The 576716-nt window shown below is 39.5% G+C and overlaps 1 protein-coding gene and 2 long non-coding RNA genes across 9 annotated transcripts; 2 read left to right on the forward strand and 1 right to left on the reverse strand.

Moving 5' to 3' along the window:
* Positions 1-34422: 34422 nt before the first annotated feature.
* LOC149202706 (varicose-related protein-like) lies at positions 34423-419472 on the reverse strand. Of its 4 annotated transcripts, XM_089403224.1 has the most exons (13): positions 419111-419471; positions 361933-362441; positions 304743-304792; positions 304364-304514; positions 304042-304266; positions 249086-249214; positions 233339-234814; positions 232829-233167; positions 232409-232513; positions 121477-121647; positions 81652-81792; positions 81309-81443; positions 34423-35223 (listed from the first exon to the last, which is right to left on the reverse strand). In XM_089403224.1, the coding sequence occupies exons 2-13, from the start codon at positions 362218-362220 to the stop codon at positions 34918-34920; spliced, it is 3516 nt and encodes a 1171-aa protein (XP_089259350.1). In that variant the 5' UTR covers positions 362221-362441; positions 419111-419471; the 3' UTR covers positions 34423-34917. The 4 variants fall into 4 exon arrangements, with proteins under 4 accessions (XP_089259350.1, XP_089259351.1, XP_089259352.1 ...); XM_089403225.1 differs by lacking the exon at positions 361933-362441 and having other exon boundaries at positions 419111-419472; XM_089403227.1 differs by lacking the exons at positions 304743-304792; positions 419111-419471 and having other exon boundaries at positions 34426-35223; positions 361933-362070.
* Positions 419473-523788: 104316 nt separating this feature from the next.
* Positions 523789-524759, forward strand: LOC149202707 (uncharacterized). Its single transcript, XR_016253568.1, has 4 exons — positions 523789-524018; positions 524147-524231; positions 524334-524410; positions 524512-524759. It is a non-coding gene; the product is annotated as an uncharacterized LOC149202707 (long non-coding RNA).
* Positions 524760-534319: 9560 nt separating this feature from the next.
* Positions 534320-535397, forward strand: LOC149202708 (uncharacterized). Of its 4 annotated transcripts, none has more exons than XR_016253566.1 (4): positions 534320-534493; positions 534702-534847; positions 534938-535027; positions 535129-535397. It is a non-coding gene; the product is annotated as an uncharacterized LOC149202708 (long non-coding RNA). The 4 variants fall into 4 exon arrangements; XR_016253564.1 differs by having other exon boundaries at positions 534481-534613; positions 534763-534854; XR_016253567.1 differs by lacking the exon at positions 534320-534493 and adding an exon at positions 534502-534633 and having other exon boundaries at positions 534763-534847.
* Positions 535398-576716: the final 41319 nt, after the last annotated feature.

The raw sequence follows: 576716 nt of genomic DNA on the forward strand, positions 1-576716 counted from the left end.
TGCTTACAATAATATATTATATGACCTATCACTACAAGTGTTTTCTCATATTATGAGTTCCTATACAAAGTGCGGTTCTATATATCTTTTCAATTTTAAAACTTTTAATTTTATTTACTTTTAGAAGGAATATGCTTATGTTTTGGAGACAATTTGAATGGCCAAATATGTAGTTAGAAATGCATTTAAATTTTTCTATTATTATTTTTCTTATAACATTGTACTTTCTATTGTCAACTTATAAACTATGTATTGTCATTGTTATGTATCTTGACATTTTTGGGTATATCCATTCTAGCTTATAAATTATGTGTTGCCTTTGTTATGTATTTCTAAGAATATCCATTGCAACTAATAAATTGTGTGTGATCTTTGTTATGCATATTTTCATTTTAGAGTATTAAGCCATAAGCAAAGACATGTATATTTGTATTAAGAAAATATCAACATATATCTTTTAAGTAATTTTTTCTTATTTCTTACAATAACATATTATATGATTTATAGTTACATGCATTTTCTTAAATTATGAGTTTTTATATAACTTGTGGTTACATGTTTTTTTTTTCAATTCTAATTTATGATTTTTATTTTTATTTTTATTTTCTGCACTTTAATCCAAGTTTGATAGTTTTGTTTAGTATTGCAATGTTTTGATTTTACTTGAATAAACATCAATGAATTTATTTGAATAAACAATACTAATTTTAATTAAGCTTTTACTTACAAATCTTGTTATTATTGATTATGTAATTACATTTCCACCAATTCAAATACGCTTCATAGAATTTAAAAGATTAGTAATTTAGTCATAGACTTTTATCATTTTGAATGAAATATATAATCCCTTCCCATTTATCCATTTTGATCTCCTTCATAAGATTCATATTATGATCATGGATCACAAAGCTAGAAAAGTGAGTTTCCATTTAACCTATCTCAAATATATTTCTTGTATATGGTTCCTTAAAGAGCTTATTTCAATGGTTAGTACCAACCTTTGCCATATCATTGAAATACATTTGATAAGAGATCCATGTTTATAAAGAGTAATGATTAAATTATCAATAACTTAACAAGCACATTTCCTATATGAGGGGTTCCAATTTGTCTTAAAATGTATGTTGTAAGGTTACGAAAGCCATAATCTCTTAAATTTTAGATTTTTTGAAGATTTGGTAATCCTTTCATTTTTCCTTCTCATCCATACCAACTATATTATGAAGAAGGAAATCATGCCTACCCATGTTTCAACAAAGATCAAAGATCTAAAGAGAGAATCACGTTCTAACGTAAAGTTTAATTGATGGAAAGAGAAACAAAAAATGAGTTAGAAAGCTATGAATTGAACAAAACGAAATTATGATCTGTTAAAGTCTTTAAATATGAATGAATACATATTATTATCACTATTATGAATATATTACATCTAACTAGTTTGACCCTCTATTTCAACATCATTATAAATTAGTCAATGTTAATTCCATCTAGAATCTAATATTGAAAGTGACAACCTTTCTTTATGTGAGTGGAACAAAATATTTAAGGCATGACAAGTTATAATATTTAAGGATTATTTATAATGACTCAACTAAATAACACTCTTGTCTTATTTTTATGTAATTTCTTATCTAAATTTTAAGATTTTATAAATGAATAGGAAGATATTTTTCCTACCAAAAAATGGATTTAGTAAAATTCCCATAATTTTATGCTATGACAGAATTATTGGAATGATGGTGCAAAATAGTGTACTATAAAGTATATTGGACAACATAATTTATGGGGAAATTCATCATTACAGTATGCTTCCATTATCCCTTTAATTAGGAGTTGTATTGGGGTATCTTTTGAAATTTGTTTATTCCATAATATTATTCATAGCAATATCCATGGGTGCCCAAACCTATATTGATATTTTCCATTGAAATGTCCACATGTAAGACTACAATGATAAACACTCATATAACAAGTAAATTGCAATAAAATATACATATTATATATAACAACAAGAAAAAGAATAGTAACAATATTTTCCCAACATGAGAATATCGATCATAATATTTGTCCAATGTAAATAAATTTAATTAGAGAATTTCACCAAACAAAATTTTTCAACAAGGAATTATTCTCAAAGTTGGTATAGTATTCCATGAAAAAATGACATTGTCTATCTTAAAATGGGCATTGAATACAATATTTTCCTATGTTTATAAATTCTATGATAAATATTGGATGTTTAAAAGTTTATGGGGAGGGCATATGGAGTCAAGGAATCAAATAATTCTAGGGTTTCCTTGGAGTGATAACTAGATTCAAATGAACTAGGGAAAATGAACTACCTTACCCTTAGGCTTGAGATATAGGTTCTCAAATTTTCCAAATGACTAAGGGAAATAAAAAAATTGTCTCTATTCCTCAAATACTTGGAAGAAGGATGTATATTAACAAAGGACTATGAAACAAGTACCAAATAAACTATGATAGCACATGGACATTCTTCCCTAGAAACATAATACTAAGACAAAGCAAATAAAATTACTTGACCATACATCATCCAAGATCCACCATAAGAATTCGTGAAAAGTGATCACATCATATTTCAATTTCACCCATGAAAAGTTTCTCAACTCATCCATCCATAGCCAAATTATAAAAGAGAAAAACGTAGAAATTTCAAACCTCCTAAAGGGTTTCTCCCCAAAATCCAACCATGACCAAAATGAAAGATAGTGCACCTCTATTTATCAAGGAAGTGCTCAACTTCCCTCATAATAAAATATTAATTTTCTAGACTAAAGACCCCTAATCTAGTTAAAGAGGGGTAAAATCCCACAAAGGTGACCCATCTCCATAAAGAAAGGGGTCCGAGAGGCTTTTGGCACAACATCCAGCCTTCAAAGTCCCTTCTCTTCCATTAACTCAGCAAATAAACTCTTCAATCATGGGTATGTTGGCCTTCAAAGTATAAAAATTACCAAAATGATTACAAATGTGGGTTTCTTGAACCCATGCAACCTCCAAATCAGCACCCAATAAATCACTACCAATCCTATAAAGACCAGTATGTGATTTGTTTCTTCATCCAGCAATGTTCCATGTTGTTCCAAGTGGGTATACAAGCCCCATATCTCCACCAAAAACTTCTTCAATGGGTATTTTTTCTTCATGTAATGTGGCCATATAAACTTTTAGAGTTGCATTTTCCACAAGGTAACCCAAAATCACCTCCATGTGAGCCCCTAAAGTGGGCATTCTTGTCACATATGGGTTAATGGATTACACAAACTAAATGACCATATTTATTTCATGTTGTGGCTTGTACAAAACCAACTTATTATTGTATCTACACATATGGGGTCCCTATAGAATTTTTTTTTGCATGTTCCCTAATTTGTCTATGGATAGATATTTTAAGTTTTAAGCACTTTTTTTGTGTAAAGTCTTAAGTACTAATTTATTATAATTTATATTAATTTGTACTAAGTTTGATTAAAATTAAGTCTATCTTAAGTCCTCAACCAAAACAAGACCTAAAAACCCAACATTCCAAAGTCTCGATGATAGATAATTTCTACAATTGTCTAAAAACCCAAAATTCCAAAGTCTTAAGGCCGTAACTGTACATTTGGCCAGCCCTCTCTGTTATTCATTGTGATACTGGGTTTCATCTCCAGTGATCGGTGCTTATCAGACAGGGTTGTTTCCCTCTATTTGCTGATTGATCGACTTACTGTATTTTTTATATTTTTTAGGCACCCGAGTGTTATCATTTGAGACTTTAACAAATATCATGATAAAATTTATTGATAAAATTAATGGTCACCGTGGCTACATCCGACCCTCGTTGTCAATCTAGACGATTGCTAGGACTTCCTCCACTCATTGTGGAAGATCTGCCGAGCTCTAGTGAACCGGATTCCCCATCTTCGAGGAATCAGTCTCCTAGATCTCACACGAAATCTGTTTGGACAACCGATGATTCAAGTTTGCCGGAGGATTTCTTTACTGAAGGATTTCTTCCTCCCTTTAACCCTCCGCTTATGAATCCGTTGGACCCACTCTTGGTTCCCGTGGCACCTGTACTCCCTGTTTCTTTAGGTGGAACATTTCCATCCATCCCGTCGACGACTAACAGGTCGTGGAACTTTGTGGACACTTTTGGTCCTCCACCACTTCCCCAGTCAACAGTCACCACCACACCGTTGATGGCGAACCCCGCTATCCCATTTGTCCCAGGTACAACCACTCACATGACACCCTCCACGAGTGGAACCCAGTCGATGCCAGGTTCCACCCCTTTAGTGTCAAACTGTATACCTTCGACAAGTGCTACATACAACGCTCCTTATAACACTCAATATAGCACTATTAGCGCGGTTCCCGTCCACCAACAATATGGTCGGCAACCATTGTACAGTTCAAACCCCCAAATTCAAGTATCTAGGGGCATTCCCAATATGCACATACCAGTCAGGAATGTAACAATTCCCTCAGTCATTGATTGACATGAGCGTTCCTTATGTCAATCAAGGAAATATGGTTAGTTCTGTGGCGGGCGGGAATCCTCAAGGAGGTCCCAACCAATCCATGGGGGCACCCTACTCACAAATTCAAATGAGTCAAGGGGGCACTGCTTATCTTGGGGGCAATTCTATACCCTAACATCACATTCCCCATGGAAATCCACACTACAATGCCATACCCCAAGGCAACTACTATACCATGCAGCCTATGTATAATATTGGGACTCAAACGATGGGAGGACTGCAAGGTTCCTCAAGTCATATGTCATCGCCTTGGTCCGAGTCGGGGGCACCACACACTCTGCCTTTCTTGGCAACGTTGGATATCCCCGACTTGTACAAACTTAGAAATCACCCCATCTATCATAACTTACTTTGGCCACCGATCCGCATAAAATACCAACAGACATCCCCAAGTTCGAAGGGAAACAAGGGGAGGATCCGGGCACCCATATCACCACCTATCATCTTTGGTGTGTTTCCAACTCCATGGTGGATGATAGTGTTCGGTTACATCTTTTTCCCTGCACCCTCACTGGCAACGCAACTAAGTGGTACATTGAGTTACCACACGCATCAGTAAATACCTTCAACACTCTAGTGATGGAATTCTTAAAGCACTTCCAGCTACCCATCCGCTATGAGACAGGGACAGAGCTCCTCACTTCATTATGTCAGGATACTGCCACCCACATCTCTGATCATATACATGAATGGAGACGTAGGTGGAGGTTAGTCAAAGCTCCCCTCCCAAACTATCTCTTAGCGGACTGGTTCTGCAAGTCCCTACTCCCGCAAATCGCTAAAGATGTCACTTTAGGTGGTGCAGTCACAGAAGACCAATCCATACGTCGTTCCCAACACTTAGATCTGATATATTCACAGTCTGGCACTCTTTACGACGTAATCCCCAATGCCTCATGTAACTCCAATGTTTCCGCTACTCAGCACCCCGAAGCACACGCTAATGGGATTATCGGTGCAACCTCTGGGGCTGCACCGATGTCAGTGGACCCCTCTACCAATTCGACTGTTCTTACTACCACCGTGATAAACTCTGTGCAGTCTACGCAAAAACTCGGTGGTAAGAACAAGAAGAATAAGAAAAATACCGCTCTACCAGATGTCAGTGGACCCCTCTACCAATTCGACTGTTCTTCCTACCACCGTGATAAACTCTGTGCAGTCTACGCAAAAACCCGGTGGTAAGAACAAGAAGAATAAGAAAAAGACCGCTCCTTCTTAGGAGCAGTCAACAAAGCAACAAAACCCAAAACAGAAGGTTGTTGCACCTCCTCATGATGGAAAGGATAAACCCGCTCAATTCCCTTGCAAAATCTGTGCGCAAGACCACATGACATATCTATGTCCGCATCTTTAGGAATGCATAGATTTCATTGCTAAAAAGGATACTGGTAGGACCCCCACTGTCCTGAATAATCCTTTCCCCATTCAGCAGCAGCAACACCTTATTGCAAACCAACCCCAACCCCACAAGGGGGTAACGGTGGTTCACAACATCCTTCAGCTGGTGAAGGACCCTTTACCATTTACACCTTTGAAATGGTAGATCTACAAACAAGAGCCAAATTCTATGGAGCTCCTGTCGCTCATGCAGAGGAACCTTCCTCATGTCAAAACCCACCGTCGCCCAATGATTTTCATATTGAACGGTCGGTTGCTAACCTTGTAATTCGCCCCCCCAAAGGGGCACTTCAACGCACAACACACAATACATCTGCACGTGCCGCCCAAAACTACAACATTGTAGAAGAATTGGCGCAAGCGCTGTCGGCTATGTCGGTGCTCAAAGTATTACAAACATGCCCAGCACAAAGGAAAACTTTGCTTTCGGACACTGGTGGTATCCACCCACAGGATTCCATGCCAATTTTCAACATCGAAAAGTGTAAACCTCTCCTTTCCCACTAGCTTGCATTTCAAGTGCAAATTTTTTCGAAAGGTAAAGGTATACATAGAACTGTTGTCGGCGAAGGTGCTTCTACCTGCGTCATGTCGGCTTCATGTTGGCTCACTTTGGGTTCTCCAACCCTATGCCCACCGTCGAATTCCCTTAAAGCTTTCGATGGCCACACTTTCATCCCAAAAGGTTACCTAGCTAGCTACCCCATCACTTTGAGTGGGAAAATAGTAACGGTGGATATTGAAGTCGTGGATCATAAACTCAACTATAATCTGCTTCTAGGCCGCAATTGGACTTATGCCTTGAATGCCATTATATCTTCTGTCTTCCGTATCATCCTCTTTCCCTTGGATGGAAAGATAGTCACAGTGGACTAGCTATCCTTTTGCACCTTAGATTACTCTTCGTTACCTAGCAGCTCTTTACCCTTAGTGGGTAGTGTACCTAACTCTTACGTTAGTATCAGTACCAGTCTACTGAAGGGCTCTTCCTTGATGGGTTGTTTCCCTCTTCCACCGCTCGCGGTTCCACAGACAGTCTCTATGGTTTCATCCATTCCTCACGAATCGACCGATCCTTGGATCCTCCTGGCCCCTTCAGACATTGACACTTACGGAGAACAAATGTCGTTGTCACCAGCTGAATTGGCCTACCAAGCCATTCAATCTACATCTGAATCTCCGGTCACTTTGGTTACGGCCAACGGTCCCATAGCCCCTCCCATAATCGCTCCTTTCGATCCACTCGATCAAGTCCTACCTATGGATGAAGCTATTAGAGAAATCATGGGTTTAGAGGAGCGACCTTGGGAGGAATCGCACCATCGTGTTTCGATATCTGATTCGGACATGATGCCTCTTCAAATCCTGTCACCTGACGCACATGAAATCATTTCCTCACCATATACGACTATCCAAACTTTGGACTTGGAAGGAAACATAGGCAATATTTCAAAGACATTGCTCATCGATATTTCTATCACGACAGGCATCGTGGAAAACATACAGATTGGAGCCAATCGCAATCCTGAGGAAATTGTGAGCTTCACCTACCCTTTTAAGGACTTTCGCGATGTTTTCCCTTGGTCTTATGAGGAAATGCATGGCATAGACCCTTCTATTGTCAAGCATGAGATCAAGGAAGATCGAGCATTCTTTTTATGGTATTTTTCTTGCTTGTTAATCCAAAAAATCCTCGAGTCTCCTTCTTTGGGCTCATTAAACTACCACGGAGAAGGGCGAGCGTTCTTTTTCTTGCTCGTTAATCCGAAAAACCTCGAGTCTCCTTCTTTGGGCTCGTTAAACTACTACAAAGAAGATATGAGCGCTTTTCTTTTATGGGATATTTTCTCGCTCTCAAAAAACTGAAAAAATCCCCGAGTTTGTCATCGTTGGACTCATTAAACACATATGGCGATGGTCTGAGCAACTCTTTTTCGCTCTTTTTCTATCTCATTAAACTGAAAAAGACCATTAGAGAATTCTTTTTAGGCACTTTTTTCTTGCTCATAAAATTGAAAAAATCTCAAGTTTTTTTCTTTAGGCTCGTTAAACATTTATAAAGATGCCTCAAGCATTCTTTTAGGTACTTTTCTCACTCGTTAAACTGAAAAAATCCCTAGTTTTTGTCGCTGGGCTCGTTAAAAATCTACGACAGCAACAAAAGCACTTGCTTTTTTGGGACCATTTCTCGCTCTTAAATCGAAAAATCCTCGAGTTTTTCCCCTTCTTCGAGCTAGTAAATTTAATATAACAAAAATATGGTCTTAATATAACTAGTAAATGCAATATACCATAACCATTTAAGAATTAAGTAAATGGTGAATCATTAATGGTATATATTAATTTCATAACACTAAGTTACATAGAAATCTTGACATAATGAGCTTGCTCAATTACACTGCAAGTTAATTAATTGCAACAAAATTAAAATTTCACACGCAAAACTTGGGAGGAGCATTTAGGACATTTGGATGAGAATTTGGGTATTATGGAGCAGTCACTTTATGCTAAGGCATCAAAGTGTGATTTGGTGATGGCCAATATTCTTTATTTGATCTACGTGATCATTGCGCAGGGCAAACATATACATTAGGGGAAGATACAAAACATACTAGATTGGACCACACCCAGAAACCTCACCGAGTTGCGAGGTTTGTTTGGTATTTGTAGCTATTACAAGTGATTCATTAAGGGATTCCCTTAATTATGCACACAGTTGACTGACTTGATGAAGGAAGGGGCTTTCAAGTGGATAGAGGAGTCAAAGAGGGAATTTAGTAAGCTCAAAGATGCGATGAGCTTGTGCTCGATGCTGATACTTCCTGACTTAGGCCTTTGTATTGGAATGTGATGCTTCAAGTGAGGGGATAAGCTTTGTGTTGATGCAAAATAAACACAAGATAAACTTCAAAAGTTGGAAACATAAAGATAAAGAAAAGTTATATTCCATCTACGACAAAGAGATGTTTTCCATCATGCATTCTTTGACGAAGTTCATAAAGTACATTGCAGGGGGGAAGTTTGTGGCCAAGACAAATCACAACAACTTAAGACACTACTTCGAAAAAAAGGACCTAAATGAAAAACAATAGAAACGGGTAAGTAATATTCAAGCCAATGATTTTGATATCGAGCATGTGAAGGGCAAGAAGAACTTTGTGGATCTCCAAGAAACTGGGCACGTGTTCACTCATGGAGATAGTAGAAGATTAGAAAGCCCACCTCATCGTAGAATATTTCAAAAACAATTTTTCTTGTGAGTTAATGGACAGTCTCATCTAAGATGACAAGTACAAAATAATAGATGCAGTAATTTTCTATAAAGGTAGGTTATAATTGGTCCATGAGTTCACACTCAAGGAGAAGATCTTGAAGGTTGCACATGACACACCACTAGTAGGGCAGCAAGATTTCTTCAAAACTTGTAAGCATATTAGAGATAGAATCTATTAGAAATGCCTCAAGGATGATGTGTTGAGGTACCTAAGGGAGCGCATGACTTGTTAGCAAAACATGCCCGAGCATATTATTGATTTTTCCTTAGCACTTCAGAATCAAATCTATGTCTAAAAACATGATCATAAACACTCTGAAATACCCTCAACCTACAATACTTTGCACAACAAAAATGTAACAACAGTGAATTAACTTAGTACACAGGGAATTTTTCGACCCAAAACTTATTATATTACAACTTTAATACAACAAACATAGGGCTCCCGTACCAAGGATCATGGCCCTTACATTTAGCCTTGATACAAGAACAACTAGGGATTGAGATAAAAAATGTATGATATTCAATTTTCCCTTCAACAAGACATACTTGACTTACTTTCTCAACGAAATATCGACTCATTGCTTTTAGTCCATGTACCTTAAACACCTGGCAGGTCCTTTTGCACCTTTTCTACTGCTCACAAGTACTCTACAACTTTAGAATTTTTTCATCTCTATCCACTCAAACTACCTCTATCAATCCCTTAACTACTCAAAAGGTGACTGATCTTAGGCTCACACATCTGCCCTGTAGCAACCCTCTTGCTCCTCCAAGATGCCTGCTCCTAAGGACTTCAACATCTTCCCTCTAACAATGACTTAACTCCACATAAGTTAGTGTACTTAGGGTCTTCAATACAAAACTCATTACAATCTCCTAGCTACTCCAAGGATCTATGTTCATGAGCTACACAATCTTCCTTCTTGCAATGACTTGCCACACTAATGTCATTACTAGCAGCCCTCTCACTATGATTTTTTCACATCAATTCACTGAACACAGGGCACAAAAAACAACCCTCACACAATCCCTTTGAATACTTCAAGTTGACTGATCTAGAGCACACTTGGAAGCCCACACACCTGTGAATTTGAAACACCAAATATCAGAGAAATTAGGGCTAATAAACATGTTGTCCAAACATATTTTGGACAAACCTTTACTACACACCAATGTTGCATTTACCTCCAATGATTTCGCTCCTTAGATGACCCTTCTTCCTTCACTATATGAGCCCTTAATTTCTTCCCATAAGCTCACATTATTGTACATATTATGCGGCTGAATGCAACCCACTTTAAGATCATATTAACCTCAGAAACAATGCACAGGTCATAATATTATGTGACACTTATCATAGAGATAGGGCATATTTAACCTCAATTATCTTAGGGTCTCGACCCCTCCCTTTATGCATAGACCTTGAGTGTACAAAACATAAACTTTAGGACAAATCTATCAAGGGAAACACATCATAGAAGGAGCCCCAAAATAGGGCACAAACTTACACAAAATACATCCTCAAATTTTGCCAGAACAAAACTTCACAAGGGGTTAAACAACAAACATAAACTTGTCCTCATACCTGGGCTTACTCGGCTTTCCTCCAGGCATAGAATATACCCTCAAAGCTCCACTTTGCCCCTCCTTAAGGCCTATAGTTGTCCTGAGGCACTCACACTTCTCCTAGTCATAAATCTCTTGAGAAAAAAATTCTCAGATGGATCTAACCCTCACACCATGACAACCATTCACCTTACATTATCCCTCAACAACCCTTACCACAGACCCTCAAACACCTCTTCCTTCTTGTCAACACTTTCACACCTATAGATAGACCTACGACCAATTTCATTAGGCATGTAACACCTCATATCTTGGCCTTAGAGGTCTCTTCATCACTGTGGTAGGACCTGAGGAAAATTGGCCCTCTAGTCTGAAATAACACAAGCCTTAAGGCCTTCTTTTACAACAAATATGGGCCTCGACCCTCCTCCCATAGTAATGAAAAACTCAGACCTCTTTCACACCTTCTTTCCATAGAGAAACTCGATTGCCAAGACAGAGAAGGATTCCTCCTTGAGCTTGGGAAAACTCGGAATTGATCCCTTCTTTGCTTGGGTTCCTTGAGGGTAAATGATTCATCCTTGGACAAATCTATCTTGGAGAATGACTTTCCATATTGTGTGTAAACCTCCTCTTAAGTCTCTCTTATTATACTTTTGATTTTATGGTTTCCTTGACCAAAAACCTAGGGTTTAAGTCTCTTGACTCAATTAGTTAATTTTTTTCATAAACCCCTTACTTGGGTCCAAAACCCCATTTTGGGTGAGCTTACCAACAAAAGAATTATTGATGGGTTTTCCTCTCTTAGAAATACCTTATAAGCCACCCAAAATCTAACACTCCCTCTTAGTGAGGAAGGTATTTTCTTCATCTCGTTAGAACCCGAAGATTCAAACTTCCATAGGGTAAACTCCCTTTGAGTTTACACAATCTTCATTGACCCATCTACCTCCTGCAACACTCTGATCCACTTTCCCTTCAAAGTATATATGATACCACATTGATTTTTCCTTGGCACTTGAAAATCAGGTCTATGTTTAAAAACATGATCATAAACACACAGAAATACCCTCAACCTATAGTACTTTACACAATGAAAATGTAACAACATTGAATAACCTTAGTACATAGGGATTTTTTCAACCCAAAACTTGTTATATTACAGTGTTAATACAACAAGCATAGGGCTCCCGTACCATGGATCATGGCCCTCACAATTAGCCCTGATTCAAGAACAACTAGGGCTTGATATCAACAAAATATGATCCTCAATCCGCCCTTGAACAAGACACACTTGACTTACTTTATGAAGGAGATCTTGACTCAGCCCTTCCAGTCCACATACCTTGAACACATGGGAGGTCCTTTTCCACCTCTTCTATTGCTCACAAGTACTTCTGCAACTTTAGAATGCTTGCATCTTTAGCGGCTCAAACCACCTCTATCAATCCTTTTGTGACTCCAAAGGTGATTGATCTTAGGCCCATAGATCTTCCCTCTAGCAACCCTCTTTCTCCTCCAAGATGCTTGCTCTTAGGGACTTCAACATTTTCCCTCTAATAATGTCTCAAATCTAACTAAGTCAGAGTACTTATGGTCTTCAATACATAGTTCCTAACAATCTCCTAGTTGCTCCAAGGATCTTTATTCATGAGCTAGACAATCAACCCTCTTGCAATGACTTGCTACATTAATGTCACTGCACATAAGGTGTTTTATTAGCAACGCTCTCACTATGAATTTGTCACATCAATTCACTAAAACACAAGGCATACAAAACAACCCTCACACAGACCCTTTGAATACTTCAAGTTGACTAATCTAGGGTATACTTCGCAACCCACACACTTGTGAATTTGACACACCAAATTGTGAAAAATCCTATACTCAAGGAACCCCTACTGCAACAAAACTGAATTTACTTCTACTTGATTTTAATATACATTATCAAGTTATTTTATGAAAAATACTAAAGTAAATTATTTCTGCAGCCTACACCAATTTAATTTTACTATATGAACCAAGAAAATGAGCAAAGAACAAGATACACAGGACACCGTTATTTTTGGACAAAATAGTCCCCGGAAAAACCCAATGCGGGAAAACCGGTGCAACAACTCTGAGGGTTTTATATTATTAAGCTGTAGTTCTGAATACAAAGATGGATGCCCTCTCGACAATCTAGTTACAAAGAATAATATAATGGCAGAAAACTGAGTGAGATTACCTCACTTCACCCGACAGTTTCCGGCTGATCCGACAACAGAATTGGCAAACCCCCGACTATCTCTGCGATGGCCCTGCATCAGCCCTGCACTGTCTCTTCTACCTCTTGGAGCTTATGCGTCAACCTCTCCCAGCTATTCTGGCAGCTCCCCGATAGTTCTGGATTTCTGTGTGAAGGCAACATCCCTTTTGTGCTAGCCCTTCTAGCTCTGCGTCAAGCCTGTGTGGGCCCATACTGGCCCAACGTCAGTCCTTCTAGGTGCTGCAGTGCCTCCACTGATGGCTCTCAGCATTTTTGCCCAATATTCCTGAACTATCCCTGCCTCTCTGTTGCAAAATGATCACTTAGTTCAAATTTCTTAGCTTCCAAGCCCTAGAAATTTTGAACTCTAGATCAATTCGTTCTCTTGGTGTGTTTCTGAATGAACCCTGAGCCTCCTTCTTATGCTTTTCTTGTTGAGACTTCAACGACCGAGATTAAGTCTCTAATCAATGGCTAAGATTAAAAACTTGACTTGATCTGCTTTCTAGAACATTCTCACCCATATTTTGATTAATACCATTTAATATTTTAATTTTCCTAAGTTTAGACTTAGGAACCCCATTAAAAATATTAATTATTTCAATAAAATACAATCCGAGTGGAATTTCACCAAACATTTTCTGGGTTCTTTAGAACTCATTTTCCTTAGCCTCTCCACCAATTTTCATGGTTAGAGCACATCTGTTATGAAACCATATCAAGAAAAGATAGCAAAGATAGACCAACGCCTTAGAATTCAGCCTCTTCGAGGGGGCAACCTCCTTTACATTACATAAATGAACAATTATTGGATGATTCAAATGACAAAACCTCCTTTCTATATATAGGAGTCTAAGGAGTCACAATATAATCCAGCCGACCTAACAATAATAATATAAAGCCACAAAATAACAATAGAGGGATTCTATGGGGCACAGTGATAACAATATGGGGGCAATAGGGGCACAACAATATTAATAAGGGGTATAACTAAAATAGTAATGGGGTAATCACTAGTATTATAGGGACCCAACATGCCCCTCTCCTTCAAAAAAGTGTTGTCCTCAACGCTTGAGTAGTTCTGGATACTTCTGCATAAAATTCTCATCCTCCCATGTGGAATCTTCAGTGGATAAGTTCTTCCACTTGATAAGATACTCTGAAATTGATCGATTTCGTAGCTGTCGAGTTCTTGTTTCTGTGACTGCTTCCGATTCCAATATAATTTTTCCTTCCTTGTCAAGTTCTGGCAATATTGTTTGAACTGGGAGCTTGTCGCCTATAACCTTCTTTAAACATGAAACATGGAAAACTGGGTGCAATCGAGAAGCTGCAGGAAGCTCCAATTTGTATGCCATAGTACCAATCTTTTGCAACACCTTGTACGGACCATAATACTTTGGTGATAATTTATTATCCTTCTTAGCTTGCTTGAGGGACATTTGCTTATATGGTTGTAGCCGTAGGAATACCCAATCACCTACATCAAAACTTCTTTCACTGCGATGTTGATCTGCCTGTTGTTTCATTCTATTCTGTGCCAACACGAGGTTATCCTTTAAGAGTTGGAGGACTTGTTGATGTTCGATGTGATGTTCCACTGCCTGAACCTTAGAATTTTCTCTTAAATATGATGTGATGGATGGTGGTTGATACCTATAAAGTGCCATAAATGGGGTCATTTTTGTTGCTGTATGGAAGGAAGTGTTATACCACCATTCAGCCAGAGGCAACCATTTGACCCATTGTGTCTGTTTATCAGATACAAAGCAACGAAGATATCCTTCCAAACATTTGTTTACTATCTCAGTTTTCCCATCAGATTGAGGATGATAAGATGAGCTATGAGCTAACTGAGTACCAAGACAAGAAAATAATTCTGTCCAAAAATTTCCAGTGAAAATGGGATCTCTGTCACTTACAATAATCTTTGGGTTTCCATGTAGCTTTTGAATTGTTTCCATAAATGCAGTAGAAACTGTACTGGCTTTAAATGGATGTGATAATGCACAAAAGTGTGCATACTTGGTAAGTCTGTCAACTACCACCATGATGACACTCTTTCCCTCAGACTTGGGTAAACCTGTGATAAAATCCATTGAAACCTCCTCCCAACGTTGGCTTGGAATGGATAAAGGTTGTAATAGACCCGATGTCTTAATTGTTTCAACTTTATTTTGTTGGCAAACCAAACATTCCGCCACAAACTTTTGAATATCTGATTTAAGGCCATCCCAAAAAAATTCCTTCTTAACCCTGTGGTAAGTTTTTAAAAATCCTGAGTGCCCTCCTAAGGGAGAAGTGTGCAATTCCATAAGAATATTTTGTTTTAGCTGGGAATTCTTACAGAGGTATAAGCGATCTTTGTACCATAACGAATCATTTTGCCAGCTAAATGTATCAGACGTACTGGAATCTTGTTGTAACTTTCGAATAAGTGCCCACACTTCTTCGTCATTCTTCCATTCCTCCCTTGCTTCATTTATCCAATCTGGTTGGATAATAGAAATGGCGCACAACAATGCTTCCACATCCTCATCCTTTCTTGAGAGTGCATCTGCCACCACATTTTGCTTCCCTTTTTTGTAGATGATTTCAAAGTCATAACCCAACATCTTTTGACCCACTTTTGTTGCTCTTCAGAGGATAATCTTTGTTCTAAAAAGTATTTAAGGCTATCATGATCCGTTTTTACCTTGAAGTGTCTTCCCATTAGGTAGGGTCGCCATTTCTTAAGTGCATGGAGTATTGCCAACATTTCCTTCTCATAAATAGCTTTGCTTAAAAACTTTCCCTTGATTGGACGACTTTCAAAAGCAATGGGTCTTTCATCTTGCATTAGAACAGCACCAATTCCATTTCCTGAAGCATCACATTCCACAATAAAGGTTTTTGTGAAGTCCGGTGTAGCTAAGACCGGTGCTTGGCACATTGCCTCTTTAAGATGTTCAAAGGCCTTTGTTGCTTCCGGAGTCCATGAAAATGCATCTTTCTTCAATAATGTTGTTAGAGGTGCTGCTATTCTCCCATAATTCTTAACAAACTTGCGATAATACCCTGTCAACCCGAGAAATCCTCGCAGATGCTTTATGGATGTGGGGATTTTCCATTCCTTAATGGCTTTAATTTTGCTAGGGTCTACCTTAACTCCTTCATGAGATACAATATGACCCAGATATTCCACCTCCTGGACTCCAAAGAAACATTTGGATCTTTTTGCATATAATTGTTTCTCTTCCAATAGTTGTAGCACCTTGTCAACATGTTCAACATGATCCTTCCAAGACTTGCTGTAGATTAGTATATCATCAAAAAATACTAACACAAATTTTCTAAGGAATGGTTTGAAAATTGAATTCATCAAACCTTGAAATGTTGAAGGTGCATTGGTAAGGCCAAAAGGCATGACAAAAAATTCATAATGACCCTCATGAGTTCTAAATGCTATTTTCGGAATGTCTTCAGTCTTCATTCTGATTTGATGATATCCTGAACGAAGATCCAACTTGGTGAAGTAAATTGATCCATGCAATTCATCCAGTAATTCATCAATGACAGGAATGGGGAACTTATCTTTAATAGTGAGCTTGTTGAGCTCCCTATAATTTGGACACATGCGCCATGATCCATCCTTCTTGTGCACCAATACTACTGGAGTAGAGAAAGAACTTTGACTCGGTTGAATTATACCAGCCTCTAGCATTTCTGCAACCATACGTTCAATTTCACTCTTTTGGACATAGGGATATCTGTACGGCTTGATGTTTGGAGGAACACTTCTTGGAATCAGATGAATAGCATGATCATGATCACGAATAGGTGGGAGACCTTTGGGAGTCTCAAATACCTTGGAATGATTGTCCAAGACTTTTTGGAGATCTGGAGAAATAGATGATTCCAATGTGGAAACATCTAGCGAACATAATTGTGCAATTACACCTCTTTGTTCCTTTTTTAGAAGCTTTGTCATACCGTTAGAGCTGATTATCTTTCCCGGTTTCCCTGCAATACCCCTTAATTCAACTTCCTTTCCTTCCACAGAAAATTTCATGAAAAGTTCTTGAAAATTAAAAGCTATTGTACCCAAGGATTGTAGCCATTGAACTCCTAGTACAACATCAGCACCTCCCATTGGAATGGAAAGCATTGGGCTAGTCAATACATATTCTCCCATGGATAGCTTGATATTATGGCACTTTCCCGAGCAATTTATTGTTCCTTCATTTGCAGCCATCACTTGACACTCTGGTGCTGGATATAAGAAGCAATTCAATTCTTTTGCTACCTTACAATGAATAAAATTGTGGGTACTTCCTGAATCAATCAACACTATTACCTTTTTCTTCTTGATTTGTCCTTCTATCTTGATGGTTTGAGGAGTGGTAATTCCCGCCAATGCATTACAAGATATGGTCGGATTCATTTCTTATTTATCTAGGCTTTGTTCCTGGAGTATATCCTCTTCTTTTGACCTTTCTTGCTCCTTTTCTTCTTCCTCTTCACAATCTATGTAGAATAATTTCTTCTCAGCACACTTATGACCTTTAGTGTATTTGCTATCACAACTGTAACAAAGCCCTTTTGCTCTTTTTTCTTCCAATTGTTGTGGTGTCAACCTTATAGGTTGTCGAAGACTAGCGACAACAAAACTTCCGTCTTTATAGTTGTGAGTGGTATGCTTCCTGGTTGCCATAATTTTGCTTTCCATTTTTCTTGCTAACCTAAATGCCTTCTCTAATGAATCAGGTTCCCAAAGGCGAACATCATGTTGGATATTATCCTTTAAAGACCCTATGAACACATCAATCCTATGCTCCTCTGGAATATCTTTTACCCTTATGTTCAATTTTTGGAACTCCTCAATGTGCTCCATTATTGAACCCTTTTGTTTGAGACTTATCAATTGGCTAAAAAAGGTGTTTCTTTTTGTATCCTCATAATGTGCTATCAATTCTTCCGTAAAAATTGCCCAAGTGATAAATTGTTTACGAGAGCAAAGCCATTGATACCATACAAACTGATTTGGTTCCAAATATAAAGTTGCAATACGTACCTTTTGTGTGTTTTGCACATTATTGAGATCGAAAAATTGCTCCATCTGTAATATCCATGTTGCGGGATCCTTGCCATCAAACTTCCTCATATCGATTTTTGGAATATGGTGGGTCTTTGATCCAACATTAGAGTATATGGAATCATGATTAACATTTCTTTTGTTCTCATCATGAGTTTCCTTTACTACCCTTTCACCATTAGTGACCCTTTCTTGTAGCAACTTATTCATATTTATCTTCAATTCTTCCATGTCTGTCTTCAACTCTATCTTCAAATCATCCATTTTAGCTTCCACATCATTCATCTTAGATTCCATGCCATTTATCTTATATTCCACGCCATTTATCTTAGCTTCTGTTAGCTTTTGTGAGCATGACATTTGTTGCACTTGTTCTTGTAATTTTGATATATCATGTAGCATTTCTTCCTCTTCTTCATGAGTCATGCTAGAGCTTTCAGGTTCCTTACTAGGTGTTTGCATTTTCTTTCCTCGGGGCATTAGTTACTGATAATAATGCTTTACTATGCCCTTTGAATTCCTTCAAACCAAGCTTACGCAAAAATTTAAAAAAAAACTACACACCTTTTTTCACTTTGTAGAAGCCTGATATTGAATCTGATGTATCTCTGTAAATTCAGATCCTCCAGTTCTGAAATTGCAACCTGTAGTAGCCTTCTGCGTCCTCTTTCCAATGCCACAAGTCTAACCCAAATTGGATTCTCCAAGGAAGAGTTATGCGAAATCTCCCACAGTGACTTGATTATAGACTAGTTCAGTAGAGCGAACTTGTACGACGTGCCACGAGTCACTGTTTCGACCTTTGGATCTGAAAAATGCATACAAGAAACTAAAGTCCGTCCTCTTTCTGTACCTTCTTACGAAATTTCAATCCGATCCCCAGAGAGAAAGTTATGACGATTTTCCCCAGGTCACCTGTTTGGAATGCAATTCAGGAGTCTGCAAAAATACCAACTTCCTCAGATCATATCTCTGCAAATGTAGTGCGAAAAACTATGAAATTTGGACCCAAGGTTCAGCGCGATTTCTTCTCAAATGGGTTTTTTTTTGCAACTTCTGAAACATCACAGAAAAAAAGCTATAGCAAAAATTCCACGATGACCTGTTTGGAGCAGCGAAACCCTAGAATCCAAAGCTCTGATACCAAATGTTATGAAACCAGATCAAGAAAAGATAGCAAAGATAGATCAACGCCTTAGAATTCAGCCTCTTCGAGGGGGCAACCTCCTTTACATTACATAAATGAACAATTCTTGGATGATTCAAATGACAATACCTCCTTTCTATATATAGGAGTCTAAGGAGTCACAATATAATCCACCCGACCTAACAATAATAATATAAAGCCACAAAATAACGATAGAGGGATTCTATGGGGCACAATGATAACAATATGGGGGCAATAGGGGCGCAACAATATTAATAAGGGGTATAACTACAATAGTAATGGGGTAATCACTAGTATTATAGGGACCCAACAACATCTGATGCTACCAAAAACTAACACAAATATCATAGAACTTAGGGCTAATTAACACAATGTCCAAACATCTTTTGGACAAACCTTTACTACATACCAATGTTTCACTTATCTCCAACGATCCTACTCGACCTTAGGTGAACCTTCTTCTATCACTCTCTGAGCCCTTATTTTTTACCCATCAACTCGCATTAATGTACATATTCAGAGGTTTAATGTGGCTCACTTTATGATCACACTAACCTCAGAAACAATGCACGGGTCCTGAGATTATGTGGCCCTTATCAAATAGATAGGGTAGATTTATCCTCACTTCTCTTAGGGTCTTAGCCCCTCCCTTTCATGCATGGATCTTGAGTGTAAAAAACATAGAATTTATGATAGATCTATCAAGGGCAACGTATCATAGAAGGACCCCTAAACTAGGGAATAAACTTACACATAAGACGTCCTCAAAAGTTCTGTTGGAACAAACCTTCACAAGGGCTTAAGCAACATACATAAACTTGTCCTCACACCTAGGATTACTTGGCCTTTATCCAAGCATAGAATAGACCCTTAAAGCTCCAACTTGTCCCTCCTTAAGGCTTCCAATTGTCCCAAGGCACTCACACTTCTCTTGGGTAGCAATATCTTGAGAAAAAATTCTCATATGGGTCTAACCCTCACACCACCGCAACCATTCTTCTGACATTAGCCCTTTGCAACCCTTGCCACATACCCAAACCACCTCAGACTTCTTGTTAACACTTCTGCACCTACAAACAAACATGTGATCAATATCATTAGCCCTATAACACCTTAGATCTCGGCCTTAGAGGCATCTTCTTCACTACGATAGGACCCGAGGAAACTCAACCCTATGATCTACAATAATATAGGCTTTAAGGCATTATTTTACAACATATCTGGGCCTCGACCCTCTTCCCATAGTACTAAAAAACTTAGACCTCTTTCATGCCTTCTTTCCATGGAGAAATTCAGATACTGAGACATAGAACGATTTCCTCCTTAAGGTTGGGCAAACTCGGACTTGACCCCCCCTTTGTTGCGGCTCCTTGTGGGGAAATGATTCCTCCTTGGCCATATATATCCTGGAGAATGACTTGCCATCTTGTGTGTATACCTCCTCTTAGGCCTCTCTTATTATACTTAACCTTTTAGGGTTTCATTGGCCAAAACCTTAGGGTTTTAGTCTCTTGACCCAATTAGTTACTTTTTGTCATAAACCCCTTACTTGGGTCCAAAACCCCATTTTGGGTAAATAGCCCAACAAATGACTTATTGATCGGTTTTCCCCTCTTAGAAATACCTTCCGAGCTACCCAAAATCTAACACATGCTCCTCCTATGAGATTGCTACAACCCTTGTCAATTGTAAAGCAGAAGTGGGAGAGAATATTGATGGACTTTATCATAAGTATACCTAAGACACAAGGAAAATATTTCATCTATGTGATCGTTGACATGTTCATCAAGTTCACACATTTCTTTGTGATCTCAACAGATTATAAAGTAACACAAGTGGTGAAATTGTTCTTCAAGGAGGTGTTTAGATTCCATGGGTTACCTAAAAATATAGTTATAGTGTTCGAGATAGTAGGTTTATCAATGCATTTTGGTGGGAGTTGCTCATATTGGTGGGCATGGAGTTGACCCCTAGTACCATTTATCACCCTCAAACAGAAGGCTAGGAAGAGATTGTAAATAATTGGATTGAGGGATATCTCTGCAACTTTGTCAAGACAACGTAAGGCATGGATTAAATGCTTATATCTCAAGGAGTATTGCTACAACACCACTTACCATCTATCCATTGGGATGACCCATTCAAGGCAATGTATGGATGCGATGCTCCATCATTTGTTGATTTGGAATTTGGGGATAATAAGGATCCAAAAGCAAAAGATTCGATATAGGAGATTCAGGACATCCTTAAGGTCCTTAAGGAAAATCTGCAAGCCACCCAAAACCAACAAATAATGTATGTAGACAGGCATAGAGTAAAGTGTAGCCTTGAGGTAGGAGATTTAGTTTTACTAATATTGTAGCTATATGGACATTCTTCACTTAAGAAAAGTGGTGCAAAGAAGCTAAAACCAAGATTTTATGGACCTTACAAAATAATAAGACAAATTGGTGTAGCAACTTATGAGTTTGAGTTGCTAGAGGGGAGAAAAATCCACAATGTCTTCCATGTATCTCGCCTCAAAAGTAGGTCAACAATTTACTACTTCAGTTGAGCTACCCCCTAAAAACCATCATGGTTATTTGAGATAGGACATTGAGGGGTAGGATGACCTCATAATACCTTATCAAGTGGAAGTATTTGCCCGAGGATAATGCCACATGGGAAGGGGAACAAAGCTTACAAAACCCGAATTTGCAATTGCTTGAGGATAAGCAATGTTGGGAAGGGGGGGCTATCATGTTCTCTTCAAATTAATTTCCCACGGAAGGAGGTAGTCGTCTATCTACCTTGTAGGCTATATTCATTTCAAAAGGGAGAATTATTATTTAATGTTACTTAGGTAACATCACATAATAAAAATTAAATTGGGGCAAATGGAGGGAAACTTGCAAGTCACCCAGATTTGAATTTAGGAAGTAAAAGCGCCAAAAAGAAACTATAAAAGGAATGGAAGTGTTTTCGTTGTGACAAACACCCTCCAAAATTTTGCCTACACTTAAATTTTGGAGCCTACTTATGACCTCATGATCTGTCACCTCAAGTTGTTCATGGTCACTTTGTGATTGGTTAATACTTTCCTTCTGAGAATCTAAGTGTCGAAGTCACTTGCTTACACATGATTATATTTTGATGCATTCTCTTCAGAAAATATCAGTGGTTAGTGTTTACCCTTGAAGACAAACATTGCAGAATCCTTGAGAGTAGTGACTACGTAGTCCCTAGGTATAGTAACTGTGCAGTCCTTAGTGATAATGACTTGCAACCCTTGCACACAGTCATTGCACAATTCATAAAGACAATGTTTTTGCAATTCTTGTTGACACTCAGCACACAATCTTGGTTGACAATGAGCATGTAATATTGTGATTCCGTCATCCTCCATTTCTTGGTTGCAATTGTATCATCATTCTAGTGAGTTTTTTCAACTGTCACTTTTTCGCACTTTTCCTTTAATAAGTGTCGTTTTGGATTTCACAATTGTCAATTTGGCTTGTTTTCACTTTAATAGGTTTCACTTTTTTTTTCTTTGCTTTGTTATGTGTTGCTTCCACTTTCTATAGCTTTTGCAAGTGTCGTTTTCACTTTTTCTTACTGTCGCAAGTGTCAATTTTTACTGATTTCACTCGTGCATGTGTCGCACTTTAGCGCATCATTAGAGGCAATTATAGTGCACTCATCTGCATTAGATGATCATATATATCATAAGGATATGTGTTATACACTCTCCCACATCTCAACACACTTTCTAGTTACAATCGACACTCTTGTCGTAACTTGTATTCTAAGTGTCGTAAAGTGATGTTTCAATTGTCACACTTAGAAATAAGTGTTGCGTTGTTATTGCTTCAAGGTATGCATGTGGATTTTGAGTTTTGTGGCATGTGTTGATGTTATCTAGGTGTGAGATCATCATTTCAGGGCTTGTTTGTTCTCTCTTGTCTCACTAATCCCACACTTAGCCATTTTTGGAGCTTTCACTGTCTTTGCAACTTGCTCAATCTTCGACCAATCTTTCTGCCCCTTGGAACTGTGCATTGTGTAGTCTTATCTCACAATGAAGCACCCTTTCCTCCTAGAACTGCACACTGCGTAATCATTGCCTCCAAGGATTGTGCATTGTGTAATCAAAGTGCACAGTCTCTGCCTCCTGTCCCTCAAATCTACACAATTCTCTCTCCTAGTGAATCTTCCACTGCACACTGTGCAATTTTAGTCAATAGTCAGGCCTCATTATCTCCATGAGTTGTGAAACTGCACAATCACCTAGCTCAGTCTTCCCTGAACTGCACATTGCGCAATCACGGTGAGCAAGCCTGTCTCATTGCATCACTGTCTCCCTCAACTACACAATTTTGTCTTCCAATCCCTCAGTCACTGTGCATTGCAAAATCACAATGAGAAATCCTTTCTCACTGTCTCACTAAGTTGCTCAACTGCACAATCCTTTGTCCTAGCTCTCTCCCTACTACGCATTGTGCAGTTCCAGTGGACAGTGAGGCCTTCCCTTAATCCCTATAATGCCTAAATGTGCAATCTTTGTCTCTTCCTTCTCGAGCACTCCTAATTGTAGATCATAGGTGAGAAAGCTCAGTACCTTTCCTCCTAGACCCCCTCATCGCAATAAGACTTGTCATGCCTCTCTTTACTACACATTGTACAAATCTAGTCAGTAGTGAGGCATCCCTGATTTCTTGTAGCCCTCAAATGCACAATTCCCAACCTCTTGCTCTCAAAACTCTTGCATGTTGCCTCATCTCAATCAACATCTTCCGTGAGTAAGAAGAGGGCTGAGGTAGAATAGGTGGTTTTTGGACTGATGTTGGCTTGTCATCAGTGGTCTCCATCTGTAGGTATCATCATTACAACATGCCAGAGCAATGCTTAGGAGAGGCAATCAAGGATGGGCTACATGAGAACACTTATGAAGAAGGAGCAAAGGAAGAACCATCATTAAGAACACAAAGTGATCTTGAGTCAAGACAAAGATGCCTCCTTAGAAGGTTCCAATACTCATCTATATTCTTTGGAGGATGAAGATGAAGAACAAGGAAAGATCCATCATGAAGTCAAATTCATAGCAAGAAAGATAAGAGCTTGGTGTTGCCACATCATCGTGAACTTCCATGTCTTTATTTCCAAGTCATGGTCTATACAAGTGTCAGCTGAATGTCATATGTGCCAATGTGTCTTGCCACATCATTTATGGAATGTAATTATTGTATCTTTTATAATGAGGAAATGTAAAATGTGTGGAAGACCAAGGGCCCCACATGGAATATGAAGAGTCACTAGAAAATTCTAAAGTCATGTAGAAGCCTAAATGTCACATAAGAATTTGAAAAATCATAATAGAAGCTTAAGAGTCATGAGAAAAGTCAAGATTCACATGGGAGGTGGAGAGTCACCTCATTAGTTATAAATACACCCTCATAGCTCAAGCAAAAGGGACTTTTGGGACTTGAACTTTCCACCTTGGCTTCTCTAGCTTGGCATAGGAGAGAAGTTCTTTCTTTGGAGGAGCAAGTGGTGACTTAATGTTCCACTATTAGGGTTACTGTGGCAACATTGTAATTGTATATCTTGGTACTTTCATTTAATATATGAAGCTCTCAAAGCTGACGCATGTTCATGTATATGTCGTGAATGATTGTGACACTATTCTTTCATTGTTTACAGTGTAGGTTTATGTTAACACATACAAATGAAAATGAACTATTTCGTTGGATTTAGTATGCATTTTGTTGAATGTGAGTTGTTACTCGCTTTTATGATCGTTGTTATCTTGTGAACTACTTTGCAGGTTAACTAATTATTCTTTCCATGCTCTTTTGTCTCTTTTATGATAGTACTATTACTTTCCTTCTAGAGGATCACTCTCTTTTCCCTTCTGTGAAAGCACCTTATACATTGCAATTGTATGCCGCACAGTGTCAACTTTCTTGATTCAAAGATTGTTTACAAAATATTTTATGTCGATAATTGTAGCCAAGGAAAATTCCTAAGAATAATGACAACTGACCATAATTCTGGTTGGGGCTCCTACTCCAAATGGTGTGAGGTCTAATTGGGACTTCATACTGGGGAGAGCCCCTTGGTTGACGAATTTCCAACACCGTCAATAGTTGGCACTAGAAGAAGGGTCAAATGACACACTGAGCTCGTTGAGTCTATTTTGAATCTCTTATCTTGAATGATACATTCGCAAATCATACTCCCAGGATGTTTTTCTCATAGATCCAATCTTAAAATTTCAATCCTAGTGGAATTTTTTAACAACTTGTCTCAATTAAGTTTTGATGGCGAGGGTGGTGTTGGAAATACTAAGAGGGTTTTCAATTGTTATTATCACCAGTTTAGATTCTTTACAATTTTAATCAAAGAAATGATTTTATTAAATATAGAAAAAGATTGAATACAATATCTAATGAGTTTTGCCAAGCACCAACTTGGACTTTGATGAGGCTTCAACCTCTAGGGCTCTGACCCTATCTTACCAAGGTACCAACCTTGAATTTAGGAGCACCAACTCCAAGGACACCAATCCTTCCAATTTTGAGGCACCAACCCCAAGGGCTCTAACCCTATAGATTTACTCTGTCAAGAAATGTTTGATTGTATTATACTGCTTCCAAGAACTTCTTTACCAAATCCTGTCCTTGTAGTCTTTGCAACAGGTCACTGTCTACACTATGGCTTCACTTCGAGTCTGAACCTTCCAAGATGAATCAGGTCAAAAGATTGTCCTCCCGCTCTGTCTTCTGCTTCCTTCTTTGCTCGACTTTCGGCTTCTATTGCACCTTCGTCTTCTACTAGACCTTCGGCTTCCTCTGTCTTTTCAAGTTCACGAGTTGTGAACTTTTTAATTCTTCTTTGTGCCTGATGCCTGATCGATGCCTTTAGTGAAACGTTTTAACTTGTACTTATATGAGTTTCACCAATGACTTGAGAGACACGTTTATTGGAGGGAGGCCGACTTGTTTATTTACGGAGAGACCAGAGAGGCTATAACCATATTATAATAGAAGTCTAGTGGTCCCCACATGCCACGTCACCGCTAATCACAATCACAACTTTCGGAGGTCTCTTGCTACACAATATATCGGAGAGGCCCTTTTTAATATTCATCCAAGGCCCACATGGAGGTCCCACATCCACATCATCAATTGCAACTTTTGGAGGTCCCGCAATCGCAACCTTTAACGTTACCAATGTAACATAGCCGATACTCATATTGTCGATGAGGCGGACGCGATATAACATTAAACAATTGTCAATAGATCTGTTGGATCCACAACTTCTATCGCAATCGGCGGTTCGGGGGTTTATCGCAATCGGCGGTCTGGGGTGACAACCCTTTATGATTTGTGTAACTTCCGATACCTGGACACGATACTACATAAAGGTGTATTTTAATGGAGTTGTCAGGTCCACATATTATATCGCAATCAACGTTTTAACGTTTCATCCCTTTAAGCCTTGTGATATGAAAATTCCGATACGTGGATGCGATATTACATTAGGGTGTTTTATAATGGAGCAATCGGGTCCACACCTTATATCACAATCATAGTTTTTATTGTGACATCCCTTTATGACTTGCGATATGAAAGTTTATACGGTGGATGCGATATTGTATTATGGCGTATTGTAGTGGAACCATCGGGTCCACAGTACATATCACAATTGGCAGATTTGGGGCGGTGATACATAATAAACCTTATGGTTTGCGATTATGCGACAGATGTGATATTCTATTGAGTTGTATTACAATGGTGCAGCGGGTCTGCAATGGTATCACAATCGCAGGTTTTTGGGCAGTGACATTTATGACTTGCGATACGTAACTTCCGATAGTGGCAGACACAATATTATATTAGAGCTTGTTCTATTGGAAAGTCGGGTCCGCAACTCAAATCGCAATTGGGGGTTTTGTGCGGTGGCATGTAATAGAGCCCACCGATATTATATATGCTGATATGTTAACTCCTCTGGTTTGTTTTATGTGTTGTGAACTTTTTAAGAGGTTTCCACGGTTTATTCCTTCCTCTGATAGATCTGCTTTGTCTTGGCTCATTGCTCCTGTGGTTTCTCTTCACTCCTATGACTTCTGATACACTGCTTCGATAACTCTTCTTTGATGGCTTTCGATGAGCTCTTCCTGCTCCCATTGCTTCACAGATCTTCTCTGCTTGGCTTCAAATCATTATTTACTATCCAGAATATTCCCATATTGACATCAATGACAATCTAGATCAACAGGTGGAATATCCATAGCCGAGCATATACCACAGTTTCTTAAGTTTTGTGACTCTCATGAAATCAATTGTGAAGATGTTGCTTGTATACTATTCACCCTCACTCTTCAAAATTGAGTTAAACTATGGTGTCATACCTTACCATCTGCTTCTATTCATTCATTTGAACAACTCTTCAAGGAGCTTCATCAAGCCTTTGATAGGCATAATTACCGAGATGTTTATGAAAAAAATAAACAACTTAGAATGAATTTTGATGAATTAATAGAGGATTTTTCTAATAGATTTCTTCACCTATGCTATGAGTTTTCCAAAGAAGATGTGGATTGGGATTTCTTGAAGGAAAAGTTTCAGTGCTTGGTTCAAATTTCCTTGAAGCAATCTAAATTTGAATCCTTGGTTAATAGTGCTCTCCCAACTTTTATTAATCAAGAGACACCTCTAATCTCATAGGAGTTTGGGGGGAGGGGAGAAGGGTGGGGGGGGGGGGGGTGGTGTTGGAGGGGGGGAGGGTGGTTGAGGGTGGGAGGCGGAGAAGGGGGGGTGGGGGGAGGGTGAGGGTGCTCCCCCGCAGCACTGATACTAATTGCATCTTTAGAAGGCCAAGTTAAGGATAGCAAAGGGGCCACACTCATGGTTTAAAGGGGTGTATTAGGGTCTAAGAAACATGTGAAAGGACTGTAGCAAATCAAAAAACTTGTTTGCCTTCAATTAACCTAAGGTAGAATAATTGGTGTGCCCAACCGTGGAATAACAGTGGGCAATTTCAGTTTGTAAACTGTTGGGGAACTGTGGATCTTGTGCTGTACAATAACATTGCTTGTGGCTGGTCAATTCAGGCCTAATTTACAGTGGATGATTGAGGAATTAATTGTGGCTGGTCAATTCAGCCCTAATTTACAATGGATGCTTAGGAATCGACTGTTGTTTGAGTACTTTATTTACTATTTGTGCATTTAGTAAAGATATCGTTGTTTAACATTGTTATAAGATACAATTCTTCCATGTGTTTTTATAAAACCCTAACTCAGAATTGCACCCTAAGGGTAATCTCTCTAAGAGAGATATTACACTAGCGGTTCTGATTTCTAATGACTCGGAGAAATCCTTTCTAGCGACTCACTCAATCCTTGACTGCTACTAGTTGAAGCCTCAAATTGGGTCTCTATTGTCACCAACATAGAAACTCTCATTTAATAAAGAAAAAAATTCCTGACAGATGTAACTCTCTAAGTCGTCACCTCTTCGAAGACTCTTTTCCTCTTATTACAATGGCAAGTTGGCAGTTGTAATTCTCTGAGTTGTCACCTCTTCGACAACTCTTTTCCTCTTATTACAGTGGCACACCGACTTCATTCGTATGTTTGTTAGTCTTTGACCACTAATTCTCTGACACGCATCTTACACCACTCGATGGTGATCCTCTTTTCGAATGAAGGCTACTTTTCCTGTGATTTGTCAAATCCCCTGGATGCATGAATGAATGAATGAAGTTTTAACATCCACGAGACTATAGATATTCTATGGGACCATTAGCTTCCCTGCCTTTTTCCTTTTGCAATTCAATCCTCTTATTATTCAAATTAATGATGAGTTGACCCAACCTTTTAACAGTGCCCTCACTGAAAAGACAATGCCAAGGAACCAATGTTAACATACTGTTGTAATTGTCTCTGATGTCTCTGAAAGCATCACATTCCAAAATGAAATGTTTTTCCGATTCCACTACCCCAGAAGTGCAAAAAGTACACACCCGCTCTTCCCAAGCTTCTTTAGGTCTTTTCCACCGACCTGTTTCACACCATAATTGATGCAAGTTAGTTCTTAATTGAGCAATAAGAATCTTTGCTCTCCATGGAATGCTAGCCCCGATGTACTCTTTTTGTTGATCACACACGGGGTTGAATTCTTCAACAGAATACTTCTTCTTTCTACCCAACTCTTTTCCTCATATATGCTTACGGAAACTCTCCATAACATAACTCTTTAAATCCTTGCTATTTGTGGGACGTGCATTGAGGTAAATATTCCATTTTTGCATCCATTTGTTGTTTTGTCTCATCCATGATTTTTTTTTTTTCACTCATTCCTTCATTGAAGATAACTTTAGGCCATCTACCTTCTCCCATTTTCTCAATTCTCTGAAGATACCTTTTGAGTCACACCATGGCAATTGCTTCAATGGAAGTTGCTCCCGTTTCATTGAGCATTATCTCATAAGAAACCATTTTTTTTTTTTTTAAACTTGCTCATGATCAAGCATTTTTGGATTTTCTCAATTTACTTCCATTTTGAGACAGGGATGCTGCTAACCCACAATTCACACCCATATAATATCACTGGAAAAAATAGTAGCCCAAAAAGCACTTTAATTGTTTTCCAATTCCACAACTCTGCCTCTCTACATCTGTTTTGAAGAGAATATAATGCTTTCCACCCTCCTAAAATTCTCTTCTTTCTGCAGTGCTCCCAATTAAGCTTGTTGTTGAAGTCCATCTTGAGGTACTTGTATTGATTTACTTCTTCAAGAATGTTGCCTTAAAGAAGAACGTATGTTGGCTCTGCTTCTTTTTATTTGAAAAAATCATTATTTTGGTCTTGCTGATATTGGCTTGCATCCCCACTACTTTACAAAATTGCTCAAGGGCATATAGGTGTATCTGTAATCCCTAGGTTGATTTAGCAATCAATACGAGGTCACCAGCATATAAAAGAAGCTTTATCACAAACTCCCCCAACCAAACACCATCCTCACCTTGCAGATTTAGCCACTCTTCCAATTTATCAATATATAAACCAAAAAGAGTAGGGGATAAAGGGAAACCTTGCTTGACTTCAATGTTAATTCTAAAGCTTTCTGAAATGCCTGCTGAAGCTCTAATTTTGACTTTCACCTCATCCTAAAGCCTATGGATAACAACTCTATAATGCAAAGGAATTTCAACTTCTTCCATTCTACTCCACAACTTATCTCTAGGGATTGTGTCAAATGCCTTTTTGAAGTCAACAAAACAGTAAAATACTTCTTCTTTTCCTTCCCAATCCTTTTCAATAATGTGTCTCAACGTGATACCATGATCTACTATAGAATGCTTCGGCCTAAAACCTGCTTACCCTTTTGCCCTCTTTTCTTTGACTTTTGCCCACTCACTGATTCTATTTTCCACCACGCTGCTGAAGAGATTTGCAAACAAAGGATTGATCATAATGGTTTTGTAGTTGGAAGGATTATAAATGTCTCCACTTTTGAAAAGGGGTATTTATAGACTAGTTGTCCAATATCTTAAGAATCCTTGCCGAATGACGTTGAATATTTCCATGATGTGCGGTTCAAGAATGTGCATTCCCCATTTTAGATATTCTGCTTGAAGTTGAACCAAGTCCTTTGCCTTTCTTATTTTCAACTTCTTAATTCATGTCTCTACTTCCTGTAATGTGAAAAGTTTTGTAGTTGTGTTGTTCCTGGGAGGAGGCTCCTCTGATTCTTTCTCATAGAGTTGTCTCACATAGTCAAACCATTGATTCGCTGTAATATAATTTTCAATTTGCTTCTTCCTTGGTTGATGTTCTTGCCAAAAACGCTTTGGGTGAGTCTTGCCTAGATATATTAATTCTTCCCGCCTTGTTTGCATGAACTCATCTTTTTTCTTTTTCTTTTTTAGATCTACTTATATAACTTTACATTCATCTTCTCCTTGCCTTCCTTTTTCAAGGTTTTCCTTGCCATTTTGCATTCCTCATCAAACCAAGCATTAAAAAGAAAACAATTTGATTCATATTTCCTATTTTTTGCTCTTTTGCACTTCTCAAGTGCACTCTGAATTATATTTGTTAACTCATGACTATTGAGGCTTTGGGAACCACTCTTCCCCTTTTGAATTGATCTCTCCAATATTGTTTTGAAGATAGTGCAATTTTCTTATGTTAGAAGAATTTTTTTATGTTGATAGTGGTTATGCAGCAGTGTTGCACTAATCGCGATTTAATCCGAAAATTGCGATTTTTTCAAATCGACGATATTATCGGCCAATTAAATGACAATTTTTTTTTCGGTGATTTTTTGAAAAAATCGCGATTTTTCATAAGCGGGGAAAAAAATAATATATATATTTTTTTATGAGGAGGAGGAGGTGACCCAAGCTACCCCTGTGACCAGTAGAGGACGTGGTCTACCTCCTGTAGCTCTTAGTTCTTCAGCTTCTAGAGCACAACAGAGTCTACTGCCAACTCCACCGACATCTACATCTAGAGGGGCAAAAGAAATAAGTTGTATTAGACTTTAGTTATTTGGTTCATTTCATTGTATATGACATTATGACTCATGATATGAGATACATTATTATATTTTTTGTTGATATTTTGAGGCTGAGTTGGGAGTCATGACTCAGGACTTACTATTCAGGACATGATTCACTGTTATGTGTGATGTGGCACTAGAAATGATATTAAACATCTTATATATTAGTTCTTTTATCATATTTATGTGTCAATGTATTTATTTTATGTTGTAGATGCTTTAGATATTAAAAAAATTGAAAAAAATGAATATTTTTGTATGTTACGATTTTTTCCCAACTTTACCGATTTTTTCCTGATTTTTACAGTCTTTTCTGATTTTTTCCCCTGCCAAATTAATCCCGATAACAATTAGTGCAACATTGCTATACAACTCAGACAAGCGACTTATTTCTGGCATCAACACCCTTGGCTCGCTCTTCTATCTCTTCGCTTCAATTGTCTTCTATCTCACTTCTATGTGAAAACAATACCTGTAGGCATGCGTGCATGCTCTGATCACAATAGCCCCTTGTTGCTTCATCCATTTTCTCAGTGTCTTCTAATCGTGTCTTTAATGGCATGTGAGTATTAAACACAAAAATATGGATAAGACAAGAAAACACATCAATGAGGGAGTGGATTGGATTGATACATTATTATGAATAGTATGAGATAATATATTACATACTATGAATTTCAAACCATGAGGGAGTGAGCAAGAAGTAAGAGAATGAGGAGCACATTACATATAGTATGAATTTCATACTATGAGGAAGTGAGATAGAAGTAGAAGTAAAAGGAGTAAAATGAGTTTATTAGTTATTAAATTTTTTATTATTAACAATAATGCAATTTGACTTATATACAAAAGAATTTTTTTGTCAAAATCTGGTAACACAATTTTTAGCGAGATTGTGATTTTTTTATTGTTTAAAAGACAATTTTGATTACATAAATGGATTCAACACCTTGAAAAATCTTTAAAGCATTCAACTTTTACAAATTAAACAACTTAAACTCGTGATTTTTAAAACTCTGTATTGGATTTTGGATAAAATTATTGAAAATAACCATTTCATCTATTAGTTAGACTGCGTGATTGGCAACTACATTAAATTTCTCAATATTTATTATTCGTTGTATGTTGTGAGACTGAAAATCAGAATACATGAAGTATGTTATAGTAACTCCTAAGGAGTGAGAAGCGAGTTGGAATTTCAAAACAGACCCATTCGTCAAATTTGACAGTTTTCACACCTCTCCATGCCATCTTCACAATTTCAAAGAAAGATCTTGACAATATTGTAAATTTTTAAACAGTATTTGACAGACAAATCACCCCGTAACAAGCAATTTGCCTATCATATTTCACCCTTGATGAGAAGTAAAAAAAATTCATTAACTCCCAAATTATTGACTAAATATTTATTATTCGATGTATGACCATTATTTCCTAACAGTTGTAAAACCGGTAGATGAATTGGAGTACAATACGTTAAAGTAACTCCCAAATACCTTACAACTACATCAATTGCTCCATTCTAGTACATCTTTGTTAATGAGCAATTATTATTCATCTTAAATTCTAAATACGACGTTTTTTGCCTCAACAGTTGTGTGAAAGCAGGGAATTGGAAACTATTTTATGTACTAATCTCGGAATTACTCTTGAACTCTAGAGTAGCACTTTCCTTTCCATTCAGTTAACAAGTATGTCTTAATTCTCAATCATGATATAAGAGTCTCATAACTTCTCAATCTTGGGACATGCACTTTTTTTCAAAAATCTGTAATTTCACTAATTTCTTTCTTTGGCAAATTTCGTTGGCAAGATTTCACCTTAGCAGAAGTTACATATGCATTGAATAATAAATTTTTTTTGGTCATAATGGATATGCATTATAACTTAATTATTATTCAACATTCCAGTATCATTGTAACATAACATTAGCATAATTATATAAATTAAATGCTTGGTAAAGATAAACATCAAAACATTTACATTTACCTGGTGAGACATTTCACATTGTAAAGATTTACAAAAATAAAAAATAAAAAATAAAATTATAATTTTATTATTATTATTATTATTAATTGCAAAAAGAATTAATATATGAATTAAACATATACACATTTAAAAAACCATGTAACGAAATTCTTAAACATAAATATTCACCCTCACTTTACCATGAAGTTTTTAACCTATAAATTGGCTTTGTTACAATATCATGGGCCAATACCACTTATCAATACTACATATCCAGAAAACCATAACTCATTCCATGTGACTTTTCATATGGCATTTTTTTAAAATAATAATTTAATCAATTTAATTAAAATGGTAGAAAAGGCATAACTACTTTTGAGACTACTATTAACAATATTCTAAAATATTGAATGGAAGTTAAATTCCTACCATCCACCTAATAATTATATTAAAATTTTAGAAACCCTATTTCAAAATAGACACACCTATCCATGTAATAGAAATATCATATAACCAACTCAAATGGTGAATGAAGCTCAAGGCACAATCTCAAATATGGCCAACTTAAAATTTTCAAGCAGAAGGTAACCGACATGGATCTGGAAATTTATTAAAACTAAACATATCTTGAATAATTCAGAATCGATGTTATCAGCATGAAACGAATAGATCATGAATGACCCAGTCTATCAATTATGAATTTTCAGAGTTCATAGGACCAGTTTTAATAAATTATTTTGTAAATTGAATAAACCTGCTAGTAATTAAATACAAAATAAAACGCAGGGCATTCTGTTTTAATGGCTACATCAGCCTCAAGAAAGATATCAGTAACTGTTCTCTCTCTTCCCAGATCAGAACTCTACAAATACAATTACTTACATACTGTAGCTTGTATAAGATAAGTCCTCGTTTTCATGTTTTTCCATGTATTGTCACAAATACAATGAGGTATCAAGCAGGTGCAAAGCTCGAATCCCGATATCGCAACAATATGGGCACTAAAATCTTCAAGTAGGTTCACTGGAATCTAGTAGAAGCATAAGAAGAGTTTTGCCGGTATAAAAAACACATCAGCCATAGAATACCCCATCCCAGTCAACCACATGATTATTTACAAGTCAGTAGAGAATTAATAACATGCAATATAAGCCTTATCTTGTTTATTAATGTACTTCCAGGGCTCATTTGTAGAAGTTGCATTTCTAAGCAGGTATAGACTTGCTTCAATACTGGCCTGATGTAATAAGATATTGCAGGATCATTTGGGTCAATGGCCGTAACAGCCTCCTGAATCCACAACAATTTCTTTGGCATCTCCTCCCCCAGATTGCAGGCTAATTGATGCATAATAAATAGCAACACACGTTGACTTATAGGAATAGGGTTGCTTGCAAAAATCTTTAGGGGATCCACCTGATGTGAAAAAATCATAGGGATACATTGTCATCAGATTGCAATGCCACAAAATAAATGAATTACTATGTAGGCTGTAGCTATTAATTTGTCTGTATGCATATATCTGTACCTCCATCAGTATGCATGCTACAAAGAAAGAAAAAGAAGAAAAAGGAATTATTGGCAATAAGTATGTGAAAAATCCCATTCTACTAATCGATGCAATGAGTATGGTTGGAACAATTGGCTTTTGCTTTCAATACGTACATGAACATTTAAACCAGCGAGTTAAATAAGTGCAGTCTTATAGAAGACAGAATTTGTAATCTAAAAGTTCTCATAGATTTTTCTCATTGATGCCATACAAACCACTGCCAAGTTTGTTAAAGCAGCAATTGATAGCACTTCACCATGTAAGATGATCTTCAAATATATAATGCACGTATGTGTGTACACCTTCTCTTCTGTCACTTCTCCTTTCAATCCCCAATAATCACCATTTCCTTTTTATGACGTGATCAAGCATTTGATGACTTATTGTAGAAATCATATTTGGAAAGTTTGCTATATGACTTCTCCCTCTTAAGGATATCTAAACCCTGCTTCAAGTGTAATTTGTAATTCCAATTTTTGCTGAAAATCATAATACAATGTAAAAATACAACCATAAATTTTTCAAGGTAATATTGAATATCATTAATCAATCCCATTAAAGTAGCAAGCGCATGTCAATGGCGTTGGTTCACTGGTGCAGTCAACAAAGTGTTAAGCAGTTCAACAAGGTTACATGCCCATGGTGGTCTGCCCCATTCACATGGCACGTGCTTAACAGGGACAAGGCAGGGTGTGAGTGTCCACTGGTTTGGCAGAATAAATACCCTTTACACCAGGAACCTAAGCTAAAGGAAGTCTGCTATATGCAAAGCAGCCTCTTGGGCTATGCATCTTGAATTACTTCCAAAGAGATGTGACAAGGGCATCAGGTAAAGCAGAGGGCATGATGCTATATGCATAATGGCTATCTCTAGCGATAAAAGTTGCTTCTGCAACATCATCTTCATGAATTCTAACTTCTCTCAAGTCCACCCTGGAAAATACTTTTGCTCACTTCAGATAGAGTCAACTTCAAAACATCAACAAAAAGGAGAGCCTGGTAATCTTTGGCAAGCACAATAGTTCATTGTAATATTTCAAATTGGAAAATAACAGTGAATATAGAGCTATGAACTAGGAACAACAAGCAAAATATAAAATCAAGCACCCAAATTAGAACAGTAAATATGAGCAGAATATATGAGCCATTTTATTAATATGGGGAAATCTGAGTATAATATGAGAGAACAATGGACCCTGGGCTTGCCAAGCAAGCTATGCAAACCCTGGGTGAAATTTCGCTAACCCAACTGTTGAAATGGCTTCAAACTGATCATACACACAACCCATAAAATCTCCTACAAACTGCCAAATGGAATTGGACGTTCTGCTCAAAATAATGCCCGGAATTCTCTGAAATTGTAGCCGTGAGCTCCTCTCCTCAAACCCGAAAATACCCAGCAAAAGTTTGGCCTATCTCCAAGCCAAAATCAAATCCACAAAGTGGTGCAATTTCTCCACCTAACTAGCAATTCGCCCTGCTATGAGAATGAGGATTTCAGGCCTGAATATCACCCAGAAAATTCTATAAAATTAGTCCTAGACTCCCCTCAATAAACCCACAAAAACCCAAAAAGGAGTTGGGCTGAATCCACCGACCCCTGGTGACCCCCAACAAGTGCAAATTGCCCAATTTGGCCAGAAAACGTTCCACAGTATTGATACTCCTGAATTAAGCCCAAATCCACCACTGGAAATCTGTCACAACTCTGGCTAAATTCTCCCGAGGAATACCTCCAATCTTCGGCCCTTATCTCTCCTCAACATCTTGTTGACCTCTACTGGTCAACTTCCCATGCAGTACACCCTCTTTTCTTGGCAGAAAGGGGTAGCACCTGAACGACGTGTCCGTGCCAGCCTACAGTGATTAGCAGCGTGATCATTTCAATTGTAAACCCAGTCTGCATGTATGAATTGTAAATAATCTAAGCAGATCAGAGTCATATATGTAAAATTGCCTAGGTGACTTTCTATGATAATCTATGTCCCGGAAGGTTTTTCGTCTCACCGATCCATGGATCGGCAGAGTTTTCCTTCAAACCTGACCCCAAAGCCGGGATGGATTTTGTCATTAGAACTTTAGGAGAATCCTAGTGTGTTAATATGCTAGATTATAGTTGTGTCGCAGAACTGGGTGATTTATGAGGGTCTGTGTTAAGTGGGCTTGTCCCCTTGAGATGTAAGTTGTAAAAGTCATGATGTAATGTGTCTTGAGGGTCGAAAAATGTTTTAAATCCCCTCGTGAGTCCTAAGTCCTAGGTCCTGGGTGATGTTTCCAAAGGTTTAGTTCGATGATCCATTTAAAAAATGAAATAAAATAATAAAATAAATAAAAAATTTAAAAATTTAAAAATTTAAAAAAATGAAATAAATAAAAAATAATAAAAAAAATTTAAAAATTTAAAAATTTAAAAAATAATAATAAAATAATAAATAATAAAAAAATTAAAAAATTTAAAAAAATGAAATAAATAAAAAATAATAAAAAAAATTTAAAAATTTAAAAAATAATAATAAAATAATAAATAATAAAAAATTTAAAAATTTAAAAAAATGAAATAAATAAAAAATAAAAATAAAAATAAAAAATTTAAAAATTTAAAAATTTAAAAAATAATAATAAAATAATAAATAATAAAAAATTTAAAAATTTTAAAAATAATAATAAAAAATTAATTGAATAAATCGACGGATGAGATCAAGAGATGTCTTGATCTTCATCAACGGTCGAGATCATTTCTACATGGATCATTCGAACTAGCCGTTGGGATCATTTCCTTTATATAGGGTCTTAGGTGGTCATTTCAGATTCATTCGATCTGTGAGTCTAAGACTGAAGAAGCTCTCTTGTAAATCTGTTTCTGGTTAATAAAGGAAGACTTTGGGGTCCATATCTTGCTGGTGTTACTCTCTTGGAATGCTGTGAGATCATTTCATTTTTTGCATATGTTATTTTCAGCCATTAATATTAGCTTCTTATAGAGTATTGTGAGCACAGGTATCTTGTTCACTTGCTGGGGTTTGGGTGCTGTTAGGGTTTCTGAAGTAATGGCAGGTATCTCCATTACTGTTTGAGATCTAGCAGCATTTTTGCCCTCTTTGTTGACGGTTGTTTTGAGCTGTGCAGAAAACATTTTCTGAAGGAATTTTGTGGGCGTTCGGGGAAGTTCTCGGCTGAACCAGCCAACTCCCGCAAGCATTTTTTGCTGAGCCCAGTTGGATTTGATCCTGGGTCTATCATTCGGTTTATTTATTTGATTTGCATGAGAAATTTTCTGAAGTTCTTCACAGTGACAAATCTGAAATTTTCGTTTCGTTAAAATATTTCCGTTCTTATTGCTGAATCTGGCTGTTAAGGGGCCAAATCTGTAAATTAATCAGTTGTCTTAGGGTTTCAATTTTCTCTGATTTAGGGTTTCAAATTTTTTGCTTTATGCAGTTTTTATCAGGGTTTAGGGTTTTTAAGTTTCATTTTATCACATAAAAAATTTGGAAAATCATTTTTGCCAGTTTCAGTTGTTTTTCATGTTATATCTTAAGATCTGAATTTTTCAAGTCGAGATGCGAATATGATATCTAGTTAATGGTCTAGGATTCTCGTGGTGGTTTAAAGCATTTATCTTTTTTCTAAATTCTCAGTCGCTGGATATCGTTTGGTTATGTGATTTCGCTGATACCTTTTGATGACAAATGATTGTTGTTCACGGTTTATTTTTCTATATCTAACAAGTAATCATAATCTCTTAAGGCACTGGTCTGCTCAATTAATCAAATCTTTTAGGTGCTTATCTTAATCGTATCTCGTGTCTCCCAACCAACTGGTCGATAGTTGGCCTCGTCATCTCACAGGGTCTACCCCCCTTAGCCGCGGGAGACAGGCTTAAACGGAGGGATCGGGGATCAGAGTGATAGCCCTCGGTCTGAGCGTTGTCGTGTCAATCCCCGCGACAACATTTTTTGGCGCCGTTGCCGGGGACATTGTGTTCTCGGCGTTTCAACGACTTTTCATGCATCTTCTCATCTTCTCATCTCTCATTTGAGCTGGCAGATTCAATATTTTGCATCTTTTCATCACGTATCAGCAGTACCTCTTGGGTTTGTTTCCTGTTTGGGTGGCGACTCCATTTTCTTATTTTTCCCAGACAAGAAGCCTACCGCATATCTGTTTGTTGATTGCTTCTCGGATCTTAGAATCAGATTTGTTGTTCAAGTGGTGACTCCACTTCTTTCATCTTTTGATTTTCTTGAGCAGGTATCTAGTTCTATCATCCTTTTAATCCCTTATCATTCATCATGGATTATTCATTTAAGCCATGTCGTTTTACTCACCGTCTCCATGATCTTCCGGAGGAGGCCATTCCTGAATTACCTATTTTTTCAGATGGTGATCCAATCGCTGCTAAAAGGCATCTAGACTTGTTTATTCGCATCATGATCATATATTGCAGACCCCCTCAGTTTAGTCATGGTGATATCAAAATGCGTCTATTTGTCCTTTCTTTAAAAGATGATGCTTTGAATTGGTTTAACAATTTTCCTAAGGATTCTTTTACTTCTTTAAATGACATTGTAAATGCTTTTGAAGATAGATATGGTTATCCAAACAGCTTGCCTTCTGCCTCTAAAATTGTGCAACAGAATGAAAGTAATTTGATAAGAGGTCCAGCTGAAAGATCCCAAGACGATTCATCATGTCAGAATGTGTCATCCACCGGAAATATTGCAGATCAAGTTCATGATAGTGAAAAATCAGGGACAAATGACAATGAAAAAGAAGAGCAAAAGCAAATTATACGAGATCTAATGATGCTAAGAAATATGGAAATCAATCAAACTAATTATGTCAATGATGTGAAAAGTTTATGCACCCACCTGGAAAAACGTAATAGGAAGATTGAGGTCACGCAAAGTCACCATGCTAAAGAAATTGAGGCCATGAAGACTAATCATGAAACAGAAATTAGAATCATGCAAAGCAAGATGTCAGTCTTAGAGGAAAATATGGTGACCATGAAAGCTGATCATGATAGGGAAATTGACTCTATGCAAAACAAGTTATTAACTATGGATGAGGAAATGACTATCATGACGTTCAATCATAACAATCAGTTGGCTGACATGCAAGCGAATCACAAGGAAGAAATAAATTCCATACAGCATTACTTGATGGACATAAAGGAAAAGAACAATAAAGTGATAAAAGACATGGAAGAACACCATGTCAGACAAATCAATGCTATAAAGGTTGAACACTCTAGACAGATGGATGCCATTAGAATACAGGCTCAAAGGTTTCAGCAACTGGAAGATGAAAGAAACCGGGTGACATCAATAGATCAGGAGCTTTCTCATGTGCTGCAACAAGCTCCATCTTATTATGAGGAGGTTATTGATTCGATTGAAAGATGGTTAATTGAAGGTGATCCGGATAGACTTAAGAATGATAAAGATCAGATGCGGGCTAAAGAAAGACATATCACGCATACTTCATCTGATAGTTTTGAAACAGAAAGTTCCAGGTCCTCAGTAATTCAACCTGCCAGAAAGAAAAAGCGTAAGAGAAAGAAAAAGAGAAGAAGATTTGACGCATCAGACGGCCGTGAGCAGCTTGATTTTCGGATAGGAAAAAGTCCTACCTTATGCAGAATTGGACATGGTACATCCGACAAGCAGCCGACAGATTTGCCTGAAAGCAGGCAAATGCTCAGTATGCACTATATTGAACACATCTGATGCCATGGGGCATCCTTTGTATCGTATTTCTAACCCTACTCCTTGTTTTTTCCGCATTTTCGTTTCTGCTTTAGATAGTTAATAAATGAAGAGCTTTTATCTTTATTGTGCTTAATGTATATGATGATTTTGGAATGGACGCTACTTATTTTTATCTGTGTGTTGTATGGATGCAGATTCTGGATTCTCACATTCCTGCAAGCAGCAACGTGTCCCCAAGTAGAGCCAGATGTTGACCTCTACTGGTCAACTTCCCATGCAGTACACCCTCTTTTCTTGGCAGAAAGGGGTAGCACCTGAACGACGTGTCCGTGCCAGCCTACAGTGATCAGCAGCATGATCATTTCAATTGTAAACCCAGTCTGCATGTATGAATTGTAAATAATCTAAGCAGATCAGAGTCATGTATGTAAAATTGCCTAGGTGGACCTAACTTTCTATGATAATCTATGTCCCGGAAGGTTTTTCATCTCACCGATCCATGGATCGGCAGAGTTTTCCTTCAAACCTGACCCCAAAGCCGGGATGGATTTTGTCATTAGAACTTTAGGAGAATCCTAGTGTGTTAATATGCTAGATTATAGTTGTGTCGCAGAACTGGGTGATTTATGAGGGTCTGTGTTAAGTGGGCTTGTCCCCTTGAGATGTAAGTTGTAAAAGTCATGATGTAATGTGTCTTGAGGGTCGAAAAATGTTTTAAATCCCCTCGTGAGTCCTAAGTCCTAGGTCCTGGGTGATGTTTCCAAAGGTTTAGTTCGATGATCCATTTAAAAAATGAAATAAAATAATAAAATAAATAAAAAATTTAAAAATTTAAAAAAATGAAATAAATAAAAAATAATAAAAAAAATTTTAAAATTTAAAAAATAATAATAAAATAATAAATAATAAAAAAATTTAAAAATTTAAAAAAATGAAATAAATAAAAAATAATAAAAAGAATTTAAAAATTTAAAAAATAATAATAAAATAATAAATAATAAAAAATTTAAAAATTAAAAAAAATGAAAAAAAAAAAAAAAAAAAAAAAAAAAAAAAAAAAAAAAAAAAAATTTAAAAATTTAAAAAATAATAATAAAATAATAAATAATAAAAAATTTAAAAATTTTAAAAATAATAATAAAAAATTAATTGAATAAATCGACGGATGAGATCAAGAGATGTCTTGATCTTCATCAACGGTCGAGATCATTTCTACATGGATCATTCGAACTAGCCGTTGGGATCATTTCCTTTATATAGGGTCTTAGGTGGTCATTTCAGATTCATTCGATCTGTGAGTCTAAGACTGAAGAAACTCTCTTGTAAATCTGTTTCTGGTTAATAAAGGAAGACTTTGGGGTCCATATCTTGCTGGTGTTACTCTCTTGGAATGCTGTGAGATCATTTCATTTTTTGCATATGTTATTTTCAGCCATTAATATTAGCTTCTTATAGAGTATTGTGAGCACATGTATCTTGTTCACTTGCTGGGGTTTGGGCGCTGTTAGGGTTTCTGAAGTAATGGCAGGTATCTCCATCACTGTTTGAGATCTAGCAGCATTTTTGCCCTCTTTGTTGACGGTTGTTTTGAGCTGTGCAGAAAACATTTTCTGAAGGAATTTTGTGGGCGTTCGGGGAAGTTCTCGGCTGAACCAGCCAACTCCCGCAAGCAATTTTTGCTGAGCCCAGTTGGATTTGATCCTGGGTCTATCATTCGGTTTATTTATTTGATTTGCATGAGAAATTTTCTGAAGTTCTTCACAGTGACAAATCTGAAATTTTCGTTTCGTTAAAATATTTCCGTTCTTATTGCTGAATCTGGCTGTTAAGGGGCCAAATCTCTAAATTAATCAGTTGTCTTAGGGTTTCAATTTTCTCTGATCTAGGGTTTCAAATTTTTTGCTTTATGCAGTTTTTATCAGGGTTTAGGGTTTTTAGGTTTCATTTTATCACATAAAAAATTTGGAAAATCATTTTTGCCAGTTTCAGTTGTTTTTCATGTTATATCTTAAGATCTGAATTTTTCAAGTCGAGATGCGAATATGATATCTAGTTAATGGTCTAGGATTCTCGTGGTGGTTTAAAGCATTTATCTTTTTTCTAAATTCTCAGTCGCTGGATATCGTTTGGTTATGTGATTTTGCTGATACCTTTTGATGACAAATGATTGTTGTTCACGGTTTATTTTTCTATATCTAACAAGTAATCATAATCTCTTAAGGCACTGGTCTGCTCAATTAATCAAATCTTTTAGGTGCTTATCTTAATCGTATCTCGTGTCTCCCAACCAACTGGTCGATAGTTGGCCTCGTCATCTCACAGGGTCTACCCCCCTTAGCCGCGGGAGACAGGCTTAAACGGAGGGATCGGGGATCAGAGTGACAGCCCCCGGTCTGAGCGTTGTCGTGTCAATCCGCGCGACAACACATCTATTCCTCCAGCCCTTGTGCAAGCCTGCCTGGAGACCCTTGTACACTTCCAGAAATGTAGAATTTCAGCCCCAAGAATTCTCTCAAACTCAGCTCTGCTAAACACCACAAAATCTCCGGCTAAATTAGGGGAAAACCCCTGCAAATCCTCCGATTTTCTTCTCCATAACTGATCTTCCCACAAACAATTCGAACCACTTGTGCGGCCTAGAAGAAACACGTACCAGCTAAAATAACCTGCAAATACACCCAATGGAAACTCTGAATTGAGCTCCCCAAATTGCCTCTCTAGGAAGACACTCGAAGTTCTCCGAAATGAGGGTGGAATTACAGCTTGAAAATTCCTTGCACTAAACAGCACGGTTGTCTTGGCTAAGCAGCTCAAGAGAACTAATGTTAAATTGTCAAATGATCAAAGATAGCAAATGGAGGCTTCCAAGCTCTATTTAGAATTTTTGACCCTCTCTCCTTTGGTGGTCCCCATCTTCCACTAATTCACCCCTTCCTTTCTCTCTCTCTTCTCACTAGTGCGAATTGCCACTTGTGTCAAATTTTATCTCCTTGTGGTCCCCACTCTCCATTAAAGTTGTAATTTTCCTTTTTATTCCTAAGCCCTAATGTCAGAAATTTCTCCCCTTCTCCAAAATTCTCTAATGCAGAAAATCAAAATTGGGGATATTACAATCGTCCCCACCAAATATTGCTTGTCCTTAAGAAATGCTTGAACAAACACCCTCTCGATCAGCTGACCCAAACAGTTACTGCAAACAATACCAGGGTCCCAAATGTGCCATTGAGTCATCTCTGATCTTTACACTGTCCTGCCATGGGGAAATCCCTCGATACTAGGATCCCAAGCCATCCTGATCAGCATGAAGCATCCCTGGCTCCAATCATTGTTCGACTTGACACATGCACTAGACGCCCTCTGCTCACTGCCACTAAGTAGAGCCTCATGATAATGTAGGACTCTGTCCAACTCCCCATGGAGCTACCTTACCGAGTAGTCCGCCTCATACACTCCAGGAATAACTCGTAAAGATACAACCCAATCCATCTCAGGATGAAGTCTCTCCCGCATGAGCTTCACTTGATATCCTCCTATTGACCAACCTGCCATGCTGATGAAGGTCTCCATGCCATCAGTGAGTCACTAAAGCCTAATGGAAGATCTGAATGATCTTCCCTTGTAGTAGCCAGCTCATTGAGCTATCAACTACTGTGATGCCTGGGTCCTATGCTAGTCTCAGAAGGGTGCCACCATGTTGTCGTTGCGCCACTCTAATTCTAACAAGCTGTCCATCGGGCACACACTGTATCCTCCTCCCCTGAAACCTATTGGCAAAATATCAATGAACACCAAGCTCATCTTTCCCAGGTATCTGTATGATGTCAATATCTACCCTTCTATTGATAATCCCAAACCTGAACTACAACTGGAAAAACTTGCCTCGCCATATAATGGAGGCCTCAACGATCCTCCACGTGTCAACCCCAAATTGAGCCAGATCACCCTATGCTCGGGTCCTGATCCCCACAAAATGGAGTGGCTTGTTAGCCAATTGAATCCCTGGATCCCATAACCAGATCTGTTGCGGCGTAGTCCTGACGACTATTGAAATCCACCTGCCCCACATCTCTGCTCCCTGCATGCAATCGATATATAGGCTCCACACAACATGAATCAATCTAGCACATGCAAAATTGCCTTGCGCCTGCCATACCACATCGTGGGATCTGCTATCCTATCTCCTGAAAGTGCACCCTGATACTGCCTGGAGACTAAACATCCGCCCATAAGAAAGGTCAACCACCTGTTGTATATGCTCCTGTGACACCTCAGAGTGCCTCACCCAAAATGTGTCATGCATCCCCTTAAGTGTGAATTCAAGAGCGAAACATACGCTATCTCTGCAACAATCCACGCACTCCCCAAAATTGTACCTATCAGCGCGTGCCCTGACCCAATGCCACTACTGAGAAGTCTCTTCCGTACTGCACTGAGTCCCATCCAAATATCTCAGGTGATTTCCTTGCACCTTGCTGCTTGTGCCTAGAGTGTCAAAGGGCAACAACGAAATCATCTATCCCTGTAGGCAATGTAGAAGAGGCACAAGCATGTGAGTCCCTATAGATACCCTCAAATGTCAGTCATCTGCATCCCCATCGATCTTGGGTGAACTACACCCAAAGGTATGCTTGGCGTCCCTGTCCCTAAGTCGCCTTGGAGGCAACACTCCAAGACCCCACTATGCAACACCATATGACCCTGCATACCACCGAGTATCCCTATACTCCTCAACATGCCACTGTACATTGTGTCCTATCCCTATACACCATTGGAAACCCCCTGCCATTGCTATACCATCCTGTACCGTCTCGTACCCTGCCTGTGTCACTATATCAGGCACTCCCCACATGTACTCAATTCGAAGTGAGTTGCTCCTCCTACTCCATAGCGCAAACCACCACACTACGACACACCACCATGCATCTCCATGCCCACCTGCAAACCACTACTCGACATTGTACTCTCCTACACTCGAAGAGGCAGAGGCAGAGGAAGAGGTCATGGTAGAGAGGACGAGCCTGAGAATTTTTCTGATAGAGTTTAAGAGAGCCAGAGACTACATGGGGGACAATGGTAAAGAGTAGCCTAGGCAGGGTGGGCGTGACCCAATACTGAAGGAGTTGGCAAGATCGAACCAACAATTGTTGGAGATGATGAGGCAAATAATGGCTCTGCAATCACAGAATATGCAGGGAGGACCTCAAGGTGGTGGAGGAGGAAACAATGAAGGAGAAGGAAGTTCCGGGATAAGAGAAAGGAGCCATATACATCCACGTACAAATGACACGTATGGTCAGACTCCTAGGCCTACTATGCCTTGCTTCACAGAGGAACCAGAGCGAGATAGAGGGGTTGATGCATTCACTGAGTTGATAAGATCATTTATAGACGACATTGATGGGTATGAAGTGTTGGATCCTAGATTCATAAGGATACTTACTTTTGCAAACTATTTCCATCTGAAGGAGAAGTATCGGCCCGGAGTAGGGAGTTCTACTAGAGGATGGCAGTAGAATTAGAAGCTGACAGGGAAGGTGACATTGCCTAGTTTTGATGGGTTAGCTAGGAGTTTTGCGAGGTCATGGGTTCAGAAACTAGACACTTACCTTAATTTGAATCCCATGCGAGAGGCATATGCCATCTGATTAGCTACATTGCATTTGGAGGGTGATGCACAAGAGCGGTTGTATCACGAATTAGTTACACTTGGGCATGCATCCATCACATCCTATAGTGAGTTCACTTGTAGGCTGGTGGAGAGATTTAATAGGAAGGATCCAGAGTGGCACTTCAGGGAGCTGGCTAACCTGAAGCGCAAAGGCTTACAGACCAGAGTTTCAGAGACTAGCAGTGATGGTCTCATATATTTCCGAGGCAAGATTGATCATGTTGTTTATTGAGGGTTTGGCCGAGTTGTTGTGAGGTAGGGTGTGAGCTTATAGGTTAGTATCATTGCAGGATGTCATTAGCCGAGTGCGGGACATCTTGGACATTGTTCCAAAGACAACCACTCCAACACCTACTAGACCTTCTTTCCCTTAGATGGGAAAAGACACCAGACCTCCTTAGAAGGAGTAGACAAGGAAATGATAGTTGGATGATGAGACCAGGAGGGACCTCTAGAGGAGGAAATTATGCTTTACTTGTTAGGAGCCATGGGCACCAGGGCATCGGTGTACCAAGGGCAAGGCCCACTACATAGAGGTATTTTCAGACAATGAGCCAGAGGAGGAGGATGTAGATCAGGAGGTAGATGCAGGTGAGGGTGGACCTCAGAGCTTGGGAGGAGGTGGCCCATTGCGTCCACCTAGTGGAGAAGCTTTCTTGCCTACCGGGGGAGTTATTGCTTCACGTTGGGGAGTTCCGAAGTATTTGACACTACGGATTCGGGGCACCGTATAGGGACAACAAGTATCAGTATTGGTGGACAGTGGGGCAACCCACAATTTTATTGATGCACAACTGATAGAGAGGAGAGGCATACAGATAGAGACCTTTGAGGAATTTTCAGTTTCGGTGCCCGGTGATAGGATTATGCAGTGTACAAGATATTTTTCTAGCATGACGGTGACCATGGGAAACTACTCGATGACATATCACTTGTTCGTGGTGGACATTTCAGACACCAATGTAGGGTTGGGAGTATAATGGATGCATTTTTTGGGATGTGTCACTACAGATTGGAAGAAGTTGGAGATGGAGTTCATTGGCCCAGACGGGAAGTTGGTGATGTTGAGAGGCATGCATTCATACCCACCTCAAATAGTATTAGTACATAGGATGGAGGTTGACTTGAGGCATGGTGACAGATCTTGTGTTGTAGAGTTGAGGATTTTAGAGACAGGGGACAGAAGTAGTAGACACATCTAGACATATTGGCTCTCTTGGAGAAGCATTAGGCGATATTTGGAGAGATTCCACTAGGCAAGCTACTAGACAGAGGGTTCGAGCAGACCCTTGAGCTAGAGGAGGGGGTACAAGCAATCATCACCACTCCCTACAGACATCCCAAGGAATATCGGGATGAGATTGATAGAGCTATACAGGAGTTGTTGAGGTTGGGGCAAATCAGGCCTAGCTCGAGTCCTTTTGCTTCTTTTGTAGTGTTGGTGAAGAAGAAGGATGGGACACTTTGTTGATTTATGGTAGCATCGGATGTGCTCTAAGCCTCAAAATTTGCAGGGAGGCTTGGACACATGTATTCCAGAATACCCAGAAATCGTTTTGGGAAATTCCACCCGGAAATAGTTTTATTAAAATAATTAATTATTTTTAGTGGAGGCCTAAGTCTAAACAAGGAATTAAAATAATTAAAGGGTATTAATCAAACTGGGGGTGAAACTTCTAGAAGAAGGCAAGGATCAAGCGAAAATGATCTAAGCCATTGATTAGAATCTAATCTGAGTCATTCGTTCTCAACGAGAAGATTATAAGATGAGGCTTGATGGGCATTTGGAAAACATATTGGAGAGAGATCAAGAGATTGAACTTCTCAGAGAGGGCAACGCAACAGTTATTAGAGAGAAGATCGAAGTGATTTCTTGCAGTGAGGGGCAGGGATAGTTTCGGTTGGAGAGTTACCTAATCCAGGAATACATTGCAGAAAAGGCAGAGAGAGATCCAGAAGAGGCAGCAAAGAGGCCACGCTGGATAGCGTAGAGCCAGGTAGAGGCAACGCAAAGCTTTTGAGGGAGTCTGAAATTCAGTTGGGAAGTCGAGTTCCAGAGCCAGAAGCCAGGGTGTGAGACCGGAGAGCTAGAGGAACGAAGCTCCAGGTAGGAGGAGATCCAGGAAGAGGTGACACAGATCCCCAGAGAGGTTGATGCAGAACTGTGTAGGCTGACGCAATAGCTGCACAGAGCTAGCGTGGGGCCAACCATTCAGGGCTTGGATCAGTGTTGAATCACCAACGATAGTGTGAGGTATTTCTCACTAATCTTCTGTCAGTCAGATTCTCTATATTGGATAGCTAGCAAGGCACCCAAAGATTGTATTCAAAAAGCTATTGCTTGATAATACAAACCCTCAGCTATTGTATCGATTTTCCCACATTGGGTTTTTCCGAGGACATTTGTCCAAAAATAATGGTGTCATGAGTTGTGTATTTCTTTCTTGCTCAATTTCTTTGTTTCCACATTTAATTTAATTGGTGAAGGTTGCAATGTATTAGTTTCGGTATTTGTTGTAGGATGTAGTAAATAATTTGTTCAGTAATTTAACAAATAGAAGAAACTTAATCAGTTGCTGCAGTAGAAATTTGGACCTTCCAAATTTTCACCTGGTATCAGAGCTGCAGGTGAAGCAAGAGAGCAGAGCCGAAAGAGCCCAACACTGAAGAGGGAAGTCGAAGTGTTTTGTAGGCAGCAAATCAAATCCCCAGAGGGATTGCACAGTGTAGGCTAGGAGGGAGATTTTTTCATTGGAAAACCTCTCTATGAGTGAGTCAACAAAGAGAAAGATGTCCAGATCGAAGTTTGCCAGTGACAGAAGGAGCAGCGCAGAAATTTCAGCGCAGAGCAATATTTAGGTGAGACACAGTTTTTCTGTAGCAGTTGTTGCGGCAGAAAAACATCAAAAGAAGGAAGGAGACACTTGAGGGAATTTCTTCCTCAGAGAATTCCTAGCCAGGGAATTTGATTTCTCAAGTGCTAAGCATAAGCAAAGAGGAGCTGATCTACTAACTCCAATAGGGAGTGCGTAGGCTGGCCTGGTGTTGCGTAGAGGAGAGAGGAGGTAGTTCGACTTTTTCATTGGTAGAGATGGCAGCTACTGGGTTGCGAGATCAGGATCGATTGGATGGTGCATCCAACTATGTGATTTGGAAGGCAAGGATGTCATGCCTTCTGGATGAACACTTTCTCGAAACCTATGACGACAGTGTGGTAGCTGTACCCGCAGATCCAAATCTGCTCAAGAAGTACAAGGGTGAGATGGTGTGAAATTTCCATAAACCCGAATACCTACTGCAACAACTGATTAAACTTCTCCTATTTGTTAATTATTGAAACAAATTATTTACTACTTCCTATAGCAAATATCGAAGCTAACACACTGCAGAATACACTAATTAAATAATATGCCCAAAACAAGAACAAAACAATAGAGAAAGATACAACACAAGTGACACAGTTATGTTTGGACAAATGTCCCCAGAAAAACCCAATGCGAAAAATCGGTGCAACAGATCTGAGGGTTTTATTATTATGCAGTAGTAAAATCTGAATACATCTATGGAATCCTTCCCGACAATCCAGTTACAGAGATTAATACTGACAGAGAGATTTGTGAGATTACCTCACACTATCACTTGGAATCCTGGCTGATCCAACCCCAGAAAGATTGTGAGATTACCTCACACTATCACTTGGAATCCTGGCTGATCCAACCCCAGAAAGATTGCCCCCGGCTCTTCTAGCTACCTCTGCATTAGCCCGTGTCAAGCTCAGTGGGACGAAGTCAATCCTCTGGTTGGTTGACTTGTTGCCCAAGTGATTCGATTTTTGCCTCCCGGTCTCACATCCCAACTCTCGGCTTCTGAAACTCGAATTCCCTCTGTAAATTTCGGACACCCTCTTGGCTTCTACGCTGCCTCTACGTGGCTCTGCGCCAGCCCCTCTGGCATAGCTCTACCACTGCCGGATCTCCCTCTGCCTTCTCTGCTAAGTATTCTTCGACTGGGAAAGATTTCCCTTCGGATACTATCCCTGCTCCTCACTTCAAAAGATCACTTTGAATTTCTTTTCCGACATCTGCTCTACTTCAGAAATTCGATCTTCTAGACTCTCTGTGTGTCTTTCCAAGTGACCCTCAAGCCTCCTTAAATAATCTCCTCGTTGACATTCAATGACCCAGATTAGAAGCTAATCAATGGCTAAGATCATTTCTGCTTGATCCTCGTCTTCTTCTAGAAGTTACACCCACAGTTTATATTAATACCCTTTAATTGTTTTATTTTCCCAAGTTTAGACTTAGGGTCTCATTAAAAATAATTAATTCTTTTAATAAAACTGTCTCTGGGTGTAATTTCCCAAAACGCTTTCTGGGTTCTTTGGAATACATGTGCCTAAGCCTCCCTACAAAATTTGAGACTTAGAGCACATTCGATGCTACCAGAAATCAACACTCCCTCTTAGCGAGGAATGTGCTCTAGCAATGCAACCTGCTGAAGCATCACTCTATTCTATAACATCTCCCTCTGCGCTGCTGATGTATGACATGTCCACCAACCACTGCACAAATGTTGCATCTGTATTGATGCTGACCCTGCCACTATCAACACTACATCCGTACCACAACTCCCTCTGAATTTCTGCATTCGTGCTGCTGCTAGCACTACCACTGCCAATTGCCTCTGCACTGCAAACTGCTACTGCTACTGCATCAACAACGGAAAAACATCCCAAATTATTGAACTAACTGTGTTCAATATGATACCATGTGAATGCTAGAACTTGACTATTGCTAGTCTTTGCGCTGACCCTTTGAACCTTCTGCGTTGTTGCTGACCTCTGCTCTGTTGCCAACTTTGCTCTACACTGCTCAATCTCTGGCATTCCTAGCCACTGCAACTGTCTCTCCAACACTCCTTGGCACCATCCGATACTAGCCCATCCTGCTACCACAAAATTGGGTTCCCGTAGCAAGGTAATGATCCAAGAGGTGGGCTCCTCAAGGATCCTACTCATCTGTAGCTCCGGACTATCTTTCCATCCACATCATCCCTCCCAGCAACATTAAGGAAATCCCCTATTGTTCTTCTACCTCTAGAGCTTGCAGAAGTACCATGAGGAGATGAGCTACCAAATTTGGAGGTTGCACTTGATTTAGAATGAGTTTTTTGTTTTTTGTTTTTTTGTTGTGCAACCTCCTCTATTTGGATGTATTTTCTTCTTTGTTCAGATGAAATATTTGGGCAAATTTGTATCCCCACAGGACCTTTTTTATCATCATTGTCCAGCACCCCACAAAGATGCCTCCTCATGGGTATATGAACCACTATATGGTTTTCCTCCATGACAACCATGAGGGCACACAAATTTTTAGCTTCCACCACCCTTTCCCCCATCAAGTTTGGTCACATAGTTCCACAAGGGTGTTAATGCACCTTTCCCCTCTAGTGTTTCAGTTTCCCCTTCAAGTTGAACATCATCCCCTTCCTTTTCAAACCCTTCCTCCTCATCATACATTGGGTCACTCATATTGGGACCATTGTCCTCTTGTGTTTCTTCCCTTCCATTCCTACTCCCCCTTGCCATCATTAAAACCAAGAGTGGAATGATACATAGAAGCCAAAAGAACACCATCTTGGAATATGGATATAGGTGGTGGACAACCTGCAAGTAAAGGAGCAAGTAGAAACAATGGGAAAGAGTAAGAGAGGGAGGAGAAAAATACAAAAAAATAAGGGAGTTTGGGGTTTGAACTTACCTCTTTAGCTCTTGTAGATGAAGTCCTCCAAGCTCTTGCTCCAAGCTCTTCCTCCTTCACTCCTCCAAGTTCTCCTCTCCTCTCCTCTCTTCTCTTCTCCTCTCCTCTCTTTTCTTCTCCAACTCATAAACTCAAAGTGAGCAAAGAAAGGGGGGGACGTTTCCTGCAACAATGGCGCCAACGCTATGCAGTGTCTGTGTCACCTCTTCTGGAGACTGCATTGTTGTTCCTCTGGATCCTCTGCTGCCCAGAGACTTTGATTTTCAACTTCCCAGTGTCACACCCCGACTCCGGGCTTCTGAAATTCGATCTCCCTCTAGGCTCTACGCTACCACGACATCAGCTCTGCGTGGGCTAGCGTCAGCCTCTCTATGGACGTCGTTCTGCCGTCTCTACCTTGTACTCTCCGGCCCAGGAAAACTTCCCTCTTCTGGATACTATCTCTACCCCTCATTGCAAAAGCTCACTACGAATTTTTCACCGACAACTGCTCTGTTTCAAAAATTCGATCTTCTGAACTCTCTCTGTGTTCTCAAGTGCCCATCAAGCCTTCTCTTATAATCCTCTCGCTGATCAATCAACGACCCATATTAGATTCTAATAAATGGCTAGGATCATATTGACTTGATCTCCGCCTTCTTCTAGAAGTTACACGCATAGGTTAGATTAATGCCCAATAATTATTTTAATTTCCTTAGTTTAGACTTACGGTTCCATTAAAAATAATTAATTATTTTAATAAAACTGTCCCCAGGTGGAATTTCCCAAAATGATTTCTGAGTATTGGAGAATGCATGTGTCTAAGCCTCCCTGCAAATTTTGAGACTTAGAGCACATCCGATGCTACTAGAAATCAACATTTTGGCCCTACTAGATTTCTCACATCCGTTTGTCTTACTGTGTGATGCATCAGGGGAAGGCATTGGAGCAATTTTGTCGCAGGGAGGTCACCCCATAACATTTGAGAGCCGAAAACTTCAACCACATAAGAGGTTGTATTCCATTTATGATAATGAGATGCTAGCAGTCATGCATGCATTGGCTAAGTTTCGACAATACTTAGTGGGGAACAGGTTCAAGGTAAACACTGATCGCAATAGTCTTCGATTTTTCTTGGAGCAGCAGAACCTACAAGAGAGGCAACATAAATGGGTCAGTAAGATCCAAGCATATGATTTTGAGATTGAGTATGTCAAGGGCAAGAAGAACATAGTACTTGATGCATTATCATGGAGGCTTGTGACACTCTCTTTGATGGATATCATGCAAGATTGGAAGGCACAACTTTTGGTGGAGTCTTCCAAGGATTGATAGGCATGTGGATGACAGGTAACGGGTGATAGATGATGTTATCTACTACAAAGACATGATTTATTTGGTGCTAGGTTCACAGCCGAGGGAGAAGATCCTACATCCAGCTCATGACTCACCTTTGGCAGGGCACCAAGGGTTCTACAAGACATACAAGGCCATTAGGGAACATTTCACTTGGCGGGGTCTTAAGGAGGATGTTCTGAAGCATGTCAGGGAGTGTGATGCATGCCAGAGGAATAAGGGAGAGCACACGCATCCGACTGGATTACTACAACCTCTTCCTAATCTTGAGAGGAAGTGGGAGACCATATCGATGGACTTTATTAAATGGTTGCCGATAGTACAGGGGGGAGATTGCATCTATGTGGTTATTGAAAGGGTGATGAAATTTGCACACTTTTTTGCCATTCCAGCTCGATACTCAGCTTCACAGGTGGCCGAGATGTTTTTTTTTTCTTTTTTTTTCTTTTTCCTCAGACGATTGTCAGTGACAGGGATGCCATATTTATGGGAGGATTTTGATAGGAGTTATTTTGCCTTGTGGGCACAAAGCTTACACACAATACTAGATACCACGGGGGAAGTGGTTGCACCTTGGGGAGTATTGCTACAACACCACATATCATATGTCCATAAGTATGACACCCTTTCGTGCTTTATATGGTTATGATGCACTGACCTTTGCTGATATGGTTTTTGGAGATAGCAGGGCCTTGGGGGCCAAAGATTGGATACAAGAGAGCCAATATATCTTTAGAGCACTCAAGGATAACTTACAGGTGGCACAAAACCATCAAAAGTTGTATGCAGATGGGGCAGAGTAGAGTGACATTTTGAGGTGGGAGATTTAGTTTTCCTAACTATGTCCTATGTGTTGCATTGTTCTTTCTTGCTCAGTATTTTGTTTCCGCAAATATATTAATTAAGTGAAGGCTGCAGATGTATTTACTTTGAAATTTACCGTAGAAGACAGTAAATAACTTGTATGATTTAATCAAGTAGGAGAAGTAACATCAGTTTGTTGCAGTAGGGATTCCAGTGTAGGAATTTTCACAAGGTTGACCAAATATGCCCTCTTCTTCGCTATCTGTCAAGGTACTCAGCGTCACAGGTGGCCGAGTTGTTCTTCAGGGAGGTCTTTCGCTTGAATGGACTTCCTAAGATCATAGCCAATGAGAAAGACAATCGGTTCATGGGAGCATTTTGGCAAGAGCTTTTCAGTTTAGTGGGTACTGAGCTAACCCCCACCACTAGTTACCATACATAGATTGACGGTCAAGCAAAGAGGGTCAACAAATGGTTGGAGGGCTACCTACAGAAATATGTGACCGGTTAGCATAAAGCATGGATTCAGTGGTTACATCTGGGCGAGCACTACTACAACACCAACCATCACATGTCCATTGGTATGTCATCTTTCTGTGCCTTGTATGGTTATGATGCATCATGCTTTGTCTTTTACTGACATTGTTTTTGGAGACAACCGGGCCCCAAAGGCCAAAGATTGGATCCAAGAGAGCCAGGATATCCTCAAGGCTCTCAAGGATAACTTATTGACAACCCAAAATCAGCAGAAGATGTATGTAGATAGGCACAGGATTGAGAGGTAGTTTGAGGAGGGGAACTTGGTTTTTCTGTGGCTATAACCATATCGCTAGTCGACATTGAAGCAGAAGGGGGTTGAGAAGCTACAACCACGTTTTTATGGGTCATAGAGGGTGACTAGGAGAGTTGGGGAGGTGGCCTATGAGCTGGAGCTCCCACTAGGCAACAAGATTCACAATGTCTTTCATGTCTCATGCCTCAAGAAGGTGTTGGGGCACTAGGTGACCGCAGCTACAGAGTTGCCTCCACATGATGATGAGGGACATCTAGTCCTGGAACTGGAAGCCATTTTGGAAACCAGGGAGAGGAAGCTGAGGAGCAGAACTATCAGGGAGTATTTAGTAAGCTCGAGGAGCTTGCCAGATGAGGATGCCACTTGGGAAGGTGAACACATACTTGAGCATCCAGCGCTGAAGTTGCTTGGGGACGAGCAATATTTGGGAGGGGAGGGTTGTAATGTCCCTTCCTAAATTAATTTGTCCCAATTTGTTTCCACAATTTTGACATTTTTGGTGACCATGGGACCCACAAAATTTTGAAGGACTTTGGGGAAAACAGGGAGGCCAAAATTATGGTTAGTGGAGTGTAGGAGCCACATGCACAAGGAAAAACGCACTTGCCAAGGGAGAAGTTCGAATAGCCAAGGGAGGTCGAAGAGCTAGGTGGGGGGGCCCATGGGGGAAAAGGAAGCTCACTAAATATAAATAGGAGAAGCTCAACCTCATTTGGGGTCTTTTGTCAATTGAATTCACTCTTGTTGCTCGAGCTTCTTAGCCAGGTCACTTGTTGTTTAGCACCGAGTTTTTCAAGTGAAGAACTCACCCTTTCTTCGAGGGGCTTCGAGTGCCACGCTAGGGAGGTCAAATCGTACCAATTTGGAGAAGAGATGGAGATGATTCAGAGCTTATCACTCAACCATTTTTTTAGCTAGTGTGTGTTCCAGGAGGACGCAGGAAGGGAATACGTTGGTGTCATTTCAAGGGTCTTCCAGGTAGCAATTGCCAAAATTTTGGTATAGAAGTTTCAGTAGGCTATCAACCTTTTGGAGGAGTTTTGGAGCAGGAGATTGCTGCTTGAAGGCAACACGAATTGCAGTATCTAGGGCCAACGCAGAGGCCCCCCACTGGGCACACGTGGGAGCTTCTGTGATGAGTTGTGGAGCTAGAGTTTACCGGGGGAAATAAGGAGAACCTTGGGGGAGTGTAACTCATCCTTTTTGGAGTGATTTGGAGGGATTTCTCTGGGAGTTGCAGGTAGGTCGTATTTCCCAGCAGCTGGAGGAGGACGTGGTTTTGGAGGCCGAATTTTGGGGGTCAAAACCAAACCAAATCCTTTCTGGGTTTTGGTGGGTTATTTGTGAGGAGATTGGGGTTAATTTTGTAGAATTTTCTGAGCATTGGAGGTGGGATTTTCAGCAACAGCTTTCCAGCAAACAATGCAATTTTCTAGGGCGGCGCAGGCCATCATTGGAGCAATTGATTTTATCATCTGGGCTTGTTATTTTATCACCTGAATTTTATCACACTTTCCATTGAGGCAAGCCCAGGTGAACTCCTTCCACACTATTGTAATATTGCTCCAATTGCTTAATAAAATGACTTCGCTGGTTATCATTTCTGGAGTTTACATGGGTGTTCACTGAGTGTTTAAAATTTCTAGTGTTGTATTTATTGTTTGCTTTACGTATCACTGTTTTTTCCTAATTAGGAACATTACAAAGGTTAGGCAGTTCATCACTCACCAAGGGTTGGGACAATCATGGGTTTGTAAATGATGTAGGAGGGCACTAAAGGGTCCCTAGGAACTAGGGTGATGACCATAGTGATAGGGGGTAGAGCTCATGTTTGGCTTTTGCCCATGTGCTAAATTCTTATATCCTGGCCATCTTTTGCATTTTGTGGTACATTTCCTGTTGTAAGTGGCCAAATTATGCTTTTAACTTTCTTTTTAGCTGCATCAACCTCCTGGGCAGTTTTTTAGGCCTGACCCAAAGTGTGGACAAGGGGAGGTGGAGGCTAACACCTTGTGGACCCAATGGGCAAATGTGGATCCAGATGCGAAAAGTGTTAAGAGGGGTTATAATGAGTGGAGGGAAGTGAGATATATGGTGTCGAGAAGCGGGACCACAAAACCAAAATCAGGGTTTTCCATGTAGTGCCACTCCTAAAGCTGGTAGCCCATAAAGGATGTCCCATGGGACTAGGATACAAAACTAACCACCAAGTTGAAGTGAGGGAACAAGAGTACAGTCCAAGACCATTCTTTCTACTAAATCCCCCCATTAATCCATGTCCAAATGTGCCTAAGAAAAGCAAGCATAAACACTTAATTACATAATGAAAAGTCATACCTTCAGGGTTGGAAGGCCCACTTTCAAACATACAATCATAACAGATGGGTGAGGGCACACAATGGTTGGCTTAGGTGGTGGAAAATGGTGGCACATCGAGCCATCTAGTGGCTACAAGGGGTCGCTGGCTGAAGACAAATCTAGGAGAAAATCTCTCCTATAGGGGTCACTCACCAGTGGTGGGCAACGATATCACCAGACAAACTACTAGGGGAAATATATAGATCATATTTTGGAGCTTATAGGAGAGAATCTATGTTGTCTTTTATAAGCTACTCTCTCCAAATTCTAATGAAGCTTAGAATTCAAATTCCGAGGAAGATGCCTCAATTCCTCTATAACAATGGTGTCATAAATGTTGCCTCAAAATTTAGCAGGCCTTGTAAGAGGCCTCACAAGGCAAATTCCAGACCTTGCAACAATGAGGGAGATTGCCATTATCACCTCAACAATCTTCCTCTTGCTTTTAATGGGATTGCACCACAATGGAGGCTTCCTAGTGATCACCTAAAGATATTCTATGTTATGTTGCTCAAGGTAATATAGATACAAGCTAGGTGAAGACACTCTTTAATGGATAAAGGCACAATTATTCTTGTAAAGGAGATGTGTATCCTACACCAAGTCTGCGGATGACATGTATGACCTAGGGTTTCAATGTTTGTAGCAGAAAAGGTATTTCTATCCATACATGCATCAAAGAAAGGGTTTACAAAAGATGCAATCAACAAAGGAGAAAGGAAAACCCTCAAATTAAGCTATAAGTTTAATACATAGCTAGGGTTAGGGTTTTCGAGGGCACAAATTACTTAGAGAATGATGACATTAGCCCTTCTAGGGTAGATTTAACCATGTAATAGGCTAAAATCTCAGGTAACTGGATCAACAAGGTTAAGATCAAGGGCTATTACCTCCAATACTCATCTAGATATGCTCTATTTGAATTTGGCCTTATGGATTTGCCCTAGCAGACCGCCTTAAAATGAAGGAATATTGATATATGAAGCTTCAAAGGGAAAGGAGGCATTTCAAAAATACTATCCTCACTTTCAATGCTTTGAGGGAAAAGTGCTTTTAAGGGGAAGAGGCTTGTAATAGACCTTAATTTGTGATTATCTAAACAAAAATATCACCACTTCTACATGGATTACCCATAAATAACTCTTTATAGGTAGGCTTCACCCTTAAAATCCCAAAGCCAAAAAAAATAAGCAGAGGTGATATTCAAGAAATATCATGGATAGGTATCTATGGGTCCCAAGGGCACATCAAAACACGTAGTATGTTTCTGAGCTACCCTCTTGAACACCAAAACTAAATGGGTCAACCATCAAACCCAAACCTAATACTACCCTCAACATTCAACATACCTCAATAACCCATACAATAAAATGAACCATCTAATAAAAACAACAGCTTGATATTGTTTGAGTATTCTAGAATAAACTGTGTAGAATGTTTAGAAACATCCAACATTTCATGTGGAAACTCCATTCATCATCAGGGACCATTACTAAGCTAGCATGTTTCCATATGCTAAGCTAGCATGTAATGAATCTCCAATATTTAATTTAGAAAACAAGCTACTAACTCCCCTAACAAGCTATACATGTTGAAAAGAATTCCATCAAAATTATGTCAATAGAAGTTGAAGCAGAAGACAAAAGTAAAGTTTTCTCTACCTGGAAAGAGAACACGAATTAGAATAAGACTAATAAAACACAATAACATTAATAAAACATAATGGACCCTTTTCATAAGGAGGCTCCCAAGAGACTTGAAACCTTTCTTCACAAATCTTGCCAAAGAGTAGGTGACAACTTCTGGATCTTCAATAAAAGTGCCAACTAAGATGTGATCTTCAATCTCCTTCTTGCACCTTAGCTCTGGTACCATGTTGGAAAATCAAGGTTCTTGTAGATTATAATTGACTTTCCTTACTTGATAATTACTTGTGATTATTAGTTGGCCTTTTATTCCTTTTATTTTCTTTTCATCAAGCAATTACCAAAAAAATGAAGATCACAAAGAGACAAAGTACACAAGATATAGGCTCCAAGCCAAGGAAAAACCCCTCCAAGGGGAAAACCTAGAAAGAATACTTCTCTTCTTATAGAATCAAATCAAGATGAGACTTCCAAGACCCGAAGACCAAAGTCAAAGTTCCTCCCAAGCACCAAATCAACCCTTCAACAAGATCACCTTCAAGCAAGATGAAATCTTTCAAGGTCAATAAAGATCGAACCTCATCAAATCTGCTTCAAATAGGTCTCAACCTTTATCTCAGAAATGCAACTTTGGCCTCCAATTCTCAGCCCTGCAATTAGCCCAGAAACCCTAGATTTTCGCACGTGGACAAAATTAGGTCTAATTTTGGCCTTCCTTCCTTCGCTAGGTCTTTCTCCTTGCATTTTGTTAGCACTTCGTAAATCCCTTAAGGCTGAGGAAAGGGATCCAAGAGGTAACCACAAACCACTTGTAGGTTAAGGTCCAGTCCCCTTAACCTTGGAGAGGGCTCTCTCGTTGGATCAACTATCAATCAAAGACTGATAGGATATGGATTTTAGACTGGTTATTAAGCTTTGCGGTAGATGACATAAAGTTGTGTTGATTTGGGGTAGCATCGGATGTGCTCTACACACGAAAATTGGTGGAGGCTAAGGCACATGAGATCTCCAATACCCAGAAAGGATTTGGGCAGATTCTAAACAGTTTGGGAGATATTAAAATAATTAATATTTTTAATGGAATCCCTAAGTTTATTAATGTGAATTAATATAAAACTGTGTTAGAATGGTCCAAAAGGCATGGATCAAGCCAGATCTAATCTTAGCTGTTGCTTAGGGACTTAATCTCGGCCGTTAATTTGTCAACGAGAAAAGTATAAGAGGAGGCTTGAGGGTCACTTGGAGAACACATCAATAGATCAAGATTTCGACTTTCTAGGGCTGGGTTTGCTGAGAAAGTTGAGAGAGTGATCAGAGTTGCAGCTGAGAGGCAGTGAATACAGAAGCAGAGAGGTAGAGAGACAATACCGAGAGGATCAACGCAGAAGCTAGGAGAGAGGGACTCAAAGCCAGCTAGAGGCCACGCAGAGCTAGCTAGGGCCCACGCAGAGGCAGCGAGAAGCTGCGCAATGCCTCAAAGAGCCAGCGTGGGTAACATAGAGGGCTAGAGGGTTGACGCAGTGCCTCTAGAGGCTGACACAGTCCCTAGAGGTTGACACTGGGGTTTCGTGGGGCAGATTGGAGCTGCCAGAGTTATTATTTGGGGTTTCAGCCACAATATCTGCTTCTGGGTAGAGAGGGACTACTGCCGAGAGTTTTCTCTGTTGGGTATGCCGGATTTGGCACCCAGATTGTATTCTGAAACTACTTAATAAATCAAACCCTCAGATAGTTGCACCGGTTTTCTCGCATTGGGTTTTTCCGGGGACATTAGTCCAAAAATAACGGTGTCACTTGTGTGCTTGTTTCTATTTCCTTTAGTTAATGATATGTAATGTGTTGAGCATGTACTTGTATTTATTTCTAGTATTTACATGGTAAATAACTTGTTAATTAACAAAACAAGTAGGTAGGAATAAATCAATAAAGTGCATGAAGGGTTTCTAACGTGTCAGACTTAGAAATTCCAACATGGTATCAGAGCATGGTTACAGACCACGGGAGAATTGAGGACATCAGCCGAGCAGAGCAGCAGTAGCAGAAAACAGTTGTCCCAAGTGACAGAAGTTGTTCCTAGCAGAGAAGTAGCAAGGAAGGGGTGACGCAGTGCCTGCATCATCAAGTTTGAGCTGGGAAGAAGATCAGTGCAGTGGCAGAGGGGAGCAGACTCGACCTACACAGTGCCCGATCATCTTTCTCAATCAGGAAGGATTGACGCCCGTGGCTAGGAGGTGCAAATTTTGCTGGTGCCGGGATTGTGCAGAGCCTAGAAGCTCTAACCTTCAGTTTGCAGGGGTTTAGGAGGTTGTGGGTAAGTTGCAGAGTGGAGCTGGTGGGGTATTGTAGTCAGAATAGTACCTAACAGGGCAAGGGCAAGGTAGAGGGAGTTGTTGCCGAGGCAGATTTCTAGCCAAGGAATCCAAATCAGTGTTGCAGTTGCACAAACGATTGGAGAGGGGCATCTTGACATTGGCAGAAGGATTTCTAGGAGGGAAATCAAGGCTCAGAGGGAGTCACACCAAGAACTTCCAAGAGGGAAGTAGAGGAGCAACGAAATGGCACTACACGGAGTAAGAGACTAGGACAGACTGGATGGAGCCTCAAACTTCGTAGTCTGGAAGGCCATAATCTTATTCGTATTAGACAAGAATCGTGTCAAGCACTTCGCCTTGAGGACGATAGCTATCCCAATTGATCCGACTGATAACGACAGGTACGAGGATGCAATGGCGAGGGCTAAGAGTATCATCCTTGACGGGGTCAAGGATCATATAATACCACATATTGCCGAGAAGAACATGACACAGGAGATGTGGGAGGCCCTGACCAAGTTGTATCAGCATACTTCCGTGCAGAGGAAGATGCTACTAGAAAATCAGTTGCGATCATACCAGATGAAGAAGGGAGAACAGATCGATCCATTCCTCGGTCAATTGAAGGAGATCTGAGATTAGCTGACTTCCATAGGGGCAACGTCGGATCCAGAATTGATGGTGAGAACAGCCCTGAACGCAGTCTCAGAAGACTGGGAGGTGTTTGTCCAGAGCATACTGGGCAGGGCGACCCTTCCAGATTGGGAGGAAATGTGGGCTACTCTTTGCCAAGAAGAGATCAAAAGGCTGAGCAAGGCAGGAAGTAGCGGTAAGGGGATTAGAATCAAGAAGGAGGAGGAAGATGTTGCCCTAGCATCTGAGGGAAAGCAAGAGAAACAGAAGAAGAAGGACCTCTCCAAGGTCAAATGCTTCCATTGTGGGGAGATGGGTCATTATGTGACCCAGTGTCCAAGGAAGAAGAGTAAAGGAAAGGCCTCCGAGACCAAGGCAGCGCCAACGAGGGAAGAGAAGGAAGTGGAGACAAACGACGATTGTGCCATGAATGCTCATGTTCCACTTCAGAAGAAGTGGGGAGACATCGAGCTGTAGTCAGGAGGACTACAGGCAACAAGGGGAATGATCCTCGAGGTACCCAGCGTCTTGGATTAGACCTTGCTACGAGAGCCCTGAAGAGGAGTGGCAGGACTGGCGGATGTCGGTAGAGACGGATGCAGATGGAGCGACAAAGGGAGCTATAGTGCAGGATTCCCAGGACAGCACGAGGCTAGCAAGCTGCAACAATGCGAGAGGCACGGGAGTGTTGCACCAATGCAGGATGGCACAGAGAGGTTTGCAACGGTGCGAGATGCACAGAGTTGTTGCAACAGTGCAGAGGTCAGAGAGGGAGCACTTTTCAGTGACAGAGGGAGCTTCAGCATCAGGAGTGTTTCTAGCCTGACATAGATGTCAGAGTTGGGAGATCATTTACTTACTTCTCAGTAACTGAGTTGCAGTGTAGCAGTTAGCAGTGGTAGTGCTATGGGCAGCATAATGAGAGGGGTTGCAGTGCAGATGCAGCAGTAGCAGTGATAGGGCCATGGGCAGTAGCACGGATGCAGAGGGAGTTGCAGTACGGATGCAGCAGTGGCAGTGGCAGGGCCATGGGTAGCAGTACAGGATGCAGCAGTGTAGAGGATGTTGGGCAGCAGGCCTAGCATCAGCACAGGGACCGATGCCGGATGATCAGAGTGATGCTCAGTGAGGAGTATTACTAGAGCACAATCCTCGCTAAGAGGGAGTGTTGATTTGGGGTAGCATTAGATGTTCTCTAGCCACGAAAATTGGTGGAGAGGCTAAGGCACATGAGATCTCCAATACCCAGAAAGGGTTTGGGCAGATTCTAAACAGTTTGGGAGATATTAAAATTGTTGACACCTAATCTTCATGATTGGGGAATTTGTAAAATAAATAAATCAGGAATGTGAACAGTCATCGGAAGATGAACTGAACAATCACTCCTAATGTATAAAACAATAACATACCTATGGAATAAACACACCAATCGGTTTTTTCTGCCTTTGGAGAGTTACTGCCTGGCCTGACATGGTATCAGAGCCAGTTCTAAAAATAATTGTAACTCCCTTATCTCTGCCACTGCCTCTGTCCTGAAATGCTCTGCCTCCATTGCATTGCATTCATCTGATTACTCTGTCCTGAGTGCTGCCTCTGTCCTGCGTCTCAACAATGTTGATTCTCTGCGCATGAATACCTTGACTGGATTGCATCGGTTATAGCCCTTTTTTCGCTGCCTCTCTGCGCATGAATACCTTGACTAGATTCCATCGCAACCCAAATTCGCTGCCTCTCCACACAAGATGCTCGGCTCAGCTATGCAAGATAGAGCCCACAATCCCTGGCTCATGATACCTGCGTGCCCGCACACTGAATCACCGCTTCTGTGAGGAGAAGAGAGGATCTTTATTTTTCATAGCTCAATAAGGGGTTTTGTTTGAATGTGTTCGGTTTGGCTGACTCTGCTACCGACCGCAAGCAACACACAAAGCCTGACATTGCCTTTTAGTTAGCGTTTCTGGTTCTCTCCTCTGTGTATATAAATATACTTTCTTCACAGGAGTTCAGAGTTCGAATCCAATAAGGCTCTGCAACGAAAGCCGCTTTCCATGTTTTGGTATGAAATTTTTTTTGTAAGGTTTTATAACGTTCATCACTGCGTCTTTGTTGCTCCTTCATTATGGTGATTCCTTGGTGTTGGAGGAGGCGTCTTTGAACGCTGTTATTTTCTTCTTTCGCTTCCGGATGGTAGCAGCAGCCGCTACAACAATTTTATGAATTGACTGACGGTGGAGCAGAGTACACTGTCTCTGTGCATGGGAGACTCAATCTGCTGTGGTATCGAGTTCTCTCCTTGAGTGAGAATATGTTTCCACGTGGTTGGATACAAGTATAGAGACGTAGATCCTCGAATGACCGCGTTGGGAGGATGATAATTGAGGACAAAGGTGATATTTGCGTTTGCGTTACAGAGATCAGTTCTACGACCTTCCAGAATCGAGGAACAAATGGGATCAGTTTTATGCACTAGTTTCAAACATAATATTAATATCCTAATAGCCGTACTCAATGTAAAATGAGACGAAGAAAGATTTTATAATTCTAAACACGTTCACACAGTTTGAGTATTGCATGATATATTGATATATTGAAGTGATATATTGATACATTGAAGTGATATAGTGATATATTGCGCTGCTTTCAAAGTAGTATTGCATGATATATTGATATATTGAAGTGATCCCTTGCGCGTTTTTTCAAAACATAGTAGTATTGCATGATATATTGATATATTGAAGTGATATGTACAATGAAATGTTGATGCTTCTATCAAACATTAGAGGAAAATAAAGTGCATAAGGCTGTAACGTAAGGATTTTTTTTCCAGCAGAAGTATTTTTTACAGAATGCATTCAATCATCTCTATGGTAGGGATAGTTCTCACTGGCAAGGAGAACTATCCTGAATGGTCCCGGATGATAAAACACACCCTCATCTTCAATGAGTTGTGGAAGGGAGTGTGTGTCGAAGAAGGAGACAATGACCCAGTACAGCCTACATCAGACAAAGAGCTCGTCATTTGGGATAACAAGAACAGCAAAGCATATGCATTAATCGCATCATCTGTAAATGAAGAAGTAAGTCGCCATATTTCATCATATTCAACTGCCTTTGAAGCTTTACAAAAGCTCAAAGAACTCTATGACTCACATTCTGCACTTGAAGTTGTTCAGCTCATGATTAAACTCTTCACTCTTGAACTAAAAAATAATGATCCTCTTGCTCTTGCATCTGAAGTAAAATCCATAATGCATGATATCAAATCCGCTAAGGTTGAGCTAGACATCCCTCTTATTGCTTTTCTCAAGGCACTCTATCCTACTTACTCCAATTATCTTGAGTCTTTACAAGCAAATGGAAATCTTAAAGATATAACCTTTGACTCTCTTGTGAAAAAGTTTGCTGAAAGAGAGAAAGCCTTTGGAAAGAAGACAGTCCCTGAATCTTCTGAAGAGACTGTTTGCCTTGCTCATAAAGAAAAGCATCCTGCTCAAAATTCTACAAGAGGAAGAGGTGGACGAAGAGGAAGAGGAAGATACTTCAAAGGCAGGGGGGGCAGACATTCTCAAGGAGAAAAAGCAGATCTACATTGCATTCACTGCAAACGAAATGGATCACATGATGCTTCTACATGCAAGCTACCATAGGACAAAATTGAGCAGAAAAGAAACCAGCAGAAAGGTAAAACTAATGATACAGACAAAGGTAAAGCACCTGAATCCGCTCACTATATTGAGGCACAATGTAACATTGGAGTAAATGAAGATTTGTTTAATGCTTCACTTGCTTCTTCGGAAAATGATTGGTTGCTTGATTCAGGAGCAACCTGTCATATGACTCATAGTAAAGATTTTTTTGAAGATTTCACTGACAATGTTGATGGAGCAGTATACTTTGCAGATCAGTCAAAAATCAAGCCATCAGGGCTTGGCACAATCAGGCTTAAACTTCCTGGTCTTCCAGACTTTCTTCTGGATCATGTTCTATATCTCCCACAGCTCAAGAGAAACTTGTTGTCCTTAGTCCACATCCGCCAGCAAGGTCACTCCATTCATATGTTTGATGGCAAGCTTGAGGTAAGAAAAGCATCTGACCACTCACTTGTCATGAGGGGAATAGAAGAAGAAAGACTTCTCAAACTGCAAGGAACCTCTGCTCATGCACAACATTTCTCATATATTTCTCATCATGAAGAAGGTACACTTCCATCAAGTTTATTATGGCATGCTAGATTTGGACATTTAAACTATGACAGTCTCCGCTTATTGAAGAAAAATGGTGTTGCTGGTTTGCCTACAATTCCTAGGAAACATAAGCAATGTGATGCTTGCATTCTAGGAAAGCATAGCAAACAGTGTTTTCATGATTCACATTCAAGAGCACATAGGAAGCTTGAACTCATTCATTCTGATTTATGTGGTCCAATGCCTGTTCCTTCTGCAAATGGAAATAAATATATCATGACATTTATTGATGATTACACCAGAATGTGTTGGGTTTATTTATTGAAGAACAAATCTGATGCTTTTCAAACATTCAAGAATTTTCATAAATGGATTGAAAATGATGCACAATCTCATATTGGGTCTATTCGCACTGATAATGAAAAAGAATATACATCAAATGAATTTGAAAACTATCTTCGCCAACATGGGATCAAACATCAAACAACTGTACCTTATAATCCCCAACAGAATGGTGTAGCAGAAAGAATGAATAGAACAATTTTGAATATGGTACGATCCATGCTTTTCTTCAAAAATGTAAAGATAATGTTTTGGGCTGATGCTGTTCTATGTGCTGCATATATAAAGAATAGATGTCCATCTAATGCTATAAGAAACAAGACTCCTTATGAATTGTGGTATGGACATGTTCCTTCGGTAAAACATCTCAGGATCTTTGGTTCCACCTGTTATGATTTGATACCAAAGGTACATAGAAACAAACTTGGTGCTAGAAGTAGTAAGTGTATCTTCTTGGGGTATTCAAACACCTCTAAAGCATACCGCCTCTATGATGAAGTAAATAAAAAGTTTGTTGTATCTAGAGATGTCATTTTTCTTGAATCATCCAAATCTGACAATGTTGTTGAGCGGCAACTTGATCGCTTGGATAGATTCGCAAAAACGAAATCATTTCAAGAATTTGATAATAAGATTCCACATCTTGAAGTGGGGATTCCTATACTAGAACAACATGTGGAATCTTCTTCTGAAGAACAATCTCCCCTGCATGAAACTCCAACAATGGATGATGCTTTAAGTGATGTAATTGATAGAATTGGAAGACTCAATCTTGATTCAGTCCCAACTCAATCAACAGAGCAGCCTGGACCATCTCAGAAAGGTCCCCCAAAGTGGCTGACAAAGACACTTGAAAGTGTTCATCCTGATGAAATTGGAAAAACAGGAACCAGAAATTCAAACCGACAAAATGGAGGTGATGTAGATGACTCTAATTCACCTGTTGATATGGATGTTACTTATGATTGTGAATTGAACTTGTCTACAGATTTTGAACCAACTTCCTTCAAAGAAGCTGCTTCTCATGATGAATGGAAAGAAGCGATGAAAAAGGAGTATGATGCCCTCATAAAGAATGGCACTTGGAAGCCGGTTGATCCTCCATTTGGAACCAAACCAATTGGCTGCAAGTGGGTCTACAACAACAAATACAAAGTTGATGGCTCACTTGACAAGCACAAAGCTAGGCTTGTGGCAAAAGGCTTTGCACAGAAGGAAGGGGTCGATTATGAGGAAACTTTTGCCCCCACAGCAAAATGGGCCACCATCTGGACACTCTTTGCACTAGAGAGATTCCATACAGGCTGGAAGAGTATTTAATTAATGGAAAGACCTGTGAGCAATTTTGAAACCAACGTTTCGGACTAGCTAGGTGAGTCCATCATCAGGGTAATGAGATCTGCATTTTGAGAAAGAGAGAGTCAAGAAAATGAGAGCCTATTAATAGAAGGATGGATAGATAACCTAGGTTTGGAGAGGTCGGCTTGAATTTCATCAAATTATTAATAAATGGTTTAAATAAAATTTTTAATTCTCAAAATGCAGATCTCATTACCCTGATGATGGACTCACCTAGCTAGTCTGAAACGTTGGTTTCAAAATTGCTCACAGGTCTTTCCATTAATTAAATACTCTTTGCACTAGCTGCTCAGAACGGTTGGAAAGTTCATCAAATGGATGTAAAAACTGCATTCTTGAATGGAGATCTAAAAGAGAATGTTTTTATGTCCCAGCCTGAAGGATTTGCTGTGAAAGGACATGAACATAAAGTATGCAAACTTGTGAAGTCCTTGTATGGCCTCAAACAAGCACCGCGAGCTTGGTATGAAAAACTAACTGAGCATCTTCTGAAACTCAACTTCAATCATTTTGATCATGATGATGCAACTTTATTTGTCAAGAAAGTTGGCAAAACAGTTGTGTATCTTGTGGTATATGTAGATGATCTTTTAATGACAGGGAACAATGAAAGCTACATTGCATCCATAAAGAAGGAATTTGGGAAAAGTTTTGAAATGACTGATTTGGGCTATGTTCATTACTATCTTGGCATTGAAGTAACCCAACATCCAAAATCAATATTTCTTTCTCAAAATAAATACATTGGAGATTTGCTAAACAGATTTGGCATGACAGAGTGCAATCCTTTTTCTACTCCAATGGAACAAAACTTGAAGCTCACATCTATTGAAGGAAAGGAATTTGAGGATGCAACAAAGTATAGACAGCTTGTAGGAAGTCTCATCTACCTCACTACTACCAGACCAGACATTTCATTTACTGTTGGAATCCTCTCCAGGTTCATGCAAAAGCCTTGTGAGGGACATTAGTCTGCTGCAAAAAGAGTTCTAAGGTACTTGAAGGGAACTCAAGACCTTGGAATCAAGTATACACAGGTGGACAACTTCAGCTTGATTGGATACTCTGATTCAGACTTCGATGGAGACAAAGAAACTGGGGTATCTACTTCAGGATATGCTATGAGTCTTGGATCAGGAGCTGTCTCCTGGAGATCACGCAAACAATCAGTTCCAGCAGATTCCACAACTGAAGCAGAATACGTGGCGGCAGCTGAAGCAACGAAAGAAATTGTGTGGCTCAGGAAAATTCTTGAAGATTTGCAGGTAAAACAAGTACAATCAACTCCACTCATGATTGATAACACCTCTGCAATAAAGTTGGCCAAGAATCCAAAGTTCCATGATCGAACAAAGCATATCAATACTAAATATCATCTGATTCGACATCATGTTGAGGCCAAAACAATCCATCTCCGTCATTGTTCCACAAATGAGCAAATTGCAGACATCTTCACCAAAGCACTTGGAAAGGAAAAGCTTGAACGATTCAGAATGATGCTTGGACTCACCAACATCCCTTCAGATTAAGGGGGGGAATGTTGACACCCTAATCTTCATGATTGGGGAATTTGTAAAATAAATAAATCAGGAATGTGAACAGTCATCGGAAGATGAACTGAACAATCACTCCTAATGTATAAAACAATAACATACCTATGGAAACTGATAAAAAGTGCTTTGAGCTTTTTTATTAAAATGTTTACAATACAATGCCTCCTGCTCTCAACAATTCCCCCCATCCTTTATTACGTTGTATACTTAGCCTTTAAATACCATTTCAGCCCAAAGACCAGATACATTGCATTTTTCCACTAGGTAGAACAAAAGGTGCATTTTCTCAGAATAGAAAGATTTGGGTTAGACTCAGAAACAACATCAGAGTCAGAAAATCAATTTTATCCTGATCTGCCTGGTCTGAACAACATCAATACAAAATTTGTTTTATACAACTATCCATATTCTTCTGAAAATCTTGAACTACCTGCCATGGTGCCTAAAATCCTGTTGATGCCTTGGTATATTTCCCTTTTTCCTTTGAAACTAGCGCAACGGCTACCGACTCATATGCTTATTGCTTCACGGATACTCTCCAACTTCTTGCGCTCTGTTTCTTTAGCATTTCTTATTTTGGTGAACAGAGGTGAAACTACAAGCCAATATATCGAAGCTTTAACTAAATCAGAGTTTTCTGTGTATTGCCACTTTCAATTGTGCAGGGGTGTAAAATCTCTGATACACCTAAGCCCCGTGGCTTAGGTGGAATCTGTATGACTCGGGCTTGGAGACTCAGGGCCAAAGCCCTTTTAGGAAATAAACCCTTTAGCTTGGACGAGGGGCCGATTCTTTGTAATATTACATTATAAATGGTCCAAACGTGAAATACATGGGATCACAACATATATGCGCTTGGGTCCTTTAAATATCGGAAGTTGGAGATCAGTGATTTCATAATGTTGCACTTGGTTACACCCCTCAAGACTTGTGATCTCCGATGAGTGACGTGGCCCGATCCACGTGGGGAAAGGATAAGGGAAGGCCCAGGCCTTTGTTAAACCTTTCTCTGCTTTACAAACCTTTGTTAACCTTTTTTTCACCCAACTTTAATTTAACATAAAATGTATATCCATGCCACTGCCGTTGTACCAATAGCCCTCGGTCCTTTGAGTTGTTCCTGACCATAGTGCTAGCCCCCTCATCGAAGCTCCTCAATCAGAGTCTTTTGATCAAAGGTTTTAATTTCAAGCAACGACATATCTCATCCTTTGATCGCCGATTGCGATCTGACGTCATCCTTTGCCACGTGTCACATGGTGAGTGGTGACACATGTCACCCTGTTTTCCCCCTTAGGACCCTTGAAAGTGTCGTATCTGTACTGCCAAGTCATGGTTGCGGGGGAGCGCCGCCCCCTCATGTCCCGGCTCCCAATTTGCGCTCCGGGCGGGAGCTAGTTGACAGCGTGCTCCTAACAAGAAAAAAAGCTCCCTATTTTTTTGGGAGCGTTCGCTCCTTGACCACTCTCGTACACTTCGGGACCATTTTTTTAGAGGAGGGAACGACCAAAGAGTGATTGCTCCCGATCGCTCCCCCCTCTAAAAAAATGCTCCCGTCCAAAAAAGCCGCATGACCGATAGGGAGGGCAACGACATGCGACAGAGGAGGAGAGAGGAAAGGGAGGGAAAGGGGAGGGGGAAAAGCATAAATAGACCCTCCCCCCTCCCCATTATTCACTTCATCCATTGAGAGCAAGAGGAGCAAGAGAGAGTTTGGAGCTTGGAGAGAGGAGCTTGAGGAGCTTGCAAGGGGAGATTGGAGCTTGGGATTGAAGGCCAAAGAGGTAGGATCTACACTCTAATCTAGCATTTTTTTTATGTTCATTGCTAAATAAATAAATAAATAATTTCTCTATTTCCCATTCCCATTCCTCCATTTTTTTGCAGACTCAAAACTTCAAAGTTCAGACATCATGGTTATATGGCTTGGCATTTTCTTCTTCTTGGTTCCTTTTTTGGTTATTATGGTGTTGGAGAGTAGAAGAAGGAGGGTTGATCAAGAAGAGGATGAAGAAGTGGGTTATAGTGGATTTGATGAAAACCCCGGAGAGGAGTACCTTGGTGAGGAGGAAGAGAGTGAACATGATTCAGCCCAAAAAACTAAACAAGACCAAACCCCATTGTGGAAATATGTTTCTAGGCTTGAAGGAGGGAAAGGGGGTGGAACCACTAAATTTGATTGCCCCCATTGCAACAAAACTTACACAGGTTCATACACCTGTGCCAGAAGGCACCTCTATGGGAAAAGGTCATGGGATGAAGATAAACCAATAGGAATCAAAACTTGTGCAAGTGTGTCAGCAACATATAGAGCCAAATAAATAAGGGAAGTGGAGGAAGCCCAAAACAAATCTAAAAAATCAAAGAGTTTCTTTGAACATAGTTCACAATCACATCAACATGCACAAAGAACTCCTTCCACATCCTCCCATGGCAGAGGATATGGAGGCTCAGGACCAAACATTTCTTTAAGGCGTAGAACCATATCAGATTTCCTTGATGAAGGGTGTAGGAATGATGTGGATTCAAAAATTTACCGGTTTCTCTATGCATGTGGGATACCATTCAATGTTCTTCGCTCACCTTATTGGCATGAAATGGTTTCTGCCATAAATGATGCCCTTAAAGGATACAAGAGCCTTGGGATGACAAGGCTAGAACCATTGGACTTGATCATGAAAAAGAAAAAATATCACATTCTTTGAGTAGAATGACAAATTCTTGGACTGAGCATGGGGTGTCCATTGTATCTGATGGATGGACAAAATTAAAGGGCAAGCCATTGATAAGTGTTCTTGCTGTGTTTGTTAGTAGTGCCATCTTTCTTTCAGCAATGATTACTCAGAGAATTTCAAGACCGACATCAACATTTTAGAACCATTACTTGAAACAATTGAATGTATTGGGCCATACAATGTCATCCAAGTCACCACTGATAATTCTGTTAATTGTAAGGTAGCGGGAGCAATTATTGAGGATAAATACCCCAACATATTTTGGTTTGGGTGTTTGGTTCACACAATGAGCCTTTTGATGCATGATATTATTAAGAACAAAAACCAACAATACAAATGGATTGGTGATTTGTACAAGAGGGGCAAAGAAATGATAAAATTTATTACAAATCATAGCAATACCCATGGGCTTTTCCGCCGTCACTCAAGATTGGAGTTGTTGAAGATTGCGAAGACTAGATTTGTTAGCTATTAACTCACCTTCAGGCACCTTTTGAAGGTAAGAGAGTCATTGGCTAGCATGGTATCAAGTCCACATTGGCAGGTGTTAAAGGAAAGGGCTAGAAATGCAGTTGACAAGCAAGGTTTTGAACAGGTGGAGGAGACCACTCTTGATGGTCTATTTTGGGCACGTGTGAGGCAAGTATTGGAATTCACCAAGCCCATTTATAACATGATTTGTTTTATAGATACAGATAAACTAGTGATTGGGGAGGTGTATGAGCAGATGGATACCATGTTGGGGAGATAAAAGATATTGTTCAGAAAGATGATCCCAACTTGTATACACTGATTCAAAATTGTGTGTGTACACGATGGAATAAACTCAATGTTCCACTACATGCCTTGGCATATATCCTTATGCCAAAATACTACTCTCCATCTTGGTTGGGCCAACCTGCACTTGGGGGTTGGGGTTAGGGTCAAACCCCATACAAATCCAGAAGTATCTACAGGATATATGCAAGCATTAGACAAGTTGGTACCTGACAGGGAGGTGTGTGCTAATCTACATCTTGAATTAGGCAGATATTTCAATTGCACTGGTTTGTTTGGTTCTTTGCATGCAATGGAAGATGGAGACAGATTTGATGCTCTCACATGGTGGGAAGCATATGGTGGCATGGGACTTTTGCCCAAATTGGCAAAAAAAGTTCTCTCATTGGTTGTAAATACTTCTTCTGCAGAGAGGTGTTGGAGCACCTACAACGTCATACATAATGTGAGAAGAAACAGACTAAATGAAAACAGGGCAGAAAGCTTGGTTTATGTGCACTACAACTTGAGGTTGTTGAGTCATTATTGTGATCGGGCTTATGAGTGTTGATTTGGGGTAGCAGCCACGAAAATTGGTGGAGAGACTAAAGCACATGAGATCTCCAAGACCCAGAAATGGTTTGGGCAGAATCTAACTAGTTTGGAAGATATTCCCTAAGTCTAAACTTAGGGAAAATAAAATATTAATGTGAATTAATATAAAATTGAGTTAGAATGGTCCAAAAGTCATGGATCAAGCCAGATCTAATCTTAGTCGTTGATTAGGGACTTAATCTTGACCGTTGAATTGTCAACGAGAAAAGTATAAAAGGAGGCTTGAGGATCACTTGGAGAACACACCAAGTTGATCAGGAATTCGATTTTCTGGGGCAGGGCTTGCTGAGGAAATCGAAGGAATGATTAGAGTTGTAGCTAAGGGGCAGTGAATGCAGTAGCAGAGAGGCAGAGATAGTACCAGGAGCATCAGCGCAGAAGCCGGGAGAGGTTTGACGTAGAGCCAGCTAGAGGCCACACAAAGGCAGTCGGGAGTTGCGCAGAGCCTAAGGAGGGCCAACGTGGGAGACGTACAGCCTCCAGAGGTTGACGCTGGGCCAGAGAGGCTAATGCAAATCCTAGAGGCTGATGCTGGGATATTTCGTGGGGCAGATTGGGGCTGATATCTATCTCCGACTGAGAGGTACTACTGTCGAGGGCATTCTCTGTTGGGTGAGCCATTTCTCGCACCCAGATTGTATTCTGAAAATGCTTAATAATAAAACCCTCAGATAGCTGCACCGGTTTTCCCGCATTGGGTTTTTCCGGAGACATTGGTCCAAAAATAACAGTGTCACTTGTGTGCTTGTTTTCCTTCAGTTCATGATCTGTATGTGTTGAGATTGTACTTGTATTTATTTTCAGTATTTAGATGGTAAATAACTTGTTAACTAACAGAACAAGTAGGAAGAAATAAATCAGAAAGTACAGGAAGAATTTCTAACAGTTAGACTTAGAAATTCCAACAATGAGGATCCAACATATAAAATTTGGTACAACCACCCAGAGGATGATAATTTGGAGGATGACACTATACATCTTGAAGAATTGGAAGTAGCACCTATGAGAGATGAAGATGAAGCAACAACAACCATACCACCCCCACCATCCAGTAGCAGTGCCAGTGCTCGAGTTCCAAGTCTTGTTCCTTTGTTGTCGCCGCCTCCATGTACATCCTCACGTGGAGGGCATGTGCCTTTTGGTTTTGGTCGTGGGACTGTGCAGGAGGAGACTCCTAGAAGACCACCATGACCTGCTCAGAAATTAGACATTTCTCGTGGCGGCAAGAGGAAGCTGTAGATGATAGATTTACTTGTCTTTTCTAGTTTCTAGTAGTTTTAATAATTGTTGACTCTTTCATATTTATTATGATAATTTTTGTAAACAATATATGACAATTTAAGTTTGAGGTTTGAAGTTGGCAATTATAACTCATTGGTAATGAATTATGAATATGATGCTTCGTGAAAGTTGAAAGTTGTTTCATTTCATGTTAGATATTCTTTGTTGTAATGGTTACACTTCGCTTACAAATACAACTTTGGTGATCAATTATGATAAATGTTATATATTTAATTTTGAAAGTGTTGTCGCACAGAATGTCTAGGCACCGCGACAACAGCTCAGATCGAGGGTTGTCACCCTGATCCCCAATCTCTCCCTTTAAGCTGTCTCCCTACAGCAGGCTAAGGGGGATAGACCCTATGGAAAAATGAAGAAGAACTAGTTGGGAACCAACCAGTTTGGGAGACACAGTAAAACGATCAAGTACTTGATTAAGATTTAGCAAGACTTATAGGATTTGATTAGATTTTAAACGATTGATACCAGTGCCTTATGGAGTCAACGATCTTGCTAGGGAAATTAAGACCAAGTAATCGATTAGCAACTGTTGCTTAGATGAATGACTATTTTATATGAAATGAAGATCCTAAAACTAATGTGAGATGTAAGAATCTTGGTTAATTTTAGTTTAAATTCCTATTGAAATGTGAACCCTTCAATCCTTTCTATGTTGAGCCTGATTTCATAGTAATTGGCAGAGAGAAGATCAGGAGAAGCACACTAAAGTGTGATTAACGATACCTCCCCTGAAATTTTAACATAGTAGGTGCCTCCGGCGCTGCAGAGAGCTGTGGCTCTGACGACTGTAAGGTCATCGTTTTAAGTACTATTAAAACAAGCTTCTCAAGCAAAGATTGATAGATACCTATCTCTCTCTCAACCAAGCTTATGCTTGGAAGTAAATTTTATTTATGCAAAACTAACTTATATGCAAATGCACCGGATGATGAGAAGATGAGATGAAGTTAGATTCAAGGATGAAAAGATGCTTATGTCGCAAAAACTTCCAATACCCAAATGAAATGTTCACTTTATTAAATGAAGACTCAAAATTAAACCCCTGAAGATATTACAATTAGAACACAAGTTTATTTCAAATCTTTCTGATACAGTTATAGCTCAAAGAGAACAAAAACTTCTTTGCAATTAATATCAACAAAAGCTAAAAAAATAATCAGTTTTATGAAACAAAGGATATGCATTTTATCACAATTTCATGATAGAGTACTTAATTTTCAGAAATTAATTTTTAGGATAGCAGTAAGAAAAACTTTATGACAGCAACAATATGACAATGAAAACAATAAGCTATCAATGATATCTTTATGCCAAAAATTTACCGAAATTTTTCCAAACTTGCCCACATGAATTATCAAAATTTTTAGCCTGTTGTGATGTAATTTCCTAAATTATATCAGGATCTGATATACTTATTACAACGAACAATTAAAACATAAAATAATCCTAATGATGAATGCCCAACTCAAGAAATTAATTCCTTAATGTATTAGACAACTTAGGAATTGATTTTAGGCTAACCCACATGAAATTTTTCCACTGTTATATTTCAGACTTTAAAAATAGAATTATTCAGAGACAACAGTGACCCAAAATGTAGATCTAGACCAAATTTTTGATACACATGAAACATAAATGACTTATTAATGTATTTAGCAATTTTTTAGTTAATTTCAAACCACTTAGATGTGTTTTTCACCACTATTAGAAAGGTATATGACTGTTGTAGCAAACAGTGAGGAAAAAGATAGTTTAGAGATCAAACCCTTAGGCCTTAGGCCTTGAAGATCACTTGCCCAAGTTGCCAAAAAAAAATTCAATATCTGAAACACAAATTTTTACCAAATTTTCTACAAAAAACCCACCAATGATTAGCTTTAGAAAATCAAATATTCAAATCATAAATGGAGCAAGGGAATCTAGGGCCAATGAGAGCTAGCACTAGGCCCAATAGAACTAGCGCTGGGCTAGGAGAAGGTAGATCTGGGCTTAGGAGCCCCAAAACTTGAAACCCTTGTTCTGAAAAAAATCATTTTTCTTTAGATCTTCAGATTTATTGCAAAATCTTTAATGGCTGGCCTTGCAAAAATATTTGGGACAAGATATTTCCCTCCAAGGCTTAGATCTGTTTCAAAACCCCCAGATCTGCTTGAAAGATCTCAGATCTGAAGATTTACTTGGTTGATTTCTCAGATCTATTCTTGCAAACAATATTTGAGCCCAGATCTTACCCTCCAAGGTCTAAATCTAGCTCAGATCTGAAGATTTTCTTGGCTGATTTCTCAGATCTATTCCTGCAAACAATATTTGAGCCCAGATTTTGCCCTCTAGGGTCTAGATCTAGCTCAGATCTGAAGATTTTCTTGGCTGATTTCTCAGATCTATTCCTGCAAACAATCTTTGAGCCCAGATCTTGCCCTCTAGGGTCTAGATCTAGCTCAGATCTGAAGATTTTCTTGGCTGATTTCTCAGATCTATTCCTGCACAAGTGAAAAGAGAAAAACTCAATACCCAATATGTACAAAAATAGAAAAGACTCCAAAAGCCAAGTGTTAAAATTTATAATTATGTTACAAAATTTCAGATCTACACAAGTAAATAACAGATCTATACAAATAATTTACAGATCTATACAAATAATTCATAGATTTATCATATCTGAGGAGTATGAGTCCAACTCCGCTTCCAGATCTGATAATCTAAGGCTCTTAATAGCCAGATCTATCAAAATTTTCACAAAATATTTAAAAGATTTTGAAATTTTAGAGAGGTACTAGCCCAAAAACACCCTCCAGAAAAATGATTATCGTTAGATAAATCCTGAGGCTTATATGAAGTAGGCTCTTTAGAAAATATGTGTTGAGAGTTGGCTGGTCCAACTGAGAACTATCCTCAAACACTCAATGAGAACCTGAGAGATCTTCTGCAAACACTAGATCAACTATCAAATCAAGTAGAGAAATAAAACAACAATAAAATTATGAAGAAATAGAGATACCTGCTACTTCAATCAAAATTAAAAATGTTACCCTAGATCCAACAAACTGAATAAGATATCTGTATTCAGATTATTCTAAGAGAGCTATTGATTGATAGTTTTCACATAATATTAAGCAAAAATTAAAACAATGTTACCATAAATTCATGAAAAGGAACACTACAGCATGTTGAAACCCCAAAGACTTTTGCATTAATTCAAAAAAGTATACAAGAGAGCTTGAGAGCCTAGTACACAATCCAAAGATTGGATCAACTGACTAACAAATGACCTCCTATTTAAAGATAAATCCTCCAATGGCGAGTTCGAGTGATCCTCGTCAAAGAAATCTCAATCGTTGATGAAGATTAAAATTTCTTTTAATCTCATCTGTCAATATTTTAAATTCTTGAGGAAATTCGAATTTTTCAATTAAATGCATTTTAATTAACTCAAAAATAAAAATTTCAAGTTAATTTCCTCAAAAATTTGACTTTGACTTAAACCCCATGGGCCAGAGACTTAAAATTTAGCAAAATAATTAATTTACCTTAGTCCTGAAACCTTTTAAAATTTGAATTTTAAGGACCCACAAATTTTACCTTTGAAAATTTTAAATTTGCCTAGGACCTATAATTGATTAAATTTATGGCTTAGGATTTTAATTAATTTTTCCCAGAAAATTTAATTAATTAACCTATGACGGGATAAATTATTTTTTTAACTCTCAAGACACTTTACATCATGATTTTTACATTTTTTACATCTCAAGGGGAAAAACCCATTTGCAAAAGACCCTCACAGATTACCCAGTTCTGCGACACCAATATATCTAGCAGATCAAGCAATTTGCAATAAAATAACCTAACCAAATAGTTAGGATTATTCCCAAATCACTTTTACATAGACTCGATCTAGAACACTAGGATTCTCCTAAGATTCCAGTGATAAAAATCCACTCCGGCTTTGGGGTAAGGCTAAAGGAAAACTCTGTCGACCATCAGAGAATGGACCGGTGAGACAAAAAACCTTCCGAAATGTAGATCGTCACCAGAAAAATAGGTTTACCTAGGCAATTACATACACAACACGAATCTGCTGATATTATTTACAATTTACACATGCAGAAAGGGTTTACAATATAACATGATGATCAGGTTGATGATGATAGTTGAACGGCACAGAGACGTCGATCATGCGCTATTCCTTTTGCGAAAAAAGGGGGTGTACTCCTATGGGTCGTTGACACGTAGTGGTCAACAAAAAGCTTGAAACTTTAAGATTGATGAATCATGAGACTCAATATTTTGTATGTTACTAACTTGTGGACGTGGTTGATGAAGATTATAACTTCTAGATGATTGTTGTTATATGGTTCAATCTATGTTTTTTATGCTTTTTATATTTAATTCATCATTCTACATGCTTTTGTTGACATATATGCATCAAAATATTAAATATATATATATATATATATATAAACACTCCCAAAATCGCTCCCAAACCGGGAGCTTTTGAAAATGTCACTCCCGCTTATGCTCCCGCTCCCGTTTTCGCTCTTGTTCCCAATTAAGCTTGTGCCACATGTCATATCGGAACCAACCGCACACTGCCACATGTCGCTCTGGAGGAGAGAGAAAAGACCCAGAAAACTACTTTGATTTTCAATAAAATCCTTTGTAAATCTGTCTTCGACCCTCCCGACGCTTTAACGCTGAAGGAATATATGTGTCGCAATTTGCATATCACAAGATTTAAAAGTTGTCACTCTGCTCCACTTCGGCAATTCATTGATTTTCGATTTGCGATATGGCATAGTCGTCGACTGCCGATTCACTGATTGGACCCCACCGATATGCCTGATCGGTGATTGGAGATCATCGATATGTCTTTGTTGTGGCATTGTCCTTGAACCTCCGATCGCCGATATGCGATACCGACAATCATTGACCACAGATTTGCCTTGACCCCCACTGCTCCTCCTTTCCAACCCTGCGATATGCGGGATCCCTTTTTTCCCTTTGTTTTCTGGATTTGAAGAAGGATTTTCATTTAGCTATAACTTTTGATCCAGAAGTCAATTTGAAGCACTAGATATACCATTGGAAAGTTGCTTCTGAGTACTTTAACATGAAAACCCCTGCAACATGATCTGAACCAGACTTCTTATGCGAAAAACCTCCCAAAATTTCAGATTTGTTTTGACCACAGGGCTTTAGGGACTAAATGGCTCCTTGGACATATAAACCTTTAGGCTATGACACCTAGTGATTCATAGGCTAAACTGACCAAAATGAATAGTAAGAGGCCAACACCACTGATTCCTATTATAGGACCCTAACACATTCTTGTCCTTCACACTTGCTTTTCTTATTCTTTAATTGCAGATTGAACTTCTTGTACTTGATGTGCCAAATGAGTCAAAGTTCCTTCTTATTTATAGTCTTCTTGAGGGGTCAAATAGGCTTCCTTTGGGTCGACTTCTCCTTTGTAGGGCTGACTTGGTCTTGGAGGATAAATTGACTTATTAGACTCACAAATAATATTTTTCTTTTGTTACAACAAGTCCAAATGGGACTATAATACATGACATAATATCTTCTTTGACTCAACAAGCCCTAGAAGCATGAAGAACATGCTTTGACCTAGACTTTAAGCATGAAACCCATGTTTGAATAAATAAAAATTCTTTTATCTTTTTATATAAAATATACAATGTCATGATTACAAAGGTCATTATGAAGACCGAATCTAGTTACATTCTCCAACAGCATGTTCTCATATTACTAAGCTAGCATGTAATGAATCTTCAATGTTTAATTTAGAAAACAAGCTAGTAACTCCCCTCCCAAGCTATACATGTGCAAAAGAATTCCATCGAAATTATGTCAACAAAACATGAAGCAGAAGGCAAAAGTAAAGTTTTCTCTACCTAGAAAGAGAACACAAATTAGAATATAAGACTAACAAAACCAAATGACATCAAAGAAACAGAATGGAGCCTTTTCACTCATTTTCTACAACCTTGCATTTTGAAAGGCATACGACTTCCATACGATGATCTGAATTTGCCAGAACATAAGAAACAAAGTAAATTAACCAACCTGATTCAATAACCATAGAAGGGCACTGATATCTCCTAAATAGAGTACTCTTGTGAAGGCCTCTTCCAACTTTCCTTCAGATACCAACCTTAAGAAATCATCACTATGAGATGTCCAGTCATCATAATCATTTACCTACAAAAAGAATTAATAGCTATATCATGATCTACTTGGTTTTAGGAAATAAAATATTATTGGTGATTCCAAAGGAAGCTGGAATATAGATATAAAATAAAAAGATATAAGGAAGGTACTGATTGATAAAATAAAATAAATGAGATTATCAAAATGAAAACAGTAAAAAGGAAGAATCAAGCAGGTCTAAGAAAATGTGACTTATCACCCTTCTATCAATGCTATCACCAGCCAATATTCTGCAAGAGTATTTTGCATTGTGATGCATGATATCCATCAATCTATTTTTGCACTCTCTAAACTCTTCCTCCACATAATTTAAGTTCGCTGTTGCCACGGTAAGTGTATCCTGCGAAATTGAACAAGAATGCAGCCACCATTAAGAGAAAAGTATCTATTGAAAGACCACAAGCTATACCTCCTTGTTAGAATTAGATATTCATTATTTCAAGATTATGAGTAAAATTTTATGTAAATTTACATCAAATAAAAAAATTTACTTGCAACAAACTCTGGACAGGTTTAGAGAATAATATTAAATACACTGAGATAGCCCCAGTAAATGAAGTCCTGCATCGGCATGCTCCTAGCCTAACTAACTTTCCTGGACCATACTATGTAATAACTAGTATGGAAACATTACGACAGTTAAAACTGCAATATTTTCATCAGCTATACAACTGCACCTTTAAGAGAGAGTACACAATTAAGAAAACTGCTATACTATGATCTAAGTTGCACAAAACATGGAAACATTTACAAGTTTCCAGAACGGGAACACCTGGAAACATGACCCCCCCCCACAAAAAAAAAAAAAATTGAATACATTGGGAGAAGCATGGTATATAAAAAATACAACATATATAGATAGATATAGATATTAGATATAGCATTCTTTTTTGTTTCAATAACACATTATCTTGCAAATACACATAAATGACAGTTTAGAAGTAAACCCATTTCTATATTAACCCCCATAGATAGATTACATGGTGCAAAATCCAAAAGTACCCATTATAGATGAGGCCATGCATCCAAAATAAACTTTATATATGAGGCTATATGTGCTAAAATAAAACATGAGCTAAATACATACAATTACATAACCATTTCCTCTGACATCATCAACAACAATTACATGAGTTACCCCGACTTTTGTTTTTCCACCCTTCTTCATTTGTCATTTGCCTTTTATTGATTTTTCTTTATTTTATTGCTTGGGGCTCCTAGGGATGAGAGCATGATGTGCATGATATAGCTGTGATTACCCCCTTAAGGTAGGGCAGTTCATCGCCGACCAAGGTGTTGAAAAATAGATTAGGGAAGCAATTTTTAACTTGATATTTTCCTCACATGACATTTACATGTGATATTAGGATCTTCTTATCATTATTATGTTTATGTTATTTACCATCAAATAAATGGAAAAACAATAGAGATCACATGGACACAAGATATAGGCTCCACGCCAGGGCAAAACCCCTCCAAAGGGGGAAAACCCACAAGAACTTCTCTTCTTATCAACTTCAAAGGAGACTTCCAAGACCAAACTTTCTACAAGGACTAAGTAGACGAACCTGCAACTTAAGACCCTTATTCTGTAACTTCGCTCTTCTGGTTAATAGTCATACTTCAGCAATTTCAGACATTTCATCTACAAGCTAGACTTCAGACTTTTCTTCTGTAACTTCAAATCCCTTCTGCAATTTCCCTCTTGTTCTTATGACCGCAAATCAGATATGATACCATGCTCCAAGGATGTCGAAGTACCTCTCTATATATAGACTCTTCAAGAGGCTATTTAAGCCCTTCTTAAGGCTAACATGAGCAAGGTTGACCGACTTATCTTGGGAGCCCTCTAGACATTTAAATACATAGAAAAACATAAAAAATAAAATAAAATAAAAAACTTTCTATGATCCAAGAGCCCAAAAGGGTCTTTCACATGAAGACAATGACGCTTGACTCAAGCCAATCCTGCAGGCATGCAATGGATGTTGATTTTGGGTAGCATCAGATGTGCTCTAGCCATGAAATTTGGTGGAGAGGCTAAGGCACATGAGATCTCCAAGAGCTAGAAATCGTTTGGAGAAATTCCACCCAAATAAAGAGTTATTAAAATAATTAATATTTTTAATGAGTTCCTAAGTCTAAACTTAGGAAAATAAAAATATTAATGTGTATTAATAAAATATGGGTGAGAAATTTCTAAGTGACGAGGATCAATCCAATTCTAATCTTAGTCGTTGATTAGGGACTTAATCTCAACCGTTGATTCGTCAACAGGAAAAGTATAAGAGGAGGCTTGAGGGTCAGTTGGAGATACAGCAAGTGATCAAAGAATTCAATTTTCTGGGGCGAGTTTTGCTGAGGAAATCGAGTTAGTGATCAGAGTTGCAGCGAGGGGTAGTTCAGCAAGGCATTTTCATCTAATGCTGAAGAATACATAGAAGAGAGGCAGCACAGTGCCAGGAGAGACAGCGCAGGCCGTAGAAGCGCTGATGCAGAGGACGCAGAGGCTGACACTAGGCCTCAAAGGCAGCGCTGGGGAGATTCTGTGGGGCAGACTGAGAGCAGATAAGCAGATTCTGAGCCACGAGATGGTGACGCAGCTCTCGGAGGAGTGACGCGGTTCCTGAGCAGTGCTTGGAGCAGTTTTCGTTGTCCAGCATAGGGAACAACCGGAGTCACTGTGGGGTTTGATCATCCAGTTACTGATATGCCGGAATATTTGTCTCTGGATAGAGGTACTACTGCCAAGGATATTCTCTTTTGGGTGAGCCATTTCTGGGACACTAGTTGTATTCACGAAATCTGCTTAATAATAAAAACCCTTTATATGTGACATCGATATTCCTGAATTGGGTTTTTCTAGGGACAATTGTCCAAAAATAATGATGTCCCTTGTGTTATTGTCTCAGTTTATTTTAGTGCGTGATCTGTATATTTGTGAAGGTTGCAATAGTGTTTACTTCGATGTTATGCAGTTAAATAACTTTTTAATGTAAAGAACAAGTAGGAGATTGTAAACCATTAATTGTAGTAGGGGTTTCTAATGTATTAGATTCAGGAATTTCCACAATGGATGCCTCGACCTATTGACCAATGACTAAAGCATGGAACCCATGCTTCATAAATATTTTATTTTTCATTTTTCTTTTTTCTAATCAATACATAAGAATTACATCATGACATGAGACAAATGGCAATTATGAAGATCGAAACTAGTTACATTTCCCAACACTCCCTCTTAACTAGGGAGGAATTCATAATTGTCCAATCGGAATAAGGACAATACTCCATTTGAAAAGTTCTTATAGGAAGAGATCCAGATTGATAAGCATCACTTATCACAATTAGCATTGTCACATTACCCAAGGCCTCAACAAGTACACTCCATCTCTCACAAGATTAGAGCACAATGTTGGAAGGCATTCGATAGGACATCATACTGCCTCATCATGGTACATACTCCACCTAGGATACCTGGAGTAATCCTACCACCGGACCATTCTTATCCAAGTCCATGTGACTTAGGATCTTCATCCTAATCCATCACATTACATGACTCAAGAATGTTTGTCCAAGATGTTTATCCAATCCAACATTCTCCTTATCCATGTCCATGTACTTGACTTAGGACATCAATCCTAATCCATCATAGTACCCAACACAAGGAGAACCAAACATGTCATCATTCTCCCTATCCATGATGCATGCACTAGACTTACGACTATTAGTCCTGGTCTAGTACATGACATAAGGAGAACCAGTGTCCAACCATACTCCCTCTAAATCAGGGAGGATATCCCTATTTTCCTTTTAATCAAAGAATAGATCCTGCTCCTATTCAAGGAGACTTCTTTTACTCTCTCACAAACCTAGAGGAGATTCACAACTTCGAAGTCACAACCAGAAGTCCTCTTGTCTTTCATAAAAGCACCAACTATCAATTCAATTCATTATAGCTTGCATAGCTCTCTCTCTCCTCCGCATCTCACTATACAGAGCATGCTTCCTTTCATGGTATCACGGATCAAGGAGCTATCTTCTCACGATAGATTTTAGGTCATCTATCTTGCACATCACTTACATCTCAACTTTATCAATGAAGGCTTTCTATTGAACCTTCCCAAACTTCAAGTTGATCATGGCTTCCTCACGAAAGTGATCTTCCTTCTTGAACTTCAAGTTATCTTCTCACACTGATACCTTCCAATCCCAAGATGAGCACATCTTGATCTTCATAGATGTCAAGTACCAAATGTTGAGCTTTTCCCTCAATATTCACATATCATGTACCCCTGCAATATCTTTCTAGGGAGCAAAATAATATGTTAGTCAAATAACTAATAATAGATACCAACATCAGACTTAACTTACCATGATGATCTTCTCAATAAATCATCAACATCTTCATAGACCATCGCCACACGAGTCTTCCTTTTATGTATCAGAGTGCCCAAGGATCCAACTTGATTACCAAGTTACCATTTTCATTCGAAGATCATGTTATATGTTTAACATATATATTCTAACGAGAAAGTCTCAATATTTTTTTCTTTCTAAAGTAAGTCAACTTCATTTTCCTAGGTATCATAAACTTTTCTTGTAGGATTTATATAATTCCTACCCAAAAGTTATGCTTTCATTCAATTGTCTAGCTATTAGGCCTTAACATCTCATATTTAAAGACAAACGAATCTCTTTCCTTATGAGACTGCAACCAGATCAATCATATTTTATCATCCTTCAGGGGTATATTTCATAATGCTTCTTCCAAGAACCTCCAAAGTGATGGTTCTTATAGGATCTTGAGGATCCACCTTAGCAAAATGATTGCCTCTAACATAATGCAAGTTGATCTCATACTTTAAAAGACTAGATGATTCCTATAAAGCAATCCAACCTAAATATGCAATCGCAATGTTCCTTTTTCTAGTGTTCCTTATGACATGGTTAGGATGGACTTTAGAGTTGGGGGCAGACAAGTCACAGGTGCAGGTTAGTGTCATCAATAGGCCCAGGGGCTTTTGGAGGGGTTTTGTGGAGTTTCTATAAGGTCCGATGGCATTCGCTTGGTATATTCCTTCATCCACACAGTTTGCCTTCCGTTCTGGCACATTCCGACAACTTTTAGAAAACAAAGTTATTATTGGGTTTGACTCAATTAATTATGTTTAAGGTGGCATTCCGGGAGGAATACTTGATAGAACACCTTAGTGTAATAGGCCGTTGGAACCAGAACGAGAAGATCTAGATGATGGGATGATTAGATGTGAGTTTCACAGACCTGAGGAGATATGGTGGACAATTTACCCTTTTTCCCCATTAAAAAAGTATATTTTAATTAAAATAAAAGAGGGAAAAGTGCTCCATGATTAAGATAATAATAAAATAAGAGGGTCTGGAGAGGTCCATCAGATCTATAAAAGAGGAGGAGGCCATTGAAGGACATCTTGGATTTGATATTTCTTCTTGCATGAGAGGTTGGGAACCCAGTTCTCTACTTCATTGGTAGCCCCAGGATAGAAATCCTTGGGTGATTTAGTGAGATTAAGTGAGTACCCATCTCCCCTTGGTGAGTTCATCCAGAATTCACAGGGGAGCTTAGCAGTGGCAGTTCAGTTAAGTTTTGGTGGAGGGTCTGTGTAACATTGGAGCAGATCCTTCAGGCCAGTTCTATCTCAGCTATCTCAGCTATTTTTGTTATTCCAACATGTAAAACCCCAGTTTATACATTATAATAAAAGCTGAGAATTATTTCTGCTCATTGTATGATTGAATTACATTCATTCTCTTGTTCTATTTTACATGGAAATCTTTTGTTTATGAATGGAAAATTTATCCAAAGTATTTCTGAGTTAAAATTTCAAGAAAACCCCAAATTGTTCCATTTGGGACATTATAGTGGTATAAGAGTTGTGCTTCCTGCCAGCCTGAAGGTTTTAATTGCAGATTGTCGAAAGTCTATTTTGAAGGTGCCAATGCCATCATTTTTCTGCAGAAAATTTGTCTTGAGCGTTAGATATTCTACAAAATCTTTGTTGCAAAATGCTAGACAAATCTTCCTGGGTTTTGTCGCCCACTTAATAATCACCCGACAATTATTGGCCAAGTTGAAGGTGCGTGTAATCTCAGGGCTGAGCTAATTTTCTTTTAAAGAAGGCCGACCCTTATATAGTTTTTTTTAAAAGAGCCAAAATTTTGTTGAATGTTGAATTCCATCCTATATATAGGGCCGAAATATTGTTATGTGGGGCCGTAAATTTCTTTAAGTGAGCCGACTCTTGTGTGAAGACCAAAAATCAAATTTAAAAAAAGAAAAAGGAAGAAGGGGCCGTGTGTGCTATGGAGCCCATTTTTCCTTGAAGGCCAAAATTCATTTGGGCCAAATTTCATTGTTACATTATGAAAACCAAGCCAGTCAACATAAGGTTTTTCTGAGGACCGAATATGTACCAGAGAGCTGCAATCCTTATTCTGATTCCGAGCCCCATTCTCCCATTTGAAGCATTGGTTGACAAGGGATCGAGCTCAGTTAAGGGAAAACAATCAAACCGTGACTTGTTCCCATTAGCAGCGTCCGTTTCCCCAATATGACAGTGCAAACTGTGCTTATAAGATTGGCATCGTAAATTTGAAGATCAAATTCTCTTAAATAAGAGGTTGAATTTTTATTTATTTTAAGCCTTGAGATAGGGCCGAGTTGTCAAAATTTCACGCTCAGAAGAAGGATGTATTGCGCATTTTCTTCCGGAAGAGTCCCCTTGTTCTGGGCAGAGATCCAATTCTTGAGACCGAATTAGAGCATTTTTTCATGGAAGTCGAGTAACTGTAAGAGTGCTGAAGTCTCCAGCATCTAGACCAAAATTTTTGAAATTGGATTCCACCTACAGGTGGCTCGATTTCTTAAAAGGACAAATTTCTTGTGAGTGCAGAGCGAGAATATTCTTTGGTCCAGCATTTCGATATCAATTTGTTTGGGTTGTGGTTTATTATCTTCATTCTCCAGGGGTTCGTTTAAGTTGATTGTGGCGTGGATTGCATTTCAAATTGGGGACTGAGTGCCATTTCTTAGTGTAACTATCACCCATACACAGTGTCTCAGAAGTTAGAACTCCATTGGGCTGCATAGTTGTGGTAGCTTAAAGAGGCCATATATGAGCTGGAAATAACCAAGTCCAATCAAGAAATCTAAACGAGACCAGGCCAAGGTCATGCAATGTTGGAAATCGACTTTCACTGGTCTGGAGGTGCGACATTTTGTGACCATGCCATTCACTTTTGAAGGGAAGAATTTCCGTTACAGAATTTTCTGCTTAAATTCTTCTTGAGGTGGAAGCCAACAACTTTTCTGAGGCCAAACATATGCCTGTAGCAGCTTATCCTGGAGTGGTCAGGATTGAACATTGTTGTTAGCAGGTCTGACTACAATTCAACTCCAGCTGCTCTCTTAATCGTGTTTTTTTTGGGTGCTCCACGAAGGATGAATAATCGACAACATGTATAGAGCCGAGTTTCCTTCCCATCAGTTGGTCGTGTGGAGATATTTCAGATCAGAGGTATTATGTGAAAATATATTTTGTATCTATATACCTGTAGCAGCAGATTTGGGGAAGGACCGAGAGAATCTCCAAGTCATTTCTAGTTGGCAGATTTCCATTCCAGGGCAGAAACATACATCTCTGCATGCAGATCAGTCCACTATCTCTCAAGTTTCTGGGATGGCGTGTTACCTGTGTGACAACTATTGTGTGGGTTTGCTGAAAATACAAGGGTTGTTTTAAGTGTGAATATCTCCAGGGCAGCGTACTTCATAAACAAGTGTTGGGGTATCGTCCTGGTGGACTGATAATCTGCACATGTACTTATTATTGCTGGCTGTCACCCATTTTACCAATTTCTATTGTCCAATCTGCATCCATCAACAGAATTAGAATCGCTGGTGAATTAATCAAAAGGACACTGTCTGCCCAATAGAATTCAGTTGAAGGAATGTGTCAAGTTCTTTGATTCTATTATCATAAACTCTATCATTGATTGTATAATTTCTAGAAAGTAATGTGTTGGTCAGAGTTGTTGATGCTGTTAGAATTGGGCAGAAAAAGAACTATGTGATATTCCATGTACACAGTTGATGACTTGTATGTTGAATGCTGCCAAAATTTGTCACTGCTTAGCTAACCCTGTATAAATGTAAGGTTTGAGATGGAGCATGAAGGAAGATCCCTTATTGAGTAAGCCTTGTATTGTCTCTGTGTTACTGGACAAATTATTGTGTCATGAGTGAATGTTAGAGCACACTGCTGATACATATTCCATTTATGCTACTAGTAAGATATGAGAGATCCATGTATTGAGTCAGCTGGTCATATTACTATTGTGTAATTCTTTTTTGCTGCCAGTCAAGTCTTGTATAAGTTGGTTTGATATACTTATCATCATTAAACTAAAACATGGATCAAACCTTCATTAATTCCCTTAATAAACTAGCAGCAACAGTCAACAAAACCCCTTCCAAGGGAATACTTTCTTTGCTACAGCAAGAGCAGCCACAAGAAGAGCATGAGTTGGGACACAAAATAATTAAACTTGGGACAAATTTGAAACACATGAGGGTCAAGGTGAAAGCTCTTTTCAAACTTGAAGAATTAGATGCGCTCCTTTCCAAAGTACACCAGTTAGAGGGGAAGAAACTAATTTGGGCCCTAAAACCAGCTATGCTTGCCCTAACACAAAACAAGTTTTTGGAGTACCCTTGTGAAGGGGTCACACTTCCAGTCACCTCCCGTCTCAGCAGTATCATAATGTTGACTGAACCTATACCTCCTTATAGTAATGACATAATGAGGAGAGTCTTCAGACTGATAGTAGAGACCTTTCAAGATTTGGATAATAGTGAGGGTCCTACTTTTGGGAAGAAGCTTGAGAATCTAGAAGCCATGGCCCTGGTTAGATCTTATGACATCATGCTTGATTTGGAGTTTGATGACCTGATCCTGCAGATGTTCCAATGCTTCTTCAGCATTAGGAAACATCATCCTGACACAGTCATAGCACACATGCAGTCCATTTTGTCCTCATGTATGGGAGGCCATGATGCCATTTGCAGAAGATTGCAGACTAGATTGTTGGCCATTTGGAGGAGAGAACAACTGGTCTCACCTGTTGCTTATGAACTAGTCGAAAGGTTGGTTGAGAAAAACATTGGGTTGTTCAGAAGACAGTTGACTAGGGAGGAGTTGCTCAGGTTTGGTGGATCATGTAGCAAGAATGAGCTGAGGAGGAAGGGTCTCTGCTTCATTTGCAAGGGACCTTGGGGACCTAATCACTCATGCTTGAGTGACACTGAGGAGATGACAGAGGTAGAATAGGAGGAGATTTCTTTTGATTTTCAGGGTGATGATTCTTCTTTGAATCAGTCCATGGTATTTTACAAGGATGCCTCTAAGAAGCATTAGTCATGTGGACTTGTTGATAGTGGACCCTATGGGAGACATTCAGGATGGTGTGTCACCAATGATGAGTCAGCATGAGCAGCATATGATGGAGCATGAGTCAGCTGAGGAGGAGGATGCACACAATATGCATGATGAGCCTTTTGGGGAGAGCCAGTTGGAGGTTCATATTGAGCCTGTGATGGAGGAGGATGGGCAGCCACCCTTGGGGTCAACCATTAATGAGTAGAGAGATGTACAAACATCTAGCAGGGTGGTAGTATTTGGCAATTTGCAAACACTTGTCCTCAGGAGGTGTTGGAGGTCGACAAGGTAGTCTTGCAGAAAGCTAGTAGATGACAACAGCATGGAATTTCCGATCAGAGGAGGGAGGAGATGTTGTAGATGGTGGTGCATACATCTTTGAGCCACCCAATGATGAGGTGCAAGTAGATGCACAAGCAGCTAGTAGAGCTGCTATACTTTCAGGGAGCAACCCTCTCCAGGAGTACATAGATAGGGCTTGCAACACAATTTGGCCACTTGTACCCATTATAGGGAGAGAAGCATGGTTTCCTCGATGGATATTGTTGACTGACCAGGCAGGGTTACATGAGTGGGGCACGATGCAGCATAGGGGACTTATCACATAAACAAATGCCTATGCATCTGATCCTTCCCACAGGATGGATTGGCAAGAGATCATGAGTTGGTATCCTTTTGATGGAATATCAACCTTAGTCTAGGGCATAGTGCAACAGGGGTGCTTAGATGAGAGGGTTACTACATGTTTCAGTGGGTAGTGGGATGTGGACCGACAATTCATCAATATTTCAGTAGCACTAGCCCAGCATCAATAGAGTGGGGTTGACCTCGGCCTATGCCAGAGGTGGGATTGGAGAGAGTTGATGAGTTGGTATTCGCTTTATGGAGCAGCAGCTATAGTCGGAGACAAAGCATAGTCTGAGCCATGGGACTTGGGCGATGATTGGCCATGGTGGCATTGGGATCCAGGAGGATTGGTTGATGACAGGTACAGTCAGAGATCAGTTTGGGATCTAGGCATTGAGGGGTCCATTCATGATGGGTTGACACAGAGGTAGAGCATCACCCAGTGGTTTGTATGGGATCCGAGCATTGGGTCTCAGTTGCGTTGGGCCACCAGAATGGTCCACAGGTTTGGATTGCTTGAGGGCAAGCAATCTTGGGGCAGGAGGATTTGTAATGTTCCTTTTTCTGGTGTTCCTTATGACATGGTTAGGATGGACTTTCAAAGTTGGGGGCAGATAGGTCACAGGTGCAGGTTGGTGTCATCAGTGGGCCCAGGGGCTTTTGGAGGGGTTTTGTGGAGTTTCTATGAGGTTTGATGGCATTTGCTTGGTATATTCCCTCATTCGCATAGTTTGCCTTTCGTTCCGGCACATTTCGACAACTTTTAGAAAACAAAGTTATTATTGGGCCTGACTCAATTAATTACGCTTAAGGTGGCATTCTGGGAGGAATACTTGACAGAACACCTTAGTGTAATAGCTCGTTGGAACCAGAACGAGAAGATCTACATGATGGGATGGTTAGATGTGAGTTTCAGTGACCTGAGGAGACATGGTGGCCAATTTACCCTTTTCCCGCATTAAAAAGAATATTTTAATTAAAATAAAAGAGGGAAAAGTGCTCCATGATTAAAATAATAATAAAATAAGAGGGTCTAGATGGGTCCATCAAATCTATAAGAGGAGGAGGCCACTGGAGGACATCTTGGATTTGATATTTCTTCTTGCATGAGAGGTTGGGAACCCAATTCTCTACTTCATTGGTAGCCCCAGGACAGAAACCCTCGGGTGATTTAGTGAGATTGGGTGAGTACCCATCTCCCCTTGGTGAGTTCATCCAGAATTCACAAGAGAGCTTAGCAGTGACAGTTTAGTTCATTTTTGGTGGAGGGCCTGTGTAGCATTGGAGCAGATCCTTGAGGTCAGTTCTATCTCATCTATCTCAACTATTTTTGTTATTCCAACATGTAAAAACCTAGTTTATACATTATAATAAAAGCTGAGAATTATTTCTGTTCATTGTATGATTGAATTGCATGCATTCTCTTGTTCTATTTTACATGGAAATCTTCTGTTTATGAATGGAAAATTTATCCGAAGTATTTCTGAGTTAAAATTTCGAGAAAACCCCAAATTGTTCCATTTGGGACATTACAGCAATTGTCACATGATGTCATGCTAATTCAAAATACAATGATGCATGCTTACTCCTTTAAATACTTTCAGGGTCCTTGCAGTTCCCTCCTTCCATCATGCTCACCAAAGCACAAGGGTTGCTTTGATTCTCATTTTGCTCCATTCATTACCTGCATTAGTCACTAACAAGTACCACCAAGCAAAATATACAAGTACAAGAGCATGATTATAATTTTGACAATCTAGGGATTCCATGGTATCTTAGAGGGAGAATTCCTAGGGTTTTCAGATCCAAACCCTAAGTTCCTTGATATTTCCCTTTGAAACATCATCCCTAGGGTTTGAACCCAAATTTTCATCCAATTCCACCCTCACAAGGGTTTTCCATACACCCTAGACTACCTACAAACCCTAGAAACCAAAAGTTAGGGTTTCTATGAGGGAACAAATAGATTAGGGTTAGGGTTTCTCTCTTGACTAGGGTTTCCTATTCCAAGCACCATCTAGGGTTTACAATCCCTAGATACCAAAGACGTTAAACAAGATCAAGACTACAAAACATGTCACAAAGCCCTAATACACTTCATATTAGGCCCTATATGCATAAAAACAATTATACGTACCTCAATGACTACAAATCTTAGTCCTCCCTGATTACTGGAAGTCTACTACAAAGGTTTCTTCAAGATGCCGTGATCTTCTTATTGTTTTCAAGAGTGAAAGCTCCAAAGATGCCAAGGCCAAATACTACCTTTAAAGGTACTTATAATTCCATGTAAAGAATTGTTCTCTAGATGACTTTATTTGCTTCCCAAGGATAATTTCTTGTTCTCATGGTTTCCTATCTTCAAAAGGTGTCAAGGTAAGAAGTTTCTCAAGATGGTTAACTGCTGCTCTTTTTGAATTCTTGTTAGTGTATGTTGTAGATGCTTCAACAGGTCCTGGAACTGTGATCCTTCTCTTTCTTTAGGGACACTTCTTTGTTGGCTTACTACTCCTGATCTGAATGAGTTCAAAGGCCTTTTAGTTCCTCATAACAATCCATCATAGGACCCACGAACCTTCTTCAAGATGTGACTTAGTCTCTGAACTATAACTGTAATTTTCGGATCTCTAAACTATCACTGTGCCTCTCATTGCAATTTTGGACTTTTGAACTTCTCTCACTGCAATTTTTGAGTCTCTGAAATATCACTATACCTTCGGCCTGTGATTGGTTGAGTAGGCTTAGGATTAGACTTTACTATTGTTTCAGTTCTCCTTCACAATGTGACTATTGGCTTAGGGCTTCTTGTAATAATGCCCAGAATCCTTGGCCTAGTATGGCCCTCTCTGCAATGCTAAGAAGACTACTTGATGTGTGCTTCTCAAACTTCTTTCAATATCTTAGAACCTTGGTCCTCTTGTATGGTATTAATGCCTTATTTTCCTATTGATTTAGCTTTGGACCAAGCCCTTAAACAATTCTCGGATTTTCGTATTCTTTGTTTGATGGCTCCCGAGACTTCTATTCTTCAAACCCCTCAAAAACTCTTAAATTTATGTACAAGTCTTTGATCTCATGTACAGGGCTTCAGTCTCATGATTAGGTGACTTTCTTCATTGTAATTTGCACAACAGTGATTTAGAGTAGATCTTTTTCTAGCTCGGCTTTCCTAGAAACTTCGTTTCAGCCTTCAAGGAGATGGTAATCTTCAGATGCCTTGTCACTGACCTTAGCTCTAATACCTTGTTGGAAACTAGATTAGGGAAACATTTTTTAACTTGATATTTTCCTCACATGACATTTACTTGTGATATTAGGATCTTATCATTATTATGTTTATGTTCTTTATCATAAAAAATGCCAAAACAATAGAGATCACATGAACACAAGATATAGGCTCCACGCCAAGGCAAAGCCCCTCCAAAAGGGAAACCCCACAAGAACTTATCTTCTTATCTGTTGATGAATGTAACTAGGTTCGGTCTTCATAAATTGTATTTGAGTCACAATGAAATGTATTTATCAAAAGAACGAAAAATAAATATCTATTATTATTATTATGACTTATTAAAGCATGGGTTTCATGCTTGGGTCATAATGTTGTAGGTCAAAGTCCCGGTTCAGGACTTCTAGGATTTATTCTGAGTCATTAAAGTCATTGTCCATTTAAAGAGACCCTTCTTGAGCTTTTGAATCGTGTAAAGAGAATTAATATTGAGTCAAATAAGTTATTTGTCACCTCCACACCAAGTCGGCCTCAAGGAGATCAAGTCGGCCTTGATCTAGGTAATTCAACCCCACCAAAAGCCTATATATACAAGCAGTTTGAATTCATTTGGTGTACACTCTCTCACTCAAGTTCGATATCCAAGAAGAAGGCCAGAAAAAGTGTGAAGTTGCAGAAGGAGGAGGAGGTTCGCTGGAAGAAGGAAGATCAAAGTTTTTGGGTTTGTCTCTTTCTCACTCGTGTGGATTCATTGGGCTATTTGCTGGAAGGACAAATTGTTGTTGCTGGGTCGAAGTATTTGCTGGGTTAACTGTTAGGTCGAAGTATTTGCTGGGCTAACTGTTGGGTCGAAGTATTTGCTGGGCTAACTGTTGGGTCAAAGTATTTGTTGGGCTAACTGCTGGGTGAAAGTTGTTGCTGCTAGGTCGAAGTTGTTGCTGCAAAGTCGAAGTTGTTATCATCTACAAAAGGAAGAAAGGGTTGACTTCGTGTGGAGGAAGTCTGTGTCTAAGTCAAGAGTCTTGGATTATCTCGTGAAGTTATTAAGGAAGAGTTGTTGATTGGGTTTTCCCCTAGATAGGGTTTTTTCCCTAGTTGTCCGCCTACATCTGGTGTCTGTGATCTTTGTGCTATTGTCTTGGTAATTTCTTGATGAACTAAAAGATAAAAGAGGAACATAAGAAAATCATAAGAATATCACAAGTAATTATCTATATAAAGAAAATCTTTCTGCCTTTCTGATTTTCTAACATGGAATCAGAGCTAAGGTGAAGAAAGGAAAAAGGCAACTCAAAGATCTATTGGAGAATAAGGAGTTTTAAGAAATTTGAATAAGGATCATCAAAAGGATCATATAAGAAGTCAAGTCTACCATCTTCAAGGACAATGTCTAACTCAATGAAGGGAGATAAAATTAGGAGCATGCAACTATAGGGCATGAAAGAAGAGGATAGACCTCATCCTCGAAAAGAATAAAGTATTGGATTTAGTCAAAGGAAAAGTAAAGAAGCCTACTAATGAGTCAAGTGATGCAGAAAAGGAAAAAATTCAGGCAAACAGAAATATTGGCTATGACACTGATGCTGGATGGAATAAAAGATAACCTCATCCCCTATATATCTAATATAAACTCTGCTCAAGAGATGTATGAGGCTTTATCAAAATTATTCACTATCAAGAATCTTGGTCAAATAGCAAGCCTTAAAAATGAACTAAGATCTATAAAAATGACAAAGGAAGACACTGTGGCATCTTTCTTTGTGAGAATAGCCAGATTAAGAGATGAACTTCAAGCGATTGATGAGATAGTACCAGAGAAGGAACTTGTAATCATTGCACTTCTAGGTTTACCAACATCATGGAGTGCCTTCTCATTAGGTCTCAACAGCTAGAAGGAGACTCCTACATTTGAACAACTATGGAATGCTTGCAGTCAGGAAGAAGTCAAGATTTCTCTAGTAAGCAACAAAGAGAATGAAGAAGAAAAAGTTTCAAATGCCTACTCCGCTCATCACAAGAACAAAGGATCATTCAAGAAGACTAAAGGGCCTAGAAGGAAGATTGACATATCCAAAATTGAATGCTACAACTGTCACAAGATGGGTCACTACAAAAGTGATTGTCCTGAAAATCTGAGAAATAGAAAGAGAAATAGAGATCATGCAAATGTTGCCAAAGAAGGATCTCCAAAGAAGCACAAGACTGAAGAATCAGAAATAAAGGACTTATACTACTAAGCCCTTCTACTTTGAATTTTTTATTTGTTTTGTATTTTGATTTCTAGAACTTATAGGTTTAACATTCTTTGGAAAAACATTGTTGAATTGTTTTGTTAAAGTTTTAGGTATCCCTCGAGATTGGATTAAGAGGGAGCCCTCACCATTTTCCAAAGATAAGTATCTTACTCCTTGTATTATCTTTTATATTTGATTTTCCTTTTCTTATCTACATGTGTTTATTTAGATGCTAATGACATTTCTTTTTATATTTTCCTTGTTTAGGAAAAACTTACTGATATGCTCAAGGGTTATGAAGAAGACTTCACAAGACAAAGCATAGAAGTCCTATTGGAATTGATGTCCTATAAGGTTTGTCTAAACTCAAAGGTATGTCTTAGACTATAAGTTTTGTTTCTCTTCGTGATATAGGTATGTTCATTTATTCAAAGAAATCTGCTTTACATTACTAACAAGTGTTATGTCTAGGACTGTTGAATCATAGAGATTCTTGTTTGGGAGATTAATCATTAGATTGAATCTACCCTCATTAATCATTATGTTTGTGGAACCCTAATAAGTTCCCTATAAAACACTAACCTAAGGGTATGCCAATGTTAATGTGATAAACCCTAGTCTACTTAGGGTTTCTAATGAAATCTAGAAAATACTATTCTTTTGATGTTTGGGGTTTGGATGATGATGTCATGTTTGGTATCTTAGTATTGTTATGGAAACCCTAGTCCTTTAGGGTTGGATGATAATGTCTATGTTGAAATCCTAGACCTTTAAAGTTTTTGGAAAATTAGGGTTTGTTGTGTTATGTATTGAAACCCTACATCTTTAGGGGTTTGGTAGGGTTTATAAGCAATACCCTTATTAAGATGATGTCCTAGGAATGAAACCCTAGGCATATGTTTGTTCATCTAATCAAAACCCTAGTCTAATCAAGATCATTACTTTAAATGTATTGATATTTGTGTCTTGGGTTTGTCCTATATATGTTATGGTATGCTTGTGCATGATTATCCTAGATATGTTTATGTGCTAACCAAATTGTTGATGTTGATAGTGTGTAAATTTAGGGTTTGTAACTAAGCCCTAGTAGAAGTTCGATGTTCTAGGATATGATGTGATGATATGATAAGATCTAAGATTCACAAAAGGATTGGTCATATTGATTGTGTTGTGATTTGTTGACATCTAAGGATTAATATCTCATGAATTGAATCCAGGGTTTGCATTAAATCCTAGTAGAAGTCTAACATATGAATTCTAAAGTTGTTGGATGCATTGTTGAATTGCTTCTAGGGTTTGCAATATATTATAGTAGAGTATGAGACCCTAGATATAATGAAGATTGTTATCTTGATTGAGTTGCTAAAAGTCTTGATGAGGAAGTCGAGGGTTTATGACAAAAACCCTAGCAAGTAGTTGAAGTATAAAAGTATGTATCTCTTGTTTATGAACCTAACTAAGTTTAGGTATTTGTTGTCTAAAGTCTAATGCTTCCATTATTGTATGATTCTGATATAGTTAAGTTCATGCTTTTGTGTATGTATTTGGTTGTACTTGTTGTCTAAGTTGTGCAAGTACATAATCTTCAAGATGATGAAGTTGTTTGATAAGCATGATGAAAGAAGTTATATGAATGATGATGATCAAGAAGGATGGCAACCATGAAGGAATCTCCGGTGTCATAGAAAAAAAGTTGATCTCCCTAAGTTAAGAGGGAGCTTGGATAAAGTAAAGAGTATATATCACAAATTGAGATAGAGGGCATATTATAGTCATGATGGATACCTTGAAGTAGAAATTGGAGAATATATATTGAGGTGCTGCTGAAAGAAGGAAAGTTGGAGTTGAAGTAAGAAAGGAAGTTGAATGATTGAGGAAACATTTGTCAAGATTTGTTTGGGAAGCCTCAAAGTCCTACTATGATGAATTGTGAGGCAGCATCAAGAAGTCAGAAGACCCCGAAGGTTTGTGTTTACTCATGAGTATTTGAAAGATTGTTACTAATTGGGGTTGCGACTGTTCAGGTAAATCTCTCAAAGTTTTTTAAATAGCATGCTTGAGGTTAGAGAGATTTGTTGAGGCATCGAGGGTGTAAAATGCCTAGGAGGACATCTGGTCGACATATGCGTTGATGTCTAAATCCCAAAGTTGTAGGGAGGGTGGCGTTGGTCATGGAGCTCTGACCTTGGATACACACCTAGATCCTTGGGTTGATGGTTAGCAAGTAAGCTTGATGGTACCTAGACTGGCTGAAAGCTTTAGTCCATCTTAGTACCCCCGAATAGATTGCCCTGGTTAGGAATCTAGTCTGTGGCACCATAAGTGCCTAGACTTTTCATGTGTTTTGAGATCTTCCATGTAGTTGTATATGTAAGTATGAATACCTCCCTAGTTAAGAGGGAGTGTTGAAGAATGTAACTAGGTTCGGTCTTCATAAATTGTATTTGAGTCACAATGAAATGTATTTATCAAAATAATGAAAAATAAAATTTTATTATTATTATTATGACTTATTAAAGCATGGGTTTCATGCTTGGGTCATCATGTTTTAGGTCAAAGTCCCCATTGAGGACTTCTAGGATTTATTTTGAGTCATTAGAGTCATTGTCCATTTAAAGAGACCCTTCTTGGGCTTTTGAATCATGTAAAAAGAATTAATATTGAGTCAAATAAGTTATTTGTCACCTCCACACCAAGTCGGCCTCAAGGAGATCAAGTCGGCCTCAATCTAGGTAATTTGACCTCACCAAAAGCCTATATATACAAGCAGGTAGAATTCATTTGGTGTACACTCTCTCATTCAAGTTCGATGTCCAAGAAGAAGACCAGAAAAAGTGTGAAGTTGCAGAAGGAGGAGGAGGTTTGCTGGAAGAAGGAAGATCAAAGTTTTTGGGTTTGTCTCTCTCTCACTTGTGTGGATTTACTAGGTTATTTGCTGGAAGGACGAAGTGTTGTTGCTGGGTTGAAGTATTTGCTGGACTAACCACTAGGTTGAAGTATTTGTTGGGCTAATTTCTAGGTCAAAGTATTTGCTGGGCTAACTGTTAGGTCAAAATTCTGTTGGGTCAAAGTTGTTGTTGCTAGGTCGAAGGTGTTGCTCTCAGTTGTTGTTGCAAAGCCGAAGTTGTTATCATCTACATAAGGAAGAAAGGGTTGAATTGATGTGGAGTAAGTCTGTGTCTAGAACACGAGTCTTGGATTATCTCATGAAGTTATCAAGAAAGAGTTGATGACTGGGTTTTCCCCTAGATAAGGGTTTTGCCTTGGTTGTCCGCCTTCATCTTGTGTCTGTGATCTTTGTGCTATTGTTTTGGTAATTTCTTGATGAACTAAAAGATAAAAGAGGAACATATGAAAATCATAAGAATATCACAAGTAATTATCTATATAAAGAAAATCTTTCAGCCTTTTTGATTTTCTAACATTATCAACTTCAAAGAAGACTTCCAAGACCAAACTTTAGACCAGGGCTCCACAAAGACTAAGTATACTAGCGTGCAACTTAAGACCCTTCTTCTGCAACTTCGCTCTTTTGGTCAATAGTCATACTTTTGCAATTTCGATCCTTTCATCTACAAGCTATACTTTAGACTTTTCTTTTGTAACTTTAGATCCTTTTGCAATTTTGCTCTTGTTCTTATGACCACAAATCAAATGTGATACCATGCTCCAAGGACGTCAAAGTACCTCTTTATATATAGCCTCTTCAAGAGGCTCTTTAAGCCCTTATTAAGGCTGAGATGAGCAGGGTTTTCTGACTTATCTTTGGAGACCTCTAGACATATTTAAATACATAAAATAGAAAGAAAAAAAAATCTATGATCCAAGAGCCGAAAAGGGTCTTTTACATTAAGACGATGACACTTGACTCAAAACAATCCTATAGGCATGCAATGGATGCCTTGAGTTGTTGACTAATGACTCAAGCATGAAACCCATGCTTCACAAATATTTTCATTTTCATTTTTCTTTCTTCTGATCAATACATAAGAATTACATCATGACATGAGACAAATGACAATTATGAAGACCAAAACTAGTTACATTTCCCAACACAGAGGTTGGGATATACATGGATTCCTTAATGATGTAGGGGGCACTCATAGGGGCGTTAGGAACTAGGTTGATGGCCATAATGATAAGGGGTAGAGATCATGTTTGGCTTTTTCCCATGTGCTAAATTTTATTTTCCCAACCATCTTTTGCATTTTGTGGTAATATTTCCTTTTGTATGTGGCCATATTATGCTTTTATCTCTTTTTTAGCTGCATCAACCTACGGGGCATCATTCCAGGCCCAAACCAGACATGTGGAAAAGTGGAGGGGTAGTACCAGTGTTGAAGTTTCTAAGTCTAACTGTTAGAAACCCTTCATGTACTTTACTGATTTATTCCTACCTACTTGTTCTGTTAATTAACAAGTTATTTACCAGGTAAATACTGGAAATAAATACAAGTACATGCTCAACACATTATAGATCATCAACTGAAGGAAACAGAAACAAGCACACAAGTAACACCGTTGTTTTTGAACTAATGTCCTCGGAAAAATCCAATGCGGGGAAACCGCTGCAACTATCTGAGGGTTTGATTTATTAAGCAGTTTCAGAATACAATTTGGGTGCCAAATCTGGCTCACCCAATAGGAAAAAATCTTGGCAGTAGTACCTCTCTACTCGAAAGCAGATATTCCGGCTGAAACCCCAAATAAACACTCCGGCAGCTCCAATCTACCCCACGAAACCCTAGCGTCAGCCTCTAGGGACTGCGTCAACCCAGTGTCAGCCCAATAACCCCTGCAATAGCCTCTGGAGGCACTGCGTCAACCCTCTGGCCCTCTGCGTCACCCACGCTAGCTCTCTGAGGCACTGCGCAACTCTTGGCTGCCTCTACGTGGGCCCTAGCTGGCTCTGCATGGCCTCTAGCTGGCTCTGCGTCCCTCTCTCCGACTTCTGCGCTGATCCTCCCGGTACTGTCTCTCTGCCTCTTTGCTTTTGTATTCACTGCCCCTCGCTGTTGATCACTGATTCTATCTCTCTTAGCAAACCCCGCTCTAGAGAATATAATGACTGATCACTCTGGTGTGTTCTCCAAGTGACCCTCAAGCTTCCTCTTATACTTTTCTCGTTGACAATTCAACGACCAAGATTAAGTCCCTAATCAATGCCTAAGATTAGATCTGGCTTGATCCATGTCTTTTGGACCATTCTAACACAGTTTTATATTAATTCACATTAATATTTTATTTTCCCTATGTTTAGACTTAGGGACTCCATTAAAAATATTAATTATTTTAATATCTCCCAAACTCTTTAGAATCCGCCCAAACCCTTTCTGGGTATTCGAGATCTCATGTGACTTAGCCTCTCCACCAATTTTCGTCGCTAGAGCACATCCGATGCTACCCCAAATCAACAACCAGAGCCTTGTGGACATAGAGAGGGAAGAATGATGAAATAGAGCATGTAATGTGCGGAGGGGAGTGAAAAATGTGGAACGGTAAAATGGAACCGTGCTACCTGTTACCCACCACCTGTCGGTGACACCCATAGGAGAAATTTTTCTCCTATATTGTCTTCAGTCGGTAGCCAACAACCCCAGATAGCTCATTGTACCACCATCTCCATCACTTGAGCCAACCATTATGCACCCTTTCCCATATGTCACGATTGTATGTTTGAAGGTGGGTCTTCCAACCTTGAAGATATGGCTTTCATTATGTAGTTGGGTATTTTTGCTTACTCATCATAGACACTTATGGGCATGGATTAGTGGGGGGGATTCGATGGAAAGAATGGGCTTGGTATGTACTCTTGTATCCTAGTCTTGTGGGGTCTCCTTTATTGGCTACTAGCTTTAAGAGTGGAACTACATGGGAAATCCTGATTTTGGTTGTGTGGTTCTGCTTCTCGACTCCACATACATCACTTCCCTCCACTCATTATATCCACTTTTCGCATATTTGCCATCCAGGTCCACATTTGTCCATTGGGTCCATAAGTAGTTAGCCTCCCTCTCCCCTTGTCCACACTTTGGGTCAGGCCTAGAATGATGCCCCGGAGGTTGATGCAAATAAAAAGAAAGTAAAAAGCATAATTTGGCCACTCTAATAAGAAATGTACCATAAAATGCAAAAGATGGTTGGGGCATACAAATTTACCACATGGGCAAAAGCCATCATGAGCTCTACCCTTACCATTATGGCCATCACCCTGGTTCCTAAAGCCCCCTATATTGGCTCCATGTATAATTAAGGAACCTAAGATTGTCCCAACCCCTGGTGAGTGATCAATTGCCCAACCTTAAGGGGGCAATAACTGTTATATCTTACACATCATACACTTATTACCTAAAGCCTTGAGTAATTATAAAAGAAAAATCAATAAAAGGCAAAAGGTATATGAAGAAGGGTGGAAAAACAAAGGTCGGGGTAACTCACATGCCACAATTTCTCCCTCCTACATTTATACACCCAATTGTGGGCCTCCCTCATCATAGCTATCCTTGTAGCATGGCATGTGTCTTAGAGCCTTTCCCTGATGCCCCACTTTATTCCATCATTATATCACATGCCACCAGCTATAGGACGGATGTACCATGGACTTGTCACTCCCTTAGAGGTTGAAACCACCCAATAGGGTCCTTGATTAACCTCCCTCTTGAACTTGGAGACACCTGTACACTCTAAAGCCCATTATGGAAGGGCATGCCACTATGAAATGCCCACTTGGTTCCATGATTTGTAAGCTCATTTTCTCAATTACACTAATGATTTGTTATATCGAAAGGTGAGGAGACGCATTACATCTTATGCAGGATGACAGGTTGGTCTTCATCTTGGTGTTTGATCTCCCTATACGAGGTCCAAGCCCTCCAAAGGGTCTTATTGGCATTTGTAGGGTATGCGTTGAGAGGCACAGGCCTCCACTATAGCAGAGAGCAGATAGCCATGCCATGGGATCCTCCATCACCACTCATTGTTCACTCGTGCTCCACTTGTTTGATGATGATGATGTACTTGGACCACCTCACCCAGTCGGCTACACACTTGCACCATACACTTGGCAGTTGATCCAGGGCCTAAATGGGGTTGTGTCTCACCATTGGAGACAAAGGGAGGGCTTGCATCATTGTTCCAGCCCTTGCAGATGGGATACATTCTTGTTCAATCTAGTTGGAGACTCACGAGGATGATTTTGTGCCCCCACAGCCACTTGGGAGCACCACAAGTCATTTGCTTGGAGATCAAGGGGCCATCCCCTTCATCGCTATTTTTGGAGCCCTTCCACTCATTTTGGCACATGAAGGACTTCACTAGGCCTTTCAATGGCCCTCCTAGCTATTGTATCACTATTTCGGCCCTCTTGAGAGGCTTATTTTTCATGTTATGGAGCTATCTTGGTGGGCTTGTCACCAAGGGATGTTATTTTACACATTATTTTATTATTAGGGGCATCATTAGGCCTAATTAGGAAAATCGAATCCCTTAGAGGATCATATATATTGATGAGAGGATCATTTCATTCCTCATCATCACTTGGATTTGTATCTATCTCTTCTTGAGAATTTCGCACTACCTATTGATGGACGAATTAGAGAATCATTAATGCATTTTGATGTTTGGATAATCTTTTCTTGATCTTGGAGCTTCACTTTTGTCTCTATTTGATGATTGGATATATTCGCTATACTTGTAAGTGCTCTTTCATGCTTGTTTTTCTCTCTTGTACACATGACTAATGTATGGAATTTTCACTCATGAAATCTGAAATGTGCCCTAATTGAATGCGAAATTGTGAAAATTTGGATTCGTGAGGTATTGCATATGTTACATGTTTTGGGTATGGTGAATGAATGTTCCTAGGGGTAAATTATATCTATAATTACCTTGAAAAGTCAATAAATTTGGCAAATAGAAGTGTAAATTCCAGTGTTGATAATATCGCCGAGATATCGGCGATATTCGGAAATATGGCGATATTTTAGGCGAGCCGATATATCGCTGACAAAATATCGCGATATTTTCGGCTTTTGAAAATATCGCGAGATTTCCGAAATATCGTCGATATTTCGGAAAATATCGCGCGACAATCGAAAATATCGCGAGATTTCCGAAATATCGCCGATATTTCGGAAAATATCGCGCGACAATCGAAAATATCGCCCGGTGACTTTAAAAAATTTCTGCACAGCCTATAAAAATCCGATTTTGGTTCTTTTTCATATCATTTTCATTTTTGATTGCTGGAGAAGGAAGGGGAGAGCTATGTGGTTGCTGCCAAGGAGGGTTTGAGGGTTCTAGGCCCTAGAATTGATATGCTATTCATGGTAATGTTAAATTCTTAAAGTAAAAGGATGAAAATGAAGATTAAGGAGAATGTAAAATGAAGATTAAGGAGAATGTCACTTTTACTTAAATTTTTAACATTACCATGAAATGACTCAGGATGTTTGAGAGTGGTTCCGGCCTCATTGGATTTCATATGGAGAAAGTAGAATTTTAGATTTCATTCAAAATGCAGCAGACTTATCAGTTTTTTAGGATTTCAGGATTGGGAGATTGTAATGTTTCCAGGTGAAACCACCTGCCCGGGCTACCCCTGCCACCAGTAGAGGACGTGGTCTACCTCCTATAGCTCCTACTTCTAGTTCTTCAGCTTCTAGAGGATAGCAAACTCCACTGCCAACTCCACCAGCACCAACATCTACATCTAGAGGGAAAGGGAAAGCTGTGGCATTTTCTCGCAAGAGGGGCAGAGGAAATCAATAGGATTAGACTTTAGTTATTTTCTTATGTGCTTGTAAGTTGTACATGAACAATGAACATTGAATATTCAAGAATCAAGACCAAGCATATCACATTCTAATTTCTAAATAGTAAATTTTGATTCTATTTATCTTTTTAAAGTGAACTATGAACTTTGAGAAGTAATTATATTTTAATTTGATTAGATAAGCTGCAACCTGCAATTTAATATGGATAAAAAACTATATTTTGGTATATATATAAAACGTGTCCCCCGTGTCTTGTTTCCAGGTCATTGTGTTTCATATTTACGTATCCTCCGTGTCTCGTGTCCTCGTGTCATGTGACTTAGCTTAGACAATATTGATGTATTGTCTCAGTGGAGGGTGGAGTCTGAGGAGCCCCTCTTGGAGGAGTCACCTTCATGGTTAGAGCCAGTGGCAGATGATCCATTAGAGCAGGGGCAGCAAGAGGAGGACTTGGAGTCAGAGGAGTAGCAGCACTCAGAGGAGGAGCAGGAGGAGGAGGAGGAGGACACTGCGGGAGCATCAACATCAACACCATCTGCTATAGATATAGGAGAGCATAGCCCCATACCTAGCACTCATTATTTGACATTAGGTGCAGAGGCAGGGTTAGGGCCTCCTACTACTAGGGGCAGGCCTGGCAAACAGCCCATCATGTTTTCCTGTAAAAGGGGGAGAGGGCAGTGATTTCAGATAGATAGCTGCTAGTTTTATTTGTTGTGCTATATATAACTCATGATGATGAGATACTTTTATATATGTGATGTTATTTTGTATTGGTTCTCCACATTTGAGTCCTTGAATGGACAATTATCAGGGATCAGCAGGATTTGGTATCGCCTTTGATGTATCATTTCTATTTGACATCATATAAATCAGTGTTTTCTTCATATTTATGTGCCAATGTGTTTATTTGATGTTGTTATTGCTTTATATGTTTAAAAATCTGAAAAAAATGAATATATTATGCATTTTTTATGCTTGCCGATATTTTGCCGATATTGCCGATAAGATATTTTCTGGACCCTCGCCGATATTTTCCCGATACCGATATTATCAACACTGGTAAATTCCATGGTGACCTAGTAGCTGCCTCTTAGGGCAACGTGAAGTTGTCATTAGGACTCCTTGGTTGGGTAAACGAACTCCAAAGTTGAAAGCACATTGACGCCATCTCTCCCAATAGGCAAGGCACTGATCTAATCCTTGGTGATCACCTTAAAGATTATTGCTTTTCACCTCTTTCTCCTTTCTCCAAGCCCTAACCCTAGAGGTCTTGTTAATTTTGAGTTAACATGTTCTTTGCTTAGGTTAGTTACTTCATTATCCCATTATCAATTCCATTAGACCATAAGCAATCACTTTAATCATCACCATATGACAGTAACTAATGAAAGAACATTAAATGTAAATGCAAAAGACAGGCCAAGACAAGAGAACAAAAAGATATGGCTCAAGCCAGGGAAAAACCCCAAGATGGGGAAAATCCTTGATCAATTCTTCTTCTTATTATTATTATTATTATTAAATGTTTAGTAGAAGATGAGAGAGTACAATCAAAGTCAACATTGACTTGTCAATGTGATAACCAGAACCATTGTTCAAAAGCCAAATAAGCACCCCAATCAAGTATGCATTCTTGCAGTCACAATCTATCGTGATTAGTGGTCAACGGTAGACAAAGCATAGACTGAAGCTAGGTTAGGGCTTATGGGTTCATGACTATAATACCTCTAGACTTCCCTCCAATGCTGCAACGTTTCTTCACGATCTCTGTTCACATTCAATCAACAAATTTGAGCTAATTTCAGCGCCTACATAAGATTTTCAGTCCATCTAATCCATGGAGACAAGGTCTGAAACCTAGATGAGATACCAACCTGCATTTCTACCTTCTGTGTCATAAGTATTGCGGCCTACCTGAACCATTATGTTAGGAGTGCGTCTTACAATTGAAGAGAAGACCCATACATAAGTATGCCAAAAACACCATCCAATAGCCCTTGATAAGTGCGGCTCCCTTTCTGCTCAAACTCGGTCCTGAAATGAATATAAATGAGCCCAAAATAATGTACAGATAAGCCCAGACTTTCTCCAAACTGACTTCGGCCTCTTGCCTGTGGAACGCAGCCCATGAAGGAGACCCAACCTTGCCCTCATTACCTTTGTTGGAGATCTTCTTTCATTTGCGGCTATTTCAGAGAGAAGAATGAGATATGTGTGTGTATAAATGAGGTTGAACACACCTCTATATATACAACTTGATGGGGGTCAAGTGACGTGACCATTGGGCTTGATGAGCCTACATAGAGGTGAGGTCGACCTTGATAATTTACATGTGAGAGAACATAAATTCAAAAACCCATTTCTCCTTATCCAAATTTGACGATCTTTAGGTCGATTTTGGTCCTCTCGAAAAGAGGAATTCAATGCCATAATTATCTTCTTCAAAAGACCTATCCAGAGTGGAATTTGGCCCTAGTTGCCAATTTTAACACTCCCTCTCAACTAGGGAGAATTCCACCTGCCAATCCATTTATTATCATGCCATCCTGTCATCATGCGTCATCTCTGCATCTTGTCTCAACTCTGTTGAACACTGATATAGATAATGAAGAAGAATTGATCGAGAGTGAGTCACAAGACCTTGCCACTCTCCACTGACAAAAGTTAGTCCACATAATCAATACTTGATCCCATGTGATCAAGTTGAATAAACATCATTCATCCTAGACATAGGAAGTACGGGAGTACACAATGCGTCCATCGGTAGTGTTATGGTTCCTATCCACTTTTCCCAACTCATTGGCCAAATGAGAGGTACTTCCCATGTATCCCGGACTACAAGGGTAGGATGATGCAGGAACACTAACAGGGAAAGAATATATCACATCCGGCTCGCAACTACACGTAGGGAAAGGAGGAACCACATCCTACAAACACATGTCATAACCAAATGTAGGGAAATGATGAACCACATCCTACAGTCACATGTCACAACCATCATAGGGAAAGGGTAAACCACATCCTACAGTCAAATATACCAAATCATCGTAGGGAAAGGATAAACCACATCCTACGCACATGCAAATCACTGAGAGTAGGGAAAGGATCAACCACTTCCTACATGCATGCCAACCAATCAATCGTAGGAAGGATCCTACTCGTGGGGAAAGGATGAACCACGTCCCACCGACATGTCAACCATTGATCGTAGGGAATGAGCATCCTACATGTGGGGAAAGGATGAACCACATCCCACCGACATGTCCACAAGTAGATGTCTGCATGCAACTCTTACTGGGGTATCCACAGGAGAAGGTGAACCACTCATCCCGCTCATATGCCATAGGAGAAGGTGAACTACTCATCCTATGCATATGTGTTATCAATCGTAGGGGAGGGTGGACCACTCACCCTACACACATGTCATCTGTCATAGGGGAAGGTGAACCACTCACCTTGTACACCACACACCTATAGGGGAAGGTGAACCACTCACCCTATGGTCGCTCATAGCTCAATAAGTACCTCGAGCCCTTAGGTGATCCCAGAGATTCACTGTTCCATCTTAACCAAAGTTCCCTTCATATAGGGGATAGAGTCAGGCTTCTTTCTAAAAATCAAGACTAGATCTAGGTGATGATATTGTTGACCAAATCGTCAATGGAAGCCTCATAGCTCCAGCCAACAACATATAGATGTATACACAACTTTCTACAGACCTACTGATTTACAATAGAGATCTTAGCAGTACTTAGCAATCCTCTGCTTCTTGCATATCTTGATGAAGAAAATATTTAACTATTCTTACTCCCTCTTACTCAGGGAGACCACAAACCTAAGCTTGTCGTAAAATGTCCATCTGGTAGTCCACTCATCATAAGATCCATCCACTTTGTAGATAATTTATTAATGTAATCAAACATGCCATAATTCTGGTAGTGCTCTTCCATAAACAAGAATGTCCTTTGTTGTACCATATAAAGAGGTCTCTGATGTTAATATGTAAAACATGGGATTCTACGAATCCTACTCTGTAATATACAACAATGTGCGCATAAATCGCTGTTGTGGAGTTTACTTAAATGGCCATGTTGGCTGCTTTTATGCATTCTCTTTCAAAGTAACTGACTTCAGTCCTTGAAGGAGGATCTCAAGAGATAGGACACTCAGATGTGTTCTCTACTATTCACCATACAGCTCGACCATCAACTCTTAGTAGTGCACTTTGGATCATACTATCTGAACAAGCAGTTATTCATAAATTGCGTTCATCATCTTGTTGGACAGACAATATCAACTTCATAGCTCCCTCTGAATATCAAGAAGGGTAACTTTGTCCAAAACATAATTATCGAACTATCTTCAATCTGCTATTAATCCAGGGATTTTATAGTTTCCTCTGAAGCTTTGCTTCAATCATGGGCTTCCCATATGATTAGGAAGCTTCATGTCAAATAAGATCATTCTGAAGTTCTTCTTCAACCAGGGAGAAGAAATTCTCCCATGAGATTATCTTATCACAGCTGAATGATCCTTCATAGCTAGATAACAGTTACTAGCGTATCAATTTACTCAATCCATGATAAGGAAGAGTCTTTCTCATTCAGGCATCCGTGTCTATTAAACTATCCTTCGTAAGATTCCGGCATAATGAACCCAAGGTGCCAAATCCAAAATCTTCTGCTCCTAGTGTTCAGGAAATCATAGAATCTATTTCTTTCTTCAAAGTATTTATGCTAATAGAGGTTGATATAAAGATTTGTTCTATAGTGCCATGCACGTCTTCTTCTTCTTGGTTAACTGGTGATAATAAGGTCAATCACATATCTCTCACGAGAGTATTCATCATCATTCCGATCCTCACACCATCCAAGATAGTACTCAAGTTGCCTTCTAAATACCATAGATAACCTGCAAAGTTCCTTATGATGAATCGGAGTGCTGTATGTGCAGTCTTCCCAGGCCTAAAAACAAAAACAAGCCTCATGTATCAGTTGCATAATCGTAAGCAATACTATATGGACAAACTTGTCTTGAAAGAGAGGAGGCTAGGAACTTGATATTAATATTTTCAGTTTCCTGTAAGTTTGTTCATGGGAGACTTGATATAATGATCATAGGAACTTTGGGTCCAACACAAATGCAGCAATGAGCCAGAATTGTCAGCACAAACTTTTTGATAAGCCAATATCTATAATTCAAATCCTTTGAGATAACCATTCAAACTGGTTATTACCATAACCATTCAAACTAGTTATTACCTTCTGGGGTCATCGGAAGCTAATGATCCACAATCTTAACACCATCTTCTTTAGCCAACCCTGGAAGAAGGAGAAGGGGGGTGATTATCCTACATCAGTCAAACTTGTATTTGGCTGCAAAATAGGCTTGACGAACCATTAAGTAGTCTCCATGACAGGCTTCTGTGAGGATGAGTAGAATGGTAAAATATTTGCATAGATGGTCAAATGGCCCTGCATAGTTCAGTGGGATAAACAGTATGAGAGGACTTATTATTATTATTAGCCTTTGTCTGCAGGAATCTTGATTTTGACTAGGGAATACTTAGAGAACTTAATCTAAACCATGCGAGTCTCAAGCAGAGAACCAATCCACCGAGTTTGAGCAGACTATTATATCAAGCCGATGTGAAAACATAATGAGCCACTGTCACACCACCGAAGTGATGATGATGAGCAACAAATCAGAGTAGAAGTGATATAGAGATGTCATTGTAAAAATATAGCCATGCCTGTAGCTTTGCCTATGCCAATATTGTTCCTGCCATTAGTCATAGGTACATCGAGAGAACATAGTGGTTGAACTGAGATTCTGAACCAAAAATATCACTGAGCCTTTCATCGAACTGCTGCAATACGATGCCATATCAGTGAGTGAATATCTTGACAGAGACTTCTCAGAATTGGCACAATAGATGAATCCTAGATCCGGTTGCAAATTTGATGTCACAAAATAGGGCTTATACTGCCATAACTTTACCCCATAAATTCTTTTATCCATGCTACGAAGTCAAACTTCCATCCTCTGAATTGTGACACCCATGACTGAGACTTAAGTGATGACTTTACACTGATATAGAAGATCATAAGCATAATAGATTTGATATAATTGTCCATGCAGACAGTCCTCGAAGGTGAACAAAAGTTGCCTCAGATTTCACTCAAAAACATCCAACAAGACTTTAACAAATGCCTTAATAAGTCAAAGAAGGATTTCCTCGGATTGGGCTCAAATTTGAGGATAAGATTATCACAATTGATGCTTCAAACAGAGATGACACAGATTTGTAGAGGGCCGAAAAATATTACATAGATGAGCCTCTGCCGAATATGCTACAGGCCTTAGGAGTTCAATGGAGGAAGGCTTAAAACAAACTTGGATGTGAATTACTTTAAAAAAAATACAAATCTTAACAATTTCGCACTATACCTCAAGAGTCGCAGAGGACTCAAAGAGATGAAATTTCATGCCCTAGAAAACCTCCAAAATTCATAGTCCTGGTGCAAAAATAAGCTTAGGACAAGGAGCTGAGATCGGATCCAACTGTCAACCATATTAGAGATCAAAAGGTGCTTGGGAACCCCTGCGAAGAACCCTCCATAAACAGAGAGAACAAACCAGTCCCAAAAACCCTTTTAACTTTTGATGAGATGAGACCTTGATAGAACCTTCAGATTTGCAGAACAAACTTCTCTTGGTGACTGCTTTCTCTTACACTTTTGCTTGGGCCTGTCCTCACCTAAGCTCTGATACCATGTTAATTTTGAGTTAACATGTTCTTTGCTTAGGTTAGTTACTTCATTAGCCCATTATCAATTCCATTAGACCATAAGCAATCACTTTAACCATCACCATATGACAGTAACTAATGAAAGAACATTAAATGTAAATGCAGAAGACAAGCCAAGACAAGAGAACACAAAGATATGGCTCAAGCCAGGGAAAAACCCCAAGATGGGGAAAACCCTTGATCAATTCTTCTTATTATTATTATCAAATGTTCAGCAGAGGATGAGAGAGTACAATCAAAGTCAACATTGACTTGTCAATGTGATAACTAGAACCATTGTTCAAAAGCCAAATAAGCACCCCAATCAAGTATGCATTCTTGCAGTCACAATCTGTCCTGTTCAGTGGTCAACGGTAGACAAAGCATAGACTGAATCTAGGTTAGGGCTTATGGGTTCATGACTATAATACCTCCAGACTTCCTTCCAATGCTGCAACCTTTCTTCAGGATCTTTGTTCACATTCAATCAACAAATTTGAGCTAATGTCAGCCCCTACATAAGCCTTTCAGTCCATCTAATCCATGGAGACTAGGCCTGCGACCTAGATCAGATACCAACCTGCCTTTCTGCCTTCTGTGTCATAAGTATTGTGCCTACCTGAACCATTCTGTTAGGAGTGCGACTTACAGTTGAAGAGAAGACCCATACATAAGTATGCCAAAAACACCATACAATAGCCCTTAATAAGTGCGGCTCCCTTTCTGCTCAAACTCAGTCCTGAAATGAATATAAATGAGCCCAGAATAATATACAGATAAGCCCAGACATTCTCCAAACTGACTTCAGCTTCCTGCCTGTGGAACACAGCACATGAATGAGACCCAACCTTGCCCTCATTACCTTTGTTGGAGATCTTCTTTCATCTGCAGCTATTTCAGAGAGAAGAATGAGATATGTGTGTGTATAAATGAGGTTGAACGCACCTCTATATATACAATTGGATGGGGGTCAAGTGACGTAACTATTAGGCTTGATGAGCCTACATAGAGGTGAGGCCCACCTTGATAATTTACATGTGAGAGAACATAAATTCAAAAACTCATTTCTCATCCAAATTTGATGATCTTTAGGTCGGTTTTGGTCCTCTCGAAGAGAGGAATTCAATGCCATAATTATCTTCTTCAAAAGACCTGTCCAAAGTGGAATTTGGCCCTTGGGGATTCGGGACACGTAGGATTCGAGATTCGTGGTGTTGGATTCGGACACCTGACCCCCCGGAACAGGACACGTTAGGACACGTTATATATTATTTTATTAAAATATATATATATATATATATATATATATTAAAAATTAGATATTATCAATATTTCTTACACAAATTTTAATTAATGATACAAATTTATTGATTTCAAACATAGATCTTCATCTATAGCTATTAGCATGCATAGTACATACAAAATCCAAATAAATGTCAGTGGTACTGGTCACAAAAATGATAAATCTATTAAAAATTTAAATCATGATTCATAATTCATAATTGAAAGACAACTTACAACTACAAGATAGTAAGATAAACACACTAACAATTGTAGTTTTCTCATTAAGTCATCAAATCAAAATGTGTTACATAGGTAGTGTTGGTGCAATGCCAATGGCAAATACAAATAGAAAATATAAAACAACTACAGGTATACAAGCCTCAAGGCATCAATCAGCATCACTGTCCCCGTCATCATGGTCCCCACTGCTCTCCTCTACATCCTCCTCCTCCCCTGTATCCATAGTCGCCTCTGCATCTGCTGGTATGGAGGTTGACCCCTCTAAGTCATCAAATCTAACAGGCTCTAGCACTGGATCATTGAGATCCATGTTGGCCAATGCCAACTCAACAGTGGTGTCCAGACCCATATCATCAGGAACAATGTTACTTGGGAGTGGGAGCGAAAGCGGGGAGCGAGAGCGAAAACGGGAGCGGGAGCGACATATTCAGAAGCTCTTGGTTTGGTGCTCTTGATTAAATACGAGTTCCATACCCTAATACATGACAAAATTCAATGGAAACATTGCAATCCCCCAATCCTAAAATCCTGAAAAACTGATAAGTCTGCTGGATTTTGAATGAAATCTAAAATTCTACTTTCTCCATATGAAATCCAATGAGGCCAGAACCACTCTCAAACATCCTGAGTCATTTCATGGTAATGTTAAAAATTTAAGTAAAAGGATGAAAATGAAGATTAAGGAGAATGTCACTTTTACTTTAAGAATTTAACATTACCATGAATAGCATATCAATACTAGGGCCTAGACTTGATCATGAAGCTGCCAAAATGCTCTACTCCTTGCTACAATAGCACAAATCACTTGCCAACAGCACAAATCACTTGCCAAATGAAAATATTAATGAGCAAACACGCCCTTTTCTTTCCCGCACTGAGCTTAGCGAGTCCTGGAAACAGGACACGTGTCCCAAAATCGCGACACGCTTTTGAAAATCGTGACACGACCTCGAACACGACGTGTCATATGATTTGGACACGAATCCGGACCGAATCGTGTCGGATTCGCTGGATTCGGGATTCGTAGGGGGTTTAGGATGAATCCGGTGACTTAGGCGGTAACACTACCAAAATCGGGGTTTCCCAAGTAGTGCCCATCCTAAAGTTGTAAGCCAGTAGAGGAGATCCCACTGACTAGGGTTGAGGATTAACCCCCCAGTTAAGGAAAGGGAACAAGACTATAGTCAAAACCCTTGCTCCTTAAGTTAACCAATAATCCAAACCCTAAGTCACATGACACGAGGACACAAGACATGGAGGACACGTAAATACGAGTATTCGACACGAAACGTAGCAACCCTGGAAACAGGACACGTGGGACACGTTATATATATATATATATATATATATATATATATATATATATATATATATTAAAAAATACTGAAATATAGTGCTTGATCCATATAGATATGAATCATGATGATATCTATTTAGTATTTAGTATACACTATTTACTATTTAGTAATTTACTAGTTAGTTTATTAATTTACTACATCAATGTTCTTCACAGTTCAATGTTCATTGTTCATGTTATAATTTTTGTTATTAACTTCAAACACATTTGATCATGTTCAAACTTCACATAAGGTAGTTTATGAGCTATAAATTTATATGTGTTCAAACTTCATTGTTGACCAGAGCACTAATCGAGCTTTCCCTCCCTTTAGACCTCGAAGGTGTAATGAGCAATGAGCACATGACGGGGAGCTGGGATTTTTATTTCAACACACAATCTATATGTGGTCACTCATGTATAATTAAGTTAAGTTCTGTAGGCTATAACACAACTTACAAGAAATTTAAGTGCTCCAAACTCTCAGCAAAGCATGTGAACGCTCGTCTCCTACATCTCCAGGTCCAGGTCGATGTGAAGTTGTGAGCATTGCGCTCAAATCTGATGGAATTCCTCACACTGCACAACAAATTGGATTCCAACGACGAGAAAACTCAACTTCGGTGGTGAACAATGACAAAAACCCAAAAATAAACCATGTTGCAGGGTTTAAATGTCACTTTTCATGGGACACGTGTCCTAAGAACCAAAAACATTAGGGCACATTTTCGACACATCCAAAACATGTGTCTCAATTGGAGGACACGAAGAAAAACGTTTTCGACACATTTTAGGGCGGTTTTCGTGTTCGACACGTGAAATATGAGACACGAGACCCTAAGGGACGTGTCCTGTGACTTAGTCCATACCCAAGTGTGCCCAAGAAACACAAGCATAAGCACCCAACTGCAAAATGAAAAATCATACCTTTAGGATTGGATGGCCCACCTTCAAACATACGATCTCGATAGATGGGCGAGGGGACATATGACTAGCTCAGGGAGCAGAGACATCTGGCACAACATTGGCTACACTAGTGGTTGTCAAGGGGCTGTTGGCTGCCGACTGAAGACAAAACTAGGAGAAAAACTCTCTTATGGGGTTACCTATTAGTTTTTGTAGCATCAAACAAATGTTATAGTCTTGATTTGTGTCAGAGATGCTAGGAACACAATATCTTCAAAACATCGAAAAGGTTTCGCGAGTTAAGTTAGTGAAACGCCTTAATTAAATTAATTAACCATCATTTAATTTTTTCCTAACTTAGGAAAATTGGTTAATTATTAGTATTTAATTAAGGAAAGGTGAGAATGCTCTAGAAACTCACACGGATTGAGTTTTAGATGATCTTAGTAGTTGATGAGGATCTAATCATGGTCGTTGGTGAGCCAATGAGAGATTATAAGAGCAAGACGATGGGGATAGAGACAGACACATCTAGTAAGAGGGAGATCAAAGCAAATCAAATTTCCCAGAGAGAAAAGATTCAACTAGGGAAGAATTTGAGCCAAAGATCGAGTAGTAGAGATTGAGGAGGAGAAGCAAAGTGATTCTGGAGGATTTTCCAGTGCCGGAAGAGGCAGCAGTAGAGAGGCCGAGTTATTCCATTGGACGTTGTGCAGGGGTTGTGTAGAAGCCTTAAGGAGGTAGTTCGATTCAACTGAGTAGCAGGGTGATTCAGGTGCTACAGGTCGGAAAAATTTCCAGAAGGCCAAGCGAGTCACGTCCAAAGGCAAAGTCAGCTAGGACGTCAAATTCAGAGAGTTTCGGAGGCAGAGCACGTAGGGTCTGCACAAGCAATGCGCAAAGGTAGTTTGAATAGCCAGTTGTGCCAAATTTAAGAGATGGGATCAGTTGTGGAGTTGAGGCATTTGCCTCACAAATATTTTGGCCATATATTTCATGTTGGTTTGCCAGTTTGGGCATCCAAATATTGTACTCAGAATTTTGCTGCATAATAATAATAAAACCTTCATCAGTTACACCGGGTTTTCCCACATTGGGTTTTTCCAGGGACATTTATCCAAAAACCACGGTGTCAATTTTATTGTGTGCATGTATTATTTTCTCAATTCGAGTTTTACATCCCCTATGCATTTTATTTTTGGTGAAAATAGTAGTAGTGATTTTATTCTTTGTTTGTCATAATAGCAAATAAATTGCACATAATAATATTCAGTTAGAAGAATAATTTACAGTTGCTGCAATAGTGAAAATTTCACATCACCCACTAGTGGTGGGTAACAGGGACCTTGTCTTCCTAAGACTTCAACCATATAGGCAATCCTCCTTGAAAAAGAGTGGCTCTAAGAAGTTAAAACCCCAACTTTATGGACCTTACAGGGTGATGCGGAAAATTGGGGAAGTAACTTATGAATTGAAAGCCACCAAAAGAAAGAAAGATTCACAATGTCTTCCTTAAATCTTGCATCAAAAAAGTACTTGCATAATAGGTTAAGGCGACAATGCAATTCCACCATTTGATGAGGCAGGGCAATTGGTCCTCATTCCAAAAGAAGTCATGGATACAAGAGAAAGGAAGTTGAAAAGTTGAATTATCAAAAAGTACTTAATCTTTTGGAAGGGCCTATCGATAGAAGATGCCACATGGGAAGGTGAACATGTATTACAACATCCCATCTTACAATTGCTTAAGGACAAGCAAATCTAAGAAGAAAGGACTATAATGTCCCTTTCCCATAGCAATGGAGAACAAGTGAAGTCATACCCTACCATGATCCCTGTAGGTTATCGGCGAGAAGGGGGTCAACAAATTAATTAGCAGATATTATCTTGATAATTAAATAAAGATGGTAAAGTCATTTTAGAAAAATAATTTACCCATGGTATTATTTTTCCACCCATTGTATTTTGGAGAGGGAAAAATTATAAAGAAGAGAGACTTGAGGAAAAGGGATAGGTGAGATTTGATCAGTGAATTAACAAAAAGATCGAGTAGCTTTGTGAGAGGGTAGACCCTCAAGTATTCCCAGTTTCAGTGTTGAAATATGCATCCTAGCTAGTGGCGATTAGTTTGATGGCTACCAAGCCATCCTAGTTAATCAATTAAATTATCATCCGCAAAAGAGGTCGAGTTGGTGTTTCAAGGAGGTTGAGTTTGTAGTCAAGGGGGAGATCAATTTGTCTATCTATAGAGGTCGAATTTCCAATTGCATTGGGGCTGATCTATAGAGGTCAAATTTCTAGTGCTACAAGGTCGAGTTTCTCTTCAAGATCAGAGGTCGAATTTTTGTGTTGCAGAGCCCAAGTTTTTACTCCAAGCTAAGGGTTGAAATATCACCCTGAGGAGGATGGAATTATTTTGTTGTAGGACTAAATTGCATTTCTTGTGGGAGATTGATTTTTTTTAGGGCCAAGTTGCAATTTCTCAAGAGGTCGAATTGTCAAGCCCATGAAACCAAAATTGACTTCACCAGAAGATTCGAAAATCATTGTCATCAAGAGAGTCGAATTGCATTATTCAAGTGGGTTGAATTGCTAGGGTTCAAGGGTGGTGATTGCACACTTCAATAGGGCCAAGTCCACCATTCAATGTGGAGGACGAGTTGCCAAGATAAAGGAGTCCAGGCCAATGGTTTTTGGGAACATCCCCATCAGGTTTCCTTCCAAAACAAATTGATGTAATTTCCTTACAATTTATAAATAATATAGATGGAGTTTGCAGTGTTTTTTTCTACAAAGGTGTTGTAATTTATTGTTGAATTTTTCTGACAAAACTTTATAGTCAATTTCCTGAATTTAATTCCTAGAAATTAAGCCAAAAATATAAAGGGATATTACAATACCTATTGTCCAAGTATGGTGAGGGAAGGTCCATCTTTGGTTACTTGGGATTTTTGAGCTACGCCTAACGATGACGGAGGCTTTCGATTGTTAGATGTTGCAACTCATCGTAGTATTCTAATGGCCAAGTGGGTAGTGATATGCCTAGAGGGTTCAGCTCCAAGGCAAGCTTTGTTTCACCACCAAGTAATTTTAGCACAATATGTTGGCAATGTTCAAGGGGCTTTTGGTTTATGTTGCTAGTGAAGCTCAAGGAGCTTTTGGTTTATGCTATTACCAATGTTAGAGGGAATTTTGGTTTATGCTGTTGGCAGAGTTTGAGGGGATTGTGGTTTATGTTGTTGGTAGAATTCAAGGGGTTCTTGCTTTATGTGACAACATATATTCCTTTTATCTTTCTTAAAATATAAAAGGAATATTTCAAATATTTCATCAACTTGGAGAGTTATGCCACCATTACGTAGTGCAAGGGTGTAGCCAAATAGGCTACGATCTAGCTTATTGGTCTATTTTGAGTTGGTGTATGCAAGGGGTGTGTGTAATAAAGATGCCACACATTTAGGTGTATAGGTTGATTTGGAAGGGCATCTTCTACTAGCATGATATGTGGGATCTTGGTACTCAATCTTGGAAAGAGCAACACCCTCTTGCCCAAGAGTATGGCCTCCTTGCCTCTAAACGTCTTTTAATCGTGGAACAACATGCCCTCGTTCCAAAGACTAAGTTGTTTAAGGTGAAAATTAGTATGCTTGGGCCATTTTGGAGAGATTGGATCTCGAGTTTCATTTTCCACTACTTCAATTTGATTCTCATCGCCTATATTCAACACTTCATCAATGCCACCCTCTCTCGCTAGTTCTTAACAATAAGCAGGCTTCGACAGATCCAAAGGACTGTTGGATTCATAGTCTTAACAGTGTATGGACAATGTGGTTTTTTATAACTTACAGTGTTTTGCTTTGCTATTCATCTATCAAGTGATTCCATCTAAAGCCAAATTTGCTAAGAGAGGCCTTTTAGATGGCCTCTACCTTATGTGCCAGCTATCATTAACAATCAAGCATATTTTTTGGTAGTGTCGATTCACCAACTACTGCTGGAGGTTATTTGGGGATCAGCATTATTTGTTGTTTGAAAGAAAGATTCTTCAGTGCACTGCTTTGTTTGGGATAGTCATTTTCTGATGCCTAAATCCTTCGATGTCTTGAGCATTTTCTATGGGTCATAGTTCCTTTTGTGATATGGAAGCTCTTGAGAGTAAGTTTATGTTTTGTCAAAATATCAGTTCTTTGTTTGTCTTCAATTCTTTGTGAAAAGATGAGGTACAACACCAGCTTTTGGAAAAAAGGGGGAATTATTGATCAAAGATGCTCATTATTTTGATCCCACTAGTTCTTTTGATTTTATTTCTGCTTTAGTTATTCTTAGGAAGAGGTAATGAAGCTCATTATATATAGCCTTCTTTATTTTGCATCTCTACTTGTAAATATAAAATGTATTTATCAGAAAATAAAAGCTCATTTTTTAAGCTAAAGTTAAACCAATATATGCATAAGAAATTGTCCACAAGTTTATATTATCAACAGTAGTAGGAACAATGGAAGTATCAGAAGCATCACCACAAGAAAACAATCTACTCATCGCTCAAGCAAGGACTCTCAACTTTCAAGTACAAAGGAGGAGGCAAATGTTGGCCCCAATATCAAGTAACTATGATATTTTGTCTTATAGTGTACTGTATTCTAGTGACTTGCACATATTGTTGACAGAATTATTATTACAATTATACATTGATGTACATTATTAATTTACACTGAGTCATGAATCAAGTCATGAGGTCATCATTATGAAGACATCCTTTGTTATTTAGTTGGTTGAACGATTATGTTTCCTAACCATCGTGTATGTAGGACCTCTATCTGTATAAAAGACCCTTCATTTTTATTTTAGTTATCACAGTACTTGGAAGAAATGACATTACATATCATGCATCATAACTCCATCTTTGTTGATCACATGTACATACATCTACATAATACCATGAATTGGAATGAGAGATTCAAATGACAACTCATGTGCTTCTATAAATGATTTGTGATTGTATTTTACTTTTCTTAACTTTTATGTTGTGTAGAAAAATAACATTTCTTAATTAAACTCATTTCAATCTTGCAACTCATTCTCAACACTTTTGACTAGAAAGAAGATCAAAGGGGAGTATCTTAATTACCTTGAGAGAAGATGCAATCATTATCAAATGGTGTGCAAGGTCTTCTTGTATTTGGGTAGTATATTTACGCATCTTTTCTTGAATTAAATTTTCCCAACATTCGGTTGTCATCTTGCATAAGCTCTCAAATAAAGGTACCACTTTTTCTTGAAACAAGGATCCAATACTTTCCTGTAAATATAAAGAAAGGAAAGAATAAAGACCGAGCAAACCAAACAATAACACTAAAATTAAACAAAATATTTATCATAACCATAGTTATTATCACTCACAACAACATTATTGACTTGTTTAGCACAACTGGTAATCACAAATTTGCACAACACTCTATTTTTGAAAGCTACTGACTTAATTGAGAATATAATATTCATAAGAGAAAGTCAAGCATTCAATGACAGAAAGTTATTTTAATAAAACAAAATGGAATTTAATGAAAATGATATGTAAGCGAGCAAATGTTCCATGACTCATGATAAAGCCAAATAATTGCCACCCATTGTTGGTCTGTTATGATGATTACAATTGAACAACCAAATGAATGCATTGGCTTATCTCAAGCAAAGAGGATCTTAGGGTCATTTAATAAATGTTGCACAAGAGATTCCTTTCACTTCACCAATGTTCAAGGTCATGTTGAATGTCATTGTCCAGTAGCTTCCAATGTATTCATTACTTAAATGTATTCACTATTCAATGCTTCAAATGAATTGACAACTTCATTTACCAATATAATTCGTTTTATTTGCTCCACGAGAGCAATTCTATCTTTAGGAGCAGTCAGAAAAATACAACTAATTTTCAAAGTACTTTTCACCTAAATTTTGGAGTCCACTAGGTTCAATCAAAAAATAAAGACCATGAAACAATATTAAATTTTAAAATTAACAACTTAGTTATTAAATATAGTCAGCTCTAATGTTTTGAAATAAATATATATTATTATTTTATGTCACTGTACTTTTATCACAGTTTTATGCATATGTTCTGAGGTTATACTTATGTAACTTTCTTTCTTAATATTATTTTCAACATTTCTAGGAGTTGTGTTTGCACTCTCACATTGTATCCTATTATGAATATAATTCATAACAAGTAAATAAATAAAATAAATGTAGATATTAAATAATTGGATATTGGTTATGTTAAATAGTCATTAAGTTAAGTAAAAAGGCATGTCTAAAAGACATGCCCAGTCATGAAAGGACACCTGCTTAAGTATATATGCGGGTCTTCATTGTAACAATTGATCATCACTTATACAATTTTATATATAATAAATTATTATTACAAAATACCTCTTGTGTATTTTTATATTCAAGCCTCCAAGCTATCAGTTTTCATGCTTCAATAACAATTTTACGCTTCAGCGATAATAGAGCCATGGCGCACAATATAATCATGCAGGTCTTTGAACGTTGTTCGCCGCACAATGTGCCATTACATTCACGTCCTGAATGCGTTGAGAAGTTTAGTGAAATTCAAGAAGCATTTCAGCGATTAGAAAAATCATGTGCAGAAGTTACAGCATGTCTAAAGAAAAGTTATGCAGAGGAAGACGATAGCGATGGTAATAAAACCAAACAAGGTGAAACATTAGATGATTATAATGTTGAAAATGAAGAGGTTGCAGAAAATGATCAAGATGACATTCCAAGCTTAGGAGAAACTGTTAAAGAATATGTTGCAGACACTTCGATGGAGGTTGATATGCCCGACAAAATCCAAGACATGCCAGATCCAATGGAGGTTGATGTGCCCGACAAAATCCAAGACATGCCAGATCCATTGCAGAGTACACAAAACAAGAAGCATGCTGAAAATGTTTCTTGCAAGAACATTGTGTTAGAAGAAAAGCAAGGACTTCCAGATTCCTCATTCGAGGAAGGTAATGAACAACAAAAAGGAGGATCATGAACTAGAAACACAAAGAAACCAGGTGAATTGGTTCCATCCTCTAGAGAAACTAATTTAAAGGAAAACGCTAGATCAGCTTTCACCATGGAGGCAACAGGGAGGGGCCACAACAATCGGCCAACAAATTCACTGAACTTAGACGCAAAACATGTTTCAGTGCATCCTCAATTGATCAACACCAATGCCACTTGCCATAAATGGGCGTTCGGAGCCATCGCCGAATTGGTCGACAACGCAGTCTCCGAGAAGGCCAAAGCGCCACCTTCATCCGCATCAACCGAATCAAGGATTGTCGCAACAAGGGCCCCGCATTGCAGGTTGCATACAATGGCAAAGGAATGAGTCCCAATGACCTCAACCTGTCCATCACCTTCCCTACAATCGCCGCCACGAGCTTCGACGAATCAATGCTCGAGCAATAACAGAGTGGTTTGAAGGCGACCACCATGCGGTTATGAGCAGACGCCGTGGTCTTCACCGTTTGCCCTTCATGCTCAACCGTCAGTGTCGGGCAACTCTCCTATACATTTGCAGCGCACACCGACCAGAAAGACACCATTGTCCCCATTCTCAATTACAGAGCCACGAAAGAGACATCTGGCAAGCTGACTCTGCAATGGATGCTGAACGAGAGCAATAAAGATCACTGGAATAATCTTTTAAAGATCATTCTTTAATGGTCACCGTATTCAACAGAACAAGAATTGTTGGGCGTGCTCGATAAAATCGGAGACTATGGCACTAGGATCATTGTTTACAACTTATGGCAAAATAAAGATGGCGAAACGGAGCTCGATTTCGAATCTCGGGACGACGACATTCAGATCAGAAGTTCTCCTGATGAAAACCCTAAACCCAAAATTTTTTTCCATTTTCTCCACCAACAACACGTTGCAGATCGCTTTCGGTACTCACTCTGGTGCCTTCCTCCTCCCGACTGCATACATTGCTCCACGTCCACACCAGCACAACGTTCCATTTGGCATTCTTCTGTCGTAAATCCTCTGCCGGCGGGTGTGACGAGGGGTGTGTCTTCAATCAAATCCTTTGCCGGCGGGTGTGTCTTCGGTCAAATCCTCTGCCGGCGGGTTTTGCATCGGTTGACGTGGCTCGATATATATATATAGGGACGCTCGACATATATATATGGATGTAGTGGAATTTTTTTTTATATAAAGTTGTATTTATACTATTATATAGAGGCCGCATATAACCTCCGGTAGGACAGCATTAACGCCGTGGCCAATATAAATTATAAGTTATATAATTATTATTTATAAACTTTTAATTAAAAAAAAAAATCAGTGTTCAATAAAAATAAAAATAAAAAGTGTTAAAAAACAATGTTTAAAAATAAAAATAAAAATAAAAAAATTAGAGTTAAAAAATAAAAATTAGACTTATAAAAAAAAAAGGAATAAAAAAAATCCATTGGAATATTACGGATGAATTCTATGACAAGAGGATGGCCAGATTATATACAAATAACAAATGCATGGGGTATTTGCTTGAATGCGTGTTTCATAAACAGCAAAGAGATAAAAGCTTTTGTTATGGAAAAGTCCCACAAACGTACTTGGGATATGGAGCTAGAAAGAAAGAAAAATTACTATATTGAAGTGTTTAATCCCACTCATAATCATCAACCAAAAGCATACATAGAGGCCAATATCTCTTGGAGAGCCAAAATTCTTATTGCTCAGTTAAGGACTAATTCTCATCAACTCTGTTGTGAAACAGCCAAAGGAAGTGTGGGAAGAAAGGGTATGCATTTTTTGTTCTTCCGGAAAAGTGGAAACAGAAAAACATTTCATTTTAGAATGTGAGGCCTTCAAAGACAATAGGGAAAGGTATGCAGATACGCTGGCAGCTAGTTCTTGGGATAATCTATTTAACGAGGGCTTCGTCGAGAAGATGGGAGCATTTATTGTGAAGCTTCACAAAAAAAGGGCCGAATACATCAAGTAGATGAAGAAGCAATCTGTCCCATAGGCTATCTTTAGCCTCGTGGACGTTAAAATAATTTCTTTCTTTCTTTCTTTCTTACATCGAGACGACAGACACTAAGTGAAGAAAATCCACAACATTAAAGCTTTGAGGACAAAGCTTCCGAAGGAAGGGGCTATGTTATGAATATAATTCATAACAAGTAAATAAATAAAATAAATGTGAATATTATATAATCAGATATTGGTTATGTTAAATATTCATTAAGTTAAATGAAAAGGCATGTTGAAAAGACATGCCCAATCACGAAAGGACATCTGCTTAGGTATATATGTGGGTCCTCATTGTAACATTTGATCATCACTTATACAATTTTATATATAATAAACTATTATTACAAAATACCTTGTGTATTTTTACATTCAAGCCTCCAAGCTATCAGTTTTCATGCTTCAGTAACAGTTTTTATGTTTCATATCCATACTAATTGTACTCTTAAATTCCATTGAGCTATTTTGTGGTCATTCATTAGACATTAGTATAATTATCTTATCTTCCACATGAACATCTCCCACATTTCCTTGTATGGGGTACTTATAAGTTTGATGTTAAACATACTCATAGCAAGGTAGCCCTTAAGCTGGACAAGAAAACAAATAACAGGTAAGAAAAGAACAAGCAATTGGGAGAGGACCAGGTAATGAGCAAGCCTATAATATCTAGATTCTATACATTATTGTTAGGTTAGGACAAAACAATACTAATGTGGGTACAAACAACCAAAAGTAACCCAATAATTGATATATATTAATTTTATGAAAAGAGAATGGCAAGGAGGGGAGGGAAGCAAGGGATTTAAAAGGATGAAGGCAATTTTAAGACTTTCACAAAATTGTTTTTGATTTTTCAAAAATTATTTATTTTTTGTTTCTTCATACTTCTTGGAAATGATGTATTCTTGTTGTACTTTTGGATTGGCCCAAAAATCATATGTTATGTGCTTTCAACAATATGCTTACAATATATGTGTCTGTGTCGTCAGAACCACAGTCTCTGCAACGCCGGAAGCATCAAGTGATTAGAACCTAAGGGGGGGTATTGTTAACCAAGCCTTTGCTTGCTTCCCCTTGGCTTCTTTGTCAGAACCACAGTCTCTGCAACGCCAGAAGCATCAAGTGATTAGAACCTAAGGGGGGGGTATTGTTAACCAAGCCTTTGCTTGCTTCCCCTTGGCTTCTTTGTCACAACCTACTCTAAAGACTAGCTTCAAAATAGTTAAGAGGAAATATACATTTAGTTAGGCATATAATTAAAATAAACCAAGATTCCTGCATTTCACCTAGGTCATAGGATTTGCATAGCATATAGGATAGATAAGCATTCCTTAAGCAGCGATTGTTCATCCGATCATTTGGTCCTTAATTGATATAAAGCAAGTGTTTGACTCCATAAGGCACCGGTCTCACATAATAATAATCGAATCTAATCTTTAAAACTTGCTCAAATCAACCAAGTGACCAGCCTCATTCCTCTAGCCAGAACAACTTGTTCTCGACGCTTCAACGACATTTTTCTCATTTCTCATCCTTTTCATTAGTCCAGAAATGCCACAACATTTTTGGGTGCCAGTGTGATACTTTCCTTGTCTCTTCATATTTTCATCACCTTGTCCTTTTTCCTCTCACTAATCTTTTCATCTTCTCTATCTGTACCTTTAGCACCGATGTTTTGGTTGGTTTCATGTTCGGGTGGTGACTCCACTTATTCATCCATTCACAAAAGCTTACACTAGAAAAAATCCTAGTAGGTTAGTCAACCTCACTCTCAAAACTTGGTTGAACAAATTACATTCTAGTAAGCATTCATTTTCTCAGACATGAATCCCTCCCCAACATCTGCTTGTTTCTTTCTCCCTGATTCTTGACTAACTTTTCGGTTTTTGCTTTTTGAATTTTGGAGTTAGATTCATGTTCAAGTGGTGACTCCACTTCTTTCATTTCTTGCAAGAATTTCTGCTAGATGCTTGCGTCTTGTGAATCTCTTGTTTTTCTTGAACAATGATCTCCCTTTGACATCCATTGGCCCTTGTTTTTCTTGAACAAGGATCTCTCTCTGACGTCCATTGGCCCTGTTGTCACTCAAATTGTACAGGCACTATGACAACGACTCAAATCGGGAGTTGTCACCCTGATCCCCAACCTCTCCATTCTAGTTGTCTCACAACAACAGGCTATGGGGGGTAGTCCCTATGGAAATGAGAATATGAAGGACAAGTTGGCAACCAACAAGTCCGGGAGACACGATTGAATGGCCTAGCTACTTGGTTAAATTTAGCAAGACTTAAAGATTAAATTAGATTTAAATGTGAGACCAATGTCTTACGAAGTCAACTTCTTGCTTATTATCAATTTGATGCCAAATAATTGGATGAACAACCTTTGCATGGATGCTTGACTATCCTAGATGAAGTGCAAATCCTACAAGCTAGGTGAAATGAAAAATCTTGGTTTATTTTAAGTTAGATGCCTACTCAACCTTCCTCTTAACTATTTTGGAACTATCTCTAGAGTAGGTTGTGGGATAGAAGCCAACGAGAAACAAGTAGAGGCTTGATTAACAATACCTCCCCTTGTTTTATAACCACTCGATGCCCCCGGTGCCACAGAGACTGTAGCTCTGGCCACTGCAAAGTCACCGTGTTAACCACTAAAGATGTGCTAAGCCCCTCAAGCTAAATTGAAAAAGGTGGTCCTATTCTCTATCAACCAAGCTTTTGCTTGGAGGTAAATTATTAATGCAAGAAGTTTTCCCTAGTATGCAAGTGCAAGAGATAAATGTTCTTAAGGTGAGATTACTTAATTTGTTAAGTACTTAATGACAATGATTTTCAATTAAGAAAATAAGGTACTTAAAAAATAAATGAATAAAATCTCAACCACAAGAGAAAGTGTTCAAGCTAAACAATGCTAGAGAAATGTGGTAGTAATATAAATAGACAATTGCTCAAAGACATGATTAATGCTACTTAAAACAACTAACAATCTCCAAGATTATAATCAATAAATCACCAATATGCCACTTAGATACAAGAGAGAAATTTAAATCTGTTATCACAATTATGATCAAAATATCATCCACAAGAGAGATCCAATTTAACAATAAGCAATGAATCCACTCAATGACAGTAATGGAAATGAGAAATTAAGAGCATTAATCCACAATGTCACTTAGAGCAATTAGCCAATTAAACACTTATCAACTTGATTTGAGCACTTGTGTGAATGCAAGAGTGTAAAAGATGCCAATGACTAAAATTAAGCACCAATCACTTCAACTATGAATGATTATGAATTGTAAAATTTCTTTACCTAATTTTAGAAACTTATATGTGATTTATTATTGCTGCCACCTTGTATTCACAGGTCTGCAATTTTATATCAGCAATCAAGAAGTGATGCAAGATGCTAAAGATAAGCTGTAAAATCAATGTATTTAACTTCCAATGATATTCACTTGATTACACGACTGCTTAGACACTATAGATCAAGTTTATTATGCTCAGATCAGCCCTCAAAATGATGTATATCAGATTTGTAATAACTCAGAAAATCAATGATTCAGTCTTTAATAAACCGACAAGGTGCCTAAATATTAATGCCAAATAAGATCCAATGATTAGCTAATCAATTTAAGTGATTTTTAGATGATCTTCAGTGATTTTTGATGATCCTTATTTAGTTTATATGACTACATAAATGGCTATAGCAAATATATCAGATCTGGAAATTGCCCAACAGTCCTCAAAAATAACTTATCTGCAATATTTGTAACCACATGATTAATGTTCAATGTCTTAAGTGACTTGTTAATGAATTTAGTATTAATTTATGTATGTTTATGCCCTGGATATACCGTTGTAACAATTATATCAGATCTTGAAAATTATATGACAACCAACATAAAACAATAAAATTGATAGATCAAATCCTTGTAATTTATTCTCGATGTCTTGTATGAGTTATCTTAATGTGTGGGTTCTTTAGGCTTGTATTATGATTATTATGCCATTGTTATATCAATATACTGGATTTGATATAGGTTATGCAGTCAATTAAAATGAGAGATGAAGGCAATAGAAACAAAACCCAAGGCCTAATGGCCTATGCCATGTTTGGAGATGTGAAAAAAATCACCTGCACTCACAAAATGTTAGCTCAAAACCCAAAGATCAGACCTTTTTGACTATTGCAAGTGTTTCTAGGTGGCTGTATCAAACATAACAGATTTGAAAATTACCCAACAATCCACAAAAAATCACTTCTATGCACTCAAATTCAACTTTAAGTTAATTATAAATGCTTTAGGTGATTTATTGATGAACTTAGACTTATAAAAAGTGCTTTTAAGCTTTAATTACACTGCTATCATAAATTACTTCAAAATTCAATTTTAGGACAGAGGTGATATAAGAAGATTAGAGAGCAAACCAAGAAGCCTTGGGGCCTTGTAGATGGCTAGGAAGACTTCCAATGAAGGTGACCACTTAAAAACACAGTGTTAATCCCAAAATCACCACAAAACAAATTGGTAGAGATAAAATGTCAATCCCTTGAAGAAACCCTTGTTTGCAATGAGGTCTAACCCTTTAAGGCTTATGGCATTCTTAATGTTTGCAAAATAGGTCCCAAACACTAGCCTTTTAGGTAAGGTAAGGGCCAGGACCTTCAGAAAATGAGTTTCTTCTTTGATTTGAAAATAAAAAACCAGCAAAAATAGCCTAAAAACCTTAGACGTCTAGGGTTTCTGAAAGGTTAGCCGATGTGAGAGGCAACCTGTTGTACTCAGATTCTGCTAACTTAATAATACAAACCCTCTATATGTTGCACCAATTTTCCCGCATTGGGTTTTTCCAGAGACGTGTTGTCCAAAAATAACGGTGTCCCTTGTGTGTTTGTCTCATATATTTTCAATTTATGATCTGTGTGTCAGTGTAGTCTGCAGTATTTTTCATCACTGTTTAAATAATTAAATAACTTGTTGAATGTAAAAACAAGTAGGATATGATAAACCAATGATCGCAGTAGGATTTCTGATGTAAAGATTCAGAAATTTTCACACAAATAACTTACCTAATTATGCGACACAATATGATCTAGTAGACTAAGTGACTTGTAATAAAATAATTTAGCCAATTAACTTAAATTATTCCCAAATCTCTTTTACAGAAAACTCGACAAAAATACTAGGACTCACCTAAGACTTTGATGATAAATTCCACCCTATCTTTGGGGTAAGGCTATAGGGGAGAAATTTGCCTTGCCGATCATCTGTGTTTAGAAACACAGATAATCAGTGAGACGAAAAACCCCCTATGATGAAATTCATCACGATAATAATAGGCTTGACTAGGTTGTTACATAAATACATGGTCTTACTTACATTACAAATTTGCAAAATGGATTTATAATGACCCAAAAAGTTGTTGGCTAATGATCCCGATCTTTGAAAAAATTGGCACAACTGCTTCCTTGGAACTTTGACAAAATGTGTGCAACATCTGGCTCCATATGGGGACACATTTCTTCCATGAAGTAACATGAAAATCCCAAAATACTATATTCAAGAAAATGTAAGTCCATCGAATAGATATCCATTCATAATCAAAATCATCATGCGTATATAGAATATTTGCTGGAATAGAACAAATATACTCTAACAAATTAAAATATAAAACATAAATGCATAAAATAAAACTAACTAATGACATAAATGAAGAGGAGTAGGGTTAGATATACAATACAAAGATGCCTTATGGAATCAAAGATCTTCAACATAGTGCATACTGAGCATCTACCGACTTTCCGACAGAGAAGGAAAAAGCGAAAGAGAAGGAAAATGTTTGATGCATATGCAGGATTGCACCTAGCCATCAGATGCATCAAACATTTTCCTTCTCTTTCGCTTTTTACGTTTGCTCTCGGCAGGATGCGATGTTGATGTTGACACGATTGATGTGCAACTTTATATCTGATTTGAACAACGCTCATACGGAAAATTTGGAACATCCAAGACTTTTGTGACCTGCTCTTCTTTATTTTCATGAACCTAATCTGTTATGACTGGTGGATCAACCTTGCAAGCATCAACCTGATTCTTATCAATTTCCTTCATGCCTAGATCATCTTCATTTAACCATTTCTCAATGGAATCAATGACTTTTTCATAATAAGATGAAGGTTGCTTCTGTGAGGTGGGAGGCTTGTGTTTTGCATCCTTTGGTCTTGGCTGGAGTTCCTGAACCTGTGATTTTTCCATTATCTGCAGCTTATTTTGAAGAATGATTTGTTTGCTTCTTATGGCATTCATTTGATTAGAATGTTCATCATTCATAACATCGATTTATTTGGCATGATTCTCCTCCATGGTATCCACCATATTCTAAAAGTTGATTGTCTGATTATACTGTGTAACTTCCATAACTTGTAACCTATTCTGAAGAGCCATCTGACTAGCTTGCATGTCTTTTATCACTTTATCATGATTTATTTGAATAGAACTCATTTCTTCCTTATGATTTGCTTCCATAGTGATCAAATAATTTTGCATGGTGGTCATTTGATTGGAGTGATTAACTTTCATGATTTCTAGCTCCTCATCACATTTTCCTTCTATGGCCAATAATTTGGTATACATGGTTCTCATATCCTTGACGTGATCTGCTATTAATCTTTCTTGATTAAGTTCCATGGTTTTCATCAACTATGCTTGACTGAATTGCATGTCTTTAATCATTTGCTTTAGTTCCTTGATAAGATGCTTATCATTTTCCTTTTCATCATCAATATTAATTTGATCCTTTGTCCCTGCCCTTCCACTATCAAGGATTCTTCTTGCAATAGCACAAGTGGATTCATCATGAAAATGGTCACAATGTATGCAATATGGCACATTTTGATATGGTGTATTTTCTTGAAATCTTTCTTCGATAATTGGGTCCTTCATAGGATCACTTTCATATTTATTCATAGCACTAGCGGCAAAACGTGAATCCTTTCGATTCCTATATCTATTTTTGAAAGCATTGACAATGGCTTGAAAGGATTCAAAAGCACTGTCAGGAAAATCACAAAACCAATTTCTAGCATCACCTTTCAAGGAAAGGACAAAAGGTTGCATCTTGACGTCTTCATGATTTTATGTAGTCGCATGAGCATACCTTTGCTGGAAATTTGTGAACCTTTTGATCTGATCTTTAGGAATGGTTGCATCATTACCCATGAAAGAAGGTAATCTGTCAATAGACATTTCTGAAATATCATGAGGAATGTTAGTAAAATGCAAAGGGGCGAACAAGTCATCCATGATTAATTTCTTAAGGGGAAAAGGAGCTAATGGATGTCAAAGAGAGATCCTTGTTCAAGAAAAACAAGAGATCCATAAGAAGCGAGCTTCCAACAGAAATTCTTGTAGGAAACGAATGAAATGGAGTCGCCACTTGAACATGAATCCAACTCTAAAACCACAAGGCAAAAACCAAAAATTTAGTCAAGGAGAAGTACATGAATATCAAGGAGAGCTTCCTACTTGAGAAAAAATGGATGCTTACTAGAATGTAGTTTGTTCAACCAAGTTCTAAGAGCGAGTTTCAACAAGCTACTAGGATTTCTTCTAGAGTAAGCTCTCGTATATGGATGAATAAGTGGAGTCGCCACCCAAACAGGAAACCAACCTAAATTTCCAGGTGCTAAAGGTGCAGATAGAAGAGATGAAAATATTAGTGAGAGGAAGAAAGAGAAGGTGATGAAAAGAGGAAGAGATATAATAGCGCCAAAAAATGTGGCGTTGGTGGGATAAATGAAAAGATGAGAAATGAGAAGATGAAGATGATTAAGACGAATGTCACAAAGCAATGGTGCAATAAATTGGTCCCCGACAACAACGCCAAAAAATGTTGTCGCTCAGATTGTACAAGCACTGCGACAACGACTCAAGTCGGGGGCTATCATTCTGATACCCGACCTCTCCGTTCTAACTGTCTCCCAACAACAGGTTATGGGGGGTAGTCCCTATGGAAAAGTGAAGATGATGGGCAAGTTGGCAACCAACAAGTCTGGGAGACACAATTGAATGCCCTAGCTACTTGGTTAAATTTAGCAAGACTTAAAGATTAGATTAGATTTAAATGTGAGACCAATGCCTTATGGAGTCAACTTCTTGCTTATTATCAATTTGATGCCAAGTAACCAAATGAACAATCATTGCTTGGATGTTTGACTATCCTAGATGAAGTGAAAATCCTACAAGCTAGGTGAAATGCAAAATCTTGGTTGATTTTAAGTTAGATGCCTATTCTAAGTGTAACCTTCCTATTAACTATTTTGGAACTAATCTCTAGAGTAGGTTGTGGGATATAAGCCAACGGAAAGCAAGCAAAAGATTGATTAACAATACCTTCCCCTGTTTTCTAACCACCCAATGCCTTCGACGCTGTAGAGACTGTGGCTCTGACGATTGCAAGGTCACCGTGTTAACCACTAAAGAGGTGCTAAGCCCCTCAAGCTAAATTGAGAAAGGTGGTCCTATTCTCTATCAACCAAGCTTTTGCTTGGAGGTAAATTATTAATGCAAGAGACCATCCCTAGTATGCAAGTGCAAGAGATAAATGCTCTTAAGGTGAGATTACTTAATTTGTTAAGTACTTAACGACAATGAATTTCAATTAAGAACAATAAGGTACTTAAACAATAAATGAATAAAATCTCAACCACAAGAGAAAGTGTTCAAGATTAACAGTGCTAGAGAAATGTCGCAGTAATATAAATAGACAATTCCTCAAAAATAAGATTAATGCTACTTAAGACAATTAACAATTTCCAAGATTACAATCAATAAATCACCAATATGCCACTTAGATATAAGAGAAATTTAAATCTCTTATCACAATTATGATTAAAATAGCATCCACAAGATATATATAATTTAACAATGAGCAAGGAATCCACTCAATGATAGTAATGGCCAGTGTTGCAAAAATCACGATATTATTGTGATAACAATAAAAAATCGCAAGTTTTTAAAAATGCCAATATTATCGCTCGATTACTACGCGTTTTTTTTCCAAAAAATAGGTGAAAAAATCGCGATAACTTCAAACAATCGCAATAATTTCGAAGTTATCGCGATTCAATCAGAAGTTATCGTGGGGGTTGTGGACAACGCATTTTTAAAAGGGAAAACATGATTTTATTTTGTCGTTTTGAACAGACAGCGGCGTGGGTTAAGAGCTGAGGAGGAGAGGAATTGTTAAAATTGTCAACTAGGGCCAAACTCCATGTGGGTCATCTTATTCATGGCTGATAATATTTTTATTAGATTCTTCTCGTCGAGAGGTGTCGGATTGATCTAAAGATCATCCGATTTCGATAAGTATTTATGAAGATAAGAATTTATTATGATTATGGAATAATTATCAAGCCGACCAGCAACTCATGTAGGCTCAGAAGCCCAACAGACGCATCTATTCATCATCAATATTTTGTATATAAATACAGGTCTTTTCCTCATTTGGACACACTATCTCATCACATCTCTCTCTCTCTCCTGCACAGAAAAGAGGCTCTTCTCCTACTATGCAGAAAGGGACTCTTCTCTCACACGTGTGGAAGGAAGGATGTTGAATTTAGGGTTGTAACTGCAGATCAGAAGTTTGACCAGCATTGACCATTAGACTCTCTCTCAGAACTACGCTGTAGGTGGAACTGACTCTCCTCAGAAGGCCGCATTTTTTGGTGAAGGAATCAAGCCGATCTGATTGTCGATTTGCAAGATATTTCCTGCCCTAGTTGAGGGTTGATCTAGGGTTTGTTGCTACTGATGTAAATTAGATTTATGTACTAATTCTCTCTACTGAATTTTTGAAGATAAAAGAAGATTTGATCAAAGGGTTTCCCCATATTGGGGTTTGTCCCTGGCTAGCCGCCACATCTTGTGTCTCTTGTCTTGGCTTGTTTTTCTGTCGACCGTTTAATGTTCTATCTGCACTTTACTTAATGTACATCTGATTGCTAATCTGTGGATAATAATAAGAAAAAGAAGTAAACTGCTCTAAGCATAAAACATACCATAACTTAACATGGTATCAAAGTTGAGGTGAAGACAAAGCCCGAGCAAGAGCAAGAGCAATCACCGAAGAGAAGATTGGCAAGGCTATCCAAAAAGAACTATGGGGACCTCAACACTCTTCCCTGCCGAAGACAAGCTCCATGAGAAGTCTGACTATCATGGATGGAAGATGTCTCTCGATCTAACCTTAGAAGAACAAGGAATGTTGGACCATGTGAGAGGCAATATTGTTGAGCCTCCATCAAATGCACCCGCTGCTGCCAAGAACAAATGGAAAACCAGTGAAGTCAAAACAAAGAAGATCATCCAGGACTCTATCGACAAGCGCTTGGTGGCCTACATCTCCGACCTGAACACCTCCAAGGAAATCTACGATACACCAGTGAGTTTATTTAAAGTTAATGATGCAAATCAAGTTTTGTTTCTTAGAAATAAGCTGAAGGAAATTAAGAAGGGCAAAGATGAGAGTATGCAAGCATACTTCTTAAGAATCACCGAGATCAAGAACAATCTCCTATCTATTGGGGAGATTATTACTGATAGGGAAATGGCACTCACAACTCTTGGAGGATTACCATCCGAATGGTACGTGTTCAGAACTACTCTTCTCAACAATAATGTAATTCCTGGTTTTGAGGAATTAATGGCAAGATGCATTTAAGAAAAAATAAGGATAGAAGAGCAAGAAATGCCCATGCCTAAAGGTCCTCCTGCTGCCTTTTCTTCTCATGCTAAGAAAAGAAATAATTCCAGGACTAAATCAAAAAGAAAGGTTGGACCCAAGGGTGGAAGAAAAGGACGATGTTACATTTGCGATAAAGCAAGTCACTATGCAAGAGAATGCCCTGATAGAAGGGACTCACACCGAGATGATGATCAAAATCCCTCTCATGGTAATCAAAGGAATGGCATATCTAATAGCAGAGGTGAAAGGAGTGTTGGAAATCAAGGAAGAGGACAATCATTCAAGAAGGCTAGAAATTCCAGGTATGAATCTAACATTGTTGACATACGCAAGATGAATATTATCTACCAACTGCTCTATCTACCTCTGCTCCTTCGGACTCGCTGGGAAATTGGCTTATTTATAGTGGTGTCTCAAGGCACTTCATTGGTTACAAAGAAGTTCTCCATAATCTGATAGAGAAAGAAACTAACCTAGAAATTGTCCTTGGAGATAATATGAAATATCTCATGAAAGGTGTAGGCAATGTCTCTCTTAAATTGAATCAAGGTAATACGTAATCAATGAATGAATTGAATTGATTTACAATGAGCAATGAAGCTCAATAAATAATACAACTATATTTACAGAAACAACAAGTTTCTACTAAGAATATAGAAACAGCGAGCTTCTAACAAGAAACTGCTAATTACAATCACAGATGAGCATTAAACACTAAAATAGCATTATCTAATACCCTCCCTTAATGCTCAATCTATTTACAACACCTATAGACCCTCTAAATTTTACAAACTTATCAGGGCCAAGAGGCTTGGTGAAGATGTCTGTCGGCTGCTCCATTGTGGAAACATACAGCCACTGAATGGATCCGTCTTCAACAAGTTGTCGAATGTAGTGACAATGGGTTTCCACATGCTTGGTTCATTCATGGAAGACTGGATTCTTGGCGAGTTTGAGCACTCCCTGATTATCACAGAACAAGGGAGTAGGACCTGCCTGGGAAACACGTATATCCGCAAGCATGCGTCGAAGCCAAACTGCCTCACAAGATGCCTTAACTACTCCTTGATACTCTGCTTCTGTCGAGGAAAGAGCCACTGCCTGTTGCTTCTTACTAGTCCATGTGACAGCGTCGGATCCCAAACTAAACACATACCCAGCTATAGATTTACGGTCATCAACCGAACCAGCCCAATGTGAATCTGTGTAACCACCAAGTGTAGGATCTGAACTTCGAGTGTACAGAAGTCCATAATCAGGAGTGCCTCTTACATAATGCAGCGCATGCTTTGCTGCTATCCAATGATCAGCCTTAGGCGCTGACATGAAGCCTGAAATGTAGCTCACTGCAAAATTGATATCAGGTCTAGTGGCAGTAAGGTAGATGAGGTTGCCCACTAATTGCTTGAATAAAGTTTCATCCACAAGTGGTGAGGGTGACTGAGTTGAAAGTTTGAGCCCTGGTTCCATAGGAGTTGTGGCAGGTTTGCAATCATGCATTCTGAACCTGTCCACAAGAGTTCTGGCATACTTGGACTGAGAGAGAAAGATGTTGTTCTCAGTCTGCCAGACTTCAACCCCCAAACAGGAATGAGGAAGTCCCAAATCTGTCATATCAAAAGTGCTACACAAATCCTGTTTGATCCCATGGATCAAATGTGCTGAACTGCCAGTAATGATAAGATCATCTACATAGACAACCACAAACAGAATATCATCACCAGTATGTTTGATATACGGGTTTACATCAGATGAACTCCGCTGAAAGCCATGATCTGTTAGGTACTTGTCAATTTTCATGTACCAAGCCCGAGGGGCTTGTTTCAGAGCATAGAATGCTTTGACTAATCTACAGAGTTTCTATTCTTGACCGACAACTTTGAATCCTGGAGGTTGCGTCATGTAGACTTCTTCTTGTAAGTCACCATTCAAAAAAGCACTCTTTGCATCCATCTGATGGACTTTCCAATTGAACTGAGCTGCTAAGGCAAGGACAAGTCGTATGGTACTCATCTTAGCTATAGGAGCAAAGGTCTCCTCATAGTCTATGCCTTGCTTCTGTGAGAACCCTCGAGCAACAAGGCGAGCCTTATACTTGTCTAGGGTTTCGTCAGCTTTGTATTTCACTTTATGCACCCATTTGCAGCTAATGGGCTTCTTCCCTGTAGGAAGATCAAAAAGAGTCCAAGTGTGATTCTTCTGAAGACTCTGGAATTCAGTGTCCATAGCCTGTTCCCACTCAGGTATAACCTTAGCCTCTGAATAGGTTTGAGGCTCAAAAACACTGTGTAAGTTAGTCATAAGAGCAAAATTTACGATAGGGTGTTGTTTGCTCTTATTTCTGGAAGTTCCACCTTCAAAGAGCTCATTATCCTGGAGATCACCAATAGTTTTAGCCCACCATTTAGGCCAGAGAGTAGAAGAACCAATATCAGGAGTAGATGGAGGAGGCTCAGGAACAACAGGAACAACAAGAGGAGGATTATTTTCCGAAGGAAGGTTAGGTAGGGCATCATCAAATACTGATGTTGCATTATCCCTCCCATCAGGTGGACCTAACAGAAGAAGAACACTGTGAGACGGATCCTCGGAACACTGCTTAGAAGAAGGAGACTGAAAGAACCTATTGTCTTCATCAAATACTACATCCCAACTGAAGCTAAGATGACTAGTGTCTACATCTATCAGCCTATAGGCCTTGTGGTGATCATTGTACCCTGTCAACATGAGTTTCTGACTTTTGGAATCCAACTTAGAGCGCTTAGCAGCTAGAATCCAAACATATGCAACCGAGCCAAACACTTTGAGGTGACTGATCTTAGGCTTACGGCCAGACCAAACCTCTTCTGGAGTCTTCCCCTTAATAGCCTGAGTAGGTGATCGATTAAGAAGATAGACAACAGTAAACACTGCTTCAGCGCAAAATTTGTTCGAAACACTCCTGTGTTGTAACATGGAACGAGCCATTTCAACAACCGTATGGTTGCGACATTCGACAACACTGTTCTGCTAAGGAGTGTAGGGTGTAGTTAACTGGCGTTTGATGCCATGGGTATCACAGAAGTTGGAGAAAGCAGAAGAACAAAATTCCCCCCCGTTATCTGTCCTAAGAGTTATGATATTACAGCCAGACTCTTTTTCAACTAAGGACTTAAACTTCTGAAAGATACTAAATACATCAGATTTATGTTTTAGAAAGTACACCCACATCTTTCTACTGAAATCATCTACAATAAGCAAAAAATATTTGCAACCAGTAACTGAAGATGTATTCATAGGACCACAAATATCAGCATGAATTAACTGGAGTACCTTAGATGCGCGCCAAGATTCTCCATCCTTGAATGAAGACCGATGTTGCTTGCCAGCTTGACAGGCACCACACACTCCCAACTGCTGAGTCTGAATATCAGGTAACCCTGACACAAGTCAGAGAGATACTGAATGTTTAGATGCCCATATCTCTGATGCCACAGAGTGCTGATGGGAGAAACATGAGCTGCTAGAGCCACTTCTGGAGAATCACCAGTGTCAAGAAGCCTGTATAGGCCATGATCTTCTAGGCCAACAGCAACCGTAAGACGAGTTTCCCTGTCAATAATGGAGCACTTGTGTGCACTGAACACCACATCGAGCTGAGGAGAGTTCCTCATAATCTGGCTGACAGACAGCAGATTAATTTCCATACCAGGAACATAGTACACATTCAGGAAGATGAGTGTGCGCCCACCAGACTGGATCTGAACTATACCTCTACCAACCACTGTGTACTCCTCACCTCCACCAAATACCACGGAATCACTGAAAGATGAGAAGTCAATAAACCAGTCACGCCTGTGAGAGAAATGACTTGATGCACTAGAGTCAATGTACCAGGCAAAAGATGGGACATGCTCTGAGGACCTCCTAGCCATAAAGGCGTAAAAGGCAGATTCCTTCTGCTTGGAATGTTCTGCAACATTCGCTGTCTGATGAGACCCTCCCTGTTTCTTCTGTTCAGAAGCAATCCACTGTCGGCAATCTTTGATCATGCGGCCGAACTTGTGACAGTAATTACACTGCACATTTTTCTTTTTAGCGAGATCAAAAGGCTGAGAAGAACCTTTCTGCTTAAAGGACTGAGAGGACTGATATTTGGCAGCAAAAGCATTTCTGATGAGGTTGATGAAGCACCACTACCAAATTGTTGTTTCCAACGATCCTGCTGCAGGATTTTGGTGCATAAATCTGAAAACTTCAGATCAACATTAGTGGTGGTAATGTTGAGTGTTTCTATGAAGTGTTCATAAGGTTTTGGTAGACTTTTAAGAGTGATGACTACCATATCTTCTAACTCCATGGTCCGACCAATGGCTTCGAGCTGATCTCGAATGTCTTTAATCTTGTTAAGATGTTACTGTAAAGACATATGTTCGTCCATCATGATGGAGAACAACTAAATCTTTAGAAAGAAAGCTCTGCTCTTGTCGAATGTCTCATGCAGTTCCTTCAAATGTTGCCAAATTTCGACAGCTATCTTGTCGAAAGGAATTTGTGGTAACTGATTATCAGTCACAGAGAGTTTTAGAAGCATAACAACCCCTCGATTTCAATCATCAAATTTATCTTGATCGATACCAGCTGTACCAGGACGGAGCTCTTTGCCCAAAACGAGCTGGTCAAGACGCCTATATTCAAAAATGGTCAACATTCTCTGTTTCCAGATGTTATAATTGGTGCCATTAAAATGTTGATTGCCTTCCAACATCAGATTGGTTAGCGAGGCCATCTGCACGTTTCCCAAGACACGGAAAACAACAAAGGAGTCTGGCACAAATTTCAATGCACATGCCCGCTGATCCGGACAAAATCTAACAGGTGCTGATATAATAGAAATAAAACCAAAAATCGTAATATTTATGGACATATGATACCTGTATCACGCCAAACAAAAACAACAGGAAAATCTACGGCCCCTCCTTGGTTTGCTCAACGATTGCTAGCAAATCTTGTGCTGTGCGGACTTAAAAAAATGTTTTGTGCTTCCTCAAATAATTCGCGGAAATCTTCTTCGAACATTATCTGCAATAAGCCCTGAGCTACAACTAGTGCAAAATCAAAATGTGCTCAAACTGCATCTACCTATAATGATTGATAATAATGGCGATGACCCTCGTGCTGATAACGTCACACGCAAAAGCCGTGTGTTCCTAGCCGTCACTCTGTCAATCAAATGCAGCCGCCGCTTGATCCTAGTCGTCACTCTGTCCTGTCGCCGCCGTTGCTTCTGCAGGCCACGAAGAGAGATTTCACAAGCGGCAAAAAAATGCCTCTAGCTCGGGCAGAGACAGAGGGGATCGCTGGGACGAGAATCGCTTCGCTGAACACTAGGCTGTACCCTAACCCTAGCTACGAGCTCCCGAACAGAGCCACGAACTGGTAGACAACGCGATTGCCAAGCCCCGTTTTGATGAAGCCATGGGCAAAGAAGTCGTCTTCTTGGTCACCTCACCAGACTCAGCTTGCAGCCGCCAGATCTGCGCCCTCTGCTAAAAATTAAGACAGGGAAGCCTCAGCATCGCAGTTACGATCGACTCAGAACAAGAAACAGTGTGGTTTGAACGGCGATAGGGACCAACTAGAAGATGAGTTGGCGTTGTGGGAAAGTCCACCTTCGGGATCAGATGATTGGCTCACCCAAAATTTGGAGATATTGTCGTCAATTAATGAAGTGTCGACCTTTGATAGTCCCAGTTGGGAGGAGCAGCACCATGAACAGCAAGATGAGGAAGAACAACTCCGTTCGCTTCACAGATTTGTTTAACCTTGTGCAATGACAGCGAATACCGTGAAATGCAAACGCTGCAGCGTGGGTCGTCACTGGCCAGTAACCACTATTTATTGAGAATGTCGTTGCGTAGGTGCTTCGCGTACCTTGAGCGGACACTCCCCTTAGCTTTAACCTTTGAGAATACACCAAGCTCCCATGTCTTCATCTTCACTGAGGGGTTTCCATATGATCTGAGAATTGAGAATTCGCGAAAATCTCATATCAAAACCCTTATATAACCAAATCCAAAAATCACAGAGATCATCGTTGGAGAAAAAACCAAAAAATTGCGGCTCATAAATTGTGACGCCCAGTAAAAAAAAAAAAAATCAGACTCCTAGAGAACAATTTTGAAATGAAGCACGAAATTTTTCAAACAATGAAAAATTATTTCGAAAGAAATACCAAAGCTCTGATACCATAATCAATGAATGAATTGAATTGATTTACAATGAGCAATGAAGCTCAATAAATAATACAACTGTATTTACAAAAACAACGAGTTTCTACTAAGAAAGTAGAAACATCAAGTTTCTACTAAGAAAGTAGAAACAGCGAGTTTCTACTAAGAATATAGAAACAAGAAGTTTCTAACAAGAAACTACTAATTACAATCACAGATGAGCATTAAACACTAAAATAGCATTATTCTAATAATATGATCCACTTACAGGATGTATTATATGTACCTAACCTCAAAAAGAACCTGGTGTCCAGCTCGGCAATGGAAGACAAAGGCTACAAGGTGACCTTCAGCGATGGCAAGGTACGTGTATGGAAAAACAATGTTAAAGATGCCTTTACTCTAGGGTTTCGAGTTGATTCATTATATCAGGTCGGTGGAAGTTCGCTAGGTGTCATGTCGTGTGACACATCTCAAGCCTTGATCGAGAATCAAACCAAAAAGAAGATCAAGATCTTAAGGACTGATAATGGGATTGAATATGAATCTAACGAGTTTCGTGACTTTTGTAAAGAGGCTGGCATTAAGAGGGAGACTACTACACCATATACTCCTGAACAGAATGGTGTGGCAGAAAGGAAGAACCATACGATTGTGGAAGCTGTCCATGCCATGCTCCATGATCAAAGACTTCCGAAGTTTCTATGGGCCGAAGCCGCAAACACCGCCATATATGTACAAAACCAATGCCCTCATCAAGTATTGGGTTCCAAGACTCCTGAAGAAATGTTCACCAGTAAGAAACCTGACGTATCTCATTTTAGAATTTTTGGAAGCCCTGTATACTTTCATGTGCCGAAAGAGAAGAAATAAATTGGGTGCATCTGAAAAGAAATGAATCTTCGTGGGCTATGGTGAAAATACTAAGGGCTATAGAATCTATATAGCCGATCAAAGGGAAGTCATGATTAGTCATGATGTCACCTTTGATGAAGATATGGCTCTCAGCAAGGTGGACAATCTTCCGACTTTGAGGTGCTCTCAAGAAGCCGACACCAGGGAACCAAAAAAAAGGATGATGAAACAATGCCTAATGTGGAAGAACCCATGGTTCCTATTGATCCACCTGAGCCTTCCTCTTCCAGGAAGAGGCCCTCTTGGCTTAGGGGGCTACTCAATGATGATGAAGAACACACTGCACCCCGAGGAACCTTCCCTGAAAGTAAGAAACCTAACAGGTATCAGGGATACCTGACCTTCATGAGCACGATTATACAAAATAAGCCTTCATCATTCTCAGATGCCATCAAGCATCAAGTATGGAAGGATGCTATGACCGAAGAATATGAGTCTATTATGAAGAATGATGTCTGGGAAGTAGTTCCCAGACCCCAGGACAAGACAGTTGTCACTTCTAAATGGCTTTACAAGATAAAGCATGCAGCAGATGGAAGTACGGAAAAGTATAAGGCTTGTTTTGTCGCTCGTGGCTTCTCCTAGAAGGAAGGTATAGACTATGACGAGATATTTGCACCTGTTGCCAGATATACCACCATCCACTCGATCATAGCCCTTGCGGCTTCACAAGGATGGAACCTACATCAGATGGATGTCAAGACCACGTTCTTGCATGGTTCGATCAAAGAAGAGGTCTATGTGGAGCAACCCGAAGGATTTGAGATGTATGATCGAAAATCTCATGTATGCAAGTTGAAGAAGGCTCTCTATGGGCTGAAGCAAGCACCCCGAGCATGGTATGAGAGGATCGATAGCTACTTGATGAAGTTGGGATTCACTAGGAGTGAAGCCGATCCTAACCTTTACTTTAAGGTTGAAGATGACAAACCTCTCATATTGGTGCTGTATGTGGATGACCTCTTTCTAATAGGTGCAGACCCTCTCATTCACAAATGTAAGAGGGAGTTGGCTTCTGAATTTGAAATGAAGGACCTAGGACTGATGCACTATTTCCTAGGACTTGAAGTCTGGCAGAAGCTAAGGGAAATTTTCCTATCTCAAGGAAAATATGTGGTGAAGATATTGGAAAGATTCAGTATGGTAGACTGCAAGCCTGTAACTACCCCGATGGAGCTTGACTTCAAGAAGTTAAGCGGTAGTGCTACTGGACCTGTTTTACGAAATGCTACTGAGTATCGGCAACTCATCAAAGCATTAATGTTCTTAGTGAACTCCCGTCCAGATATATGCTTTGCAGTCAACATATGGTTGAACCTCACCACATACATTGGATTGGTGCCAAGAATCTGTTAAGATATCTTCGTGGCACAATTACATATGGGTTAAGATACACTGCCGGAGATGTGAGACTACTTGGATACACTGATGCTGATTGGGCAGGCAGTGTGGTTTATCGTAAGAGCACTTCTGGGTGTTGTTTCTTCTTGGGATCTGCTTCAATATCCTGGATGAGCAGGAAGCAGAAGTCGGTGGCTTTGAGCATTGCCGAGGCAGAATATATTGCTGCTAGCATGGCCTCCTGTGAGGCAGTCTGGTTGCGAAAGCTCTTCAATGAGCTGTTTGGATTTACATTGGATACCACCGTGATCCTATGTGACAACCAAAGTGGGATTCGTTTGTCAGAGAATCCTGTATTTCATGATCGCTCCAAGCATATCAATATCAGACACCACTATATTCAAGATATGGTGTAGCGGGGAGCTATAAGGTTCCAACATATCGATACAGATGAACAGGTCGCCGCCATTCTGACAAAGCCCCTAGGAAAGGTCAAATTTTTCACTTTCCAAGAACAACTTGGCGTCGTTCAGAGACCCTCTGATGAGGGTCCTGTATGATGTATTGAGCTCTAGGGGGGCGCAAGGTACTTCTTGGAGCAACATATGACCACAGGGTGATTCACCATCCCCTGGTGGTGCACCTTGTATAGGGTAAAACGATCAAACTTTCCTTGTGACACCCCGTGGCGACTATGTAGCAGGATGATTAGTTCTCCTGTGAGGTCTGGATGATGTGTTCTCCATGACGACTATGTAGTAGGATGATTAGTTCTCCTGTGAGGTCTGGATGATGTGTTCTCCATGACGATTGTGTAGTAGGATGATTAGTTCTCCTGTGAGGCCTGGATGATGTGTTCTCCATGGCGATTGTGGACAGGATGATTCGCTCTCCTGTGGACAAGATGATTCGCTCTCTTGTGGGACAAGATGATTCACTCTCTTGTGGGACAGGATGATTTGCTCTCCTATGGACAGGATTGATTAGTTCTCCTGTCGAGGCATCCTACCCATGCAGTCTGAGACTCATGGAAAGTACCTCTCATCTGATCAATGAGCAGGGAAATGAGGATAGGGACCATAGTAGTACCGATGGACGCATTGTTGTATCTACCGTACTCCCTATGATAGGATGACCTTCATTGATCTGGGATCAATGATACTGGTCTGGGACCAGTGGTAGGAGTTGTACCCACTATGACACTGACTTCGGGTCGGTTGAGGACTGGTCTGGGACCAGTGGTACACACTCTAAGACTGACTTTGAGTCAGTGGAGGATGGTATGATACATCCTCGATCATTTCTTCTTCTTCATAATTCGGACAAAGTAGAGCAGAGCAAAGCAGAGCAGAGCAGAGCAGATCAGAACAGGGCAGAACAGAACAAAGAAGAGCAAGCAAAGCAGAGCAAGGGTCAAGCTGTACAGGGCAGTGCATTTGATGGATGAATAGTAGCGACTGACAGACGAATTGTAGAAGGAGTTATCCCTAGTTGAGAGGGAGTGTTAAAATTGGCAACTAGGGCCAAACTCCATGTGGGTCATCTTATTCATGGTTGATAATATTTTTATTAGATTCCTCTCATTGAGAGGTGTAGGATTGATCTAACGATCATCTGATTCCGATAAGCATTTATGAAAATATGAATTTATTTTGATTATGGAATAATTATCAAACCGACCAACAACTCATGAAGGCTCAGAAGCCCAACAGACGCATCTATTCATCATCAACATTTTGTATATAAATACAAGTCTTTTCCTCATTTGGACACACTATCTCATCACATCTCTCTCTCTCTGTCCTGCGCAGAAAAGAGGCTCTTCTCCTACTGCGCAGAAAGGGACTCTTCTCTCACATGTGTGGAAGGACGGACACAGAATTTAGGGCTGCAACTGCAGATCGGAAGTTTGACCAGCATTGACCATCAGACTCTCTCTCAAAACTGCGTTGTAGGTGGAACTGACTCTCCTCAGAAGGCCGCATTTTTTGGTGAAGGAATCAAGTTGATCTGAAGGTCGGTTTGCAAGATATTGTCTGCCCTAGTTGAGGGCTGAACTAGGGTTTGCTACCGCTGATATAAATCTGATTTATGTACTATTTCTCTCTGTTGAATTACTGAAGATAAAAGAAAATTTGATCAAAGGGTTTCCCCATATTGGGGTTTGTCCCTGGCTAGCCACCACATCTTGTGTCTCTTGTCTTGGCCTGTTTTTCTGTCGATTGTTTAATGTTCTATCTGCACTTTACTTAATGTATATGTGATTGCTAATCTATGAATAATAATAAGAAAAAGAAGTAAACTGCTCTAAGCATAGAACATACCATAACTTAATAGGAACCCTGGAAGGCGTCTACTAGGGCAGAGGAGGAGGAAGCTTGGAGATTTAGCAAGAGAACTTCGTCTTTGGAGAAAATTTCTCCGGCAAACCGTGGTTTCCAAGTATGGGCACCAAATTTGGCCATTTTGTTTTGGTTTTTTTCTTGTTTTTGCTTGAGTTTCTATAACCCATTATTTATCAAAGATTTTTGAGTGGATTTGATGGTGTTTTTTTTTTTTTTGCATAGAGTGGAGAGACTTCATTTTGGATTGAGTTGAGGTTTTTTTGTTTGTTAAATTGTCAAAAATTCAATGTGTTGTGTCATCATGTCATGTATGTAATTTTTTTTTTAATTTTTGTAACTTGCAATTCTTATTGTGCCATAGGTTCAACTTCAAAGTTCAAACTTCATCTTATATTAAAACTCAAGAGTTCAACCGAGTTACAAACACGCCAAAGAAATTGGACCCTCTGTGGGAATTTGGTGAACCTGGTGGAACGTTTGATAGATTGAACTTGTCTTGCAAGTTGTGTGAGCAGCATATGTCAGGGGAGGTTTATAGATTGAAGTATCACCTTGCAAAAATCCCTGTACATGATGTAAGGCCTTGCGAAAATACAAATGCGGAAATCATTCGAAGAGCCATGAGATCATTGGAAGAATTAGAGCAAGAGAGAGTGGCCAAAGCAGAAGTGAAGAAGCAACTAGCAAGGAGGGTGTTAGGCTCAGGTGAATATGGAAGTGGCACTGGTTTTACTTTAGCATCAATGTCTACAACCAACCCTGTAGCTGTCTCATCATTTTTTGTTCCTAGAACCACACCTGGTTCACAACCATCTATCACTTCAATGCTTAAAAAACTGAGAAAGAACAAGCTGACAAGTTGTTGGGCAAGTTTCTCCTTTGGAGTAATATTCCTTTCAACGTTGCAAGGAATAATCCATTTTTCCAGCCTGTTGTTGATGCTATTGCAACTGTTGGCCTAGGGTACAAAATCCCTTCTTATGATAACTTTAGAAGCCGCATTCTTCAAGATGAAAAGGTTGACTGCACCAAAAGATTGGAGGAATTTAGGGCATCATGGGCACAAACAAGATGCACTATGATGTCAAATGGTTGGACCGACCAAAAGGGGAGAACCCTTATAAACTTCTTGGTCAGTTGTCACAAGGGGACAATGTTTATGAAATCTGTTGATGCATCTTCAGATATCAAAGATGCAAAAACTTTATGTGATTTGCTCGATGTGTTTATTTTGGAGGTGGGTGCAGAACATGTTGTCCAAGTCATAACAGACAATGCTGCAAATTATGTTGTTGCTGCCAGAATGCTTATGGAGAGGCATCCTACTTTATTTTGGACACCTTGTGCTGCACATTGTATTGATTGATGTTGGAGGACATAGGAAAAATTTCCTTTGTCAAAGATATTGTTGACTCATCAAAAAGCATTACAAAATTTATATATAATCATACATCTGTGCTTAGCTTGATGAGAAATTCACCAACAACAAAGAGTTGGTGCGCCCCACAATTACACGGTTTGCCACCAGTTTCATATCTCTTCAATCCCTCTTGAATTCTATGTGGGATGTGAAGAGAATGTTTCTTTTAGAGGAGTGGCGTGCTTTGACAATGAGCCGCAAACCGAAGGGAGAGGCCATATGCAGATTAGTTTCATACCAGGAAGACTTCTGGGTGGGAGTGCAAGAGATGTGCACCATTACTGAATCTTTGGTAAAAGTTCTTCGATTAGTTGATGGTGAGAAGCCCGCAATGGGCTATTTGTATGAGGCCATGGACAGGGCAAAAGAATCCATTCGGGCCTACTATGATGATAAGAGAGATGAGGGGTTTTAGAAACAACTCCTCCTATGGGAAGTGATTGATGAATGATGGAACAACACACTCCATCGTCCCATTCATGTTGCAGGGATCTACCTGAACCTCGCATTTTCTTACCCATGTGGGTTCGTATTTGATGCTGAGATCATGGATGGATTCTTAACTTGTGTTCAAAGGATGGTGCAATCTCTAGCAAAACATGCAGAAATCTCCAAAGAAATGGAGATATACAGGATGGCAAGTGGCACATTTGGCTTTGAGATGGTTGTCACTGATAGGACAACTAAAATGTCAGGTATTTTTTAGTTTGTTTCAAATTTCATTGTCTCTTCAAGTTCATAACTTCATACTTTGTTTCGACTTTCAAATTTTATTTTTTTTCTTATGTTTATTTAAAATTTTATTTGTAATTTTGTTGTAGATGCATAGTGGAGAATCTATGGTGCCATGATACCCCATCTGCAAAAGCTTGTCATTCGAATCCTCAACCAAACATGTAGTTCCTCAAGATGCGAGCGCAACCAGAGTGTATTTGAAAAAATACACAAACAGAAGCGCAACAGGTTAAACTTAAAACTTAAAATATTGCAAATTTTCAGTTAATTTTTTGAATTCATTAAACAATATTTTTTTTATAATTATTATTTTATGATCTTTGTACAGGTTGGAGTCCCAGCGACTTAATGACATAGTCTACGTCTACTACAATCTTCGATCGTGGGTGAGGCAACTTGAGAGGATACCTGATATGATGGCTATCTCATTGGATGGGATTGACACCAATGCTGCATGGAGGGTTGAGGCCGAGCATGGAATCTGTCGATGATTGGTTAGAGCAGGAGGTAGTGGAAGGCATAGAGGGGGAGCGTGAGGGGGAGGAGGAGGAGGGGCAACAAGAGGAGGAGGTGACACCACCTACCCGAGCTACCCCTACCACCAGTAGAGGACGTGGTCTAGCTCCTCTAGCTCCTACTTCTTCAGGTTCTAGAGCACATCAGAATCCACTTCCAACTCCATCAGCGCATCTAGAGGGAAAGGGAAAGCTATTGCATTTTCTCGCAAGAGGGGCAGAGGAAATCAGTGGTATTAGACTTTAGTTATTTGGTTCATTTCATTGTATATGACATTATAACTCATGATATGAGATACATTATTATATTTTTGTTGATATTTTGGGGCTGAGTTGGGACTCAGGAGTCAGGACTTACTATTCAGGACATGATTCACTGTTACGTGTGATGTAGCACTAGGAATGATATTACACATCTTATATATTCTTTATCATATTTATGTGACAATGTATTTATTTTATGTTGTAGATGCTTTAGATATTAAAAATTTTGAAAAAAAAATGAATATTTTTGCATTTTACGATTTTTTCCCGATTATTTCCCGATTTTTACGATTTTTCCCAATTTTTTCCCAATTATTTTCCTCGCCAATATTAACCTGATAATGATTTTCGCAACATTGGTAATGGCAATGAGAAATTAAGAGCATTAATCCACAATGTCACTTAAGAGTAATTAGCCAATTTAGCACTTATCAACTTGATTAGAGCACTTATGTAAATGCAAGAGTGTAAAAGACGTCAATGACTAAAATTAAGCTCAAATCACTTCAACCAGGAATGATTATGAATTGTAAAATTTCCTTACCCAATTTTAGAGACTTATATGTGATTTATTATTGCTGCAACCTTATATTTAGAAGTCTGTAATTTTATATCAGCAGTCAAAAAGTGATGCGAGATGCCAAAGATAAGCTAGAAAATCAATGCATTTAACTTCCAATAATATTCACTTGATTATAGGACTGCTTAGACACTATAGATCAGACTTATTATGTTCCGATCAGACCTCAAAATGATGTATATCAGATTTGTAATGACTTAGAAAATCAGTGATTCAGTGTTTAATAAACCAACAAGGTGACTCAATATTAATGCCAAATAAGATCCAATGATTTGCTAATAAGACTGATTTTTAGATAATCTTCAGTCAATTTTGATGATTCTTATTTAGTTTATATGACTGCATAAATGGGTGTAGCAAATATATCAGATCTGGAAATTGCCCAATAGTCCTAAAAAATAACTTTATGCAATTAATTTAACCACAAGATTAATGTTCAAGGCCTTAAGTGACTTGTTAATGAATTTAGGCTTATTTTATGTTTGTTTATGCTCTGAATACACTGTTATAACAATTATATCAAACCTAAAACTTTCAGATCAAAACCTCTGCAATTTCAAATCAGACCTTCAAAATTACATGACAGCCAACATAAAACAATAAAAATGATAGATCAAACTCTTGTAATTTATTCTTGGTAGCATCGAATGTGCTCTAGCCATGAAAATTGGTCGAGAGGCTAAGGAACATGAGATCTCCAAGACCTAGAAAGCATTTGGAGAAATTCCACCCAGATGAAGAGATATTAAAATAATTAATATTTTTAATGAGACCCTAATTCTAAACTTAGAAAAATTAAAATATTAATGTGTATTAATATAATATGGGTGAGAAAGTTCTAAATAATGAGAATCAAACCAGATCTAATCTTAGTCGTTGATTAGGGACTTAATCTCGGTCGTTGAATCGTCAACAGGAAAAGTATAAGAGTAGGCTTGAGGGTCAGTTGGAGACACACCAAGTTGATCAGTCAATTAGATTTTCTAGGGCAGAGTTTGCTGAGAAATCGAGTTAGTGATCTGTTGCAACGAGGGGTAGTTCAGCAAAACGCCGAGAATACATAGCAGAGAGGCAGAGATAGTGCCAGAGAGACAACACAGAGGCAGCCTAAGCTGACGAAAAGGCAGCCAAAGCTGACGCAGAGGTTTGGAGGGCCAGCGCTGGTGACGCAGGAGGCCGAGGAACTGACGCAGCGCTGACGCAAAGGCTAGCAGAGCTGCCGCTAGGCAGAAAGAGCTGCACTGGGGTGTCTTCGTGGGGTAGACTAAGAGTTGAGAGGCAGGCACGGAGCCATAGAGGGTGACGCAGTTCCAGAGAGAAGCTTGGAGCAACTTTCGTTGTCCAGCTAAGGAACAATCAAAGTCACAGTGGGAATCATCATCTGGTCGTTAATTAGCCGGAGTATCTGTCTCCGGAGCAAGGTACTTCTGCCAAGGAGAATCTCTGAAAGGTGAGCCACTTCTGGCACCCTAGTTGTATTCAGAAAACTGCATAATAATAAAACCCTCATATTTGCTGCACCGGTTTTCCCAAATTGGGTTTTTTGGGGATAATTGTCCAAAAGTAACAATGTCCCTTGTGTTGTCTCAGTTATTTCAGTTGTTGATTTGTATGTGTGTGAAGGTTGCATTTTTGTTTATTTTGGTATTTATATTAATAAATAACTTGTTAATGGAAAGAACTAGGAGATAATAAACCAGATAATGCAGTAGGGATTTCTGATGTGTCAGACTTAGAAATTTCCACATGGTATCAGAGCGAGGTTGCAAATCATAGTTGGACTGAAGACACTAGCAGAAATCTGAAAATTTGCAGCATAAGCAGTGGTCCCGAGAGACAACGTTGTTCCAGAGCAGAAGCAACAAGAGAAGTGACGCAGAGCCTGCATCATCATTTCGAGCCAAGGAAAAGGCCAGCGTAGAGGCAGAGTGAGGCAGAAGAGGCTCACGAAGAGCCACGTCATTCTGCTCAGCCAGGTAGGATTGACGCAGTTGGCCGAAGGAGCAGATTCAGCCCTTGTCAGGATTGCGCAGAGCCTGAAAGGCTCAATTTCTTCAATTGTCGGGCTTGGGGAGCTGTGCGCAGATTGTGATTTGAAGAGCTAGTGGGACGTTGTTTCTGTTGATATAGAACAATGTCTAAGGAGACGGAACCAAAGTAGAGGGAATCACTACCTCGACGGATTTCTGGCCAAGGAATCTAGATCCGAGTTGCAGCTGCAAGGAGGATTGGAGAGGAGTGGTTCGACAGCTAGCCAGAGAATTTCTAGAAGGGAAATCAGTACTCAAAAGGAGATTTGCAGGAGGGGAGTCGAGACTCAAAGGGAGTCCAGAAGAGGAGTTGAAATGGCAGTGAACGGACTGAGGGATCAGGACAGGTTGGACAAAGCTTCCAACTTTGTCATCTGGAAGGCTAGCATCCTGGTAGTCCTGGATCGGATATCACATCAAGGACTTTGCCTTCAAAGTAGTGGCTATCCTAATTGACCCAGCTGAGAATGAGAAGTATGAGGAGGCGATGGCATGGGTGAAGTGCATGATCCTAGACGGGGTACATATTGCTGAGAAGAAAACAGCAAAAGAGATGTGGGACACCGTGACCACCTTATACCAAGGCTCTTCCGTGCAACAGAAGATATTATTGGAGAATTAGCTGAGGTCATATCAGATGCATAAGGGAGAGCAGATAGATCCATTCCTTCTCAGGTTGTAGGAGATTCGCGACCAGCTTACTTCCATGGGGTCTACACCGAATCCAGAGTTTATGGTCAGGACTGCCCTGAATGCAGTCTCTAAGGAGTGGGAGACATTTGTCCAAAGTATTTTGGGCAGGGCTACTTTTCCTGGTTGGGAAGAGATGTGGAAAGCTCTTCAACAGGAAGAGATCAGGAGGATGACCAAGGCGGGGAGTAGTGATAAGGGAGTTCGAGTCAAGAAAGAGGAGGATGAGGATGCAACTCTAGCATCTGTGGGACAACAAGGAGAGAGGAAGAAGAAGGATATCTCCAAGGTCAAGTGCTTCAATTGTAGGGAGTTGGGTCATTATATGTCCCAGTGTCCCAGGAAGAAAGGCAAGGGAGAATCTTTCGATTCAAAGGCAGCTCCAACTAAGGCGGAGAAAGAGGTCAAGACTAATGACGATTGTGCCATGAGTACTCATGCACCTCTAGAGAAGAGGTGGGGTGACATCGAGTTGTAGTCAGGAGGACTACATGCAAGGGGCAAGATCCTTGAGGTGCCCAAACTCTTGGATCACATCCGGCTACGGGAGCCCTTAATGACAGTAGCATGATGACAAGTGTCAGGTGGAACAAAGTATGGTGGAGCGGCAAGGCAGTGCTAGAGTGCAGAAGTCTGTAGTAGCGCAGTGGAGGTTGCAGCAGTGCAAGAAGCACATAGGTGTTTGCAGCAGTGCAGTGGCAGCAGAGGGAGCACAAGATAGCAGCAGAGGTAGCTTCAGCATCACGAGGCTTCCAGACTGACCGGGATGTCAGTATTTGGGTGAAGTCAGTTACTTACTTCTCAATAACTCAGTTGCAGTGCAGCAATTAGCAGTGGCAATGCTATGGGCAACATGATGCAGCATGTTGAGAGGGAGCTACAGTACAGATGTGGTAGTGGCAGTGGCAATGTCATGGGTAGCAGTACAAGAAGCAGCAGCGTAGGGGATGTGAGGTAGCAGGCCAAGCATCAACACAAGTACCGATGCGGAAGATCAGTGTGATTCTATCATGAGGCATTACTAGAGCACATTCCTCGCTAAGAGCACATTCCTCGCTAAGAGGGAGTGTTGATGTGGAGAGGCTAAGGCACATGAGATCTCCAAGACCCAGAAATCGTTTGGAGAAATTCCACCTAGATGAAGAGATATTAAAATAATTAATATTTTTAATGAGACCCTAAGTCTAAACTTAGGAAAATTAAAATATTAATGTGTATTAATATTATATGGGTGAGAAAGTTCTAAATAACGAGGATCAAGCCAGATCTAATCTTAGTCGTTGATTAGGGACTTAATCTCGGTCGTTGAATCGTCAACAGGAAAAGTATAAGAGGAGACTGGAGGATCAGTTGGAGACATACCAAATTGATCAGTCAATTCGATCTTCTGGGGTAGGGTTTGCTGAGAAATCGAGTTAGTGATATGTTGCAGCAAGGGGCAATTCGGCAAAAGGCTGAGAATAAAAGTAGAGGGGCAAAGATAGTGTCAGAGTGAGCGCAAAGGCAACCAGAGCTGACGCAGAGGTTTGGAGGGCCAATGTTGGTGACGTAGGAGGCCAAGAAACTGACGCAAGCAGACGCAGAGGCTAGCAGAGCTGACTTTGGGTAGAAAGAGTTGCGTTGGGGTGTCTTCGTGGGGCAGACTGAGAGATGAAACACAAACGCAGGGCCATAGAGGGTAATGCAGTCCCTGGAGGGTGACGCAGTTCCAAGGAGAAGCTTGGAGCAACTTTCGCTATCCAGCTGAAGAACAATTGTAGTCACTGTGGGAATCATCATCTGATTACTGATCAGCCTAAATATCTGTCTCCAGAGCAAGGTACTTCTGCCAAGGAAAATCTCTGAAGGGTGAGCCATTTCTTGCACCCTATTTGGGTTTAGAAAACTGCATAATAATAAAACCCTCATATCTACTGCATTGGTTTTCCCGCATTGGGCTTTTCCGGGGACGATTGTCCAAAAATAACGGTGTCCCTTGTGTTGTCTCAGTTATTTCAGTTGTTGATCTGTATATGTGTGAAGGTTTCATTTCTGTTTATTTTGGGATTTATATTAATAAATAACTTGTTAATGGAAAGAACAAGTAGGAGATAATATACCAGATAATGCAGTAGAGGTTTCTGATGTATCAGACTTAGAACTTTCCACACTTTAGGCTTGTATTACAATGCTTATGCCACTGCCATATAAATATACCAGATCTTGTATAAATTATGCAGTCAATTAAAATGAGAGATGAAAGCAATAGAAACAAACCCCAAGGCCTAATGGCCTATGCCAAGTTTGGAGATGTGAAAGAAATCACCTGCACTCACAAAATGTTAGCTCAAAACCCAAAGACCATACCTTTATGACTGCTGCAAGTGTTTTTAGGTGGTTGTAGCAAACATATCAAATCTGAAAATTACCCAACAATGTACAAAAAATAACTTCTATGCACTCAAATTCAACTTTAGGTTAATTATAAATGCCTTAGGTGATTTATTGATGAACATAAGCTTATAAAAAGTGTGCTTAGCTAGAAACCCAAAGATCAGAACTTTATGACTGCTGCAAGTGTTTTTAGGTGGCTATAGCAAACTTCTCAAATCTGAAAATTACCGAACAGTCCACAAAAACTCAATGTTATGCACTCAAATTCAACTTTAGGTATATTATAAATGCCTTGGGTGATTTATTGATGGACTTAGGCTTATAAAAAGTGTGTTTAGGCCTTAATTGTCATAAATTACTTCAGAATTCACATTTAGGAAAGAGGTGATATAAGAAGGTTAGAGAGCAAACCAAGAGGCCTTGGGGCCTTGTAGATAGCTAGGAATACTTTCAATGAAGGCGACCACCTGAAAACACAATGTTAACCCCAAAATCACTGCAAAACAAATTGTTAGAGATAAAATGTCAATCCCTTCAAGAAACCCTTGTTTGTAATGAGATCTAGCCCTTGTAGGGCTTATGGCCTTCTTAATGCTTGAAAAATAGGTCTCAAACACTAGTCTTTTAGGTTGGGTAAGGACTAGGGCCTTCAGAAAATTGGTTTATTCCCCGATTTGAAAATAAGCAACCTGCAAAAATAGCCTGAAAACCCTAGACGTCTAGGGTTTCTGAGGTCTCCAATGTCAATTTCTTCCTCAATCCTAAAACAAATTTAGAATAGAAACCCAAATACCCAAAAAAATACAATTCAAAACCCCAAATACTATACAAAAATTAAAATGGCTTAGGACTTAAAATACAAGGGTTAGAAAAACAATTTACAAAAAAATATTCTACAAAAATATATTTACAACATAGTTACACGAGTACCGCTCACAGGCATTGGAAAGCAAGTACCTCACGCTCCCCCTCTCTTGGGAGCTTGGGAGCTGGTAGGAAACGCTCTAAAATCGTTGGGAGCTTCAACAGGTACTTTGGAGCTTTTCGGGAGCGCTTCACTGCAACATATTTTGACGTTTCAGGTTCTTATTATGAGCAGATTTCGCTGTTTCAGGTACCTATTTTTAGCAGGGAAGGTACCATTTGTTTATTTTCTAAGTGATAAATGCCAAGTTAGGGGACTGGACTGCATGAACTCTGTAAAGCGACTGATACATGGAGATGTAGCATAGGTTTCAACAAAATATAGACAGTTTCCAATCATTCCTTGGCAGCTTCTGTTGCAAATCTTGAATTTCAACAATTGCAAATAAGTCTACTATCTTGAAACTTTAATGATAAGATTCAACAAATTACAGTGATGGTAAAAAAGAGAAAGAGTGGCATGTTTGTTAGTTTCATTTTATAAATTTCCTGGAATATTCCTAACCCAGAATATTCCTCAAACCCCAGCAAAATCTCCAACCAAATATGTGCAAATGATATAATAACCCAGAAGTGATAAAATAACAGTGGAACAACACATAATAATGTAAACCGGAAATATAAGCAGATACACAAGAAATGCTAAGCCATTTTATTATATTGAGCAATAAAATGAATACAAGAGGTGATTAGATAGATGGTACCTTGACTTGCACAAGGCAAGTGAAGAAATACTCTCAGAATGACAAGAATGGCCTCTCTGTGTGGATGCTGCTGCTGCTGCTAGAAAACAAATGATGATTTGGGGCTACCCCCCTCGGAAAAAACTGAAACTCTGGATTCGGGCTCTACTCAAGAAACCCAGAAAAACCTAGAAAGCTTTCCTGGAATGGAATACCCCTGAAAATCACCCGCTTGGGATTCTGCGTAGTTCTTCAATGCCCTGCGTTGCCACTAAAGAAAACCCCTCTAAACTCTGCCTGGAACCCTGCCAAAAATCCTCCAATGAGACAAGAGCTGGACCCCTGCTCAATCTCCCAGCATAACTCCACATGCAAAACCCCAATCCAGCACTACAACCAAAAAGAACTGCATCCCTCTCCAAGTGCTGGGCAGTCCTCCAAAATGCTAATGAAACTGCTACTGAAATGCTGATAAAACCACTGCTGAAATACCGATGGAAATACCTTGCCCGAGCAGGCACTCGAAGTCCCCCGAGGCTAAGGGTGAGATCTCCAAACGGAGACACTCAATGCACTAAACAGTGTTGCAGACCAGCTAAACAGCCAGTGTGCTCAGAAGTCTAAACGACTAGCTCAGAATGCACATAATTGAATGATCAAAACGAGGGGGCTCCTCTCTCATTTATAGCCTTTGCCTCTCTCAATCCCAAGGCTCATCTCCTCTTGCGTGATTCCCCTCTTGCCACGTGTGTCTTCCCTCCTGCGCAGTCCCTCCATGTGTCTGCGTGGGCTCCATTTCTGCGTCCCCCTTTGGCCCCCCTTAGCTCCCCTTTAAGTCACAACATTGTGCTACTAGGAAGTGAATTTTTTCTTCTTTTTTTTAAAAGTGAGTTTTGTCCCCCTTCCTCACTTTTTTATTTACAAATAACTATAGAAGGTAAACGTTTGAAACATTTGCGCTGGCCTGACATGGCCTAATATCCTTTCAAATAGTTGAAAGCATACATTTGAACGATGACAACAAATTTGTAGCAGAATATTTGGTGTAGGCAGAACGTCCATGATGCGTTGAGCCCTTTTAAAAGAGGCTGTATGGTATGAAGAATTGGCTTTGTATACTGCGTATGCATTGAATGTTTTTTATTGGTAGACGTGTACGTTTTGAAAGTCATTTTCTCTCTGTGTATTGAAGTTGTGATGGCAGTGATTCAATGGGTACATGAAAACCTTATGTTAGAAGTTTTAATGGACGATAATACCCTTTGAAAATGCCCTTTTGAGTACATTCTTACTGTATATTGGCAGAAGTATTCTTTTCTATCAGCAAAAGTTTTTTTTTTACAGAATGCATTCAATCATATCCATGGTAGGAATAGTTCTCACTGGCAAGGAGAAGTATCCTGAATGGTCCCGGATGATAAAACACACCCTCATCTTCAATGAATTGTGGAAAGGAGTGTGTGTCAGAGAAGGAGACAATGACCCAGTACAACCTACCTCAGACAAAAAGCTCGTCATTTGGGAAAACAAGAACAGCAAAACTTATGCATTAATCACAGCATCTGTAAATGAAGAGGTGAGTCACCATATTTCGTCATATTCAACTGCCTTTGAAGCTTTACAAAAGCTGAAAGAACTCTATGACTCACATTCTACACTTGAAGTCGTTCAACTCATGATTAAACTCTTCACTCTTGAACTGCAAAATAATGATCTTCTTGCTCTTGCATCTGAAGTAAAGTCTATAATGCATGATATAAAATCCACTAAGGTTGAATTGGATATTCCTCTTATTGCTTTTCTCAAGGCACTTTATCCTACTTACTCCAATTATCTCGAGTCATTGCAAGCAAATGGAAATCTCAAAGATATAACCTTTGACTCTCTTATGAAAAAGTTTGCTGAAAGAGAGAAAGCTTTTGGAAAAAAGATAGCCCCTGAATCTTCTGAAGAGACTGTGTGCCTTGCTCATAAAGAAAAGCATCCTGCTCAAGATTCTACAAGAGGAAGAGGTGGACGAAGAGGAAGAGGAAGATATTTCAGAGCCAGAGGGGGCAGACATTCTTAAGGAGAAAAGGCAGATTTGCACTGCATTCGCTGCAAAAGAAATGGATCACATGATGCCTCTACATGCAAACTACCATGGGACAAAATTGAGCAGAAAAGAAACCAACAAAAAGGTAAAACTGATGATACAGACAAAGGTAAAGCACCTGAATCCGCTCACTATGTTGAGGCACAATGTAACATTGGAGTAAATGAAGATTTGTTTAATGCTTCACTTGCTTCGTGGAAAAATGATTGGTTGCTTGATTCAGAAGCAACCTGCCACATGACTCATAGAAAAGATTTTTTTGAAGATTTCACTAACAATGTTGATGGAGCAGTATACTTTGCAGATCAATCAAAAATCAAGCCATCAGGACTTGGCACAATCAAGCTTAAACTACCTGGTCTTCCAGACTTTCTTCTGGATCATGTTCTATATCTCCCACAGCTCAAGTAAAACTTGTTGTCCTTGGTCCACATCCGCCAGCAAGGTCACTCCATTCATATGTTTGATGGCAAGCTTGAGGTAAGAAAAGCATCTGACCACTCACTTGTCATGAGGGGAATAGAAGAAGAAAGGCTTCTAAAACTGCAAGGAACATCTACTCATGCACAACATTTCTCATACAATTCTCATCATGAGGAAGGTACACTTCCATCAAGTTTATTATGGCATGCTAGATTTCGACATTTGAACTATGACAGTCTTCGCTTATTGAAGAAAAATGTTGCTGGTTTGCCTACAATTCCTAGAAAACTTAAGCAATGTGATGCTTGCATTCTAGGAAAGCATAGCAAACAGTCTTTTCATGATTCACATTCAAGAGCACATAGGAAACTTGAACTCATTCATTCAGATGTATGTGGTCCAATGCCTGTTCCTTCCGCAAATGGAAATAAATATATCATGATGTTTATTGATGACTACACCAGAATGTGCTGGGTTTATTTATTGAAGAACAAATCTGATGCTTTTCAAACATTCAAGAATTTTCATAAATGGATTGAAAATGATGCACAATCTCATATTGGGTCTATTCGCACTGATAATGGAAAAGAATACACATCAAATGAATTTGAAAACTATCTTCGCCAACATGGAATCAAACATCAAACAACTGTTCCTTATAATCCCCAACAGAATGGTGTAGCTGAAAGAATGAATAGAACAATCTTGAATATGGTACGATCCATGCTTTTCTTCAAAAATGTAAAGATAATGTTTTGGGCTGATGCTGTTCTATGTGCTGCATATATAAAGAATAGATGTCCATCTAATGCTATAAGAAAGATGTCCATCTAATGCTATATGAATTGTGGTATGGACATGTTCCTTCGGTAAAACATCTCAGGGTCTTTGGTTCCACCTGTTATGCTTTGATACCAAAGGTACATAGAAACAAATTTGGTGCTAGAAGTCATAAGTGTATCTTCCTAGGGTATTCAAACACCTCCAAAGCATACTGCCTCTATGATGAAGTAAATAAAAAGTTCGTTGTATCTAGAGATGTAATTTTTCTTGAATCATCCAGAACTGACAATGTTGTTGAGCGACAACTTGATCGCTTGGATAGATTCGCAAAAGCAAAAAATCATTCCAAGAATTTGATAATCAGATTCCACATCTTGAAGGGGGGATTCCTATACTAGATCAACATGTGGAATCTTCTTCTGAAGAACACTCTCCCCCGCATGAAACTCCAACAACGGATGATGCTTTAAGTGATGTAATTGATAGAATTGGGAGACTCAATCTTGATTCAGTCCCAACTCAATCAACAGAACAGCCTGGACCATCTCAGAAAGGTCCCCCAAAGTGGCTGACGAAGACACTTGAAAGTGTTCATCCTGATGAAATTGGAAAAACAGGAACCAGAAATTCAAACCGGCAAAATGGAGGTGATGTAGATGACTCTAATTCACCTGTTGATATGGATGTTTCTTATGATTGTGAATTGAACTTGTCTACAGATTTTGAACCAACTTCCTTCAAAGAAGCTGCTTCTCATGATGAATGGAAAGAAGCGATGCAAAAGGAGAATGATGCCCTCATAAAGAACGACACTTGGAAGCTGGTTGATCCTCCATTTGGAACCAAACCAATTGGCTGCAAGTGGGTCTACAAGAACAAGTATAAAGCTGATGGCTCACTTGACAAGCACAAAGCTAGGCTTGTGGCAAAAGGTTTTGCACAGAAGGAAGGGGTCGATTATGAGGAGACTTTTGCCCCCACAGCAAAATGGGCCACCATCCGGACACTCTTTGCACTAGCAGCTCAGAACAGTTGGAAAGTCCATCAAATGGATGTAAAAACTGCTTTCTTGAATGGAGATTTTAAAAAGAATGTTTTTATGTCCCAGCCTGAAGGATTTGTTGTGAGAGGACATGAACATAAAGTATGCAAACTTGTGAAGTCCTTGTATGGCTTCAAACAAGCACCGCGAGCCTGGTATGAAAAACTAACTGAGCATCTTCTGAAACTCAATTTCAATCATTTTGATCTTGATGATGCAACTTTATTTGTCAAGAAAGTTGGAAAACACTGAAACAGTTGTATATCTTGTGGTATATGTAGATGATCTTTTAATGACAAGGAACAATGAAAGCTACATTGCATCCATAAAGAAGGAATTGGGAAGAAGTTTTGAAATGACTGATTTGGGCTATGTTCATTACTATCTTGGCATTGAAGTAACCCAACATCCAAAGTCCATATTTCTTTCTCAAAAGAAATACATTGGAGATTTGTTGAATAGGTTTGGCATGACAGAGTGCAATCCTCTTACTACTCCAATGGAACAAAACTTGAAGCTCACATCTATTGAAGGAAAGGAATTTGAGGATGCAACAAAGTATAGACAGCTTGTAGGAAGTCTCAACTACCTAATTACCACCAGACCAAACATTTCATTTGCTGTTGGAATCCTCTCCAGGTTTATGCAAAAGCCTTGTGAGGGACATTGGTCTGCTGCAAAAAGAGTTCTAAAGTACTTGAAGGGAACTCAAGACTTTGGAATCAAGTACACACAGGTGGATGACTTCATCTTGATCGGATACTCTGATTCAGACTTCGATGGAGACAAAGAAACTGGGGTATCTACTTCAGGATATGCTATGAGTCTTGGATCAAGAGCTATCTCCTGGAGATCACGCAAACAATCAGTTCCATCGGATTCCACAACAAAAGCAGAATACGTGGCAGCAGTTGAAGCAACAAAAGAAATTGTGTGGCTCAGGAAAATTCTTGAAGATTTGCAGGTAAAACAAGTACAATCAACTCCACTCATGATTGACAACACCTCTGCAATAAAGTTGGCCAAGAACCCAAAGTTCCATGATCGAACAAAGCACATCAATACTAGATATCATCTGATTCGACATCATGTTGAGGCCAAAACAATCCATCTCCGTCATTGTTCCACAAATGAGCAAATTGCAGACATCTTCACCAAAGCACTTGGAAGAGAAAAGCTTGAACGATTCAAAACGATGATTGGACTCACCAACATCCCTTCAGATTAGGGGACGAATGTTGACACCTAATCCTTGTGATTGGGTAAATATATGTAAATAAATAAAAGAGAAATGTGAACAGTCATCGGGAGATGAACTGAACAGTCTCTCCCTCATGTATATAACAGACCTACCTGATTGAATGAATAATACGAATCAATTTTCTGCCTAATGGAGTTACTGCCTGGCCTGACACCAATTAGCCATGGCTAATTAGGAATATTACAGTCTCCCCCGGCAAAATGTTGCTTGTCCTCAAGCAACTGAAGTGAGGGACGCTGTAAGATCTTCTCACCCTCCCAAGTGGCATCCTCATCCGGCAAATTCTTCCATCTCACCAAGAATTCCCGGACCGTCCTGCTCCGCAGTTACCTTTCCCTGGTATCAATGATAGCCTCCGATTGCAAGACCAAATGCCCCTCATCGTCCATGGGTGGTAGCTCATCAGTCACCATCACCTGCTGTCCCAATGCCTTCTTCAGGCATGATACATGAAAAATGTTATGAATCTTGCTGCCCTGAGGCAGCTCCAACTCATATGCAACCTGTCCAATCCTGCGTATCACCCTGTATGGCCCATAAAAGCGGGGCTTGAGCTTCTCAGCCCCTTTCTACTTCAGTGATGACTGTCGATATGGCTATAATCGTAGGTAGACCATGTCCCCTACCTCGAACTGTCTCTGCACCCGACCCCTGTCGACATACAACTTCTGCTAATTCTGTGTTATAGCCATGTTATCCTTGAGAGCTCGGAGGATATGCTGACTCTCTTGGATCCAAATCTTGGCTCTAAGAGCCCTGCTATCACCAAACATCACGTCAACAAAAGATAGAGGATGATACCCATACAAGGCATAGAATGGTGACATACCAATGGACATGTGATGTGAAATATTGTAGTAGTACTCCCCCATATGCAGCTACCTCAGCCATACTCGCTGCTGCCCGCTGACATAGTTACGCAAGTAGCCCTCCAGCCACTTGTTAACTATCTCTGTCTGCCCATCCATCTTTGGGTGATAACTGGTATGTCAACTCCGTCCCCACCAATCGGAAAAGCTCCTGCCAAAACCCGCCCATAAAACGGCTGTCCCTATCACTGACGATGGTCTTAGGAAGACCATGTAGCCTGAAGATCTCCCTGAAGAACAGTTCGGCCATCTATGCTGCTGTATAATGTGCAGATATGGGAAAGAAATGTGCGTACTTCGTCAACCAATCAACGACGACAAAGATACAATCCTTTCCCTGTACCATGGGCAACCCTGTGATGAAGTCCATCGAAATACTCTCCCATTTCCCCTCCGGAAAGGGAAGAGGCTGCAATAGTCTCGCGGGATGGCTCATCTCCCCCTTGTTCCTCTGGCAAACATTGCACTCCCTGACATGCTGAAGTATGTCCTCCTTGAGGCCCTTCCATGAGAACCTCTCTCTAATGGCCTTGTAGGTTTTGGAAAACCCCTAATGACCTGCCAATGTTGAGTCCTGTGATGCCTGGAGTATCTTCATCTTGAGCTGAGACCCCTTAGTCAAGAAGATCCGATCCCTGTAATAGATGATCTCATTGATCACCCTGTACCTGTCATCTGCCACTTGCCCATCCAGAATCTCACATGCAAACCTGTCCTTGGAGTACTCTACTAAGAGTCGAGCCCTCCACTATGTATCCAAGCTCATAAGAGACAACGTGGCTGATCTACGTGAAAGGGCGTCTGCTACCACGTTGTTCTTACCCTTGACATACTCAATGTCAAAGTTATATGCTTGGATCTTACTGATCCACTTCTGCTGCCTCTCCTGTAACTGCTTCTGCTCCAAAAAGAACTTGAGGTTGTTGTAATCGGTCCTCACCCTGAACCTGTTGCCCACCAAATACTGCTGGTACTTAGCCAATGCATGCATGATGGCTAGCATCTCCTTGTCGTATATAGAATACAACCTCTAGTGCGGAAGGAGCTTCCGGCTCTCAAAGGCTATAGGGTGACCTCCCTGCATCAATACTGCGCCAATCCCCTCTCCTAACGCATCACACTCCAACACAAATGGCTGCGTAAAATCTGGCAATGCAAGCACTGAGCAGCTGCTCATAACCTCCTTGAGCCTGTCAAAAGCTCATTGTGCTGTATCCGACCAACTGAATGCCCCCTTCCTCGTCAAGTCTGTCAGGGGTGCAGCAAGCTATGAGAAACCTTTGACGAACTTCCAGTAGTACGTACAAATACCAATGAATCCTCGAAGTTCCGTCACGTTTCTCGGCTCTGACCATTCTCTGATGGCCCCGATCTTCTCCTCGTGGACTCTCACTCCGTCCACCCCTATGATGTGTCCCAGATATAACATCTCCGTCAACCCAAACTCACACTTGGAGAGTTTGGCATAGAACTACTGCTCCTGTAAGATACGCAATGCTGCCTCAATGTGTTGGAGATGCTCCTCCCAAGTCCTGCTGTAAATGAGAATATCATTGAAGAATACCAACACAAACTTCCTCAAGTGACTATAGAAGATGTGATTCATGCAGGACTGAAATGTAGCTGGGGCGTTGGTTAGCCCAAAAGGCATAACCAAGAACTCAAAGTGCCCATAGTGACACCTGAAGGCGGTCTTGGGAATGTCCTACTCCCTCACGCAAATCTAATGATACCCCGATCTCAAATCAATCTTTGAGAAGAAACATGCCCCTCTCAATTCGTCCATCAACTCATCGATCCTGGGTATGGGGTACATGTTCTTCAGGGTCTTCTTGTTCAGGGCCCTGTAGTTAATGCACATCCTCAGCGTACTGTCCTTCTTCACAAACACCACAGAAGAAGCAAAAGGACTCGTGCTCGGTCGAATGTGCCCAAGAGCCAGCAACTCCTAGATAGCCCTCTCAATCTCATCCCGATAGGCCTTAGGGTGCCTATAGAGGGTGGTGATCACTGCCTGTATGCCCTGCTCTAGCTCGATGGTGTGCTCAAACCCCTGATCCGATGGTTGTCCTGGTGGAATCTCCCCAAACACTATCGCATACCAATCAAGGATGGACTGTATCTCTGGATGTACCAACTGCCCTGTAGTCCCTGCCTCTGATGCACGCAGCTCGACTACCCACTCTATGTCTCCCTTCCAGAAGACTGCCTCCATCCAATGAGCCGAAACAGTCTGAGGTGGATATGTGTGCTGTCCCCATATCTTCTCATGCCTCCCTGTCTTCTCATCATCCCACTCCATCTCTAAGGTCTTCCAATCCGTCATGACCTTCCCTAAAGTGATAAGCCACTGAACACCCAATATCATGTTGGTGTCTGGAATATCGACTACGAAAAAGTGGTCAGTCAATGTGTAGGTGCCCATCGTCACTGAAAGCTCTAGAACATAACGAGCACACGTCATGGTCTGATCTCCTGGGACCAAGACTGAAAACCCATCGAAGCTCTTTGTCTGTATACCTCTCCTCTCAACCATCTATGCATCGATGAATTTGTGGGTCGCCCCACTGTCAACCAGAACTGATACCCGCTGGCCATGTACTGTCCCTCGTACGCGTAGTGTCAGATACTTGGGAACTCCTCGCAATGCTGCAAGGGCCCCTCCGGTGGGTGCAAAAGATGCACCTCCTGCTGCTGGGGGTGGAGGTGGTAAAGGTCCCTGCATGGCATGGCTATCTCCTGCCTCCCCATCATCCTCGTCATCCTCTTCTCCACTGCTCTCAGAGAAGACCTCAATAAAATGTGCTTTACTAGCAGCACATCTATGTCCCGGTGCCCATGACTCCTGACATGTGAAGCACAACCGCTTCTTCTTCAGCTCCCTCCTGGCATCATCATCAAGTTGTACTCGTCCTGGATTCCCCTTTGGAGGTAGAATCCTCACGTCCTTCCCCTTAGACTGGAAAGTCTGTTTTTTAGCATAAGGTGTCCGGGTCCGGGGTAAAACATCCTGTAAATCCCGAGTCCTACTGATAGCGTCCTGGAGTGTGGCTGGTCTAGTGGATCGGACTAGACCGCGAAGTGGCTCTGCTAACCCCTCAACATACATATAAACCCTTCGCGCCGTGGATAGGTTTGGCACCATCACGGAGACCCTCAAGAAATCTGCAATGTAGGTCTCTGGGCTCCCTGTCTGTTTGAGCCTTGTCAGCTCAACAAAATGCTGCTCTGGATTCCTCCGGTCAAATCGCTCCATCAATCTCATGGTAAACTCAGCATATGTCGTCACTGTAGAGTGCCCGAGTGTAACCATCCCCATGAAACCACCAATCCTGGGTTCACCATCCAAATGCAATGTTGCCACCTTGATGGCCTCTGTCTCCGACATCTAATTAAGCTGGAAGTAAATGTCCAGCTTCTCCACCCAAGACTTTACCGAACTGTTTCATGAACCATCAAACATAGGCAAGTGGAATCTACTCGCTACACGGTGGGTGTCACCATCATGGTAATGCTGGTACCCTCTATGATGGTCGCGGGGTCTACTATCCCGCTAGAGCTTAACAAAATCTCTGAATGAGAGGGCGTCCCTGAACTCCTGCCCATAGGCCTGGTACTCTGCAAAATAATCGCCCATATGATCGGGCTCTGCCTCCTGCTAGGCTACGGCCCCCATGTCTGCTCCCAAGAAAGTGGGCATGGTAGAGCATGTAGGGGCATGTGAGGCCACCTACTGCGTCGTATCACGCTGCTCTGGCAAATGGTGGGATGCGCCCGATCCCTCACCAACCTGGAAAACCTGTGGGCTCTCACGCTATCTGGCCTCTACTGCCGTGAATCTCTGCCCCATCACCTCAATCTGTCTCGACAGGTCCTACACTAATTTGAGAAGCATATCCGCAAATCTCTTCCCGTCATCATCTGCCATTGGAGCCTCCTGCTCTGCATCCACCACAGGCTCCCTCTGCTTTGTGTCAACTACCGAAACACAGTCTCCCTCTCCGTAAGTGTTCTCCAACCTATGCCCAGAGTCTCTGTATCTCTGACCTTTGTAACAAATATAGAGTTTTTCCCCTGGTGTCATAGATTGCTAGCTCCACAGGCTGAGCCAGATCTATGCTCTGATACCACTGTAATATTCCTAACCCAGAATATTCCTCAAACCCTAGCAAAAACTCCAACCAAATATATGCAAATGATATAATAACCCAGAAGTGATAAAATAACAGTGGAACAACATATAATAATGTAAATCGGAAATATAAGCAGATACACAAGAAATGCAGCGAGAAATGCTAAGCCATTTTATTATATTCAGCAATAAAATGAGTACAAGAGGTGATTAGACAGATGGCACCTCGACTTGCACAAGGCAAGTGAAGAAATACTCTAAGAATGACAAGAATGGCCTCTCTACATGAACGTTACCACTGTTTTGTTGCTGCTGCTAGAAAACAAATGATGATTTATGGCTGCTCCCCTTCTCAGAAAAAGCCAAAACTCTGGATTCTGGCTCTACTCAAGAAACCCAGAAAAACCCAGAAAGCTTTCCTAGAATGGTCGACCCCCGAAAATCACCCTCTTGGGGTTCTGCGCAGTTCTTCAATGCCCTGCACTGCCACTGAAGAAAACCCATCTAAACTCTGCCTGAAACACTGCCTGAAACCCTGCCAAAAATCCTCCAATGAGACAAGAGCTGGACCCCTGCTCAATCTCCTAGCATAACTCCACCCGCAAAACCCCAATCCAACACTACAACCAAAAAGAACTGTGTCCCTCTCCAAGTTCTGTGCAGTCCTCCAAAATGCTAATGAAACTGCTACTGAAATGTTGATAAAGCTACTACTGAAATACCGATGGAAATACCTTGCCCGAGCAGGCACTCGAAGTCCCCCAGGGCTAAGGGTGAGATCTCCGAACGGAGAAACTCAATGCACTAAACAGCGCTGCAGACCAGCTAAACAGCCAGTGTGCTTAGAAGTCGAAACGACTAGCTCACAATGCACATAACTGAATGATCAAAATGAGGGGGCCCCTCTCTCATTTATAGCCTTTGCCTCTCTCAATCTCAAAGCTCATCTCCTCCTGCGTGATTCCCCTCTTGCCACGTGTGTCTTCCCTCCTGCGCAATCTCTCCATGTGTCTACGTGGGCTCCATTTCTGCATCCCCCTTTGGCCCCCCTTGGCTCCCCTTTAAGTCATAACGTTGTGCTACTAGGAAGTGACTTCTTTTTTTTTTAAGTGAGTTATGTCCCCCTTCCTCACTTTTTTATTTACAAATAACTATAGAAGGCAAAATTTAGACAGAATCGAATATTTCAATTAGCCATGGCTAATTAGGAATATTACATTTCCAAACTTGAATTTCAAAGTTGAATATAAGATAGCATTGCATGAAATCACATAATAATCGACTAATAACAACATTTTTCCCAGTTTGGGAGTTTCGCATGTTTCTTTGCTAGGAAGGAATTTGATTAGAAAATTGTCGTATGATGCAATTTCTTTTTCTGACATGGTTTTTGGAGATAGCAGGGCCCCTAGGGCAAAGGACTGGGTCCAAGAGAACCAAGAGATTCTCAAAGCTCCCAAGAACAACTTACAAGTGGCACAAAACCAGCAAAAATTATACACTGATAGACTAAGGGTGGAGAGGTAGTTTGAAGCAGGGGATATGGTCTACCTTCGTCTTCAACCCTACTGGCAGTCATCACTAAAGCAGAAGGGGGCCGAGAAGCCCAAGCCCCGCTTCTATGAGCCTTATAGGATTGCCAGGAGAGTTGGGGAGGTAGCCTATGAGCTAGAGTTGCTACCTGAGAGTCGAATTCATAATCTGTTTCATGTCTCTTGCCTAAAAAAGGCCTTGGGATAGCAGGTTACGACAACCATTGAATTACCTCCCTTGGATGATAAGGGACACTTGGTGCTGACGCCAGAAGCCATTTTGGAGACACGGGAAAGGAAGCTAAGGAGCAAGGTCATCTAGGAACACTTTGTTCAATGGAAGGATTTGCCAGTGGAGGATGCCACTTGGGAGAGTGAACAAATTTTACAGCACCCAGCTTTGCAGTTGCTTGAGGACAAGCAACATTTGAGAGGGGAGGATTGTAATATCCCTTCTCAATAAATTTTTCCTAAGGAGGAAATTACCCATTTTTGCAATTTTGGAGGCTAATATATTTTTGGACACCAACTACAAAAAATGGGGTCGAATCAGGGTTGCAGGAATCGCCCCCCCCCCCCCCCCCCCCCCGCCGGATCCAAACCCAGAACCGCGGATCGGAGCGAAGCGTCCCGGAATCCACCCTGGAAGCACGGATCGGATTTGGAGGTGGCGCGATTCCGGCAGAAAATAACGATTCCTGCCATTTGCTGTTGCGGCCGCCCGGAACCGCGGATCGGAGGACGCTTCGGGCACGGGGTGGCGCCACGCAACCTGCCCGGAAGCGCACGCCACCCGCACGCCACCCAGGCGCAACCCCGCGGGCCAGCGATTTTTACTTCTTTTTTTTTTAATTTGTTTTAAAATGTAACTTAACTAGCATGAGGGGGTGGGTTAGGTGAGTTTAGGGTGAGTCTAGGGTGACTTTAGAAAAGAATAAAGCCCCCATTCTCTTCTCATTTTCTCACTTTGAGTTTATGAGAGTTGGAGAAGAGAAGAGAGGAGAGGAGAAGAGAAGAGAGGAAAGGAGAGGAGAAGAGAGGAGAGCTTGGAGGAGTGAAGAAGGAGGAGCTAGGAGAAGGAGGAGGAGCTTGGAGCAAGAGCTTGGAGGACTTCATCTACAAGAGCTAAAGAGGTAAGTTCAAACCCCAAACTCCCTTGTTTTTTTGAAAAAAAAATTGTATTTTTCTCCTCCCTCTCCTACTCTTTCCCATTGTTTCTACTTGCTCCTTTATTTACAGGTTGTCCACCACCTATATCCATATTCCAAGATGGTGTTCTTTTGGCTTCTATGTATCATTCCACTCTTGGTTTTAATGATGGCAAGGGTGAGGAATAGAGGGGAAGAGGAAGGGGATGAACTTGGTCCTAATAGTAGTGACCCAATGTATGATGAGGAGGAAGGGTTTGAAGAGGAAGGGGATGAACTTGAAGAGGACACTGAAGCACAAGATGGGAAAGGTACATCAAATCCCTTGTGGACCTATGTGACCAAACTTGAAGGGGGAAAGGGTGGTGGATCTTACAAATGGATGTGCCCTCATGGTTGTCATGGAGGAAAACCATATACGGGTTCATATACCCGTCTGAGGAGGCATCTTTGTGGGGTGCTAGACAGTGATGAAAAAAAGGGTTCCGTGGGGGTAACCATTTGCCCAAACATTTCAAGTGAACAAAGACAAAAATACATCAAAATAGAGATGGCTGCACAACGAAAAAACAAGAAACAAAAAACTCATTCTGAATCAAGTGCAACCTCTAAATTTGGTAGTTGCCCATCTCCTCATGGTACTTTTGCAACCTCTGGAGGTAGAAAAACAATAGGGGATTTCCTTAATGTTGCTGGGAGGGATGATGTGGATGGAAAGATAGTCCGTTTTCTTTGTGCTTGCGGTGTACCATTCAATGTGCTTCGCTCTCCCTATTGGCATGACATGGTAAAGGCCATCAATGAAGCCCCAAAAGGATACAAGGCCCCCAACTATGAGAAAGCTAGAACAGTGTTATTAGAAAGAGAAAAAGCTAAGGTTCAAAGAGCTTTGACACGTTTTACACATGAGTGGGTGGATTCTGGGGTATCCATTGTATCAGATGGGTGGACAAATATTAGAAACCAACATTTGATAAATGTTCTTGGTGTTTCTTCTAGTGGTGCAGTATTTATTGCATCTCATGACTCCTCCTCCATCAGTGCAACTGCACCAAACATTGCAGATCTCCTATTGAAATCAATCAAAGATGTTGGTCCGAATAATGTGGTTCAAGTGATCACAGATAATGCAGCAAATTGTAAGTTAGCAGGAAAAATTATTGAGCGTACTCATCCACACATCTTTTGGTCTGGGTGCCTGGTTCACACATTGAACCTTTTGATGCATGATATTGTGAAACACAAAGATTGTGGGTGGATTGCTGAGGTTTACAGGAAAGGGAAGCAGCTCATTAAATTCATCACAGGGCATACAAGGGTAAACTACTTCTATGGCACTTACTCCAAGTTGCAATTGCTTAAAATTGCAAAGACAAGATTTGCTAGTTATTACCTCACCTTTAGGCGGCTAGTGAGGGTGAGACAAGCTTTAACTAATCTGGTGTGTGCTGAAACATGGGATGAAATTAACAATGACACAGATGGTGCTAATGAAGTCAAGGACACTGTTCTTGACAGTTACTTTTGGTCACAGGTTAAATATGTTTTGCAATTCACCAAACCAATTTATTACATGATCAAGTTTGCAGATTCAGATCGACCAGTAATTGGGGAGGTGTATGAGCAAATGGATAGCATGTTGGGGCAGATTAAAGACATTGTTGAGCCTAGAGATACCACCTTGTACAATTATATTCGTGAAGAGGTGGTAAAACGATGGGATATGCTAAATGTTCCATTGCATGCATTAGCATATGTTTTGACACCTAAATACTATCATCCATCATGGCTTTCAAAACCAGCACCTGGGGGGGGAGTCAGGAGAAAACCACACCAAGATAAAGAGGTTCACGAAAAATATATGGCTGCATTGAGTAGATTAATCCCTGATGAGGAGGAGGTTGCATTGGTACGGAGACACGTGAGCAACTATACGAGCAGCACTGGTCCATTTTCGAGCATGCATGCAATTCAAGATCGAGAGAATTTTTCTGCTCTTGAGTGGTGGAACATGCATGGAGGGCCTACTCCACTTCTACAGAGTTTAGCATTGCGGGTGCTATCACAGGTGGTAAACACTTCTTCTGCAGAGAGGTGTTGGAGCTCTTATTCTTTCATCCACAGTGTTAAAAGGAACAGGTTGAATTTAGACCGGGCAGAGAGCTTGGTTTATGTTCATTACAACTTGCGATTGTTGTCCCATTACTGTGAAGATGCAAAGTCTAATAAAGACTTGTTGACTTGGGACAAGAATCCAGAGGAGCCCAATTTGGAGGATGGAGTGTTGCGACTAGAGCAATTAGAGGATTCTCTTATCCAGGTATGTCCATTGTGGTATGAATTTTCCAATTTTCCCTTATAAAGAATTCATGTTTTTAATTTTTTTGTTAACTAGTGTTTTTTTTTTGCATGAATTTTTTGAGCGATTCTAGGATGATGACACGGGTGTTGATATGCCACCACCCCCACCCCCATCTGGTCCCTTGGTTTCTAGATTCCATGGTTCAACACCAACGGCAGGGGGTTCTTCTTCATCAGTTCCAGTGCCACGACTTACACAGGGACCATCTTCTTCATTGCCACCACGTGGAGGCCCGCCATCACGTTCTATTCGTGGTGGAAGGAGGAGAGATTAGTAGATATATTCACAATCTACTTCTTTTTGTCATAGATTACTCATTAGACTTGTAGACTTGTGAATTTGAATTTTGAACCTTTTTGGCTTGGCGGTGACCAAGTGACATATTTTGTAAACATTATTATTTGAATTTTGGACATGACAAATGTTGACAGTTGCTCACTTGCTAGATAAATCATAATATGCTCTATGTTTTATGTTTTATAATATGCTTAAATGTTTTATGTTTTATAATATGCTTAAAAATTTGATGTATGTTTGTAATAGCTAGAATATAGATGATTGTTGTACATACTAGTAACTACAATGGAATCATGGATGCCATATCTATCTTGATTTATGCAAAAATATGCATGTTTTCATGTCTTCTACAATTAATTTGGTATTTGGGATGTTTGTTTTGAGTATAAATGCAAAAAAATATAAAAAAATATATATATATAGCAGACGCTTCCGCGGACGCTTCGCTCCCTAGATTTTTGGAAAATGACGCTTCCGCGCTCCGCGCTTCCGCTTCGCGCTTCCGCTTCGCTCCCGCTTCGTGCAACATTGGGTCGAATTATTTTGTTAGTGGAATGTGGGGGCCACACCCACATGGAATACGCACCCCATGAAGAGAAATTCAAATGGCTAAGGAAAATCGACTTGTTGGATGGAGGGACCTACACGGGACAAGGGACAACTAGCATAAGTATTAGGAATGGAACAGCTATTGAGACCTTTTGATATTTTTATCTCTTACCTTTGTTGCTCAAGTTGTTCAGCTGGGTCACAAGTGTTGTTGAGCACACGCGTTTTCCAAGGAGAAGAATCATCGTTCTCTTCAGTGGACCTAGAGTGCCACCCTAGGAAGGCAACATACATTTCAGTGGGAGGATTGTGGGGAGGTCGTGGTTCCTTTAGCTATCACTTCCAGCTAGTTCGTACTCTAAGAGGACGAAAAGCTCAAATCGTTCCCCTCTAATAGAGAGAATGTCAAAGTTTCTAAGTTTACTTAGCTAGAAACCCTTCATGCACTTTATCTGATATATTCCTACTTACTTGTTATTTTCCTTAACAAGTTATTTACAATGTAAACACTGAAAATAAACACTAGTGCATGCTCAACATATTACAGATCAACAACTAAAAGAAACAGAAACAAACACACCATATGACACCATTATTTTTGGACTAATGTCCCCGGAAAAACCCAATGTGGGAAAACCGATGTAGCTATCTGAGGGTTTTCTTATTAAGCAATATCAGAGTACAATCTGGGTGCCGAAACTGGCCTACCCAACAGAGAATTTCCTTGGCAGTAATACCTCTCAATTTCTGACAAATATCTTGGCTGAAACCTCGGATAATCCTTCTGGTAGCTACTCAGCACAAATCTACCCCAGAAACCCCAGCGTCAGCCTCTCTCTGGACTGCGCCAGCCCCTCTTTGTCCCACGTTGTCCCTGCAACACCCCGAATGGATCTACGTCAACCCTGGAATGCCATGCGTCAGCCATCTGGCTCTCTACGTCAGCAATGCAGGCCTCTCTAAGGCTCTACGCAGCTCCCAGCTGCCTCTGCGTGAGCCCTAGCTGGCTCTGCGTCACTCTCCTTGGCTACTGTGCTACTCTCCTGGCACTATCTCTGCCTCTTTGTCTCTCTGTACTCAAATGTCGCTCACCTGCATCTCCCAATCACTAATTCTATCTCTTAGCAAACCCCGCTCTAGAGAACAGAATGACTGATCACGCTGGTGTGTTCTCCAAGTAACCCTCAAGCCTCTTATACTTTTACTGTTGACATATCAACGGCCGGGATTAAGTCCCTAATCGACGGCTAACATTAGATTTGGCTTGATCCATGTCTTTTGGACCATTCTAAAACAGTTTCATATTAATACACATTAATATTTTATTTTCCCTAAGTTTAGACTTAGGGACTCCATTAAAAATATTAATTATTTTAATATCTCCTGAACTGTTTAGAATCTGCCCAAACCCTATCTGGGTATTGGAGATCTCATGTGCCCCAACCTCTCCACCAAATTTCGTGGCTAGAGCACATCCGATGCTGCCCCAAATCAACACTCCCTCTTAGCGAGGACTGTGCTCTAACAATACTCCTCATTGAGTATTACTCTGATCATTTGAAATCGGTACCTGTGCTGATGCTAGGCCTTCCTGCCCAACATCCTCTGCACTGTTGCATCCTGTACTGCTACCCATGGTTCTGCCACTGCCACTGCCACTGCTGCATCTATACGACAACTCCTTCTGCATCCGTGCTGTTGCTGGTCCTTTCTCCCAGCACTGCACCCGCACTACACCTCCTCTCATCATGCTGCATTATGCTACCCATTGCTGCACTGCAACTCAGTTACTGAAAAGTAAGTAATTGATCTCCCAATCTGACCTCCCTGTTGGGCTAGAGACACCCACTGATGTTGAAGCTCCCTCTGCTGCTAACAAGTACTCCCTCTCTGACCTCTACGTTGCTGCAACAACTCCCTGCATCTCGCACCATTGCACACCTCTCTATGCCATCCTGCACTGGTGCAACAATCCTGTGCCTCTTGCACTATTGCAGCCTGCTAGCCTCGTGCTATCTCAGGACTCCTGCACTCTAGCTCTCTCTGCCGCTCCATTCGCATGCATCTCTACTTGACTCAGCCAGTCCTGCTACTCCTCTTCAGGGCTCCCGTAGCAAGGTCTAATCCAAGAGGTTGGGTACCTCGAGGATCCTGCCCCTCATCGCCTGTAGTCACCTAACTACAGCTCGATGTCTCCCCACTTCCACTCAAGTGGTGCGTGTGCACTCATGGCACAATCATCATCTGTCAACACTTCCTTCTCTGCCCGTGTTGGCGTTTCCTTAGCCTCAGAAGACTCTCCCTTACTCTTCTTCCTCGGACACTGGGTCGCATAATGACCCAGCTCCCCACAATGGAAGCACTTGATCTTGGAGAGATCTTTTTTCTTCCGCTTCTCCTGCTTTCCCTCAGATGCTAAGGCCACATCTTCCTCCTCTTGCTTGAATTTGATCCCCTTGCTGCTGCTACTTGTCTTCAACTGCCATCTGATCTCTTCCTGGTGAAGAGCTACCCACATCTCGTCCCAAGGTGGGAGGGTCCCTCTGCCTAGTATACTCTAGACAAACACCTCCCAGTCTTCTGAGACAGCATTTAGGATTGTCCTCACCATCAGCGCATGATCCGGTGTCGCCTCTATAGCAGTCAACTGATCTCAGATCTCATTTAGTCCTTTGAGGAAGGTGTCAATTGGTTCTCCCTTCTTCATCTGATACGACCTCAACTGATTCTCAAGCAGCATTCTTCTCTGCACAGAAGTATGTTGGTACAGCTTCTTGAGAGCCTCCCACATCTCAAATGTCGTTTCCTTCTCAACTATGTGTGGTACTACATGATCCTTGACCCCGTCAAGGATAATGCCCTTGGCCCTCGCCATCGCCTCCTCGTACTTGTCATTATCATTGGGGTTGACTGGGATAGCTATTACCTTCAAGTCAAAGTTCTTGACACGATTCCTGTCAAGTACGGATAAGATTCTCGCCTTCCAGACTGCCAAGTTCGACACTTTGTCCAGTCTATCCTGGTCTCTTACTCCGTGTAGTGCCATGATGCTCTTCTGCTTCCCGTCTGGAAGTTCTCTATTCGACTCCTCCGAGTCTCTACTTCCTGTCTGGAAGTTCTCTTCTGAACTCCCTCTGAGTCCTTATTTTCGTCCTGGAAATCCTTCTGCCGCTGTCAAGATGCCCTCTACTCTGATCGTCTTGTGCACCCACACCACTGGTCCGGGTTCCTTAGCTAGAAACCCTTGGTAGCAACTCCTATGGCCTTGCTCTTTCAGGTACTGTTCTGACTATAGTACCTCACCAGTGCCACTCTGCAATATTCCCACAGCCTTCTAAATACCAGCAACCTAAAGGTGAGAGCTCCTAGGCTCTACGCAATCTCGGCACCAGCAACCCGGCCTCCTCAGCCAACTGCGTCAACCTTCCCAGCTACTGTGTGGCTCTACGTGAGGCTCCCTTTGCCTCCTTAGCTTCTGCGCTGCCTCTTCTTGGCTCACCCTTGATGACGCAGGCACTGCGTCACCCTTCCCTTGTTGCTACTCTGCTAGAAACAGCTTCTGTCACCTCGGGACAGTTGTTTTCTGCTACTATTGCTCTACTCAACTGATGTCTTTAGTCCTCCTGTGATCTGCAATCACGCTCTGATACCATGTTGAAGTTTCTAAGTTTACTTAGTTAGAAACTCTCCGTGCACTTTATCTAATTTATTCCTACCTACTTGTTATTTTCCTTAACAAGTTATTTACAATGTAAATACTGAAAATAAACACTAGTGCATGCTCAACATATTACAGAGCAGCAACTAAAAGAAACAGAAACAAACACACCATATGACACCATTATTTTTGGACTAATGTCCCCGGAAAAACCCAATGTGGGAAAACTGGTGCAGTTATCTGAGGTTTTTCTTATTAAGCAATATCAGAGTACAATCTGGGTGCCGAAACTGGCCTACCCAACAAAGAATTTCCTTGGCAGTAATACCTCTCAATTTCTGACAAATCTCCTGGCTAAAACCTCGGATAATCCTTCCGGTAGCTACTCAGCACAAAACTGCCCTAGAAACCCCAATGTCAGCCTCTCTCTAGACTGCATCAGCCCTTCTCTATCCCACGCTGGCCCTGCATCACCCCAGATGGGTCTGCGTCAACCCTAGGATGCCCTGTGTCAACCCTCTGGGCTGGCCTCTCTGAGGCTCTGCGCAGCTCCTGGCTGCCCCTGCATGAGCCCAGGCTAGCTCTCCGCAGCTCCCGGCTACCCCTACGTGAGCCCAGGCTAGCTCTGCGCAGCTCCCGGCTACCCCTACGTGAGCCCAGGCTAGCTCTGTATCACTCTCCTTGGCTACTGCACTGCTCTCTCGCCACTATCTCTGCCTCCCCATCTCTTTGTACTCAAATGCCCCTCAACTGCATCTCCCGATCACTAATTCTATCTCTCTTAGCAAACCCCGCTCTAGAGAATAGAATGACTGATCACTCTGGTGTGTTCTCCAAGTGACTCTCAAGCCTCCTCTTATACTTTTCCTATTGAGATATCAACGGTCGAGATTAAGTCTTTAATCAACGGCTAAGATTAGATCTGGCTTGATCCATGTCTTTTGGACCATTCTAAAACAGTTTCATATTAATACACATTAATATTTTATTTTCCCTAAGTTTAGACTTAGGGACTCCATTAAAAATATTAATTATTTTAATATCTCCTGAACTATTTAGAATCTACCCAAACCCTATCTGGGTATTGGAGATCTCATGTGCCCCAACCTCTCCACCAAATTTCATGGCTAGAGCACATCTGATGCTACCCCAAATCAACAGTGAATTCCCAAGGTTAATCAGGTTGGAGAAATTTGGGAAATTTCACAAAGGGAAAAACTAGCATTTGGGGTAATTTTTGGAGCTGGAAATCATTGCTTGGAGGGAGGCCGAATTATTGTTGTTGGGGTCTGCGCAAGGGATCACTGGGGCAATTTTTGTGGGGCTTGGTTCGGCCTACTTGGGTGGAATTTCGGTGTGGAAACTACTATCTTTTGGGCACAATTTTTGGGGCTTCCATGCAACAGATTGAGGAGTGATAAGGCACATTCAGTAGCAGACATTTAGGTGGGATACAGTTTCAAGGATTGCAGGGCATAGCACAAAAATTGGGTAATTTTGGGAGGTTAGAATTATTCCAATTCCTTTCTGGGTTTTGCTGGTGTGAAATTTTTATCTATTGCAACAACTGGAAATTATTCTTCTAACTGCAAATTTAATTATGCAGTTTATTTGCTACGACAAACAACGAAGAAAATCATAACTGCAATTTTCACCATAAAAAAACTGCGGAAAATAAAATACTGAAAACTGAGAAATTCTAGCACACACAAGAATTTTGACAAAGTTGTTTTTGGACGATTGTCCCCGGAAAAGCCCAATGTGGAAAAATTGGCGCAATAGATGAGGGTTTTATTATTATTTTTCAGCAATTCTGGGTACAATAATTTAGATGCACAACTGGCAATCTAATCTGAGGAAAATACTGGCAAAATTATCATGAGAATTTTCTCTCACCCCACAACTATTTCTGCGTCTGAAATTGCCTCCTTAGCCTCTATGTTGAGCTCCCTGTGTCACCCTCTGTGCTGAGCTTACATTGGCCCTCTGAGAATTTCGGCCTTCCTTCCTTTGCCCCTTGCAGGGACTGGAAACCTTCCTCCCGAAATGTTGCTGCCCTCCTCTTCCACCTGCTACTCACCCTCTGGCTCTATCTTCTCTGCTGAGCTGCTGCTACTGAGAAAATCGAACTGCCTAGGCAACTGAGTATCTGCTCTGGTGTATTCTCCATCACCACATCGATCTCCTCTTATAATCCACTGTTGGAGCACCAACGACCAAGATTAAAACTTAATCAATGGCTAGAATCATCTCTGAATCAATCCCACTGAGTTTCTAGAAGATTCTCACCTTATATTAATTGATACTGATTAATTAACCATATTCCCTAAGTTTAGACTTAGGAAATATTTAAAAATCGGTCAATAATCTAATTGAGACACTTTTAAGCGGAATTTCCAGAAACAATTTCTGGGTTTTGGAGATTTGATGTATTCTAGCCTCTCCACCAAATTTCGTGGCTAGAACACATCCGATGCTACAAAATCTAACACTACCTCTTAACGAGGAATGTGTTCTAATGCTACTGCACACCCTGTCTCTGCATCATCTCCTATCACATTGCTACTGTCTGGCTGTTGTTGACCACCAACCACTGCGCAACTCTGATATACGTTGCATCTGTGCTACTGCTGACAATACCATACTGCTGCCAACACTGCGTCTGCACTACAACTCCGTCTCATCTGTTGCTGCTGCAACCAATGTTTTTAAAACCGGAACCGGTGACTGGACCAGTCCACCTAATGAACCGGTTTACCGACCGGAACCGGTCTAACCGGCACTGGTTTGGTCTAAACGAACCGGTTTTAAAAAAATACATTAAATAATTAATTTTTAATGAAACAAAACTATTTTTAAGATGTAAAACCATGATTCCAAGCCAATAGAGACAAAATATGCAAAGTTTGCTCATTTATATACCATGTAAAGGTGAATACATCAAAATGGCACCGAGTGCAATACATATCATCAACAAAATAGCAAAATACATAACAAATGAGGCTCTAAATGGCCTATAAAGTCCAAAAACATTGCTGCAAGCTATGAGGCCATTGGCCTACTACAAGTCTACAGTATACACATGATCAATCATCAAGTTCATTACCACTACTAGACACAAGATCATCATCAGGAGCTACATAGACATCATCTGGTTCAGAGTCTGAGGATGCCTCAGCCTGATCTGCAACCTCAGTATCAATGCCACCAATGACAATAGAAGTGGACCTAATGGAAGCACGAGTTTGTCGACCTGCATGACTAGTGCCTTCCATTGGTTCTTTGCCTTTCCTTGATGCCGCTATTGATCCTGGTTCTGATGCCACCACATAATCTGCTTCATCCCCCGCCAAAGCCATGTCGATATCAAAATCAGCCTCAAACACAGGTTCTTCAGTCTCCTCCACCCATTCTGATGTTGGATCAATATCGTCCAACACAATGGGATCTAGATTAGGAGTTTTTCTCATCATTTGGAGCTCTAATTGCATTTATTGTTTACCCCCAAACCATGAAATCCTGAAAACCATTAAGTCTGCTGAATTTTGAGTGAAATCTAAAATTCTAGTTTCTCCATATGAAATCCAATGAGGTCGAAACCACTCTCAAATATCCTGAGTCATTTCATGGTAATGTTAAAAATTTAAGTAAAAGGATGAAAATGAAAATTAAAGGAAATGTCACTTTTACTTTAAGAATTTAACATTACCATTAATTGCCAACATTGTTAGGGTTGAAACACCCTTAGTCCCCCCCCAAAACCCCTCAAACACAGTCAAAAACATGTTTTTTTAACTTTATGGTGGTTGTGCCTAAAACCGGCCGGTTTAGGACAAAACCGAAACCGGCCGGTTTTCACCGGTTAGGGCACAAAAATGGAGAAGTCAACGTTCAAACCGGGTTTTTTGGCCGGTTTAGACCGGCAAGCTTGCTAACCGGCCGGTTAGACCAGTAACCGGTTTTTAAAACACTGGCTGCAAATGAGAATCATCCAAGGTAATTTGTCCCTGCCACTGAAACGACTTCTCTATCGTACCAATCTGTTCTCTAAAATAGACAAACTTAGCTCTTCCTAGAGCTGTCGTGAGTATATCTGCAACCTGCTTTTCTGTGGGAACATACTATAGCTGGACTGCTCCACGTTGTACACAATCTCTTATGAAATGACATCAAATATCGATGTGCTTCAACCTGTCATGAAACACTGGATTCTTAGAGAGATTTATGCAACTATCATTATCACAATAGACACTGGTCGCCTCCATCCTTTGCTTGAACAAGATTACAAGCCGCTTCCGAAGCCATATAGCTTCACATGTAGCTGTGTTGGCTGGCATATACTCTGCTTCTGCAGAGCTTAATGCCACTGATTTCTGCTTCCTGCTACACCAAAAAACCATCCATGATCCAATGCTGAAGCAGTACCCGAAGGTACTTATCTTGTCCACTGAACTGCCTGCCCAATCTGCATCTGTGTACCCACAAAGCCTAACATCATCCCCTCGAGTATATCTCAACCCATACTCTACTATGCCACGAACATACCTCAGAATATGCCTTGTTGATTCCTGTTGACCACTACGTGTCAACGACCCATAGCAGTACACCCCCTTTTTTCGCAAAAGGGATAGCGCCTGATCGAAGTGTTCGTGTGGTCCTGCTAGCATCATCAACCTGAGGATCATGTTGTTATGTAAACCCTTTCTGCATATGTATAATGTAAATAATCTCAACAAATCCATGTCGTGTATGTAATTGCCTAGGTAAACCTACTTTTCTAGTGACGATCTATATTCCGGAAGGTTTTTGTCTCACCGATCCATTCTCGGATGGTCGGCAGAGTTTTCCTTCAGTCTCACCTCAAAGCCGGAATGAATTTTGTCACTAGGATCTTAAGCGAGTCCTAGTGTTCTAGATCGACTCTATGTAAAAGTGATTTGGGAATAATCCTAACTATTTGGTTAGGTTATTTTATTACAAATTGCTTAGTCTGCTGGATTATATTTGTTTCGCAAAAATTAATCTGTGAGGGTCTTTTACAAATTGGTTTCCCCCCTTTAGATGTAAAAAATATGAAAATCATGATGTAAAGTGTCTTGAGGGTTGGAGAAATAATTTATCCCCTCATAGATTAATTAATTAAATTTTCTAGCCAAAAATTAATTTAAATCCTAAGCCAGAAATTTAATTAATTCTAGGTCCTAGGTAAATTTAAATTCTCCTAAAGCAAAATTCATCGGTCCTTAAAAATCAAAATTTAAGAGGTCCAGGGACTAAGGTAAATTAGTTATTTTGATAAATTTTAAGCCTTTGATCCCTAGTGTTAAGTCAAAGTCAAAATTTTGAAGAAATTAATTCAAAATTTTAATTTTTGAATTAATTAAAATGCATTTAATTGAAAAATTCGAATTTCCTCAAGAATTTAAAATTTTGATGGATGAGATCAAAAGAAATTTTGATCCTCATCAATGGTCAAGATTACTTTGACGAGGATCACTCGAACTAGCCGTTGGAGAATTTATCTTTAAATAGGAGGTCATTTGTCAGTCCATTCATCCGATCTTTGAGTCGTGTGCTAAGTGAAAAGATTTCATATAATATTTTTATGATAATAAAGAAAGACTTTTGATTTAATTTCACTAGTGTTACTCTTCATGGAAACACTGTACGATGTGTCACTTTCATGCGTAAATTTTTTTAGCCATTGATGATAGCTTCTGAAGAGTGATTTAAATTTTGAATGTAATCGCAGGTATTTCTATTTATCTGAATTTTATTATCATTTTCTCGCTCTATTTTAATCGTTGGATTTAGTTTTGCAGGAAAATCTTGATTTTTAGATCATCGGGTATTCGACGAAGTTTTCAGTTGGACCAACCAACTCCCGATTCGTGTTTTCTGAAGAGCCGAGTAAAATTAGTCCCGGGCTTATCATAAAAAATTTTGTTGGTGATGCATGAAAGGTTTCGAGCTAGCACTTCCTTTTAAAATTTAATTTTTTTTAATCATTGTGCTTATTTGATAGATCTGCTATTTAGAGCTATTAAACACTAGATCAAGGGAATGGAGTTGGACTCATATTCCTCTTGATCTATTCCATTGTGAATATTGTAGTTTGTTTGTATGTAGTTACTTTTCACTATCCTTTAGATTTATTTTGTAAATAACATTAGGATTTCAAAATTGTAAATATTTATTTAAGTTTAAATTTCTTTTAATTAACTTTTTTCTTTTTTTATCCCACATTCAAAACATAAAAATAGTTTCTCTAATTTGCATCTATATATACTAACCTTTATTCAAATAATTTCACTAACCCATTGCATTTTAAAATTCTTTCTTTTATATATATATGATTTATTGGGTTTCTTTTATTTTAAAACTTGTAAACATACTTTTGTTCTTTATGTAAATGACTCTTTGTATATATATGTATCCGTTAGAGAAGGCATAAGGTATTAGCAGGAAATCCGATTTCAAGGAAGCGTGGGGTTTAAAAACCAATTTTTTTTGCAGGTGGAATTGTTGAGAGAGCCGAGGGGAGAGGGCCGTAAACTTTTAAATGCTCCCAAACCCTTGATCTGTTGACATATTTCTTCCTTGAGGGTTTCAAATAAATCTTGAGCAGTCAAAAAAATTCCTCTTATCAAATTCTGAAGCAATTATCATCGAGAACCCAGACTTATTTACGGATTTCTGAGTTTGGTTGTAGGGATTTTTCTGATTTTTGTTTGTGTCTAGGCTGCAAACCTTCCTTTTTCCTAAGCCGCATTTATTTTTGAAGGAATATTTTCATTATTGCTTGGAGGAAATCGTATTATTGTAGCTCCTCGACTGGTATTCATCAGGTGTTTGAGGTTTTTTGGGGCCTGAAAGTGTCTTAATGGTTTCACACAGTTTCTGAAGGCTTCAAGCTTAGAAACTTAATAACATTTCCTTTAATATTTTAATTAAAACTCAAAATCCTATCAATTTAGAAGCTGGCTGTGAGCATATTTGGGTGGTTTCTCATCAGCCGTTAGCACAATTCTGTAAGCAAAAATATGCATAGGGTTTGAGCAAAATTATTTGAGCAATTTCCAGATTCGATTTTGAGACTTAGAAATTCAGGGTTAAAATTCCTTTCTGGGTTTCTATCTACCAGCTGCAGATTTTCCTCTTCATTCCGTAAGCATTTTCCTCCTTGAGCGTGGTTGTTGAAATCTTTTGAGGAGTATTTTGTTTTGAGAAAGTCGTTTTCCCTCATTGTTAATTTCAGGAAGGGGCATTTAAATTTTATTTATTTATTTTGTTATCCCCTTTAAAAGGTTTCATAACCCTCATCATCTTTTTGGGCGTAATTATTTTGGAGCGGATTTTAACTTTGGGAAAATCATTTCCCTTTTAATCATTATAAAAAATGCTTTCTCATTGACTAAATTACAAGTGTGATATATCTTTAATTTCTTGCTTGTTCAATTGTCTGAACAAGTGAGAACGTCTAAATAATCACATTATTAATCAAAGGCATTTGAGGGGTTCTACTGTAACAACCTTAAGTCACTTTATCTAAAGGCATTCTTGGGATATTGCTGTAACACTTAATTTTGAGGGATTCTACTGTAACAACCTTAAGTCACTTTATCTAAAGGCATTCTTGGGATATTGCTCTAACACTTAACTTTCATTGCTATTGCTTCATTGAATAATTATTATTACTTCTTTTGGTCATATTGCATAATGTTATTGGCAATTTAACTTCTTTGAAGTATATTTATTGTCTCTCGTGAAGCAATTGCATTGCATCTTGCATCTCACATTAGTTAAGATCTTGCATTCATTCCTTACCGATCATGGGTAATTGGAATCATGGGCTAAATCTATAGTTGCAAGTTTGTTGTATTTGGAATAACATCTTTTCTCTTCCTTGCAATTGTCTTAAAGTTTACTGCTCATATCTCTTATTGTCTTGATCCTTTCTAATATTTCCTTGCAGCATTACTTACCTTATAGCTTGAAATATTGTTGTGCAAGTTCTTAATTTATTTGAGCATTGGTTATCAAGGCACTGGTCTCTTATTTTCCATCAAAAGTGTCGTTTGGATCTAATTGAACATATTTATCTTAAATTGCTCAATTTAATAGCCTAACTTGCCATCAAATCTTAATTCAAGTTATTTAAGGAAGTGATTTCTTTGCCTCCTTATCTCCTAGGACTTGTTGTTCCAACAAGTTTTCCCCTCATTATCATCCTTAGGGACTACCCCCCTTGAATTAGCTAGGAGAGAGTCTAAACAGAGTGAGTATGTTTCAGAGTGACAGCCCCTACTCTGAGCGTTGTCGCGGTGCCTAGACACTTTGTGCGACAACACTGCCCAATGTACCCTCTTCGACCCTACCATGAAGAGACTTAGGGTATTGACTGCGAAGCAGATATCTAGCCTAGTGTTGACCAAATACATGTGAGACTCAATACGTTGTCTATAGAAGGTGGCATCAACATCCTTGTCATCTGATGCATCTATCTTCTTATAGTTGTCGATTATAGGCGTAGACATGGGTCTACAATCTTGCATTCTGAACCTCTTCAGCATATCGGTAGTGTATCTTCCTTGCCCAAGTAAGATCTCCCCATCCTTCTGCCATACTTTCAATCCTAGGAAATAGTGCATCAACCCCAAATCCTTCATGTCAAATTTTGTTGCCAGGTTCCTCTTGCAGCCCTTTATGAGACTTGATGATCTTGTCAAAAAAAGATCATCCACATATAAAACTAAAATGAGTGGCTCATCTTCTACCATCAAATAGTGAAGGTTGGGATCTGTGTCACTCTTGACGAATCCCATCTGCTGCAAGTAGTTGTTAATCCTACCATACCATGCCCACGAAGCCTACTTGAGTCCGTGAAGAGCTTTCTTCAATCTACACGCATGAGTGTGGCTCTTATGAGTCTCAAAGCCCTATGGTTGTTCTATGTAGACTTCTTCCTCTATCACCCCACTCAAGAAGGTTGTCTTGACGTGCATCTGGTGAATCCGCCATCCCATCTGAGCTACCAGGGATATAACTGAACGGATAGAAGTGTATCTGGCCACTGGGGCGAAGATCTCCTCATAATGTATCCCTTCTTTTTTTGCATACCCCTTTGCCACGAAACTAGCCTTGTACTTTTCCACATTGTCATATGTCGCATGTTTGATCTTATAGATCCATCTAAAACCTACAAATGATCTCTCTTCCAGCCTTGGCACTACCTCCCAAACAACATTCATCATGATAGAGCTATACTCTTCTACCATGGCATCTATCCACACTTGATGTTGTGCACCTACTGAAAATTGGAAGGTTCTGCAACCTGAGCCACCAATGCTTGGTACCTATTAGGTTGTCTGTGTTGTCTTTTGTTCGTCCTAGGAGTTCCAATAAACTTCTCTACATCTCTCAATGTCTGACAAACCTCTCTGTTGGCTCAACCACTAGTCGTGGGAGGTTCAGCCAGCTCCACGTCATCTTGCCTCTGTGGCTCCATCTACTAAAAACTCCCTGGATTTCCTGCACCTGAGGAAATGATGGTCCCAGTCACAATACTCTATCCTTGTGACTATCTTGCTGCCTGTCCCACTAGCTGCCCCTGCTACTGGACCAAAGGAGCTTCTGCTGACTAATTCTAATCACCTGCAGGCATCTCACGAGATCTCCTAAAAGCTCAGTCCTCCATGAACTTCACGTCTCGCCTTACTACAATCTTCCTATTGCTAGGAATGTAGATTATGTATGCCTTTGAGGTTTCGTTGTACCCAACGAAGAACCCCTTCTCTGCAATCTGATCCAGTTTGGTACGTTTATCATTTGGCACGTGGCAATAAGCAACGCTACCAAAAATTCTGAAGTGACTAACTTTTGGCTTCTTCCCTGTGAAGACTCCTTCTGGTGTTTTCTTCCCCAATGCTCTATGAGGAGTCCTGTTCTAAATATATACTGTCATGTTACATGCTTCTGCCCATAGAAATCTAGGTAGATCCTGGTCATATAACATAGCCTTTGCAGCTCCAACAATGGCTCTGTTTTTCTGCTCCGCTACACCATTCTGCTGTGGATTATATGGAGTTGTCCATTCTCTCTTGATGCCTTCCTTCGCACATAAACCTGTGAAGTCTTTATCAATATATTCTCCACCATTATCTGAGTGAAGCACCTTGATCTTCTTCCCTGTCACATTCTCCACGAGATCTTTAAACTCTCTAAAATGATCACCTCATCTTTGGTCTTCAAGAAGTAGATCTAGGTTTTCCTGGAATGGTCATCAATAAAGGCAACGAAATATTCGGCACCACTAAGAGCTCTAGTGGACATCCAGTCGCAAATATCTGAATGTATGAGTTCTAACACTCCATCAACTCTACTATCACTTCTTAGAAATGTTTCCTTAACATACTTCCCAAGTACGCATTATCTACACACATCATCGTGTTCCATGCCAAGTTATGGAACTCCTGCTCCCATTTCTCTAAGCATCCTGAGTGCTCCATGGTGTAGATGTCCCATTCTCCTATGCCATAACTCATTCAACTCATTCCCACTGCTACTGTCACTGCCTATTAGTGCCATTAGAGAATCAATCTGTTACTTCGAACTCCAATATGTCTTACCTTTTTCCAGCTTGGATGTTTGACATAGATTTTTTTGCCCATGAAGTGAATATCATACCCCTTATCATGTAACTGGGATACTACATTCAGATTCATACCTAACCCTTGCACATGCAATACATCTGTAACATTGGCGATTACTCTTGACTCCCTCTAAAAATCTATGGTACCTCTCCCTACTAGAGTACATTTCGTTATGTTTCCCATAGTAATCTAGAAGTCCATCTGCTCCTCTTTGTAGCTAGAGAAATATTCTCTAACCCCTGTCATGTGAGATGATGCTCCATTGTCTATATACCAAACTCCCTGTGAAGCTGATCCTACTAAGCAAGCAAATTCGTCCTCAAAGACAAATATGAAGTCTCATGAACGTTACTTTTGTCCATGGTTATGCCAAATAATTTATAGTGTGTTATTCCACTTTTCCACCCCGACGTTGACTTTGTCTAGCAAACTACTGCAAAACCCTCAGTGTCCAACTAGACATCTACCAAACGAAGGTATTGAGCTGTTTCCTATTGCAATTTGATGACAAAAGTTTCCTTCAATCCCAACCCGTTTTTAATTTCACCTTATCACTCCCATTCAGTTAAATGCCCTTTCCCATAAACATACATTCAACATATAGAATTCTGGAAATGAAATTTTCATATTAAAACACATGGGACTGTCAACACATGCCGAAAATAAATATGGACATAAACAGAGCAGCAACATACATAAAAATACATATATTTTTGGTCAACTTAGACCCAGGAAAAACCCCTTCAATTTTTTCCAGGGAAACCCTGTTAGAGAGCTCTTCAAATTTATTTATCTTTCAAGTTTAGGAAAAATACATTTGCAGACAAAACAAAACAGCAAAATACAACTCATCTCTTCATCCCAAAACTCCTTTTCAACCATGCCCACTTTCCCTCAATTTTCGTGCCCACTTGAAGCTAAAACTATGTAATGTACAAATACAAACTTTACTGTACAATTTTTTTTTTCAAAAAAATCTCAAAAACTTCTCTTGAACGACGTGCAGCTCACAGCATTAAATGTTGTTTGTATTGTACCTTTTGTTGTCTTCTATGCCTTGATTTCTGTGCCCAGCTTTGCCCAGAAATCACTCCTTCAGCGTGCTGCAACAAATTTCTCCTTCAAAACTTTTCTCCAGCTCTCAACCTCCTTTCTCCAATTTGCTCATGAAGAATGAATGCAGTCTCTCTTTTCTTTTCCCCCTTTTGTTTCCCTAAATGACTTTTGGGCAACCCTAAGATCTAATGGCTCAGATTCATTTACATCAAGGGATGAGAATAAATGTGCATTTAATTCTCACTTTCTATTTTTTAACTCACCCATTAAATAAAGTACCCACATTGTACTTTATGTCTAAAGTCATTTTCACTTTATAATTTAACATTCACTTTACCACTTATAAGTCACTTTCACTTTATAAAGCCACACTTAGGAAAAGAATTATTTTGGACACTTTTCCCTAGGTAGAGACTAACCCATGGGAAACCACTTGTCCAAGGTACATTAAAAATCAACACTCCCTCTTACCGAGGAAAGTGTTTCTCACCACACCCATCTTGTCCCTGAAATGGACATGCTTTCCTCTTGGCAACGAGTTCATGCGAACATCGGCCACCTGCTCATCTGTTGATATATACTATCTCGATTTGGGGTAGCATCGGATGTGCTCTAGCCATGAAAATCGGTGGAGAGTCTAAAGCGCATGAGATCTCCAAGACCCAAAAATGGTTTGGGCAGATTCTAACCAGTTTGGGAGATATTAAAATAATTAATATTTTTAATGGAGTTCCTAAGTCTAAACTTAGGAAAAATAAAATATTAAAGGGTATTAATATAAAATTGTGTTAGAAGGGTCCAAAAGTCATGGATCAAGCCAAATCTAATCTTAGCCATTGATTAGAGATTTAATCTCGGCCATTGATGGACCAACGAGAAAAGTATAAGAGGAGGCTTGAGGGTCAATTGGAGAACACACCAAGAGAGATCAAGAATTCGATTTTCTAGGGCAGAGTTTGCTGAGGAAATCGAGCGAAGTGATCTAAGTTGCAACTGAGGGGTAGTGAATACATAGCAGAGAGGCAAATTTAGTACCAGGAGGATCAGCGCAGAGCCGGGAGAGGTTGACACAGAGCCAGCTAGAGGCCACACAGAGGGTAGCCAGGAGCTACGCAGAGCCAGAGAAGCCAACGTGTGTGATGCAGAGGGTCTAGGGGCTAACGCAAAGGCTCCAGAAGCTAATGCAGAGGCCAAAGAGGTTGGCGCAAGGCCTAGAGGCAGCACTGGAGGATTTTGTGGGATAGACTGGGAACTGGAGAGCCGGATAGGGTGACATAGTCCCTATCAAAGTGACGCAGAGCAACAGAAGCTGCATTGTTGTTGTGGGATCGTTCATCCGGTGATTTAGCCGAAATATCTGTCTCCGACTGAGAGGTACTACTGCCGAGGGCATTCTCTATTGGGTGAGCCATTTCTGGCACCCAGGTTGTATTCTGAAACTGCATAATAATAAAACCCTCTGAATAGTTGCATTGGTTTTCCCGCATTGGGTTTTTCCAGGGACATTAGTCCAAAAACAATGGTGTCACTTGTGTGCTTGTTTACTTTCAGTTGATGATCTGTATGTGTTGATATTGTACTTGTATTTATTTTCAATATTTACATGGTAAATAACTTGTTAAGTAATTGAACAAGTAGGAAGAAATAAATCATATAGTACAGGAAGAATTTCTAACGGGTTAAACTTAGAAATTCCAACATGGTATCAGAGCGTGGTTGCAGATCACAGGATAACTAAAGGCATCAGCCGAGCAGAGCAGTAGTAGCAAAAACAGTTGTCCCGAGTGACAAAATTTGTTCCTAGTAGAAAGCAGCAAGGAAGGAGTGACGTAGAAGGCTTGCGTCATCAGTTCAAGCCAGGAGGAGGATTAGCGCAGAGGCAGAGAGAAGCAAACCTGACCTACGCAGTGCCTAGTCATCTTTCTCAGTTAGGAAGGATCAACGTTGTGGCTAGGAGGTGCAGATTTTGTTGGTGTCGGGATTGCGCAGAGCCTACAGGCTCAGTCCTTCAAGTTGTTGGGGTTTAGGAGGCTGCGAATAATTTGCGGAGCAAAGCTAGTGGTGTACTGTGGTCAAAACAGTACCTAACAGGGCAAGACCAAGGAGGAGGGATTTCCAGAAGGGAAATTGAGACTCAGAGGGAGTCGAACCAAGGACTTCCAGGAGGGAAGTAGAGAGACTCAGAGGAGTCGAAAGAAGAGCAGCATAATGGCCGTGAATGGACTGAGAGATCAGGATAGGTTGGACGGAGCATCCAACTTCGTGGTCTGGAAGGCCAGGATCTTGTCCATTCTAGACAGGTATCACATCAAGGACTTCGCCTTGAAAACAATAGGGATCCCAGTTGACCCAACGGAAAATGAGAAGTACGAGGAGGCAATGGCCAGGGCGAAGTGCATTATCCTTGATGGGGTCAAGGATCATATGGTGCCGCATATTGCCAAGAAGGACACGACAAATGAGATGTGGGATGCCTTGAAGAAATTGTACCAGCATGCCTCTGTGCAGAGGAAGATGTTACTTGAAAATCATATGTGGTCATACCAGATGCAGAAGGGAGAGCAAATAGATGTCTTCCTCAATGAATTAAAGAAGATCCGTGACCAGCTAACTTCCATAGGGGCCACGCCGGATCAAGAACTGATGGTAAGGACCGCATTGAATGCAGTCTCAAAGGATTGGGAGGTATTTGTCCAGAGCATACTGGGCAGGTCGAGCCTTCCAGATTGGGAGGCACTGTAAGCGGCTCTTCGTCAAGAAGAGATCAGACGGGTGACCAAGGCAGGGAGTAGCAAAAAAGGGGTTAAAATCAAGAAGGAGGAAGAAGAAGATGCGACTCTCGCATTTGCGGGAAAGTAGGAGAAAAAAAAATAAGAAGGACCTCTCCAAGGTCAAGTGCTTCCATTGTGGGGAACTAGATCACTATGCGAACCAGTGTCCGAAGAAGAAGAGTAAGGGAGAGACTTCTGACTCGAAGGTAGCGCCACTTAAGAGGAAGTGAGGTGACATCGAGCTGTAGTCAGACAAACTACAGGCAATGAGGGGCGGGATCCTTGAGGTACCCAACCTCTTTGATTATACCTTGCTACGGAGCCCCGAAGAGGAGTAGCAGGACTGGCAAAGGTCGGTAGAGATGGATGTGGATAGAGCGACAAAGAGTGCTATACTGCAGGAATCCCGGGACAGTAGGCTACAACAGTGCGAGAAACACGGGAGTGTTGCACCAGTGCAGGATGGCACAAAGAGGTGTGCAACGGTGCGAGATGCATGGGGTTGTTGCAGCAACGCAGAGGTCAGTAGAGGGAGCACTTGTTAGCGGCAGAGGGAGCTTCAACATCGGGAGTGTCTCTAGCCTAACAGGGATGTCAGAGTTGGGTGGATTAGTTACTTCCTTCTCAGTAATTGGGTTATAGTGCAGCAGTTAGCAGTGGCAGTGCTATGGGCAGCACGATGCAGCATGAGGAGAAGGGGATGCAGTGCAGATGCAGTGTTGGGTATATGGACCAGCAGCAGCATAGATGCAGAAGGAGTTGTCGTACAGATGCAGCAGTGGCAGTGGCAGGGTCATGGGCAGCAGTACATGATGCAGCAGTGCAGAGGATGTTGGGTAGAGAGGCCTAGCATCAGCATAGGGACCGATGCTGAATGATTAAGGTAATACTCAGTAAGGAGTATTACTAGAGCACAATCCTCACTAAGAGGGAGTGTTGATTTGGGGTAGCATCAGATGTGCTCTAGCCATGAAAATTGATGGAGAGGCTAAAGCACATGAGATCTCCAAGACCCAAAAATGGTTTGGGCAGATACTAACCAGTTTGGGAGATATTAAAGTAATTAATATTTTTAATGGAGTTCTTAAGTCTAAACTTAGGAAAAATAAAATATTAAAGGGTATTAATATAAAACTGTGTTAGAAGGGTTCACAAGTCATGGATCAAGCCAAATCTAATCTTAGCCATTGATTAGAGATTTAATCTCGATCATTGATAGCCCAATGAGAAAAGTATAAAAGGAGGCTTGAGGGTTAGTTGGAGAACACACCAAGAGAGATCAAGAATTCGATTTTCTGGGGCAGGGTTTGCTGAGGAAATCGAGTGAGTGTTCTGAGTTGCAGTTGAGGGGCAATGAATACATAGCAGAGAGGCAGATTTAGTACCAGGAGGATCAGCACAGAGCCGGGAGAGGTTGACGTAGAGCCAACTAGAGGCCACGCAGAGGCAGCCAGGAGCTGCACAAAGCCAGAGAGGCCAACGTGTGAGACGCAGAGGGTCTAGGGGTTGACGCAGAGGCTCCAGAAGCTGACACAGAGGCCAGAGAGGCTGACGCAGGGCCTAGAGGCAGCACTGGAGGATTTCGTGGGACAGACTGGGAGCTGGAGAGTCGGATAGGGTGACGCAGTCCCTATCAGAGTGATGCAGAGCAGCAGAAGCTGCATTGTTGTTGTGGGATCGTTCATCCGGTGATTTAGCCGGAATATCTATCTTCGACTGAGAGGTACTACTACCGAGGGAATTCTCTGTTGGGTGAGCCATTTCTGGCACCCAGGTTGTATTTTGAAACTGCATAATAATAAAACCCTCTGAATAGCTGCACCGGTTTTCCCGCATTGGGTTTTTCTGGGGACATTAGTCCAAAAACAACGATGTCACATGTGTGCTTGTTTACTTTCAGTGGATGATCTGTATGTGTTGATATTTTACTTGTATTTATTTTCAGTATTTACATGGTAAATAACTTGTTAAGTAATTGAACAAGTAGGAAGAAATAAATCAGATAGTACAGGAAGAATTTCTAACGGGTTAAACTTAGAAATTCCAAGATACTCCAACTTCACTAGCCCCTTCTGAACATAGTCGCTGATGAAATGATATCTGATGTCAATCTGTTTATCTGTTTTGACCTGTCATGGAACACTGGATTCTCCGTGAGTTTAATGCAACTCCGATTATCACAATGAATAACCGTCGCTCTCAACTCCTAATCAAATAGGCCATACAACAACTTGCGAAGCCAAATGACCTCACAGCTAGCCTGGCTAGCAACCATATCCTCAGCCTCAGAAGAGCTCAAAGCAACTGACTTTTTCTTTCAACTGAACCACAACACAACTACCAAACCCAATCCGAAGCAACTTCCTGAAGTGATTTTCCAGTCAGAAGCACACCCTGCCCAATTTGAATTTGTGTAATCTGCCAACCTCACTCCATCTCCCCGCCTATAGTCCAAACCATAATCAACAGTCCCCTGCACATAGCGAAGAATGTGCTTTGCAACTACCCAATGCACCCTTCTAGGCTTAACCATGAACTGGCTAAGTGTGTTCACTACAAAGCATATATCTGGCCTAGCGTTGACCAGATACATCAAGGACCCAATAAGCTGCCTATACAATTTGGGATCCACCAAACTAGAATCTGAAGCATGAAGCTTCTTCCAGTTGGTGATCATAGGTGTAGACATGGGTCTACAGTTTGCCATGTGATATCCACTCAACACATCCACAACATATTGCCCCTGCCCCAGAAAGATATGCCCCTCCTCATGCCACACCTGAAGCCCCAAAAAGTAATGCATCATCCCAATGTCCTTCATCTCGAACTCCATAGCAAGATCCTCCTTGCAACCTGTTGTCGCGCGGAGTGACACGACAACGCTCAGACCGGGGGCTGTCACTCTGATCCCCGATCCCTCCATTTAAGCCTGTCTCCCGCGGCTAAGGGGGGTAGTCCCTGTGAGATGAATGAGACCAACTGTCGACCAGTTGGTTGGGAGACACGAGATACGATGTAAAAAGCACTTGATGGATTTGATTAATTTAGCAGACCAGTGCCTTAAGAGATTGTGGTAAAAACGATTACTTGTTAAATGAAAGGACCATGAACAGCAATCATCTATCATCAGCGAAAACACAATGCTCTTAAAATGACCAAAACGATATCCAGCAGCTGAAAATTTGAAAAGATGAATGCGTTAAATCACCACGAAAATCATAAACCATTAACCAGATATCAATTTCGCATCTCGGCTTGAAAATTTAGTTCTCAGCATTGAAAATATGACAATTCCCGAAAACAACTGAATCTAAAAAATTTCCACAATATTTATATATATATATATATATATATATATATATATATTTTAATTTTTTTTAAGACTTTACATAAAAATAAAAAATAAAAATCTAAAAATAAACTATATTAAAAATAAAATTAAGCCTAATTCTTTTATTTTTTTTTTAAAGAAAAACAAAATCAAAGATTAATCAAAATTTAAACTAAAATGAATTAAAATCTAAAACTAAGTTAAAAAAGAATCTAAAAAAATTAAAATGAAAACCTTTTTTTATTTATTTTTTATTTTTTATATTTAAAAAAAAAACCCAAATAGGATAAAACCTAAACTAAAGTAAAAATCAAATTAAAATCTAAATGGAAATCTACGCTAATATGTAAATCTAAAGACTAAATAACAATCTATAAACATAAAAACAAAACGAAAACTAATTAAAATTATATTAAAAATCCTAACTCTAAAGTCTAACCTACGTAACCAAGATCTGACTAACGTTAGAAAACCCTACGCAGCCGTATAACATTAAAACCTACAGCAAAAGGAAAATCATCGAATGAATGCGTATATAGACATGATTCCGTCGCGTGAGCAGGTGGTGATTTCAGAATCGATTTCTTGAAGACGCGGAAAGATCGAAAGAAAAGACTGGATCGAAAATATACCAGCTCAGGCGGCTACAAAAATCGACAATGGATTTATGATGAAGACCTCAGATCGATGCCTGAATGTGATGAGCTAAGCCGCAGAAAAAAAATTTCGATTTGGCAGCGGACAGAGATTTTGAAACGGATTGAAAAACTTACCTGGGCGATTTACCTGAGCGTGGATGATTGGAGCTTACCTGTAATACATTTACCTGACGTCCATGGAAGAAGACCGGTTTATGTGAGATTTCACTGCGCTCACGCTCTCACTGATGCCCATACGCAGGTTTTGCAGGTGTTTTCCAATGGACAGAAGACAGCAAATGCTGACAACGCAAGAGAAAGCCACCTGAAACCGTCACCCAGGTTGCAGCACGTTCGGATCAATTCTTAAATCGACGGATCACCGTTGGAAAGCTCTCAGCACATTTTCGTTGTCACCATACACAAGATCGAAACTTGATCCAAAATCTTGACGCCCGCGCGGAAAGGTTTCAAACCACAGAGACTTATTCACGCTGAGACTGAGCTACACTGTTTGAAATCGTTTTTTGAGCTCCAGTTATCTCCACGCACAGCGCTGAGCAGTCCAGCGTTTAAAAAAAAATAAAATCGATTTGGATTGAAATCGATTTATCCCTTACGATCTCAGAATTCTATGAATTTGTTCTCAGCATAATCGTGTAATGAAAACCTGAGCAAATGGCAATGAATGCGATTTGGAGCTGCACACTATTATCTTCTCACGATTTTGATACCCAGGCCCACGGTTTTGCCGATTTATTGATCCACAGGTTTCTTAGTCTCCTATCAGTACTTTGGCAGCCTTGTTTTCAAACATCCGGTGCTGAGATTTTGCATTTACGTTCCTCCAACAGCGATTTTATAAAACGCCATAAAAAATTTTCTTTCCTCATTGGCCAGATAATAATAGATCAGCGCAATATGAAATGCCCTAGGGCATCTGGAACCTTGAGCTTAGTGCGGAAGGACTGCTGGCGTAACAAGATCACCCAAGGAAAAATGCACCTGAAACCAAAAACTGGAAAACCCTAATTAAATTTGTACAAAACAGAAATTTAAAACCCTAGATCAAAATTTTGAAACCCTAGATCAGCTAATTAATTTACAGATTTGGACCCTTTGACAGCCAGATTTAACAATAAGCACGGAAAAACATTTTAAAGAACAGAAATTTCAGATCGTCACTGTGAAGAACTTCAGAAAATCTCTCATGCAAACTTAGAAAAATAAACCGAATGATAGACCCAGGATCAAATCCACTGGGCTCAGCAAAAAATGCTTGCGGGAGTTGGCTGGTTCAGCCGAGAACTTCCCCAACGCCCACAAAATTTCCTTCAATGATGTTTTCTGCACAGCTCAAAACAACTGTCAATTAAGAGGGCAAAAATGCTGCTAGATCTCAGGAAGTAATGGAGATACCTGCCATTACTTCAGAAACCCTAACAGCACCCAAACCCCAGCGAGTGAACAAGATACCTGTGATCACAATACTCTACGAAAAGCTATTATTAACGGCTGAAAATAACAAATGCAGAAAATGAAATGATCTCACAGCAATCCAAGAGAGTAACACCAGCAAGATATGGACCCCAAAGTCTTCCTTTATTAACCAGAAACAGATTTACAAGAGAGCTTCTTCAGTATCTGACTCACAGATCGAATGATCTGAAATGACCACCTAAGACCCTATATAAAGGAAATGATCCCAACGGCTAGTTCGAGTGATCCATGTAGAAATGATCTCGACCGTTGATGAGGATCAAAACATCTCTTGATCTCATCCGTCGATTTATTCAATTAATTTTTTATTATTATTTTTTTAAATTTTTAAAATTTTTAAATTTTTAAATTTTTTATTATTTATTTTTTATTATTATTTTTTAAATTTTAAAATTTTAAAATTTTTTATTATTTATTATTTTATTTCATTTTTTTTTAAATGGATCATCGAACTAAGCCTTTGGAAACATCACCTAGGACCTAGGACTTAGGACTCACGAGGGGATTTAAAACATTTTCAACCCTCAAGACACATTTCATGATGACTTTTTACAATTTACATCTCAAGGGGACAAACCCACTTAACACAGACCCTCATCAATCACCCAGTTCTGCGACACAACTATAATCTAGCAGATTAACACACTAGGATTCTCCTAAAGTTCTAATGACAAAATCCATCCCGGCTTTGGGGTCAGGTTTGAAGGAAAACTCTGCCGATCCATGGATCGGTGAGACGAAAAACCTTCCGGGACGTAGATTATCATAGAAAGTTAGGTCCACCTAGGCAATTTTACATACATGACTCTGATCTGCTTAGATTATTTACAATTCATACATGCAGACTCGGTTTACAACTGAAAAAGATTAAGCTGCTGATGATGGCAGGATGGCACGGACATGCTGATTAGGTGCTGCCCCTTTTTGCCAAGAAAAGGGTGGTGTACTGCATGGGTAGTTGACCAGTAGAGGTCAACATCTGGCTCTACTTGGGGACACGTTGCTGTTTGCAGGAATGTGAGAATCCAGAATCTGCATCCATACAACACAAAAATAAGTAGCGTCCATCCAAAAATCAGCATATACTTTAAGCACAGGAAAGAAAAAGCTCTTCATTTATTAACTATCTAAAGCAGAAATGAAAATGCGGAAAAACAAGGAGTAGGGTTAGAAATACGATACAAAGGATGCCCTACGGCATCAGATGTGTTCAATATAGTGCATACTAAGCATTTGCCTGCTTTCAGGCAAATCTGTCGGCTGCTTGTCGGATGTGCCATGTCCCATTTTGCATATGGTAGGACTCTTTCCTATCCGAAAATCAAGCTGCTCACGGCCGTCTGATGCATCAAATCTTCTTCTTATTTTCTTTCTCTTACGCTTTTTCTTTCTGGCAGGTTGAATTACTGATGACCTAGAACTTTCTGTTTCAAAACTATCAGATGAAGTATGCGTGATATGCGTGACATGTCTGTCTTGCATCTGATCTTTATCATTCTTAAGTCTGTCTGGATCACCCTCAATCAACCATCTTTCAATCGAATCAACAACCTCCCAATAATAAGATGAATCTTGTTGCAGCAAATGAGAAGACTCTTGATCTGTTGATGTTTGCTGGTTTCTCTTATCCTCTGCCAGTTGCTGAAACCTTTGAACTTGTATTTTAATGGCATCCATCTGACTAGAGTGTTCAACTTTTGTAGCACTGATTTGTCTGGCATGGTGTTCTTGCATGTCTTTTATTACTTTAACATTCTTTTCCTTTATGTCCATCAAGCAATGCTGCATAAAATTTATTTCTTCGTTATGATTCACTTGCATGTCAGCCACTTGATTATTATGATTGAACGTCATGATAGTCATTTCCTCATCCATAGTTAATAACTTGTTTTGCATAGAGTCAATTTCCTTATCATGATCAGCTTTCATGGTCACCATATTTTCCTCTAAGACTGACAACCTGCTTTGCATGATTCTAATTTCTGTTTCATAATTAGTTTTTATGGCCTCAATTTCTTTAGCATGGTGACTTTGCGTGACCTCAGTCTCCCTGTTACGTTTTTCCAGATGGGTGCATAAAGTTTTCACATCATTGACATAATTAGTTTGATTGATTTCCATATTTTTCACCAGCATCATTAGATCTCGTAAAATTTGCTTTTGCTCTTCCCTTTCATTGTCATTTGTCCCTGATTTTTCACTATCATGAACTTGATCTGCAATATTTCCGGTGGATGACACATTCTGACATGATGAATCGTCTTGGGATCTTTCAGCTGGACCGCTTATCAAATTACTTTCATTCTGTTGCACAATTTTAGAGGTAGAAGGCAAGCTGACCGGATAACAATATCTATCTTCAAAAGCATTGATAATATCAACCAAAGAAGTGAAAGAATCCTTAGGAAAATTGTTAAACCAATTCAAAGCATCATCTTCTAAAGAAAGGACAAATAGACGCATTTTGATATCGCCATGATTAAACTGAGGGGGTCTGCAATATATGGTCATGATGCGAATAAACAAGTCAATATGCCTTTTAGCAGCGATTGGATCACCATCTGAAAAAATAGGTAATTCAGGAAGGGCCTCCTCCGGAAAATCATGGAGACGGTGAGTAAAACGACATGGTTTACATGAATAATCCATGATGAATAATAAGGGATGAGATGGATGATAGAACTAGATCTATGCTCAAGAAAATCAAAAGATGAAAGGAGTGGAGTCGCCACTTGAACAATAAATCTGATTCTAAGATCCAAGAAGTAATCAACAAACAGATATGCGGCAGGCTTCTTGTCTGGGAAAAATAAGAAAATGGAGTCGCCACCCAAACAAGAAACAAACCCAAGAGATGCTGCTGATATGGGATGAAAAGATGCCAAAAATATTGAATCTGCCAGCTCAACTGAGAGATGAGAGATGAGAAGATGAATGTTGATGAAACCCCAGGAACAGAAAAAACTCTGTCCCCGGCAACGGCGCCAAAAAATGTTGTCGTTGCCGGGCCAGATGAAGAGATAAGAAATGAGAAAAATGATTTGTCGTTTGAAACACCGAGAACAAAGTGTCCCCGGCAACAGCACCAAAAAATGTTGTTGTTGCCGGCTCAAACGAATGATATACAGATGAACGATAAATGATGAAAAGATGTTGAAACACCAAGGACAGAAAAACTCTATCCCCGGCAATGGCGCCAAAAAATGTCGTCGCGCGGATTGACACGACAACGCTCAGACCGGGGGCTGTCACTCTGATCCCCGATCCCTCCGTTTAAGCCTGTCTCCCGCGGCTAAGGGGGGGTAGTCCCTGTGAGATGAATGAGACCAACTGTTGACCAGTTGGTTGGGAGACATGAGATACGATGTAAAAAGCACTTGATGGATTTGATTAATTTAGCAGACCAGTGCCTTAAGAGATTGTGGTAAAAACGATTACTTGTTAAATGAAAGGACCATGAACAGCAATCATCTATCATCAACGAAAACACAATGCTCTTAAAATGACCAAAACGATATCCAGCAGCTGAAAATTTGAAAAGATGAATGCGTTAAATCACCACGAAAATCATAAACCATTAACCAGATATCAATTTCGCATCTCGGCTTGAAAATTTAGTTCTCAGCATTGAAAATATGACAATTCCCGAAAACAACTGAATCTAAAAAATTTCCACAATATTTATATATATATATTTTTTGGACCCCAAAGTCTTTTTATTAACCAGAAAATCAGATTACAAGAGAGCTTTTTCAGTACAGACTCACAGATCAGATGCCTTGAAATGACCCCCTAAGACCCTATATAAAGGAAATGATCCTAACGGCTAGTTCGAGTGATCCATGTAGAAATGATCTCGACCGTTGATGAGGATCAAGACATCTCTTAATCTCATCCGTCGATTTATTAACTTAAAATATTATTATTTTATTAGTTAGGGTTTTTGCTTCATTTTTTAATTTTTTTTATTATTTTTTATTATTTTATCATTTTTATTCATTTTTTAATTTTTAATTCATTTAACATGGATCACTGAACTAAGCTTTCGGAAACATCACCTAGGACCTAGGACTTAGGACTCATGAGGGGATTTAAAACATTTCTCGACCCTCAGGACACATTACATCATGACTTTTACAATTTACATCTCAAGGGGACAAGCCCACTTAATACAGACCCTCCTAAAACACCCAGCTCTGCGACACCACGATAATCTAGCAGATCAACACACTAGGATTCTCCAAAAGTTCTAATGACAAAATCAATCCCGGCTTTGGGGTCAGGTTTGAAGGAAAACTCTGCCGATCCGTGGATTGGTGAGATGAAAAACCTTCCGGGACGAAGATTATCATCAGAAAGTTAGGTCCACCTAGGAAAATTACATACATGACTCATGTCTGCTAAGATTATCTACAATTAATACATGCAGACTGGGTTTACAATCAAAAAGATCAAGCTGCTGATGATGGCAGGATGGCACGGACATGTTGATCAGGTGCTGCTTCTTTCTGTCAAGAAAAACGGGGTGCACTACATGGGTAGTTGACCAGTAGAGGTCAACATCAAGGACCCAATAAGCTGCCTATACAATTTGGGATCCACCAAACTAGAATCTGAAGCATGAAGCTTCTTCCAGTTGGTGATCATAGGTGTAGACATGGGTCTACAGTTTGCCATGTGATATCCACTCAACACATCCACAACATATTGCCCCTGCCCCAGAAAGATATGCCCCTCCTCATGCCACACCTGAAGCCCCAAAAAGTAATGCATCATCCCAATGTCCTTCATCTCGAACTCCATAGCAAGATCCTCCTTGCAACCACTAATCAGTCTCTCTGCCCCAGTAATGAACAAGTCATCAACATACAGCACAAGGATGAGCGGATCATCCCCTTCAACAATGTAGTATAGGTTTGAATTTGCATCACTCTTCGTGAAACCCATCTGCTGCAAGTATCAATCCTCGAATACCAAGCTCTCGAAGCTTGCTTAAGTCCGTAAAGTGCTCACCTCAACTGGCATACACGGGTCTCCCACCCAAGTACCTCAAAGCCCTGTGGCTACTCAACATACACCTCCTCCTCTATAACTTCGTTCAGAAATGTGGTCTTCACATCCATCTGATGGATTTGCCAACCCATTTTCGCAGCAATAGAAATAAGGGACCCCTCTAGCCACAAACCTCACCTTGAACTTCTCAACGCTTCAATCCGCATCATGTTTGATCTTGTAGAGCCACCTGGAAGTCATAACTGACTTTTCCTCAGGCCTAGGCACCACTTCCCAAACATTGTTCTTAATGATAGAGGCATACTCCACCATAGCCTCTCTCCATACCTCCTGGCTGGTAACTTCCTCATAGATAGTAGGCTCAGAGTCAACATTGTTGGTAGCCTTGGCTACATAACTGCAAAAACCGCTCAAGTGGAACACTCTCCCTGTTCACCCTCTTTGGAGGACCAACAGACTCCGCTTCCTTCAAGATGTCTTGAAGCTACTTGGGCCTCCTCTTCCCTGAAGAAGCTTCCCCATAGGTAACCTCATCCTCTGCCCCCCAATCTAGTGAACTTGAAGGTCCGCCAACTGACCCTGGTGTGCCTGTACCAGCACTTGTCCTCGAAGAACCTGTATTGGCACCTATGCCTATGTTAGCTGAAGCGCCATCTGAACTTTGTACCAGTGGACTCCCTAAAGAAGTGCTCGGTGAACTCGCCACTGGTGCCCTAGATGTCATTGACACTGAAGTACCTCCTGTACCAGTCGATCCAGAACCCTGAGGTCCTTCACCCTGTACCTAACTTCCCTACTGAGGAGAAGTTTGTGACTCTCTCTCATCATACTCCCGTGATCTCCAATAGGCCCTCTTCTCCTCGAATGAAGATCCGATAGGCCTTCGAAGTCTCACTGTAACCCATAAAGATACCCTTCTCTGCCATGGGTTCCAGCTTCGTCCTCTCTTCCTTGGGGATATAATAATATGTGAGACATCCAAAGATACGAAGATGTCCGACATGAGGCTTCTCTCCAGTGAAAGCCTCCTCCGGAGTCATATTCCCCAATACTCTGTGAGAACTCCTGTCTGAAGATAAACAACAATATTATAGACCTCAGCCCACAAAAACAAAGTCAACCCTTGATCATGAATCATTTCTCTAACAGCCCCAACAATAGCTTTGTTCTTCCTTTCAGACACCCCATTCTGTTGGGGGTTGTAAGGAACCGTGAACACTCTCCTAATGCCCTCCTGTGCATAGAAGTCGGAAAACCCACTAACAGTGTCCTCACCACCATTGTCTGACCTCAAGACCCGAATCTTCCTACCTGTATGCTTTTCCACAAGAGCTTTGAACTCCTTAAAGTGACTAAAGACCTCACCCTTGGTCTTCAGGAAATATATCCAAGTCCTCCTAGAGTAAGTTGGAATTTCTAAGTTTAACCCATTAAAAATTCACCTGTACTATCTTATTTATTTCTTCCAACTTGTTCAATTACTTAACAAGTTATTTACCATGAAAATACTAAAAATAAATACAAGCACAGTATCAACACATACAGATCAACAACTGAAAGTAAACAAGCACACAAGTGACACCGTTGTTTTTGGACTAATGTCCCCGGAAAAACCCAATGCGGGAAAACCAATGCAGTTATTCAGAGGGTTTTATTATTATGCAGTTTCAAAATACAACCTGAGTGCCAGAAATGGCTCAGCCAATAGAGAATGCCCTCGACAGTAGTACCTCTCAGTCGAAGACAGATATTCTAGCTAAATCACCGAATGAACGATCCCACAGCAACAATGCAACTTCTGCTACTCTGCGTCACTCTGATAGGGACTGCGTCACCCTATCCGGCTCTCAAGCTCCCATTTTGTCCCACGAAAAACTCTCCCAGCACTGCCTCTAGGCCTGCGTCAGCCTCTCTGGCCAAGCATCAACCTCTCTGGCCCAGCGTCAGCCTCTCTGGCCAAGCATCAACCTCTCTGGCCCAGCGTCAGCCTCTCTGGCCCAACGTCAACCTCTCTGGCCCAGCGTCAGCCTCTCTGGGCTCTGCATAAACCTTTGTAGCCTCTGTGTCTCACACCCTGGCCCTCACTGGCTCTGCGCAGCTCCTGGATGCCTCTTCGTGGCCTCTGGCTGCTTCTGCGTGGCCTCTAGCTGGCTCTACGTCACCCTCTCCCGGCTTCTGCGTTGATCCTCCCAGTACTAACTCTGCCTCTCTGCTATGTATTCACTGCCCCTCAGCTGCAACTCAAATCACTTCACTCAATTTTCTCAGCAAACCCTACCCCAGAAAATCGAGTTCTTGATCTTTCTCGGTGTGTTCTCCAACTGACCCTCAAGCCTCCTCTTATACTTTTTTCGTTGGTCCAACAACGGCCGAGATTAAATCTCTAATCAATAGCTAAGATTAGATTTGGATTGATCCGTGACTTTTGGACCCTTCTAACCCAGTTTTATATTAATACCCATTAATATTTTATTTTTTCTAAGTTTAGACTTAGGAACTCCTTTAAAAATATTAATTATTTTAATATCTCCCAAACCGGTTAGAATCTACCCAAACCATTTCTGGGTCTTGGAGATCTCATGTGCTTTAGCCTCTCCACCAATTTTCATGGCTAGAGCACATCCGATGCTACCCCAAATCAACAAAGTAGTCATCAGTGAATATAACATAATACTCATAACCAGCCAAAGACACATGAGATATATGACCAGTAACATCAGTATGAATCAAGTCTAGTATACCTGTACATCTGTTGTCGCTCACTGGGAATGGTAACTTGGTATACTTGCCCAAAGCACACCCTCTGCAGACCTCATAATGCTCGACACTGAAATTAGGAACTCCAGTAGTGATCTCCCTCAGTACTCTCAAAGCTCCATGATGCATATGCGCCATCCTCCGATGCCCTAACTCACACAAGTCTCTACCACGGGTGGTACTAGTGTGAGTGCTACCAGATGTGCTACTCACCAATGCTCCTACCCACTAAAAATTGAACCTGTATAGTTTCCCAAAGCACACTCCAATCACTTTAGCCGAAGTGATGGAAGCTCCACTGGGATGCATCAATACCTGCCCTCCTGAGAAAGTGACGTCAAACCCCTTCTCCTCCATAGCAGACACTGAAATCAAGTTCTTCTTCATCCCCGGAACATACAAAACATCCATGACCTTCAAAGGAGGCAAAGACTCCCTCTCAAAGGTCACAGTCCCCACACCAACAGCTCTCACAATGCAGTCATCTCCTAGTACAATCTCAATATCAAGTGCCCTCTCTGCAAGCTCTGAAAAGAACTCTCATGCACCTGTCATATGGCAAGAAGCCCCGTTGTCTATGTACCACACATCAGATGATGTACTCCTACTAGATGTAGAAGTAATAAATGCAAAGTCCTGGTCAAACTGTGAAGCAAACTGCTCCACCTCTACTGAAGCTACAATACACTTCTTCCCCTTGTTCTTCCTCTCACGACACGTAGTAGCATAGTGTCCCATCTTTTGACATGCCCAACATTTGACTTTGGACATATTCGCATCTTTCTTCTTCTTCTTCTCCTTTCCCTTAGCCCCATCTGATGAGGCCTCTTTCTTGGCCTTCCCTTTGTTCTTCCCCCTGGCTGTCAAGGTTACATCCTCCTCATCTAGTATCTTCACCCCACCATTGCTAATCTTCCATATCTCATGTTGCACACAATCATCTCAAAATCTATCCCAATTGGGAAGATTCTCCCTATAGGTAACAACATCTCCAAAGATACCCCCAAGGCTTAGAAAGTCCTGCTACATCTATTCTGACTAACTTTGTGGGTGCAACTACCTCACCAATAGTAGTCAAATCATCACTTACCTATTTGACCCTGCCAAGATAATGAACTACACTTTCAACCTTTGTCATGCTAATGTTGTTAAATTGTTCTTTGAGTACCATCTTCCTACTCTCATTAGTACTCTGATAGAGAGTGGTTAGAGTTGTCCACATCTGATATGCATATGTGTTTCCTCTCACCTGAGGAACCACATGATCCTTCAAACTGTCCATCAAAATCCTTTTTGCCTTTGCATTATTTTTTGTGAATTCAGCAAGTTCATCTGCAGCAGTAGGAGGTACAACCACTTGCCGCACTATGTCCCAAATTGCTGCCTCCTCAAACATTGTTTGAATTTTGTCCTTCCAAACAGCATAGTTGGATATCCCATCCAATCTATCCTCTATCCTTAAGAACATGGCCATGATTGTTGTCCAAAATTTACAAAACCAAGAAAATGGAGAAATGAACTTTTCAGCACACCTTGCTGTCCCAAAAGTTCAATCTATGTGAAATTTCACCTTGCTGTCCCAAAATATCAGTTTGCTGTCCAAAAATCCAGTTTGTTGTCCAAACCACTGTTTGCTGTCCCAAACCACTGTTTGTTGTTCAAACTGCAATTTTCAACCTGTAGCTTTGATACCATGTTGAAATTTCATGACTAAAAAGTTCCCTGCAATCCCAACCCAATTTTAATTTCACATTATCACTCCCATTCAGTGAAATGTCATTTCCCATAAACATACATTCAACATATAGAATTCTGGAAATGAAATTTTCAGATTAAAACACATGGGAATGTCAACACATGCTGAAAATAAATATGGACAAAAACAAACCAACAACACACAAAAATACACAGATTTTTGGTCAACTTACACCCAAGCAAAACCCCTTCAATCTTCTCCGGGGAAAACCTATTAGAGAGCTATTCAAATTTATTTATCTTTCAAGTTCAGGGAAAATACATTTGCAGACAAAACAAAACAGAAAAATACAACTTATCTCTTTAGCCCATAACTCCTTGAAAACCGTGCCCACTTTGCCTCGATTTTCGTGCCCACTTGAAGTTGAAAATATGTATTGTAAGGATACGCATTGTATTGTATGAATTTCGTACACTGTACAGATTTCCATACCACTGTATGGATTTTTTCTCAAAAACTTCTATTGAATAGCGTGCAGTCCACAGCATTAAATGTTGTTCGTACTGTACCTTTTGTTGTCTTCTATGCTTTCATTTCCATGCCCAGCCTTGCCCAGAAATCACTCCTTCAGCTCGCTGCAACAAATTTCTCCTTCAAAACTTTTCTCCAGCTCTCAACCTCCTTTCTCCAATCTGCTCATGAAGAATGAATGCAGTCTCTCTTTTCTTTTCCCCCTTTTGTTTCCCTAAATGACTTTTGCGCAACCCTAAGATCTAATGGCTCAGATTCATTTAGATCAAGGGATGAGAATAAATGTACATTTAATTCTCACTTTCTATTTTTTAACTCAACCATTAAATAAAGTACCCACATTGTACTTTGTCTAAAATCACTTTTCACTTTATAATTTGACATTCACTTTACCACTTAAAAAGTCACTTTCACTTTATAAAGTCACACTTAGGAAAAGAATTATTTTGGACACTTCTCCCTAGGTAGATACTAACCCATGGGAAACCACTTGTCTAAGGTACATTAAAAATCAACATTTCCTCTGCCTCTGGCAACACTCGATTTGAAAGGATCAAATTTTTTTGCCCCTCTCAGAAAAATCGGTCTTTCCTCAACCAACTCAACCCCTTGGCAAAATATTGCGTTGCCTTTAGGAATTTCGGCCTGCTGCCCTTGCTGATCAGCGAAATTCCTTTTCCTTCGTTTTCCTGGGCTCTCCAGTCGATCAACTTTGGTCTGATACCATGTGAATTTTTAATCTATTGCAGCAACTGGAAATTATTCTTCTAACTGAAAATTTAAGTATGCAGTTTATTTGCTACAACAAACAGCGAATAAAATCACAACTACAATTTCACCACAAAAATACTGTGGAAAATAAAATACTGAAAACTAAGAAATTCTAGCACACACACAAGAATTTTCACAAGGTTATTTTTGGATAATTGTCCCCAGAAAAAACCAACGTGGGAATACCGGTTCAGCAGATGAGGGTTTTATTATTATTCTTCAGCAGCAATTATGAGTACAATAATTTAGATGCCCAACTGGCAATCTAATCTGAGGAAAATACTAGCACAATTATCATGAGAATTTTCTCTCACCCCACAACTATTTTCTGCCTCAAAAAATGCGACCCTAGCCTTTGCGTTGAGCTCCCTGCATCACTCTCTGTGCAGAGCTTGCGCTGGCCTCTGAGAATTTCGTCCTTCCTTCCTTCACCTCTTCTAGGGGCTGAAAACCTTCCTCCCTACTCACCCTTTGGAAACCTTCTCTGCTGAGTTGCTGCTACTGAGAAAATTGAACTGCCTGGGCAACTAAGTATCTGCTCTGGTGTATTCTCCATCACCACATCGATCTCCTCTTATAATCCAATGTTGGAGCACCAACGGCCAAGATTAAAATGTTAGGATATTCTGACACATAGGAAATAGTTAAGTATAACTTGGTCTAGTGTAGAGTTAGGTAAAGTGTGTTTCTTTACTATGTACCTTTGTAACTTACAATCTAACCGTCATGACATGTAGTGATCCGACGATTCATTCTCTCCTCGGTATTACCGACACTTGATCCGTGGCTTAACACCCGATTGGTCCATGATCTCTATTTAAAGAGCATGGAGGGTCATTTGTAGGGTAACCATTCATGAGAGAAGCTTATATAAATTTTCATTCTTTTATTAATAAATTGCCTGAAGTGACCGCGTTGGCTCAGGGCGTGGACTGTTTCCCTCTTTGAGGGTTTTAACCACATCAACAATAATGGTGTATTGATCTGTGATCTGTTTGTGAGCGGTGTCCTTTCGTGTTCTGTCTGAGGAACTTACCTTGTAAATTCCTACATGGTATCAAAGCCAAGTTGAGGGCCGCATCCGTTGGTGATCCAAATCTGAAGCCGATAGAACTGCATCCGACTGTCGTTTCCTAGATCTACTGTTTCTAACTGCTTTGGGCCGAAAGGACTACTCTATTGTGTTAGGAGCATTTGTTCCAGTGAGGAACCCCTTTCATTTCACGCGAAAGGTTTCTGGTAGCCCTAGCTACGTCATTTTTAAGATCTGGAGGTATACAATGTTTATTTGCAGTTTTTAATTATTTTCTCTCTGTTTATTTCGGTTTATTTAGCTCTTTATTTTTCTTATTAACGAATCTATACTTTTCATTTCTGCGTATGCCCTTTGCCCTGCGACTCTATGCGATCTGGGCAAATCAGAAACAGAAAGGAAGGATTTTTCTCATGCATATGCTCTTTTTTGCCGCGCCTTAGTGTGATCTCGGAAAATCAGAAACATAGAGGAAAATATTTAATTTCCGGATAAAGCTAACTTCAAGTCGTAAGGTTTGTTTTTTTTAAATGTCCATGTTGGGTTTTGTGTTTTTTGTTTTGCAGGCAAAAAAAACTTTCTCAAGTAAGCACGCACCCCAAAGCTTCAGTGACTAAAATATAGGAAAGACATTAAAAAAAAAAAAACCCTTCCTCTTTTCCAAAAATTACTAACCTTTTAATCTAGCTCACTTGGTCCAAGGCTACTTTATGAGAATAGAGGTCTTGAGTCCAAGTATTTCTTTTTGTTGAGCTAATTAGATTAAGTTTGGAAAGGGGGCGGATTTTTTTTAAATATAACATTATCATTCATTTCCGCACATTCCCGCACTTCATCGGCATATTCAACAACTTTTCTTCAAAAAGCCATAACATCTTCATCTGGAAGCCGTTCTCAGAGCAGGTTTTTTTGAATCAGCCTATTTTTTCGAGATCTTTCCATTGGAACACTTGTTTTTAGCATCTACAGCTTCAATTTCTGTTAAAATGGAAAGTCCATGCCAAGTTATTCTTGACAACACCAACTACTTCCAATGGTGGTCCTACATTGTGGATTTACTTAGAAGTAAAGGTCTTTACAGAATAGCCTCGGGCCAAGAAACCAAATCGAAAGATGAAGATAAGGCAGCCAAATGGGAAAATAGGGAAAATCAAGCATGTGGGTTGGTAGGGATATCTATTTCTCCAGACCTTAGATTCCATATTGCAGAACTTGAAACTCCTAATGAAGCAATGAAACAGATCACTAAAGTTTTTGGAATTAAAAATGGACTTAGAGCCCATCGACTCAAAAATGAGTTTCTTACATTGGACCCCAATAATTTTTCTTCCATTGAAGATTTTCTGTCCAAGTTCAAGACCCTTAGACTTCTCTTGGAAGGTGTTAAGGTTAAGAAAAAAGATGGTAACCTTATCTATTCCATTCTTACTAAGTTGGGACCAGCCTACTCTGTGTTTGTTTCCACCTTCCATTCTACAAGAGAAGCCTCCATTTCTCAAGGACAAGACTACAAGTCCCCTTCCTTTGATTCCTTTTGTGATTCTTTAATAAGAGAACAAGAAAAACTCTTACACCTTCGTCTTCTTAATCTTGGAAACTCTTATAAGAAACCCTTAGCCACCCAGCAGCAACCAAATTCAAAGAATCCTAAGAAGTCGTATCCTAAAAAGAATGGCCCTAAACCAAACAAGGGTCCTAAGCAATTTCAGCCTCAAAATGAAAAATCATTTCAACAAAATGATAAGGCAAATAAAAACAAAGGGAAGAAGAATGATCGACATTGCCACTTTTGTAATCGAGATGGCCACTTACAATCCAAATGCTTGTTGAAATTTGGTACTGGAGGACAGGTGGTTCCCTTAGGCTTCGATCTTTGGCCTAGGGAAAAGTGTCCAAAAGAATTTAATTTTTTCTCCTAAAGTAACTTTATAATTTTTATAAAGTTAAATCTAATTTAAAAGTGACTTTAAGTGATAAAGTTACTAAGTCTAATTTTAAAGTGACTTTTATAAAGTCAATGAAAAATTAGAAAGGAAAAGTGACTTTGGAAATAAATGACTAAGTGGGTCTTTATTAAAGTGGGGTGAATTAAAAAATAGAAAGTGAAATTTAAATGAGCATTTAATCTCAGCCATTGATCTAAATCTATTTCAACCATTGGATTTAGGGATCACCCAAAAGTCACTTAGGGTTGGGTTAATGGAGGAAAAGGAGGAAAAAGATCATTCATTCTTTCATGAGCAGATTGAGAGAAGGAGAGCAAGAGAGCAAGGGAGATTTCTGGACAACTGAAAGCAGAGTTTCAGCAAAGCGGAGTTTCAGCAGCTGAAAGCGGAGTTTCAGCAGCTGAAAGCGGAGTTTCAGCAGCTGAAAGCGGAGTTTCAGCAGAGTGGAGTTTCAGCAGCTGAGAGCGGAGTTTCAGCAGCTGAAAGCGGTGTAACAGCAACAGCCACGGTGTAACAGCAACAGCCGCGATGTAACAGCAACAGAAGCGGTGTAACAGCAACAGCTGCAGAATATCAGCAGTGGTGTATCAGCAAGGCTGAGATAAGTTGTAAAAGTCTGTTTGCTGATTTTTTTGTTTGCTGAACATTTCTCCTACTGTAAAAGGCATTTTCCAGAAATAAAGAAGAGCTCTCAAATTGGTTTTCCCCAAGAGTTGTAGGGGGTTTTTCCAGGGTCAAGTTGACCAAAAATCTCAGTGTTTAAATGTGTTTTAATGGCTGTTTATTACTGCTGATTTTTATTTCTGCAATTTCCATCATTCTGTAAAATTTCCAGAATTTGTGTTTTCAGCAATATTTATTTTTTTTCAGCTTGTTGAATGTATGGTTATGGGAAAGGGCATTTAAATATATGGGAGAAATAAGGAGAAACTGAAAACCGAGGTGGGAAATGAGAAATTTCTACATGGTATCAGAGCTTGAGTGCTGAAGGGCAGTTTGGGACAGCAAAAGAAAAAAATTACAGTTGCTGATTTTTCACTCAGAAAATTCCAGCAAGCTGATTTTTTATAAACAGCAGTTTTATCTTTACCACAGCAGTGCTATTTTTCAGTTTTAGGACAGCAAGATGTCATTGGGATTGAGGGTGGAGGATAGGTTGGATGGGCATACAAATTACAGCGTTTGGAAGGAGAGAATGCAGAGTATCTTTGAGGAGGCAGAAGTCTGGGATATCATGGTGCATACAGCACAGAACCTTATTGTTGTGCCTACTGATGCTACTCAGTTGGCTGCTTATAATAAAAAGAACAAGGCTAAGAGATTGATTCTAGACGGAATCAAAGACCATTACATTCCTCATGTGAGAGGAAAGAGCAATGCCCATGAGATGTGGACAGCATTGTCCAATCTCTACCAGAGTACCAATGAGAACCGGAAGATGGTCCTGAAGGAGAAGCTGAAAAACATTAAGATGGGTAATGATAGTGCAGCTGGATATCTCACAAAGATTACCAATGTGAGAGATGAGTTGGCAGCGATTGGAGAGGCCATTCCACCCACTGAGTTGGTGCGGATTGCAGTGAATGGCCTCCCCCGTTCATGGTTGAACTTTGCTGATGCGGTTTGTGCACGTGAGACCCTTCCCACATGGGAGAGGTTTTGGGATGATTGCATTCAGACAGAGATCAGGAAAGGACAGCTTGGGGCAGCCAAGCCAGTTGAGCAGGATGAGGACGTAGCATTGGTGGCAGGAGGCAAGAAAAGCAAAGGGAAGAAGCAGGCTTCCACAAGTAGTGGTGGGGGCAAAGGCAAAGGTAAAGGTAAACAGGGGAACACACAGAAGGACTATTCAAAGGTGAAGTGTTGGAATTGTCAGAAGATGGGACACTATGCAGTTGTGTGTCCGGAGAAGAAGAAGAAGAAGGGGAAGAACCAGGACGTGGCAGCTTCAGCAGAGATTGAAGACTTTGCAGGTCGTTTTGACCGGAGTTTGCGTTCACTACGTGTGAGTCCTCTAGTGCAGGATCACCTGCCACACAGGTTCAGAGGGAGCATGCTTCTCCCTCAATTAGCGGAGCATCTTCAGGTATCTGGTATGTGGACAGTGGGGCTTCACGTCACATGACAGGAGTCCGTCAGTACTTCTCAGAGCTTTCAGAGAATGGCACTGATATTGAGGTAGTACTCGGTGATGACAGAGTTGTTAGAGCAGTCAGGGTGGGGACAGTGACATTTCAGAGGGAGTCCAAACCTCCCTTGAAGGTATCAGAGGTTCTTTATGTGCCAGGGATGAGGAAGAACCTCATATCCGTCTCAGCTTTGGAGGACAGAGGATATGAGGTACTGTTCAGGGGAGGACAGGTGTTGATGTATCCCAGGGGCACTCCAGCTGATTCAGCTAGAGTGATAGGTGTACGCCATGCAAAGGTGTGCAAGTTTGCATTCCAGCCCCTTTTGGCATTGAGCAGTAGTACCGACAGCAGAGCTAGCAGTTTTGAGCTGTGTGAGATTTGGCACCGCAGGATGGGACATATGTATCATGGAGCCTTGAGGACATTGCGGGAGATCACTACAGGTGTGCCAGATTTCAGTACTGATCACTTTGATACTTGCAGAGGTTGTGCGATGGGCAAGTTTGCCAAATCCCCTTTTCCCAGCAGTGACAGCAGAGCGACTGGGATACTTGATTTGATTCATTCCGATGTGAGCGGTCGGATGTCTCATGTTTCCTTGAGTGGATATGAGTACTATGTTTTATTCATTGATGATCACTCCAGGAGGACCTGGATTTATTTTTTGAAGACCAAGAGTGAGGTCTTCAAGCGGTTTCAAGAGTTTAGAGCTCTTGTGGAGACACAGACAGGTCGCAAGATCAAGTCCCTGAGGTCGGACAATGGAGGAGAGTACACCCTTGGAGAGTTTGTTGACTATTGTGCGGAGGCAGGCATTAGGAGGGAGTTCACTGTTCCTTACAACCCCCAGCAGAACGGGGTTGCGGAGAGGAAGAACAGATCCATCATAGGGGCTGCCAAAGCCATGTTACATGATCAGGGGTTGCCATTGTTCTTGTGGGCAGAGGCCTGCAACACAGCTGTTTACTTGCAAAACAGAAGTCCGCATCGTGCCTTGGGGCACATGACTCCGGAGGAGGCTTTCTCTGGGAAGAAGCCTGATCTTGGTCATCTTCATATCTTTGGATGCATTACATACTCCTATATACCCAAGGAGAAGAGGACCAAACTAGAGCCCACCGCAGATAAGGGTATCTTTGTGGGCTACAGTGAGACCTCAAAGGCCTTTCGGATTTACATTCCCGCACAGAGGAGAGTTGTTGTCAGACGAGATGTGAAGTTCGAGGAGGACAGGGCCTTTAGGAGGTCACGGGAGTTAGAGTATCTGGATCAGCCAAACCCTCAGCAGCAGTTGAGTCAGTCACAGGGATCCAGTGGGCAGGGATCAGGAGGATCCAAAGGTACATCTATGAGGATGTCAGGTCCATCAGTGAGCAGTGGCTCGCCGAGCCAGAGGGGTGGTGCTCCGGGCAGCATGCAGAGCAGTTCACTAGGGAGTCCACTGATGGACAGTTCACACGGTACCTCAGCTTCTACAGGTTCAGGTGCAGGCAGGAGGACAGCAGACAGACAGTCAGGAGTTCAGGTTACTGATGGTGATGAAGAGGAGGAGTTTAATTCTCCTATGGGAGAAGCATGCTCAGGGAAGAGGAAGCCCAAGTGGCTTCAGGACACCTTGAGAGATGCACATCTGTTGCTGAGCCGAAGAGGCCGGTCAGAGAGAGTAGACCACCTGAGAGGTTTTGTAGTTATATGGCGATGGTTACCAGCATCCTTGACTCTGAGCCTTCTAGCTATGAGGAGACAGCTAGCCAGCAGGTCTGGAGAGAGGCCATGCAGGAGGAGTATTCTTCTATCATGAAGAATGATGTTTGGGAGGTGGTGCCGAGGCCTGAGGGCAAATCCGTGGTTACTTCCAGATGGCTTTACAAGGTAAAGCATGCTGCAGATGGCAGCATTGAGAAATTCAAAGCAAGGTTTGTGGCTAGAGGGTTCTCCCAAGTATAGGGAGTTGATTATGAGGATACCTTCGCTCCCGTGGCTCGATATACTTCGATACGCTCCATTATATCGATAGCAGCAGAGATGGGTTGGAAGATCCACCAGATGGATGTGAAGACCACATTTCTCAATGGCTTCATACAGGAGGAGGTGTACATTGAGCAGCCACAGGGCTTTGAGGTGCATGGGAAGGAGTCCCATGTGTGCAGACTGAAGAAGGCCCTTTATGGCCTGAAGCAAGCTCCCAGAGCTTGGTACTCCAGGATAGATACATACTTGCAGGGGATGGGTTTCACAAAGAGTGAGCCAGATCCAAACCTTTACTTTATTATGATTGGTGAGAAGCCTCTCATTCTAGTGCTGTATGTGGATGATTTGATCATTACAGGTGCAGAGAGACTCATAGAGCACTGCAAGAGAGATCTTGCGGCGGAGTTTGAGATGAAGGACATCGGCTTGATGCATTACTTTTTGGGTTTGGAGGTGTGGCAGGAGGAGGGGCATTTCTTCCTGGGGCAGGGGAAGTATATTGTGGACATCCTTAGCAGATTCTACATGGAGGATTGTAGACCCATGTCGACACTGATGATCAGCAACTGGAAGAAGCTTCATGCTTCGGATTCCGAGTTGGTGGATCCCACATTGTACAGGCAGCTGATTGGTTCCTTGATGTATTTGGTCAACACTAGACCAGATATCTGTTTTGCAGTCAACACGATGAGTCAGTTTATGTGTGAGCCTAGGAAGGTTCACTGGGTGGCTGCAAAACACATTTTGCGGTACTTGCAGGGGACAGTGGATTATGGTCTGGACTACAGGCAGGGAGATGGAGTGAGATTGGCAGGATACACTGATTCTGATTGGGCAGGTTGTGCTTCTAATAGGAAGAGCACTTCAGGGTGTGGTTTTGGGTTGGGTTCAGCAGTAGTGTCATGGTTCAGCCGGAAGTAGCAGTCAGTAGCACTAAGTTCAGCAGAAGCAGAGTATATGGCAGCCAGTCTAGCTAGTTGTGAGGCCATCTGGCTTCGCAAGATGTTGTTTGGCTTATTTGGTCAGCCGTTGAGACCTTCAGTGATTTACTGTGATAATCAGAGTTGCATTAAACTCACGGAGAATCCAGTATTTCATGACAGGTCAAAGCATATCGGGATCAGATATCATTTCATCAGAGACTATGTTCAGAAGGGAGCTGTGAAGCTTGAGTATATTTCCACTGATGAACAGGTTGCAGATATTCTTACCAAAGCCTTACCACGGAGCAAGCATGTCTATTTCAAAGACAAGATGGGTGTGGTGAGGAACACCTTCCTCGGTAAGAGGGAGTGTTGAAATTTGGTACCGGAGGACAGGTGGTTCCCTTAGGCTTTGATCTTTGGCCTAGGGAAAAGTGACCAAAAGAATTTAATTTTTTCTCCTAAAGTAACTTTATAATTTTTATAAAATTAAATCTAATTTAAAAGTGACTTTAAGTAATAAAGTAAATAAGTCTAATTTTAAAGTGACTTTTATAAAGTCAATGAAAAATTAGAAAGGAAAAGTGACTTTGGAAATAAATGACTAAGTGGGTCTTTATTAAAGTGGGGTGAATTAAAAAATAGAAAGTGAGATTTAAATGAGCATTTAATCTCAGCCATTGATCTAAATCTATTTCAGCCATTGGATTTAGGGATCACCCAAAAGTCACTTAGGGTTGGGTTAAGGGAGGAAAAGGAGGAAAAAGATCATTCATTCTTTCATGAGCAGATTGAGAGAAGGAGAGCAAGAGAGCAAGGGAGATTTCTGGACAGCTGAAAGCGGAGTTTCAGCAAAGCGGAGTTTCAGCAAAGCGGAGTTTCAGCAGAGTGGAGTTTCAGCAGCTGAGAGTGGAGTTTCAGCAGCTGAAAGCGGTGTAACAGCAACAGCCGCGGTGTAACAGCAACAGCCGCGGTGTAACAGCAACAGCTGCGGAGTATCAGCAGTGGTGTATCAGCAAGGCTGAGATAAGTTGTAAAAGTCTGTTTGCTGATTTTTTTGTTTGCTGAACATTTCTCCTACTGTAAAAAGGCATTTTCCAGAAATAAAGAAGAGCTCTCAAACTGGTTTTCCCCAAGAGTTGTAGGGGGTTTTTCCAGGGTCAAGTTGACCAAAAATCTCAGTGTTTAAATGTGTTTTAATGGCTGTTTATTACTGCTGATTTTTATTTCTGCAATTTCCAGCATTCTGTAAAATTTCCAGAATTTGTGTTTTCAGCAATATTTATTTTTTTCAGCTTGTTGAATGTATGGTTATGGGAAAGGGCATTTAACTATATGGGAGAAATAAGGAGAAACTGAAAACCGGGGTGGGAAATGAGAAATTTCTACAATGCTTTAAGAAGATGGAAGCCCTGGAAGCAGCAGTGAAAAAGCATAACATCCATTTGGATCACTCTTCAACTTCAACTTCATCTTTAGGAATAACACTTTATGCATGTGGTTGTCAAACATCTCGGTCTAGATATGCACTAAATGTATCTTCTCCTTCTAATTCTCACGAGCGGCTCATTGATTCTGGAGCTTCTTATCACATGGCAAAAAACAAAGTCATGTTTTCTTTTTTAAATGATTGTAACACCAAAAATATATATGTTGGTGATGATAGATCTCTTAGTGTTGTAGGGACTGGAACTATTCATATAGACAATGGTCAATTTAATGATGTATTATGTGTTCCAACCTTATCCTACAACCTTCTATCTGTATATCAGATAACTCATTCAAGTGAAGGTAAAATCGTTGAATTTTCACCTCACGATGTTGTAATTAAGGACCTAAGAGATCCTAGACAGAGTTTAGCTACTGGCATTGCTGATGATTCTACAAGGTTGTATAAGTTTAACAACTTTGGGTCATCAAATCTTCCCTCGGTATTTGTTGTTCATAATGATGAAGTGAGCAAACTTTAGCATGAGCAATTTGGTCACTTAAACTATCGCTCCCTTCAGAATCTATGTAAAGAAAATATGGTGACAAGTCTTCCAATGGTATCTTGCAGAGATGGTGTTTGTTCCAGATGTGTACTCGAAAAACATCATCGGGACAGTTTTGAAAAACGTGCCTCTTAGCACGCCTAAGCCCCTTTACAGCGTGTGCATAGTGATTTATGTGGTCCACTTCCAGTTGTTTCATTCTCTGGCTACAAGTATTTCTTAACTTTCATTGATGATTTCTCCAGATGCACTTGGGTATACTTCTTAAAACTCGAGTGAAGTATTTAACATGTTCTTGGCCTTTAAGGCCTTTGTTGAAAAACAATCTGGACATCAAATTCTTAAGCTAAGATCTGATAATAGCAGAGAATATGTTAACAACAAATTCATCAACTTTTGCACTGAGAATGGAATTCAAATGCAACATACTGTTCCAGATACTCCACAACAAAATGGTGTACCTGAAAGGAAGAATTGTACCTTAAAGGAAATGGCTAATTGTATGCTTCAATCTAAAGGACTTAGTCTTAATTTTTGGGTAGAAGCAATTAACTATGCAAATTACATAATAAATCGCACTCCTACAAAGAATATCACTCCAGAAGAACCATGGAGTTCAATTAAACCAGATGTAAGTCACTTTCATGTTTTTGGAAGTGAAGCATGGACCCATATTCCAGATGAGAAACATAAAGCTTTAGAACCAAAGGGTGAAAAATGTATTTTTGTTGGATATTCTGAAGATGTCAAAGGATATAGACTTATTCCACTTAAGTCCAAAAATGTTATCATTAGAAGAGATGTAAAATTTGCTGAAAATATATCGGCCTACGAGCCTAGTTCGGCGGATGTGCCACCACTCTCTATCTCTTCTACTTTTGAAAATATTTCTTCTTCAGATGATGAAAGCAAGGATGGCAATCCTCCCCCACCTTCTCAGCATCCTCCTTCAGCTCCTCAGCTTCCAAAATGGGTCCATGCTACTAGGGATGCAACAGGCGCTCTTACTGGTGATCCTACAGATCAGCAACGCACACGTTCTCAGTTCGATAGAGCCTCTTCTTTACTGGCTCAAGCTTCAGCGAATTATGATCCTGACACCTTTGCAGAAGCTTCAGGCCATCCAGATTGGGACGCAGCTATGAATGAAGAATATCGTTCATTATTGGCAAACGATACATGGGATCTTGTTCCTCTACCAAAGGGACGAAAACTTGTTAGATGAAAATGGGTTTACAAAACCAAGTATGGACCAAATGGAAAAGTTGATAAACATAAAGCTCGTCTTGTTGCTAAGGGTTTTTCACAAGTTGAAGGCATTGACTACACTGAAACCTTCTCCCTTGTTGCCGAAATGAACTCTATCCGCCTTGTTCTTTCCCTTGCTGCCTCTTTCAAATGGGAAGTCCATCAGATGGATGTTAAATCTGCCTTCTTGTATGGGGACTTGCATGAAGAAATCTATATGGAACAACCTACTGGCTTTATACAAACAAACTCCAACCTTGTATGTCGGCTTAAGAAATCCCTTTATGGTCTCAAGTAAGCTCTTCGGGCCTGGTATGCCAAAATGGATAGCTTTCTTTTAGACACTGCTTTTCTAGGTGTCATTCTGACAATACTGTCTACACCAAGAAAGTGGGCAAGTCTCTTATCATTCTTGTTCTTTATGTTGATGATCTTATCCTTACTGGTAGTGATCCCAACCTTATAAACCATGTGAAGTCCAACCTTAAAAAGAAGTTTGAAATGACAGACTTATGACACTTGCATTATTTTCTTGGTCTTCAAGTCTTGCAATCCAAGGAAGTTATTTCCCTTTCCTAGTCCAAGTATGCCTGTGATCTTCTACGCCATTTTCACATGGAAGATTGTAAGCCAACCCCTTCTCCCTTTCAGTCTAGAGCCAAACTTTTAGTCACTTGTACTTCCCCTGAAGTTGATGCTACCTTATACCGTCAACTTGTAGGAAAACTTTTGTATCTGACCCATACTCATCCTGACCTTTCCTTTGTTGTTGGCCTTATTGCTCGTTTTATGCAAAACCCACATGAAAGTCATTGGAAAGCAGCTAAAAGAATACTTTGTTATGTTCGAGGTACAGTTCAGTTTGGGATTCATTACAATGCAGAAGCATCTCCTCTATTGGTTGGTTTCACTGATTCTGATTGCGCTCGTGACCCTAATGATCGGAAGTCTACTGCAGGTTATGTGTTCATTATTGGTTCAGGACCTATTACATGGGCTTGCAAGAAACAAAGTGCCATTTCTCTTTCTTCAGCAGAAGCAAAGTATCGTGGTGCCATAGAAGCTAGTAAGGAAAACCTGTGGCTTCGTCAGATCCTGTTAGAGTTTAGCTTTTAGCAGCAGCATCCGACTACACTTTGGTGTGATAATCAAAGTTCCATTCAACTATGCAAAGATCCAATCCAACATCAGCGCAACAAACACATTGAACTGCACATGCACTTCATCAGAAAGCTCATTCATGATCATGTTCTTGAAGTGCAATATTGTTGAACAGAAAATCAAGTTGCAGACATATTTACAAAGGCTCTCATAGAGACGAAGTTTACTAAACTTCGATTTATGGTTGGAGTTCAGGAAGTTGTCACTAGGGGGGGACAGGCTCTGATGCCTCCTTCCTTCTCCTATTGTGTCATATTTGTACATCCTTCAATCATATCCCAAGTTGTTCTTAAGGGGGGGTGTTAGGATATTCCGACACATAGGAAATAGTTAAGTATAACTTGGTCTAGTGTAGATTTAGGTAAAGTGTGTTTCTTTACTATGTACCTTTGTAACTTACAATCCGATGGTCATGATATGTAGTGATCCGACGGTTCATTCTCTCCTCGGTATTACCGACACTTGATTCGTGCCTTAACACGCGATTTGTCCATTATCTCTATTTAAAGAGCATGGAGGGTCATTTGTAGGGTAACCGTTCATGAGAGAAGCTTATGTAATTTCATTCTTTTATTAATAAATTGCCTGAAGTGGCCGCATTGGCTCAGGGCGTGGACTGTTTCCCTCTTTGAGGGTTTTAACCACGTAAACAATACTGGTGTATTAATCTGTGATCTGTTTGTGGGCGGTGTCCTTCGGTGTTCTGTCTGAGGAACTTACCCTGTAAATTCCTACATAAAACTTAATCAATGGCTAGGATCATCTTTGGATCGATCTGAGTGAGTTTCTAGAAGATTCCCATGTTATATCAATTAACATTGATTAATTAACCATATTCCCTAAGTTTAGACTTAGGAAATATTTAAAAATCGATCAATAATCTAATTGAGACACTTCTAGGCAAAATTTCCAGAAACATTTCGGGGTTTTGGAGATCTTGTGTATTCTAGCCTCTCCACCAAATTTCGTAGCTAGAACACATCCAATGCTACAAAAACTAACAGTTGGGTTATACTTCAGGAGCACACCTCTAATTTTGCAGAATTTTTGGAGGTGATTTGGGCCCTCAAATTCCAGTTTCCAGTAGCACCAGTGCAACAATTTCTGGGTGCAACGTACAACAATTTCTAAGCAGATTTCGTGGGGGTTTTCCAACTACTCTCACCTGGGTATTTTGCTTGATTTTCAGCAAGCCTAGGTGCACACTTTCCACCACCTAATGTAACAAATTTCATACAGTTATTAATAAAAAGGCTCAGTGTTTGGTTGTTGCAACATGGTTTTGACTTGTGTCTATTTGTGAAATGTTTCCAAGAATTTATATTGGTTGAATGTGTTGTAGCTTGCACATGTTTTTGATATTTTTCACTTAATATTTCCATAAGGAGTATTACATTTTCCTTCTTACATAGCCTCGGTGACCAACTTATTATTTGCTTTTCAAATACCCCTTAAAGATGTAGTCGTTTATTGCTCATCGATGTCGGAGCATTATAAGTTCCTTTGATTTAGATAGAGCATGAGATGCTTAGAAATTGGGTGATGGCTAATGAGGGGGGTAGATTTCAAGCTAGGTTTTTAACCATGCACATATTATTGTTCCTGGCCATCTTCTGCATTTTTTGTTTTTTCGTTTAGTTGTGGCCATATACGATTTTACCTTCCTTTCTACTACATCAACCACTCAAGGCAAAGTTTTTGAGCCCTAAAACAAACATGTGGATATAAGGTGTCAATATTAATGATAAATGACAATCAACCCAAAGAATGGAAATGAATATCAAGGACGAAAAAAAGATGGCAAGTATGGATTACCATAGGCATGTTATATCAATCAAGTCCTCTTCGTACCTCTCTTGAACAATGGAAAGAAAAGGCCTTAGGGGAGGTCGAATCATACTAGATTAAGGGCAAAGGATAACTATTGATTTCTATAGCATATGATGTGCTCTAGCCTCGAGATTTTGCAGAGAGGCTAAGACACGCGCATTGTCCAATACCCAGAAATCGTTTGGGAAAATTCCACCTAGAGATGGTTTAATTAAAATAATTAATAATTTTTAATGTATTCCTAAACTTAGGAAATGTGATTAATTAAAGGGTATTAATTAAATCTAGTGTGAATCGTCTAGAAGAAGACAAGGATCAACTCCCTATAAATCTTAACCTTTGATTATGTTTTAATCTTGGTCGTTGGTGCTCCAACGAGAGATTATAAGGAGTTTGATGGGCACTTGGAGAAGACACCGAGATAGTGAGATCTAGATATCGAATTTCTCAAGAGTAGCAGCGTTGAGTTGCCGGAGAGAAATCGAGTGATCTTCTTGCAGTGAGGGGCAGGGATAGTAGACCAAAGGGAAGTTTTCCAATTCCGAAGACTGTAAGGCAGAGAAGGCAATGAGAGGTTTAGAGAGGCAGCGCAGAGCTTCAGAGGGAGTCCGAATTTTTGCTGGGAGCAATCAAGATCTAGTGTCGAAAGCCAAGGTGTGAGACCGGAGGGCCAGAGGGTCGAATAACCAGTCAGCAGAAGATCAGAGGAGGAGGAGACGCAACTCCTAAAGGCTGTGACGCAGATCTGCGTAGGCTGACGCAGAGGCTATGTGGGGCTAGCCTTCCAAAGCCTGATCAGTGTCAGATCGCTAGTGACAGTGTGAGAATATTTCTCACTACCTCTTTGCCAGTTTATTCTCTATATCAGATTGCCAGTTTGGGCATCTAATGATTTGTACTCAGATTACTACTGCATAATAATAAAACCCTCAATTGTTGCACCGATTTTCCCAAGTTGGGTTTTTTCGAGGACGTTTGTCCAAAAACAACGGTGTAATTGTGTGTGTTTATTTCTCTCATATGCAGTATTTAGTTTCCGCAGTAATTATTTTGTGTAGGCTACAATGTATGTATTTCAATATTTGTCGTAGAAAGTTGCAAGTAATTTGTTTAAAATAGCTTAAAAAATAGGAGAAATATCATCAGTTTGTTGCAATAGAAATCAGGTCACCGATTTTTCAATGGTATCAGAGCACAGATTGTAGGCCAGAGAGCTCAGAGCAAAAGAGGAGAAGGAGGTTCGAATTTCTGCGTAGGCAACAATTCGAAACCCTAGGGGCAACATATTTTCTTGGCCAGGAGGGTCAGTTTTTCGTGGAAATTTTACTTCTTTGAGTGAGTCGACAAAGAATAAAATTTTCCAAATCGAAGAGTACTAGATGCAAGGGGAGTAGCAATAGTTTCCTTGCAAAGCAGATCTTCAGCTGGGACACAAATTTTGCAGCAGTTTGCTAGTACAAATAGCATCAGGAGGAAGGAAGAGCACACTCTAAAGGAATTCTCTCCTCAGGGGACATCTAGCCAAGAAGTTCGAATTTTCCCAACAGAGTAGAAGTAGCTGTGTGAAATATTTCTCACTCCAGAAGGGAGTGCGAATAGCTAGGCAACAGTTGCGCAAAGGAGAAGAGGAGGAATTCGACTTTTTCAAAGAGATGACATCAGCAAGGTTGAGAGATCAAGATCGGATGGACGGAGCCTCCAACTATGTGATCTGGAAGGCTAGAATTCCCTGCCTTCTAGATGAGCATGATCTCAAAACTTATGTCGATAGTATGGTAGTTGTACCCGCAAATGCAGATCCGCTCAAGAAGTGCAAGAACGAGATGGCGAGAGCTAAGAGGCTTATTCTCAATGGGGTTCGAGATCATGTGTTATCTCACATAGCTGGCAAAGATACTGCCTGACAGATGTGGTAAACACTAGCTATGTTGTAGGAAGGATTTTCCGAGCAGCAGTAGATGTATCTTGAGGAGAAGCTAAGATGCATGAGGATACCAAAAGGGGAGCGTCTAGACCCCTTCCTTATTAGGCTTCAGGATGTTCGGGACTAGCTAGCTTTGGTAGGGTCAGTGCCCCAGCCTAAAGAGTTTGTACGATAAGCACTGAACAGTGTTTTTGAAGAATGGCAAGTTTTCGTCCAGAGTATCCTGGGCAGAGAAAAACTACCAGATTGGGAATGAGGTTGATCTGCAGCAGAAGGAGATGAGACGTGATCTGGTGAAGGCCACTATCAATGGCAGTAGCAGCAGTGGGACGAAGCAAGTGAAGGAAGAGGAGGACATGGCCCTTGCATCAAAGGGACAGCAGGAGCAGCATAGAAGAAAGAAGGGAATTTCAAAGATAAAGTGCTTCAGGTGTGGTGAGCTTGGCCACTACAGCACTCAATGTCCTCTTAGAAAAAAGGACAAGGAGGAGAAGCAGGATCAGTAGGCTGCATCCGCTGAGATCGACAGGCTGTCCTCCACACTAGAGGAAGAGTTTGCTATGATCGCCAAGTTATCTCCAGGGGTGAGCAGTGGTGCTTTGGAATTCTATCCCCAGAGAGCTACAGGATGGGCAGGATTCTCGAGGAGGTCCACCTCATAAAGCAATACCTTGCTACAGGAGCCCAAGACATGCAGTAGTAGGATGGATCAGTACCAGTTGGTGCAGTCAGGTATTAAAGTGACAGATGCAGTAGTTGGTATCAGGTCAGATACTGGGCAGTGTTGATTTGGGGTAGCATCAGATGTGCTCTAGCCATGAAAATTGGTGGAGAGGCTAAAGCACATGAGATCTCCAAGACCCATAAATGTTTTGGGCAGATTCTAACCGGCTTAGGAGATATTAATATAATTAATATTTTTAATGGAGTTCCTAAGTCTAAACTTAGAAAAAATAAAATATTAGTGGGTATTAATATAAAACTGGGTTAGAAGGTTCTAAATGACATGGATCTAGCCAAATCTAATCTTAGCCGTTGATTAGAGATGTAATCTCGATCATTGAAAACTCAACAGAAAAAGTATAAGAGGAGGCTTTAGGGTCAGTTGGAGAATACACCAGAGTGATCAGTCATTCAGTTTGCTAGAGCGGGTTTGCTAAGCAAAAGTGAATCAGTGATCAGCAGCAAGGGGCAATGAGTACTAGACAGAGAGGCAGAGACAGTACTAAGAGACCAGCGCAGAAGCAGGGAGAGTGAGAGCAGCAGCCAGTTCAGGCCACGCAGAGCCCAGCAGAGACAACATAGAGGCCAGAGGGACTGCGTCATCCACGCATATGCTGCTGGAGTGATGTAGAGGGTCCTAGAGGCTGCACAGTGCCTCAGAGAGCTGACACAAAGGGTCCTGGAGCTGACGTAGCTCAGCAGGAGGCTGACGCAGAGGCCAGAAGGGCCAGCGCTGAGCTTCGATTATGTCGGAGAGGGTTTCTTGGGAGAGGTTTTCTGAATACCTGTTTCCGAATATAGAGGTATTGTTGCCGTGTATTTTTCTCTGTTGGGTGAGCGGGTTAGGCACCCAGTTGTACTCAAGGAAATACTGCATAATAATAAACCCTCAAAATAGCTGCACTGGTTTTCTCGCATTGTGTTTTTCTGGGGATATTTGTCCAAAAGTAACGGTGTCACTTGTGTGCTTGTTTTCTTTCAGTTGATGGTCTGTAGATGTTGTGACTATATTGTGTTTATTTCGGTATTTAAATGTTTTAATTTTACTTGTTCAGAATTTACAAGTAGAAGAAATAAACTAGCAAAATACAGATTAATTTTCTAACAGATAGACTTAGAAAATTCAACATGGTATCAGAGCGTGGTTGCAGATCACAGGAGAGCTGAAGGCATCAGCTGAGTAGGGCATCGGCACCAGAATCAGTTGTCCCGAGTGACAGTAGCTGATCCTTGTAGAAGCGACAGAAGAAGGGTTGACGCAGAGGGACTGCATCATCAGTCTGGGCCAGAGAGAGGCCAGTGCAGAGGCTGAGGAGGTTAGAGAGAGGCTCACACAGAGGCCAAGAGGGCTGACGCAATTCGCTGAGGGAGCTGTTTTGCCGGTGTCGAGATGCACAGAGCCAAGAGGCTCAATCCTTCAGTTGTTGGGCAAAGGAAGCTGTGGGCAGTTTGTAGGAGCGAAGCTGGTGGGCCACTGTGGTTAGAACAGTACCTAACAGGGCAAGACCAAGGTAGAGGAAGTTGCTGCCGAGGTGGATTTCTAGCCAAGGAATCTGGATCAGTGTTGCAATTGCATAGACGATTGGAGAGGGGCAACTTGATGGTTGGCAGAAGGATTTCCAGGAGGGAAATCGAGACTCAGAGGGAGTCCAGAAGAGAACTTCCAAACGGGAAGTAGAGAGACTCAGCAGGAGTCGAACCGAGAACTTCCAGGCGGGAAGTAGAGAGACTCAGTAGGAGTCGAACTGAGAACTTCCAGGCGGGAAGTAGAGAAACTCAACAGGAGTGGAACCGAGAACTTCCAGGCGGGAAGTAGAGAGACTCGGACGGGTCGACAGAAGAGCAGCGAGATGGTCGTGAATGGGCTGAGAGATCAAGACAGGTTGGACGGAGGGTCCAACTTTGTGATCTGGAATGCTAGGATCTTGTCCATTCTAGACAGACATCGTATCAAGGGCTTCACCTTGAGAGTGATGGCTATCCTTGTTGACCCGGTAGCTAATGAAAGGTATGAGGCAATGGCTAAGGAAAAGTGTATCATCCTTGATGGGGTCAAGGATCATGTGGTCCCACATATTGCCAAGGAAATGGAAAAGGAGATGTGGGACACTTTGAAGACATTGTACCAGCATACTTTCGTGCAGAGAAAGATGCTCATGGAGAATCAGCTAAGGTTATACCAGATGCAGAAGGGAGACCAGATAGATGTCTTCCTCGGTCGGTTGAAGGAGATCCGTGACCAACTGATTTCCATAGGGGCCACGCCAGATCAAGAGTTGATGGTAAGGACCACACTTAACGCAGTCTCCAAGGATTGGGAGACATTTGTCCAGAGCATATTGGGAAAGGCGAGTTTTCCGGATTAGGAATAATTATGGGCAGCTCTTTGTCAAGAAGAGATCAGACGGCTGACCAAGACGAGTAGCAGCAAAGGCGTTAGGATCAAGAATGAAGAGGAAGAGGATGAGGCTCTAGCATCTGCGGGAAAGTAGGAGAAGAGGAAGAAGGACCTCTCCAAGGTCAAGTGTTTCCATTGTGAGGAACTAGGTCACTATGCGAACCAGTTCCGAGCAAGAAGAGTAAGGGAGAGGCTTCTGACTCGCAGGCAGCGCCAGCGAGGGCGGAGAAAGAAGTCGAGGAGGGGACAATTGTGCCATGAGTGCTCATGTGCCACTTGAGAAGAAGTGGGGAGACATCGAGCTGTAGTCAGGAGGACTATAGGCGATGAGGGGCAGGATCCTTGAGGTACCCAACCTCTTAGATTATACCTTGCTACGGGGGCCCCAAAGAGGAGTAGCAAGACTGGCAGATGTAGGTAGAGACGAATGCGGATGAAGCGGCAGAGAGAGCTACAGTGAAGGAGTCCTCGGGCAGCACGAGGCTAGCAGGCTGCAACAGTGCGAGAGGCACGGAGAGTGTTGCAACAGCGTAGAATGGCACAGAGAGGTTTGCAATGCTGCGAGATGCAAGGAGTTTTTGCAGCAACGCAGAGGTCAGTAGAGGGAGCACTTGTTAGCGGCAGAGGGAGATTCAACATCGTGAGTGTTTCTAGCCTGACAGGGATGTCAAAAGCTGGGTGGATCAGTTACTTACTTCTCAGTAACTGAGTTGCAGTGCAGTAGCACAATGCAGCATGATGAGAGGGGGTTTCAGTGGAGATGCAGTGTTGGGAGAAAGGACCAGCAGCAACACGGATGCAGGAACTGTTGTACGGATGCAACAGTGGCAGTGGCAGAGCCATGGGCAGCAATACAGGATGCAGCAGTGCAAAGGATGTTGGGCGGGGAGGCCTAGCATCAGCACAGGTACCGGTGTCGTATAATCAGAGTGATTCTCACTGTGGAGTATTACTAGAGCGCAATCCTTGCTAAGAGGGAGTGTTGATTTGGGGTAGCATCAGATGTGCTCTAGCCATGAATATTGGTGGAGAGGCTAAAGCACATGAAATCTCCAAGACCCGGAAATGGTTTGGGCAGATTCTAAGCAGTTTAGGAGATATTAAAAAAATTAATATTTTTAATGGAGTTCCCAAGTCTAAACTTGGGGAAAAAAATATTAATGGGTATTAATATAAAATTGGGTTAGAAGGTTCTAAATGACATGGACCAAGCCAAATCTAATCTTAGTCATTGATTAGAGATGTAATCTCGGCCGTTGAAGACTCAACAAAATAAGTATAAGAGGAGGCTTGAGGGTCAGTTGGAGAATACACCAGAGTGATCAGTCATTCATTTTGCTAGAGCGGGGTTGCTAAACAAAAGTGAATCAATGATCAGCAGTGAGGGGTAGTGAGTACTGGACAGAGAGGCAGAGACAATACTAAGAGACTAGCACAGACGTAGGGAGGGCGAGAGCAGTAGCCAGTGCAGGCCACACAGAGCCTAGCAGAGACAACGCATAGGCCAGAGGGACTGCGTCATCCACGCAGAGGCTGCTAGAGTGACACAGAGGGTCCCAAATGTTGCTTAGTGCCTCAGAGGGATGACGCAGAGGGTCTTGGGGCTAACACAAGTCAGCAGGAAGCTGACACAGAGGCCAAAAGGGCCAGCGCTGAGCTTTAGTTGTGCCGGAGAGCGTTTCGTGGGACAAGTTTTCTGAATACCTGTTTCCGAATATAGAGGTATTGATGCCCTGTATTTTTCTCTCGGGTGAGCCAGTTAGGCACCCAGTTGTACTCAAGGAAATACTGCATAATAATAAACCCTCAGAATAGTTGCACCAGTTTTCCCGCATTGGATTTTTCTAGGGACATTTGTCCAAAAATAACAGTGTCACTTGTGTGCTTGTTTTCTTTTAGTTGATGGTTTGTAGATGTTGTGACTATATTGTGTTTATTTCGGTATTTAAATGTTTTTAAATAACTTGTTCAGAATTTACAAGTAGAAGAAATAAACCAGCAGAATACAGATTAATTTTCTAATAGATAGACTTAGAAAATTCAACAGGTAGCGCAGAGCAGAGTTGGCAGCAGTGCAGTTGGCACAATGCAGAGTCAGCAGCAGGGCAGAGGCTTTAGTGAAAGCGTAGAGTTTAGCAGCAGTAAGGACTCGAGTGATAGATGCATCATATTGACCACAGTTGGTTCAGTATTTTGGATGCTTTTTGGTTGCAGTTGCAACAGCAACAGTTGCAGAGGATTGCAATGCAGATGCGGTGTTGCCAGCAGTTCAGCAAGGCTAGCAGTAGCAGGGATGCAACAATCAGAGTTGCGCAATAGTTGATGGGCAGCAGAGTTAGACATCAACAGCACAACAGGATATGGTCCAGAGAGAGAGTGATGCTTCAATGGGTTGCAGCACTAGAGCACATTCCTCGCTAAGAGGGAGTGTTGATTTCTGTAGCATCAGATGTGCTCTAGCCTCGAGATTTTGCAGAGAGGCCAAGACACATACATTCTCCAATACCCAGAAATCATTTAGGAAAATTCCACCTCGAGATGGTTTAATTAAAATAATTAATCATTTTTAATGTATTCCTAAGTCTAAATTTAGGAAATGTGATTAATTAAAGGGTATTAATTAAATCTGGTGTGAATCTTCTAGAAGAAGACGAGGATCAACTCCCAGTTAATCTTAGCCTTTGATTATGTTTTAATCTTCTTCGTTGGTGCTCCAATGAGAAATTATAAGAAGGAGCTTGATGGGCAATTGGAGAACACACAGAGACAGTGAAATCTAGAGATCAAATTTCTCAAGAGTAGTAGCATTGAGTTGTCGTAGAGAGATCGAGTGATCTTCTTGCAGTGAGGGACAGGGTTAGTAGACCGGAGGGAAGTTTTCTAGTTCCGGAGAGTGCAAGGCAGAGAAGGCAACGAGAGGTTCAGAGAGGCAGCGCAGTGCCACACAGACGCAGTGCAGAGCTTCAGAGGGAGTTAGAATTTTTTCTAGGAGTAGTCAAGATCTAGAGCTGAAAGTTGGGGTGTGAGACCGGAGAGCCAGAGGGTCGAAGTTCCAGTCAGCAGAAGATCAGACGAGGAGGAGACGCAGTTCCTAGAGGTTGTGACACAGATCTACGTAGGCTGGCGCAGATCTGCGTGGGATTAGCCTTCCAAAGCCTTATCAGTGTCTTATCTCCAATGACAGTGTGAGAATATTTCTCACTACCTCTTTGCTAGTTTATTCTCTGTATCAAATTGCCAGTTTGGGCATCTAATGATTTGTACTCAGATTACTACTGCATAATAATAAAACCCTCAGCTGCTGCACCGGTTTTCCCAAGTTGGGTTTTTCTGGGGACGTTTGTCCAAAAACAACGGTGTAATTGTGTGCATATTTATTTCTCTCCTGTGTAGTGTTTAGTGTCCGCAGTAATTATTTTGTGTAGGCTGCAGTGTATGTATTTCGATATTTTCCATAGAAAACTGCAAGTAATTTGTTTAAAGTAATTTAACAAATACGAGAAATATCATCAGTCTGTTGTAGTAGGGATCGGGTCACTGAAGCACATGATTACATAAACAGTTAGTCTACCTTCTAATAGATGACCCAACTTCCTTCAAGAAGTATGCCAGAAGGGAAAGAGAACTAACCAAAGCATAGGTGGACAGCTATGATGTAAAGTTATCTGTGGATTATCATAGGGCTGTGGGCTGGCTGGCTGATCAGAAAGGAGAAAAGAATTCTTCTAGCTGTTACCCACCACCCACCCTTGGTGGGTAACAGTCCCTCCACAAAAATCAGAACTCTGGCTCAAACATAATTATTATTAACTTTGTCTAGAATCCAGCTGCACACAAATCCAGGCCTGCCAAAATTCCCGTCCTGCAATATTATACAAACTTATGAGGTAGACCTACCCAAATCATGCTAACCTACATACCCAATTCTGCCCACATATTTATACAGGGTAGCTGTTAAATGTTTAATCTGAAACCATGAGATAAAGACTGCGCCCCCTGCTAAAACTTCCCAACAATTATCAAGTTATGTTGCCAAGCCGCCCAGCAACTAAAGAAATTGGCCCCAAAGTAATGCTCCCTATGAATGTTCTTCAGAGAAAATAAGCACTTTCTACACTGTGTGTGCTTGCTCAATTTCCGTGGCTCCTTTTATCATATTCCTCATGAATTTTAGGTGCCTTGCTTTTGCTAATAAAGTCTCCATGGTGCTTCCCAGTCTACACAGTTGTATGCAATGTGCATTAAGATCAAGACTATGCTCCATATCCTCCAGGATTAGCACCCTTGCCAAAAATACAATTTCTTACATTATTCATGCCAAATATGCAATATCGATGACTACCCAAGCAAAATGACTAACATACTAAGAAAATTACCATCTACGCTACTCTTTTATTGCTTATATTGCCAATATCAACGTATGTTATTCCTGAAATCTGTAAGCCATATAACTCCTTTGTCTATTAAACTTCTGACCTCAAATCCCATGTCTCCAAGTGAAGCTCCATCCCTGCCAATTCTGTGACTTTGTCCCCCATCCAAGATAATAGCATTTTTACAATCACAATACTGAAAGACACATCTCTTTGCCTGCAGAAGCATTAGCCTTAAGTTCCCATTTACATCACAATAAAACTTTCAAAATATTAAACAAGAAATGTGAAAGCATATATTTTCTAGGTGGCATTACAAATGCATCACAAATAGCCCAAGGGGTGCTGAACCAATTGTCACCAATGTTGCTGGTCATTTGGCTAGTTCCAAGCCAGCAGATGCCCAGTTTGACTAACCCTGGATTAGGCACACACTAGTATATACTGACAGGTTTAATAGGGATGCCATCCACGAACGTGGGGAAGCATCCCTTGGGTTTCCTCAATGTTTTTCCTTGGAAAAAGAAAAGGATGCATCACGAATGGAAACAAACATTATGGTCAGTGAAGTAAATATTTAAAACAGTAACCTTCTAAACCATGCCGCATAGAACCTTTAATAAATACAAATGCTAAAGGTTGATATGCATTGTAATGTCTACAAAAGTCGTTTTAAATATACATACTGTTAGGAAGAGACATCACTTACTAAACCTGTAATGTTTGAGAGCAAAATGTAGCCAGCGGTTCTCTTGAGATATGCATTCCTGTTGAAGAAGCAATGTATTTCTCTAGTAGATCACTAATAATTTCTTGCTTCTGCCATAATAGGAAAATGCAACGAACAAAAAAAAACTGTAAGAATTACTTTCTTCAATTGGCAGGCTTAAGAAATATATGAAATCATTTGGCTGAAAATGTAATTGAACACTGGAAAATCTGTAGGTAGGACAGAGCAACAAAAATGGGTAAAAGCTCTCAACAGGAAACATGACTTCATGTGTTCAGCTATCACTGTCTAACAATTAAACGTGTTTTCAAAATATGCTTTCTCTAATGGGTTGAACTTTGAAAGGAAGCAAAAGAAGGTACATTAGTTGTGTAAAAGGTAATTATAAAGGAAACAAGATTAACCTGTGACATGTTTCTTGCTATAGCCATTGCAATTCCATCAGAATTTGTTGAAATTGCTTTAGCAATTACAGGTCCCTGAGACGATATTTCTTTGCCAACATTTTGACAGAGTGCTGTAAAGAAGTCATTTTTAGATACTGGCATCGCCACATGCTGCATGACATTGGGTGCTCTGCTAACAGTATCCTTAAATCCTGTGTGCATTCTGTCAGTATATCTTTCAAGGTGTCTTTCAAGACGCTCCTCAATTGATGACTCTAGTCGATGGCTCTCTTCAATGATTGAGGTCTCCACTGAAACTGAAACGTGCTTCTGAAGTTCTTCAGTCATCTTGCCCAGCTGCAGTATACAGGTTCTCAGTGATCAGAAACCTATAAATCATCTAAAGAAATACAGCATTTCTTCAATCCCATGCAAAAAAGAAAGGAAAATCAAAACCAATCAGAAACCAACAGGTGCAAATGATGAAAGTAAAAAGATTAAAGTTGGATTAATTGAAATGGAAATTACAGTGTCTAATGATGCCTGCATTGAGGAAGTGCATAGAGCTAGTGTTTCAAGTGGGTTGAGAATAACTGGCTTGTTAGTTTGTCCTAAAAAGGACCTGTTCATCACTGCAGTATTAGTTTCCATTTCCACCCATTGGATTTGATCAGAATCTGTTTTCCCATCACTGAACCTGCAGTCGATGTACTTCCGATCAGAGGTTGCTGAAGTTTCAATTCTAATTGTGTCCACAATATCCCTTGAACATTTCATGTCTTCCCTGGCTTGCTGAGAGAAGGAACCAATACTCTCTGAATATAGCATGCCTGATGACATGCCCAAATTGTTAAACTCAGATGGCTGTCCCACTGTACTCTTTTTATCACTTAATTCAAACATCACTCCAGTGGTTACTTTGTCTGTGACTTTTGGATTTGTCGATAGTGCAGGAACTGAATCCCTCGCATATGGATATACATTGTCACTAATTGACAACACTTGACTAAAATTGTACGAATCTTCCTTATTATAATCTTTTGAATCTGTAGATCTGGAAACTTTAAGATAATATTTGCCATCAGAACCCAGCAACTCATGTGATTTCCATCCTGCAGATAGGCTTGGAACAGTGCACGTAGAGAATTCGGTCACAGCAATTGTTTCAGGCAGCTTTCCAAGAGAATTGACTGGACAGTACCTACTCCCCCTCCAAGAATCTTTGCAGCGACCTGAAACACTTTCATGCTGACAAACTGCAGCTGCTGTTGCACTGGAATCTATATTTGATGGACCTGAATATTTTTGCTCTTGTGAGACAGAATATGCAGTTTGGGAACCTCCAACATCCCTCAGTACATCAAGTAAACTGGGGACTTCAATCCAACTTCCAAAACCTGAGCTTGCAGGTGGGTCTACAATGCACTCACTAGCTCTGGTAAATGGCAATAACAGTTCTGCTTTCCCAACTAGTTCAGGTGAGCAGCAATTATCTCTTTCTACAGAATAAAAACCACAAGACTCTGACAAATCTGCCTCCTCTGTATGCTCATACGAACCTGTTGGTGATGAAACCCCTGAGGAACCATTATGCACTGGAGGAATGCACTGAGACCTGTATAAAGTATAAAGATGTATTGATTCATCGTGAACACAGAAAAGCTCCACAACCCCGTCCCCGTCACCTGATTTATCACTTCTTGCAGTAAGGTTAGATATGGGTAATTCCACACAAAATCTGGACAGATAATCCATGTAAGCAGAATGGGCCTCAAATTCCACATGCAATATGTATATTGAATTATCTTGTGTACATCCCACAATAAGTAAGCTTGCCTCTGGATCTCTTAATATCCTATCAAAAAATAACTGGCAGGGCCTTCTATCTATAGAGTTCCTCAACTCAACAGTTTCTATGCATTTCCATTTTCCAATAGCTTCTGCTGGAAGTAAACAAGCAGTATCAAAGGGAACCCAAAGCTTCAGTTCTCGATTTTCTGGACCCTGCAAGAGAAAAGAAAGAGGCACATTACCATACTGTATTTACCATTTAATATTTACGTACTTTATAATTATGGGGGTTTTTGCCAGAGAGACATATCCGCATAATATGTATATGCAACTAAGCATATACACTTAAGTCTACATGTACTAGCTATCAAATATAATTCCTGTTAAAATAGAGAAACTTATCGGCCAGAGAACAAATTGGAAAAAGTACAAGTCAGTTTGTTTGAACTTTGAACAGGCTCATATTAAAAGGGTGTCAAACCCTTGTCTAATCAAATAAAGGTAATTCTTACCAAATAGGAAAAATTCATGGAGATTCTATTTTTGCAGTCATTATTTTAAATTTAGACATGTGACTAGCTGGAGCTATATCAATTCATTTGAATCTGTTGGCAGGAGAAATCAATTATAAAATAATTTTTTTATCATGCAAGAACTTTGAACACCGTGTGCAGCAAAAATACCAAACTGAGGCAATACATATTACTGGACATTTTACTTTACTGTTAGGACTCATTAGAGTTGACATGCTCAGATATAAAAATGAGCTTACATGCTTTTTAAATTAGAAAGTGCTTTCCTTCACTGGATTTTCCTTTCCATTTTAGGAAGGAACTCCTTGTTTTATATTTAGCATGAGTTTTTCCAGTTTTGTTTAGGACTCAATTGCTTAGTTTTAGACAGAGCACATGAGCTAGAAGAAATTCCAGATTTAGCGAGGCATTGGTTCCTGCAGCCGCAAAATCTAGCAGTCCCAGTGCAAAGCCTCACCAGGTGAGGGGCCAAAACTTACGGAAACAATGAGGAAATGTTACCACTGTCACCTCAGCAATCTTCCTCCTGCTCTTTAATGGGATTTAAACCACAACAGAGCCTTTCTTAAATCACCTATAAGGATATTCTAATAATAGGACTCGAAGTGATGAGTTTTTGATGGTCTAAATATGGACAGAGTACTTGGCAGGGCCAAAGATGACCTAGATTTTCAATGCTACAGTTCAATTACTCAAAGGTTAGACCACTAGATGAGCTACTATAAGTTAGGCTTTGGATGATCTTCAATAATATGGCAGTCAACCTCATATAGAAGCCTTAGAAAAGGCCTTAAAATGATCTTCAACAAGAATGGGACAAGGCCTTCAAATAGAGGTTAGGGTTAGACTAGGGTAAATTGCTTTATTTCTGTTAGATATACATAAACAGAAAAATAAAAGGGTGACATCAGCCCTATTAAGGTATGTTAGGCTATCCCCTATACTAGATTTTGCTTGTAGATAGTTATAGAAGCTAATCCTAAATTATAAGCCACACACATGCAATAAAACAACACTTTTATGCATAGTTTAGACCTAAAACCCTTGTGGCTGCCCCAGCAATCTAGGAGAGAGAAAAGGGAAAAGGTTTTTATGGAGTTTTATGGTAACCAACACACTATTTGACCAGTGCCTTATTGTACAATGGTTAATGCAATCTTTATGGTACAAATTTCCAAGGAGGGATATTGGAGTAAGGAGGGGTGCCTTAGGGCATCCACTTTTAAAACCCTAGAATCAAGTATGGGGTCTGCACATATAGAGTTTCCCTATAGGCTCTAAAGAGGAAAATTTCACATGCAATTATAAAGCAAACTTTTAGCAATGATAAAGCATTTAGTCATGGAACAATTGAAACCCTACCATGAAAATTAAAGCATACAAAATATCAATAATAGACAATAAACTTACAACACTCTTCAACAAAAGTGTTTCTTTCAATCCTAAAACAATGTCTCCAAACAAAACTCACATCCTTTAACAAGTCGCATCCATAAATATCGCATTTTGTCCATGTAGCGAAAAAGACTAGCCCGCACACTCTTAGAGAGGAATAAAATATAATGTGTGATGATCAAGAAACAAAATGACGGGAGGCTCTATTTATATAAGACCTATCCCACTCATTTTACAATAAAACAACTAATGAAGCCCTATTGACAAGTTTACTTTAAGTGTTCCACAAGAAAGAGGTTACAAGCCAACCTCATAGCCCAAAAACATAACAAAAGTTCCATAAAAGCCCACACATGTGGGAGAATATGCTCATAAAGCATGACATCATCCTCCAAATGAGTTCTCCAAGCCAACAAAAAGGGTGTTATGGGCTAATGAGTGCTCCATACTCCAAGATGCATCTCAAGGATCATGTGCAAGCCTCCGAAGTGACTCTAGAGTCTATGTCAACATGTCATGTCCATAGTGCCCTATGACAGCCTCAAAGGAGCAAGAGGAGTGAATTGGCACTCTTTTAACTCAAGCATTGGGGCTCCAAGGTGATGTGCAATCCCTCCCTTGTCCTCTCAATGATGACCATCACCATCTAGGCTCCAGAACAAGTGATGCCCATAACACAGGGTCAAGGCTAGCCTGGGGGCATCCTGAGTCCACTAGGCACATCATCGACATCTCCAACACCATCCTCCATGGGCTCAACATTTCAGCATCTAGGGGTCCCTCAGGGTGTCAAGCATCATGTGAAGTCATCAAACAGTCCAACGCTCTACTCTAGATAGGGAACACTACATCATGAAGGTCAATCTCTCTCTCTCTCTCTCTCTCTCTCTCTCTCTCTACACTGGATAGTACAAACTTTATTCTGCCGAGAAAGTAGGGCAATCAAGAAGCCTATGTTGCTATGATGAGAACCACCTGAAAAAACCCTATCAAAATCAAGTGAAAATCAACCATGATTAGGTAGCTAAAACCATGGATGCATCATAGTCAACCATACTTAACATTAGGAGCAAAATAATACTTCACACAAAAATCACCTTCAAATATCTAACGAGACCAAGTCCCGTATAAGTGTTCCCTCCTTATGTTAAGGATGGCTAGATATATAACCCTATTAAGTGTTTCCAACCTCCAAGGGGAAGTGACAAGTCCCAAGTTAGCCCATCAATCCACAAGTGTATGTGTGGATGGCGGAAATGGAGTGGGCTCAACTTCAAGGCAAGGTGCCATAACCAACTAATGGTGGTCCAACATCTTGAGTGTATAGCTGTAAGGAGGGAGAAATCGTGGAAGCATGAATTACCCCTTTCCTCAGTCTGCTTTTTCCACCCCTCTACCATGCCTTTTACTTCTTTACGATAACGATTTGATTTGGTCGTGTTACCCACCAAAAGTGGGTATGGAAAAAAAATCTCCCACACCTCCCATCCAACAGACCAACTAGCAGCCCCTAGCAACCACCACTCGTTGATGACGTGGCACTATTCATTTCCACCACTTGCATCAGTCATTTGACTTCTCACCCACCTCGTAGGAGCACATGAATGAGGGTGGGCTTCCGATCAAAAGGCGCTTTATTCATTTTGCAATCGAGTGCTTATGCTTGTTTGTACTTTGGGATTTAGGCATGGATTATGGGGTGACTTCGAAAGAGGGGTTTTAACCATGATCTTGTCCTCTCACCTTAAATGGGGGATTAATCTTCGATCCTAGTCTAGTGGGACCTCCCTTAATGGCCCAATGGGTATTAGGAGGGCCACTACTTCGGAAGCCTTGATTGAGATAACGTGTCCCATCTATTCTGACTCCATACTTACCACTCTCCATCTTACATTACGAGCCATATATTCCACCTCCATTCTTCGGGTTCAACTGACCATTGGCTCTTTGGGATTTGGCACCAATACATCCCCATACCTAGGTAGGCCCCGAAACTTGGCCTTGGGAAGTTGATGCATCTAAAAGGAAAAGAAAAAACATATATTAGCCACAAGCAAAATAAAAGAAAGAATATCGAAATGCAAAAGGTGGTCAGGACATACACATTAGCACGTGGGAAAAAGCCTAACATGAGCTCTACCTCACCCCTTATGGCCATCACCCAATTCCTGAGCACCATATTTCTCCTATACATCATGGAATGAACCCTCGCATGTCCCAACCCCGATAGGAAATCCACTACCTCACCATTGAGGGGTAATACAATTGTTATACATCACAGAAAGAAAGCTTTAACCCTTTGAGCTACAAAAAGTAATACAAAGAAAAAATCAAGAAAAATAAAAGGCGCACAAGACAAGTGGGAAAACAAAGGTCGGGTTGGTAACTCATGCATCCACAATTGCTCCCTCCTCAAATATATACACTCGAGATTTGGATCCCCACCACGTTGGTCCCTTTGACCATGGCACTTGGCCATGAAGTTTTCTCCCCTCTGTTACCATCATCGTTCACATAGCACCTATTGATTAAAGTGTGGACAAAGGAAATGTCATTTCCCCTTGGGGGCTGGAAACATCTAATAGGGTTGTCCTTTAGCCACTCCTACCTAGGGTGGTAACACCATTGTGAGTTCAAAGCACAAATTTGGAAGGGAAGTCTTATTTGAAGTGTCAAAAAGTCCTTTACATTCAAGCTTGGTCCACTTAGATGCAAAAATGATTATTGTACCTAATGATTTGTTGCTTGCTAGGGTTTATTATGTGATCATTAGGTGGTTCCATAGCCATGACCCAGGGAACTTAACTGGGATCCAGACGTCAAAAAAAGCATATTGATACCCACAAGTGGCGCATTAAGAACCATGGGACTCTGAATAGCAGCAAAGCATGACACACATCCTTGGGAACCTCCAACACCCACAACGTTTTGTCAATTTGGCCTACACTTGATGACTTTATTTTGTAAGAGAGGGAAAGATTGGAAATTTTGTAACAAGAGATTACATTGTCTTTTATATCCTATTTGAAAATTTTGATTTATTGAGTTTCTAAAGGTCATAAGTTTTGAGATTAGAGTCATAATTGTGAAAGCCAAGGGAGGTTATGTATGTAAAAGGAATTTAATTGACTGCTCAAATGGTCAAAAGTCCTTACATAAGTTGAGTTAAAATTAACTCAAGTTGATGCTAAAGGTCTCTCAATATAAATTCAATTAAGGTATTTAGTGATGTATAGAGCTATGACAATGTTAGTTGAATCTAAAATGGAGTCATAACGACATTAGTTGTAAATGGGTGCATGATCGATGGAGCCTGACACCCAAAGTTTGGTTAATGCATTGTAAAGACAATTTCAAGGGATATTGTGGCAGTTTGCAGCAAAGAAAGCAAAAAGAATCTTATGCAAGGGAAGAAGGAGATAAAGATGACTATGGATAGTCATTTGCAGAACTCGTAGAAAAAGCCACAATGATGCCAAAGCAGTTGGCATAAGTGATGAAGAGTTCGAGAAAGAGATTGTTGAGTTGAAGGCACGTTCAATGTGCTGATGGAACTGCTAAAAAATCATAAACATGGATGGATAATGAAGAGGACAACTAGATGGCCAATCAAGCAGTTGATTGCAAGGAGACAGAAACACAAGTTGAAAGTTTTGTTAAGGGAAGCAGAAAAACTCCAGATAACCAAGATGAATGTATGCATTTGTGAACCAAAACAAGGATTGATGCTTGGTGAGGACGATGATGATGCTGAAATGAAATCTGTTGATATGAATGTGGGTTTGATTCCCACAGATGGCACCACAAACTGTTTAGAAGATCAGCATAAAGACTTGAGGACAGAATCATCTGTCGAGACTATAAAGCCTTATGTTTTTAAATCTGACAATTGGTGTGTGGATGCAGGATGTGTTGCAGATGATGGACAAGACACTAATTTTGTTTCATGCAGGGATGAAGACCAGTCTATTGAAATGATTTCTGAAAGTGACTGTAAAATGCTTATGAAATGTGAAGAAGAATTACAATTGCTAGAAAAGATGTTGATGGAACCTAAATCTAATCAAGTTGCAAATAAGGAAGAGAAATGTTCAAGCAGTGAAAATGTGGAACCTGAGATAAAATGTAATTTGCAATTTAATGTTAAAGATGATGAATTGATTTTCCAAACTAGTAACAGTAAAATTCAATCAGAAACTAAATTGGATGATGAGATTGAAGAATTAAGAAAATTGATGGAAAAAGTGCATAAACCAAGATATTGCAAGATAAGGCAGAAAGACAACAACATGATGCATTTGACTGCTCGAGTATACATCAACAAAGGAGGAGGAGAACTACAACATAAAGTTTGGAAGCCTGGAAGATGAGAGAAGACAACCATAAAACAACAACATGACAGAGCAACTGATTTACTACAAGTGAAAGTTTGGGATCCAGGAGGAGTTTTATCAACTTATAAAGACATATGGTCGAGAGACCATGATTTTCTTTTACCTAGGGAGTCTGATGCAGGAGCATCTAACCTAGGGTATCATGTTTACTAAAGGAGTTAGTTCCCTAAGTTAGGATTTAATTATTTATTGTGTTTTCCTATAGTTTTAGAAGAGAATGAGAATTATTGTAAATAGGAGAGAGTTCGAGAATATTTGGGAAGAGTAGAGAGATTTGAGGGTTAGTTAGATCTCATCTAGAGATAAGGGATTAGGTGAGAATTTTTATGGATCATGAGAGATATTGTGGGAGTTTGTTTAGGATCTAGAACCTACTTTGGGTTCAGATCCACTTGTATAAATCTAGGTGAGCCCATAAGGCATGTAAGTAGGTGAGAGTGAAGAGTGAGTGGACAATTATTCGGCCAATATTTCTCTTGTAAATATTTTATTTATTGATGAATTGTTTCTGAGATTTTATACGCATATGTATTGTGTGGATTTCAGTTTTATGTGGGGTGTTAATTTTTAATTTGCAGGCCCCTTAGCCTGTGACATCACCTGTGCATTTGTCCTTGCTTCCAGCCACACGTGTGAACTGCACATAGCCTATTGTTGAAGTTTCTAAGTTTACTTAGTTAGAAACCCTCCATGCACTTTATCTGATTTATTCCTACCTACTTGTTATTTTCCTTAACAAGTTATTTACAATGTAAATACTGAAAATAAACACTAGTGCATGCTCAATATATTACAGATCAGCAACTAAAAGAAACAAGAACAAACACACCATATGACACCATTATTTTTGAACTAATGTCCCCAGAAAAACCCAATGCGAGAAAACTAATGCAATTATCTGAGGGTTTTCTTATTAAGCAATATCATAGTATAATCTGGGTGCCGAAACTAGCCTACCCAACAAAGAATTTCCATAGCAGTGATACCTCTTCGTTTTAGACAAATCTACTGGCTAAAACCCCAGATAATCCTTCTGGCAGCTACTAAGCACCAATCCGCCCCTGAAACCCCAGCGTCTACCCAATCTGGACTGCGTCAGCCTCTCCTAGCCTAGCATTGGCCCTATGTCAGCCTATCTTGGCTTGCGTCAGCCCCAGGAGGCCCTGCATCAATTCTTTGAGCCTCTGCATCAGCTACGTTGGCCCCTCTGGTGCTCTGCACAGCACTTAGCTGCTTCTGCGTGGCCCTGCGTGAGCACTGGCTGCTCCTGCGTCTCTCTCTCTCTGGCTACTCTGTTGCTATCTCGACACTATCTCTACCTCTCTGTCTCTCTGTACTTAATGCCCCTCAGCTGCTCTCTCGATCACTGATTCTATCTCTCTTAGCAAACCCTGCTCTAGAGAATAGAATGACTAAACAATCTGGTGTATTCTCCAAGTGACCCTCAAGCCTTCTCTTATACTTTTCCTGTTGACATCTCAACGGCCGAGAATAAGTCCCTAATCAACAGCTAAAATTAGATATGGCTTGATCCATGTCTTTTGGGCCATTCTAACACAGATTTGTTAGGATATTCCGACACATAGGAAATAGTTAAGTACAACTTGGTCTAGTGTAGAGTTAGGTATAGAGTTAGGTAAAGTGTGTTTCTTTACCGTTGTACATTTTGTAACTTACAATCCGACGGTCACGATATGTAGTGATCCGACGGTTCATTCTCTCCTCGGTATTACGACACTTGATCCGTGGCTTGAGACCCGATTGGTCCATGAATTCTATTTAAAGCGCAAGGAGGGTCATTTGTAGGGTAATCCGTGCATGAGAGAAACATATGTAAATTTTCATTCTTTTATTAATAAATTGCCTGAAGTGGCCGCGTTGGCTCAGGCCGTGGACTGTTTCCCTCTTTGAGTTCTCTCCTCGGTATTACCGACACTTGATCCGTGGCTTGACACCCAATTGGTCCATGAATTCTATTTAAAGCGCATGGAGGGTCATTTGTAGGGTAATCCGTCCATGAGAGAAACATATGTAAATTTTCATTCTTTTATTATTAAATTGCCTGAAGTGGCCGCGTTGGCTCAGGCCGTGGACTGTTTCCCTCTTTGAGGGTTTTAACCACGTCAAAATACTGGTGTATTGATCTGCGATCTGGTTGTGAGCGGTGTCCTTTTGGTGTTCTGTCTGAGGAACTTACCCTGTAAATTCCTACATGGTATCAGAGCTATTTGAGGGCCGCGTCCGTTGGTGTTCTGTCTGAGGAACTTACCCTGTAAATTCCTACAAGATTCATATTAATACACACTAATATTTTATTTTCCCTAAGTTTAGACTTAGGGACTCCATTAAAAATATTAATTATTTTAATATCTCCTGATTTGTTTAGAATTTGCCCAAACCCTTTCTAGGTATCGGAGATCTTATGTTCCCCAACCTCTCCACCAAATTTTGTGGCTAGAGCACATCCGATGCTACCCCAAATCGGTACCTATATAGGATGTTAGACTATCGTACAGATATGTCTGCATTTGTGTGAGCCACCTAGTTATTGTATGTTGTTGTATGGGTTGATTTTCTTGCTACCCATTGCACGAGTAGCATCCTGCCACCTTCTGCAACCTGTTAGTTTTTGTATGGCTGTCAAGCGAGAGTACAAGTTTGCTCTGTAGGCCCTCAAGGGAGGACACTATGAAGACCACATCCCCTTGAAATAAGAATAAGAAATCAAAACATGATGTAGGGGGCAATCACCATCCACATGTGTGTCCTCCTGTTGTCGCTCAGATTGTACAAGCACCGCGACAACGGCTCAAGGCGGGGGTTGTCACTTTGATCCCCGCCAACTCTGTTCTAGTTGTCTCCCAACAGCAGGGCATAAAGGGTAGTCCCTATGGAAATGAGATAATGAAAGACAAGTTGGAAACCAACTTGTCCGGGAGACACAGTTGAGTGGCCTAGCTACTTGGTTAAATTTAGCAAGACTTAAGGATTTAATTAGATTTAGAAATGAGACCAGTGCCTTATGGAGTCAAAATTCTTGCTTATTACAAATTAAGATCACGTAATCGGATGGACAACCACTGCTTAAATGATTAGCTAACCTATAGGCTATGCAAATCCTAAGATATACGTGTAATGCAAGGATCTTGATTACTTTTAAATTATATGCCTAGTCTAAATGGAACCTTCTTTTTAACTGTTTTGAGAACAATAGAGTAGGTTGTGGGATGGAAGCCAATGTGAAGCAAGCAGAGGCTTGATTAACGATACCTCCCCCTGTGTTCCAAAAAACAAGTGCCTCTGGCACTACAGAGACTATGGCTCTGACGACTGCAAGGTCACTATGTTAGCCACTAGAATTGTGTTTAATCCCTCAAACTAGGTGAGAAAGGGTGGCCCTAGAGGTCTATCAACCAAGCTTATGCTTGGAGGTAAATTATTAGTGCAAGCTAAGCCTAGGATGCTTATGCAATGAAATGGGTAAGTGGGTATTGAATTAAGATTGTTTATGTTCTTTAAGTACTTGATGTTAATTTCCTTATAGCAACAGTACTTAATAATAAATTGAAAGACAATCTTAAAACAAGACAAGTGCTCAATGATACAAGTGTCAATGTTAAACAATAGATCAATCGACAAGATGCTTAGAATAAATATCTACTTCAACAATGATTACTTAAGATATACCAATGACCAATGTTAAGAGATGCTCACTTAGTATGATAACCAATGAAACTTAAAATGCCAATTGCTTACGATAAACAATAAAATTACCAAAACTTCTTAAGATTGTGAAAGAGCACAAGGTTATGAGCTTAACTTAGAGCAATCATCAAATAATTTCTCAATAATGCTTCAACCAAAATATCAATTAGATTTTAATGACCAAATTAACTTAGACCGTCAACAAGATTAAAAGATTTAGAGCTTAGATGTTTGAGTGATTTTAGTGTCAAGTTAACAATTTTTCAAGTCAACACAAAACAAGCGATAGATAGAACTTAACAACATAAACCACTATGAGCCAATTTAATCATGAAAGAGCCACTTATGATGAAGATAGGACAGCAGCAAGTAAACCACTTCCAACCAAGAAATATTAATCATATAAAACAAAAAATTACCAATAAATAGCCTAGTGACTTGCATATTGATAAAATAACCTTTACAACGTAAATTGATGAACTTTTAGCCCTCTTAAAATATCTTCAAAAAATATTAGATCTGATTATACTTTTTATGCAAAGACATCAACCACTAGAAATTAGAGATCTATGCTCAAAAATTGATGCCCAAGACACTTAGATGCTATGATAACATGCTAGAAGCCACACCAATTAATTTTACGCCCTTTAGAATGCTCTTTTCATATTTATATCAGATCTGATCTAGAGATTATGCAGAGATATTCTAGAAAATAAATGACTAGATCTAAGCTAGATATATCATGCCCAAGTAGCCAAAACACTAGCAAACTTTTACCATGAAAATATTATAGTGTTTAGACCACTTAGATGTGATTTTAGGGCATTTAATTCACTGTTATAAACTGAATATGACAGCTGAAGCAAAACAATGATAAAGTGAGGGTTTAGAGAGCAAACCCTAGGCCCAAGGCCTTGTAGCACACTTGCCCAAAATGCCAAAAAAAATTCCAATGGTTTTGCCCCCTGAAAATACAAATTTTGAGCCAATTTTCTCTGCAAAACACACCAAGTATTCGGTCCAAAAAATTCAGAGATGAACAAAGGTCAAACTAAGGCCAAGAAGGGCTAGCACTAGGCCCAATAGGGCTAGCGATGGGCTAGAGAAGGCCTAGGAGGCCTAGCGGCTAGTGATTGAGGCTAAGGAAGGGCTGAAAGGAGTCAAAAGGAGCGCCAAAAGGGAGAGCGAAGGCTTAGAAGGGAGGCTAAGAAGACGAAGGAGAAGATGGCTTGAAAGCCCACGACAAGCGCCTTAGGGCAGTCGTCTAGGGCAAAGGAGGGGGATCAAGGCCCTTTAGGGCTTGCGGCCTGCCTCTAGGGGGCTAAAATGATGACGTTGGGACCACAAAGCTTTACACAGAGGCTCAGGAGGAAGACATTGGCCTTGGAGGGAGAAGATCCAGGCCCAAGATCCATAAAACTTTGAAACCCTTGCTCCAAAAATTTAATTTGCTTTAGATCTGCAATTTGCTTCAAATTTTCTTCAGTAGCTGGCCTTGCAAAAATATTGGAGACTAGATCTTACCCTCAAAAAACTAGATCTAGCTCTAATCTAGCTCTTCCCAATTGATTTCACCTACACAAATGAATTTACAAATACCCAGAACCCCAATATATACAAAAACCTCAAAACCCCAATTAGAAAAAATAATATTATACAAATTTATTTACAAAAATAAAATTTTACAATGCTTTTAAAAGGAATTTTGAGAAATAATGTTTTTAGAGATTTTTTGATAAATGGCTAAGTATACTTTGGAAAATAAATGCAAGCTATAGCCTTAGCGAAGTTAGATAAACCATAAAAATATTTGAAGTCCAAACAAGCTCAGCCTATGTACACGGTTTGTGAACTTGGAGCCCAGGGACTAGGAAACCTGTAAACACTATATATTTTCTTCAAGAAAGCTTATTAGACATATGGCGAATCAGATCACCTAAGATAGACCCAAAATCTACCAATAGAATGTTTTTATCACCATCTAATGAATAAACAAACTTTTAAAATTTTAAACACAATATAGGAATTCCCGTACCCAACACGTACAACAAATAAGTAGACAATAAACACCATGAACGGCACTCCAAAGTCTTTATTATGATTCAAAAAACGTTCCCAGTGGAGCAGTAGTGTTACATCAGCATTTCTACAGAATTTTCTTAACCAAACATCAGATGATTTGAGAAACAAATGACTCTTAATTTATAGATAAATCCTCCAAACGGAAAAATAGCGGCTAGTTGGCTTGATCCTTGTCAAAATAATCTCAGTCGTTGAAACATATTTAATCATCTTTTAATCTCCACCGTTGAAAATATTTATTTTTGAAGAATTTTTGAAGTTCTCATTGAACCCATTTTTTATTAAAGCTCAAAAATAATTATTTTGAGTTAATTTCCTCAAAAAATTGACTTTGACTTAACCACCAAGGACTAAGAGTCCATTTTTTTCTTGAAATTTCCAATATTCCCGTGGTCGGGGACCTTCAAAAATTCCCACGATTTTTTCCACTCAAAGAATTTAATTTCTCTAGGACTTTAATTTTGGCTCTAATTAACTAATTTTCTGGCTTAAGATTAATTTAATTTTTGCCAGAAAAATTAATTAATTGACACTTGAAGGAATTAATTATTTTTTTCACCCTCTAATATTTTAGTCATGGTGTCTAAATATGAGGGGCCATGCAGTAAAATATTTTTTACATAAGATTTTACATTTACAACCCTCAAAGGGGGAATACCTGTTCATTATAGACCCTCGAATAATTATCCAATTCTACGACAAAATATGATCTAGTAAACCAAGCGATTTGTAATAAAATAATTTATCCAATTAGATTAAATTATTCCTAAATCACTTTTACATAAGACTTTACTAAAATACTAAAACTCACCTAAGACTTTGACGATAAATTTCACCCTAGCTTTGGGGTGAGGCTGGAGGGAAAAACTATGTCGATCATCCGTATTTAGAAATACAAATGAATTAGTGAAACAAAAAACCTCCTAGGATGAAATTCGTCGCCAAAATAATAGGCTTACCTAGGTTGTTACATATATACATGGTCTTACTAACATTATTTACATTAAAAATTTGCTAAATGGGTTTACAATGACAAAATAGCTGATGGCTGATAATCTCAATCTTTGAAGAAAAATATGGTACATTTGCTTCCTTGGAACTTTGACAAAATGTGTGCAACACCTCCCTAATGTATGCCTCAACCTCATCAAGGTAAATCACAAATAAAATCAAGAGGGGGGCATCCCTACTTAATCCCACTGAACTCTTGATATAGTTATAGAGACTCTGTGTTGTACAATGCTGACCCATAATAGAGAGATTTGAGGATTCCAATATATCCCAACCTTTGGAATAGAATGTCTCAAGATGGGATCAAAGGCCATGTAGAAGGCCACAAAACAACATAAGGCCTTAGAGGACTGCTACCTAGCCTTTTAGAGAAGAAAGGTCATATGTTCAAGGCCACTCCCAAAAATTATCTTTATCTTAAATGAGTATCATCCATTCCGGTGTACTGCTGATGAGCTAGGTCTCACATATAAATTTTATATCAGACATCACATTCAAACAGTGCTGCCATACCAGAGATATCCCGATAATGAGATGACCCACATTCCATGGAACAAACACATATCAAGTGTCAAATCTAGTGATGTGCATCATGTCTGGTGCCTCCTTCCTATCCAAATTGACCCAAGGGCACCATATAACATAAAGACTGTAACATAACTGACATTCACTTAGCACATATTAGGCATCATAACCATTGCTTCCATGCTTTCTGTCTCCTCCCTAATCCACATTGACCCCTGTTCACTGAAGAATGATGTCTGCCATCAAAGGATTCTTTTTCTTTTTTGGTTGTATAGTTGTTGGCGTAAGGTTTCAAAGGCTTGTTGAGTGTCTGATATCAAAACTAACAGGTATGGACACTAGGATTAATCAACTATATGATATAGCTTGAATCTTACTGGGATATTGGGGCATATCTGGAAATCAAGGGTGATTTCTTCAAGGCCACAGTTGAAGCGTTATGACTGACCTGAACGGGTAACCAAACAAAGTGAAGCAGTTGTTTCATATGCAGGATGTACTGCCTCCGAGGGAACAGAAATCTATTTCTGATGTTTAATGCATTCCTCCTAAAGAGAGACTTGATCCAAACTGTCATTAAAATTTTCTGAACGTTATCCAAAGTTTTAATACATGATGGATAATTGTGTTAAAATGACAAATAGTCGAATCAAGTGAATACACTTATAAAACCTGAATGTAAACATGTATGGAACTTGAACTCGGTACTTGTGACCTAAAGACAATTGAATGTAAATACCAACCAGCTATAGTCATATGTATGTGACAATTAACAAAGTAACACAACAATCTAAATGAGTACCTCTGACTTTGAAGACACTTCCAAGAAAGATTATTACCCCAGATGTGAGGATCACATGCAGATCATTTTCAAAAGGAGATAGACAGGAGACTGAGCCAACAGGCAACCCTTCATATGGAGCAAATCTGGTAACTGGAACTGGTTCTTCATCCCTCCAAATTCTCACCTGAGTTATCAATCAGTGCAGCAACCATCAATTTTACTGCAGATAATCCCACATCCCAAAACATCAAAAATAATACATTTTGCCTGCTGTCTTCTTGCCATAAAAGAAAATCATAGGGTAATAATACGAAACAGGACAAATACCAATTTATAAAAGCGTTTACATCAAAATAAACCTATGTTGGCAGGAAACGTGGATTCGGGGACAGGTGCGTCACTTTTTGAAACAGGGTACATGGGTTCGTCGGGGGTATATTATAATTATATATATTATATATTTTATAAATTATAATATATATGAATTTTGAAATCTTCCAACTTACAACAAGAAAAATAAATCATTTAAAGACTTAAACATGAACATTCACTTTGAAATTTCAAATTTGATATCAAGTGGAAATGGCAATTTACATATTGAAATGAAGACAATAACTCCCTTCAAGAAGAAAACCAAAGTAGATTATAAAATTAATATATCTGTTTAAAGAACTTTAAACCATAAAAACACATTCCTCACATATGGATACTACTGAATAAATAAAGAACTTAGTATCGAAGTGTTGTGTTGAGTGTGATGAAACATTTATATTATATGGGTATTGACATTGTGGAGAAATTTATCAAAGCGGAAGAAACACAAGGAAATTAGCGAACGCTTAAGATAGAAAAACATATTTTTTTAAGTGCATATATCCTTCAAGCTTCAAATAACTTGTACTTAATGGTATTTCTCCCTTTTTTTGAAGCATATATCCTCCTTATGATGACTTGTACTTAAATGGTATTTCTATAAAAGAATATTGTATTTCAATTAGAGGCATGCATTACTAATTAGTGGTTACATCATTAAGAAATAAAATCCAGGAACTAATTCATGGCAAAGAAATTTTAAAAACCTGTACTTTTGAAATGATGGGACTTTAAGACCTCAAAACTTTAGATTTGAAATGTTTTACTAAAATAGGAATTTTGATAAAAACTCATGGCAAAGAAATTAAAAAATATGTACTTCTTTTGAAATGATGGGACTTTAAGACCTCAGAACTTTAAATTTGAAATGTTTTACTTAGATAAGAAATTTTTTTCTTGCTCGACACCACATGAGAACCCATAACACACGCTTTTTTGGGGTTCACGCACCCATTTTCAGGGTTCGGCGAACCCATTTAGGCAAACGAACCCAGCCCACAAGTATTGAGTATCAGGTTCTTATGGGAATAACCCGGTTTGTATGGGTGCATTTGGGAAGTCCCCGGTCCAACACCTGGTTCATGGGGACGAGAACCTAGGACGGGTTCATGAACCCCACCCTCAGGTTCGCAAACCTGTTATATAAAATTAAATAAATTGTAGTTGGTAAGTATTTAAAGGGCATGATCTTTCATTCACCAAGAGGCACCCAAGAATGTATTTAAGCCAAGGCCTCCCACAATGTAATTCATCATTCAAGTTTATTAATAAAATATATAGATTTCTTGTCTAATGTTGAGTTTATCTGCTTTATTTGGTATCAAAGCCACCACCGCGTTGTTGTCGTTGTCCGTACAACGCGTCCACAACTTGTCCACCTCAATTCACTGTGCTCTGTCCCGTCTTCCTGTGCCCCTTTCCCCTATCACCCTCACACCCTCACCAGCATTGTTCCCTGTACGTTGTTCCCTTACCACTCGCTGACTCTGTCAAACTCCAGGTTTCGCCATTCTACTTGTGCCTTCCGCTATGTGTCCTCACTCAACCCTCCACCCCGACGTTGTTATATACATCCCTGCACCAGTGTGCTGCAAACCAGCTGTTCAATCACCCATCTATTCGGCCTTGTCCCTGTCTACCTTAACTCTCAACCATATATAACAGTGGACCCCTTCCCCAACATTGCAGTCGACCCATGCTCTATCAGCAAGGGTCTCTGTGGACAGAGATAGCATAAGATAACCTGCCGCCTTTTTGGGAACACAGCCAAGCAACGTGACTAGTCATAAGTTATATAATTAATATAACTATATATCAATTATATATAAATTATATAAATTAAATGACTATAAATTATATATCATAAGTTATATAATTAATATAAGTTAATCTAATTAATTTATGTAATTAATTTAATTATATAATTATATAAAAATTATTAAAAAAATAAATAAATAAATTTAAAGATTATTTAATTATTATTCGATAAAAATTTTAAAAATTAAAAATTTAGGCTCAAATTAAGAAAAAGAGTTAAGTTGGATAAATACACATCGCCACATACTCCAGCAATGACTCCATTGTGAAAATTCCTAAACCCGGAATACCTGTTGCAACAAACTGATGTTACTTCTCCTACTTGTTAATCCATACAAGTTATTCACTGTGTTCTACGGTAAATATCGAAGTAAATACAACTGCAGCATTCACTACTTTAAATAATATGCCGAAACAAAAAACTAAACAGGAAAAAGATACAACAGTAACAACCCAATGACAGTTATTTTTGGACAAATGTCCCTGGAAAAACCCAATGAGAGAAAACTAATGTAGCAGCTCTGAGGATTTTATTATTATGTAGTAGTAATTTATTAATACAACACAATGACACAGTTATTTTTGGGCAAATGTCCCCAGAAAAACCCAATGCGGGAAAACCGATGCAGCAACTCTAAGGGTTTTATTATTATGTAGTAGTAATTTCTGAATACAACTTCTGGATGCCTTCCCGACAATCTAGTTACAGAGAATATCACTGACAGAGAGATCTGTGAGATTACCTCACACTACCACTGGAAATCTTGGCTGATCCAGCCCCTAAATGACTACCTGTCACTGCTTCTGTGTTGCCTCTATGCAGTGTCTACGTCAGCCCAGCGTCAAACCCTCTAGGGATAGCGTCACTCCTCCAGCTAATCGATTTTCTACCTAGGAACTTCGATTTCTGCCTCTCGGTCTCACACCCCAGCACCCAGCTTCTAAAATCGAACCCTCCAGCAAATTTTCAGACATCCTCTCGGCTTCTACGTTGCCTCTGTGTGGGCTTTTGTAGCTCTGCATCAGCCCCTCTGGCTCTGCGTTGCCAATGTTGGATCTCCCTCTGTCTTCTTTGTTGAGTTTTCTCCAACCGGGAAAGATTTCCCTTCGGATACTATCTCTGCCCCTCACTGCAAAAGCTCACTTCAAATTTCTTACCGACAGCTACTATGCTTCAGAAATTCGATCTTTTGAACTCTCTTTGTGTGTTCCCCAAGTGCCCATCAAGCCTTCTCTTACAATCCTCTCGCTGATCAATCAACAGCCCAGATTAGATTCTAATCAATGGCTAGGATCATATTGACTTGATCTTCATTTTCTTCAAGAAGTTACACCCATAGTTTAGATTAATACCCATTAATTATTTTAATTTCCTAAGTTCAGACTTAGGATCCCATTAAAAATAATTAATTATTTTAATGAAACTGTCTCTGGGTGGAGTTTCCCAAAACGATTTCTGGGTATTAGAGAATGCATGTATCTAAGTCTCCCTGCAAATTTTGAGACTTAGAGCACATGCGATGCTACCAGAAATCAACACTCCCTCTTAGTGAGGAATGTGCTCTAGCAATGCAACCTACTGAAGCATCACTCTATTATGTAACATCTCCTTCTCTGTTGCTGATGTCGAACATCACTGCCCACCAACTACTGCACAAATGCTACATTTGTAATGTTGTTGACCCTGCCACTGTCAACACTGCATCCGTACTGCGACTCCCTCTGAATTCTGCATCCACGGTGTTGCTGGCACTGCCACTACCAACTGCATCTGCATTGCAACCTTCTCCAACTGTTGTTGCTACTGCATCAGCAACAGAAAAGCATCCTAAATTACTGAACTAGTGTTCAGTATAATGCATCTCGCTGCTGGAGTTTGACCGCTGCTAGTGTCTATGCTGACCATCTGAAGCCTCTTCGTTGCCACTGACCTCTGCTTTGTGCCATCTGCACTGTTGCCAACTTTTCTCTGCGCTGTTCAGTCTTTGGCACTCCCAGAGTGTTCAGTATGATGCATCTCACTATTGGAATCTGATTGTTGTTAGTCTCTACGCTGACCCTTTGAAGCCTCTGTGTTGTTGTTGACCTCTGCTTTGTGCCATTTGCGGTGCTGCCAACTCTGCTCAGTGTTGCTAAGTCTTTGGCACTCTTAGCCACTGCAACTATCACTCTAACACTCCTCTGCACCAACTAACACTGGTCCATCCTGCTACTACTGATCTGGGCTCCCGCAACAAGGAATTGATCCGAGAGGTGGACTCCTCAAGGATCCTGCCCATCTGTAGCTCTTTCAAACTATAGCCCTAAATCAGACCACCTCCCTCCTGAAGGTATCTCGGTTGTCATGGCAAACTCATCCTCCTCGATCTTCACGGGAGAATCCTTCGGATCATGCTTCTCATCTTTGACCTTCTTTCTGAGAGGACACTATGTTGCATAGTGACCCATTTCACCACACCTGAAGCATTTAATCTTCAAAACATCCTTCTTCCACCTTCGCTGCTCATGCTGCCCCTTGGATGCAAAGGTTGCATTCTCTTCCTCCTCCTTGGGCTTCAACCCATTGTTGTTGCTTCCATCAAGTTTACACTTGACCAATTCCCTCCTCGGCTCCTCTTGCTTAAGAGTTGCCCACATCTCATTCCAATGTGGCAAAGTCAGCCTGCCCAGGATGCTATGGACAAAGATTTGCCACTCCTCTGAGACTCAATTGAGGGCTAGTCTAACCATCTCACAACCTTGAGGTGTCGACCCCACAGCTGCCAACTCATCTCGGGTCCCCTGAAGCTTCGTGAGGAACGGATCAATGTGTTCCCCCTTCTGCATCTGCGTAGATCTCATCTTCTGCTCCAAGTACATCTTTCGTTGTTCGGAAGATCTTTGATACAGCGTCGAAAATGCATCCCACATCTCTTTGGCAGTATTTCTGTTAGCTATGTGACAGACTATATGATCCTTCACTCCGTTGAGGATCATTCTTTTTGTCTTCTCCATTTCTCCCTTGTACTTCTTGAGCTGATCTGGATCTGTGGGCTCGGCTACCATGCTGTCGACATAGAATTTAAGAAAATGCTCATCCAGAAGGCATGACATCCTTGCTTTCCAGATCACATAGTTGGATGCACCATCCAACCTGTCCTGATCTCTCAGCCCACTAGTTGCCATCTCTACCAAATAGAAATGTCGAATAGCCTCCTCTCTCCTCTACGTAGCACTGGACTGGCCTACGCACTCCCTTCTAGAGCTTGTGTTGAAGTTTCTAAGTTTACTTAGTTAGAAACCCTCCATGCACTTTATCTGATTTATTCCTACCTACTTGTTATTTTCTTAACAAGTTATTTACAATGTAAACACTGAAAATAAACACTAGTGCATGCTCAACATATTACAAATCAGCAACTAAAAGAAGCAAGAACAAACACACCATATGACACCATCATTTTCGGATTAATATCCCCTGAAAAACCCAATGCGGGAAAACCGGTGCGGCTATCTAAGGGTTTTCTTATTAAGCAATATCAGAGTACAATCTGGGTGCCGAAACTGGCCTACCCAACAGATAATTTCCATAGCAGTAATACCTCTCCGTTTCAGACAAATCTACTGGCCGAAACCCCAGATAATCCTTTCGGCAGCTACTCAGCACCAATCTGCCCCAAAAACCCCAGTGTCTGTCCAATCTGGACTGCGTCAGCCTCTCCTAGCCTAGCGCTAGCCCTGTGTCAACCTCTCCTAGCCTTGCGTCAACCTATCTTGGCCTGTGTCAGCCCCAGGAGGCCCTACGTCAGCTCTCTGAGCCTCTGCGTCAGCTACGCTGGCCCCTCTGGTGCTCTGTGCAGCACTTAGCTGCCTCTGCGTGGCCCTGCATGAGCACTGGTTGCTCCTACGTCTCTCTCTCTGGCTGCTCTGCTGCTATCCCGACACTATCTCTGCCTCTCTGTCTCTCTGTACTCAATGCCCCTCAGTTGCTCTCCTGATCACTGATTCTATCTCTCTTAGCAAACCCCGCTCTAGAGAATAAAATGACTGATCACTCTGGTGTTTTCTCCAAGTGACCCTCAAGCCTCCCCTTATACTTTTCCTGTTGACATCTCAATGGCCGAGATTAAGTCCCTAATCAACGGCTAAGATTAGATCTAGCTTGATCCTTGTCTTTTGGACCACTCTAACACAGATTCATATTAATACACATTAATATTTTATTTTCCCTAAGTTTAGACTTAGGGACTCCATTAAAAATATTAATTATTTTAATATCTCCTGATCTATATAGAATCTGCCCAAACCCTTTCTAGGTATTGGAGATCTCATGTGCCCCAACCTCTCCACCAAATTTCGTGGCTAGAGCGCATCCAATGCTACCCCAAATCAACACTCCCTCTTAGCGAGGACTATGCTCTAGCAATACTCCTTACTAAGTATTACTCTGATCATCTGGCATCGGTACCTGTGTTGATGCTAGACCTTCCTGCCCAACATCCTCTGCATAGCTGCATCCTGTACTGTTGCCCATGGTTCTACCACTACCACTGCTGCATCTATATGACAGCTCTCTCTGCATCCGTGTTGCTGCTCGTCCTTTCTCCCAGCACTGCATCCGCACTACACCTCCTCTCATCACGCTACATCGTGCTGCCCACTGCTGCACTGCAACTCAGTTACTTAGAAGTAAGTAACTGATCTCCCAACTGACCTCCCTATTGTGCTAGAAACACCCTCTGGTGCTGAAGCTCCCTCTGCCGCTGACAAGTGCTCCCTCTCTCTGACCTCTGTGCTGCTGCAACAACTCCCTACATCTCGCACCGTTGCACACCTCTCTGTGCCTTCCTGCACTGGTGCAACACTCCTGTACCTCTCACACTACTGCAGCCTGCTAGCTCTGCGTTGTCTCGGGACTCCTGCACTGTAGCTCTCTCTGTCGCTCCATCTGCATCCGTCTCTACCCACCCAGCCAGTCCTTCTACTCCTCATCGGGGTTCTCGTAACAAGGTCTAATCCAAGAGGTTGGGTACCTCAAGGATCCTGCCCCTCATCGCATGTAGACCATCTGACTACGACTTGATGTCTCCCCACTTTCGCTCAAGTGGCGCGTGTGCACTCATGGCACAATCATCGTCTGTCAAAACTTCCTTCTCTGCTCGTGCTAGCACTGCCTTAGTTTCAGAAGACTCTCCCTTGCTCTCCTTCCTTGGACACTGGGTCGCATAGTGACCCAGATCCCCACAGTGGAAGCACTTGATCTTGGAGAGATCTTTCTTCTTCCGCTTTTCCTACTTTCCCTCAGATGCTAGGGCCACATCCTCCTCCTCCTGCTTGACCTTGATCCCTTTGTTGCTGCCAATGTTGCAGTACTCGCGATAAAATCGCAATTTTATCATAAAATCAGGGTTTCTTAAATTCAACGATAAAATTGCCTGATAAATACACACTTTCTTTCGGCGATTTTTTCCAAAAAATTGTGATTCGATAGGAAAAAATCGCGTGCCATTACAACAGTGCATTTATAAAACAAAAATCATGATTTTTTGACATTCATTTGCACAAACAGCGGCACGCTGGCAGCAACGGGGTTTTGGAGTGACCTCTTGGTCGTTTGGGAGCTAAATCCGCTGATTAGAGGAGAAAAACGAAGTGAGAGCTAAGGAGGAGACGAATTTTCTCCATCAAACCAGTATGGGCACCAAAATTTTGTGTTTTGTAACTTTGTTTTGGTTTTTTTTTTTATGTTTTTGGTTGGGTTTGGAATCTGGATAACCCATTGTTTATCAAAAGAATTCAATGGGTTATCAAATATTTTTGAATTGATTTGAATCTTGATGGGGTTTTTGTCATTTGATTTTTCATTTTGTTTGTTAAAATTTCTTAAATTGTCAAAAATTCCATGTGTTTTGTTATGTTACTCATGTATGTAATTTTTTTTAGTTTTTGTAAATTGTAAGTTTGTAACTTGTAAATTGTAATCCTTATTTTGCCATAGGTTCACCGAATCACCATTCAACTTCAAAGTTCAAAGTTCAAAGTCAAACATGCCAAGGAAATTGGACCCTCTGTGGGAATTTGGTGAACCTGATGGAGGGATTGATAGAATAAACTTGTCTTGCAAGTTGTGTGGGCAGCATATGTCAGGGGGGTTTACAGATTGAAGTATCACCTTGCACAAATCCCTGGATTTGATGTAAGGCCTTGCACAAATACAAATCCTGAAATCATCCGAAAAGCCATGAGATCATTGGAAAATTTAGAGCACAATAGAGAGGCCAAAGCAGAAATGAAAAAGCAACTAAAAAAGTTTGTGTTAGGCTCAGGTGAACAAGGAAGTGGCACTGGTTCTACTTCAGCATCAATATCTACAACCAACCATGTAGTTGCCTCATCATTTTTTTGTTCCTAGAACCACGCCTAGTTCACAGCCATTTATCACTTCAATGCTTAAAAAAACTGAGAAAGAACAAGCTGACAAGTTGTTGGCCAAATTTCTCCTTTGGAGTGATATTCCTTTTAGCGTTGTAAGGAATAATCCATTTTTCCAGCCTGTTGTTGATGCTATTGCAACTGTTGGCCCAGGGTACAAAATCCCTTCTTATGGTGACATTGAAGGTCGGATTCTTCAAAATGAAAAGGTTGACTACACCAAAAGATTGGAGGAGTTTAGGGAATCATGGGCACAAACAGGATGCACTGTGATGTCAGATGGTTGGACTGACCAAAAGGGGAGAACCCTTATAAACTTCTTGGTTAGTTGTCCCAAGGGGACTATGTTTATGAAATCTGTTGATGCATCTGCACATATCAAAGATGCAAAAACTTTATGTGATTTGTTGGATGTGTTTATTTTGGAGGTGGGTGCAGAACATGTTGTCCAAGTCATAACAGACAATGCTGCAAATTATGTTGTTGCTGGTAGGATGCTTATGGAGAGGCATCCTACTTTATTTTGGGCACCTTGTGCTACACATTGAATTAATTTGATGTTAGAAGACATAGGGAAAATTTCCCTTGTCAAAGATATTGTTAAGTCATCAAAAAACATTACAAAATTTATATATAATCATACATCAGTGCTTAGCTTGATGAGAAAATTCACCAACAACAAAGAGTTGGTGTGCCCCGCCATTACACGGTTTGCCACCAGTTTCATATCTCTTCAATGCCTCTTGAATTCTATATGAGATGTGAAGAGAATGTTTCTTTCAGAGGAGTGGCGTGCTTTGACAATGAGCAGCAAACCAGAGGGAGAGGCCATATGCAGACTAGTTTCATACCACGAAGACTTCTGGGCGGGAGTGCAAGAGGTGTGCACCGTTACTGAACCTTTGGTAAAGGTTCTTTGATTAGTTGATGGTGAGAAGCCCACAATGGGCTATTTGTATGAGGCCATGGACAGGGCGAAAGAATCCATTCGGGCCTACTATGATGATAAGGGAGATGAAGGGTTTCAGAGACAACTCCTCCTATGGGAAGTGATTGATGAATGATGGAACAACACACTCCATCGTCCCATTCATGTTGCGGGGATCTACCTGAACCCCGTATTTTCTTATCCATGTGGGTTCGTATTTGATGTTGAGATCATGGATGGATTCTTAACCTGTGTTCAGAGGATGGTGCGATCTCCAGCAGAACGTACAGAAATCTCCAAAGAAATTGAGACATACAGGATGGCAGGTGGCACATTTGGCTTTGACATGGCTGTGACTGATAGGACGACTAAAATGCCAGGTATTTTTTAGTTTGTTTCAAATTTCATTCTCTTCAAGTTCATAACTTCATACTTTGATTCAACTTTCAAATTTCATTTTTTTCTTATGTTTATTTAAAATTTTATTTGTAATTTTGTTGTAGATGCATGGTGGAGAATCTATGGTGCCAGGGTACCCCTTCTGCAAAAGCTTGTCATTCGAATCCTCAGCCAAACATGTAACTCCTCAGGATGTGAGTGCAATTGGAGTGTATTTGAAAAAATACACGACAAGAAACACAACAGGTTAACACTTAAAATATTGCAAATTTCCAAATAATTTTTTGAATTCATTAAACAATATTTTTTTTATAATTATTATTTCATGATCTTTGTACAAGTTGGAGTCCCAACAACTTAATGACATGGTCTACGTCTACTACAATCTTCGATTGTGGGTGAGGCAACTTGAGAGGATACCTAATATGGAGGCCATCTCATTGGATGGGATTGACACCACTGCTGCATGGAGGGTTGAGGCCGAGAGGCCTCTCAAGGAGTCTGTTGATGATTGGTTAGTGCAGGAGGTAGAGGAGGGGGAGGAGGAGGAGGAGGAGGAGGTGACGGAGCAATAGGAGGAGGAGGTGACACCACCTACCCGGGCTATCCCTGCCTCCAATAGAGGACGTGGTCTACCTCCTATAGCTCCTAGTTCTTCAACTTCTAGAGCACAGCAGAGTCCACTACCAACTCCACCGACATCTACATCTAGATGGAAAGGGAAAGCTATTGCATTTACTCGAAAGAGGGGCAGAGGAAATCAATAGTATTAGACTTTAGTTATTTGGTTCATTTCATTGTATATGACATTATGACTCATGAGATACGTTATTATATTTTTTGTTGATATTTTGAGGTTGAGTTGGGAGTCATGAGTCAGGACTTACTATTCAGGACATGATTCACTGTTATGTGTGATGTAGCACTAGAAATGATATTAAACATCTTATATATTAGTTCTTTTATCAAATTTATGTGTCAATGTATTTATTTTATGTTGTAGATGCTTTAGATATTAAAAAATTGAAAAAAAATGAATATTTTTGTATGTTAAGATTTTTTCTCGATTTTTGCCGATTTTTTCCCGATTTTTACGATTTTTTCCTCGCGCCGATAATATCCCGATAACGATGACTGCAACATTGGCTACTACTACCTGTCTTCGACTGTCGTCTGATCTCTTCCTGGCGAAGAACTGCCCACATCTCATCCCAAGGTGGGAGAGTCCCTCTGCCCAGGATACTCTGGACAAACACTTCCCAATCTTCCAAGACAGCATTCAAGGTTGTCCTCACCATAAGCTCCTAATCCGGTGTCGCTCCTATAGCGATCAACTAGTCTCAGATCTCATTCAGTCCTTCGAAGAAGGTGTCAATCGATTGACCCTTCTTCATCTGATACAACCTCATCTGGTTCTCGAGCAGCATTCTTCTCTACACAGAAGTATGTTGGTACAGCTTCTTGAGAGCCTCCCACATCTCAATTGTCGTTTCATTCTCGGCTATATGTGGTACCACATGATCCTTGACCCCATCAAGGATAATGCACTTGGCCCTCACCATCGCCTCTTCGTACCTGTCATTAACATTGGGGTCAACTGGGGCAGCTATTACCTTCAAGGCAAAGTTCTTGACACAATTCCTGTCAAGCACTGATAAGATTCTAGCCTTCGAGACTGCGAAGTTCGATGCTCCATCTAGTCTGTCCTGGTCTCTTACCCCATGTAGTGCCATGATGCTCCTCTACTTCCCTCTTGGAAGTTCTCTGTTCGATTCCTCTGAGTCTCTACTTCCCATCTAGAATTTCTCTTCTTGACTCCCTCTGAGTCCTGATTTCCCTCCTGGAAATCCTTTTGCCGCTTGTCGAGATGCCCCCTACTCTGATCAACTTGTGCAGCTGCACTTCTAATCTAGGTTCCTCGGCTAGAAGCCCTTGGTAACAATTCCTTTGGCCTTGCTCTGTCAGGTACTGTTCTGACAACAGTACCTCACGAGCTCCACTCTGCAATATTCCTGCAGCCTTCTAGACCCCAGCAACTGCCTCTTTGTGAACTATGTCAGCGCCTCTCTGCCTCACGCTGGCCCTGCGTCACCCCGGATCTTCTGCGTCAACCCTGGGATTCCCTGCATCAGCCCTCTGGCCCTCTGTGTCAGCAACGCTGTCCTCTCTAAGGCTCTGCGCAGCTCACGGCTTCCTCTGCGTGGCTTTGGTTGGCTCTGCGTCACACTTCTTGGCTTCGACGCTACTAGAAGCAACTTCTATCACCTTGGGACAGTTGTTTTCTGCTACTATTGCTTTGCTCGGTTGATGTCTCTTAGTCCTCCTGTGATCTGCAATCACGCTCTAATACCATGTTGAAGTTTCTAAGTTTACTTATTTAGAAACCCTCCATGCACTTTATCTTATTTATTCCTACCTACTTGTTATTTTCTTAACAAGTTATTTATAATGTAAATACTAAAAATAAACACTAGTGCATGCTCAACATATTACAGATCAGCAACTAAAAGAAAGAAGAACAAACATACCACATGATACCATTATTTTTGGACTAATGTCCCCAGAAAAAAAAAAAAACCCAATGCGGGAAAATCGATGCAGCTATCTGAGGGTTTTCTTATTAAGCAATATCAGAGTAAAATTTGGGTGCCGAAACTGGCCTACCCAACAGAGAATTTCCTTAGCAGCAATACCTCTCTGTTTCTGACAAATCCGCTGGCTGAAACCCCAGATAATCCTTCCGGCAGCTACTCAGCACCAATCTGCCCCAGAAACCCTAGCGTCTATCCAATCTGGATTGCGTCAGCCTCTCCTAGCCCATCGTTGGCCCTGCGTCAGCGACGTTGGCCCCTCTGGTGCTCTGCGCAGCACTTCGCTACCTCTGCATGGCCCTCCGTGAGCACTGGCTGCTCCTGCATCTCTCTCTTTGGCTGCTCTGCTGCTATCCCGACACTATCTTTGCCTCTTTGTCTCTCTGTACTCAATGCCCCTCAGCGGCTCTCCCGATCACAGATTCTATCTCTCTTAGCAAACCCCGCTCTAGAGAATAGAATGACTGATCACTCTGGTGTTTTCTCCAAGTGACCCTCAATCCTCCTCTTATACTTTTCCTATTAACATCTCAACGGCCGAGATTAAGTCCCTAATCAACGGCTAAGATTAGATCTGGCTTGATCCTTGTCTTTTGGACCACTCTAACACAGATTCATATTAATACACATTAATATTTTATTTTCCCTAAGTTTAGACTTAGAGACTCCATTAAAAATATTAATTACTTTAATATCTCCCAAACTGTTTAGAATCTGCCCAAACCCTTTCTGGGTGTTGGAGATCTCATGTGCCTTAGCCTCTCCACCAAATTTCGTGGCTAGAACACATCCGATGCTACCCCAAATTAACAACTTGTACATTTGCCCCTCTCCACTGCTGCTCAGCTAGTAAGAATTTGGACTCCTTGGCTGAAAGTCCTCTCAAGAAGAATTCCCTCAACCGTGTCTCTCTCTTCCCTTTGACATCCTTCTGCCCAGCAACTGCTTGCAAAAAACTTCGTCCCACCAAAAAGCCCTCTTTGCGGAAGCTTCTGTTGCGTTGCTCCCTCTATCGTTTACAAATCTCGATCTGGAAATCCTACCTCTCTATCGACTCACTCAGAGAGAAATTTCCCATGAAAATCTTGCCCTCCTGGCCTGACTGCGCAAACCCTCAAGAAATTCAATTTGCTGCCTCTGCAGGGATTTCGAATTCCCTTCTTCCTTCAGCGCTAGATCTTCCAGCTCTACTCTTCATGCTTCACCTACAGCTCTGATACCGTGTGAAAATTCCTAAACTTGGAATCCCTATTGCAACAAATTGATGTTACTTCTCCTACTTGTTAATCCATACAAGTTATTTGCTATGTTCTATGGTAAATATCGAAGTAAATACAACTGCAACATTCACTACTTCAAATAATATGCTGAAACAAGAAACTGAACAGGAAAAAGATACAACACAATGACACAGTTATTTTTGGACAAATGTCTCCGAAAAAACCCAATGCGGAAAAACCGATGCAACAACTCTGAGGGTTTTATTATTATGCAGTAGTAATTTCTGAATACAACTTATGGATGCCTTCCCGGCAATCCAATTACAGAGAATATCACTAACAGACAGATCTGTGAGATTACCTCAAGCTATCAATGGAAATCCTGGCTGATCCAGCGCCTAAATGATTGCCCGTGGCTGCCTCTGCGTAGTGTCTGTGTCAGCCCAGCGTCAAACCCTCTGGGGAAAACATCACTCCTCCAGTTGATCGATTCGCTACCTAGGAATTTCGATTTATGCCACCCGATCTCACACCCCGAATCCCAGCTTTTGAAATCGAATCTTCCAGCAAATTTTTAGACTTCCTCTTGACTTCTACGCTACCTCTGTGTGGGCCTGCGTAGCTCTGCGTCGACCCCTCTGACTCTGCGTTGCCACTGCTGGATCTCCCTCAGCCTTCTCTGCTGAGTATTCTCAAAACGGAAAATATTTCCCTTCGGATATTATCTCTGCCCCTCACTGCAAAAGCTCACTTTGAATTTCTTACTGGCAGCTACTCTGTTTCAAAAATTCGATCTTTTGAACTCTCTCTTTGTGTTCTCCAAGTGCCCATCAAACCTTCTCTTATAATCATCTTGTTAATCAATCAACGACCTAAATTAGATTCTAATCAATGGCTAGGATCATATTGACTTGATCTCCTCCTTCTTCTAGAAGTTACACCCACAGTTTAGATTAATACCCATTAATTAATTTCCTAAGTTTAGACTTAGGGTCCCATTAAAAATAATTAATTATTTTATTAAAACTGTCTCCAAGTGGAATTTCCCAAAACAATTTCTGGGTATTGGAAAATGCATGTGTCTAAGCCTCCCTGCAAATTTTGAGACTTAGAGCACATCCGATGCTACCAGAAATCAACATTCATCAATGTCGATGGTCGATTTCAATAAAAGATTGTTAGACCTTGAGACTAAGGTGACTGGACAGGGCGAAAAAATTGAGGCACTCCAAGATACAACAAAGAGAATAGAGAGTCAACTCGAGCAGAACCAAAACGAATTTAAAAAGGATCAAGCAGTCCTTTCAGATAAGGTGGATCAAGCAATGATATTGTTGACCTGTATTTGTGACAAGATGAAGGTTACACCCAATCAAATACCCCAGAATAATGAAGCTACTCAACATCTCAATTCTCCAAATTCGTCAAACTCATTACTCACATGAGAAACCCGAGTCTCCAAAGACATCTTCCATGCCTAATCAAGAAAATAGTAACATGAATTTTCAAAATAGGCAGCTCTGAAATCCATACACAAATATGTCGTTTTCAAATCAATACCCCTTCTTCGCTCCGTCAATAGCTACATATCAACAAAGAGAAAAACTTGAGCTATCCAAATTTGACGGTAACGAAAAATGCAGTGTTGCTTGGTTCAATAAAGCAAAAGAATATTTCGAGATTTACGGTATTGACAATGATAACGAAAAGATCAGGCATGATTCCATGCAAATGGAAAGTGAAGCATATAATTGGTATATGTGGTGGAGAAAGACGACACTTGCTATCAGTTGGAGGAAATTCAAAAATGTGCTCTTTAAAAGGTTCCAAGCTGTCAAGGAAGAAGTGTGCTTCTCAGCACTCACCAGATTGCAACAAAAAGGAGATGTGGATGTATACACTCAAGAATGGGAAACGTTAGCTACATGAGTACCTAGATTATCAGAAACTTGTCTCATTCAATCGTAACACGAAAAGAAACACGAAAAATTGCAGTGGCCAAAGGTTGAAAGAGTATATTCGAGGCGAAGATTTTCCCAAGCCGCGCACATGGATAACACGAAATATGTTCCACCACATCTTCGTGAAGGAGACAAAACTAATTTGGAAATGCAAAGAATGAAAGAAGGTAAATGCAGACATTGTGGCGAAAAATGGGACCCAAGACACAGATGTGCTAAAGGGAAAGAAACCAAGAACCTGTATACATGTGAAGCAACCAATGATTTAGACAATGAATAATCAAACGTAGAAGAAAATGAAAATTCGCCACAATTTTCTCCAAAAGTAGATGACAAGAGTATTCTACAGGTATCATTATCTGCCATGACAAGTATATCACAACCATAGACATTAAAATTAAAACGACATATCAAGAAGAACAATGTAATGCTTTTTATCCATAAAGGTAGCACCCACAATTTTTTGGACTCAACCATAGCGAAAAGACTCAACATTTTCACATTTCCCAAGTCCAACATGAAGGTTATGGTAACTGACGATAAGAAAATTGAAAAGGTAGGGAAATGCCGTAAAGTCAAATTGCAAATTCAAGACCATAATATAGAATCTCCATTCTACACTATACCATTAGGAGGAGTGGATGTGATCTTAGGTATCCAATGGCTACAAACCCTAGGCACTTACTCTACCAACCATCAAAAACAATTTATAAAATTTAAATGGGAAGGGCAGAAATACAAGTTATATGGATTCCAGCCACCTAAGAATCAAATTGTATCATCATCCCAGATGATGAAAATGATTCGGAAGGGAGCACCAGCTTATGTAGTACAATGTCATCAATTAGAAATGTTAACTTCAAATTTGGTCAACGAAGAAGCACCAGAAGTCTAGGAGCTAATTCAAAAGCATGAAAAAGTATTCCAAGACCTCCCAATGAAGATGCCTCCTAAAAGAGAAATTGAGCATACAATAGAAGTCAAAGCAGGATCAAATCTCATCAACATCAAATCGTATCGATATCCACATCATCAAAAAACTAAAATTGAGAGATTAGTCCAAGATCTTTTAAAGTGTGGCATCATCACAAAAAGTAAAAGTCTATATGTTGCTCCAGTTGTATTAGTTCGGAAGAAAGATGGATCGTTCAGATTATGCATCAATTATCGAGGACTAAACAAAATAACAATTAAAAATAAGTTTCCAATTCCTTTTATCAATGAGATGTTGGATGAACTACATGGAGCTAAATACTTCTCAAAATTGGACTTAAGGTCAGGGTATTACCAAATCATAATAAGGTTGGAAGACATAGCAAAAACTGCATTCCGAACACATGAAGGTCATTATGAATTTAAAGTAATGTCTTTTGGGTTAACCAATGCACCGGCAACATTCTAAACCACTACGAACGAGTTATTCCTTCCATATCTAAGGAAGTTTGTGTTAGTGTTCTTTGATGACATTTTAATTTACAATAAAACTTGGAAAGAGCACCTACAACATTTGGAGAAAGTTCTTACTGTATTGGAAGAGCATCAGTTCTATGCCAAGAAGTCCAAATGCACTTTTGGGAAAGAAGAGGTAGAATATCTGTGAGGTTTCTAAGTACAGAAAATTATGAAATTTCTTCTAGTTTTGCAGACAATGAAATTTAGAAAAATACATGTTTGTTTTTCTTTGAATTTGATGTCGATCCCAAGCTGTCCTCATTCTCAATTTTGCTCTTGTTACTAAATGACTGAAACTTCCCAGCCAAACTAGGTACAATCCTTCGTACCCAGCTCCAAAATACTTCATAATCGATGTACTCTAACCCCCGTGCCCAAAAGTTTCAAGAACAATTGCTCAAATCTTCGTTTCTCAATTCCAATTTTCAGCTCAGCAACTTAGTCTTCAGTTCCCAATCTCCTTCATTGTTTCCCTCCCCCTTCTATGTTGTAACCCTTCTCCTTATATGTTCAAAATCACCGCCTTCTCCTTTCCACCGTCTCAGCATTTCTCAATATAATAGGGTTTCCAGTATTCTCTCCATCGATACCTGGCACCCAGAAGGGTCTTTTATGAATTCTCGAGGTGGTCACATTTAAGAGTCGATCGTCATAATTTTGATTTTTAGTTCAAGTGACAACTAACTTAAATAATTTACAATCCATGAGATATTTGATAATTTATAATTTACAATCCTTTTGTTTAAAGTTTATTAACCTAATTAAAAGCTTATAAATTTATATAACTTATTGAAGTTTTTATCCTTCGTCCTTTTATATATATATTCCCTTTTAGTTAATATAATATATATCATGTTTCTTTTTAGTTAATATATAACCTCTCCTAGTTAAAATAATAAATATATCATATTATTATTCTCTTTTATTTGCATAAGCCATTTCATTTATTATTTATTTTTTTAACAATAAACTAGTTATATATTATGATGGTGGCATATATAATAGGTACCTCACAATATATTCATTACCTTCTTATGGGTTAGGTATTCACTCAGTACTTTAATAGTTAATTCATTACCCTATACTTAGACTTTTCATACTTATTTAGTACATATACTAGTGCAGTGCATGTGATACATGCATATGTAGCTATCATATGCATGCTAATATTCATATGGAGCTCATGATTCAAGATGGGTTGTTACATACACCCCTCCTTTAGAAAACTTCGTCCCGAAGTTAGGGTTTATATAGTATATCAATAATTATTTAGCGATTAGTATAATCACATAAGATTTGTGTTTCGTAATTGAATTTTTGTATAACGTGAGGACACTTTAAAATTTGTGTTTTGAACATTTATAGTTTTTCAACCTTAATATTCATGCCCTGCCCCAGCCGAGCTCCCAAGCTATTCTAAAATCATCATATCCTTCCTAATCTCTTCCACTCCCATCCTATCTATCCTCTACTAGAATATGCCATGGAGGTAGCTATACTAACTTAACCATTCATAGGCCCCTAAGGGTGACAGCGTTGACTATATCGACTTGACTTCCTAGTAGGCATCCGGCAGTCATTATCACACGTCTAGGGGAGCGTGACTCGGACAGTGCTCCCATGACTCCAAGTTTCAGAGGATAAACGGTGGGAAACATCTCCACCCCTCCTAGTACAACCAAGGTTAACAACATATCATGTAATCTCATTGAGTCTCAATTGTTCTTGAAACTTTTTTCATCACGCGGTCATTTGGTAACGATGTTATCTATAATTTAAACACTTATCCATACATCATAACATATGCATGTTCAAAATAAACATTTTATGTATCATACATGTTTTTATCTACGGTATAACATACTTGGCCTTATCCAGCTCATGTTATTAGCTTTCATATTAAAATGCAATCATTCTTTTATTTCTATCTCGTCAATCATGTTGATATGCAGAAATGAAACAAAATTATCAATATCTTCATTCATAACATAATTCATAATTTAGATTTGTTAATCTAGGTTGTCATTGATGTCAATATGGCATTGACCGAGATGGAAAATATTCTTGAGAATCGAGATGCTAGAATGCCATTGATGAAGATGTCAAGTCACTAATGAAGAAGTGCCAAGTGCCATTCATGTACCTTGATGATCTAGGAGCTCTTGATGATCTTATGAAGCCATAAACTTAGATGTCCTTACCTCCGATCACCTTGATGATGGAAGACTATATGATGACATAGAAAGGTCAAAGCTGCATATAATTGATGACACATCACTACACTATCTTGGGGACATGATAACATTTATGAGCCAAGGAGCCTTGATGAATAAACCAAACAAAAGAAAGCTCAAACATGAAGAAGCCTAACTGACCTATGTTCTTTTTTGCACTAAATAACGACCACTCATACTAAAAAATATTTTTCACCTCCTTAGAGGCAGAATCTCATTATGAGACATTCACCATCTTAAAGAGCATAATTTTTCCTTTCCAACGAGCTATTACTCAGATATGAATTTTACAAGTTTAAGGTATAAATCTGTCCTAAAGCTGACCTTACCTTGTCTGTCATGTCAGCCTACCTATAGGGGATGTGTCCCTTCATTTGGAAGATGAAACCACTATAAATATAAGGTCGCTCCTCATTCTGCCCATGAAATTTCGGTAAAAAATCACAGAAATTCAGAGAGGTAAACAGGAGGCCGAGAAGGATATAGAAGCTTATAGTTTGGGCAAATACCTTAAGTTTTTTGATTGGGATACCTTGCAAAGACCTCTGGCCTGTGTAATACTTAACTTATAGAAGAATACATCTTGGTGAAGAATTCAGAAGTGGCATAAAAGCTCTGAACACTGGCATTTAAAGTACATAATACAAATTGATCCTGTAGCTAATCAACTGTGACAAATTCAATTCTGTGGCATCTGCAACCTTGACCTTGTGAACCTGACATCACTGTTCTGTGGTACTGAACTTTTAGACCTGTAAATCGCACCTATGAAGGCTTAGGCACTGCATTTCGAACCTGTGTTCATATCTGCAATTTCAGATCTGTATCATCTCAGTTTTGGACCTGTGACTTATGACTTATATTTATCTCAGACGTGGGATAAGGTGACTTCTATACTTGGTCTTTTTGTAGAGGACAAAACTCAGATTTGTGGAGCAGATTCTTGGCCTTGAACTAGGGCATCTTTGTGACACTTTAAAGCAAACGTAAGATCATTATTACAGTGAACTATGGGTGCTTTGTAGCATTATGTTGAGAGCTGAATTATGTCAAGTTGTGAGGTGAAGTTGGAAAATCACTTGAGACATATTTGGAGCATTCCTTGAAGCAGTGCTTGCAACAGTTTTGAGAATATCATTCAAAATCTTTAGAGCAGTCTTGAAGGATTAGAGGAGCAGATTTAAAGAAGCTGGGACACACTTGGACACTCTTTTTAGCAGATCTAGTAGAGCACTGTTGTAGCTTGGAACAACCTTCTTAGAACATCATTAATGCAATCTTGAAGCACCTTGAAGTAGTTGTGTTGATGACCATTGAAGACATCTTCTTGGAGGACCCTTGGAATAGATTTTAGATCAGACTTGAGGCATCCACTGAAGCAGTTCACTGAAGCATCATTTGAAGACCTCCTTAGGCAGTTTTGTAGCAGCACTTTGAGCAACTTTTGAAGCCCTCTTGAAGCTGATCCTGAACACTTATTGAAGTTGTTGAAGCTTTGTGAAGACATATCTTGGAGCTGAAATTTTGAAGGCACCCTTGGAGATCATGATGCATTGCTGAAGTCATCATGAGTTGACCTTGGAAATTGTTTGAGTACGATGAAGAGCAGTGGTGACACCTTCTAAGAGATCAAAGTTGTCATTGATGATGTAACGTGGAGACTATAGTGAAGGCATAGCTGAAGATTGACAAGGCTCGTTGAAGAAGACATTGGGAGCTGTGAAGTATAACCAAACACATCTTGACAAAGTAAAGCTGAGGGTTGGAGCCCAAGAGGTTGGAGCCTCGAAAAGACAAGGTTGGTGCCTTGGAGGATAGGGTTGGAGCCCTAGAGGATCGAAGTCCTCAAGAATCCAGGTCGATGCCTGCAGAAGAAGATATAGGATTGGAGTCCTTGCGGTCGGTGCCTTGGAAAGTCCAAGTAAGTGCTTGGCACATCCCAGGTTGGAGCCTGGGTGTCTTCATCTAGGGTTGGAGCCCTATCTATATTGTACTTGATTCATTTTAAAGATTATATTAATAAAAGCATTTATTCTTATTGTTCATTTTGTGTTCTAAATATAAGTGATCTAACTGGTAAAAGTAACAATTGAAAAGAAATACTGATTCACCCCCACTCTCGGTATTTCCAACAAGATTTCATAGCAAGGTTATTCAAATACTAAACTTCATATTGGTATTTATTCCTGCAATGTTAATTAAATAACATATTTCATGTTGGTATCTGTTGACCTCTACCGGTCAACTACCCATGCAGTACACCCCCTTTTTTTTTGCAAGAAAAGGGCAGCACCTGATCAGCGTGTCCATGCCATCCAGCAGTCATCAGCAGCTTGATCAATCTAATTGTAAACCCAGTCTGCATGTATTAATTGTAAATAATCTTAGCAGATATGAGTCGTGTATGTGAATTGCCTAGGTGGACCTAACTTTCTAGTGGTAATCTACGTCCCGGAAGGTTTTTTGTCTCACCGATCCATGGATCGGCAGAGTTTTCCTTCAAACCTGACCCCAAAGCCGGGATGGATTTTGTCAATAGAACTTTAGGAGAATCCTAGTGTGTTGATCTGCTAGATTATAGTTGTGTCGCAGAACTGGGTGTTTTGTGAGGGTCTGTGTTAAGTGGGCTTGTCCCCTTGAGATGTAAATTGTAAAAAGTCATCATGAAATGTGCCTTGAGGGTTGAAAATGTTTTAAATCCCCTCGTGAGTCCTAAGTCCTGGGTCCTAGGTGATGTTTCCGAAGGCTTAGTTCGATGATCCATTTTAAAAAAAAAAAACGAAATAAAATAATAAAATAAATAAAAAATTTAAAAAATTTAAAATTTAAAAATAATAATAAAAAATTAATTGAATAAATCGACGGATGAGATCAAGAGATGTCTTGATCCTCATCAACGGTCGAGATCATTTCTACATGGATCATTCGAACTAGCCGTTGGGATCATTTCCTTTATATAGGGTCTTAGGTGGTCATTTCGGATTCATTGGATCTGTGAGTCTGATACTGAAGAAGCTCTCTTGTAAATCTGTTTCTGGTTAATAAAAGAAGACTTTGGGGTCCATATCTTGCTGGTGTTACTCTCTTGGAATGCTGTGAGATCATTTCATTTTCTGCATATGTTATTTTCAGCCATTAATAATAGCTTTTTGTAGAGTATTGTGAGCACAGGTATCTTGTTCACTTGCTAGGGTTTGGGTGCTGTTAGGGTTTCTGAAGTAATGGCAGGTATCTCCATTACTTCCTGAGATCTAGCAGCATTTTTGCCCTCTTTACTGATGGTTGTTTTGAGCTGTGCAGAAAACATCATTGAAGGAAATTTTGTGGGCGTTCGGGGAAGTTCTCGGCTGAACCAGCCAACTCCCGCAAGCATTTTTTGTTGAGCCCAGTTGGATTTGATCCTGGGTCTATCATTCGGTTTATTTTTCTAATTTGCATGAGAGATTTTCTGAAGTTCTTCACAGTGACAGTCTGAAATTTCTGTTTTTTTTTTAAATATTTCCGTGCTTATCGCTGAATCTGGCTGTTAAGGGGCCAAATCTGTAAATTAATTAGCTGATCTAGGGTTTCAAATTTCAAAATTTTTGCTTTATGCAGATCTTTGATTAGGGTTTGTTTGCTTTTGTTTTTAGCAGGTATAGGGTTTTGTCCCCTTGAAATTGCAGGTTCCTCATCAAGACTGCCATCTTTATTTGTTGCATGAGACTGCGTAGCCAGGCTGTAGAATTCATCTGGGCAGATTGCACCCACCCATTTTCTCATACTTGCTGCAGAAAAACGCAGATGCCAAAGTGTGACAGTGCATCAATACGGCATCGTTCCATCTTTATCAACACACCATAGTCGGCGTTTCCGTTTGGTTCACCCTCAGATTTGCTGGTTACGCAGGCGGTTTTACTCGTTGAATCCATCATCGATCACTCATGCATACACGATGATCGATTTCTGAGAGCGTGGAGGTTTCTCTGTCCACCGTTGAAGATTTCAGGCCGTCGAACCAGCGGACAACGGTTTTCAGCCCCAGCATCTGTACCGAAGTTCTATCACGCACCTCAGGTTGTAACATAAACCGCCTTCGACTTCTGCTAAATCATATCGCGTGCCAGCAATAGCGTAAGAACCTGCATGAGACAGCGAGGACGCAGATACATTTCGTGTGCACGCGTTGGTAACAGGTATTCCATGTAAGGTTATCACAGCATTCACGCGGGCATTCAGGTAAGCTCTAAAACGATTTGCGCCATCAGCTGTGCCATGGTCGAGCTGCAGTCTTCGTTGCGTTTTTCCTGTCTTCGTATCCTCAGGTAACAGCGGCAATCCGTTCGCCGTCTTCAATCTCAGGTATTTTCTCAACGCATTCAGTCGAGTTTCCTTTTTTGGGTCACGATTTCATCATTCTGCTAACTCATATCTCGGCCTTTAGCCATATATTTGATCCATCGTCGATTTGATGTCACGATAATACATGTGCGTTGTATATAGTTTAGTTTATGTTTAGGGTCTTGTATAGTTACGTTTCACGCTTAGGTTAGGGTTTTATTTTTGATTAGATTTTAATCTATTTAGTTTTGAGATTTATTTGTAAATTAGATCTTAATTAGATTTTATTTTGGTTTTGTTGTGGTCACGTATTTCATTTTTTTGATTTTAATTCTTATTTTAAAAATTTCGAAGATATAAAAAATAAAAAAATATAATAAAAGATTTTATTTAAAAAATTTAGGCTTAGGTTTAGTGTTTTAGATTTTAGTTTTAAATAGATTTTAAATTTTAAATTTTTAGATTTTTTAATTTTCTTTTTTTTTATAATATTGAAAAATAAAAAAATTTAAAAAAAATATATAAAAAAATTTTGTCGAAAATTTTCTTCGTGAGATCCAGTCATTTTCGGGAATTGTCGTATCTTTCATGCTGAAGATCTAAACTTTCAAGTCGAGATGCGAAATTGATATCTGGTTAATGGTTATGATTCATGGTGGTTTAAAGCATTCATTTTTTTTGAAAATTCTAAATTGTTGGATATCGCTTTGGTCATTTTAAGAGCATTGTGATTTAGCTGATGATAGATGATTGATGTTCATGGTTCATGTTTCTATCTCTTAAGACACTGGTCTGCTAAATTAATCAAATCCATCTAGTGTTTATCTTATCGTGTCTCGTGTCTCCCAACCAACTGGTCGACAGTTGGTCTCATCATCTCTCAGGGACTACCCCCCTTAGCCGCGGGAGACAGGCTTAAACGGAGGGATCGGGGATCAGATTGACAGCCCCCGGTCTGAGCGTTGTCGTGTCGATCTGCGCGACAACAGTATCCACGTACTAGTAGAACTAAGCAATAACATATATCATGTTCAAGTAACATATATCATCTCAAAATAATTTTGAGTATCTTATTTAAAGTAGAGTAAATATATAAAAAAATATGGCTTTAAGTTCTTCAAAATTAACACAAGTTGGGGTATCTTTGACTTATGATCTCTATATCTTCCAAAGTAGCTGATCCAGGCCTATAATTGTCCCACTGGACATTAACTTGGTCTACCAGGTGGTTCCTGAGTTGTCGAACCCTACTTCCAGTATACGTAATGGTTCGACCGAAATGGTTCCCTCATCCGATACCTGCAGTTCCTTCCATTGAAGGTTATGAGATTTGCCAACTATGTAATGTCTTAATACAGATACATGAAATACATTGTGAACTTTATGCAAGCAGTGCAAGACAATAGGCGACAAGTCCAAATTTTTCCAAGACTTTGAATGGTCCAATAAATCGATGTGACAACTTTGTCCCTTTTCCATATCGAATGGTGCTTTTGTTTAGTCTGATGCGGATAAAACCCTGATCCCCAACTTCATAATTCCTATCTGTCATGTGAGCATCAGCATAACTCCTTTGTCTATCATGTGCTCCCTTCAACTATTGTCTAATTTGTTTTACCTGTTCTTCCATTTCTGGAATCAATTTTGGTCCCACTATCACTCGATCTTCTAACTTGTCCCAACTTAACGGTTTCCTGCAAGCTCTGTCGTACAATGCTTCAAATGGAGATATTCCGATTAAACTGTGGTAATTGTTATTGTATGCAAATTCAACTAAGGGTAAATACTTTTCCCAGTGTGATTTCTGATCCATAACATACATCTTCAGCGTATCTTCTAGTACTTGGTTTACCCTTTTTGTTTTCCAATCAGTGTCAGGATAATAAGTTGTACTTAAATTTAGTTGAGTTCCTAATGTTGATTGCATATAAGTCCAGAATCTTGAAGTAAATCTTGAATCTCTATCCGATATGATCTTCTTAGGTACTCCATGAAATCTAATAATTCCATTTATAAATACCCGAGCTATGTCAGCAACTTCTTAAGTATATCTTACAGGGATGAAATGGGTGCTTTTCGTTAATTTATCCACCACAACCAAAATGGCATAATGCCTTAGTGGAGTAAGAGGTAACCCGAAATTAAAATCCATAGAAATTATTCCCCATTTGGTCGTAGGAATGTCATGAAGTTGTAGGAGACCTGCTAGGTGACAATGATCAACTTTCACTTGCTGACATTCAAGACATTTTGCAACCAATTGAACGATATCACTTTTCATGCCTGCCCAAAAGAAGAATTTCTTTGTATCAGCATACATTTTCTTTACACCAAGATGTGCACAATACAATGCTCTATGGGCTTCCTTAAGGATGGTGTCTCAAAGATCTCCATTATCAGGAATGTACATCCTTCCATGGAATCGCAAAATTCCATCATCTTCTAGTTCATATCCCTCAAACTTAGGTTCATATCCCTCCAACTATCTCTCAAGAGATGTTCTAGGACTCGTTGTCTTAAGTCTACCTTGATAGGTACGAAGAAAAATATATAAGATCTTCTGCTTAAAGCATCTGCCACTACGTTCTCTTTTCCTTTAATGTATGAAATTCCAAAGTCAAACTCACTTAGGAATTCACTCCATCGTATTTGCCTAGCATTCAAGTCTCTTTGAGTAAACAAATATTGTAGATTTTAACGATCGCTTTTGAGCATAAAGCTTCTCCCTACTAGATAGTGTCTCCATATGTTTAAAGCTAACACTACAGCAGTTAACTCTAAATCATGCGTGGCATAGAGTTCTTCATGAGGCTTTAATTTCCTTGAGGCAAATGCTATTACTCCTCTATCCTCCATTATACTACACCTAATCCTTGCTTAGATGCATCAGTGCACACAATAAAATCTTTGTCCATATCAAATACTCGTAAGATTGGTGCATTGGTCAATAATGTTTTAAGTTCAGAGAATGCTCTATGACATTCCTCAGTCCATTCATACCTAACTCCTTTACACTTGAGGGTTGTGACAGGTTTTGCAATTTTGGAGAATCCTTCTACAAACCTTCGGTAGTAGCTAGCTAAACCCATAAAGCTTTGTACTTCTTGCGCATGTTTTGGTATCGACCATTCCATGATTGCTTTTACCTTTTCAAGATCTACTAAGATTCCTTCACCAAATATAATATGACCCAAGTAATGAATCTTTTTCTGAAAGAAAAAACACTTGGATAACTTTCCATATAATTCGTGCTCTCTGAGGCAAGATAATACTATCAGTTGGAAATACTGAGAGGGGGGTGAATTAGTATTTCTTAGCAATTAGCACTTTTAAATATTTTCAGAGCATTAGTTAATCTTCAATTATTATTAATGTTTATGCAGTAAAAACAGTAAATAAAATAACACAGTAGACGCAAAAATTTTAGGTGGAAAACCCCCTCCAGGTCAAAAACCACCGAACGCTTTTCTAATAAATCCTTTAATCTTCAGCCCCAACTGAAATGAAAGAAACAACTTCCTAGAATTCTAGAAAAGCATTCTTCTCTAGCTCTCACTGGAAGGACGCCCCAATGCCCTGGTTTCTTCAGTAATCAACTGAATGGATGCCCCAATGCCCTAGACCAACCTACCACCCTGAAGTGTTCACAAGCTCCAACCTATAGGCGACTTCATGGACCTGCCTAGCACCTCCCTACCACCCTATAATGACTGAAATGAGACAAGAGTGTGGATTCCCATACAAAGGACAACGATCCACGATACAATATGATTTACAATGATTTTGGGCGAACACCCAATCACACTATGACCTGCAACACAACCATGACATCATCCCAACAGAGACTCCTATACCTCCCAACAATGCCTTTTCGACTCTAGGCAGATTGACTCTTTTACAATAATGACTCTTCCAATGATGACACTTTTACAAATGACTCTTTTACAACTTTACAATGATGACTCTTGGTCTTGACACTTCTTCACAATATATGGATGGTTGTCATGTCTTCAAAGGATGTCCCGTTGCAATGCTTCCTTTGATTTGATACTTCTACTCTTGAATTCTTGCTTAAGTTGTACTTGAATCTTCTTCTACCTGCATACAAAAATTTTCCCAGTGAAACAAATCCCAAAACAAAACAAAATACCCTTCAACTTACCTATGCCTACAAAACACATGTAAGTGCATAATAATGAATAAATTAAAATTAAAATTACAATGTGTACCTAAAATGTTCTTGTCACTTTTGTTGTTGACTTGTTGTAGCAGTAGACAAAGACTCCCACTCTTGATATAGGCCTGGACTCTATGCAAGACTATATCCAAAATTGACCTAAAGATATATACAATAGAAACTGATGACAAACCCTAGACTTGTGATGAACCAAGTTCTAAGTAAAACAACAAAGACCATTCTATAAACTATGACAAGACAAGTAACATGAACTTACAACATCATATAGATTTAGCAGACTTGGTGTAGCATCAAATGTGTAGTATCAAGAATAGGACATTCAAAATGTGGTATCAAAACTCACTGTGACATATAGAGACATAGAGATATAACCGAGACCCTGTATATAATTACGTTGTCTTGCAAAAATATGTCAAAGATGATACTCAAAATTCAATTGTAAACACTTAATCATGCATACCTTGCTGTAGGAGACTTACCCTTAACTGTTGATGTGTGGTCCTTACTACAGTGATCCTTGAATGCATGTTTTTTCTTGCCTTCTAGGAGCTCGATATTGAATCTATTGTATCTATGTAATTTAGGATCTCCAGGGTCTGAAATTTTGTCCTGTGGTAGCCCTCTGAGTCCTCTTTGCAACCCCACAGGTCTGATCAAGATTGGATTCTTCAAGAAAGAGTTATGCCCAATCTCCCACGATGACCTGATTATAGACTAGTTTAGTAGAGCGAACTTGTACGAAGTGCCACGTGTCATTGTTGCGACCTTAGGTCCTGAAAATGCTACTCAACAAACTACAATCTGTCCTCTTTCTATGACTATTTACAAAATTTGAATCCAATGCTCAGAGAGAAAGTTATGACAATTTTCCCAACGTCACATGTTTGACATGGAATTCGGGAGCCTGCAAAAACCCTAACTTCCTCAGATCATATCTCCAAAATAATAGCGAACCAAGATCTGAAATTCAGTCACAAGTTTCATCAAGATTTCTGCTCAAATGAGGTTTTAATTTCAGCTTCTGAAGCTTCGCCGAAAAAAAAGTTATAGCGAAAATCCCACGATGACCTGTTTGAAGCCACAAAATCCCTATAAGAGGAGGATATGCGGGTGATTATTTATATGAATGTCTTGAGTTGAGAGGGTCCTCAACAAGTGAACGTTGGAGGGATTTTAGGAGAAAAAAAAATATTATTAATTATTGACTATTCAATGACCACAACCAATTATGAGTGCCATGCCATAACCCCATAGGGTTTTAGCCCACTAACTGGGGTTACTAACTTCAAATGCAAATAACTCTCAAACCGTGAAGAACTGTGAGGCATACCATATATAAACGAAAACATCTCGATGAGTAGAATCCATCAAGAAGATCTTTGACGCAAAATAATATGAGTTGTCAAGTCAAAATTCCCTTGCAAGATCGAGGTAGCCCCTGGTGCTGCTTGGGTTGACATCAATGACAACCACTGATCAACAATCTCCCCCTTTGGCATTGATGGCAACACAAGTACTCCCCCTGCGATCATGACACCTCTTCCTACTGCCTTCTCTCCCCCTTTGTCATCAATGGCAAAGGGTAACTCCCCCTGACAAACAGCCATCCTGCGGACCTGTACACACCTCCACTCCCCCTTTCTACTCGAGTAGATAAGAGAAAGAGTCTAATGAAAAATTGGGAGAATCCCAAGCTTTTGGCGAAGATACTCAAATGCTTCACGAGGTAATGGTTAAAACAGTTAGGAACACTCGTGTAAAAGAATATTGAATGAATTAATTAGCCTGGAGCAAACAGCTCAATAATAATACAAAGATATTTACAATAATAGAAACATCAGGTTTCTATGTAGAATATAGAACAAACAGTTTCATCTAAGAAACTGCTAAAAGAATAAAAATAGAAATAGCTAAAAGACTGAGCATTACTAAATAGAGATATATTCTAATACCCTCCCTTAATGCTCAATCTATTTACAACACCAATAGACCCGCGAAATTTTACAAATTTATCAGGTCCAAGAGGCTTGGTGAAAATATCGGCGGGCTGCTCTATTGTGGGAACATAGTGCAACTGAACTGAGCCGTCTTCAACCAGCTGTCGAATGTAGTGGCAGTGAGTTTCCACATGCTTTGTTCGTTCATGAAAGACTGGATTCTTGGCAAGTTTGAGCACTCCCTGATTATCACAAAACAAAGAAGTAGGCCCTGTCTGAAAAACATGCATATCTGCAAGCATACGACGAAGCCAAACTGCCTCACAGGCTGCCTTAACTGCTCCCCGATACTCTGCTTCTGTTGAGGAGAGAGCCACTGCCTGTTGCTTCTTACTAGTCCAAGTAACAACACCAGATCCTAGACTAAACACATACCCAGCTGTAGATTTACGGTCATCAACCGAACCGGCCCAGTCAGAGTCAGTGTAGCCACTGAGAATAAGATTGGAGCTGCGAGTATATAAGAGGCCATAATCAGAAGTACCACGCACGTATCGTAGCACCCGCTTTGCTGCTATCCAATGATCAGCTTTAGGAGCTGACATAAAGCGAGAAATGTAGCTTACTGCAAAACTGATGTCAGGTCTGGTAGCAATAAGATAGATGAGACTGCCCACTAATTGCCTGAATAAAGTTTCATCCACAAGAGGAGAGGATGACTGTGCTGAAAGTTTGAGCCCTGGTTCCATAGGAGTCGTGGCCGGTTTGCAATCCTGCATTCTGAACCTTTCCACAAGATTTTTGGCATACTTGGACTGAGAAAGAAAGATCTGATTTTCAGTCTGCCACACTTCAACCCCCAGACAGTAATGAAGAAGTCCCAAGTCTGTCATCTCAAAAGTTCTGCATAGATCTTGTTTGATCCCATGGATCAAATGTGCAGAGCTGCCAGTAATGATAAGATCACCCACATAGACAACTACAAACAAGATATCATCACCATTATGCTTGATATACAGGTTTGCATCAGATGGACTCCGCTGAAAACCCTGATCTGTCAGGTACTGATCAATTTTCATGTACCAAGCCCGAGGAGCTTGTTTCAATCCATAGATTGCTTTAACTAACCGACACACTTTCTGTTCTTGACCAGCAACCTTGAATCCTGGAGGCTGCGTCATGTAGACTTCTTCTTGGAGATCACCATTTAGGAAAGCACTCTTGACATCCATCTGATGAACTTTCCAATTGAACTGAGCTGCTAGGGCAAGAACAAGCCTTATGGTACTCATCTTAGCTGTAGGAGCAAAAGTCTCCTCATAATCGATGCCTTCCTTCTGTGAGAATCCTCGAGCCACAAGACGAGCTTTATACTTGTCTATGGTTCCATCAGCTTTGTATTTTACTTTATACACCCATTTGCAGCCTATGGGCTTTTTTTCGGCAGGAAGATCAGAAAGAGTCCAGGTGTGATTCTTCTGAAGACTCTGGAATTCGGCTTCCATAGCCTGTTCCCACTCAGATGTACCCTTAGCCTCTGAATAGGTTTGAGGCTCAAAGATACTGTGAAGATTAGCCATAAGAGCAAAATTGACTGTAGATTGTTGTCTGTTCTTATGTCTAGAAGTTCTACCTTCAAGGAGCTCATCATCCCGGAGATCACCTATGGTTTTAGCCCACCATTTAGGCCGAAGAGAAGAAGAACCAATATCAGGATTAGAGGAACCAATATCAGGAGGAAGTGAAGAAGGCTCAGGAGCAATAGGGACATCAAGAGAAGGATTAGCTTCTGGAGGAAGCTCAGATAGAGTAGTATCAAATCCTGATGCTACATCATCCCTCCCATCAGGTGGACTGACTGGGAGAAGAACACTGTGAGGCGGATCCTCAGAACGCTGCTCAGAAGAAGAAGACTGAAAGAATCCTCTGTCTTCATCAAATACTACATCTCGACTGAAGCTAAGACGACCAGTGGCTATATCTATCAGCCTATAGGCCTTGTGATGATCACTGTAACCTGTCATCATGAGTTTCTGACTTTTGGAATCCAACTTAGAGCGCTTAGCAGATGGAATCCAAACATATGCAACTGAGCCAAAAACTTTGAGATGACTGATCTTAGGCTTACGACCAGACCACACTTCTTCAGGAGTCTTCCCTTTAACAGCCTGAGTAGGTGATCGGTTAAGAAGGTAAACAGCAGTAAATACTGCTTCAGCCCAGAATTTGTTTGGAACACTCCTGTGTTGTAACATGGAACGAGCCATTTCCACAACCGTGCGGTTGCGACGCTCGACAACACTGTTCTGCTGGGGAGTGTAAGGGGTGGTTAATTGACGTTTGATGCCATGAATATCACAGAAGTTGGCAAAAGCTGAGGAACAAAATTCCCCCCCATTGTCGGTCCTAAGGGTCATGATATTACAACCAGATTCTTTTTCAACTAATGTTTTAAACTTCTGAAAGGTACTAAGAGCATCAGATTTATTTTTCAAAAAATACACCCACATCTTTCTACTGAAGTCATCTACAATAAGTAAAAAATATTTGCAAGCAGTGATAGAAGCTGTATTCATAGGACCACAAATATCAGCATGAATTAACTCAAGTACCTTGGAGGCGCGCCAAGATTCTCCATTGTTGAAGGGAGACCGATGTTGCTTTCCTGCTTGACAGGCGCTGCATATCCCCAACTGCTGAGTCTGAATATCAGGTAAGCCTGACACAAGTCCCTCCCGAGAGAGCTGAGAGAGATACTGCATATTGAGATGCCCATATCGCTGATGCCATAGAGTGCTGATGGGAGAAACACGTGCTGCTAGAGCCACTTCTGGAAAGTCACCGGTATCAAGTAGCCTGTATAGACCATGGTCCTCTAGGCCAACAGCAACTGTTAGACTGGTCTCCCTGTCAATGATGGAGCACTTGTGTGCACTGAACATAACATCAAGCTGAGGAGAATTCCTCATAATCTGGCTGACAGATAGCAGATTAATCTCCATACCAGGAACGTAGTATACATTTAGAAATATGAGCGTGCGTCCACCAGACTGAATTTGAACTGTACCCCTGCCAGCTACATTGTACTTTTCACCTCCACCAAATACTACTGAATCACTGAAAGGTGAGAAGTCAATGAACCAGTCACGCCTGTGAGAGAAGTGACGTGAGGCACCAGAATCAATGTACCATGCAGAGGACGGAACATGTTCTGAAGACCTTTTAGCCATAAAGGCGTAAAAGGCAGAATCTGTCTGCTCGGAATGTTCTGCAACATTCGCTGTCTGATTTGGCCCTCCCTGTTTCTTCTGTTCAGAAGCAATCCTCTGCCGGCAATCTTTCTTCATGTGACCGAACTTGTGACAGTAATTACACTGCACACTTTTCTTCCTAGCAGGATCAAAAGACTGAGGAGAACCTTTCTGCTGGAAAGACTGATAGGACTGATATTTTGCAGCAAATGCATTTTCCGAGGGCACTGATGAAGAACCACTACCAAACTGCTGTTTCCACCGATTCTGCTGCAGAAGTTTGGTACATAAATCTGAAAACTTCAGATCAACATTTGTGGTTGTAATGTTGAGTGTTTCAATGAAGTGTTCATAAGATTTTGGTAGACTCTTCAGAGTAATGACTACCATATCTTCTTCCTCCATGGTCCGACCAATGGCTTCGAGCTGATCTCGAATGTCTTTAATTTTGTTGAGATGTTCCTGTAAAGACATATGTTCATCCATCATGATGGAGAACAACTGATTTTTGAGAAAAAATGCTCTGCTTTTATCAGATGTCTCGTGCAGTTCTTTCAACTGTTGCCAAATTTCAGCAGCAGTCTTGCCAGAGGGAATCTGTGGTAACTGATCATCAGCGACAGAGAGCTTGAGAAGCATAACAGCCTCCCGATTTCGATCATCAAATTTATCTTGATCGGTACCAGCTGTACCAGGACGAAGCTCTTTGCCCAAAATGAGCTGATCAAGACGCCTGTATTCAAAAATGGTCAGCATTCTTTCTTTCCAAATGTTATAGTTGCTGCCATTAAAGCGTTGATTTCCTTCTAACATCAGATTGCTGAGCGTAGCCATTTTCCCAAAGATAATACAGAAGTTTGACACACAACCAAGTGTAGCTGCCTGCTTAAAAAACTTCTTTTAAGATGACTGCACCAAATTATTAATAAATGCTGTTGTGAAAGAAATAGACTTGCCCCAGAAAAATTTACTCAGATCTGATCACTCCACTTTAAAAAAAATGACTGTGATGCTGGATTGATCACGCTGTAATACTTACTTAAAAATGACTGTGATACTTTATTCTGGTCCCACCGCTTCAAATCATATCATAATAATTTTTATTTATTTTTTTTAATCCACTTTCTAAACACAAAACGTGGATCTGGAGAATACCTTTGACACTGCCGTCACGCGATTTGAAGAATTTCGCTGCCGTCACTCTGATCTGAATGTATATATACGACTGGACAGTGTTGACCACGGGTATAGTCTCGCTCTTTTTTTTTTTTTTTTTTTTTTTTTTTTAAATTCGTTTTATAAATCGGATCTCAGCAAACACGTGACGGATTCTGTTGACGGGCTATCTGATACCTATTCTTATCACGTCGGGTTCTGTTGACGGGCTATCTGTTGACGGATCGACTGCTGACGGGCTTGCTGACCGGGCGTGTCTCTGTTGACGGGCTGGAGAACACCGTAATTTTAATACCACGAAAAAAAAAAAAACTCAGACCACGAGATTTTAATGCAATGAGTTTGAAGCATTCGAAGCCGAGAACGCAGATACCAAAACGCTGGAAGCCGTGAGGGTTTTAAAATTCAATATACGAGAGCTTGATTGAATATCCGAAGTGTATCCACAGGTTCCACAGCTTCGAAGCAATGTAACCGGATTCGCCAGCCAAAACAAAATCCCGCTCCCACGAAGAAATTAACCGGATATGCGTGCTATTCCAGATATCGTGACAGAAAAAAATACTGAGATGCTACGTTCCCGTGGTTATCGATTCATCTTGAAAATGCTGGTACGAGACTAGGGTTGAATACTTCACTGACTGAAAACGCTGAGACTGAGAATTCACGGGCCACAAAAATAAACAAGACTTCAACACAGATAAACTGTTCAACCGACAAATCGACTGCTGCCCCCAGATTCAAAATGCCGGATTTAATTTCAAGAGAATTTCACGATCCCGAGTATCGCCACAAAGTTAATTCCTCATAATAAAGATAATGCAGGAGCAGAATCTCTTTCTGTATCGAGATTGACGACTGTAAGCTTTTATCACAATGAGCAAAGCCGAAGCTAAGACTCAGTGAAGGCTACCTGGCTTACAGAGGGCTCGACCTTAGAAAGAAATGAAGAGGATAGCTGATCAAGAAATCTACAAACCCTGAGAGCAGTTTCGAAATGAACTCCTGAATTTTTCAAACTATGAAAAATTATTTCGAAAAAAATCCCTGTGCTCTGATACCATAAAACAGTTAGGAACACTCGTGTAAAAGAATATTGAATGAATTGATTAGCCTGGAGCAAACAGCTCAATGATAATACAAAGATATTTACAATAATAGAAACATCAGGTTTCTATGTAGAATATAGAACAAACAGTTTCATCTAAGAAACTGCTAAAAGAATAAAAATAGAAACAGCTAAAAGACTGAGCATTACTAAATAGAGATATATTCTAATAATGGTTTGGTAAAGATGTCAGCAATTTGTTCCTTTGTGCCAACATATTCAAGCTTGATATTCCTTTTGACGACCTACTCTCTAACAAAATGATATTTAATCGGAATGTGCTTCGTTTTCGAATGCATCACAGGATTCTTAGAGATACTGATGGCTTTGTTGTTATCGCAAAAGATGGGAATAGGCTCATCAAACTTGACTTGAAGATCTTGCAAAGTTTACTTCATCCAGAGAACTTGTGTACAACAAGCTGCTGCCGTGATATATGCTGCTTCTACTATGGATAATGAGATTGAAGACTGCTTTTTACTTAACCACGAAACAAGACAACCAACTAGATAGAATGTTGCTCCACTGGTACTCTTACGATCATCAACACTTCCTGCCCAATATGCATCTGTATAATCTTGGATGACCAGATCATTTCATTTGGGATACCATAGACCATATTCTATTGTGCCCTTAAGATACCGAAGAATTCTTTAAGACGGCAATAATATGAGATTCTTTTGGTACTACTTGGAATCTTGCTACTTATCCAACTACCTACATCACATCAGGCCGGGAGGCTGTCACATATAAGAGACTACCAATCATGGATCTATACAACCTTTGGTCCACATCCTTTAATGAATTTTCTAAGCTTAACTTGCAACATGTTACCATGGGGGTAAGGACTGGCTTGCAATCTTCCATCTAGAATTTCTTGAGCATTTCTTTGATGTACTTGGTTTGATATATGAATATTCCTTTATCCTGCTGAGAAATCTAAAGCCCTAAAAAGTATGTCAACTCACCAAGCATAGACATTTCAAACTCACTTTGCATTTTTGTGGCAAAGTCTTTACTTAATCTGTCATCATTGCTTCCAAAGATTATATCATCCACATATACCTCGATAATCATTAGGTTATCTTGATCCATTTTCACATAGAGATTGTTGTCAACGCTTCCTTTCTTGAATCCTTTTTGATGTAGATACCTATCAAGACGATCATACCAAGCCCTAGGAGCTTGCTTGAGACCATATAGTGCCTTCTTTAATCTGCAAACGTAGTTTTCTTTGTCAGTGAGCAGAAAACCTTCGGGTTGTTCAATGTAAACTTCTTCTTCCAATTCACCATTTAAAAAGGTTGACTTAACATCCATTTGGTAGACCTTGATTTTTCTCAAGCAAGCATAAGCGAGGAACATCTTGATAGCTTTCATTCTGGCAACGGGAGCAAATGTTTCTTCAAAATCGATTTCTTCAACCTATGCATATTCTTTGCAAACTAATCTTGCCTTGTTCCTAGTAACCTGTAATCCTTCAAATGTTTTGCTCCCCCTGAACCTGTATTGAAACTGCCATCTTGTTCAAACTACCTTCCTATCAATCATAGTCTTGTGCCATATACTGCTGCATAGACTCCTCTACAAACATTAAGGAGTCAACAAGCTAGATTGTTCAAAATAGTGAGTCACCTAACAGGCCATCTTGACTTGAATCATTATCTGAAGCAACTGCTAATTCCTCGTGACCTTTTGCTTTTACAAATCCTGAGAGCATAACTCTTGAAACCTTGTTATCTTTTTTGTCTGCTTGTACCTGTTTCCTATTCCAAACCTTCTTATTCCTGCAATCTCGAACCATGTGCCCATAGTTATGACACTTGAAGCATTCAATGTTGTCCATAGGTGATTCCATCTGATATCTACAATCGCAAGTGCTATGGCCATAGTTATGGCATTTGAAACGTTCAATGTTTGGCCCATCTATCACGTATTCTCTTCTGACAAAATCATCATGGAATCTGTCTCGTGATCCTACACACTTGCATCTAGGGTTTTGCAGATAATGATTGTACCTGTCAAAAACTTCACAATCCCTAGCCATATGTCCATAGTTAGCACATAAAAAGAAATAACCATTAAATAAATGTGCGTACCTAAATGGTTCATTCAGATGCGATGGTCCTTGATAGTTGTACCTAGAAGATTTTTCATTCTTCTTTGGAGGCGGTGTTGTAGTTTGTTGTGGTCCTTTGTTCTTGATTGCTTTGGTCTTGTTCTTTGGAGTTGCAACATTCTTCTTTGGCTTTTCACTTTGATCAACTTCCTTCTTAGAATCATGTTGCGAAGATGTGGAGCTCGTACCTTCATCAACTGGAACTTTACCATCTTTAATTGCCTTCATTTTTGCTTCCTCATCTGTCTTATCTTGTACGTGTTCTTTTTGCGATCCCTTGAGATTGTTGATCTCATCATGAGTTGCATCAAGTTCTTCTTGCTTTTGAGCAAGATCTTCTTAAAACCATCTTTTCAAGATCTTCCTTCTTTTTTCTACCTCCTCAACCTGTAGCTTGAGAAGAGTGGTCTTCTCTACTTATCTATTGAGAGCCTGTATCTATTCCTTCTACTTCTCATTTTCAATCCTGAGCCTCCTTATTTCTACTGAAGATGTTTCTAATTCCTTTTGCTTTTGGTCAAAAACGGATATGTATCTTTGATCATATTCCTTCCTTTCAATTTATGCTTCGTGCATCTGTTGTGTGATCCTGCTAATCTTTGCAAATGTTGTGTCGAGTTCTTGTTGCTTTTGGTGGACTTCTCTCTTGAGGTCTCTTGTCGTTGTATTCTTGATTTCTTTCAATTGAGTTCTAAGACTACTAATCGTCTTCTCAGACTCTTCATTTTCTTTGATGAGTTCTTTTGTTGTCTTCAGTTCTGCTTCCAAAAGTCTTGTCTTTTCCTTTTGACTTTTGAGTTCCTTTATCACCTTGATCACTTGATTTTGAAACTCTGTTTTACTCATTTCTCCCATTTCTTCATCATAATCAAAAGGATCCAAATTTTAAATAACATCTTGACCTGATTGCTTTGTTGAATACAGATTATGAAGCCTTTCCCAAAGACCTTTAGCTGTTGAACATTGACCAACTTTTTTTTTCACAGAATTTGGCAAGACATTCAAAATTACATTCATGGCCTTTGAATTGTACCTTTTAGCTTCATCGGTAGATGTGTCTCCAAAAGCAATTGATTCCCATACTCCATGTGCCTGCAAATGTGCTTCCATCCTGGATTCCCATATCCAGTAATTATCTGCATCAAAATCAGGGTTTGGTACACAATATTCAATTTCTTCAGATTTTGTTGTACCTGTACCTTCCTTTGAAATCCTTGTAACCTGCTTCTTTGACTTTCCCATCTCTATGCTTTGAAAACTAACTTCCAGCGGTTAAGTTGTTACTAAAGGAACCAAACTCTGATACCAATTGTTGGAAACACTAAGAGGTGGGGTGAATCAGTATTTCATAGCAATTAGCACTTTTAAATCTTTTCAGAGCATTAGTTAATCTTCAATTATTATTAATGTTTATGCAATAAAAAAAGTAAATAAAGAACACAGTAGACACAAGAATTTTAGGTAGAAAACCCCCTCCGGGTCAAAAACCACCAAACGCTTTTCTAATAAATTCTTTAATCTTCAGCCCCAACTGAAATGAAAGCAACAACTTCCTAGAATTCTAGAAATGCATTCTTCTCTAGCTCCCACTAAAAGGACGCCCCAATGCCCTGGTTTCTTCAATAATCAACTGAATAGATGCCCCAACACCCTAGACCACCCTACCACCCTGAAGTGTTCACAGGCTCCAACCTATAAGCGACTTCATGCACCTGCCTAGCACCTCCCTGCCACCCTATAATGACTGAAATGAGACAAGAGTGTGGATTCCCATACCAGGAACAATGATCCACAATACAATATGATTTAAAATGATTTTGAGCGAACATCCAATTACTCTATGACCTGCAACCCAACCATGTCATCATCCCAACAGAGACTCCTATACCTCCCAATAATGCCTTTTTGACTCTAGGCAAATTGACTCTTTTACAACTTTATAATGATGACTCTTGGTCTTGACACTTCTTCACAATATACGGATGGTTGTCATGTCTTCAAAGGATGTCCCATTGCAATGCTTCCTTTGATTTGATACTTCTGCTCTTGAATTCTTGCTTGAAGCCGTACTTGAATCTTCTTCTACCTGCATGCAAAATTTTCCCAGCAAAACCAATCCTAAAACAAAACAAAATACCCTTCAACTTACCTATGCCTGCAAAACACATGTAAGTGCATAATAATGAATAAATTAAAATTAAAATTACAATGCATACCTAAAATGTTCTTTTCACTTTTGTTGTTGACTTGTTACAGTAGTAGACAAAGACTCCCACTCTTGATTAGGCCTTGACTCTATGCAAGACTATCCAAAACTGACCTAAAGATATATACAATAGAAACTGATGACGGACCCTACACTTGTGATGAACCAAGTTCTAAGTAAAACAACAGAGACCATTCTATCAACTATGACAAGACAAGTAACATGAACTTACAACATCATATATATTTAGCAGACTTGGTGTAGCACCAAATGTGTAGTATCAATAATAGGACATTCGAGATGTGGTATCAAAACTAATTGTGACATATAGAGACATAGAGATATAACCGAGACCCTTTATATGCTTACGTGGTCTTGAAAAAACATATGTCAAAGATGATACTCAAAATTCAAATGTAAACACTTAATCATACATACCTTGTTGTAGGAGGCTTACCCTTGACTGTTGATGTGTGGTCCTTACTGCAGTGATCCTTAAATGCATGCTTTTTTTTGCCTTCTAGGAACTCGATATTGAGTCTGTTGTATCTATGTAATTTCGGATCTCCAGGCTCTGAAATTTCATCCTGTAGTAGCCCTCTGAGTCCTCTTTGCAACCCCATAGGTCTGATCAAGATTGGATTCTTCAAGAAAGAGTTATGCCCAATCTTCCATGATGACCTGATTATAGACTAGTTCAGTGGAGTGAACTTGTACAAAGTGCCACGTGTCACTGTTGTGACCTTAGGTCTTAAAAACGCTACTCAACAAACTACAGTCCATCCTCTTTCTTTAACTATTTACGAAATTTGAATTCAATGTTCAAGGAGAAAGTTATGACGATTTTCCCAACGTCACATGTTTGACATGGAATTCAGGAGCCTGCAAAAACCCTAAATTCCTCAGATCATATCTCCGAAAATATAGCGAACCAAGATCTGAAATTTGGTCACGAGGTTCATCAAAATTTCGGCACAAATGGGTTTTAATTTCAGCTTTTGAAGCTTCGCAAAAAAAAAAAAAAGAAGAAGAAGAAGAAGTAAAAAGTTATAGCGAAAATGCCACAATGACCTGTTTGAAGCCATAAAATCCCTACAAGAGGAGGATATGAGGGTCATTATTTATATGAATGTCTTGAGTTGAGAGGGTCCTCAAAGAGTGAACATTGGAGGGATTTTAGGAGCAAAAAAATATTATTAATTATTGATTATTGAATGACCACAACCAATTATGAGTGCCATGCCATAACCCCATAGAATTTTAGCCCACTAACTGGGGTTACTAACTTCAAATGCAAATAACTCCCAAACCATGAAGAACTGGGAGGCGTACCATATATCAACGGAAACATCTCGACGAGTAGAATCCATCGAGAAGATATTTGACACAAAATAATATGAGTTGTCAAGTCAAAATGCCCTTGCAAGATCGAGGTAGCCCCTGGTGCTGCTTGGGTTGACATCAATGACAACCACTGATCAACATTATCCGCAAATGTTCTTCATACTCCTTCTCATTTTTAGAATAGATGAGAATATCGTCTAAGAAGATTTGTACAAATTGATCGAGATATTTGCGGAAAATGTTGTTCATAAGGTTCATTAATACTATTGGTGCATTGGTCAATCCAAATGGTACCATAGTGAATACATAATGCCCAAAGTGTCTTCGGAATGCAATCTTAGACATATCACTTTCCTTAATTCTTAATTGATCATAGCCTGATCGTAAATCGATTTTTGAAAAGACAGCAACTCCTTTCATTTGGTCAAAGAGGTCATCAATTCGAGGCATTAGATACTGATTCTTTATTGTAGCTCGATTCAAGTCTCGGTAGTCTATGCATAATCACAAGGAACCATCTTTCTTCTTGACAAATATTACAAAAGCACCCCATGGTGAAATATTGGGTCAAATATGTCCAATATCCAATAGTTCTTTCAACTGAATTTGTAATTCTTGAAGTTTTGGAGCTGTCATTCTGTAAGGTGTTTTAGAGATTGGTTTTGTACCAAGTTTCAATTCTATTGTGAGATCTAGCTCTCTTTCGGGAGGTAATCCTAGTAGTTCCTTTGGAAAAACATATGGAAAATCAGATAATACTGGATAAGGACAGTCCTTTCTCTTTTCTTACTTCTTAAACTGCATATACCTGACAACCTCTTCTTAAACAACGTTTCATTTGCATTGTTGAGATGAAGCATATACTTTTCTCTTAATACCTTGGATTTGGATCATCTCCCTTTCATCATTTATACAGAGAATTGTTTTCTCGTAACAGTCTACCCATGCTTGATGAGTTTCTAACCAATCCATACCTATGACGATGTCATAAGTTCCTAGGGCTGTGACATACATTTTTAACTTAGTCGAACATATCCTTAAATCAATTTTGCATTCCTCCACACTTAAATCTACAGATTGAAGTTCTCCTGAAGCCATTTCTACCTGTCTGAAATCGTTTTTCTTGCAGGCTACCAACCCACATTTATTTAATGCATATGACGAAATGAAACTATCAGTGGCACCAGTATCAAATAAGATTTTGAGTTTTATGTTGTTAATAATACCTGAGGATTCCACTACAGTGGACTGATGTGCTGCCTGGTTGTTGTTGACTACTGCATGGATTCTATGATTTCCTTGGGTATTTGATGATGGCTCTTTTCCTATTCTATGCATTATACTTGACAAAGCTTCCGGACAATCACGTTGAAAATGCGGTCCTCCACATCCCCAACAATTAACCTAGGGTGATCGCCTTGAGTCAAAATGCGAGTTTCTAGACAAGGAACTTCGTCCTCTTTTGCCACTTCCTCTCGTGTTTTTTCCTCTATTAGCAATTCCTCAAGAATTCCATCGACTTGTGTTTGATGATTCAACAGCTATAGTATTAACTGCCATGGGAGCTCTTGCTCCTACTCCTCTTGGGGTAAACCTATTACCATAAGGAGGTGGTCTCGAGCCACTTCCCCTAAAGAAGTTTCAAGGAGTCTTTCCTAGAAATCCTGGCTGTAGAGGTTTTGTTGGTCTGACATCCTTTTTATCCCTAGATGCTCCTCTGCATAACGGCCACATTCAACTGCCTTGGCTACTGATGATGGCTTCCACATCCTAACCATGGCCCTGATGCGAGGATTTAATCCATATACGAAGCGCTCAGTTTGACGTTCGTTAGTATCTAAATAATGAATATATTTCACAAGCTCCATAAACCTTATCTCATATTCCTCCACTGTTTTATTACCTTGGACTAGCGTATGAAAGGCCCAACTTGTTGCTCTTGAAAATATGGAGGTAAGTACTTGGCGCGAAATCTTTCCTCGAACAACTCCCAGGGAACATTATCCATTGTGAGGTGTAATTGTTTTTCCAGATTTCCCCACCAAATCAAGGCGCTTTCCTTTAACTGAAATATGGAAATTTTCGTTTTGGAAGTAGAAGAGTACTCTCTTAGCACAAAACATTTGTTCATTCCTTCTAACCATGCTTCAGCACATTCTCCAGCTCGTCCTCCTGAAAATTCTGGGAGTTTAATTTTCTGCAGCTCCCTAGAAATATCTTCCTTTGATTGTCTATACTCAGAACCTTTGGGTTCCGTTGGATTTCTTTCTTCAAGTTGAGGTTGCTCTTCTTTAGTATTAGCTATTGGCGGCCCTTTTAATGTTTCCAATATGGCTTCCAATGAGCGCATTATAACGGTTAACTCCGGTGCTGGAGTAGTTGGCGTTGATGATGGTCTCAATGGTGGTGGCAATGGTGATGAAGAAGGTTGTGGCGTCAGCGATGGTGACACTACCTGATCACGTCGTTGTAGTTGATATGTCCTTACCATTGTAGCTTTTCCTAGATACATAATAAAATTACAAAAATATGAGGTATGCTTTTAAATTTAATATATATATTTTGTAAATTCAAGCTCACAAATGAGTATGGTTTTTTTTTTTGCTATTTTACCTGCTAGGCAAGTCTTACTGGTACCGAGGTCAAGGAGGTTGGTATCGCTACCTCCTTGGCCTAATGGATGGTGTTCTATCCTAATGCATAGTAATATTTATCATAATGCATGGGTCTTCATAGACCATAGTATTATTTCGTAATATTTGCTTAACATTTTCTAACCTTATTATGTCCATGGAGGGTTTATTAACTTTAGGCATCTCTGTAAATGACATGATTACTTTTCTAGGTAGTCTAACAAATATGTATAGACCAAGAAGTATTACGAATAAAATAAAAAAGGATATAGATACTAATTACATAAACTCTAATTAACACTTTAACTAGTACTGCTTTCTTCATTTGTATTGTTAATTTATTTCATCCACATGATATATAGTTATTTGACTCTTTCTTGATTTTGTATACCTATTGCGTGAAGCTTTAATTATAAATTTCATATCTCTTTTATTGTAACTAAAAGAAAAGAATACCAACTCTAACACGATAAAAATGCCTCGTCCTATATGAATTTTGAATTCCCCATTTTACCCATTCTATTAAAATAAGCCATTTTAAATCAATAACGGCTTATCTACTCAAAATTAAATTTATGCATTTATTAACTTACCTCTTTCTTATATAAATACTAAACCAAAAAAATTAAATCAAAACATTTTATCAAAATACTAAATCACTTTATAACTATTAAATTATAAAATTTATCATTTTTTTAAAGATAGATAATAAATATTTTCTCTTAAAAGAATTTACATGTTCAAATCTATAAAGGTAACTTGAAATTTTTAATAATGCCTCGGTTGGTATTTACTCTCTATGCTATAGTTGTATCAAATTACTTTTCCATGTTACAATACCATTGTTATTGCCATTTTAAAAGGGGATAAGTGGAACTCCATCAAATATTTCCTTCAACATATGACGTTATTGGTTCTCCATAAGTCCTAGAATATATTTCATCGCTATACTGTTGATCTAATAGTACTCAAAACTAAGGGGATTTATATGTAGAAGAAAATGTATTCACGTTAGACAACATATCGTGGATAACGTTTTTAATTCTCTGGCATGTTTCATGGTGAACGTTAGATTTAATGTAATATTTATACGTTGAGCAAGGTATGGGCCCGTGTGGGAGGTATGGGCGCATGTGGGCTCCTCATCATGGTGCCTTGTATGAGTGTTAATCTTTGTGGACTTTGGTTGTTGATTGGTGAAATTCGGTCGTTGGCTTGCTTGGAAAAGTCAACAAGGAGATTCGCCTAAAACCCCGTAATTTTATACAGTGATATTTCCACTGAGTTTGAAGTCTCTAGAGACTCCCTAGCATCCATACGAGATAATTAATTGTTTCCAGCACATGTGTTGTATTCTTGGCTACCGATTAAACCAAGCCATACACCTGTACCCTAAAACATCTCACGGCTGCTAAGCGTAGGGTTGGATTTGACAACTGTATGAAAACAAATTAACATAGAATGAAATTAGCCAAAGTTTTGATTTTACTGTAATTAGTTTAAATGAGTTGTTACTGATCTCACGACCGCCTCAAAGAATATCTCATCGATGGATCCTCGTCGTGCCGACTAACTCCATCGTTGGACATTTCTAAAGCCACACTCAGATAAACGAATTCGCTGCTAAGTTGAGACAAATTTATCATTAATATTCAATTGAGAAATCGGTGTATGGTATGAAGGCAAAGGGAATTATTAAGGTCATCAAAATGAAAGTTCTTTACACTAGTGGCCTTAGATCTCTAGCTCGAGACTTTAATTCAAGAAGGTTAAACAATTCAAAAAGTAATGTAAACAATTCAGAAAGGTCGAATTTCCCTTTATGGCAATAACATCTTCCGGCACACCAACAAATCATCTCTGTCTCAAACTATCAGTCAATACGTTAGCTTATCTTTATGCCAGATAGACCCGAGCATGAACCTGCTATACCATAAAAACCACTTTGATCTCATTCGTCGATCAATCGCAGGAAGAATGGAGACAACATTAAGGGAGGGACCAGATTTATCGGGCGTTAGTACCTTTCCTTTCAAGTCGACTAATGATAAGCCATCTATTGTTGGCCGAGACACTGGCTTAACATAAAACTAATCATAACTTAGTGATCTTACTAGCGATCAGGCGCCTCATGACTGTAGCTCGTTCATTCAAGGGCTAACTCACATACCTAAACACTACTACTTTGTCAACTAGCTAAGTGTGAGACACTTAAAATACACCTTTTTCACATAAATTACCTAAGAAAAAATATAATATTTTTGTTGTTTCTATTTTGGTTTTCCAATGTCTATCTATCAAAATGACCTACTTTCGACAGTTTGAAGCCTTCTTTTAAAAATTTAAAGCAGTGTTATCCTCAAACTAAAACCATTTACAGGTTGATGACTAATGGCAAGGGACCGTGACTAATTTCTTTTTTTGTTTGAGGCTAACACTACTTTAGCACAAACTGATGTAATGGAAAAAACATTGGGATTTTCTAGGGACGACTGACCAAAAACAAGTGTGTCAATGTGATTGTTCATATGCTGATGTTTCTCTTGCCATTTAATTTTCAGTTCTAGTTTGTGAAGTCTACCACTGAATTTATTTTGGTATTTACTGAAGTATTGGTAAATAACTTATCATAAATAAGTAGGAGAAATAAATCAATTATTGCAACAAATTTTCACATGTTATCAGAGCAAGGTTCAGGCAAGATGGAAGCAAAGAAAAAGGGCATGGAGAACAGTAGGGATCAGAATATTTCCGAATTAGCTTCCAAGATGGAAGAGGAGTTTTCTTGCCTATCAAATTCTGCTTCAGCCGAGGACTGGTACAATGATAGCGGGGCTTCAGCTCATATGACTGGAAAACGAGAATATTTCTCGAGTTATCAGGAGGAACAGATGAACTTTCAAATCATAATGGGTAACAGGACATAGTGCACCCCAATAAGAAAAGGAACCGTTATATTCCAAACAGCAACAGAAGATAGTCTTTGGGCCATGAATGCACTGCATGTACCAGGTATGGGAATGAATTTGATTTATGTCTCTCAATTAGAAGATAAGGGATATGATGTATACTTCATTGGTAATAGAGTATATGTCAAGAATCCAAAGTGGAAAAAGAGGGCCCAGAATGGAACTCGAGGCAACAGATTATACAAGTTGCAACTCGAGTCTCCTATGGCACTGATAAGTAGTACTGTCGATGGAGAAAAAGAATTAAATGAGTTGTGGCATAGGTGGATGGGACACTTACATCATGGGGCATTATGGATGCTCGAGGAAATTGTTACAGCGGTTCCAGTGCTTACTACCAAGCATGATGATACATGCAGAGGCTGCGTGCTAGGTAAGTACGCCAAAGCAGCATATTCCAGAAGCAACAATAGAGCTAAGAGTGTATTGGGGTTAATACACTCAGACATTTGTGGTCCGATGTCTACAAGGGCCATCAGTGGCGCTGAGTATTTTGTTACCTTCATAGATGACCATTCCAGGAAAACTTGGATCTATTTTTTGAGAACCAAGGATGAGGTCTTTGATTGGTTTAAAGAGTTTAAGGCTCTAGTGGAAAACCTGACAGGAAGGAAGATCAAGATATTGCGCTCAGACAATGGCGGAGAATACACGGATAAGAACTTCACTGATTTTTGTGCAAGAGAAGGGATCCGAAGAGAATGGACAGCACCCTATAATCCAAAACAGAATGGAGTCACAGAAAGGAAGAACAGAACTATTGTTGGAGCAGCAAAGGCAATGTTATATGATCAGAATCTACCCAATTTTTTATGGGCAGAAGCATGTAGCACAACTGTACACGTTCAAAACAGGACTCCTCACAGGCCTTTAGGAAAGAAGACACTAGAGGGAGTTTCCACGGGAAAGAAGCCAGAAGCAAGTCACCTTAGGATATTCGGAAGTGTAGCTTATTGCCATATTCTAGAAGAGAAGCGGAGCAAGTTAGAGCAGACTGCCGAAGTTGGGTATCTAGTAGGTTATAGCAAAACTTCAAAGGCGTATCGGATCTACATTCCGAGCAGCAGAAATATTGTGGTAAGGCGGGATGCCAAGTTCATGGAAGATAGAGCCTTCAAGAAATCTCGTGAGATGCCATTTGAAGAACAGGATGGGGATGCTCCTCTAGTCCAGCAACAAGGATCAGATCTGGCAGGAAGACAAGCATCTGGTTCAAGCATGGTAACCAGTACTAGCATCTCCTCAAGAGAAGAGGAATCAGGAGTGTCACAGCAGGTACAGGAAGAGGAACAAACGGAACCTCCCACAAACAGTGGAAGAACTAGCCGAGAAGTACAACAGACTCTGAGGGACGCAAAGGAATTTGTTGGAGCTCCTAGAGTCGAGAAAAGGCAGCGTAGACAACCTGATAGGTACCAAGCATTGGTAGCTCAGGTCGAAGAACCCTCTAGTTTTCAAGAAGTCGTACAACACCAGGTATGGGTGGATGCCATGGTAGAAGAGTACAGTTCTATCATGACAAATGATGTCTGGGAAATTGTACCAAGACCAGAGAACAGATCAGTTGTAGGTTCGAGATGGATCTACAAGATCAAGTATGCTGCAGATGGCAGTGTAGATAAGTACAAGGCTAGGTTTGTCGCAAAAGGAGATGCGCAAAACGAAGGAATAAACGATGAGGAAACCTTTGCCCTAGTAGCTCGATATACCTCTATCAGATCCATTATATCTCTTGCAGCACAGATGGGATGGGAGAGTTACCCAATGGATGCCAAGACAGCATTCTTGAATGGGGTGATAGAAGAAGAGGTATATATCGAACAGCCAAAAGGTTTCGAAACAAATTAAAAGAGAACTCATGTGTGCGGGTTGAAAAAATCCTTGTACGGGCTAAAAGAAGCACCCAAAGATTGGTATGGTCGAATTGACAGCTACTTACAGCAGTAGGGATTCATCAAGAGCGATACTGATCCCAATCTTTATTATCTGTTGGTAGAAGGGGAGTCATTGATTCTAGTATTGTATGTGGATGATCTATTTTTTGACAGAATCATCCGGACTCAGAGGATTGTAAGAAAAACCTGGAAACTGAGTTTGATATGAAGGATTTGGGGCTAATGCACTACTTTCTGGGATTGGAAGTTTGGCAGCTGGATGGTGAGATCCTCCTTGGCCAAAAAAGATATGCATCAGAAATTCTGAAAAGATTCAAAATGCAGAATTGTCGACCTATGGCTACACCTATGATTACCGATTGGAAGAAAATAGATGTTTCAGGAGACAAGTGGACCCCACCATATACAGACAACTCATTGGGTCACTTATGTATCTAGTCAACACCAGGCCAAACTTGTGTTATGTTGTCAACACCCTTAGTCAGTTCATCGTGGAACCAAAAAGGGTGCACTGGGCAGCAGCAAAGCACATTCTCAAGTATGTGCGTGGATTAAATTTTGGATTAAGGTACACCAAGGGCAATGATATCGAATTGAGTGGATTCACTGATGCAGATTGGGCAGGAAGTTCAATAGACAGGAAAAGTACCACTGGGTATTGCTTCGGTATTGGATCTGGGATGACCTCTTAGTGCAGTGAGAAGCAAAAGTCTATAGCTCTGAGCTCTGTCGAACCTGAGTATATGGCAACTAGCAAAGAAACATGTGAAGCTATATGGCTCAGGAAACTGTTTGTAAATCTATTCAAGAGAAGGATGGAAGCGACAAGGATCTTCTATGATAATCAGAGTTGTATCAAGATCTCTGAAAATTCAGTATTACATGATCCCTCCAAACACATCGATATTCGGTGTCACTTTATTAGAGACTGTGTTTAGCGTGGAGCGGTACAATTGGAGTACACTCCCGTGGGAAATCAGGTGGCAGACATACTCACCAAGGCTTTAGGAACACCAAAGTTTGTTCAATTTTGGGAACAGATGGGTATGTTTGAAAATCACTTTCAATAGAATGATGCAGCGTTTGAGAGGGAGATGTAGTACAGATGCAGTAGTGGCAGTGGCAATGTCATGGCAGCAGTACAGTGGCAGCAATAGCACAGTGTTGGTGGTAGTAGCAGTGTAGAAAGGAGATGCTTCAGAAACAGAGCAGCATGAACGTAGACATTGTTGCTAGAGCACTTTGCTCGCTAAGAGGGAGTGTTAGTTTTTGGTAGCATCGGAAGTGCTCTAGCCATGAAAATTGGTGGAGAAACTAAGGCACATGAGTTCTAAAGAACTCAGAAACTAATTCGTGAAATTCCACCTGGATTGTATTTTATTAAAATAATTATTATTTTTAATGGAGTTCCTAAGTCTAAACTTACAGAAATTAAAATATTAATGGGCATTAATCAAAATATGGGTGAGAATGATCTAGAAGGCAGATCAAGTCATGTTTTAATCTTAGCCGTTGATTAGAGACTTAATCTCGACCGTTGAAGAGTCAACAGGAAAAGTATAAAATGGAGGCTTGGGATTCATTTGGAAACACACAAAGAGATTGAGGAAATCGATTTTCTGAGGTGAGAAGACAGAATCCGGCAAAATTGATTAAGAAAATTGATTAGGGAGATCTTGCACCTAAGGAGAAGACAGAATCCGGGAGAAGGACCTTCCAGAAAATATAGAACAGAGAGGCGAAGAGAGCTTGTAGAGAGGCAGCGTAGTAGCCAGGAGAGCTGATGTTGGCCCTGTCTAAGCCCACGCAGCCCCGACGCAGAGCTAGAAGGGCTAGCGCAAGCCAGAAAAGTTGTCTGTCACGCAAAATCCAAAACTGTCGGAACCGCTGGAACTGTCAGGAACTACTGGAACTGCCGTGAACTGTCAAAACTATCGGGAACTGCCGAAACTGTCAAAACTGTCAGGAATTGTCGGAACTGTCGAGAACTACCGGAACTGCCAGGAACTGCCGGAACTGCTGAGAACTGCTGGAACAGCCGGGAGAGCTGACACAGAGGGCAGAGAAGGTGACGCAGAGCCAACGCAGAAATAGCCAAGGTTAGCCAGTCTTGTGCCGGATCAGCCGGAATTCTGCTGGGTGAAGTGAGGTAAAACTCACTCAAATTTTCCGCCAATATTTTCTCTGTAAAGGATTGCTAAATGAGCATCCTAAATTGTATTCAGATATTTACTACCAATAGTAAGAATCCTCAAATTTGTTGCACCGATTTTCCGACATTGGGTCCTTATGTCTCCGCTGCTCCTGCTTTCCCTTCGATGCAAGGGCTACATCATCCTCCTCCTCCTTGGGCTTTGACCCACTACTATTGCTTTCATCTAGTTTAACCTTGACTAAGTCTCTCCTCAGCTCCTCTTGTTTTAGAGTTGCCCACATCTCATCCAAATTCAACAAGGCTGCTCTACCCAGGATACTCTAGACAAAGACTTGCCACTCATCTGAGACAGAATTGAGGGCCAATCTAACCAACTCTGAATCTTGAGGTGTATGCCTCGCAGAAAACAATTCATCACAGGTCTCCTTAAGCTTCATGAGGAATGGATCCACACGCTCCCCTCTTGCATCTAAGTAGATCTCAGCTTCTACTCCAAGTACATCTTTCGCTGCTCAAAAGATCCTTGAAATAGCGTTGCCAAGGCATCCCACATCTCCTTAGCAGTCCCTCTGCTAGCAACATGACACACTACGTGATCCTTTACTCCATCAAGGATCATCCTCTTGGCCTTCGCCATTTCTGATTAGTACTTCTTTAATGGATTTGCATCTGCAGGCATAGCCACCACATTGTCGACATATGTCCTGAAGGCATGCTCGTCTAGAAGGAATGACATTCTTGCCTTCCAGATGATATGATTGGATGCTCTGTCCAACTTGTCCTGATCCCTCAAGCCACTGGTTGCCATTTCCGCCACAAATAGAAAGTTGAATGACTGCCTCTCTCCTCTACAATGTTGTTGGGCTAGCCTACGCACTCCCCACTGGAGCTAGTAAAACTATTGCCCCTTGCTGCTACTCAAATCTAGAGAATTTGAATTCCTTGGCTAGGAATTCTCTGAGGAAGAAATCCCCTCAACCGTGCTTCTCCTCTCTCTTCTGACAATTTTCTACCTAGCTAACTACCTATAGAAAAATCCGCGTCCCACCAGCTTCTCCTAATGCTGAGGCTTCAGCGCTGCTCCCTTTGCCCCGGCAAAAAATTTGAACTTGGAGTTCTTCTCTCCGTCAACTCACTTGGAGAGAGACTGCCTCGAAATTTCAGCCCTCCGACTAAGAACTGCGCAAACCCTCTGGGGTTTCGAACTACTGCCTCCTGCAGATTTTTGACCTCTTCTGCTCAGCGCTAGGTTCTCTGGCACTACTCTTCTTGTTCCACCTGCAGCTCTAATACCATGTGAAAATTCCCTAAACTGGAATCCCTACTGTAGCAATTGATGATATTTCTCCTACTTTTTATATTTAAATGAACAAGTTACTTGCAATTTCCTACGGAAAATATTGAAATACATACACTGCAGCCTTCACTTAATTAATTTATATGTGGAAACAAGAGACTGAGCAAGAAAGAAAATACAACACAAATGACACTGTTATTTTTTACCAAATGTCCCCAGAAAAACCCAACGCAGGAAAACCGATGTAGCAATTTTGAGGGTTTTTATTATTACGCAGTAGTTTTTTGAATACAACTTTGGATGCCCTCCCAGCAATCCAATTACAGAGAAATAAACTGGCAGAAGAAATTTGTGAGTTTACCTCACTCTACCTGGCAAGTTTCAACTGACCTGGCAACTAAACTATGAGTTCCCCGGCTACTTCTGTGTTGCCCCTGCGTGGGCCCTTCGTCAGCTCAACTAGGGATCGATTTGCCTTCTGGAGCAGTTTCCAGCCTTCCCGGCTCAGAAATGTCATCTCCCTCAACAAATTTGGACTTTTGCTTGGAGACTATGATGCTTCTGCGTGAGCCCTCCTGGCTCAGCGTCAACCCCTCCTGGGTCCTGCGTTGCCTCCTTCTGGTGTCTCTCTGCCTCTCTGCTGCGTATCCTAGGCTCTGGAGAAGATACTCCAACCCAACTATCCCTATCCCTCACAGCACAAACTCACTATCGATACTCTCCCGGCAGTTGCTCTGCTTAATCAAACTTCTGAACTCACTCTGTGTGTCTTTCCAAGTGACCCTTAAACCTCCTTAACTAATCTCCTCGTTGACATTCAACGACCCAAATTAAAAGCTAATCAATGGCTAAGATCATTTTAGCTTGATCCTCGTATTCTTCTAGAAGTTACACCCACAATTAGATTAATACCCGTTAATATTTTTAATTTCCTAAATTTAGACTTAGGGGCCCATTAAAAAATATTAATTATTTTAATAAAATTGTTTCTGGGTGGAATTTCCCAAAACATTTTCTGGGTTCTTTGGAATACATGTGCCCAAGTCTCACTGCAAAATTTGAGACCTAGAGCACATTCGATGCTACCCCAAATCAACACAGTAGCCATCAAGTCCCTCCATCACCTTCCTCTTTCCTATATAAAAAACCCAAACTTTGTTTCACTAAGGCTATTTTGACATCACCTTGTACTCTTTTGTCCAAGCCCTAATGATCCTAATAGGGGAGCCCCCTTGGAGCCAAAGGAGAGCCGATCAAAATATAGGCAAAGTAAGTTGTTGAGGTGACAGTGGGTGACTTACTGAGGTTCTGCTTGGATTGTGCGGTGTGGTATGAAGCTTTTATCATTTGAACACACAATTTGAGCAGTAACAGCACCCCTTGCATCAAGTAATGCTCATAGGGGTGGAGAAGTGGGATCAAAACTAGCAAAGAGAATTGCATGGCATCAATCATCACCTCTAAGACTTGCACCTATTAACTAGGATTTCCAAAGAAGGTTACCCATCCCACTTTGACAATCACTCAAGTGCACTTAACCATGGAGTTTTCCCCCGTAGTTAAGCCTACTTAGCTTCCTATCCCATTTGGAAAACCTTAGCAAGTATTGGGCCTTATAAACCATTCGTTCAAAGTTCCCTTCTCTTTATTTAAGCATGTGGGGGGTCTTCCACAATCCAAGATCATAAGATTATATATATATATATATTGTAACCCAGAGGAACCTAGCAGCCCGCCTGACACGTAACTACCTGTAAACCTTTGGGGGGCTACAATCTGTCCTCCTCCCTGTAGCCCAGGTCGCAAGAGGGAAGATTTGAACCTGGGTCTCTCGAGCTTCAACAATTTCACATATCTCGGATTACCAATTGAGCTGCCCCCCTGGGACTCATAAGATATTATTGTTAGGATCAACTATGTGGAGTGTTTAATACTCTTTCACTGTAACCCATCTCCAATGAGCATCACTCATTAATGACCAATTTCTCATGAGCTTGAACACTCCACCTATACATTAGCAGAGGTAGGAAGCTACTAACAAGGCACACAATAATGTTCTTTTAATAACAAATGAAAGAGGACTTTCAGCATCAAAATACAAACAACCTGAAAATTAGCATATCTAGAACAGGCACATTACTCTCAATCGTCTCTTTATCAGAACTTTTAACAACATTGTGAATGGCTAAGTTTGACATCAAAATGTAATCCATTCATTATAGCAAGCAATCTCAGATAGCTTCACGAAAATCATGTTTGAGATAGAGTTGCCTGGATATTTCTATTAAGACTCCAGACTCCATATGAAACAGATAGTACCTTTGATAATAGATGAACCTGAGTAATGAAGAGCATAACAAGGTGTCATGTTGCAAATTCAAGTGCTGGAGAAAAAATTTCAATATAATGTTGGTATTTTGATAAATCTAAATATCCCCTTGCTCTATTGGGTTGGCACTTTGGCAACACACTGTATCCAAGCCACATCTTACATGTTTTTGAAAGTTACAGCACAAGTAATCCTTGTAGCTGAAAAGCTTACACACTCTGATTTCGAAAGAATCTTATGAGACCTAAGTTTTAAAAATAAGATCCTATATTAGTGGCAGTCCCATCTCATATCATAATCCAAATAGATTTTCTTAAAAGACACTAGAGGTGCCTTAAGTTTATGGACAGAATAAAACACAAGAACAAGGACCAGAGCAACCATTAGTCGTAATAGCTTATGAACAGGCTTAGAGAAGATCAAGAAGTCAAAAAATAACTCAAAACGTTACTGAAAGTGTTTTTAACGAATTATATGAGTCACCTGTGTAAGCAGCCCCTTAGTGTCTCTTAGCTAGCTACATAGGAGTTAAAAGGCTACAGTAAATTATTTTTTTACTATGACAAAGAAATAGGTTGCCAATGAGGCAGTAACTTACAAATTTCATTTAGTTTATTATGTGCTCAGATGCTAAAATTTACAATGGTAATGACATTTTAGTAGACAAACACATTTCATGGATACATACCGTGCCATCCCTAGAAGCAGAGGCAATCAAAGTGGGGCACCTTGAGATAACCGTTAAAGCTGTCACTTCAAGATCATGCAAACCAACAAACTTGATGCCCCTCATAAGATTTCTCACATGGCATCGGATGGGATTGTCAACAGTGAAACCGGAAGAAACAAATTTTTTCTTCAATTCGTCTGAAGTTAAGGTTAACACATATTTGTCAATGCCAACAACTAAGTCCTGCATAGGCACAGGTATAGCTGTTAGCCAAAGCTATGACAGATTTCAAATCAAATGTTCAAAATGGGCTTCATTAAACAAGTATTGGAATCTGAACCTGATTAAGCCAGCAAACAAGTGGATGGACCAACTCCCATTCGCCAAGTACTTGGATTGAAAAAGAGATTTGCCCTCTGATTATTTGGTCATCCTTTATTCCAGATATTTCTATGATGCTCCAAATGAAGAAATAGCCATCAGAGCTTGCACTGTCACAAAACTCAGAATGATTATGTGCTTAAAAGGACAACATGGGAGGTTAAAAAAGAAGAAAAACAAACTGTCAAATGCAATCTTCCACGCTTGAATGGGCAAGCTGGGTGTAGAAGAAGATAGTATCAATGCACTGGGAAATACATAAGCCCTCACTACAAACAATGCATAAGCACATAGAAAGAAGGAAAAAGCACATTCATTCCCACAGGTTAGAGATGCACCTTGCTAAAAGGCCAACTTGATCGCCACAAAATGCCATATCAGTTACTCTCTGAGAAAATAGATAAAGAACTCATTATTATAAATCAAGGATAAAGCATAAGCTCGATGCCACATTCCATATAGGGCTCTATGAACAGTCAAGACACAAACTCAAACACACAATAAATCCATACATTCTGTGATACGTAAGCCTCTATGGCTGAAATGGGCATTGAAGCACCATGTCTGTGACTTAAAAAGGTGGGATGCTCTATAGGTCCAAAGAGAAACTGTAAGATTGCAAAGTCAAATTTCTGTGGAAACCACATCCTTGCTGAGGCCATTGAGTGCCCTTTTATTACGAAATAAACTTTCCTAGCCCTTTCCCTATGCATTAGCTACAAAAGTGTTGGAGCATTAGGCAACATTTTAAAAGCATGAAATCCACAACCTCGTTGACACAGAAAGCTTATCCCATAAGCAACCTGTTGGTATCAAAAACATGTTCCCCGCCGAACCAATTTAGGTTATTTTAGAACAGAAATGGACTATACATTCCAAAAATGCACGAGGAAAAGAAGAAATCAATTGAATTTATTTTGACAACCTCAGATCAAATGATCTATCAGGTGACTTCTTTCAAGACTCTATGATAAGATTTTCTATAATGCTTACGTTTCCTGGATGGTACTTTTTTCTGCATTACATGACACGAGTGATAAGAACTTTGGTTTTTGGTCCACTACTATTGTATAAAGGACTCCTCATTGCGTATTTCTCATCCTTGACTTTTCTCAAGTTTAATATCGAGCACAATCTCTATTCTCATGGTGTCTTAGGAGTTTCCCACCTTACAGTCATGCTGATAACATTGTGGAAATTTGTTTGAAATATGAATCCTTGTGATGTTCAACTTCTGCTCGTAGCTGTTTTCATTTAAAAAGATGCTATGAATTCTATAGTTTGTTATTTGTGACTTCTTTGTAGTACATCACTTTTTCTTCTGGTTTCTGGTATATGTTTCCCAGTTTTTGTCTATTTCCTTGAGGACATACATGTTTATCTCAATCTGTTTTTGGGTAGTCTAATAATATCCCTCATCCCATTTTCCATAATGAACCATCTTCTTCCTTATTTTTCTCTAGGCATTAGTGACTCTGAAGTTTGGCTAACCTTAAGCACTAAAGCTCAGAATATTTTATTGTCTTTGTGCAACCAAATACCATAAGTTAGGTGTTTGGTGATTGACTTGTTGCACCAAGAGTAGCAAGGTTCTCTACAGCCCAGTATGAGGGAGATGTTGGTGCTTGATAGATCCAGATTTAAGATGGATCTACGCTGCTTAATCTTCATCAACAAAATGTCAAGATGCCTCTGCCAAACATCATATCATAAAGAATAGCTAGAGAGACTAGAATATCATGCAACCCTGTTTTTCGTTCCAAAAGTTTGCATCCCAGTGTTTAGTTTTAAGCCTGACAAAAGCCTTCCATCACCCACAAATTCTCATTTTGCTGCAGCAGTTCAAATTTTCGTCATACAGATATCCTAATACTGGGCAGTTATACGTCTTGACTCCATCAATTAATTCTTCGTTGCATGGAGCTTTAGATAAATTTTTCTTCTAGGTGACTATTATTTTTTCATTTTACCCACACTCACTAATAGCCTCAATTGTATACACAACTTTATAAGACTAATTGCTTCTGCACGAATGTGCTATCTTACATAAGTTACATAATCTTGTTGCTATAAATAAAGATGATGATAGCTGTGTTAGGTATTGTAATGTCAATTTTTATTAATGTATTAAGTGATAATGTAATAAAGTGGAAATAATTCATGTGTAATAAATAACATTTATGTTGAGCCCACTGGTGAGAACATTCGTGCGGCTCTTCTCGCTATGATTCGCCGTGCCAATGCCGGAGACTTGCTTTTCTTTCACTACAGCGGCCACGGCACACTCATTCCGAAGCATAACTCCCCTGGCAATGATGAATGCATAGTCCCATGCGATTTGAAGCTCATCACAGGCACGACCCCGGACAAGTCGATCCTCCAGAGAGCCCCAGCAAAGGACCTTGGGACCCAAGAAAACCCTCGGCAGAGTCTGATTGACTGTACGCAACCTGTCCAGGGCAAGGTTCTGTCATCTGATGGCTACGATGCCCGATCTGGCCATGGGCAAGGCGAGTTCATTACTGTTGGGCTCATCCGGATCAGCCCCAAAGCCGCGCACCCCATCGACCTTGGAAAAACCGTCTTTGCCTCCTGCATGCACAGGACTACAGACGTTAAGGAGATCGGCCAGAAGCATAGCCCAGATCGGAGTTTCCAGACCCCTGGGGCAGATGTGAGGCGGGAGGAAACATTGATCAAGGACGAAGCCGAAGCAAGTAGACCTCAAGGCAACGTATCTGCGGTAAGGGTAACTCCATTCTTTACTTATCCTCCCTTTATACCAGATCTAGTACAAGAGGCATCTGCAGGGCCGATTTATAGAGCTGGAGCGGGTATCTGGACCACGGAAGGTGGTCAGACACTCAGATCCGCCATGACGCTCAATAAGCAGAACAGTCCGCACCAAACCCTACTCTGGATGACAGATAACAAAAAGTCTCCTTCAGATCGGGCTCACATTAGACAGATTGGCCAAGTTCCTGCAGGTCGGACACCCCAGATGGAAAATCGCCATGGCAGATCTGCTCCCGGAAGCACAAGAAGCCCTGACACTGGGTCTAGGCTCTTCTTAGACTCCTTTCAGATCCAAATTTCTCAGCCTTCAGGCAGAACCATCCTGCATTGGGTCAGTTCTTCAGATCTGGTGCTGGATCTCAAACTGGAGCTAGAACGGCGGATTGGGATCCCTTCAGGCCTTCAGAGACTCCTCTTTCAAGGCAAGCAACTTGAAGACCTTCTTCCCCTCTCTTCTTACAGCATTTCCAAGAACAGCTCTTTGGTGGTAACCCTTCGTCTGAGAGGAGGTGCAGCGGGACAGTCATCCTCTGCTCCTCCTTTCTCATACAAAGATGCAGTACACTCTGAGAACCCCAAACCCCCGGAGGTCCATAAATCTAAGCCCTTTTTGGTTGATAAGATAGACGAAGTCCCCTCTGTTGAAATCACCCATGATGATCTTGCAACCCAACTTCAAGAATTTGCGGAAAGAGCCATCATTTGCAGATTTAACGGACTGTGGCCACGATCTCAGGATCTCTATGCATGGATCCATGCAAACTGGACTCATCATTGTAAGATCAGTTTCTGTTCAAAAGGTTACTTCATTGTTCTATTTGATAACAGTAAGCATTATAAAAAGGCTTTAGAAGAAGGCCCTTGGTTCATGGGAACTGCAAGGCTCTTCTTGACCCCTTGGTTCCCAGATTTTGATCCAGCAACTGCCGTCATTACCAGGACACCTGTATGGATCAGGCTCCCAAATTTACCTGCCCACTTATGGCGTACTATTGTATATAGAGCCATAGGCAACACCTTGGGCAGTTTCATCAGTGGAGTTTTCTGGCGGGAAACCAAAGGTCTCCACACATATGCCAGAATATGTGTGGAGTTGGATTTAAGCAAAGGACTTCCAGACCAAATCATTCTCAAGATCAATGACTTTGTTTGGACCCAGAATCTGGATTACGAAAACACTGCCTTCCGCTGCCGCCACTGTCACCTAACAGGGCACCTGCAGAATTCTTGCCCATCGCTGCCTGCAAAATCGAAAAAGGGCAACTTTGCAAAGACCAAACCCAAACGTTGGACCCCTTGTCCTCCGCCGCCAGCAGTGAGTTCTGATTCCTCAAGCTCGGAAGATGAGGAGAGCGATGCAGAACCGGACCAGGCGCCTCAGACGATGGATCCGTCCACTGATACTCCTGCGCACACCACTGTCACAGCAGTCGCCCAGAAACGCGTCCATGAGACCTCCTCTTCTGAATCAGATAAGGAGATCCCCCTGTTGGAGAACTCCAGTCTTCAAGTTGTTTTAGCTCATACTCCCCAAGATGGTTGGATAAAAGTCAATAAAAAAAAGGGGAAAAAACATCGTGTTGAGAATTTTGCCCCTGTGGGGTAATTGTCAGTTTTTGCTCTCAAGTTAATTGTTGTAGCTCCATGAATGGTTCACCCCTTCTCCGGGACCGAGGTTGATAGTTTCATCATTTCCGGTCGCCCAGTTTCTTGTCACTCTGGATTGTACTATATTTTACTCAATAGAAATAGTTTAATTTTACTGAGAAAAAATAAATAAATAACATTTATGTTAAATGTAAAATTAAATTAGCTGAGCAGTTCCTAACAAGATTAACTGAACTTGGTAGATATATATATACAACACCACCTTATGTAATATTACACACATCAATATAATACATCTCTCATTCACACTCTCTCATTTGTCTCTCATATATTCTCCATAGCATAGTTGAACATAATATCAAAGCCACGATGATTGTAGCCTCAAGCATTTTCGAAGACAGTGTCAAGGCAAAGTTTGTCACATGCTCTAGCCTGGAGAAAGAGAGAGGCTGAATTGCAGAGACAAGGAAGGATTTGCATGGCTAGAAGAAAGAATTGTATGAACTATCCGTACATCCAAGAAGAAGATTCATACAGCTCAATTAAACTTGTATGGTACCAAAGGAAAATCAATGATTACTTAATTTTTTGTACGTCGCAATAATAAAAACCTGTATGACAACGAAGGAAATTGTACGAACAGTATACAAACATCAACATATATTGTATGGATGTTCTATTAAGTCAACAGCTATGGCTTAAAAAGTGTAAGACATTTCCAATTTCTATACAATGGTCCAGAATTACACAGTTCAAATCTCTACATGGCAGTTATAAAGTGAACAGTACAACAGCTCCAATTATTGTATAGCTGAATTGCACAGCGGAACCTGGAATCAATAGTATGCAGTGGCTGTGGTTAATCAATAAAGTTTACATACAACAGAAGTTACATCGAAGATATATAAAAAAAAAAGTCATTTTTTATACTTCTCAGTTTTGGAGTCATAAATTTTTTAAAGGAAGCTTAAATTTTTTATAAATCTGAGTTTTGGAATCATGAGTTTATAAAGAGAATAAGGGTTTTTTATGTTAGAGATATTTTATTTTTCCAAAGGAATTATAGGAGCTTCCATTTTTTAGAGTTATAAGTAGATTTTTTTAAGCTATAAGGAAATATGACCAATATTAATAATTTGATGATGCCCGACTCATAATTAATTGGTAAAAGTTTCCCTACCTGAAAATAAAAATGGAGCAAACTTTGTACTATCATGATCTTTGGGAAATCATTATGGGGACTGTTGCTGTTGAAATTTCTAAGTATTACCCGTTAGAAATTTTATTTGTATTCTCTGATTTATTTCTCCTACTTGTTTAATTACTAACGAGTTATTTACTCATATAAACATTGATATAAACACAATACAGTCTCAACCATCTACAGATCAACAGCTGAAAGAAATAGACAAACACATAAGTGACACCGTTATTTTTGAACAAACGTCCCTGGAAAAACCCAACTTGGGAAAACCGGTGCAGCAGTTCTGAGGGTTTTATTACTATGTAGTTTTTCCTTGAGTACAACTGGGTGCCAAACTGGCTCACTCGACAGAGAAAAAATAACCCAGCAGTAGTACCTCTCTATTCAGAAGCAGATATTTAGAAAGTCTGCCCCACGAAACCCTCTCCATCACAATCTGAAGCTCAACATCAGCCCTCCTGGCCTCTACGTCAACCTGAAACCCTCTGCATTAGCCTTATGAGGCTCTGCATAGCCTCTTTGACCCTCTGCATCACTCCTACAACCTCTATGTGGATGACGCAGGCCCTTCTAGACTTTGCGCAATCCCAACTGTTGATTTGGGGTAGCATCGGATGTGCTCTAGCCACGAAAATTGGTGGAGAGGCTAAAGCACATGAAATCTCCAATACCCAAAAGTGGTTTGGGCAGAACCTAACCAATTTGGTTAATATTTTTAAAGGAGTCCCTAAGTCTAAACTTAGGGAAAATAAAATATTAATGTGAATTAATATAAAACTATGTTAAAATGGTCCAAAAGTCATGGATCAAGCCAGATCTAATCTTAGCCGTTGATTAGGGACTTAATCTCGGCCATTGAAATGTCAATGAGAAAAGTATAAGAAGAGGCTTGAGGGTCACTTGGAGAACACACCGAGTTGATCAAGATTTCGATTTTCTGGGGCAGGGTTTGCTGAGGAAGTCGAAAGAGTGATCAGAGTTGCAGCTGAGGGACAGTGAATACAGAAGCAGAGAGGCAGAGATAGTACCAGGAGGATCAGTGCAGAAGCCAGGAGAGAGGGATGCAGAGCTAGCCAAAGGTTCACGCAGAGCCAACTAGGGCTCACGCAGAGGTAGCCAGGAGCTTTGCAGTGCCTCAGAGAGCCAGCGTGGGTGACACAGAGGCTCTAAGGACTGACACAGTGCCTCCAGAGGCTGACGCAAGGCGAGTTAGGGTGACGTTGGGCAGACGCTGGGCCAGAAAGTGTTGACGCAAGGCGAGTTAGGGTGACGTTGGGCAGATGCTGGGCCAGAAAGGGCTGACGCAGTCCCTGACTCCCTAGAGGCTGGCACTGGGGTTTTCATGGGGCAGACTGGAGTTGGGAGCTGTCGGAGTGTTTATCCGGGGTTTTAGCCGGAACATCTATCTCCAACTGAGAGGTACTACTGCCGAGATTATTCTCTATTGGGTGAGTTGGTTTTGGCACCCAGATTGTATTCTAAAACTGCTTAATAATTAAAACCCTCAGATAGATGCATTGGTTTTCCCGCATTGGGTTTTTCCGAGGATATTGGTCCAAAAACAACGGTGTCACTTGTGTGCTTGTTTTGTTTCCTTCAGTTGATGATCTGTAATGTGTTGAGCATGTACTTGTATTTATTTTCAGTATTTACATGGTAAATAACTTGTTAATTAATCAAAACAAGAAGGCAAAAATAAAACAGAAAAGTACATGAAGGGTTTCTAACGGGTTACACTTAGAAATTCCAACATGTATCAGAGCGTGGTTGCAGATCATAGGAGGACTGAGGGCATCAGTCGAGCAGAGGAGCAGAAACAGAAACAATTGTCCCAAGTGACAGAAGTTGTTCCTAGCGGAGAAGCAGCAAGGGGTGACACAGTGCCTGCATCATCAAGTTTGAGTCGGGACTCGGGAGGAGGATTAGCGCAGTGGCAGAAGTTGTTCCTAGCAGAGAAGCAGCAAGGGGTGATGTAGAGACTGCGTCATCAAGTTTGAGCCGGGAGGAGGATCAGCACAGTGGCAGAAGGGAGCAGACCTGACTTACGCAGTGCCCAATCATCTTTCTCAGTCAGGAAGAATTGACACCATGGCCAGGAGGTGCGGATTTTGCTAGTGTCGGGATTGCGCAAAGCCTAGAAGCTCTAACCTTCAGTTTGTTGAGACATAGGAGGTTGTGGGTAAGTTGCGGAGTGAAGCTGGTGGGGTACTGTGGTCAAAACATTACCTAACAAGGCAAGACCAAGGAGGAGGGAGTTCCTACCGAGGATTTCTAGCCAAGAAATCCAGATTAATGGTGCAGCTACACTAACGATCGGAGTGGGGGCATCTCGACATTGGCAGAAAAGTTTCCAAACGGGAAATCAAGGCTCAGAGGGAGTCACACCAAGAACTTCCAGGAGGGAAGTAGAGGAGCAGCGAGATGGCAGTGAATGGGGTAAGAGACCAGGACAGACTGGACGGAGCCTCAAACTTCGTAGTCTGGAAGGCCAGAATCTTATCCGTTCTAGACAGGAATCGTGTCAAGCACTTCGCCTTGAAGACAATAGCGATCCCAGTTGACCCAGCTGAGAACGACAAGTACGAGGAGGCAATGGCAAGGGCCAAGAGCATCATCCTTGACGGGGTCAAGGACCATGTAGTACCACATATTGCTGAAAAGGACATGGCAAATGAGATGTGGGAGGCCCTAAAGAAATTGTACCAACACACTTCTATGCAGAGAAGGATGCTACTTGAAAATCAGCTGCAGCCATACAATATGCAAAAAGGGGAACAGATCAACACCTTCCTCAATCGATTGAAGGAGATCTGGGATCAGCTGACTTCCATAGGGGCCACACCGGATCAAGAATTGATGGTGAGAACAACCCTGAATGCAATCTTTGAAGACTGGGAGGTGTTTGTCCAGAGCATACTGGGCAGGGCGACCCTTCCAGATTGGGAGGAAATGTGGGCAGCTCTTCGCCAAGAAGAGATCAGAAGGCTGAGCAAGGCGGGAAGCAACGGCAAGGGGATCAGAATCAAGGAGGAGGAAGAGGAGGATGTTGCCCTAGAATCTAAGGGGAAGCAGGAGAAACGAAAGAAGGACTTCTCCAAGGTCAAATGCTTCAACTGTGGGGAACTGGGTCACTATGCGAGCCAGTGTCCGAGGAAGAAGAGCAAAGGAGAGGCTTCCGAGACCAAGGCTGCACCAGCAAGGGTGGAGAAGGAAGTGGAGACAGATGATGACTGTGCCATGAGTGCTCACACGCCACTTGAGAGGAAGTGGGGAGACATCAAGCTGTAGTCAGACGGACTACAGGCGATGAGGGGCAGGATCCTTGAGGTACCCAACCTCTTGGATTATACCTTGCTACGGGAGCCCCGAAGAGGAGTAGCAGGACTGGTGAATGTCGATAGAGACGGATGCAGATGGAGCGACAGAGAGAGCTTCAGCATCGGGAGTGTTTCTAGCCTGACAGAGATGTCAGAGTTGGGAGATCAATTACTTACTTCTCAGTAACTGAGTTGCAGTGCCGCAGTTAGCAGTGGCAGTGCTATGGAAAGCACAATGCAGCTTGATGAGAGGGGTTGCAATGCAGATGCAGCAGTGGCAGTGGCAGGGCCATGGGCAGCAGCACAGATGCAGAGGGAGTTGTCGTACAGATGCAACAGTGGCAGTGGCAGTGGCAGGGCCATGGGTAGCAGTACACGATGCAGCAGTGCAGAGGATGTTGGGCAGCAGGCCTAGCATCAACACAAAGACCGATGCCGGATGATCAGGGTGATGCTCAGTGAGGAGTATTACTAGAGCACAGTCCTCACTAAGAGGGAGTGTTGATTTGGGGTAGCATCGGATGTGATCTAGCCACGAAAATTGGTGGAGAGGCTAAAGCACATGAGATCTCCAATACCCAGAAATGGTTTGGGCAGAATCTAACCAGTTTGGGAGATATTAAAATAATTAATATTTTTAATGGAGTCCCTAAGTCTAAACTTAAGGAAAATAAAATATTAATGTGAATTAATATAAAACTGAGTTAGAATGGTCCAAAAGTCATGGATCAAGCCAGATCTAATCTTAGTCGTTGATTAGGGACTTAATCTCGGCCATTGAAATGTCAATGAGAAAAGTATAAGAGGAAGCTTGAGAGTCACTTGGAGAACACACCGAGTTGATCAAGATTTCGATTTTCTGGGGCAGGGTTTGCTGAGGAAGCCGAAAGAGTGATCAGAGTTGCAGTTGAAGGGCAGTGAATATAGAAGCAGAGAGGCAGAGATAGTACCAGGAGGATCAGCGCAAAAGCCAAGAGAGAGGAACACAAAGCCAACCAGGGGTTCACACAGAACCAACCAGAGGTTCACACAGAGCCAGCCAGGGCTCACGCAGAGGCAGCCAGGAGCTGCGTAGTGCCTCAGAGAGGCAACGTGGGTGACACAAAGGCTCTAAGGGCTGACGCAGTGCCTCAGAGAGCTAACGTGGGTGATGCAGAGGCTCTAAGGGCTGATGCAGTGCCTCCAAAGGCTGACGCAGGGCGAGCTAGGGTGACGCTGGGCAGATTCTGGGCCAGAAAGGGCTGACGCAGGGCTGACTTTGGGCCAGAAAGCGCTGACACAGTCCCTAGAGGTTGACATTGGAGTTTTCGTAGGGAAAATTGGAATTGGGAGTTGTCGGAGTGTTTAACCGGGGTTTCAGCCGGAACATCTGTCTACGACTGAGAGGTACTACTGCTAAGATTATTCTCTGTTGGATGAGATGGTTTTAGCACCCAAATTGTATTCTGAAACTGCTTAATAATTAAAACCCTCAGATAGCTGCACCAGTTTTCCCACATTGGGTTTTTCCGGGGACATTGTTCCAAAAACAACGATGTCACTTGTGTGCTTGTTTTGTTTCCTTCAGTTGATGATCTGTAATGTGTTGAGCATGTACTTGTATTTATTTTCAGTATTTACATGGTAAATAACCTGTTAATTAATCAGAACAAGTAGGCAGAAATCAATTAGAAAAGTACATGAAGGGTTTCTAACGGGTTAGACTTAGAAATTCCAACACCTGCTAGCCTCTATGTGGCTCCCTCTAGCTCTGCGTCTGCCTCTCTGCTTCTGCGTTGGTCTTCTGGCACTATCTCTGCCTCTCTGCTTCTGCACTGGTCTTCCGGCATTATCTCTGCCTCTCTGCCTCGTACTCAATGCCCCTCGCTGCAACTGATCACTGATTCGATTTCTTTTAGCAAACCCCGCTCTAGAAAATCGAATGACTGATCACTCTGGTGTGTTCTCCAACTGACCCTCAAGCCTCCTCTTATACTTTTCTTATTGGTCCTTCAACAGCCAAGATTACATCTCTAATCAACGGTTAAGATTAGATTTGGCTTGATCCATGTCATTTACAACCTTCTAACCCAGTTTTATATTAATACCCATTAATATTTTTATTTTCTTAAGTTTAGACTTAAGAACCCATTAAAAATATTAATTATTTTAGTATCTCCTTCACCGAGTATAATCTGCCCAAACCATTTCTGGGTCTTGGAGATCTCATGTGCTTTAGCCTCTCCAACAATTTTCATGGCTAGAGCACATCCGATGCTACCCCAAATCAACACTCCCTCTTAGTGAGGACTGTACTCTAGTAATACTCCACACTAAGCATCACCCTGATTATACAGCACCAGTACCTGTGCTGATGCTAGGCATCCCCGCCCAACATCCTCTATATTGTTGCCCATGGCTCTGCCACTGCCACTGCTACATATGTACGACAATTCCCTCTACATCCGTGCTGCAGCTAGTCCTTTCTCCCAACACTGCATCTACATTGCAACCCCTTCTCATGATGTTGCATCATGCTACTGTTAACTACTACTGCACTACAACTCAATTACTGAGAAGTAACTGATCCACCCAACTACTGACATCCCTGTCAGGTTAGAAAAACCTCCTGATGTTGAAGCTCTCTCTGTCGCTATCTCGTGCTCCCTCTACTGCCTTTGCACTGCTACAACAACCTTGTGCCTCTCACACCGTTGCAAACCTCTTTGTGCCTCTCGCACTGCTACAACCCTCTCTGTGCTGCTTGGGACTATTGCACTGTAGCACTCTCTGTCGCTTCATCTGCATCCGTTTCTACCAACATCTGCCATCCTGCGACTCTCACTTCTAGGTTCCCGTAGCCAGGTATAATCCAAGAGTTTGGGTACCTCAAGGATCCTGCCCCTCATCGCCTGTAGTCTTCCTGACTACAGCTCGATGTCTCCCCACCTCTTCTCTAGAGGTACATGAGCACTCATGGCACAATCATCACCATCCTCTACCTCCTTTTCCACCTTCGTCGGCGCTACCTTGGAGTCAGACGCCTCTCCCTTATTCTTCTTCCTTGGACATTGGTTCGCATAATGTCCCAGTTCCCCACAATTGAAGCACTTTATCTTGGAGAGGTCCTTTTTCTTCCTCTTCTCCTGCTTCCCTGCAGATGCCAAAGCTGCATCCTCTTCCTCCTCTGTCTTGACCCAAACTCCTTTGCTGCTACTTCCCGTCTTGGTCAGCCATCTGATCTCTTCTTGGCAAAGAGGCGCCCACAATTCTTCCCAATCTGGAAGATTCGCTCTACCCAGAATACTCTGGACGAATGTCTCCCACTCCTCGGAGACTACATTTAGAGCGGTCCTCACCATCAATTCCTGATCTGGCGTGGCCCCTATGGAAGTCAATTGGTCCCAGATCTCCTTCAACCTGTCGAGGAAGTGATCTATCTGCTCCCCCTTCTGCATCTGGTATGACCGCAATTGATTCTCAAGTAGCATCTTCCTCTGCACGGAAGTGTGCTAATACAATGTATTCAAGGTGTCCCACATTTCCTTTGTCGTCTCCTTCTCGGCAATATGTTGGACCAAATGATCCTTGACCCCATCAAGGATTATGCATTTCGCCTTGGCCATCACATCCTCATACCTTTCATTTTCAACTAAGTCAACTAGGATAGCCACGGTTCTCAAGGTAGAGGCCTTGATGCGATGTCTATCTAGAACGGACAAGATCCTGGCTGATCCAGGTGGATGTTGGTGGCCACCCACCTATCCCACTTGGACCCCCACAACTGTCTCTTTTAGTTTTTTAGTTTCCGTAATTGTAGCACAATTTACTATTTTTAGCAGTTTTTTGGGTCCTGAACTTCCGGAGCCATTTTGAGGCCCTAAACGACGTTTTTTGGGAAATTTGGGAGCAACATGGGTCCATGTATTGATGTTTCTCTTCCCAAAGTTGTAGTCCTCAGATAGATCTTTTTAACGAGATATTGTGCACGTCAAATGGAGATTGTATGCCAAAGTTCCGACCCCAAGAACTTGAAGTACCAATTTACCCAAACGAGGCCCACAGTTTGGCGTTTCATCTCCTAGGGTTAGGTTTTTGGATGTTTAGGGTTTTCCATTGTTTCTCAACAATAAATAGGCCTTCGAGCATCATTGTAACACATTTCAGAGGCATGTAGCCGCCACATCTCTTCTCAGAGATAAGCTACCATCGCCCTAGCTGGTTTATTTTCATTCATGTTTGTAAGCATATTTCAGTATTTTACATTAATGAAATCAAGTATTATTTCTGCTGCATCTCTATATGTATGGTTATATCTGTAATTTGTTGCATTCCTCTTCAAATCCGGATCACTGGCCTTTCAGATGACAAAGTTGGACGCCCCGTCCAGCCTGTCCTGATCCCTCAATCCGTTCATGGCCATCTCTCTGCTCTTCCTTTTGACTCCTCTAAGTCTCTACTTCCTGCCTGGAAGTTCTCTGCTAGACTCCCTCTAAGTCCCTATTTCCCTCCTGGAAACCTGCCTGCCAACCATCGAGTCGCACCTCTCCGATCTGCTATGCACCTGCAATAATGATCTGGATTTCTCGGCTAGAAATCCGCCTAGGTAGCGACTCCCTCTACCTTGGTTTTGCCCCGTTAGGTACTATTCTGTCTCGACAGCAACAACACCCCACCAGCTTCACTCCCTGCAATTTGCCCACGGCTTCCTACGCCCTAGCAACTGAAGAATTAAGCCTCTAGGCTCTGCGTAATCCCAGTAATGGCTGAATTTGCACCTCCTGGCCACAGTGTCGATCCTTCCTGGTTGAGAAAGATGACCAAGCACTACGTAGGTCTGATCTGCCTCTGCGTTGATCCTCCTCCTGGCTCGAACTGATGACACAAGCCCTCTTCGTCAACCCTTCTCTGCTGCTTTCTACAAGCAACAACTTCTATCACTCAGGACAGTTTTTTCTGCTGCAAATGCTCTGATTCAGTTGGTGCCTTCAGCTCTCCTGTGATCTGCAACACTTTGATACCATGTTGTAATTTCTAAGTATTACCCATTAGAAATTTTATTTGTATTCTCTGGTTTATTTCTCCTACTTGTTTAATTACTAACAAGTTATTTACTCATATAAACACTGAAATAAACACAATACAGTCTCAACCATCTACAGATCAACAGCTAAAAGAAATAGACAAACACACAAGTGACACCGTTATTTTTGGACAAACGTCCCCGGAAAAACCCAACTTGGGAAAACCGATGCAGCAGTTCTGAAGGTTTTATTATTATGCAGTTTTTTCTTGAGTACAACTGGGTTCCAAACCGACTCACCCGACAGAGAAAAAATAACCCGGCAGTAGTACCTCTATTTGGAAGCAGATATTCAGAAAATCTGCCCCACAAAACCCTCTCCAACATAACCTGAAGCTCAGTGTCAACCCTCCTGGCCTCTCTGTCAGCCTGAAACCCTCTACGTCAGCCTTCTAAGGCTTTGCGCAACCTCTCTGACCCTCTGCGTCACTCTTGCAGCCTCTGCATGGATGATGTAGGCCATTCTGGCCTCTGTGCCGTCCCTACTAGCCTCTGTGTGGCTTCCTCTAGCGTTGTGTCTGCCTCTCTGCTTCTGCATTGGTCTTCCGACACTATCTCTACCTCTTTGCCTCGTACTCACTGCCCCTCGCTACAACTGATCACTGATTCGATTTCTCTTAGCAAACCCCGCCCTAAAAAATCGAATGGCTGATCACTCTGGTGTGTTCTCCAACTTGACCCTCAAGCCTCCTCTTATACTTTTCTTGTTGGTCCTTCAATGACCGAGATTACATCTCTAATCAATGGCTAAGATTAGATTTGACTTTATCCATGTCATTTAGAACCTTCTAACCTAGTTTTATATTAATACCCATTAATATTTTTATTTTCCTAAGTTTAGACTTAGGAACCCATTAAAAATATTAATTATTTTAATATCTCCTTCACCGGGTAGAATCTACCCAAACCATTTATGGGTCTTGGAAATCTCATATGCTTTAGCCTCTCCACCAATTTTCATGGCTAGAGCACATTCGATGCTACCCCAAATCAACAGTTGTCATCTCACTTGCACACATAAGTTAATGTGGGAAAAATCTTCAACCCCACTAGGTGTGGCCTTGGTGGCAAAGCTCAGAGAAGCGGTTGTCACCTAATCCCAACTCTCTCCTAGCTAAAGCCAAGGGGGGTGGAGCCTAAGGAAGGTTTCTAAAAGAAAGACTTACTAAAAACAACAAGTTCTAGGAGACTAAGGGCAAGGCAATTACTTCTAAGTAACTTGAATGTAAGGATTATTTAGCCAGTATGATTATTTAAATGAGCAATGTAAATATTACCAAGATGGATTCCAATAAGATCAATATGACAATGACAATATAACCATGGAAAATTTTAGGGGCTAATACCCACAAGTGGGCTAATTTTCCATGCTTTTTCCAAAAAAAGATTCGTCAATTTCCATTTTTTTTCTAAAAATGATTCACCCAAATTTTGTAGTATAAAATTATTTTACCTTAAAGATCGCTTAAATTTTATACACACTATACATCAAATCAATAGAAATTTGAATATTTTTACAAAGATGTATCCAAATATTTTACGGTTTGCATATTAGGGACTAGTAATATTCGCCAAGGTCTCTAAACTTTAGGATAAATTTCCATCCTTAATATTTTCTCCGAATTATATGACAGTGATAGTCTTAAAACAATGTTCAATAAAAAATAACACTTGCAAAATGGAATGATACTTCAAGTCACAACGATAGGCAATCGCTACAAGACAAGTGTTAGTACAAGAAATAACTAAAAATTTGAGCAACAAGACTTGAGATATAACTTGCAAGAAAAGAAGGCTTGTACTTCAAATGGACAATGTTCAACAATGATATAGATAATAGACATGTACAAGAGCATAAAGTAAAGCTTGCAAGTAAATGAATTAGCCCACAATTCCAATTACCATAACCAATTGAAATACATGCTAGGTGAATGAATGCAGGATCTATCTATGTGTGATGCAAGGATCTTGGTTGATTTTAATTAAATTCCTAATTTATGGTGAGAAATCTCCCCTTAATTTCTCAAAACCTGGTGAAGATTGGGTTGAGTTCCAAGAAGGATAGGCTAGGGAGGTGCAAGTCCATTGTTAATGATACCTTAGCCTTCTTGCAATCCACACGTCTTCGCTCCTACAAGGGCTCAACTACAAGAGAAATGCGACGTTACATGTTTTAACCTTACTTCAAACTCAAGTTGAAAGAAAGTCAAGAATACTTATCATAAAGTTTCTATTCAACCAAGTTTATGCTTTGAGGTAGATTTTACAAGTGCAAGTCTAAATCTAATATGCAAATGAAATGTCAAAATGTTAATGTAATGTTTCAAAAAATATATAGTGATAACAAGATGTTTCAAACAAATGAAATAGCAATGCACTTATGATTAAAGTTACTTTTAGCACAATATGATATTGAGTTATAACAATAATCAATGAAGCATGTAATAATTTTTCAATGAAACAAGGCCAATGAAAGAAAATTAGATCACAAGCTAATATAGTAACTCAATTGCCTCAAAATTGAAAGCACTTTACAACATGAACCACAAAGCACAAATAAATATAGGCAAATGAGATTGTCAAAACTAGAGTGTAAATAAATGAAGTAACAAACTAGATGAAACTTGTAGATTTGTTCCAAGTGTAGAGATTTGCTCAAAGTAAACCTTCCAAATGAAACAAGTTGCAAATGAATTGAATCAATTTAAGCATGAAACTTGAGGTAGGTAAATGTTACAATGTAAATAAAAACTATACTAACATGAAATTGCAACTAGATTGTAGATGGCATTAAAATGTAATGCAACAAAATTGAATACATGTTAAGTGGACAATTAGCGTGAAATTAAAGCATGTAAATACTCATGACAATTAACTTGACAATGAAGTGAGATAAAAGAGAGCATTAACAAACTAAAACTAACTTTAAGAAAGAAATGGAGAGCTAATCAAACTCCAAGAAGGAGACCTTCCAAAAGAAAGAAGCAGATGCATGCCAAGGGGATTGTTCCCTGAGCTCCAAAGAAAAATGTTGTTTTATTATTATGGTGTTACAAAACGAAAAGCTTTTGACGGTGAGAAAGGCTCAAGTCTTCAAGGAAAGTTTTACAGATGATATTAAATCTTTGAAAAATAATGAACCTTCCCTTAAGAAAACACTGAAGAAATTTTACAAGGTTAGAGGCAATGAGGTACAAGAAGAGGATCCTCTACAAGTTTGAAATTTTAAAGGACTTTTGCTCAAGCCCCAACCACTTGAAATGAAGAAATCTTGCACAAGGGAAGGAGGATGAGCATCCTAAATGCCCACGGCCCTGACAGAGATGCACAGCATCTTCATATTTGCTCACAGCCAGGGAAGAGAAGGCCATCAAGGGCTCATGGCCAAGTGATTTTTCTCCTCCAATAATGTGTTGGCAGCTTGCGAAAATTTGTAAATAATTTTCAGCCTTAGGCTCTAAAATCCCTGCCAAAGTTGTATGAGAGAAACCCTTTGGACCGACTCTTATTTTTCTGCAAAATGAACTTCAAGGATTAGTGGATGACACCAAGAAAATAAATGCAAAAATAGATACAAATGATTTACAAGAGCTAAATCAAGGAGTGTGGTATAACTTTTCTATTTGATTAGCCAATAACATGCTCTATATTAGCGGATTTGTTCAATAGAAGCACAATATTTGAGGGAAATAAGTTGAAATAGATTTTATGACAAACCAAGGCCAAGGAAACCCTTGCACAACAAAAATCAAATGATAAGGCCTTGGGAATTCTAATGTAGGTTCTTCCACTTATTTGCTCAAGAGTGGGCTAGTTCAACCAAAAATGTCCTCTAGTGCTTGAGATCTGATTCAAAATATTCCTACACAACTTCAAGGTAAATTGTTAGATCCATAGGGTTTAGATGATACAATGAAGAGGAAGTTCTAGAAATCTAACCGAAATTTAATAAAACATCCCAATCTAGAACATTTCTCTAACCCAAATACCAGTGCAAGATAACTATACACTAGTAAATCTATGAAAACAAGTGGAAATAACAATAGATTTATCACCAATAGAATAATAAGCACATAATTAGAAAGATCATACCATATCCATGGAAGAAGAACACCACAATATAAATCCCAAAGTCTTTATTATAGCATGAAAATGCGAGTACACAAAGCAGTAGAGTCTCCCCAAGCACAAGAGCTCTTTCCAATATGAGACAAATAGGAGCCCAAGGCTCGTTTAAATAGGCAAATTGGAGAACATCCCAATGTAGAATGCAAGTGACAAGTGGAGAAGCAAACAATCCCAAGGCAAACACGAATTTGCAAGTGGCGCCAAAATTGTCCAATTGTAACTAACTGTTGTAGGTGACTGTTAACAAATGTGTTGGCATTATGATTCTGGTATGTCTCTATGTTACAGATGTTGTACTTGATGGCAACACCCTCAAGTGGCAAAACTCTGATCAGGCTCTCAAAATGATAAAAATTAAGAAGTACGCATGTGCTCAGTGAAAACGTGCGTACCCGCAAGTACGCCGTGCAGGAGCTGCGGCCATACACGCAGGTCACCCGTTCAAAAGGTGCGGACCCCCAGTTCACTTACTTCAAGGCAGAAAAGCGCGCTCACGTGGGGTTTCTTATGTTTGGCCCGTGGTATTTAGCCCGCCATTCTTAATTCTATGGTTTTGGCCCGTGGTATAGGATCTAATTTTGCCCCGGTTTGGATCCCTTGTATTGGTTATTGATGGTTTTGTTCCATGGTGTGAATAAGGGCTTGACTATAAATAGGGAAAGAGATCTCTTGGCTAATGTATCTTTTGCAAATTGAATATCTTAAGATCTGAAATATATTTGGTTATCGGTTTAAAAGCTTGATCTATATAAAAGTGAAGTTGTAAGTGAATCTATGAAGTGTGATCTCTCGAGCGCATGATCAGATCTGGGCATCTGACTCTCTGGGGGGACTGCCATTTCGGCCCTAATCAGAGGTACGCAGGTGATTAACAGTGCAAGTGCGTGGGTACGCAGAGCAGAAGAAGGCGCAGTGCGTGGGTACGCAGAGCAGAAGAAGGCGCAGTGCGTGGGTACGCAGCGCGATAGAAGGTTCAGGTGCGGAGGCACAGGAAAGATATGCGGCGTGACAGAAGCCGCAGGTGCGGAGCTACAGTGGAGGTACGCGGCGCGATAGAAGCCGCAGGTGCGTAGCTACAGTATATGTACGCGGCGCGACAGAAGGTGCAGGTGCGTAGATACGCAGTGCAGCAGAAGGCTCTCTGCGGGTATACGCAGGGGAGCAGAAGGTGAAGTGCGGAGCCACGCAGGCCAGATAAAGAAAAACTACGGATCTGTCTTAAAAACATTTGTTGATTATCTTTTATCTATTGTTGCAGAGTTCTGGGTTTATATTTCTGGTACTGCCTTTCTGTTTACAGCATTCTGAGAAGTTGTGTGACTCTTGGTTGATTGTATAAGGAGTTTGGGTAATTTGCATGTACTTGATGATTATTTGATATTCTTGGATCCAATTTGAAAATTTATGAAAAGTGGTCCTTGAAAGAAAAAGAAGTAGGGGGTTGTAAGCTCCCTTCCAGGAGAGACTGGAAAACGAGAGAGAGTTGTAGCTCTCTGCAGGTTGCAGCCTGTGTACTGGTAAAGGTCTGCACCAGTACAAAATCATTGTAAAAGGAGTTTCTAATTGAAAGAAGATAGAGACATATTGCAGCAGGTGGTTTTCACCCACATTGGGTTTCCACCTTACATCTGGTGTTCTTTGGTGTGACTATCTATTTTTCTTGTTCATGCTCATTGTTTTATGGTACTGACATACAAGAATAATTCAAAGAATAAATAAGGAAGATTTATTAAAAGAACTAGATAATACTGATTCACCCCCCCTCTCAGTATTATTTCCAACAATTGGTATCAGAGCAGGTCCTTCAGAGAGGCTTGATCGCTTGAAGGAAGATCATTCATCATGAACAATTATGAGAGGGAAGCATCAATCAGGCCACCAATTTTTGATGGGACAAACTTCAATTATTGGAAGGTAAGAGTTACTGCCTATCTTCAATCTCTTGGTACAGAAGTTTGGGATATCATAGATACAGGCTACACTTTTCCTTCAGCTACTCCTACAGATTCGGCCGAGAAGAAGAAATATGAAACAAGTTCTAAAGCAGTCAATACTCTGCTAGCATGCTTATCTCAAACAGAATTCGTAAAGGTTATGCAATATAAATCCGCAAAGGAAATATGGGACAAGATTGTCTTGAGCTACGAAGGAGATGAACAGGTAAAGCGTGCTAAACTTCAAACCCTCAGGATTCAGTATGAGAATCTCAGAATGTATAATGATGAAAGTGTGGCTAACTATTTTCTTCGGGTAGACGAGATTGTTAATTGCATGAAAAACTTGGGTGAAGAAATAAAAGAGGCTATTGTGGTTGAAAAAGTTTTAAGATCATTGTCCCCCAAGTTTGAATCTAAAGTGTCTGCTATAGAAGAAAAGGAAAATCTACGAATTCTTACTATGTCTCAGCTACACGGAATTCTAACTGCTTATGAAATGAGAAAGGGAGGTCCATCAGACAGGAGAGAAGCTGCTTTCAAGGCTTCAGGCAAAGGAGACTACTATGAAGCAAGTCACGTGCTAGAAGAAGAAGAAGAATCAAATTTTGTCAGAAATCTTCAACGGGGTACTGGAAGGTTCAGAGGTAAGTTACCTTTTAAATGCTTTGCTTGTGGAAGAGTAGGTCATTATGCTGCGAAATGTCCGCATAAGGATAAGATTGAGAAAGGAAAGGAACCTGCTAGATGGAACAAGAAACAAAATGCAAATAAGAAAAGCTACTACACTCATGAAGATAGTGATGGTCTATCAAATAGTGATGAAGATGAACGAGGTAATGACTATAAACTTTTAATGGCATTTGAAGATGATGATTACATGGATGCTATAGATGTGGATAGCTTTTATGAAGAAATTTCTAGACTCAAGACATGTATAGAAGAAAAGAATATGATCACTGATACCCTACAATCTCAAATTGATGAAAAAGAAAAATATCTTGAAAAGCTAGAAGGTGAAATTGTTGGTCTTAGAAAAGAGATTGAGAAAACAAAGGCTATTAATATTAAGTTTGTCAAAGGATCTGAAACTCTGGATGAGATCATCAATGTACAGCGTTCTCCTCTAAACAAGACAAGTCTAGGCTATAATGGAGAAACTTCTCAACCATCCACCTCAAAGAGTTACCTTGATGCAGCAAGAAGGAATGAGCAAAAGCACAATGAAGATCACCAGGTAAAGCAGGGACGAATTACATCAAACAAAGACTATCAGGTAAACCAAGGGCAATCCGTCCTGAGGATGAACAAAAGCTACAACCAGCCACAGGTAAAATCCTCTCAATTTGCTCCAAGAATGGATGACAATAGAAATTACAATCATTTGGCCAGAAGATTTAATAACCGCAGAAGTTTCTTCAATGGACAATGCTTCTCTTGCCATAACTTTGGTCACAAAGCAGCTCAATGTGTTGCATATAAAACAATCATGACTAGAGAAGCTCAAAAACAAAGAAGTATGACCGGGATTACAAAAAGGACCTATAACAACTTTTCGGCTCTTGAAAATGAATTTGAATGTTCTATTTGCAATAACTTTGGTCATGAAGATTCTGAATGCAGGAGCAGGTTTCAGCAGACAAAGGAACAAGCCTCAAGCACCAAAACATGGAGAATAAAGGAACCACAACCAGAAAGATGTGGGATAGCATTTTATGCAGAGGGACAGGAAAATCTATGGTACATTGACAGTGGATGTTCGAAGCATATGACAGGTGATAAAGAAAAACTTGAATCATATTCTGTTTTAGAAAAGGGAAAGAAAGTTTCTTTTGGAAATGATACTCCTGCAGCTATAAAAGGAAAAGGCATTGCTCAGTTAAAAGAAAAGGTTAAAGCTGGAAATGTTTTGTATGTTGATGGATTGAAGCATAATCTTCTGAGTGTCAGCCAGATGTGCGATCAAGGAACCGAGGTGATATTTAGATCAAATGGATGTCTTGTTCGTGATCTTGATACAAGTAAAACGGTGATCAAAGGTGAAAGAACTCCAAATAATCTATACATATTTGAAGAATGACAACAACAATGCTATCTAAGCAAGGATGATGAACACTAGTTATGGCACCGGAGGTTGGGGCATCTAAGCTTTTCACAAATAAGGAAAGCATGCAAATATCAGGCAGTTCGTGGAGATATCAAAATTCCAGACAACACCATATGCAAATCATGTCAGTTTGGAAAGCAAACCAGAACTAACTTTCCAGAGAAGGAAGGATCAGTTAGCATGCCTCTTGAGCTTGTACATACAGATGTATGTGGACCATTCAGGAAAAGGACACCTCGAGGAGAAGAATACTTGATATTATTCATTGACGATTACTCCAGGTTTGTCTGGTTAGGACTTATGAAGCACAAAGATGAAGCATTCGAAAAATTCAGATCCTTTAAAGCCTTGGTTGAAAATGAATCAGGATACAAAATTAAGTGCCTCAGATCCGACAGAGGTGGGGAGTTTACCTCAAATGAATTTTTCGATTTCTGTGAAGAACATGGGATAAGAAGAGAAATCTCTACAGCTAGAACTCCTCAGCAAAATGGAGTAGTGGAAAGAATGAACAGAACAGTCCAACAAATGGCTCGTGCTATGCTTGATGAGTCTGGAACTCCCGCAACTTTCTGGGGTGAAGCTGCATATGCTGCGGTTGTTATTCTCAACAAAACAAATGTCCGGGTGAACAGCACTCAAACTCTTCATAAGCTCTGGTATGGTGAGACTCCTTCGGTAAAGCACTTCAAAATCTTTGGGAGCAAATGCTATATTAAGAATACTGATGAGCAACTTGGTAAACTTGAACCTAGAGCAGATGAAGGCATTCTTCTTGGTTATTCTCCACACAGCAAAGCATACAAGTGCTACAATAAAAGACTTGGAAGAATTGTTGACAGCATTGATGTAGTGGTTGATGAGAAGGGATACATTCCTAGGCAAGTAAATCATGAAGATATCAAAGAAGATGAAGACTACCCTCAAAGACAGAATGATGAAGAAGAAGAACCTCAAGAAGAACCAGAGGAGCAGATAAGGATAGAAGAGAAGACTCCATCCAGATATGTTCAGAAAAATCATCCAGAATCTCAGATTTTGGGGCAGAAAGAAGCAGGTGTACAAACAAGAAGAACAATTGCAGAAGCTTCAAGCTATTTGGCATTACTCTCTTCCACTGAACCACAAAATGTGAAAGAGGCATGCAAAGATGAATGTTGGGTCAAAGCAATGGATGAAGAACTTGAGCAGATCGAAAAGAACAACACTTGGGAGTTGGTTCCTAGACCAAAGGATAAGAATGTTATAGGGACAAAATGGGTCTTCAAAAATAAATTGAATGAAAATGGAGAAGTAATTAGAAACAAGGCCAGACTTGTTTGTAAAGGGTATGCGCAGCAAGAAGGAATAGATTTTGAAGAAACTTTTGCTCCTGTTGCAAGACTTTAGGCCATCCGAATGTTCCTTGCTCTCTCAAGCTTTCAAAACTTCAAAGTATTTCAAATGGACGTGAAATCAGCCTTTCTGAATGGAGACTTGGAAGAAGAAGTATACATTGAGCAGCCAGATGGTTTCATTCTTGGAAATGATCCAAATCTTGTATGCAGATTGAAAAAGGCTCTCTATGGTCTCAAACAAGCTCCAAGCGCTTGGTACTATCGTTTGGACAAATATCTTCATCAACAAGGTTTTTCAAAAGGATCAGCAGATAGCAATCTTTATATAAAAGTTGAAAACGACAAATTGCTAATACTTGTTGTGTATGTAGATGACATTATCTTTGGCAGCAATGAAGAAGCTATGAGTCAAAGCTTTGCCTTGGTAATGCAGAAAGAATTCGAAATGTCCTTGCTGGGAGAACTGACATATTTTCTTGGTTTACAAATCCAGCAAAAAGAAGGAGGGATCTTTTTGTCTCAAACCAAGTATCTCAAGCAGATTTTGAAGAAATATGGCATGGAAGATGCAAAACCAGTATGTACACCCATGGTCACAGGATGTAGCCTCAATGCAAATGATGAATCAGCAGCAGTGCATCAACCAACCTACAGAGCTATGATTGGAAGTCTACTTTATTTGACAGGTACCCGACCAGACATAATGCATGCAGTAGGAATAGTTGGAAGATTTCAGGCAAATCCAAAGGAAACTCATCTTCAGGCAGTAAAGAGAATCTTCAAATATCTTCAAGGAACTCAAAACTATGGCTTATGGTATCCTAGAGATACAGATCTCACACTTCATGCTTATACAGATGCAGATTGGGCCGGAAGCGTGGATGATAGGAAGAGCACAAGTGGTGGTGCATTCTTTATGGGTTCCAGATTAGTATCTTGGTTCAGCAAGAAACAGAGTTCGATTGCCTTGTCTACAGCTGAAGCGGAATATGTTGTTGCTGCATCTTGCTGCACTCAACTCCTCTGGATGATGCAGACCTTGCAAGATTTTCAAATCACTTGTATTCCACCCATCTCCATCTTATGTGATAATACAAGTGCAATCAGCATTTCAAAGAACCCAGTCATGCATTCAAAGACCAAGCACATACCAATCAAGTATCATTTTCTCCGGGAACAAGTGCTTGAACAAAAGGTCAAGTTGGAATATGTTCCTTCTAAGGAACAAGTTGCTGATATACTCACCAAACCATTGCCCAGGGAGACTTTTGAATACCTCAGGCAAAAGTTGGGGGTTGTTGATGCATCATCATGTTGTTGAATCTCTTCTGATTGTTGGTTGTACACAAGGCTCATCTGGGGTATATGCGTACATGTGCTGGGTTGCGGATTGGTCAAAGATCGAATGGCCCAGGTTCAGGGGGAGCATATAATGCATTGTTGGCATTATGGAGGAAGTACAGAAGGAGATCATGGATGCTGGTCTGAATATTACTGCAATATGCCTCTATCTCTTTCATGGTCATTTATGGTGTTTAGTGGATTATGGTTCTTCTTTGCAGATCTGGTTTACAGTCAAGGGGAGCATAACCCTTTGCCCTTGATGTCAAAGGGGGGGAGAATGACGTTGAGGATCTTGAGGTTGCCATCAAGTCCAAAGGGGGAGATTGTTGGCATTATGATTTTGGTATGGCTCTATGTTACAGATGTTGTACTTGATGGCAACACCCTCAAGTGGCAAAACTCTGATCAGGCTCTCAAAATGATAAAAATTAAGAAGTACGCATGTGCTCAGTAAAAAACGTGCGTACCCGCAGGTACGCCGTGCAGGAGCTGCGGCCATACACGTAGGTCACCCGTTCAGAAGGTGCGGACCCCCAGTTCACTTACTTCAAGGCAGAAAAGCGCGCTCACGTGGGGTTTCTTATGTTTGGCCCGTGGTATTTAGCCCGCCATTCTTGATTCTATGGTTTTGGCCCGTGGTATAGGATCTAATTTTGCCCCGGTTTGGATCCCTTGTATTGGTTATTGATGGTTTTGTTCCATGGTGTGAATAAGGGCTTGACTATAAATAGGGAAGGAGATCTCTTGGCTAATGTATCTTTTGCAAATTGAATATCTTAAGATCTGAAATATATTTGGTTATCGGTTTAAAAGCTTGATCTATATAAAAGTGAAGTTGTAAGTGAATCTATGAAGTGTGATCTCTCGAGCGCATGACCAGATCTGGGCATCTGACTATCTGGGGGGACTGCCATTTCGGCCCTAATCAGAGGTACGCAGGTGATTAACAGTGCAAGTGCGTGGGTACGCAGAGCAAAAGAAGGCGCAGTGCGTGGGTACGCAGAGCAGAAGAAGGCGCAGTGCGTGGGTACGCAGAGCAGAAGAAGGCGCAGTGCGTGGGTACGCAGCGCGATAGAAGGTTAAGGTGCGGAGGCACAAGAAAGATACGCGGCGTGACAGAAGCCGCAGGTGCGGAGCTACAGTGGAGGTACGCGGCGCGATAGAAGCCGCAGGTGCGTAGCTACAATATATGTACGCGGCGTGACAGAAGGTGCAGGTGCGTAGATACGCAGTGCAGCAGAAGGCTCTCTGCGGGTATACGCAGGGGAGCAGAAGGTGAAGTGCGAAGCCACGCAGGCCAGATAAAGAAAAACTGCGGATCTGTCTTAAAAACATTTGTTGATTATCTTTTATCTATTGCTGCAGAGTTCTGGGTTTATATTTCTGGTACTGCCTTTCTGTTTACAGCATTCTGAGAAGTTGTGTGACTCTTGGTTGATTGTATAAGGAGTTTGGGTAATTTGCATGTACTTGATGATTATTTGATATTCTTGGATCCAGTTTGAAAATTTATGAAAAGTGGTCCTTGAAAGAAAAAGAAGTAGGGGGTTGTAAGCTCCCTTCCAGGATAGACTGGAAAACGAGAGAGAGTTGTAGCTCTCTGCAGGTTGCAGCCTGTGTACTGGTAAAGGTCTGCACCAGTACAAAATCATTGTAAAAGGAGTTTCTAATTGAAAGAAGATAGAGACATATTGCAGCAGGTGGTTTTCACCCACAATGGGTTTCCACCTTACATCTGGTGTTCTTTGGTGTGACTATCTATTTTTCTTATTCATGCTCATTGTTTTATGGTACTGACATACAAGAATAATTCAAAGAATAAATAAAGAAGATTTATTAAAAGAACTAGATAATACTGATTCACCCCCCCTCTCAGTATTATTTCCAACAAAATGTTCCTAACTGGTGTGAGTTTTTGTAGGTGTCATCTCCATAGATCAACGTAGATATCCCTGGCTACCAAGTGTGGATAAAGGTAGGTGATAGGGAGGCAAACTCCCATCGACTTAATCATCAAGAAACCAACCTATGTCACCTCTCCAATCAAACCAACAAACTACCCATGACTTGCCCTAAAACTATTGTGCATATATCTGTTTATGGACAGCATCTATCTTTTCCTCATGTGCATATTCGTTGAGTTGCCATGTGTGAAGACCTATGGGGATGAGTGGGAGCAACATCCTGTTAGTTTTGTAGCATCAGACAGGTGTTCTAGTCTCAACTTTGGTCAGAAAAGGCTAAGAAACACTAGATCTCCAAAAACCAGAAAAAGTTTCAAGAGAAAACACCTAGAGATGGCACAATTAAGCTAATTGATCAATAATTAAATATTTCTCAATTAAGTTAATTGATCAATAATTAAATATTTCCTAAGTCTAACTTAGGAAAAGTGATTAATTAACAACAATTAATTGAGAAAGGTGAGAATTCTCTAGAAACTCACACAGATCGAGTATGAAATGATCTTAGCCATTGATGGGGATCTAATCATGGTTGTTGGCTCGCCAACCAGAGATTATAAGAGAAACTCGATGGGTAGATGTAGAATAGACTGTCAGATCGAGCTATCCAACAGTAGCAGTTGTGCAAGGAAGAAGAGTTTGAACCAAAAGGGACACAAAGACACAGAGAGAGTAGCAAAAGTGAATTCTGGAGGAATTTCCAGTTCTAGAGAGGCAGCAACAGGAGCTCAAGTTATTCCACTCGAGGCTGCGCAAGGACTGCAAAGGCAGCTTCAGTGTGGCAGCTCAATCTAGCTGAGCAGGGGGTCGATTCAGTTGCCATAGGCAAGGAAACTTTTCTAGAGGGTTCGAGGATCACTTCCAGTCGTAGCACCAAGCAGAACGACTTGATCAAAGGCAGATTCAGGCTATGCATGTTAGGGTTTGCGCAAGCACTACGCAAGGGCTTGAGCAAGGGTTCTTCAGAGCCAGTTTTCTTAGGCAAGTTGTGCCAGGGTTGCTCGTGGAGACTTGAGAAAATTCTCTCTAATAATTTTGGTCAGATATTTGTTGTTGGATTGCTAGTTTGGACATCCAGAGATTGTACTCATATTATTCACTACTGTAGAATAATAAAACCCTCATTTGTAGCATTGATTTTCCCACATTGGGTTTTTTCGGAGACAATTGTCCAAACATAACTGTGTCAATTTTATGTGTGTGTGCTCTATATTTCTCAATTCCATCATTTTATTTTCCGCAACGTTTTTTTATGGTGAAAATTGCAGTTGTGATTTTATTTGTTATTTGTCATAGCAAATAAATTGCACTTAGTATTAATCAGTTAGAAGAATAATTTTTAGTTACTACAATAGAGTTGAAAATTTCACATGGTATCAAAGCAAGTATGACGGATCAGGAGCTCAGAGCGAAGAGAGAAAAATTTCACAGTTCAGAGGGAGTTTGAGTGAATTTCCTCCAGGTCTACGCAGAAGTCCTGCCAAGCAGAGCGAATTGTTGGGCAAGAGTTCGATTTCGAGTTGCAAGGGCAGGAAAAGTTCGAATAGCCCAGTAGTAGTTCCAACAGGTAGTGGTATTTCCGAGAAAGCAATTCTGGTGAGCAGAGTTAGAGATTTCGTTAAGCAGATCGGGGCATAGTTGGTTTGCAGCTAGACCAGCAGTAGCAGATTAGTGGCGGGTGGAAGAGAAAAGCACACGTAATTATAATCAAGGATTTATTTAGTAAATTTTCCAGAGTTCTCCAATATGGCCACGGACAGATTTGATATTCAGGGGGCTACAAAATTGTCTTCCAGATTGGAGGACGAATTTGCTTGCTTAACTAGCTCAGCTTCATAGGGAGTCTGGTATATAGACAGTGGAGCGTCAGCTCACATGACAAAAGTTAGAGAATATTTCTCCAGCTACAATGAGGAGGAGATGGACTTCCAAATAACAATGGGAAACAGGACTAAATGCACTCTAGTTGGGAGAGGTACCATTGACATTCAGAGGGAGTCAGGAGCAAGCACCAGTGTTACAGATGTATTGCATGTGCCAGGATCAAGTATGAACCTAATTTTAGTATCTTAGTTACAGGATAAGGGATATGATTTCCACTTTGTAGGGAAGAAGGTGTTCATCAAACACCAAGTACATTGGGATACGAAGCAACATATTGTACAAGTTGCAGTTCAACTCTAAAATGGCACTAGTGAGCAATGGCAATAACAGTGGTAGAGACCTGAATGAGTTATGGCATAGGAGGATGGGACATTTACATCGTGGAGCACTTATAATGATCGGGAAGACAATAACAGGTGTTCCAGAATTAGGCATGGAACATGATGATGTGTGCCAAGTGTGTGTGCTTGGGAAATATGTTGAGCCAACATTCCCAAGAAGTGACAGAGAATTACATGGTGTGTTACAGCTTATACACTCAGACATTTGTGGTCCTATGTCCACTAGATCTCTCAGAGGGTATGAGTATTTCGTCACCTTCATTGATGATCATTCCAGGAAAACATGGATCCATTTTCTGAAGACCAAGGATGAGGTCTTCGATCGCTTCAATGACTTTAGCTCTAGTAGAGAATGCGACAAGAGAAGAGATCAAGGTGCTTCGCTCAGATAATGTTGGTGAGTATACAGATAGTGACTTCACGGATTTCTATGCGAAGGCATCAGGAGGGAGTGGACAGCTCCATACAATCCACATCAGAAAAGGGTAGCGGAGCGGATGAACAGATCTATAGTTGGGGCTACAAAGGCAATGTTATATGACCAAGATTTACCCAGGTTCTTATGGGTAGAGGCATGTAACGCAGTTGTGTATATTCAAAACAGGGTTCCTCAAAGGGCATTGGGGAAGATAACAAAAGAAGAAGTCTTCTCAAGGAAGAAGCTAGGAGTCAGTCACTGCGGGATCTTTCGCAACATAGCTTATTTCCATGTGCCAGATGAGAAGCATACCAAGTTGGATCAGACTGCAGGGAGAGGTTTTTTCTTTGGGTATAGTGAAACCTCTAAGGCACACAGGATCTATGTTCCTAGCAGCAGGAAGATTATCGTGAGACAGGACGTGAAGTTTATGGAGGACAGAGCCTTCAAGAAATCTCATGAGATGCCAACATGTGATCAAAGTGAGCCAGCAGAAGCTCCATTTGTCTAGCAGCCAGGGCAGCCGACAAGACTGTCGCAAGGTCAGTCACAGGGATCCAATACAGTTACCAGTACCAGTACATCCTCAGGTGCAGAAGATCCAATGAGTTCGCAACAAACGAAGCAACAGAGGCAAGATAACGAGCTGGTTGATCCTCCCACTAGTGGTCGAACCAGCAAGGAAGTTTGTCAAACATTGAGAGATGCAGAGGAGTTCACTAGAACTCCTAGGACGAACAAGAGAGAACGTAGACATACAGACAGGTACCAAGCATTGGTGGCACAGGTTGTAGAACCTTCCATCTATCAAGAGGTTGCACAGCATCAGGTGTGTATAGATGCCATGGTAGAGGAGTATAGTTCTATCATGACGAACAATGTTTGCGAGGTGGTGCCAAAGCCTGGAGACAGGTCAGTTGTGGACTCTCGATGGATCTATAAGACCAAGTACGTTGCAAATGGAAGCATGGAGAAGTTTAGGGCTAGGTTCGTGGCAAACGGGTATGCACAAAAAGGAGGGATAGACAATGAGGAGACCTTCGCCCCAATAGCCAAATATACTTCTATCCGGTTGGTTATATCCCTAGCAGCGCAGATGGGATGGCAGATTCACCAGATGGACGTCAAGACAACTTTCTTCAATGGGGTGATAGAAGAAGAGGTATATATAGAACAACCAGAGGGCTTCAAGACACATGAGAAGGGCACACATATGTGCAAGAAGAAGAATGTTGATTTGGGGTAGCATCGGATGTGCTCTAGCCATGAAAATTGGTGGAGAGGCTAAAGCACATGAGATCTCCAAGACCCAAAAATGGTTTGGGGAAATTTCCCCCGTTAGAGAGATATTAAAATAATTAATATTTTTAATGGGTTCCTAACTCTAAACTTAGGAAAACTAAAAATATTAATGGGTATTAATATAAAACTAGGTGAGAAGGTTCTAAATGACATGGATCAAGCCAAATCTAATCTTAGTCGTTGATTAGAGATTTAATCTCGACCGTTGAATACTCAACAGAAAAAGTATAAGAGGAGGCTTGAGGGGCAGTTGGAGATACACCAAGATTGATCAGTCAGTTCGATTTTCTGGAGCAGGGTTTATTAAGAGAAATCGAACAAGTGATTAGAGTTGCAGCGAGGGGTAGTGAGTGCATAGCAGAGAGGTAGAGATAGTGTTGAAGGACCAGTGTAGAGGCAAAGAAGGCTACGTAGGGCCAGCATGAGCCACACAGAGGGCCAGAGGGATTGCGCAGAGGCTACCAGGGCCTGCGTGAGTGACGCAGAGGGCCAGAGAACCTATGCAGAGCATCAAAAGGCTGACGCAAAGGGTTCCAGGCAAACGCAGAGGCCAAGAGGGCTGACGCAGAGCCTCAGAGAGGTGTTGGAGAGATTTTTGTGGCGCAGACTTGCCGAATATCTGCTTCCGAAGAGAGGTATTACTGCCAGATTGATTTCTCTGTAGGGTGAACCAATTTGGCACGCAGTTGTACTCAAGAAAGTTGCTTAATAATAAGACCCTCATAACTACTGCACCGATTTTCCCAAGTTGGGTTTTTCCGAGGACAATTGTCCAAAAATAACAGTGTCCCTTGTGTGTTCGTCTATTTCTTTCAGTTGATGATCTGTAGATGGTTGAGACTGTACTTTTGTTTATTTTCAGTATTTATATGGTTAAATAACTTGTTAAGTAATTAAACAAGTAGGTGAAATAAACCAGATAGTGCACGAATAATTTCTAACGGGTTAGACTTAGATTTTTCAACATGGTATCCAAGCATTGCAGATCACAGGAGAGCTGAAGGCACCAGCTGAAATCAGGGAATTTGCAACAGAAACAGCTATCCCAAGTGACAAAAGTTGTTCCTAAGCAGAAAGCAGCAGAGAAGGAGTGACGCAGAGGACCTGCATCATCAAGTTTGAGCCAGAGAGAAGGCCAGCACAAAAGCAGTGAGAGGCAGAAGAGGCTCACGAAGAGCCACGTCATCCTGCTCAGCCAGGTAGGAGTGACACAGTTGGCCAGAGAAGCGATTTAGCCTTGTTGGGATTGCGCAGAGCTAAGTGGCTCAGTTTCTTCAGCTGCTAGGACCTAGGAGCTGTGAGCAGATTGTGGATTGTGAAGTTGGTGGGGTGTTGTTGCTGTCGAAGCAGAACAATACCTAACGAGACAGAACCAAGGTAGAGGGAGTCGCTACCTAGGCGGATTTCTAGCCAAGAAATCCAGATCAGTGTTGCAAGAGCAAAGGGGATCGGAGAGGAGCAATTCGACTGTTGGCAAAAGGATTTCCAGGAGGGAAATCGAGGCTCAGAGGGAGTCTAGAAGAAAAATTCAAGGAGGGAAGTAAAGACTCAGAGGGATTCGAAAAGAACAGCAGATATGGCAATGAACAGACTGAGGGATCAAGATAGGTTGGATGGGGCATCCAACTTTCTCATCTGGAAGGCTAGTATCCTGTCTGTTCTGGATAGACATCGCATCAAGGCCTTCGCCTTGAGAACCGTGGTTATCCCAATCGACCGAGCTGATAATGAAAGGTATGAGGATGCAATGGCCAAGGCAAAGTGGATAATCCTTGATGGGGTCAAGGATCATGTAGTTCAGCATATTGCCGAGAACAATACGGCAAAGGAGATGTGGGATACCTTGACAACATTGTATCAAGGCACTTCTGTGCAGAGGAGGATGCTACTGGAGAATCAGCTGCGGTCGTATCAGATGCAGAAGGGGGAGCAGATAGATATATTTCTCAGCTGGTTGCAGGAGATTCGGGACCAACTTACTTCCATAGAGGCCACGCCGGGTTAGGACTTCATGGTGAGGACCGCCCTAAACGCAATCTCCGAGGAGTGGGAGACATTCGTCCAAAGCATTTTGGGTAGAGCGAATCTTCCAAGTTGGGAAGAGATGTGGGCAGCTCTTCGCCAAGAAGAGATCAAATGACTGACCAAGACGAGAAGTAGCAGCAAAAGTGGTCAAATCAAGAAAGAGGAGGAGGATGCAACTCTGGCATCTACGGGACAACAAGGGAAGAGAAAGAAAAAGGACATCTCCAAGATAAAGTGCTTCCATCATGGGGAGTTGGGTCATTATGCAACCCAGTGTGCCAGGAAGAAGAATAAGGGAGAGGCTTTTGACTCCAAGGCAGCGTCAGCTAAGGCGGAGAAGGAAGTAGAGAATGATGACGACTGTGCCATGATTGCTCATACACCTCTAGAGAAGAGGTGGGGAGACATCGAGTTGTAGTCAGGAGGACTACAGAAGATGTGGGGCAAGATCCTTGACGTACCCAAACTCTTGGATCATATCCGGGTACAGGAGCCCCGAGAGACAGTAGCAGGATGACGGATGTCGTTAGAAGCAAGATGCAGATGGAGCGGCGGAACAATGCTAGAGTACAGAGATCTGTAGCAGCACAGTGAGGGTTGCAGCAATGCGAGAGGCACAAAGATGGTTGCAACAGTGCAGGAAGGCATAAAGGTGTTTGTAGCAGTGCGAGAGGCACAGAGTTGTTGCAGCAGCACAAAGGCAGCAGAGGGAGCACAGGATAGCAGCAGAGGGAGCTTCAGCATCAGGAGGGCTTCTAGCCTGACAAGGATGTCAGTAGTTGGGTAGATCAGTTACTTACTTCTTAGTAACTGAGTTGCAGTGCAGCAGTAGCAGTGGTAGTGCTATGGGCAACACGATGTAGCATGATGAGAGAGAGTTGCAGTGCAAATGCAGTGTTGGGAGGAAGGACCAGCAGCAGCATGGATGCAGAGGGAGCTACAGTACAGATGTAGCAGTGGCAGTGGCAGAGCCATGGGCAGCAGTACAGGAGGCAACAGTGCAAAGGATGTTGGGCAGCAGGCCAAGCATCAGCACAGGTACCAGTGCCGGATGATCAGGGTGATGTTCAGTGGTGGAGCATTACTAGAGCACATTCCTCGCTAAGAGGGAGTGTTGATTTGGGGTAGCATCGGATGTGCTCTAGCCATGAAAATTGGTGGAGAGGCTAAAGCACATGAGATCTCCAAGACCCATATATGATTTGGGGAAATTCTGCCTGGTTAGAGAGATACTAAAATAATTAATATTTTTAATGGGTTCCTAAGTCTAAACTTAGGAAAATAATGGGTGAGAAAATTCTAAATGACATGTATCAAGCCAATCTAATCTTAGCCATTGATTAGAGATTTAATCTCGGTCGTTGAAGACTCAACAGAAAAAGTATAAGAGGAGGCTTGAGGGTCAGTTGGAGATACACCAAGATTGATCAGTCAATTCGATTTGTTGGAGAGGGGTTTGCTGCGAGAAATCGAACAAGTGATCAGGGTTGCAACGAGGGGCAATGAGTGCATAGCAAAGAGGCAGAGATAGTGTCGAAGGACCAGCGCAGAGGCAGAGAAGGCTACGCAGAGCTAGCAAGAGCCACGCAGAGGGCCAGAGGGATTGCGCAGAGGCTACCAGGGCCTGCGTGAGTGATGCAGAGGGCCAGAGAGCCTGCACAAAGCATCAGAAGGCTGACGCAGAGGGTTCCAGGCTGACGCAGAGCCTCAGAGAGGCGTTGGAGAGATTTTCGTGGAGCAGACTTGCCGAATATCTGCTTCCGAAGAGAGGTATTACTGCCAGATTGATTTCTCTGTAGGGTGAGCTAGTTTGGCACCCAGTTGTACTCAAGAAAGCTGCTTAATAATAAAACCCGCAGAACTGTTGCACCAGTTTTCCCAATTTGGGTTTTTCCGAGGACAATTGTCCAAAAATAATGGTGTCCCTTGTGTTTTTGTCTATTTCTTTCAGTTGATGATCTATAGATGGTTGAGAGTCGAGACTGTACTTGTGTTTATTTTCAGTATTTATATGGTTAAATAACTTGTTAAGTAATTAAACAAGTAGGTGAAATAAACCAGATAGTGCAAGAAGAATTTCTAACGGGTTAGACTTAGAAATTTCAACAAAGAAAGCTCTATACGGGCTTAAGCAAGCTCCTAGGACATGGTATGGCCAAATCGACAGTTACTTGCAGCAGATGGGATTCGTCAAGAGTGATGCAGATCCCAACCTATATTATTTGATGGTAGACAATGGGTCACTCATGCTAGTGTTGTATGTGCATGACCTCTTTTTGACAGGGTCATCAAGGCTCATAGAGGACTGCAAGAGGAACCTGGCAACAGAGTTTGATATGAAGGACTTGGGGTTGATGCATTACTTCCTAGGGTTGGAAGTGTGGCAGAAGGACAATGAGATCTTCCTTGGTCAAGGGAGATATACTATAGAGATTCTAAAGAGATTCAAGATGCAGGACTGTAGACCTATGTCTATGCCTATGATTACAAACTGGAGGAAGATCGATGCATTAGAGGACAAGGATGTTGACCCCACCTTGTATAGACAGCTTATCGGTTCCCTCATGTATCTAGTCAACACTAGGCCAAATATTTTCTTCGCGGTCAACACTCTTAGTCAATTTATGATGTGACCAAAGAGAGTGCATTGGACAGCAGCGAGGCACATTCTCAGGTATTTGCGCACTCGAGTATGGATTGAGGTATACTTGTGGTGATGGTGTCAGACTATGTGGATTCACAGATGTAGATTGGGAAAGCAGTTCAATGGACAAGAAAAGCACCTCAGGTTGTTGCTTCAGCTTTGGATCGGGGATTGTTTCTTGGTGCAGCAGGAAGCAGAAGTCAATATCATTGAGATCTACAAAAGCATAGTATATGGTAACTAGCACAACCATGAGCAAAGCTATATGGCTTCGAAAGTTGTTGGTGAGCCTGTTTAGTCAAAGGATAAAGGCGACCAATATTTACTGTGATAATCAGAGTTGCATCAGGCTCTTTGAAAATCCACCATTTCTGATAGGTCGAAACACACAGATATCCAATATCATTTCATCAGATATTGTGTGCAGCATGGAACAGTTCAGCTATAGCATGTTCTCACATAAGAGTAGGTTGCAGATATACTCACAAAAGCTCTAGGGAGAGCTAACTTCGTCTATTTTAGGGAACAAATGGGTATAGTGGAGACCACTTTTTAGTAACAGGGACAAGAGTTTGGTTCTCAGTTGCAACAGTTTCCCAAGCAGCGGCATGAGATCAGTTGCAGCATGAGCAGCAGCAGCAGCATGAGATCAGTTGCAACATAGAGAAGAGTTGGGAGCAGTACTGGTGGTACAGTGCAGTGTTAGCAGCAGTGTAGATGCAGGGTGGTTCAACTCACAGTGGTAAATGAATCAGAGTTGCATAGTGGCTTGGTGGGCAGTGGTAGGTTGTCACAATGTCAGACATCAACAACATGTACGGGAGGATGTTATGAGACAAAGTGAGAGAACACATTCCTCGCTAAGGAGTGTTAGTTTTGTAGCATCAGATAGGTATTCTAGTCTCGACTTTGGTCAAAAAGGTAAGAAACGCTAAATCTCCAAAACCTGGAAAAGTTTCAAGAGAAAGAGATGGCTCAATTAAGTTAATTGATCAATAATTAAATATTTCCTAAGTCTAACAATTAATTAACAACAATTAATTGAGAACAGTGAGAATTCTCTAGAAACACACACGGATCGAGTATGAGATGATCTTAGTCGTTGACGGGGATCTAATCATGGTTGTTGGTTCACTAATGAGAGATTATAAGAGCAACTTGATGGGTAGATGGAGAACATATTGTGAGGTCAAGTTCCTTGGCAGATCAAGCTATCCAACAGTCAGCTGAGTAGGGAAGAAGATTTCGAGCTAGAAGGGACGCAGAGACAAAGAGGAAGCAACAAAAGTGAATTTTGGATGAATTTGCAGTTCCAGAGAGGCAGCAACAAGAGGTCGAGTTATTCCACTACAGGATGCGTAGGCAGCTTCAGTGTGGAAGTTAGATTTGGCTGAGAAGAGGGTCGATTCAATTGTCGGAGGCTGAGAAAAAATTCCAGAGGGATGGAGGATCGCTTCCAGTAGCAGCAACAGGCAGAACGACTTGATCAAAGGCAGATTCAGCCTATGCATGTGAGGGTTTGCGTGGGGACCTATGCAAGGGTTCTTGAGAGCTAGTTTTTTGAGGCAAGTTGTGTCGAGATTGCTCGTGGAGAGAGAGAATACTCTCTAATAATATTGGTCAAATATTTGTTGTTGGATTGCCAGTTTGGGCATCCAAAGATTGTACTCAAATTATTCACTGCTACATAATAATAAAACCCTCATCTGTTGCATTGATTTTCCCACATTGGGTTTTTCCGAGGACAATTGTCCAAAAATAACTGTCTCAATTTTATGTGTGTGCTCTATATTTCTCAGTTCCAACATTTTATTTTTCGCAACGTTTTTATGGTGAAAATTGTAGTTGTGATTTTATTCGTTATTTGTCGTAGAAAATAAATTGCACTTAATATTAATCAATTAGAAGAATATTTTCCAATTGTTGCAATAGAGTTGAAAATTTCACACATCCCACTAAATCAGTGACCAACTTAATGCAATGAATCCATGCCAAATTTGATAATACGTTGACCGTCCCTAGACCAGCGTGTGGATGCCAGTGTACAGGCTAATTTGTTGTGGATAAACGCTGAAAATAGGTGTTGCATACAAGTGGATGGTGTAGTGGAGACATACTCCACGATTTCCTCAAATCAAATCCCATCTAACAAATTAAAACCATGTGATATTCCCTGCTAGCAGCGTATCATCCTTTTAGCCATGCATTGATTTTTCTCTTGCTGCGTGGATCCCTATTTTTTGCATGTGTGTTTTATCCTCAAGTGTTGGTTGCATGTAGACTGTGTGGAGGTGAGGTGGGATCCATTCCCCACTCACCTTACCTTATACTTTAATTTCACCATAACATTTGATTAAATCAAAACTTGAACTTTGGCCACATGTATGTCTCATGAGCTCAACATGGAACAATTTGATTGCCTTTGACTTGCTCATTTGGAATTTGGGTTGTGGCTTGTTCATTAGGCCCCACATGGCTTGACACATCACCTTTGACCTCCCTATGTGTTAATGAATGTAACTAGTGTCGGTCTTCATAATTGTATTTGAGTCATTTGTCAAAAGAAAGAAAAAGAAATTTTATTATATAAGAAATTGATTTATTAAAGCATGGGTTTCATGCTTGGGTCAATGGTTGGTCAAACCATCCATTGTATGCTTCTAGGGTTTATGTCAAGTGTCTTTGTCCATGTCATAATGTAAAAGACCCTTCTTGGGCTTCATCTATCAAGAAAGAAATTTATTTTAATGTAAAATAGGTATTTTAGGTCTCCTCCACCAAGTTGGCCTCAAGAAGGACAAGTCGGCCTCATCAAGGGAATTCGACCTCACACAAACACTATATAAAGGACGAAATTCAACTCATTTGGAGCACACTCACTCAACAAGTTCAATCTGTAGTTGTTGGAGACAGAAAAAGATATTAAAGTTGTTGGAGAAGGATTAAAGAAGCTGGAAGACCAAATTTGAGTTCTTGGGAAATCTATCTCTCACACGTGCGAAGTTTCTGGATTATAGCTAGGCTGAAATTCTGAAGTCGCTGGGGTCGAAGTTCTGGATTGTAGCTGGGCCAAAATTTTGAAGTTGTTGGGGTCAAAGTTCTGGATTGTAGCTAGGTCAAAACTCTGAAGTTGTTGGGGATCGAAATTATGGGTTTTTGCTAGGCTGTAGTTGATGGACAAGAAGAGACTACTAAAGTTTGTTGAATCATATTGGAAGGTTAACTTGGTGGAGGAAGATGGTCTTTTAGGTCTAAGGTCTTGGTCTATCTCAATTTTATTTACTAGTGGAAGAGTTTGACTGGGTTTTCCCCTATAGAGGGGTATCCAATAGGTAAGAGTATTCGAAGAGGAAATTCCTTGAGTATGTGTAAATCCCAAACAAGAATGGTCCTAAAAGGACATACCTTGTGAACATCTTGATGAGGTGTTGAAATGTGTAACTAGGTTTAGTCTTCATAATGTCTATTGTAATCATGATTTTATGTATTTGATGAAAAGAGAAAAAGAAATTTATTATTTTCATTCTTGATGCATGGGTTTCATGCTCAAGGTAAATTTATTTGTAGGTCAAGCACCCATTGAGTGCTTCTAGGTTTGTCATAGAATCAAAAGAGTCATTGTCATACATGTAAGACCCCTTTGGGCATCTTGTATTATGTAAAAGAAATTTATTTGAGTCATAAAAGACCCTCCAAGACCTTGTCAACAAGTTGCAACAAGTCAACCTACATGAAAGATCAAGTCGGCCTCATGGAGGCAATTCATACCCCTAGAAAGCCTATATATAAGAGGCATTCGACCTCATTTGAAGCACACATACAACACATACGAAGAAGTAAGAAAAAGAGTTTGATCTTAAAAAGGAAGAAGTCCTAAGGCAAGCAAAGTTCAAGAAGGAAGCTAGAGTCAAAGTTTTTGGGTCTCTCTCTCTCTCTCAAGTGAAACGAAATTTTGAAGCTGCTAGGTAAGAGTTGTTGGAAAGTTGCTAGAGGATGAAGTTACTAGAACTCGAAGTTGCTAGAAAGTTGTTGGAGGACGAAGTCGTTGGAAAGTTGTTGGAAGTCGAAGTTGCTAGAAAGTTGTTAGGGTTCGAAGTTGTTGGAAAAGTTGTCGGAGAAGTTGTTGGGATCGAATTTGTTGTTGGAAAGCCAAAGTTTGTTGTTGTAAGTTGTGTATGGAAAGCACATCAAGAAGGAAGGTTGACTTGATCTTGGAGGGATCTTTGTCAAGGGTCTTAGGTCTTGGCATTTTTCATTTGAAGATTCTATAAGAAGAGAAGAATTCTTGTGGGTTTTCCTCTCAAGAGGAGAGGCTTTGGCCTTGGCTAGCAACCTACATTTTGTGTCCTCTTATCTCTTTGATATTCATTGTTTGGTAGTTGTTTGATGATAGAAAACACAATAATAATCAAGTTAAAGAAGAAGCTAATCAAGTTAAGTAAAAATAAATCACAAGTAGTTATTAAAGTAAGAAAAATCACCTAATCTAGCTGCCCCTAGATTTCTCAACATGGTATCAAAGCTAAGGTGACAAGTCAAGAAGAGGCAGCTTGAAGATCACATCATTGAAGAAGGATACATAAGGGTCGAGCACAAGGAAATCATTAAAGAGGACTAAGAAGCACCAAGGAGTACTCATCTCAAAATATCACATCATCACAAGGAGAAGAAGACCTCAAGGACCCTACCTCCACTCAAAGAAAGGACTACACATTTGAAGCATCTTGAAGTCTCCATATTCTACATTTCTACATCCCAAGGAAGCAAGAAGAAGCATTGCCATCATCATCAAAGAAATCAAGGTGATCTCCCTCTCTTTGAAGAAAGGATCACATCTCAAGCATATTTGAAGAAAGACATCTCTAGAAGAAGAAGTATTGTCATCTTCAAGGAAGCAAACATCATCAATCATCATCAAAATCAAGAAGGCATCAAGTTGAAGATATCATCATCAAAGGAGCATCTTCACTTGACAAGTAAGTATCTTTATATTTATGTCAAAATCCGCTATCAACGTGACTTCATTTTTCAAGGAGAGCAACAAACTGGTTGGGTCATCAAATTTCCTTGCATGGAAAAAGAGGATAGATTTGATTCTCATAGAGAATGAAGTTATTGAATATGTTAAGGGTTCAATCTCCAAACCATCTCAAGAGCAAGCTCAAACACTATCGAAGTACATGAAAGAAGAAATAAGGGCTCAAAGAATCCTCATAGAATCAATCAAGGATTCCCTCATCCCTTATGTAGCAAAGTTGGAGAAATTGAAAGATATCTATGAAAAGTTGGTAAAATTGTTTTCCGTAAGCACTACAAGAGAAGTTATATCATTGAGAACCGAATTATACAAAATGAAGGTATCAAAGGAAGAAGGAATAGCCTCATACCTTATGAAGGTGTCACAAATAAGAGATCAACAACAAGAATTAGGAAAAATAATGTCCGATAAAGAAACGACCACAATTGTGCTCAATGCTTGAATGCACTACCTGATGAACAGGGCAACTTTGTATCAAGTATCAATGGAAAGAAGGAAGTCACTCCATTCAGTGAACCTTGGTCATTACGAAAGATTGAATAAACTAGGTTGAAGGCGAAGAGTGATGTTGGATCAAATGAACAAGTTCAAGCATACGCTGCCATGGCCAGGAGAAAAGAAAAGTTTGGAAAGTTTGATCCTTGGAAAAAGAAGAAGATCAATATGTCAAAATTGCAATGCTATGAGTGTAATGAATATGGGCACTTTAAAAGGAATTGTCCCAAACTTAAGAAGAACAACAAGAAGAGAAAGGAAAGAAATTAAGTCTGTGTTAATGAAGAAATGAAAGAATCAGAAAAGAAGAAACCAAAGGAGGAAGTTAAAGATCTCTACTATGACTGAGATAATCTCCTTTACTTAATTCTTTTCAGTTATAGAAAGCATCACAAGTATGATAGGATGCATTATAGCAAGATAGAGATGACATCACAATAGAAGCATGGAAGGATAGCTGAATTAGAAAGTCTACATGATTGTAGCAGACATCTTGATAGAGAGGAAGTAGCTCCATTGGAAGCATATAAGGACAACCGAAGTAGCAATATATATGGTTGGAGGAAAGTCATCTAGCAAGAGAAGATAAATAAATCATACATCATCATCATTAGGAAGGAGCATTTGCAGAATGAAGATCACCAAGATCCTCCATTGGAATCTTCATTAAGAAGGTTCGCCTCTATTTAGAAGAAGCAAGTTTCTCGCAGATGGACATTCCATCTTGTGCGGGATCCACAGTTAGAAGGATGATGGTATGATGACAAAGATATGCGGCATGACAAGTTGGTTGAAGTACTTTCATCTTCAAGCAAGGAAATGAAGTTGCCCGAAGGAAGTCTAGAATCTAGATGGCCACATAAAGAAAGAGGTATGTATATATTTGATAAATAGATAAATTCATGTCATCATATGGTTGCAGATAGAATGGGTAGAATGCTCTATTTCATGAACATGATTGAATAAGGAATATATCTTCCATTAGAAATATGCATGAAGGCAAGTAAATAATGTGCCTTGAACTCTTCTACATATTAACAAGACGAAATCAACATAATATGACCTCATGAAGAACTTGAGGTGGTTGATAATTATGGTTCCTAAGTTGAAAGAACCATGTAAAGAAGATCCTGAGGAAAGCAATATGTGAGGAAAATGAAAGAAGAGTTTGTGGGAAGATGCATCTATAAGATAAGATAAGGAATCAACATCTAATATTGACTAGAAGGATTAGCTATGACATCTCCATGAAGAAGGTATGAAGACCTTGATATGTGTGCTAGAAAAAGAGAACCTTGGTAATGTATGTTTTGGAGATGGATTCATACATGTGCAGGATTTTGATGTTAGAAGCTAATGTCATGACGAAAGGCCATCATAAAAAGGTAACTTTGATATATTGTTCATTTGGTTGGGTTGACACAGGGCTACCAAAAGAGAGTTGTAGATGTCACCTACAACTAGTACTCATGAGAATGGATGAAAGATCCTGAAAGAAACATGACTTGGTAGAGGTAGTTGTATGAAGGTAGATGTGAACTATAAGATCACTTTCCGATGAAGAGAAGGATGACATGACTATTGGTTCAACACTATGATTCGTTGAAGAGAAAGTGATATAGAATATGGTCGATTCCCTATGAAGAAGTTCTAGAAGAAGAAGGTTCCATGATGAAGAAGTTGAAGTTCATGACATGATGCTGAAAGGAGGAGCCCTACAAGCAATTGATAGTACCATGATCTCCACCGAAGAGCAGATAGTTGTTGTTGGTAACAAGTCCCTAGGTAAGAGGGAGCTTGGGTATATTCCTTTTATAGGAATGATTAGATCCTCCCTAGTTAAGAGGGAGTGACAGATATGGCTCTCTACTTCATGTGTCATGCACTAGACCAGGACTAACAGTCGTAAGTCTTAGTGAAGGCCATGAGGGAGAAATGGACACATCATTCTTGTCTTCATGTTATGAAGAAAGAATGGAGGATTGGGTAAGCATTTGGTTTCCAATACTCTTTGAGGATGAGGTAGGGCATCCAATAGGAAAGAGTAGTCGAAGAGCAAATTCTGTAGGGTTGTGTTATTCCAAGACAGGAATAGTCCTAAAAGGATGTACCTTGTGAACATCCGAATGGGGTATGTGCCTTGAGAGAAAATGATGATGGTGTCAATCAATCATTGTCTCGCCAGCATTGTGCTCTGATCTTGTGGATAGATAGAGTTGTTATTCAAGGCCTTGCTATGTGACAATGTTGGTTGGTATGATGAGATACAATGAGATAAGATGAAATAATGGCTTATAAGATGGCTTACCAATCCAACTCTTCTTATGAGAATTCTTCAGTATGAGAATGCCCAAGTACCATGTATGGATTATGAATACCTCTCTAGTAAAGAGAGAGTGTTGAATTATGTAACTAGGTTCGTTCTTCATAATGTCTATTGTAATCATGATTTTATGTATTTGATGAAAAGAGAAAAAGAAATTTATTATTTTCATTCTTGATGCATGGGTTTCATGCTCAAGGTAAATTTATTTGTAGGTCAAGCACCCATTGAGTGCTTCTAGGTTTGTCATAGAATTATGAAGTCAAAAGAGTCATTGTCATACATGTAAGATCCCTTTGGGCATCTTGTATTATTTAAAAGAAATTTATTTGAGTCATAAAAGACCCTCCAACACCTTGTCAACAAGCTGCAACAAGTCGAACTACATGAAAGATCAAGTCGGCCTCATGGAGGCAATTCGTACCCCTGGAATGTTGGAAACACTGGGGGGGGTGAATCTATTTTCCTTAGCTTGTAAGACCCCTTTGGGCATCTTGTATTATGTAAAAGAAATTTATTTGAGTCATAAAAGACCCTCCAACACCTTGTCAACAAGCTGCAACAAGTCTAACTACATGAAAGATCAAGTCGGCCTCATGGAGGCAATTCGTACCCCTGGAATGTTGGTAATACTGAGAGGGGGGCTGAATCAGTTTTCCTTAGCAATTAGCACTTTTAAATCTTTTCAGAGCATTACTTAATCTTTAATTATTATTAATGTTTATGTAGTAATAACAGTAAATAAAAGATCACAGTAGGCACAAGACTTTTAGGTGGAAAACCCCCTTCGAGTCAAAAACCACCGAATGATTTTCTAATAAATTCTTTAATCTTCAACCCCAACTAAAATGAAAACAACAACTTCCTAGAATTCTAGAAAAGCATTCTTCTCCAGCTCCCACTGGAAGGACGCCCCAACGCCTTGGTTTCTTCAGTAATCAACTGAATGGATGCCCCAACACCCTAGCGAGCCACAACTCGCCCTAGCACCACCCTACCACCCTAAAGTGTTCACAGGCCCCAACCTGTAGGCGACTTCATACACCTACCTAGCACCTCCCTGCCACCCTATAATGACTGAAATAAGACAAGACTGTGGATTCCCAAACCAGGGACAACAATAAGATGTACAATGATTTTCATGTACTTGAACAAATACCCAATCACTCTATGACCTACAACCCAACCATGACATCATCCCAACAATGACTCCTATACCTCCCAACACTGCCTCTTCGACTCTAGGCAGAATGACTCTTTCACAAATGACTCTTTTACAATCTTTACAATGATGACTCTTTTACAACTTTACAATGATGACTCTTTTATAAATGACTCTTTTACAAATTTACAATAATGACTCTTGGTCTTAACAATACTTCACGATATCTTAATGGTTGTCATGTCTTCAAGGATGTCCCGCTGCAATGCTTCCTATAATTTGATACTTCTACTCTTGAATTCTTGCTTGATGTTGTACTTGAATCTTCCTCTACCTGCATGCAAAATTGCCTCGGTGAAACCAATCCCAAAACAAAACAAAATACCCTTCAACTTAGCTCTGCTTGAAAAACACATGTAAGTGCATAATAATGAATAAATACAAATTAAAAATTACAATGTGTACCGGAAGTGTGCTTGTCACTTTTGTTGTTGACTTGCTGCAGCAGTAGACAAAGACTCCCACTCTTGATATAGGCCTGGACTCTATGAAAGACTATATCCAAAACTGGCCTAAAGATATATACAATAAAAACTGATAGACCCTAGACTTGTGATGGACCAAGTTCTAAGTACAACAACGAAGACCATTCTATCAACTATGACAAGACAAGTAACATGAACTTACAACATCATATAGATTTAGTAAACTTGGTGTAGCATCAAGAATATGTAGCATAAAATGTGTAGTATCAAGAATAGGACAGCCAAAAAAATAATTGTGACATATAGAGACAGAGATATAACCAAGACACTGTGTATACTTACATTGTCCTGCAAAAACATATGCCAGAGATGATACTCAGAAATCAAATGTAAACACTAATCATACATACCTTGTTATAGGAGACTTAGCCTTGACTATTTATGTGTGATCCTTACTGCAGTGATCCTTGAATGCATGATTTTTCTTGCCTTCTAGGAGCTCGATATTGAATTTGTTGTATCTATGTAATTTTGGATCTCCAGGGTCTGAAATTTCGTCCTATGGTAGCCCTCTGAGTCCTCTTTCCAACCCCACAGGTCTGATCAAGATTGGATTCTTCAAGAAAGAGTTATGCCCAATCTCCCACGATGACCTGATTATAGCCTGGTTCAATAGAGCGAACTTGTACAAAGTGCCACGTGTCACTGTTGTGACCTTCAGCCCTGAAAACGATACCCAACAAACTACAGTCCATCATATTTCTATCACTATTTATGAAATTTGAATCCAATGCTCAGAGAGAAATTTATGACGATTTTCCCAACATCACCTGTTTGACATGGAATTCGGGAGCCTGCAAAAACCCTAACTTCCTCAGATCATATCTCCGAAAATATAGCGAACCAAGATCTGAAATTTGGTCACGAGGTTCATCAAGATTTCGGCTCAAATGGGTTTTAATTTCAGCTTCTGAAGCTTCACAAAAAAATAAAGTTATAGCGAAAATGCCATGATGACCTGTTTGAAGCCACAAAATCCCTACTAGAGGAGGATATGAGGGTCACTATTTATATGAATGTCTTGAGTTGAGAGGGTCCTCAACAAGTGAACGTTGGAGGGATTTTAGGAAAAAAAACATTATTAATTATTTACTATTCAATGACCAAAACCAATTATGAGTGCCATGCCACAACCCCATAGGGTTTTAGCCCACTAACTGGGGTTACCAACTTCAAACACGAATATCTCTCAAACTGTGAAGAGTTACATGGTGTGCCATATATCAATGGAAACATATCAACGAGTAGAATCCGTCTAGAAGATCCTTGACTCAGAATAAAGTAAGTTGTCAAGTCAAAATGCCCATGCAAGATCTAGGTAGCCCTTGGTGTTGCTTGGGTTGACATCAATGACAACCATTGATCAACATGGAAAACCTATATATAAGAGGCATTCGGCCTCATTTGAAGCACACATCTAGCACATACGAAGAAGCAAGAAAAAGAGTTTGATCTTAAAAAGGAAGAAGTCCTAAGGAAAGGAAAGTTCAAGAAGGAAGCTAGAGTCAAATTTTTTGGGTAACTCACTCTCTCTCTCTCTCTTAAGTTCAAGGAAAATCTCAAGTTGCTAGGTAAGAGTTGCTGGAAATTTGTTGGAGGATGAAGTTGCTGGAAAATTGTTGGAGGACAAAGTTGTTGGAAAGTTGCTAGAATTCGAAGTTGCTGGAAAGTTGTTGGGGTTCGAAGTTGTTGGAGAAGTTGTTGGGGTCGAAGTTGTTGCTAGAAATTCAAAGTTTGTTGTTGTAAGCTATGTAAGGAAAGCTCATCAAGAAGGAAGGTTGACTTGGTCTTAATGGGGTCTTCGTCAAGGGTCTTAGGTCTTGGAATTTGTCATTTGAAGATTCTATAAGAAGAGAAGAATTCTTGTGGAGAGGTTTTGGCCCTATCTAGCAACCTACATTTTGTGTCCTCTTGTCTCTTTGATCTTCATTGTTTGGTAATTGTCTGATGATAGAAAACACAATAATAATCAAGTTAAAGAATAAGCTAATCAAGTTAAGTAAAAAGACATCATAAGTAGTTAACAAATTAAGAGAAATCACCTAATCTAGTTGTCCCTAGATTTCTCAACATGGGGTATGGGCCTTGAGAGACAATGATGAAGGTGTCTATAAATCATTTGTATCCCCAACATTGTGCCCTAAACTAGTGGAGAGATAGAGTTGTTAGTTAAGGCCTTGCTATATGACAATGTTGGTTGATATGATAAGATGCATTGATATCAGCTAAAAAGATATCTTATGAGATGGCTTACCAATCCAACTCTTCTTATGAGAATTCTTCAATATGAGAATATCCATGTACCTTCTATGTATTATGAATACATCCCTAGTTAAGAGGGAGTGTTGAAATTTGTAACTAAGTTCAGTCTTCATAATATTCTATGTACTATTTATTTTATGTATTTGATGTAAAGAGAAGAAGCTTTTATTATTGTTATTTTATAGCATGGGTTTCAAGCTCAAGGTCAATTTATTTATAGGTCAAAGCACCTATTGTGTGCTTCTAGGGTTTGTCATAGAGTCAAGAAGTCAAGAGTCATTGTCATATGTAAAAGACCCTATTGAGCATCATGTATCAAGTCAAAAGAATTTATTTGAGTCAAAATTGTGTCAAAAGTCCCTCCAAGACCAAGTCAACCTACAAGAGAACAAGTTGACCTACAAAAGATGAAGTCAGCCTCATGAAGGAAATTCGTACCCCTTGGAAGCCTATATATAAGTGCATTTGACCTCTTTTGAAGAACACATCCAAGACATTCGATCAAGCAAGAAAAGAAGTTCGATCATAAGGAGAAGAAGTCTAAAGGGCAAGCGAAGTTCAAGAAAGAAGTTGGAATCAAAGTTTTTGGTCTCTCTCTCTCACGTGCATAGAAGATTTTGGGTTTCTAAAGATGCTAGGTCGAAGTGAAGTTACAAGTGACGCTGCTAGGTCATGTGAAGCTGCAAGTGAAGTTGCTAGGTCAAAGTGAAGTTGCTAGATCAAAGTTACAAGTAAAGCTCCTAGGTTGAAGTTGTAGGAGTAGTTGTTAGGTCCAAGTTGCAGAAATAGTTGGGGATCAAAGTTGCAAAAGTAGGTAGGGGTCAAATTTGCAGTAGTAGTTGGAGGACTAAAAATCTGTTGTTGGAAGTTATTTTGACTTTGAAGGAAAGCTCATCAAGAAGGAAGGTTAACTTGTTCTTGGAGGGGTCTCTGTCTTGTGTCTAAAGGTTTTGGAATTCGTCATTTGAAGATTCTATAAAAAGAGAATATTTTTTTCTAGGTTTTCCTCTCTAGGAGAGGTTTTGGCCCTGGTTAGTAGCCTATATCCTGTGTCCATTTGTGTTATTGATCTTCATAGTTTGGTAATTGTTTGATGACAAAAACACTATAATAATCAAGAGAAGAAGAAGCTAATTATAAATACTACAAGTTGAAGGAAAGAACATCACAAGCAATTATCAAAGGAAAGAGAAATCACCCTAATCTAGCTGCCATAGTTTTCTCAACAAGGCCAATACCATGGCTTATCAATACCACATGCCCAAAAACCATAACTCATTTCAAAATCAAAATATTTTATAAATAGTTTATTTTAATTTTATTTTATACATTTATTGAATTAAATCTAAAAGCAAACAGGTGTTGGAGAGATGAAGTAATGTCCCGTAAACATTTTGAATTGGTAAAAAATTAAATTAAATTAAAAATCAAATCAAATCAAATTAAAAGATTAATAATTATAATTATTAATAAAACATTTTGACATAAATTACATAAAACTAAAAATAAAAATAAAATAAAAAACATAAAATTAATAATTATATTAATAATTATAATTAATAATAAAACCAGCCTAATCCCGGGGGGCAGCTCAATTGGTGATCCAAGTAACTTGAGTCCTGAGATAACTGAGAGATCCAAGGTTCAAATCCCCTTGATTGTGACCCGGTTTACGGAGAGGAGTACAGTCAATAAACCCCTTGAGGTTTACTGGTAACCATGTGTCACGCGAGATATTGGGCCCCTGTGGCATACAGAAATAATAATAATAAAACCAACTTAGATTCATCTTAACTCCAGATCTACCAAGTGCCAAGAGGGATCAAATCTCTAGAGATGCAAACCTCTTTTAAAGTGAAAAGAGACTTTTGGTAATAGGCTTTCAAGTTTAGAGTGACCCTAGAGGATCTATATAACATCTTCTAGCCTCTCCACCTCTAGATCTTTCATCTAAAATACCAAGGTAGTGTTTGGGTGGCCATTTTCAAGAAGATTTGTTCTTTTACTTGCATTTTTATGCAAATTTTAGTCTACAATCACAAGACAGCAAGCAAAATAACAAAGAAATCACTCTAACCACAGCTCTAATTACAGAAATAATCTTAGATTTGGTTAGTCATAGTAGCTATTTACATTGTTATTTTATTGGGTTTGAATGATTTATCTTCTTGGTTTAAAAGTATTTACTGCAGATTTCACACAGTAAATAAGCAGGACAGCAAACAATTAACTCCCCCACTTCATGCATAGACCCGATTTAAAACATCAATCCTCATTTGGCTAGGTGGAGTATTTAAAGGGAGTCCTCCCATAACCTTTTTGGAGGGAGTTGGGCTTAAAGAATGGGGATTTCCACCGAGATGACACTAGGCCCTCATCCTGTGTGTGTCATATCATAGCGGGTTGCCAGGACCTTAGCAACCCTGCCAAATTGATTGGTAACAGTTCCCTAAAATTTGGGTGGTCTTCTCACAAATCCACTAGACATGTTTTCTCACAGCTATTCCCCACATCCTACAAAACTCCGTAGAACATTGACTAGTCACCTATGAAAATGTACATTATCAAGTCACTCAAAGTACAGCTTGGAGTGCGAAGGACACATTAATCCCCGTGTCATTGGTGAGTCTCCTTTGCATTCCAAACAAAGGTTCGGAAAGGCAAAGGTTTGCAAGTAACATTGGTTCATTTCAGGTAACTGATGGAAGGACCTCCGAGCTACTACTAGACATATAAGGGTCTCTGATGTCAGTTTGCAGCACACAATGTTATAGCAACAGTCTTATATTTTGCAATATGGTCGAATATAGCACTAATAAAATGTCATATTTCCAGTCTCAAGATTTGACATAACTAAAAATTTCAGTAATCAATTCAAGTTTCTAAAACGTTGAAAAATGATAGTGCACATTTTTTAAGTTGCAGAACAACCTAGTTATTGTTGTAAATTAGGGAATGAACAGGCAGAAACCAGGACAGACATACTGCATTTGCCATCCTGAATTATTCTAACCCTATTAGCTCACAGCTGCACATCCTGTTTTCTCCTTATTTGTATATACTATACACAATATTATCAAACCAAAATTGACTCGGGGAATGTCTAACACCACTTAATGGTATCAAGTATGGCCTAGTAAAGATTGGAGCCTTTCACAACTTTCCTTGTCTAAAGTTAAGCGTGAAAATTCGGAATCCCGAATCCTATTGCAGCAACTGGAAATTATTCTCCTAATTGTTATTTTAATTTAACAATTTATTTATTGTTTCCTACAACAAATACTGAATAACTCACACTGCAACCTACACAAATAAAACTGCGGAAGAATAAACGCTGGAAGAAATGCTAGCACACACACATAAAATAACACAGTTATTTTTGGACCAATGTCCTCGGAAAAACCCAACTTGGGAAAACCGGTGCAGCAATGAGGATTTTATTTTATTATGCAGCAATGAAATCTGAGTACATCTATGGATCCTTAACTGGCAATCCAAACAGCAAGAAAATATGGGCAAAATACTGAAGGAAACTACCCTTCTCCCACAAGCAATTTTTGGCACGGCTCTGCCTATCAAAACTCGGCCTCCTGAAGCTCTGTGTCAACCTCTGCACTACTCTGCGTAGCTGGCTGGATGACTTGCCTCGAACTGGGCTCTGATGAAGTCGTTTTGCCTCTGGATGCTGAGGAAATCGTCTCTCCGACCCTCTGGGACTTCTTCCCGACCTCTAGAACTGAGAACGATTTTTCCTTCCTCCAAATCGAACTGCCTGGCTAAAGCAACTGCATTGTCCCTCAACACTGCCTCTCTGGGATAATTTGGCCCTCTTATTGCTGTCTCTCCGAATCTGGAAAATATTTCCACTCACTGTCTCTGCTCCTCACACTGCTTCGATCTCTCTAACTCTCTCTCTGGCAACTGACTGCTACTACTCTATAAATCGATCAGCCAATGAAATCGAACTCCTTAAGTGTCTTCTCCAAGTGCCCATCGGCTTCTTCTTATAATCCTCTGTTGGGACTCCAACAGCCAAGATTAAATCTTAATCGATGGCTAGAATTAACTTGAAGTTGATTCGTGTGAGTTTCTAGAACATTCACACCTTGACTTAATTACTTCTGATTAATTAACCATATTCCCTAAGTTTAGACTTAGGAAATATTTAAAAACTGGCTAATAATCTAATTAAGTCATTTCTAGGTGGAATTTCTAGAAACGATTTATGGGTTTTGGAGATATCCTGTATTCTAGCCTCTCCACAAAATTTCAAGGCTAGAACACATCTGATGCTACAAAAACTAACACTCCCTCTTAGCGAGGAATGCGTTCTAGTGCTCTACTACACATCCTGTAGTAGCACCCTGTCTCTGCATCATCTCCTGTCACGCTGCTAGTGTCTGGCTACTGCGGCCCACCAACCACTGCGCAACTCTGATATCTGTTGCATCTGTGTTGTTGCTAACCCTGTTGCCAACACTGCAGCTCCCTCTCATATGTTGTTGTTGCACCTGCAACAATTGCAACTGAGAAGCATCCTAAATACTGAATCAATTGTGATCAGTATGATGCATATGTTACCCGAGTCTCTAACTTTTACTAGTATTTGCATTGTCACTGAAGAATCTGCGCTGCTACTGACTCTGCATTGTGCCAACTGCACTGCTGCCAACTCTGCACTGCGCTCCCCAGCATCTGACTGCTACTAGTCTCTGCAACTCTCACTCTAGCATCTGACTGCATGCACTATCACTGATCCATCCTGCTACTAAATATTGTGGGCCCTCGCAGCAAGGTACTGATCCAAGAGTTGGACTCCTTAGGGATCCTACCCATCTATAACACTCTTGGGCTACAAAACCAAGTCACTCCACCTCACTCCTGCAGGTATGTCAGCAAACATAGCGAACTATTCCTCTAGCTTGAAGGACAGCCTATCGATATTTGTTGATGTTGCCTACCCGTCCTGCTTCCCCTCCTTTTCCTTCTTCCTGAGAGGACAATGGGTATTGTAGCGACCGAGATCACCACACCTGAAGCACTTGACCTTCGACAGTCCCTTTTTCTTTCTTAGCTCCTGTCCCTAACTGGGACCCCTCAATGCAGGGGCCACATTCTCCTCCTCCTTCACCTGCTTCGATCCACTATTGTTGCCACTGATGGAGTTCTTCAATAGAGCTCGTCTCAACTCCTGCTGCAAATCGGCCCACATCCTGTCCCAACTTGGCAAGGTATCTCTGCCCAAAATACTTTGGACAAATACCTACCACTCCTCGGAGACACTATTTAGTGCCAATCGCACTAACTCTGTGGGTTGAGGCGTTGCCCCAACAGCTGACAACTGGTCTCGGACCTCCTAAATCCTGGTGAGGAAGGGTCTATGCTTTCCCCCTTCTGCATCCTGATGCATCTCAACTTCTCCTCTAAGTACATCTTTCGCTGCTCAAAAGTGCCCTGGTATAGCGTGGAGAGTCTCCCACATCTCTCTAGCATTACCTTTGCCAGTTATGTGTGAAACAATGTGATCTCGGACTCCGTCTAGGAACAACTTCTTCGCCTGCGCCATCTCCTTTATGTACTCCTGCAACCTAAGTCACAAGACACGTCCTCCAAGGACCCGTGTCCCGTATTTAACGTGTCAGACACGAAAACGGCCCTAAAACGCGTCAAAAATGTTTTTCATCGTTTCCTGTAAAACATATTCTAGCGTTTTCGTCGTGTCCTTCATTTGGAAAACGAGTATTCAGTTGATCGAAAATGTTGCCCTAACGTTTTTCCTTCAGTTGAATACGTACCCCACGAAATGTGTAGTTTAAAGCCCATCTGGAACAACTTCCTCGAGTATAAGCCCAACATCTGAATTAGCTGCTACGCCTTCAGTTTCTGTTCAATTACCGGCTGCAACATCTTCAATTTCTATTCAACCACAGGCTGAAACGCCTTTAGTCTCTGTTCAACAAATGCCTACAATATCTGAATCAGCAACTACGCAATCAGTTTCTGTTCAACAACTGGCACCAATGCAATCAGTTTCTGTCCAATCACTGGATGCAACGCATTCAGTTTCTGTCCACCCACCTGCTGCAAATGTGATACCCTCCTCGGACCAAACAAGTAGACATTTCTCTTTTATTTATTATACAAGTAGAAGGTTAATAATTGATAAGCATAATATAGTCGACAGTGAATTTCATCCATATCGTGATATACTTGTGTGAATACCATAGTTTATTTGAATTTGGTAGCCTCTAGGGCTATATTCTAGAAATTGAGCGTGGAGAGAGGATCATAGTTTGCATATGGCATAGAATGATCCATGAAAGTCAAGAAAAAGTTTTGATATATAGCTAGGTCAATCACTATTATATTTATAAACAAGTGCATGGAGCCATTAATATGACTATTGATCTTTAATTCTTTCTTATATTTGTGATTTATTTTAATTTTACATTTGGCATAGGTATTTCTATAACCAACCAACTAGTATTTATGTGAATGCACGTGATCATATTTCTTACTCTCTCAAACTATTGTTCTCATCACTAATCAGACACTACATTTAATTTGCCACATCACTCTTGCATTTCTTTGATCCTTTACACAGTTCCTCCACATCACAAAGTGTAATAATATGGAAATATGTTGTGGTTGTGCCCTCTTTCAAACTGAAATTCCATGATACTATTAAATGTCATGCTAGTTAAACTCCAAATCCCTTCCTATACTAGTATTAATTCATTGACTAACCAATCCATTTAACTTGCAAGAGGAATCATTTCCAATGTATAATTATTTACTACCCCAAAGTGTGAGAGATACTTAGGATTTAAGGCAGATTTATACCAATTTCTTATCATTATTCTCCACATACTCATGCAAAGACACTTCTGAAAAGAGGATAGCTCTTGTATAAGCCCAACATCATCTGGAACAACTTCCTCGACTTAAGCCCACGAAATGTGAACTTTGAAGTAATTATATTTTAATTTGATTAGATAAGCTGCAGCCTGCAATTTAATATGGATAAAAAACTATATTTCGGTATATATATATATATATATTTTTATTTATTAAATATATATAAAACGTGTCCCTCGTGTCCTGTTTCCAAGTTGCTACATTTCGTATTGAATACTCGTATTTACGTGTCCTCCCTGTCTCGTGTCCTCGTGTCATGTGACTTAGCCTGCAGCTGATTTGCATCCTGAGGAACAGCTACCACTGCATCAATATATGTCTTCAAGCCATATTCATCTAGAAGGAAGGACATCCTTGCCTTCCAGATGTCACAGTTGGAAGCTCCATCCAACTTGTCCTAATCTCGAAGTTGAGTAGTGGCCATCTCAACGAATGTCAAAAATCTCCTCTTCCCTTCTGCTCAACCGCTGTTAGGCTATTCGCACTCCCTTCTGGAGTGAGAAACTCTATTCACAACGATTGTTGATCTGCAAGGGAAATCGAACTTCTTGAGACTAGAAGTGTGTGCTCTTCTTCCACCTGAAGATAGCTCTGCTCTAGCAAACTACTACAAAACTATTGCGTTTAGCTAGAGATATGTTATGCGAAAACACTAGGCTACTCCCTCTGCCTCTGGAATCCTTCGATCTGGAGAGATCAAATTTTTTTGTCCCACTCAGAAAAATCGAATCTCCTCAAGATACTTGGCGTCTTGGCAAAGTGATTGCGCTGCCTCTAGGGTTTCGATCTGCTGCCCACACTGAACAGCGAAACTCCTTTTTTCACTACTGAGCTCTCTAGTTGATCAATTGCACTCTAAACCATGTGAAAATTCGACATGCCAACTCCTATTGCAGCAGCTGGAAATTATTCTCCTAATTGTTATTTTAATTTAACAATTTATTTATTGTTTCCTACAGCAAATACTGAATAACTCACACTGCAACCTATACAAACAAAACTACGGAAAAATAAACGCTGGAAGAAATTCTAGCACACATAAAATAACGCAATTATTTTTGGACCAATGTCATCAGAAAAACCCAACTTGGGAAAACCGGTGCAGCAGTGAAATCTGAGTACATCTATGGATGCTCAATTGGCAATCCAAACAGCAAGAAAATATGGGCAAAATACTGAAGGAAATTACCCTTCTCCCACAAGCAATTTCTGGCACAGCTCTGCCTCTCAAAACTCGACCTCTTGAAGCTCTGTGTCAGCATTTGTGCTGCTCTGCGTAGCTGGCTGGACAACTTGCCTCGAACTGGGCTCTGATGAAGTCATTCTGCCTTTGGATGCTGAGGAAATCATCTCTCCGGCCCTCTGGGACTTCTGCCCGACCTCTAGAACTAAGAACGATTTTTCCTTCCTCCAAATCGAACTGCCTAGCTGAAGCAACTGTATTGTCCATCAGCGCCGCCTCTCTGGGATAATTCGGCCCTCTTACTGCTGCCTCTCTAGATCTGGAAAATACTTCCACCGGATCACTATCCCTGCTCCTCACACTGCTTTGATCTCTCTGACTCTTTCTCCGACAACTGACTGCTACTACTCTGGAAATCGATCTGCCAGTGAAATCGAACTCCTCAAGCGTCTTCTCCAAGTGCCCATCAACTTCTTATAATCCTCTACTGGGACTGCAACAGCGAAGATTAAATCTTAATCGATGGCTAGGATTAACTTGAAGTTGATCCGTGTGAGTTTCTAGAACATTCACACCATGACTTAATTAATTATGATTAATTAACCATATTCCCTAAGTTTAGACTTAGGGAATATTTAAAAACTGGCTAATAATCTAATTAATTCATTTCTAGGTGGAATTTCCAGAAAAGATTTCTCGGTTTTGGAGATCTCCTGTATTCTAGCCTCTCCACAAAACTTCAAGGCTAGAACACATCCAATGCTACAAAAACTAACATAAACGGCAGTTGGTTGGCGTCAATAATGAATCACAACCCTTAGTTACACTAAGACAGATGCCAAAACTCAACTTGCATATTGCTTTTGCAAATAACTGATCCAAGAGTTTGTTTATATTATTTCATAATTCCAACAAATCCCTAAAATTTTCAATTGAGTAATTCAAATATCAATGATTTTTAAGTGAAATTATGTCTTCCACTCCATAGAGATAGAAGGTTGCAAAACACCAAGCCTGTATTTTCAACTGAAACTTGGTGGTTTGATGCATATTATAAATATCATTTTTCATGACGGATGTGCATTGTATTAGGCACAAAGGACAATTGTCTGAGATAATTATATTTATAGTTGCAGGTTCAACTCATTTTTCAGAATTTAAATCGACCAATAATCTTTCCCAATATTTTCTTTTGACCTCAAAATGATCCGCACCATCACAATATTACCTTCGTTGATGTTGATACCTCGATAGACTGCCAAATAGTTTTGTGTAAGCATTCTCTTTGTTTTCTGGATTAGATTATCATCTTTCAATTTTCTTTGAAATTATTCAACTTCCCTTTTATTGTTATTCTCCCAGAACACTTCAAGAATCAATATCTTCCAACATCATGACAGTAATTAATTTGTTTTGCTTGCTACTTCAGGCCAAACTTTCACTATTCAGTTCCTCGATTAATGAAACTTCAGACTGAAGTAGCAATGGATCAGAGGATTTCTTGTTTTACTTGCTACTTCCAGTTCATAGGGATCAGAGGCAGCTCTCTTCCAAAGCTTGAGAAGATACATCATTCTAGCATCTTGTGGGAAATGGAGCTTTAAATATGACTTCACCATTTTCATTAACCTTGCTTATTTGCTGGGTAGTTGCTGCACAGGTGATAAGCACTCTATATTCTTTCCTTTCAATTATTGGCATCACATGTGCAGTACTTACAATGGTGAACTCAGAACAAAGCAATTTGCTGTCAATCTACTTCCCTTTTCTTTGACCGATCCTGACATTCAGTTAAGTTTGGCCTACTATTGATTCCATAGTTTCTTTTTTCTCAATATAAACCACTAAAATGGAGAATTAAATGTTTCACAGATTTTTAGTCCTTGGAAATAATTTGATAATGCTAAGAACATTTTCATAATTTCAGCATAGCTATGCACACATCGAAAATACTCAATTTAGGTGGAACATCAACCTAAGACTGAAATGAAAATTAACTAGGCTGTATGTGAATTGAGATGTGTGCCAATTTTAAATTCCAGTGGCATATGGGTGACTGACAATTTATTAACAGGCATGACTCCAAAACAACATCTGCAAGTAATTCTGTCCATTCTTCCTATATAAAAGACTAAAACCTTAAAAGCTTACGTTTTGAATCATAAAGATAGAAAATAGAGGAAAGACCTGCTGATGGCCTTGAAGAAGGCATTGTTGCCTTGTCTGCCTGTTATATACACAAATTGTCCCTGATTGAATGCAGTAACCAATATATTGCTTATTTGCCGAGATTTGACTTCCAACCTTTAAATATGTATCTTGATTTCCAAAGAATGTGCTTGGAAAGACTACCAATTCAGAATGGACTTCTATTGGAATCCAGTCATTCACATCATAAACCACATGCTCTCCTGAAAGATAACAACCTTTAGGACTCTTGCTGCCTGGCATCATTTCAGAGGTTTCACATTGCATTGGTGCCTTCAGATAACTGCCTGATGCTTGTAAAGAATGTGTGAAACTCAAGGAAAATCTATTTGACTGAGGCTGCAAACCTTAGTCATTAGTTTTCACTAACTAATTTAAAAAATAAACAGGATTTAAATCTCAAAATAAAAGGACCATATGTACAAGGAAGCCTCAAATAATGTTTTATGATGTTGGGTCTCCTAGCTAGATTTATCCCACTACCATACCTGCAGAAACATAGACGCCTAAATATCAGTGTATGAATATGAAAAGTATGTGAAACAAAACATTTCTATGCATTCAACTTCTTGCTACCCAATTTGATATGCGAGACAAAAGCATTTTAGTGTATTCAATTTTTTCTTGCTACCCAATTTGTTCATTTTTTAGTATGTTCCAAGCATTTGCTTCTCATGTTGAAACGCTCTATATAACACACAAACAATATTTTGAACAAATAAAATGATATAAACTGGTTATGTGGCATCTAGTTCAGCATGTGAAACAGCTATGACAACTATTTAAACCATTGATGTTATTCTTCTAATTGTCTTAATGTGAAACGTAATGTTTCATTGGGATTTTCATCTTTTATACATCAATTTTACCTTGTGATTTGTAATTCTTGAAATCTTTGTTCCTAATGCTATTTAAGGAGCACAATGCCAATCTGCCTGTTTCAATTCTAAATAAAAACTTGAAAGTCATTTAAGATATTTTTCTTTAATTAACAAGGGTTGGAAAGAATTGCACCATGATTATTATTTTCAATTTTGTTTATATCCCACTCATTTGAAAATTTACATCAATTTATAGCTTTTACATCATCTGACATCCATCAACGACCCATCTTCACATTCAGAAAGAGAAAATGCACATTGAACAAAGAGATAAAATAGATGTAATATCCCAAACGGGATATTTGACTTATTTTGCAAAAATTTAACTCAACCAAAAATTTCACCATAAAATTACTATTCGATTAACAGAAAATTGTCATGTAAAATAGAACAAGAGAATGCATGCAATTCAATCCTACAATGAGCAGATATATTCTCAGCTTTTGTTATAATATATAACTGGGGTTTTACATGCTCCAATAACAGAATAGCTGATATAGCTGAGATAGAACTGGCCTCATGGATCTGCTCCAATGCTGCATGGGCCCTCCACCAAAACTGAACTGAACTGCCACTTCTAAACTCTCCTATGAATTCTAGATGAATTCACCAAGGGGAGATGGGTACTCGCCCAATCTCATTAAATCACCCGAAGGTTTCCGTCCTTGGGCTACCAAGGAAGTAGAGAATCGAGTTCTCAACCCCTCATACAAGAAGAAATATCAAATCCAAGATGTCCTCTAATGGCCTCCTCCTCCTCTTTTTATAGATTTGATGAACCCCTCTAGAAGCTCCTATTTTATTATTATTTTAATAATTTAGCACATTTCCCTTAATTAAAATATTCTTTTTAATGTGGGAAAATGGTAAATTGGCCACTATTCCTCCTCAAGCCCCCGAAAATCATTTCTATCCATCCCATCCTATAGATCTTCTCGTTCCGGTTCCAACGAGATATTACACTAAGGTGTTATGACAAGTATTCCTCTTGAAATGCCACCTCAAGCGTAATTATTTGAGTCAGGCCCATTAGTAACTTTGTTTTTCGAAAGTTGTCGGAATGCAATAGAACGAAAGGAAAACTATGCGGATGATGGAATATACCAAGCGAATGCCATCTGACCTCGTAAAAACTCCTCAAAACCCCATGAAACACCTCCTGAAGCCCCTGGGTCCGTTGATGAAGTCAACTTGTACTTGTGACCTGTCTACCCCAGCCCTGAAAGTCCATCCTAACCTTGCAGTGAGGAACACCAGAAAAGGGAACATTACAATAGATGTGGGATAGGTTCAAGACAACTACTCCACAGTAGAGGAGAATGTGGAGAGATCCAGATGAATGCAGTGAAATTCAAAATCCCCAATACAATGCCTCCTAATGCCTTCCCTGGTTACAAGTTTGCATGCCTGCAATCTGTAGGAATTTACAGGGTAAGTTCCTCAGAAAGAATACCAAAAGGACACCGCTCACAACCAGATCTCAAATCAATACACCAGTATTTTTGACGTGGTTAAAACCCTCAGAGTGCAAGGAGGGAAACAGTCCACGGCCTGTCCCAACGTGGGTACAGACAATTTATTAATCAAAGAATGAAAATTTACATAAGCTTCTCTCATGCACGGATTACCCGAACAATGACCCTCCATGCGCTTTAAATAGAACTCATGGACCAATCGGGTGTCAAGCCACGGATCAAGTGTCGATAATACCGAGGTGAGAGTGAACCGTCGGATCACTACATATCGTGACCGTCGAATTGTAAGTTACAATATGTACAACGGTAAAGAAAGACACTTTACCTAACTCTATACCTAACTCTAAACTAGACCAAGTTGATCTTAACTATATCCTATGTGTCGGAATATCCTAACATCCCCCCTTAAGAACAACTTGGGATAGGATTGAAGGATTTACAAATATGACACAATAGGAGAAGGAAGGAGGCACTAGAGCCTATCCCCCCTTAGTGACAACTTCCTGAACTCCAAGCATATATCGAAGTTTAGTGAACTTCGCCTCTGTGAGAGCCTTTGTGAAGATGTCTGCAACCTGATCATCTGTTGGACAATATTGCACTTCAAGAACATGGTCATGAATGAGTTTTCTGATGAAGTGCATGTGTAGTTCAATGTGTTTGCTGCGCTGATGCTGGACTGGATCTTTGCATAGCTGAATGGCACTTTGATTATCACACCAAAGTGTGGTTGGATGCTGCTGCTCAAAGCCAAACTCTGATAGGATCTGACGAAGCCACAAGGCTTCCTTACTAGCTTCCACGGCACCACGATACTCTGCTTCTGCTGACGAAAGAGAAATGGCAGCCTGTTTCTTACAAGCCCATGTAATAGGTCCTGAACCAAGAGTGAAGACATAACCGGCAGTAGACTTCCGATCATCAGGGTCACCAGCCCAATCAGAATCAGTGAAACCAACTAACAGAGGAGCTGCTTTGGCACTGTAATGAATCCCAAACTGTACTGTACCTCGAACATAACGAAGTATTCTTTTGGCTGCTTTCCAATGACTTTCACGGGGGTTTTGCATAAAACGAGCAACAAGGCCAACAGCAAAGGAAAGATCAGGACGAGTATGGGTTAAATACAAGAGTTTTCCTACAAGTTGACGGTATAAGGTAGCATCAACTTCAGGAGAAGTACAAGAGACTGAAAGTTTGACTCCAGACTGAAAGGGAGAAGGGGCTGGCTTACAGTCTTCCATGTGAAAATGACGAAGAATATCACAAGCATACTTGGACTGGGAAAGGGAAATACCCTCCTTGGATTGCAAGACTTGAAGACCGAGAAAATAGTGTAAGTGTCCTAAGTCTGTCATTTCAAATTTCTTTTTAAGGCTAGACTTCACATGGTTTATAAGGTTGGGATCACTACCAGTAAGGATAAGATCATCAACATAAAGAACAAGGATGATAAGAGAGTCACCCACTTTCTTGGTGTAGACAGTATTGTCAGAATGACACCTAGAAAAGCCAGATTCTAAAAGAAAGCTATCCATTTTGGCATACCAAGCCCGAGGAGCTTGCTTGAGACCATAAAGGGATTTCTTAAGTCGACACACAAGGCTGGAGTCTGTTTGTATGAAGCCAATGGGTTGTTCCATATAGATTTCTTCCTGCAAGTCCCCATGCAAGAAGGCAGATTTAACATCCATTTGATGGACTTCCCATTTTAAAGAGGCAGCAAGGGAAAGAACAAGGCGGATAGAGTTCATTTTGGCAACAGGGGAGAAGGTTTCAGTGTAGTCAATGCCTTCAACCTGTGAAAAGCCCTTAGCAACAAGACGAGCTTTATGTTTATCAATTTTCCCATCTGGTCCATACTTGGTTCTGTAAACCCATTTACATCTAACAAGTTTTCGTCCCTTTGGTAGAGGAACAAGATCCCATGTATCATTTGTCATCAATGAATGATATTCTTCATTCATAGCTGCTTCCCAATGTGGATGGCCTGAAGCTTCTGCAAAAGTGTCAGGATCATGATTTACTGGAGCTTGAGCCAGTAAAGAAGAGGCTCTTTCAAACTGAGAACGTGTACGTCGCTGATCTGTAGGATCACCGGCAAGATCACCTGCTGCATCTCGAGTAGCACGGACCCATCTTGGAAGTTGAGGATCCTGAGAAGGTGGGGGAGGATTGTCATCCTCACTTTCATCATCTGAAGAAGAAATGTTTTCAAAAGTAGAAGAGATAGGAAGAGGTGGCACATCCGCCGGACTAGGCTCGCAGGCCGATTTATTTTCATCAAATTTTACATCTCTTCTAATGATAACATTTTTGGACTTAAATGGAATAAGTCTATAACCTTTTACATCTTCAGAATATCCAACAAAAGTACATTTCTCACTCTTAGGTTCTAAAGCTTTATGCTTTTCATCTGGAATATGGGCCCATGCTTCACTTCCAAACACACGAAAGTGACTTACATCTGGTTTAATGGAACTCCAAGCTTCTTCTGGAGTGATATTCTCTAGAACCTTAGTAGGAGTGCGATTGATTATATAATTTGCACAATTAATTGCTTCGGCCCAAAAACTAAGACTGAGTCCTTTAGATTGCAGCATACAATTAGCCATTTCCTTTAAGGTGCGATTTTTCCTTTCAGCTACACCATTTTGTTGTGGAGTGTATGGAACAGTATGTTGCATTTGAATTCCATTTTCGGTGCAAAAGTTGATGAATGTGTTTTTAACATATTCTCCACCATTATCAGTTCTTAGCTTAAGAATTTGATGTCCAGATTGTTTTTCAACAAAGGCTTTGAAGGCCAAAAAAGTGTTAAATACTTCGCTCTTGAGTTTTAAGAAGTATACCCAAGTGCGTCTGGAGAAATCATCAATGAAAGTTAAGAAGTACTTGCAGCCAGAGAATGAAGCAACAGGAAGAGGACCACATAAATCACTGTGCACAAGCTGTAAAGGGGCTGAGGCGTGCCAAGAGGCACGTTTGTCAAAACTGTCCCGATGATGTTTTCCGAGTACACATCCGGAACAAACACCATCTCTGCAAGATACCATAGGAAGACCTGTCACCATATTTTCTTTACATAGATGCTGAAGGGAGCGATAGTTTAAGTGACCAAATCGCTCATGCCAAAGTTTGCTCACTTCATCATTATGAGCAACAAATACTGAGGGAAGATTTGATGACCCAAAGTTGTGAAACTTATACAACCTTGTGGAATCATCAGCAAGACCAGTAGCTAGAATCTGTTTAGGATCTTTTAGATCCTTGATTACAACATCATGAGGTGAAAATTCAACAATTTTACCTTCACCTGAATGAGTTATCTGATAGACAGATAGAAGGTTGCAGGATAAGGTTGGAACACATAATACATCATTAAACTGACCATTGTCTAGATGAACAGTTCCAGTCCCTACAACATTAAGAGATCTATCATCACCAACATATATTTTTTTGGTGTTACAATCATTTAAAGAAGAAAACATGGCTTGGTTTTTGGCCATGTGATAAGAGGCTCCAGAATCAATGAGCCACTCATGAGAATGAGAAGAAGAAGAAGATACATTTAATGCATAACCAGACTGAGATGATTGACAACGACATGCAGAAAGTGCCATTCCGGAAGTTGAAGTTGAAGTAGGCTCCACATGGATGTTATGTTTCTTCATTGCGGCTTCCAAGGCTTCCATCTTCTTAAAGCATTTAGATTCTAAGTGGCCATCTCGATTACAAAAGTTACAATGTCTGTCAGTCTTCTTCCATTTGTTTTTATTGGTCTTGTCATTTTGCTGAAATGATCTTTCATCTTGAGGCTGAGTTGGTTTAGGACCATTCCTTTGAGGATAAGACTTCTTAGGATTCTTTGAATTTGGTTGCTGCTGGGCGGCTAACGCTTTCGAGGAAGAGTTTCCAAGATTAAGAAGACCAAGGTGTAAGAGTTTTTCTTGTTCTCTTATTAAGGAATCACAAAAGGAGTCAAAGGAAGGGGGTTTGTAGTCTTTGCCTTGACAAATGAAAGCTTCCCTTGTAGAATGGAAAGTGGAAACAAATACAGAGTAGGCTGGTCCCAACTTAGTAAGGATGGAATAAATAAGGTTACCATCTTCTTTCTTAACTTTAACACCTTCCAAGAGATATCTAAGGGTCTTGAATTTGGACAAGAAATCTTCAATGCAAGAAAAATTATTAGGATCCAAAGTAAGCAACTCATTCTCAAGTTGATGGGCTCTAATTTCATTTTTAATCCCAAAAACTTTAGCAAGTTTTTCTAATGCTTCATGAGGAGTTTCAATTTCTGCAATGTGGAATCTAAGATCAGGAGAAACAGACATTCCTATCAAACCACGTGCTTGATCTTGTCTATTTTCCCATTTTTCGGCCTTGTCTTCATCTTTGGGTTTCTTCTCTTGGTCTGTGGCTATTCTGAAGAGACCTTTACTTCTAAGTAAATCTCCCATGTAGGCTACCCATTGGAAGTAGTTAGTGCTGTCAAGAATGACTTGGCATGGACTTTCCATTTTTTGAAAAAAAACTGAAGCTGAAGATGCTGAAAGTAAGTGGTCCAATGGATAGATCTCGAAAAAATAGGCGGTTTTAAAAAAAACGGCTCTGAAAAAGGCTTCCGGATGAAGAAGTTATGGCTTTTTGAAAAAAAATTGTTGACGTTGCCGGCAAAGTGCGCGAATGTGCGGGAATGAAAAAATCCGCCCCCACAAAATGGAGACTTGAACCCAAGACCTCTACTCTCTTAAAAAGTCTTTGAACCAATTGATCTATACAAAATATTTGAGAGAGAGAGAGAGAGAGAGAGAGAGAGAGAGAGAGGGGGGGGGGCCTCGATTTGCGTGCTTGCCTTGGGAAGGCTCTTTTCCCCTACAAAACACAAAACACAAAACCCAACACGAATATGCAAAGAAAAACGAACCTTACGGCTCAAAGTTAGCTTTAGCCAAAAAACTAGAATTTTAAAAAAAATCTCAAAATTAGCTTTTAACCGAAAAACTAAATATTTTTCTCAATGTTTCTGATTTTCCAAGATCACACTAAGGTGCAGGGAAAAGAGCATACGCATGAGAAAAATCCTTTCTTTCTGTTTCTGATTTGCCCAGATCGCACAGAGTCGCAGGGCAAAGAGCATACGCAGAAATGAAAGGTATAGATCCGGGAAAAAAAAGGCTAAATAAACCGAAACCGAAATAAGCAGAGAGAAAATGACAGTAAACTGCAAAAAAAACACTGTATACCTCCCGATCTGAAAAATGACGCAGCTAGGGCTACCGGAAACCTTTTCGCGTGAAACGAAAGGGGTTCCTCACTGAAACAGATGCTCCGAACGCAACAGAGCAGTCCTCTCGGCCCGAAAGCAGTCAGAAACAGCAGATCTAGGAAACGACAGCCACATGCAGTTCTACCGGCTTCAGATTTGGATCACCAACGGACGCGGCCCTCAAATAGCTCCGATACCATGTAGGAATTTACAGGGTAAGTTCCTCAGAAAGAATACCAAAAGGACACCGCTCACAACCAGATCTCAAATCAATACACCAGTATTTTTGACGTGGTTAAAACCCTCAGAGTGCAAGGAGGGAAACAGTCCACGGCCTGTCCCAACGTGGGTACAGACAATTTATTAATCAAAGAATGAAAATTTACATAAGCTTCTCTCATGCACGGATTACCCGAACAATGACCCTCCATGCGCTTTAAATAGAACTCATGGACCAATCGGGTGTCAAGCCACGGATCAAGTGTCGATAATACCGAGGTGAGAGTGAACCGTCGGATCACTATATATCGTGACCGTCGGATTGTAAGTTACAATATGTACAACGGTAAAGAAAGACACTTTACCTAACTCTATACCTAACTCTAAACTAGACCAAGTTGATCTTAACTATATCCTATGTGTCGGAATATCCTAACACAATCATCCTTCTGCCATTGATTAGAACAAGACATATTTTATGTCTTACTAAACCTTAGCCCAAACTAGGGTAAACTCAACTCAAACTGGACTTTACTAGGTCTCCAGCTTGCCTATTTTGTTACAATACATTGCATTCCACAGTTGCACACAATACACCTAAACAACATACATATGTGCTAGTTTTGTTCAGGGATAGTTTCTCTCTCTCCTATAATGCTCGGTTTATGGGTTGTTTATCTAGACATAATTGCATTTATAGAAAACCTACTCAATCATCTTAGGGATTCTACATACCAAGTATGCATTATCTACACGTTAGACAATCTTGCATCTTAAGGGAAAGTCATATGGTCAACTGCCAAACCTACCCACGATACTTTATGTCCATCCAAAAATTAACACCATCTCTTTGTCACCACTATACCAACAAGATGTAACTCAACATGACTTCACCTCCCACCATATGACCATGAGCACAAGATGTCATCTTTAGTGCCTGAAGCCTTCAACTCTTCACCAAATTTAGCAAAGTGGAACATGAAGCCCTTTAGATTTTCATTATTTTTCAACGTAGCTACAGTTTCTATTACTCCCTACCTGGCAAGATGAGTAACCCAGAACCACTGGGACCATCTAGACATTGTGATATGTTCACAGATTGGAACAAAAAATGAAACCACTCTAATGAGTAAAAGATGCAAGCAAATCAAATGCTACAATTGTACACACTATAAAGTTAATATTGCATTAGGTATATATAAGAACTTACAAAATCGGTGAATCAGATTATTTTACGTAGTGGTAGGTGAGACATTGTCTTTGACTAAGTCGAGACATCGTCTTTGACTAAGTCTATCATGATATAGTTCACAATGTGGTAGCTAAGGTAGGTGAGATATACAAAATATAAAAAATATAGAAACACAATAATAAAAATACATCTTGGACTAAGTCAACTAGGACTAGGCCTCATCATTTCCTCTAGCTTTGAGGAAATTGTCCCTAGTTTTTGTTGTATATGAGGAAATTACTACTCAAAAACTGACTGGAACAGATACTTAGCTTAATTGGCTAAGGTGCCTTTGCAGCCAACCAAGTATTTTTTTTTGGATGTGGTTTACAGACTCTAGAGATCGGTGACCGCTACATCCATGGAAACAATATTCCGGGCAAAACCACCCAAAGGGATCACTTCCCGCCAACTCATTAACAAAGCCTAAACCCAAGAGCATCAAGGAGAATCGACCCCATGACCTATTGATAGCAAGGTGCTTTAACGACAAGAAACTCGACCAATTGAGCTAACCCTCGAGGCTGTAGCCAACCAAGTATTGAGTTGCCTCTATCTAATAGTTTTGGTTTAGACATCAAGCAGAGTATCTCCAAGGTCGATATCTAGAATGATGGTGTCTTGTGTGTTACTAAAACTTGCTCCTCCGATTGTGAAGGTCCATATAACTTGATTTGTCTTCCACTAACCACACATGAATCGGGGATAGCTCCACAAGATACATGATGGTAAGGGCTCACCCTTCAATCTTATGCCCAAATCTATCCCTCTAGAGGCCAAATAATACTTTGAGTGCCTACTCTTTAGCGCCATATCTCCTCACTAGGGCAAGGTTGTCTTTTCTTTCTTGTATGTTAAGAAATAGAATGGGAGACCAAACAAGACAAGAACTAGTAGAAAATGCCTCAAGCCATATTCTACTCTCATTGTATTCATTTCTATGTTGCAGGAAACGTTGCCCCCAGGTCCATTTCAGCCAGGAAACGAAACGGAAACGCATATCGTACAGCCTGGAAACGAGTTTCCGGCCTGGGGAAACGTGGCCAGTACGGCCGGAAACGAGTTTCCAGGCTGTACGACAGAGTTTCCACTTCATATTGCGATTTTTCTTTTGTTTTATTTTTTTTTCAGTTCTAATTTTTTATTGGGCAAATAAAATATCTTGTGGATGCTTCTAGATGCCTCTCTCAAGTTATAAAAAGACTCTCGCCTCATTCCCTCATCACACAATTGAGCAAGTCATTTCTCTTGGAGACGGACGATTTTAGCAAAGGAGAAAAGAGGAAGAGAGCAGTGGTCTTTTGTCTTTATAGTTCTTGCAGCCTCATAGTCTTTATTGTACTTGCAACCTCATATATATAATAAAGGCTGATTTTGAGATTTGGATATATAATAAAGGTTGATTTTGGATATTCTGATATTGCTATTTTCATTATGTGATCATTCATGAGTAAATGTGATGTAAATTTAATCATAATGTTTAAACTTTAAATGTAATAAATTATAATGTATCATGTATGCTTTATGATTGCACATAACATTTCTTAAATGTCCTAAATTCTTATATATATATATATATATATATATATATATATATATATATCGCGTTTCCCCGTTTCCAAAATTTGGGGGTCATGTTTCGTACCCGTGCCCGTTTCGGAAACTCATACTCGTTTCCCCGTTTCGTGCAACTTAGATTCATTTCAATGATACAAATATATAATAAATGAACAAAAACACCTCAATTTCTCTCACATCAACACCTCATCAAGAGATAAGACAATAAGGAGGCAAAGCAAGAATGCACATAGGATAAAACTATATCCCATAATGTGAATTATACAAAGGCAGTGTACTAGGACTTCATGATTGCATAGGAATCACAAGCTAACAGTGTATTTAGTATAAGACATGATTAGCTTTGCAATATGCAATAGGGTACTTCGTTTATGTATTTTCTCAAGCAGACGCTAAGTCTATCGCATTCGCTATGGCTATTGCCATGGCTCTTACCCTTCACAATCAACATATGTAGACAAGGGATATAATTTTGACATGATCTATTGACTCCAGCTAATTTTATAGTCTTACAACCTTCCCTGTCACAATATCCAAAACTTTGTTCTTTGCAAGAATAAGATCAATTCTAAGTTTCCAAGCTCTGAAGTTTGAGGCTCCTTTCAGCTTGTTCTCGGATTTCATAGAAGAAACCATAGATGCAAGTCAACAAGAAGGACTTCAACAATAGTGATCTCAATGTAGGGTTTCTTCAAAAGTGATCTCAATGTTCCTTCCTTCACCAAAGCTCTGATACCATGTTGATTTTCTAAGTGCAATAGAGACTAGCACAATATTTCTAAAAAACTGATAATTACTTTTGATGTTGATCTTCTTTTAATTATTCCAATATATCATTCAACAATTATACTTCATAAATTCAACCATACAAAAACAACAAAACAGTAAAGATCACAATGCACAAAGAGAAGACAAGATTTACCCTGGGAAAACCCACAAGGGGAAAAACCCAGCAAAATTTTCAATAGAGAAATTATTTTGTTCAACAAGAGACACACCTAGAACCATGGTCAAACCTAGTCAACCCCTCCAAGTCAAGCCTGTTGATTTATGGTAGCATTGGATGTGCTCTAAGCCTCAAAATTTGCAGGGAGGCTAGGACACATGTATTCCACAATACCCATAAATCGTTTTGGGAAATTCCACCCAAAGACAGTTTTATTAAAATAATTAATTATTTTTAATGGGTGCCTAAGTCTAAACTTAGGAAATTAAAATAATTAAAGGGTATTAATTAAACTGTGGGTGAAACTTTTAGAAGAAGACGAGGATCAAGTCAATATGATCTAAGCCATTGATTAGAATCTAATCTGGGTCGTTGATTACTCAACTGGAGGATTATAAGGACTTCGATGGGCATTTGGAAAACACACTAGGCAGATACTCAGTTACCCAAGTAAGATCAATTTTCTCACTAGTCGAAGTTCGGCAAGAGGAAATCGGATCAGAGGGAGAGTTGCAGGTGAGAAGGAGAGAGGGTATCAGCGTCAGTCAGGAGTGTTGGATCAAAAGGGAGACGTAGCGCAGAGGAGAGACAGCGCAGAGGCTGTGATGCTGGAGCCTGGAATTACCCTGTCCCTAAGCAGAAGCTGATGCAATGACGCAGAGGGCTGACGCAGTGAGATGCAGAGGGGGTAGAAGGTCCTCTCAAGAGTGAGAATCTCGTTGAGAAGCGTGAGAATATTGTCTGTAACATTTCCCACATAATTCCTCTTCTATTCTGCTAGGTTTATCTTGTACATGAGATTTTTGCTGAACATAAATAAAGAAACCCTCATCTGCTGCACCAGTTTTCCCAAGTTGGGTTTTTCCGAGGAAAATTGTCCAAAAATAACTGTGTCATTATGATTATACTTGTGCTAGTATTTTTCCTTGCATTTGCTTTCTGCAGTATTTCAACTGTGAAAGCTGCAGTAGAATTTATTTCGATATTTGTTGTATAAATGTTGTGAATAACTTATTTCTGAATTAATAAGTAGAAGAAATAATACCAGTTACTGCAGTTGGATTTCTATTACGAAATTTTCACATGGTATCAGAGTTGAGTTGGGCAAGAGTGCAGAACGGAAGAACCAACGTTGCAGAAAAGGAGGGAATTCGAAATTGCTACATAGGTAGAAAATTGAATCCCCAAAAGAATTGTGCAGTCCAGTCTAGGAAGGCCTAATTTTCGTGGGAAAATATCTCTTTGAGAGAGTCGACAGAGAGAATGATTCTCATATCAAAGTTTTCTAGTGACAGGGAGCAGCACAAAAGCTTCAGTGAAAAGGAGGGTTCTGGTGTGACGCAATTTTATTTTTTTTTACAGCAGTTGCTGGGGCAGAAAAGCATCATAAATCGATAGGAAAAATAGCACAAAGAAGGATGTAAAATCAAGATGTCTCTTATTTATCTTCCAGATTAGCGAAAGAATTCGCATGCTTTTCAAGTTCAGAGTCAGCCAATGTTTGGTATCTTGATAGTGGGGCTTCAGCCCATATGACTAGAGTACAAGAATATTTCTCGAGCTATCATGAAGAGCAAATGGACTTCCAGATTACTATGGGAAACAGAAGGAAGTGTACTCCAATAGGGAGAGGCACCATAGCATTTCAGACGGAAGCAGAAACCAGCATCCGGGCCACTAATGTTCTACATGTGCCCAGGTTAGGAATGAATCTAATTTCAGTTTCCCAGTTACGGGACAAGGGATATGATGTATACTTCATTGGAAGGAAAGTATACGTCAAACATCCAAGTTGGAAGAAGAAGAGACAAATTGGATCTCGAAGCAACAGACTATATAGATTGCAACTCGAGTCTCAAATGGCACTGATAGGCAGCAATCATAATGGTGAAAAGGAACTAAATGAATTGTGGCATAGGCGAATGGTACACTTACACCATGGAGCACTGAGGATGCTCAGAGAGACTGTTACAGGTCTTCCAATCCTTAGTACTAAGCATGATGATGTATGCAGACGATGCGTACTAGGGAAGTACGCTAAAGCAACTTTTCCCAGAAGTAAGAACAGAGCGGAAAGCGTATTGGGATTGATACATTCAGATATTTGTGGCCCAATGTCCACAAGAGCTCTTAGTGGTGTGCACAACTACTGCACTCCATTTGATCTCATGTTGTTGTTGTTGTTGTTGCAACTACTACAAATAAGAACTGATCTATTATTCCTGCAATTGTCCCTTGTGTCTCTGATTACAACTAGCTCTACTCTATCTACTGAGTATCTGATTGCGCCCCTCTAATATCTGACTACAACTAGCTCTGCACTATCTCTCAAGATCTGATTGCGCCTGCTGACATCTCGATCTCCCTGCTACTGAATACTGTGGGCCCCCGTAGCCAAGGTAATGATCTAAGAGGAAACACTTGTTCGATGTTGTCCTCCTTGAACCCTACCCAATCTTGCAACTCTAAAGCCTCACACTGCTCCTCCATCTAGAGGTATAGCTGCTATCAATGCAAACTCCTCCAAATTGGAGATCAACTCATCTATCTCTGTCGAAGTTGTTTCCTATTATTGCCCCTTCTTGTCCTTCTTCCTTTTCGAACACTGGGTGACATAGTGACCAAACTCACCACATCCGAAGCATTTGACCTTCAACAAGTCCTTCTTCTTCTTTTCGTCTCCCTTTGAGCTTTGTCCCTGAGTGGGACCTTTCTTCGTTTTCCCTTTACTCACAACAGCTACGTTTTCGTCTTCCTCTTTCTCAACTTTCAGCCCTTTGTTACTGTTATTAATATTAGCTTTGACTAGATTAAGCCTTAGCTTTTCTTGTGTGAAGTCACTCCAGAGTCAAAAGTTGTTCCCAATCTGGTAATTGATCTCATCCAGTGATCCCTTCAACAAAGGTCCTCCATTCTTTGGAAAATCCATTTATAGCAACCCGCACAAGTTCTTTGTCATCAGGCTTCTCACCTACAGCTACAAGTTCATCACAAACATTATGAATTTTGGTAAGATAGGGAGTCACACCTTCGCCCTTCAACATCTTTGTGGTCCTCAACTTCTCCTTGAGAATCATTTTATGATTCTCTAATGGATCCTGGTATAGCTTTACAACGGCATCCCACATGTCCTTTGTTGTTTCCTTCTCTGCAATATGTGGGACGATATGATCTTGGACTCCATCCAAGACCATCCTCTTTGTTTTGGCCATCTCTTCTTGAAGTTAGCCAATTGTTGCACATATGTTGGCTCTACCATAACATTTGTCACGAACTCCTTCAGACCATGCTCATCTAACAAAAATTGCATCCTGGCTTTCTAAACGCCAAAATTTGAGGCTCCGTCAAGCCTATCCTAATCTTTGAGATTTGTTGTGGCCATCTTTGCGAAAAATCAAAAAACTAGGAAATAAACTAAAATCTCCTCTCTTTCCTACCGCCTTGCTTCTGCTACTCGCACTTCCTCAGGAAATGCGCAGATCTACTACTAGTTACATCCGGATGTTCTTTTTTGGTACTCATTGTGAAAATTCCTAAACCAGAATCCCTACTGCAACAACTGATGATATTTCTCGTACTTGTTAGATTTACATGAGCAAGTTATTTGCAGTTTCCTACGACAAATATTGAATACACACACTGCAGCCTTCACTTAATTAATTTATATGCAGAAACAAGAGGCTGAACAAGAAAGAAAATACAACACAATAACAACATTATTTTTGGATAATTGTCCCCAGAAAAACCCAATGCAGGAAAACCAGTGCAGCAAATCTGAGGGTTTATTATTATTAAGCAGTAGCAAATTCTGAATACATCTCTGAATACCTCAAGGGTTATTCAGTTACAAAGAGAAAAATACTGGCAGAAAGATTTGTGAGATTACCTCACACAATCACTGAGAAAAATCTCGGCTGATCCAGTCACTGGATGAGGTGCCTCTAGCAAGCCCTGCGCTGCCTCTGCGTAGTCCTCACGCAGTCCCTACATCAACCCCTCTAGGCACTGCGTCACCTAGCCCGCTGATTGATTTGTTGGTCAGGGTCACTGCTCTCAGCCTCCCGGTCTCACACATTGGTTCCTGGCTTCTGAAACTGACTCTGCTGCAAAATTTTGGACCCTTTCTCACCCTCTGCGTTGCCTCTACCTGGCCCTGCGTCAGCCTCTACATGACAGCTGTTGGATCACTCTCTGCCTCTCTTTGCTGATGATTCTCCAGATGAGAAAATCTCTCTCTGTGGATGTTATCACTGCCTCTCAACTGCAAGAAATCTACTCGATCAGAATTTCCTCCTATGAACTTCTCACTTCAAAAATTCGATCTCTTGATCTCTCGATGTGTTTTCCAAATGACCCTCAAGCTTCCTTAAATAATCTTCTCGTTGACATTCAACGGCCCAGATTAAAAGCTAATCAATGGCTAAGATCATTTTAGCTTGATCCTCGTCTTCTTCTAGAAGTTACACCCACAATTAGATTAATACCCATTAATATTTTTAATTTCCTAAGTTTAGACTTAGAGGCCCATTAAAAAATATTAATTATTTTAATAAAATTATTTTTGGGTGGAATTTCCCAAAACGCTTTCTGGGTTCTTTGGAATACATGTGCCCAAGCCTCCCTGCAAAATTTGAGGCCTAAAGCACATCCGATGCTACCCCAAATCAACACTCCCTCTTAGCAAGGAATGTGCTCTAGCAATATACACTACTGCATACTGCTCTGACTCTGAAGCATTGTCCTCTGCGCTGCTAATGTCTGACATGTTGTCCACCAACTACTGCGCTACTGCTGCAACTGTATTGTTGCTGACACTGCCACTGTCAACAATGCATCGGTATTACAGCTTCCTCCCAAGTGTTGCATCTGTGTTGTTGCTAACATTGCCACTGGCAAATGCAACTGCACTACAAACTATTGTTGCTACTCCATCAGCAACGGAAAAACATCCGAAAGTATTAAACTAATTTTGTTCAGTATGATACCACATGAATGTTGGAGCTTTACTGTTGCTAGTCTCTGCGCTAACCCTCTGATTCTACTGCGCTGCTGCTAACCTCTGCTCTGTGACATCTGCATTGTTGCCAACTCTGCTCTATGTTGTTCAGTCTCTGGTGCTCCTAGCCATTGCAACTGTCTCCCCGACACTTCTCGGCACCATCCGACACTAATCCATCTGGCTACTTTCTGATCTGGGGTCCCGTAGCAAGGTATTGATCTAGAGGTGGACTCCTCAAGGATCCTGCCCATCTGTAGCTCTTTCGAACTACATCTCTAGATCACCCCACATCCCTCCTAGAGATGTGGCTGCCATCTCTACCAAAAATAGAAAGTCGAATGACCTCCTCTCTCCTTTGCGCCGCTGTTGGGCTAGCCTTCACACTCCCTGTTGAAGCTAGTAGAATCGTTGCCCCTTATTGTTGCTCAGCTCGTGAGAATTCAAATTCCTTGGCTAGGAATTCTCTAAGGAAGAAATACCCTCAATCGTGCCTCTCCTCTCTCTTCTGGTGATTTTATGCCCAACAAAATGCTTGCAGAAAAATCTATATCCCACCAGCTCTCCTCACACTGAGGCTTCTGCGCTGCTCCCTCCGCCCCGGTAAAAACTCAATCTGGAAGCCCTTCTCTCCGTCGACTCACTCAGAGAGACACTACCTCGAAATTTCAGCCCTCTGGCTAAAACCGTGCAAACCCTCTGGAGTTTCGAATTGCTGCCTCTGCAGGAATTTTGAAATCCCTTCTTCCTTCAGTGTTGGGTCTTTCGACTCTTTTCTTCTTGCTTCACCTGCAGTGTTGATACCATGTGAAAATTCCTAAATCGGAATCCCTACTACAGCAGCTGATGATATTTCTCCTACTTGTTAGATTTACATGAGCAAGTTATTTGCAATTTCCTATAGAAAATATTGAAATACATACACTGCAACCTTCACTTAATTAATTTATATGTTGAAACAAGAGACTAAGCAAGAAGGAAAATACAACACAATAACACCGTTATTTTTGGACAATTGTCCCCAAAAAAACCCAATGCGGGAAAACCGGTGTAGTAGATTTGAGGGTTTATTATTATTAAGCATTAGCAAATTCTGAATACCTCAAGGGTTATTCAGTTATAGAGAGAGAAATATTGGTAGAAAGATTTGTGAGATTACCTCACACAATCACTAAGAAAAATCTTGGCGGATCCGGTCACTAAATGAGGTGCCTCTGGCAAGCCCTGTATTACCTCTACGCCGTCCTCACGCAATCCCTGTGTCAACCCCTCTAGGCACTGCGTCACCTAGCCAGCTGATCGATTCACTGCCCAGAGTCACTGCTCTCAGCCCCCTGGTCTCACACCCCGCTCCCGACTTCTGAAATTGACTCTGTTGCACAATTCAGACTCTCTCTCATCCTCTACGCTGCCTCTCTCTGGCCCTGTGTCAACCTCTGCGTGAGCGCTGCTAGATCACTCTCTGCCTCTCTCTACAGATGATTCTTCGGCTGAGAAAATCTCTCTCTCTCCTGATGCTATCCCATGCCCCTCAACTGCATGAAATCTACTCGATCAGAATTTTCTCCTAAGAACTTCTCACTTCATAATTTCGATCTCTTAAACTCTTGGTGTGTTTTTCAAATGACCCTCAAGCTTCCTTAAATAATCTTCTCGTTGACATTCAACGGCCCAGATTAAAAGCTAATCAATGGCTAAGATCATTTTAGCTTGATCCTCGTCTTCTTTTAGAAGTTACACACACAATTAGATTAATACCCATTAATATTTTTAATTTCATAAGTTTAGACTTACGGGCCCATTAAAAAATATTAATTATTTTAATAAAATTGTTTCTGGGTGGAATTTCCCAAAACTCTTTCTGGGTTCTTTGGAATACATGTGCCCAAGCCTCCCTGCAAAATTTGAGGCCTAGAGCACATCCGATGCTACCCCAAATCAATACTCGCACTGCCTACTACCTCAACTGGGCAACTTGCTCTACCTTCCAAAAGTTCTCCAAAAACTAGCACATGTATTGCTAATCTTGAAGCTCGCACTAGCTGACTAGAAAAACTGCTATGGCCTACTACAACTGGAAATCTGGGATCTCCTCCTGAAAATTGGATTTAGAAACCCTCTAAGAAAACCTAGAAATTCCTCTTGAATGTGCTTTTCTCTTCCTATCCCTACACAAATTTGCAATTGAAACCCTTGCTACAAAACTTCTGCACCCAAATTTACTCAACAAATTAACTGATCTACTCACCGAAACCCTCTATCTGGAAAATCCATTGCCTACTGGAATTCTACTCTGGGCAAATTGAATTTTTCCTCCACTCTGCCTCTCGAAATCAATTTTTGCCCAACAATTCGCGCTGCCTGAATGGCTTGTGCAGATCTAAAGAAATTGTGCTCAGATCTCCCTTTGAGACTGCACAATCCTACTCCTCCCACTTCTGAGCCTTTGATCTGATCTTCAATGCTCTGATACCATGTGAAAAATCCTTGATTGTAATTACTGGAAATTTATCTCCTAATTGTTTAGCAGTGTATTTGTTATTACAGCAAATATCGATAAACTCACAATTGCAATCATCACCAAAAATAAAATACGATGCGGAAAATAAACTAGAAGCTGAGAAAATACGCAGAGACATAAAAAAATCAACACCAATATTTTTGGACTAACACCTGAAAAAACCCCAAAGGGAAAACCGGTGCAGTAGATGCGGGTTTATTTATTATGCAGCAAGATAGAGAATTACCGTTGTTGGCCTCCTTGGCTCAGCTCCAAAAATTTTATCTCAACTGGGAAAATTATTTTTCCCTCTCCCCAACTCAATTTGGTCCTCACTAGGCAACTCGCACTCCCTGGAAAATTCGCTCAACTAGACTAGATGTACGCATTGTTTCTCCTGAGTAAATCGATCTACCCTAAAAACCCCTCCAATTGAGTCATCCTACTTGTTTTTGCCTCCGGAAACAATTCGCTAGGCCTCCAGGTACTAGATCCTAGCACTAGCAGCTAAATCAAACCTCTCTAGGCAACTCGCTCTACAGAACTCTGCCTCTTTGCTAGAAATTTTGACCTTCCTTCCCTGCTGCAGGACACTGGAAAACCAATAGAGAATTTCTATGGAAATTCTCCCCTGTTGCTCCCTCAATCACTGATGCTTCTCCCTTTGGCTCGAAATCTTCCCTCGTTGAATCTATATGCACTGGGTAGCTCGATCTGCCTTTCTCTTGCTCTCCAAAACTGTGTCTATCTCCACTTCATTGATTTTCTCTTATAATCTCTCGTTGGAGCTTCATCAGCCATGATTAGATCCTCATTAGCGACTAAGATCATATTTAGACTCAATCCGTGTGTGTCTCTAGAGCATTCTCATTCATCCTTAGTTAATTCCCATTAATTAATCAATTTCCCTAAATTAGACTTACGCATTTTTTAATTATTGTTCAATTAATTTAATTAAGGTGTTTCGCAAGCTTATCTCGCAAAACCTTTTCTGGGTTTTGGAGATCTCGTGTTCCTTAGTCTCTTAAACACAAATCGAGACTAGAGCACCTATCCAATGCTACCTGTTGCACACTTTTTGTCAAAATTCCAAGGAAGCAGATTTGCCAAAAAATTTCAAAAGATCAGATCATCAATCAGTTGTTTATTGAGTCATTGTGAACCCATTGTTCAAATTTATAATGTAAATGATGCTAGTAAAACCGTGTGTGTATGTCACAACCTATGTAAGCCTATTATTTTGGCGACAATTTCATCCTAAGAGAATTTTCGTCTCACTGACTCATTTGTGTTTCTAAACATGAATGGTCGGCAGAGTTTTTCCCTCCAACCTCACCTCAAAGCTAGGGTGGAATTTTTCATCAAAGTGTTAGGTAAGTCTTAGTGTGCTAGTCAAATCTTATGTAGAAGTGATTTGAGAAACTTTAAGCTAATTGGCTAAATTATTTTATTACAAATCACTTGGTCTACTAGATCATATTGTGTCACAAAATTGGGTGTGTAATTTGAGGGTCTATACCGAACGGGTGTTCCCCCTTTGAGGGTTGAATTGTAAAAAATCTTATGTAAAAAATATTTTAATGCATGGTCCCTCATACTTAGACACCATGGCTAAAATATTAGAGTGGAAAATTTTATTAATCCCCTCAAGTGTTAATTAATTAAATTTTCTGGCAAAAATAAATTAAAATCCTAAGTCAAAAATTTAATTAATTCGAGTCAAAATCAAATGTCTAGAGAAATTAAATTCTCCAAGTGGAAAAATTCGTGGGTCTTGTTACCCACCATTTTGTGGGTGATATCCCAAGGAGAAAAAATTTCTCCATGATGGATCTCAGCCGACAGCCCCTCGCAGCCACCAACTAGCTCGATCTGCCATTTCTCCGCCACCTGAGCCAGTCATGCGGTCTCTCGCCCATCTATCATGATCATATGTTTGAAAGTGGCCCTCTCAAACCTAAAGGTATGCCTTGTTATTTGGTAATTGAGTATTCTAGTTTTTTTATCATGGAGAATTTGGGCATGGATTAATGGGGAGATTTGGCGGAAAGAGTGGTCTAGGTCTATGCTCTTGTCCCCTAGGTCTCTTTTGCGATGTTAACCTTGCACCCTAGTCCCAAGGGATCTCTTTTATTGACCTATTGGTTTTAGGGATGGTACTACATGGAAAACCCTAATTTTACTTGAGTGGTTTCGCTCCCCGATTCACATATATTACTCCCCTTTTGCTCATTACACCCCCAATCATCTCTCCTCCCACCTGAGTCTGCATTCCTCCACTGGGTCCACATAGGGTCAGCCACCCCCTCCCCTTGCCCCACATCTTGGGTCGGGCTTGTAATGATGCCCGAAAATTGATGCGAAAATTTCTAAACTGAAATTCTACTGCAACCACTGATTTATTTCACTTACTTATTATTCACAATAAGTTATTTACGAAATCCCTTCAGTAAATATTAAAATAAATTCTACTGCAGTTATCACACAATTACCTAGAGAAAAATACATGCACAAGAACCAATCACATCAACACAGTTGTTTTTGGACAATTGTCCCCAGAAAAACCCAATGTGGGAAAACCGGTGCAGCAGATGAGGGCTTTATTAATCTTCAACAACAATTGCTTTTACAAGGAATCATTTTACAGAGAAACTGAAAGAAAACACCTGAGACTTTCTGACACTTTGGAGACCCTACTCCCACTCCTGCGTCACCTCTATGTCACTCTGCATGGCTTAGCGTGGCCCTGAGTGGCTCTGCGTCCCTTTGCATTAGCCTACGTGAGGGCCGCGTCTCTCCTCTAGACTACGTCTCTCTCTGCGTTGTCCCCATGTCACCTCCTCCTCAATCACTGCCTACTGCTGATGCCCTCCTCTTCCTCCACCCTGCAACTCTCCCTCTGAAATCGATCTCCTTTACTTGACAATCGATTTTCCTAGAGATACTGAGTATCTTCTTCTGTGTCTCCAAATGATCTTCAAGTCTTCTCTTATACTTTTCCTGTTGACGAATAAACGGTCGAGATTAAGTCTCCTCCAAATTTCAAGGCTACAGCACATTCGATGCTACCAAAAATCAACACTCCCTCTTAGCGAGGAATGTGCTCTAGCAATGCTTCACTATAGAAACATCACACTGATCTTCTGCATCGGTACCTGTGTTGATGCTTGGCCTACTGCCTCACATCCCCTGCATTGCTGCTTCCTGTACTACTGCCCATGACACTGCCACTGCCACTAATGTACTTGTACAGCAGCCTCCTCTCAACATGCTGCATCATGTTGCCTATAGCACTGCCACTGCTAACTGTTGCACTGCAACTCCTAACACTTATCCATTTCTGCTACTGAAATGGATTCTTTACCATTCCCATCTTCTCCCTTAAATAAACAAACTTTGTTCTTCCTAGAGTCTTCGTGAGGATGTTTGCCACCTGTTCTCCTATAGGAGTGTGCCTCAACTGTACTGCTCCTCGTTGGACACAGTGTCTAACAAAGTGACACTTGATATCAATGTGCTTCGATCGATCATGAAATACTAGATTCTAAGAGAGCTTGATGCAACTCTAATTATCACACATGATCCTGGTCGCTTCCATCCTTCTCTTGAATAGATTCACAAGCAATTTCCTAAGCCATATGGCTTCGCACGAAGTTGTGCTAGTTGCCATATATTTTGCTTCAGCTGAGCTCAAAGCCACGGATTTTTGTTTCCTACTACACCAGGAGGTCATTCCTGATCCAATGTTGAAACAGTACCCAGTTGTACTTTTCTGATCTAATGAACTTCCAACCCAATCTGCATCAGTGAACCCACTCAGCCTAATGTCATTGCCTCTGGTGTACAATAGTCCACACTCGACTGTTCCTTCTATATACTGTTGATTTGGGGTAGCATTGGATGTGCTCTAGCCACGAAAATTGGTGGAGGGGATAAAGCACATGAGATCTCCAATACCCAGAAATGGTTTGCGCAGAATCTAACCAGTTTGGGAGATATTAAAATAATTAATATTTTTAATGGAGTCCCTAAGTCTAAACGTAAGGAAAATAAAATATTAATGTGAATTAATATAAAACTGAGTTAGAATGGTCCAAAAGTCATGGATCAAGCCAGATCTAATCTTAGTCGTTGATTAGGGACTTAATCTCGACTATTGAAATGTCAACGAGAAAAGTATAAGAGGAGGCTTGAGGGTCACTTGGAGAACACACCGAGTTGATCAAGAATTCGATTTTCTGGGGCAGGGCTTGTTAAGGAAATCGAAGGAGTGACCAGAGTTGCAGCTGAGGGGCAGTGAATGCAGTAGCAGAGAGGCAGAGATAGTACCGGGAGCCTCAACGCAGAAGCCGGGAGAGGCTCAATGGAGTTTTTATGACTGAAACATGCATAAAACAACAATATATTGCTGATGTCAACCCTAAGAATAAAGTTTTAACATTAAATAAATGCTAGATTTTGCTTTTTGATGATTAATTAATGCAATTCCTACTTAGAGAGCAACAAAACATCAAAATAAATTACTTTGTAGCAATATTTCAAAGAAGCCCTAACCCTAGATATCTAGAATTTACAAGAAAGAAGAAAGAAAATTTAGTAGAAGTACAGGGTTTGATCATCACCATCTAGATTAGTGCATTGATCTAAATGGGCAATGGAGTCACCTAGGGAAAATTCAATGAAGACGACTTTGTTGAATAGGGTGAGTTGGCAAAGGCATCTACTTACAAACCCTAGAAATTTTCTTTTAGGGGGGATTTTAAATTTAAGAGATACACAACTCGAAGTTTTCATAAAGGATTCAAGGAAAGCAATTTTGCATACCATAAAGGAGTAATTTTTTGGATGAATCTAGCAATTTTAACCATGCACATGTAGAAACCCTACTTTACACAATATAACATGCAAAATATAGAAGATATACAACAAACTTACAAAATTTCCACAAGAATTTCTTCAGTCAATCCCAAGAAACCAACTTAAAGCAAAAGATCCACCTCCAAGAGCAATTTGCACCATAGAGATCTCACTATAGCCAAGTGGAAGAGACAAGGAGCTACTGTGCACTTCCAAAGAGAGGAAAGTGTGATGAAAGAATGATAATCCAAATGAAATGAGACCTCCCTCTATTTATATGAAGGAAACCAAGTCTCATTTTCATAATTTTACAAGCAAAACCCATACAAAGTACACTCGCGTGTTCAATAAGCTCAAAACGTCACAAGCCAACCTTAAAATAGCTCAAAAATATAACAAAATGCCAAAACTAGCCCATACGGGTGGGAAATAAATGTCTCCACCATGATGTCATCCTTTAGAAATGATTAAGATCCATCAATCAAGTGGTGGATAGGACCATGAGTGGTTCTCACTCCAAGAAATATTCAACAAGCATGGGTACATCTCCAAAAGGTGCCTCCTCAACCATGATATCATCCATAAAGAGGCCTACATCACCCTTCTAGGGCTTGTGGGAGTGACATGGCATCATGTAAGTCAAGCATTGGGGTCCAAGGAGAATGCGCAAGCCCTCCCAAGTCATCTCAAAGACAATCATCCTCATCTAGGCTTTAGAACAAGCAACGTCCTTAAAACAAGGTCAAAGCTAGCCTCAAGGCATCCTTGTTCCATCTAGGGACAAGCAGTGCAATTCCCAAGCCTTATGGCATGTTGTTTCAGCATGTGGAAGCACATGAGAGGATGTTGTACCATGTGGAATCATCTCAAAGGCTAGCGCTCATCTCTAGAGGGATACACTAAAGCATCAAGGTCATATCTACTCTCAAATGGGGAAAAACGTCCTCTGGAGTGGTGTTGAAGAGGGTCAACCCATCGCTCAAGGGAGCTTTGATGTTGTGATAACATCACCTTAAACAAACCTCTCAAGATCAAGTGAGATCAATATCATTAGGGACAAAAACCATTAAAGAATCATAGTAGACCATATCTAATGCTAAGGGTGTTGGTAAATGTAACTAGTTTCGGTCTTCATATGTGTCATTGTACTCATGTCATTATGTATATCTTATGTTACAAGAAAAAGAAGAAAGAAAAATATTATTTTTAAGCATGGGTTTCATGCTCCATTTTGTTAGTCAACTAGGTCAAGCATGCATTTCATGCTCCTAGGGTTTGTCAAGTCAAAAGAATATTTTTCTTGAGTCAAGAGTCTTTATCATTTGTATAAGACCCTATTGGGCAAGTTGTAACATGTAAAAGATATTATTTTTGAGTCTAGAAAGTCAAATTTGACCTCGAAGATCAAGTTGGCCCTACCACAGAAAGTCGGCCTAATTTGAGGTAATTTGACCTCATGAGAAGGCTATATAAAGGAAGCAAGTTCGATTCATTTGGACACACTTCTACAATTCAATCTCAAGCAAGAAAAGAAGAGCAAGAGGAGAAAAAGTCAAAGGAGGAAGTCAAAGTCAAAGAAGAAACAAGAGTTTGAGTTTTTGACCTATTTCTCTCTCACACATGAAATTAGGGGTTCTAAGAAACTACCACAAGGGCTGAGATTTTTGAAATCATCACAGGTTCGAAATTCTATGATTGGGGACCAAAAATCAGAGTTTGAGCATACTTGAAAGGTTGGACTTAAGTTGACTTTAACTCACTAAAGGAGATCTCTTGGAAGGTTGACACGTGCAAAGAAACTAGAGTTTTTGCAACTGATGCAAGGCCGAAGATTGCAAATTGAAATTGTAAGACCGAGAAGTTTGACTTTCGTTGACCTTGTTGACTTGAGCTTGTTTGAGGAAGCATTTCTTGGAGGGTTGACTTGGTGCTTGGAGGCGGTCTTGACTTTGGTCTTGGGGTCTTGAATTTCTCATTTGAATTGATTCTATAAGAAGAGGAGATTATTTCTGGGTTTTTTTGCCCTGGCTCGGAGCCTATATTTTGTCCACTTCCTTTTATGATCTTAATAGTTTATGTTGTTGATAATTGTTTGACGAAGAGAATCTAATAAAGAACAATAAGAAACTAACTAAAAGTTCACAAACAATTATCAAGGATAAGGAGAATTGTTTAAATAGCTTCCATACTTGATTCTCCAACATGGTATTAGAGCTGAGGTGAAGAGAAGGCAGCTTGAAGATTAGCTTGTGGGCATAAGGAAGAAGACCTATTGACTTAGGAGGAAGGTTACTACATCAAGCTCTCATTGATGACCTCATCATCTTAAGAAGGATCAAGCTCCCATTGAAGGAAGGAAGGTTACTATCTCGCTCTTGAAGGCTCTTTGCTATTAAAAGACATCATTGAAGTCTCTTGAAGATTCTTGAAGGTTTCAAAGGAGTTGAAGGCATCATCAAGAAGGACACGCGTGACAAGTAATACATTGTTCTCCATGTCTCAGCCTACAAATAAAAATGGCTTCATTTTGCAAGGAAAGCAACAAGCTCGTTGGATTAGCAAATTTCCTAGCATGGAAGAAGAAAATTGATTTGGTGCTCACAGAAAATGAAGTCATGGAATATGTTATTGGAGAAATTGCTCAACCAAACAAGGAGAAGACTTGAGAATTAGCAAGATATAAAAAGGGAGAGGTGAGCAAAGGATCATCTCATACCCTTTGTTGTTGATTTGAGTACATCTAAAGCTATCTATGATAATTTGATAAAATTGTACTCTATAAGTACATCTTGTCAGAAGATGTCCTTGAGAAATCAACTATATAGAACAAGAATGTCAAATGATGAAGATATGTCCTCATATATTATGAGGATCTCACAATTGAGGGACCAATTGCAAGGGCTTGGGGAATTCATTTCCGATTCAACGATGACTACTTGTGTACTAATTGCTTTGCCACTTGAATGGAGCAATTTTTCAACTAGTATCTATTCAAGAAAAGATACTACTCCATTTAATGAACTATGGGCTCAGTGTATCTTGGAAAAAAAAAGGATAAAGGCAAAGGATGACACTGAATCACATCGAAGTCTCAAGCTTTTGTTGTAAAGTCTACGAAGAAGATGAAAGAAAAGTTTGGAAAGACCAAAGGAAAACCAAATATGTCCAGGATACAATGTTATGGATGCAATGCATATGGACATTTTAAGAGGGATTTTCCTAATAAGAAAAACAACAAAAGGAGAGAAGTGAAGCTCACATAGCTGAAGAAAAGGAAGAACATGAGAAGAAGAAGCTGAAAGGTGAGGATCCCAAGGATCCATACTATCAAAGGGAGCTCCATCTCTATCAGCCTTATGTACAGTTTGTCTTTCTTTTATTAGAAAATAGCAGTTAGAGTAGCATGCACCGTCACATTCTCTAGAAGAGTTTTGATTTTTGTAGCCTCATGAAAGAAAGCATGGCATTATAGAAGAAATCATATGATAGTAGAGAAATTAGAGTCTACATGATCAAGTTGCTTTGGAAGAAGTCGTCTAGCTAACAAGAATGGACTATCTTGTACAGGGAGCTCCATCTCTATCAGCCTTATGTACAGTTTGTCTTTCTTTTATTAGAAAATAGCAGTTAGAGTAGCATGCACCGTCGCATTCTCTAGAAGAGTTTTGATTTTTGTAGCCTCATGAAAGAAAGCATGGCATTATAGAAGAAATCATATGATAGTAGAGAAATTAGAGTCTACATGATCAAGTTGCTTTGGAAGAAGTCGTCTAGCTAACAAGAATGGACTATCTTGTACATCATAGTTCATCCAAGTATTTTCTAACATAATGTTAGAGGTAGTCATCTTGCAAAAAGGATCATCAAGATCTTAGCATAAGAACCATCATTTAGGGAAGGTTCTTTAACTTAGAAGCATCATGACATGACTGGTATATATTCCATCTAGTATGGAAACAATAGTCTTGAAGGATGAAGGGATGATGATGGTCAAGTTGCAGTTTGAGAGGCAGAATTAAAGTCTTTCTCCTCTTAAGGGAAACTTATCTTTGATAAGGAAATAAGCAAGCTCATTCAAAGAAAGGATGGCTAGATGGTCAAAGGTATGCATGTCTTCAGTTACTCTTTTCGAAAAAGGTAGAATTCATGTCTACAAGAATCTTGCAGAAAGAATTGGTCATAAGAATGTGCTCAATAACATGAGCATGAGAAGGCTTCCATGTAATTACTCGACACTTGGAAGGAGGAGTTTGGCATGCTTTGGAATGGTTAAGGATCAAGACTCTTCCACAAGATGACATGACTTAGACATAATGATATTGATCAACATCGAATATGGTTTCCTAAAGAAAGAAAGAGAGTTGATAATGACAACTCCAAGGAAGAAGAAATTGCAACTTGCTAGTCAGTTTGTTCCATGGGCACTTTGATTACAAGTGATTAGCATGGAGAAGGATCTTTGGTAAAAGATGAAGATAGACCATGCGAAAGGATGTTGATCTCAGAAGTAAGCAAAATCCGAAGAGGCCATCATATTGAGGTAATTTTGATATTGATGTCTTGGTTTTGGTTATTTGGTCAATATATGTTTTTTCTACCTAGAAGGATATTGCAGAAATGCATAATGGCAGTTGAGGCAAGTATATCTACAACTGTTGGTTTTGAACTCAATTTAATGAATACATGGATTGAGTGGATGGTTTTGGTAATCCTTGAAGGATTGTGTGGTCAAGATGTTTACATCATCTTGGGATTAAGAGGTAGCAGTACAAAGAGATAACCCGATGTTCATGTTTTGATGATGATGAAGATCACTTTCATGTTTAAAGGGAGCTATGACTAAGTTCTACTTTGATTGGCTAAATATAATGCCTTTGTTGATGATGACTAGAGGAAAGTGATATGAAAGGTTGATGGCCTAAATCCTGTCATAGTTTGGCTCCATTACATTTAGGAAGATGAAAGCTCAATTTGATGAAGATATGAAGAAGAGGAGGAGCCATGTAGCTACTTGAAGATCTCCATAAAAGACTAGTAATTGATGCATTGATGAAGACACACTAGAAAGCTTCCCAATTGAAAGGAAGTAAAAAAATATCCTCTATGCTTTAGAGGGAGTAAGAAGTCTCCTTAAATGTTTGAGGAGCAAGGATCTATTCCCCAATCAAGAGGGAATGAGGATCTCCTCTCTAGGTTGAGAGGGAGTGATGTTAAAGACATCATATTCTCCATGTGTCATGCACTAGACCAAGACTAACAGTCATAAGTCTTAGTGAAGGCCTTAGGAAGGAGAATGGAGGATTGGATAAGCATCTAAGACTGATACTCCTTGAGGATAAATAAGCCAAGATAGGTAGTTGACCGACACTATTTGAGGATTGAACAGGTATCCAAGACAAGAGTGGCCGGAGAGGACCAACGTTCTTTGAATATAAGTAATCCAAGATAAGAATAAGTCCTAAAAGGACATACCTAGTGAACATCTAAATGGGGTATGTGCCTTAGAGGTAGTGTGGTGTCTCACGTAAAGCCTCCCAACATAATGCTCTTAAATAAGATGAGCTTGTCAGTTAAAGGCCTTACTATGATGACAAATGTTGGTTATGATGTTGATGCTTAAAAGATGGCTTATTAGTCTAACTCTTCTTATGAGAACTCTTCAGTTTGAGAATATCCTTGTACATGTTGTAGAATTATGAATATCTCCATAGTTAAGAGGGAGTGATGGAAAATGTAACTAGTTTTAGTTTTCATAATTGTCATTTCACTCATGTCATTATGTATATCTTGTGTTACAAGAAAAAAAAGAAAGAAAATGTAAAAATTTATCATTTCCCACCCCGGTTTTCCGTTTCACCTTATTTCTCCAACATAGTTAAATGCCCTTTTCCATATCCATACATTCAACAACTGGAAAATAAATTTCGCTGAAAACACAAATTCTGGAAAAATTACAGAATGCTGAAAAATGCAGAAATAAATATCAGCACATACAAACAGCCATTCAACACATTTAAACACAATGATTTTTGGTCAAGGTGACCCTGGAAAAACCCCCTACAACTCTTGGGGAAAACCAGTTCGAAAGCTCCTTCTTATTTCTGGAAAATGCTTTTTACAGTGAGAGAAAATATTCAGCAAAAATCAGCAAGCAAACTTTTACAACTTATCTCGTTTTCCGTGCCTCACAGCCAACTGGAAAAACTTGCAAATAGCAAAACTGAACAGCAATAAATGTTGTACGGCCTCCTCGATTTTTGTGCCAAATTTCAGCATTAAATGCTGTTGTACAGCTTGCCTAGAAAAGCATGCAAGCTGCCATAAATGTTGTTGTACAGTTTCCTCGATTTTTGTGCAAAAAAAACAGCAGTACAGTGTACGGATTTCTGCCTAGAAATGCATGCCAAGGTACAGCCACTTGCTGTACGGCCTCCCTTGAAAAACATGCCAGCAAATTTCAAACTTTCTGCTCCTCGATTTCTGTGCTAACTAGCTGTACGACCTCCTTGGAATCTGAGCCAAAATTGTTGTACGGCCTTTCTAGAAAAACATGCCCAAAACCTGCCTTTCACTGTGTGCTAACTCAGTTGTACGGACTTGCTGGAATGCTACCTTGGAATATATGCCAAGTTGTTGCCTCCTTCTCCTCACTGTCCAAAAATCTCCCTTACTCTCTTGCTCTCCCTCTCTCAATCTGCTCATGAAAGAATGAATGACCTTTTCCTCCTTTCCCTCCTTTAATCTAACCCTAAGTGACTTTTGGGGAATCCCTAAATCCAATGGCTGAGATAGATTGAGATCTAGGGCTGAGATTAAATGCTCATTTAAATCTCACTTTCTATTTTTTAATTCACCCCACTTTAATAAAGACCCACTTAGTCATTTATTTCCAAAGTCACTTTTCCTTTCTAATTTTACATTGACTTTATTAAAGTCACTTTAAAATTAGACTTTAGTAATTTTATCACTTAAAGTCACTTTTAAATTAGATTTGACTTTATAAAAATTATAAAGTCACTTTAGGAGAAAAATTAAATTCTTTTGGACACTTTTCCCTAGGCCAAAAATCAAAGCCTTAGGGAACCACCTGTCCTCCGGTACCAAATTTCAACGCTCCCTCTTACCGAGAAAGGTGTTCCTCACCACACCCATCTTGTCTCTGAAGTAGGCATGCTTTCCCCGTGGTAAGGCTTTGGTAAGAATATCCGCAACCTGCTCATAAGTGGGAATATACTCAAGCTTCACAGCTCCCTTCTAAACATAGTCTCTAATGAAATGATATTTGATCCCGATATGCTTTGACTTGTCATGAAATACTGGATTCTCCGTAAGTTTAATGCAACTCTGATTATCACAGTAAATCACTGAAGGTCTCAACGGCTGACCAAATAAGCCAAACAACATCTTGCGAAGCCAGATGGCCTCACAACTAGCTAGACTGGCTACCATATACTCTGCTTCCGATGAACTCAATGCTACTAACTGTTGCTTCCGGCTGAACCAAGACACTACTGCCGAACCCAACCCAAAACAGCACCCTGAAGTGCTCTTCCTATCAGAAGCACAACCTGCCCAATCAGAATCAATATAACCTACCAATCTCACTCCATCCCCCTGCCTGTAGTCTAGACCATAATCCACTATCCCCTACAAGTACCGCAAAATGTGTTTTGCAGCGACCTTGTGAACCTGCCTAGGCTCACACATAAACTGACTCATCATGTTGACTGCAAAACAAATATCTGATCTAGTGTTGACCAAATACATCAAGGAACCAATCAGCTGCCTGTACAATGTGGGATCCACCAACTCGGAATCCGAAGCATGAAGCTTCTTCCAGTTGGTGATCATCGATGTCGACATGGGTTTACAATCCTCCATGTGGAATCTGTCAAGGATGTCCACAATATACTTCCCCTGCCCTAGGAAGAAATGCCCCTCCTCCTGCCACACCTCCAAACCCAAAAAGTAATGCATCAAGCCGATGTCGTTCATCTCAAACTCCGCCGCAAGCTCTCTCTTGCAGTGCTCTATGAGTCTCTCTGTACCTGTAATGACCAAGTCATCCACATACAGCACTAGAATGAGAGGCTCCTCACCTATCACAATATAGTAAAGGTTCGGATCTGCCTCACTCTTTGTGAAACCCATCCCCTGCAAGTATGTATCTATCCTAGAGTACCAAGCTCTGGGAGCTTGCTTCAGGCCATAAAGGGCCTTTTTCAGTCTGCACACATGGGACTCCTTCCCATGCACCTCAAATCCCTGTGGCTGCTCAATGTACACCTCCTCCTGTATGAAGCCATTGAGAAATGCAGTCTTCACATCCATCTGGTGGATCTTCCAACCCATCTCTGCTGCTATCGATATAATGGAGCGGATCGAAGTATATCGAGCCACGGGAGCGAAGGTCTCCTCATAATCAACTCCCTCTACCTGGGAGAACCCTCTAGCCACAAACCTCGCTTTGAATTTCTCAATGCTGCCATTTGCAGCATGCTTTACCTTGTAAAGCCATCTAGAAGTAACCACGAATTTGCCCTCAGGCCTCGGCACCACCTCCCAAACATCATTCTTCATGATAGAAGAATACTCCTCCTGCATGGCCTCTCTCCAGACCTGCTGGCTAGCTACCTCCTCATAGCTAGAAGGCTCAGAGTCAAGGATGTTGGTAGCCATTGCCATATAGCTACAAAACCTCTCAGGTGGTCTACTCTCTCTGACCGGCCTCTTAGGCTCAGCAACAGATGTGGCATCTCTCAAGGTGTCCTGAAGCCACTTGGGCTTCCTCTTCCCTGAGCACACTTCTCCCATTGGAGAATGAAACTCCTCCTCCTCATCATCATCAGGAGCCTGAACTCTTGACTGTCTGTCTGTTGTCCTCCTGCCTGCACCTGAACCTGTAGAAGCTGAGGTACCGTGTGAACTGTCCATCAGTGGACTCCCTAGTGAACTGCTCTGTGGACTGCTCTGCATGCTGCCCGAAGCACCACCCCTCTGGCTCGGCGAGCCACTGCTCACTGACGGACCTAACATCCTCATATATGTACCTCCGGATCCTCCTGATCCCTGCCCATTGGATCCCTGCGACTGACTCAACTGTTGCTGCAAAGGCCCTATCCTCCTCGAACTTCACATCCCGCCTGACAACAACTTTCCTTTATGTAGGAATGTAAATCCGAAAGGCCTTTGAGGTCTCATTGTAGCCCACAAAGATACCCTTCTCTGCGGTGGGCTCTAGTTTGGTCCTCTTCTCCTTGGGTATGTAGGAGTATGTAATGCACCCAAAGATACGAAGATGACCAATATCAGGCTTCTTCCCAGAAAAAGCCTCCTCTGGAGTCATGTGCCCCAAGGCACGATGCGGACTCCTATTCTGCAAATAAACAGCTATGTTGCAGGCCTCTGCCCACAAGAACAATGCAACCCCTGATCATGTAAGATGGCTTTGGCAGCCCCTCCGATGGATCTGTTCTTCCTCTCCGCAACCCTGTTCTGCTGGGGGTTGTAAGGAACAGTGAACTCCCTCCTAATGCCTGCCTCCGCACAATAGTCAACAAACTCTCCAAGGGTGTACTCTCCCCCATTGTCCGACCTCAGAGACTTGATCTTCCGACCTGTCTGTGTCTCCACAAGAGCTCTAAACTCCTGAAACCGCTTGAAAACCTCACTCTTGGTCTTCAAAAAATAAATCCAGGTCCTCCTGGAGTGATCATCAATGAATAAAACATAGTACTCATATCCACTCAAGGAAACATGAGACATCCGACCACTCACATCGGAATGAATCAAATCAAGTATCCCAGTCGCTCTGTTGTCACTGCTAGGAAAAGGGGATTTGGCAAACTTGCCCATCGCACATCCTCTGCAAGTATCAAAGTGATCAGTACTGAAATCTGGCACACCTGTAGTGATCTCCCGCAAGGTCCTCAAGGCTCCATGATACATATGCTCCATCCTGCGGTGCCAAATCTCACACAGCTCAGAACTACTAGCTCTGCTATCGGTACTACTGCTCAATGCCAAAAGGGGCTGGAATGCAAACTTGTACACCTTTGCATAGCGTACACCTATCACTCTAGCTGAATCAGCTGGAGTGCCCCTGGGATACATCAACACCTGTCCTCCCCTGAACAGTACCTCATATCCTCTGTCCTCCAAAGCTGAGACGGATATGAGGTTCTTCCTCATCCCTGGCACATAAAGAACATCTGACACCTTCAAGGGAGGTTTGGACTCCCTCTGAAATGTCAGTGTCCCCACACCGACTGCTCTAACAACTCTGTCATCACCGAGTACTACCTCTATATCAGTGCCACTCTCTGAAAGCTCTGAGAAGTACTCACGGACTCCTGTCATGTGACGTGAAGCCCCACTGTCCACATACCAGATACCCGAAGATGCTCCGTTAATCGAGGGAAAAGCATGCTCCCTCTGAACCTGTGTGGCAGGTGATCCTGCACTAGAGGACTCACACGCAGTGAACCCAAACTCCCAGTCAAAACGATCTGCAAAGTCCTCAACCTCTGCTGAAGCTGCCATGCTCTGGTCCTTCCCCTTCTTCTTCTTCTTCTCCGGACACAACTGCATAGTGTCCCATCTTTTGACAATTCCAGCACTTCACCTTGGAATAGTCCTTCTGTGCGTTACCCTGTTTACCTTTACCTTTGCCTTTGCCCCCACCATTGCTTGTGGAAGCCTGCTTCTTCCCTTTGCCTTTCTTGCCTCCTGCCAACAGTGCTACATCCTCATCCTGCTCAACTGGCTTGGCTGCCCCAAGCTGACCTTTCTTGATCTCTGTCTGAATGCAATCATCCCAAAACCTCTCCCATGTGGGAAGGGTCTCACGTGCACAAACCCCATCAGCAAAGTTCATCCATGAACGGGGGAGGCCATTCACTGCAATCCGCACCAACTCAGTGGGTGGAATGACCTCTCCAACTGCTGCCAACTCATCTCTCACATTAGTAATCTTTGTGAGATATCCAGCTGCACTATCATTACCCATCTTAATGGTCTTCAGCTTCTCCTTTAGGACCATTTTCCGGTTCTCATTGGTACTCTGGTAGAGATTGGACAATGTTGTCCACATCTCATGGGCATTTCTCTTTCCTCTCACATGAGGAATGCAATGGTCTTTGACTCCGTCTAGAATTAGTCTCTTACCCTTGTTGTTATTTCTATTATAAGCAGCCAACTGAGTAGCATCAGTAGGCACAACAACAGGGTTCTGTGTGGTATCCAGACTTCTGCCTCCTCAAAGATACTCTGCATTCTCTCCTTCCAAACGCTGTAATTGGTATGCCCATCCAACCTATCCTCCACCCTCAATCCCAATGACATCCTGCTGTCCTAAAACTGAAAAATAGCACTGCTGTAGTAAAGATAAAACTGTTGTTTGTGAAAAATCAGCGTGCTAGAATTTTCTGAGTGAAAAATCAGCAGGCTGTAATTTTCCTCCTTGCTGTCCCAAATTGCACTTCAACACTCAAGCTCTGATACCATGTAAAAATTTCTCATTTCCCACTTCAGTTTTCAGTTTCACCTTATTTCTCCAACATAGTTAAATGCCCTTTCCCATATCCATACATTCAACAACTGGAAAATAAATTTTGCTGAAAACACAAATTCTGGAAAAATTATAGAATGCTGAAAAATGCAAAAATAAATATCAGCACATACAAACAGCCATTCAACACATTTAAACATAGTGATTTTTGGTCAAGGTGACTCGGGAAAAACCCCCTACAACTCTTGGGGAAAACCAGTTCGAAAGCTCCTCCTTATTTCTGGAAAATGCTTTTTACAATGAGAGAAAATATTCAGCAAAAATCAGCAAGCAAACTTTCACAACTTATCTCGTTTTCCGTGCCTCACAGCCAACTGGAAAAACTTGCAAACAGCAAAACTGAACAGCAATAAATGTTGTACGGCCTCCTCGATTTTTGTGCCAAATTTCAGCATTAAATGTTGTTGTATGGCCTGCCTAGAAAAGCATGCAAGCTTCCATAAATGTTGTTGTACGGTTTCCTCAATTTCTGTGCAGAAAAAGCAGTAGTACAATGTACGGATTTCTGCCAAGAAATGTGTGCCAAGGTACAACCACTTGTTGTACGGCCTCCCTTGAAAAACGTGCCAGCAAATTTCAAACTTTCTGCTCCTCGATTTCTGTGCTAACTTGTTGTACGGCCTCCTTGGAATCTGAGCCAAAACTGTTGTACGGCCTTTCTAGAAAAACGTGCCCAAAACCTACCTTTCACTGTGTGCTAACTCAGTTGTACAGACTTGCTGGAATGCTGCATTGGAATGTGTGCCAAGCTGTTGCCTCCTTCTCCTCACTGTCCAGAAATATCCCTTGCTCTCTTGCTCTCCCTCTCTCAATCTGCTCATGAAAGAATGAATGACCTTTTCCTCCTTTCCCTCCTTTAATCTAACCCTAAGTGACTTTTGGGGAATCCCTAAATCCAATGGCTGAAATAGATTGAGATCTAGGGCTGAGATTAAATGCTCATTTAAATCTCACTTTCTATTTTTTAATTCACCCCACTTTAATAAAGACCCACTTAGTCATTTATTTCCAAAGTCACTTTTCCTTTCTAATTTTACATTGACTTTATTAAAGTCACTTTAAAATTAGACTTTAGTAACTTTATCACTTAAAGTCACTTTTAAATTAGATTTGACTTTATAAAAATTATAAAGTCACTTTAAGAGAAAAATTAAATTCTTTTGGACACTTTTCCCTAGGCCAAAGATCAAAGCCTTAGGGAACCACCTGTCCTCCGGTAACAAATTTCAACAGAAAAATATTATTTTTAAACATGGGTTTCATGCTCCATTTCATTAGTCAACTAGGTCAAGCATGCATTTCATGCTCCTAGGGTTTGTCAAGTCAAAAGAATATTTTTCTTAAGTCAATAGAGTCTTTATCATTTGTATAAGATCCTATTGGGCAAATTCTAAAATGTAAAAGATATTATTTTTTAGTCTAGAAAGTCAAATTTGACCTCCAAGACCAAGTTGGCCCTGCCACAAGAAGTCAACCCAATTTGAGATAATTCAACCCCATGAGAAGGCTATATAAAGGAAGCAAGTTCGATTCATTTGGACACACTTCTATAGTTCGATCTCAAGTAAGAAAAGAAGAGCAAGAGGAGTGAAAGTCAAAGGAGGAAGTCGAAGTGAAAGGAGAAACAATAATTCGACTTTTTGACATATTTCTCTCTCACACGTGTGAAATTAGGGTTTCTAGGAAACTGCTGCGAGGGCCGAGATTTCTAAAATCATTGCAGGTCCGAAATTCTGTGACTGGGGACCAAAAATCAAAGTTTGAAGTAGATTTGAAACGCTGGAGTTAAGTTGACTTTGACTCACTAAAGGAGATCTCTTGGAAGGCAGACGCGTGCAAAGAAACTAGGGTTTCTACAACGATTGCAAGGCTAAAGATTGCAAGCTGAATTATAGATTGAAATTGCAGGACCGAAAAGTTTGATTGAAGCAGAATCTTTGAAGTTTGACTTTCATTGACCTTGTTGACTTGAGTTTGTTTAAGGAAGCATTTCTTGGAGGGCTGACATGGTGCTTGGAGGTCTTGAGGTCTTAGATTTCTCATTTGAATTGATTCTATAAGAAGTGATTCTATTTGAAGTGATTCTTTCTGCATTTTCCCCTTTGGAGGGGTTTTGCCCTGGCTTGGAGCCTATATTTGTGTCCACTATCTTTTATGATCTTAATGGTTTATGTTGTTGATAATTGTTTGATGAAAAGAATCTAATAAAGAACAATAAGAAGCTAACTAAAGTTCACAACCAATTATTAAAGATAAGGAGAATTGTTTAAATAGTTGCCATACTTGATTCTCCAACAAAGGGCACAAGAATACTTCACACAAAACTCACTTTCAAATGTCTAGCTAGATCATGACCTTTAAACAAACACTTATAGTAGGGATTATTAGGTCAACAACCCTATTTGGGTGTTTCTTGCCCACAAGGGGAGTGACATGCCCCAAGTTAGGCCATCAATCCATAGGTGTGTGTGATAATGAGGGCAATGGAATGGGAGAGACTTCAAGACAAGCACCACAGCCATGAGACCAGCTAATGGAGGTCCAACATCTTGAGTGTACTGATGTGAGGGAGCAATTGTGGTGGCATCAATTGCCCCTTTCCTCGACCTACTTTTCCCACCCCTTTGGTGCACATTTTACTTTAATGTTTTTCCTTTATTTGGTGCATAGCTTAGGAGCACAAGCTTGCTTTTATGATTTTCCAATATCCCTTTAAGACGTAGCAATGTTTCGCTCATCAGGGTTGGAACTTTTAAGAGTTCCTTTCTTCAGATGAAGCATTAAATGCTTGAAAAACTCGCTAATGGCTAAAGAGGGGGTAGAGCTCATGCTAGGCTCTTTCCCATGCATTAAATAATGTTTGAGCCATCTTTTGCTTTTTGCATTTTCTTTCAATATGGCTTTATATGATTTTAGCTTTCTTTTAGTTGCATCAATGTTTGAGGCCATGTTTCCAAGGCCTAACTCAAAGATGTGGATGAAGGGTGCCAATCCCAATGACCAATGACTACCATCCTAAATAATAGAGATGGATAACCAAGAGAGATGGAATGTGGTAAATATGGATTACCTCGGACACGCAGCACTAATCAGCGCCTCCCTAATAGTGCCCTTCCTAAATCCTAAGGCCTCAAAGGTGGTCCTACTAGACTAGAGTCAAAGACTAACCTCCCAAGTAAAATATGGGAACAAGAATACATTCAATATTTGTCAATCATCAAGTTTTCCCCATGATCCATATTAACATGTCCATAACATTAAATGAAAGCACAACACTGCAAGAATGGTTTGAGAACCTATCGATAGATGACCCACCTTCCTTCAAGAAGAAATGCCAAATGGGAAAGATCTGACCGAAGCAATAGGTGGAGAATTCTAGCATAGTGATATATGTTGACCATCATGGGGTTGTTGGCTGGTTGGTTGTCAAATATGGAGAAAAAAATTCTCCTAGGGGTTATCTACATTTGGCAAGTAACAGGTTCCACCTAGGCAAAAGTGAAGCTATGCTTGTACTAAAAAATTTACTTAAGTGAAAGTATGGAAATGTTATGGAACATGGATGGAACTAGGAAAGCACTGGGAAAATAAACCACCATGCTAAAAGGCACTCACAACTAAGACACAAACTAACCATGCAACACAAAATGAAAGTGACTATAACATGACTATGTGATCTCCATGATGCACAGCGAACGTAGCCACCACCATTGATCCAACCTTTTAAAAATAATCTAAATTGTGTGATCAAAATCAAGTCTAATCCTCACATGATATATATAGTAACACGCAATAGCTTTTTCTTCCACCTTTAGTACCAACTAATATGCTTTTGCAACTAAACCATTGATGCATAACTTTCTCATCTTAAACGATGAATTTTATACCATTGGCATACCTCAAAACTTAAGTCATCAATATTCATCCTTCATCTTCAGCCCTAAGAGAAATTATATAAAACTCCTTTGTGTATTCCTCTACACTTTGGTCCTTTTGTCTCAAATTCTACAATTGCTTGAACAAATACCTATTTACAATCTACACGTAATTTTTTCTTGGATCTTCACAACCATCTTACTCCAACTACAAATCTTCTCTTTACCCTTTTCGTATTTGCTCTTTCTATACAAAATTCTACTATATTGATGCATGTCCATTCAACTTGGTGTTGGTGAATTCCATCCTCTAAGGGTCATTTGTCCTCTTTGTTGATTTGGGGTAGCGTCAAATGTGCTCTAGCCATGAAAATTGGTGGATAGACAAAAGCACATGAGATCTCCAAGACCCAGAAATGGTTTGGGCATATTCTAACCGGTTTGGGAGATATTAAAATAATTAATATTTTTAATGGAGTTCCTAAGTTTAAACTTAGGAAAAATAAAATATTAATGGATATTAATATAAAACTGGGTTAGAAGGTTCCAAAAGTCATGGATCAAACCAAATCTAATCTTAGCCATTCATTAGAGATTTAATCTCGGTCGTTGAACGACCAACGAGAAAAGTATAAGAGGAGGCTTGAGGGTCAGTTGGAGAATACACCAGAGTGATCAATTATTCATTTTGCTATAGCGGGATTGCTAAGCAAAGTTGAATCAGTGATCAACGGTGAGGGGCAGTGGGTACGAGGCAAAGAGGCAGGGACAATACTGGGAGACCAGCACAGAAGCAGAAAGCGCGAGAGCAGCAGCCATTTCAGGCTACGAAGAACCCGGCAGAGGCAGCGCAGAGCCCAAAGAGACAGCGTCATCCACGCAGAAGGTGGAGGGAGTGATGCATAGACTCCCAGAGGCTGCGCAGTGCCTCAAAGGGCTGACGCAGAGGCCACAAGGGCCAGCGCTGAGCTTCAGTTATGTTGGAAAGGGTTTTGTGGGACAGGTTTTCTAAATACCTGTTTCTGGATATAGAGGTATTGTTGCCGTGTATTTTTCTCTGTCGAGTGAGCTGGATTACGCAACCTGTTGTACTCAGATAGACTGCATAATAATATAACCCTCTGAATAGCTGCATTGGTTTTCTCGCATTGGGTTTTTCTGGGGACATTTGTCCAAAAATAACGATGTCACTTGTGTGCTTGTTTTCTTTCAATTGATGATCTGTAGACGTTGTGACTGTATTGTGTTTATTTCGGTATTTAATGTATTAAATAACTTGTTCGATTTTTAAACAAGTAGAAAAAATAAACCAGCAGAATACAGATTAATTTTCTAACGGATAGACTTAGAAAATTCAACACTCTCAAATTCGAATCCTTCCATTTCATTTAGCAAATCAATTATTGTATCTGCCTTCTGGGTCCCATTATAACAAGAAAATTCATCTCCATCTTCAACCTTACTCCTTCCTCTTTTGGTTCTAAGTCACTCACCTTGGCTTCTCTATCTTGTTGTCCGCTCTCTAACATATCTACTTTTCTTCTCACTTCTTATAATTCTCTATTCACTTTCATTCTTCCTCCTCTTCTCAGGACCTCCCTATATTGGAATTTCTAAGTTTAACCCGCTGGAAGTTCTTCCTGTACTATCTGATTTATTTCTTCCTACTTGTTCAATTACTTAACAAGCTTTTTACCATGTAAATACTGAAAATAAATACAAGTACAGTATCAACACATACAGATCATCAACTGAAAGTAAACAAGCACACAAGTGACACCGTTGTTTTTGGACTAATGTCCCCGGAAAAACCCAATGCAAGAAAATCAGTGCAGCTATTTAGAGGGTTTTTATTATTATGCAATTTCAGAATACAACTTGGGTGCCAAAAATGGCTCACCCAACAGAGAATGCCCTCAGCAGTAGTACCTCTCAGTCGGAGACAGATATTCCAACTAAATCACCGGATGAATGATCCCACAGAAACAATGGAGCTTCTGCTGCTCTGCATCACCCTATCCAGCTCTCCAACTCCACTCTGTCCCACGAAAAATCTCCCAGCGCTGCCTCTAGGCCCTGGGTCAGCCTCTCTGGCCCGGCATCAGTCTCTCTGGCCCGGCATCTGTCTCTCTGGCCCCTGCGTCTCACACGCTGGCCCTCTTTAGCTCTACGTAGCTCCTGGATGCCTCTGCATGGCCTCTAGCTGGCTCTGCATGGCCTCTAGCTGGCTCTACATGCCCTTTAACTGGCTCTGCGTCAACCTCACCTGGCTTCTGCGTTGATCCTCCTCGTACTAAGTCTGCCACTCTGCTATGTATTCACTGCCCCTCAGCAGCAACTCTGATCACTCACTCAATTTCCTCAGTAAACCTTGCCCCAAAAAATCGAGTTATTGATCTCTCTCGGTGTGTTCTCCAACTGACCCTCAAGCTTCCTCTTATATTTTTCTCGTTGGTCCATCAACTGTCGAGATTAAATCTCTAATCAGCGATTAAGATTAGATTTGGCTTGATCCATAACTTTTGGACCCTTCTAACCCAGCTTTATATTAATACCCGTTAATATGTTATTTTTCTTAAGTTTTGACTTAGAAACTCCATTAAAAGTATTAATTATTTTAATATCTCCCAAACCAGTTAGATTTTTCCCAAACCATTTCTGGGTCTTGGATATCTCATATGCTTTAGCCTCTCCACCAATTTTTGTGGCTAAAGCACATCCGATGCTACCCCAAATCAACATTCCCTCTTAGTGAGACTGTGCTCTAGTAATACTCCTCACTGAGTATCAACCTGATCATCCAGCATCGGTCCCTGTGCTGATGCTAAGCCTCCCCGCCCAACATCCTTTGCACTATTGCATCATGTACTGCTGCCCATGACCCCGCCACTGCTGCATCTATACGGAAGCTTCCTCTTCGTCTGTGTTGTTGCCCATGGCCCTGTGACTACCACTGCTACATCTGCGTTGCATCCCCTTCTCCTCACGCTGCATCGTGCTGCCCATAGCACTACCACTGCTAACTGTTGCACTGCAACCCAGTTACTGAGAAGGAAGTAACTAATCCACCCAACTCTGACATCCCTGTCAGGCTAGAGACTCTCCCGATGCTGAAGCTCCCTCTGTCACTGACAAGTGCTCCCTCTACTGACCTCTGCGCTACTGCAACAACTCCATGCATCTCGCATTGTTGCCTCACATTGTCCGGGACTCCTGCACTGTAGCACCCTTTGTCACTCCATCCACATCCGTCTCTACTAACATCCGCCAGTCCTGCTACTTCTCTTCGAGGCTCCCGTAGCAAGGTATAATCCAAGAGGTTGGGTACCTCAAGGATCCTGCCCCTCATTGTCTGTAGTCCGTCTAACTACAGCTCGATGTCTCCCCACTTCCTCTCAAGTGGTGCATGAGCACTCATGGCACAGTCGTCATCTGTCTCCACTTCTTTTTCCGCCCTCGCTGGCGCTGCCTTGGTCTTAGAAGCCTCTCCATTGCTCTTCTTCCTTGTAAGAACTGTGAACTATTTTAATAACTTTTCCTTATGAACAGAATAAGAAAAGAATAGATGCAGAGACAGTAAAGTTTTCGAAATTACAGATCATGATCCTGTAATAAAATTTCCTAAATTTTACAAATTTAATTAACAGAACAGAATCAATGAAAGTACTTACCTGTAGCCTTACGGTCGATGAAGCCTCAGTTGCTCCTGCTTCAGTTACCAAAAGACCGAAACCACCCAACCAAACTGAGCAGAACCTTGCTACTCAGTCCAATAAACTTCTCAAGCGAAGCCCACTGTTTCCCCTGTGCCCAGAAACCTCAGAACAAGTTAGGTCTTCCTGATCATCCACAGACTCTGTGTATCAGTTTTTCTCCTCCTCCTTTTCCCCCCTTTGCCTCCAACCGTCGCTTCCTTCTTATAAATTTCCATTACCGACATCCTCCATCATCATGTCTCAATTATTATACGTGTCGATTTTTTTATAAATCAAATCTGATTTGATTTTATCTGCATATCTTAATTTTGAATTAAAGTTTATTTATTAATTTTAATTTATTTAATTTTTAATTTAATTAATTTTATTTAATTCCATAAATATTACTTTACTATAAGTGGGTCATTACATACATCCCTCCTTCCGAAAACTTCGTCCCGAAGTTAGGGTTTATAAAATATATTAATGATTATTATGAGTATATAGGTCTTTATAGTACAAGTTGAATTTGTTTTCTTTATTATTTTTAATATTTTACAACTATAATATCCATGTTCTGTCTCAGTTGATTTTCAGCTATTCTATAATCATCCTATCCTTCCTAATCTCTTCCGCTCCCATCCTATCCGTCCTCTACCGGAGTATGTCATGGCGTCAGTTATACTGACCTAACCATTCATAAACTCCAAGGATGACAGCGTCGGCTATACCGACCTGATCCTTAGTAGGCATCCGGCAGTCATCATCACACGTCTAGGGGAGCGTGACTCGCACAGTCCTCCCATGACTCCAGGATTCGGAGGATAAACGGTGGGCAACACCTCCACCCCTCCCAGTAGAATCAGGGTTAACACCCTATCATGGAATCTCTTTGAGCCTTAATTGTTCTGAGGTTTCTGTCATCACGTGGTCATTTTGGTAACAGATATTATCTGCAATCATAAACACTTGTCCATGCATTTATAAAATGTGCATTAACATATTCAAAAACAAATAGCTTATGTATAATTTACACATGTCAACTACAGTATAACATACTTTGCCATATTCTATTCAAGTCATTGACTTTCATATTCAAAAGTAATTATTCTTTGATTCCTATCTCATCAATCATATTGATACGCATAAATAAAATAGAATTATCATATCTTAATTCCCATCAGAAGCAAAATCACTTAAATATCTTAAACTTTACTATGACAACTATAATTTAGTAAAATCAATATCATATTCCGTCTTGGTATCCACGTACCAATGGAATTTAAACAGATATTATGTCATAAAAATTTACGTTTATATATGATCTGTAATTTCGAAAACTTTACTGTCTCTGCATCTATTCTTTTCTTATTCTGTTCATAAGGAAAAGTTATTAAAATAGTTCACAGTTCTTATATTAAAATAGTTCACAGTTCTTACATTAAAATAGTTCACAATTCTTACATTCCTAGGACACTGGTTCGCATAGTGACCCAGTTCCCCACAATGGAAGCATTTGACCTTGGTGAGGTCCTTCTTCTTTCCCTTCTCCTACTTTCCCGCAGATGCAAGAGACGCGGCTTCATCTTCCTCCTTGATTCTGACCCATTTTCCGCTACTCCCTGCCTTGGTCACCCTTCTGATCTCTTCTTAACGAAGAGCCGCCCACAGTTCCTCCCAATCTGGAAGGCTCGTCTTGCCCAATACGCTCTGGACAAATACCTCCCAATCCTCTGAGATTGCGTCCAATGCGGTCCTCACCATCAGATCCTGATCCGACGTGGCCCCTATGGAAGTTAGCTGATCACGAATCTCCCATGACTCCAGGATTCGGAGGATAAACGATGGGCAACACCTCCACCCCTCCCAGTAGAATCAGGGTTAACACCCTATCATGGAATCTCTTTGAGCCTTAATTGTTCTGAGGTTTCTGCCATCACGTGGTCATTTTGGTAACAGATATTATCTGCAATCATAAACACTTGTCCATGCATTTATAAAATGTGCATTAACATATTCAAAAACAAATAGCTTATGTATAATTTACACATGTCAACTACAGTATAACATACTTTGCCATTTTCTATTCAAGTCATTGACTTTCATATTCAAAAGTAATTATTTTTTGATTCCTATCTCATCAATCATATTGATACGCATAAATAAAATAGAATTATCATATCTTAATTCCCATCAGAAGCAAAATCACTTAAATATCTTAAACTTTACTATGACAACTATAATTTAGTAAAATCAATATCATATTCCGTCTTGGTATCCACGTACCAATGGAATTTAAACAGATATTATGTCATAAAAATTTACGTTTATATATGATCTGTAATTTCGAAAACTTTACTGTCTCTGCATCTATTCTTTTCTTATTCTGTTCATAAGGAAAAGTTATTAAAATAGTTCACAGTTCTTATATTAAAATAGTTCACAGTTCTTACATTAAAATAGTTCACAGTTCTTACATTCCTAGGACACTGGTTCGCATAGTGACCCAGTTCCCCACAATGGAAGCATTTGACCTTGGTGAGGTCCTTCTTCTTTCCTTTCTCCTACTTTCCCGCAGATGCAAGAGACGCGGCTTCATCTTCCTCCTTCTTGATTATGACCCATTTTCCGCTACTCCCTGCCTTGGTCACCCTTCTGATCTCTTCTTAACGAAGAGCCGCCCACAGTTCCTCCCAATCTGGAAGGCTCGTCTTGCCCAATATGCTCTGGACAAATACCTCCCAATCCTCTGAGACTGCGTTCAATGCGGTCCTCACCATCAGTTCCTGATCCGGCGTGGCCCCTATGGAAGTTAGCTGATCACGGATCTCCTTCAATCCACTGAGGAAGACATCTATCTGCTCTCCCTTCTACATCTAGTATGACTGCAACTGATTTTCAAGTAACATCTTCCTCTACACGAAAGTATGCTGATACAATTTCTTCAAGGCCTCCCACATCTCATTTGTCATCTCCTTCTCGGCAATATGTGGCACCACATGATCCTTGACCCCATCAAGGATGATGCACTTTGCCCTAGCCATTGCCTCCTCATACTTCTCATTTTCAGCTAGGTCAACTGGGATTGCTATCGTTTTCAAGGCGAAGTGCTTGATGTGATACCTGTCTAGAATGGACAAGATCCTGGCCTTCCAGACTATGAAGTTGGAAGCTCCGTCTAGTCTATCCTGATCTCTCAGCCCATTCACTGCCATCTTGTTGCTCTTCTTCCGACTCCTCTAAGTCTCTTTACTTCCCTCCTGGAAGTCCTTGGTTCGACTCCCTCTGAGTCTCGATTTCCTTTCTGGAAATCCCTCCTCCTTGGTCTTGCCTTGTTAGGTACTGTTCTGACCACAGTACCCCACCAGCTTCGCTCCGCAAATTATCTGCAGCCCCCTATACCTCAGCAACTTGAAGAACTGAGCCTCTAGGCTCTGCGCAATCCCGGCACCAGCAAAATCTGCACCTCCTGGCCACAGCGTCAATCCTTCCTGGCTGAGAAAGATGACCGGGCACTACGTAGGTCAGGTCTGCTCCTCTCTGCCACTGCGCTGATCCTCCTCCTGGCTCGAACTGATGACACAGGCACTCTGCGTCACCCCTTCCTTGCTGCTTTCTGCTAGGAACAGCTTCTATCACTTGGGACAGTTGTTTTCTGCTGCTACTGCTCTGCTCGGCTGATGCCTTCAGTTATCCTATGATCTGCAACCATGCTTTGATACCATGTTGGAATTTCTAAGTTTAACCCGTTAGAAATTATTCCTGTACTATCTGATTTATTTCTTCCTAGTTATTCAATTACTTAACAAGTTTTTTACCATGTAAATACTGAAAATAAATACAAGTACAGTATCAACACATACAAAACATCAACTGAAAGTAAACAAGCACACAAGTGACACCGTTGTTTTTGGACTAATGTCCCCGGAAAAACCCAATGCAAGAAAATCGATGCAGCTATTCAGAGGGCTTTTATTATTATGCAGTTTCAGAATACAATCGGTGCAGCTATGCAGTTTCATAATACAACCTGGGTGCTAGAAATGGCTCACCCAACAGAGAAAGCCCTCGGCAGTAGTACCTCTCAGTCTGAGACAGATATTATGGCTAAATCACCGGATGAATGATCCCACAGCAACAATGCAACTTTTGCTGCTCTACGTCACTCTAATAGGGACTGTGTCACCCTATCTAGCTCTCCAGCTCCAGTCTGTCCCACGAAAAATTTCCCAGCGCTGCCTCTAGGCCCTGCGTTAGCCTCTGGCCCAGCGTCAGTCTCTCTGGCCCAGCGTCAACCTCTTTGGGCTCTGCGTCAGCCTCTGGAGCCTTTGTGTCTCACACGCTGGCCCTCTCTGGCTCTGCACAACTCCTAGCTGCCTCTATGTGGCCTCTAGCTGGCTCTACGTGGCCTCTAACTGGCTCTGCGTCAACCTCACCCAGCTTCTGCGCTGATCCTCTTAGTACTAACTCTACCTCTCTGCTATGTATTCACTACCCCTCAGCTGCAACTTTGATCACTCACTCAATTTCTTCAGCAAACCCTGCCCCAGGAAATCGAGTTCTTGATCTCTCTCGGTGTGTTCTCCAACTATCCCTCAAGCTTCCTCTTATACTTTTCTCGTTGGTCCATCAACGGCCAAGATTAAATCTCCAATCAATAGCTAAGATTAGATTTGGCTTGATCCATGACTTTTGGACCCTTCTAGCCCAGTTTTATATTAATACCCATTAATATTTTATTTTTCCTAAGTTTAGACTTAGGAACTCCATTGAAAATATTAATTATTTTAATATCTCCCAAACCGGTTAGATTCTGCCCAAACCATTTCTGCGTCTTGGAGATCTCATGTGCTTTAGCCTCTCCACCAATTTTCGTGGCTAGAGCACATTCGATGCTACCCCAAATCAACACCCTATTGTCTTACTTTAGCCTCTCTTGATTCTCTTTCTCAAATAGGGGAGCATCTTAGATCCAAATAACTATAGGACCATCATGATTGGGCATATTTTTGCCAAGCTTTATGCCTTTGTCATGAATATGAGGTTTTCAGATTGCTTGGAGAGGAACAAACAATATGTCAATGGGCAAGCAAGGCTCAAGAGAGATTATCACACTATAGATCACAGTGTTACACTTTATTAACAATGACAAGACTAGGCAATGCTCTTCCAACATCTTATGTTGCTTTGTGCAATTCTAAAAGACTTTTGCATGGAGGGTCTCTTTGTTTCAAAGGATTCATGATATTGGAATCCCCAAATCACTCATCACAACCATCATGAGGTTATATGAAATTGTTATTAATAGGCTTTGTAGATCTCGAGGCCTTTCTAATTTCCAAGGAGTATTGTTGGGGTTAAGTAAGGATGGCCCCTTTCACCAACCTTACTAGGGGCTTACATTAATGAGTTGGAGGCCCACCTCAATAAACACATGCATGTAGATGATGGCCACCTCCTACATCAAGTTTTGTTTGCCATCCTCTTGTTTGCCTATTACTCTTGCAAACATTTGTGACCAGATGGAGTTGATGGTAAACCTCAACAAAACTAAGGTTGAGGCCTTCAATATGTCAAAATGCTCTATCGTATTTTCATTGCTTTTACAAAGGAAGTGGAATTTGGATCACCTCAAATGAAGCTTATGTGAGCAGTGGGTATCCAATTCATTAGTCCTAGATTCAATTTGAGACCTACAACCCAACCACAACATAGTAAATGGTAAGAGTCTCTTTCCATCTTCAAGCACCAATGCTTCCACATTCACTTTCAAGTCATCTTGACTAAGATTCACCTCTTTGACTCTATCAATTGTTCTCTATGGGGTGGTGGTTTGAGGTCCAAGGTTATGACCTATTCATTGGGCACACATAAAGTGAATACAACCCTCATGATAGAAGATGAACCAATGCAAGTGGACTATCCCTCAAGCTATTATGCTAGCTAAGTTTGGTTCCCATCTAATGCACCTTGAGAGCATTTTCAAACTTTTTTCTTTCCTTCATAGGGTTAGCACCATGGAAAATTCAATGATAGTACATGAGAGATACCCTAAATCAATAATTTGCTCTTTAGTGGAGATCACCTCTACACTCTTGGGACAAAGACATGTCTAGTTATCAAAGGCTTCCTCCCTATTTCAATCCATCAACATTTTTAGAAAACACCTCCCCCCTTTTAGTGATTCTCTAGATGCTCTAGGTCACTTGCTCCCCCTTAAGCAAGAGATCAACAAGGTAAACAAGGAGGGCATTTATCAACATTGCATGCAGGTTACCTAGTTTTCTCCTTCCTAGATTCTTGTCCCTAAGATGGCCTTTTAATTAGATCATTTTCTACACTTAAAAAATGGTCTCATCATTTTCCAAAAGTATACTCAATGCATCACTAGTCTCATGGTCTCAAGTCCCCACTTGAAAATTTCAATGTTTGTTCCCATCAACTTAAAATTGAGCATTATCCTTGCTTCCTACAAGAGGAGAGGATTTCAGTTATGCCAGCTACAAGAGGTGGAATATGAAAAGCATTTCAATTTTAGGTGCACCATCTACTACAAGATTTCCAATAGATATTGCTACTTGTTCCAAGATTCAAAAATATCTCTCTCCACTTTCATCCAATCCTTGGACCAAAGATGTTTGGTTCTACACATGCATGAGGTGGTGGCTCTCGATCTATTGACCTTACATGTTTCCTCTAGATCCTGCCATGTCAAGTCAATCACCTCCTTATTCTAACCCACTTTTGTTCTAAATTGCAGACATGCATATCATCCAAACACTTATACAACAAGCAGCCAATCGATGATACCTTATGCAATGGATAGCTATAGGGTCAATCAAGTTACTATGAGGTCAAATAGTCGTACACACCCTCAACATGGACCAATTCAAAGATATAACTAGAACCAGACCCCCACTACAAGATTTCTCCTTTGGATTCAATTCCTAAGAGAATCTTTGCTTGTCGCACCCAAGCTCCTCGTAGGGTCACCCAACCAAGGCCTTCCATCCCCAAACTTTCTATTAACAACATCATTAGAAAGTGTCTTAGTGCCTTTGCAATGGTTGATGTGTTGGCAAGTACCTTTGTAATGTCCTAGAGTAATTTTTACCCTTAGGGCTACACGGTCATAAGATGAATTATACTAAATTTCACAGTGTTTCTCCAATTCTATGCAAAGACAAGATATAGTGCGTAACAATGTAATTATGCAATAACTCTTTCACAAAAATCTCACAACAGTCTCAGCATATCTACTACTCCTAGTGTATTACACCAACAGTCTAGTTTCTACAACAACAATGACTGTCTCTCGCAACAAAATGATTCTTCAATAACCAGTAAGTTAGGGATGACTTCCCAAGAAACATTCAACCAGTAATTTGCCAATATAGAATTGTTGAAAGTAGTGTTATTAGGACCGGACTGAACTAGTTTGAATCGCCCGATCCGACTATTTTGAGGCAAAACCCAGTTTGATCCAGTGACTTGCACCGTTTTTTTCCGGTTCGATATCGAACTAGCCATTTTCACTGAACTGGTCGGTTCAGAACTAGTTCGATAAAGCTGCATAGAACACAGCAAGGCCTGTTTTACTTTTTTCTTTTAATTTTGGCTTAGTTGGGCACTAGCCCATAATAGGTGCCTAATATTCAAGCCTGTGGCCCTACTATTGCTATGCAATTCATGGTAATATTAAATTCTTAAAGTAAAAGTGACATTCTCCTTTATCTTTCATTTTCATCCATTTACTTAAATTTTTAACATTACCATGAAATGACTCAAGATGTTTGAGAGTGGTTCCAACTTATGGAGAAAGTAGAATTTTAGATCTCACTAGAAATCTAGCAAACCTAACAGTTTTTCAGGATTTCAAATTGGGGAGATTACAATGTTTCCATTGGATCTTGTCCTATATGACAGTATTGAACTAGCATTTTATCAAAAGCACCAATCCCTCTATGTACCTTGATATTAGTGGCATTGATTGTTGAACTCCTCTATCATGATATTACTAAAAATGTACCCATCACTCAAACAAAATCATGAATTGACATGCTAAGCATTTTTTTTATCTTATTTTAATGCTTAGAGGGTGATATTGATGACAAAGATTACAATATAGGCAAATATTTTGATGATATGTAGGTATTTGTCGTAGCATGACTTTTTTTGGATGTTAGAGGTCATCCAGGTCTTGTTTTTTTTATGTATTTTCGGTTCAAAGATGGATTGTGCTCGATTTAATTTTTGGTTATGTGCACCCTTACATGCTCTATAAATGAGAACTTCTACTTATTTGTGTATAAATGGTTTGGATTCATATGGATTCACATGAATATATGTGGTTTTCATTAAAATTTGAATTTTTAATGTGTTTTTGGTTGACCGGTTTTTTACTTCGGTTTTTTTACCAATTCCAGTCTGGTTCTAAGTTTCTAACCAATTCTCGGTCTGAGAGGTCTACTAGTTCAATGATCAATCTGGTTATGATAGCATTCTTTGAAAGCACAAGTAGTTCATATAAGAAAATAGTTTACGAAATCCAATATTTATTGTAACCTAAGACTCTAAATCTAATACTAATGTATCAACCCTTACTCCTTATTCTATCTTTCCAGATCTGGTGAATGAACAAAAACCCTTATAGTATTTCAAGAGTGTTCTCTTGGCCACACTTCTTGCAGAGGATAGAATTCCTAGGTGAATTATTATTGGGTTGCTACTACAACTCTTACCCTTTGAATTATTATTATATAACTAATTGAATCACAAGGAAGCCTTTGTTTCCCTAGACCATTGTTGACCAATCACAGGGAAGCATTCGTTGCTCTAAATATTCGCCGACATTCACGGACTTTAATAGAAATTCTGATCCTCCTGCTGCCGTCGTCCTTGTTGCCCTACCTGTGGCCCTGTAGCCCTGTCCTGCGATTCAATCACAGGGTTACCTCACGACTCAACCTCCTTGCTCCTTCAACACTTTGTTGCTCCTGAAACAAGGCTTATTAACCACAGAGAAGGACACTTCTTTACATACTAAACGAGGACAGAGTTGCTTCAATTGTTGTGTTGTGCCAAAACAAGAAAGTTTTAAGACAATTTATTGAAGAAAGATGTCTGACTAGAGTGGAATCTTTCACTAATGAATTTAGATAAGACTAGCTAGGGTGGAATCTTTCACCACCAAAACTAGATAAAGAAAAGGAGTCTTAAAACCGTCAAAGCCTCAAGCTCAAGAAAATCAGAGATATTCCAATCCAAATAGACCATTGCCAAAATGAGTCCAACTCTCCTCTCTTTATAGATTCCCTCATGGGGTTTCTAAAATGTGAGGGGTTGCAATGCAACCTCCAGTTTGGCCTTCTTTGCCCCAACCGACCCAAAATTCATCCAATGTTTCCCCAAACATTTGGAAAATGAGATTTCCTCCTTTATCAAGACTATAGCCTATGGGGTTGGATAGGCTATTTCGTCCTCCCATGGTCAATTAATCCATAGGGGGCATTACAACTTCCTATTTCTAACCTAAACACATTATGTAAAGCTCTCTTTCTTTCTTTCATTTTTTCTTTCTCTTAGCCCTTTCTTTAATATGGGACCTTTTTAGTAAATTTTATCTTTTTTCTATTTTATTTCGCTTTAATAGTATTCTAGTGCACTCCCACAAACTACCATCTTTAAGTGTACTTCATAGACCCATTAACCTAATTTTTGGTCATTTGTTGGACATTAATAATATTATTTGTTTCATCATTTATACTTTAGAGCTTCTAAATCCCCTCTATTACCAAATGGCATCGTTACAGGTATAACATGCCCAAATCAACCAAATTTTCAAACTCTACAAACCATGTCGATGAACAACAACGAATAATGTTAAAACAAAGATCTATTCTACAAGCTTCAATAATCAATAATCACATAAATAGTGTACAAAATTAGAATACACACCCATAAGGAGACTTGACTACTCATAATATTTAACAGAAATATGAATACATGTACATATTTATAATCACATGTTGTAATGCCCTACTCGAGCTTAATGGCCAACTCCTACACACTGTAGACACACAAATCTATGTCCATTTTCTACGATAAGATGGCCTAACCAACCCAATCCTCTTGGTCACCATCCTATTTATTCTTACACTATTTGACCTGACTATCCAATTCCTTGGGTGACTCGCCATCTTCCCTCATGGTTGCAACTATTATACTAGTCCTTGGGCCTTCATGTTGCTTCATTTCATTTTCCTCAACCACTTCACCAATATCACCACTTACATGTGCATATCACTTCATCTTCCATGTGAAGACAACTTATTACCTCTCAACATGCACTTGAAGATATTCAAGTTCCTGAACAAAGTACAAGCCTAGAGGCATTTAGGAGGGTTTCCCACTACACCTCAACAACTCTTCCTCAGACTTTAGACCAGCTCTCCTCGAACACAGTGGGGGAAATCCCTACTACCTAGAAAGAATGTGTACAGTATAACTTAGAAATAAATGGGATGATGGATTCCTAGGACCAATGCCTATCAAATGGGTGACGGAGTCAAGATCAGTATTCAAGAGAGTACAAACAACATGCAAGATGGGGTAGTTCGTCCGTTACAAACATTCTCAAACTGACCATATGGATTTAACAATGTGAAAAAAATTAAAGGAGGGCCCTTCCAAAGATGCTCCTGACAACAAGTATAAAATCAACAAAGTTATCATGTGTAACCATGGAGTATTAAAGCGCAGCCACATATGAAACCATAAACAAAGTGGACAGAAATAAGAAGCCTTCTTTATAAAATATCAGCCAATGATACATTAGTCTTCACGAATGATTTTGCCACAAGATCAAGTGAGCCTAGGCCCTAGACATGCCACACATTCACCTTGAAACCCTAGGTAGGACAGCCCTCAAATAAGAGTGGACAGTCCCAACAAAGAAACTACAAAAGCAAAAAAACCTTTAATTAACAAAATGATTACAAGAAGATCAAGGGAGGGTTTCACCTCAAAATTAACGTCTTCTTCTTGGGGCAAAACTACCCTTCTACAAAGATTATTTCAGCAGATTTGTACAAGTAATTTTCAGCAATCAAATCAACCCAAGAAAAAGAAAAGAAGGATGAAGAACCTCACATTAGAATTCCCCTTCACTTCTTCCTCCCAAAAGATCTTCAACTAAGTGTGGAGGGGAACTCCCATAATTCCAACCATGCCCAGCAAATGAGAGCTCTCTCTTCCTTTCATAAAGCTCCTCCTCAAGCATTTTACAATAAAATATTATTGAGAAAATACAAAAGGCTCAATAGCATAAGGAAAACTCTAAAAGCCTACAGGGAAAAGTGCCACTCTAGAAACTTCCCATAAAATATTATTAGAAACCCCAATGGATTCCTCCTCCGTGTTTTCTTCTAATAGTTTTTGTAAAAACCTCCTAAAAGCCTCCATTAAAATATTCTTAGAAGTATCTACCATCTAGAACTCTTTACAAAAAATGACTTAAAATTCATATGAGACTTCTCTTGGTGTAGCAACCTTAAAATCTGCCATGATTTCTTCCCTGAGTCATGAATAGATGCCATTTGTCACCTCCTAAGCTAGGGCACTCCTAAAATATTCTTTGTTACAATGCAAGCCATCCATCTAGAAGTTTCTCCCTTTTCTTGTAAGTTTACAAAAGGTCCATATGGGAATCATGCCTCCAAATATGCAATTTTGCCTTGTGGAATATGAAATGCCTCAAAAGCTTCTCCTTAATGGAAGAATATGCATCAAAATATGTAGAAATAGCAAGATCCATCACTAACTACATGATATCATGGTCTTCTAGCCTCCTTAGGCGATAATACGACCCTTCAACTTCCCTCAACACTATCACCATCATGCACCCTTAATGTGCTTCACCATGCCAAGTGCTTCTCATACTCATGCACCTTAATCTATCATGCGCTTTTCTCACATTCCTATGAATGACATACTACACCTTCACTTCTATGTGGTTGCAACCCGTCTCCTGTCAAGCTTTCACCTAGCCCACCAAACTTCATTGGTTTTCTTGTGCTTTCCTCCATGCATAGCTTTTTCATGGATGCCCTACATCAAATAAGCTTCCGACATAGATTTTTCATAGATGCCCTAAATCAAAATAAGCTTCCCACATATAGTTTTATATACAAACTCTCACGTGACATCATTTATAGGACCTTGTACAATTATGGTGGTTTAACAAGCTAGCCATCATATTAATTAAATGTACGTCATGTGTTACTAACATTTAACATTTAATGTACAGTAACCAACACATATACAAACCGGTGTATACATATACCCAACAATTCTACCATGAAATGTGTTCAAATTATCCCCATAGTGAGTACAGGAAACAAACAGCAAATTGATAGTTTCTTTACTTTATTTTCCAGACAGAGCTAGATCAGAAGATTAAATTAAAACAAGCAATAGATAAATCAATCTAATTCAAATGCTAATGGAATTTCACCTAAACCAAGTATTGTTGGCAATTTATTTAATTTCCATGAAAACACATTGCCATGTATTTTGAAAAGACAAGAAAACATGAGGGTTCAGTAAACAGTAATCCAACTTACAGTTGGTGAAATGCAGGAGGAAACTTAACAACATCCTAGACCCATCTTAGCTTTGGATCTATCAAGCACTAAGAGGATCAAATCCTCCTCAGCACTTGCTATATTCAGGAATAAGATGGACCCAGGCTGGTTTTTTTTATTTTTATTTTGAAATTATATTTGACCAAAATTTAGCTAGCATCAGCAGTACACATGGACGTTACACATGTACCACTCAGCACATTAATCCTGTGCAGGTTAGCACAATAAAGCAAACCGAAAATACTTCGATTGAAGGAGTTTTAAAGTGACCTATAATCTATGTTAGAGAGATGTCTAGCCATTTCTTTATTGAGTGTCACATGAAAAAACACAGAAAACCTAAAAATTAAGACCAAATTTCAATTTCCTTATTACTTATGATCGAAGGCAGCTGAACATAAACAAAATACAAAATAGCTGGTTTTGCCTTGATTCACTATAGTTCTCGGTCCAATATGAATATTATCAATATTAAATTAAAGCGATGGCTAGCAAAACTTACTTAAATTCCTTGGGCCCAAAATAAATACAAATTCAATCTAAAAAATATCCAAATTACTCTTTCACATAACGCAGCTTCAGCTGGACATAAAATTGCTCTTAAACAAAATGCAGAACGCCCCTAATTAAATATCCCGAGATTCATCGGCTCGAAATCGTCTTGCACATTAGAACTAGATAAATTGCTCGAATCAGAGTATAAAACTACAACTTCACAGGCAGATACTCAGAATTCAGCTCAAAACCGTATTGCATATTAGAATTAAGGAAATGGCTCGAACTCAGATAGAAAACCTACGAATTCATCGAAAGACAGTCTGAATTACTGTTAAACGGAATGCAGCACGACGCTGGATATGATCTAAAACAAAAATGCTTGAATTTCCCTCAATTCATCTGCCAAATAACTTTAATTGAATAAAAACAATGGCTCTTAACTTCCTTAAAATACTCTGCCAGATATTATAAATGACAGAAAACCAAAGAAATTACTGGATTATTCTTAAACAAAAAGCAGCACGCAAAGCTGAAGAGAAACAAAGACAAAATACTTGAATGGACCTCAATTCAACTGCGAACGAACTTAAGAGCAACGGCTACCTATCGCCTTCAAATACCGTTCTACGTGCTTTGGTAAATCACAGGAAACCAAAGAATTTAATCTAAGACGATCTAGGAACAAAATGCAGAGGTAAGTTGACATATTCGAGCTTACGCTTTAACATATACAGCCTCCTCAGCTGTCCTTAATTTTAGTGTTTTGGTTAAAGGAAAGAATTGGCTGTAAATGTCGTTAACTTCTACATTTTTTGTGCTTACGATCAGAGAAAGAAACCGCTACAGAGGAACAAATAAAGAAACAGAGGAACAAATAAAGAAGAAGAAACAGGCATCAATTTGCACCGTAAAATAACTCACTCGTTCTTGAAAATTCTCCGTCCTGAAGGTCCCTTGCAACACTGGAATACGAACGCAGAAGCCTTGTCTTTTTATTTCCGAGGGTTTTTGACGAAACATTTGAACGAACGCCGCAGAATAAACTTATACTTGAAGCTCGCGCATAAAATGTCCCGATCAAGGCACTGTTGAGGTAAAAGCTCAGACACAGCCAGCCAGCGACCATTTCTGACTAAATATATATTGCACAGGAGCGATTAATGTGACATTTTGATCGTATGAATGTATCAAAAGTCATGTTCACAGAAATCAATGTTGAGGTCACTTCCTGTCGTAGTGTGGCGGGATCCGCCATATTCGTGGCAAATTGTTCGCCGAAAATAGTGTGAAATTGATCGTGGTTTTTCAACATCACAGGATCGATTCCTTCCGTCTTCCAGCATAACTTCATTATATTATTATTATAAATCAACTAACAGGGAGGGTAATGATTGCGACACGACAATACCCCAAAGTCAAGAAAGAATTAAACTTACTCTTTAAATAATGAGTGAATGTGTTCCCCATTTGTTCTGGTAGAAATGTTCGCACTCTGTCCCCTCCGTCCTCGTCACGCGCCACGTCGTCGTCGCCATAAATTGAGGCTTTGTCTTTACCTTACCATTTTCAAAGACCCCTTTCACATGTCTATAATTTAAAGCAATAAAGGGTCCAAGCTGTTAGCACCCTCTTTATCCTGTGATCGACACGCATGCATGTTCTTCATCATTATCGCGTGTCGGCGAAGAATGCTTTTAGCTTCAGGTGCCTTTCACATTATATTTTCATATTTTATATAATAAAATAACATACTATTATGTTAAGTTGATCATCACATGTTTACTAATCACTGAAACATCGGCATTTTAGCTCATAAATTATTAAGGCAAATCTCGATAGTTAAGTTTGATAAAACGAGGGCGTTTTGGTCTTTTCCTGAATTAAGTAATACAGTTGTGGTTTGAGCACTCATAAAGATAACCTAATTTGGGATTTGACGATTATGTAACCACTTAAAAGACACATGTACTCGATTGGTTGTGTCGAATATTGAGTTTATTATTATATAATTCAATTATGAAAATTATTGGATGAGTATTATTTTTATAAAATTTATTAAATTTAATTGTTAATGGATAATAAATTAGTGTTATGAAATTATTTGGATGAGTATTATTTTTATAAAATTTATTAAATTTAATTGTTAATGGATAATAAATTAGTGTTATGAAAATTATTTGGATGAGTATTGTTTTTATAAAATTTATTAAATTTAATTATAAATAGATAATAAATTAGTGTTATGAAAATTATTTGGATGAGTATTGTTTTTTTTTTTATTATTATTAATGGATAATAAAATAGTCTTTATAAATATTTAGATGATTATTGTTTTTAGAAAATTTATTAAATTTAATTATTAATGGATAATAAGATAGTGATTATTAGATCTTATAAGTAAATGTAATTTTATTTCTTATTATTTAAAAATAATATTAGATTATTTAAAATAATTTATTGGTGGTTTGTAAGGAGTATATTTTTATTTTTACTATATATTTCTAGGTTTTGGATCATTAATATGTTTTCCTACATCCAAAAAAATGAGTTTTTAACTAATTAAAAACAATTTAATTCTTGCATTAGGATCAAAAAACAAATTTAGTCTAAATAGTATCAACAAAAATTTATCATCCTTTTGGTTATTGTTGAGGCTACCTTCAATGGGTCATGTGTTTTTTAGTAGCATCTAACCATGATCATTTACATGAAACCAAATACTACCCCTGGTTGTAATTTAACCTCTTACCCATGAAGAAGGACGCACAAATGCTTGTAATATTGTGTGTCTGATAGGCTATACAATCTCTTTGCGGAGAGCCATCTGGTTGACATTTGTCCCAACCCTCTCACTCCAACATGGAACAATAGAAGATCTGGAGAAGAACACATTCGGAAAAGACTTGACAAATTCTCGGTTCAAGAGGTTTTGATTGAAAAGTTGGGATACCTGAAGTCATCTATTCACATGACTTATATTTCAGATCACACTCCTATTTTACTCAACTAGAGGATGGAGAATGTTTGAAAGGGGATCCCATTTAAATTTAACAAAGTATGGTTGGATGACTCTGAATTCAACGATCTGGTTCGCACACTTTGGTCTGAAATGTCAAACATTTGTGAGGATTCGGCTATGAAATCCCTTGTATATAAGCTCAATATTATTAAATCTAGAACTAGAACTTGGGAGAGGACCAAAAAACAGCAGATGATTGCGGAACTGAAGCATATCTCTCGGAAAAATTTTGAACTTGGCATGTCATTGGAACAAAAAATCCCAACACAGTAGGATCTAGACCATTTGCGATCACTGGAAGAAAGAAAAAATGAGATATTGAACATTCAGGACATTACTTGGAGACTTAAGAGCAGAGCTACTTGGCTTTGGGAAGGAGATTGGAATAACAAGTTCTTTCACAAGTACGATACTCATCAAAAACACTATAATATGATTTGGCAGATTGAAACTCCGGAGGGGCATATCAAGAATACTACATGGGATATACAAATTGAAGCTGTAAAATTCTTTGAACATTTCTATCAGGCCAAGTAAGATGTTGAATTTGTTGATCAAGAATGGGCACTAAACCGATATCCCAATATGTTTAACAATGCCACAAATGAGGAACTATGCAGTCTTGTTACCTTGGAGGAAATTTCATAGACTTTGGGATCCTCTGCTAAGGATAAAAGTCGAGGTCCAAACGGATGGACCGTGCAATTCTTTATACACTTCTTTGAACTGTTGGGTAGCTGCCTTCTGGAGATTTTTGAAGAATCTAAAACAGGAGGGAAGATTATGGGAGCAATCAATTTGGCATTTCTCGCACTCATTCCAAAGAACTCATCCCCAAAAACTTTCTGGGAATATAGGCATATTTCCCTCTGCATCATTCTATACAAAATCATTTCAAATGTAATTGCTAGACATATCAAATTGGTCTTATCCACTCACATCTCCAGAGAACAGTTTGGTTTCCTTAACAATCGCTAGATGCACAATGCGATAACAGTGGCACAAGAGTCCATCCATACTATTCACACAAAGAAGAAGGAAGTTGTGGTAATGAAAATTGATTTACACGGAGCTTTTGATAGTGTTGATTGGTCATACATAAGGCTCATTTTATACAAGGTTGGCCTCTAAAAGCATAACATGGAGTGGATTATGGCCTGCATAACCTCGACCTGCTTTGTTGTGATCATCAACAGACTTCCCTCACACTTCTTCAAAGCGGGTTGCCTTCTTCAACAGGGATGCTCCCTTTCCCCTCTATTTTTTTTTACTTGTCATGGATGGTATCAGTGTTAAAATCAAAGAAGCTCAGTCCTATAGTATTTTTCATGGAATTCAAATTACATGCTTAGTCAATATCACTCACCTGTTCTTTGTAGACGATATTTTAACATTTGGCATTATCTCTAGAGCACAATGGATTGCATTGCACTATATTTTTTCCAAATATGGAGCAACCTCTGGGCTCCAAACAAATGGTAGCAAATCTATTTTATATTACTCTGTTGGGGATATGTCGGATTTTGATTACATTGCAGATATTTTTGGAGTAGCCAAAGCCCCAGTGAAGGACAATATATCCTACGTAGGATACAAAATCAAACCATGCAAGTACAGGAACTTAGATTGGCTTTGGTTGGTTGATAAATATAAATAGAAGTTATCAAACTAGACTCATAGATTCCTCTCTCTGGGAGGCATATCCATTATAGTACAGGCGGCACTACAACAAATTTTTGTATTTTGGGCACATTTCTTCAGGATTCCTAGAGCTATTGTCAAAAAATTTACTTCTATAATGACCATCTTTCTCTGGAACCGTTTAGGGACTCCTAAGATGAATCTATGCAAATGGTCAGACTTAACTATTCCAAAGGAATTTGGAGGATGGGCACTGTTAGATAATTATACCTTTGGAAATTCTCTACTTACAAAATCATTATGGAGAGTTGTTAATGGTAGTGGAATATGGCAAGATATCATTCATTTGAAATATTTGATACATCACACAATGGAAGAATTATTCAGAAATAATACCACACCCGGGAATTATGGATCCATAATCTGGAGGAGCCACTTGAAGATACTTCCATGGTGGCGAATGAGGATGGTGTGGGATTTTGGAGATGGGGGGGGAATTATTATAGGCACTCACAATATCAAAGGATTGAATGGAGAGCATAAATTACAGGAACACACTTTGGAAATCATCAACAGAAAAGGAATCTTTTTCCTGAGCCAAGCGATTAGCAGATTCCAATATGGTTGTCCTATTTGGAAATCAGCTTCAGAATTGGGACTGACTGGACAGTATGAAAACAATTGGAGAGAATTCACCACTTCTCTCAGCGAGGCGGGTCTTTTCCATAACCCCGGGGAGACAATATCACTTGGAGCGGGAAGATGCACAATCAGGCGCCAATGGTAGCTGAAACTTATAGATATTACATCACTCAGAGACTCAATCTCCAACAAATTTATTGGTTTTACAAGGTATGGAAATTGAAGATCCCTCTTAAAATCACTTTGTTTATCTGGCTAGTATGGAAGAATGAAATATTGACATGGGATAATCTACTCAAGCGGGGCTTTTAGGGTCCTAGCATGTGCATTTTTTGTAGAAATTCATTACAATTTGCAAATCGCATTTTCTTTCTTTGTCTAACCACTACTCGGATTTGGGGGAAAATTGCATATTTCTTGAACATCCCACAGTTCTCATCTACAAATTTGGAAGATTCTATTTCTCAATGGTACGCACGCGCTCCTAGGGAATCAGTGATGCCCATATATACAATTTGGGAGATCTAGATTGCAAGGAACAAACATATATTTGAGGGAAATCCAATTGATTTAAATAGAATCTACTACAAATTGATCACATGGGTAGGAGCCTTTCCTTTACACACACATACAATTCAAATCTATGCGAAGAAAATATCTTCTCTTACAATCAATTTTCCTGTAGGGTGGTTCGACTGAGCATCACAAAGGGGATTGTGTGGATGTAGAGCGGTTCTCAAGCCTGAAAATAACATCATATACAACTTACATTGGAATGGAGGTCTTGGTACCAACACTAGAGCTGAAATCATGGCTCTTTGGGGGCTTCTCTGGTTCGCCAAAGAAAAATAGTTGAATATTATCAACATCTATGGAGACTCAAAAACTCTTATTGAAGTTATTATGGGACACTATGCATTCGACCCACCTTTACTAGCTAGCTGGATCCACAAGATCAAATAGGTGTTGGCCTCTCTCACTTCCTATTTCATGACACATGTATTCAGAGAGGACAATAAGGAAGCAAACAAGATATCCAAAGCAGGTCTTCAGGGGCAATATGGGATCATGCATTACAAACTTATAGTAGATCATCACATTAGAGAAGAAGGTGAGATTAGCCTTCCATAAAAATGATTCCAGTAATACTAGTTTTTCTTATCTTGAGTAATATTCTGAGGGGCAATCAGACTTTCAGTTGATTTTCGATCTATATTTGCTACTAGGATTAGTATATATGGATATCTAGCAACATTTGCCTACTAGGCACTCTACATTTTTTTTTATTATATTTGCTATGATGCATGTATGTACTAGACTTTTAATATATATATAGAAGCCAAAAAAAACTAGATTTTAAATAAATCTAAACATCCTACAATGTGGATTTTTATAATGATCTCATTAGAATATAGCTATAAAAAAATTGCTAGAATTGTAATTTTCATTATTGAAGTTGCATTTTTTTTTTTTTAAATAAATTCAATGCCCTTAAAAATATTTATTACACCATGATTATGATTATTACGTCTAAATGACATGACCCATGGGGCGTTATAACCCCTTCGAAGGATTATATAGTGAGTGTCTATGTGGAAAGGTATAGCCCTTTCGCATTGTCCTCCTCAACACCACTCCCATGAAAAGGATGGGGAACATGAATTGAGAGCTCTTGTAAGGCATGGTCATATTCTCTTCTAATAATGGCTATAGATTATCTGTAAGTTGTTGTGCGATAGGGTAACTACAGAGAAACAACTATAGAGGAAGTGAACAGTACAACTGGAAAAAACTAGAGGACTTTGACGATGAAGTTAGATTGGACTCCTTGGTTCAGGTTAGATTTCATGTTAGAACTGTCCATGGCTCTAATCGCAGGGTGCATGCGCATCAATGTTAGTAGTTTTTGAGTCTGAAACATTTTAATAGACAGTCTAATAGTTTTCTGGTTTGGAAGCAAAAAGAATGAGGTATAATATACATGGGAGCAACTAGTTTGTTGTTTTGGAGGCAGAGATCATTCAAGCTTCTTTTCCACTAATAGTTGCTTGGAGTCACTTTGTTAGTTGAATTTACTTTGCTATCCTCTATTTGGACATTTTAGTTGTGAGATATGATTGTGTGAAGTACAAAATATAATTTATGTGGAGCAGTTGGGGCGCCAGTGTGGTCCAACAAAAATTGCAACTAAAACAAAAGATGGCAATTATATTTACACCAAAATTTCTAGAATTGTTGGGTCTGACTACAGTTGCCATCCTCCTACTCATTCTTCTTGTTAAAGACACCTTGAAAGCATCCAATAAGAGCAAGCATTGGCCTGCCAAATGAGGTAAGTAATTTTTCAATAAACCACCAATTGCATCAAAATGTTTTGTACTTGTGCGGGGCGAGGGAGGGGGGGACGGGGCGGGGGAGGAAACTACCAGAAAACCATTTGGAGTACTGTGAAGAATGTTTCGAGTGGAACTATTACTATTGTCAATGTTGTGAGAACATGATTAATATGGAAGCATATTAAACAACCTGCAAGATCCCACTATAACATAAACGGGGTCATCAATCTTCCGCTCCTGAAGGCACCCTTCCAATTTCAAATTTTGTGTCATCAATTGGGCAGTTGAGAGTGGGTGCAGGGTGTTAAAGACAACCAACAGCTTCAAGAGAATCAAATTAAGTTAGATATGGAATGAAAGAATCACACATGGAGCATAAACATTAGGATTTGGTTGTAAAAAAACATTCCTCAGTTGATTGCGGGAATCATTAATTAAACGATCAATTTTCCTCCATCTTCTAGATTATCTTATTGTGGAAGATTTTGGAGGCCAGATGGGTCATGCCAATTAGGTGGCACTTGTCATATTTCCAGAGAATAGGTCGTCTTGTTATGGAAGATCTAGGAGTCCATATGGGTTGTGACAATTAGGTGGCACTTGTCAGATCGGAGACCCAATGACTGCTTTCATATTAGAATAATTATTAGCGATTGGTTGGGATGTGGCTATGATTGGCTTCATTTGAAGTCAATCAATTCAATTATTGTTGAGGACTGCTGGCTAGGAGGACGCTGGACTGGTGGACGGTGTGATGAGGTCAGGTGGCCAGGTGGACAATGCATCCTCCACTGACATGGTGGGTCATTCCACACTTTTTTTTCAGAGATTGTAGATATTGATAAACTCATAGATGTAACTATAGCTGCTGAAACATAGCATCAAACTCATCGTAGATTTCCCTTAGTCCTCCCACAAAAGGTGCTTAAAACTTTGGGTCATTTGATCAATGCTCTTCATAAGGATCAGTCCATAAACGTCAACAAGGAAACTGGAGCATAGGGCTGCACATTTGACAGTCAAGAAAACAGGGATACTAAGAACTTAGGTGGAGCCCAAAAATCCGCCAAAAATAATAAGACAATCAAGCCATCGGAGCAAATACAGAACATAGTACTAGGAGTGGAGGGTTATTGGGATGAAGTTGAAAGGTTGAAACAAAAGGCTCTGGTGGGTAGATGGGTTTTCAGCCGGATGTATGGGGAGCAAATGAAGCTTTGGGTAGAGAAAAGATGGTCCCCGATCCTGAAATACAGACCTCAGATCAACATGCTCCAAAATGGGTGGTTTGCATATCATTTCACTCACTCTGAAGATGTAGACCTTATCTACAAATCCCCATGGGTCATGGGTAGAGGATTTCTATTCCTACAAAGATGGAAATTTGGTTTTGATCTTGCAAAATATAAACCACGCAGAAACATTTTATGGGCCAAGCACCCTGCTTTACCCTTGGAGCTCTAGACTAAAGAGGAAATTTCCATAATAGCAAGCAAAATTGGGACCTTATTCTATCTGGATGAGGGCATCCTTGGCAAGCTTGATAAGAAAACATCATGGTTTCTTATCGAAATAAACTTTTTATGGGGCCTCCTAGCAGAATTCACCTAACTTTTGGATCCTTGCTCATGGAGGCAGATCATTGACTACTTGGGAGTCCCTTTTCGCTACTTTTGCCGTCATAAAATAGGCCATCTCCTAGCTCAATGTCCAAATCGTCATAGATGGGGCAGACCGAGTAGCAGGATGTGGGAAGATGCCATAGATTTACACACAAAGCTCAACTCTATGATTAACATTCTCTCCTCAACTCCTTCCTCCTCCAAGGCCGATCTTGTACCTGTGAATAATTCCATGCCTTTAGTCCATGATTCCAGGCCAACAGGCAAGTCTCCCTTCAAGAACCCTCCCCTGGACTCTTCCTCGTGCCAAGACTTTCAACCTAACAAAACTCCCAACTACTACAATCCCTCAATGAAATCATTATCCAATGTTTCCTTTCCAATCTCATCAAGGATTGATTCCCACAAGAGTCCTACACATAATTTCAGAGTACCTACGTCACCTGAAGAGGAAGTTTCTCTTCAATACAATAACTCCCCTATTAAATTTGGAGTCCCCTCTAGTCAAACCTTTTCTCCATTCACTGAGGATTGTGAGTTGGAATATTTAGACCAAGACTCTTAGAGCGACCTAGAACCCCTAACAATTAAGCAATCCTTTTTGTTGATCCAAGATCTGCGAATTGGAAAAAATTTACTACTATAAAGAAAGAAAAAAATGAACCAAATATTAAAAAATAACGAACTGCACTATGGTTCCTTCAAACCTATTGGATCAATTTAAAGAGCCTCTGGTGGGGAAAACATCATCTTCTCTCGCTTCCTCATACATCAAGATTGGGCATCTTGATGTGTCCATATTAGCACCTTGGGACCCTAGGGAAATGTCTCCTTTGCAATCATCTCCAAAATGATCATAATTTCCCTTGACATCCGGGGCATGAATTCTATCCTAAAAAGAAAAGTCCTCAAAAGCATTCTACAGATTCACAATCTGGACATCATTCTCCTTCAGGAGACAATGCTCAACAAGTAAAATTCTTGGGAATTCCTCCTACAGCTTCATCCCAAATGGCATGTCTGCTCTATCAGTTCCTTTGGCTTGTCTGGAGGTTTGGCTACCCAATGGAATCCATAAACGTTTTTTTAAGGCTCATAAAACTTCAGCAAGCATTATTCTCTTAGGCTTCCGCATAGGGATTTCCTCCAGAACTCGGATAGTCAGTGTTTATGCTCCATATCAAAACGGGAAGGAACATTGGATTCAAGTTGAAAATAATGGCATATTGGACTTGGAATCCATGATTCTGGCAGGAGATTTCAATCTCACTCTAGAGAATTCAGAGGTTTGGGGCAAACAAAGCATTCCATATTCACTTGCAACACACTTCAAGGACCTATTTTTCTGGAACTCATTTACAGATATTAAGCCTGACACAATTGGCCTGACATGGAGGAATGATATATGGGGAGCTAATGGAATTTAAAAAATACTAGATCGTTTCTTTGTGAAGAATGGCCTAGCTAACCATCTCATCAATTTAAGCTCATGGATTCTTCCCTCGCAAATATTTTATCATTTTCCTATCTTTTTGGTATGGACAAACATTTCAAAAGAGAAGCTTGCTCCCTTTAAGTTTAACCACTTTTGGTTGAAAAACCCAAAATTCTCCTCAATGGTTTGGGATTTCTAGATAAAATTCAACCTAAGCATTGAGAATTCAGTTATGGACAAACTCTGTTATAAGCTGAAAAGGCTAAAACAGGCAGTTCGGGTTTGGGCTAGAAATAAAAAAGAAGAAGAAACAATTAGAGAAATTACACATATCGATGCCCAAATTAAATCTTTGGAAGATCCACAATCAATTGATTACTTTTTTGAGGCTTCCAAACAGAAATTAGTAGAATTGGACATAAAAAAGACAAATACTCTTGCGTCAAGCAAAGGAATGGAATCATAAGAGTCGTAAGATGTGGATTGATGAAGGGGACAAAAATACTAGATATTTCCATAGTCAGGCCTCTATGAATTGTCTGGAAAATTCCATTTGGAAAATAAAAAACGATGTTGGGGAAATTCTTTGTGGACAAAACAACATTCAGAAAGAAGCATTCAAATATTTTCAATCATCATTGAGAGCAAGAGAAGCTCATTTCTCTCAAAAATTCATGGACTTCGTTTCTCTATATCCACAAATGGTTGACTGGGAGAATTTCTCTCTGTTGGAATGTCTGGTTAACAAAGACGAACTTCTATTGACCCTTAAAGAGTTGGCCAGGGGCAAGAGCCCTGGTCCAGATAGCTAGACCATAGAATTATTTCTTCATTTTCAAGAAATAATGATTGATGAAGTCACAAATTTAGTGGAGGAGTCTAGGATACTTGGAAAGGTCTCTGGTGCTATGAATGCAACTTTTATAGCCCTATCCCAAAGTTCATGGATCCAACTACTTGTTAAAAATGTAGTAAGAAAGGCTCGATTTGACTTGAGCCTTAGTGTTGGGTCAATTTATTGAGTAAATTAACACAAGTATTTTAAATATCTTTCCAGGTTTGTAGAACTTAGAAGCATGTCCAAAATATATGCATATCAACTATAATCAGCTTTAGAAGATAAGTCATGGAAACTGAAGGAAATACAATTATAAACTATTTAGAAGCGCATATTACAAATATAAAATTAAACTAAGTAATTTCTAATTCAATATGTAATAAGCAGGAGAAGTGGCTCCTAACTTAGGAGAACCAGATTGACCTTCTTCTACAATACTACTTTATGAACAGAAATAAAAAACCATTAATGAACAATAGGTTAAGATGCATAAAAGAATAATTGAAGAGGCTCCTAACTAAGGAGTTCCTTGTTTTTCTTCACTACAAATTCATTCATCATTAATTCCATTGTTAGAAAACTAGAAATTCATAAAATCACTTGAAAGCAAGAAAGATGAATTTTAGTTTCTATTCATTGATCAGATAGAAGGAGAGTTTAACTTAAACATTAGTTTGTCCCTTCATATACAGATTAGAAGTAAACTAAGATTCATCAGCAAACATAATAAATCATCATACATCTAATTGAATAAACAAATCTGAAGCAAAACTAGTTTATGAAAATTAAGCTAAATTAACCATGAAGTGTACTTAGCTTGGTGTGGGGGCCCTCCACCCTTGCCTTGCACACTTGAAGAGATTATCAGCTACTGCAAACTCAGTCAATCATCCACAGCATTGAACAACAAAAAGAAGATAGAACAGGTTCCTCAAATTAACTCAAAATATTCAGAAGTCTCAATATGAAATTATACAAATTCTACATATTCATGCCTTCAATGTTTTGGCTTAAATAGAGAAAATATGAAACAAACTGATCTAAAATGTCTCTAACAACTATGTCTATCCTTATCCTATCTATCCAGGTCGAGCTCATCCATCCAATCACTCAAAATCTGGAAAATCCCATGAAATCCCAAAATTGGCCTATTTCCTAGGGATTTCCTGAATGACTGGTCTTGTTTGACCAGCTTTGACTGGGCATGTTTAAGCTCGGTTTGACCGAACCAATAGGAACACATTCAATCTTAGTTCCCAAGATTTCTATAAATGTGCTCAGCTCGTGCCCAGGTGTCCTGCAAGTATGACATCAATGAAGCCATTACAGGGATTTCTAGTCCTGTCCAAAAATGCACTTAAAATCCAATTTTTATAAAAACATCTAAAAATTGCAAAACTTAATTTATATACTTGAATATGTATAAATTGGTCAAAATGGGGTGTATATGATGGTAAATTGATGGATAACATGGAAATTAAGTGTATTTAATTAAGCAAGATTGGATAAAAAAACGAGGGGCAACATCTCCCCCTTGCTGATGTACAAGCATGTGCAAGCATGTCCTCATGCTTGCTTCTTTATCTTGGACCTTCTGAGGTCTGATGTAAACCTTGTACCTAATCCAGATGCCTCCTGTTGTGCTTCTTGTAGTAGATAATCAATTCCCTTGTACTGCTCTTCCTTCTAGATTGTAGCCTTGACTTTTTGTTTTTCATACTTATTCTTCCATAAGTTTTTGTCTTTGAGCCACCTGAAAGCTTACCTGCAAAGAAGATCATTCTTTGTTTTTAGTTTTCCAACTTCCTCATTTAGCTTTTCATTTTCCTTGATCAATTTTGCATTGTTTTTCTTGTATGTCTTGTTTTCTTTCTTCAAATGCCTCTCTAGAATTCTGCTTATCTCCAATTGATTTGTTAACTCTTTTATTTTGCTAAGGTGCAACTCTTTCTCCAATTCTTGTGTGTCTTTGGCAAATGAAGTGGCTTCAACATTATCAAAGTATGAATCTTTCTCCAATGTCTTTTCATAGGCTTCTTTTTCCAATCTCTCAATGATTTCATCAACTTGTTTTTCTGTGGAAGGTGTTTCAACAATATGTACCTCAGGGTCTTTCTCTTTACTACTTGTCTCTGCTAGACTTTTTCTCCTATGCCTCCTGGGAGTGGATATGAAAGATGCTTCTCTCTCAACCATGATAGTATTTTGTTGCTTTTTGGACCTTGTCCTTGGATAGAGAGGTGAGTTCATTATGCTTCTTGTTTCATGAACTGGTTTATACCTTTCCTCTATGGCATGTTCTTCAAAATGATGTTGAACTAAAAACTCTTTCCATACTACACCCTTGGTTTTCATTTGATATTCTACAAGAATTTTGATGAGTCCTTGGTGATAGATTTGTGCTTCCTTGGGTCTAGTTTCATTTTTCACATTCTCTATCATTTTAATCAGATTCTTAGAGAAGAAATATGGCAAATTGATTTTCACTTCTCCTTTGATATGTTGGAGCAATCTGACATGATAAAGATGCACCACACTGTGCCCTCTGTCACATGTGAAAAACTTTTGAATAATTAAAACCAATTTTGCCCATGGCTCATTAAACCATTCCCTAGGTATGCCCTTGGTTCTATCAAATGATCCCTTCCTATTTTTGTCTAAAAAGAAAGTCCATCCCTTTTCTTTAAAGTGTAAGCCCTTATGATACTGTTCCCCTGACAGTGGTAAATCTAAGGCCTGAGAAATGAATTCTGGAGTCAATGAGATAACTAGGTTTCCCACCATGGTTTAGTCTTGTGCATAATTGTTTATAAACTCCCTGGTGATGCTTTCATTGTGCCCATTAAACTTTTGGAGGAAGCCTATAAGACCAGCCTGATAAAGTTTTTCTATTGTCTCTTTTTCCCAATGCTCAATCTGGAATTCTTTTGGTTCTACCCTGGTAGCCATATGCTCTGAAAACCAATTTATATAACCTTGCACTGTCATCATTCTCATTTTGAAAATAAAAATTATGCATACATACAGATCTTTGTTGATTTATTCATACATTTTGGTGATAGGGCTTACCTCCTCTCTGATGCTGTTAAAAAAAAAAACAATGAAATCAACCTTGTTCAACCTTTGTTCTGCTGCTGCAAAAAAAATGGTTCACTGTTCTTCAAAACATTGTTCTCTGTATATAAAAATCATAAAAACATTTTGACCATGTTTTTATTGCTCCTTGATTCACAAATCAATCTCTGTTTTTGCCAAAACTCATCAAAAATCCTTGCTCTGTTTCAAAAATTCTCACTGTGCATGTGAATGAAACGAATTTTCCCATACAACCATACATGAATTATGTCCACTGTATATAAAAATAGGAAAAAATTATTTTGTTTATGTATCACAATCAAAATCAAAAACTCTGCATTTTCACATCCAACCATGCATGAAGAGATTGCGAGATTACCTGATCTGGAAGTGATTTTATGATATTTCTGAGGTAACTTGAGTTCTTGTGTTAGACAACACCAATTCAATAAAAAATCTTCTTCGATATTTCCCAGGATTTGTTCATTAAATCAATGGCAAATACATGTTTAATGGTGGCAATCGCTCAGGTTTCTAAACTGGACTTTTAACTCGTTTTTGACATGACACAATGCAATACTTAACACAAGTTTTGTTCCTTGAAATCTGTTAACAACTTATGACAATATGGAGGTGATCTCTTACCTTCTTTTATGGGATTTCTGGAGTCTGGTGGAGCACTCAGTCAACTTAAACGTTGAGAAAATCGTGGTCTCCTATCCTCTTGAAAATCGATGCCTTCTTCCTTCCACAACTGCCTATATATTTTGTGTTTCTTCCTCTGTTCAGGGTTCTTGCTTTACGCAACCCTCTCTTCTTCCTTGTTTTCGTTTTGCTTCTTATTTCTCCTTCCACAAGAGTGGTGTATGTGTGCGCATGAATGCACAGCATTCGGCACCTCTACTTGAGTGGAATTCAGCTATGATGGTGGGAAAAAAAATGTTTATGTTTAATTACAGAGCAGTGTCACACGGAATCTGTCAAGGGTGCGGACACGACTGACCTTCCTAGAAGTCTAAGACATTCTAATGACAAACAAGACAAAATGGAGTGATCTTTCTCTAAATACACCTTTTACAACATGAAAACTACAAGTGTTTAGGCTTACCTTATTCCAAAACGCTGTTGTTGAAGTCCGTTCTTGACGATCCGGATGAGCTCCTCCTTCAAGTCAATTCCTGCAACCACAAACAATCAAACAATTACCAAGCACTTGCATTTCATATAATAAAACATATATTCAACATGCAGACCAAGGAACACATGAAATAACTCATTAACACAAGCTATTGAGAAAAATAAACCAGTTTGTATTAATAACGAAACAAAGAAACTCTTACAACCTGGCCTTGGTGTTGTGCAAGTTCCTCCCAGGGTCCATCAAGGGTTTTCCTCTACTTTGACAAAGCTCACCCTCTCCCAAGTAGAATCAAGTGAAGACAATCTCTCCTCACAAAGGCCCTAATGGAAGACCTAAATCCTGCAGCATTTACCCAAAGAAAATGTATAGCTCCAACCTCCTCTCCTTCTGGCTCAATGCCTTTATTTATAGTGCTGTAAAGAGGTTATTCAGGTCCACTATCAATGGGATCATCCCCCTCTATGGGTGGGATAGCTCCCTTATTGATGGGATAAGTTCCCCCTTAATAGAGATACATGAACCAACTGGAGGCGCATCCATTTCATCAAACCGACCTCTAGAATGTTCTAGAAGTAACCACAAGTAACTTTTTCAAGATAAAACTCGCGCATTTTGCCTTTTACAGAGGGACGCACCTGTCCCTTAACATACAGAGCGTCCATGGACGCAGATTTTGTGAACATGGTCAGCGTCCCCGCAGGTGAGGCTAGAGAGAACCTGCGACCCCAGAGATAAACATAGTTTTTACAAGACTTTCTCTCTTCTTTGAGTTTGAGATGGATAACAGAGGCATGAGACTTGCCTAAGAGGGTAGCATGACTGTTGATTTGAGCCATACTAACTGTAAGTAGTCAAGGTGACATTTTTTAGTGTAACAGATTGCCCCCTAAAGTGCGAAGCCTGGAATAGAATAGGGTTTTGTAATTCTAGGAAGGGTGAAGCGCTTTATCATTTCAAGGATTGCCTTGTGGATGGCCTGGTTGGAACCTGCAATTTTCAACACAAAATACATGGATAAGATTATATCATCACTGAGGTAGGCATTCCCATACTCAGATTCAAAACTTTAACTAATGGACTAACTATTCTGATACAGGAATGATCTTGCAGTACATCATTTTTATAGACTTTTGTAGACACAATATGGACGCAGCCATCTGTTTATGATTAGTCTACATAGACAATGAATACAAAACTCCTCGCAGCCTGGATGGTAGAAACTAGATCCAGGGTCTTCACTTCTACTTCCCGAATTGGTACGATTCTAGCCATGTGATTAAATGATTCGATGTCGAACATGATAGAAACCACTTGATTACCAGTCAATGATGTAAACTGTTAACAAGCGTGAGAGAAACCACCAGTAATGTCAATGGTTCTCAAAGTACCAAGCACAACCCGTGAAATGTGAATAGATGTTTTGATGTCGAACACTTCACGGAATCCTCTGATCGAAAGTCAATGATGTAAACTGACGTCAAAGGCGAGAAACCTGCCATTGATGCATGCAGACTTCAAGGTACTGTCGATTCCTAAGTCATCTTTCTAGATAATGTGTCGATGTCGATAGAAAGCGACCCGTTGCAGGCAAGCCCGCAACACGAAATCATTGTTCAAGTTGAAGAAATGTTGCTGTAAGGACTGACTCAGGGATGGTCAAATGGATGACAAGTATTTTGCAGATGAAAGTTTTTCGCTTGCAGACCTCTTGAACACATAACGACACAACAGATGGCTTGGTGACGTATAACTCAAAGTTAACCCCTGGAACCCGGTTAAAGACTTTCAAAGTGATTTGGTCAACTGTGAGGTAAAAGATTTCCCAACCCAGGTGAATGAAAAGTGTCGTGTTCAAGAGCGGTAATAAAGTTTCTTCTGAGACAAAAGGTGACAAATAGGTTCATTCTTCTCTTTTTTCCCCCACCATTTCTGGCAAGTACCTCTTTATTTTTAACAAGCTTGAGGAGGATAACATATGCTTGATTATAAGCTCATCCTTCGGACGAGTCCAACCTAGTTTAAATTCGAACCCTAGGAAGGAGTGGTTCGTTCCTGTTTGTAATTGAACAGGTCCTCTACTGTAAAAGTTTAACGAGCCCAGTATAGGAGAAACTCGGCGTTTTTCAATTTTAGAGAGTCTGAAAAAACTAAAGGAGACTCCACGTTGAACTTTTTCGTATATTTGTGTCCCTCAAGCCCGAAAAAGTATAAAATAATACCTGGGGGAACCGCTTGATCTTGCGACCAAGGAGTACTTTCATAATAGTGTCGTTAACCTGAAAAGTAAAAAGCGATCAAGGGCACGTCGTTTTATTTCCTTATCGAGTTCGAAACGACAAAAACCCGGCAATCTTTTCCTGATTTTGCGGTCAGAAAAGAGCTAAAAGGGGACCGTCTTTTAATTCCGTTTTAACGAGTGAAAAAGAAACACTCGGCGATCTTTTCATGTTTTAGGAGTCAGAAAAGGGCTTAAAAATGACTCTGAAATTTTGTTTGTGAAAAAATTACAATTTCCCTCGAAATCCCTTTGTCCTGCACAAAAGCGACACATTACTCATACCTGTTTAAAATAGGCAAAAATACATTCAAAAACATCTTTTCATGGTAAAAAATGAACTAATTCATCCAAAAAACCTATAAAAAGACCTTTTACCATGTCATTTTTACCGTTTCACTGTTGAGGTTAAAAAAGGAGCTTTTGACAAGAAACTTCCCGTGGTCGCTGCGGAAAATCTGACCGTCGGAATCGAACGCCGTCTCATCCAGGTATTTTACACATCCTACTTTGCATTTCTATCCGTTTAGAATCAGTTTTTAGGTTTTAGTTTCATTTTTTGGGGGGTTTTGGTTTTGGAATGCGCCTCTCGGCGGACGCAGGTGCCCTTCGGGTGACCTGCGTCCCCCGACTTTTTCCATACGGGAAAACGGTCGGAAGACGCAGTCCGCCTTCAGGCCAGCTGCGTCCGGGCGCCCTGTGCTACAAAGCCGGGGTGCGTCCTCCGAGAAACGCGCATTTCAAAACCCCAACTCTCTCAAAAAACCACCAAAAATTCCCAAATTAATTTCTAATTGCTATTTTTGATATGCAGGGCATTAATCATGTTAGACTGGAGAGAAAGAGAGCATGTAGAGGAAGATGAAGCTGCAATAAATCATCAACCTTCCCTGGATGCCCTAAGAGCATGCGGATTATACAAATATTGGACCATACCGGGCATGAGGGGCCAGGTAAGATTCTTGGAATGGCTGGTTGAGCGATGGAACGTAAAAGAACAATGCTTTTACATAGGAGGGCACCAGCTCGAGATAGAGCCCTCGGATGTATACTTTCTCACTGGCTTGCCAAACAGAGGTGAGCAACTCAGTCTTGCGGGGACTAGGCCGGGTGGCCAATCCCTTGATAGTCTCCGCGAGAATTGGTGCACACCTGGGGCTCACCATTCAAAAGGCATAGAGATAAAACACATCACTCTACCGGAACTCAAAGTCATAGCGTTCACGGTTACCAGAATTTGCGGCGCGGCCGCTTTACACATTGCTTCCGGATCCCAAATGCGGATGGCAATTGACTGTTACCAAGGCACCATTTTCAACTGGTGTGAAGCTGTGTCGGCTCATATGAAGAGCCAACTGACCAAGGCAAAGAACGGACGACTAAAGACTTTTGGATATGGGCCTATAGTCGTGAGCTTTGCCTTGGAGAGAATTCCAATGCTGATCCCTCAGCAACTCACTGTTGATATCTTGGGTCCTCAGCAGCCAAAGCTGATACGATGGGTTGCGGTGATGGCCCGGCATCCTGACGAGGGCGCGACAGTAGTTCGATTCTCAGATAGTTATTTTGACTGGTTAGAGGGCCAGCTTTTTGTGATACAGGACTTTCCGTATGCCGGAATGGATTTCAGAGGTGATCCGGACATGGTTCTTCCACAGGGAGAACAATGGGACGACAGAGGTACTTTTTATTTTCACAAGTTTTCTAGTTATGTATTTTTTGTATTTTTTATATATATCGTCTCAAAACTAATAGTAAATCTTTCAAAATGCAGATGTTGGTCCACAGCGTCCAGCCAACCTCCGGCCTTATGATAGACTACATCCAGCTGCACCGGTACCGGCCCCACAGGATGCGACAGCAGAAGTACTAGCTGAGTTGGAGCATGATCTAGAGCGTCTCACGGCAGATATACCTGAGACTACTATGGACGACATTCCTATCAGGCTTCAGCGCTTCGTAGTCGCGGTCCCTGGACCGTTTAGGAGATTTTTGCGTAAGGTAGCCCGCGCAGTGGTGTCGTACAGAGAGCACCACCAGTGATTGACTAGTCACTTTTGTAGTCACATGTGACATTTTTGACTTTTTGTACTATCATTTTGCCGATCATAAGGTGTTTTAAACCTATGATCGAAGACGATGTATATATTTTTTGACACACTTCTATCTATATATATCACTATTACCGGCTTATCTTGTTTAACATATGTGATGAAATGTTTTTAAATTTACTTGCATGATTATCGTAAATGTCTGTCCAACATTCGAGAAGCAATTGCATCTGCTAATGTATTCAAAGACCTTGGAATATGTTGATATTCAATGTAATCAAATTCACGTTCCAAGAGACGCACTCTCAAAAACAACCTTAATAACACAGGATTTCTAATGGCATAAACTCTATTAAGCTGTAATACAACAAGTTCAGAATCTAACCTCACTATCAAACGTCGAATTCCAAATGAAATAGATTCGGATAATAATTCAACCACTGCACTGTATTCTGCAATGTTATTCGTTGTTTGACCGAGGCTTACCCCATGCATAGAAACTAACTCGTCAGAGGGCGAATAGATAACCCAAGCTGCGGAAGAGATATTCCGTGTACTACGACAAGCACCATCAGCAAATCCAATGTATGTTTGGAGAGGCGTCGACATCTACAATATCAAGAGTAAAACCAAGATAAGCCAGAATAATGACGAAAAACCACACTTGCTAAGCTAAGCACACTGACTAAACTAACACACTTGCTAGCTAGAAAGAAAATCTAACCTATCTAAAAATTTCTCCATACCCATCATTTTAAGCATAATACCTCTTTAGGTAAAGTCCATTTCTGGGTTTACCCAAAGAGTCCCCATCAAAATCAACTAACTCATAAGCCCCTTTTGCTAGCTTTCGCTTTACAATGTAGGGCCCATGCCACATGGGAACGAATTTTCCGGCACCTAGCTTATCGTTAGCTTGATCATATAATAGTACTAGGTCTCCTTCCGAAAAACTTCGAGGGGTTACATTTTTATCGTACTGAGCTTTCATTCGTTTCGCGTGAGTCTCGATAGCTAAAGTAGCGTCACGTCGAGTCTCATCTAATTTAGCCAAGTATAATAACCGTTTCTCCTCTTCGGAAGTAGCTGGAAGTAATTCGACAGCCATTTGAAGTGATGGGATTTCGCATTCAATAGGTAACACAGCTTCTAAGCCATAAACTAGCTGGAAAGGGGTGAAACCTGTTGAATTTTTCACTGAAGTTCGATATGCCCATAGCGCCGAAAATAACATGTTATGCCAATTCGTTCGATGGATACCAATGATCCGTCGAATCATGATGACTAGAACTTTGTTGATTGACTCAACCAAACCGTTGGCTTGCGGATAATAAGGAGTAGAGCTATCGTGGCGCAAACCAAGCTGGCTTGTAAGCTCAGTCATCATGACGTTTCGAAAATGGCTCCCATGGTCAGTAATGATTGCTTGTGGGACACCAAACCTAGTTATGATATGATTGAATACGAAAACTGCAGCTGTCTTGCCGCTTGCGTCGAATGTAGGCATCGCCTCGGCCCATTTTGTAAAATAATCAACCGCGAGGATGATATACGCATGCCCCCCGGCCGAGTGAGGGTTACAAGTAATAAAGTCAATGCCCCATTTGGCGAATGGACCAGCGGCAATTATAGGGTGGAGAGGAGCAGGTGGAGCGCGCATCTTTCGATCAAACACTTGACAGTTGTGGCATGTTCTGACAGCAAGGATACAATCTTTAAACATAGACGGCCAGAAATAGCCAGCGCGCAACACCTTCTGAGCTGTGGCATACCCAGACATATGACCGCCACATGCTCCAGAGTGACAATCATTCAAAACTCTCTCAGCCTCTTCGTGAGTTAAACAACGTCGAAAAACTAAGTCTGCCCCCCGGCGATAAAGTGTATCTCCAATAATTCTGTATTGCTGGGATCGAAACCGAATTTTTCGACGGTCTTCCTTGGAAGCTTCAGGCCGAAAGGTTTGGGTTTGGAGATAGATGATTATATCCCCATACCACGGATCTAAAGTGCTAATAAGAAACAAAGATTCGTCCACAATGGACTCCTCTGCCACAGTCTCTGTGTCAGCACTCGGGAAATCACACATCAATTCCGCAAAAACTAAAGATTTCTTAGACTTGGACTTCTCGAACTCCAAGTCGAACTCTTGCAGGATAACAATCCATTTAGAGTACTTGCCCCCTAGCAGTTGTTTTGTCAAAATATAAATCATAGGGTTGCAATCCGAAATAACTGTAGTCTTGCGGAGAAGAATGTAGTGACGAAAACGCTGGACAGCTTGAACGGCTGCCAGGGCCAATTTCTCCACATGCGAATATTTTAACTCAGTGGGATTTAAGGTTCTACTAAGATAATATATCACATGCTCTGCTTTGAATTCATCTTCTTGAACTAACACCATTCCAATGGTGGAATGCGAAGCTGCGAGGTATAAGAAGTAGTCCTGGTTGTAGTTGGGAGGATGCAATAACGGTGCATGGGTCAACGCGTGTTTTAGTGCATCAAAAGATTGTTGGGCAATCTCGTCCCAAAAGAATTGTGCGTTCTGTTTCAACAACCGTGTAAAACCTTTAGTGACCTCGGCGTAGTTTGGGATGAATCGGCGTAAAAAGTTCGCTTTCCCTTGCAAACTTTGGAGTTGGCGCAAACTCGAAGGAGGAGGCAATTTGATGATAGCCTCGACTTTCGAGGGATCGACGCGAATGCCGGCTTTTGAAACAACAAATCCCAGCAATCGACCTGTTTCTATACAGAAAACACACTTGTGGGGATTCAACCGAATTCGATAATGCCTACACCTCATAAAGATTGCTCGTAGGTGGACAAGGTGATCAGCTCGTTGTAAAGAATGAGCAGGCAAATCATCGAGATAGGGTTGCACAATGTGCTTGATGTCATGAAATGCATAAGACATCGCCCGTTGAAAAGTAGCGCCGGCATTCTTAAGCCCAAAAGGTAATTTGCAATAAGCAAATGTCCCCCATGGACAAATGAATGCCGTTTTTGGTTGATCGGCAGGTAGAATATTGATTTGATTATAGCCTGAGAAACCATCCATGAAGGAAAACATCTCACTTCCGGCACAATCATCAATAATTTGATCGATATAAGGCGTAGGATAGTTGTCTTTTGGACAAGCTCGATTGATATCCCTATAGTCGATACAGATTCTTATTGTTCCTTGTTTTTTATTGACGGGAACAATATTCGATACCCAATCCGTTAACGGGATCGGATAAATGAAACCTGCTTTCAACAGCTTTTCGACTTCTGCTTTAATCGCAGCCGCTTTTCGAGGGTGAATCTGACGCAACCGTTGCCGAATGGGTTTAGCATCCGGGTAGGTTTTGATTTCATGAACAACAATGGCAGGATCAATTCCCGGCATTTCCTCGTAAGACCAGGCAAACACGTCGCGGAATTCTTGGAATAGGGCCTTGTAAGTTTGGATTTCTTCTTCAGTACATGCGGCACCTATATGAATGTTCTCCTCGATTCCGGGCTTCACTGAAATATCAATGGGAATAGTACGAGAAATATTCCCTAAATTCAGCTCTGAATCAGAATGTTTCGTTGGATCCTGAGCGTCTTTGACATATTCAGCGGTAAAGATAGATGAAAAATCATTTTCAAATGCATCATCCTTAGGTAAAAACGAAGATCTGTGATGGAGATCTTCCCATGGTAGATCATCTACACTTAGGATTTCGCGAAGTTGTTCGTCAGATGACACTTCTTCGGGAAACGTTATCCGTTCTAAGGGTGAGGTGAAAAGTGACTCTTCACTGACCACATTCATTTGGTCGGTTGAATGAAAGTCGGTAAAAGACATAAGAGCTTCATAAGCAATCTCATACGGACTCAACGGCATAACATCACCGAGTGAGTCTAGCTCAGAGTCAGAGGGAACATACCAAGGATCATCATAAATAATGTTTTCTGACGTGATCATATGAATTGTTGCGAACGAAGGGTCTGCATTGAGTGGAGGGAGAGGAAAAGTTCCCAGTAAACCGGAATCCTTAACTAAACCTACACCAATGTCCCTATAAGGGATTGTCGTTTTACCAACATGCTGGATAGTTTCTAAAGAGGTTGGGTCGGATGAAAAGTATGTCAGCTGATCAATAGTCACGATCTTACCGTTATGTGGAAACTTAATGACTCTGAAGACCGATGAAACGACCGCTGTCATAGCATATGACCAACTTCGACCCAAAAGAAGGTTGTAGTCTAGAGGGGCATCAACCACTTCCACATCCAGACTAACGGTTTTACCTTCGACCCCTATAGGCAATTCTTGTAGAATACCAAACGGACGGAACCCACGGCCATCAAAGGCCTTAAGGATGGTGGGGGATTGGTTCAACGAAGGAGAACCAAGCGATCTCCAACATTGAATCGACATAATACACGTAGAAGCTCCCTCATCAATCACAGTCCGATGAATAGGCCTGTTTTTGACTATCACTGGAATTTGGAAAGCCATTTGATGGGGGAGACGCGGTGTACTACTTTCTAGATCAAAAATCATTAGGTTCGGGTCCTGAACATCGACAGCTCCAATAGCCGACAAAAGCAATTTTCGTTGTGCTGGACATGATTGCAGCACTTCGAGTGCCGACATTGCTGAAGGTGAAACAGCTAAGTCTTCAACAATGTTGTAATTCTGGGCTGCTCTCGCATGTGGATTGAAAGCAGACCTTCGAAGTACACCCTTGGCGGGCGGCTTAATCACTAAGTCTGGGTTAGGTTTTTCGATCTGTAGTGGATCGGAACCAGGAGCTGAGGTTGATGGGTTAGAGTGAGAAGATTCTGCTTCTTTACCATCAACAGGAGCCTTACTACCATAATCTTGCGATCGAGTCGCAATCCTGACATGAGACATCATCAAAATGGGTTCTTCACTGGCATTCGAAGAAGAACCTATCATCTTATTCTCCTGCTCTGGAAATGGATTTTTTAACACAGCAGGAGTGGGAGAACCTTTGACTATTTTCACTACCTCGGCCCGATGAGGGCAGTCTCTCGTAAAATGATCTTCTTCACAAATAAGACAAGGATAGCGAGGTTTGCGCTTTTCGTCATTGGTTTCCGACTTTTCCATTTTCTCCTTTGGAGCCTTGTCTGCTTTAGCCTTCTTCTTTCCTTTCTTCTTTCCACCGTTTTTGGATTTGGCCGTAGATGACTCTACAGCGTGAATGTCGGCGGTAAGTTCAGGAGGAGAAGACTCTCCTGTCGGAGAATCAGGCAAAGTGATAATTGGAGTATTGGAGGCCTTGGAAGACTTCTTCTTACTCTTTGTAGTCACGATACCGATCATACCATCAGCGGCATGAGATCCCGAAGGAGCAGCAGCGATTTGGTTTGACTTTGGAAGATCCGGAATTTTCTCATGTAACGTACCCGACTGAGTGTAAACTAAGTCAAGGTATTGTGCCTGAGCAATGACTTGCTCCTCAGTAACTACGCCGGCCTTAGCTACATCTTCAGTAATTCTTGGTAATAATGATTTGACAAACCATTCAGCTAAGATTTGGTCCAGGATAAAAACTTTCACTAATCTCCTTCGACGTCTCCACTCATGGATGTGATCAGAAATGTACGTGGATGTCGATTGTTTTAGCGAAGTTAATAATTCTGTACCATTATCGTATCTGACTGGTAACTGAAAATGAGTTAAGAACGAGGTAGCTAACTGGCTAAAGTTGTAAAAAGAGGCCCGTGGTAACTCAATGTACCACTTGGCTGCGAGACCAATGAGTGTACGCTGGAAAAGACATAAGCGGATGGAATCATCTGAGATAGAATTTGATGCACACCAGAGGTGGTAAGTCATCACGTGATTAGATGGATCCTCTCCAGACTTACCTTCGAACTTGGGTATATCGCTGGGCAACTTATTTGGCATTGGCGGCCAGAACGGAAGATATTGAATTGGATCGTTCGTTAGGCGCGTCAAGTCGGGTAAATCTAAAGTCGCAATAAACGGTAACTGCCGGTTAGGATCTCTAAAACTCTGAGTCACAACACCAGCCCCAGGAGGAGGATATCCAGGATAACTAGGAACAGGAGTCGCATTTGGGATATTATATCCTCCTGGAAAACCAGGATTAACCGGACCGTACTGGGGTTGCTGAGGTGGTTGATAAGTGTACCCAGGATACGGTTGATACTGGTAAACCGGTTGTTGGGCAGTTTGCCCAGGTTGATACTGTCCCTGGTACGGAGGTTGAACAAATTGAGGTTGAGTAGTAACAACCGTACTTGTACCAGGTTGGCCTGCAGGCATCTGGACTGTGGTTTGAACCGTGGGTCCAGACAACGGTACAGATGTCTGAGGAGTGGTTACAGGGACAGTAGAAACCGGAGCTGCCGATACTCCAGAAGTAAGCATGGTAGATGAAGCGGTAGTTGCTGCAGCCGTGTGAGGTGGAGTACTAGGTGCAATTGGCGGCTGAGTAACTACAGAAGTTACAGGGGTCTGAACACTTGGCTGGACAGGTTGCGGTTGCTGGGGTGGACCAGGAACTGCAGGTTGTCCTACTTGAGGTACCGACTGTATACTTGGTTGCGACATCTGTTGACCCTGTGACGGATCCCATGTTAACATTCCAGGGTATTGACTCGTAACAGGTTGAGGATACTGAGATCCATAGCCGTATTGAGGATAGGGTTGATAATTGTAAGGTGCAGTCCCATATGATTGCCCTTGAGGTGGTTGATAACCTTGACCAGGGTATTGACCCGTAGGTTGATAACCTTGAGGTAAATACGAATACTGGGGTTGACCTTGACCTTGAGGTTGGTATCCTTGAGGCTGATACCCTTGGGGTTGATACCCTTGGGGTTGCCATCCTTGAGGTTGCCATCCTTGAGGTTGATACTGATACTGAGGTTGACTTTGGGGTACATATTGAGGCTGGGGTTGATACCCTTGAGGTTGCCCCCCAGTCACGAATGAAGTACCTCAAAGTCAACCTCAGTATCAGTATCAACCTCAAGGATGGCAACCTCAAGGATGGCAACCCCAAGGGTATCAACCCCAAGGGTATCAACCTCAAGGATACCAACCTCAAGGTCAAGGTCAACCCCAGTATTCGTATTTACCTCAAGGTTATCAACCTACGGGTCAATACCCTGGTCAAGGTTATCAACCACCTCAAGGGCAATCATATGGGACTACACCTTACAGTTATCAACCCTATCCTCAATACGGCTATGGATCTCAGTATCCTCAACCTGTTACGAGTCAATACCCTGGAATGTTAACATGGGATCCGTCACAGGGTCAACAGATGTCGCAACCAAGTATACAGTCGGTACCTCAAGTAGGACAACCTGCAGTTCCTGGTCCACCCCAGCAACCGCAACCTGTCCAGCCAAGTGTTCAGACCCCTGTAACTTCTGTAGTTACTCAGCCGCCAATTGCACCTAGTACTCCACCTCACACGGTTGCAGCAACTACCGCTTCATCTACCATGCTTACTTCTGGAGTATCGGCAGCTCCGGTTTCTACTGTCCCTGTAACCACTCCTCAGACATCTGTACCGTTGTCTGGACCCACGGTTCAAACCACAGTCCAGATGCCTGCAGGCCAACCTGGTACAAGTACGGTTGTCACTGAAGTTCGATATGCCCATAGCGCTGAAAATAACATGTTATGCCAATTCGTTCGATGGATACCAATGATCCGTCGATTTAGGTCTTCCATTAGGGCCTTTGTGAGGAGAGATTGTCTTCACTTGATTCTACTTGGGAGAGGGTGAGCTTTGTCAAAGTAGAGGAAAACCCTTGATGGACCCTGGGAGGAACTTGCACAACACCAAGGCCAGGTTGTAAGAGTTTCTTTGTTTCGTTATTAATACAAACTGGTTTATTTTTCTCAATAGCTTGTGTTAATGAGTTATTTCATGTGTTCCTTGGTCTGCATGTTGAATATATGTTTTATTATATGAAATGCAAGTGCTTGGTAATTGTTTGATTGTTTGTGGTTGCAGGAATTGACTTGAAGGAGGAGCTCATCCGGATCGTCAAGAACGGACTTCAACAACAGCGTTTTGGAATAAGGTAAGCCTAAACACTTGTAGTTTTCATGTTGTAAAAGGTGTATTTAGAGAAAGATCACTCCATTTTGTCTTGTTTGTCATTAGAATGTCTTAGACTTCTAGGAAGGTCAGTCGTGTCCGCACCCTTGACAAATTCCGTGTGACAAATTGGCGACTCCAGAGATAAACATAGTTTTTACAAGACTTTCTCTCTTCTTTGAGTTTGAGATGGATAACAGAGGCATGAGACTTGCCTAAGAGGGTAGCATGACTGTTGATTTGAGCCATACTAACTGTAAGTAGTCAAGGTGACATTTTTTAGTGTAACAAGCAGTAGTTTACACAGTGAGCAAATATCATAGTTTGCAGCGTTTGTATGTTTATTTGAAGCTTTTGAACGTTTCTACCTTCCAACACATAGTCTGACTGCATACCTTTGGCTTCCATATGTCATGTTGACAACGTTTCCCCTTCGTCATTTCCTCCATGGTGTTTATGCTTGTCTCATCACTGTAAATCGTATTCTATGCTCTACTCATGTCTTTGTATGTCCATTCCTTTATATTTGTAAACCATGTAATCAACAATTTCGATACATCATAAATCAGTAATTCATCTGTATGCCCATCGAAATGCATCATAATACCACTGCATACCTTCGTTCCTTTGCATTTCGTTCCATCATTTCGACTTTGTATTTTGTTGCATCATTTTACATTATGCACTTGGTCGTTAATCATAACATAGGTATATTACATTTTGCATTTTTCATTTTTTTTCCATTTTTTTTTTAATGATATGGAATGATGGTATAAGGAATGTAGGATTAATGTGATGGTTTTTTTTATAATATGGAATGATGGTTAAATGTAGGAAAGGGTAATGAATAGGCGATGATAGTAGTGGAGATAATAATAAAGGTAGGAATAGAATACATCTCAAGCACTAAATTAGTCTTAACAACTTCTATAAAAAAATTTTAAAAATAGCAATTTTAAGAGCAATTTTTTTTTTTACTTATTGTACTTGTACTCCCATGAAATATTTGATGTTAATGATGTCTTATGGTCAAATGATAGTTGGCAATGTCTTTGATGACTCTTCCAAGATATATTGAAATGTAGAGGCTTATTTCTGCTTCATGTTTTCGTATATGACATTGATTCAGGATCTTTGAATGTGTATGTTGTTCAGGTCCCTTCTGCAGTTTGTAATTTATGTTTCAAGTCCCTTCTGACATGTACTTTTCAACAATTTTTGTATGTTGCATCTGTCATATAATACATGTTCCTTCTGCATAATGATATTTCAGGTCCCTTCTGCACAATATTTTCAATGATGTATCAGGTCCCTTTTGACATGTAATTCAGGTTCCTTTTGCAATTCAGCTGCTCAAACTATTTGCATAGTTTTATTACAACTTCCCCCTTGATTATGTTAAGACTTGTCCTCAAGTCTTGTATTTCTTGGAGGATTGTTTCTACAAAATGAAATAGAACAAGAGTAAAACAAAGTAAAGAATTCATACAAGCCAAACTAGTTGGTTTTCCTATATGAATTCGAGTTTTCTTTGTGCCAGTTTCTTGGATTTTCACAAGCAATTTTTATTTTTTTTTGGAATTATGGAAGGCATATTGCTATGTTGTTCCATTATTTCCAGATCAGTGTCTGTTGTAATTCTTTTCATAAAATCCTCTTTATTTATAGGCTTATTGTAGACTTTAAGCCTATGCCCATTAACTACAAATGAAATAGATGCTTCATCAATTATTTTTATTTTGACAACTCCATTATCAAAGATCTCTTCTATCTCATATGGCTCAACCAATGAGTTGTAAACTTTGCTTTGAAATCTTTAAACTTAGAGTCAAACAATAATGCCCAATCTCATTTATTGAATGTTTTGTTTTTGATAAATCGATCATGCCATTTAATTCTTTGTTGTTGCACAAGAGATGTGTGCTCTACTGCTTGTTGTCTTATTTCATCTAGTTGATTTAATTCCATGACTCGTTGTTGTTGTGCTTTAGATAATTCCATTCCCAACTTTGCTGCTAGTTTGAATGTATGTATTTGAAATTCTATGGGTAACAGGACTTCTTTTTCATACACCAACTGATATGGATTGAACCCAGATGTGTTCTTCCATGTTATCCTGTATGTCCATAGTGCATCTCTCTGACCAATCCTTCCTATTCATTTGTATAGCTTTTGTCATGATATTCTCCAGGACTTTGTTTGTTGACTCCACTTCTCTGTTTGCTTGAGGATGGTACGGAGTTGATTTTCTATGTTTGATCTTGTACTTCTCTGTAAAATCTTGAACAAGTTTGGAGGTGAACTGTGTGCCTTGGTCAGTTATAATATGTCTTGGTACTCCAAATATGACAAAGATTTACTGTCTTGGTCGTTGTAGTATAGTGGTGACTATTCTTGTCTGTCATGCGAGTGTCCAGGTTCGATCTCCGACAACGGTGCCAAAATGTTGGGTCAATTTATTGAGTAAATTAACACAAGTATTTTAAATATCAATCCAGGTTTGTAGAACTTAGAAGCATGTCCAAAATATATGGATATAAACTATAATCAACTTTAGAAGATAAGTTATGGAAACTGAAGGAAATGCAATTATAAACTATTTAGAAGTGCATATTACAAATATAAAATTCAATTAAGTAATTTCTAATTCAATATGTAATAAGTAGGAGAAGTGGCTCCTAACTTAGGAGAACCAGATTGACCTTCTTCTACAATACTACTTTATGAATAGAAATAAAAAAACACTAATGAACAATATCTTAAGATGCATAAAAGAATAATTGAAGAGGCTCCTAACTAAGGAGGTCCTTGCTGTTCTTCATTACAAATTCATTCATCATTAATGCCATTGTTAGAAAATTGGAAATTCAGAAAATCACTTGAAAGCAAGAAAGATGAATTTTAGTTTCTATTCATTGATTAGATAAAAGGAGAGTTTAACTTAAACACTGGTTTGTCCCTTCATATACAGATTAGAAGTAAACTAAGATTCATCAGCAAACATAATAAATCATCATACATCTAATGGAATAAACAATCTAAAGCAAAACTAGTTTATGAAAATTAAGCTAAATTAACCATGAATTGTACTTAGCTTAGTGTGGGGGCCCTCCACCCTTGCTTTGCACACTTAAAGAGATTATCAACTACTGCAAACTCAATCAATCATCCACAGCATTGAACAACAAAAATAAGATAGAATAGGATACTCAAATTAACTCAAAATATTCAGAAGTCTCAATATGAAATTATACAAATTCCACATATTCATGCCTTCAATGTTTTGGCTTAAATAGAGAAAATATGAAACAAACTGATCTAAAATGTCTCTAAAAGCTATGTTTATCCTTATCTTATCTATCCAGGTCGAGCTCATCTATCCAATCACTCAAAATCTGGAAAATCCCATGAAATCCCAAAATTGGCCTATTTCCTAGGGATTTCCTGAATGACTGGTCCTGTTTGACCAGCTTTGACCGGGCCTGTTTAAGCTCAGTTTGACCGAACCAATAGGAACACATTCAATCTTAGTTCCCAAGATTTCTAGAAATGTGCTCAGCTCGTGCCCAGGTGTCCTGCAAGTATGACATCAATGAAGCCATTACGGGAATTTCTGGTCCTGTCCAAAAATGCACTTAAAATCCAATTTTTATAAAAACATCTAAAAATTGCAAAACTTAATTTATATACCTGAATATGCATAAATTGGTCAAAATGGGGTGTATATGATGGTAAATAGATGTATAACATGGAAATTAATTGTATTTAATTTAGTAAAATTGGATAAAAAAACAAGGGCTAACACTTAGTCAAATTGAGTAAAATCGAATTTCCACATCAGCAGGACAACTTGGAGCCAGTTAACTAGTGTGACATGGCTCTTGTCACTTATTTAGCTCAGTAAATTTAGAGGGATTGGAGTTCAGTTATGCATGTGTGATTGCTAAATTTTATGATTCTAGTTTAGTTATTTTAAGTTGTATTCAGTTAACTAACCTATAACTATTGATAGAGTCAGTTGAATGTTAGTTGTGCAATGGGACAACAGTCTATCTCAAAGATTTGTCAGTTAACTGGTCAATCAACCCAAAACAGCTAATGCATGCAAGGAATTTGAATTTCTCAGCTAGAGTGGAGATGACAAGGCAATGTAACTTGAGTTGTATACTAGTTTGGGTGTACAGGTGTTGCATGAGTAAGAAGATCAATCCTTGGGAATTTCACAAGAAAATAGGATGAAATTCCTACATTTTAGGGTCTAATTTTCCTCAAGAATTGTGCAAGGAAATAGAACTATGGAGGAGTAAATAATTGGCTAAGTCTTGGCCAGAGTGTCTCATTCAGCAGAAAGAACATTTATTATTTTGCAGGTTGTGATTAGAGTTGGAGAAAGCAATTGTAATAGTTTCTCTATTCAACTGATTAATGCAAAGAGGCTTGAAGGTTTTTTCCCATTTGGGTTCCCCTAGAAATCACTATGTACTTGTGGTTTTGCTTGTTCCATGTCTATGCATGTTGTTCTAAATTGTGATTTCCATTCCGCATATCAATAGAGTAGAATTGTGTTTTTTCTTTTCTTTTCTTTTCTTTTTTTTTTCCGGTTTGAAATCTTGAGCGGTTGCAGTTTCTATCAAATTTATACATACTATCAGAGCCCTGAAATCACATTAGAACCAATATTTCAAACTTGTCTCTCAAGAATTTTGATTTTGCAGCTTCAGTGCAGTAGTTTTTCTTCAGGATCAGGATAATGTATTTCAATGGACTAAGATTGGAGTATGCCCTGGAGGGTAGCTCAAATTTTATAACCTGGAAGGATAGAATGGAAGTAGTGCATGATGGTAATGGTGTGTTATAATATGCTGAAACTAGTATTGCAAAACCTCCACAGTTGGATGCACAACAATTAGCCTAATGGAAGAAGGATGTTGCAAAGGCCAGGAGAATTCTTCTAGAAGGTGCAAAAGACCATGTGGTCTCAAATATCCATGGCAAAGAGACACCATTTTCTATGTGGAAGGCATTGACTGAGCTATTCGAAAATAACAGTGACCTTAGAAAATTGGCCCTGAAAAACAAATTTCGAAACATTAGAATGCAAAAGAATGATATTATTCCACAATATCTCTCTAAGTTTACATAAGTTCGAGATGATCTTGGAGCGGCTGGGGTGAATGTTGCAAAATATAACCTGGTGAGCCTAGCTCTTCTAGGCCTTCCAAAATCATGGCACAACAACTAGGACTCTGTGAATGGAAGGGAAAAATTACCAAATTGGGAAAGGTTGTGGTCTGATTTAATTCAAGAAGAGTTTAGGAGAAATAACAGAGATGGAACATCATCCAAAGCTAAGGATAAAGAGAATTTTGCATTGGTTGGAAAAGGGAAGAAGGGCAAAGGAAAGAAGACCCAGAGCAAAGTTGAATCCAACCAAAATAATGGAAAGAAGAAAGAGTTGAGCAAGATAAAATTCTTCCACTGCTACAAATACGGGCACTATGCAACTAAATGTTCACATAAGAAGTCTACCAAGAAGCCTTCATGAGGAGCAGCAAGTGAAGCACTGAGTTCACAATTCGAATTAGACTTCAGCTTGATAGCATGCATGGACAACATTGTTATGGGAGGTGTGTGGTACCTTGATTTTGGTGCCCTGTTCCATATGACAGGGTGCAAGGAGTTTTTCAACAGCCTAGAGGAGAAGGATCTCCATATGCATATAGAATAAGGGGATGATTGGAGGTATACTGCTACAGGAATTGGTATTGTCACCTTTGAGAGGGATTAAGCCTCCCCTCTTCGCCTCAAAGATGTTATGTTTGTACTTGGGTTGAAGAAGAACTTTATCTCTATAGCAGTATTGGAGGATAGATGCTATGATGTTATTTTTAGTAAAGGGAAAGCCTTTATGAGACACATAGTTACCAGGAAAGTGAAGCAAATCGGGGTTCGAGTGAAGAACCTATACAAACTTGACGTGGGACATTGTACTGCATTGAGCAGCAAGGCAGAAAAGGTGCAGAGTTGAGATGTTGGCGAACTTTGGAACATGAGATTGGGTCATCTACATCATGGTGCTTTAAAAATCATGCAACAAATTACCATTGGTCTCCCTAAAGTCTCCCTTGACCAGCAGAATGTCTGCAAAGGTTGCACATTAGGGAAAAATGTCAAATCCACTTTCAATGGCTAAGATAGTAGAGCAGATGCAATCTTAGAGCGAGTCCACTCTGATGTTTGTGGACCCTTTTATACAACCTCCACAATAAAACATAAGTATTATGTTATTGTTATTGATGATTTCTCTAGAACATGTTGGATCTTCTTCATGCAAAAGAATGATGAAGTTTTCTCAAATTTTATTGAATTAAAGGCATTGGTTGAGAAGGAGAATGGGAAGAAAGTGAAGGCTCTCATAAGCGACAATGGAGGTGAATTTGTTTTGCATGCCTTCAAGGATTTTTGTGCCAAAGAAGGTATTCGAAGAGAATTGATAGCACCCCATAACCCACAACAGAATGGGGTAGTTGAGAGGAAGAACAAGATCATAGTGGGATAAACAAGGTCCACGTTGAATGATCAGGGGTTTTCGTTACATCTATGGGTATAAGCTTGTAGCATAACAATCTACTTGCAGAACCAGAGTCCTCATAGAATACTTGGCATGATCGCACCGGAGGAAGTTGTCTCCGGGAGAAAGCTTGATGTGTCTCATTTCAAAAATTTTGGAGCTTCAATTTATTGTCATGTCTCCAAGGATTCGAGTAAGAAACTTGAGCCTAAAACAAAGTTAGAAGTTTTTGTAGGATACATTGAAACTCCACACAACTACCGAGTGTATTTACCTTCACTGAGGTTGACAATTGTGAGGATAGATGTCAAGTTCGATGAGGAGAAGGCTATGAGATGCTCTCTGGAATAAGAACTAAGTATCTCATCGAAGCGGGAGCTTATAAATCCAAAGGAGGAGCCTCAGGATGAGATTCAAGAGATTGTGGAGCATCCACATGTAGTGGAGAAGACAGGAGGCAGAGTGGAGGCACCCACCACTAGAATCTTCGAGAGAGGGGAGAAAGAAGACCATAGAAGTTGATAGATTGTCGCAGGATGTTAGGGTTAATGTGGGAGTCCCCACATCACAGTGAAGGCAGAGGAGGTCACCTGATAGGTACATTGGCTACATGGCTCTCATGACAGAGCTCAATGAGACAAAGGCTTCTTCATTTGAGGAAGCAGTTTCTCAACATGTTCAGGTTATTTCCATGGTGGAAGAATACAAATCCATCATGAAGAATAGTGTATGGGAGGTGGTGTTGAGACCAGAACGAAAACCCGTGGTTGGTTCCATATGGATCTACAAAGTGAAGCATGCAGCTGATGGGAGCATCAAGAAGTACAAGGCCAGATTTGTGGCCAAAGGATTCTCTTAGGTAGAGGGAGTGGACTATGAGGAAACTTTTGCACCAATTGCAATATATTCCTCAATTAGATCCATTCTAGCATTGGTTGCGCAGATGGGGTGGAAAATCCACCAGATGGATGTGAAGACCACCTTTCTCAACGATGTTGTTGAGGAGGAAATTTACATAGAGCAGCCAAAAGGATTTGAGACATATGATCGAGAGTCACATGTGTGTAGACTTAAGAGAGCATTGTATGGTCTCAAACAAGCACCCCAAGCATGGTACACTTAGATCAACAGTTATCTCAGTGGATTGGGCTTCACCAAAAGTGAAGCAGATGCAAACCTCTATCACATTGTGGTAGATGGTAAGTTGCTTATTATTGTTTTATATGTTGATGATTTAATATTGACAGGTGATGAGCAGTTGATCTTCTCTTGCAAAGAGGATATTTCAAGGGAATTTGAGATGAAATACATTGGCCTAATGCATTACTTCCTCGAGCTAGAAGTATGGCAAGGTGATAGTGAGTTGTTTTTGTCTCAGGGGAAGTATGCCTCTGAAATTCTTCAAATATTTCACATGGATAATTGTAAGCCCATGGACACACCTCTAGCTACAAAATGGAGGAAGGCGAATGCTACTTCAGGTGAAGAGATTGATGCTACCATTTATAGGCAGCTTGTGGGGTCTTTGATGTATCTTGTGAACACAAGACCCGAAATGTGCTACGTAGTAAACCAACTGGGTCAAGCTATGGTGAGGCCTACCAAGTTGTATTGGAAGGCAACAAAGCACATGTTATGGTACCTCAGAAGCTCTACTGGGTATCGATTATGGTACAAGAGGACAAAAGGAGTGAAGCTTCAAGGCTTCAACGATGTAGATTGGGCATGCAGTCCATCAGATAGGAAAAGAACTTTAAGTGCTATCCTTAGTGTTAGGTCTGTAGCTATTTCCTGGTATTGTAGGAAGCAAAGGTTTGTGGAACTCAGCTCAGCAGAGGATGAATACAAGGATGCAAGTCAAGCAACATGTGGGGCCATATGGATGAGGACAATACTGGTGGTTATTTTTAGTCAAGAGACGGATCCGACAACGATATATTGTGATAATAAGAGTTGCATTAAGCTCTCTGAGAATTTGGTATTTCATGACAAGTCCAAACACATTGATATCTGGTATCATCATTTGTGGCATTGTGTGCAGAGGAGAATTATGTTTCTACAGTACATTCCAACCAAGGAGGAAGATGCTGACATCTTAAAAAAGGCATTGTCAAGAGGTAAATTCAAATTCCATAGGTGTAGGATAGGGGTGGTGAAAATTCCCTTTCTTGCTAGAGGGAGTGTTAAAAATGTAGCAAGAAAGACTCAATTTGACTTTAGCCTTAGTCAAATTGAGTAAACTCGAATTTCCACATCAGCAGGACAACTTGGAGGCAGTTAACTAGTGTGACATGGCTTTTGTCACTAGTTAGCTCAGTAAATTTGAGTTAGAGGGCTTTGATTTCATTTATGCATGTGTAATTGATAAATTTTAGTAATATAGTTAAGTTATTTTCAGTTGTCTTTAGTTAATTGATCTCTAAATATTGATAGAGTCAGTTGAAGGTTAGTTGTGCAATGAGACAACAGTCTAACTCGGAGATTTGTCAATCAACTAATCAATTAGCCTAAAATAGCTAATACATGCAAGGAATTAGAATTCCTCAACTAAAGTGGAGATGGCAAGGCAATTTAACATGAGCTGTATACTAGTTTGAGTGTACAGGGGTTGCATGAGTCGAGAGATCAATCCTTGGGAATTGCACAAGCAAATAGGAGGAAATTCCTATCTTTTAGGGGCTATTTTTCCTCAGGAAATACACAAGGAAATAGGAGGCTAGAGGAGCAAATAATTGGCTAAGTGTTGAATAGAGGTTCTCATTCAGCAGAACGAACAATCATTCTTTTGTAGGTTGTGCTCAGAGCTGGAGCAAGCAATTGTAATAGTTTCTCTATTCAACTTATTAGTGGAAAGAGGCTTGAGGGGTTTTTCGCAGTTAGGTTCCCCTAGAAATCATTGTGTACTTGTGGTTTTGCTTGTTGCATCTCTATGCATGTTGTTCTAAATTGTGACCTCCATTCCACATATCAGAAGAGTAGAATTGTGTCTCTTGTTTTTTAGTTTGAAATGCAATTTCTATCATATTTTTACACTACCTTCTCGGACATTATCCTATTTCACTCTACGACACGATATATAAACTCATCTCCAAAACTATTTCCATATGGATTAAACCAATCCTGTCCAGATTCATCTCTCCAGAACAATTTGGCTTCCTTGGGAAGCGATAGATTCACGATGCAGTGGGCATTGCACAAAGTGAATTCATTCCATTAAACCTCGAGACATTAATGCATTCTTGGTGAAGATAGATTTCTCTAAATCCTTTGACTGTGTTGACTAAGAATTCCTATGGATGATTCTGTCAAATATTGGTATTGGTTCGGTTATGCTAGACTGGATAAAGACCTCTATATCTTTGACCAACTGTTCCATCTTGATTAATGGAAGTACCACATATTTATTTTCATCTTCGAGAGGCATTTAACAAGGTTGCACTCTCTCCCCCCTCCTATTTCTATTGGTCATTGATGGCTTGAGTAGAAGCATTCTTTCAACGAGGGCACAAGGTAGATTCTCTGGTTGCAAAAAAAAACATCTCCCTTTTCCACCTATTGTTTGTTGATGAATTCTTGGCCATTGGTAAGACAAATATCAGAGAGTGGATGGTGTTTCACAATATTTTCCTCTACTTTGGATAGGTAACTAGGCTGCTCATGAACAAAGAAAAATCAGTTTTGATTTATTTGGATCCCAATGGGGAAAGAATGAAAGAAATTGATATTATGTTTGGAGTTCAATCCATCCCTTTGGGGGGAGGGGTTCAACTATCTGGGTCTTGCCCTGAAATTGACTGGATATGGGAATGATGATTGGTCCTGGCTGACTAAAAAACTGGAGAAGTGGCTCTCTACATGGTCCCATAAATGGATTTCCTTAGGTGGAAGGCTTCTTCTAATTAACTCAATTTTGCAAAGCATAACAATCTATCAGATGTTGTTAATTTTTCTTAAGGCTACATTGTTCTTTGATAATTGCATTTCATTATTTACATATTAAATTCACCCCATAATATCATTACATTATTCAGATTTATACCATTATTTAACAACATATGCAACTATGTAGAAATAACAATATCATCATCTATGCAATTGAACATAAAGGAACAATAGAACAAAAACATTCACACATAGAGATACCAGGATTGGTGAGAGACCAAGGTAAAACCCACTATGGGGAAAACCCTTTCAAATTCTTCTTCTTATTAGATTGTCTTTAAATGTTTCAGCAAAAGAGAGTAAAATGATCCATATCTTCAACCATAAACCTATCTAGAAAAATAAACTAAACAACATCCATGAAAAGAACCCAACCATGCTGATACTCGAAATCCTGATTTAGAAGCCTGTGATGAACTTTCAATGTCTGCAGTCAACTGTTGAACATTGCGGTCAATGAGCGAAAACTTTGGTCAACTAAAAAACCAAATCCTAAACTCCAATTGCATGGAGAGAGTGCCATGCATCACATGCAGAGGCTTGTATGCTAGTGGCTGCAACTGAAACTTCCCTTTAACAAGACTACGGTTGTGACCCAAAACCCTAGAAACACGCGTGAGCTTCAGACCTTGAAATTTCTCCTTCGTGCGAACCAATTCTCTATGGACGAGCCTCAGACTTGTGCGAGCCAAAACCAAGAAAGATAATAGAAGAATGTCCCATGATTATGTCCAAATGAGGTTGAGGTCACTTGTATTTATAGCCTTCCAAGGGTGTCCAATTTTATTTGAGGCCGACCTGATCAAATATGCACACGAGGGATTTTAATTCAAAAATACACTTTCCCTTATCCAAATTGAGCGCTTCAATAGTCAAAACTGGTCCTCTCGAAAAGAGGAATCTCATCCCATGGTGGGAATTTATCACTGAGTCGCCAAATTAACACTCCCTCTCATCTAGGGAGAAATTCCAACTGCATCACGTAATCATCATAAATATCTTATCATCAAATCATATACAATCTCAAGTATAATCATCAAATGTCGTCACTTCTCATCTTTGCTCATCTCTTGCTTATTCCTACTTATCTCTTAATTGTCCTTGCTCATATGTTGAACATTCTCGAATCTAAAAGAAGAATTTTACATCGGAGGGGAGCCTAAGCTATGACACTCTATCCATCAGGGAGCCTCTGGTACCACCCAAAATCACTCCTAGCGGGGAGCCCAATGCTACCACCTGGGAAACATCAACAAGGAGCTAAATCTATGATCCGCATCAACATAGGAGAGCCTAGATCAATCCAAAACAACATCAGGGAGCATATCTCAACCTGAAACCACATCAGGGAGCTTTGTCTCAACCCAGAATCTCATGGGGGAGCTAAACATCTAAAACCCCATATCGAGAAATAGGTAATATAGGGGAGCACATCTCAACCCATCCTATTGCTTGCCGATCTTCCCAACAATTACCATCAAGAGTCATGTGGTAGAACACTTACATCATAATCTGAGCTTGGGCGAGATACCCGACTTACACACCCCCAAGCCTCCTCAACCCATTGGCAAGATGGGGAGGGACAATCCCAACAAGCCCAACTTGTGGGTATGATGCCAACTAGGGTATACTTTGCAAAGACCAAGATAGGGGAGATACACAACATGTGAAAACTGACAAGGATCACACACATAATATGGGTGACAGATAGGGCTGATACCCTATTATCCATAGATACCTCAACCCTAGGAGCCCTACATCTCAATTCCACACCTTGGGAGCTCAAACAAGGGGGTAAGAGTTGGCTCAGTGACTTTGATCAATGATGCTCTCTATAGATAAGAAATATATCATCATTCTCATATCTGGTAATCATCATGTCTCAATAACAGTAGTCTCCTATTCATACATGACATCAAGTCATATATTATATTAGAACAAAACACACACACACACACACATATCATAAAAATGATACCTTGTTCAACCTCCCTCTCATGGAGGCAACAACCACAAGCCTAGGCTTGTCTCATATCGCAACACTGTCTTGATATATGAAGGTATCTCAGTCCTAACAATATACAAGATTCTTTGCCAATCGGATCCCACTTAGTGTTATCACAATGCATTATTTTCATATCCAGAACCTGCTCAAACAGCTCTTAAAAGAGCTTCTTCATCTCGCCTCACAACTAGCCATGTTGGAAACATTGTACTAAACCTCGTTCGTGCTTAAAGCTACAGAATTCTCATCCAAAACATCATTACATATCTCATACTAGGGCAACACACATATGTGTGTATACCATCAATCACGATCCCGATAAGCACCAATACATCCATGTAGTCACATATCATAGTATGAATATCTCAGATCAAAAATTGATCGTCCCATGCAAATATCTCGAAGAGTGCTTAGCGGTAACACAATTCGTATGGAGTGGCCCAATCATGAATTGACTTAGATTATATGCAAAACATATATACAAATGGGTTTTCACATGGAACATTATTGCTTCAGTCAATTATCGGTTTCCAAATTAGGTTGAACAATATCTCTTCATAACTTCTTAAAATTCAATCGGAGTGTGAAAGGATTTTCATTTCCACTTTCCAAAAACTCTTCAATAGCTTCACGATATAGATTTTCTTTTTCAAACATCTGAAAGTGATTCATCATGCCATGATTCATTATTTTGAGCTTCAAAAGCCAACTCCCTCTTACTTTGATCATCAGAGGCTCATTGCCTGTCAAAAGTAGACCATTAGCATATAAAACTAAAATCAAAGTCATACCTTGGACCCCTTTTGAAGTAGAGGTTTGGATGGGCACATCTTCCTTGCTTCACCAAATGACTGTTAATGCAAACATATTAGGCTCAGGGAACTTGCTACATACAATGCTTTTTGCAAACATAGCACTTTACCAAACCAATATGATTAGCCTTACATATATCAATATTGTGCAATCAAATCAACTAAGTCAGCTTATCAAAGTTTAGATGTCAGATCAAAACTAATATCAAAATCGTCAATATCACTATAACAAATTCTTTGGACTAGGTGATAAGTACAACTCACATCAAGTTATGACTTCATCTATTGTCATGCCAATAAATTGTCATTTACCAAGCAATATCAAACCAAACTTCATGAAGTCATCCTCACGATCACAATATGAATCATTTTAATACTAGATGCAAATGCATACACTAAGGATAAGTCATGCAGATTCCATCCATTTATTGTGAGATTACTTCATATTAAATCATAATTGTTTATACTTCAACCATTGTGCTAAGGACAATGAGGCCAATACAAAATATATTAGTCAATGAATGTTATTATGCTCACATAACAGTGTCATTAAGGAAACTCATTAGATATCAAGTAAATACCTTAATTTGTTATCACAGTGAGTTCAATCAGTCAATAATCGAAAAACATATGAAGCATCATGTCAATGTTCTAAAGCATATTTATGAACTATCAAACATCATGGCATTTCTCATTTATATTAATCAACCCAATCTTGTCAAACCCTTGCAATCAAATGTCATATTATATCTTCAATGATCAAATCAAAATGGCATACTGATATGCATATTACAGTCCCTCGCAAACACAGATTTAGTCAACACATTCACAATCTCTATAGTATGTCAAACATTCAAACTTCCCTGCTCATGGAACTTTTTTATATTTGTTCCATATCCAAAAGAATTCCATACTAGTGGTGCATTCTTGATTTTATGCATAAGGATTTAGTCATAAGATTTCTTCCATGTGGTTGAGAGGCTACTATCACATCCTCAATCTTGCTTCAATGTGGTTAAGGCTTAGAGTAAGGAAAACTTTCTTTTCTCAGACCATAACTTTGTTGCAGACCAACACTATCAGATATTTGTCTATTCATTTCCATAAATCATACTTCAATAGTAAAGAATCTTCTATACATATAATGCAAATGATAATAGGTGTAGGGATCTTATGGAGAGTTTCTCCCTCTTAATGAGCATCCCCTTCAGACATAAGTCATCAACCTGTCTATAACATGTTCCAAAACATATATCAATCATGGTCATAACATGTTAGCATTAGCTACTTCATCATTACATCATTACATCATGACATCAATCTTTCATCAAGGGTTAGTGTCAAATATCTAATAGGAGCATACTTCAAAAATCATGGTCACAACATCACTTCTTTAATCCATTAAGTCAGTGCATTCAATTTTACCATATGTCATAATTACTAGGCTCATCAAAACTTAACCACAGTAAAAAAGATCATGAATATCAACCTCATTGTTACACTTATATCATCATGGTTATCATAAACATTATCAATAGTATCAAGCTACCATATATAAGAATCAATGTGCAAGCCTTCTGTATGGAATCAAGATATCCAAAAATAGTAGATGTTAGCCAAACATCAAGTATACCAATGTATTAAAAATCAATATTTCTAAGTAGCTTCATAGTATCAAGAAATTCATCATGTCTAAGAAGTAAGATTCTTATTCAATACCAAGTGTACCATATCATACTAAGTACCATGAATCAAACTATCATATGCATGAACCATTTGTGTAGCTTGGGAGTTACTCCAAACCCTAGGGTTCAGGGTTTGGATGGCAAAGCGCCACAATGGTCACTTGTGGGCTTGAAACCCAAGTATGGGGTTTTGCACCAAATCGTGTTTTGGGAATTTCCAGGAGCACATTTATAGATGTGATGGCATGAGATGACAGAGGGCGGAAAGGAGAATCCAACGCTTCAATAATTGTCAAATTACGAGTTGTAGAAGTGGAGAAATTAATTTTTGAAGTTGACAAATAATTATCTGGTATTCGATTCATGTAGGATTGAAGTAAAATTGTCCAAGAGACATGTCCCTTCATGAATTCCTGGAGCTCTCGTGTTGTGTATAAATATGAGGTGAAGTGGAGGACTATTCCTCATCCATATTTTGCAATACATACCTAAGAAAGAACCTCACATAGCTATGAATTAGGGACGCAACAAGAAGGCCTCGACAACATGGAGGAGGAGGATTGTTCATGAAATTAATAGGGGTTCAAAATATATAGAAGAGGCCGAGTTTACTGTGTGGGGAGCAGATTATTTTAAGGGTGAAACAAGGCCATCAAAAGGTTGTTTTGGAGGGTCGCAACCTTGTTTGTGGAGGCCGCAGCCTAGGGAGGAGCAGCGAGGCTATTTTTGGCTACTTTAGAGGGTGGACAGTCCTCCCAAGAGGTTGTCGCAACCCTAGTTTGGGCGCTAAAGGGTGCCGCAGTCCTCTTCGGGAGACAGTCCCGTGTCTTGGGTTGTAAACTGCCCTAGGAGAGAAGCATAAAGGGCAACAAGTACTTGGAGGACAACCACAACAAAAGGAGAAAATTTTGGGCTAGTTCGTTGGGTGGTTAAGGGACTATGGTTAGTGCCCTAACCAGTCCCAGAATTGCAGCGTTGTAGCAAGTCAAAACAACAATGTTTGGTATGTGTTGGGTCACATTTTGGTGACTGGATTTGGATCATTGTTGTAGCATGTGGGAGCCATGTATTGGGATTGTCTTGAGGGAGAATAAACCCCAATCAGGAGCGGATTCCAAAGTGTAGTATTGGGCATCTTTGGATTGTTGGAGGCAAACGTGTTGATAGCCCAAAGTATCCCTAGACTAGCAGTCTTGAAGTGACAAAGATAGTTGAAGATTGGGTGAAGTTTGCAACCTTATGAGTAGCTCTTTGATGGACGAAAGAGGCTACTAGAAGGCAAATTGGAGCTCGATAATTGACCAACCTAGAGAGTAGATTTATGAGCATGTGTACATGCAACATAAGTAACATGCAACAATCTTAGGCACCAGCCCGCCTGGAGTCTCAATGCGTTGTCCTTTGAAGGACTAAGGGGCAACTAGCTAGCAGTACGAAAGCGAAGGGCCGACAGGACAAGATACGACATCGAGTCTACGTAGCATGTTTGCCATTATATCTTATATACCATAGACTGTTGTAATATTCAAATTTGGTTTAATATAACAAAGATTGGGGTTGTACATTATTGTATAATTTGTTAAAAACTAATATTTGTGCATGTGTGATTTACTGCTTTATATTTCCGTTGTACAAAGTAGTTTATGGTTGAGATTCTTGGTTTGGTAGCGTTATTGATTTTAAGACTCTAACCTAGACCCAAGGTCATGGAAATTCAACATTGTGGAGGTGACATTCCCATCATACCTTAGGGTTTACCTTGCCATCCTATATTCCAGCTATAAAATTGGAATAAAGCACCATACATACCTTGAGTGTTCAAGTACTTGTGCACCTTCCTATTTTACGTAGGAAACTGTAGCATTTTGTCAAATTTTCATCAAGTGCCTCTTTCCCTTTTCAAACACTACTTTTTATCTTCTTTCACTAGCCATGATCCTCAAAAATGATCCACTTATCACAACTCATCAGGAGGTTAGAAGCATCCAAATACTTTATACATGCAAGTAGTATAAGCAATAATCAAAACAATAATAAGATCAATAATTCTAAGAAAAGTTAAAGACATAAAGGAGAACCATACATTGAAAAGTACTTATCTTTAACGAGAAGTGATCATGTCCCTCTTGAACCAGCCTTCAAGAACCATCATTGTCCATTGTCCATATGACAATGTTGCCTTCAATATTTCAACCAACTTTATCGACAACTAGGCCTAATAGAGAATATACCATCTAGGGCTTTCATCAAATCTGACACAAGTGCTTGAACATCTTCACATTAGTCATGTTAGGGTTTCTAAATTTCATATCTAAAATATTTGCCATAAACCAGGGTTTCTTCCAAACCCTAAACCCATAATATCCATCAAACCCTAATAACCAATTTGCCTAGGGTTTCCTTCAAACCATAGTATTATTTTAGGTCTCCTCCATCTCCTCTTGCTTCCATTAATGGTGTCATCATAGGGGTGATCTCCATAATTTTTCTTCGGCCCAACTCTAATACCATGTTAATTATTCTTAGGGCTATATTGTTCTTTGCTTTGATAATTGAATTTCATTATTTCCATATTAAATTCACCCCATAATATCATTACATTATTAAGATTTATACCATTATTCAACAACATATGCAACTATGTAGAAAGAACAATATCATCATCTATGCAGCTAAATATAAAGGAACAATAGAATAAAAGAATTCACACATAGAGACACCAAGATTGATTGGAGACCGGGGCAAAACCCACTATGGGGAAAACCCTTTCAAATTTTTTTCTTATTAGATTGTCATTAAATGATTCAAAAAAAGATAGTACAATGATCCATATCTTCAATCATAAACCTATATAGAAAAATAAGCTAAACAACATCTATAAAATGAACCCAACGATGCTCATACTCAAAATCCTGATTCAGAAGCTTGTGATGAATTGTCACTGTTTGCGGTCAACTGCCGAACATTGCAGTCAACGAGCGAAAACTTTGGTCAACTGGAAAATAAAATCCTAGACTCTAGTCACATGGAGAGAGTGTCATGCCTGTGATTGAAACCCTCCAGTCACATGCATATCTTTCATGCCGACTGCAACTGAAATTTCCCTTTGAAAAGCATGCGGTCATGACCCAAAACCCTAGAAACACACACGAGCTTCAAACCTTGCAATTTCTCCTTCGTGTGAACCAATTCTCTGTGAACGAGCCTCAGACCTGTGCGAGCCAAAACCAAGAAAGAGAATAGGAGAATGTCCCAAGATGATGTACAAATGAGGTTGAGGTCACTTGTATTTATAGGGTGTACAAATGAGGTTGAGGGTGTCCAATTTGCTTTGAGGACGACTTGATCAAATATGCACATGAAGGCTTTTAATTCAAAAATACACTTTCCCTTATCCAAATTGAGCGCTTAAATAGTCAAATTGGTCCTCTCAAAAAGAGGAATTTCATCCCATGGTGGGAATTTGTCACTGAGATGCCAAATTAACATATTAATATTTACAAAATCCCTAGGGGCATCATCCACAAGATTAATAACATTTTTTCCCGCTTCCTTTGGGCTGGATCTAAAGGTTATAATAAGAAAATCCATCTTATTAGGTTGGATATGTTGTCTCAGCCTGTCTCTTTCAAAGGTTGGGGTCTCAAAAACATGGAAAACTTCAACTTGACACTCCTCCTTGAGAATATTTGCAGGGTTGTCAATGGAGAAGGTCTCTAAGGCATAATCATTAAAGCTAAATACCTTAAAAACAAGGACCTTGAGAGGTGGATTTGAGATGGTGCTCTAATCACAACAAGGATTTCCCAATCTTGGAGAAGTCTACACCTATCCAAACGTTAGATCTAGGCCAATTTGTCTTGGAGCATTGGCAATGGATCCTCTGTGAAAATTGGTCTAGACATCATCTCAAGTATGGAAGGTCCTCACTCCCTTTCCTTTCCTTTGATTACTTTTTGTCCATGGTGTGAACATTCAAGTGCTCAAGGATATAGCAATCTTTCTTGAAGCAAGTATCTCTACAACACATTGGATGAATGCCCAAATGTTGAACATTCTGGCACACCTTTCTTCAGAATGGACAGAGTATATTCATAATTTGCAATTAGTTGGGATCTATCTATCTCTTTCAGAGGACAAATTAATTTGGAAGGGAAGCCTTCACAAAGGCCAAATCATTGTAAAAGAAGCCTATAACATCATTGATCAACAAGTGGATTTGGCTCTGTCTTTTTCTTGGCTGCCCAGGTCATGGAGCTAGCAAGTGCCCTTGAAGCTCAAATGTTTCCTTTGGTTGGTGGCCCATAATCAGATTTTGACCTGGGATAACCTATCCAAGTGGGGTTTTCTGGGTCTGGGACATTGTTGTCTTTGCAGGGAACATGGTGAAGAGATCACACACCTTTTTCTTCATTTCCCTTTTTCCAGATCGATTTGGATTGAAGTGCTTAGAATCCTTGATTCCAATGTTGTCCGATATGGTCACACATTTTTTATTGCCTTCATCATTGATTTTTTGTTCATAAAAACCTCATGACTCTTCCCTTTTTTCTTATGCGGGGCATTTGACGAGCCTGTAATGCTGTCATATTTGATTCCTTTCAGCCTGTAGTCTTCAAGATTAGTTCTTCGATTGTGGATTTCTATAAGGAATTCTCTATTGAGCCCTTTATTTCTCCTCTCTCCTCCCGCTATTCTATAGATCTATGGAATTATTTTCCTATTGGCTTTTTCGATGGAGCCAACTCATTCAAGTTATGTGGCTATGGGATGGCTACATATCTGGATCATGTACATCATTACAACTTCTTTTGGTTCAATGGTAAGGTCTCGAACACAGAAGTTGAACTTTTGGCATTATGGGGCACCCTCTTCTAGGCTTCTTGGATTGGATTGTTGGATATTGTCATCTTTGGGGACTCTAATTTTATTATTGATTGGGTCAATAAGCGCAACAACCTTCAGACTCCAACCCTCCTTAACTGGCAACAAAGAATAAGGTCTTTGACCCTGTCCTTTCATCATATCTCTTTCTCTCATATTTTTTGTGAACAAAATAGAGAAGTTGATTTTTTGCCTAAGCGTGGATGCTCTGCAACTCCGGGATCGATCCATTTTCAAGAATTTGCTTCAGATTGTCTTCTGTGCTCGGTCCAAATTGCCTTCTAGCTTATTTCTCCATGTTTTCTTTTGGATATTTACGATATGGGGTTTTTGTTTCTAGCCTACTTTGATCCAGTCAATTTTGGGTTTGTTGGGACAACCTTTATCAATATGCTACTCCCTAAGATCCAGCCTTTGCTCATATCGAGTGGCCCGCTGCTAATTCCAGATGTTGTTTTTGGCTTGCTCTGTATTTTGACTAGTGTTTCCCTTCTTCATCAGGGACCAGTGCTTCTTGCTCCTGTTGTTTTCATTTTTCTCTGCCTTTTGATCGGTGATATTTGTGTCATGTTGTTTTTGCTCCTTCATTAGTTAATCTGTTCACGAGGTTTATTCTTCAACAATTTGTAAAATGATCTATGATGTTTATTACTTTGGGTTACACTTTGCCTCAGATATTTTAGTGATGAACAATTTGCCCTTTCTGAGTTGTTTCCAAAATTTTGGGATTCAAGATCCACGCAATTGTAACTATCTTTTGTTTTTAATAAAAGATGGAGCGTTTTTTCTTCTTGAAAAAAAAACCATTAAGATCTATAATCTATAATTTTAACAATTTGTAACTAGATTTTAGACAAAAATAATTAGAAAAAAAAAATAACTTAAAAACTCCAAATTGTAAAATATTTAAATTATCTTTTTTACTTTAGTAATAAAAGGATCAATATGGAACCTACGTGGTTTTTCTCCTTCTATACTAAAACAAAATGAAAAATATCTCTTTCATATATTATTCTTTGAAATGTCCAAAAAATAACTTTAATATATTTATAATTGCATTTTAAAATTATTTTTACTATAAATATCAAAACATAACATATACTTTTAATATATCATTTTCCTTATATTAATAAAAATAATCACAATAAAATATAATATTTCTTATAAACATAATAATTAGTTGATAGATATCAAAATTAATTTTCTAAATATTCATCTTTCCCTTTCTCTTATTTTGTACTACATACTTTTTTAACTTTTCTAATTACCCTTAATATTCTTACCGGATTTGATGTCAATCTACTTTTTGCTTTTTAAATTATTCTTAATATTCCTTTTTATTTTGCATATTTTCTTTTCAGGTTATACATTAATCAATCTCCTAGAATACCTTCTAACTTCATTATTACCTCGAAACCGCAAGTTCTATCTCTACAAACTTTAACCGCATCACCTATAAATCTTAGTTGCTCTATGTTAAGCCGAAGGATGGTAGTGAAGTTTTTGAGCGTAGGATAACCACTTTGAAAGCAAAAGCATCATTTTGTCCAAAAATGATCTGCAGGACGTGATCAAAGTTTTGGTGTATGTATTAATTCTATTATGATATAAGTTTTGTATATGGTGAAATTAGTATAGATGTTTCAAGCATCTTTAAATCAACCCTAAGTACAGATATTTCATGGATCTCTAAATCAACTCTATGTTTCGGAGTTTTCTGAAATTCTAGGGATCAATAAAATGTTTATCCTTGGTGGTTTGCCAAATTTTATTTTTCACTTAATCTTTTGAGTGTGGAAGTGCTTTTTGAATGCTTTGATGTCAAAGTTGTGATTGGTAGATAATGTTTTGAAATTAATGTTGGATAAATCTTTTGAGTGTGGAAGTGCTTTTTGAATGCTTTGATGTCAAAGTTGTGATTGGTAGATAATGTTTTGAAATTAATGTTGGATAAAGTTGTGATGGTACATATAATGTTTTGAGATTAATGTTCGACATATATGTGGTAGAGAAAAAGAATCTAGGAAATTTTATAATTATAAAAATTATTTAAAATATTTGTTTTTTTAATAGGAATATCATTTTTTTTTTTATAGTTAATTTTTTATTAACATAAAAAGTATGATATAATGGGATTCATAAATTGTTATGAATTAATTTTTTTTTGTTGTTGTTTAAAATGGTTTTTATTAGATGTTCAAAATAGCATAGCGTACAAAAATGTTTCCAATAACTCTGTTCCCTTATTCTAACTAGAATTTTTGAGATTGGGGGTTGAAGAATATCAAGATAGACAATTTACATACATTATTTTGATGGCTCTAAGGCCTTAGCATACTGTGAGAGACACAAAAAGAAACCATAACTAATGGGAACGTATCAAGGAGGGGGATGGGGGGCATTACAGGGGGAGCTGCAAAGTAGCCAACACAGTCATGAATGTGGAAGTCAATATGTTCCAGCCGTGCCTCTAAGTTGCGGAGATGGTCGTTTGTGCCTCCAACTACTCCAGAATGGTATTCTAGCTATATTGAATGTCAGTGAGATAGGCACAATTTCATTGTAGTCTTCATACCTGTGGTCCTAGAGAATGTCAATGTCAATTTGTATGTGTCATAGCTGCTCAACGATCGATTCCATAGAGGCAAGAGCTACCAGGCGGCCTGGCGAATTAGTTGGGGAAAGAGCCTCAACATCCTCTGTTTCCTAACTAGAAGAGGTAGCGGAGGATGAATGATGGCTAGGTACAGGGCGCCCTGCTTAGGCCTACTGCCCCCGCCCGCGAGGAGGGCAGTCCTGCTGGCGTGACATTTTGCTGTGCACGGATGGTGGCAACTCACAACAGGGGGAGCCCACAGAGAAAGTTGTCGAATACCTGCAAAGGAAGCAATATACTCCAAACCCACAGACCCACAGACCTGAGCAGGGATGAGCCACTATCCCTATACTACTACCAGGAAGGCGAGAGGGGCTCCAGTTTACCCAACCCAGGTGCCAGAGTGAAATACTTCTGAGACACCACCCCAAGGCCGCACATGAACAAAACCCCCACCCCCAAATGCTGGCCGAGAGACTGTAAAGTCCTTCGGGCCAAAGGCGAGACCTGACCTCAGAGCATAAATTACCAAATGCCAAATAAAAACCCACACACCTGTAAAGACTTGCGGTGGTCCACTCGAGCGGGAGAGGAGCCAAGAGCTGGCAGAGTGATGAAAAGGGCTTGTTTCCACCAGAAGCGAGGGAGTAGAACCGAACCACGACTGTTTGCGTACCAAGGTCCCAAGGGCAGACTAGGAGACTGGTGTCAATCCACTTCAAGCTACTGCAAGTGTCGTCTGCCTTCCTCACCCAAGGCTAGAGCCTCAGTGAGGCGCCATAGACACATACCCAACCGCTATCAAACTCATTACCACCCAAACTCATTGCCCAAACTGTCGAATTAAGCCAAATCATGTACTAGGGTTCGCATTTATCTTCAGAGCGCTTGAGGAGGAGTGTCACGCCAGAGGAGTAAGTATAAGGTCTTGTCATTGCCACGACGTTAATATGCGCATGGAGGGGAGGCAGGCCCCAATGGCCGATCACATGCCATTTGTACCAACACATGCACACCCCCATCGGGGGGTCATGAATCAATCTTTATAAATAATGTTTAATAATACATAAAGTAAATTTTATAGTCTTAAAGTTATTTTATGACATCACAAGGGATGTGTGCTTTATTGTCATTTCATATATATATATATATATATATATATATATATAACTTGTCTCATAAAAAAGGAAGGCGCAATCAAGCATATTTCTCTAACTATCAATTAATAATTGTGTTAGTTAGATATACTACTCTCTTATGGCTACCCCTATTAGCATAAAGATCACGGTATATTGGAACTGATAAACTATCGTGGACCAACACTCACAGCCAATGTGGAATAACATACAATAGAAAATAAGATTTTACATCTACAAAATTTATTCCAAGATGACTCAACTATTATACACCAACACACACATAACTCATCCCAGAAAAGTTGAGGAGAAGGCCAAACATGCAAGGTTACTCATTAGTGTTAAAGTTGTATGTTCAATTTGACAATTTTTGGTCCATTTTGAGTGTTTTTCACTAACATACTTGAAGAGAAAATCATAAACAACATGCAACCAACCTGTCATTTTCTCCTTATAAAGGTGTCACATCTTTACTTTCTTATGGTAAACCAACTCTTTCACTTTTTAACCTAGGTCCTCAATATTTTAAGTTTCAACTTTTACTTCTTCATACAAATAAATTAAAATTGAATTATATTATAAGTATAATATAATTCAATTTTTATTTATTTATAAATAAATGAGTGGGAAGTATTGGTAACTAGGATGAGCCTAGGGCACGACCCTGTCTATTGGATGAAAAAAAGATCTACCCACAGTGGGATGTTATCACCAAAATTGCGAGAAGAGCGTTCAAGCTTGAATGCCCCTTGGGATAGTTTAATTCTCTTAAAAATTGTTTTTATTTTCAACTCCTCTCCATGATGTATGAACGTGAGAATTGGTGGGGACTAAACTCCACTTAAACCCATTGGTTTATACCTCTTGAATTAGATATAATATATATTAATATAAAAATAAATAACAATCAACTTATTGACAGAATGCCATAAAATTAAAATTAGACATCGTTATATATATATATATATATATGAATGAGATGATGGAGATTGTTATTACCAATTTTGATTTTTAAAATTTGAAGAAAAATGATAAAGAAATATTCAATATACTTAATAAATATAATATTAAATAAGATTTATTCTATTACAAGAAAGTTATAAAATTAAATATATTAATAATAAGAAAACATTAATTTTACATACATAAATCTTTCTTTATCATAAACATGTTTAATTCATTTTTTCATAAAATATTTTTTATTCAATATTAATTACTTATATATATATAATTAAATTTATATTTATTTATAAAATAATAAGAAAAATATATTAATATAATATTACATAAAAACCACAAGGGTTAACCCAATCGGTCAAGACGGGGCCTCGCCAAATGCGAGGTCACAGGATCAATTCCCGAAAGCTCTTGGGGTCAGGTATTGCAGTAGGCCGCAGGGCATCAGGCCTAGATTCCCAGTGGACATAGTGCCACCGGTTGACCGAAAGTGTCCATAAACCACGCATAAAATAAATAAATAATATTACATAAAAATCATTTTATTTAAAAAAATGCCATAAAACTACACATATTCACATATTCATAGCAAGCTAAGAAAACATCCACATATATATTATATATAAAAGAGATTGGGAAAGAGATTCTTATAATGTTAAGATCAACCTTGATTTAGGGGAGTCTATAAAAAAAATATATATTTATTTTATATTTTATAGAGTATAATATTAAATATGAATAATTTTTATTATTAGAAAAAATTAATAAAATTTAATATAATAATAATAATAAGAAAGCATTAACTATACATATATAATTTTCTTTTGTAAATATGTTTAATTCATAATTTTTTTAATAAAATAATTTTATTCAATAATATATTTATAAATGTAATTAAAAATAAAATGTGTAATATAATTATATTTTTATTTATTTATAAAATGATAAAAATATATATTAATATAATATTACATAGAGATTCATTTTATTAAGAAAATGCCATAAAAATATGCATGTTCATAGCAAGCTTAGACAACATTGACTCCATATATATATATATATTATATGAAAGAGATATGATAATGGAAACTCTTATCATCTTAAGATCAACCTTGATTTATGGAGTTTAAGAAAAATGATAAAAAATAATTTATTTACTTTATAGAATATAATATTAAATGATAATTATTCTATTATTAGAAGTACTAAAATTAGGTATAAAGATAATAAGACATATTAACTACACATATATAAATATTTCTTATTATAAGTAGATTTGGTTTATTTTTTTGGTTGATAAGATGATTTTAATTTAATATTATATTATAATTGAAAATTTTAATATAATTAATTTTTTATTTGTTCAGAAGGTAAGAAAAATATATTAAAATTTAAAATATTAGTGATTTTTATGAAAAAAGAATTATATCTTATTGATTTAAAATTTTACATGGAAATCCCGAATTAGGGTGTTGGAATTCGAGTCAATGGAGGGGAAGGGGTGATGATATGATCAACCCACCCCATCCATTCACACATGCAAAAATCTATTCATTCCTTTCACAATCATATGATATATTAATCTTCATCTGAGCATTCTCAGTTGGGAGATCTTGGCTCCCTGTCGTAGGTGGGACAATTCCACTATAGAGCAAGCTTTGTGGGGCTTGATCTCGACCATCACAACTCAGTGTCGTGTGAGAAGGTATGTGTTTTGACTCTGGTGTAGATGATAGTGTATTCCCATGACCATGACTCTATGTGCATGGTAATTCTAGGAATTTTTGTCTTCGGGGATGTTAACCTCCAATGCATCTGTCAGGAGAGAAGGCCAAAGACAACAATGGAGGTAACATCTAGGACACTAGTGGCAACTACAAGGATAACTTGAGCAGGGGAGGGTGGTGATAGGAAACAATTCATCCTCGTTGTGACACAAGTTCAAGCTCAGTGAGCCAGTCAATACTAGGCAATTCATCCTATGTTCAATCCCTCCTGCTTTGTCAAATATTTTAATGGTTTAGCTTATGTTTGGTGGTTGCTAGTATATAGTGTTCAGAGTGCAATGGTGGCGAGCATCGGTTTTGTTATCCCTGGTAATTTTTGGTTGTTGGACCTTGCGGGAATCCCTTTACTCTCTTTCCATCAGCAGCTCTACCTCATAAGAAGACGCTCTAGACTCCCCTGATAACTCAAGTTTTCCTAGGCTTTATTTTTACTTTGTTTTCTATTTTACAGTCCCCTTAGTTTCTCTATTTTCTAGGAGGTGTCCTTATTTTGGTTCATAGTAACTCGAGGCAACATGCCTCTACAGAGGATGCCCTGTCGTAAGGGGTTTTGGTGGTAGAGGCCCTCAAGGCCAATTACGAGCTTAATCCCAAGCACAAAATGTAGCAGTAATTTTTCACTCATCCACTCCTGCAAAAATCCAAGAGGAAATTCATCAACTTGAAGCCTTGACCACTAATGACCACCAAGCCTACTCAGACTCTAAAATTCAAGCTAAAGTAGCTAATTAGGTTCATGTTCCTAGACATACTAGGGGAAGACAAATTCAATACTTGAACTTTATTACCCTCACTTGGCAAATGAAGGCACTCTTGGGCAAGGTCTTGAAGGAAAGTCACAAAAATTGCAATGACATTGTATCATGCTTTTCAAACGAAACTCAACGTGTTCAATGCCATTAGCATTCTTGTCTTGCCAGTTTAGATACTCAACTTGCTCAAATCGAAGGTCATCTCCAATGCGATGTATCCGAAAGTGATATATTGTGATAATAAGAGTTGCATTAAGCGAGAATCTGGTATTTCATGACAAGTCCAAACACATTGATGTCTGGTATCATCATTTGTGGCATTGTGTGCAGAGCAGAATTATTTTTCTACAGTACATTCCAACCGAGGAGGAAGATGCTGACATCTTAAAAAAGGCATTGTAAAGAGGTAAATTCAAATTCCACAGGTGTAGGATAGGGGTGGTGAAAAATCCCTTTCTTGCTAAGAGGGAGTGTTAAAAATGTAGCAAGAAAGACTCAATTTGACTTTAGCCTTAGTCAAATTGAGTAAACTCGAATTTCCACATCAGCAGGAAAACTTGGAGGTAGTTAACTAGTGTGACATGGCTTTTGTCACTAGTTAGCTCAGTAAATTTGAGTTAGAGGGCTTGGATTTCAGTTATGCATGTGTAATTGCTAAATTTTAGTAATATAGTTCAGTTATTTTCAGTTGTCTTTAGTTAATTGATCTCTAAATATTGATAGAGACAGTTGAAGGTTAGTTGTGCAGTGAGACAACAGTGTAACTCGGAGATTTCTCAATCAACTAATCAATTAGCCTAAAATAGTTAATACATGCAAGGAATTAGAATTCCTCAACTAAAGTGGAGATGGCAAGGCAATGTAACATGAGTTGTATACTAGTTTGAGTGTACAGGGGTTGCACGAGTCAAGAGATCAATCCTTGGGAATTGCACAAGCAAATAGGAGGAAATTCCTATCTTTTAGGAGCTATTTTTCCTCGGGAAATACACAAGGAAATAGGGGCTAGAGGAGCAAATAATTGGCTAAGTGTTGAATAGAGGTTCTCATTCAGCAGAACAAACAATCATTCTTTTGTAGGTTGTGCTTATAGCTGGAGCAAGCAATTGTAATAGTTTCTCTATTCAACTTATTAGTGGAAAGAGGCTTGAGGGGTTTTTCCCAGTTAGGTTCCCCTACAAATCATTGTGTACTTGTGGTTTTGCTTGTTGCATCTCTATGCATGTTGTTCTGAATTGTGACTTCCATTCCACATATCAGAAGAGTAGAATTGTGTCTCTTGTTTTTTTAGTTTGAAATGCAATTTCTATCATATTTCTACACTACCTTCTCAGACATTATCCTATTTCACTCTACGACACGATATATAAACTCATCTCCAAAACTATTTCCATATGGATTAAACCAATCCTGTCCAGATTCATCTCGCTAGAACAATTTGGCTTCCTTGAGAAGCGATAGATTCATGATGCAGTGGGCATTGCACAAAGTGAATTCATTCCATTAAACCTCGAGACATTAATGCATGCTTGGTGAAGATAGATTTCTCTAAATCCTTTGACTGTGTTGACTCCTATGGATGATTCTGCCAGATATTGGTATTGGTTTGGTTATGCTAGACTGGATAAAGACCTCTATCTCTTTGACCAACTGTGCCATCTTGATTAATGGAAGTACCGCATATTTATTTTCATCTTCGAGAGGCCTTTAACAAGGTTTCACTTTCTCCCCCCACCTATTTCTATTGGTCATTGATGGCTTGAGCATAAGCATTCTTTCAACGAGGGCACAAGGTAGATTCTCTGGTAGCAAAAAAAAAAAAAAACATCTCCCTTTTCCACCTATTGTTTGTTGATGAATTCTTGGCCATTGGTAAGACAGATATCAGGGAGTGGATAGTGTTTCACAATATTCTCCTCTACTTTGGATAGGTAACTAGGCTGCTCATGAACAAAGAAAAATCAGTTTTGATTTATTTGGATCCCAATGGGGAAAGAATGAAAGAAATTGATATTATGTTTGGAGTTCAATCCATCCCTTTGGGGGAGGGGTTCAACTATCTGGGTCTTTCCCTGAAATTTACTGGATATGGGAACGATGATTGGTCCTGGCTGACTGAAAAACTGGAGAAGTGGCTCTCTACATGGTCCCATAAATGGATTTCCTTAGGTGGAAGGCTTCTTCTAATTAACTCAATTTTGCAAAGCATAACAATCTATCAGATGTTGTTAATTTTTCTTAAGGCTACATTGTTCTTTGATTATTGCATTTCATTATTTACATATTAAATTCACCCCATAATATCATTACATTATTCAATTTTATATCATTATTTAACAACATATGCAACTATGTAGAAATAACAATATCATCATCTATGCAATTGAACATAAAGGAACAATAAAAGAAAAACATTCACACATAGAGATACCAGGATTGGTCAGAGACCAAGGTAAAACCCACAATGGGGAAAACCCTTTCAAATTCTTCTTCTTATTAGATTGTCATTAAATGTTTCAGCAAAAGAGAGTAAAATGATCCATATCTTCAACCATAAACCTATCTAGAAAAATAAAATAAACAACATCCATGAAAAGAACCCAACCATGCTCATACTCAAAATCCTGATTCAGAAGCCTGTGATGAACTTTCAATGTATGCAGTCAACTGCTGAACATTGCGGTCAATGAGCGAAAACTTTGGTCAACTAAAAAACCAAATCCTAAACTCCAGTCGCATGGAGAGAGTGCCATGCATCACATGCATAGGCTTGTATGCTAGTGGCTGCAACTGAAACTTCCCTTTAACAAGACAACGGTTGCGACCCAAAACCGTAGAAACACACGCGAGCTTCAGACCCTGCAATTTCTCCTTCGTGCGAACCAATTCTCTATGGATGAGCTTCAGACCTGTGCAAGCCAAAACCAAGAAAGAGAATAGAAGAATGTCTCATGATTATGTCCAAATGAGGTTGAGGTCACTTGTATTTACAACCTTCCAAGGGTGTCCAATTTTATTTGAGGCCGACTTGATCAAATATGCACACGAGGGATTTTAATTCAAAAATACACTTTCCCTTATCCAAATTGAGCGATTCAATAGTCAAAACTGGTCCTCTCGAAAAGAGGAATCTCATCCCATGGTGGGAATTTATCACTGAGTTGCCAAATTAACACTCTCTCTCATCTAGGGAGAAATTCCAACTGCATCATGTAATGATGCAGGAGCATCGGAACTGACCAGCAATGTGGAAAATTGTCCACATGTTGTGGTCTGACAGGGTGAATTTTATTACTGTTTGTTCAATCTCAGTTTTACTGAGGAGGTCGATTCTTCATATAGTTGTTATTTTAGTGATAATGCAACTGTTTTATTGAGATTTTCTCTAATAATAGGAGATTATGTTAGCTGTTTGTTAGAGTAATTAGTGGAGGAAATACATAAAAAATGTAATAAGCAAAGAGATTGGGGGAAGGTAGAGTAGGTGTGGTGTGAATGTTTGTATGGGCGAAAAGCTCTGATTAATAAATAAGATTGTGTTTTGAAGAAAACTGGAGATCGTTCTTTGTGAAAGTCATCAAAGAAAATCTCTGTTTTTATTATTGCTGCTTATGAATAAAAAATAGTGTTTGAGCCCAATGTGTGATGGGTAATCGGTGTTATAAATGTAATAGATTTGGTTCGTGGTATGCAGATTAATACGTTGACAGTTCTCTGGATTAGTTCGAACTGTGGTTTCAATTTAATATCTGTGATATGTGTTAAATCTTGTGAGTGGAATCTTCCCACAGAGGATAATCAAAAACAGACTGCGCAGATTTTGGGACAACGCCGGATTTTGGAAATTGTGATTCCTACAATCTCGCCTCAAAATCCTGGATGTGGTCGATTGCCAGTTGTGATTCGAACTGCTGTTAGAACAAGAGAGATCTGTGGTAACGAAACAGATTGGATAAGCAATCCCAGCAGCTGCGTAATGAAGAACAGAAAACGCCAATTTATTTTGCCAGATCGAAAAACAAGTGGTTGATTTCGGTGGACAGGGGACCTGATTGAAGAAAAGCGTTTGCAGAGTTTCTTCGAAGTGAATTGAGCATAGAAGTTTTGATACATCGCGTTCAAGGCCAGCAAAATGAAAACGTATAGCTACAGAAATTCTACAGGTTGCATTAAATTCCATGTCACGATAACTTTTATGGGCATAGATATGTGGTATTAGAGCGTTTTAACGCAGATAAACAAAAAAAAGATTGGTATTATTTATGTTGTGGCAAATGCAAATAGATTGTATCGATTGATTCAATCGATACATGGTCGTTTTATTTGTTAATTGTAACTAATGCAACGCAGATAGTGAGCAAATGTTTGCCTGGTATTTGATATATGATATAAAAAATAATTATATGGCTGTGCCCTGTATGAAATAAGAAACAAATCCAGTTTCTATATTTAAATCTGAACAGAGTTTCTATTTTGGTGGTTCGGCATTTTAGAAGTCAATAAGATTGATTTGTATGTATACTGAAGTCTGTTGCTTGTAGAACAAGTGGAGTGAGCTCAGAGTTTCAGGTACATTATTTTGGTATCAGAGCCAAAGTTACAGGTGTTGCAGCAAAGATGCCGCCAAGGAGAGGAATTGGTCGAGGGAGACCAGAACCAAATGCAGTCCTGATAGAAGAAGTGCGAAGACTGCGTGAACGAATGGAGACAATGGAAACAGCCCAGAGAAGAGCGCCTGATGAGGGAGCTGAGAGTTCTTCAGAAGAAGCGGAAGCAGGAGAAGAAAATGAAACTGCCAAAGTCCTCAAGATGTTGGTGAAGGTTGGAAGTAAACCCAAAATGGAGATTCCTATGTATGAAGGGAGCCTAAATGCCAAAGAACTCATGGATTGGATCAGATCCATAGATCAGTACTTCGATTATGAAGAGATTGAAGAAAATAAAAGGGTAAGATTTGCAGTCACTAGATTGAAAGGCCACGCAGCCATCTGGTGGGACGAGTTACAGACATCAAGAACGAGAAAGGGAAAATCTAAGATCAAGCAGTGGGATAAAATGGTAAGCAAACTGAAAGCCAAGTTTTTACCTAAAGACTATCATTTGAATCTCTTTAAGCAGATGCAAAATCTGAAGCAGAAAGGAATGTCTGTTAAAGAGTATACAAAAGAATTTTACAGGTTAAGCATCAGAACAGGGCATGTAGAAGATGATCTGGAGAAAGTAGCCAGATATGTTAATGGGCTAAGGTATGAGATCCAAGATGAGATTAGCTTGTTAAGTTTGAAAACTGTTGAGGATGCCTATCAAGCAAGTTTGAAAGCAGAGGAGAAAATACTGCGGAAACAGAGTCAAAGAAATAGAGGAAAGAGCTCAGCAAGAGGTAGAGGATCAGCCAGATCCAGAGGAACACAGCATCAGTTTGAAGCAGGAGGTTCAAGCAGCAGATCACCACAGATGGGTGAATCTAGCAGAGGGAGATTCACGCCCAGAGGAAGAGGGCGAGGAAGAGATGTTAGGTGTTATATTTGTGGAGAATGGGGACATATGTCGTGGGACTGTCCTCATAACAAATCAGCAAGCCAGAGGGGTGCAAATGTGGCTGAGGCAGAGCCGTAACCACCTCGACTTGTAGAGAAGGAAGAACCACCAGAAGAAGGTGAATCATTGCTGCTCAAAAGAACTTTGCTGAGATCAGAAAAAGAGATTGGAGAACCTGCGCAAAGGAAGAACTTGTTTAGAACTACATGCAAATCAAAGGGTAAGTGTTGTAAGGTTATAATTGATAGCGGGAGTACTGACAATCTTGTGTCTACAGAAATGGTGGAAAAGCTTGGGTTAACAAGGAAAGCGCATCCTGCACCTTACAAAGTATCTTGGCTTCAGAAGGGTCATCAAGTCATCGTGACAGAACAGTGTAATGTGGAAATGCAGATTGGTACATACAGAGATGTGATTTTATGTGACATAATGCCCATGGATGTATGTCACGTGTTATTGGGGAGGCCATGGCAATTTGACCGAAAGGCGATTCATGATGGAAGAAGAAATACATACACCATAGAAAAGGATGGAGTTAAACATACGTTGCTGCCAGTAAAGAATGATGCTGACAAAGAGCTGCCTGAAAATAGTATTATGTTGATGAGTGGTAAGGAACTGCTACAGGAGGTTGATGAAAGCGAAGAGGTGCATTTCGCTATCGTGGGAAGGCCAAAGGTAATTTTAACCTCCACAAATTTAAATGATTTGCCTGAAGAAATTCAATCTGTGTTAAATAGTTACATGGATATCATTGTGGATGAATTGTCGAATGAATTACCACCGATTAGAAGTATAAGTCACCATATTGACTTAATACCAGGAGCAAGTCTACCTAATAAAGTTGCATATAGATTAACTCCTCAGGAAAATGCAGAAGTTGCAAGACAGGTTCAAGAGCTGATGGACAAGGGGCTGATTCGAGAAAGTCTGAGTCTGTGTGCTGTGCCAACGGTGCTTAGTCCGAAAAAGGGAGGAGAATGGCGCATGTGCACCGATTCCAGAGCTATCAACAAGATAACAATCAGGTATATATTTCCTTTGCCTAGGATGGATGATTTAATGGATTGTTTAAGTGGATCCAGGTACTTTACTAAGATAGATCTGAAAAGCGGGTATCATCAGATCAGAATTGGGGAAGGCGATGAGTGGAAAACAGCTTTCAAAACCAACAGTGGATTGTATGAGTGGTTAGTGATGCCTTTTGGGCTCACTAATGCGCCCAACACATTCATGAGACTAATGAACGAGGTTATGAAAGAATATACAGGTAAATTTGTTGTTGTTTACCTTGATGATATTCTAGTTTTCAGCAAAAGTAAAGTGGAGCATTTGGAACACTTGAAGTTAGTTTTGAAAACTCTGCAGAAAGAGAAACTACTAATCAATCTGAAGAAATGTAGTTTCATGAAAGAGGAGCTGGTATATTTGGGATTTGTGATTTCCAGAGACGGTTTGAAAATGGATCCGGAGAAGGTACAAGCAATCAGAAACTGGCCTACTCCCAGGAGTGTATTCGAGGTAAGAAGTTTCCATGGACTTGCTAGTTTCTACCGAAAATTTATAAAGGGATTTAGTCAAGTTTGTGCACCAATCCTTGAGACAATCAAGGAGGTCAATCAGCCATTTCGATGGACAGAAGCAGCTGATAGGAATTTTAATTTGTTGAAAAGAAAGATAACAGAAAAGCCTATTCTAGCCTTACCAAATTTCGAGAAAGTCTTTCAAGTGGAAACCGGTGCAAGTAGAGAAGCAGTTGGTGCGGTGCTAAGCCAAGAGCAAAGGCCGATAGCATATTTCAGCGAGAAGTTAAATGATGCAAAGAAAAATTATTCTTCTTATGATAAAGAATTTTATGCTATTGCGCAGGCATTGAAAAAGTGGAGGCATTACTTGCTACCGAAGGAGTTCATCTTATATTCTGACAACCACGCTTTGCAGTTTATTAATAATCAGCCAAAGCTAAATCAGAAGCACGCCAAGTTTCACTTTTGTAATAAAGCATAAAAGTGGTAAGTCTAACAAAGTGGCGGATGCATTGAGCATAGTAAGTTTTCTTTTGCAAGAATTTAAAGTGGGTGTTGTAGGTTTTGATGAAATGATAGAAATGTACAAGGATGATGAGGATTTTAAAGACATCTACACAACAGTGCAGAATCCAGTGAGCCATAACAAAAGTCAATGGATGGATTACCTTATTCAAGGAGGCCTGTTATTTAAAAGCAACAAATTATGCATTCCTAAATGTTCCATGAGAGAGAACATCATTAAAGAGAAGCACAGTGGAGGATTGTCTGGTCATTTTGGACAAGACAAAACTTTCGCTCAGGTGAATGCTTTTTATTATTGGCCTAAAATGCAAACTGATGTTAAAAAGTTTGTTGAGAAATGCAGGGTATGTCAGTATGCCAAAGGAAGGAGTCAAAATACCGGTCTATATCAGCCATTGCCCATACCAGATCGACCATGGGATGCAGTGAGTATGGACTTTGTTCTGGGTTTACCAAAAACTCAGAGAGGAAACGATTCTATTTATGTTGTTGTAGACAGATTTTCTAAAATGGCCCATTTTATTGCTTGTAAGAAGACTAATGATGCCACACACATAGCAAATTTATTCTTTTCAGAGATTGTAAGATTGCATGGTTTGCCTGTAAGTATTGTATCAGATCGAGACACTAAATTTGTAGGGCATTTCTGGAGGACACTTTGGAAGAAACTGGGAACTAAGCTCAGTTTTAGTTCAGCTTACCATCCTCAGACGGATGGACAAACTGAAGTTGTAAACAGAAGCTTGGGGAATATATTAAGAAGTTTGGTACATCAGAATCCCAAACAGTGGGATTTGGCATTAGCTCAAGCTGAATTTGCTTACAATGACACACCAAACCGAAGCACTGGAATGAGTCCATTTCAGATTGTCTTTGGAATGCATCCGAGAGGAGTATATGAGCTAAGAGACTTGGGGAAACAAGAAGCCAGAAGTGCAAGTGCTGAAGATTTTGTTGAACAAATGCAGAAGCTACAGGAAGAGGTTAAAGGCAAACTACAGGACAGCAGCAAGAGATACAAGCAGAGAGCAGATTTGAGAAGGAGAGAAAAAGAGTTTCAGGTAGGAGATTTGGTCATGGCATATTTGAGGAAAGAGAGATTTCCTACAAAAACTTACAATAAGCTAAAACTGAAGAAGATAGGACCCTGTAAAATCAAAAGGAAATTTTCAGCTAATGCATATGAGATTGAGTTGCCGGAAGGGATCGGAATATCTTCCATTTTTAATATTGCAGACTTGTATCCATTCAGAGAGGCAGAAACAGAGTTGCAGACTGAAGCTACAGATGATGAAGTTCAAACTGTGGATTGGGAAGAACAGGTACCAAAAACATCCAAGAAAGAAGTTGAAGCTATTTTAGATCAAAGGATATCCAAGAAAACTTGTGGACAAACATATTTTCAATATCTTGTCAAGTGGAAAGAGCATCCAATGGAAGATTCCAGTTGGTTGACAGCAACTGAATTGCGGAAATACGGCATAAATTCTGAAAATTTAAAGAACCAATCTTTTCTTCTCCTGGAGTCTGATGCAGGAGCATCGGAACTGACCAGCAATGTGGAAAATTGTCCACATGTTGTGGTCTGACAGGGTGAATTTTATTACTGTTTGTTCAATCTCAGTTTTACTGAGGAGGTCGATTCTTCATATAGTTGTTATTTTAGTGATAATGCAACTGTTTTATTAAGATTTTCTCTAATAATAGGAGATTATGTTAGCTGTTTGTTAGAGTAATTAGTGGAGGAAATACATAAAAAATGTAATAAGCAAAGAGATTGGGGGAAGGTAGAGTAGGTGTGGTGTGAATGTTTGTATGGGCGAAAAGCTCTAATTAATAAATAAGATTGTGTTTTGAAGAAAACTGGAGATCGTTCTTTGTGAAAGTCATCAAAGAAAATCTTTGTTTTTATTATTGCTGCTTATGAATAAAAAATAGTGTTTGAGCCCAATGTGTGATGGGTAATCGGTGTTATAAATGTAATAGATTTGGTTCGTGGTATGCAGATTAATACGTTGACAGTTCTATGGATTAGTTCGAACTGTGGTTTCAATTTAATATCTGTGATATGTGTTAAATCTTGTGAGTGGAATCTTCCCACAGAGGATAATCAAAAACAGACTGCGCAGATTTTGGGACAACGCCGGATTTTGGAAATTGTGATTCCTACAATCTCGCCTCAAAATCCTGGATGTGGTCGATTGCCAGTTGTGATTCGAACTGCTGTTAGAACAAGAGAGATCCGTGGTAACGAAACAGATTGGATAAGCAATCCCAGCAGCTGCGTAATGAAGAACAGAAAACGCCAATTTATTTTGCCAGATCGAAAAACAAGTGGTTGATTTCGGTGGACAGGGGATCTGATTGAAGAAAGCGTTTGCAGAGTTTCTTCGAAGTGAATTGAGCATAGAAGTTTTGATACATCGCGTTCAAGGCCAGCAAAATGAAAACGTATAGCTACAGAAATTCTACAGGTTGCATTAAATTCCATGTCACGATAACTTTTCTGGGCATAGATATGTGGTATTAGAGCGTTTTAACGCAGATAAACAAAAAAAAGATTGGTATTATTTATGTTGTGGCAAATGCAAATAGATTGTATCGATTGATTCAATCGATACATGGTCGTTTTATTTGTTAATTGTAACTAATGCAACGCAGATAGTGAGCAAATGTTTGCCTAGTATTTGATATATGATATAAAAAATAATTATATGGCTGCGCCCTGTATGAAATAAGAAACAAATCCAGTTTCTATGTTTAAATCTGAACAGAGTTTCTATTTTGGTGGTTCGACATTTTAGAAGTCAATAAGATTGATTTGTATGTATACTGAAGTCTGTTGCTTGTAGAACAAGTGGAGTGAGCTCAGAGTTTTAGGTACATTACGTAATCATCATAAATATCTTATCATCAAATCATATACAATCTCAAGTATAATCATCAAATGTCGTCACTTCTCATCTTTGCTCATCTCTTGCTTATTCCTATTTATCTCTTAATTGTCCTTGCTCATATGCTGAACATTCTCGAATCTAAAAGAAGAATTTGACATCGGAGGGGAGCCTAAGCTATGACACTCTATCCATTAGGGAGCCTCTGGTACAACCCAAAATCACTCCTAGCGGGGAGCCCAATGCTACCACCTGGGAAACATCAATAAGGAGCTAAATCTATGATCCGCATCAACATAGGAGAGCCTAGATCAATCCAAAACAACATTAGGGAGCATATCTCAACCTGAAACCACATCGGGGAGCTTTGTCTCAACCCAGAATCTCATGGGGGAGCTAAACATCTAAAACCCCATATCGAGCAATAGGTAATATAGGGGAGCACATCTCAACCCATCCTATTGCTTGCCGATCCTGCCAACAATTACCATCAAGAGTCATGTGGTAGAACACTTACATCATAATCTGAGCTTGGGCAAGATACCCGACTTACACACCCCCAAGCTTCCTCAACCCATTGGCAAGATGGGGAGGGACACCCAACAAGCCCAACTTGTGGGTATGATGCCAACTAGGGTATACTTTGCAAAGACCAAGATAGGGGAGATACACATGTGAAAACTGACAAGGATCACACACATAATATGGGTGAAAGATAGGGGTGATACCCTATTATCCATAGATACCTCAACCCTAGGAGCCCTACATCTCAATTCCACACCTTGGGAGCTCAAACAAGGGGGTAAGAGTTGGCTCAGTGACTTTGATCAATGATGCTCTCTATAGATAAGAAATATATCATCATTCTCATATCTGGTAATCATCATGTCTCAATAACAACAGTCTCCTATTCATACATGACATCAAGTCATATATTATATTAGAACAAAACACACACACACACACACACATATATCATAAAAATGATACCTTGTTCAACCTCCCTCTCATGGAGGCAACAACCACAAGCCTAAGCTTGTCTCATATCACATCACTGTCTTAATATATGAAGGTATCTCAATCCCAACAATATACAAGATTCTTTGCCAATCGGATCCCACTTAAGTGTTATCACAATGCATTATTTTCATATCTAGAACCTGCTCAAATAGCTCTTAAAAGAGCTTCTTCATCTCGCCTCACAGCTAGCCATGCTGGAAACATTGTACTAAACCTCGTTCGTGCTTAAAGCTACGGAATTATCATCCAAACCATCATTACATATCTCATACATGGAACATTAATGCTTCAGTCAATTATCGGTTTCCAAATTAGGTTGAACAATATCTCTTCATAACTTCTTAAAATTAATTCGGAGTGTGCAAGGCTTTTCATTTCCACTTTCCAAAAACTCTTCAATAGCTTCACGATATAGATTTTCTTTTCCAAACATCAGAAAGTGATTCATCATGCCATGATTCATTATTTTGAGCTTCAAAAGCCAACTCCCTCTTACTTTGATCATCAGAGGCTCATTACCTGTCAAAAGTAGACCATTAGCATATAAAACTAAAATCAAAGTCATACCTTGGACCCCTTTTGAAGTAGAGGTTTGGATGGGCACATCTTCCTTGCTTCACCAAATGACTATTAATGCAAACATACTAGGCTCAGGGAACTTGCTACATACAATGATTTTTGCAAACATAGCACTTTACCAAACCAATATGATTAGCATTACATAGATCACTCAGCTTATCAAAGTTTAGATGTCAGATCAAAACTAATATCAAAATCGTCAATATCACTATAACAAATTCTTTGGACTAGGTGATAAGTACAACTCACATCAAGTTATGACTTCATCTATTGCCATGCCAATAAATTGTCCTTTACCAAGCAATATCAAACAAAACTTCATGAAGTCATCCTCACGATCACAATATAAATCATTTTAATACTAGATGCAAATGCATACACTAAGGATAAGTCATGCATATTCCATCCATTTATTGTGAGATTACTTCATATTGAATCATAATTGTTTATACTTCAACCATTGTGCTAAGGACAATGAGGCCAATACAAAATATATTAGTCAATGAAAGTTATTATGCTCACATAACAGTGTCATCAAGGAAACTCATCAGATATCAAGTAAATAGCTTAATTTGTTATCATAGTGAGTTCAATCAGTCAATAACCGAAAAACATATGAAGCATCATGTCAATGTTCTAAAGCATATTTATGAACTATCAAACATCATGTCATTTCTCATTTATATTAATAAACCCGATCTTGTCAAACCCTTGCAATCAAATGTCATATTATATCTTCAATGATCAAATCAAAATGGCATACTGATATGCATATTACAGTCCCTCGCAAACACAGATTTAGTCAACACATTCACAATCTCTATAGTATGTCAAACATTCAAACTTCCCTGCTCATGGAACTTTTTTATATTTGTTCCATATCCAAAAGAATTCCATACTGGTGGTGCATTCTTGATTTTATGCATAAGGCTTTAGTCATAGGATTTCTTCCATGTGGTTGAGAGGCTATTATCGCATCCTCAATCTTGCTTCAATGCGGTTAAGGCTTAGAGTAAGGAAAACTTTCTTTTCTCAGACCATAACTTTGTTGCAGACCAACAATATCAGATATTTGTCTATTCATTTCCATAAATCATACTTCAATAGTAAAGAATCTTCTATGCATATAATGCAAATGATAATAGGTGTAGGGATCTTATGGAGAGTTTCTCCCTCTTAATGAGCATCCCCTTCAGCCATAAGTCATCAACCTGTCTATAACACTTCCATGCATTAGCATAACTGTTACATCATAAAGTCAAGCTATATCATGTTCTAAAACATATATCCATCATGGTCATAACATGTTAGCATTAGCTACTTCATCATTACATCATTACATCATGACATCAATCTTTCATCAAGGGTTAGTGTCAAATATCTAATAGGAGCATACTTCAAAAATCATGATCACAACATCACTTCTTTAATCCATTAAGTCAGTGCATTCAATTTTACCATATGTCACAATTACTAGGCTCATCAAAACTTAACCACAGTAAAAAGGATCATGAATATCAACCTCATTGTTACACTTATATCATCATGGTTGTCATAAGCATTATCAATAGTATCAAGCTACCATATATAAGAATCAATGTGCAAGCCTTCTTTATGGAATCAAGATATCCAAAAATAGTAGATGTTAGCCAAACATCAAGTATACCAATGTATTAAAAATCAATATTTCTAAGTAGCTTCATAGTATCAAGAAATTCATCATGTCTAAGAAGTAAGATTCTTATTCAATACCAAGTGTACCATATCATACTAAGTACCATGAATCAAACTGTCATATGCATGAGCCATTTGTGTAGCTTAGGAGTTACTCCAAACCCTAGGGTTTAGGGTTTGGATGGAAAAGCACCACAAGGGTCACTTGTGGGCTTGAAACCCAAGTATGGGGTTTTGCACCAAATGGTGTTTTGGGAATTTCCAGGAGCACATTTCTAGATGTGATGGCATGAGATGACAGAGGGCGGAAAGGAGAATCCAACGCTTCAAGAATCGTCAAATTACGAGTTGTAGAAGTGGAGAAATTAATTTTTGAAGTTGACAAATAATTATTTAGTATTCGAGTCATGTAGGCTTGAAGTAAAATTGTCCAAGAGACATGTCCCTTCATGAATTCCTGGAGCCCTCATGTTGTGTATAAATATGAGGTGAAGTGGAGGATTATTCCTCTTCCATATTTTGCAATACATACCTAAGAAAGAACCTCACATAGCTATGGATTAGGGACACAACAAGAAATCCTAGACAACATGGAGGAGGAGGATTGTTCATGAAATCAACAGGGGTTCAAAATATATAAAAGAGGCCGAGTTTACTGTGTGGGGTGCAGATTATTTTAAGGGTGAAACAAGGCCATCAAAAGGTTGTTTTGGAGGGTCGCAACCCTGTTTGTGGAGGCCGCAACCCAGGGAGGAGCAGCGAGGTTATTTGTGGCTACTTTAGAGGGTGGACAGTCCTCCCAAGAGGTTGTCGCAACCCTAGTTTCGGCGTTAAAGGGTGCCGCAGTCCTCTTCGGGAGATAGTCCTGTGTCTTGTGTTGTAAACTACCCTAGGAGAGCAGGATAAAGGGCAACAAGTACTTGGAGGACAACCGCAACAAAAGGAGTAAAATTTGGGCTAGTTCGTTGGGTGGTTAAGGGACTATTGTTAGTTCCGTAACCCAGAATTGCAGCGTTGTAGCAAGTCAGAACAACAATGTTTGGTATGTGTTGGGTCACATTTTGGTGACTAGATTTGGATCATTGTTGTAGCATGTGGGAGCCGTGTATTAGGATTGTCTTGAGTGAGAAGAAACCCCAATCAGGAGCGGATTCCAAAGTGTAGTATTGGGCATCTTTGGATTGTTGGAGGGAAACGTTTTGATAGCCCAAAGTATCCCTATACTAGTAGTCTTGAAGTGACAAAGATAGTTGAAGATTGGGTGAAGTTTGCAACCTTATGAGTAGCTCTTTGATGGACGAAAGAGGCTACTAGAAGGCAAATTGGAGCTCGATAATTGACCAACCTAGAGAGTAGATTTATGAGCCTGTGTACATGCAACATAAGTGACATGCAACAATCTTAGGCAGCAGCCCTCCTGGAGTCTCAATGCGTTGTCCTTTGAAGGACTAAGGGGCAACTAGTGAGCAGTACGGAAGCAAAGGGCTGACAGGAAAAGATACGACATCGAGTCTACGTAGCATGTTTGTCATTGTATCTTGTATACCATAGACTGTTGTAATATTCAAATTTGGTTTAATATAACAAAGATTGGGGTTGTACATTATTGTATAATTTGTTAAAAACTAATATTTGTGCATGTGTGATTTACTGCTTTATATTTGCGTTGTACAAAGTAGTTTATGGTTGAGATTCTTGGTTTGGTAGCGTCAGTGATTTTAAGACTCTAACCTAGACCCAAGGTCGTGGAAATTCAACATTATGGAGGTGATGTTCCGATCATATCTTATGGCTTACCTTGCCATCCTATATTCCAGCTATAACATTGGAATAAAGCACCATACATACCTTGAGTGTTCAAGTATTTGTGCACCTTCCTATTTTACGTAGGAAACTGTAGCATTTTGTCAACTTTTCATCAGGTGCCTCTTTCCCTTTTTCAAACACTACTTTTTATCTTCTTGCACTAGCCATGATCCTCAAAAATGATCCACTTATCACAACTCATCAGGAGGTTAGAAGCATCCAAATACTTTATACATGCAGGTAGTATAAGCAATAATCAAAACAATAATAAGATCAATAATTCTAAGCAAAGTTAAAGACATAAAGGAGAACCATACATTGAAAAATACTTATCTTTAATGAGAGGTGATCATGTCCCTCTTGAACCAGCCTTCAAGAGCCATCATTGTCCATTGTCCATATGACAATGTTGCCTTCAATATTTCAACCAACTTTATCGACAACTAGGCCTAATAGAGAATATCCCATCTAGGGCTTTCATCAAATCTGACACAAGTGCTTGAACATCTTCACATTAGTCATGTTAGGGTTTCTAAATTTCATATCTAAAATATTTGCCACAAACCAGGGTTTCTTCCAAACCCTAAACCCATAATATCCATCAAACCCTAATAACCAAATTGCCTAGGGTTTCCTTCAAACCATAGTACTATTTTAGGTCTCCTCCATCTCCTCTTGCTTCCATTAATGGTGTCATCATAGGGGCGATCTCCATAATTTTTCTTTAGCCCAACTCTAATACCATGTTAATTATTCTTGGGGCTATATTGTTCTTTGCTTTGATAATTGAATTTCATTATTTCCATATTAAATTCACCCCATAATATCATTACATTATTAAGATTTATACCATTATTCAACAACATATGTAACTATGTAGAAAGAACAATATCATCATCTATGTAGCTAACTATAAAGGAATAATAGAATAAAAGAATTCACAAATAGAGACACTAAGATTGATTGGAGACCGGGGCAAAACCCACTATGGGGAAAACCCTTTCAAATTCTTCTTCTTATTAGATTGTCATTAAATGATTCGAAAAAAGATAGTACAATGATCCATATCTTCAATCATAAACCTATATAGAAAAATAAGCTAAACAACATCTATAAAATGAACCCAACGATGCTCATACTCAAAATCCTGATTCAGAACCTTGTGATGAATTGTCACTGTTTGCGGTCAACTGCCGAACATTGCAGTCAACGAGCGAAAACTTTGGTCAACTAGAAAATAAAATCCTAGACTCTAGTCACATGGAGAGAGTGTCATGCCTGTGATTGAAACCCTCCAGTCACATGCATATCTTTCATGCCGACTGCAACCGAAATTTCCCTTTGAAAAGCATGCGGTCATGACCCAAAACCCTAGAAACACACACGAGCTTCAAACCTTGCAATTTCTCCTTCGTGTGAACCAATTCTCTGTGAACGAGCCTCAGACCTGTGCGAGCCAAAACCAAGAAAGAGAATAGGAGAATGTCCCAAGATGATGTACAAATGAGGTTGAGGTCACTTGTATTTATAGCCTTACAAGGGTGTCCAATTTGCTTTGAGGACGACTTGATCAAATATGCACATGAAGGGTTTTAATTCAAAAATACACTTTCCCTTATCCAAATTGAGCGCTTAAATAGTCAAATTGGTCCTCTCAAAAAGAGGAATTTCATCCCATGGTGGGAATTTGTCACTGAGATGCCAAATTAACATATTAATATTTACAAAATCCCTAGGGGCATCATCCACAAGATTAATAACATTTTTTCCCGCTTCCTTTGGGCTGGATCTAAAGGTTATAATAAGAAAATCCATCTTATTAGGTTGGATATGTTGTCTCAACCCGTCTCTTTCAAAGGTTGGGGTCTCAAAAACATGGAAAACTTCAACTTGACACTCCTCCTTGAGAATATTTGCAGGGTTGTCAATGGAGAAGGTCTCTAAGGCATAATCATTAAAGCTAAATACCTTAAAAACAAGGACCTTGAGAGGTGGATTTGAGATGGTGCTCTAATCACAACAAGGATTTCCCAATCTTGGAGAAGTCTACACCTATCCAAACGTTAGATCTAGGCCAATTTGTCTTGGAGCATTGGCAATGGATCCTCTGTGAAAATTGGTCTAGACATCATCTCAAGTATGGAAGGTCCTCACTCCCTTTCCTTTCCTTATATTTCTTTTTGTCTATGGTGTGAACATTCAAGTGCTCAAGGATATAGCAATATTTTTTGAAGCAAGTATCTCTATAACACATTAGAAGAATGCCCAAATGTTGAACATTCTGGCACACCTTTCTTCAGAATGGATAGAGTATATTCATAATTTGCAATTATTCGGGATCTATCTATCCCTTTCAGAGGGCACATTAATCTGGAAGGGAAGCCTTCACAAAGGCCAAATCATTGTAAAATAAGCCTATAACATCATTGATCAACAAGTGGACTTGGCTCTGCCTTTTTCTTGGCTGCCCAGGTCATGGAGCTAGCAAGTGCCCTTGAAGCTGAAACATTTCCTTTAGTTGGTGGCCCATAATCAGATTTTGACATGGGATAACCTATCCAAGTGGGGTTTTCTAGGTCTGGGACATTGTTGTCTCTGTAGGGAACATGGTGAAAAGATCACACACTATTTTCTTCATTTCCCTTTTTCCAGATCGATTTGGATTGAAGTTCTTAGAATCCTTGATTCCAATGTTGTCCGATATGGTCACACATTTTTTATTGCCTTCATCATTGATTTTTTGTTCATAAAAACCTCATGACTCTTCCCTTTTTTCTTATGCGGGGCATTTGACGAGCCTGTAATGCTGTCATATTTGATTCCTTTCAGCCTGTAGTCTTCAAGATTAGTTCTTCGATTGTGGATTTCTATAAGGAATTCTCTATTGAGCCCTTTATTTCTCCTCTCTCCTCCCGCTATTCTATAGATCTATGGAATTATTTTCCTATTGGCTTTTTCGATGGAGCCAACTCATTCAAGTTATGTGGCTATGGGATGGCTACATATCTGGATCATGTACATCATTACAACTTCTTTTGGTTCAATGGTAAGGTCTCGAACACAGAAGTTGAACTTTTGGCATTATGGGGCACCCTCTTCTAGGCTTCTTGGATTGGATTGTTGGATATTGTCATCTTTGGGGACTCTAATTTTATTATTGATTGGGTCAATAAGCGCAACAACCTTCAGACTCCAACCCTCCTTAACTGGCAACAAAGAATAAGGTCTTTGACCCTATCCTTTCATCATATCTCTTTCTCTCATATTTTTTGTGAACAAAATAGAGAAGTTGATTTTTTGCCTAAGCGTGGATGCTCTGCAACTCCGGGATCGATCCATTTTCAAGAATTTGCTTCAGATTGTCTTCTGTGCTCGGTCCAAATTGCCTTCTAGCTTATTTCTCCATGTTTTCTTTTGGATACTTTCGATATGGGGTTTTTGTTTCTAGCCTACTTTGATCCAATCAATTTTGGGTTTGTTGGGACAACCTTTATCAATATGCTACTCCCTAAGATCCAGCCTTTGCTCATATCGAGTGGCCCGCTGCTAATTCCAGATGTTGTTTTTGGCTTGCTCTGTATTTTGACTAGTGTTTCCCTTCTTCATCAGGGACCAGTGCTTCTTGCTCCTGTTGTTTTCATTTTTCTTTGCCTTTTGATCGGTGATATTTGTGTCATGTTGTTTTTGCTCCTTCATTAGTTAATCTGTTCACGAGGTTTATTCTTCAACAATTTGTAAAATGATCTATGATGTTTATTACTTTGGGTTACACTTTGCCTCAGATATTTTAGTGATGAACAATTTGCCCTTTCTGAGTTGTTTCCAAAATTTTGGGATTCAAGATCCACGCAATTGTAACTATCTTTTGTTTTTAATAAAAGATGGAGCGTTTTTTCTTCTTGAAAAAAAAACCATTAAGATCTATAATCTATAATTTTAACAATTTGTAACTAGATTTTAGACAAAAATAATTAGAAAAAAAAAATAACTTAAAAACTCCAAATTGTAAAATATTTAAATTATCTTTTTTACTTTAGTAATAAAAGGATCAATATGGAACCTACGTGGTTTTTCTCCTTCTATACTAAAACAAAATGAAAAATATCTCTTTCATATATTATTCTTTGAAATGTCCAAAAAATAACTTTAATATATTTATAATTGCATTTTAAAATTATTTTTACTATAAATATCAAAACATAACATATACTTTTAATATATCATTTTCCTTATATTAATAAAAATAATCACAATAAAATATAATATTTCTTATAAACATAATAATTAGTTGATAGATATCAAAATTAATTTTCTAAATATTCATCTTTCCCTTTCTCTTATTTTGTACTACATATACATACTTTTTTAACTTTTCTAATTACCCTTAATATTCTTACCGGATTTGATGTCAATCTACTTTTTGCTTTTTAAATTATTCTTAATATTCCTTTTTATTTTGCATATTTTCTTTTCAGGTTATACATTAATCAATCTCCTAGAATACCTTCTAACTTCATTATTACCTCGAAACCGCAAGTTCTATCTCTACAAACTTTAACCGCATCACCTATAAATCTTAGTTGCTCTATGTTAAGCCGAAGGATGGTAGTGAAGTTTTTGAGCGTAGGATAACCACTTTGAAAGCAAAAGCATCATTTTGTCCAAAAATGATCGTGATCAAAGTTTTGGTGTATGTATTAATTCTATTATGATATAAGTTTTGTATATGGTGAAATTAGTATAGATGTTTCAAGCATCTTTAAATCAACCCTAAGTACAGATATTTCATGGATCTCTAAATCAACTCTATGTTTCGGAGTTTTCTGAAATTCTAGGGATCAATAAAATGTTTATCCTTGGTGGTTTGCCAAATTTTATTTTTCACTTAATCTTTTGAGTGTGGAAGTGCTTTTTGAATGCTTTGATGTCAAAGTTGTGATTGGTAGATAATGTTTTGAAATTAATGTTGGATAAATCTTTTGAATGTGGAAGTGCTTTTTGAATGCTTTGATGTCAAAGTTGTGATTGGTAGATAATGTTTTGAAATTAATGTTGGATAAAGTTGTGATGGTACATATAATGTTTTGAGATTAATGTTCGACATATATGTGGTAGAGAAAAAGAATCTAGGAAATTTTATAATTATAAAAATTATTTAAAATATTTGTTTTTTTAATAGGAATATCATTTTTTTTTTATAGTTAATTTTTTATTAACATAAAAAGTATGATATAATGGGATTCATAAATTGTTATGAATTAATTTTTTTTTGTTGTTGTTTAAAATGGTTTTTATTAGATGTTCAAAATAGCATAGCGTACAAAAATGTTTCCAATAACTCTGTTCCCTTATTCTAACTAGAATTTTTGAGATTGGGGGTTGAAGAATATCAAGATAGACAATTTACATACATTATTTTGATGGCTCTAAGGCCTTAGCATACTGTGAGAGACACAAAAAGAAACCATAACTAATGGGAACGTATCAAGGAGGGGGATGGGGGGCATTACAGGGGGAGCTGCAAAGTAGCCAACACAGTCATGAATGTGGAAGTCAATATGTTCCAGCCGTGCCTCTAAGTTGCGGAGATGGTCGTTTGTGCCTCCAACTACTCCAGAATGGTATTCTAGCTATATTGAATGTCAGTGAGATAGGCACAATTTCATTGTAGTCTTCATACCTGTGGTCCTAGAGAATGTCAATGTCAATTTGTATGTGTCATAGCTGCTCAACGATCGATTCCATAGAGGCAAGAGCTACCAGGCGGCCTGGCGAATTAGTTGGGGAAAGAGCCTCAACATCCTCTGTTTCCTAACTAGAAGAGGTACCGGAGGATGAATGATGGCTAGGTACAGGGCGCCCTGCTTAGGCCTACTGCCCCCGCCCGCGAGGAGGGCAGTCCTGCTGGCGTGACATTTTGTTGTGCACGGATGGAGGCAACTCACAACAGGGGGAGCCCACAGAGAAAGTTGTCGAATACTTTCAAAGGAAGCAATATACTCTAAACCCACATACCTACAGACCTGAGCAGGGATGAGCCATTATCCCTATACTACTACCAGGAAGGCGAGAGGGGCTCCAATTTACCCAACCCAGGTGCCAGAGTGAAATACTTTTGAGACACCACCCCAAGGCCGCACATGAACAAAACCCCCACCCCCAAATGATGGTTGAGAGACTGTAAATTCCTTCGGGCCAAAGGCGAGACTTGACCTCAGAGCATAAATTACCAAGTGCCAAATAAAAACCCACACACCTGTAAAGACTTGCGGTGGTCCACTCGAGCAGGAGAGGAGCCAAGAGCTAGCAGAGTGATGAAAAGGGCTTGTTTCCACCAGAAGCGAGGGAGTAGAACCGAACCACGACTGTTTGCGTACCAAGGTCCCAAGGGCAGACTAGGAGACTGGTGTCAATCCACTTCACGCTAGTGCAAGTGTCGTCTGCCTTCCTCACCCAAGGCTAGAGCCTCAGTGAGGCGCCACAGACACATACCCAACCGCTATCAAACTCATTACCACCCAAACTCATTGCCCAAACTGTCGAATTAAGCCAAATCATGTACTAGGGTTCGCATTTATCTTCAGAGCGCTTGAGGAGGAGTGTCACGCCAGAGGAGTATGTATCAGGTCTTTTCATTGCCACGACGTTAATATGCGCATGGAGGGGAGGCAGGCCCCGATGGCCGATCACATGCCATTTGTACCAACACATGCACACCCCCATCGGGGGGTCATGAATCAATCTTTATAAATAATGTTTAATAATACATAAAGGTAATTTTATAGTCATAAAGTTATTTTATGACATCACAAGGGATGTGTGCTTTATTGTCATTTCATATATATATATATATATATATATATATATATAAAACTTGTCTCATAAAAAAGGAAGGCACAATCAAGCATATTTCTCTAACTATCAATTAATAATTGTGTTAGTTAGATATACTACTCTCTTATGGCTACCCTTATTAGCATAAAGATCACGGTATATTGGAATTGATAAACTATCGTGGACCAACACTCACAACCAATGTGGAATAACATACAACAGAAAATAAGATTTTACATCTACAAAATTTATTCCAAGATGACTCAACTATTATACACCAGCGCACACATAACACATCCCACAAAAGTTGAGGAGAAGGCCAAACATGCAAGGTAAGGTTACTCATTAGTGTTAAAGTTGTATGTTCAATTTGATAATTTTTGGTCCATTTTGAGTGTTTTTCACTAACATACTTGAAGAGAAAATCATAAACAACATGCAACCAACTTGTCATTTTCTCCTTATAAAGGTGTCACATCTTTACTTTCTTATGGTAAACCAACTCTTTCACTTTTTAACCTAGGTCCCAATATTTTAAGTTTCAACTTTTACTTCTTCATACAAATAAATTAAAATTGAATTATATTATAAGTATAATATAATTAAATTTTTATTTATTTATAAATAAATGAGTGGGAAGTATTGGTAACTAGGATGAGCCTAGGGCACAACCTTGTCTATTGGATGAAAAAAAGATTTACCCACAGCGGGATGTTATCACCAAAATTGCGAGAAGATTGTTCAAGCTTGAATGCCCCTTGGAATAGTTTAATTCTCTTAAAAATTGTTTTTATTTTCAACCCCTCTCCATGATGTATGAACATGAGAATTGGTGGGACTAAACTCCACTTAAACCCATTGGTTTAAACCTCATGAATTAGATATAATATATATCTTAATATAAAAATAAATAACAATCAACTTATTAATAGAATGCCATAAAATTAGACATCGTTTTATATATATATATGTATGTATGAATGAGATGATGGAGATTGTTATTGTCAATTTTGATTTTTAAAATATTAAGAAAAATAGTAAAGAAATATTCAATATACTTAATAAATATAATATTAAATAAGATTTATCCTATTAGAAGAAAGTTATAAAATCAAATATATTAATAATAAGAAAACATTAATTTTACATACATCTTTATCATAAACATGTTTAATTTATTTTTTAATAAAATATTTTTTATTCAATATTATATTAATATATATATATATATATATATATATATATATAATTAAATTTATATTTATTTATAAAATAATAAGAAAAATATATTAATATAATATTACATAAAAGTCCCAAGGGTTAGCCTAATCAGTCAAGATGGGGCCTCGCCAGATGGGAGGTCACAGGATCAATTCTCGAAAGCTCTTGGGGTAAGGTCTTGCAGTAGGCCGCAGTGCGTCGAGCCTAGATTTTTCCGGTGGACATAGTGCCACTCGTTGACCGAAAGTGTCCGTGAACCACGCATAAAATAAATAAAATAATAATATTACATAAAAATCATTTTATTAAAGAAAACGCAATAAAACTACACATATTCATATATTCATAGCAAGCTAAGAAAACATCCACATATATATTATATATAAAAATGATTGAGAAAGAGATTCTTATAATGTTAAGATCAACCTTGATTTAAGGGAGTCTATAAAAAAATTTATTTATTTATTTTATATTTTATAGAGTATAATATTGAATATGAATAATTTTTATTCTTTGAAAAAATTAATAAAATTTGATATAATAATAATAAGAAAACATTAACTATACATATATAATTTTTTTTTTAAATATGTTTAATTCATAATTTTTTTTAATAATATATTTATAAATATAATTAAAAATAAAATTTGTAATATAATTATATTTTTATTTATTTATAAAATGATAAAAATATATATTAATATAATATTACATAAAGATTCATTTTATTAAGGAAATGCCATAAAAATATGCATGTTCATAGCAAGCTTAGACAACATTGACTCCATATATATATTCTATATGAAAGAGATTGAGAGAGATATGATAATGGAAACTCTTATCATCTTAAGATCAACCTTGATTTATGCGAGTTTAAGAAAAATGATAAAAAATAATTTATTTACTTTATAGAATATAATATTAAATGATAATTATTTTATTGTTAGAAGTACTAAATTAGGTATAATGATAATAAGACATATTAACTACACATAAATTAGGTATAATGATAATAAGACATATTAACTACATATATAAATATATATCTTATTATAAGTAGATTTGGTTTATTTTTTTGTTTGTTGGTTGATAAGATGATTTTAATTTAATATTATATTATAATTGAAAATTTTAATATAATTAATTTTTTATTTGTTCACAAGGTAAGAAAAATATATTAAAATTTAAAATATTAGTGATTTTTATGAAAAAGAATTATATCTTATTTATTTAAAATATTACATGGAAATCTCGAATTAGGGTGTTGGAATTCGAGTCAATGAAGGGGAAGGGGTGATGATATGACCAACCCACCCCATCCATTCACACATGCAAAAATCTATTCATTCCTTTCACAATCATATGATATATTAATCTTCATCTGAGCATTCTCAGTTGGGAGATCTTGGCTTCCTGTCATAGGTGGGACAATTCCACTATAGAGCAAGCTTTGTGGGGCTTGATCTCGACCATCACAACTCAGTGTTGTGTGAGAAGGTATGTGTTTTGACTCTGGTGTAGATGATAGTGTATTCCCATGACCATGACTCTGTGTGCATGGTAATTCTAGGAATTTTTGTCTTCGGGGATGTTAACCTCCAATGCATCTGTGAGGAGAGAAGGCCAAAGACAACAATGGAGGTAACATCTAGGACACTAGTGGCAACTACAACGACAACTTGAGCAGGGGAGGGTGGTGATAGGAAACAATTCATCCTCGTTGTGACACAAGTTCAAGCTCAGTGGGCCAGTCAATACTAGGCAATTCATCCTATGTTCAATCCCTCCTGCTTTGTCAAATATTTTAATGGTTTAGCTTATGTTTGGTGGTTGCTAGTATATAGTGTTCAGAGTGCAATGGTGGCGAGTGTCGGTTTTGTTATCCCTGGTAATTTTTGGTTGTTGGACCTTGCGGGAAGCCCTTTACTCTCTTTCCATCAGTGGCTCTACCTCATAAGAAGAAGCTCTAGACTCACCTGGTAACTCAAGTTTGCCTAGGCTTTATTTTTACTTTGTTTTCTATTTTACAGTCCCCTTAGTTTCTCTATTTTCTAGGAGGTGTCCTTATTTTGGTTCATAGTAACTCGAGGCAACATGCCTCTACAGAGGATGCCCTGTCGTAAGGGGTTTTGGTGGTAGAGGCCCTCAAGGCCAATTACGAGCTTAATCCTAAGCACAAAATGTAGCAGTAATTTTTCACTCATCCACTCCTGCGAAAATCCAAGAGGAAATTCCTCAACTTGAAGCCTTGACCACTAATGACCGCCAAGCCTACTCAGACTCTAAAATTCTAGCTAAAGTAGCTAATTGGGTTCCTGTTCCTAGACATACTAGGGGAAGACAAATTCAATACTTGAACTTTATTACCCTCAATTGGCAAATGAAGGCACTCTTGGGCAAGGTCTTGAAGGAAAGTCACAAAAATCGCATTGACATTGTATCATGCTTGTCGAACGAAACTCAACGTGTTCAATGCCATTAGCATTCTTGTCTTGCCAGTTTATATGCTCAACTTGCTCAAAGAGAAGGTCATCTCCAATGCGACCTGAAACCTCCAGCACCAGTAGGAATTAATGCTCAGTATCTGACCCTGATCACTTCCTCTAATACTTGATGTTATTTTTAGCCACTTGACGCATGTATTTTACTTTTAGTAGTTCAATTTATTTCAATTGTTATGGACTTAGTAGTGATAGTTGTTGACATTTTAATAGACCTAGACTATTTTCCACTGTCAACAATATTTGTTTCCCTTGAGGCATATTATGACTGGACTTAGCCTAAATAGTGTTATTCGGTTTTGTATGAATTTATTTTGAGGCAATATAATTTCAAATTAACAAAAAAAAGAATCCACATAGAAAATATAAACAATAAAGTGATTATAATAAATGGAAACTAAGGGTGATTCAGAGATGCGAAGGTTTTAGGCCAACAAGTTGTCGGCCATGTGATCCCATGGTTGTTGGGTAATCTGATGCACACCTGGTTAGATGTACCTATACACATCCCTCACACCAAATAGGGGATGACCTCATGGATTATTCAGACAACCATTTAGAAGGGGTCCAAATATGGCCGACCCCACAATGTTCATCTTCATGACAACAAACTCCTTCCCCCACTTACCTACAGTCCCTTTTATCACGTCTGGAGTGACTTGACACATTGATGGCAAGTTCATAATCCCCGATGTTGGAATTCCAAGGGGAGACTCACCCAACGATCAATTAACTATTATGTTAGTTAGAGATACCACTCTCTTGCGGCTACCCCATTTAGCATAAAGATCATGGTACGTTGGAACTTATAGACTATGTGGACCAACGCTCACAACCAATATGGGATAACACATAAAAGAAGAGAAGTTTTTATATTTATAGAATCTATTCAGTGGCATCGCAAAATAAGGTTACTCGACTATTATATTACACACATGCCCACAACACATCCCAAAAACAAAAAAACAAAACAAAACAAACGAACTTACTCATCAATTTTGAAGTTAGAATTTTTTTGGTCAATTTTAAATATTTTTCAATAAAAATATTAAAAAGAAAATCACAAACACTAACATGCAACCCCTGCTATTTTCTTCTTACAATAATTTCACATTCTTTATTTTCTTCGTGTAACCAACTCTTTCACTTTTTAACCCATCCACAATATTTTAAGTTTCAACCTTTTATTTCCTCCTACTCACTAATTTATAAATAAATTAAAATTGAATTATATTAAATTTCTCAATATAATATATATTTATATAAAAACAAGAAGGGCTGCGGGGCAACAAGTCCTTGTGAATTGACCTGCTAATTGACCTTGTGTGCACTAGATGATCGGAGTGAGTGGTATACTACACAACCAACATATTCATAGGCGCTAGGGGGAGCGCAACCACCACAGAATCTGGAAACATGAGTAAAAGTCGTTCAGTCTCATACCAGCTCACATAGACCTCGATATGACTAGCTGGTGTGCTATTCAATAGTCACCAATCTCCTCATGAACATGACAATGCTACCGCGTGTGATCGAACTGATGAGAAAGATCTATAGGGGCCCACAAAGACCCATGTATTTATAGAACTCAGTGGCGAAGAGGTTAAGTTTGCATGACGAGATAAGGTACGTATTTTTGTGCAGCGTGCTACCTGTAAGTTTGCCGGGCCACCGATGGCATAAGGGAATGATCAAAGGGAATGCTGCTTTTGCCATTTTATGTTTGACATTGACATTTAACAAAAGTGTAACCTGGTTTTTAAAGTATACTTACTAGCTCTTACTTTTATTCTTTTTGACCTAAGGAATAACACCAGAACCCGATCGAGACTTCCTGCTTTAGTTACAGCGAGACTTTCCGCTTTAATTACAGCCCATAGAGACTACCTGCTTTAGTTCCAGGAATGCTTCTCCTCTGGAAGACGCCCACCAGTCTCATTTATTTCAGGTAGAAGAGAGAATTCGTGCATGGTCTTAAGTACTCGGTTGAGCACTAGTACACTCAAATAGGAGTGAGTGATACGTAGCGAAGATAGGAGCACCGAAGCATCGATCCAGGACCTTCAACAACGCATTAGGGTTTTTCCCGGAGAGGCGAGTGCAATTATGGATGCAGAAATTTGGTCTTGCAGAGCCCTTCACGGGTTTCCTGCCACCAGCTAGAGTAACGCCCACAAAACCCTAGCCCTCGTTTGCTATGAAACCTTAATCGGGAACAAATTAACCTTAAAGGGCTTCACAATCCACCGAAAACATGAATGGCTCACTGCTTCTCCTGATGGCATAAGTGATAATGGACCTTATTTTAAAGGGAAAGGTGAGGGTTCCATACCCTGGTCTACACTACCAGCCTTCCATATGCCTCAAGCCCAGGGTCTCATGGAGATTCTGGATAGAAGTTGGATTGATTTCTATGTCTGGACCCCTAAGGCCAACATCCTGTTCAAGGTGTAGAGCGATGCACACTATTGGGAGCTTATAATGCTCGCATTGAGAGACATTTGGTTTCAACATGTACAGCCTGCTAGAAGACTTCGTGCTAGTGACGAACGTAAAGATGTATCGAAGCTGAAGCTGGCTGCGAGGCATAAACTATTTGATGTCATAAGGAGAAAGAGTGAAGCCCTCGTTCAAGATTCCAGATTGCTAGTCAGGGAATTATATGGGGACGAAGATAAGATCTTAAAGACTTTGTCTTAAATACAATTGTTTTATATATAATTATAAGCGATTTTGGGCCGCCTCATGTACTTAGTAAATTCCAAGTCCCCTGATTTGTGTTTATGTTAGATATTGGCAAAATGAAATTCTGAATAAATTAGCCAGTACAAAAGAATATGATAAAACTCGCCATTAAATTCGCAAAGCTTGGCAAAGTTCAGGATTTAAACAGAAGTCTGAAAGGTTCATACAAAGGGTTGAAATCATGGAATTTGTAAAGGCTTGAGAACATAAATTTGCACGCATACTCATAACAATGCAAAAATAGTTATTCATCTAGTGCATTAAGAGAATTTATCACATGATTTATCTATTGTTTAGAGCCCAGGTTCAAATGAAAATTTAAACAACTGCAACATCAAATCTGTTTCAAATCAAAACCAGTGCCAGAGTTTTCATGTAATACACCATTAATAGTTTCATGAAATATATTTACATAGTCATAATGTTCAAAGCATTTATGAATGTGAGAATTACCATTTTCATTTTGAAGACCCTGGTGTACACTTCATGACATAAGTCATAGCATAGTTACATCTATTTGCCCACCAGTTTCTTGATTATACCACGTGCCCAGGAATGAGGTGGTGACTTACAAGTGTCCGAGGCAATGTCTCTCTTGGAATTCATTATTGCCAACTAGTTTCCTGATGATACCACGTGCCCAAGAATGAGGTGGTGACTTACAAGTGTCTGAGCCAACGTCTCTCTTGGAATTCATTATTGCCATCCATTCCTGACAAAACAGTTGAACAGATTGAGCAAGATAGCCTCACCATACCTGTTACAAGGGCTTGAAGGTGCCGACATGCCGAGAACAACTTGAGCATGATAGCATTACCATACTTGTTACAAGGGCTTGAAGGTAGCGACGTGCTGAGAAGAGTAATACTTGTTACAAGGGCTTGAAGGTACCGACACGATGAGAAGAAATGAATGGCACGCTGAGAAGAAATGAATGAGCATGCCAAATACGTATCATTTGCTTTTTCTGATTGGTCTGGCTCATACGCTCCCACCAAGTGCACATAATGCATCGTTTACCCCCTGTGACAAATTTAGATCGAGCAACAGTTGTATTTTCTCCAATACCTATAACATGGCTTCTAGATTCATAGGCCGCTGCATACCGCCTATCATTATAAGAAGCGAGGCAGGGGCAGGTGCCAACACTGGGGAAGCAAAGGTAGCATCTGCGCTCATTGAAGTTTATTTGGAACCACCAGCAGCATTAGTGGCAAAGCCAAAAGCGAAAGCACCTCCACTCCTATTCAATCGAGGAACGGAAGTTGGGTCTAGCTTGCTGACTTAGAGATTAGGGGAGCCAACCCTCCATCTGGTTGGGATGTATTAAAGGTAGCATCTACGCTCATTGAAGTTTATCTGGAACCACTTGCAGCATTAGTGGCAAAGCCAGAAGCGAAAGCACCTCCACTCCTATTTAATTGAGGAAAGGAAGCTGGGTCTAGCTCGTTGACTTAGAGATCAGGGGAACCAGGGCTCCATCCGCTCGGGATGTATTTTCACGTATATAACAACCTCTTGATTCTTTCACGCCACATAAATTATGAGTTGCAAAGATCAGTTCATGCAGATAGCAACAACTCAGTTCATGCAGATAGCAACAAATAGCCGTTTGTCTTGACGAGTGGCCAAGCAATGTCAGTTCATGCATGTATATAGCCACAAATAGTCGTGTGGCTCGAGTGGCAAGTCAATATATGCATTTCCAAACCAAACATTCTCAAACCCAAACCAAATATTTACTGTTAAGAGACTAATGTCAACATTACTTTCCAATGGAAAAATACGAAAGACATAAATCCTTTGATATAAATAAATTCTATAAAGAATATAGACCACTGCCTGGGAAAAAGGCCAAATAAGATGACTAAAAATCTTATTCGCTGGGAAAATCAATATAACTTTCTGATAAATTAAACCACAATATTTTATCAAATATGAAATTGAAACTTTAGTTAATTGTGACTTAATACTACGAGACCATATCAATTACTATAGTCCCATGCCGTCAAACGGGAGGGACTAATAAATAACAATCACCGTATTAGGAAAATTCATTAAATCAAGCATCCTCGCAGCAAACTCCAAATATAGAGATATATTTTTATCAGACCAATTTTCATTCACGGAATCGTAAGATAAATAATAAAGAAATAAAATCATAAAATAAAGTATATAGATAACAAGAAAGCATTAACTACACGTATATAAATATTCCATATTGTAAACACGTTTAATTTAAATGATAAAGAAATAAAATCATAAAATAAAGTATATAGATAACAAGAAAGCGTTAATTACATGTATATAAATATTTCTTTTTTTTTTTTCCAAAGGAAAAAACGAAACTTTTTATTAAGATTATAAAAAGTTTACATTGCATATGCCGATGCATCACTTATCATCCTGAGAGACTATCATGTCTGATTTACAAAATTTGCTGCCTTATGCCTGTAAACAGTTCCCTTAAAGCTCTGAAACTGTCTCTGATATGCACTGAACTGAGTTCCTTTAAGATGTATATAAATATTTCTTATTGTAAACACGTTTAATTTATATATATTTTTAAATTATAAGATGATTTTTATTCACTCTTATATTAATATATTATAATTAAAAAATTTAATATAAATTTTATCTATTTATAAAATAATTGGAAAAATGTATAATATAATATTAAAAAAAATCATTTTAATGGAAAAATGTTATAAATTTAGGCATGTTTATAATAAGCAAGATAATATTAATTCTATATATAACTTGTGTGGGTTTAATGGTTAAGAGTATATGTTTCCTTCTAAGAGGTCACAAACCAGAGGGGATATATGCCTTCATAGACAGTCAAATTACCGTTGGGAAGTGAGTCCCTTGTCCCACAAATAAAGGGGTCTTATACACTAATGTGGTGTCTGACTTGACCTTAAACTTAAAATTAGATAATTATATATAAAAATATAAAGAGAAATATAATAATGAAAAATGTTATTATTCTAATATGTGAAATTAAAAAAAAAATCATATAAAAAGAAAAATATATTTACTCTATAAATATAAATATAATATTAAAAAAATAAATTTTATTGAAAAAATAAATTAAATATATTGATAATAAGAAAGTAGTAATTATATCTCCACATTATAATTACTACTTTCTTATTATCAATATATTTAATTTATTTTTTCAACAAGGAGCCACTGCTGTGGCGGTAGTCCCTGCCGGGGTCTGCAGGGAAGTGCAGAACTTGGAAAGAATAAATGGAGTGAACCAGAGATAAGTTATATAAGCATTCTAATAATAGATTCAATGAGATTCAAAACCGTAGGAGCCTAAAAAGACACGATTCATGAATTGGAATAGCTTCCAGAATTGGAAGCGCTTACTAAATGATATTACAATCTTGAATAAAAGAATAATTTTGTTTCAAAGGTTTAGCCCATGAGCCAATACACATCTGCCATTCTGAGATATGATCCACATAAATATATGAGAGCATCATCCATTGACATTGCATTGAAGCATGAATTGACGCTCTTGTTTTAAATACTTAGCGCAATATGGCCTGTATTTATTAATACCTATCTGTAACCACGGGTTCAAGTTGCCATTAAAATGCAAAACATGAGATTTTTCTATATCAAGCTGATCAATTCCAAAGTCATGCCCTAAACCAACTGAAAGCCAAGAGTCTTGCAGGCTTTGGGTCATATTGTAGAATGTAATCAGACTTGCAGGCAATGTCACAAATCTCCATGGAATATTATACCTATTTTGCTGTTGAACAGGGAAAGAGCAACATTAAGATCAATAATATTCAATGCAGACATCTATGCACAGACATTTTTATCAAAACCATTTGGGAAAAACTTTGAAGAGTTAAGGTACTTACTCAAGTGATGAAACCTTACTTCACAAATCACCATGGCATCATTTACTTTCCCATGCAAATTAATAGTCCAAAGAGGTGTCAGGTCCCTTTGCACGATCACATCATCATCTAGAAATAACAGTTTGTTCAGTCTTGGAAAAATTTCAGAAACCGAAAAGTGAGGATGATTGAAGGTAGACAAGTATTTACGTGTGTACCTCCTGAGAGTGGATGCTTGGTTAATAATATATCCAGATTTCCATGAGTCGTGCCAGAGAAGTTGTAACCAGTGTTGAAGTCAGTATCTTTGGCAATTATATATGGCTTTGTCTGGGAAATAATAACCTAAAACCATTCATTGGAATGATGTAAATATCCATGGGCAATCATTAAGGAAAGTACAAAGGATGGTACATTAATAGAAGTAAAGCAAGATAGTTTGTGTACATTCGTTGCAGAAAAATTTGAGGTCTTTGTTACAAGTTCATCTTTGGAAACCTTTGATAGTTCAGACCCCAATTTGTTTAGATCATCGAGATGCCTAGAAAGATTTCTCTGCAAAATGGAGACAACAAAAGGTGGCTTTAATCAGAAAATTGATTTTAAAATTTATAATTTAAAAGCGCAGTAATATCAAAATCCATTTCTTTCATAGGTAAAGGTCATATATAAAATTATAAAAATGTCATACAGGAGCATGAAAAGGAAAACATTAAGTTTAAAGAAGAATAAATTGTTATATTTATTCTCATATATATTTAAGAATGTATCATTGTACAAACAATTATAATGGTGTATAAATACATCCACACTTCCATTTATTCTAACTGTATGAAAAGCTAGAGTTGTAGAAACATGGTTATGTTTAGTATATACTACTAATATCATAATAAAATGGATGTATTTAGTTGTAACTTATTTAGCATTAACAAAAGAGAGTGTCATAGATTTGAAGAAAGAGAAAAGTAACATTATAGAGACAATAGAAGTAAAAAAATCAGAAGATAAGAAGAAAATGTATATATATATATATATATAATTAATTTCAATTATAGAAAGAGTTAACAAAACATTTTGTATAAAAAAATAGTATTTATAATAACTGACTCAAGACTCTTATTAGGCATCCTTCCCTAATAACGTAGGGGAAAACAAAATATCCCAAGGAACTGTAGCTCCACGGTATTTGCATAATGAAAAATCAAGACGAAACATGGTAAGACAATAGATGTTGTTTTCGCTGAAGTATAACTCTTATGCTTAGAGAACACAGAGAGAATACAAGTAGTTTTTCCAAGTTGGAAAAGAAAGTTCAACAATAAGTTAATAATTTTTGGACTTCCAAACGAACTTCAAATGTTGAGCGAAAGAAAAAGTACATAGAGAAATTAACAGGGAAATTTATGATAGTTAAATATTAGTTTAAGAGATAAGCCACCGATGAAAAAAAACTTCAAAAACCATAAAACTCTTCCAAAACAAGAATTAAGGAGTTTTACCTTACGTGGTTAGGAGTTTGTTCCAGAATCCCATATGATGGAGGGAAGCAAGACAATATCGAATCAGAGAAATGAATACGAATATGAATGCATTCTGGATATAAACGAGCATGAATATATATATAAATCCAATTATTAAGGAGTAACTGTGTTTATGAATATAAAGTACTTCAATTTCAACAAATATGTAAAAGAACGGAATGCCTTCTAGGGTAGTTTTTGTAAATAGATGTTTAATGGAAACGGAAACACTAACAACAAAGGAATTCTAGATTATTAGCCTGGCAAAAGGCACGAAAGAAAATTATATTTAATACATAGCCACTAGATCTTGGTGAAATCTTATGTAATAAACGTTACCTCTGTTTGTTGTGAAGCATCATCGTGTTTAGACACACTGACAGTCCTGGTAAAATCTGTTTGGTTTTGAACACACCAAATGTAGCAAGTAAAACGTTAGAAAACTTTGATGACATAATTACAGAATTTAGTACATATACGACTTGCAGAGAAGAAGAAGAAGGAAAATTGACTAAGTTATTGACTTTGGATGTCTTTCCTTCAAATTCTTAATGTGAAGTTAACAATATATTGATGTTACACAAGTTAACAGAATGTATACCAGTGTTGGAGGGACTTCATCATTGATATAGCCTGCAAGAGAAACATACAACAGGTTACAGAACAACCAAATGACTTCTTTGATGTTGAAGAGATAAAGAGGATTCAAAATTTCAAAATAAGATCAAGCTGCTCAAAGGTACTATATTATGTTGCCAAACAAATATCAAATTTCTAGCAACAAGTCATATTTATAAATAAGAAAGAAATTGGAAATGCAAACAATGGAAAGACATAATGAAAAAATGGAGCATAACTTTAAGAATATTTCTGCAAGTTAACAAAACGAAGCAATGGAAAGACAAAATGAAAAAATGCACCATAACTTTAAGAATATTTTTGAAAGTTAACATTATTGTCGATTGCATTTGTGAAATAAAATAACTCTGAGGCTATTTATGAGTTGTGTGACATTGATTTCTTTTGATCATTTAGTTGACGATATCCTTCTCTAGACTAAATGACGATGAAGTTAGCTTTCTTTCCCAGTTATTCCCATACCAACAGGTTGGCTTTCAGGAGAGGCTGAAATCCTTGGGCTTTTATCTCAAGCCTAAAGATTATGGTAAAAAGGATTGGCTATCGCTTATTGCCAAGGTTAAGAAGAAATTGAATGTTTGGTATAACCGATAGCTTTCACAATGAATGTAGCATTCCCAATAATCTGTCAATGACTTATCTGGAGGATAGGAAATGGGTAGAAACTAAGGATTGGTATTGGTGCTTGGGTTGGATGTGGAGAAGGTTTCAAACTATCTGAGGGCTTAATTGAGGTTCTACATAGGACTGGTTTTTTCTTTCTGCATCAGGTGGCACATTCATATTTAACCATTATTTGGAGGCAAGAATGGAAACAAGTTCAACTTTTAGGATTGGATGCGAGGGATGCTGAAGAATGGGGAAGATATATACACACCCTTAGACCTAGTCATGCTAGCATCATGGAACATTAAGATGAACTCATTTGGGGGAGAAAAGCCCTGCAAATGGGGTCTACACTCCTAAACTAGGTTCTCACACTACATATGCAGCTAAACAAAGAGGGATAGGGTCTGATGGTGGAAGGGTTTGTGTAAATTTAAAAGCCCCTTAAGGCTCAGATCTTTATGTGGTCAGAATTGAATAATAAATCCCTCTCTTGGGAAAAGCTACAAAACAGAGGCATGCAAAGTCCTGGCTGCTGTATACTTTGTAAAGAATGCAATGAATCTATTGATCATTTACTAATGAATTGTCCATATACAAAGAAGGTCTGGAGGGAATTGGAGACACTGACAGGATTAGGGGAGGTTTGGGGAGGCATCATAATTGAAGAGAGTTTTACATAAGTGGTGCAGCAATTCAGTTGTCAAAATATACAAAGTATTGCCTCCAATTGCTGCTAGGTCGCAACTCCAAAATATTTCAAGGAAAAAAGTTTCCTCCTATTCAGTATGAGAGTATGGCTATACTATATGGATCTACACAGAATTCAAGGATCAAGCAGCCCAAACAGGGCATTGAGAAGCAGATAGGAGTAGTGCATAAGCCTACTTCCATAAGACTTGTCAAGAAGATCCATCATTATGTGATGCTGGAGGTATGATTCATATAAATGATCAACATGTAATATGTTCAAAGGACAGCTTTGGCAAACACACCAACAACCTGCCTAAGCAAATTGCCCCAAGACTGCTGCCGATTCTGGCACCTGAAAAAAGATGCCCAAAAATTACAGATCTTTGATGATTCACAAATTGTGGTGAATTGGATGAATGGAACAAATTCATTGGATAATTATAAATTTCAGCCTATATTCGAGGAGATTCAACTTGCTTAAACAGAGTATTTAACACATTATCTTTCAACATGTGTACAGAGAGAGGAACATGGAAACTGATGGACTCTCAAAAGCTGGATTACACTTGGAAGCACGAGCTTGGATCATTCAGAAGAAAGTGGAAGGGCAGCTCATGGAATGTCTTCATACACCTTTCATATAATCATGGGACTGTTTAAATGTGAATATCTATATGTATATTTTTTTATGGGACTGTTTATGAACATATCTAGGAGCTAATTTTTTATGAGACAAAACTGGTTTCAAACCTGTGATATATGTTAGAATGACTGTGATAGGGCTGTCATATTGACATTTTTGAAAACTGTTTATGAAGCAAGATATCTTCTCAGCCATACTTTTATCACTTCCTATGCTTAAGGATATCTCTGAAATGCAGAAACACATATAGTAAATGTAATTTTGTTTTCATAATAAAATTATTTTTTCTCCCTGAGGAGAATAAGGTAGCCTAACATCATATCAGAACCAATCTGGTTATAACTACCTAACATGAGATTTTAATCTAAGGGTTAAATAGACAGAATCTCTTCATACATCATTATACGTAGCTAGTTGGATCCATTACCCAACTTCTACTTGTTGGGATCATCTCAAACAAGACTCCCATTCTAAACTAACATCTAACTTTAACGTGGTCAAGTGTTTCTCTAACATTGTAGCTTAAAGTTAAGATATACTTTACCAACATAAGATAGTACAAATCATTATGGTACAAGTGTTTCTCTTCCATTTGGAAGGAAACAATGATGGTACTTTTTGAGTGACCAATAATATACACTATGCAAATCTGCTACAGTCATTAAAGGTCAAAGTGCAAACTAGAACAGGTGATGAAACTTATTTCATTATACCACTTATCTGTCAACTGTTAGTTCCATTCTAAAAGATAAATAATATGTCATTGTAAAGAGCACTGGCACTTGGGAATCAAGTTTTTTAGAACTATAATGCTACCATGAAATATGATTTTCCAGAAGGAGGAGTGGACATCTCCAACTAGAAGCATAATATAAGTGAATTTGACATGAAAATGCCAGTACCTCAATAATCAAAAGTGCTGTAGGAAACTGGAAAAATAAAACTAGTACGTCCAAAAAGGAAAACATATTAAACAGAACTTCAGATAAAAATTGAGTTTAACTAAAAGTAAAGCGTTCAACTGCATCCTCGATAAATGATCTGTAAATACAATAACAAGTTCGGTGTATCTCACATGTGGCAGAGAAGTAATAATATACTGCTAAAATATATGAATAAAGGATCCTAGACTTAAATAACCCAGTAGCATGAGGTTCATATATATGCAACACAATCCTTGTATAAAAAATAAACCTAAGTTCCATACCCGGTTATAGGTGGCATTTGCAAACTGGTAACCGTTAGAACAGTCATTGTGGAATGAAGAACCTGAGTCCCAAAGGCACAAGTCAATTCGAACCAAAAGCATAAAATTAGGACAGAATACAGGTATATCTATTATTATTTTTCGGTTGTTTCCCCTCATCTGTAAAGCAAAGGTTTAGTAAAGCCGAATATAACCCAAAGTGTGACAACTCTGCCAGCACTGTTTCAAATATTCGTGATGCTGTGTTTGAGCAGAAAAAGGTATATGACTTGACCTATAATCACAAGCATTCTCTTAAGAAACTGGCAATACCAAAGACCAATCTACTCAAAGAAGCACACAGTGGAAGAAATATGACAGAGAAATTTACTCCCAATATAACTGGAGTGCCATTGGATTACCCCCAGAATAAACTTGACTCTCAGAAAACCTCAGCTAAGGACAATTGTGATAGGAAACCCAACAATGCTAGACAAAACGTGTCCAAACTGATGTAGCAATGAAATTTACCAATCAGAGCTTGCGAGTTTTAATGGGCATACAACCTCAGTGACAAATCCATTACATCCTTGAACTGTAATGAGCTCATGGCCATACCAGTAAGACCTGCACTCTCTTTAAGGAATACAGAGGAAAAGTATTAGGCTTTAACCTTCAATCTCCCCCTGGAGCTGCTTTGTTGGATTATTTTGGGAGTTTGATTTGCAAAGCACCCCAGATGACAAGGGTCCATGAGTGCTATGATCAAAGTCATAATTGAATAGACCATGATGACTGGAAATTCGTTGTGTACCTCCCAACCCACAGTGTGAACATGACTGCGTACTAAGAATGGAGCTACATTTGAGCCCTAAGCCTCTAGGTCCAAATCAAAATCAAAACTTACACTGCACAAAATATGAAACAGAACAACCTTTTAACATGGTGAAAACAAGACATTCAACCGTCCAAAAAACTTACTTCCAACGATGAGATTTCTTGGTTTAACTGATCTAATTCGACCTGTTTTCTATACTTTCCATTGATATCCAGATGACGAGGAGGTGTCCTGGACTCTGGCTGTAACCAAATTCTGAATACCGGAACAACTACAACACCGCAAACACCAATCTCAGAATTCTCAGATACACATTTCGCAAGATCCGAAAGCAACAATATTACAATACCCAGAATGAAGGAACACAATCTAGAACCGTCATGAAGTGCATAAGGGCCACACAGATAGAGAACAATCCATAAGGACCAACCTGTACTGCAGGAACCACTCGTCAAAACTGGAAACGAGGGGAAATTCTTTTATCAACTTCAAATTATTTTTCCTTTCCCCGTCTCTGCATACCTGCATACAAATTACCTCATGAGGTTACTCGATTGAAATATGCAACTTACAAATTACCTCATGAGGTTACTCGATTGAAATATGCAACTTAGGAATGGGATTTCAAAAACAAACAAACAAAAACCTTGCCGCAGGAAGGAAAGGGAAATAAAGGAAAATAAAGAAGGAATATTTACCTAGAAAGTGGCGGGACGAAGCAGTTTATCACTGCCATAGTAGATCGGAGAAGGTTAAGAGATAATTTAGGCACTGAAACCCTTGACTGTTGGAGTCTTAGGTTAACATGAAATTGTGTAGCAACGTAGCTAGTCCGGTTACCTAAGATAGCTCGCCAAGAAAAAAAATTGTGACCATAACCTCTTTCAACAACCCATGACTCGGGAAATCCTGGGTTTCATGACATGTAGCAAATAATTTGAGGAAAAAAGGAATTAACGTTGAAAGTTAGCTTTGGGAAAAAAAGTTTAGTAATAATTGTATTATAACAGTCAAAGAGGATCGACCAGTGAAGGCCTGATGAGGGAAAGATCACAAACGCCAAACCGTCGCTTAGGAATATGACCCCTCTCCACGACGGTTCCATAAAAACAAAGTTATAGCCATAAAATGAACCCCAGAGTGGGGAATTACTGTTATCAGGAAGAGATAGAATGCAAGAACAAGAGACTTGACATGGAAACAAAATTTCTCCTCATGATGTTAAATAAATAAGAAAACCTGCGAACAAAGTTCTCATACTTGGATAGCTAGTTTGTACACGGTCGAGGTGGTAGCACCAAACATTACAGGTGTGGAATGTAGGGTTTCATTTTCCGTGGTTACCAGGATAGGCTCTGCTTTAGACGGTGCCAGCTGAACCAAATTGAGCCAAGAGTATAGAATGCGACCCTTTAAGAGTGCTAAGCTAGCGTTCGAGTAACAAAAACGCAACTCTCTGAGCAAATTAGAATCGATCGCCAGCATTGATGGTGTGTATGAACGACAGGTGAGTATCACATGTCTAAGGACAAATGCCCAAACCCATGACAGACGCATTCAATGACAACCGTTTGCATTCGTGCCGATCACCCCTTACGACAACCCAACTTGCCGTCCTTTGCATCGATCAATGTGAAACCTGTAATAAGACTCCAATAATTTTCCACCCCAAAACTTTCGTTCGACTTAGGTTAAAATCCTAATATAATGAAAAAATACCACGGTCAACCTACGGTCAGCGATCGATCGATCGCATATAGTCCCAGGCAAGGACTAATAAGATGAATTTTATTTAATATTATATTAAAGTAAAACTTAAAATATAACGAACTTTTAAGGAAAACAAATCATATCTTATTGTTTTAAAATGCCATATGGAAAAATATAAAGAATAAAGTGTATATAGTTAATGGAAACTAATCGCTATTTGGAGATGCATAGTTTAAGGATGACGAATCATGGGCCTTGTGATCTGTGGTTGTCACGTAATCTCGTATACATCATAAACACCGACCTGCAATCAACTTGCCATTTTCTCCTAGGGTGTCACATTTTCTATTTTCTTCCTATAAAGCAACTCTTCCACCTTTTAACCTAATCCCCAATATTTTAACTTTAACTTATAATTCTTCTTACCCATGAGTTTATAAATAAATTTAAATTGAATTACATCAAACTTGTCATATATTAATTTAAAAATAAATAACAATTATTTTATATGGAGAATGTCATAAAATTAGGCATGCTCACACCAAACTCCAATCTTGACACATATACAAAAAAAATAGAAGAGATATGATAGAGATTGTTAGCAAAGTAACATTGATCAATGGAATTTTAAGAAAAATGATATAAAAATAGTTAATGGGATAAAGATTCATTTTATCATTAAAAAATAATTAAACTATCCTAATAACGAGAAAGATTAAATACTAAATACATATATAAATCTTTCTTGTTGTAAATATATTTAATTTATAGCTTTTTCTTGATAATATAAAAGTTATTCACTATTATATTAATTATAAATAGATAAATCCAATTAATACAATTAAAGAGTTCTTTCTTTTCTTTTTGGGTATAGCTTCTAATTCTTCTTTCTTTAGTCGAGCAACTATGTTTCTTGTTTCAAAGCAAAAAAAGTAAAGACAAGAATAAGAAAACAACATAGTTAAGACTTATAAATGATCTTGCATATCCACTAAAAGCGATTTAACCAGAAGCAAATCCATATGTAGATACATCCAAGCTAGCATCTTAGTCAAGTCGAGGTAAAGAGACACTACAATTAGGCATTTAATGATTTACGCCCTCCTTCGATAACACATTCTAACTTCTTGACTGACCAATTAAGTTTTTATTTTTTATATAATAATAAAAAAATATATTAATATAATATTAAATAAAAATCATTTTATTCTGAAAATGTTAGGCATGTTTATAGCAAGTAAGACAACACTGAATATATATATAAGAGATAGAGAGATGTGATTGATGCATATTCGATCATTATAATGTTTGTCATCCACCTCGATGCATTAAGAGTGGAAAAAGTGGAGGAATTAGCTCATGGGACCATTTTTATCGGCGAGACCCAGTTTGGCGAAACAAGGTCTAAAACCTTCTAGGAGCATTTTGAGGCATCAAATGATGTTTTTTTGGGGTAAAACTTTGCCATTTTAGCGCAACACCTTTTCATGTTATTCTACACACAAATATATTTCCAACGACGCAATAAGTGCGCCAATCAAAGTCTGTATGCAAAAGTTATGCCACTCAAAAGTTGGCATTCCTGTTTTCACACCTATAGTTTGGGAGGATGTCATGTCAACCCCCATTATTCATGGAAAATGGGCGAACCACATGTTTGTGATGTAAAATACTCTAGAAGAGTCTGTTTTGTAACTCTAGTTAAGAGTTGATGTAGTCAAACTTAACCACTAGTAGGCTACCGAGCTATGTTATAGCTGAGCCAATAGGAGGAAGATGCATTCCATTCTTTCGAGAGAATTTTATTCCATAGCTGAGTATATATAGTCAAGAGAGATAGGAGATAGAGCACACAGAGAGGATTTATGCAATGTAGTAGCCCACAGGCCACAAGCATTACTTCTTTGTACCTGCAACTTTATTTTCCATACAAAGAAAGAGAGCAAAGCGACCTCACCTTCCATTTGGGTTTTCTCCCAAAATGGTTTCCCAGAGAATATTTTGTGTCTTATGTGTGTGTATGAGCTTATTTTATCATTCTCTACTTTTTTGCATAATTTCCATCCACATTCATGTACTAATTATAGTAAAATCTACAGATCTAGAAATTAAATAAAACTATAATAGTGTAGAATTTTAGATTTTTAATATAATATTGTCAGATCTGTTGTGACGAACTGTCTAGTGAAATATCCATAAAAATTTACGGATCAATGATGATGGAAATTGTTATCATCTTAAGATTAACCTTTATTTATGGAATTAAAAATAAAGAAATTATTTACTTTATAAATATATTATAAATAAGAATAATTTCATCACGAGAAAGAAATAAAATTAGGTATATTGATAATAAGAAAGTATTAACTACACATATAAATCTTGCTTATTATATTTGGTTTATGGTTTTCTTCGGATAAGATGAATGTTATTCAATATTATATTAATAGGTGTAGTTTAATTTGTCGACAAAATGGTCTTTTTTCACAACATATTTTCTGGTTAATTTTAATTAAAATACGACAAAGAAATTCAAAAACTTGAGTTTAAGTTGTTTAATATGTAGGATTCGAGTGCCCCAAGGGTTTTTTTAAGGTGTTGAATCCATTATGCATTCAAAAATGTATTTTAAGCAACAAAAAATCACATTCTTGCTTGAAATTGTATTATCGGATTCCTGTGAAAAAAACTATTTCATCTATAAGTTAGACTAGGTCATATTAATATATTATAACTCAAAATTTTAAGATAACTATTTTTTCATTTATTTGAAAAACAATAAGGGAAAAAAGAATAAATTAAACTTAGAATATTAATGACCTTTATGGAAAAAACACTTATGTCTTACTATTTTATAATTCCACATGGAAACATATAAACAATAAAATGTACATAAGTAATGGAAAATAGTGGTGATTCAGAGATGCGAGGATTTGAGGGCGAGGTGTCATTGGACCTACAATCATGCAGGTATCAAGTAATCTCATGCACACCTGGTTAGATCTACCTATACACATTCCTCATGCCAAATTAGGAATGACCTCATGGATTATTCAATTGACCTTTTGGAGGGGGTCTAGATATGGTCTACCCTGCAACGCTCTTCTCCACATTAGCGGACTACAACCTCCACTGCCCTATAGTTCATACTGTCACATCTAGCATGACCTGACACATTGATGGAAAGTTCATCATTCTTGAGGGTTGTATTGCAAGGGGAGTCTAACATGCCTAACAATCTCATGATGGTGGGTACACATCTCAATTTAACACCCTATCCTCTCCGTAATCTAGCTCACTATCTTCCCTGTTATTAGTTTCCTCCCAATTTTGGTTCCTCAAACTCGCCCTAATCCTTGCTAGAGGTTGCCTCCACTACTCCCTCTCGTATTCACACCTCATTTTATTGTCTGGTTTTTCTACCACGACATTCATTCCTTTCCATAAACCAACTCTCAAATGCTATAAATGTTTAATATTAGTTGTAACCCTGCTCGAACTTACCTCCTCCTTAGTTCCACTTTTCAATACTCCTCTGAAAATAAACCAAAAATGCATCAAACACAAAGTAGAGGAACCGAGATTGGTTTTAGGAAACGACATTCAGTTGCACAACATCCACAAAATGGAGGATTCTGCCATCGTTGGAAGGTTTACTGACAAAATAATGCCCATAGTTGTTCTTAATAAATTGACAGAATCAGAATTCACACAGCTCCTTGGGTACATTCCTTGCTACATGATCCTCACAAGAGGATGGATAGGGTGGATATTTGTTTTGCAAAATATGCCCAAAAAAATCTTCAGGGTCACTAGCTATGGGGAATGCCGACCCTATATGTCAAAAATGGTCCATAGACTTTGATGCTCACTCAAGAAAAATCTTCATCATTCTTATCTAGGTTCGACTGCTTAGTTTGCCTATGATATTATGGTTTGAGGATGATTCCAAGGAAATTGGAAACACACTCAATTGTTTTATGAGGATGACCTCTCTTTTCAACTGAAAGGGTACATGGACATGGCCTATGTTTGGTGGGTTTAAACCTTTCGTCAAGTATTCCAAATTCAATTTTAATGAGCTTGAGGAAATTGGTGCATCGGAAAGTCATGGATTATGATAGTATTCCTTTCAAATGCAACCAATTTCATACACATGGCCACCTACATAAGGTTTTCCCCTTGGGAAAACAAAAAAGAAATAGTTTCGAAAGGATGCTCACTACATAGTCACTCCTCCTCTAACTTCTTAGCCGGTATCGACTTCAATATCTTTTTTGCGTGGCTTCCCTCCTAATGTGATTCATAATCATTCATATGCTCGTAATGATTTTATGCCAATCACTTCTTCTCCACTAATTGTCTTGGAAGCACTTAAGGAAGCTAAGCCTATAGTGCCTCCCGTATCATCAGAGGGTCATCCCTCATCAATTATATTGCATATTTCATCTTCACTTATGCCAAATTACTTTTCCTACTCTGTTTTTCCCTCCCCCATCTTTTGATTCCTTCTATCCCTTGTCCCTTGGGGATTATTTGGCCTCTCTCTCAAGTCTCTCCCTTCCCATCTCCTCTCCCCTTCTTTCCTTCATGCCTTCCATTCCTTCCTTTCCTTCTTCCTTCCCTATTGATAGTGTCACCCTTATCCTAAGCAGTGATATAGAGGTTTTGATTTCTCTTCCTCCCCTTCCCCTAATTACAACCTATATTCCCTTTTCAACTCCTCATTTCCCATGGTCTATGATCTTTCCAATGACCTTTTTTCACGAATCTATAAATGTGGTAGGATATATTAATGATGTATATCATAAGCCATCTGGAAGAGGGTGGGAATATTTTCTATCCGTAGCACAAAGAAATGTGAATTCTAAAATTCACTCAAGAAAACTAAAATTTATTCTCAGGGCCCTTAGAGCACTAGTCTAACTACAAGATCCAAGACAAAAATAAAGTCTCTTAATTGTAGGGGACTGGTCAACTCCTCTAAAAAACTGGAAATCAAGAGATTAATTGAAGTATATTTCCCTCAAATGATCTTCCTACAAGAGACAGTTATGGAAGGTGAAAAGGAAATCATCCTTCTTAGGAAATCCCTCTTGCATTGGGACTTTGTATCATCAAATGCATCTAGAAAACCGAGAGGAGTAATTACAACTTGGAATGCAAATAATGTGAGTTAAATACAAACTCGTTAATTCAATATGGGATTGCATCATCTCTACATTTTAATTATATAGACATGTCCTTTATTTACCATAATATCTGTGGGCCTTACTCGAGAAAAAAATAATCTTGAAAATGATCATCAAATTGCCTTTTATCAACTCAAAAAAATTATTGTGGCTGGGGACCTTAATTTTACTTCGAGGGAATCCAAAATTTGGGGCTCCTCGGCTCTTCCCAAGCCACACTCTGAATTTTTCATTGAACTCTTGGATGAGACTAGACTCATATACATTCTTCCCCCAAAAAATCTTTCCCACCTAGAAAAGCAACAAACAAGGTCAACGAAAATTGAAAATTGTTTGGATTGCTTCCTATTATCTGAGGCCTTACTTGATCTAAACCTCTACATGTACCAATGGGTCTTTGTAGGAGGAAATTCTTATCACAATCCCATCCTTCTCAAGTTTGAAACCCCTCCGCCACCCCAAAGGTCGTTGTCCCTTTGAAATGAACTCAAACTGGTTTAAAGAACCCTCTCTCCATGACGCTATTAAATAAGAATGGTGTCCCCTTGATTTTTCTGAATCCCCCTCTATTTAGTTTCAAAGAAATATAAAAATGTCCAAATCTCTTATCACTAAGTGGGCAAAACAAAAAAGGGAGCTCAACACAAAAACACTAGTTGACATTGAATCTAAGCTAAAGGATTCTTTTGACCATGGCATAAATGAGGAAGGCTTGGTAGACCAAAGAGTGTCTATTATAGACCTTGAAACAAAGAGAAGGAAAATTCTTACGGACAAAAAAAGAGTGGAGATTGAAGAGTAGAGCTCTCTAGCTACATGTTGGTGATGAAAACACCAAAATTTTCACACAATTGTTAAGCACAGGAAGAATATTAATACTATTTGGGAGATATAAAGACCTGGCGGATCTGTTGTTTCCTTTATTGAGGACATACCTTTAGAGGGTTCTTTCCTAGTTTTATGAATCAAGGAGGAAATGGAAATATAATATTTGAGGTAATAAAACCCAAGTTAGAAAATTTCCTCCACAATTTCCAAAAGGGGAAATCCTTGGTCTAGATGTCCTACCTATTTAATTTTATCGGGATTGTTATGACTTTCTTAGTGAGGACCAATTGAATGCCATTGAATGCTACAAAATGTCCTTGTCCCTTTCAAATTCACTTTTATTGCCTTGATCCAAAACGCTGACAACCTATACCCTTTTGATCTTTTGAGGCCCATGTCTTTGTGCAACACCATCTGCAAGATCATTTCCAAAGCAATCTCCCTCTGATTTAAATTTATTCTCTCTGAACATCTCTCTTTAGAGAAATTTATATTTTTGGAAGGATTCCAAATACATGATGTTATAAACCTTTCTATATTCATGCTAGCCACCAAAAATCAATATTATATAAAGTGGATCTCTTAAAAGCTCTTGATGGGCGAATTGGATATATATCTTACTCCTCTTAATACATATGGGTTTTTGCCATTATTTTGTCTCTTAGGTCTTAAATTTTATTATCTCTTCTACGTTAGCTCTCTTCATAAACAAAGCAACTTATCCATTCTTTAATGTGGAAAGGCGTATCCAATAAGGGTGTTATATGTTGAGAAATCTAGGGGCAACTAGGTTAGTTGATTTCTCTTACTTTGATAATTTCTTGTGATGCATTTTTACTTAACTTGATTAATTTATTCTTTCACTTGATTATAATTAGTGTTATTATCATCAAACAACTACCAAACAATAAAGAACAATTAAACAAGAGGACACAAGATATAGGCTATTAGCCAGGGCCAAAACCTCTCCTCTTGAGAGGAAAAACCACAAGAACTCTTCTCTTCTTATAGAACTTCAAGTGAAAAATTCTAAGACCTATGACCCTTGACCAAGACCCCTCCAATACCAATTAAAGCCTCTCCTTGATGAGCTTCTCTTCCACAAATTCAACTTTAGTCAAACTAGCTTTCCAACAGCTACAACTTCTCGTTCAACCTCTTTTTTGGATCCGAAATTTTTGACTTCAATATCGGCTACTGCAAAATCCCTAGTTTCTGTACATGTGGGAGAATATGGTGTGTTTACCCTTCTCTCTTCGCTTGAGATTGTTCCTTCTCATAGGAAATTCAACTTTAAAAGGGACTTATTTTGGAGACAATTCTCGGCTTCCTATTATGACTGTATTTTGTACTTGATGCAAAAAGATTGATGCCCTAACTTCGCACTTGTGAGGAAAGAAAGCCCAAAACAATCCTTGATGTACTTCACTTTTTCTCTCTTCTTGTCTCCTTATTCTTCACTTGATATAAGACTTCTTCTTAACTCTTGATTGAAATTCTTGTGAGCTAAATTGATTGTCTTCAAATGAGGTCAATACATCCTTATATATAGTCTTCCTTAGAGGCTAAATAACTGTCGATGGGGTTGACCTAATGTTGCTTGTAGGCCAGCTTGTTCTCTTCACGATGACAAGGTTATGGAGGGTTTTTCACTCTAATTTTGACTCAAACAATTTTTTCTTTACAATATGTAACATGCCCAAAAGGGTATTCCATACATGACAATGACTCAATTAATTTGTAGACTCAATGACAAGCCCTATAAGCACCCAATGGGTGCTTGAACTATAAATAAAATAACCTTGAGCATGAAACCCATGCCTCAAGAATGAAAATAATAAAATTTATTTTTCTCTTTACATAAAATACATAAAATCATGATTACATATGTCATTATGAAGACCGAACCTAGTTATGTATTTCAACACTCCCTCTTAAATAGGGAGGTATTCATAATCCATACATGGTATTTGGACATTCTCAAACTGAATAATTCTCATAGGAAGAGTCATATTGGTAAGCCATCTCATAAGCTATCTTATTAGCTTATACCAGAGTATCTCATCATACTAAACAACTTTGTCACATAGAAAGACCTTGAATAACATCTCTATCTCTCCACAAGATCAGAGCACATTACTGGTGAGACTAATGACCGATAGACACCATCATCATTGTCTCTCAAGGCACATACCCCACCCGGGTGTTCACAGGGTATGTCCTTTTAGGAAAATTCCTATCTTGGAATAACACATGCTTACCCAACCAGCCATTCTTTCTTCACAACATGAAGACAAGATTGATGTGTCTATCTCTCCCTCTCAACTAGGGAAGATATACTCATTCCTATAAAAGAAATATACCCAAGCTCCCTCTTACCCAGGGACTTGTACAAGATCCCTCTGATCTAAGGACTTGTTATTAACAACAACTATATGACTTGTGGTGGGGATCATGGTACTATTAGTTTCTTGTAGGGTTCCTCCTTTCGACGTCATGAACTTCATCTTCTTCATTATGGAGCCTTCATCTTCTAGATTTTTATTCATAGGGCATAGACCATCCATCACTTTCCTTCAACAAACCATAGGGTTGAACCAATGGTCATGTCATCCTTATTTTCATCAAAAAGTGATCTTTCAGTCCACATCTAATTTTTCTTCATATAGCTACCTCTTCCAAGTCATGTTTCTTTTAGGATCTTCCATCCATTCTCATGAGAACTAGTTGTAGGTGACATCTACAACTCTCTTTCAGTAGCCATGTTTCAACCCAATTAGAAGTTGTTAAAAAATCGAAATGAACATAAAATAAAAGGTACCTTTTATGATGGCCTTTCATCATGACATCTGCTGCTTGCAACATCAACATCCTGCACATTCATAAACACATCTTCAAGACTTTCAATGTCAAGGGTCTCCTTCCTTTATATACTTTATCAAGGTCTTCATATCTTCTCTATGGAGATGTCATAGTTAATTCTTCTAGATATCAGATGTTGATCACTTATCTTATCTTACATGACTATAGTTGCATCTTTAAAAAAACATTCTTTCTTTCTTCACATATTTCTCCCCAAGAACTTCTATACATAGTTCCTTCATCTTTTTCAACCACCTCATATTCCATATGAGGTCATATTTTGTTGATTTTATCTTATCAATATGTGAACTGGTTCAAGTTATATGCTTTCATGCATATTTCTAAAGGAAGAGATCCTTCTTCTTTGATCATGCTCATGAGATAGAGCATTCAACCATGCTATCTGCAACTATATGATGACATGACTTAATCTATCAAATATATACATACCTCTTTTCTTCTTTTGGTCATCTAGACTTCCTTCGACAACTTCCTTTCTTTCCATGAAAGTACTTTAACCATCTTGACATGCTACAATCCTTTGTCACCATACCATCATCCTTAAACAATGTATCCCACATAAGGTGGATTGTAGACTATCAGTGTAATAGTTAACTATGTCACAAACTATCATTTTTTTTTTAATGCAACATGGTTATCAATTAATTCAACGATTAATGCATTGCCTAGGCCATAAAAGAACTAGCTCTTTGATGTTATATATTTTAAATGCGCTACCCTTTCACACTCACTCCCCTGTCCTTATTGCTTAGCTCGAGACCCGTAGCCTTCAGGTCAACCAACTTGGTTGGACACGCGTTCACCCCTTGGAGGTTCAATCTTAGCGGTGGTTAGGATATTCGTATTAAGCGTGGTACCTCGGATCTCTGGAACCTTTCCCATGCACCTGTACAACGAACATATGGGAGCCTCTTCCACTGTCGATCGTAGGGTAAGTCATCCAACGGTTCTGGTGCGAAGGAATAACTTTTGGTGTCACTGCCTTGGCACCCAGGAATTCATTTCGGGATTTGGCTGTGGCATTGATGGGGTTGATCTGCAACCGCATCCATCAGAGAGCCCTCCTGCAGGTTAGCATTCACACAGTGTTGAATTCTGGTTTCTTATTTCCGTTTCCCTTTTCTGTGAACAATCACAGGTTCGCTATTGAGACTTTGCTGCCCTAATTGCTCATTAAGTTTAACTCTCAACTCCGCAGACCTTGCCATAGCTCAATCACCTCCCAAAGTTATGCTATGGTGTGGGGATTTCGATTAATGAATTTCATTAGTCCGACTTCAGAGGTGCGATGTCATTTACTCAGCCTGTTTGGTCATTAATTCTAGTTGAGATTTTCTTCCAGCACTGCTAATTTGTTTGTTTTGGTTGAAAAATATCACCCAAAGAAGGGAAACTCCAATTTTTGCCAAGGTGGGGTGCCATGAGGTTCGAGGGGGCTATGGCCATAGCTATGGTGTAAAAGGTATGGACAAACCCTAGCCGCCAGTTCTTTTATGCAGGGCTGGGTACTGTAGTAATTTCGAATTTCATTCTATATAGTAAGCAGGGTTATGCTGTTACTAGGTGCTGAGAGAGTTCGCAGTGCAGAAACGGTGCATAATGCTCCCTTCTGAGACCCTCTGTCTATGGCTCTTGCCGTTATCAAGAACCATTCTGTAGTATGGTCAATTCTTGTACTGTAGGGTTAAATTGCTAGAACTTTAAAAGGCACTTGATGCCGTCGAAATTCTGATTTTGTATGGGTTTTCTTGTCCATTTAGAGATGTATGCGGTTTTAACAAATTATGTTTTCGCACAATTTCGAACTGTGAATCTCCAAACCTGTTTTGGCTTAAAGATGTTAGCCTGTGTAATACAGGGGCTTCGATATGTTTTCAATAATTTATTTGTTCATATGATGAATGCCTTCTTGGCTACTCAATATTTGCATCATCTCTATAATGCTCTCGGTTAAACTGTAATTCACATCGGTTCTTATGAATGCTCTCTGTTAACAATTATTTTCATTAGTTTTAAGAATATTCTTTGTTAACTGTAATGTACATCAGTTCTTAGAAATGTAGTCTTCTAAGAGTTATTTACATTAGTTTTAAGAACGTTCTCTGTTAAAAGTAATGTACATAAGTTCATAGAGTGTTCCATGCTAACAATTATTTACATCAATCTTAAGATTGTTCTCTGTTAAAAATTATTTACATCATCATTGTTGCTTCAATTTTACTGAATGTAGTTTCTATGCATTTGCGAAACCTTCAACTTTTGTTTTGGCTAAAGATCTGCTGGGACGACCTTCCCCTACGGAACAATCTGACCCAACTATTAACTAATTCAAATATTAATAGGACACTCTTTCCACCTCAGAACCGCTCTCTTAACTGTCCCGGGAGGACCCGGTCAAGGAGTAAACCTGGGTAGAAACCATGTCTTTAGCCCTAGTTGATACCAATATGCACTTGTCATTTTCCTACTAGTAGGTTTTTCTAATATTTACGAAAATTTCACCGGCCTCAACATTATTTTACATATATATCTATATCTATGAACAGGAAATGGCATGAAAGTTCAGCCGATGGTTTGAACAACTATGCGCTCATGTGTATTTGTACTTGCTACCTAAACTTTTTGCCACCAAACTCCAACTTCCAACAATTACAAACTACTAAGCAAATTTACTTAGCTCCTCATTATTACGACATATTTATATTATACAAGTACACATATTGACATACTCATTAACTATTGCATTAAACCATCAAGTAAGTGGCCTGTAAATAAAGAGTCACAACAAGCGATATAATTTAATTTAGACAACGGTAAGAAATATATACTGTTTCATTACTCACCCATTACTCATTTATTGTGGGTCTATATCTTTAGGAACCAAGTACCATGACTTCCAGCTTTACCAACTGTTAAAACAATGACTTAAGCAACATAAACTGTACTTATCTGCAATTCTTGAAATAGGTTGAGTCAGTGTGTACAGAATGAGGTCGTTCCACCCTACCAATGGAACCGGTTATTACGTCCAGATTCCCCCCTCGAGCACTCGTTTGGTACAATCATTTATAACCAGTCTTGGTTATCCTTCCAGACCTCAAGACATTAGTTCAATCTGGAACCTCAGAAATCGATCTGATTGGAATAATTTCCACTGGTCCCCAACCAGCTCTGGAAAATTACTCTGCAGTTTTCATCTATCCTTCTTTAGGTGGTTCCCCTTTTGGTAGCCAATCCCCTCTTAGTCCCTCATGAGGCCTTTTATCTCCGGGACTTTTTAGAAGAAGGAAACTGAATAATAACCACCTCCAACTGTTTTCCAAACTTCTTTAGATTATCATGAAATAATGATATCATCATTCTATTCTGACTCTAACCATTTCTGAATTACATAAAAGAAGTTCATACTAATTAATATAACTATGTGTTTTTTTTATTCTTTTCAAAATTATAACAGAAAACAAAGTAAACATTAACCATAGTAACTTTAGTTTTTACTCTCCTATCCCGGGGTGTTACATCTCTCCCCACCCCCCCAGATGGAACATTGTCCATGGTGTTTAGTCTTCCAGCCGCTCCTAGAGCAGTCTGGGGTATGCCTTTTGCATAAAATATTTATCCTCCCAAGTGGCTTACTTTGCGCTAAAGTGCTTCCATTGCACTATATCTTGGATGATAGCTCACCTCCGCAACATTACTTCTCTCTGATCGAGTATGCGCAGGGGCTCTACCAAGAATTCTCCTTCCAGTTCGACCTGCCATCAGCCAATTGTCACATATTTGACACATTTGAATATATATACTGAAGATAAAGGAATTACTTTACATATATATACATATCTTAATATTCTTTTACCTGAATATCTTGTCAATCTATGATGTGTCGAGGATCATATATATATTTCTTCAAAAGCGAAACATGAAATACATTATGCACCCAAATATGACTGGGTAACGCGAGTTGATACATGACTGGTCCTATCCTATCTAAGATTTGGAAGGGACCACAGAATTGAGGGGCAATTTGGCGCACTTTCCCCATCTAAGAGTAATCCTCTTGGGTTTGATTCTCACATAGACATGGTCTCCTACCTGAAATTCCTGGTAGGTTCTTTTCTTATTGCCATAAGCCTTTTGTCGGTCTTGTGCAACCTTCAAGCTTTGCCGAACTTTCTTCGTGGTTCTTTCCATTTCTTCTAATATATCTGGTCCTGGTATTAGTTTGTTCTCAGGATTATTCCAATTGGCAGGGACAATACACCTCCTCCCATAAAGTACTTCAAAGGGACTCATCTTTAACGATTCGTGATATCCATTATTGTAGGAAAACTCCACTAGGTGAAGATATTCCTCCCATTTTCCAAGTTGTTGCATGACATACATACACAACATGTATTCTACCACTTGGTTGACTCATTCAGTCTGTCCATCCGTTTGAGGAAGACAGGCAGTACTGAATTGAATCTGAGTGCCCAAACTGGAGAACAACGCTTTCCAAAAAGAAGAGGTGAACTTAACATCACGGTCATAGATTATGACTCAAGGTATGCCATGCAACCTAAAGATTTCCCTCATGAATATGTCAGCAATTTGAGTGGTTTGATAGGTGGATATGATAGGAACAAAATGAGCTACCTTGCTTAGTTTTTCAACCACCACCATAATTGAATCATTATGTCGTTTTGATCGAGGTAAGCCGGTTATGAAATCCAGAGTTATGGTGTCCCACTTCCCCTCCGGAACAGGCAACGGATTCAACAGCCCCGTAGGATGCTGATGCTCAGCTTTAACTTGTTGACACTCCAAACATTTGGCCAAGTATTTCGCAATGTCCTTCCTCGTGCCACGCCAGTAATAGCCCTTCTTGATTGCAGAAAATATCTTTTGATAACCAGGGTGAGCCGCATACAGACTCGTATGGAATTCATCCAATATCAGTTGTTTAACTGATAACTGGTTAGGAACATATATTCTACCTCTAAATATCAACAGATTTTCAGCATTAACACTGTACTCACCAGATTTTCCGGTTTGCTCCGCATCTCTAGCTTGCTGCAAAAGGTATTCATATTTTGGGTACTTTTGCCTTGTTTCCTTGATTTGATCAGCAAAGTTAATTTCCACCCGACTAGATAAAATTTCGTAAACGTGGTGCAATTTCCTGCTCAATGCATCTGCTACCTGGTTCTCCTTTCCCTTCAGGTGTTTAATTTCAAAGTTGAATTCGCTTAAGAACGTAGTCCATATAGCTTGGCGTGTGTTTAAGGTGGGTTGACTAAAGAAATTTGTTAGGTTGTTGTGATCTGTTCTGAGCAAGAATCTCTTTCCCAGCAAGTGGTGGCGCCACACTTTTAAAGCGTGCACAACAACAGTTAGTTCTAAGTCATAAGCGGAGTGCTTTTCTTCATGCTTTTTTTAATTACGGGATTCATAAGCAACCACTTTATCCCCTTGCATTAGAACTCTGCCCACACTTTCTTTAGAAGCATCAGTACAAACTATAAAATCCTCTTCTAGGTCTACAATTTTTAACATAGGTGCAGCGGTGAGAAATTATTTCAGCTTTTCAAAATTCTCTTGGCAATCCTTTGTCCATCTAAAGTTTGTCCCTTTTTTCTTCAAGGAGGTGATTGTATATGTTACCTTAGAGAATCCTTTTATATATCGTCTATAATATCCAACAAGACCCATGAAAGAATGTATATCCGCTACATTCATAGTGACATGCCAGTTCATGATAGTCTCGATTTTCTCTGGGTCTACCACTATGCCAGTGGAGGAAATTATATGCCCAAGCTACTGAATCTGGTCCTTGAAAAAGTCACATTTGCTGAACTTGGTGTATAGCTGATTTTTTCTCAAGGTCTGCAATACTATTCACAGATGTTCTTTATGCTCTTCTAAACTTCTGGAGTACACCAATATATCGTCGATGAAAATGAGGACAAATCTATCTAAAAAGGGGTGAAAGATCTCGTTCATCATACTCATAAAGGTGACTGGAGCATTAGTGAGTCCAAAGGGTAGGACTACAAACTCATAATGACCGTAATGCATCCGAAACACTATTTTATATATATCCTCATCTTTAATACGGATCTGGCGATAGCCAGATCGTAAATCAATTTTTGAAAATACCACCGCACCTTTTACTTGGTCAAATAGATCATCGATTCGGGGTAAGGGGTACTTGTTCTTAATGGTCAATTTGTTCAGTTGTCTGTAATCTATGCATAAATGCATAGTGCCATCGTTTTTCTTCACAAATAAAACTGGAGCTCCCCAAGGGGACACGCTGGGTCTAATGTAGCCCTTGTCCAATAATTCTTGAAGCTACATTTTTAACTCAGTCAAATATGGGACACTCATTCTATAAGGAGCCTTGGAAACGGGGGCTGCTCTAAGAACTAATTCAATAGTAAAATCCAGGTTCCTTTTGGGTGGCAGCCCCAAAATGTCTTCTGGGAAGACATCCTTAAATTCTTGAACAACCGGTACGCTGTCCAAAATAGATAGTTTACCTTTGGAGTTAGTGTATCCTACCTAGACTAGGTAAATTTGACATCCTTTTCACATACATTTCCCTAATTGATGGGCTGTAATGGGTCTTAATTTGACTTCTCTTTGAATACCCTGAACTTCTATTCTGTTGCCACTATCATATATGAAGTTAATGGTCTTGCTCTTGCAGTGCACTAGAGTCCAGTGTTTTTCTAGCCAGTCCATACCTATCAACACATCATAGGATCCTAAGGGCAACACATTTAATCTGGCATTAATTTGCTGTCCTGCCAAATCAACTACACGGTCATCTATTTTTGCGTTGACTCTTATCTTAGATGTTATAGCTCTGATACCACTTGTTATAGCTCTGATCTAAAAATATAAGATAATGCACATATACCCAGAAATAATAAGATAGAAATAGATAGAAATGATTCACTTTATTGATATCAAACGCTTTAGATAGGGCAACACCATATATTCACTCCTTAAGGAAGGAGAACACTCCACAAGCCATATGCCTGTTCATACAATATTCCTTGACACTATTCCTTCATGTGGAGTCTCTAGCCTCTATATAGGCCTCATACATACAATACCATGGATCATTACCATGGTTCCCTCATACCATCGAACTAATACCATGGGTCCATTACATTATTACTAACTACTTGTGGTCCCTTACATGATATGGGTTAACCACCTTATTTATTACTATGGCCCATCCCATTATTACATTATTACCTTGGGTACCTTCCTTTGTACCCCATATTATCCCCCTTAGGTATATAACATTCCACCCCCCTTAGCATGTTTCGTCCCCGAAACATGGGAAGAACACAAGTAATAAGATCTACTCAAAAGAGTAGTCCACTGGTACCATGCACGTGCATCTAGCCATCCAAGAGAAAGGTGAACCCTCAATCTCGCCGGTGCCTTGCTCGCTTGAGATGGAAGTTGACCGTGGTAGCTCTTCTACGTTGATGTGTAGTAGGTGGATCTTCTCTCCTCTCTATCTGTCCTGCGGGGGTTGTTGTCCTTGTGGCTAATTGGTTGCCATCTTGTTGGTTGTTGTCTTGCGGGGTGATGTGGGTGACGATATGTTGAAGTTTTAACCCACGGTGTCTTTTTCTTTAATTCACCCTTTACTGGAACCTGACTATTATTTGGTGCATGTTGTGGTGCTTGCTGTGGTGTCTTATCTTCCAATATTACTTCAACCACTAAGCCCTCATCTGATGTATCAACACCTATAACCTTTTCCGCTTCAGCCTCTGTTTGTGTTTGATTGTCGATCATCACTGGTTCATCATCTGAGATGTCAGTCCCTGGAACATCTTTTGCTTTAGCCTCCATGTACTCTACCTGTTTATTGATGGAAATATCCTGTAATGTAATTTTCTTCTTTTTATACCAGAGCTTCAGGAATTTCTTCTGCACATTAATATTGATAGTACCCATAGATTCCATCCAAGAATATCCCAAAACAACATTCATATTATCCATCTGTAAAGTATAAAAATCACCATGCAACACACACTTATGCATAGAAATATTCAAATCCTTATACATTTGAACATCCTCATCATCCACCTATGTGTTTTCAATGTGTTTTTTTGGAACTTATAATTTTTTTTGCCAAATTAACATTGATAAAATTATGCTTGCAGCTAGGATTTATAAACACAACGATCTTCTCCTTTTGAATCAATCCATGAACCTGCAATAAGGAGATACTAGCAGAAAATAACCCTTTAGGTTTCTTGGTTTCCTTCTTTCCTATAAAAATAAAATCTTTGCTATGCTGTGTGTCTGTCTGGGTGAGCTTATCCACAAGATTAGATTTACGGTCAAAGTGGTCCATAAGAGCTTTTTTGAATGTGTCCCAAGTCAAGGGCCTTCCATAGCAACGTTGATGCCCTTGCCACCATTGCCATCTTTCATTGTCCAAGTACATTGTTCCCACACTCAGTTGAGTCGCATCATCATAGACGTAATCCAATTTGAAATATTTTTCCATTTGTGCTAGCCATTTGGCTGGATGAAAGCCATCAAATTTATGCAAGTCCCTCAAACTCTGATCTAGGCCCGCCATCACAAAAAAAACTTGGCGAAAATTTAAAATGTCACAGTTTAATCAATATTGCTAAGAATCCATATTATGACCTGTTTTTGGAAATGGAACAACCATTCTGCATCTGCCCATGTGATAGAAATCCTGATCCATGCATTGGAATTTCAGATCTGCGCTGCAACTCTCCCACCGTCACCAAAAATTCTGAAAAAGAGCTGATTTTAAATCAGCGATATCTCCCTCATCCGGACTCCGATCCGACTGATTTGTTTTTTGAAAACCGGTATTTTTTCACAAAGAATTTAGATCTACAATTAATTTTTTCATATCTTGCGCCAAGACGTCCAGATATGTGCTGCAAACTCGCTGCCCCGAAAAATTGTCTGCAACACCATTGATTTTTAGATCAGCGATATCTCCTTCATTCGGACTTTGATTCGGCCGAATTTTTTTTTTTGAAATCGGGTACTTTTTCACGACGCATCCAGATCTGCAATTAGATTTTTCAGATTTTGCCCCAAAACGTACAGATCTGATTTGTAAACTTGCCGCCCCAGAAAGTTCCTACAAAAAAAAAAAAAATTCTCCACTTTTTTGCCCAAGAAAGTGCTCTGATACCACTTGTTATAGCTCTGATACCACTTGTTATAGCTATGATCTAAAAATATAAGATAATGCACATATACACAGAAATAATAAGATAGAAATAGATAGAAATGATTCACTTTATTGATATCAAACCCTTAAGGTAGGGCAACACCATACATTCACTCCTTAAGGAAGGAGAACACTCCACAAGCCATATGCCTGTTCATACAATATTCCTTGACACAATTCCTTCATGTGGAGTCTCTAGCCTCTATATAGGCGTCATACATACAATACCATGGATCATTACCATGGTTCCCTCATACCATCGAACTAATACCATGGGCCCATTACATTATTACTAACTACTTGTGGTCCCTTACATGATATAGGTTAACCACCTTATTTATTACTATGGCCCATCCCATTATTACATTATTACCTTGGGTACCTCCCTTTGTACCCCATATTATCCCCCTAGGTATATAACATTAGATCTGGTCGCTAACTGGACTAGCCAAGGATTTTTAAACTTTCCACAGGTTAAATGACATAAATCAACGATTCTCGGGCTAACATAACTTAGGCTTGCAACCGAATCTATCAAAATGGAAACGGGGTGGTTGGATATTTTACCTTCCAGCTCCACCATCGATGGTTGATATTTTTCTTGCCGATCCTCCAATGCCGCGTTAATCCTTGGTATGATCCTTGCCAAATCGCCAACCATAGAGGCTTCCTGAACATTTGTAATTGGTTCCGATCTCCCTCAATGGGGACAATTCTTGTAGTAATGGGGTTCTCTGCAACCCCAACACTACAAAGGAGGTTTGGGAATTTGATGAGTTTCCAACTTACTGGATGCTTCACTTTGTTTTACCTCACTGTGGGGTCTATACTTCTGTTAATTTTTTTTAGAGATCCACCGGGTCCTTTCCGACCTGGGTACTTGGCACTGGTGTTCTTCATGCCTTTGCTAGTTGGGAAATTTCTTTTCCCTTTCTTACCAGTCCAGTTTTTGGTACCCTCACCTTTCTGCTTCATCTACTGATAGCAGATTTGAGCCTTTCTAATCGCGTCATCCACTGTTTTGGGATTGTCAAATTCCAACTTCTCCTTCATATAGCTTGGTAAACTGACGATGAAGCCCTGGACTTTCGCCTTCTCTTCTTGAATATATGGAACATATCTCAACAGGGAGGTAAACTTAGCTATAAATTCGTCCATAGATTGTTTTCCTAGTTTCCGGCCATGAAACCGTTTTGCCTTGTCATCATAGAATTGCTCAGTTAGGTACTTATCCTTGAAATGCTTCTGGAAGTGCTCCCATGTAACTTCTTGCTCATCAATCTCCCTGACTGTTTTAATTTCTTCCCACCACAAGGTGGCCTTCCCTTGCAACTGATATATGTCTAATCTCGCCTTCAAGTTATCATCGTATTCATATATTTGAAAGTATTTTTTCATGTTGATTAACCATGCCTCTGCTGCTTCCTCAGCCTCTCCATTATATATCGGTGGTTTAATCTTCTTAAATTCCCCTTGAAGCTCAGTTTTCTGTCTCTTAAACTCCTTTTTATCAGATACTTTATCAGACTCTCCTTTGTAGCCAGTTCGCCCTCCCTTTGACTCTTGACATTCCTCTTGCTGTCTATGCATCTTAGACTTGTTTTCCTCATCTGGGCTGGGATTAGGATTTCTTTGATTTTGCCTATCAGACATACTTTTTATAATATTCTCCTGCTCCAATCGAAATCTTTCGTTGTCGTCTCATAAATTTAGCATCTCAGCTCGTAATTACTGGACTGTCTCCAATAATGCAGCGTTGGTGTCTTGATGTGTTTTTGCTAGCTGTACCCACACCTTTGGGTTATGCTCGGTCATCCCTCCGGAGGGGGCAGACCCTACTCCTCATCCCATGATGGGTCAGTGTTCTTCCTCTGTGCAACAAAATCACTTTTTGTTATACTACGATTACCATTCAAGCCTCAGTGTGTAAACCTGAAGCTCTAATACCACTTGTAACAACTAACTATGTAACAAACTATCTTTTTTTATATAATTAAAATACAATGAAACATGGTTATCAATTAATTCGACAATTAATGCATTACTTATGCCGTAACAACACTAGCTCTTTGATGTTATATATTTTAAATGTGCTACCCTTTCACACTCAGTGCCCTATCCTTGTTGCTTAGCTCAAGACTCGTAGCCTTCAGGTTAGCTAGCTTGGTTTGAAATGCGTTCACCCCTTGGAGTTTCGGTCTTAGTGGTGGTTGGAATATTTGTACTAAGCGTGGTACCTCAGATATCTAGAACCTTTCCCATGCGCTTGTACAACGAACATATGGGAGCCTCTTCACTGTCGATCGTAGAGTAAGTCATCCAATGCTTTTGGTGTGAAGGAATAAATTTCGGTGTCAACGCCTTGGAAACCGGGAATTCATTTTGGAATTTTGCTGTGGCATTGATGGGGAGGCTCTGCAACCCCACCCGGTTAGAGAGCCCGCCTGCAAGTTAGGGTTCACATAGTGGTTAATTCTAGTTTCGTATTTATGTTTCCCTTTTCTATGAATGATCACAGGTTCACTATTGAGACTTTGCTACCCCAATTGCTCATTCAAGTTTAACTCTCAACTCCACAGACCTTATCACAACTCGATCGCCTCCCAAATTTCTATTGCAGTGTGGGGATTTTGGTTAACGAATTTCATTAGTCCGGCTCCAGAGGTGCAATGTCATTTACTCAACTTGTTTGGTCATTAATTATAGTTGAGATTGTATTCCAGTGCCTGCTAATTTGTTTGTTTTGGTTAACAGATAGTGCCCAAAGAAGGGAAAATCCAGTCCCTGCTAAGGTGGGGTGCCATGAGGTTCGAGGGGGCTATGGCCGTAGCTCTGGTGTAAAAGGTATGGACAAACCCTACTCGCTAGTTCTTTTATGCAACGCTGGGTATTGTAGTATTTTCGTCGTTCATTTTATATAGTAAGCAAGGTTATGCTATTATTAGGTGCTGAGAGAGTTTGTAGCACGACAATGGTGCGTACCGCTCCCTTCTGAGACCCTCTGTCTCTGGCTCTTGCCGTTATCAAGCACCATTCTGTAGTATGGTCAATTCTTGTACTCTAGGGTTAAATTTCTAGAACTTTAAAAGGCACTTGATGCCGTCGAAATCTCGATTTTGTAAGGGTTTTCTTGTCCATTTAAAGATGTACACGATTTTAACAAATTTGAGGACTACTTGTTTATGTTTTCGCACAGTTTCGAACTGTGAATCTCCTATGAATATTAAACTTGTTTTGACTTAAAGATGTTAGCCTGTGTAATACAGGGGCTTTGCTCCATTTTCAACAATTTATTTGTTCATATGATGAATGCATAAGCTCTATAATGCCCTCAGTTAAACTGTAATTCACATCAATTCTTATGAATGCTCTCTGTTAACAATTATTTACATCAGCTTTAAGAATATTCTCTGTTAACTGTAATGTACATCAGTTCTTAGAAATGTTCTCTGCTAAGAGTTATTTACATCAGTTTTAAGAACGTTCTCTGTTAACAATAATGTACATCCGTTCATAGGGTGTTCTCCGCTAACAATTATTTACATCAACCTTAATATTGTTCTTTGTTAATAGTTATTTACATCATCATTGTTGCTTCAATTTTACTAAATGTAGTTTCTATGCATTTGCGGAACCTTTGATTTTTGTTTTGGCTAAAGCTCTGCTGGGATGACCTTCCCTTATGGAACAATCTGACCCAGCTATTAACTAATTCAAATCTTAATAGGACATTGTTTCCACCTCAGAATTGCTCCCTTAATTGACTTGCGAGGCCCCAGTCGATACCAATATGCACTTGTCATTTTCCTACTTGTAGGATTTTCTAATCTTTACGACAATTTCACTGGCCTCAACATTATTTTGCATATATATCTATATCTATGAATGGGAAATGACATGAAAGTTCATCCGACGGTTTGAATAGCTATGCGCTCATGTGTATATGCACTTGCTACCGAAACTTTTTGCCACCCAACTCCAACTTCCAACAATTACAAATTACTAAGAAGCTCTACTTAGCTCCTCATTATTACGACAAATTTAGATTATACATGTAAACATATTGACATACTCATTAATTATTGCATTAAACCATCAAGTCAGTGGCCTGTAAATAAAGAGTCACAACAAGCGATATAATTGAATTTAGACAATAGTAAGAAATCTATTTTGTTTCATTACTCGACCATTACTCATTTCTTGTGGGCCTATATCTTTAGGAACCAAGTACCATGACTTCCAACTTTACCAATTGTGAAAACAATGGCTTAAACAACATAAAATGCACTTATCTACAATTCTTGAAACAGATTGAGTTAGTGTGTACAGAATGAGGTCGTTCCACCCTACCAATGTAACTGGTTATTATGTCCAGATCCCCCCCAAGCACTTGTTTGGTACAGTCATTTATAACCAGTGTAGGTTATCCTTCTAGACCTTAAGACATTAGTCCAGTCTAGAATGTCAGAAATCCATCTGATTGGAATAATTTTCACTAGCCCCCAACCAACTATGGAAAATTACTCTGCAATTTTCATTTATCCTTCTTCTTCAGGTGGTTCCCCTTTCGGTAGCCAACCCCCTCTTAGTCCCTCAGGAGGCCTTTTATCTCCAAGACTTTTTAGAAGAAGGAAAATGAATAATCCCCGCCTCCAACTGTTTTCCAAATTTCTTTAGCTTATCATGAAATCATCATATCATCATTATGTTCTAACTCTAACCATTTCAGAATTACATAAAAGAAGTTCATACTAATTAATATAACTATCTGTTTTTTTATTCTTTTAAAAATTATAACAGAAAACAAAGTAAACATTAACCACAATAATTTAGTTTTTACTCTCCTATCTGGGGGTGTTACAATCAGTGAGACACTTGCTTCTTTCAAGTAGAGGTGAATATTCTTACAAAGATTCTAGTGATCTTGATGATATTCAATCTGCAAATGCTCCTTAACAATGATGATGACCTTTATATCTTCTATCATGCTGTATGAATTTATTCCAACCATATATACTACTATTTTGGTTTTTTTTTTTCATGCTTTCAATGAGGATACCATGAGCTACTTCCTTTAAATCATGATGACAGCTACAACCATGTAGGCTTCTACTTCAGCTACCCTTTCAAGCTTCCATAACGATGTCATGAGCTATTGTTTCAATTGTATTCTTCTAATATGATGTCATCTTCGAATATGATGCATCCTATCATACTTACAATGATTCCTACCATGATAACTATCTTTTACAGAACTCAAAAGAAATAAGTGAAGTATATTATCTTAGTCATAGCAGAGATCTTTCACTTCCTCCTTCTTTGATTTCTTCTTTTCGGGATCTTCCAATTATTCAGTACATGGGCTTCATTCATTTTTTTCCTTTTCTTGTTGTCCTTCTTGAGATTAGGAAAACATCTATTGAAATTCCCATATTCCTGAAATCCATAGCATTGGATCTTTGACATATCAATTTTCTTCATTTTTTGAGGACCAAACTTTCCTTTTCTCCTAGCTATGGCAACAAATGCTTGAACTTTTTCATTTGATCTGACATCACTTTTTACTTTTAATATAGTTTCTTCAATCTTACATTATTACCAACGTTCACTTAAAGGGGTGTCTTCCTTCTTTTGATAGATGCTTGATACAAAGTTGCCCCATTCATCAGGTAGTGCATTGAGCACAACGATGGTCATTTCTTTGTCAAACATTATTTCCCGTAAATCTTGTAGTTGATATCTTATTTGTGATACCCTCATAAGGTATGAGGCTATACCTTCTTCCTTTGATACCTTCATGTTGAATAAATCGATTCTTAAAGATATAACTTCTCATGTAGAACTTACGAAGAACAATTCTACCAACTTATCATAGATTTCTTTTGAATTCTCCAAATTTGCTACATAAGTGGTGAGGGAATCATTGAAAGATTCTATAAGGATTATTTGAGCCCTTATTTCTCCTTTCATATATTTTGACATAGCTTTATCTTCTGCTTGTGGTGTTTTGATGATCGAACCCTTAACATGTCCAATGACTTCATTTTCTATCAAGATAAAATCTGTCCTCTTCTTCCATGCAAGCAAATTTGATGACCCAACCAATTTATTGCTTTCCTTGTAGAATGAAGTCCTTTTGATATAAGATTCATTCATAGATCTAAGTATACTTACTTGTGAAGTGAATATGCTCCTTTTATGGCGATATATTCAACTTGACACCTTCTTGATTTTGATGAAGTTTTCTTCCTTGACGATGACAATACTTATTTTTCTAGAGATGTCTTTCTTCAACTATGCTTGAGATGTGATCTTTACTTCAACGTGAGGGAGATCACCTTGATGTCTTTGATGATGATGAAAACACTTCTTTGGATGATTACTTAGAAAGTGGAGGCTTCCAAAGGAGTTTCAAATGTAGAGAACTTCTTTGATTGAGTGGATGAAGGGTCCTTGAAAGAAGAGTGTTTGAGGGCTTCTTCTTGATGTAGCTTCTAGATTATACGATCCTTGTGATTCTCATTAGATCCTTTCTTCAAGATGATGTGTAGCCTAGCCATTTTTTATGGTTTGATGTCCTCTTTAATGTCTTGACTTCTTTAATACTTATTTTGAAGATCCTTTCTTCAAGCTGCCTTTTCTTGTCTAGTCACCTTAGCTCTGATACCATGTTGAGAAATCTAGGGGAAGCTAGATTAGGTGATTTCTCTCACTTTGATAACTGCTTGTGATGTATTTTTACTTAACTTGATTAACTTATTCTTTTTCTTGATTATAATTAGTTTTCTTGTCATAAAATAACTACCAAGCAATAAAGAACAATGAGACAAGAGGACACGAGATATCATTTATCAACCAGGGCCAAAACCTTTCCTCTTGAGAGGAAAACCCACAAGAAATATTCTCTTCTTATAGAACTTCAAATGACAAATTCCAAGACCTATGACCCTTGACCGAGACCCCTCCAAGACCAAGTCAAGCCTCTCCTTGATGAGCTTCTCTTCGACAAAGTCAACTTTAGTCAAACTAGATTTCCAACAACTACGACTTCTCCTTCAACCTCTTTTCCAGACCTGCAATTTCTGACTGCAATTTTAGCTACTGCAAAAACTTTAGTTTCTGCATGTGTGGGAGAATATGGTGTTTTTACCCTTCTCTTTCCTTCACTTTAGATTGTTCCTTCTCCTAGGAAATTCGACTTGTAAAGGGAGTTATTTTGGAGACAATTCTCGACTTCTTATTATGACTGCAATTCGGTACTTGATGCTGCAAGATTGATACCCTAACATTGCACATGTCACGAAAGAAATCCAAAAACAATCCTTGATATGCTTCATTGTTTATCTCTTCTTGTCTCCTTATTATTCGATTAATATAAGACTTCTTCTTGCTTCTTGATCAAACTTCTAGCTGAATTGATGTCTTCAAATGAAGTCGACACATCCTTATATATAGTCTTCCTTGGAGGTCGAATAACTATCCATGAGGTTGACTTGATGTTGTTTGGAGGGCCACTTGTTATCTTCATGATGACAAGGTCTTGGAGGGTTTTTGATTGTGATTTTGACTCAAATAATTTTTTCTTTACAATATGTAACTTTACCAAAAGGGTCTTCTATACACAATGATGACTCAATTGACTTGTAGACTCAATGACATGCCCTAGAAGCACTCAATGTGTGCTTTACCTGTAAATCAACTAACCTTGAGCATGAAACCCATGCATCAAGAATGACAATAATAAATTTTATTTTTATCTTTACATAAAATGGATAAAATCATGATTACATATCTCATTATGAAGACCGAACCTAGTTACATATTTCAACGTTATCCCCACTCATCTTTCTTATTGTAACAAAGATTTTAGTAAAAAAAAAGGTTCATTATAGATGCAAAGAACATAGGTAACTTCAAAAGAATCTCTATAACTCACCACTATAATTTGTCACACTTACTCGTTGTGGATGATATTTTCATATCTTCAAATGGAAATATGGGCCATTTACAATCCATGAAGGCCCTCTTGAACACTTTCTTTCAGGCCATAGGTATGATTATAAAAATTTCCAAATCCTCCTTATTCTAGTGAGGTTTGTATTTAGAGGAAAAAAATAGTTGGATAATCTCTTCTCTACTCAGGCCTAAGAGATCAATCAAAGGATCAATTACTTGGGCTTGTGAATAAATCCTAACCACTACACAAAACTTGACTAGCATTAGTTACTAGAAAAAGTGGAAAAAGTAATTTGTGTCTAGTACAATAGATGATGATCCAAGTCTAGCAGATTAGTTCTTTGCAAGTCTATGATTGAAGTTATTTTGATATATTGGGCTTCCCTTGTTTGGATTCCCATAGGAATCTTATATAAAATCAAACAATGATCCCTTTATTTTTTGTGGGTTTGGAAAGAAAGGAAAAAAACCTTTGCTCTTATAGCTTGAAACACTATTGCAACCCTAAAATCACAAGCAAGATGGGAATTAAAAAATATAATTTGGCTCTCAAAAGAACTTGTTGCAAAATGGGTATGGAAGCTCATCCGAATATCTGGTCTATGGGCACATGTTACATACACAAATACATAAGTCCTCTCGCAATGTTGGACTGGATCAAATCTCCTCAAAAGTTGATAAAAAAATGGATCTATCATCTGGAAAACTATTATAAAATATTTTCCTCTCATCAATCAAATCCTCAGATGGAAAGTGGGAAATGGAAATCAATTACTATAAGGGAAGGAGCCTTGGAATGGGCGTCAACAAAGCCACCTTATCCCTAGGCCTTTGGTTCGACATGTAAATGATGGAGGCTTCTTGAATCTCAACCAAATATTAAACAATAATTTTGTGAGAGGACAATAAAATTGGCTTACATTTATTGACCTCAATCTTGAAGGAGAATTTGCTGACTAGGATCACTACATCAGATCCCTAATATTATCATATGTCTCCCTATATAATAATGAAGATCTTCTTTTTAAAGGACAATAGTTCAAGTGGTAGCTAGCAGGTTTAATTCCTCCTTCACATAGGTTCTATTCTTCAGAAACATGTTACCATGTGTCGCAAAAATTTGAACATGTTGAAAATCGTGATGAATGATTCCTATAAGCCCAATAGATAGAAAATTTAGATATATTTTAATTGCACTAGAAATATAAAACAATGAAATCCCATGGTGGGGGAAGAAAATATGGAAATTAAAATGTCCTCAAAAGCAAAAATCTTTATGTGGTTTTTACTTCGGAATAATGCACCTATGTGAGATAATCTTCAAAAATGATCTTTTTATGGACCAAGTATTTGCACCCTTTATGTAATTTCGCCTTACTAATATCACTAGTTTAACTTGCATAAATTTTTAAAATTTTATTTCATCAACACTTTGCGAGCAAATATTTAAGAAAATGCTTTATATGCAGGGAATGGGAGACATCACACAATAAAATGAAGAAACTAGAGCTAATTAAATTTTGCCTAGTAATGTAAATAGAATAAAATTCAAATGTTCTAGCCAAATTTTATTATCCAAAATTGAGGGTTTTACATGCATAATTATTATTTTGGGAAACTTGGAAATTACTTCGGCACTGATGCAATTTTGCTTCTAGAATGAAGAGAATGGCCTCCAAGATACAACAAGATTAACTCAGACCCTTCAAATGATTTCATCCTCCATAAAATACTCAACTATACACAATTGATGTGGCATCCATAAATGAGTATGATCCGCTTAGAAAAATCTTGGAGTTGTTGTATTGGATAAATCATCTCTATCTCCAAGCTCCACGACCTCTGGAAAATTAGCAGACTTATTCACGTTGAATCCTAATTAAGAATCTGGGTGGTTCTTCCTTTGGTTCAACTAGGGTAAATGGTTTCACTACCGAAACCAATCTGGACAGATCATCTAGGGTTGATCTCTCACCATTGAAACTAACCCTCCTCATATGCATTCTCACCTATACTCTCAAACTACAAGAGCTCTACAAATAATTATCAAAATCATTAATCAATGCCTAAGTCCAAAATAGAGCTCTAATTCTCTTTTATAACTTTGTCATAGAATACCACGGGTTTTCTCTTTTATATCCCTTTTTAAATTTAATTATTCAATGTCACTTTTCTTTTTCACCCAAATGACATTTAAAAAGTTAAATAAATGATCCCCTTTTTCTGACTATAGCCTATGGGAATAAATTAGGCTACTAAGATGACCTCCTATAGTGATTATTTGGAGGGGGATATTATAGTCCTCCCTTCCTGAGATTTCTTACCATCAAGTAATCTAAAACTTGTATATCAATACCATGATCCAAAATATGGTTGTAGAATGCTCCAACATACATTTGTTGTACTATCCTAACACAACTAAACCCAAATTGCATTAATTTCAATAGGCTATCATTTTTCTTCTTCGTTTCCTTTATCAAAGCCTTCTTAACAACCTTGTGGTGAAACAATGGCATATTAAGATCCTGAATAATTGAGATGCTTCTCTAATACCTCCTCCTGTCTCAAATTCCTCTAACAACTTGTTGATTTTGTCATTATAAAAAACTATGTCAAGTGACAGATCATCTATAGTGTTAGCAAGCCTGCCAAACTCTTTTGACATCTGATTAGATGTTATGAGACCCTTTGTAACAAGTTACTTAAATAGAGCCAAAATAAGTGGCTCTGCATTTCTTTGTTCCATTACGTATGTCAAAATGACTTGTGGGACTGTGTTAACGTCCTCTACTATGTTTCCTCTAACCATCACAAACCAGAATAACTTTAAGTGCCTTATTACATCAATGAGCCAAGAGAGACGACTAGTTGCATGAATATCCATAAGAATGATAAAGTTCCCATCTAAGAGATTACATAGCAAACTCAATGCTTATAACTTTCAAACAAATCTCTAATTTTCGTCACAGAACCAATGGCTTGCAAAAACAATTCCAATGGAATTGCTTTAATGGTAGTGTCCTAGGAAAATAATTTACATGTGCTATTAGGATTATTTATTTCATAACGATGTTTTCCTCAGGGAAATGCAACACTCAAATCTACTAAGTTGATCACATAATCCCATAGGAATTTATGCTACAGTTTCACACAAACCATCTATACTAGAATAAAACCATTAGCACTCATTTATTCTACTCTAATTGTTTGACAATCTAAAGGTTATATATTGGGCATTCTCTTTATACCAATAATAATAGGCACAAATTCATCACTGTTTGAACTAGCTAAATTGTGTCCATGACTTTGCATATCAAAAGTCCTTAACTTCTTGTGATTTTCCCATAAAGCCCTAACCCTTCTTCAACAAATGGGTGAAATACTACTTCTTATTTATGAAATTGGGTCCAATTCGTAATTTATCTTCTACTAAACCATACAATACATCATTCAAGCTATAAATTGATCCATGAAAATCAAACTGCAGTTGAATTGTTTCCTGGATCTTTCTTACAATTTTTCTAACAATTGTTTGTTTTTCTCAAGCAAGAACAATAGCACTCAACACGTGCAATGTAAGTTTCCAATTGTTAAGTGTTTCAGATATATTACAATCATTTGTTGTATAGTTTTTGGTTGCTTGCTTCCATAGTTCTTTTGCTACCTTTATGCAGTCTCTCAACTTCGCACAATCAAGTATAACAATTGCCCAATCATGTAAAGTAGGACATATCCTCATAGCCTAATCATAAATTTTAGAGACTTTTTCTAGAAGAGTAGATTTTTAAGGAGAGTTGGAATCTGATACAACATTGTTTGTGCTTTCTTGCAAAACCAAATCCCAATTGTAAAGAGCATCATAGCCTTGTGGGTTCTTTTCAATTTTATTTGCATACCATTTCGTAGCAAAAGAAAGGATCCATTGGTCAGATCAACTTACCTCATCCTTGAAAATGACATTGATAAGAATATCTGCTACCATATTTTTATGATTTATGGAGTATTCATTGATATTTTCTCGGGGGTGAGATGACCTCTGATCTCATCTTTCCTTGTCATGAATAGTTGGTCCCCATAACAGTTCATCATTTTATTTTTCACTCTCTTTCGTGATTCCAAAATCATAGTAAATATGGGATCCATCCACATCAATTGCTAGATTTCTTGGATGTGGATCAACATGGAAAAAATTGGTCTTAAAAATCTAGATGAAATATGATTCAATAGCTTGTTTAGCAGTCTAAGAGCGGTCATAGTCACCAACATCAAGGAGATCCAAATTGTTTATCTTGATATATGGGACATATTCCAACATAAATATATTTTTTGTTGTGTAATTGCCATATATTTCAACCACCTGAACCCACTTGATGTTACAGAATTCTCGCCTGAACCTATCAACATTCCATCTTTTTTGATTTATTAATTTCTTGATAAAGAATCATGTGCATTTTTTTCACGCTAGATCTCTGTTGTGGAAAAATTTGTTTTTTCAACCTTTCTTGCACTTGAAGAAGTGTTTCTCCTTTCGTAGCTCCTTTTAAAGGAATCCATTTGTAAAATATTTCATTTGGAAGTAGGCTTTCATACTCTTCCAAACAATCACCGAGGTTGTTTATTGGTACTACAACATTATGATCCGTTACATGAAGCACTCAATGGCTACCAATTTCATGGAAATCCAATGTTTGATTCCATTGAGGATTCAATGTCTTAAAGACAACCTTTGCTCTTTTTTTAAAGTTTCCATATTGTACCCTAAGCTATGGTTCACTAGTTCCTCATAAATCTATTACAATCAGGCTCCTTAGCATCAACATGCCATACATATTGTGATAATGGGGTTGCTTCTGGAATCCACCCAGTTCTTCATTCCCTCTATGAATATTACCTTCAAGTATGGTTTTCATCACAGTCTTTAAAATAGTTAGTTCATTCATATCATTTAAGTATTGAGGGGTTTTCACAGTGCATTATATTAGATATCACTTTTGGGATTCAACTGCGTTAAGTAAGTCATTCATTTATTTAAGTATTGAGGAGTTTTCGCAATGCATTATATTAGATATCATTTTTGGGATTCAACTGCGTTAAGTAAGTCATTCATCTATGACCATTTCCATGAGAGGTAGTCATAACTGACTAATTTCTCATGATTATTTAATGGTCCACTTAGCACTCATTGCATCGGGTGATGCTTACAGGGGTGAAGAAGTGGGATTGAAACTAGTGAAATGAATCACATAGAGTCAATCATCACTTCCGGGGCTTGCACCTGTAGCTATGACTTCCCAAGAGGTCACGCATCCGAGATCGCCTATAGCTCAAGCGTGCTTAACTATGGAGTTTTCCACACAATCAAGCCCACTTAGCTTGCTACCCCATTTGAAAAACCTTAACAAGTGTTGTGCCTCATGAACCATTCAAGTAGAGTTCCCTTCACTCTTTTGAATTTAAGTGTTGAGGGTTTTTCGCAGTGCATTATATTAGATATCATTTTTGGGATTCAACTGCATTAAGTAAGTTATTAATCTATGACCATTTCCATGAGAGGTAGTCGTAACTGACTAATTTATCATGATGATTGAACAGTCCACTTAGCACTCATTGCATCGAGTGATGCTCACAGGGGTGAAGAAGTGGGATTGAAACTAATGAAATGAATCACATAGCGTCAATCATCACTTCCGGGGCTTGCACCCGTAAGCAGAACTTCTTGGGAGGTCACCCATTCGAGATCGCCTATGGCTCAAGCGCACTTAACTGTGGAGTTTTCCCCACAATCAAGCCCACTTAGCTTGCTACCCCATTTGCAAAACCTTAGCAAGTATTGTGCCTCATTCATATCATTCTATATACCATCAACACCATTTGAAGCAAAAATAGAAATCAATTTCAACCACCATGCTTGATTTTTTCCTTGGGTAAAATTGGGGAAAAACAAATTCCCTTAGCCAAATCACTTACACATAAGGTTTTACTTCTGTCTACCAGATCCATACATCATTTGAGCACCCACTATAATACACAATATATCCCTCTTCTTTTTCAGTGCTAGGATCAATCATAACTTTAAATCTTTTACTATGAAGATGATTCGCCAACAATTGAGGATTCAAATATTGCTTTTGATCAAATGTGAAACAAATAAAGCTATACATGTAATTTATGTCCATCCATATGACATCACAAGGCAATTGTTTTTCTCTAAAAAAATTTACCACCTCAAGAACCCTAGAACCTGTATCATAGCGCCAATTACATTAATGATAGCCAAGGGACCACACAACTCCATAACATGAGACAAAGATTTTAGAACCAACGTCAGGGATGGAAACGAGCCATCATATAATTAATTTGTGGTGGCTTCTAGGGAAAGAAACCCATTACGTATCTCAAATTTTATATAACTCTTAACAAATTCCAACACAATTCATTCTTCATCATTTCGTGGTGATAAAAATAAAATGAGTTGAGTATGGGTTGAACGAGAGGGATCATGATTTCTTAATTGGGTGACAAAAATGAGTTTATGCTAGGTCATCCTAATTGATCCTTTAGACGTGGAATCATCATCCGACACAGAGGTCCTCCTCTTCAGTGCCTATCATCCACCAGTGATAGGGAATTCTATTATGTCCATTGAGATATTGGAGTGTTGTTTGGAAATCCATTGCCCATACGTTTAAAATGAGCTAGTTGATGACCATTTCTAGCATAAGGGGTACAACTTAGATACTAGATCCTAATTTGCATCCTAGTAGTTTGGGGTGTCTTAAATTTATATTTTGCCTCCCCGTTCTCAACCAACCAACCAACCTTCTATTCCTAGTACAAGTGAGAGACCATTCAGTTTACTTGGTATAATTTAATCTCAAAATGACATACTCTGCAAAGCTAAACTAGATAGTCTATAAACCGTGTACCCATAAAATATTTTTGCAATATCTATTGGCAATGAGGCCACCTCATCAAGAAGATTTCAAATCACTGCAGGAGTTGGAGTGTTGGAATATAAATTATTATGCCACACAGAGTCCTCTTTTTGTTCCTCTGTCATTTTCCTCTCATCATTAACTACAATTCTTGGCTCAATTCCACCATGCAGTGCTTTTCTACTATGTTATTCACAAACTTTCAAGTCATAAGATCTATCCAAAAAACATGATTGTGGTAGTTCTTTCAAGCGATTGAACTCCTCCGTAGAAATGGTTTTGTTCTCTAAAAGTTGTTAAAACCTCCGTGAATCCAAGTTCACTTCTTTCTCTCATACTACGTTGGACTATAGCACCAATAATATTGCTAGCGATGATGCATCAATAGTGTTGACAAATATTGTTTGCAGAAGAATGTAAAGGAAATGCTTTGGGAAGTTATTGGAATATGAGATATTTAGCAGTAACTTTACAACTAGTGCAGATATTTTAGGGTTCTTGGTGATACTTCCACTAGAACAAATTATGTTGCAATGCAAAAATATGGCAACCTTGTACAAGCACCAATAAATTGAACCACTTTCTTATGACGAACTTTCCTCATACTGAACATTTCTTGGGAAAATCCACGCTGCAAATCTGCATCTAAATGTTTATACTTAAAGAACTTTAATTGCAACATCTTGTTTCTCTTTGTTGCTTAGTGTAGTATTATGGTTCACAATTTTGGAATTCCTTTGTTGTGAAAGTTTGACTGAAAGTGGACATTGCATGCACTGCACTTGCTTTGCCCATAATAACTTCTTTACTGCTAGGATTATGTTCGACAATTGCATTTATTTCTTGATCTTCGACTGATCCTCTATCATCTTCAGATCTGCAACCTTATTTTCCATTCATTGTTTCCTAACCTTCATGATTTCTTGCACTACCATCACTCTTTATTTTTGTTGGAATCAATTGGTAATCAAAGTTCCAATGCTCTAATATGATCTATTACTTTTGTGAGATTTCAATTATAGTCTTCAAAACTTTGCAAGAATCTTGTGTTCACCTTTTCCACGATGAGAGCTAATTCCATCACCAACTAATCAGAACCCCTCCGGATGGAAAGATACATAGATCTGATAACACTAAAATGTCAACTTAACTCGTAAGTTTTTTTTTTCCAACAACAATGTCAACAAATATTTAATAAAATTCTTTATATCTGAGGAATGAGAGACATCTCAAAATAAAATGAAGAAACTAGTGCTAAATAAATTTGCTCAATAAATTGAACAAAATAAACACCAAACATTCCATCGAAATTTTAGTAACCAAAACTGTTGGTTTTACATGAATAATTAGTATTTTGGGGAAACTAAAAATTATTTCGGCACCGATGCAATTTGGCTTCTAGAATGAAGAGAATGGCCTCCAAAATAACAAGATTAACTCGATTCCTTCAGATGATTTCGCCCTCCACAAGATATTCAACTGTGCACAACTGATTTGGCCTCCATATACGAATGCGATCTACTAAAGAAAACCTGAAACTATTGAACTAGATAAATCATCTCTATCTTCATGCTCCACGACCTTTGACAAATCAGCTGAATTCTTTACATTGAATCCTGAAGAACCTGGGTGGTTCTTCCTTTGGATCAACAAAGGTATATAATTTCACTACCAAAACCAATCTAATCAGATCAACTAAGGTGGATCTCTCACTATTGAAACTAATCCTTCTCACATGGGGTTCTCACCCATACTGTCAAGCTACAATAGCTCTAGAAACAATTATCAAAATCAATAACCAATGCATAAATCCAAAAATGAGCTCCAATTCTCTTTTATAACTTTATCTTAGAATAACATGGTCCATAATAATACCATGGGTTTTCTCTTTTACACCCCTTTTAAATTTAATTATTCAATGTCACTTTGCTTTTTCACCCAAATGACATTTAAACAATTAAATTAAGTGATCCCATTTTTCCGACTATAGCCTATGGGAATCAATTAGGCTATTAAGTTGACCTCATGTAGTGATTACTCAGAGGGGGACATTACACTTTACTCAATAAATTTTGAATTAGTGGACCATCCTTTCTTAAGATTTCCTTTTGTGCAAGTAGTTTGGAAGGAAATTAGACAACATGAAGGACAATCCTATGTCTCGGAAGGATCCTCCATAGAGGAAAGTCTTGCACAATGGCTATCAACAAACCATAAAGTTCAACACAAAGATCTTCCTCTAATAATGTCTTGGGGCATCTGGTTGGAGAAAAATCAAGCCATTTTTTAAGACAAAGGGCCATCCAACATCAAGTTAACTCTCTACAACGTGGCAATTAAAAACAATATGATTACAAAAAGCTTCCCCTCCCCCACCTCTCCACAACTAGACACAACAATTCAAATAGATTCCCTATGATATTTTTCCTATGGAGCTGCTTAAGGGCCCCTTAATGGGTGGTGTAGGTGGAATTATTTACATTACAAACACAATTTATATTTCGTTCTTTACAATCCTCAAGACAACTACACATAATTTTGCAAAAATATTTTTCTTAAGTTATTATTACAATTGACCATAAATAAAAGAATAAACTTCTTACATATATATGGGGATTCATAAGTGGTAGTAAATTGGATCAAGGGAACAACAAGAATTAAGAACTACACTTTTCTGTGTATTTATCAAAAAATTAGCCAATGACTCATCTATTTTTCACATATTTCATTTGATCATGTATATAGGCATATGAACTCCAAAGCAGGCTCCCTCTTGAAGACTAGATTAGAATTGGACCAAGACACATTTAAAATCGTTGAGACGAGAGAAGGCTAATAACAAGAATATTTTCTTGACCATTGGGACTAAATGATAATTAGTCTTGTTCATTGATTAATATGATATTTTGCGAGCTTTATCATGAATTTTGTATATAATGATGTATGTGGGAATTATATAAATGACATAATCATTGTTTTGGAAAATTAAATATATGAAGGAAAGACATCACTACTTCAAGCCTTGGAGACAATCTGCTTTTTTTTTTTCATGAGATATGTAGCTACTAGAATGTCATCACACATTTGCAAAACATAATATTTTCTTATAGATAAATAAAATTACATATTTTGTTTTTCTTTGAAATAAAATTGATAAAATTTTAAGCAAAAATCCTTATGCAATGTTTAAATAAAACAAAAAAAAATAAAAATTTGTGTCATTTTCTACTCAATAATTTTGCATTTTTTTTAGAATCCTAAACTTTTAAAATGCCTAATAAATTTAAAGTTGAGATAAACATAAATATTCTAATTGCGCTGAGAGGCACTCTCCATCCCAGTATGGAAGAGATATTGTAATGTCCTGCAAGTATTTTGACTTGGTCAAATTACATAAAAATAAAATAAAATAAAAACATTAATAAAATTAATAACTAAAATAAAATGGAGGTAAAATAGTCAATTATTGTCGGTGTTTTTGGGCTTCAGGTTTTGACAACCTATGATTTTGCAAATGATATTATTATGTCAAAAGAAATTATATATATATATATATATATATATATATATATATATATATATATATATATATATATATATTCTACCATCCTAGATCCATCTTAACTCCATATCTACCAATCTTTGAGAAGGATCAAATCTCTTTACGTGCAACCCTCTTTTAGAGTGAAAAGAGATTTGATCCCTCTCAACACTTGATAGATCTAGAGCTAAGATGGATCTAGGATGATTTAAAAATTAGTTTTAAAATAATTATCCTTGATATAATTTATAATTGATTCTTATTTAATATATTGAAAAAACAACATATAATCATGTCCTTTTTAATATAGTTTTGCTCTTGTATTTATTATACCCGTTGACAGACAGGTTATATTGTTTTCGTTTTATGGTAAAAAAACTTTGACCTTTTGTTTTGTAATTTTTTTTATAAAGTTCTTTAAAAATTATTATATTAAACTGGATTGTCTAAAAATTAAAATTGTTTTTAAAATTTTTGAAATTCGAAAACTCTATTTTTTGAATGGTTGAAACTATTGAGTAGATTATTTTTATGGGGTTTAATTCTAATTATAGGTATAAAAACAATGGCAGAAGTGTCCTCAGACACATAATTTTATTAATAAGAAAAACAATTACATCTGAAATTTTGCAAGAGTTTATACCCGAACAACAAAACACTCTTGCAATGAGCTATTTATAAGTTCAATGTCCTAATTACCTCTAATTATGGATCACTTATAAAATTACAAGTGTCCACTTACAATAAAAGCTATTCAAACAACTTACTAACAATTCTCCTACATTAGAGCCTAAGATACGACACATTTGTAGAGTCATATCTTGTTACAACAATATACTATACTAATTCTAAATGTCTCCATTAAATAATTAAATATTCTAGATTAATAATTATTAATTTAATATCTTAAATTAATAATTATTTTATTCTAACTTTATAACCTATGATAATATTTATTTTGGATCATCTAACATTCCCCACTATGATCCAAAGATACATTACAACAGATACCAAGTTCAACCCTGAACTTAGTAAATTTTATTCTGCCAAGAGGTTTCATGAAAATGTCAGAGATCTGATCTTCTAAAGGAGAATAAATTGGCTTGAGGACATCTTTGGCAATGAGATATCTGATATGATGATACTTGGTGTCCACATGCTTTGTCTTTGAATGAAAAACTAGGTTGTTGGCAAGCTTGATGGCTGACTAACTGTCAATGAATAATGACGTAGCTTCTGCCTGAGAAATGGCAAAATTCTGCGCAACCAAACAATTTCACATGCTGCTTCCCATGCTAAAATGTACTCTGCTTTTGCTGAAGAAGTGGCCACTGTAGCTTGTTTCTTACAACTCCAAGGCACTACTGCTGACCACATGTTCATTAAATAACCTGATGTTGATGCTCGATCATCAATACTTCCAGCAAAGTTGGCATTTGAAAATCCACCAAGTACAAAGTTTTCAGTCTTTGTGTAAAGAAGACCAAAATCTTTTGTTCCCTGGATATATCGAAGAACTCTTTTGGTGGCATTCTAGTGATTGTCTCATGGTTCCTACATAAAACAGGAAAGAATACTAACTGCTTAAGATAGATCAGGGCGAGTATTTGTCAAATAAATCAAGCTGCCAATCAAATGTCTATAAGTAATGCTGTCCACCATGTCCCCCCCTTCAAATTTTGAAAGTTTCAAGTTTTGATCCATGGGGGTAAGAACAGGCTTGCAATCCTGCATTCCAAATCACTGAAGAACCTCTGCTGCATACTTGCTCTGAGAAATGAAAATATGATGTGGACATTGGAAGACTTCAACTCCAATTTAGTAGTGAATTAATCCCAAATCTGTCATCATAAAACCTACATGTAACTCCGTTTTCACCTGTGCAATGTGATCATCATTGTTGCCAGTAATGATCAAATCATCTACATAGATAACAATAATCGCCAGATATTTACCCTGTTGTCGCGCATATAAAGTATCATTAGATTCACTTCATTGAAAACCAACTTTCCTAAGGTATTCATCCATTTTTGCATACCAAGCTCGAGGAGCTTGTTTTAATCCATATAAAGCCTTGATCAATTTGCAGACTTTATGTTCCTGCCCTTTAATTTCAAAACCTGGTGGTTGTGTCATATATACTTCTTCCTGTAAATCCCCGTTGAGAAAAGCACTTTTTACATCCATTTGATGAACTTTCCATCCTTTTTGAGTGGCCAATGCAAGTGTTAATCGGATGGTGTTCCATTTAGCTGTAGGAGCAAAAGTTTCCTCATAATCAATGCCTTCCTGCTGTGCAAAACCTTTAGCGACAAGTCTTGCTTTATAATTTTCAAGTTATCCCTTTTGGTTGTACTTAATTCTGTAAACCCATTTGCATGCTATGGTTTAACATTTTGAGGACAATCAACAAGTTTCCAAGTGTTGTTATTAATTACTGCTTGATATTCTTTAATCATAGCCTATTGCCATTCTTTATGTTTTACTGCTTCGTTGTATGTGGAAGGTTCAGTAAAATCATTCGCTATCAATGCAAAATTTCCTTCACTTCTATGTGACTCCTTGTTCCTTTTATTCTGCTCATCAGGCATTACATCTTTCAAAAGTTGAACTGCCCATTTTGGTAGTTGATGCTCACTTGTTTGAGATTCTGAAAAGTCACCATCATTGTACAGAGGATTAATGTAAACTGATGTTCGTCGATCAGTTGAAGATTTTGGAGGTGGAGAATCATTGTCTGAAGAACTGCTGCTGCTTGGAGATGCAGATGAACTGCTAGAAGATCCTAATGGTGTTGTTGAAGTAGATGGGCTGGATGAATCATCTTCAGATGAAGGAAAATCAAGTTCATACCAATTTGGTGAATTTGGTTGACTTTGCATATTTCCTTTTCTTTGACTACCTTTAGTTTCTAACTTTTGAAGAAGACTTTCGATTTCTTCAACACTCTTACTCTCTATTTCATCAAAAATTACATCCCTTCTCACAATTAATTTTCCATTGGTCAAAATACGGTACCCTTTCTTCTCATTAGAATAACCAATCATTGTGCATTTCAAACTTCTTGAGTCAAGCTTAGTTCGTTTTTATTTTGGAACTAGGGCATAACATACTGATCCAAAAACTCTAAGATGTTTAACTTGAGGTTTGAAACCAAACCAAACTTCATAAGGTGTGATTCTGTCTAAAGAAGTAGTTGGAGATCTGTTTCTTAAGTAGACAACTGTATGAATTGCTTCTGTCCAATATGTTGAACTTAACTTTTTGAAAGTTAACATAGATCTCGCCATTCCTAACAAGGTGCATTTCATTCTTTCTACTACTCCATTTTGCTGTGGAGTGTAAACATTTGTAAGATGTCTTTTTATGCCATTATCACTGCAATAAGTTTTGAATTCATTTGAAGTGAATTCTCCCCCATTATCTGTCCTAAGAGTGCCTGTCTTTTCTTTTACTTCATTTTCAACAAGTTGGCGAAAAATTTTAAACTTTTCAAATGCTTCTGACTTTTGCTTCAAGAAATAAACCGAAGTCATTCTATTGAAATCATTAATGAATAGTAAGAAATATTTGCAACCACCGAAAGAAGTTTGTAGTGGTCCACAAACATCACTGTGAACTAGTTGCAGCAGCCTGTTTGCGCGCCATGAACTTGTTGGAAAACTTTCTCGACTTTGTTTTCCATAAATGCAAGCTTCACATTTTGCATTTTCCCTTTTGAAAGTTGGAAGTCCCTTAACCATCCCTTGTTTTTGCAATTGAGAATGGCTATCAAAATTTAAATGTCCATATCTTACATGCCACAATCTTATAGGTGAAATGCCTGTAGTCACTGCCCCTGCAAAGTTAGAATGCCTTGGAATAACTGTCCCTTTCATCCTTAACAATTTTTGATCCGGATTTAAGCAGAAACGCAATAGATTACAGAGATAACCATAAATACAGAGATGCAATAACCATAAACACATAGATGCAGCGGAAATAATGCTTCATTTCAATAATGGAAAATACTGAAATATGCTTACAACCAGAAATGGAAATAAACCAGCTAGGGCGATGGTAGCTATCTCTGAGAAGAGATGTGCGGCTACATGCCTCTGAACTGTTCCAAACTGTGTTACAATGAGGCTCGAAGGCCTATTTATTGTTGAGAAACAATGGAAAACCCTTCACATCCTGAAACCTAGCCGTAGAAGATGAAACGCCAAATTGTGGGCCCCGTTTGGGTAAATTGGTACATCAATTTCCCGGGGTCGTCACTTTGGCATACGATCTCCATTTGACGCGTACGATAGCTCGTTAGAAAGATCTATCCGAGTACTACCACTTTGGACCCATGTTGCCCCAGATTCCCCAAAAAACGTCGTTTAGGGCCTCAAAACGGCTCCGGAAGTTCAGGACCCGAAAAACTGCTAAAAATAGTAAACTGTGCTACAATTTAGGAAATTGAAAAGACTGAAAGAGACAATTGTGGGGGTCCAAATGGATAGGTGGTTGGCCACCAACATCCACCTGGATCATTCCTCCCCCCTTAGGAAGCAATGGTCCCCATTGCGTTGAGTTCCTCCCTGAGACGAGGAAGCTTCTGCTGAGCTGGTTCTCTGGTGAGCTGTTCTGCAATCTCTGATGTGTCCAGAAATGGTGGGAAGCATGGTCGACGACGGTCCACATTGAACACTCGGTGCAAGCGAAGGAATGGAGGAATGTTGTGCTTCAAAGCATTGTTCCTCATAGCCTTGGTACTGCTGTAAGGACCATGTTGGAGTGGTTTGAGCTTCTGATGGGTTCTGGTAAGGCGTTCTTTCTGTCGATGCAACCAGACTTTGTTGCCCACTTGAAGCTTGTGTGGTACCCCTCTGGGTGAGGAGAAGTTGTTCCTGTGTTCTGTCATGACCGTATTCCTTTGCTGTTGCTGCTGTGTAGAGGAACCCTTTGCAGGGGTCATGGATGTAGCAACGATCTTCCCCTTACTTTGGGAGTGAACCAGATAGATGAATTTCCTGGTCTGTGATATGAGCTTGCTGCCTTTCTTGGTAGTGATCAAAGATGTGGCGGTAGGTGGGGCTACCTCCGGTATCCTGTATAATGAATTATTCAAAGAGATAATGACAGCGCGAGGCCTTGACTCATACACAGCATGTCGCCTCCACAAGTATGGTTGGCCTAATAATACATCACAAACATCCAGAGGTGTAACATCACACAATACCTCGTCTGTGAAGGGTTTGATGCTGTAGGGAAGGCGGCACTGCTGGCGAACTTTTAGATCTCGTCCTTCGTGAAGCCACCCGATACTGTACGGCTGCGGGTGTGGTGTAGTCGGTAGGCCCAACCGTTTCACGACCTCTGCTGAAACGAGGTTCTTTTGGGTGCCACTGTCGACAATGAATTGTAGCGGCGAACCCTTCACCCACATCTGTGAGTGGAAAAGACGCTCCCCTTCCTCTGGATTTTCGGGCTCATCTTTCTGGATCTTGGCGGTGGCAACAGTGGCGCTGGGATCCGCATCAATGATCTGCTTCCCTTTGCCATTCCCCTTATCGGGTTCTGGCTCAGGGTCGGAACATGCATCTGATTCGGAAGCCTTCAACTCAGCCACCAGTGACTGCTTGGTCCGACACTCACTTGTGTTATGAGTGGGACTCTTGTGGAACTTACACCACTTCCCTGTGTCCTTCTTCGGCTTCATGGTGTTGTTCTTTTCTTGCGGCTTCGACGGGTTGTCTTGGGTCACCCCGCCTTGGCTTTGTCCTTTGGGCTTTGGATTTGCAAATCCAAAGTCTCGCTTCTTCTGTTTGAACTTTTGCTCGATTTTGACAGCATATCGGTATGCTGTGCCAAGTGAGGAGATGTTCAAGAACACCATCTCTTCCTGGATGTATTTATGCAGGCAGCGACGGTATTTGAGTACCAGATGCAGCTCAGAATCATTGATACCCAACTGTGTGTGAAGGGTATGAAAAATGTTTGTGAACTCCGGCACATCTTGGTCTCGTCCCTGCCGCAGTGTGTTCCATTTGATGTATTTGTCCTCATAGCTTCCGACAGGGTAGTACTGCTCCTTGATGGCATCCCGGAAGTCATTCCAAGTGGGTGCGGCTGAAAATAGTGAGCCTGTACTTTCATCCTTCTGCTCGTAGTAGGTTTCCCACCAGTCCTTGACGTGGGGGGCTGCTTTGAGAAGAGCAAAAACAATCTTTTCCCGACTTGAAAATTCATGAACAGAAAAATACCCATCTAGCAGATTTAACCATTTATCTACGGCATCTGCGTCTATTTGACCCTCGAAGATGGGGATTTCAAAATTAACTTGTACCTTAAATGGTGTGGCGTTTCCAGAGTCGTTGTTGGAAGTCGATGCGTCGCCTCTGGGTAGCCGCTGAAGGATCTGCGCAAAGCTATCCATCATCGCATTCCTTTGCCGCTCGAGCGCTTCTTCGAGCAAGATTTTGATAGGATCTCCTGACCCCTCGTCTTTCTTCTCATCCGCCATGGGAGGCCGTCGGGATTTTCGAGGCTGGTCTTGCAAAGGTTCGACCAGTTCAAGCCCTAACTCCTTATATCCCGACCTCGTTGGAGACATGCAAAGAAAAACTGAGAAAAAGCAGACCGCTTTGATACCACTGATCCAGATTTAAGCAGGAACGCAATAGATTACAGAGATAACCATAAATACAGAGATGCAATAACCATAAACACATAGATGCAGCGGAAATAATGCTTCATTTCATTAATGGAAAATACTGAAATATGCTTACAACCATAAATGGAAATAAACCAGCTAGGGCGATGGTAGCTATCTCTGAGAAGAGATGTGCGGCTACATGCCTCTGAACTGTTCCAAACTGTGTTACAATGAGGCTCGAAGGCCTATTTATTGTTGAGAAACAATGGAAAACCCTTCACATCCCGAAACCTAGCCGTAGAAGATGAAACGCCAAATTGTGGGCCCCGTTTGGGTAAATTGGTACATCAATTTCCCGGGGTCGTAACTTTGGCATACGATCTCCGTTTGACGCGTACGATAGCTCGTTAGAAAGATCTATCAGAGTACTACCACTTTGGGAGGCAACATGGGTCCATGGACCCATGTTGCCCCAGATTCCCCAAAAAACGTCGTTTAGGGCCTCAAAACGGCTTCGGAAGTTCAGGACCCGAAAAACTGCTAAAAATACTAAACTGTGCTACAATTTAGGAAATTGAAAATACTGAAAGAGACAATTGTGGGGGTCCAAATGGATAGGTGGTTGGCCACCAACATCCACCTGGATCATTCCTCCCCCCTTAGGAAGCAATGGTCCCCATTGCGTTGAGTTCCTCCCTGAGATGAGGAAGCTTCTGCTGAGCTGGTTCTCTGGTGAGCTGTTCTGCAATCTCTGATGTGTCCAGAAATGGTGGGAAGCACGGTCGACGACGGTCCACATTGAACACTCGGTGCAAGCGAAGGAATGGAGGAATGTTGTGCTTCAAAGCATTGTTCCTCATAGCCTTGGTACTGCTGTAAGGACCATGTTGGAGTGGTCTGAGCTTCTGATGGGTTCTGGTAAGGCGTTCTTTCTGTCGATGCAACCAGACTTTGTTGCCCACTTGAAGCTTGTGTGGTACCCCTCTGGGTGAGGAGAAGTTGTTCCTGTGTTCTGTCATGACCGTATTCCTTTGCTGTTGCTGCTGTGTAGAGGAACCCTTTGCAGGGGTCATGGATGTAGCAACGATCTTCCCCTTACTTTGGGAGTGAACCAGATAGATGAATTTCCTGGTCTGTGATATGAGCTTGCTGCCTTTCTTGGTAGTGATCAAAGATGTGGCGGTAGGTGGGGCTACCTCCGGTATCCTGTATAATGAATTATTCAAAGAGATAATGACAGCGCGAGGCCTTGACTCATACACAGCATGTCGCCTCCACAAGTATGGTTGGCCTAATAATACATCACAAACATCCAGAGGTGTAACATCACACAATACCTCGTATGTGAAGGGTTTGATGCTGTAGGGAAGGCGGCACTGCTGGCGAACTTTTAGATCTCGTCCTTCGTGAAGCCACCCGATACTGTACGGCTGCGGGTGTGGTGTAGTTGGTAGGACCAACCGTTTCACGACCTCTGCTGAAACGAGGTTCTTTTGGCTGCCACTGTCGACAATGAATTGTAGCGGCGAACCCTTCACCCACATCTGTGAGTGGAAAAGACGCTCCCCTTCCTCTGGATTTTCGGGCTCATCTTTCTGGATCTTGGCGGTGGCAACAGTGGCGCTGGGATCCGCATCAATGATCTGCTTCCCTTTGCCATTCCCCTTATCGGGTTCTGGCTCAGGGTCGGAACATGCATCTGATTCGGAAGCCTTCAACTCAGCCACCAGTGACTGCTTGGTCCGACACTCACTTGTGTTATGAGTGGGACTCTTGTGGAACTCACACCACTTCCCTGTGTCCTTCTTCGGCTTCATGGTGTTGTTCTTTTCTTGCGGCTTCGACGGGTTGTCTTGGGTCACCCTGCCTTGGCTTTGTCCTTTGGGCTTCGGATTTGTAGATCCAAAGTCTCGCTTCTTCTGTTTGAACTTTTGCTCGATTTTGACAACATATCGGTATGCTGTGCCAAGTGAGGAGATGTTCAAGAACACCATCTCTTCCTGGATGTATTTATGCAGGCAGCCACGGTATTTGAGTACCAGATGCAGCTCAGAATCTTTGATACCCAACTGTGTGTGAAGGGTATGAAAAATGTTTGTGAACTCCGGCACATCTTGGTCTCGTCCCTGCCGCAGTGTGTTCCATTTGATGTATTTGTCCTCATAGCTTCCGACAGGGTAGTACTGCTCCTTGATGGCATCCCGGAAGTCATTCCAAGTGGGTGCGGCTGAAAATAGTGAGCCTGTACTTTCATCCTTCTGCTCGCAGTAGGTTTCCCACCAGTCCTTGACGTGGGGGGCTGCTTTGAGAAGAGCAAAAACAATCTTTTCCCGACTTGAAAATTCATGAACAGAAAAATACCCATCTAGCAGATTTAACCATTTATCTACGACATCTGCGTCTATTTGACCCTCGAAGATGGGGATTTCAAAATTAACTTGTACCTTAAATGGTGTGGCGTTTCCAGAGTCGTTGTTGGAAGTCGATGCGTCGCCTCTGGGTAGCCGCTGAAGGATCTGCGCAAAGCTATCCATCATCGCGTTCCTTTGCCGCTCGAGCGCTTCTTCGAGCAAGATTTTGATAGGATCTCCTGCCCCCTCGTCTTTCTTCTCATCCGCCATGGGAGGCCGTCGGGATTTTCGAGGCTGGTCTTGCAAAGGTTCGACCAGTTCAAGCCCTAACTCCTTATATCCCGACCTCGTTGGGGACATGCAAAGAAAAACAGAGAAAAAACAGACCTCTCTGATACCACTGATCCAGATTTAAGCAGGAACGCAATAGATTACAGAGATAACCATAAATACAGAGATGCAATAACCATAAACACATAGATGCAGCGGAAATAATGCTTCATTTCATTAATGGAAAATACTGAAATATGCTTACAACCAGAAATGGAAATAAACCAGCTAGGGCGATGGTAGCTATCTCTGAGAAGAGATGTGCGGCTACATGCCTCTGAACTGTTCCAAACTGTGTTACAATGAGGCTCGAAGGCCTATTTATTGTTGAGAAACAATGGAAAACCCTTCACATCCCGAAACCTAGCCGTAGAAGATGAAACGCCAAATTGTGGGCCCCGTTTGGGTAAATTGGTACATCAATTTCCCGGGGTCGTAACTTTGGCATACGATCTCCGTTTGACGCGTACGATAGCTCGTTAGAAAGATCTATCAGAGTACTACCACTTTGGGAGGCAACATGGGTCCATGGACCCATGTTGCCCCAGATTCCCCAAAAAACGTCGTTTAGGGCCTCAAAACGGCTCCGGAAGTTCAGGACCCGAAAAACTGCTAAAAATAGTAAACTGTGCTACAATTTAGGAAATTGAAAAGACTGAAAGAGACAATTGCGGGGGTCCAAATGGATAGGTGATTGGCCACCAACATCCACCTGGATCATTCCTCCCCCCTTAGGAAGCAATGGTCCCCATTGCGTTGAGTTCCTCCCTGAGATGAGGAAGCTTCTGCTGAGCTGGTTCTCTGGTGAGCTGTTCTGCAATCTCTGATGTGTCCAGAAATGGTGGGAAGCATGGTCGACGACGGTCCACATTGAACACTCGGTGCAAGCGAAGGAATGGAGGAATGTTGTGCTTCAAAGCATTGTTCCTCATAGCCTTGGTACTGCTGTAAGGACCATGTTGGAGTGGTCTGAGCTTCTGATGGGTTCTGGTAAGGCGTTCTTTCTGTCGATGCAACCAGACTTTGTTGCCCACTTGAAGCTTGTGTGGTACCCCTCTGGGTGAGGAGAAGTTGTTCCTGTGTTCTGTCATGACCGTATTCCTTTGCTGTTGCTGCTGTGTAGAGGAACCCTTTGCAGGGGTCATGGATGTAGCAACGATCTTCCCCTTACTTTGGGAGTGAACCAGATAGATGAATTTCCTGGTCTGTGATATGAGCTTGCTGCCTTTCTTGGTAGTGATCAAAGATGTGGCGGTAGGTGGGGCTACCTCCGGTATCCTGTATAATGAATTATTCAAAGAGATAATGACAGCGCGAGGCCTTGACTCATACACAGCATGTCGCCTCCACAAGTATGGTTGGCCTAATAATACATCACAAACATCCAGAGGTGTAACATCACACAATACCTCGTCTGTGAAGGGTTTGATGCTGTAGGGAAGGCGGCACTGCTGGCGAACTTTTAGATCTCGTCCTTCGTGAAGCCACCCGATACTGTACGGCTGCGGGTGTGGTGTAGTCGGTAGGCCCAACCGTTTCACGACCTCTGCTGAAACGAGGTTCTTTTGGGTGCCACTGTCGACAATGAATTGTAGCGGCGAACCCTTCACCCACATCTGTGAGTGGAAAAGACGCTCCCCTTCCTCTGGATTTTCGGGCTCATCTTTCTGGATCTTGGCGGTGGCAACAGTGGCGCTGGGATCCGCATCAATGATCTGCTTCCCTTTGCCATTCCCCTTATCGGGTTCTGGCTCAGGGTCGGAACATGCATCTGATTCGGAAGCCTTCAACTCAACCACCAGTGACTGCTTGGTCCGACACTCACTTGTGTTATGAGTGGGACTCTTGTGGAACTCACACCACTTCCCTGTTTCCTTCTTCGGCTTCATGGTGTTGTTCTTTTCTTGCGGCTTCGACGGGTTGTCTTGGGTCACCCCGCCTTGGCTTTGTCCTTTGGGCTTCGGATTTGCAGATCCAAAGTCTCGCTTCTTCTGTTTGAACTTTTGCTCGATTTTGATAGCATATCGGTATGCTGTGCCAAGTGAGGAGATGTTCAAGAACACCATCTCTTCCTGGATGTATTTATGCAGGCAGCCACGGTATTTGAGTCCCAGATGCAGCTCAGAATCTTTGATACCCAACTGTGTGTGAAGGATATGAAAAATGTTTGTGAACTCCGGCACATCTTGGTCTCGTCCCTGCCGCAGTGTGTTCCATTTGATGTATTTGTCCTCATAGCTTCCGACAGGGTAGTACTGCTCCTTGATGGCATCCCGGAAGTCATTCCAAGTGGGTGCGGCTGAAAATAGTGAGCCTGTACTTTCATCCTTCTGCTCGCAGTAGGTTTCCCACCAGTCCTTGACGTGGGGGGCTGCTTTGAGAAGAGCAAAAACAATCTTTTCCCGACTTGAAAATTCATGAACAGAAAAATACCCATCTAGCAGATTTAACCATTTATCTACGGCATCTGCGTCTATTTGACCCTCGAAGATGGGGATTTCAAAATTAACTTGTACCTTAAATGGTGTGGCGTTTCCAGAGTCGTTGTTGGAAGTCGATGCGTCGCCTCTGGGTAGCCGCTGAAGGATCTGCGCAAAGCTATCCATCATCGCGTTCCTTTGCCGCTCGAGCGCTTCTTCGAGCAAGATTTTGATAGGATCTCCTGCCCCCTCGTCTTTCTTCTCATCCGCCATGGGAGGCCGTCGGGATTTTCGAGGCTGGTCTTGCAAAGGTTCGACCAGTTCAAGCCCTAACTCCTTATATCCCGACCTCGTTGGGGACATGCAAAGAAAAACAGAGAAAAAGCAGACCTCTCTGATACCACTGATCCAGATTTAAGCAGGAACGCAATAGATTACAGAGATAACCATAAATACAGAGATGCAATAACCATAAACACATAGATGCAGCGGAAATAATGCTTCATTTCATTAATGGAAAATACTGAAATATGCTTACAACTAGAAATGGAAATAAACCAGCTAGGGCGATGGTAGCTATCTCTGAGAAGAGATGTGCGGCTACATGCCTCTGAACTGTTCCAAACTGTGTTACAATGAGGCTCGAAGGCCTATTTATTGTTGAGAAACAATGGAAAACCCTTCACATCCCGAAACCTAGCCGTAGAAGATGAAACGCCAAATTGTGGGCCCCGTTTGGGTAAATTGGTACATCAATTTCCCGGGGTCGTAACTTTGGCATACGATCTCCGTTTGACGCGTACGATAGCTCGTTAGAAAGATCTATCAGAGTACTACCACTTTGGGAGGCAACATGGGTGCAACATGGGTCCATGGACCCATGTTGCCCCAGATTCCCCAAAAAACGTCGTTTAGGGCCTCAAAACGGCTCCGGAAGTTCAGGACCCGAAAAACTGCTAAAAATACTAAACTGTGTTACAATTTAGGAAATTGAAAAGACTGAAAGAGACAATTGTGGGGGTCCAAATGGATAGGTGGTTGGCCACCAACATCCACCTGGATCATTCCTCCCCCCTTAGGAAGCAATGGTCCCCATTGCGTTGAGTTCCTCCCTGAGATGAGGAAGCTTCTGCTGAGCTGGTTCTCTGGTGAGCTGTTCTGCAATCTCTGATGTGTCCAGAAATGGTGGGAAGCATGGTCGACGACGGTCCACATTGAACACTCGGTGCAAGCGAAGGAATGGAGGAATGTTGTGCTTCAAAGCATTGTTCCTCATAGCCTTGGTACTGCTGTAAGGACCATGTTGGAGTGGTCTGAGCTTCTGATGGGTTCTGGTAAGGCGTTCTTTCTGTCGATGCAACCAGACTTTGTTGCCCACTTGAAGCTTGTGTGGTACCCCTCTGGGTGAGGAGAAGTTGTTCCTGTGTTCTGTCATGACCGTATTCCTTTGCTGTTGCTGCTGTGTAGAGGAACCCTTTGCAGGGGTCATGGATGTAGCAACGATCTTCCCCTTACTTTGGGAGTGAACCAGATAGATGAATTTCCTGGTCTGTGATATGAGCTTGCTGCCTTTCTTGGTAGTGATCAAAGATGTGGCGGTAGGTGGGGCTACCTCCGGTATCCTGTATAATGAATTATTCAAAGAGATAATGACAGCGCGAGGCCTTGACTCATACACAGCATGTCGCCTCCACAAGTATGGTTGGCCTAATAATACATCACAAACATCCAGAGGTGTAACATCACACAATACCTCGTCTGTGAAGGGTTTGATGCTGTAGGGAAGGCGGCACTGCTGGCGAACTTTTAGATCTCGTCCTTCGTAAGCCACCCGATACTGTACGGCTGCGGGTGTGGTGTAGTCGGTAGGCCCAACCGTTTCACGACCTCTGCTGAAACGAGGTTCTTTTGGCTGCCACTGTCGACAATGAATTGTAGCGGCGAACCCTTCACCCACATCTGTGAGTGGAAAAGACGCTCCCCTTCCTCTGGATTTTCGGGCTCATCTTTCTGGATCTTGGCGGTGGCAACAGTGGCGCTGGGATCCGCATCAATGATCTGCTTCCCTTTGCCATTCCCCTTATCGGGTTCTGGCTCAGGGTCGTAACATGCATCTGATTCGGAAGCCTTCAACTCAGCCACCAGTGACTGCTTGGTCCGACACTCACTTGTGTTATGAGTGGGACTCTTGTGGAACTCACACCACTTCCCTGTGTCCTTCTTCGGCTTCATGGTGTTGTTCTTTTCTTGCGGCTTCGACGGGTTGTCTTGGGTCACCCCGCCTTGGCTTTGTCCTTTGGGCTTCGGATTTGCAGATCCAAAGTCTCGCTTCTTCTGTTTGAACTTTTGCTCGATTTTGACAGCATATCGGTATGCTGTGCCAAGTGAGGAGATGTTCAAGAACACCATCTCTTCCTGGATGTATTTATGCAGGCAGCCACGGTATTTGAGTACCAGATGCAGCTCAGAATCTTTGATACCCAACTGTGTGTGAAGGGTATGAAAAATGTTTGTGAACTCCGGCACATCTTGGTCTCGTCCCTGCCGCAGTGTGTTCCATTTGATGTATTTGTCCTCATAGCTTCCGACAGGGTAGTACTGCTCCTTGATGGCATCCCAGAAGTCATTCCAAGTGGGTGCGGCTGAAAATAGTGAGCCTGTACTTTCATCCTTCTGCTCGCAGTAGGTTTCCCACCAGTCCTTGACGTGGGGGGCTGCTTTGAGAAGAGCAAAAACAATCTTTTCCCGACTTGAAAATTCATGAACAGAAAAATACCCATCTAGCAGATTTAACCATTTATCTACGGCATCTGCGTCTATTTGACCCTCGAAGATGGGGATTTCAAAATTAACTTGTACCTTAAATGGTGTGGCGTTTCCAGAGTCGTTGTTGGAAGTCGATGCGTCGCCTCTGGGTAGCCGCTGAAGGATCTGCGCAAAGCTATCCATCATCGCGTTCCTTTGCCGCTCGAGCGCTTCTTCGAGCAAGATTTTGATAGGATCTCCTGCCCCCTCGTCTTTCTTCTCATCCGCCATGGGAGGCCGTCGGGATTTTCGAGGCTGGTCTTGCAAAGGTTCGACCAGTTCAAGCCCTAACTCCTTATATCCCGACCTCGTTGGGGACATGCAAAGAAAAACAGAGAAAAAGCAGACCGCTCTGATACCACTGATCCAGATTTAAGAAGGAACGCAATAGATTACAGAGATAACCATAAATACAGAGATGCAATAACCATAAACACATAGATGCAGCGGAAATAATGCTTCATTTCATTAATGGAAAATACTGAAATATGCTTACAACCAGAAATGGAAATAAACCAGCTAGGGCGATGGTAGCTATCTCTGAGAAGAGATGTGCGGCTACATGCCTCTGAACTGTTCCAAACTGTGTTACAATGAGGCTCGAAGGCCTATTTATTGTTGAGAAACAATGGAAAACCCTTCACATCCTGAAACCTAGCCGTAGAAGATGAAAAGCCAAATTGTGGGCCCCGTTTGGGTAAATTGGTACATCAATTTCCCGGGGTCGTAACTTTGGCATACGATCTCCGTTTGACGCGTACGATAGCTCGTTAGAAAGATCTATCAGAGTACTACCACTTTGGGAGGCAACATGGGTCCATGGACCCATGTTGCCCCAGATTCCCCAAAAAACGTCGTTTAGGGCCTCAAAACGGCTCCGGAAGTTCAGGACCCGAAAAACTGCTAAAAATAGTAAACTGTGCTACAATTTAGGAAATTGAAAAGACTGAAAGAGACAATTGTGGGGGTCCAAATGGATAGGTGGTTGGCCACCAACATCCACCTGGATCATTCCTCCCCCCTTAGGAAGCAATGGTCCCCATTGCGTTGAGTTCCTCCCTGAGATGAGGAAGCTTCTGCTGAGCTGGTTCTCTGGTGAGCTGTTCTGCAATCTCTGATGTGTCCAGAAATGGTGGGAAGCATGGTCGACGACGGTCCACATTGAACACTCGGTGCAAGCGAAGGAATGGAGGAATGTTGTGCTTCAAAGCATTGTTCCTCATAGCCTTGGTACTGCTGTAAGGACCATGTTGGAGTGGTCTGAGCTTCTGATGGGTTCTGGTAAGGCGTTCTTTCTGTCGATGCAACCAGACTTTGTTGCCCACTTGAAGCTTGTGTGGTACCCCTCTGGGTGAGGAGAAGTTGTTCCTGTGTTCTGTCATGACCGTATTCCTTTGCTGTTGCTGCTGTGTAGAGGAACCCTTTGCAGGGGTCATGGATGTAGCAACGATCTTCCCCTTACTTTGGGAGTGAACCAGATAGATGAATTTCCTGGTCTGTGATATGAGCTTGCTGCCTTTCTTGGTAGTGATCAAAGATGTGGCGGTAGGTGGGGCTACCTCCGGTATCCTGTATAATGAATTATTCAAAGAGATAATGACAGCGCGAGGCCTTGACTCATACACAGCATGTCGCCTCCACAAGTATGGTTGGCCTAATAATACATCACAAACATCCAGAGGTGTAACATCACACAATACCTCGTCTGTGAAGGGTTTTATGCTGTAGGGAAGGCGGCATTGCTGGCGAACTTTTAGATCTCGTCCTTCGTGAAGCCACCCAATACTGTACGGCTGCGGGTGTGGTGTAGTCGGTAGGCCCAACCGTTTCACGACCTCTGCTGAAACGAGGTTCTTTTGGGTGCCACTGTCGACAATGAATTGTAGCGGCGAACCCTTCACCCACATCTGTGAGTGGAAAAGACGCTCCCCTTCCTCTGGATTTTCGGGCTCATCTTTCTGGATCTTGGCGGTGGCAACAGTGGCGCTGGGATCCGCATCAATGATCTGCTTCCCTTTGCCATTCCCCTTATCGGGTTCTGGCTCAGGGTCGTAACATGCATCTGATTCGGAAGCCTTCAACTCAGCCACCAGTGACTGCTTGGTCCGACACTCACTTGTGTTATGAGTGGGACTCTTGTGGAACTCACACCACTTCCCTGTGTCCTTCTTCGGCTTCATGGTGTTGTTCTTTTCTTGCGGCTTCGACGGGTTGTCTTGGGTCACCCCGCCTTGGCTTTGTCCTTTGGGCTTCGGATTTGCAGATCCAAAGTCTCGCTTCTTCTGTTTGAACTTTTGCTCGATTTTGACAGCATATCGGTATGCTGTGCCAAGTGAGGAGATGTTCAAGAACACCATCTCTTCCTGGATGTATTTATGCAGGCAGCCACGGTATTTGAGTACCAGATGCAGCTCAGAATCTTTGATACCCAACTGTGTGTGAAGGGTATGAAAAATGTTTGTGAACTCCGGCACATCTTGGTCTCGTCCCTGCCGCAGTGTGTTCCATTTGATGTATTTGTCCTCATAGCTTCCGACAGGGTAGTACTGCTCCTTGATGGCATCCTGGAAGTCATTCCAAGTGGGTGCGGCTGAAAATAGTGAGCCTGTACTTTCATCCTTCTGCTCGCAGTAGGTTTCCCACCAGTCCTTGACGTGGGGGGCTGCTTTGAGAAGAGCAAAAACAATCTTTTCCCGACTTGAAAATTCATGAACAGAAAAATACCCATCTAGCAGATTTAACCATTTATCTACGGCATCTGCGTCTATTTGACCCTCGAAGATGGGGATTTCAAAATTAACTTGTAACTTAAATGGTGTGGCGTTTCCAGAGTCGTTGTTGGAAGTCGATGCGTCGCCTCTGGGTAGCCGCTGAAGGATCTGCACAAAGCTATCCATCATCGCGTTCCTTTGCCGCTCGAGCGCTTCTTCGAGCAAGATTTTGATAGGATCTCCTGCCCCCTCGTCTTTCTTCTCATCCGCCATGGGAGGCCGTCGGGATTTTCGAGGCTGGTCTTGCAAAGGTTCGACCAGTTCAAGCCCTAACTCCTTATATCCCGACCTCGTTGGGGACATGCAAAGAAAAACAGAGAAAAAGCAGACTGCTCTGATACCACTGATCCAGATTTAAGCAGGAACGCAGTAGATTACAGAGATAACCATAAATACAGAGATGCAATAACCATAAACACATAGATGCAGTGGAAATAATGCTTCATTTCATTAATGGAAAATACTGAAATATGCTTACAACCAGAAATGGAAATAAACCAGCTAGGGCGATGGTAGCTATCTCTGAGAAGAGATGTGCGGCTACATGCCTCTGAACTGTTCCAAACTGCGTTACAATGAGGCTCGAAGGCCTATTTATTGTTGAGAAACAATGGAAAACCCTTCACATCCCGAAACCTAGCCGTAGAAGATGAAACGCCAAATTGTGGGCCCCGTTTGGGTAAATTGGTACATCAATTTCCCGGGGTCGTAACTTTGGCATACGATCTCCGTTTGACGCGTACGATAGCTCGTTAGAAAGATCTATCAGAGTACTACCACTTTGGGAGGCAACATGGGTCCATGGACCCATGTTGCCCCAGATTCCCCAAAAAACGTCGTTTAGGGCCTCAAAACGGCTCCAGAAGTTCAGGACCCTAAAAACTGCTAAAAATAGTAAACTGTGCTACAATTTAGGAAATTGAAAAAACTGAAAGAGACAATTGTGGGGGTCCAAATGGATAGGTGGTTGGCCACCAACATCCACCTGGATCATTCCTCCCCCCTTAGGAAGCAATGGTCCCCATTGCGTTGAGTTCCTCCCTGAGATGAGGAAGCTTCTGCTGAGCTGGTTCTCTGGTGAGCTGTTCTGCAATCTCTGATGTGTCCAGAAATGGTGGGAAGCATGGTCGACGACGGTCCACATTGAACACTCGGTGCAAGCGAAGGAATGGAGGAATGTTGTGCTTCAAAGCATTGTTCCTCATAGCCTTGGTACTGCTGTAAGGACCATGTTGGAGTGGTCTGAGCTTCTGATGGGTTCTGGTAAGGCGTTCTTTCTGTCGATGCAACCAGACTTTGTTGCCCACTTGAAGCTTGTGTGGTACCCCTCTGGGTGAGGAGAAGTTGTTCCCGTGTTCTGTCATGACCGTATTCCTTTGCTGTTGCTGCTTTGTAGAGGCACCCTTTGCAGGGGTCATGGATGTAGCAACGATCTTCCCCTTACTTTGGGAGTGAACCAGATAGATGAATTTCCTGGTCTGTGATATGAGCTTGCTGCCTTTCTTGGTAGTGATCAAAGATGTGGCGGTAGGTGGGGCTACCTCCGGTATCCTGTATAATGAATTATTCAAAGAGATAATGACAGCGCGAGGCCTTGACTCATACACAGCATGTCGCCTCCACAAGTATGGTTGGCCTAATAATACATCACAAACATCCAGAGGTGTAACATCACACAATACCTCGTCTGTGAAGGGTTTGATGCTGTAGGGAAGGCGGCACTGCTGGCGAACTTTTAGATCTCGTCCTTCGTGAAGCCACCCGATACTGTACGGCTGCGGGTGTGGTGTAGTCGGTAGGCCCAACCGTTTCACGACCTCTGCTGAAACGAGGTTCTTTTGGCTGCCACTGTCGACAATGAATTGTAGCGGCGAACCCTTCACCCACATCTGTGAGTGGAAAAGACGCTCCCCTTCCTCTGGATTTTCGGGCTCATCTTTCTGGATCTTGGCGGTGGCAACAGTGGCGCTGGGATCCGCATCAATGATCTGCTTCCCTTTGCCATTCCCCTTATCGGGTTCTGGCTCAGGGTCGGAACATGCATCTGATTCGGAAGCCTTCAACTCAGCCACCAGTGACTGCTTGGTCCGACACTCACTTGTGTTATGAGTGGGACTCTTGTGGAACTCACACCACTTCCCTGTGTCCTTCTTCGGCTTCATGGTGTTGTTCTTTTCTTGCGGCTTCGACGGGTTGTCTTGGGTCACCCCGCCTTGGCTTTGTCCTTTGGGCTTCGGATTTGCAGATCCAAAGTCTCGCTTCTTCTGTTTGAACTTTTGCTCGATTTTGACAGCATATCGGTATGCTGTGCCAAGTGAGGAGATGTTCAAGAACACCATCTCTTCCTGGATGTATTTATGCAGGCAGCCACGGTATTTGAGTACCAGATGCAGCTCAGAATCTTTGATACCCAACTGTGTGTGAAGGGTATGAAAAATGTTTGTGAACTCCGGCACATCTTGGTCTCGTCCCTGCCGCAGTGTGTTCCATTTGATGTATTTGTCCTCATAGCTTCCGACAGGGTAGTACTGCTCCTTGATGGCATCCCGGAAGTCATTCCAAGTGGGTGCGGCTGAAAATAGTGAGCCTGTACTTTCATCCTTCTGCTCGCAGTAGGTTTCCCACCAGTCCTTGACGTGGGGGGCTGCTTTGAGAAGAGCAAAAACAATCTTTTCCCGACTTGAAAATTCATGAACAGAAAAATACCCATCTAGCAGATTTAACCATTTATCTACGGCATCTGCGTCTATTTGACCCTCGAAGATGGGGATTTCAAAATTAACTTGTACCTTAAATGGTGTGGCGTTTCCAGAGTCGTTGTTGGAAGTCGATGCGTCGCCTCTGGGTAGCCGCTGAAGGATCTGCGCAAAGCTATCCATCATCGCGTTCCTTTGCCGCTCGAGCGCTTCTTCGAGCAAGATTTTGATAGGATCTCCTGCCCCCTCGTCTTTCTTCTCATCCGCCATGGGAGGCCGTCGGGATTTTCGAGGCTGGTCTTGCAAAGGTTCGACCAGTTCAAGCCCTAACTCCTTATATCCCGACCTCGTTGGGGACATGCAAAGAAAAACAGAGAAAAAGCAGACCGCTCTGATACCACTGATCCAGATTTAAGCAGGAACGCAATAGATTACAGAGATAACCATAAATACAGAGATGCAATAACCATATACACATAGATGCAGCGGAAATAATGCTTCATTTCATTAATGGAAAATACTGAAATATGCTTACAACCAGAAATGGAAATAAACCAGCTAGGGCGATGGTAGCTATCTCTGAGAAGAGATGTGCGGCTACATGCCTCTGAACTATTCCAAACTGTGTTACAATGAGGCTCGAAGGCCTATTTATTGTTGAGAAACAATGGAAAACCCTTCACATCCTGAAACCTAGCCGTAGAAGATGAAACGCCAAATTGTGGGCCCCGTTTGGGTAAATTGGTACATCAATTTCCCGGGGTCGTAACTTTGGCATACGATCTCCGTTTGACGCGTACGATAGCTCGTTAGAAAGATCTATCAGAGTACTACCACTTTGGGAGGCAACATTGGTCAATGGACCCATGTTGCCCCAGATTCCCCAAAAAACGTCGTTTAGGGCCTCAAAACGGCTCCGGAAGTTCAGGACCCGAAAAACTGCTAAAAATAGTAAACTGTGCTACAATTTAGGAAATTGAAAAGACTGAAAGAGACAATTGTGGGGGTCCAAATGGATAGGTGGTTGGCCACCAACATCCACCTGGATCAATTTTCCATCTTCATAACCTGTCATCACTATTTGCAAGCTCTGTTTGACTGAATTAATCTTAACGAAGCCATCTTCCATAATTATCTGATGTCCTGCTTGTCGAATTGTGACTAAAGATAACAATTTTTTCTTAAAGGTTGGTACATACCATACATTTGAAATCATTTTTTCTCCAATGCCAGGAGAAAAACTTTAACTGCACCTTTTCCATAAGGAGTATGTTTTGTATCATCTGCAAGAAATATGGAATTAAGATGACAATCTTGAAAATTCCAAAAGAAGTCTCGTTGACAAGTCATGTGCTGAGTTGCTCCTGAATCCAAGATCCAAGCATCTTCATAATCACTTTTAAGATAGGAGGAAAGTTGTAATGCCGGTGAAGAAGTAAAGACATATTTTGAACCATCATCATCTTGATCATTTGCAAATTGTGCTGAGTGCTGATGAAACTTGGGGATTTTATCAATAGAAGTTCGACAATCTTCAACATAATGTCCAACTTTGTTACATCTTCGACACACAATTTGACTTAAGTCTCTTCCTCTTCCTGGAGACTGTCCTCTACCTCTGCTTTGACTTCTGTTTTGAGGTTGTCCTCTACCTTGATTATTATTTCCTCTTCCTTGAAAATAGCCTCTTCCTTGACTGTTTCCTCTACCTTGAAAATTACTCCTGCCTGAACTGTTGCCACTATTAAAGTTGTTTCCTCTGCTTTGGCTTCGACCTCGACTTTGTACATTATGTGCTGCTTGATTCTGATTGAAATTCCCTCTGCCTCTGTTTCTAGAACTGTCAGTTGATGATTTACTAGTGCTGGCCTCTGTGAAAAAGACATCTTCACCAACTTTCTTTTTCTTCCCAAAGGTTTTATCATGTTGGGTCAACATTTCGCAGAGCTCATCAAACTTTAGCTTCTCTAACTTTCCAGTTAATTGTAGAGTTTCCAAAAAATGTGTGTAGGAAGAAGGAAGTCCAACAATTAAAATTGTGACCATAAAACTATCATCTACTGCTTGAAAACCAACATTAATGATTTCTTGCTTAATATTCTTAAGTCTGGAGATATATTCAAGAACATCACCTCCTTCAGTCAATTTTTGTTGCAACAATTTTAATTGTAGATCAACTTTCTTTGATTTAGGCTGAGTATCAAAGAAGTCTTTAAAAATTCTCAAAGCAGACCATGCATTTGTAGCATTTGCTATATGGACATACATTTCATCATTAATACAAGATTTAATGAGAGCTAATGCTTTGGCATTCTTAACTTCCCATTTTGCTAGTGCAGCTATATCTGTGGGTTTATTTGGCTTAATATGACCATCACATATATCATGCCACAGTTCATTATAAATGAGAGTGCTTTCGATGAGGCGTTGCCATGTTTTGTAAGATTTTGTGCCTTCAAGTTTGTCGAAATCAGAAAACAAATTAATCATCTTTCACATTGTAGTGTTGAAGCTTCACACCAAGAATCAAGCTCAAAAACAAAAAAAATAATCAAGATGGGCAACACAACATGCAATACACTACGCAAAAAAATGATCTATCGGGGCTTGGCCTTGACTCTCGTATAGTCATTGAAACAGGAGAAAAATGATTGAGCTTTTCACTTGGCTCTAGTCAATTTCTCAAAATTTTACAAGGTAACTTTCGAAATTTGACTTTTATAATGCTCTTGCAAATCCTGGTAAAAAAAGGTTACCCCCCTCAAAGTAAAATTACGTTGAGTTACAATGCCACACTTATCTCTCCAAAAAAAAATTACAAATAAAATCTCCTTATTACTCCAAAATTTACAAAATTTTCTATCCCTAACATTTACAAATAACCCTTACACCTTCTCACACCTTATTTCTCGAAAAATATTACAAATAATAGTAAATTCCTTATATCTCCATATTACAAAAAATATAAATTCCTTATTTCTCCATTTTACAAATAATAGAAAGCCTCATAGTTTCGCAGCGTGCATACAAGCTCATGTTGGGTTTCTCTCATCCTCGATGTTTGCCGTAGCAGATCACCAATTCTGAGTGTTAATGCGTGAGAATCCACAACTCTCTACACGCCCTTCAATGGTTTCTTGTCAACACATCAACAAAAAGAAACCTCATATACAAAACCAGTGAAAGAGGAAGAAATGGGGTCAGTCAAATTGCCATTGGAGCTCTTCGATGCCCATTGCCACCTGCAAGACGGAAGAATATGTCCGGTGGCCTCTCAATTGATCCAAACTGCCGACAATGTTGGGGTTCACCAGTTGAACAGAAGCATCGAGGCTTTTGAATACCTTGTGTGTTTGAATTATTTACTTCCTGCATCACTTTTTATTCATTCATATCTTTTCTGGCCTTCTCTTGGCTCCGAGAGAATTGAGCGGATTTGATGTCCACGCGGATTGTGAAATGCCTTTAGGCTTTTGTTGCGATCGGTTTGATGTGATTGAAACTTGAATGTTAGCTATCCATTTAATAATTTTAAATGATTTGATGGAGCCCCTTTGCAGCGTGCATTGCATTATTGGCTCTTGGGGGATCTCAGTCGGAAGATCTGACTAATATTAAGGAAAAAAATGGATGCTCTGAGAAAGCAGGCAAACAAGTCGAGAGAGCAGGTTGCGAAACAGCAGCAGGCTGTTCTTAAACAATTTAGTGCGAGCGGATATGGAAATTCTGATACAATAGTTATAGATGAGGCAGAGTTTCGGCAACACCAACTACTTGAGAAACTTTATATATCTACTTGAATAGAAAAGCATTTGGCTGGAATTTTACAGACCCTTTGCCCGAGAGATACTCTGACTGGTTGGGTCTTCCTAATGGTGTTGGCTAATAATAGCACCAAGACTCCGGAACTAGAGACGAGGTTTTGTTACTAATTTCATTTATGCTGAAGCAATTTTTATTTTTATTTTTAAATCTGCTAAATATAAAAATAAAAACTAGATACCAAATATTAACTGACCAAATTAATGGAGTTTTCCATGTGCTTGTAGAGCTGGAATCTCCTCCTCACATCAGCTGCAACATTGCTCGAGCTCTGACACCACAATAATGGCAGAAGTGTCCTCAAACACGTAATTTTATTAATAAGAAAAATAATTACATTTGAAATTTTGCAAGGATTTACATCTGAACAACAAAACACTCTTGCAATGAGCTATTTATAAGCTCAATGTCCTAACTACCTCTAATTATGGATCACTTATAAGATAACAAGTGTCCACTTACAATAAAAGCTATTTAAACAACTTACTAACAATTCTCCTAGATTAAAGCCTAAGATACGACACATTTGTAGAGTCATATCTTGTTACAACAATATACTAATTCTAAATGTCTCCGTTAAATAATTAAATATTATAGATTAATAATTATTAATTTAATATCTTAAATTAATAATTATTTTATTCTAACTTTATAACCTATGATAATATTTATTTTGGATCATCTAACAAAAAAATAAGATATAAATATAATTTTGAAAAAAAAATTATATTAACACATATTCATCAACCATAAATAACAATAAAATTGTAAAATTAAAATAATATTTAATTCGCAATGTAAATATTTAATTTAAAAATTGAAAAAATTAAAAATATTTTGAAATGTGACATGGTCGTACATTGTACCCTGATGTAATGCAATTAGGTGGAGGTAGGATTAACTGATTGATTTAACACATGCACAAGGTAATGTAACATTTAATCATTTGATATCAGGCCTGGAATTTGACGTCCCATAGGACGTATTTTTGATTTCAGAACGTATTTGACGGCAGGGAAAAAATCTTCCACGTCAGGTTAGACGTGTGGTATACCTTTCCAACTCGTCGTTTTGACGTCTAATTTCATAGAGAAAACGTAAAAATCTATAATATCTGTAATGGGAGTATGGGAGTCTGGGACCACCGGACCAGCAGTGCTGCAGTAGTACGCAGTTTAAAATAAAAGCCTTTAACTGCATCACCATCCCACTGCGTACTACAGGGTACTTACCATTGATTATCCAGCGACAATCCACCACTCATAGCCGCTCAAATTTAATACGAGACTTGCAATTTGCAAATTGCAATCTACTGCAATCTGCTAGTCACTAGTGCCGCGGCCCGCAGTGCGTATTCCTCCAGGCTCTGGTGAAGCTCAGGTTCCAGTCTCGGAGGGTTCCTTGTTAAGGATTGCCAGCAATCTTGGATACCAATTACAGTGAGGAGTTCAGACGTGGATGTCAAGCTATAAACAAAAAACCAGCAAACAGGGTAAGTACATTCTATTTTGTACAAAGAATGCATGCCTCGACAGTTAATGTGATAAATTTAACAGGTAGAATTGTTCCATCTAAACATAAGGCAGGCATATCATCTGTCTAGAAACAAATATTATAAAACCATTTTCTGGTAAATTCCCTTACGTTGTAAAATATAAATTGTATTTGAGTACCCAAATACGAGTGCTCTGTTTCCTGAACTTCATCAATCTTATCCCAGTGCCAACCATTTCCAATCTCCAAGTAGGCTGCCATTGCGCATTTAACTGACTACATTTCTTCAAACTCTGCTCGGATCTGAATGAATCAGAGCAAATTACTGGTATATATAGATACCAATATATTCTAATTGGTAATATTCATTTTGTTTTGATATAGACCAGGCTTTTGGGCATGCTGGGACTGTGTTCTCGCATAGACAACAGTAGGCAGGGCTTTCATGGCCGATTTATCTAAACCATTACAGTGAGGCACTTCCTCTGCAACATCCCCTGAAGACCTTGATGCAATCATCTGACTGCAGCGAAGTGCCCATTTAACAATGAAATTTATACATAGTGCGGCCCGTGGATATTTGTCCATTCAGTTTTCTATTCCACAGAAAAGATAAAGCTAATGCGTCCCCTCGGTATATAAAAAAATATACAAGCAGCCAAACATGTTAGGTGTTGGATAAGTGAAAGCCATGATGACTCACATTAAAAAATTATGCTCTTTGGTGTTGGATGATTGCAAGCCATGATGACTCACACTTAAAAAATATGCTCTTTTTGGGGTCACT

This window comes from Pinus tabuliformis, chromosome 2_1, assembly GCF_031772625.1.
Source record: "Pinus tabuliformis cultivar Carrire ecotype Pingquan chromosome 2_1, CPIR1, whole genome shotgun sequence".
Taxonomy (NCBI): domain Eukaryota; kingdom Viridiplantae; phylum Streptophyta; class Pinopsida; order Pinales; family Pinaceae; genus Pinus; species Pinus tabuliformis.

Excerpts from the sequence above, each read along its gene's own strand:
- LOC149202706 (XM_089403224.1), bottom strand. The coding sequence starts at position 362,220 with ATGCAATGTGAAACCTCTGAAATGATGCCAGGCAGCAAGAGTCCTAAA. Across the intron at positions 232,514-232,828 it reads TAGCAAGAAACATGTCACAG|AAGCAAGAAATTATTAGTGA; the intron begins GTTAATCTTGTT and ends CTATTATGGCAG. Across the intron at positions 121,648-232,408 it reads TTTGCTCTCAAACATTACAG|GAAAGTATTGGATCCTTGTT; the intron begins GTTTAGTAAGTG and ends TTATATTTACAG.